At 38.2% G+C, this 544,584-nt stretch overlaps 7 protein-coding genes and 4 long non-coding RNA genes across 24 annotated transcripts in view; 6 read left to right on the top strand and 5 right to left on the bottom strand.

The window, feature by feature from the left end:
- LOC111941518 (uncharacterized) overlaps positions 1 to 5,029 on the bottom strand; it is a 20,635-nt gene extending 15,606 nt beyond the window's left edge. Inside the window, exons 1-3 of the long non-coding RNA XR_002870084.2 lie at positions 4,798 to 5,029; positions 4,470 to 4,513; positions 3,266 to 3,330 (exon numbers count right to left, since the gene is read on the bottom strand). This is a non-coding gene — a long non-coding RNA (uncharacterized LOC111941518). The remainder of the gene's footprint in view (positions 1 to 3,265; positions 3,331 to 4,469; positions 4,514 to 4,797) is intronic.
- NDUFS4 (NADH:ubiquinone oxidoreductase subunit S4) lies at positions 146 to 52,904 on the top strand. Its single transcript, XM_023944553.2, has 5 exons — positions 146 to 5,222; positions 25,451 to 25,529; positions 44,739 to 44,911; positions 48,461 to 48,534; positions 52,696 to 52,904. Exons 1-5 carry the CDS (start codon positions 5,137 to 5,139, stop codon positions 52,797 to 52,799), a joined length of 516 nt encoding a protein of 171 aa, XP_023800321.1. The 5' UTR covers positions 146 to 5,136; the 3' UTR covers positions 52,800 to 52,904.
- Positions 52,905 to 79,239: 26,335 nt separating this feature from the next.
- On the bottom strand, positions 79,240 to 364,013 carry ARL15 (ARF like GTPase 15). 11 transcript variants are annotated; one of them, XM_086866968.1, is made up of 9 exons: positions 326,549 to 326,616; positions 326,286 to 326,362; positions 317,248 to 317,326; positions 315,249 to 315,339; positions 314,565 to 314,621; positions 247,125 to 247,269; positions 244,262 to 244,321; positions 231,227 to 231,435; positions 99,476 to 103,365 (listed from the first exon to the last, which is right to left on the bottom strand). In XM_086866968.1, the coding sequence occupies exons 5-9, from the start codon at positions 314,616 to 314,618 to the stop codon at positions 103,213 to 103,215; spliced, it is 621 nt and encodes a 206-aa protein (XP_086723094.1). In that variant the 5' UTR covers positions 314,619 to 314,621; positions 315,249 to 315,339; positions 317,248 to 317,326; positions 326,286 to 326,362; positions 326,549 to 326,616; the 3' UTR covers positions 99,476 to 103,212. The 11 variants fall into 11 exon arrangements, with proteins under 11 accessions (XP_086723101.1, XP_086723094.1, XP_086723095.1 ...); XM_086866975.1 differs by lacking the exons at positions 99,476 to 103,365; positions 326,549 to 326,616 and adding an exon at positions 79,240 to 79,408 and having other exon boundaries at positions 326,286 to 326,422; XM_086866969.1 differs by lacking the exons at positions 326,286 to 326,362; positions 326,549 to 326,616 and adding an exon at positions 363,825 to 364,013.
- LOC147648522 (uncharacterized) lies at positions 80,028 to 102,404 on the top strand. 3 transcript variants are annotated; one of them, XR_015280076.1, is made up of 3 exons: positions 80,028 to 80,394; positions 83,385 to 83,497; positions 83,626 to 83,842. XR_015280076.1 is itself a non-coding variant. In XM_086866980.1 (3 exons), the coding sequence occupies exons 1-3, from the start codon at positions 80,384 to 80,386 to the stop codon at positions 101,917 to 101,919; spliced, it is 300 nt and encodes a 99-aa protein (XP_086723106.1). In that variant the 5' UTR covers positions 80,028 to 80,383; the 3' UTR covers positions 101,920 to 102,404. The 3 variants fall into 3 exon arrangements, 2 of the variants coding, with proteins under 2 accessions (XP_086723106.1, XP_086723105.1); XM_086866980.1 differs by lacking the exon at positions 83,626 to 83,842 and adding an exon at positions 101,744 to 102,404; XM_086866979.1 differs by lacking the exon at positions 83,626 to 83,842 and adding an exon at positions 84,368 to 87,672.
- LOC147648523 (uncharacterized) lies at positions 86,254 to 97,347 on the bottom strand. Its single transcript, XR_015280082.1, has 2 exons — positions 89,169 to 97,347; positions 86,254 to 86,501 (listed from the first exon to the last, which is right to left on the bottom strand). It is a non-coding gene; the product is annotated as an uncharacterized LOC147648523 (long non-coding RNA).
- Positions 325,678 to 335,064, top strand: LOC147648521 (uncharacterized). Of its 2 annotated transcripts, XR_015280080.1 has the most exons (4): positions 325,678 to 325,792; positions 328,139 to 328,336; positions 332,574 to 332,746; positions 334,273 to 334,953. It is a non-coding gene; the product is annotated as an uncharacterized LOC147648521 (long non-coding RNA). The 2 variants fall into 2 exon arrangements; XR_015280081.1 differs by having other exon boundaries at positions 332,574 to 335,064.
- On the top strand, positions 336,570 to 350,584 carry HSPB3 (heat shock protein family B (small) member 3). Its single transcript, XM_086866978.1, has one exon. The coding sequence runs from the start codon at positions 349,199 to 349,201 to the stop codon at positions 349,793 to 349,795; it is 597 nt and encodes a 198-aa protein (XP_086723104.1). The 5' UTR covers positions 336,570 to 349,198; the 3' UTR covers positions 349,796 to 350,584.
- SNX18 (sorting nexin 18) lies at positions 363,296 to 382,635 on the top strand. Its single transcript, XM_023944513.2, has 2 exons — positions 363,296 to 365,019; positions 380,233 to 382,635. The coding sequence occupies exons 1-2, from the start codon at positions 363,474 to 363,476 to the stop codon at positions 380,484 to 380,486; spliced, it is 1,800 nt and encodes a 599-aa protein (XP_023800281.2). The 5' UTR covers positions 363,296 to 363,473; the 3' UTR covers positions 380,487 to 382,635.
- Positions 382,636 to 462,763: 80,128 nt separating this feature from the next.
- LOC111941528 (chondroitin sulfate proteoglycan 4-like) lies at positions 462,764 to 499,756 on the bottom strand. Its single transcript, XM_086867082.1, has 10 exons — positions 499,590 to 499,756; positions 494,515 to 494,678; positions 490,363 to 493,923; positions 489,061 to 489,531; positions 488,086 to 488,262; positions 482,230 to 482,428; positions 478,074 to 478,205; positions 473,803 to 473,972; positions 469,151 to 469,334; positions 462,764 to 468,670 (listed from the first exon to the last, which is right to left on the bottom strand). Exons 1-10 carry the CDS (start codon positions 499,660 to 499,662, stop codon positions 466,620 to 466,622), a joined length of 7,182 nt encoding a protein of 2,393 aa, XP_086723208.1. The 5' UTR covers positions 499,663 to 499,756; the 3' UTR covers positions 462,764 to 466,619.
- LOC111941458 (uncharacterized) lies at positions 499,672 to 528,891 on the top strand. Its single transcript, XR_002870028.2, has 5 exons — positions 499,672 to 500,042; positions 504,525 to 504,620; positions 515,361 to 515,461; positions 515,580 to 518,288; positions 527,313 to 528,891. It is a non-coding gene; the product is annotated as an uncharacterized LOC111941458 (long non-coding RNA).
- A 4,262-nt stretch (positions 528,892 to 533,153) lies between these two features.
- On the bottom strand, positions 533,154 to 542,040 carry ESM1 (endothelial cell specific molecule 1). The gene is made up of 3 exons (XM_023944545.2): positions 541,197 to 542,040; positions 537,236 to 537,391; positions 533,154 to 535,145 (listed from the first exon to the last, which is right to left on the bottom strand). Exons 1-3 carry the CDS (start codon positions 541,519 to 541,521, stop codon positions 535,045 to 535,047), a joined length of 582 nt encoding a protein of 193 aa, XP_023800313.1. The 5' UTR covers positions 541,522 to 542,040; the 3' UTR covers positions 533,154 to 535,044.
- Between the last annotated feature and the right edge of the window lie 2,544 nt (positions 542,041 to 544,584).

The following is a 544,584-nucleotide window of genomic DNA, read 5'->3' as shown; positions in this document are numbered from 1 at the left end:
GCAGCCGACCATCACTCACTCTGATGGCAGGGGGTCAGCTGGGATTCTTTGGTGGCCTCCCGGGCAATAGTTAAAAAGAAGATTTTGGTTCACATGTCAATGTCTAACTTGAAAGCACCAAGTATAAAAAGTGATTTTTTTTTCTTTTTTTCTTTTTTTTTTTTTTTTTTTTAAATTGTGTTTCACTAGTGGCAGCAGCGCGGCCAGGAAGGGGAGTTTCTCTGCAAGGACATCTGATTGCATGTGAAGCTTACAATGGGGCTGGCTCTGCCTGGTTTTAATTTTTTTCTCCTGTATGAGCTGAGATATTTTATTCCCCCATACCAAAGAGGGAGAAAAATTAAATCCAGACAGCTCCAACTGCACTTTACATTTCGTATGCAATCAAACAGACTTTGAGAATACCATCAGCTTTTTTACCAACCTGCCTACCATATAGAGAATGTAAATAAATACTAAAATCCCAAAACATCATGTTCTTATGCTAACTCATCTTGCAATGCAGAAACTGACATTTAGGACAATTTCTCCTGTTAAATTTAACCTGAGACCTAAAGCATTGTAAGGTTTGCAAAGGATTACATAGGAATAGTCTCTGTCCCACTGCAAATACTTAAAAAATCCTACAAGCATAAGTGCAGCTGATATTTCACCAGCAAAGTAAATTATCTGAGACAGAATGAAGCCAAAAGTATCACTAGTTATAGAGAAAGCTCTTTACAAAGATAAAATTTTCAAAATAAAATTCTCTAACTAAAACTTAGTATTTTAAAAACTAAACCCTAGCCCTATGAAAATAAATTAATGTTACTTAGTCTGTGTTAAACTGTCATGCTTAGTTGTCTGAAGGGTCAGAATCTGAGAGATATCCAACTCTGAAATCATAGCTTCTGTATATAAAATCAATGCAACCAACAAATAAATGAAACTGGGAATTCATGCAGCTCTAGACAATATAATCAGCTTTTTTGTATTTTGTATCCTTTTTCCACCAGCTCTTTGCCCCATTAGACTGTCAAGATCAAGACTGATGCTATTGTTTCCGACATAGTTCCTCTCTGCCACCCAGAAGAAAACAAACTAATTCAAAGCAACAATACATTAAGGAATAGCTCAAGAGTTCTGCTGGTCTCTGCTAACTGTAGTTTACTTGAGACTATGAAATTATTTCTACCAGAACTGGTTTGTTTGGGCATGAAGTAAGGCAGTGCAACCTCAATCTAGCAGGGAAAAGTAAAAGGTTAAATTTTGGTCTCCAATTTTCACAATGGGTGCAGCTCACATATGTGAAAATATAAACTCTCTGCACAGTTAAGCTAATAAGCTTTCTCATAGTGAGACAATAAGAACTGTGAGCATACTGTACAGCACAATAAGTGCTGGCACATGAGCTGTCTCAGTCTTGAGGGACAGTGTTTCACAGTATATCAGTGACAGAAGATCAGCTTCCAGCCAGAATTATGAATGAAAAGTTTAAGCCTTTGTAAAAGTCTTGACTTCAAATGATACTTCTGCAGTCACCTCAAAAATTGATGTACTGAACTATTTTGAGGAATATGGCAATTAATACTCCATTTTCTAAGAGTGCTATGCACAAAAATTCGTTAGTTTAACCTAAGACATAATGATTAAAAAAGGTGTGTGAATACACAAGTATGTGTATGTGTGAATACATTTTCACAAATTTAAGCCAATCAGATAAAACAGTACACATTAAACCTGCATAGAAGTATCTTACACATAAAATTAATAAATAACTTATAAACCTGGGTATAACTTATAAACCTGGGTAAGTAGTGAGAGACAGAAAAATTCATGTCTCTCCCTTTCTCAGGCACCAGACTGCAAGGGACTGTTTGTGCATATTAATTTCACGGTAAACTGTGTGCTTGGAATTGCCACAAATGTTGTCTCTGGAGAGCTATGGTTATTTGTCTTGAAATAGTCTCTCATAATTTTGTGACTATTATACAAAAATACTTCATCAACAAATGCTATGGTTACATTTAAATAAGTAAACAAACAGTTTAAGGATCCTTTTGTACCCCTGATGCAGCTCAGCTTACATGTCACAGCTCACACCCTTGCAGCTAAACTCCTTCTCCACTTCTCCCCTACTCAAAAAAAAACCAACCTAAAACCCAGAAAGGCTTCGTCCACGCGGCTTATTAGAAACAGTCCCAGGCCCATGCTCATTCCCAGACTGTGCTCAGACATTGTTTGGGATGGTGCTAATTAGTCAGGGTCAAAACGGTTCCAGGGGCTGTGCAAGCAATTAGCAGCACGTTCACTTGCACACATGCTGAAGCCCATCAGTCGTGATCTAACACAGGACCATCCTGTTCCTCCAGCTGCCAAAGGCAGCTCCTGAATTTGGCAACCTCCTTTGGCAGATTCAGTTAATAAGGTGGCAACTTCAAATTCCAGCTGCCATGTGCTACCTCTGTCCTTTCCCCACCCAAAGGAGAGGCAACAGGGAGGGCAGGAGTTTGAAGAACTGTGTCACACAAAGAACAGGAGGTTCCACATGCTGCCCAAACCACTGGCTTCCTCTCTGTTAGGGAGAGAAGACACAAAGCTGCCTAAAAGATCTTCAGATGAGCTATGATAATCTGTCAGCTGATAGACAGACTCAGATAATTCACCTCAGTTCACAATGGAGCCCTCAAAGGCAACTAGCTTCACCAAACCACTGGTGCCTTTGAACAGTTATAAAATCTTGCCCTGCTCACATAAATGATAGAACAGTCCTCTTTGCTGAAGCACCACAAAAGAGAAAAGTTTGGATTAGATGAAGTAAATCTGAGTTGATGTGAATGCTGTCATCACTTACGCACTTGACAAAGACTTTGGAAGAAATAAAAACTAAGGAATTTTGTGAGATGCAGATATTCTTGCTATGTCTCATCTGCAGGTGACTGAAGCTTTGATGTGAGAGACATGCACTGTTAGACTGATAACTAGTACACCTGTGGAAAAAAAAAAAATCCCACAAAAATGTGGGAAGGAGTTGTTCAAGTCTTTCCAACTCACTGGACAAAACCTGCTAAGTTCAAAAGTTTGGGGTATTTTCCCATCTGCATTTAACAAAAGACACCAGTACCCCATATACACCATTCCAATTAATCACTGGTACAAAATTATTCCTGTTATCTGTCTTACTTCACCTGACTTTGAACATTCTAACAATTGAAAAATTAATTTTAAATACTCACATCTGTAAACTTATTTAAAAATTTATAAATCTTTAAATTGTTGTTATTACCGTGTCTCTCAATTATGCTTCCCAGACAGGTTTTTCCCTTTTCTCCTTTTTCTGCAGCATTGTTTCTGTTTTGAAAGGGAAAAACAGGATACACTTTCATTTCCCCACATACCAGAAGTTTTGATGGGAAGAAAGAATAGGAAATTACATATTTTACAGTGGAAAGTTTGGATAGGATGACTTGCAACTGCCTACTACAAAAAATATGAAATAATGGCTCTAGGTCTGACATTTCATTAGGACTATATAATATAGGTGTTGCTTTGAAAATAAATGTTCTGTTGATTTGATACTGCAGAGGACATTTGTTGAAAGTTTGTTTAGCTTTTCATTAAAATTATTTTTCAGTCTTCATTTAGGGCAAGAAAATGCTGAATATACTTGCTTGTGCAGAATTTTTGTATCTGACCCTGTCAAACTCTGCTGTCAAAATCAAGCACAAGGCTTGCTTCTGTTGGAGCAAAGCAGAAACAGTTAGTCAAAACCAACATCCCCTCCTGTAGGAATTTAGTAGCTGGTTTTGGGTTTTTTTTTCCTAAAAATTTTCTCTTTTTTAAAGTAAAATTAATGCTGAAACTTCATTTAAGCTTTTTCTTTTTTCCCAAAATGTCATCAGATTTTTAATATAAAAATAATTAGAGTAATTTCAAGAATATCATCTATCATCAGAAACAAAAACTTTTCAGTTCTTCACAGTGTTGCAGATCCTATTCTAACACTGCTTTTGCACCATGTGTTTTTGGAAACTTTATGTCATTTGAGCTTTTGGCACTGAACAGAATCATACTTGACTTTGGATTTATAGCAATCTGTCTTCTTCAACCTTGTACAAAGCACCCAAATTATTGTAGGGAATGAGTACTGTTATTTACTTCTAGTTTACAGTTAATGTATTAAAAATATGACTCGAAGAGACTAGAGATTATGTCAATCCTTCTTGCTTGAAAATAGGAGGTAAGGCTGGAATTGGTTTAAAAATACAACAGAACTCCTGGAAATGCCCCAGAATGCTAGAGGCTTCCTTATCTCAGCAAACTAAGAATGTGAATCCATTTCAGAGAGTGAAACTGAGAAGTGTGCTAAAAAACAGGCATGAGAAGATGCACCAACACTTTCATGTCTTTGTACAGAGTGCACCATTTTGTCTGTGAAACATAATGGGAAAGAATGAGGCCAAAAATACCTGTCCCCACAGTTTCTGTACCTAGGAAGGAGGTCTCCAAGGAAGTCCTCCCTGGGGCTTGTCTCCTGCCATCCAGAGCCACAGAATCAGCAAGTGTTAAGGGTATACAAAAAAAGGATATATTTAGATATACTTTATATATTCAGAAATAGATCTTAAAAGATCATCTAGTCCCAATACCCCTGCCATAGGGTAGAGACACATCCCTAGTTCCATAGTCCAGGTTTCTCAAGGCTTTATTCAAAACCGAAACCTGCTTTTGAACATTGGGAAATCCACAACCTCCCTGGGCAACCTGTTCCAGTGTCTCACCACCCTCACGGTAAAGAATTTCCTTCTGGTAGCTAACCTTAATTTCCTCTCTTCCAGTTTGTGCCCATAAAGATGTCACAACCAACGCTGCCAGAAAAAGTTTCTGGGCCAAACATGAGGCTGGAGAAAAGGAACGTCTGCACCCCAACCACGTGAACGACTCCTCCACGGAACTCCGGGCATCAGCTCTAACTTCTCCCCAGGCCAGCAGTGCCCTTCGCTCCTGCCTCTACCCCGGCCTCTCTCCATTGCACCCTATTCCACTACCCTTCCCTTCCTGCCGCCTCTTCCCGCCCTCGCCTTCGCGTTTCCTGTCCGGGGCGGAGGAGGTTTGGCCCCGCGGCGCCGCCGTCTCCCAGAGGCTGCGTTGAGCATCATGGCGGCGTCTCTCTCAATGTCAGCGGCGCTGAGGGGCTTCGTCGCCAGGAGCGGTGCGGCCGCGGTCCGCCCGCCGCCGCCCAGGTAACGGCACCGCAGGCTCCCCACCGGCCGGCCGGGGGGCACCGCCGCACCTCGGCGCCCGCGGGGACCCGAGGAGGCCGTCCCGGGCCTGGGCCTCCGCCGCGGCCGCCCCGGGAGCTGGGCCGGGGGGACCCCGACGCGGGTGGGGGCCGGCCAGATTGGCAGCAGGCGCCGGGCCGAGGCTTCCTCCGTGTCAGTCCGTGCGTGTCCCTGCCTGTTCCTGTCTGTCGGTGCTTGTCCTTGCCCGTCCTTGCTGTCTGCCTCGCGGTGACCGCTCGCCCGATGTCCTTGCCTGGAGGTCGAGTTCTGGTCGCCATGGCCTCGCTGCCGGGGAGCGTTACCTCGCCAGCAAGTCTTCCCAGAGATTTGCACCCTACGACATTCTTTTGTATCGTGTTCCATTTTCTCTCCATCCCTTCTTCGAAACACGGCACCTTTTTCAGAGGATGAATATCTGCTTTTTCGCTGATTTCCTAAAACTAATATTGGAATTAGATTTATAATAGTAGGTAGCGCTTTGTTTTTTGTTTCTTTAATGCAGAGACCTGTACTAGAAGTCGGTACATGACCCAACCGCAAGTTGAAGATACGTTTACTTTTGTGCATCTCACAGGCCCAAGGCTTATGTAAGACCGCACTCTAGTCAGGAGAAATAATGTAGCTCAAGGCCGACAGTTTTGATTTGGAGAGTTTGCTTTCTGTACTGCTTTGGTCTTTACATATTAACAGATACAGGTTAGTTCCAGTAATTTTTTTTAAATCTGTGTGGGTTTTTAAATGTCTTTGTGTTATAGATATGTGTGCATGCATATAGAAACACAGAGAAAAACTATATATGCACACAGAGAAAGAGCTCTACTGTTTTTTCACATTTTAATCCTCTGATTGTCCCATTGGTTACTGCTCCCTCCTCCCTCCTAAAATGGCACCTGTTTTATGGAGTTGAAGGTTAATTGTTGGTCTCCTAAAAATGCTTTGACATCTGTGAGTATGAATTTAGGAATTTCTCTAAGCTAATCCAGAAACTTAGTGTTCATGTTCAGCTGTTTCTTTCTGCCCTTCTTCTGCTCCTCTGTGATGCTGACAGAATAGTTGCCTATCCCATGCAGTAAATTGGGTCAGTCAAGTGATTCAGGCTAAAAATAATTTAGTTTTGAAGGTTCACCACTCTACATTTCAAATAATTATTAAAAAAAAAAATTAGTAGGATGTAGCAGAGCTGGGTATGAGATGCATGGAAATGTGAAGTAGGTACACTTCAGTTGGTATGTCTTCTTTGAAACAGTGCATTATGTTCCTTGCTTGTCACAGAGGGTGAGGAAGAATTAGTGCCCCTTAGTGTTTTCAGTGAGAGGGATGTTGAGGACATTTACCTGAGTGAGGCCGAAACTTAAGCCTCACATTCTGTAGGACAGTGACCTGATCATAGGTCAGCAGGTTTCTTGGAGAAGAGGGAGAGCATTATGAGTTTCTCAGAGTTTTGTACACAGCTTTGTAATCACTGCTTATTGTTAGAATGAGAATTAAATTTTCCATGGAATAAGGAAAAGTTGCTTCAGAATAAGAGAGTTTTGGCAGTATAATGGTATGCTTAAGATTGTCATTTGTTGCACAATTTTTGCAAAGTAATTATGTCCTGGTTAGGTAGGCACTGAAACGTAAATATTTTCTCGATTACTGTTTTATATAAAAATATCTACATATAAAAAAATATTATATGAAATTTTATTCTTAACCAGCCTCAGTAGTCTCCCTATTTGGGAGTGAGAATCAGGATACTTAATTACAGAAAATTCAATATGTCTTCCTGCTGCTCATGGTGAGGTGATAATTCGGAAGTAGAAAGGAGAAAGTGTACCTGTTGCTTTTTTATTTTGTATTGCATCTTGTATGCAACTGTTTGTTTTCCTGTTGCATACAGTATAATCTTTCTTACAGAGCATGTAATCCTTTGTATTTCATCAGATAAATTTCCATATACGTATAGATGCCTCAAAGTTTGACAGTGTACAGCTCCCATTTTTAGCTTTAGTGTCTCACATCTCCTGACCTCACAGAACTGAACCTTTTACCAAAGACCACTTAAGCTTGTTAGTTGCAGTTGCAGTGATCAGCAGCTATCTAAAATACTACTTCTTTAAGAAGCTAGTAGTTTGCTGCATATCTTGCAGATGGATATGTAAGTCTTGCACTACTGGTTTCCTTTAAGAAAAGTATTTTGACAGATACAATTTGGTACAAGTAGTTTCTTTGTTTTAAAGTATGTTTGAAGTATTTGTGTTCAATACAACTACTTGTGGAGTAATTTCTGTCATTGTCAAAGTGTAGAAAGAATGTGTTATACCAGTGTGCTAGATGTGTGTCTTTAAGTGTTAGAATTAATAACGATAAAAACTATTGGTGTTCTTAGGAGATGACCAAAGAAGATTCTGGGACTGTGGACTGTGAGGGCACATGAATGACTCTTATATCACTACAGCACTATGTTTTTGTTTACTCAGATTCAGAGTAAAGTTTGGTTGTTTCATGTTAATTGCCTAAATTAGGTTATGAGAGTAATATAGCTTATTGTTTGGACACTGTAGGTTTAAATTTTAAGCATTCAAGATGTAGTTTTCTTTGCAGTTCATTTTTATGCAGATTTTTGCACATGGAAGTTCTTAGAGCTTTCCAGTCTTCAGAACTTCAATTAAATAATAATATGATCAGTTTCCAAGAGTTACAAGAGAGATTCTGTTCAGATTTCTGTTAGTGATACTTGGTTCTTAGAAATCTTACGATATCTAGTGCAAATACTGCTTCTATCAGGACACGTTTAGGCACTTTAATATACACATGCTCAAGCTGCCCAATGATTCTGAACTGATTATTTCCACAATATGGACATAAGTGTTCAGTCTGAAATTAAGAGAACATGCAACAACATTCCTCATATCTTTATGAAATCCTGAGTGCTTTTTCTAGATCACTTAAACAAAAATGGTTGCCGAGTCCCTCATTATTTTATCTGGTGGTGAGCCTAATAGATACCAGCAGATACTTGAGCTTAAATCATATTTTGAAGCTTTCATGCTGTAAGATCTGTGAAGTTTTCAGGAGACTTGAAATTATGTAGAACATGCTCTCCCTAGTTTGATGTAAAAGATAGCAGTGTTTCCTTCCATTAGTAAATATAGACAGTTGAAGCTGGGAAGCTGGGAAAAGAGAACTTCAAACAAATGCCTGCTGAACTGGGACTCAGATATTTGTTTCAAAACCACTTCAGAGTGTTTCTGAGAAACCTTTTCTATCACAATTTATTTGAGTCAGAATTAATTTCCATTGCTCTAGCAGAATGTTGTGTGTAGGTGTAGTATGGCCACACACTATTTCATAATAATGATTTTTTCATGTCACTTTCCAGTGGTTTTTCAAAATGTGTTACCTTCCTCTTAAAATGCTGCTGTAGACTCTGAGTACAACAGGAAAATGTTTTGCTGGTTCATCATTGTTTCAGGTTCAGGAGGATGCTCTTGCACAAAAAGCTCAACTCGCAGTAGGAATTGTAAAGCAAGTCAATTTTATTAGTCACTTTTGCATAAATACATACCAACCCCTGGATGTTGGACGAGCCGCCAAGCAGGAGATGGAGCTTGGTGCTCAGGTGGCAGGGCAGGTAGGCTGTGCATTTTCATGGCATCCCCTGGATGAAAACGATGTGCATGAGGTCCTCCTCTTGCCTCCACACCAGAGCCACGTCATACATCACATCCTCAGGAGTGGCCAGTTCAGCATCTTCTCCTGCAGGGCCAGTGCATAATATGAGGACATAACGGCCCATGAGCACACCTCCATGCCAGCAACTGCTTTGTTGTGTGTTACTCCCCTTTCACAGGATGAATCCCACCAGGTGACTGATACATAGTTTCGTTACTGGAGGTTAGTCTTACCAACTAACAGCAAGATTTTTTACATTATCCTGTCCATGTGTACAACAGCAGACCAAATATGGCAGTCTTTATCTGTTCCTGACACAATCATAAAGGGATATCTGAGGTTATGAAAGTAAAGAATTATGTACACTTGTGTAGTACGAAGCATGTTATTCAGTACATACTCAAGAAATTGAGGAAATCTGGGATGCCATTTAGATCTCAGTTTTCAGTTGCTGTCTTTATAGACAGTCTTCCCGCTCAGAAAAATGAGGGAGAAGCCCTTTTTGTGGCAAAATAAAAGACTTCTAAAACAGGAAAAAAAACTCCTGTCTTAATTTTTTATGCTTTCCTTCCATGAAAAATAGAGAAAATGCTTACTAACTTAAAAACCCCCTAAATTCTACAAGGTAACTAGCTTATTCTTTTGTGCTTTTTGTTTGGTTTTGGTTTTTCTTCTTTCATGATGTTTTTGGTGCATGTCAATACCAAAGCATGTGCTAAAATATGGCTTAGACTTCCCAGAGCTAGGTCTGGGTAGAGCAGAGAGCTGTTTGGCCAGTGTTAGTGCTAGCCAGTGTTATAGGTAGTATGTTGCAGAAATTGTATTATTTATTGTTTCATTCACCTGTAATACATGTCTGCCTTACTTTATTTCACACAATAATAAATATATGTGTATATGACAATATAAATATATTGTCAGACTCAGACACATCAGAAGCTTTAATTTTCATTAATAAAAACCAGTTCTGTAGCATTTATAATTGTTAAAATTATTTCCGGTGACTGATATAATCTGCATAGAGAGCCTGGAATAAAATTTTAGGATAAGACTGGGAGAAAAAATGGTCTTTTTGCAGTCTTGCCCTAGCTGTATAAGAGATGTTTTTTAGATAGTTCTATTTTGATTATTCATCAGGAAAAATGATTTATTTGGCTTTTAAAATACATATTTGTCTGGAATTTTACAATTTTTTCTTAAGTATGCATTTTGGTTTTAATGTGTATCAGAGTAAGTACAGTGAGTCACGGTATCTTACAATATAATAGCACTAGGGTGAATTGAAATCTGGAATAAAATTCCAGCAGTTTTTTGCTCGTGAGATTGTGTTGACATGGAGTGTTGGAAAAGACTCAAGGTGAAAGATATGGAGAGACAAATGGATGTTGACAAGGGAAGAAAAAAACGAAATCCACTACTATTCATACACTTAATGAGCATAAATTTAAAAACAAAACTCCAGGCAGCACTGACTGTCTGATTTTGGAGACACCCTGAACAGTAGCTTGGGAGTTGGTATTTCCTATGTCTGAAGTGTATAATTTGTTTGAAAAAAACTCCTTTCAACTGTGCACACTGTTCAAATAGTGATTGTATGGTTACGAAAGGGTCTAGGAGACAAATCTTGCTTGTTCACTATGACTGAAAGCAGTATCAGTGGTGTTTGTTACAGTCACAGGTCCTATGATGGCAGCCTGTGTTTATCTCTTTTGAAGGACTGTCCTCTTTCTGCAACAATTTTGCATGCTTTGAGGAAGAGAAGGGGGAAGTTTTTGATAAGTAGGATGACTTAATTCCCTTTGCAGTATTTTATGTAGTATCTCAGAGCTACTAATCCATCATTACTTGAGCAGGAGCAACAGGGTAACTTGCTCACATCTATTGTGTTCATGGGTATGCACCATTTATTAAGATATCAAAGTGACTATGTTGAACCAGAATGGTGTCTTAGATTTCCTACTTTTGACTTCTCTGGCATTATTTGGAGTCGGGTGCAAGAATGTTCCTTGTTTTCTTTGGAGTGGAAGGAGTAAGCTCTGGAGAGCCCCCATGGAGTAATGAAGGTGTTGGATGTAATGAAACATGGGATCAAGTGAGGTGTTGCTGTCAAGGTGAACAATTCCATCAAAATGAGAAAGTGCAAAATACCATGTATCATGTAGCTTAGTGATGAGCTCAGACCAAGCTCATTTGAGTTCGTAAAGTCTATGGTATTCCTGGTAATGTTTGTGAAAGTTTATGTCCTTTCAGTATTCATCTAGAGGAAGAAGGGGATGGATAGAAAGATGTGCAAGTAAGAGGGGCAGATAGGAAAAAAATACTTGGGAGAGAATGTTTGAGAATAGGGCTGGAAATGACTGTTTTTGTAATGTACTTATGGAGGAGTAAGTAGAGCAGGCATCATGACAGCAAAATGTTCCTGATAAGGCTTCTTAGATTGCTCTTTTTATTGGTCATACAACTTGGGATGACTTATTTTAACTACATTCAGCTCCACTTTTGGAACTGAAAACCCAGAGGAGAGGAATGACACTCTTTTCAGAAAGTAAAGGTTAAACACAGGCAAGCAGACAGATGTTTAAGGTATATTTGTGTTGAAAGCTAACTTTAAATAAGCAATGTGCTTGCTTCTCCACTAAAGCAGCTGAATGCTCTTCTAAGCAGTTTTGTGGCAGCTAACTGTTGTGGGCTCAGAACTGTAGGTTGTTTGCTTAAAGTTTGGCTTACTTTTAAAAAAAGCACTGTCACATATGGTAATAACTTTTTTCGAAAACTTACTGATTTGAGAACCTAATAATCTTCTCTTTACTTAAAAGATTTGAAGAGTGGAGACATAAATAAAACCTCAAAATTGCACCAAAAAGAAAAAAACCAAACAACCCCTCAAAAAAGCTTTGGAGAGTAGAGGTGAAGCTTGTTGACAATAGTATCCTAAAGCAGAAGGACATAATACTTTCTTTCCTTCAGGGACTAAACAATTTAAAATGAAATCTAACACTGCATTTGAAAAATTACCCTTTATTTTAAAGGCAATTCCCCAAACATTCTTACTGAATATTTTATATCTCAAAGTTAGAGAAATATATTTGTAGAACGTATTGCACTAAGTTGAGCCACATTTTTTGTCAAATAAATTAGTCAGTAATAAGACTATGAAATGCCAAGTGGATACACAGGGAAGGGGAATAATTATGCTACATGTCAATGGACAGTTTTTTAAATCTATGTTAGCAAAATAATAAAATTTGCTTTATTGATGTAGGTTTAATATATCATGTTCAATAGATTTAACTCAGAGGAAAAATACTGCTGTTTGGATTTTAAAAATTACCTTGATTTTTCTTTAGTGTAGGTTTGAGCATTTTAACTCATTTGACCTTGTTATTGTCTGTCTTAGGTGAAATTGACTGTTTTAAGAGACTGAAATGATGAGAAGCTTTTATAGTTAGCGTGGAAGCATGAACCTGCTCACAAATAGTTTAAAAAAATCCCCAAATTCAAAAACTCCTATTTTACATTAATAATATCAGTAAATCTGTATGATCTTTAATAACTAAATGTTTTATATGTTTTACCTGTCTGCAGGTTTTCATTCTTAGGATAATACAGTGGATTTTGCTGTCTTTATAATTATTTTGTAAGCATTTGATTCTGAGTGTGTTAAAAAACAGACCTTCAAACTGTCTTAAAATCTTATCCTTTTTTGTTTTTAATAAAAGAAATCAATAAACTAGCAGGAGACAAGCTGAACAGTTTAGAGTACTTTGATTATAATGTGTGTTTTCATATTTCCTAAGACATTAATGGCATTTCTGTCTGAGTTTCGAAAGTCAATTCTCTCCTGGCAGTGTACTAGTGTGTGTAAGTAGTATTTACTTAGCTCTTTCCAACTGCAGTAGTTTCTGTCTGAATCTTCCCTTGACCCATAACTGATGTTGAAGAGGTAAAGTGACTTTTGACTCAACAAGACAGACCGTAGGCAGCTCTAGAATGTGTGTGGGTAAACAGTTATTGCAGCTGCTTATTTCTGGGGTCTTAACATGAAAGAGTTCATAAACAAGTCCTGTTCATTTTTTTAAAGTCAGACTTAAGTATTTGATATAAATATTTTTAGACCTTTAATGAATGTATATTTTATATGTGAACACCTCTGACATTGTCATTTGTGATCAGTCTGCTGATGTAATCTTCTGCTAAATGTTAATGAAGTAATCTGCTGAGTGTTAATGATGCCATTTATATTGAAGTCCAAACTAAAATTTTGTTACAGGTGATGGCTGTTGAATTTTTAATCTTTTTTTTATAGATTTCAGTAGTTTTAAGATATCGCATGTTCAGAAGTTATCATGTTTAATCATCTTTCTACTATATTTTAAATGAAAGAAAAAGGCAGAAAACTCTTTATGTAGTAGCTTTGACTGTTCTGTTGCATATTCACAGAGTATTTGCATCTTCTGCACAAGTTATCGGAAGGAAAATTCTGCAAGAGTGATGTTTTGTCATATGCCAGTGTTTATGCCTACCAGAGAAAGAGACAAATAATCTGCATGTCTGAACTGGAATTCAAGAATAAGGTTTGCATTTAAAATACCAGTGTTGCCTTAAGGCTTTAGAAAAGCATGAGTAATATCAATACTTGCAGTCTACTTTCAGAGAGAGAGCTAACAGTTGATTAGATAGTAGAAATATAAAAAGGAAAAAAGAATACGACTAGTGGAGGAAGAGAAGATCCATGTGTAAGGAAGAGTACAAGCAAACACACAAATAGGGTAGCTGATCAGATTATTTTTATTCTCAAAGGTGAATTCTTAAAAATACTTCTGAAGTGTGTTTACATTAATAAATAATGCAAGATGGAAATAAATCAGATAATTATGGAAGAAAAGAGCACTCAGTCTTTCTTTGAGTGTAGACTTCATTTTATGTAGCTTGGTAGTTTCCTTGTATTTCTCTTGTAGCACACAATAATTAGTCCTTCATCAGTTTAAAGAATTGCTGTTCCAAGATTGCAGATACTGACCCAGTATGCAAAGAAAGGAAGTTGTTTGGGTTTTTTTTCCTAGCTAGCACCATTTAATTGTTGCTTGCACTTGTGTATATAATAGGAGTTAGAGTTTAGGTGTAGTAATTTTTTTAAAAAACTCCAGTGGGAGACACTTACACAGGTTGCTTACATTGCAGCCAGCCATTTGTTTTCATCTCAAGACAGATGTGTATTGTTGAAGGTATTTAATCATGCTAGTACCCACAACTAAAAGCTTGTGTGGTTAGTATCTTTTGTAAACAAGGTAAGATTTAAGATCAGTTATGGTAGAGAGGCTACATAAAAATTAAGTCCTTCGTTTTGGTTGCAATATGAGGCTGAAAACCAAGTGCATGTAACTTGCATACACTGGAAAGAAACAGTATTGAATTCAATAGAAATTAATGACAAACCAAGTGTTAGGGAGCATCAGGGGCTGTCTACTCCAGAAGATAAGCCAAGCTGGAAAGTAAGAGTGACCCCAGCAGGGACAGCGCCCTTACTGTCCAGAACGAGAGCCAGAACCAGGGCTGGAGGTGGATACACCCAATGATGCCACTTTAAGCGGGGGCTGAAGACCTATAGCTGCGCTTTTAAATGAAACTCCAGGGCCACAGGCAGGGGATGTTCATGAAGGCCCTGTGTGAAGCTGGTCATGGGCATTAAGACCTGCTAGTCTAGGACCCTTAGTGTCCTGATGCATGGTCCAAGAGAGTTTGTCTTCAGACTGTCAATATTAGAGCACTTGTAAACTCAGACTATATTCTTGCATGTAAGGTGGCACCATTGGTGTATGTTCTCTGCATATAACTCAGTAGTCAAAAATCTATTTAAGTATCATGGAGGTGGTTCTCAGAGGTGTATAAGAACCATGTGGGCAGACAGATCGACTGGTGTGATTAAGGTGTGTGACATGGAGAGTAGCTAAGGTACATAACTGAAGAGTGGCAACAGTTCAAAGGAGAGTTGAGGACAAAAGCTGAGTGTCAGGAAGGTGAAGAGAAAGGTAGCTGAGATAAGGTGAAATTCACAAAGCAAGTGTGAAATTAAATAATACAAAATAATAATACCTAGATTGTCCCATTCTCATCTAGAACAACTGATAAGAGCATACAGTTTGGAAAAAAAAACCTGTATGTCATGTTCCATTTGTAAAGCATTTGACTTTCTCTAAGTGGCTTGTACTACAAACATTAATATATAGCTCTTAAATACAGTTTGTCGTAGCTGCCCAACAGCTAAGGCTTACTAGCCAAATAGCTTATTTAACTTTCATGAACCATTGAAAGTCAAGATGTTGTTTTCCAGTAGCACTTTAAAGGATTCTTTTTTGTTTTGTAGTTTAAAGTTCAAGTGTTTGAGAGCATTAAATGAGAAAGAAGTTGCCTTTCCTATATCTATCTGTCTGTCTGTATGTATGTATGTATATATGTGTATATATATATACATATGTATGTATGTATGTATGTCATGTGTTACGTGCCTTAGATTATTAGAATAAGAATTAATTAAGCTAGTTAATGCAGTCAGATTGAAGGGCTGAATCAGTAGAAGTGGATAGGGATGAAATAAAGGACCATGCTATGCCATGCACCACTTTGCAAACACAGAGGAATTTTTAATCTTTTTCTGTTTAACGTTGTATGATTCAAAGACTCTTTTTCAAAATGCACAAAAAATACAGAGGTGGGTTGTGGAACATTAGTTTCATTCCTCGCAGTGTTGAAATTAAAGCCTTTGACTTTTGTTGTTCCTTCTATAAAGAGAGCACAGTTTTTAGTTTCATCAAGTTGTATGAATGCCTCAATGTGTATGTGTGGGGAGTTTGACATTTAGAAAGCACAAACAAAGCAAATGTGTCACCTGGGTATTTTATCTTTACACCCTACACAACTTGCATCTCTTCTTTTTTAACTTTATTTTATTTTCTTACTAGAGAATCTAAATTCAGTTGATAGTTGCTATGGGCTGTGCAGCATTTCTAATACTATTTGTCTCCAAACTAACTTGCCTAAAAGAGGTTTCTGGTTCTTGGCAGTATGTTGCTTTCAGATTGTGAACTGAGGTTAATTCCTAAGATTAGGTGTTCCAGTTTGGAGAATAGTATGTGAAATGAAATGGTTTATTGGCAACTGTACGGGTGGCAGTAATTCAAAGCTCCTGTGACCTGATAGCAGTTGGACATCTTACAAGTTACATATTATATTGGTTTAAAGGTAATATACCAGGTCTCCTTTCATAAGGAGTTCTTGGATTTCTACAACAAAAATATTTAAATAATTTTTGATTAATTTTATTCTTAACATGTTGAGTCCCTCTCTCAAAAGTGTTCCTAATTTGTTTTCTGTAATCTGTCAGAGACCATTGGTATGCTCTGAGTCATGTGCATGTAGGGTCAAGGAGCAATGACATGACATTTTTAGAATTTAGTTGCAAATAATGACTCAGTTTGCATTCAGGCACTTAAAGAAGTGTTTTGATACCAGCCTGAGACTTGCAGAGAACTTTTTCAGGATGTGCAGTTGTTGCTTGCCAGTTGACTTGAACCTTCAGGCTAGCTCTATGGATTTTTGGCTGAACTTTTCCTCCACTCAAGCTGTTTGCATTGTACATATGCTTATACTCAGTATCTTAAAGAGCATCTGTACAGCTCTGCAGAGTAGGTTGGGCTGGCTTGGGCATACTGTCTGCCTGATGTGGAGCCTTCTAAAGGACTAGTCTTTGTTGTGCACCCAGTCATGTTACTTCAGTTAGGTGGCTGCTCAAATGGGCCCTGTTTGAGTCAGGGAAAGTGCAGGCTTGGTACTAGGTCAGAGGTAACCTTTTTATTGTGTCTTGACTGCAAGAAATCTGATTTGATGAAGAAAGCTGGTGGTGGGCAACTCATGTCTTCGCAGAACTGACTTGTGTCCTGAGGAATTCACTGGAGTGCAAGAGTGGATATAGTGCACTGGTCCTGTGGTAGTTCTGAAAGGTCCGTGTCTTTACACTGTGCAGTGGTTCATCTGGTACTTGTTTGAATATAGTAGGTCAACAGCATTTTCTCACCTGTGGCATAATTGAAGTAGAATCTAAAATAACTAGAATTTGATTATTTTCAACTTCATTAAGTATTCACTACTTGAAAATTTAACTGATTTAAAAGAATAATAGTATATTTGGTGTTGGAAGAGATCTACAAGTATCAGTGAATTCAACTCCTGGCCCTGCACAGGAGGGGTCACACCAGGTGTCTGAGTGCATTATCCAAACACCTTGAGCTCTGTCCAGCTTGTTTCTGTGACCACTTCCATGGGGAGCCTTTTCCAGTGCCCAGCCACCCTCTGGTGAAGAACCATTTCCTGATATGCAACCTGAACCTCCCCCGACGCAGCTTCACGTTGTTACCTCAGGTACTGTCACCACAGAGAAGAAATCAGTGCCTGCCCTCCATGTCCTCTCACAAGGAAGTTGTGGACTACAATGTAGTCTGTCTTCAGTCTCCCCCGAGGCTGAACAGACCAAGCTGCTTCTCATGTGGCTTCCCCTCAAGACCCTTCAACACCTCCATGTCCCTCCTGGGCAGTCTAATAGCTTTATGACCTTCTTATATGGTCAGGACATGCTTGGCCCTCCTGGCTGCCAGGGCACTGTTGGCTCATGTTCAACATGAACCTCAGATTCCCAGGGCCTTTTCCATGTCACTGCTCTCCAGCCTCTCATTCCCCAGTCTGTCTGTACAGCCAGGGCTGCCCCATCCCATGTACAGAGTCCAGGACATGCCCATTTTAAATTTCTTCTGGTTCATGGTTATCAGTCCTTCTGACTGGCAGGATCTCTCTGTGCAACTTCTGTGCCTTCCACAGTTCGTCCCAATTTAGTATCATTGTTGAACTTGTTTAGTATCCCTTCCAATCCTGCATCCAGTTTGCTAATGAACATGTTGAAGGTCTGAGGGCCTAAGGTGAAGTTCTGTGGAACGCCCCCTAGTGACAGGTCACCAGTCTGATGTCACCCCATTCACTGTAACCCTTTGTGCCCAACCCATGAGCCAGTTGCTTAACCATCCTGTAATGTGTTCTTCCAGCTGTGAGCTGGGCATTTTGTCCAGAAGGATCCTGTGAGATACAGTACTGAAAGCTTTGCTGAAATCCAGAAAGATCACATCAGCTGGCTTCCCTTGGGCAACTAGGTGTGTTACTTTGTCATAAAAGGAAATTGACAAGCAGGAGCTTTCCGTCATGAAGCTGTGTTGGCTGTGACTGATGGCTGCATTGACCTTGCAGTGTTTTTCAGTAATTCTCGGAATGGTCTTCTCCAAAACTTTGACCAGGTACTGAAGTGAGACTGACAGACCTGTAGTTTAATATTTGTGAAGGCAGGTTAACATTTAGCTTCAAAGATGCATACTTCTAAGTTCCAAACGACAAGTCAGATGCTTATTTCCATATTAATTTAGTACATTTATATAACCATTGCTTCTTTTCATAAGTTTCCCTGAAAGGAAAACATAGTCAGTTCTTGCCCTCTTTTCCAAACACACAACTGGAAAAAAAAAAATGATTGCCCATGAACTTATTAGCAAGTTATATTTCAGTTTTGATCATTTCAGCGACTACAGAACTTCTAGTAGTTTAGATAAATTAATACTGCTTTTATCCATTTAGAAACATAATTTACTATGTTTAATATCATTTTGTAGGCAAAGGAAAAAATACGATCAACCAACTTCATCAAAGTATGAAAATAAGTATGTATTAATAAGGAACTTAGTTTTCCTCCAAACACAAAGGTTACTCTTGCTGTTCATACTACAAAATAGAACTACATGTTGCCATTGGCACTGAGTTTCATATTTTGCTTCTGTTGGAAAGTAGTAAGACTAGTAAGTGAAACAAAGTGAAAATAAGAAACCATTGCCTCTGTTAAGTCATTATCACTTTATGTAGGGGCTAAATAAAAATATATTAGATTGGGCTGAATACTGTGATCTGTATTGTACTTGACATTGTATAATTATTGCCTGTGTTTTATGTGCCAGAACTTCATAATGACTTGTATTTAGTCTTTTTAATCACAATGTATGACTAGGTTAGATGCTGTGGAGGTTGTTAGCTGGTAGTGTTTATTTTTCTTCTTTTTCAGAATTTAATGTTTTTATGGTGGCTATTATGGTGGCTACATTTTGAACCTTATATTATTAGAAATGTAATAATATTAAATGCAATAATGTTAAAAAGGTTGGTTTTCTAAGAATTAACAATATCCAACATATTGAATCATATTGAATGGTTCATCATGGCTTCTCTCTCTCTCTCTCTCTCTCTCTCTCTCTCTCTATTTATTTATTTATTTATTTATTTATTTATTTATTTATTTTCACATCCGCTGGTGCCCTAGTCTTTCAGTGTCAGAATACTTAAAACACCCTTTGGATTTACTTCTTGATTACTGTCTTCATTTGTCATGTGGCACATGGGGCTTTCTTCAAGACTTTGTTTTACCTATACATTATGATCTGATTGCCTGTTTTGTGATACCTGGTTTTTTTTAAACCATATCTCCAACAGTTGACCAAAAGGGGGTGCTAATAGATCAAACAGTCAGATGTGTCAGAGGTTAAGGAAAAGTTTTTGTGCAATGATTTAAGTTTTACTGCATTGTGTCAGGTAAATACAAGTTTTCACATCTGGGTGTTGTGTAATACTGCAATCATAGCACTGCTCTCTGTGGAAGGCAAATTCATGCCTTGCAAATATGGCAGCCTCTTACAATGTAGGGGTTAAGTGTGGGTTACTTAGCAGATATTTATGGTGGTCAAATTTGTTAAGTTTTAGTAGTTGAATATAGATACTGAAAACTACCATTCAAGTCAGAATGCCTTAACTAAAATACCACAAAAGACATTCACTGGCCATTTTTTTACTGTTTGGTTTCTCCTGTTCAATGGAAGTTAATGGCTTCAGCAGAGCTGGGATCAATAACTTAAGGAGGGAAGACCTAAGAATCTTCCCCGCAACAAGGAACTCCTATGTCCTTATCCCACAGGAAGAGATGGTTGAGAGGCCTGATACTGTTATGAATATTGTAGTTTTCCAGTAGACTGAAGAACTTCAGTGGCTTCTTGCTAGGCTACTTTATTTGTGTAGTAGGGATGTGGAAGCAATTTGTGACTTAGCTGTGACTGCAGATGATGGTGGAAGGGGAATACACACCATGGAAGGCATGGGTAGATGATCACAGCATTTGTTCTTTCAGGACACGTGGTACCTACAGAAAGATTTGAAGTCTACAGACATACATTTTTGCTGGTAGTCCTCATTAATTCATTCTGTGTTACTGAAGTAACTGTAAGTTACAAGTATTTAATAAGAAGACCATGTAGTTTAGTCTTTGCCAAATACCTATTCCTGTCCTCTATACAGTGTAAAAGACATTTTGCATATCTAGTTTTATTGTGAAACTCTAAAATGCCAAATGGTAGCCCCAATTATTTCTAGATGCAATGTTCATATAACTCTAAAGAACTATGCACAGTGGAAGAAAAAGTTACTTTAACCTTTTTAAAATTCCTGACATTGAGACCCAGAAATATCATTAAAGCGTATTGTTTTGTAGCATATATATAAAACAAAGTCTGTGCTGAAGTAATCAGATTGATGGTAAAGGCAAAATTTTGGTATGCAGTGTTACAATTTAATTCAATTGTAGAAATTAGTATAATGAAATTTTCATAAACTATAGAAAATCTTAACTTATAGTAGTGTAAAATAATGGTACAAGATCATACAGATCAAGATTAAGGAATTGAGATTCCCAGCACAGTGGCATGGAACAGGGAGAAAATCCTTTTGTGATTGTAAATTAAATGATGTTTAAATGGTGGACTCAGAAGATAAAGGAGCTGCTAAACTGTGGGAAGGTATATGGAAAATCATAAAGGAGAGAGGTGGCTTTCTTTAGTAAACCTTAGTTTTTGTTTTACTAATTTTGAAGACTTTTTGTTTTAAAAGGTGGGCTTTTGCAATAAACCTAGGTTTTTACTTTTAAATGCCTGTTCATCACTAACAAGCTCTCTATAAGGAAAACATTCAGGCAGATTCAGAGCAGAGCTGTGGACAGCATGAAGCCTTGTCACACTTGGTTTATTAGATAGCAACCATGAAGGTAGTTCATTTGGTGTGTGTTTTGATTAGGTCATTAATGAGCCTAGAAGATAGAATGGTTTATTGTTGCTAGCTACATGTAAAACTTAATGTATAATTTCTGAAATTCTGTATTATTTTAACTGTCTATTTGTGATTATTCTAAGTATTCTATGTATAATAATTCTAAATCAGAATTTGATTAGACTTGGAACAGGGTAGAAGTAGAACTTCCTGCTCTTAAGGCCTTGTCCCAAGATATTTCAACAGGATAAAAAAACAAAAAAAAAACCAAAAAAACCAAACATAAGCAGTCAAAAAGAAACAAAATGGGTAATGTATACCTGTATTTCTTAGAGAGAGAAAGGAAGAAAGCAGATTATCTTTCCAGAGGTTAGTAATAGAAAAAAAACAGTAGGATCTTGTGAGAATGGAACTGTAAAATGTATGTTCTATACTTCTGCAAGGTTATCCATCAGAAAAGCTACCTAAAAGTCAAGGTGGATGTGGGCAAATATTAATGGGGAATTTTGTAAGAATTACTGTGCTATTGAGGATGAAATAAAAGGCTTAAATCAAGTGTTCACTTAAGTGATTTAGATTGAAAATTCATTTAACTTGCGGGTAGAATAGATATTATAAAGTTTATACCATTTCTAGGGCAAAGTTTGAGTAATGAAATGATACTTGCCTTTGTGACAGATCTAGAAGAAGCAGTTGTGTGAAAGAGGTGCATTTCCTGGTTTTGTCCTCAGATTAGTCCCTGACATTTGCTACAAACTTGCAATGAAGCCTGTTGAAAATTAAAAAGGCATTTTGGGAATCAAGCTGCACTTTTTATTAACTTTCAAATAGCAGTATTTCAGTCCACATGACATTTCAGAGCTGCTGATTTTTTCAAATTTCAGATTACTTTCATAAGAGAGATGCAACAAATGGAAATATTGTCAGCCTGACATCTTTAAAGCACAGCTGGTGTCGTGCCAGACCTGGTGGAGATATCTCTTCTGCTGACTGGAGATTCATTTTCCTTGATAGTCCAAAAGCCAGTTTTTAACCACTCTTTAATTAAAAAGTTCTTAGAGAAAATATGTTCTTTCCAACTCATTGCAGTCCAAGGGTGGACAGAAGACCACTCATTTAAGAAGTGTACAAGGTTGCAAATTCCAGTAACAGTTGTGTGTTTTTCCAAAATTGTGTAGTCAAGAGAAATGTCTGAAAAATGATGAAGAGGAGAAGTTGACTTAGGTCAGTAAGTTGTCCATCTGCTTTTGAAGTATAGCTAAAATATCATGAAGAACTGTAAGGTATGATGCCTTGAAAGTTATCTGAGTTGACAGTCATTTAGTCCAAAAATCCAGCCCCCTCTGGGTAAAATGTGGAGGCATCTCAGAAAGAGATTCTTCCCACCTTTAATCTGATGGGGTTTTTGTCCTGCTCTTTATCATGGCATTAATAAAAACAATGTCAAATGGCCTAATACTGAGTAGAAATAATTTTCAAAGGCATGGCATTTGTACTTTTCAAAGCTGATTAATGACTTTTCAGTTTGGTACAAAACAACCCACTCTCAACCATATTCAAACTAAATTGTGCTGAATTTTGTTCATAATTGAATTTATATTACAAGAAAAAGTATCATCCTGATCAGCCTTTTTTCAGCTCTTGCATAACTGAATCTCTTTACATATTGATCAGACCTTTCCATAGAGCAAGCTTCAGACAACTTCTTGATTCATAGTCTAGATGAGTTTTTAGAGAACAAAGGAATTGCATAATCCGATGTCCTTAGTTAGACATACCTTTAGTAAAGTAGTGAACACTGTATCATATGAAGCTCCAGAGCATGTGCAAACTGTTTTTCCTGTTACAATGTTTTTTTCTTTATTCAAGGGTGGATATTTTGTGGCTTTAACTACTTACATCTGGAACACAAGTGTAATGCTGCTGTTCAGGGTGCTCTTAGGGTAACTTCTCTCCTGGTGTGTAATTGAATAAGGATAAGGACCAAGTAACAGTCTGTTCTCGTAGTACTGCAGTGTCTTTCTATTCTGTTTTTATGATGTAGTATTTTACATGAGAAAATTTAAAAATAACAGTTGTGTTGAGCCAGGAACACTCTGGTACAGAGATTTTGAGATAGCAAAGTAGTTACCTTGAATTTTTATGGAATTATTGTGCTTCCTTGCACTTGAAAACTGGTTTTTGAAACCAAGTAAATTTCCTGGCAGATTTTGTCACTTCAGATAGGATTCCATGTGTCTGTCTGTGCCACAGAGTTAGGTGATTCTATAAACTTTGTGCTTTGGAGATGTTTTGAAGTTGTTAATGGCAATGTTGAAAGTATAGATTTATATTAAATATTTCTGAACTGAACTTTGTCCCAGTTGCTTAGTTTCAGAAGGTTCTTTGAAAGAAAACCAAATCCCTGCATTTTTGTTCTTCATTTCTTTAAAATGGCCTTAATTAAATATGGAGCACACTATTGTCCACCTGGATTTCTGCAAAGCTTTTGATATGCTTCATCAAAACCTCCTCACAATAAAACTGGTGTGTTATAGTCCAGTGAAGTGGTCCATGCAGTGGGTGGAGAACTGGCTGCCAGTCAGCACTCAGAGGCTGGTGATGCCTTGATCCTTTTCACAGTTGTAACCTGTCACAAGTGGGGTCAGGTTTGGGCCCAATACTGTTTGATTTATTCCTAAGTGATCTGTGGTGGGATCTTGATGAACCCTGCTAAAAGTTTGCTGATGGAAGCGGACACTTCGGAATGGAAATTTACTCTGCAGGAAGAGCTAGACAGGCTGGAAGAGTGGGCTTACAAGATCCTTATGAAGTTCAACAAGAGCAAGATGCTGTTGTTCAACCTGGGAAATCGTAATCCAGAACTGCAGCTATAGTCTGTGATTTACCTGACTGGAGACTAGTTCTGGGTAAGAGACCTGAGGGTCCTAGAGGAAAACAGTCTCAGTTGGTGTGGTGTGGTTGTTGCTTCTGAGCAGAGAGGCAACAGATTACTGGGTTGCATCAACAAAAGCATAACTAGCAGAGATGAGGAAGATCTCTCAGCACTTCTCATGCCATACCTGCAGTACTACATGGACAGGCTGGAGAGGGTCCAAAGAAAGGCTACAAAGATCATCAAAGGTCAGGGAAGTCAGCCATGTGGGGGAAGGCTGAAGGAACTGGGCTGATTTAATCTTGAGAAGACTTAGAGGAGACCATATGTGTCAGTTTCCTTATGTTTCAGTATTTTAAAAGGTGGCTCCACTGAAGGTGGACACTCCTTTTTTAAACTGAGTCACATGCAGGAAGAGCTAATGGTACAACTTAATCCTGTGGAGATTTTGGTTAGACACAAGGAAAATTTTTCACAATGTAGTTAAGTCAGCTATTCGAACAATCTCCCCAGGAAAGAGGTGGGTTCCTCACTGTTGGACAGTTCAAAGATTCAGCTGGACAGGGTTCTAGGCCATCTTGTCTAGACTGCCTAGACTAGACTTTACCAAGAAAGGTTGGAACAGATGGTGTTTGAGGTTGTCTTCCAATCTGGTATTCAATCATGAGGTCAGAGAATTAGATTTCTTGGCTTGTTTCACCTGCTGTTACATTATTTTGCTAAAAGATGATTTGTACTCAAAGGGCCTAATCCTGTCGTTAGTGACATAATGTAAGCTAAAGGCAAGTTTAACTTCTTAATTCAGTGATGTGGAATTGTGTTCTCTGTTTCCATATGTATCTTACAGATTTAGCAATTATGCAAGAAGATAAATGATATTTCTTGTAAATTAATAAGCTGACCCAAAATTATTTCGAAATTAAGCAAAATAGCGGTAAGTTTTACCCACTCACAACCATAAAACAGTGTTTGGAGTACCAGGTTAGAGTTTGTTTAGTCTTTTTTTTTTTTTTGCTTTGGTTTGGTTTTTTTTGAATTTGTTGATGTCTTGTTATTGAAGTGTTGAATTGGAGCTTTACCATTACAAGTAGATTTAAGATTTTTTTTCCTCTGATGCCATCAGTTAAAGGATCAGAATTCCAGAATGCTTGCAGCAGCCTTGCATTTTTCTGTCTGTTCGTGACAAACCAGCTTCTGTACATTCATATAGAGCAGTACAGTCCTTGCCACTGGCAGTCTCTCTGTGACAGAGAGCCTGTAGGCTGACATAAAGTGCAGCCTGTTGTGAACTGCTAAGTGGGAGCCTGCCAAAAACTCAGCAGACAGAACTAATTGGGGAGAAAAAGGATTTTTGTGCCCTCATCTCTTCCTCTTCAATTTTTTTTACAAGACGGATATTGTTAAAGTAACTTGTTTATGTAAGATTTGTCTGCCTCTATTTTCTCATTGCATGAATCATTTTTTAACTTCAAGTCTTGCACTGCAGGTCACTGAGCACTTCCACATGGCGGCTGGCGCAGCACCAAACTCGAGACACGCAACTCATCACAGTTGATGAAAAATTGGTAAGGGTTTTCTACTGAATACTATGATACAGCCTTCAGGGTTATTACTGCACAATAGGCATTCAGTATGGTATTCTGCGTTCTTCTAGGAAAGCCGTATAATTTGAACTATGAAGCAGCAGTCCTTTATACCCTTTAAAAGTGGAACATCAGTAAAACATAAGTATGTGGATGAATATGGTATTCAAAGTGTTAAGCAATGTAAAATGATAAGTACCTTATTTATTATTATTATATTTTAGTCAAAGACCTGTGTGAGCTATAATTAATAACAAGTTTGTTCTTTTTTAGATTTTCTATTTCCTGAGTAGTGAAATTATATGGAATTTGCCAGCTTCCTGAAATTTTCTTCATTGGTACCATAATACTAAAGATACTGAATAAAGATACATCATGGAAGATTATTTGTTCCTATGCACATACACTCTAGCTTTTGAATATGCATGAAGGTTAGATTACAACTGGAAACAAATGCATAACATTCTTCTGCTAATCAGTACCAGATCAGAAATTTGGCAATCTTTTCTTGTAACTTCCATAATGTGTGGTCTGTTACTCTAGATGCAACCTGACACTTATGTTTACATTATTCAATAGTATCATTTTTGTAAGACTTCTGGGGGGAATGCATCACAGCAGAAGCATGCCTTTCATTGGTTTTCATATCTCTTCTGAATCTCCAGGAAAACAATGTTGCTATCATATGTATCAGACAGTTCACACTGTATATATATATTTTTTATCCCTAAAGCTCTACTAACTACCTAAGAAATATTTGGAATTTATATTTATAAATTGTACATTTATAGTGATATGTACAAGTTGAGACAGCTGAAGTTTAATGGGCCGTTGGAAAAAACTCACACGTTAACAACTCTTTAGGGCTTTTTTCTCTCATTCTTTATGTATAGATGCAGCAATAATAATGTACATACAAGTCAAAAAAATAATCAGTCACTTCATAAATGTCTTTCTGATTTTAAGAAGTAACAGTATAATTTTACATTTAAAAATTAAGGAAAAAATAGTACTTTATTGTTGCAAATATGATTATCTTACTGGTCTAGTTGCATAACTAGGGATCAGGAAATTTGTACAGAGATCATGGGTCACTGTGTAAAAAAGACTGAACAAGTCAGTAGACCTACATTTTCCTAAATGACTACTAAATGCACTAATGTTCTTTACTATTAAAATATACATGTACATATACATATTTTTAAATACAGCTTTTATAATGCCTGGAAAGTATCACATTTCTCTATTGTGGCCTTGGGTGATGGATACATATGTCTGAAAAGACTACAATGGGAAGACAGCTCCACAAAAAAAATACTCTTTCATCTTTCATATTGAATTTAAATGTACATTATCTTTATTATCTTAAAGTTTAGTGTTGTACATTACCCTGTCTAGCTATGAGAGTTTATACTTCCAGTTGAGTTGTTGAGTTAAAGTGAAACTAGTTTGAAATACAGCTATTCAGTTCCCTTAGTGTTATTGTAAATACAATGAAAATGTAGTGCATATTTCTAACGTCATTATATGATGTCATTAAGTTGAAAACTCTCATATCATATTTGCTGAGGTTTTTTGACTTCTTGTATTAAGTATTTTTATTTTGATACGTATAATGTATCTAAATGAGTATTTAATCTTTATTTCTTGAAGTATGAAGTTAAATGTAGACTTGAATACTGTTATCTTACAATGTTGTGCATGTAGGTCCACATTATAAATGCAAAAATGTTTTTTGTTTCTTTTTGAGAAACAAAAAGGAAAATTAGAAACTTCATTTGTAGATTTCATTATATTTTGGGAATAGTTTCCATAATGTAAATTTATGTTCTTCTAATAGGCAAAAATTATATCCCATCAGCAAGGAAAATTGTTTGATGTGGTTTTCAACTCTTTCAGCATTAGAAGTTCTCCAGACACCTGTTAAGTCTCATGTTAAAGTAGACTACTGTCATACCTTGTTTTAGGTTGCTGCAATATATTTCCTAATTTTTAGTATGATTAATTACAACCAATTGAAACTAATTTAGTGCATTAAAGTAGTTTTCTATTAATTAAACAAAGCATAAAATCATTATTTCCCTTCAACTTGAATTTAAACTATACTCCAGAAATTTATGCTTTTCATTTAATTGAAAAAGACCTCTTCTATTACAGATTGTTAGAAATAATTAAATTATATTTTGATTGATTTGTTATCTTTGTCCTTTTTTTTTTTTTTTAAAGCTGGATATCACCTTATAGGTGCTTTTACTTGCATTTCAGAAAGAGCAAGAACAGGTGGAGGAGGGTATATGGTTATCCTTGTTTGTCACACTCATCTTGTAATTTACTTGAAACTGAACTCTTCTGTGGCTTGATATTTACAAGGCTGGTAATGTAATGTAACGCTAAGGTTGTTGATAACTTTTAAATGCATGTTGTAGTGGAATTAGTCTATATTTCCAGTGCTGTTGTAGACCTTGTATTCCTATGTGTACATGTATATACTAGAACTTGTTCAACAGAATGATTTGGTTAAAGCAGTGCTAAAATATTCCTTGTGTTGGGAAACACAAATTAAATAGAAGAGGATGAGCATCCTGCCATTGAATAATTAGGCAGTAGTCAGTCACTTTCTTACTGCAGCCTAGACTCTGATCTGTTGAATACAACATAAAATGTTGAAATAGTAAGAAAATCAGTAGTTTAAACCACATTCGTCACTAGAAGAAAATGTGTTCTCTTTAATGTAAAAGCAGGTAAATTCTTAGCTTGTGTAGAATATATCCAAGAAATTATATTTTTGTCTTAGTTATTAGCTATTTTCGGTGAATACTGAATAAAATAACTTCTAATGAACAGTAAAACCTGAAGAAAACACCATAGAAAATGAACAAATCTCAAGAGAAATACACTTCTTGCATCACATTTTGATTCTCTGGCCACCAATCACATCATACTCCAAGAGTCTGGACAAATAGCTGTGTGAAAAGCAGGCTTTTAAGACCTTGCTTACATTAGGAAATTTGGGCTATAGAGAGCAAAGGCTGTCAGCAGCAAATGTCACTCAGGTAATGTTCCAGATTATTTAGCTGTTTGTGTGTATGGCAGCATACATCATTATGCTGTCATTATAAAAAGTTGAAGTGAAATGCCTGAAATGGGGACTTGAGCTGTTCTAATTCCTGTGATTTGTTTCAGTTGTTGTGAGTAGGGTGTGTCAATACTGTGTGTAGCTAAAAGTCATCCAATTCAGCACGTGTGCCTTAAGCAGGCTTCCCAGTCAGTGCTGGTAAGGCTGCATTGTGGATGTTTAGCCTGGAGTTAGGCACTCTGGTGGAGGTTGCTGTTTGCAGCTGAAAGGTTCCCACAAATACTTGTCAATAAAAGGACCTTTTTTATTGGTTAAATGATGATATTTCAAGAATGTCTCAAAATTAGAACTGTTGTCAGAAATTATCCATTGCATTGCTAAAGCAGAATACTCAACTAATAATACAGATTCTGTAGCTCAGTGCAAAAATTTTGCAAGAGCAGTTAACAGGGCTTAGTCACTGGGGAGTTGTAGTTACCTCACTGTTGTTATTATTCTTTATCAGGCCAAGATAAAATGAGTTGCTGCCCAGGTTTAAGCATTCCAGGCCAGTGCTATACAGTGCAGTTTAAATGGTACTAAAATAGTTTTTTCAGCATGGTGAGAGCATCTAGGGGCAGATTATTACAAGAATGAAAGGCCAAACAGAATGATCCTATTAACATTTCATTGCATGTCCTGCAGTGTTTTGACAGTGCTGCTAGTTAACCTTTTCTAAGTAATGGTTCAGAGGTCTTAGTACTGAACCTCTGTAAAGGACCGTTTTCTGTCAGACTGTAGACAAACTCTGTGTAATTCACTGAAGATAACTTGTATAAACCAAACTCAGGACAGAAAATATGAACCTTTATTTGAGGGTGAGCATTTCATACTTTTGTAAGGGCACTCAAGATGAGCTGAAAATGCCATATATTGCAGCAGTCTAGACTAGTGATGTAAGTCAGTGTGGATGAAGGAAAGGCCATGATGTTGTCTACCCAAATTTTAGCAAATTCTTTCTCAACCCTTCCTCCTGAAAAAAATACTTGCTCATGGCCTAGATAGGTGTACTTTTCACTTGGGGGAAGTCTGGATGAGCCAAGAGTTAAGCACTGAAAAGCCAGATCCAGAGAGTGGTGGTGTATGAAGTTAAATCCAGTTGGTACTGATGGTAAGTGGTATGACTTAAAACTGAGCCCAGGGCTCAGTGTCAGAGACAATCCTGTTTGATACTTGTATTGATGATCTGATCAAGGGGATTGAGTGCACCTTCAGTCAGTTTGTAGATGCCACCAACTCAGACATGAGTGTTCATCTGCTGGAAGGTAGGAGGGCCCTGTAGGGGCCTGGCTGGCTGATTGGGGTGCTGAGACCAATGGTATGAAGTTCAGTTTAACCTATGTCCTGCTCTTGGGTGTCGCTAAAGGACACAAAATGATTCACACAAACACTCTCAGTATCAGAACAAAACCCCTGACTTTATTCTCTGACATCAGCATTTATAGATTCTCGACAATGACCAGGGATTGGATAATTAAGTTACCACCTTCCCAAGCACACTGGTCATGTGAAACGTCCATCAAAAGACGTTTCTTAGAAGGAATGTGATAAACAACTTATGTTTATAGGATTTTCATGGGAAAGTAACTAAAACTATGAAAACATTATCAGAAGGTTTAATTTTCAGGGCGACACTTGGGTTACAGCAACTTCAGGCACAGCCACGGGCTGGGGAAGAGTGATTTAAAAAGGACCCGAGGGCACTGGTGGCAGCAGCTGAACATGAGCCAGGCTGTGCCCAGCTGGCCAAGAAGGCCAATGGCATCCTGGCCTGGCTCAGCAATAGTGTGGCCAGCAGGAGCAGGGCAGGGATTGTCCCCCTGTCCTGGGCACTGGTGAGGCCACACCTGGAGTGCTGTGTCCAGTTCTGGGCCCTGACTGCAGGAAAGACACTGAGGGGCTGGAGTGAGTGCAGAGAAGGGCAGGGGAGCTGGGGCAGGCTCTGGAGCACAAGTGCTGTGAGGAGCAGCTGAGGGAGCTGGGGGTGTTTAGTCTGGAGAAAAGGAAGCTTAGATCTTCCTTGTTCTCTTTAACTACTTGAAAGGAGGTTATAGCCAGGTGAGGTTGGTCTCCTCTCTCAAGCAATTTACAGGACAAGAGGAAATGGGTTGGATATTGCTGCTTTTTCTTCTGTGAAGAAAATTTCTTCACAGGAAGGGGTGTAAAGCATTGGAACAGACTGCCTCAGGATGTGGTTGAGTTGTCATTTCTGGAGATGTATAAAGTTGCGTAGACATGACACTTAAGGACATAGTTTAGTGATGGGCTTGGTTGTTCTGAGTTAACAATTTAATTATCTTACGGGCCTTCACAGTGATTTCCGTGATTCTAATAACTATTGTGAAATGTTTGTCAAGAATCTCAGCAGCTTCCTTTTGGCTGTGTAGAGGTATCATTTAGTGTCTGTTTTAAATCTTTACTACTAGATAATCCAGGAGTGTATTAATAGGATTCTCAGAATATGAACCTTTTCTGAAAAAAGTTGCGGAAACCCTCCAGTCCATTTTTTCTAGAAGACTGTTATTAACAAACATCACACAGTGTTTTCAGGATTGACTCACAGTTTGTTCACCATCCAAATCCCAATTTTGGCTAGGATTAAAAATTAGTGAAATTGTATAATCTTTGTTTGATTAAAGAACCATAGACTTTACTATAATAAACAATGATAATACTGCAGCTCAGAGTAAAATATACAAACAAGTGAAAAATAGTCTGGAATGATGAAACTTCTTCAAAACCCAATCTAATAGTCTACAGTGCTATGAAACAAAGGACATAGCAAATCAACACTTTAACATGCATTTTAAAGTGTAATCATTGCTTTCCCAAGAACTGAGAGTATATAATACACTTTACTCTGAAAACCAAAGCAGTAATGTGTCATAAAATTATGTGTGAGACTGTGTGACATTGCATTGAAGACTGTGTGTAGGAGCTGTTTTTGCAACTCAGTGAAGAGAAACACTTGGCAAAGTATGCATTTATTAAGGCTTACTAGATTTTCTTTTATTGAAACTACTATTTCAGCCAAAAATTCTCCAAGCATTACCGTTTTGTTAAATAATAAAGATATAGTGGATGTTCTGTGTTTTGGTTTTCAAAATGGTGTTAACCCATTGTTAACCTTAAGCCTTAAGAGTGAATTGAAACTGTTCCTAAATTACCTTAATGGGATAAAAGAATTGCAATAATCTTCCATTTAATCCAGTCTAGCTGCAGTATTTATTCAAGTGGCTACCCTAAAGAATTCAATTCAGGACAGTGTTGCTCTGTAGACAGGGAATCTAACTTACAAGTTTTTCTCTACTTTGTATGTATAGCTCTGATAAGGATTCGTCATATTCAAAGCATACAAGGGACCAGGATGGTAACTTCGGTGGGGGTTTAGAGTTACTCATTCCCTCCCCCTAGCCTCAGATTTTCCTCTTCTGGCTTGTCTTCCCTCTATTTTTTTTCTCTGTATTAGATCAGAAGCTTGCATTTTGCTTCAGAATAGTGAAAATTAATAAAAAATAATAAAGCTGTTATGTAAAATTAGGCTAATGAAGATTTTTTTCCAGTCTTTACTTCGCAAATATGTTTTGAGGAACAGTTTTAAGTTTTGTGCAAAGGGGCTTTGCATATGAAGCCTGTACTTTGGAGAAGTACTTTCTTCAGTCACAGTTGTGTCAAGTGAACAGGTGATCAGCTTATTTGAGCTATGTTGTACTTGAGGCTTGAGATTTTTAAAACTGTTTTGTTCACCTTTGGTCATCTGCAGTTCTGTATTTAACTGCTCTGATGTTTGAATGATGATAGAGGCTGATTAAGGTATAAAACTACATTCTAGAATTATTTCAAAATTATTTCAATGAAAGTAAAATATTCAAAAGAGAAGACCATTAGGAAGTAAAAATGCAGACACATCTGTTTAATAAAAATGTCTAATCTAAGAGTGGACTTGCATAGGGTTAAATGTTTAACGGCCTTTACTCTGCAGTCACTGGTAGTTTATGTGTGAAACTACATTTTTGCTGCAAAACATAATCTATTAAAAAGTTATTTTTTCTATTTCTCTGTTTCACCCTGCTCACACACCCCCATTTCCTGTCCCACTCACCCTGTGAAGACTAAGAAATACTACTGTGGGGAGGAAAAAAGCCTTCTTCAACTTAAAAAAGCAAATTAAGTGAAATGTAATATTTGAAGGGTTTAATGACTCTGAAGATGGTGATAACCTTTCTTATTTCATATACACCATTCTGGTCTGCCACAGTATATATTAATTTCTAAGCATTAATTTTTTTTTTTGTTTTTTTCTAATAGAAAATACTAGAAATAGTTCAGCATATTCTTCTTTGTAGTTACGGTAGTTGCATTTGGGCTTAATTACAGTACAAGCTCAGGTGTGGTTACCAGTTTTGTCTAGTTACATACTTTCAGTACTGCATATTTACTATATTTTTTCTGTTTGGAAATGAAATCCCTCCTCAATTGGAGTATCCTAGCTCAATTCAGTCTGTAGTACTTGCTATCACTTGTTTTTGTAAGCAGCTGTAGTTCAGTGACGCTTGCAGTGTTTTAGAAAACCCAGTTGACTGATAAAGTGCTTTCTGTAAGAATGTCTGTAGGCAGCAAGTTACTCCCTATGATAAAGAATCATTCTATAACTGACAGTCCAAGTAAAGAAATTGCCATCACCTTTATCTGTTTTGTAAGAGCAATAAATATTGCTATATTACTAAAGTTGAGTTGAAAATACTTCATGTGTTCAGTTTAGAAAACTGTACATTTTGCAGGTAGCTTAGGGCAATTTTACTCTCATCCCTATGTAGGTTTATTTTGGGTTTAGGCTGGGGTAAAGGATTTGGATTTCTTTAGTGTAAGGATCTTTTTCTTTTGGTACATAGTAGTGCTCTCTCTGCTGGCTGTTGGAAGGAGGAGTGTCTGTGGTTGAGCTTACACAACCCTTCTGAGTGTCTGTTTTGTCTGGGCTTCATACAGCATTATCATGCAAAAATTTCAAGGCTTCGGTCTAGAGTACTTGCTGAAAGTATGTCTTTTTGAAAATTATGTAGGGTTTTTTTTTGGTTTTTTGTTTTAATTTCATTACATACTATTTCATTTTCTGTCAGAGAATAATGCTTTTGAAGCGCTTGCTGTGATGGCTGCTCAGAACAAATTAAAGGGTGTCATTGTGCTGTGATTAGTTTGGATTTCAAAGGGTTATTCAACATGCAAATACTTCCTTGGTTTTGGAAGTCTAAATATGCAAACCATGTTTCTAATCTGCTAGAATGCATACATGTAAGTCAGTGATACAACCAAGTAATCAACAGGAGTAAGAAGTAACTTCATTTTTTGGAGCTCTTTTGTTCAATAGTTTTTCTTTTTAAAGGGTGGTATTTCCATATTCTCATGAAACAGTTCAATTATCTGAAACATTTCTAGAACACCCTAAACACTAAAGTTAGTATTTATATTATGAAATATTTCTGTAGATGGCATGAATTTATTTTTTTTTTCTTTTTGGTAATAGTGAATAAATTCCCTGTACAATGCTCATTTTTCTGTGCATTCAAGTGTGTCTTTCTGCATTTCTGTAGTACTAAGCTGTAGATGGACACCACAAATCCTAGCCTAAGAAAGGCTAGAAAACCACAGATCCTAAGAAAGTTCATTGTACAGACATAAAAGCTGTTTCTGGTCATGTAGTTCTAGCTGAATCATTTTATCAAGTCAGAAAGGAAAAGCTTACGTTGTCTGGAAAACCTCGTAATTTCATGAGAATCTTTCAACATCTTGGTCATCCTGCAAGAGAGCTTGGAGCTTCTTCAGTCAGGTTTCTGACTCTGCTCAGATCATCAGATGGAATCAGATGCTTTTCAAATTCTTGTTGGCATGTTTGTGAGGTATCTTTGAAGTACTTTCATACTTACTCTCTTCTCAAACTGGAAAAAGTTAACCTGCATTAAGTGGAGACATGGACCATGGAGAGGGTATCTGATGTTCAAATCCAGATGCCATTTAGTTCTTGTGTTGTGAAGCACACACTACAGGGAAATTGCTTAGTCTCTTATATATCTTTCATGGCATTCTCAATTCTACTAACTCCAAGTTTAAAGCAAAAGAAGGTATTTGCTGATGGGAAAATAACTTTTATCTTATTACCTGTTACCCTGAAAACTTGGTTAACAGGTAAGACGAAGCGGACCTGTAAGGAATTTCTACAAAGATGCTGATAAGACCAGCATACCTAAGACAGTATTTTTTTTAAGATGTTTTAATTATGTTGCAGATATTTCTGAAAAATTATGACTAGCTAGTAATTCTGATTAAAATTTCTGCAGAAGTTGTTGGTTTAATTATCAGTTCATTTTCTGGATGTGCACATAAACTCACGTATAAAAATAAGTAACTGTTTTCGTATGTAGGCCAACAATTGTGTATGTGAAGTTTTTACTGAGTATCATATTAACGGAGCAGAAGCTGGTTTAAGATAAATATTGTAGCTTGCACTAGTATTTCATTACTTATTCTTGTGGTTGTATTTTTTCTTAAGACCACATTTCTGTTGCTGTGTTGACTCTGCATTCTTGAGTCATTCTGCATCTATTGAGTCAGAAATTGAGTATCTTCTGTTTAATGTCTAGTTCCAGTACAAATTCTTACTTTTTTATCACCATTTAGTAAAAAAAATTGTACATTGTACTCTCCTTTGATTTTTTTTCACAACAGCAATAGAAAACTAAAAGGAAACATGTAGTGTTATCAAGTTGAATTTATTTGATGATGGATTTCTCTCAATTTTATTGGAAGGTATAAGACCATGATTTCTGTCCTGTAAGTAAAGGCCAAGCATGTAAAGGCCAAAGCACTAATTAGCTAAAACCAGTCTTGAAGTAATACTAATATGTTCTAGGTATGATTCAGCTTTTTTTAGAGGGAGATTGTTGAAACCATCAATTTTAACTGGCTATATAGATAAATGTAAAGAATCCTATTTTGTCCGATGGTATTATGGAATATTTTACTGATAACATTGAAACAGTTGGAGCCACATCAACACTTTCCGTCCCCACCAGGAAGTAATGAGTGTGCTACTGTTAGAAAAGAACCTTCTAAAACACAGTTAAGGTTTAAAAGCTATGTGCACTAATTAACAAAATACAGTGAACATTTAAGCTGTTAATAGCCGCAACATCCCTGATGCATAGACCTTCAATATGCTAACACTGCATAACAGTTCTCTATTGTGCATCTCTTTAATGAGGGTAACTGTGTCAGTTCTTTTCTTGCTTCACTACCTGCTGTGTATGGAAATTATGTACACTATTTAGCACTTTCTTTCAACTTCTAAAGTGCATGCATATTACATAGAAGCATTACATCCTGCATTAGGGTAAGGGGCAGCTTTTAATAGGTCTGATTTCCTTGTAGTTTCTTAAGTGCAACTTTTCTTCTTCTTCTAAAAAGCATGCACTAACAGGGATTTTGCTCTAAATTTGCATTTCTTGATTGGGGATTTGCTTCTGTTTTTCTCTCCTATGTCTCACACCACTTGTAACTGTATGGGCAAAGATCTGTTACAGAAATCATTTCCTCTGTGAAGGAGATGTGAAGAATAGAGAACATGCATTACAAAGAAGGCAGACACTGGTTGAATTTCTTGATACTCTTAGTAGCAGACCATACGGCAGTGTCTGTCAAGCTAAACTTTAAAAGACTACTTTTTGCCTTTTTTTCATCCTCACCTTTGATAAGTACCTTTTCTTTTATAAACAGAAGCCTAAGTAGTTGGCTGAATTTTAAACCTTAAATGTTGCTCCATAGCTACCATTCAATAGGGAATTAATTAATTGGTAGTTGTGAGGTGAAAGGAAAAGAACACTAGAAAATGCATGATAATGGGATTTAAATTTTAGTATTCTTGGCTCCAGATTCCAGCCCTGGGACACTGTTAGTTAGTTAAAACTGAATTCACAATTAATGTTTCATACACTGTAGTGACAATCTTTCTTATTATTTCATCATAGAAAATCTTAGCAGAGTTATCAGTACCTGAGATGTTGCTGTACATCCAAATGGTACTCAACAGCACAGACCTTAGAATATTTGCTGTCCAGGTTAGATTAAGAATTGACCAAGGTGTTCCTGCCTCACAGCAGCAATTCCAGTACCTGTATGTAAGTAGTTTCCTTAGTTCCCTTCAGGCTCTGAATGTTTTGCTCCCTTAGGTCTTTTGCAGCTTCAATGGATAAGGGAGCTTTGAGAAAAAGCCACATATTTAGCATCAATTGAAACCCTTTCCAAAAGCTGAAGATTATGAAACAGGTGGTACCTGAATTTGAGAACTCTACTGGGGCCTTTTTGGGAAATTTTCTTAATTGGTACTTTAAAGGAAGCTTTGTAAGGTTTTCAGATGGGCATAATTTTTAAGTTTCTTATTCCTGAAAGCAGCAACCTTAAAAAATTCATTTAAGGTTTATTTTGTAAATACACATAACTTTTAGTGAGTGTTAAAAGTAAGTACTTTATTAGAATGGCATCAGAAACACACAAAAAATATATAAATTATTTCCAGTGCACAAGAGCAGCATGAACTTTGGCTTTTGCTTCAGTTATGAAGACCTCATCCTGAACTGCTGGTTAAGGCTCCTGGTGTCCATGATCAAAACTGCATTTAATAGGCAATAAATCATGTAATGATTTATGAATTAAAATAAATCAGTAATGAATAATTCACCAAGATATTATTGAAATACTGTGTTTAGTTTTGCAAGACAATCTGTTTTACTGTGACTTATGCTAGGATTGTATTATAAATAATCAGACCTGCGACTGAATAAATTATGTTTGAAAAACATACCATCACTGAACTACAAGTAAACTACAATATGCTATATATTTAATAATTGTATATACAAAATTGAACTAACTGGGGCAATAGGTACAAAGTTCTTTATCCTAGCTAGTGTGTATCTGCTAGTACTTCTGTCTGTGTTCTTTCAGAGTTCTTTCCTGCCTGTTCTCTTGTTTTCCATTGGGAAATATTGTCTGTAAGAGTAGTTGCTTATGGTAGTACAGTAGGAAAGTGTTGCCATCATAAAAATTATTCTAAGATAAATCAGATTGTTTCAGTTGTTTGGTTACCCTCTTTCATTTTCTAAATGCAGGTAAATTAAGACAGCCTCTTTTTTGATTTGAAGGTCTGTCATCAAAAAATACATCTGTAGTTTTATTCTTTCACTAATTAATTTCATTGCATGTTCTTTAATCTGAGCACTGTGAATTTCTAGTAGATTGAAATACGTGCCCTGTAGAAAACTATTTTTCAAAGGCCTCACAAAAAGACCTAGCCACTTGTCTGTGTGTGCAAGCAAAAGATTTGCTTACATATACCTTGGATGACTTGTAGAAAGTATACTTTCTCTAAATATTGTTGGGTTGGAAGAAAAAGTAATTTGCAAGATCTTCTGTAGTTTAGACTTCTTTCAATCTTGTAATTTGCAAGATCTTCTGTAGTTTAGACTTTTTTCAATCTTGTTCAAGATAATCATGCTATTTGTCATTTCAGCAGTGTAAAGAACATCACATCTACACTGAGATCCCTCTTACGAGTACTAGTAGCAACATCCATCCATTTTTATGAAATATGCTCTTTGACCCTGCCTGCCCAAGTTTTCCTCTATTTAATAATGATTTTCTTAATATAGATATATGGAGAAACCAAAGTGTAGACACAGCTATTTGATTTCCTTTATTTTTAACATCTTTTTATTTATCCAGATGATAATCTACACAGCTAAGATATACTGTTACAGGAAGATAAATACCGTATTAATAAATAGTACGTTTTTGTTTCTTGCAATTGTTTCTTGGCAGAAAAATTACACTGAACATAAGAAATAATCTGTCTGTGCTGAAAGTGGGACTTAGATGTTTCATTTAATTTTAAAGTTTGTAAAATGTTGTTTACTTGTCCATCAGAATGCAGGCTAAATAGTTGGTAATTTTTGCAAGTGTGTTAAGAAAAATGCCTCTCTATTTTGAGTCTTGTCTGGGTACTGAGAAGTGCAAAATCTTATATTTTTGTTTTTCTTTTCAGTGTTGTAGTTTAAACTAACAAAAGCACAACTCAGCAGCTTTTCCCATAATTTGCCAATAATCGCTTCTATAAATACCAATTTTCTGTGACTTTTGGAGGAGATGTGCCTAGAAAACTTGGGAATGTACTGCAGACATCAAGTGAAGTGTTCTAAAGATATGAAAGAAGGGCTGGTGAGAAGGATGTTTTATACTTACCACTGTAAAGTCGTGTTCTAGTTGTTATTCCCGTTAGCTCTTTCCTAGTGTTTTTTTCAAATCACAGCGATCCTTGTTTAATGGTGTGGGAATGTGTTATGCCATTTTATTTGTAGTATTTGTAGTATTTCATACATGTATGAATACAATACAATACAATACAAGTATGGAATAATATTAAGCATGTAAAATATTGGGGAAGTGTAGTGAGCCTTTGGAGCAGGACGACAGGGAAGTTCTCAAGATGTTTTTGCAACTGCAGTGAATGCTCAGACATCATGGTTGCTATAGCATGGCCTTAGTTGTGAAATATAAACTGATTAATAGAAATGCTGAAGCTACCAGTGCTTGTTTTGGACGCTGACACTTCCTCTGCATAATGGCAGTCAGCAATCTAAGAAGTATTATAGTGGACTTAGCTTGATTCCAGTAATGTGACTGTTTCTGCTTCAGTTAGACCTACTTTTCTTCATTTTCAGTTTCTCTTTAGTTTTTACAAAACTGCTTGTGTAAACAGATTTTCTTAAAATGGAACCTTTCATGGAATCTGTATTATTACCAATTTCTGTTTCCCGTTTACAGTGTTTGGTTTTCTTTTTAAAAATACAGTTCTTTAGGTGCTTTTTCTGCTTCTTAATTGATCATTCTGCAGGATGGCTACATGGGAGAATATCTTATGAGTAATACCGTGTTGTTCATCATTTAATGTGATAATGCAAAATGATTGTGAAGCCTGAAAGAAAACTGTATCCTGTGTGATACAAAGTTTCCTAAGGGCAAATATGCTTTTTCCCCTTGTTTTGTCTGTAGCTGTTAAATAAATGTTGTCTGACCATGTTTAGTTCATTCTGCTCCATTTTTCCATTTGCAGTTTACATAGAAGATTCTGTTCTCTTGCATTTCCTTAAAAAATACTGTATTGAAGTGTAGAAACATAAATGTTCTAATCCTGACTTACAGTTAAGCAGCTGAGCACATTAAATAAAAAACTTTTTTTCACAGCAGCTACTTTGTGGGTATTATGCAAGATAGTCTGTGCTTTGATATAATAACTTCTAAATAAAGTGAATTGCAACATGGGTTTATAGCAAAACTTTACGTAGCTAGTCTGGTAAAACACGTTGGAGGTGGGGAAGAGAGCAAGTTGTTGTAAACTCCAATAAAGTACGGAAAACATCTACTTTCTCTCCATTCTAACAAGTGTAAAACTATTGAGGTTAAGTAGGTGGGGCAACCGGAAGTAATTGCTAAGGCCAGTGGCATTTTTGTGGTTTAATAAAGGCAGAAGCTAATTATTCAGTTTTTATTTATGTGAAATGATGCCAAAAAGGAGGTTCCTGTGGAGCAGCTGCACTCCTTCAGTGTTACCCTAATTTACCACAGACACAACTGTCACAAATAGAACTTTTAAACTTGATATATAGCCACGAAAGTAAGGAGCCCTTTGTCTGGAATGCATGCAGAAGAACTCCTTTATACAAATCAACCGGCAGATGACGGACAATGATGAAAATTTGATTCTTTGAAGTCATAATGGTCATTGAAATGTGTGAAATTCTGGTATTGAAAAGAGAGCGGCTAGCAAGACTCTAAATCCTGGGTGGTTGCTGGAAGCTTGCTGGGAGGTTTTTCTGTGTTTTGACATCAACTTCCCATTGCTTGTTCCCTGTTTCCTTTATTTAAAAAAAAAAAAAAAAAAAAAAAAGGGGGAGTGCTAAACTGTAGGTAGTTAATAGTGGTTATGTACAGTTTCTGTCTTCATGGTAAAAGAAATGCCATAGAAGAAACATGACACCTTTATGCACACCTGACCCATCTATTCAAAACCATTTGTTTTCAGAGCTACTTTCAATCATTTTGTCTCTCTCCTTTAATTAGAGAGTTCCATTTCTTGTCCCCTTTGGAATTTCTGCTATTAGTGGAGTACTTAAAAGAAGGAAATTCTCGTTTCCTTTAAAAGTCATCTTCATGCTGAATAGTGCTTTCATTGACACTGCCTTTCTGAATCAGTTTTTCTTATTGCTGCATAGCACATTTTGTTTGTTACTACCCTTTCCAGAACATCTTTAGAAGGCTTTCCACAAACATTCTTAAATAATGTAAGTTGTAATAAAGAAAAATGCCTCTGTTTGTATGAAATTTTATATGATTTCTGCTCTTCAAAAAAAGTGTTTTGTCCCTTTGAGCTTATTTCAAGAAGGGGCAAAATGCCTCAAAATTAGTCCTAAAATCTTCTCAAGTTACAAAAAAAAATTGAGTTTATGATTCAAATAATATATACATATTAAGAAAAACAGAATGTCAGAATGCACCTTTTAGTTGGCAGCCAGTTTTAAAAATGTAAAACAGGGTTGTTAAATTTTTAGTAAACCTATGCAGTTCAAATCTCAAGTCTTTTATATTGTCAACTAATATCTTTAAGATTTTGAATGCTGAGCACCTCACTACTATCTTAATATGCTAATACAGCAAAATTCATTAAGGAACACTTAAAAAAAAAAAGATAGTAATGTGAAACCAGCTGTCAAAAATATCTTTGTTTTGGAAAGTTGGTTCACAGGTAGTTTCAATGAGAACTTAAACTCAGAACAAAGCGCTGAAGACCCAGTAAAGAGTTCAACCCAATGCAGCATAGTTCTTTTCAAGTATTATATTGTTTTAATGGCATCTTGGAGCGGGAGCTTTAGCCCATTGAAATGTCGCTTAAAGGACAGGTTCTTCTGTCACTAGCTGGAGCTGTGTGGATGAAATGATCACAATAGAGTGTTGTAATGCATTTTAAAAGTGTGAGAAATCAGTTTGTCTAGACTAAGAGTGCGCCTACAGGGAATAGGAATCTTAGAGCTTCTGTGCTCTTTAGGTGTCAAGTATGTGATAGATGCCAAGCCTTTTTATTCCATATCTTTGGCAACAGCTCAGCTATGCTACAGTACCTTACATGTCTACAGCAAGCAAAATCAGTGATTTTATGTCAGGACAACTTGAGCTTCAGCAACCAGAAACTCATTGTCCTAACAACTGTCTGTTCAATTGCCAGCTTTTAAAATGGGGAAGATATCAATAAACGATTGCTAGATTCCCAGAAGGCATGGAAACTCTAACTATAATGAATGCAACTATGGAGAGCTAGCAATACCATGTAGATATTTCAGTTTTGGAAAGCAGGCAGGTTTTAGTTTTCAGTTTGAAGATTTTTGTGGGATTAATCCTATATTATTAGTGAAATAACCTTGATTTAGAGCCAACTGAGTGCCCAAAAGAAAACATGGCTTGAAGGGTTTGTCTGAGGTTTTGGTTTTACTTTCATCCAGATAAACAAGTCTAAGCATTTCTTTACTATTGTTATCTCATAAATATAGCATTTGTTGATTTTTTACCCTCCTTTTAGGTTGCGTTCTGTATGCACCGTGTAATATTTTTATGATTTTCTGGTGTTAAGTCATCAAAAGGGAAAATAGTATATGTCCATAATGTTTTCCAACATAGTATCATTATTTTAGTAGTTCCAGATTATTCTAGAAAAATTCAAAACCTTCTAAATCTGAAGCATAAAATTGAAAATGGATTTATGAGATGCTGACAGTAATAATAGTTTTAAAAAAAAATTGAAATATTTTGAAGTTTACATATCTGAAAATATTTGATGATAACAACCCTGGTATTTTTGCATATGCCATACTGTTTAAGAGCAGAAAAAAGATGTTTTGTGAATGTTACTACATTTTCTCATGTTTGTTAAATACAGAAAAAAAGGCTAGTATTTCAGCTTATTTGTATAAATAAACAAGCTGAAATGTTGAATCCCCACCAAACTTTACTCCAGGTAAAAACTCCTTTTTGTTAAACAAAGCACTTTGCCTATTCAAATCAGAAAAATTTAAGCAAATTCCTTCCTAAAGTACAGTTGAAGCTTCAGAAGTGAAAAATGCCAGTCTGTCAGAAGGTATTTTCACATGGAATGTAAATGGTATTATTACTGGAATGTTGCAACATTCCAGTAGCTGGTACTGCTTCTCTTTCATATCACCGTTAGATTCATATTAAAAATAAGCATGACTTAGTCCTAATGAAAGCATTTATAATGGAATTATTAAGATACTTTGACAGTTTCTTGTAGTAGTTTGGGTAGAAATGTCAGAAGCTGGAAAGCTAGTGTGAGTGCTCATTTGTTACCCCTGCTGTCCTAATTGCAAATGGAAGTCAAATGCTTTAAACTTCCTCCCTTTTATAGTTTTAAGGGACTGATCTCCCAAAATTTCTGAAGTAAAATTCAAAATGGGAACTGCTGTATTTCAAAGGATGGTCTGGTGACTGTATCAGGAAGTTTCAAGTTTGCCACAAAGCAAAATCCTATAAAGTTTGTAGGTACATTTATGTAAAATGACAGTGTTCTATTTAAACTTCTCTTTTCATTCAAGTCATGGCAATACTGTCAAGATGAGTTCAATATGCCCAAAGTTTTGTGGCAGCTTTCTGGACTTCTACCAGTTTACAACTTGTTCCTAGAGAGAGAGAGAAGAGGAGGGAAGGGGAGGGCAGGGAGGGAGACTGAGGAGCTCCCACTGGCCTTTTAAGTATGTAAGGAACAGGAGTAGTTCAAACCTCCTTAGAGATGGATTTGATTTTGATTTCAGTCTTTACTAGGGTGAACTGACAGGTTAATTTTGCATAATTACTGTTTAGTTTTTAGCAAGAATGTTCACTTTAATTATATCAGATGCTGCTGAGGGTAATTTTTCACAGCAGTTCTTGTGAGGTTTTTCCCTATTTTATATCTTTGTTAAAGTCAGTTAATATTTTTAGGCTGGTTTGAAGGATTTGTGTTTGTTAGGTTATGGAAGGCTCATCCCTCCCTTGTAGAGGAGGGTATCCTACTATTGATTGTATACAGTGTTACAAATATTTTTTTTTTCTTTGAAGGTTGGCATCTCCTAAATCATTTTGTCCTTCACAAATACACTGAAGAATGTTGCCATCATCAAATGTCCTTCTCTTGATCTCAAACATCAACAGAAGAACTGACTGTCAAATGCTGAGTCATAACTTGAAACATGAAGAGGGGGTTAACTTTATTTAATAACTAATGGCTAGAGAGATAAGAGCTGAATTCTAGTACCTTCTCTGCAGTCTCAATCAGTAGTATATTGTGGAAAAGATACTACCTTCTGCCTCTTCCTTCATGCTAAGGATAGTGTTTTGAGTCAGTAGAGGTGTTGGTGTCACTTAACAATATACAGTTAAGTCCAAGGGAAAGCACACTGCAGCACATACTTGGCTGGCAAATATTTTGGTGAATAGTCCTGTTCATATGACTTTGGGCTCCTAATGCTAATGTAGAATATTGGAATTTGTCAGTGTTTCAGTCAACACTAATATTTTCCTAAAAGAAGAAAGCATTTGCACTTTTCCACATTGGCTTTAGCTGGTACAAGTTGAAGCAGTCCTGACTTTGCAGCTGTGGACAGAGAAGGATGGGGAGAAATGTCCTGTCCCTCCTCTTGCTCTAGTTGTTTTGAAAGTTGTAGAATCTAGTTGTAGATGAAAGATGAGCAAATTCAGGTAACTGATCCAAGCAAAATCTAACTCAGCCAGGGGAAGCAGAATGATAGCAGCCCTAACATGTATCACCTTCAGTTGTGTTCATCTGAAATCATAATATATTTCTCTAAATTTTTTCTTCAGCTTGTGTAATTTTAAAAATAAACCATGGATTTATGTAAAAGCATAAGCAGTATTATTTTACAAGTCTCTTACAATCCCTTTTTTAACAAGTAACATGTTTTTTTCAGGATATCACTACTTTAACTGGTGTTCCAGATGAGCATATCAAAACCAGAAAAGTTCACATTTTTGTTCCAGCACGTAATGCAATGCAGTCAGGAGCTAACAATACAAAGAAGTGGAAGATGGAATTTGATAACAGGGAGCGCTGGGAGAACCCTTTAATGGGCTGGGCATCTACGTGAGTATTTACTGAATTTGAAAATACTTTTCTTCTATATTTGGCTCTCACTAGTAATCTAAATTTGAAATATCCTTTCTACCTGTAAATCTGATTGTGTTACAACAGTACTTACAGGAAATAGTTGGGTTTGTTTGTTGTATGATTTATGATCTGTTAAGTTTAAAAGCAGATTTTTAAAGCTCACAGTATCATCTGGAAGAGTTTGAAAAAGATGTTAACAGGCAGACATTTCAATGATTACACTGTGGTGATGTTACTGTGTGGCAGAATCAGGGCCAAAAGGTCTTCAGTTACATAAAGTAGTAAATTATTCTCAGCTCTCAGTTGCATCTTTTAAACAAGAACAACAATATTCTGGATTTTTTTTATCCTGAGGATCTAAACTAAGGAGTCATAACTAATAAAAAACCCACAACAAGCCCAGCTATTTAAAATATTACTCTATTTGTTAAAATATTGTCAATATTCTTAGCATTAAAACTTCTTAAATACACAGAAAATCCAGAAAAATACTACTCTTAGCTAAATATACTATAACTTGGAGATATAATTACAATATGTATGCATCTAATTTTTAATTCTTTTTTTTTTCCTTATATGAATATAATACCTACATCTCGCAGTGTGGTTAGAATTCCTGTAGATTCTGAGAACTCTGCCAGCAATTCCTCTGACAATATTGTAATTTTGATTTGAAGCTGTCTTCTTTGAGGCATATTCAGAATAGTTAATTATTAGACATAAGCCAAAATCAACCACTAGAGATTATTTTTCAAACTTCAGAAAGAATACAGTGTGTACTGAAAATACCTGGCTACAATCATATTAGCACTTATCATCAAAGATCACAAAATTCTATAAAAAAACCCTTAAAAACCTTAAACAGTAAATAATTTGAGGCTGCATTTTTTGAGATGTATTAACAAGCTAAATCCAGTCACAGAAATTATATATATATAAATATATATATATATATATATAATTATTTTATATATATGTAACTGTATCCAGAAATTTAGTTTAAAGTAACTCTGAAATCAAGTCTTCCTGTTGCATTGATTTCTCATAAAAATTTGAGAAGGCTCTACATATGTTTTTATTTTGGGGTATGGAAAGGAATTTCTCATGGGTAAGCAAGTAGGATAAAAAAAACTGCTCTGTTGAGAACTGACACTGATAGGTTAAAGGTTTTGTAAATTAGTTTGTATCCATTAATTTTTAAGGCATTCTTGTAAAAACTGTTAGTGTACACTCTTGTGTTACCATTCAAGACCCAAAAATAGCTAAAAAGAGTTTCTCCTCTTGAGATTTATATTCTGCAAAGAACATTTCTTAGACAGTTTTCCATTTACTTTTGAATAATGTAATGGGATTAGTGGGTTAGAGCTCTTTAGGGTGTACATATTGAAGCTCTTTTTTCTCTGAACTCAATATACTTACTTACCTGTAAGTCTTTCCTATATTTCTGTCATTTTGCAGTCTTATTTGGGGCTGGAGGGGTTTTTTGCACTTGTTTCATGGCTATTTATCCAAGATAAATAGCCAATAATTTTTATAATTGTAAGATAAAATATAATAAAAAAAATATAAAAGCCAATAACTGGATAAATTATCCAGTTATAGACGTAAGTAAAATGGACCCATGACATTTTTATTTTTTTTAATTGAGAGGTTTTGTTACGAGTAAGCCTAAAGACAGTTCTTGGGCACACCTTTTAATATAAAGCTGTAAACAAAGAAATGTGGGAAGTGTGAAGTTTTCATTGTATGAGATCTCATAAGAGAACAAAATGTGGAATCCTAATTTTTTGTGACTGTTAGAGCAATTGGGGGTAGGCATAAGAAATTCTCCAGCACTGGTACTTCTCACACTATCAGTACATCATGCTAGACATCCTGAAATCCAGTTTTCTCACATAATAGCTCATTTATGGAAGTAAATCAGAAATGTACTTAGATTGAATGAAAGATGATTCCACATAAAACAGTACTAATTATTTCTATACAATTCTCATTTCCCAGCTGCCTCTGGACGGGCACTAGTCCCTCACTACACTTCAGACTTAAAGCTTCTTTGTTCCTTTTTAGCAGTGTTGAAAAGATTTTTCTAGCCGAATCATGGAAGAGAATAATTATAAGCAAAAGTTGTCACAATATTGCAGTACAGTGGGGCTACTTGATTCTCCACTGGTCATGTCATCAATTAATTCTTAGTTCCTAATTCACTTAACTGCCATTATAAGAGAAATCTTTAAATATCTTTAAGAGACACTATCACAGTGGATTGCAAAAGTGTAATTTCTGTCTTTATCCTGGGGTTTTTTGTTTGTTCATAGTGTGTTTTTTATTTGTTTGTTTCTGGTTTTTTTTATTGGGGAATATATTGGATGTATAGTGAACTCCATTTTTCCATGTGTACATCAGATAAAATTACACTGTTGTCTTTGCTGGAAGCGAGATTCCCCCTTTTCCCCTCCCCCTTTGCCAGTCACAGGCTTTGTCCTTTATTGTAAAGAGTTCAGTGTATCTTCAGTCTTTTCTCTTCATTTATCCTTCTAGGTTCAAAGAGAGAGCAGTTGAGAGGCAGCTTCTTCAATAGTTTGTTGCAATTTGGTCTTGTCTCTCCAGTTGTCTCCCAGGCTCATAGGCAGTGTTGTCTCAGGGAGGTTTTATCTATCTTTGTGTTGCTATAACCAGTATCTCATTTCTTTAAGAGTTAGAACTCGTCTTTTTTTTTTGTCTTTTTTTTTTCATCCTTCGTCATTGTTCTTAAGTTGAGCTTTTATAGCAATAAATAAGGCAATTTTGTGTTTTAACTGAGAATTCAATTTGTTTTAAAAACCTTTAGGGTATTTCATTCATGCAGTTGAGGAATAGCTGGTCATCTAAAACTAACCACTGTGTAATTAGTAAGCTAGCAGTTTGCATTTTGGAGCTTCATTTTCAGTTGTGGCCTGTGATCTGCTTGCTGTGTAGGAATAAATTGTGGGAGTCATGTGACTTTGGCCTAAGCAGAACTTTCAATATTTTTTTATGTACTTTTCAGTTCATGGTTAATTCCTTCTCTGCTTACTTTAGTGTTCTGCTCTTTTCTGTCTGAGATTATTCTTCCCCTAGCTGCTTTACAGACTCTTGGTCTCCTTGAAATGTTCAGAATTACCTTAAACCTCCTGATCTTACAAAAAGAGAGGGATTTTACAGATTTAAATTAAAGAGAGTCTTGCAGAGCACTTACTCTCAGTAAGTACTCACTCACTTAACCTCAGCAAGTGGCTAGATGTGTTTGTCTAACAACCCAATTAATTTTTGCAAGTGATTGTGAGGGAAATTTAATGCGATGAAAGATTAAAACAATTCTTTGCAGAAAGTAAGTGTTGACTCTGAAAATAATTTTAAAAAGTCTTTTGAATGGTTTGTGAGTTGGCATACTAACTGGGTGAGTTGGTGAGCTGTGTGTAATACAGCATTTGATTTTACATTTGAGATACAGATGTATGTTTTTTCTATTTCCAAAATGCCTAAAAATTGTCATCTGATTACTTACAGAGCTGATCCTTTATCCAACATGGTTCTTACTTTCTCTACTAAAGAAGATGCCATTGCTTTTGCTGAAAAAAATGGTACGTATTTTATGTATGGGCTATGAGGGGTTCATCCTTCCATAGGCAAATGGATGTCAAAGTATTAACAACAAAATAAGTGCAAGATGAAGGACCTTCCCTCCATTCTACAGAAGTAGTAGACTACTAGCATTCTACATGAGGAATAAAATGGGAAGGGGGGTTATTTCCAGGGGTCTTGAAGGCATTGAATCTAGACTTTCCACTCTCTAGAAAGGTGTTTCAGCCATTAGTAGTATTATAAATATGTAATACTAATATTAAAATGCTTTTATGAGTATCTCTGTTTTGAATGAGAGCTGAGTGAGACCTTGCTCGTGTCTTGGAGGGAACCTAATATTTTAGGTGTTTCCCAGGGTTGGTGGTCCAGCTGCATGGCAGTGTGATCTTTGCTCAAAGGCTTAACATGAGCATCTCAGTTCTTACTGAGGCTGTCAGAGTTCTTGTGAATGTCTGATAATCAGAAAAATTAAAATTAAATTACTACCAAGTGAGCATGTTGGACTTCATTATTGGCTATGTTGTAGCATAGATTTATTATAAAAGGAACCCAAAAGGATCATCAAGTCCAACTCACTGCTCCTCACAGGACTACCTAAAAGCAAACTGGGAGACTTAAATGATCACCCAGATACTCACTGAACCCCAAGAGGCTTGCTCAGGGAACCTGTTACCATGACCACAATCTCTAAGTGAATAAGCTTTTCCTATTGTTGAGTCAGGACTTCTCCAGATGCAGTTTCATTCCCTTCTTTGTGTCCTGTAACTGCTCACCAACAAGGAGATCAGCACATCCCCTTGCCGCTCCCTATGAGGAACCTGTAGACTTAGGATGTTATGGCTAACTCTGCATAGTCCTAGAGTCTAAACATGTTTGCTTGGTGATTATTCTTACTTGTAGAAAAGCCAGTAGCATCACTTAGCATTTTTAAGCCAATGTTGTATCAGAGGGAATGTATCTGTAAACTTAGTTAGGCTTGTATTTCCTGACAATATGATGGTACCACAAACAGTACCCATAATCTCGCCTTTTGTATATTCAGCAGTCTTTTTTTTTGTGTTAACATGAATTTTTTGCTGATCTCTTTTATTCTTCTTTTTTTTTCCTTTTAAATCAACTCCAGTTTCCTTAAAAAAAAATTACACTTGTTGCTTAGTCTCTATGGATGTGAAAAAGATTAATTACATTGAGATAAAGCCAGGAATTATGCAGTTGAAGTGTAAGGTTCTTCAAAAGTCTTCTCTGTGGTCTGCAGCTTTCAACTATATTTAGTCTGGGGTAAATAGTAAAGTTCCTTGGTCAGACCAAATTATGCAAAGTTGTTAAATGGCTGATATTGTACACCACAAACATGGTAAGTCCGTTAACCTATACATCTAAGAAACTAAACCATTTAGTGTGCAATTTATTTGCGCTTTTAATGATAAAGGCTAGAATCTAATTTGTCTGTTCCTCTTTGAATGGAAGTTTTTTTAGCTTAGTAGTGCTAATTGTATTGAAAAGTAAGTTCTGTTATCTTAGAAAATAGTAAGGTCACATTTGCATTGGATAATCTGTGTGATTTTATTAGTGCATTTTACTGTTTTATGAACAAATACGAAATTTATGACATTTTGGCTTATGTAATTTCTTTGTAGATGTTATGTTTTGTCTTTTCAAAATGCAGATTCAAATAAAATGCATTTGTTCAGTGTAGAAGGTTTGTGTCCTCACTGAGTTAGAAATTACTCCACTGTGCATGAAACCCACTAAACTAAGGCATAATAACCTTGGTATTAATACTAGTAGTTCAAGATTCACATAGCTTACACTCTTAATTTTACCATAATTGAGATGCATCAGACTTTTCTGTAGATACTGCCGTGCCTAAATTGTGATTATGCGTATGATACATGCATAATATTTTCTGTAGTGATAGCTTCAATATCATGTGTAGCTAGAAATACAAATTTTACATTATTTAGTTCTGTTTTTTAAAAGACATTAGAAATTTAGGCACACATTTACACTGGAAGTTAGCTTCTTAACCAGGACAGTATAGAGACATATCTTGGTGTAAGAACACAAATACTAACCTCGCTCCGTTCTTTCTGTATGAACCACGCAAATTTTCCTTGACTGAATTCCTTAAGAACCTGGAGTGTAATTTCTGAAAATACTAGATATTGCAGGTTATTTTGGTACAGTTGGTAAACTTAAAGAGTTGTTTCACACTTAAGAATTTAGGGAGATAAGGCAAGCTGTCTTTCTGCCTATCCCATCTGATGTGTTTTCTAACGTTGGAGTAGCAGTGGTGGATGCAGTAACAGGAGCCATTGCTGTCCAAAATACTACAGCTGAGAATGGTCTCAGTTCTAGGCAAGGTGGAAACATTTTTAATTGGAAGAAATTAAAAAATCTGACTGTGGACATATTGGGGTTTTTTTTCTCCTGTCTGATGTAACTGAAGCAGTTGTTTAAAAACATGCAGCTTAAATAACAAGGATGGAGAGTTTTTTTACTCCACAATACTCTTTAGATGGTGAGGGTGTTCTTCCAGAAGCGGTGAAATCTGCTTTCTGTGTACTTGGCTTGTATGGCAGTGCTCTGGGCCAGATTAACTTCCCCCAGAATTCTGGTATTTTTATAAAAGTGACCTCTTCTCTCAGTCGCAAACACCTCGAAGTGCTGGTCTGAAGAAGTCTGTTCCAAGGTGTGGAACCTAATCACATATGGTGGCCTTCTGCAATTATTAGTTAGATATAACTAACCTTATGAGTTTTGGGTATCTGTGGCAGTGCAAGTCATTGTGCAGACAGTTGCAAATCTTTTTTAGAGACACTCGGCCCCTCTCTATCTAGTGTATAAAAAGATGAAGCAATACCTTGGGGCTGTAGATTCCATTCCAGCAGCCAAGTGTCTCAATGTTAGGTGTTACAATGCTGAATGTTGCAATACTGAAGTCTGTCTCTGGATCTACTTCTGGCTGTTTACTCAGGCTTGTATTTTTAATCAGAACAGGAGGCAAAAGCCAGTGTTCTCACAGATGGAAAGATTATGTTTTTAAAATCTCTGTTCAGTGTTTCTTACAGAGAATAGTTAACTTGGAAATTAACACTGGTGGAGACTAATAAACACAAAGAAAATGTTTGTGTGACATTTGTGAATATGCAAAATTGAGGCAGTGATGTGACAACTTGTGTATCTTACAGAACATTTTGATCTGTAGGTGTATCTTAACTGTTTACTGCGAGCACCTTAAGTATAAAAATTCAGATATATCTTAAGCATTTTGGGGCTGGCAACTTTCAATTTTAAAACTAAGGAAGAAAAGTACTGTCTTACGAGTATCACTTAAAACTGCATATTTAACCACTTCTGGCTTCAACTGAAGTATCTCAACTTTGAGTGAAATATTGAAGCTAAAGAGACCAAACTTCGGAGTACTGAGTGCTGCCCTGGCAACTTTCCAGGCACCTGGAGGCTGCAATCCATTTGCATTTTGATTTACATAAACACTAATGTCTCCACCTCCTCTTTTCTGACATTTTTAAGCATTTCTCTCGCTTAACTATCACATAATTTACTTGTCTTCTATCACTTCATTCCCTTTTCTTTTTGCTACTAATTTTTTATGTTCTCATAAAAAATGTTGAGTATTAAACTCCTTTCTGATGTTGAAGTTTTTCTTTGCTTTTTGGGTTTTTTCGGTCCTCCCACCCTTCTTTTTTTATTAGCTTTCCAAGTCTCCTTGTCTTCCAGCCTTCGAGACTGATCTTTTGTATGTTATCTTATGCTATGTTTTTTTTTTATCTTCTTCATTTCCTGTGCCAACATACACAGAGCCTTAGTACTTCTGTATGCTATGGAATTGTGCAGCCATGAACTTACAGGACATTCAGTCTTCCCTGCTGAGCTTATCATTGATGACTGTCAAGTTTTTTGCATGGAGGTCAATAGTATGGTTAGGTCTTGCCATCTCACGGAATGGTCATTTGGCACATTTATGATGTTTCATTATTCTCCATTGCCAACTAGAAGGGAACAGGTTACTGGGTGCCTACATTGAAAAAAACATATTAAAGTTAAAACCTTTAAGTTGCATTTGGTGTATATCATATGCTGAGGATATAATTTTCATTGTTTCTTGTCTCACTCTGCCACTACCCCATAACCTCTAGGCTGGAGTTACGATGTTGAAGAAAAGAAGATGCCAAAACCTAAATCCAAGTCTTATGGTGCAAATTTTTCTTGGAACAAAAGAACAAGAGTGTCTACTAAATAGGTTGGCATTGGCTATGTGACTGTGAATAAAGTCAGCTGTGCTGTATTTATAGTCCATGTATAATACATCTCTTAATCTCCTAATAAATTTGACCTTTAAAATACAGATGCATCTTGTGATGTCTATTTAAAATGGTTTTCATGTCTCCAATTGAACCTGTTACAAACTTCCCTATAAATAGAGGAGATTTGAAGTGTTCATACTTCTAAAAACTTGCTGTACTAGGAATTTATCAAAAGGAATGTTTGAAATCAGCTGCAACTTTAGAGGTTATGATTGATCTTTGATGATAATTTTGTATCTACTATCCTGTCTAAACTTCTGAAGTTTAATAAGTTCAGTAAGCTTTGCATATACAAATTCTTTCAATAAAAGCTGAATTTTTTTCTTTCTGTACAAGATAATGTTGGCAGTTGAAGAGCAAAGCATGGCTATAAGTCAAGACTGTTCCGTATAAATGTATATTATATAACTGCTTTCTGCTGAAATTAATATTGTCATTATTCCAGAAGGATTCATGACTGGATTAGAGAGCACTGGGTTTTGTTTTGGTTGTGGAGCAGGTTTAGTCCAAAAGATTAAGATTGTAGTTGTTTTTCTGTGATGTTCTTGAAAAGTGAAACTAAGCCATTTAAACATTCACAAATTAAGTCAGAATACTTGCCTCACACAATATCAGCATATACTAATTACATAATTACAGTTCTGGGTCTTTTATTACTGGTTACATGTTTATCTGAATTGAGGTTTCCTGTTGCTTAACAGAAGATGTGGTGATAGCATCTCAGCTTTAACAGCAAGTATATATTCTAAGCTCAATTTGTCTTAAATTATATTAAATTACTCATTTTGAAAATCCATAATGTTATATTTGAAATCTTGGTTTACATATCTTTGGCTATTGCTTTATTTCCTTTAACTTAACAAGTTATGGTATTGACACATGATTAATAAAATATATTACAAATCAGAGGGTGTACACGTTTTCCCTATGCAACTGAGAGTTTTATCCTAGCTGTTGCAAAAGATACAGTTGAAACAGCTCTCTCCACATAGACCTAAGTAATAGTGGGAGTGTTGTGTTAGGTTTTAACTAGCAGAAAGCATAAAATTATTTTGTATTGCCCAGGTTTTGTTATTATATGGCATATATTCTTGTTTTAGTTGTTTCTTGTTTTCAGTTATATAATACAAGTTGTATTCTTGTATTCAGTTTTAACCAGCTCCCTATAATGCTGCCTAGCATACACGTAAGGAATTGGTTCTGACCCAGTTTTAGCACGATCAATCAGCTGGGTTAAGTTGGTATTTTCCTATCACAGGCAAAAACTGTTATTCTAATTCATCTTCTGTTGAATTTGAGGTGCTGCGTTTTGCAGTGGAGCCTGAAGTCCTCCAGGAGCACCAAAGTGCACCAAACTGGAATTTTAGCAGCCAGAATCTACTGCATTTCTTCATATTCCAGTTTAGCTTAATATGCTTATCTAACAAGACAGTAAAAAGAAAAGCCATTCATTGGAATTTTTTCCAAGTAAAGAGCAGCAAGTTCTTAATTTAATGATTTTCAAGCTCTATCAGATTATCAAAATGAAAAATCCATGGGTATTCAATTCATCAGAGACACATCTTGGTTTTTGAAATTACATTGTTCATAGAATTTACTGATTAGTGTAAGATACTTACCATTATCTTTGGATGCCTAATTCATGAAATTGCTGTCTGTTAATCCATACCTCTCATAACTAGCATCAGTTTCATATAAAGCACAGTTTCTTGTTTCTTTGTTTCTCCTGGACAGATAATGGAAATACTTAGAAGGAGAATTTGAGAAATCCCCTTCTGTTTCTAAGAAATAAATACTTTTGTTTGTTTCTTTTTTAATGATTTTGTATTATTCATGCCAACTTGAATCATTAGATTGTGTTTGAGCCCCGATCTTTTCCTTTGGTCATTTTCCTAGGACTTTTTTTTTTTTTTTTCATCCTATTGCATGGTTTAAGAATGACCGTGGTGACAGTGGGAATAGAATGGATTGTAGTCACTACAGTCTTCAAACTAGAAGTAATACTGAGAGCATGACCTTGGAAAGGATCATTTGCAGCAAGAATGTATTTTAAAGATCAGAAGTTCTATTAGATACTCAACTTCTTCACCTTTTCATTAATTTACCAAATCTTTGCAACTCGAGGCTGGGACTGAAATTGTACGAGATGATCTGGCTGTCTTTAGTAAAGTACTTTCAGAAGTACTGAATGCGTCAAGGTGAACTTCAGCTTCTATCTACTCTGCAGTGTGTTGGGAGGAGTAGAATTGCTCCTGAACCTTGAATATGTTAAAAGACACAAGTAAACTACTATAACTGGTTGTTTATGATGAATCAGATTAGCAATTCATCTGAAAGAGAATTAGAATGCTGAATGAGATTGCAAATTCATTTTGATGATAGATTTAGCTGTGCTGCATCCAACTAATCTAAGCATTTAACGGGAGGAATATTTGAAACCCGTGGAAGTAATGAAATCATTACTGGGTAAACAAAAAGTATAAAGCTCACGAGTAAGCTGAATATGTTCTTTACCCAGTGGGATTTGTTTGCGTGTCATGTGTCTTGCCTCATTACATGGCAATAACAAAAGATCGTTAAAGAATTACTGGACAGTTGTAGTAATTTGCAGTTGCAGAGTAATATACCACAGATAGTACATTTGTATTCTTTCATTGAGCTGCTTTAGAATTGAGGTGGGTTTTCCTCCAGCTTTGTAGCTTCCATTGTAGAAACCCCTGTGCAAAGGACAGACTGATCTGAAGTACTTTATGCTTTGGCTTCGACAGTTACGTTGTGTGAAGAACTGTAGCCTAGTACATGCTGCTGCTAGAGACAAAGTCCTTTCCCATTTCTAGCAAATTTTTCCACAGAACCACCAGTTTTCTGAAAGAGACTTATTATCTGTCATTGCTGTCTCAGCCAGCATATCATAATGAGTTTTGGATTATTCCTGTCAAGTCTTGGTGAAAGTTCCTTCTTCAAAGAAACAAGCAGTGTCATAATATCTTTCCTCCCATATGCTACGACTTTTTACTCCCAACAACTCCACAAGGTATGTGGTATATAGGTTTGGGGGATTTTTAGTGTCTCTTGTCCGCTTGAAATTTTCATACGTGGAAAGGTTGGCTACTCAGTTTACACAGTACTGTAATTACTGTGTAAAACCAAGAATGTTTTGATGAAATTTTAGCTTCACTAATTTATTTTACCACACATTTGTGTTTCCACCTTTCTGACAGCTGATACCAAGTGTGCATCCTGCAGGTACCAGGAACATGGACATCAGTCATAATTCCAATTGACCTTATTTTTAATTAATAATAAAGGCCTTGCAATTCTTTAAATCATGATACTTTAATGGAACATAAAGAATGTCAGGCAGCTAAGAGCACAGTTTCAGATTTCTAGCAGAGTATTCCTTAATTGTTCAGTTTGATGGATAGTTTAAAATAAATCAGACTATTATTGAATGCTATGAAATAGAATAATTATTTACCCATATATGCAAAGTTTTGTTGTGATAAAAAGGAGAAGCTAATTTCAACAATTAACAGCGTTTGCCTGTGTTTTGACAGTTGTGTAGTTTGGTTTTTTCCAGATTCAGTTATCTGATTGTGTCTGGTTACTGGGGAGATCAACATATTTTGTTATTCTGAAAAGAAAAACGTGCAAATAAAGAAATAATCTAAGAAAAAAAATTTAGACAGTTTTATAGTAAGTTATGGCACGTCTGGTAAGGCATCTTGCTTTGGTAATTCATTTTTTCTCATTCCTGTGTTCTGAGAGGGATTTACATTTAGTTGGTACTTGATTAATACTGGAGTATATCACCAACTTCACAAGATTGTGCTTAGAGCAACTTTAAAGAAAAGGAGTACAAAATAATTTTTAAGTTTAATTTGTATTAAAATGTTTATTTCAGTGGATGTAAAATACTGATTCTTCACATCCATGTTCATCATGAGGGAAAGTAGAAAGGTTCCTATTGTGAATGCTTCCCACACAAAAAGTGAATGACCTTTTAGGTCACAAAAAAACCCAAAAACAACAAAACCTTTTAGGACAAATTTATTAGAATAAGTACAAATAAGTTGATTAGAATAAGACCATAGTTTTGAAGTAACTGAAATTTGAAACTGTGTAACTATTACTCATGGTTTAAACATTTTTCTTAAAACTCTCATCTGAACAACAGGTGACAGGTTTGAGGATTTTTTGATTTTGGGTTTTGGGTTTTCTTTCATACCTCCCTACACCTCAAAAATCTCTATAAATAATGCTGTGGACATTTAATATAAAAATGATGTGATAATTTGGCTATTTTAGATGTTACTTATTTTCACATTCTTCATGTTAGTTGGTGATTATGGGGACAAGGTGATTTGAGTAGTTGATTTGGATTTACAGAGGGCTTTCAAAAAAGTCTTTTACAAAGTTATAGAGAAGGGCAGCAGCACACCTGAAGATCTTTTGTTTGAGGAGCAAATCTCTACCATGGAGGAGAGAGAATTGAGGTTTAGTATGGTTGGCCTCTAAAATCACAAGTAATCCAAGGAAAACTATAATTCACTGTCTTTTAAACAGGCACATCAGCAAACTCATAAGAACATTTCACACAGCAGATTTTTAAATTCATTGGCAATTTTTTGACTACAGAAAAGTCTTTACACTAGATTCAGTACAAGAAATGCATGTAATAAAAATCTGCATTAAATGTAAAATTGTATCCTGTTTAGTAAAATCCCTGCTGACAGCTAGGAAAGGCATCCTTGGAGTATCCCTGTTTTTATCAGCCCCTGCCAACACTGAATTTTAACAGCCAGAATCTACTGCATCTCTTCATATTCCAGTTCAGCTTAATATGCTTATCTAACAAGACAGTAAAAAGGGTTTGTTCAGGTGTCTATCCTGATCTGGCTCAGGATGGCTGTTCTTTGTACTGCTTGCCAGTATGGCATTCCAACATTGTATGGTATTGAGTTTTGCCAATGTTTTGTGATAATTAAATGCATCCTTTATAGTGAAGTGACCACAGTTTCCACTTCGAAGCTGAAGGACATTCACTGTTGACCATCATGATCTTCAGTGATCATTAGTGATCTTAAAACACATTATCATACTCAGATACCTATATGCGACCACATTCCACTGTTTCAGCAGTATTCTCTAGGACTTTAGAAGTACTTAAATGAAGGTACATGTACTGTTTTCCTCCTAAAACATTCTGTTAAAACAATGGCTAGTCTTAATAAATAACTACAATTATTCTTAAAATTATATCACTAAGAAGACATGAAGACAACTGTTTATTCTGGTACTGTGCCTATAAATACTGGAAGGTATTTTAATTTCTCTGATATTAGGTCGAGAAAATGGGAAAATTCTTATCATGTCTATCAAGTAAAGGAGTTGTCTTCTGGCATGCCTTGGTTGTCTGTTACAGGAATATGTATGCAAAGTTGTAGTCAGTCTGCTGAGATGATTTCTATAATTGAATGCAAGCTTGTCATTGCTGCCTTCTTCCTTAACCAGCTGAGGGAAGTCAGAAATGAAACTGAGAGTTACTGTAAATTTAAAACCAGTACACACTGATTATTACAAACAATCGCTAATAAATACTGTGTTTATTCCAGTACCTTTTTTGATCAGTTCTTGGATGCTCTACTATTTTTGTTTACATGATCCCGTGTTGCTGCCAAGTAGTTTTGTCAAAATTACAGACTGCTTATAAATTAAATTTATTTTTGCTTTCTTACCCTATCTGACCACTTTAATTGCTTCAGTTGGGATATCTGCACCACGCTTAAGAAAATACTTTTGCGTATGACTGGGAAAATATTGGAGTTACAGTGCCCTTTACATTTCAGAGTGTTTTATTCATTACTCTGTTGCATGGAACATTCAGATTTTAGCTTTTCACTGGTGCATTTTCTGTCTTTCCAGTTTGTTATTGGGATATGATAGCAAGGTTCCTTTACTAGCCAACACCCTAAAATATAGCCTTTAGACATGTAAAATACCCAATTTCTAGAACAGATATAAAATCTCAATTTATCGCAAAACTTCACAGTGACATTACAAAATAAACTACTAGATTGTGGAGGGAAGCAGGGGTAATCTTCAATTTCTGAATTGAAATTCTTAGTTTGCAACTGCCATTTGTGGTTATGCATAAAACAAAACTTTGGAGCAAAAGATATGTTTGCCTTAACCCAGAATACTGAACCATAGCACTGAGAATGCACAGTAACTGAATTCCACAGGCTGCACTTGCACAGGTGTACTAACTACCTAAGTAAAATTATTTTTAAAAAATTATTTAGAATAACTATACAATGAAAAGCAAAATCTGCCACTGTTAATATAATCCAAATTTTAAAAATAACAGTAAATTGGGAACAACTTTGCTGCAGCCCATCACTGTAACTTGGATTAAAATTGCAAATCCAGAATCTTACAGTATCTGTTTCAAAATGAGGTGAAGTGAAAATTGCCCACCTATTCACAATATGTGTATATTTGCACTTAAACCGGGTTCCTTTAGTAGCTGTTAGATTTAGATTAATTTAGCTAGTGCAGAAACCTGAAGAGGTGAGATGCACAGAGCTTTAGAAATACCTTCTTGTCTATTGCTGTGGGTGTGATGTGAATGAATGTTAAAAGTGTATGTCTCAAAAGAGACTAAACAAGTTATTTGGGGGGAAGAAAAACCCTGAAGGGTTTTTAAACACATAGCAGCCACCTTCAGCATAGAATTCCCTAAAGCACAAATGGCTGAAGGCTGTCATAATAAGCAAAGGAAAAAGACTCAGCAGGCATCCCTGCAAAGCTAGACAGCTGTCTACATTTGCTGCCCTTCAGAAACAGGACCTGGGCTAGACGGAGCCACCGTAACCACCTTTTGTTCTCACAACCACTTACATGGCTATAAACAGAGACCAGTTAAATGACTGCCATCTCAGGTATGAACACCTGAAATTCAGTCATCAATACAACTCTTCATGACTGAGAGGTAACTAGTGTCTGTTGAATTAAATATCATCTGAGTGATAATGAAACTGTTGGATTTATATCTCTATATCTGAAACTCCTTGCTTTGCACAGTTTAGGGTTGAAATACATACATATTTTTATTTTGTCATGTTATCTCAAGTTCCTTCAGATTTTTATCCTGCCTGCTTTAGATATGATGGCTGAAGCATCCTCCGCTGTTACTAAGAATGGCTAAGAAATTTTTTTTTTTGCTTTTTTTTTCTTTTCCTCCAGACTAGTAGTTTAGTTTGGTGTCATAGTCTTGCCTATGTCTCAAAATTCCATATGCTTTCTGAATGAGGCATAGATGTGCTACCAGTCAGTGCTACAGAGGTGTAGAAACTTGGGTGTACTCAGTTCTTTTGATGTGCCCTCAAAAATAGCATCCTGACTTAACATCAGTGCTTATCTTCAGATTTCAGGCTGATTAAGAAGCACAGGAGGGAGAAATTGCAGGCCTGATGTTTAAAACTAAGCCTTTATTTTCCTGAAGAGAGCCAGAAGACCAAAAGGAAGATAATATAGGAATTCTATTTCAGGAAGGGAAGATTATTTATTTTACGACTTGAAATTATGTGAAAGAAAGAGCCAGGATAATTTTTAGATCCACTTGTGCCTGCTTTCTATACACTGGAAAGCAGGTTATGAGGAAAAATGAGAAACAAATACAATTGCTACTTCTTTTTTGCTGATTTTTACGTGTTAGAACAGGGTAGAAAATAATCAGCACCTGGCTCCACCACCCACCAATCACAGAATGCACCTTAGGAAATTGTCTCAATACCAGGTTTCACTTCTTGCCTCCTTTTCCCACACTACATGATGGCTTATCTTCAAAGCATTCCCATTTCACTATCTTCAGACAATTCTGTTTTGCAGGTGGAAAGCAGCTTTTTGTTTTTCCTCAGCTTTGATCATTACCATATGGTCTTTCATACGTGCTCAGGGTTGCTTTCTAGGATTGCAAATTTGTTTTTCTCTCACTGGGCCATTTTTCTGACCAGTTCTCTATTCAAAAAAACTACTCAAAGTGATGTGGTTCTTGGAAGTATTTTGGGTTCCAGACAGAAACAGTTGTATGGTGCCAGGGACATAGATCCATGGCCTGGCCTGGGGATGAATGTTACCAGGTAGGAGGCCTTATCTCAGAGGAATGTTAGCCTAAGACGCAAATACTCGTAACAGAAAACAAATGGTGTCACAGAAACAAAAATCCAGTTCTTACTGGTGCCTCGTGGGCCTTTTATTCTTTTCCATAGGCATTGCCTTAATGATTCAGTCATTCTTTGAGTGATGTGGTTGTGTGTGCTGTATTCTGCTGCTATGTTCTCTGGAGTTTGGAATTTCTTTTTTGGCCAGTAGGCTCAGCATCCCACATCGGTGCACTTAAATGACCTTCACCATCTCCTGAGGTCATAAAATGGCAGAGCGTAGCCAGCTATCTCATCTCTGATTAGAATTGCTAGTTGTGTCTAGGTGCTTTATTCATTTAATCTGTGGCATATCACTGATCTAGTACCAGGCTAAATAAAAAAAGTTTTATTTTTAGGCTTCATTTTGATTTTTTTCCTTACCTATTACAACCCTGCTGTTTGAGTTGTCAGCAGTGTAAAAAGTTCTCTGAGTCCTGGAAGTTTGGAAATATTCTGTAAAAAATTAGGTAATGTTGATTAGGGAAATGCTGATTTGTTGAAATCATTGTGATTTGTGGAAAAATTCTGCCTGAAGTAACATCAGTTTTGAAATATTTTGCAGCCCAAGAATGATTTCAGATCAAAACCACTAAACTTGCATGAGAGTAGACAGTAGAAGGAAAGTACAGCATCTGGGAAGGTGCAGTTAAGGGTGTGGCACGTACTGCTACTACAACCCAGGTGAATTCCCTAACTGTTAGGCTAAGGAATTCTTCTTTTTTGCTGACACAACTCATACCCATTTATTTACAGGAAATAGGACTGTTCTAGAGAATTGACTGAAGCAAGGACAATAGATATTGATAGGATAGCCATCTTGTGTAAGAATGACCCAGGTTTGATTTGAAAACAGAACTTCAGTTCTGGACCTTATGTCTCCTAGGAAGCTGCTGTGACTGTTAATTGCTGTAGTTTATTTCTGTCTTTCTCTTTTTCTGTTTTTCTTTGCAAGGAACTTCAAAAGCTCCACGTTTTATTTCCAGGCAAGGTCCTCAGGGATAATATTTCCCCACCCACTTCTAATTAATTTAGAGTATCTTTGCCAGATCACAGACAGAATATGCTGCCAAAACGTTGACTTAGAAAGAGAAGTCCAATTTCTAATGCCGTCTTACTGAAGAGAATTTGCAAACTTTGGCTTTGGGAGCATCAATAGGAATCAGTAAAATTTGCTTCAGTTTTAAAGTCCCTGGGGAGTAATAACCTGAATCTGAGAATACTTAGTCATGTGACATGGGATGCATCCATTTCTCTTTGGTACGTGCAAGCATTTCTGGCCTGCCATCCTGGCTCAGAGACTAAAACATTCTAGCATATCAGGTGGAACAATCCTCTTGCAGTATATATAAGGTTGTTCTCACAACCTTTACCTGCAGTGATGCTGATAAAAAGATTTGCAATCTTATGTTCATCCAAATAAGCTCTCCTGCTGTTTCCCTGAGACCTGATTAGTCTGAGCAAGTTTTAAGGTTTCTTTGTACTTAATTTAGCAGCAATTAGTCCAGCTTCTTATAGTCTCAAAAATACCACTGTGTGTAGACTCTGCAATTATTGAACCCTTCATTCTTAGCGTTATAGATAAAATGTATGAGGGCTGGTTTTTAACTCTTTTTGTTTCTTAAATCTTTCTGTGAATATAGGATTCTTTAGCGTTTTGATTCTGCTTCTTGAAAACCAACAGAAGTCCACCTTACTTTAATTCCAAAGCAGAATTTATCCTTAAAGTAGTTGTAGGTTTCCATGTCAATAACTTCATTGCTGTTAAGAAAATCTCTTGTCTGAAGACAAGCTGAGAGAGTCAGGGCTGCACAGTCTAGAGAAGAGAAGGCTTTGGGAACACCTTAGAACAGCCTTTCGTTACCTAAAAGGGTACCTCACCTACAGGAAAGTTGGTGAGGGACTTTTCACATGATTGTGTAATGATAGGACAAAGGGGAATGACTACAAACAGACAAAGAGTAGGCTTAGATTGAATAATAGGAATATTAGGATTAGGAATAAATTCTTTACTGTGAAGGTTTCCCAGAGAGGTTGTAGATGCCCCATTCCTGGAAGTGTTAAATACCATACTTGATGGGACTTTGAGCAACCTAGTCTAGTGAAAGCTGTACTGATAGGGTTGGAGCTAGATGATCCTTTGATGTCCCTTCCAACCCAAACTGTTCTGTTGTTAGAACACTTATCTTATTAAGACATTCCCAACCCTGGCTGAGGTGACTGGCTTTGTTGAAAGAGAGAAAGAACACCATTTTGCAAGCAATACTGCAGATTTTCTCCCAAAATGAACCCATATGGATCGCTAACTCAAATACTCTATGTTAACAGATAGCTAAATGAGAACCTTCTACCCAGTCAGATAAAGATTTACTTCATAAAAGCTTCTGCAACTTCTTTTGGAAATATTCCCATCTTTGGAGTATGCACTATGCCACCTGTTTATGTATTTATGAAACGCTGCTCCCTGCGGGACAAGTCTGGGTTGTATGCTTATTTTGTTAAAGCGCTACTTTAATCTTCAGACATTAATTACCTCCTGCCAATGAAGTTATGTCCAGAAGTAAAATATATTATACCTTTTCTCTCTCATTTCAATTTCCCCAAATTAACTGCTTGTTGTATTGTATACATGTAGGCAGTACTCTGCTATTTCAAAGCTTTTAACAGATTGGTAAATGAAGGAGATATCTGGGACTCCATTGAAGACCATCTAACAACTCAGGATGAAGTATTCTGACTGTGCATTTATGGAATGTGTGCAACAAGTGAAGAGTCACTGCACAAATTGGTGTTTTATAAAACAGTGATCATCAGAGGAGCAACAGTGGAATCTCCTTTGAGTGAGTGTTTATGTGTTTCACTGTTGGTACCTGCAGATGCTAATCCAGTGATAGGAAGTGATGCTTACCATCCAGCTAAAGAAAGATTGAAATGATGTCTAATCAAATAAGCTTATGTTCAAATGTATCCCTAAGGGTGTCCGACTGGTTTGATGTCTGCATACTGTTAGTCAGCTCTTGGTATTCTCTCTACATCCCATCCCATTTTATTCACAGCTGAGCTGTAATTCCAGGTAGATGCTACTTATTCAGTAATAACTAAGGGTACATAAATTATTTTTCTTTCTGGGATCTTCACAATTCTGCTTAGTGGATGGACATCATATTAGCCCTAGCAGGGTGGTTCAGAGTGGTTTCCCAATACTGATCCTTTCTTGAATAACTGTTCTGGGTAGTCAGTATGTTTAATAGAAAAATTGTAATATATTGCAAATAATTGTATTATATTGCAATATATTGCAAAGCATTTTTAGCCCTTATGTTCAAGGGAAAATAGAGTTTCCCATTGCTGTGTGTGTGGCATTATCATCAAGGTGCTGAACACATCGAATGAGCTGGGTTAGTAGAAGTGACTGTTCTTCCTCCAAAAAATGTCTCACTCATCATAAATCTAATTGTAGAACTATAGGTTGACTTTATACATCTGGAAGCAATAAAACAAGTGGCCTATACTCTCCAAGTGTCAAGATGGAGGATAGGAAGTGGTGAATGACATCTTAGAAAGCTGAGCAGGGTCCCTACTGCACATTGTCCAATGTCTTACACTGCTTTCAGAATGGTAAGCAGTGATAAGTAAGTTGCTGAGATGATTTTTATGCCATCTGGCATGAAGGCTATGATTCTGACTTCACATCTTCATAATCATTCTCCAAAGACCAAATCTGGATGTATTGCCAACATGCCTACGTGCTGGAGTTAGAATGGAAACCTAGATTAAGTGATTAATACAAACCTGCGTTCCCAGAAGCTAGAACTTACTCTTCTAGATGATGAACTGGTGAAATAGAGTTTAGGAGATTTTGGTACAAAAGAATGAGGAGTGCCTATGTTACAAAAAACCAATAAGTATCTCGTCTATAAATTCCACATTCTCAGAATGTTCAGGCAAAGGACACATGGAGGAGTTCACTGTGCTTAACATCCCTTAGGGCATCAAACATTTTCCAGCTTGTCACAGTCACAGAGGTTCAACAACTCTTTGGTGAACTTAAATAATAAGAAACACAGGTCTTGAGGGACCTAGAATCAATCACAGCCAACTGTGGATATAAATTCTGCTGTTGTCTACAAAAATATCTGCTGTAAATGCAAATTCAGTATAAAGGAAAAAAAAAAAACCAAAACCAAACAAAACACACAAACCCACATGGAGGATAATATGTGAGAATAAAATTGGAAAAATTAAACATGTCACCAGTGTCCCAACCATGGAATAGCAATAGAACATTTTTTAAGAGAAACTGGCTAGGGGATCCTGGAAAGTAAGCAGTGCTTAACCCCATGTATAAAGGCAGAAAACAGACAAGACTGTTAATTCCATTATGAGAACAGAACAGGAACCTCTGTGACTACAGATCTGCCAATCAAGGTCCTCTTTGGTCTTTGAACAGAAGCAGGCAATAGGATTTTTTTACAATATCATGAAAATACTATTAAATTCTGCCCCAATATCCCATCACCTTCTGTGGCCATTTTCTTATGCTTCAAAAGAAAATAACCCTGTCTACCTTCATTCCCCAAAAGCCAAATTATACACTGAAGGCAAATGTAAATCTGGCCCCTGGAGGTAAACAGCTGGCAGCATTAAAGTATTTAAAACATGGTGCAAAAAAGATATATGGAAATGCAGTCTCCTTTCACAGTCTCCTTTCAAGGCTCTGTTACAGATACAAGAAGTTAACCACCCAAAGATACAAATCACAAATTTTAACTTTGAACAACAGGATCACTTCTATCCTGTCATCAAGTCCCACTTAACACACTTGTGAGTTGCTAGTATGAAACATATTATTCCTTGTGGACATTATTTCAAATACTACTCCAAATGGCTTATCTTCAAAACTCAATTCTTATTTCCAGACTAGTTTTATTTATAACCAGTTCAAATACCTTTCCGCTTAGGTGCTTAAACCAATATTCCCTCTCTGGTAAGGGCTCTCTGAATTAAAATATCTAATCAGATTCCTTTCAAAGTTTTGATTACAAACTAAGCACATCAAACTCTAATGTCTTCTCAGGCCAATGGCTTGTCATTTGCCAAATCATCTTGGTAGCCATCGCTTTGATTTTTTTCATCCATAAATCAGGCCCAATGCAAAACCAAAACATTACTCAGAATGGTATAATTGGTTGTTGTAGTTGAGCTGATGAAAGGTCTTTCTGCTACAAAGTGAAGTTAACTCTAACCAGCATTTGATTAAGTATGAAAGATCACAGCCTAAGAATTTTCTCAGAAGTAGAAAATGTAGTAAATTTGGCAGTGGCTTGCAAATCAGATTCTGCAGTGGGGAGTCCGGAATATCAGTCTGGTTAATCTATCAAATGGAGACACTGAAAATTCTCAGCTAAAAACCAGGAAAAATAAACTGCTGCTCTGATTCTTATTGCTGGTTTCAATGAAGTAATTTGTAACTCATTAACAAGTTGCAATCAAACATGGAATTGATTGAGTAGTTTTTAACTGCCTTCTGATGGCACTGAAATATTTTGGGTTTAGCAATTTTATTTCAATGTGTGAGACATATCCAGAGACCTCGGCTAGAACAAATAAATACGTACATAAATAAATCTTGAAACCAATAGCCATTTAGAGCTTTGAAATTACTGAGGGTAGGTCTCCATTTTCACTTTCTTTATTGAGTTGGTATTTTTTGCAATACTACCATCAATTAGCCTGAAAATGTTGTCACCTCTCCCTACAAACTTTGTCTTATAAACTTAAAAACAACAAGTAAGGAGTCAACTGAATATAGTCAATAAATAACAAATGGAAGTTGTTTTCTCACTAGAACAACAGTGGCAATGGTGGTGATTGGTCTACTAGTATTTACCTTCCATTTGCAACACAGTTTGCCAATCTGATGATTATTTGCATGTAGTCACAAATAAGATAGATGAAGGAGAAAGGGAAGTTATTCATCAAGACTGCAAACTGCAATGTGACAGTGGTCAATGTATATCAGGATTGCAACTGTTGAAACAAATGCTGATTTGCTAAGCCCAAATTGTTTTGGAAAGGCGAAGTGTTAAGATATTCCTTTGATAGCTTTACTGTTCTAGTCCTTATTTAAGGGCTGAAGAAAGAACTGTTCATTATAAAAACTGTAAACTTTACTTGAAAGCATACTTCCTTAATCACTTAACTGCAACTTAACCTTAGACCTAAGAACACCACCATAACTAACTACGTAGGTTTCAATGAAATTAATGCTAACAACTCCATTAAAGCTTCAAGGTTCTTTTCTCCAGGGGATGAAAGGCTTTACTTTTCTCCACAACAGTAGCAACACCACTTTCTTCTAAAAGAAACCAAGTATGTAAGCAAAGTAAATTCTCATCAAATTTTCATCCAAATCCAGGCACAGTTCAGTTTTTGTCAGACTGCCAAACAGTATGTGAGCTTTAGCTTGAAATTCTGAAGTTCTGTGACAAAATTTATTCTTTGAACTTGTTAGTTTCAAAAACTGACAACGTAATACACTGAACAGGTTACTGTGTAGTACATAGCTACTTTAATTAGACAGCTGCTTTATTTTACAGTTTCTAGTTACAGTTTCTAGGAACTTTAACTGCATTGCCATCCATATAATTTCTTGAGGTAGATCCTTTTTTACAGAAGGATGTGCCAGGTGAGATACACATAGGTATATATTCTAGTTTGGATCAGGGAAGAGAAGAGGAACATGGGTGAATGTGTAGAATTATTAGACTCAATAATCTTGAAAGTCTTTTCCAACCTAAAAATTCTATGAACTCTAGGACATAGCTATTGGCTATGTCCACAAGACATTCCATTCTGTTCTGGCATTGAAGTGAGTTTGGAAAGTACCTATCAATCAGATGGCATTTGCAACACTTTCTTTTTGTGTGTCCACATTTTCAAAATTGTATCAAGAAATCAAATGCTTGCTTCTCACAGGTGTAAGGTATTAAACCTGCATGTTTCAAAGTTTCATGGTACTGACACTGGCCACTTTGGAAAACAATGAGAAAGAAATGCATGATGAAGTAGGAATGCACAGAAAAATTATTTCTCTTTTTTAATGGAAATGCAGGGGCTATATTTTGCCACAAAATGCTGAGTTAGAATGTTTCAGTGAAGAGCAAACTTGCTCCTTGCACAGGAAGAGCTGTTGGAGGAAGATTAATTATCTGAGTTGTCAGAAATAACAACCCTTGACTATCATATGAAATAGCAGCATACAAACAATGGAAATGAAAAGATAAGAATAAAATGCAGTGTGTTAGCTAACCAATCCTCGGTGCTCTGCCGAAGTTCCTATTGTCATTAAGGGCAAGCTGAAGGATTCCAGAAATGAGACAAAGCTGTGCATATGAAATTCCCAAAAGAGGCCATGACGGGCTGTTCATTGTTGAATGACGAAGTTGCTGCTGTGTTTTTGAACATGGCATCTTAAAGAGCATTCAGAGCTCATAGACTAGAAGGAGAAATTGTATTCATTTTGTTGCAGGTTACACCATCTGCCAAGAAAGCATCTGGCCTAAGCCATCAAGACATCCCTACCTTTCAAAACACCAGTAAGCATTCTTTTCCCTATGCATTTCATGTGTGATTAAAACTGAGTTGTTGGTTTTATGGGCCATGATAACTTCCCAGCAAGCCCCATATCAGAAAAAGATAAAACAACGCTGTAATGAAAAACTGACCCTGTGAGTGCCTTCTCCATGGCAGGGAGAAAGACCCATCCTTTCAATCCAGCATGGTAAACCAGTTAATACAAAAAACTGTATTAACTCAGCGGAGCACTTCCTGTCACTCGTGTTCTTTTCCACCTGGTGTTTTTTATTGTTGGATGCGTCTGATGCCTTTGTCATGAGGCATAGCAGAAGTTTATGGCAAGATAAAGTGACTTAAATTAACCAGGCAAGGATCAGACTAAATGTATTTAAGTCTTAATGTGAAAGAATATACATGCTAGTCAACATTATTGTTGTAAAATACCTGTCAGGTGCACAAGATTAAGGAAGGGTCCATGCCAAAGATCATTCCCATGGAAGGACAAATTCGTCAATAGCTGTAGGCTAAGGAAAATAGCTGTAGGCTGAGCAAACTGAGAACATAGTGTTCCTCTTAGCCAAGAGACTGTTCCCACGAGAGCTGTATAAACCTTGCTCAGTCTGTCATTGTCCCTCAAATGGAGGCTGCAACCTGGCACAGGTCTGCAAAAACTGAGGCAACATGTAGCTTGTTTCCCTAGACTCTTGGTCTTTTAAAGTATGGATGTTTCAGCCAGTTGCTGTGCAGTCATGTACCTGTGCAATAGTCATCTCCAGGGATTTCAGTCACTGTCCCAGAGCTTGCAGAGAGGAGCGTTAAGTGACTTGCACTTCACATTAGAGAGTCACAAGGTAATACGTATTTTTCACATTCCAATGTATAACAACAAATTGTCCTCATCCTGATAGTATTATCTGTATAATGAATAATCTCTTCTTGTTTTTCTCAATACAATTTTTTTAAAGCCTCTATTGCCTGACATACTTACAAGTCTACTATAAAACTTCTTGTTGAATGCCATGCCACTGTACAGCACCTTTACAAGGAAGAGCTTGTCATGGTATCTGGCATTAAAATCTACTTCCTCAGAAATAAGTCAAGGTGCTGCTAAAGAAAGCTCAACAAATAGTCTTTGGACTGGCAATATGTGACAAATATAACATGTAACAAAGCAGGCATGATTACTCAGCAGGAAGATTAAAATGCTAAGTAAATAAAATACCTTTAGGCAGGGAGAGGCATGTTTCTTTGACATACTCTGAATAAAGGTGACATATAATTCAGGTCTATCATTTTATCTACTGTGCTACTCTACTACTGCATTACTGCTGTTCTGTAGATAAGTTGTGATTTCTAAATAAGTCAGTAATTGAAACCTATGTGTTTCACAAGAAAATGAATCCTGTGTGGATTCTTGAACACATCACTTGTCTCCACTACAGAGACACAGAGAATTGCACTTTACCAAGAGAATAATGTCAATTTACTCTTCTATTAGAAAATGCGTCCAACATGAAAATTGAAGTTTTGTTGTAGCTCCTGGCTTCTGTAATGCAATATATAGCAGTTGCTCTGAAACCCCAGTGGTTGTAGCTCTGAGTTGTCTTTCTTTTATTACTTTGTACAAGCTGTCTTCTAGAACTGTGAGGAGAGGAGGGGATAGAAATGTAAAGAAAAAATGAAGTGGTCAAGGATACCTATACAGGTACATCCATTTTCAGTTTTGACTCTCAGTGTTAGACAGCTGCCAGACTCTGCTGATTTTTGTGCATTCCGTGGTCCATAGCTCCTGTTTGAATCACTGTTGCAGTGGAATAACAGAAAATGTAAGTATTTCTATATTAGCTAAGAGAGGCTAAGACCTCTAAAACAGAATTTACAAAATACACAAATAAATAAAAAGTATTACCAGCAAAATTAGATTGGAGCTAAGAATTCCGAAGAGCCCATGAAGTAAAACAGTGTATAAAAATCTCGAGTATTTTAAATCCGATAGTAAAAGGATATTAAAGTCCAGCTGAGTATATGATTGCAGAAATTTATAACTCTATTAGATATTCTATGTAATGCCTTCTTGCCTCTTTTGGGTGCTTGTCTTGCTGGCTTTGAAACAACAGCCTTTGCTAATTTCCTACAACAAGTCTTATTTGAGTATATACATCTCTGTGAATCACAGGAAGCCCATAAGTTTTATAAAGATAAAATAAACCACCCCACTCTATTCCATACTCCCCAAAATGCTTCACAGCAGATCAAAAAGTTCTAATACTAACTTTCAAAATACCAAATCTGTTTTTAAGTCCATCTAGATTTTTCCAGCAAAATTGCACTCTCCCAGAGTTCTTTTATACCCAAGAAGAGGAAAGAGCTCCTCTGGATCAGTTATTCATTATATAACCTCATGCAATATAGATGAATAGGTATCCTAATTTTTTTCAACCTTCAAGCATTACAAGCAAGTCTTTCAGAGAAACAGACAGTACATGAATAATTTTATTTTCATTGGCAGAGTCATAAATTTCATTTTTCTGTTGGACTCTGAGGTTGTATGGAAAATTCAGTTTTTCTTCCTTTATACTGTGTGTATATGAATGTCAAGGACCAAACTTCCTTTGAGCTTTTCAACAAAGAATGAAATGTTATTGGAACATACTGCCCTAAAAATCATTGCAAGAACATGATCATCCCCAATAGAAATTAGTATTAATGGTCTTGCAGTGTTTCTAAATATTTACTTCTGCTAAAAGTTTACTCATGTTTTTCTGATACTGGTATGGAAAACATGGCTGAATTTAATATATACCGAGATAAGATGTTAAACTTATCAGCATTTTCAGTTACTCATCTGTGAGTTGGTCTGTTCTAAGGAATGATTGTTGGCAATTGCTTTATACATCAGTTATTCCACTATTGTATATTAGATAATAATTTCACCTTATCAGGAAAACATATTTTTTAATATCTTGATCCACTGAAGGATGAGTTGGGTTTTTTAAATTTTTTTTTAATTAAACATTAGAAGAGGACTGAGAATAAAGTAGTAATTTAGTTTTTTACAAGCTATATTTGTGCATCTGGAAAAATAGTGTGGGTTTCAACAGACCATTTTGTTTAAATCAAGATCCCTTCAGTCAAGATCACAGCTTTAGATGAAAAAATTTTATTATTTTAACACTTATGTATCTGAACTCTGCATAGGTAGAAATATTAAATAAAAAGGAATTGAAGAAAGTAAGAGGCAGGAATGTAATGAACTTTTTTCTCAATCTTTGTAATTTCTAGTTAGTTTTTATTAATGCAACACAGACCCAGAAAGAATAAACTGGTAGAAATGGATCATAATGGTCACAACAACCCCAGAAGACTATTGATGGGGGGAAGAGTAGCTGGAAAAATGCCCCGTAAAAAAGGACCCGAGGGCACTGGTGGCAGGAGCTGAACATGAGCCAGGCTGTGCCCAGGTGGCCAAGAAGGCCAATGGCATCCTGGCCTGGCTCAGCAATAGTGTGGCCAGCAGGAGCAGGGCAGGGATTGTCCCCCTATCCTGGGCACTGGTGAGGCCACACCTGGAGTGCTGTGTCCAGTTCTGGGCCCTGACTGCAGGAAAGACACTGAGGGGCTGGAGTGAGTCCAGAGAAGGGCAGGGGAGCTGGGGCAGGCTCTGGAGCACAAGTGCTGTGAGGAGCAGCTGAGGGAGCTGGGGGTGTTTAGTCTGGAGAAAAGGAGGCTCAGGGGTGACCTTATCACTCTCCACAACTGCCTGAAAGGAGAGTGTGGCCAGGTGGGGGTCATCTTCCTCTCACAAGTAATAGGTGATAGGATTAGAGGAAGTGGCCTCAAGCTATGCCAGGTGTGTTTTAAATAGAAATTTAAGAAAAATTTCTTCACTGGGAGAATTTTCAAGCATTGGGCCAAGTTGCTTAGGGAAGAGGTGGAGTTAACCCTACCTGGAGGTACTTAAAAGACATGTAGATGTGGCACTTGGGAACATGGTTTGGTGGTAGAGTTGGCAGTGCTGGGTTAACAGTTGGACTCATAACCACTATGTGAAGGTGATGCTAGGGGGAGTAGGGGTTCTCCCCACCTGTTTGTTTTTTTTAAATGCAGGAATTTGCATGAAAATTTAGAAAGAATATTGGTTCCAAAATCAGTTATGTACTGTGTTCCCGTAGGATTTCACAGAAGTACCACTTGAGGCTGCTTGTCAGAAAGGTCTTGTGGCCCTAATTAGCATAGTCTGGCAGGCACAAACAACATGTTCCAAACCTCGTGTTTGACTTATGTCTACAAAAAAAGATTAAGCTGTGAAGAAATGTAACTCAAATAACTGAAAGGAAAAGCACTGGAGCTTAAACCCGTTGGTAGATGATGAAAGGCTTGAATGGAAATGTAGATGAGAGAAGACCAAAGCAATTAGCAGTACTAAAGTAGTTACAACTATGGAAAGGTGTGACATAATCTGAGCATAGATGCCATAAGGGCTATAAACAGATCAGTTATCCTTAACTGGGAACACAAACCAGGCATGAAAACAAACAAAAAAATAGAGCAACAGGCAGGAAAAAAGAGTGGGAAAAGTACATGGGTGATAAAGGTAAAAAATGAAGAGAAAAAGAATATTAGGAGAGAAATCTTGTTTTACAATGAGGCAACTGATAACAGTTTATTTTTCAGCCTGGGGTGGGGAGGTACTTTGAAAGATGGGGAGTGTGGCAAAGAGTGTGCATGGGAAAAGAAACTGTAGAGAGATATTTAGGGGAGACATTTTAAGGTCATTCATTTCTGTATATTGGCAGTAATCCATTGTGGAGAACAGACAGCTACTGTAGTTGTTAGTAAAGATAAATGTCATTGAATTATAGATGAACATAATGGAAAAACTTCATGTCTAGCCATTGTGTAAAATTAGGAGTGGGACATACTGACTGTGTGGGCCTGGTGAATGCCAGGTGCGTGGGTGAGTCGTGAGCATTGGTAAAGAGTGTCATATTCAAGTGGTCTATTCAGTTCTTACACCAGCACTGTAATGTCATTATTTTTTTCCTGCTCTGTCTGCTGAGTACAAACCAAAGAATAGTAAACACAAAGTACCTTAGTGACTATGTCAGCACATCCATATGTTTCTGCTTGCATGTTCAGTGCAGTGGCAGAGGGGAAATGACCCACCTTTAATGTGGTGATTGTTCATAAAGGCCTGTGTAATCACACCTGCTAACAGCATGATATGACACTGCCCTGGGTCACAGGGCACACAACATGCTAGCCAGCCTCAACCAGTCATTCTGAGATTACAACCGATTAAGTATTAAAGGCTTTATCTCTTCTGACATACAAAATTTTCTTTACCTAAAATACATTATTTTTTGCATATATGAACGTGTACTTGCCAGTAGTCTGAACAAAGTCATACTGGAGGTATTTCTCCCTCCATGCCTGTGCCATACAGCTGTCAACTTTCCAAGTATCATTTTCAGCCTGTTTACCCCCTCACAGTATTCTCTGTATTATACTCTATTTGTCCTTCTGCATATATGTTTGAAAATGACACAGCCACTTTTCCAGGAACCTGATTCTTCTGTCATAAACATGAAATGTGTTAATACCCCATTTGGTGCAGATTGCACTGCCTTAATACAGAATTCAGTTCACAAAGGCTACCATGAGTTGTGCCTTATGTGAAGAATGACCAGTTGAAATAACTGGCCTACTCAGACAGGAGACTAAATAAAAAGCAGTTGGAAAATTTATTACACACTGCCTTTAAAGGCAGAATTCTACAAACAATATGAATGCCTATTTTCTACAAACATATCTTAAGAACCCAAACATATTGAAACATGCCCACTTACAGCATATTTACAGCAGTAACGTAAAAGCAGTTTCTGCATGCTTAAGTAAAATACATCTGGTTTAAAAGTAGCTAGTAGGAAGAAACAAGGAGTAACCTAGATTGCATTAGTAAAAAAATCCTCTTAAATTCCTTTAAAAGAAAAACCCTACAAACTAAATCATATAGTTTCTTTTTGCTTTAACAGCACAGAGAGAGAATTACAAGCAGTGTTTGGGAGTGGATAGCTTAGAGGAAGTATGTCCCCCTCTCTAGCATTCAAGGTGAGATCTAGTAGATGTTTCCAGGATGCATCTGCCAGGTTAGGATAGAAGAAAACATTCCTTGCAGACTGAGCATCACCACCTCTTCCTGATACTTCTTCCTCCGGGGGACAGAACAGTCACTTTGTGTGCTCAAGACTTGAAATCATTTTACTTTGCAGCTCCTCCCTGACCATTTCTGCTTAGCTTCAATTCTGCTTCAAAGTGAGAAAGGGGATAGTGGTATCTGATTTGGGTAGGGTCACACATCTTTTCATGATTGTCACTCTGATTTATGGTAAAAACAAATCCACTGTCCCTATGTCTGTGATTGTCAGATACTCAACTATCACTTGTAGAAAAGGAACATAAGAGATTTATAGGACATAGAATAGTAAACAATACCATTATATTGTTACAGCAAAAAGGAGGAAGTGGTGGGAGAGAGATGCCACCTCGGTATGGGGAAGTTCCTTATCTACAAGTTACTGAAAACTAGAAGATTACTGAAGGAGCTATCACTATATGATGCTATATGTTTTATATAATCTTCCCAAGACATTTGCTGTCAGAGACAGTTGAGATGCACTGCTCCCTTTACATTCTGCATCTATTCTTTATACTCACAGATTTAGATTCTCAGAGCTGAATTTTGCCTCCACAGTAGTTACCTCCCTCTGAAAGCCACACCCTCCTCAATATGATCCTCAGGATGCAATCCCTAGGAACTCAAGAGGCCTATTTCCTTCCAGCCAGGCCCATCCCCTCGTATCAGAGGAACACCGTTACTTGGCTTCAGTTCCAACATATATTATCACTTATTCCTGACATGAACACTTCACAATCTGTGCCACTTTCTGGCCACTCAGCCACCCTTTGCTTCTATGATTCGACATCTGAAGGCTGCCGCCAGCCTGAATGCCTCCTCCCTGATAGGCTACACAGTATGTTCAACATGCTGTAGGAACCACCCAGGGAAGAATGAGATCTGTATCTATGCCATGGTCAACTCTTGGGTCTTGCATAATGCAGCCAACTCAAAACTGGCAAAAGATCACCTGCAAATGAAGGAAAGCATGAATATACACATCTGATCTACACTTCTAATCTACACTAAGGAAAATGCAACTCACTCCAAGCCAGACCAGCCTGGAAGAGAGTACTTCATTATATGGTCTGTCTACCAAAGCCAAACACACCTGCTATTTCCTACCTTCTTGCATTAGCAGTGTGAACAGTTCCATCATGCAAGAAACTCCTGCAACATTCTTTCCCAACCACCTAAATGTTGGCCTGCACCTAAAAACGGTCTACACTGGGCTCCATCCAGCCCTTTGTGCTGCCCCACCTACTGGTGTTAACATAAGGGCTGCTCCCAAACAAGAAGAACCTAGCATGGCAAGGGTTAATGGGGTGATGGGGAGGGGAGGGCGAGACTAAAGAAAATAGCCCGACACTCTTCCCAGCTTGTTTGATGGAGATGCGACCTGGCAGCATTGAAAAGCTTCAAGATTAATGGAGAAAAGGCGGAATCTGACAGCTTTTCCGCTGGTTTCACTCCTCCTGGGTGGGCCGATTGCTCTTGAATGTCACTTGCTACTTAATCTTGTGTATCTGAAACAGACTGATGTGTTTGGGGAGCCCTGCTTGCTCTGTATAGACATCAATTGGCAAGGCAGATAAAAGGAAACTGCATTGAATTACTCTCTTATGCCTTTTATAGAGCACTTTCTGACTACAAAATAATTAGTAGCCTCATCCAACGAAACCCATCGTGGTTAGGATGCTTGTTAAACACTAAAAGTGAGGAGGAGAAAGTGTTGCTTACTCTCTTCCAGCTCCTTCCTAGAGCTACCATCAAACCAAGGTGTGTTTATACTCAGATGAAAACATCTGTAGCTAATATTGTCATTTAATATCACCTCACTGTCTGTGGGATGCTTCCAATGGTTTTTATTTCTGAATGATTATTTCTGTTTGCACATTATCGCGGCAGAGTTAACAATTTATGTGTTACATTCTTTCACTGCAGAGCAGAAAACCCTTAACTACTCTTTAAAAATGTAATACATCTCCCACTCAGTGAACATGATACATTCTTCCTTGTAGAAGGGCATGGGAGACTAAAGTGTAAAGGGTTGGTTTTTTTTCTCCATCTGCAGTGAAATCAGATGGTGACTGTCTTGCAAAAGACATTTGATTCTTTTAATCCCGGAATTTTAAGTCAAGTTTTTCTATGTTTTTCACCCGTGTCATACCATTTACAGCAACCTAGAAATACTAAAAAAATAAAAAAGCAGCCTCTGATAGTTTGTAAAATTTGCTTCATGTCCCAAGCTGATTCTCATCCTATAAATCTGAGTTTGTCACTATTTGTTACTAAAACTTCATTTGGAGCTCTACTAGTGATATAGCACAAAGCTGGCGTTGCTGTTCAAGTCTGCAATATGCAATACAGGCAAAACTCTGGCACTGTGTGAACTGAAAATTAACATTTTAACTTTTTAGGCACCTAAATATTTAGGAGTGTTCTGCTGCTACACAAATTAGCTTCTGCCCTTTAATAGACAATTGTCTGAAATAGATGCACTGAGCCAGTTTGACACAGGATGTATCTGTCATAAAATCCTATTTTTTCCTTTTCAAACAACAGAAATAATCACAGTTTAGTCTTAAAACTGTGGATTGTGTCACACCACTTTCTAAGTACGGAAAAGTGTCGCAGATTAAACATCAGCACCACCACTGGCACCTGAAAAACAGTTAATGGGAGACAACTGGGCCTTCAGCAATTACATAGACCTGATAAATTAGCAGTGGGGGGGAAATAGCTCTGTTCTGTGCAGTTTTTACAATATTTTTCCTCAGAAAGTGGCCCTTTATAGAAAGAAAATGTGATTTTACACATACAACAAGGTAGAGAAATAACAACCATTTCAGTGGTGCTTTTATCATCCATCTAACTTCTATGCATTTCATAGAAAGATAGGAGACATAAACTGAATAATGAATCACTAAAGGAAAAGCATCACTAAAATCTATATTATACTTATTTACTATGTTTTTTTGATAGGGGCATCTGTAGACACTTTACTGTTTTTAAACAAGCAGCAGTTATTTTCTAATTTTTTTCTCTTTCAAAAGAGACTCCTGAGAGCATAACATCTACTTTAAACAATCTTTAAAAAATTTTTAAATTGTTTGAGAAATTTAAATTAGTAAAAATTGCATAAAGTCCAACCGTTGTTTTTTTAATGTTGGGCTAATGATTGTGTTTTAATAAACAAAGGATAATTACACATTTAGACTAAAAATCGTATCAATATCTGTTTTCTCATATTGACATTTCAAAGTTCAGATTAATTCTGTACTTTAAGTTTGTTGCATACATTTCTCAGCCGTAAACCTCTAACAAACTTTGGAAAAAGGTAAAAAGAGCAACCAAACTTAGTTATGATAATTTATAGAAAATGGATCCCATATCAAGTCTATGTTCACTTCACATAGCTTCAGGAGTGAACAAAGTAACACTAATGAAAAAGAGGCTATTAGAACTTTTTGGAAATATTGTGAAAAACAAGCAGCATGACATCCTAGAAACTAAAGGGTCTTCAAATCATTTCCCTTCCCCCTCCCCCAGAAGGATGACATTTGCATTGTTAAAAGATACACAGGACTTCAAAGACATTCACTAAATTTTGTTTAAGACTCTTAAACAAAATTCTTCCTGTAAATGTGGTCCAGCCAAATTTATATACTAGTCATCAGAATAAATCTTAATCTTTTTATATTTGGGTTTGTTTGCTAAAATTTTTAAGATTTTAAAGAGCAATGATCAAATTCTACATGCACATTTAACTTCACCATTTAAGTGCATGAGACCTGGAGAAATGAAGGTGAGCATGTGTACAACTGCTTACAAGTAAAACAACCTGAAATAAGCTGTTCTATTATTTTTAAGGATTAAGACAAGACAATCTCTGTTAATTACATGCATATCCTTTATCTGTAAAATTTATCATTTGTTAACATCATACCAATGTTTTAACAGATAGCAGAGGATGCAGTCAAACCTTAGGTAATTCACACAAAATTTTACTGTCTTTACAGTTTGTTGTCACATTTGGCCACAAAATGGAATTTCTTGTCTAAAGATTCTTAGTGCAACATGTTGCAGCTATGCTTTGATTCGCAGCTTAGTTCAAACTACTTGAAATCATGGGTCACTAACACAATACACCACTACATTCCCTGCAAGTCCTCTTCCCTGCTATTTTGGTGCAGTGTTTGTTCCTACTTCCTAGCAGGATCCAGGCACAGTGTCTTTTAAGCCACTGACTGTGCAGATACACACACACACACACACACAGAAGTACATAGAACAAAAACCAAGAAAGAGCTTTGTTTTCCTTCTGCTGCTATTCCACATGAAGATGCAAGCATAAACCAAGAAAGCCTGGATGAACAACATTGGTGGTAAGTTTAAATACCAGACAAAACAAGGTCTGATCTGCTTAGACTTTTATACTACTACAGAAAAACGAGACTTCCAAGGCTCAGTTGGGCTTCACAGTGACGCAGCCAAGAGATGTTGTCTGGAATTGTACAAATGCAGCTCCTGTACAGCCTCACTCCACTGCCCAGCACATATATGACATCCTGGCAATTGTTTCCTGTAAAGAAAAACAACATAATTCTTTTCAGCTCCAGTGCTCTATATTGAAACCCATGTGCTAAAAGCTGATTTCAAGCTCCTGAAGGGTGATAAATCTAAAGGTAGAACTTGTACTGTTGCAAACACCTTTGGCTATGATTCTGAGCTGGAAGCTGCCAGAGTGAGGTGACCTTCAGGATCCTGTCCTATCCGTCCAATTCCAATTTCATTATGTCATGGTGAGATGAGAAGGAGACAAAGTGATGATGGTGCAAGAACTACTTTCTCTTTTTCTTAATAGGAATGTGCAGTAATGAAGACAAGGGGCATACTCATAGCATGGTGCATTACACAGATAGGACAATATTGCAGTCAATAAAACTTTTTTCTCAAAACTGCTTTATTGGAAGAATTCCACAAGAAAAGCTTCCCCTTCACAAAATGGGCTGAAATTCCATTTTATGATTCTCTAGACATTTTTCATAAGCCCAAAAGATTCTTTTTCTTTGTGCTTCACCCTAAAAAAACTTGCTAATACTTATTTCAGCTAAACAGTTTAAAATGTGTTAGCTTTTTCCCAGAGTTCCAATAGGTAACATTGTTCCTTAATATTAAAAAAAAATGAAATGTAGCATTACAAGTGTAGGAAGAATGACACAGTCATGGCTGAAAATGCATGTTAGAGCCAAGGACAGATGGGCTGCAGGGTCCCAGACAGGACCTGGAGCTAAGGAAACTCCAAGTGGTGTCCTCTAGGCCTCCTCTTGTTCCCTGTGTGACAGAAGGCAGCGTGTCACAAACACTGGAAGGGAACCAGGGCTGAAGGAAAGGTGTAGGGACATTTGACCCTCATTCAGCAGGAAAGAAAGCAACACAAAAGCAACATCTCTCATCTTCCAAGCAGGGGACTGACAGTCCTCATGGGAGATCCCAGCATCAAGGTGCTGTGCTTGGGGGGAAACAGTTGCTGTGGCCCATTTGTGTAATTGTTAAGATGAAGGATGGGTAAGTGTGAGTCTGTCAGAGGAAAGAGTAAAAACTTAGGAAGGGGGCTCAAGCTGAAAGGCTGTGCATCACCAAGCACCCCTTTAGGTTTTGTGACACAAGCCAAAATATCACTTAGTTCCATACATGTGAGGGAGTTCTGAGACAATTAACAGGTTTCCCTACACAAGCATTTATGTAGATATTTTAAAATCTAAGTAAACTATATGTAGTTGTCCTGAGATATAATACTTTTTGTCAAGATTTGGACAGATTTGGCAGATGACCAGGACTTGGCAACACTTGACTTTTTGCAAAACCACCCTCCTGCCCCCATAATTACTAAAGCTGAGATTTTTTCTATCATCCTTTCAAAGGACCCCAGCCTGTGCCCAAGGTCTTGTCTCCCATAGTGTTGTTTTGGAAATATAAATCAAACCCCTTTTCTCATGACTGCCAGGGAAGCAGCATTCTTGCAGCCAGTTTCAGGAGCCCTTGCCCAGGTCCCCTAGCTGCTCTGCTCCTTTTGAGGCCCAGCATGTGATCCAGTATGCTTTACTCTGCTCCTGGCCACAGGCTGCACTCAGATGGTCGCTTTCCAGCCCCCTGCTGCCTGACTCCATGGAGGAGCAGAGGGAGCATGCCTTGGAATTCAATTACCTTCTCCCCATGGGGAAAGGAGAGGAGGTAAGAGGCAAGTCAGAAGACAGAAAACAAAAGGTTGAGCAACTGCCTGCAGCAAAATAAGGAATTCCGCAGGGGAATGCTGAATTTGGTGGCACCCTGATGAAATGCCAAATTACGTAGCCATTGCCTTGCTGAGCACAGGGGCCCTGAGCCTTGGGGAACAGGATTAAGATAAATGGAATCAATTCACACAAATTAGAGGCATTGTTTCAGATTCTCATTGGAGTCACGCACATGACATTGCAATGGATTACACCATATATTTTTAAGTTCTTCTTCAAAACTAAAAGGGTTGTTTGTTTATTTTCCCCTCTGAACAAAATTGTAAATTCCATTGCTATGAAATACATGAGCTATTTTAACAAATGGTTGCTGCACATAAACTATTGCCAGTCATCTAATGGATTATTGATGATATTTTAATTAGGCTGGCCACTTTACTGAGAACAACTGTCAGTGAATCATATCTTGTCTAATTTTAAAATCCTTAACTCATTAACCTCCTTCTCTTCTCTCTTTGCATCTGTATTTTATATATATATATATTTTCAGCTACATATCTTTTCCACATTAGATTAATTTTACTGATACATCAGCCCATGGTCCAGCGGGAGCCATCTGCAGTGCTGGTTCAATACAGACTGGTTCAAAATCCCCCACACTGCAAAGCTGTGATGGAGTGAAAACTCCCAGTGCTGGGTCTAGATTTCTGAAGGGTTGCTGGGTAGTGCTGCAGCCACACACTTTGTCCCTTCTGCAGCCACTGTGAAGCCAGCATGCATTTCACACTGGGTGTTGTGATCAGTGTGACAGAAATGTTCTGATGCACATCAAATTAGGTGAATGACCCAGGGGTGATCTCGTTCTTACTTCAGAGACTACTAACACAAACTACTGCAAATGCTTCTGTTTTGAAGATGTTCTGTGAAAAGTAATTTATCTATCTTATGCAAAGGGAAAAGGAGCTTCCTGCTGCCCAAGGGTATCTTCTCCAAAGTAGGAAGCAGTGTCATGTCAGAGACTGGACATCAATATCAGGTTTTATAATGAAGCATTTTTCTTTCACTGTGTACTATGAAAGTATGTGAGCTGCATCTAAGGGGACATGAAGGACAGAATAAAGTTTATGGGATTTGTGCTTAATACCTGATATTTAACGCATCTGGAAGGATTATTTCCCTGTTTTCACTTGTAGATCTTGGTTGAAAAATGCTTAATCTGGGGCAGGGAGAAACCCATTGCTCAACACTCTTCTGTTGGCTTTGCAGTTTTAGAAAATATGTTGATTATTCTTTTCTCAATCCCTGAGTAGTCTTAGAGCTACCTAGCTGATGAAGTGCCTCTTTCCCTTTATCTCATTGCAGAGCTTTCACAATCTGCTCCATTCACTTTTCTTCATGATTCATGGTGTTTTATCTTCCAGGGGCAGAAGTAAGGCAGCTCAGGGATACACACTGATGAGACTGTTTCTCCTGGTCATCTGCCAAAGCTTGTGGTTATCCAGTTTCAGAAGACAGTGAAAATCATGGCTGTTTATATCAGCCTTTAATTAAATTTACGGCAACCTCTAGAGTTTACTAATTTAAGGTAGTTGCCTAAGTTAGAGTCCTGTTTATCTCTGTTCCCATTATGGTTCAATATATTAAAGGTGTTGTAAGAAGACACTATTCCTGCTCTCATACCTTCCAATCGTTCCTCACAGATGCTCACATTTTGTACATCCCCACTTCCACTGTTTCAGCAGCCACAAAATGACTTTTTATTTTATAAACAGAGAAAATTTGTTACTCCCAGAACATATGATCATAGCTAAGTTCTCAGTGCCTGAAAAGGTGGTCTGTGATGGCTTTGCTGGCAAACTCATAACTCTGATTAGTGATGGTGAGATGTTAAATCCCCATTACATTAACCTACATTCTGTCTCAAGTACTTGGAATACCACCAGGCCTTGCAGAACAGAATTTCTTTTCTTTCTCTTTTTCCCAAGTTTCCAGCACAGCCTGGAAGGGCAGCTGGCTCTGCCTTGGCGTATTAGAGGCACAGTGCATACTCAGCTGGCTGTTTGACAGAATTTGCTGGGCAAAGGCACAGAGGAGCAGCAGCACAGTGCAGAAAGCTCTGATGAGCACTGGGATAAAACAGAGGGAGTTTCTCATATGCCTGAAGTCTGGTTTTGATATAAAATACTCCTTGCTTTGTCTACTTGTCTTGCTGATTTGCTTCCCCTGTTCTTCATGCTTTCCTGTGTTTCCTTTCTTCCTCCCCTCCTCACCACCCTCTTTCCCCCACCTGTATCCTATATCTCTTTTTTCTGCCTCTTCCAGAGTTACCCTGAGTGAGGAGCAGCCAGTGGTTGGATTTCATGTACAGTCCCTCCTGCCAAGCATCTGGTGCCAAAGCAAATGTCTGGTAAAAATGCTGGTCTGGCTTTGGGCTGGTGAGTGTTACACGATGGGCTAAGAACTGCTGGGTGTTTGACTGGGTCTTGGCAGCAGCACCTGGGACACCTCTGCCCACCCCAGCTCACCATGCCTCCCCTCTTCACTACTCATTTCCCATGGACAGGGTGTGCTCTCCTACCTTCCAGCCCGGGACATAGGAGCTGCCATCTTCCCCTCCTACAGTGTGGGATTTTAGAGGGCGCCTTTGATTAATTGTTTGATAAAAAGCTATTTTGCCCAGGTGTTTTTGCCAGTGTTTTTCTGATTTTTTTTTTTTTTTTTATGCCTAGTAGAAAAATTGATTAGAAGAGAAAATAAAATCATCTTACATACTTTCTTCACATCTTCTTTCGGGCATATTCTGTTTCATATCACTTTTACTAACAAGATTATTACTAATAATGGATGAATTATTTGATAATCATAGCAGGGTTTCTAGGATTGTTGACCCTTAAAAAGGTTAAATTGCCCACTACAGGACTATTTCACAGGCAGATCAGAAAGAAGGGTCTGCTCTTTGAACTGTTTTTTTTAAGTTAATCTGGTATTCAAACAAATCAAATTAATAAATTTAAATCTGACATGCTGATTTATTTTCAAGAGCAAGGTCTCACTTTGTAATATTGAATGAAAAGATTGTGATTCCTCCTCAGTTTTGTTTTCTGAGTTCCAGACAAAGTCGTGTAAAAATAGTAACACATATAAAAAGATGTTTTCTCTTCAAGCCATTATTCTTAATTACACACATCCTTGAACCATCCTTTTTTTCCTTAATTGTTACACCAGTCTAATGTTTGTGCATTTTTATCATCTCTCCTATCAGTCTCATAGCTCCACATGACTAACTCCCCTAATCTTCGTGGCAGGGAGGAGCAGTGGAGATTGCAATTGTTGTGTATCTCCTGGCAGCCTGACAGATGAAACAATCCCCACACAAGGCTCCACTATCGGCCGGCTCCTCTCATTACCTGGCAGCAAACTGGCCGCCCCTGAGAGGCTGCTCGCGAACGAGAAACTCCGCCGTGGCAGCCCCAGATGGGCTCAGGCCAGATTCCTGACTTCCCTGCTGCTCTCAGCTCAGCACTTTTACAGCTAACTAATTTTACAAGTGTCTTGCACTGATTGCACATATGCAATTGCACACTGAGTTGGGTCAGGGGACTCATCTGGCTGAAAAGAAATGTGGAAAAAGGACACTGGTGCAAAAGAGAAGGAGAAAGGCAAAGCACTCAGCAGTGTAAACTTTGGAGGAACATGTGCTGGCCAGAGGGGCTTGGCCTCTGCTTGAAGTCACTGAGGCAGACTGTCCCCACCTTTCTGCAAGAAACCTTCCCCCAGTGCCAGCCCATGGGTGGGCAGATTCCCCACCCATGACTTCTAAAGTGGAAGAAAAATGGCACTTACACAAAGGATATGCAATTACTTTTTAATATCACAACAGATGTAGCTTGGGTAAGCAATGACTGCTTACAGGACCAACACAGTTCCTGGAGAGGGACTCCCACAGAGGCTACACAGCTTTTCTTCCACAAAGTACATGGAAAAAGCATCTCTCTCCTTTACAGAGGGGTGATTTAGGTGTTTCCATTCACTTAGAGCAGGACAGTCCTAGCAATAAAACTAGTGACCTGGATGTTCCTGTCAAGAAATTATCTTGGACAAAACACTACACCACTGCTCTCCACACCTTACCAGGAGGTGGTTTTGCTCCAAACAGTGATTGGGGTCTGCCTCAGTTTTGCCAGAATGGGACATTTGTGGCTAAGGAAAGAGGCCAGGTCCCCAAAAGTCCCCATTTCTCCAGCTTATATAACAAACTAGTTTAATTTCTGATGGCTCAAAGTGAGCATATAGAGCCCATTTATAATACAAAGATGTCCAAGAAAAACTGGGAGAAAAGCATTAGGAAAAAAACCCCTAAAACCTCCCAAAGAATCTAATCATGATAGGGTGAGAAAAGAATGTGGCTGTGGATTGATGGATGATGTGTAGATATTTTTTGTTAGAGACTTATGAAACAAGTAGAAAGTCCAGATGTTTCAGAGACAGTAAATAGTTCAATGTTTCTGAAATGGGTGTTGTCAAGGGAGAAAGTTAACGCTGAGATGCCCAAATAGGTTATATCTTCCACTTGGCTATATTAATTGGTTTAGCTAAGGTTTTCTTCTACAAGGAAAAGCATTTTGAGCTTCATCTAAGCAATTCTGTTTTAGTTAATTTCAATTAAACACATCCGGCTGGCAGTTGTAGCAAAATTGGATTCCTGTGTAGGACCAGGTTGCTGCTGCACATGACCAGGGGAGTGGTACAAGCAGCATGACTGTGGGCTGGTGTAATCTTCAGCCCAGTTTTATCTGTATTGCAGAAATCCAGACGCTGGACATTCCACTCAAAGGCACAGAAATTGCTCTATACTCGCACATTTCTAACTTAAGAGGTCACTTCCTGTCCTCCTTCCAGTTCCTTATAGATTTGCATCTAGCCAGTTCAGCTTGGAAACATTGTTCTGCACTTTCACTCTCCCCATCCTTTGTTTTCCACTGTCAGGAGCCATTTTGCTCTTTCTGTTGCCACATATATATTTCTTCAGCCTTGAAGAAACTCTAGTTCATTCATCCAGCTCACATTAGTGAGTTGCTTAAGAGACAAACTTAAATCCCAGCTTTGATATGTGATTTTCTCTGCTAATGCTTAAATTAGTAATAATTCTTCAGTACCATGACAACACCTAAGTAAGCATAGCTCTGCAATAGATTTTTCTTGACATTTTATTTTGGTGAATTTTCAAACAGAGATCAAACCTTGCTTCCAGGCTTTGGTCCAGTCAACCCAGTGGCTTCCCTAGTAGCAGCACACCTGGCAGAGTCTTCTGTAGTCTGCAGAAAGTTTTCTCCATCACTGCTGGGGTTTGGCGGCTGGTTCACTGTTCCTCTCAGCAGGCTTTTACTGCTTGGTGCCAGGATTTTCATCTGCAGTCTCTGGGCTGTCCTTCCACCAGCTCTGCAGGGATGGAGGAACAACTCTGCCTTACAGAAAGTACTCTGTGTCCTTCACAGATGCTCATAGGGAGCTTTTTTGAAAGTTCCCACCAATTAATCTTGGGTAACTTCTTGAACTGATAGGTATTGGGTATTTTGACTTTTTGTCCTTTCTGGAAGGAAGGTTTTCAGACCCAACAGTCCTTACAAACTTCGATACATGCATTAGTGAATACTCTTCCAATGGCTTGGAAGATGCATATATACTCTTTCCCTGGAGAAAAAACCCAAAAAGAGTGAGCTGTACTCACCTCTGTATTAATTTTGCAGGCTTTGTGCTATTTATGGCTCAGAACCTGCCTCCAGAGTCTGTTCCCCAGGTTTACTACAGTGTATTCTGTACCTGAGTTCACACCCCAAGGAGTCACAGTTCCTTAAGATGAACACATTGTATACTGCAAGTCAGACAGACTATACTTTCCCCTCAGTAATTGCCTTTCTTCAAAGAATTTTAAGTCGTTTATGAACACAAGACAACTCATGCTCACACCATGGTGCTTTTTGTCCTCTCTACAAGAAAAATATGCTCAGAAATAGAATTTAATTTAAATTTTAAGTTTTCTACTGATTTTACAAAATCTTTTCTTAATTAATAAAGGCAATTCTGAAAAAACTTGTATCATAAATAACATTTTCTTGTACCTGAGGTGCATATGTATATGTATGAGTGAGTGTTTTGCATAAAGACAGATTCACACCTCTTCCTTTTTATACATAAGTGTTGTTCCTCAGCACCTGAGAGCACCTGGAGCATTAGTAATGCAGAGAACAGGACAAAGGACACTATGTAGGCTCAAAGTGTGATCAGTGTATACAAAATGTAATCATTGCTGGGACCACTGAAAGTTGCATGACCAGCAATGATTTATTAGTAGTGCAGAATCCAGGGAAATACTCCCCTCTAAATTATTGTTTCTCTGGCTCTAAGCATTCAATACATTCCCAGCTTGAGCCAGGGAATTTATTTTCTCCTCTCCTCTGTATTTGTCTGTGGTTTGCATTATTATTCACTAAATATACTTGGACATGACGTTACTTTTCTTGAGCTATAGATTTGAAAACTTCTGTGACTCCCCCTTTGACCCTCCACCATTTCAGGAATTTCATAATTAAATCAGTAACTCATACTCACATAATGAATGGGACCTCTTTTTTTTGGTGTTATATAAATTATATACTTTTCAAATAAGAAGGGAAGAGTTACAAAAATTATCAAAAACTCACTAGATTGAAAGGCCTGAAATACATCATGTTCATGTTTGCACAATTCCTCCCTTTCTTCTAGAAAATATTTGAAAGTGAAGTGGATAATCTGCCACTGGGACAGCTTAATGGTAGATCTAAAATATAAATGTCTACCATTTTGTCTGAAAAGCTACCATGCTTCTGTCATGAACTATTTTCATTAACAACTTACATGCTTCATGGAAGCCTTTTTCTGTAGTGATTACTCCAATTTTCAAGAAACCAGAGGAGGAAGCATTTGTCATCAAGGGCCAAAAAGAATAAATTGCTTGGGTCTTAAATGAGCCAGACCAAAAAGTACCTTATGTTGCCTAAGCTGTAACTACATTCTCAATTTTATAAATCAGGTTTGGTTAAAATTAAGTTTTTCTTGGCTGTGAATTGCTGAAGATGTTTCCAAATACACTGAGGGTTGGGGAATCTGCTGATTGCAACTTTGAGAAAAGGAGGGGGCAGACTCAACTTTGAGAGAATCAATCCACAGAGGAACCCCCAGGTGTTTCGTGGTGGCCTTTGCAGAGCTACTGCTAATTGTGAGATGTGCCCCATTGTTGCTCTAACAGCAATTAAGGAAAAGAAAGAGCACCCAAAGTGAAATTTCCAAAACTCATTATAACTGTGTTTCACTGCTAAGGACAAAGCAGAAAGACATTCCAGTGTGTGCTGGATCTAGAGATGGGTAGTTTGCAAAGGAGGAAGAAGCAGAAAATATCTGAGAGAAAGAGGATAAGGTGGGCCATCTGAAACAACAGATAGATATATCAGCTGGGCCAAAAAATCATAAACTGGGATGTTGGTTAGGAGTTCATGGATTTGTAGCCATGTAAAAGGCTGGTGCTTGACTCTTAACTCCGTCTTTTGCTAAGATGCTAGACAAGTTCATCTTTTGAAAATTAGCACATGTGACTAAATACACAATGATAAAAGCACTTATATTATTTCCATAAAGTCCCCTGACAGCCATTTGAATGCAAATTGAGCAGAAAGAAACCCTGTTTAAATGAATTAACAAGGAAAGGCAGCGGGGGATGTGGGGGAAGAAACAGGACTGAATACAGACATACTAGATACAACCCCTTAAAAATAGAGTTGGTTCACATTCAGTATAATTAAAGGAGACATTTCATATACAATTATTTAGGGTCAGAGGACTCAATTTATCCAGCTTGTGTGCACTGATACAGTCAAGATAGTGAAACGTTTCATCTATTTCATCTATTTCAATACTGCAAAGCAGGGACTGCCTGTTATGTGTTTGTTTTCTTGCTTTTGTCTCAATGAACAAAAGAAACAGCAACCTCTTAATTGAAAAGATAACATCACAAAATTGAAACGATACAGCACTAAAATTGTGCCACATGTTTAGAATCTGCAGTAAACTTACTCATCTTGGTGAGCCTCTGTTACTGTGCTTGCTGAGCTGGGGTGTGCGCGAGCTGGGGTGTAGAAGATTGATGACTGTTAGAAGATTTACAAGAAAGCTAAAATTAAGCAGGTAACCAGTTTATTTTATCTTGAAAACTGTGAAGTAAGACAAAAGTTTGTACCACTATTTAGACTGCTTTTTTCTGAGAAAGGGATACACTGGTCAGTACAAACTTTAGGCTCTCGGTGCTGCTGCCCTACATTGCCATAGTGGAAACTGAGGCTGAAGATGAGGAGTAAGGGCAGAAATAAACTTCTCATAAATGCACCGCCAAAGAAACCAGATGGAGACTGCAGGTTCACCTGGGTATTAGTCATCCCAAAGCATTTCATTGGAAAGCATTCATGAAAATAAGATGGATGGAACTTAATCTTGTATGAAGTAGTATGGAGTAAACAACTCCAGAGGGAAACCAGAAAGAAGCAAGGCGTATACTCTCTCCACATGTACCTGAAACAAGCATCTGCTGCAATGTATCTGCATGCAGTCCTTTCAGAGCATCAAGAGCAGTAGGTAGGAACAAACCAATTGAAAAACTAAGTATGGATTGCAAGAAGTGGCACAAGTGACTCACAGTTGAACAGTGTTCAATTGCCATTCAGCTCTGGTGAGTCAGGGATAACTGTACAGATGGATATATCATGTTCAGAAGAGACGTAATATGGCACATCTAATTTACAAGTATATTTTCATTTGAAAATAAGTTACTTAATCATAAATAACTTCCATTTAAAGAAAATTTTAATTTCTTTCCCTGTTTTTCCAGTGAAATTGTGAATCAACATAGTTCAACATATTTGAGGCTGAAGTGGCCACATAGCACAATTCAGTTTAAATAGAAACAGTTTGAACTTTGCCTCAAAATTAGAAAATATTTGATTTGAATTATAGCAAAAAACAAATAACACATTTAAATAACTGTCCATCAATCCAATAGTTACAGAGGGTTAGAAATAGGCAATAGAACAGATTCCAAACAGATATCCATTCTTTATGGCTAGCTGGGTTTGACTTCATATGGCTTAAAAGATATATGCGAATGTCTAGTTACAGCTGAAAGAAATTAACAACAGATCCTTTCTTGCACAGACCACATAAAAGATAAATCTATGAAATGTTTAGACAAAAGATTTTTTAAAATTAGTCTTTCATGAAAACCGTCATTCAATCATCTTCTTAATGTGATACAAGAAGTAAATATACAGTGGCTGTACCAGATGAAATTACACCGTTGTACACATTGCCTACCTAAAATCATAGTACTGCAATCAAAATCACCGATTTTTCCCAAAGGACTCTGACAAAACTAAAACTCAAGCCATGCTGGGGACACAACCTTGTCTTCCCTGCAGAACAGCTGTGGAAGAGAGTTATAACTGTTTGCAAGGTGCTAGAGAACTGCATGCTAGTTGTGATTAGTGAAATGGAGCCCCTTGTTACCAGACAAATTTCATTGAGTTACCAAAGTGAAAGTGCCTTGGGAAGCTTAACATGAAAGGATTACAAACTTGCTTTGCTGGTCTCATCTGTGGGAGGCCTTAGTTGCATAGGGAAAGCACTGCAGTGAGAGCCTATGCTTAAGCACCAGCACTGCTTCAGAGTTCAGATGATCTTTAGGTCAAAATCATTCTGCATTTGATCTCTCTCTCTGCCAAATGGAAGAAAAAAAGTCCTCACTTTTGTAAAGAATAGAGTGAGGCTTAATGCTGTGGGCTTGTAAAGCTATTTGAATAACAAAGGAGACAGAGCTATAGGAGAATAATGATGCTAAGTCAGGATGTTCCAACAACACAAATCTATGGCACTGATTAAATATTGATGTGAGAAAAAGAGAATTGGTAGGAGTAGATCACTATATCAGACAAAACATCTTCCCTAGAGAGCTAACAGCTAGTACTGCCCAAACAGACATTCAAAGGCACTCCATGAAACCTAGATAAAAATGGGAAAACATTGACACAACTTCATGTTTTAACTGTTCTGTCTGGATTGCAAGATAGCTACAGGGCATGCAGCAGTTGCTGTCTGAAAATATGCATGCTTCAAACTATTGCCTACACCTGTAAGCAACTGTTTATGTGATCATAGTCTGAATGTCAGCAGCACAATGGGTCTCAGCTCAAATCCAATGGACAATGGAGATTCTGTGGAAGGCTCCAGACAAAACTGGCATCCTTCAAAGACAGCACTACAGCCTTAGTACTCTCCACACTAAGTTGTATGTAAAATTCTCAAAAAAGCCTTTTCTCCAAGCAAGATTTCAATTGCTTGAGAGAGGGAATCTGAGATAAACAGTCAATTAAGAATGATTTTGAGATGTTGTCTGGCAATGGTCTGAGCAGAGATGCTGTGCCATGTTTTTAAGGGAACTAAGTTGTGCTGTTGGGCAGCCTTTGTGCCAAACTGTGCCACAGACACTACCTTCCATGAAGAAGATGCTGTCTGCAGCCAAGTCACTGCTCAAGGCACTCCCAGGTCTCATAGCTACTATGGCTGTATGAGAAGAGGTATCACATCCTTTGGATGTTGGGGCCTTATTCAGGATCCTGAAGATCAAGAAAAGAAGCAGCAAATATATAAAAGTTGGTTTCTATGCTTTTAGCTGAATAGGTAAGGTGAGGACAAGTGTTCTGAACCAGTCAGTTTCTGGGCAGGTGCCAGACCTACCTACTCAGGGAACCACACAATGGCCTTGAAATGGGAAAAAAAATCAAGTAAACCTGCCTGTCCTGGGAAAAAACGACAGAGTGACCTGGTCAGACAAAGAGAAAAAATTTGCCTCTTCTACCTGGTCCTTGAGACTCACATCCATGATACCATGACCAAGGATTAGAGGGTTTTTTGAAGGTGATGGATCAATAAACTAAACCTCTGTTTCTGAACTACGTTTGTCCTGTGTGAGGTAAAGTGATACTTATCTTCCCTTCTAGTCAGGTAATATAGATTCACTAAATTTACCCTGCACCCATTCTCTGCTAAGGAAATGCTCTCTTTCTCCAAATATTTTTGTCCTGTCTCTTCATTAACTGAAGATTTTCATCCACTGGACGCTCATTCCACGCTGTGTAAATGCTGCAGATATGCAACAAATTCACAGGTAGAGCGAAAAAGGTATAATCCAAATGGTTTCTGAGACCAGCAGCACCACAGGGAGCTGTAAGTCCCTGTCAAAGAACTGATAAACTGCTTTAGCATGAAAGTAGGCAAGTCATGATCTAATTTTGATACTTGGGATAACTTCAGGAGGACAGGGAATTCTACTGGGCATCAAAATCAGACCATGTGCTATTTGGAAAGGGGTGTAATAAAGATATACAGAGAAATGGGGGACAGATGACAAAATTTCAAAATAAAGTTAATTATAGGTATGCATATCTACTAAAGTAGTTCTGGTAATATTTACATCCTTTGAAACAGTGTAATATTTTTTATTTTTTTTCAACATATTTTCTCTGAGTGCATTTTGAGCATATACAAGGATCTTTCCCACAGGACTCCTTAATTGAGTTACTTTGGTAATATTTTTCTGTCTGAATTTTCTATAATTTTAGTTTAAGAAACTGAATCTGATATACTGTGGCCTTAAAGTAACCACAGAATATAGACATGCAGAACAGACACTGCTCAATAGAAGCAAGTCATTTTGACAGGTGAAGAAAAATCCAAGCAATTCTGAATGAGAAATAAATATTGAAACAATTTATGTACTCCAGCTATCACAGCCCATAAATGATTACATTAAGGAGATATTTTATAAAATGCATGTAGACAAGATTTTTCCTTTGTTCTGTAACCACAGATATGGCTAAAGTTTCCTCATAGGAAACTTGAAAGTGGGGGGAAAAAAATGATGGCATTTTCCTTACCATATGGAGGTCTACATATTTCAGTACAGTGATGGTATCCAACATGCTTATCCACACTCCCACTTGACTCTACATCTGTCTAACTACCCAGGAGAGTGATGCATCTGGAAAGGTTGAATAGGCCAAGGGAGTTTACATGTATTTTGCAATGTTCTTGAGAAAATTTACTGGAGGGAGGTCAACATGTCTTTTTTCTTGTATCTCTTCAAATTAAATAAAAACACATTGTATGTTATCTGAACATCCTGACATCTAGGTTTATTTGTTTGTTTTCTCTAAAAGTGCAGAAATGTATTTAAAAGTGTTTGCTTTTGAGAGCCTTGTATGCAAGGGGAATGCTTGAGAGGGCGTAATATGAGGATTAGTACTGAGTAACAGATGTAGATGAAGAGAAAAAACAGGTTTCTGATGGAACAGATTACAGCAGAAAATGCTTTTTGAAGAAGTTCATAGAGTTGCATTCCAAAAATTAGCATCTTTGTTATTTATGGTAGTGATTCATGATAGCCTGTGACAAGATGCATGGGAATGGGGGATGTCCCTGAGAGTAGTGGGGAGGGCTGAGCAGTGCCAGGGAAAAGGACTCCCCTGGGGGAGGGGAGACCTTTCACATGCCTCCTCTGTCCATGCAGCCGGCCAAGGCACAGGCTTTGATCTGCCCAGGATGACAGTGAGCCAAACTGTCCCTCATTCAAATGAATCCACCAGACAGTTGTGAGACATTCCTCAAAGGGTCACCAGCAAAGGGCTGCGGAGGAGGGCAGCTCCAGCCATGCTCCTGTGTAACATCTCACAGCCTCACCACCTGCTGCAATTTCCCCCCACATCAGGCTCAATTTGTATGCAAATCCTCCCTCATTTATTCTTGCTCCCTTCGGAAAGGACAAATTAAGTATAATAACTGTAATTGCTTTAATAACATGAAGAAAATGACACCTTTATGGGACCAATAATCAAAGACTGAGACTGTAATACAGCATGACAGGTGTGAAGGCATGCCACCAGCAGTGATTTTCCCATTTCAGTTCTTCTTTCGTCACCTTGAAAAGTGCTTGTCTTGGAAAACCAGGCATGGCTGGTCCCTGGCTGTAAACTCCACACCAATCCTGACAAGCCAGGTGGGGTTCCTGTGGTAAAGGCACCACTAGCAAGCAGCTCCACTGGAGCAGCTGCTGCAGATCACTAGCACCCACCCCTGGAGGACATGGGTTGGCATTACTTGCTGAGGAAGAGCTATTGAGGCCTCCTCAAACTGATGTCTCCCCTCAGCTCTGTGGCAAACAAATATCTAATAGGTCACAGCCTCAGGCAGATGCTCATTCCTGAGAAGGCATCAATGCTGGAGATTTCAGTGCCATTCAGAATGGTGGCTCACACCTCACCAGGCTCATCTTCTGCATTCCTTATGCAGAACCAGACATTATCTAATTTTGGCAACTTTTTCTGGTTTAATTCTGACATTAGTAAATGAGAATCAACTTTCAGCATGGTCAGCTGGAGCAATGCACAGTTGATCTTGGCTTTTGGTTATACTCAAAGCCGTCTACTAACAGTTACATTTTCTAGCTTTTTGTATTGTAAAGTGTAATTCTGATCATAAAAGGGAGTCTCAGAACTATCCTCCTATAATAGTCCCTGCTCTGATGAAAGATAAACCCAGCATCAAAGATCAATTACTGTACGAACCAGAGTTCCCACCCAAAATAAGCAGATACGAAAACACAAAGAAAATGAGCCTTCATGCATAATCTGATTAAGAAAGAACAGAATACTCTGTCTCATGACAACCATGAATGAACTGGTCCTTGGATGCCAGGAGAATTCCAGACCTGTGTTAACAACCACTCCAAGGGCACACTTGTGTGACACAGAATGACAGAGATGTGCAAACAGGTGTGAACATCAAGGGGTTTTAAAATGTTATATGCAGGCAGAAATTAAAAGGATCCAGTCACTAACTTGAAACATTGACTTGTAGTGAAAACCTCCTTAGGCCTTAATCAGGTTAGATGTGAAATGGTTATCACAGATCAAGCACTTGAGAATATTCTAATGACTGATATTCACATACCACACTTGAAAGAAAAAATAGTTTCTGTTTAATTTGTTTTGAACCAAAACCTAAAATCAAAACTTCATTCTGAATCTCTCATAAGCAGACAGAACAAGATTCACCATCCCACAGTGGTTTTATGGAAGATTTGTCCTCATTATTGAGAACCTAGACAACGATATATTTCTAATCTACAAGCACAGCATGCATTTTCTTAAATGTCTATGTCACCAATACATCTACATATGAAACCACCATCTTTGACCTTGATATTAAAATTCTTCAGAGATCAAAAGTGAGTGCTAAAAATAGGCAAGATATTTATATAGCCCATAATAGTAGAATCCTATATTACTGGCACCTCTCAGTGGAGACAGGCCTGAACCAAAATCTCAGGTCTGCGCATCATACCAAGAAAAGAAAACAAACAAAGAGCTGATGTTCCATCTCAGATCTCAGAGGGTTACCAAGAATGCTCCTTGTTCTGTTAAATATTTTGGTGCATGGATGTTTGGTGTTCTTAATGCTCCAGAAATTAAAAAAAAAAAAAAAAAAAAAAAAAAAATATATAGAAAAGGAAAAGGAGCTCTCTTTAGTCTGAGAGTGAGCCCTGAAGTTATCCTGCCATGTAAATGAAATGAAAGAACACCAAAGAAAAAAGACTCAGCAACAAGCAACATACTCCTATCTTTGGGTAAACATTTGTTTGCAATATCTTTTGAAAATAATACTGTCAACTTCAGTGATTGACGATTTCACCCCATTTATCACTGACAACCAGAATTATTTTTTCAGCTGTGGATCATGTTAATTGTGGAAGCTAATAGGAAGGAATGTGAGGTAAATGGTCTCAATACCTTTAGTATATGTGATGACTTTCACAGACTTGAAGTACTGTATTTACTGTAACCAAAAGGTCATGCTCTATATCTTAAAGGCAAAAGTGAACTTTCCTGCATCAATCACACTCCTGAAAATCATGCAAAAAATATTTTAGACAAGGCAATTAGCATTTCTAAAAATCAACCTTAGTTTCAAATACTTGGAGGAAGTTCAATTTAATTCTTTTAATTCTGCCACTCATGTGTAAACTAGAGAGAATTACAGCTACCTAGTTGGCAAACAAAGCAATTTATTAAAAATGGACTAATGCTGTTATAGCTCATATTACTGAAAATGCATGCTAATTTCTTCTCTGCAGAAAGATAAATCTTGAGAAAATCATGATATTGCATTCCTGTTAGACAAAAAAAAAAAGGAAAAAGTTTTCTAGATATTGCAGTTAATCAGTGTTAATTTTAAATGGTGCCAATACCATTCATACGTTGAATCTCTGGGTCCTACAAAATTACCATACATGGCAACGCTATAATAAAATAGTTCTGATGTAGTTTAGTAAACTTTTTGTTTACTAATTTGTTTTCACAAGCATTAAGTTTTCACAACCATTAAAACTTGATACTGGAAGGAATGGGGTGTTTGAAAGTTACAATAATGCAGTAATTTGGGTGTAAGTTTCTCTGAGGAAGTTCTAGAATATGTGCTTTCAAATAAATGAGTTGACAAAAGACAGAAAATGCTATTTTAGTGTATGTTAACAGAACACAAAATGGATTAATTTCTATAGATGAGATTTTTAAATTCCCAACTTTAATGCACAGCTGGAATTATTGCTTTAAAGGGACTTTATTGAAACTGACAAGCCCAGAATGTTAACCTACTATAAAATTATACTCTTTACATTTATTTTTACAGAATGCTTTTTTGATCCTGAAATATCTATCAAACTTCTGAATTCAAGACTTTCATATTGTGAAAACACCAAATACTTTGCTATGTGATTGGCTGTTAAACTTGTTTCGGTTTTGCAACATTTGTATGCAAGTCATGGTTTCCTCTCTCCTGAATACCATCTCTGGGATTATGCATTTGAACATTACCAGACCTTTTGTTTGGGATTTCCATGATTTAGCATTTCAGCTGGCAGTGTTTTATAACAGGTTATACGGCTCCTGTATTTCAACATTCAGTGTTTCCTTTGAAAGATGGCAGCTCTTCATATATGGAAGTTGCAAACCCACAAAGGGATTTTTGTCTTCTTTTGCTTATTATATGCAAATGCTTTCTAGTGCACACTGAAATACAATAAATTATAGTTACGTGGCATGGCAATAAAACGAACAATAGCATTTCACTTTTGCAAGGTGATAGGTGAAAAAAGAAGTACTGTGGTGGCTGGTTTTATTTGTTGACATTTTTAGGTATAATTCATGCCTCTTGCTTCTTAGCAAGTGGGCAGGTTTTCAAATATATATACATATATATATAGTTATATATATAGATTTTTTATATGTGAGAAAATGTTTCTGTGCTTAGAAATTAATTACAACAGCTTTTTATTACAAATATGGTCTTTACCAAAACCAGCCTGGATAAGACTGAGGGATTTCATCACAGTCTACAACTTCTTCATGAGGGGAAGCAGAGAGGCAGGCACTGATCTCTGCTCTGTGTGACCAGTGACAGTATCCAAGGCAATGGCCTGGAGTTGTGTCAGGGGAGGTTTGGGTTGGATATCAGGAAAAGGTTCTTCACCCAGGGGATAACTGAGCACTGGAACAGCTCCCCAGGGAAATGGTCACAGCACCAAGCCTAACAGAGTTCCAGAGGCATTTGCACAACGCTCTTGGGCACATGGCACCATCCTTGGGGATGATGCTGTGCAGGGTCAGGAGCTGGACTCAGTGATCCCTGTGGGTTCCTTCCAACTCAGAATATTCTGTGATTCAGGCTATTTTCAGGTGAAGAATGTCACTTTTGCCATAATCATCCCAAACCAGTACAGGGCCTTTTGCTGATTACTTCAGCTGGGTTTTCTGTAAACCTGACAAGAAGATTAGAATACTTTTGTTGTCTCCCAGTTTATTGCCACAGGCAACTGGAGCTCCATAGACTACTGTTAGTAGCAATACTGACATTTACATCTCTGCCTTTCCTAGAGAGACTCAGTGATTAAAAAACAAGGTATATTTAAGAAATTATAAAAGGAACTGCTGACATGTTTGATGCACAAACACGTCCCCCATGAGTAAGGTTGTCCTGAATATATCCCATTAAAACTTACCAGAATACCACATATTACATTTTCCTATGAAATCCAGTGAATGAACAAGAATTATATATAGCCTATTTTGACTTCTCTAAACATAGCTGTGATAAAAGCTTTAATATATTATAAGCAGGTAGAATTAAGAAAAAATATCTCAGAACTATTTAAATTACACTTCATCTTCACTCAAACCCACACAATGAAATTAGTCAGTTCACTCATGAGGGTAGAGGATAGAAATGGGTAATGATCTTCTTCAGTGTCTTCACCTAACAGAATTTGGTACAGGGTACTTGATTTCAGGTGTCCCTTTTAACTACAGATGCTGAAAAAGGTACGTTTTTTGTTTATATGCAGGATATGGGACTCCCTCTTATCCTCATGTTAACCTGGGCCCTGGATGACTAATCCTACAGCTGACACAAACAGATGTTTTTATTTGTTTAAACTATTAGGTCAAAGGGCTAATGAGCTAATGAAAATTCTTTTAAGAGCTATCAAACGAAGCATGATTAGATGGTTTTCAATTCTTATTTGTATGAAACAAAAGGATTAAAAAGAATTCTCAGTATAAAAATCTTCCATTTCATTCCTAGACTTGGTTAAGAAAGAGAATTAAAAAACAGCGACATGAAAAAAGCATACCTCAGTAATTGCATTAGCATCTCCAGTCTGGTTTAGCAGTGGTGTTCTTCCATCAGCTTTTACAATTTGCACTGTGAGAGTACCTTCTACCCAAACAGTGCTTGATAGGATAACACTGAGTTGTTTCAGCAAGTTTCTATTTTTCCCAGAATATATTCCTTTGCTCAGCTTCTGTAGCTTCTGGTTTTTATATGTATTTTGCCACGTCATTTATTTAAAAAGAATTTCTAGTCACATAAACATGTCCCTCTATTTAATATTATGGAATAATTGTGCAGGGATTATTCCAATCTCTGTTTAACCAATAAACTCGCTTCCAGAGTAACAACATCTTGCTGTGGAAAGAAATGAGCAGATTTTTGGAAGTTTCTATTTCACATGTTTGTACATGAATGTTCAACTATGTATGCTGCACATTCATGTACATACGTATGAAATAGAATGTGAATATATGTATGTATATGTACCAATGATTATAGAGTAGTATTTGTTTTCACTTATGAGTAAATAATTTATCTTGAAGAATCCAAATCAAGGTAATTTGCCATGCTCCCAAACTGGCTACTTACTCAAGAAACAGAAACTTATCAAGTCAATTTGACACAGTGTTTATTTTCTTTTTTTTTTCTTTTTTTTTCTTTTTTTTTTTTTTTTTTTGATAGTGGAAATCATGTATAAATCACAAACAGTACAAGTTCCCCATGTCAGCAGTTGACCACTTGATTGGGTCAACTTCTGTGTATAGACACTGTATTTTTAGTATAAAGTCAAGATAATATGGCAGTTAACTAATACTTTTGACTACAGTAAAGATACAAACTTTTGTAATATAAATTAATTGCCATTACAAAAAGGCAACTGTATTAAGTAATACGGTACAAAAATCTGCAACTTCTATAAATATAATGAAATGCAAGAAGTTAAACGAAATAATACATCACAGATTTTTGTATAGCGCGTTTGAATAGGCAAGCTAAGATACACATGGAGCATTATACAGCAAGAAAGAATATCAAAATCCACTAAGACTTAACTTTTAAGCCATACAAATGCTAGAAGTACAAGTACAGGACACAACATGAAGCAGTTAAGATTACCAGCTCAGAGTGGGCAGACAAAGAAGCCTTACTGATGAGTTGTAAAGCATTAGGTAGCAGACAGAAGGTTGTCAAAACCAGCTGTTGTTGGATACTGATTGATAATGTTTTCATTCTGACGGCTGAGACACTGCAGACAGCCACAGGTCTGAGAAGAAGCCCAGTGTGGGCACACACACACACACACACACACAAAGTAATTTAACAGATGGCTAAAGAACATTAAAGCACAATATCTTTTTTTAAAAAGACAATGTTCACTCCCTAATGAACTTGCATGGAAAGTAAAGCCTAGTGCCCAGTTTATCCCACCTAAATGACAAACACACATGAAAAGATTAAAACAAACAAACAAACAAACAAACAAACAAAATCCAAAGCAGTTGAAATTGGTTATTTGAATGAAAACTGCATGGTGCTTACATATTCTATCATAGCCAGAGCATTCAACAACACTATAGACAAGGAAGTGTGACGTGAGCTGCTATGAACATTGTTATCCCCTCATAAAAAGGTGAAGTTGTTTATAGACATTAAAAAGGTACACATCCATTAAGTCCATCTACAACACAAAACCACAGAAGTACTACATTCAAAGTAAAGTTAAGTGTTGGTCTTAGCCTTTAGCAGTTATGAGGTATTGTTTCAACCTGTGATGAGGAATGATCACTGTATTAGTAAGAAAAAGCATACTCAAAATAATTCTGAAAATTAAAATCACTGCTTCTGTGCAGTTAACATTTGCCTAAAGGAAAAATATTGAAGTATCAAAATGTCCTAGTCTAAGTAGCCACTGGCATACTCCAAAACCACATAATCATGGACCTCCTGGGCCCTTCCATGTTACTCATGTAGCACCTTCAAACAGTGCGTAGCTGGGAGATCACAACCAAAAAGTAACATGGAGCCACTCAAGTTTTTGGACCAGACAAACTCTGATGGTAGAAATAAGTACAGCTTCAAGAATGCAATACAGTTGGGCTTATTTTCATCTCCTGTACCTTTTGGTCCATAACTAAACAAAAGCAAGGGAAAATAGTAAAAAAAAAAAAGTTATTTCACATCTTCTAGCTATGGCAAATGAAAAAGCAGTAAAAGCTTGGAATCCCTCATTTTGCCTTCCCAAACTGCTTACCTTCCCTGGGAAATAATGCTCCCTACTCCTCCTCCCCACTTATTCTTCATTGTCCCTAAATAGAACAGAAATTTTGGGACCTTGTGGAAATCTGGGGACTCTGTAGCCTTTAAGCTCATGCCAGCAAAGAGAGAGTTTGGAAATGTAAATTAGATCCAGCTCCTCTTTAAATCCAAGGAAAGGAACATCCTTAGCCCCCACATGAGAAACTGATGGGCACCTGGGTGCCAACTAAAGTGTGCAGAGAGAACTGAATCAAAGCAGGACTCCTCTGTGCTTTAAAATGAACAATTCCAGTTTTTGGTTGTTTCCAAGAGTATTAGCAGTGAGACAACTGACCTGGCAGGAAAGAGAATATAAAACAAAGCAAGGATATGCCCTTCAGGCTTCCTGCCTATTCCATCTCAAAATTAAACAAGGAGTTTACCAGTTTTCCCAGCTTCTTTTTGATAATAGGAAGCAGTTAAAACAGTGGGAGCAATGCAAGAAATTCACGGAAATTGAAAAATAACCTAAAATACCTGTGAGAAACCTTTTGTTTAACAAAGACAAAATTATAATAGAGAAATGGCTTTTATGAGCATTTAAAAGCTGATCTTTACTATTTTCTTATCCCCAAATAAACTAGTGAGAAACTACGATAAACTTCAAACAGAAGATAGATGCTCAGAATGGAAAGATATGTTGCTTAAAGGCCTGAAAACAAGGCGCTGTGTGTTTGAAGACAGAAGCAGAGTTGACGAGGAACTAACGACACCTCACTCGAGTTTGTGTTTGCAGACACTCTTGCACAAGGGTAGCTGAATGCTCAAGGCACAGCATTCCAGGCGTGCACCAGTCCAGACTGATCTGCACATACCCTGTTGTCACTGTGAACCAGTGGCCTGGCACGTTTCTTTAATGGACAAAATCAGTTTATGAGGTTTTTAAAAATCAGCAAAAGGCAGCCAAAATACTGCAAATCTACAACAGGGAAAGCATGGAAAGAGGAAAAGTGGACTGTGTTACGTGAACCAAATCCATGTTTTCTAAATGTATTACAAATGGTTTTTTTCCAATGACTACTTTTTTGTATTCTAAGTAACACTTAGCCCAGAAGAAATTTGAAAGAACAAGATATGATCCCCTTGAAAAGAGAAGCTTATAGTACGAAGAGTGGAAGACCCTGAATTACAGGATAGATGCCTTGGCAATGTTACAATAACTGTAGTAGTCTATGAATGAGTGATAAAGGAAGTATTTAAAATCACTTATATTTGTAACTAGTAATAAAGCCTCCACAGATGAACTAACAGATATTTGCCCTGCTTTTCTTATGGAAAACTACTTTTAATGAAAACTATTACTTTATCCAACTTCTGCATATTTCTAAAATCTTTCATATACTTCTAAAATCTTTATACTTAGATTACCTGTGTATGTCACACCAGTTTATGTCAGCTATTTTCCCCAAGAACTCTTATCTGTGCACATCTGTTTATTAGTTTACTTTTCAGCAATCTTCCAGCAAAATACCATACTGCCTCTGGCAGGGTTATGCAGTGACTTCAGAAGACATTCAACTACCTTGTTGAGTCAACTACCTCGACTGTGTTTTCACTTAGTAAAACCTCAGGAATAACCTTTGCATTAACATGAAACTGCTTGCCTTTTAGGTATCCTATTAAGGTTCTCAGTGGCTGTGCTTTTCCATAATGTGAGGTCAATAAACAAGCTGAATTAGATTCGGAGATTCTTTAGACATTAGTTATTTTTTTAAAATTCAAGGTAACATGTGGAATTCCTCCTTTACGAATTATGTTATTTTTGTGCGTGTAAAATTTTCTACCAAGGATGATCACGATGCAAGAAAGCAACATGCAGTGTGCAGATATAGTGGTAAACAAAGAGGAACTTCCTACTTCAGTAGTGTAGACAACTTTACTGGAAATAGTTGTGTACCTGATTCACAGAACATTTATTTTAACCAAAGGGCATTCTGCATTAACTCTGTATGAACAACATATCACAGCTCAGCCTTGATACTACACTGTAATTAAGCTGTGACAGAGTGAGCAGGTACAATGATGCGTGGGAACCTCTTCTTTCTCTTGGCTTTCACATTCTTGAAGGTTCGAAGTCTCTCTCTTCTAGCAAGTTTATTAGAAGGGAGAAGCTGTCTTTTACTGCCTCCATGTCATCCAGGGAGCAGGGTTTAAGAATCCAGCGCTTTCCACGTGCAAGTGGCTCAAGTTCAAAATATTTTTTTATCTATTAAGAAAAAAAAGAGAGACCAATGTATTACATCATGACAACTCTCTGTCTCACATCTAAAAACCAAACCAAACTAGATCAAACAAAACACATGTAAAAAAATCAGGATATTCATTTTTGGAATCTTACCCACAGCTGCTCTTATAATACAGGTTATATGACATGACCTGAAAGTGTTTTCTTTAGGGGTGAGTGACCTGCTTGGAAGCTACCATTCTACCCATACATTTAACAGCATGGGAGGTCTGAGAAAGAATTGTACTGACTAGAGGCAAACAGCAAAGCACATGAAACATGTGCTCAAAATGCTCATATCCAAAACAGCAAAATCAAATAAGAAATTTTAGGTTGTGTTTGCATTTCCATGTTAAAAATGTATGTTTCATTATACTCTTATTGGTAAACACTTAAGATACAGAGTTGGTCACCATAATACTCTAACTTCACAAATGAAACATAAAAAATGTACAGATCCTAAGCATTCCAGTCAAACATGAGCTATAGCATAGCATCTCTTTGTGACCAAAATAAATCTATACAAATAAAAAAATTCTTCAAAAATTACTTAGTTCTTCTAAAATTAAACATTGAAGACTAACACACTAATGTTAGTAGGATAGTAATAAATATTATACATGAAACATGAGGCAGCTTCTTGGAAACACAAATCATTACTGACATTACAACTGCCAAAACACAAACACAGATCCAGAAAGCCTGAGAAAGGAAAAAATTTAATTTAGTAGTATACTCCAATCACTTTTCAGAACAGAAAGAACAATATCAAAACATGTTTTTGATGTCTCTTAGAAGAGAACAGCAAGCCTTCAGGTTATACTGGTCCACAGTTTACTGTTTTCATAAAATTTTAGTCTTTGAAGGTATTTCACCCAAAATCTACTCATGTTTGATTTGTCCAATAGACTTTTAGTAAAAACTAAAATGCAAAACTATATCTAACTATATATATAATAATATATATATATAATATATATATTATATATATATTTTATATATATATATATATATTATATATATTTATATAATATATATAATATATATATAAATTCTTCCTACTGTCCATATATCAAAAGAAATACTTAGTCTTGACTTAGTTTGCACATTCTTGCTCATTGTAATCATTGCCAAATACTCTTAGATTTTTTTTTTTAGTGCAGAGTGTGCTGTAAATACACAGCACAGTTACAGGAACAGTTACTCATAACATGGTAGGCAGTAGAGCAGCACCCTAGACAGGTGATTGGAGCCACACTGTGTAAGGCTCCAATGTGCAGAAGGAATTAAAAGAGGAAGGCGGAAAAAAAAAGGCTTTCAAAGTCCCTACAAACTGAAATATCTGTGTAGCTCTTACAGTGTCTACTGATAGACAAACAACAGTTTTGTTTATCTATTAATGTATTGTAATAGAAGAAACCAAGCTGAGTTGTATGAACTCACATAATTCAGTATTCAACCATGATCACGTGTCAGGCAGGCTTTCTTATTTTTAGAAAGGAATTTCAACCAGAATGTTTAGCAACAAATATCAGGGGAGAAAAAATGGTGGTTTTCGAGATGAAAATGTCTGCTTACCTGGGAATGACACTGTGAAAAATTTTAAATCTCTTTTCATCAAAGCAGAATTGTACCAATAACATTTGAAAAGAAAGTGTGGTACTTGACATTCACTTGCCCTCAAACAAATTTTAGAAAACATACAAGTTGAAATAAATGGGGCTTCATCAAACCAGTGTTTTATTATCAACATATCTACTTTTTAGCATTGCTAGCTCAGTGCCACACCAGTATCTGACGTTAGCACAACTATATGTCATAAAAACCAAAATACTAATATCTATAATGGATGTATCGCAACTTTTCTAGCAGCTTGAATTTACCCCCATTAATATACTGAATTAATGGACTGATCACAGTATTGGAAAAGCAGGGTAAGAAAGCTCTGTTGCCTGTTTCAGCAGCAGCCTCCTTGATTGCCACACGAGGGGAGGAAGCTGCACAGAAGGATATCAAAGCAAGGTCTCAGTGCAGCTAGCAGATAGAGCTGTCCACTGGTGTTAAACTGACAAATATGGCTGAGTAATCCAAGATGTTTCAGACCCACAACCCAGAGGATGTCCACCACACCCCCTCTACTGGAAGACTATTGCCATCAGACCCTGGAGCTCACGGAAGTCAGTCCACAATCCTCCTTACCCTCTTGAAATAGGGCTCAGCCATATGAAGAAAGGTCATTACATCAGGACAGCACTTGGGATTAAAAGTAGAAACATATGCCCAAGGAAATGATGGCAGTAAGCAGACCAGCACTGAGTCTTGTGCATTTGTAGGCAAATATAACACAGGTTACCAAGGTAGCCTCTAGCCAAGAAAAACAAAATGCCTGAGTTAGTGAAACAAATTTTGCAGATAAATTATTTGGATACCCGAAGTTGATCAAAATGCATTTTTTTTTTCTGTTTCTATCTGTGTAATCAAAATGTTACTTTATTAGTGATGTGCTGTCATCATTTTCCACACTAAGGAACAATTCGGAGTATCTGCATTAATAGGTCTTATATGAATGCTGAAATGAAAGTGTTTGTTAGGTGGTTGTTTTTAAAATGTGAGGGTTTGATACTGGTATGAAAGCACAACTGCTTATATCCACATGTAAGAGCTATTTCATTCATATGTTCTGCAGGAAAAAAAATTGGTAGATGATTCCTGTCTAATACAAAACTAGTAAAATAACACTAATTGGCTTACAAATAATAACTAACTAAACCAGAAGTAGCACAGAAGTGATTTTTCACAACCCAAGGGACATTTTGTGGTGTGTTACTATATTTCCTCATTTAAACTTCACACCACAATGGAGTTTGCTAAACCTCAAGGTTTTGCAAGCAGGCTCTCTGGACTTTGCAACTTCCAGAAAGTAGTTTGCAGACACAAATATTTTCCAATTTACTATAACTTCTCCTCCCTTTAACTCAGAAGAAGTCATTCTGTTCTAAAAGCAAGTACTTTCTTTAGACTTGAAAATAGAACCGTTTTTTACATGCAACAGATGAAACACGAAAAGATCGACACAATCAGATGCCCAATTCTTTTTATACAATTGAGTTTTCCACTGGAATGCTCAACTCTCCATCCATGTTTGTTTTTGTAGTTCCTTTCTTCCCCAGTGGCCATCATCCACATTCGTTCCCTGCAGATTTCCTAAGAGGATGTACACTGATCACCAAAGCATCCAAAGAAAGCTCAAATTCACTGAATACTCACACACCTAGGTAGTTCTCACATAATCAGCAGTTACTATTCTACAGCTCTCTTCAATCACACTAGCACAAAGGGGTGAGTTCCTAAGAGAAGCTCTTCTGTCTTCCTCTCTGCACAAACACCAAAAAACTTTCTGCCTGTTCATGAATGCTCAAGTGAAAAAGAAAGACTCAAACATGCTTCAGAAGTCTGATGCATTTACATACTGGCTGTGCATTTTCAAGAGTTTACTTTGAGATTACTAAATTTTTCAGATATAATCCTAGAAGAAAATACAACAAATTAAATACAATTTTAAGACTTCTTTACTTATTTTTACAGGACCTCACTGTATGCATTGATTCCACATGAGGGCCTTGTTTTGTAGAGAACCTGACATTGTATTTGCGCCACATTCTGAAGTCAATAAAATCTAAGGATACACGTTTGCAATTCCCACTCTTCCCACACTCCACCTTCTAAGTCTTATTCTACTGGCACAATACACTAAACATATGGTTATCAAATGTTGCTTAACCTACGTGCTAGAAAAGTCAGGACACAATAAAAAGGATCAGTGCCCAGAACCTCAGCTGGTGTAAATTATCATAGCAGTGTGGAACTGATGTTACTAAATTGATATACGTAAGCTGAGTAACCGGGCCCTGCTGAAAGCTTTTCTATGTTCTATTACTGAACCTCATCATCTAGACAGTTCACCACCCATGTGAACATAAGATCTATACGAAAACTTAGATGTTTTAATGTATGAGAAGATTTATCTCTATTATTCAACATGAAAAAAAGATGATTGAAAGCATTATTTTTCATTCAAATTCAAAATTATACTACCAAATTTCATGAACACAGAAAAGCTTCCAGCTCACTGTGACTAATCTGTTGTAAACAAATACAAAATTCAGATAGTCACTTACATTACCAGGCTGGTAAACGGAGAACTTAATGAATAAAATATTTTTCACTCATTGCTGTTTTTTTGAAAAATTTCATTGGGACAAAAAAATTGTAACAAAACATGTATATTATATCCAATCAAAGGCTGTCTAATCTTGTCAGTGTCCCCAGAAGACTAAATTTTTAAAATACCTTCACAGGATTTATGAAGTATTACTGCAAAAGGGTGACTAAAATAATCTAATTTGCTGAATCCATGTATTAACCATAAGATATGGTTCATTCGTCCATTCCAAATCTGCATGGACAAGAAACAAAGTAATAATGGAAGATTGGAGTAGCCCATATTAACACTGAAAGTTTCAGTGAGCAGTGATGCTGATAATATCTTTACAGACATCATAAAAATCTGCTTTTTATAGCAGCCATTTAGAAGATGCAGGAAAAAGAGGGAATTTTACTTGCTGGCTCTACAAACAACAGACAAGCTGCATATAACAATTCTTGTGCAAATTCAATATATTTGGAGAAGAGAAAAAGCCAAGAGCACTTTACATAGCATTAAGTTTTAAAAACAGAAACTACATAAAATTTGGAACTTAAAGAAAATTAACTGTGTAGCTAAAAAAGTGAAATGCTTGCAGGTGGCACAGAAAAAAATACCATAATTAGAGGCTCAGAGTGTATTTATACTTCTTCAGAAGACTTTAAAATAAACAAAAAAGCTTTCACCAATTGCAGTAAGGAAAGGGATGGTATTAGAGGTAAAATGTCTAAATAAAGAAAAGAGAAAACAAAAGAAAGGAAATTCTGGCAAATTAAATAGAAACCACAAATGTTGACCAACTAACCATAGAGTAGAACTCAATACTTAAATCACCACTGATGCTAAAAAGTAAATTGAAATCTGCTCTAGCTTATGTTGGTGTGCTCGACTGCAAACTGCACAGCCTCCTGAGCTGCTTCATATACTTTTCTGCTGGTTCTTTTCTGAGTACAGTGATTTATAGAGTTGTGTGGAGTGGAATGATAGCCACTTAAATCAACTATTTCAATCCACTGTCATACAGGAGTTAACACATCCATGCCTTTCCTGAAAAATCTGCTAGAAAGCTCCTTATCTGACAGTCCACTTGGCTAAAAAGGACCTCCTGTCTGACCAGAGCAGCTGTAACGTGCACAACTGTCAGCCAAAGTTTTGTAATATATATTCATCCTACAGAGACACTTCACTTCTCCTGAAAAGATACTTCATGTATGTCTGCTTGTACGCTTCTTTTTAACAGTGATCTCATCTTTGTCTAGAGGGATCCTTGTAATGCACCTATGCATCATAAGCACTCCTTCTAAAGCACCTGTACCTCATGTTTATTGATTCCATATGCAATATCTGTTACACAACAGGGAGGGGAATGAAAGTGCCTCAGCTGATGAGAAGGGATGGTGATGTGCTGTGGTCTGGAGCAACCTATGCACAGGGCCACTCCCAGGAATGCCAGCTGAGGTCCAACAACACCATCAGCCACAGAAATGCTTTTATATTCTAGCTCTTTGAGGGAACATATTTCACTTCTCATTGACTTTAATGTGCCAAGGAATCCAAAGTCTGTGCGCACAATGCTAGAAGTTTACAATGAGTCCATTAAGTACATATTATGATAATCAGATTTATGTAATTGAGCTGCCCCTTTTTTTTTAAACTTTAAAAATATAACCTGCTGAAGTAAAACCAAAAGGAAAAACAAGTCTGTTTTCTTCAGCATTTCTGTGTGGTAGCAGAGTAAGCACTTTCTCTAGACAAGATTACAAAACCATCAGAGACCTTTTAGTAAATCTTGCAAGTAGAATACTTTAAAAATTGGTATTTCTACTTTGTACAGCTTTCCATTTTTTAAATTTTTTTTTTTAGATTTTTTGTTTTATAAAAGACTACCTGAAGAACATCCAACTGAGATTTGTACCTAGCTTTGTAAGAGAGCCATATGGCTTCTAAGTCTTTACAAAGAGGAATACAGTCACTTAAAGTAATGTACACAGTGCTTTGTGCACATTTCCATCCTTATCTCCAGCGGCCACAGGTCACAACACTTTTTAGATTGCAAGTGACAGCTGAAAAAAAATGCATTTTAAAGAAGATAACTAACTACTCAGAATGAAGAAATAGGATGTCTGACAAATCAGCATAGCCCCACTATTCCAGAGAGTACAGAGTATTGGCAAATGCAAGAATGAGACAAGAAAACGGGGAGTGAGTTAAAGAGCTGGAAGGTTTTTAAAATGGAAAAGTTTGGGTATTTTTTTTACAGATAGACAGAGTCATGTTACAATGGGTCTGGACAAATAAGAAGGATGAGAGTGAGGACAGAAAATTGCAGAGGTTGCAGAAGTACCACTGAGATTTGTATGCAGATGGAAGCACAGAAAGGCTTTGAGAAGCTACTAGGATCCATCAACTCTTTTCACACTCTTTGTGTAGCCACACTAGAGCTCATTAGATTTTTTTGAGGTAGGTTCTATAATTTTGCACAGAAGAAACAGTAAATCATGTGTAGGTGCCAAAAACATACACCTATACTTTGCTCTCCATGTCTTCTCCATGTCTTCATATGAGCAGGTGCTTTTCTTGCAACTGGAAGAAATAGAAATAATGCAAGAAGAGCAGTAGCATACCTATTTAGAGAAAACCAGACTTCCAGATGAAGGTTCATGTAACTATATAACCAGAATAACAAGACAAGGACACACAATTATCGAAGCCTAGACTGAGTGAAACACCATCTCAAGTGATAAGGGAAACAAGATGAGAAGAGGGTACTGTACAAAAACGCATGCAACGAAAGCATAGTAAAATATTTTCCTTTAATGCCACTTTAATCCTTTATTTTACTTCAAAGAATTATTCAGAAGTGAAAATCAAACATCACTTTAAGTTACTGCTCTTTTTGCTTTCTCTCTTACCCACTGTGTTTTACTAAGTACTTTGGGTTGCCACAGATACTATCTGACAGTTATGCACTTACAGGTAAAATTTTAGAATATAAAAACCTAAAGAGTAATGCTGAAAATTAGCCCTGGTTAAAGATAGCTCTTTGGAGGACATCATAAAATTCACATATCTTCTTTCTTCCACAGAGAGCACAGACACACAAACGTCAATTTACTGTATATGAGGACAATTTTCTATTTTAGTGTATTCCTAGCACATCCCAGAATGTTCTTAAGCTGTGCTGAAAGTGACTGATTGAATATAAGATCCATTTAAACTTAGGATAACTCATTTTAATTACTATCATTGCCCTAATCTGTAAATTCCATTCCACAGAATGGAACATGTCCAAAGATAATTTTACAGGAAATCTACTGAAAGATTTTACTCTACTACCAGTCATCTCCTCTCTACCATCACTCACTCAGTTGGTTTTTTTTTGCTATAACTTCAGTGAAATAGCTTAAGAAGTACAAATAGCTAGTAGAGACTCAATACTCAATACCTTTAGGAACATCTTTCAGAGACTTACAGAGTTTTTGTAGCATCCTTTTTTTTTAAATAGACTGCAGGTACTCATGGTTTACTTTAGAATATAAGACTACTGATAGAGGATGCTGATTTCAGCAGCAAAATATGCTAGTTTTAGCTACAGATTGTGCTTTGACCTACTAACAGAATCTGAGACACAAGTACACAAGTGCTGAGATTTTACCCTCCCCAACCCAAAAAAGTTTATCTGCAATGTTGAATGTCAAACATTACTTTAGAGTAATGAGAAGTCCAAAGATCAATCCTTATTATGACATTCTTTTTGCAAATAGCATGTTTTCTGTTCAAATAACAGTTAAACAGTATTTTCTGGAGAAGTGCATATGTGATGATTCATCTGCATTTGCCTGAACATGTACATAAATCTAGCACTTGAGCAAATAACATCTGTATACTGTGCCCACGTCTGCAAAGCACCAAAACACTGTATGGACATGTACCCTTGTATCGGCACCAAAGAACAGTGTTTCTAAGGGCTTTGTGGTTGGCTCCCCACATTCACACTTCTGACACTGTTCCAAGTTAACAGTCAGACTGAGCACAAAAGAAAAGCCACTCAGCAGCAGCTGTGGTTCTGTGAGGTGTGTGCTCCCACAAGCAGACATAGACTGTAGTTGTGCCTATTTCACTTGCTCCTTGCCAGGTGCACAGCACAGCATGTTAGTATAGGATGATTCCAACCTCCCTTCAGGTCCTTTTCCAAAGGGAGAATTATTTGTTTTACAAATTAAAATTATAAAATATTTTAAATATAAAATACAAAATTATTTATAAAATAATAAAATTATTATGCTATACAAAGTCTGCATAGAGTCCATAGGCAATGAAAGCCCTGAACTAACTGCAATTAACCATTCAAAAGCAGAAACTGTGTAATAAGTCCATTTGAAAAAGTTAACATAAAATACTTCTTAAGTTAAAATCATAGAATCACAAAGTCACAAGGTTGGAAGAGACCTTTAAGACCATTGAGTCCAACTCATGTGTCCTGGGGTGACAACACCAGATCCTCAACTAAACCATGGCACCAAGTGCCACATCCAGTCTTTTTTTGAACACATCTAGGGATGGTGACTCCACCACCTCTCTGGGCAGACCATTCCAGTACTTTATCTCCCTTTCTATAAGGAACTTTTTCCTAATATCCAACCCATATTTCCCGGGGCACAGCTAAAGACTGTGTCCCCTCGTTCTGTCAGGTGCTGCCTGAAGCAAGAGACCGACCCCCACCTGACTACACCCACCTTTCAGGGAGTTGTAGAGAGTGATAAGGTCACCTCTGAGTCTCCTTTCCTCCAGATTAAACAACCCCAGCTCCCTCAGCTGTTCCTCACAGGGATTGTGTTCCAAGCCCCTCACCAGCCTCGTTGCCTCCTCTGGATGTGTCCAACAACCTTCCTGAACTGAGGGGCCAGAACTGGACACAGAACTCCAGAGTACTGACTACAAAATTGCTCCCAGAGACCATGCCACTGCCAGGTTCAGTTCCTGTCAGAATGCCACAGGCTCTATGACCCTCTCAGCTTCTCCAGCACCAAGAACTTCTCTGGGACCTCTTCCTGAGGATTTCTTTCTGCCCTGTGGTTAGAGGATGCAAGTCTGTATTTTTGTTTTCTAGGTCCATGCCTCTGAGAAGATTAATGCCTCCAAACACACAGCAAGCCACCACTTAAAACTACTATTCCAGGCAGCTCCATACTCATTTATTTCTTGATGCTTTTTAACTTTCTACCTAGAATTACAGCAGGACCCCTCCAGGCTCTCTGACCAGGGCTTGCTTGAGTATGGTACCTTCAGCTTTCTTCAGAAAGCACAAGGATACCAAGAGGAAAATTACAGCTCCATTCAGACATAGCCCTGTACACCAGAGAAAATCCATGTGCCAAAACTTCCACTAACCATAAAGTGATAAAAAATGCATAAGCAATCACAGACATGGAAAAAAAAGTGAGCCCTTCACAGCAAGAGAGGATGTTTTAAGTCAAGTAAATGGGAGGCAATATTAGCAAACTAATGCAGAGATGTGCAGCAGTGGTGCTGGAAAAGACATGGAAATCCAGATGGATTTGCAGAAGACAGGTGAATGCAATGAGATGCTGAAGAAGTGTATTTTGGTTTTGACTCTTGAATTTACAGGCAAAAGGCTAGAATCTCTCTAAGTGCCTGAGGTATTCCTTCCATTACCATAGGTTGCAGCAAGGAATTCTACCTTTCTGAAAAGTCTTTTAGTAAAAATATTCCATGGGAAGGGATAAGAGAATGAGTAATGAGCGCTTTTCTCTTACTGCATCAAGATATCATTTCCCTACATTATATTGATCCACACTTCAAGGAACGAGATTAAATAATAGACAGTTGATCGAGAGGTGCACATACAAGAAGAGAGATACACAGCTATCTCAGGAAGGCTATCCACCTTTCAACCTCTGGGTTCATTCCAACCCAAAGTACTGTAAAATGGCTTGGGTTGGAAGGAACCTTAAGTATCATCCTATTCCAACCCCATTGCAATGGGCTGAGACCTTCCAGTAGATTGGGTTGCTCAAAGCCCCATGCCACCTTGAACACTCGTGGGGATGGGGAATCCACAGCTTCTCTTGGCAACCTGTTCAAATGTTTGCCTCCCCAACAGTAAGGCATTTCTTTTCAATATCTAATCTAAACATGTTCTCTTTCACTTGAAAGCCATTCCCCCTTGTCCTGTCACCACATGCCCTTATAAAATGTCCCTCTCATCTCCCCAAAGAATGGCCAAACTCTGAAAGAATTTGTAAAAGTTATGGTCTCCTTAAAAGAGAGCTACTGAAAATAATATTGAAGATGCTTGAAACAGGTTTTGTAATAAAGCTATTGTTACTTTAAGTGAATTAAGGCTTTCCTTAGCACATACCAACTGTGGAATACCTTTAAAGTCATTGAAAAGCCAGATTATTTCTGAAGAAAAACACCTGGAGGCAGGTGCTGTGTCCTAGTAATGCCCCAATTATCATGACTGTACCAACGAAAAACAAAAGCAGATACTTGTCAAGTGATTCTAGCAGAAAGGGAAACCTGGCTTTTGACTTGTCAAGTGATTCTAGCAGAAAGGGAAACCTGGCTTTTGCAAGCTGACAGACAGCTCCTTCCCTCTACCTTTGGATGTGACTTGCAGTTTTACCAACAGGCTCTAGTGTTACACCTTGGGTAAGAACCGCACTGAAAATTAAATATGATAAAAATCTGACACTATTTTTTTATGAGGATGAGAATATTATTATCAATTGACTAAAATATCTTAATGCAACAAATTTTTCTAAGCATTTTCCACTCACCTGAGAGAGAAACCTATCTATTCCAAATTGGGGTCTAATAGAGGTAAAATCACCTCTTTAAATTCTGTGTCCTGGTGCTCAACGTAAGTCAGAAATCCACACATTTGCAATTGCTAATTGAGTTTGCTTTACATTAGAAATCATCATAGGCTAAGTTTGCTGACCACTAGTGACAAGCTAAAAGGTTATAACCACTAGCTTTTACAGAACATATTCCAAATTTATACCATTTTACCACATCTTGATAATGAACTATTATATATGTCTACAGCTAAAAAAGACCTTAACTAAATACTCCTTACCAAGCCAGGAAAGGTTCTGTATATTGAAGCTAACATGTTTAAGTTTCAAGCTCACATATGAGAAACAACCAATTATCCTGTCTGAAACACAGGCTTGTAAAACTCTCAGTTACTTGTAAAACGGTCTGCTACACACGAGTAAGATGTTGTTTAAATGAGTTGTTTGACTAGATGCATTCACCATGAAATTGATTCTTTTAAAGCATTATTTTTAAACTTGAAACAAGTTAACTGTGTAAACTGAAAATGGGAAAAAATCTGGCATTATAAAGTGTAGGTTGCAGTATGAGTTTAGTATTTTATGAGGTCGAGGGTTACTTGAATGAGAAACCCATCAAGAACAAATAGCCATTTGTGAGCCAGTAATTGAAAGGTTGAATATGATTAAACTATTCTGCTATTTCTATGCCAAGATGTGTAGTATATTAGCTATTGTTATATCACCACTGACTGTGCAACTCCAAAGTATTACAAAGGCAATAAAACAACAAATAGAACATCTTTCAAACATAAACACCAAAAATAAATCTGAGTTGTGATTTTTCTATAGTCTGAAGGTAGCACTATATCATATCTTTTTTCTTGGCACTTCCAGTTAGATTTAGTATTACTATCCTGTTATGAGTGAGTGGCATGAGAAGGGGATAAGTAGCAACAGGTTACTGAATATTCTTCCATCTCCAGCTCAGAGACACAGTTTTAAGCTTTACAGTGGTCCAGATTTCAAAGAAAAATAAATAAAATAAATTGCAAGGAGGTAATGGATTAAAATATATATATATATATATATATATATATATATATATATATATATATATATATATATATATATATATATAAAACCCCACAGCTAAAAAAATGTTCTTCAGTAACATTTCAGATTTGAATGTTTAGTACAGTCCCAAATAAATAGACAGATAGATCATGCCAATTTTACTAAAAAGACTAGAAATTGCAAACTAATGTTTTATGTTTGCTTCCATAACTGGAAAATGGTTCAATGGTTTTATAGTGAATCAGTGTATTAATAGTATGCTGCTAATAATTCAGATGCTTTATTGCCTTACAACAAAAAAGGTCCACTTGGTAAAGAGCTAGAATTTGAAATATTAATAATGTAACATTTCCAACTGTACTCTCATTAAAGAAATTATCTTCTTACAAGATGAAGCACTAACAACAATTTAAAAAAAAAGTAACACTATGAAGTGTTTTATACATTGCTCCAGAAAAGCAGGAAAATATGCCATGCTGCCTACTGCAAAACTCTTTTGGAGATGGATCAGATTCTCAAGACTTCAAGTAAATAAGTATTTGTAATTGTACAGCAATTTACTCAACATGCAGTGAAGAGTGCCACCAGCCACACGGTTTTATAAGACCAGCTGTAGACAGATTAATAGGAAGGACAGTGTCATCATCATGTCAGTCAGACCACAGGCAGTGCAGCAGGAATTGGAGAGGGTAAGTAAAGATCAGCCATATAAAATGTCTTTAGATGACTTACAAGCAATAAAACATCCTGCTTCTAAAGATGTATAATCCATGACAGCAGAAATTACTTCATATTAAAAAAATTCCAGTCCAGCTGGTAGTGTATCAACTTCATGTTTGCCAGCTAGAAAGCACAAATCTGCAAAAGGACTTGACAACATTTGAAGAAGAGTATACTGAAAAGTGAACAATACTTAGAAAAATCAAGATTGAGCAGTGACATCTGTCACAGAAAACAAAAAAATGTTTCCTTTGTTTCCTTGACAAGAGTTTAAATGTATTAACAGGATCTATCACTAAAAAGAAGGTATAAATTCAATCACCTGGGTTTAGATTAAAGACAAGCATGGACAATCAAGTACAACTGGATCCTATAAAAAAATCCACTGGCCAGTGGTCTGATAGGATCTTCAGCTGTTCTTGTGGGAGAGGAGAGAGCAATTCTGCTCATTTTATTCAAAACATATGCAAGACCACAATGCTTCTAGTAGGATTTGAATACTTCATTTTTAATTAAAGGTTGACATATCTAACTTTTCTGAATTTTATCAGAACTGTTAGACAAAACACAAAGATCCTTCCCTTTTGGCCTTGTCTGTTTTTATGGATACAGTATATGAAGACAAAAAGCCAATGAAACTATGTTTGAAGTTATACTGTTCTAGTAATATAACCCGGACACTCACAAGGCATATATATATAAACCAATAATATATATATAAACCACACATATATAAACCAATCCTTATTTCTGTGAACACACTGTCATTTATTTTGCACAAATGATTTTCTAACCTAAAGGGCAAATATGAACAGTTCAATTATTTGCTTTTCAGTATCCCCAGTATATGATTGATCAGCTAAGTTGTTTGCTTTGCCTTCTTCACTGGATGACATTTTAAAGTATGTAACAGACAGATGACCCTGAATAACACAACAACACTTGTGCTTGTGCACAAATACCCTGAATAACATGCAGCTTCTCATTCTCTATTTTCCTTTAACTACAAACATTCCAAAATAGTAAGTTTATTATCAGTTATGCAGTTAATTCATGCTTGATACAGCAGTCTAAGAAAGATACTGGATTGCTCTTTAGATATCAACCACACTTCAGTCTACAAGCAAGAACATCTCAGATTGTATCATGTAAAAACATAAAGTGACATTATCATTAAAATGGCGGCACAAAAATGCACAGCTGAAGCAAAAGGAGATATGCAATGTCCTGTTAATGTCCTATCCAATCCTGTTATGTCTCACATATGAGACACGTCTTTAGCTCTTCTAATATCTTGATAGACTATAGAGAAGTAAAATCACTTGGTAAAAAAAAATAGCAGTCCATCTACGGATAACCAGTGCCAATATGCAAAACTCCCAGCAGAACAGAAACCCATTTTACAGGGAAAAAAAATCCAGACAAACCAAAAACTCCAAACAGTTATGGTCTTACACTTTGATATTAGCACACACTTAGCACTTACACTTTGCAATGATACCACAGTGATGTAGACCATACACTGTGCGATACAGACAAATCTGGAACATTTTGAACCTAGTCTGTGCTTAAAGCTGAGAACATTAAAAAGCAGGAAACAGCAAGGAGAGAAATTAACAGAGACATCAAAAAGACAGACAAAAATAATCCCTTTGCCTATAATTGCTAGCATTAATATATTTTACAGCCATGATCTTTGCCACCTTCTTGCAGAAGGAAGCTAGTGTAAAGACGTGGGGGTCAAACCTAGAGTGACATGGTTCACTGAATGACCAAACAGAGGTTTACATATTTCCTTTATGGCTGCTGGCACTAGTTTTGGCCTAGAAGCCTCTAATGAACAAAGAGAGCTCTGATCCCTTCTGGAGCCATTCATATGTGATTAAGATCCAACAATACAGCACTTTGATCCACTGAGTTACAGAAAGATTGGATGTTTCCTGAAGAAGTCATTTCGGGTGAAAAGGAAGAAGAAAAGAAGAAAATTTTTCTGATCAGGTCAAACTTACAGAGACAGCACTCTTCTCACATTTGACATTCATTGTACTCTCTTGAGAGTTTTGAAGCTTTGGAAAGATGACAGATGACTGAGGTAAGGAAAAGAGGAGTGAACTGTGGTATCAGTGTCTCAAACTCAAAGAATAAATTTAACTTTTAGAAGATGGAATAAGATTCATTTTCAAGAGAAAGAAATTGAGTTGGGTAATGCAAGGCATATTGCAACAAAGAAGGACATAAAAATGTACAACCCAGCAAACTGGATGGCATCTTTCATAGATGTTTGAAAAGCTTGCAGCACCATAGTAAAAAATACATGCTTCCTCATGCTGATGTAGCTGAAAACAGCAGGAGATATATGGGTAAGTCTATAAAAAAAATCTCAGAGAATGAACACCTGGTTTCTTTAAAGTAATCTTTCTATCTTGACACCAATATACTTCACATAACCCAAGAGAATTAAAGGCCTGTTTGAAGTTAGAAGAGCATGTTCTTGACACACCATTTGGAGGAGTATTTAGTTTTTTTTCAACAGACATAAGTATTAAGCACAGGTGATGGATTCAGATCCACAGGAATGAACGGAGGCTGGAATGTCTAGACAACCAGGAAAGCATAACACAGGTGTGACAACTCTGCTTGACTATCACATTCCAACATTTTCAGTATAAACTAAATAACTTCCATCATCTGTTGATATAAAAGCAGAAGAGGGAAAACATATTTGGCTTTGTCTACTACAAATGTCTACTCCTAATAATTTACTTTGGAAGCTAACTCTCCTGTTCATATTTAGGTTGGATGCTTCTAAGTCCACCTGGGAATGGCTCAGCTCTCTGGCTATCCCGCAAAATAGTTCTTAGTTCAGAAAACACTTCAAGTTATTTGTCACTGGTATAGTCAGACTGCTCATACTTGACTGCTTTTCATGTGGCTGTCCTACTGGACAGCAGGTGATTTTTTGCTCGAAAAAAAAATCTTCGTACTTTAAATTTAAACTCTAACTTCTTGAATCCTTTGCCAATGGATGTGTTCTATGATTCCTCATTTACAAAAGAAGAAAAACACATTATCTATCCCCAGGTGATTTTTAAAAACCAATGATGTAGAGCTGCACTTACAGCCAACTACCAAAACCAGAAAAGCTGAGGTGAAAGCAAAGGGAATCAACAAGGTGGTAACCCTAAAAGTAAAATCTATTGTCTCTGCTTGTAATAAAAGATTTGCCACCAGTCTTGTACCATGAAAGAGAATACCACCCTCTACAAACTACTCAGTTTTATAGTGCTATAATGCCAGATGCATACTAAATAAACCTTGAACTATTATGTGCAGTACACATGCAAGGCAATTAAAGGTTAATATGCTCCTTAAAACAGTATGACTGAAAAAACATATGTGAAAAACACATTTCCTATCTCTAAGAGACTGAGGTACAGTTTACCTATTTTGGAGTTGAAGTTATGGAAAAGTTTCACTTTTCCTGATGCCTTAGGATTTTAGCTTTTATATTTTTTATATATTTGCAATCCTGTAATTCTTTAGTGTATAACTCTAAACTCCATGTACAGTGTTAGGTACTGTCTTCCCATTTTGGTCAGACAAAACAATTCCTCTCTAGACTTGGGAATCAAGGACACCTTACTGTCTCAGGCCCTGAGAAATGCAAACAAAAGTGAGTTGGATGGGAACAAACTTGGGGAAATGACTTCATTACCTGAAGCTGTAATTGGAAAACTGGAAAACTAACCCCCAATATCCAAATGGACCAAACTTGTAAAAGTGTGAAAAATTGTGGCCTATCATCCATTTCTGAGTGTAGCCTCTGTGTGGGTTCTGTACCTAAATGTATCTGAAGGCCCTTCAGTAAGTATAACTGCTTTTTATTCTCTTAATTTTGTCTGGCCTCTGTTTATAGGTTATCCCAAAAAGACATCATTCCTATCACACACCTGCAGTATAGCATGCTCAGCAGACAGCTGATCAGCAAAATCTTCAGTAATTAATGTTTGATTACTCCTGTCATAATTTCTTCTGCTTCATAGAAGCTAATCTCTAATTAATAATTTAATTTTAATCAAGTAATTAAAAATGTATTAGAGACCATTTGCTATTACAAATCCATGAAAAGAAGACACTTTAACAAATCCATTAGACAATACAAATACAATTTTTGGAACTACAGAACTGTAGACAAAAAAAAAACCAGCCTCTTGAAAAACTGACAGTGGGCTGTTCCCTAGGACTGACCTGTGAATTAGCAGAGGGGCAGAAGTCTGGACAACTGCACTCTCCCATGATATCTACAAAGCTGCAGCTCATCAATATGACTGCTAAGAGCAGAGCTTGGTCTGACAAACCAAAACAACTTATTGACCCTACTTAGAATTAACAACAAAGGCATAAATTTTAATGGCAAGTAAACAGTTAAGCCAGTTGCTAATTACTGCCAGCCTGCAACTGGACACAGCAAGGCACCTGTGCTTTCAAAACTTCCTACGGCCACATAAAGCTAAGATGTTTGACAGCCTAAGTGTGACTGCTCTTCTTCATCTTTAGGAGTTTTCCACTTTTCCAAGCTGTCTGTACTGCAAAAGTACCCCACATGTAATTCTGTGACAATTTTCATTATTTTCTTTATATTCTCTGTCTTGGAACATCTGTTTTGCTCTTTCCTAGTGACTGAGGAATTGAATTTTTGACATTAGTTTTCAAACAAAAAAAAAGTATTAACCTAAAGGTTATTATAACAGATTATGATAATTAAAAATTGCATACAGAGCACCACTGTACTATTGTAATCCTTCAAGAAGCTGAGTTATGCCCAGCTTCTTGAAGAGGCTTTTCCAGAAAGCCCTCTAACTTCCTTCCTCACTGAAGTTCAAAGTGAAAGACATAGCCAACTTTTGACTGAACTTGTCTAAAATACATGTGGCAGAGTAGAGCTTTCACTTGGAGAGCTGCCAGCCTACCTTTGGCTCCCAGTGACAACCAAATATCCAGCTGCAGCTAGGTTGAAAGATGAGAATTTGGCGTATCAACAGCAGTCAAATAGGAAAAAGCTTACTTCCAGGCTCCATAGCTAAATGATAACCATTTCAGCTTTCACTGGCCACCTAGAATAAGGGAGACAAGTTCTCTCAGCATTCACCAGCCATGAGAAAAGTCTGCTTCATTTCCTATTTGGATTTAACTGTAGCAATAGAATGGTCCATGTTAGTCAGCAACAACGGTGAATGCTGTAGGACTGAAGCCCTATACAAATTCTGGAGTCAAAAAGGGTGACTAGAGCTCCAGTTGTGGGCTTATATTAACATCAAGTAAAGTATGCCCAACAGAAATAAAAGAGAGCTAAGGGAACTACATAGCTGAGCACTTTTGGGATTTATTTTTTTTGTTTGTTTATTTTCTTTTGTTGTCGCTATGTTTGTTTGGTTAGGTTGGGTTTTTTTTGTTTGGTTAGTTTCTTCGGCAGGGGTTGTTTCTTTGGGGATTTTTTTTGGGGGATTTTTAAGTGCAAGTGGGTTGTTTATTTGGGGTGGGGTGCTTTATATTTGGTTGGGTTTTTTGGTTAGTTGGTTGAGGTTTTTTTCATTTTCTTGTTTCTATAAGTCAGCTCAAGAGAACCCAGGAAGATGAGAATAGATGAAGAAATGGTGAAGGAGATAGAAAAAAGAAAGATATATTCCATTAGAAATGGTGGAAAAGATACAGAACTCAAAGCAGAAAGTTCAGATTATGAGTAGTTTCAGATTAATTTTGTTTACTCAAAATTACAAGAGGTCAATATGAGCCATTATTGTATGCGATCTCCATGAAGATGAAGCTACTCATTTCTCTCCAGTGTTTCCCCTCCATTTCAACTGAAACCTCTCATTCCATAAAGTCTGTATTTTGGGTCACAATCCTGGGTTTAAAAGATTTATTTTTAAAGGAATACCACACTACTCCCTGTCTTTTAGACCCACCTGAATCTGACGAAACTTCAGTGAGCTGAGCTGCCATAATTCATGCTTGCTCATTAATGCAAGTACCAATTGAAATCCACTTTATTTTCCACTCTAGTTCAACAGTACCACTGAGAAATGCAAATTATCATCAGGATATACCTTGAAAGCATGGTTAATGAAACAATATGTTAACATTTACTACCCTCATATCCCATTACAATTTTTCATGTTCACCTAACAGAACACCTAGAATCCAGGTGTTTAATAAATTAAAATTCAGATCTTGGAATATTTTTTTAATGTTATAATTGTTGAGCACTGTGAGTTCAGCAAATTTGGTTTCTCTACTTCTATATCAACTTGGTTTCATTCTAAGGTCACACCTACTTTGGGCATCACTTAAGGAAGCATAAACAAGCTTTAGAATTAACACAAATTACAGTAGGGATACCAGCTCTCTTTCTCAAAAATACTACTGGATTATTGAAGGCTTTTCTGCAAGAATACCACCTCACACCCAAGATATTAATGAAGGAAATGGCATCTATCCTGGTGAGCTAAATAAGTGCTGTTTTCCCAGTTTTGCAGATGGAAAGCGGAAAGGAAAGATTACAGTCCTGAAATGGCAAGTTACTTCACCAAGTGTTTGATTACCAGTTTTGAGCAGTCCCACTCAGATGGATAAATACTTCACTTCTGACTTGCAAGCAATTTTTTCCAATTTTTCCCAGCCACCCCCATCCCAAGTATGTTGGAATAAGCTCAGCCAGGTAATGGCTAGCCAGAAGAAAAACAACACTTCTTTTTAGGAACTGACACCAGCTCAGACTTGTTCTTTTCTGAGTCTGTGCCTTGGAGAAGTTCAGGAAACTTGTCATTTCTACACAGAAACTGTCTCTTAAAATAGACTCACTTACAAACAGGCTCTGGCAGCACCTGGATCTGGCACATCTTATGACCCCAGAAGGCAAATGATACAGGTGAGTTGGTGAGGAGCTGTGACATGTTTTTGGGTTTTCCTTCGAACACCTCATCTTTTGGGAAAACATGGGACATTAATAGCGCTTATCATCTAGCTATTCGATAAATTCCTTACAGAGGAGTGATTACATCCAAATTCCCAGTCAATTAGTTAGCCGAAAGTTAGATTGCCAGGGAGAGAACAACAGAAAAAGGTGTTTTGCTTGGAGGACAAAGGAGGACCTATCTCTCTTTAGATGATCTCTTTAGATGCACAGAATGGCCTGGGCTGGAAGGCACCTTAAAGATCATGAAATTACAGCCACCCTGCCATGGGGAGGGATGCCACCCACTAGCCCAGGCTGCTTAGAGCTCCATTCAACATGGCCTTGAATATTTGTGAATCATTCTTGTCTGATCAACCTGTCCCTGTGCTTCACCATGCTCACAGTAAAGAATTTCTTCCTAACACCTAGTCTAAACCTAATCTCCATTTAAAGTAATTCACTCTTGTCCTGTCATGACCTTATAAAATGTCCCTCTCCATCTTTCTTTAGGCTCCCTTCAGGGTCTGAATGGACACAATTTGGTGACCTCAAAGATTTCTCATTTCCAGACTGAAAGATCTCAGTTCTTTTAACTTTCCACATAATAGACATGTTCCAGCCCTTCAATTATCTTGTTGGCCTCCTCTGGATCCTCTCTAGCAAGCTGGTGTCCTTCTTTGTTGGGGCTACCAGAGCTGGATCCAGCACTACAGGTGGGGTCTCATGAAGGCCCAGCAGTGGGGCAGAATCCCCTCCCTCCCCTGCTGCTGGCTCTGGATGCAGCCCAGGACACATTTGGCTCCCTGGGCTGTGAGTGCCCATGGCTGGGTCATGTCCCCACCAGCACCCTCAAGTCCTTCTCCCCAGGGCTGCTCTCAGTCTGTTCATCCCCAGCCTGTGCTGACCCAGGAGCAGCACCAGCATCTGCCCTTGTTAAACCTCATCGGATTCCCATGGGCCACCTTCTTGAGCTTGTCCAAATCAAATGTTGGGAAGCAGAAAATTATAGTAATTTAGAATTATGAAATAATTTGGATTTTTTATTAAGTTCTTGCCCAGTATTTATACTAATAAAATGAATTTTACATTGAGTAAAATGAATTTTACATTGTAAACACAGTAAGCTTTCTCATCTACATGTCTCAATTTTTTTGCATAATTATGCAATGTGCATATTAAGTGTTAATGTTTTTTCCTTTTCAGGTGAGTTTGAATCCACAAATTCAGTGGGTTTAAAATAGAGTAAAACTAAGTTTATACAAATAATGTTTTTTTAGCAAATCTATCTCCTATTTTTATGGGTAAATTTATGCATTATGAATTGCAGTATGTTGAACAAACTTTTGCCACTTCCTCACATTAACAGCTATATTAGGAGTTATAGTGATACATATATGTCACATGTATAGTTGTTCAAAAGATAGTTGAGTCTTCTGCTTGGCATGAAGCCAAGGGGATGAGACTCTAAAGTCCATTAACAGTGCATCATGACTGGGAATTAAAGAATCTCATGGAACCATAAACTGTCTAGAAAGAAAATGAGAAAAATAATAAAATTTGATCAGAGGGTTTATATATTTTTATTAGTGCCTGGCAGCAGACTAGTAATAGACCATTTAAATGTGTAGAGCAATATAACTGTTTTGTGTCAGATGCACAGTGCTGAAAAAGTCTGCAGACAGTATTCATACTCTAGACAGTAGAGCAATAATAATAAAAAATCCCAATCAACCATCCAACCAACTAAAACACTACAAAATCCCCAACCCCCCAAAACCTGACTAGACTTCACACAGTTCTCATCTGTATTTATCAAGCTGATATTCTCTGGAACATGGAGATTTTCTAAAGGAATCAAAACCAAATGCTTCCAGGCTATCAATGTCAATACTTACATAGCAAGCACTTCCAGAAAACTAGAATTCCCACATTAAAATCCCAATCTAAAACACTCAAAACGTAACTACCCCAGAAAACTCTGCTTAAATAAGGTAAAAATAGCTGTTCAATGCACAGCAAATTTGCACAGTCCAGAAGATTAATGCTTCAAGGTAAAACTGCTTCTCTGTCACTGGCTGCAAAAAGTAATACTCTGAAGTACAGCTGGCCCATTAGTCAAGAATTTCATAGCAAGTCTCAGGAATAAAATACTACTTTCTTCATAACAGAATATAAAATTAATAAAGAGTAATATTTCACTTAGATTTTATGTTTCCTAAAACACTCAAGTCCTGAGAAGTCAGATTTTTTTGATCGCAAAGTCTTGTGTTTAAATACCAAAAGGACTGTATTTAGAAAGCCAAGGATGTTTAAGAAGTTCCAGGCTCTTTTTTGGGCTTTCCCTTTAAAGTTTAGAGACACTAAAAACCTAATATTAATTCATTTTAGCTACCAACACATTCGAGAAGTTTGTGGATGTAGAGTTAATGAACACAACTGAAGAATCTCCAAGTAAATACAAATAGAAAGTCAGAACTTTAGCTGATTATGGAAACATTAACGGTAGGTTTTTGTTGTCCTCCTCACCCACTAAAATGGTCTTACTGTTTACTTGTTAAGATATTTATATATATTTATACAGAATTTAAAGATAGAAAGCAAAAACTTCAAAGAAAAAAGAGAAAATAAACATGGCTTGTTTATCCCTCTTCATTCTTTCCCCTCTCCCCCCCAAGTCAAATGCCTTTCCTGTGCTTACCTTGTTCTGATCTTTCAAATCCACCCAACTGGACAAGAACCATCTGCTGCAGCACCACAGCCCACAAGGCCAGGAATAGCATGGAGAACCATAGCATCACTTAGCCCACAGGCTGTTTTCTCACGACTGCTGAAAACATGTCCAACAGCCAGGTCATACTGCCTTCCATCTCCCACAGAACAGATTGCAGTGACTCAGGATCCTTCTGGGTCAGAAGTCCGCTGGGCCAACCTGCTGCTGCTGTACACAGAACTAATTCACCCTCTTACAGCCACTCCACCAAGCCTATTTTCAAATCATTTAAATGTGTTCTGGCAGACAGCTATGACAAATAAATGCCTTTTAGCAGCAGACTGAAATGAAGCTTTGGGACACTCAGTGAAAGCAGACATGCAATTCAGTTTAACACTGGACAACTTGTTTTTCTTAAGATGCCTTTTTCTTAAATGATGCTTCACCAAACTACAGCAAGTGCTAAAGTAATACCACATTTGCTCTGTATTTCTTGAGACCTCTTAGAATTCTCTTAGAATTACATCGTGGTCCTTACACCTTGCTGTGCAAAAACACTGTTTATTTTAGTGTTTTTATTAATCCATTCTAGGTCAGTAAAGCATGCACACATTTGTTGACTTCACAAGTTGACAATAAAAATACAGAGAAGTTACTGCCAGAGACAGAAGAACTTTAAATAATAAAAATAAATAAACAGCACACGAATTCAGAATTCAGAAGAATTATAATGTATGGTTCTCTTTAGATCCCTGCTTACTATATAGTAGAACTTAGACTGGAAATAAAATCATAGTAATGTAGATGTTTATGTACTGAGCTTCCCTTATGTTCTCCTCATCCTCTCCCTAAACACACAAACTAAGGAGACACAGAAATTAAACTGCAAAAAAACTGCAAAAAGTCCAAACAACTCCTAAAATAGTCTCAAAACCATTTACTTGAAAAAGATTCAGGTACCACCTGAAGTCAACAGAGGAACTTTCCTATTGGTACCTTATATGGAAGAAACTGCAACGTGAAATCTTCATACAGAAGGTGAGTTAAATTAAGCAAGATAAATAACATTGTCTTTCTTTGTTGTTATTCCTCACTGTCCACCACAGCCTCACTCTGACAATAATCCACTGATAGCAATATTAAAAATGCATTGAGTGCCTCTGATATAAAGCAACATCGTGACTGCCTATTTAGTACCATAATTATTACATATTTTTCCAATTAAAAATGTAAAAGTCAGTTTCATAAAAAAATTGCATTATATTAAACCAAGTTTGAGATACGTGAATTGAAGTACAGGAACAGTGAAATGCCTTGTTTCCCTTCTTTGAAAAATATTTAAAAGTCAATATAAAATTCTGGAACATCACAGCAAGACTGATTTCAATACAGTAAAGTAATAATGATAGCTTAAGAAAAAGTAAAAGGAGGGAAAAAAATACCCCAAGGAAATTATTTCCCTGAGCAATTGAAATGTTTGTAAAAGGACTGAAGGAAAGTGATTGGTAGCATCAAGGCAAGTAATAAGTCTAAACAGTCAGTGATGTGAAGTCACCATGCTCTGTACACCTCCACTGCAAATTGAAAATTACTTTCAGTAGTGGTTTTTTTTTTTTTACTCCTGAAAGGTGTTCCAACAGTTTCAAACACAAAAGTACTTAAAAAACTAGTCACAACTTTGCTGGCTACTTGTCACACCCATTTGCTGTTGACAGACATTTCCTTAACAGCTATGGCAAAGATGATTTGTGGCACAGATGAATACTTGCTTTCCTAGCTGATTTGTACACAAATTTCAGAAAATATGGGAGAAGTTCTTCACCTGGGACAAATCCTCCTTTCTGAGGAGACAGTGGAAGTTGAACCTTCGGACCGTGATTTTATTTTTCCCACACAGAGATCTGTGGTTCTTAAACACTACAAGTAGCATGACTCTTTACTGACAACAGCCTTCTCCTTTCAAAGGCAAAAATAATCTGGTGCTAATGAAAAAAAGAGTAATGTACTTAGAAACCAACCACGGGTCACAAAGTAAGAAATGGGCTGAAAACCTGAAGGAAACACTACTAATTGTTTGCTGTAGCTGGTACCTCTCAGCTTCTCCTACTGGAGAACCAGGATGATACTTGGGCCATGCCAGGACTACTGAGCCATTCAGAAAGGTAGAGCACAACTCAGGCCAGCAGAGTGAAAACAGACATCTACTGTGCTACCCAAGCAATTATTTCTGGATACTGGCTTTCTGTATCTCCAGGCAGGCATCTCAAGCTCAAAGGAGCTCATTCTCTGTTTTAAAAGCCCTGATGCTTGGAAAGAGATATTGTGAAAAAGACTGCTGAGTCTCAGTAACTACCACCAATGCTGTGATAATGAAGGAAGAACTGTTCATAAACACCATGTCCTCTCCTGCTCCCTGTAAGGGCAACTACAAGTTCGACTGCAACCATACAAATGCGAAGCTCTGCCAGGTTAGGCTTGCTTACAGACTGCTCATGCAACTGCAGTATGACTGAGTGCAAAACCTCCCATCTGAGGATAAAGAGCTCTTAAGTAAAAAGAGAGAAAGATCATCCTGAAGAGATTTGCTTTTTTTCTAATGGAAATATCCCCATGGAAATTCCTCCAAGTCTAATATGCAAGACCACACTGTTTTTAATTAAGAGTTCAGGAGGCTCATTTGAATTATCTGCACAGAAAAAAAAAACCCAAAACAACAAAACAGAGATGAACATACATAGAAAGTTCATTAAAGAATACCAGCTGTGAATAAACAAATCAACTATTGCAAAAAACTGATCTGCAGAAATAATGACCATTTTTATTCATTTCAATATCCAGACATTTCTTGTTTGATTTGTCAGAGTTCATAGCATTTTACAGCACTTTCCAGAGTCAAAGTCTTTCATGGTCAACATCTACCACAGAAAAGTTTTCTCAAGCTGGGTATCAAGAGCAGAGAACTGAGAGAAAACACAATAAGGAACCACTAAAAACCACTAGGTTTCAGTGACCTATTTGGCATTAGACAAAAAAAAATCTATGATAAAGGCAGTGAGATAGAGAAGCCTTCAATTACTACAACCACATAATTCTTTATCCATTGCCTTGCACATTCTCCCAACTGGATCCTATTCCTTTCTTAAAGGATCACCAGCAAATTAAATAGAATCAGGATTAAATAGAATACTAAGTAAAATTTCCATATACAGTATGGATTTTAAGCACATGCTGAACTTCAAATATTTAAAATGTACCATTAATACATAAAAAGAATCAAAGGTATTTATGGACCAGAGACAGGAGCCTTAACATCTTTAAAAATAAGTCCTTGTTTAAGAGCTTTGCTGAATCAAGGCTTAAACACTAATAAATATTATTAATGGCTGATTCCTAAAAGAACCCTTGCTGAATCTTACTCTTTTGCCTTACCATTGAAGTACCTGCATGTACTTCAGACTGCCTGATGGCCCATTTTTTGCTTTCCACACTTGATACTAAGCTCTATGAAGCACATCTTTCAAAAAGACACTGCAGAAGAATCTGTAGAAGGAAGTTTAACAGCCAACAATGTCAAGAGCACAATATCACATGATTGACATTAATATTTCACCAATATGGAATGCTAAAAATAATCAGAAATTAATTTAGGCTAAATTTGTCAAATGAGATGCTTACAGTTAAATTCCTAACACAGATTTGAATACTGACTTTGAATGCTGAGTTAGTTTTCAGAGGTGTTGAGAACTTGCAAAGCTCAGGATTTCAGACCTTGAACATCACACCATTTGTTGAAGTACCTAAATATAAATTATGTAATGTAACTGGAGGTTAGGCTGACTTGCTTCCAAATTATGTCGATGAGAAAATTAAAATTACTCACTACTTTATTTCAATGAAACAACCAACAAAGCACCCAAAATCAAATGGCAACTGTGGTTTATAACAGTATGGAACCACAGCACTTTAGTTATATGAAACCAAATCACAGTAGCTAGAAAGCCACTTTTGAAAGTATTCTCTACAGTAGTTTTCAACATGGAAACTGAAAGAAATAGCACTGATGTTCTTTGTTGTACCAATTGTGAATCATTATTTTGGGAAGATTATTGTAAATCATTTGGGTAGAGAAAACATTTCCATAGATGGCCACAGCTAAAATGCATCCACAAAAAAACTAAAAATAAAACAGAATTATGCATCAAACTAATGTGTTATCTATTACAAAGTGCAAAAAGAATGCAGCTCACACTGAACACAAACCATAGCATGCTCAAAAAGAAGAGCATCTACACGCTATCTATCCTACATGCTACCAGCTGAAAATGTAAAATCAATTGCAACTTAAAAAATTATTACACAGAAGTCACCTAGACATAGGTCCACACAGACTTCAGTTAATCTGGTCACTGTCATTTTTTGTGATGAAAAAGATTAGCAGAGAAACAGAAACTTACAGAGGGAAATGTGCCTGAAGCATAAGGCCTTTCTCCCACATACCAACAAGATCCTATCTCATGTACTTACTGAAAGCCATGCATACAGGGCAGAGCCTTAGTACAAGTTCCAAAAAAGCAAATTAACTGTTTCTCAAAATAAGCAATTGAACAATCTGAAGAGAAAGAAATCATTTCTATGAAAGAGAGAAATTCTGTTCAATGTGGCATCACTGGCCACTAAAATCACCCACCAATAATCATCTATGCCTGACAAAGTATGATCCTGTAATTAAATGAAATTGCAGCAGGGTGGAAGAGGATATAGAGGTGGAAATATTTCCCCCTTAAAAACAAATACAATAATGCAGCTGCAGTAGGCACGTTATCAGACATTTTTTCTTTACATTTATCTATATATTAGAAAACCCAAATCCTTTCACTTTACTTCAGGAAAGAGAATGTTTTTCTCTTTCATATGCAAATGTACATCTATCTGCATAAAAACAACTTCTCATGGAACTGAGAGGGAAAGTTCTCTCCCTCCTACAATTTCCTTTTTCACCCCCAAATGTCATATTATACATAATAGCAAGTTACACATATGTATAGACCAATAAATGACTTCATACACTGTTGTACCAGAAGACCCATGGAATGTTTGTAGTAGTCCTAATAGAATGCCATTTTTAGGATAGCCCACATACTTGAGCGTTTGCTTCACTTTCGTCTGCCAAAAAATGTAATAGGATGAGTGTTTGGTGATTAGCATTATTTTTTGATTCTTATTTGTAACTAGAATTACAAAACATTTTATTAGGAGAAAATGTACTTTAAAACATAACTTATGGAGAAGCAGCTTCAATGTTTTCATTGTATCTGTTTCCCTTACACAAGCCATACAAAACATTTAACAAATGGATAAAGCTCAATGAAGAGAAATTTGACATCTAAAACCAAATAAAACCACATCAGATTCATCTAGTTAAACAAGACTGCATGTTGCAAATTTTGTCTCCCCAGCTAGTATTTTTGGAGTCTAAATTTCTATCAATGCAACAATCTACCTAGTCATAAACATGGGTCCTTTAAAAGGATTTCTCACACACAAAATCCAACTCACTGCCACAAAATGCTATGGGTGCCAGAAGCATAAAATACATTCAACAATAAATTTGAGAAATTCATCGAAGCAGCATTCTTTTAGATGGAAAGGTACGAATGCAACACTGTATGATTAGGAAGTACCCAAAGATTACTAAAAACCAGGATAGGATGATGGGTGAAGCATCACTGTGTACCTAAACTGGTATAATGGTACTGCAAGCCAACCACGGTCAGAAAGGGACACTGGGAAAAATGATCCTCTGGTGTGACTCAGGGTAGCAGTTTGTGTCTTGTAGTTCCATACCAAAGCTTTTATCCAAAACACAGTCTACTTCCATTCTGTGTAACATACCTAGGCCTTTTACATATAAACTGAAACAAACATCAGAATGATGAATTGTCTAGTGAAGCTGATGCACAGAGAACTGCATGAACACGTTATTCATGCAGTCTGTATATTCATACTTCACTAGGAAAAACTTGGTATATCTGTCTTTACCTTGTCTTGCAAATCAAAACACTCATATTGAAACTATATTAAGAAAAGTGTTAATATTTTAAAACAAGAAATTATTTAGCATAATATAAAAATAATTTCAATTATCAGAAGGCATCCTTGTCTTAATTTAAGTCCAAGATGAGATGTTTCTACTTAAAAAACAAATGCTCCATACTTTCTGAATACATAAAATTATGCTAAAATATCTGAGACAGATATAAGACAGGCATCATACATCAGTTTCCTGAAGCAATAAAATATAACAGAATTCCCTATGTAATATTTGAATGTAAATGAAAAGCAGGCCTTAGAAAATCAGATCCAGAAAGTCCAACTATTTTTGTGCAAGAAGATTATATTCAGATAGTAGAAGGCGAGCATAGTTTTGATGAAAAACAAAATAGAACTCCTTTAAAATAGAAAAAACTTAGCCAAAGCAATGCCAAAGCAACACCATATAGCAAATGTTCTTGTGGGGCTACATTCCTCTCATGATGTAAATAAGGAAAATTATCAGTATAAGAAAAGAGAGCTGGAAATCAGAGTTTGTGACTTTGGTTTTCCAAATCTGATGTGGAAAAATAAAGTAAAACATGAAAGAATGAAATTATATTAAAGGTCTATTTTTTTAAACAAGGGAGCCAACCAACTGAACGCAATGAAATGAAAGTTGAAAAGAGATAGAAAATCAGTAGCAAAAATACTAACTCTTGGACACCAATTGCAGATTTCTACCAACATAAAATAGCTACCAAAATTTAAAAAGAAGTGTGAGACTGAACCATCAAAAGTGTAAAAATCTCTGCACTTCAGGGGAGAACTGCAAGATTGAGCCAATAGGGCTCATTTATGAGTACTTTAGCAGAGAAGGGAACATTCCTCAGGTAAAAACCACTAGTAATTAGGTTACTATATGATACACATGGCAGCTTTTAGGTTTCTATCACATAGCATTCTGGTTTATATTATTGACATTACTTTAGTAAAAACCAGTAGTTATGCATGCTTTAACCTGGTACTCTGGATAGTGGCCTATTGGACTTGACTTTCATAGGCTTTTTGAGTGCAGGATATTTGACATAGTGTGAAAGGCTATAAATAGTTTTAACATCACTTGAAACGACCAACAGATATCCACAGATGAGTTACAAATTAAAGTGGAGGAACTCATGCAGACAATACAACCTTGGCAGTCAGCAAAGCTGTCAGCAAAGCTTAGACCTCCCAAACTTCCTGGTTGTTTTTCCTCTTGCTTTGGGTATATAAAAAAAGGAGGAAAATACAACCTTTTAAAATTTACAGACTGCTGTTATGTTTCTTAGCAGTCAGCCCTGGGTTAATTGTGGGAAGATTATTTTCACATGATGGATAACAGAAATAAACTGAATTTAGAAAAGCATTATGTGAGAATCTAGACTAAATCTTACCTTATTTTCACCTACAACAAGTTTGGAATTAAACAGATTACAAATATTAAGTATTAAAAAAAATAAATTTAAAGCCATGTGATTTTACATAGGATCTCAGTAGGTAGTCAGTGTGGGCCAAGAGGTTCACTTTGCAGGAGGTATCATTGCAAGACCAAAACATAGGACTGCTTACCATGTTCCTTTACCATATCCCCTGGGTTCTAGCTTTTTCTAGCTTTTTCTAGTTTGGTGTATGGGCATAAAATATTAAAGAGACTGAAAATCTCTGATTGATAGAGATGTTGTCCAGTGGCATGAGGGCAAATATTGATGGATTAATGGATCTCTGACATTAATGAATCTTTTGCATACTAATTTTTTGCAGCAAGAGAACAAACCAAATAGTCCCATTAAAGCAAGTGCTTGAGTAAAACTCCTGTTATCATACAATCTTAAAATGATGTTAAGAAGTCACATATTTTCCCTCTATATCCATATATTCCCTCATATCTCCAAGCCCTCAAAACTGTTCCCAGAATTTTCATGTGGCTTTTTCAGGACAGCTTCAAATCACAGATTTAGTGATTTACAAGCATTTTTCCCTTCAGAAGGACTATTCCAAATCACACCATAAAGATATACCTGCACAAAATAAGATCTTATTATATTAGGAAATATACTTCTGAAATAGAAAGTTCAGTTACAGACCATTAGAAATTAGCATCTTAGTTTTTCAAGAGCACCCTTCAGGGCATAGAATTACTGAGTACTCCATGTTTTAAAATACTTGCCATTAGTTCTGTAGATCTAACCATTGCTGTACCACTGTCAAATGTTTTGGACAAGTAAATTTTGCATGGTTATCCTATCTTCAGCAAAGGTAACTAGAAACTGTATTTCCTTGTCTGTACCACGAAGGTAACACTTTGATTGACCTTTCAAAAGGTGAAATTACTTACATTCATCAAATTATTTGAAAATTGGAAGCCTTACAAAGAAACTTCGTATTAGAACCTATGAAGAACTCTGGTATGATATAATAAACCTCTAAATGTACAGTCTTCAGCTGACCAGAAGGAGCTTTTCATGTGCTAGAAGAATAGCAGCATGTTTCAGCAATCTCCTTTCTAAAGGCTTAGTTTCACCACAGAGCATATGGCTAAGGATCAACGCAATGAGATCAGACTGTTCACTGAGTTACACAGAGATCTCATTTATCTTTGTTTTTGGAAGGCAGAGTTAGGTAGGCTGTATTTTCATATTAACAATTGCAGAGCACACCTAAATCCTGGTATGGCCAATGATGTGGAAGTTTCAGGTCCTGTGATTTATTCTCCTCCAGTACACAGAAATTAGTGTGTGTAGATAGAGTCCTTTCACTTCAACTAAAGTAGACAATGCAAAATAATTTTGGCTGACAGATTTTTCTTCTTCACCTGCTTTTTTTTTAAATTATTTACAAGTCATTATGATCTTGTTCAGCACATGTGTATATCCATAGACATCCTCCATCCATCCATCTGGCAGAAATTAAGACAAGAAACAGCTAAATAAGTCCTAGAGTGCATTTGTGTATTACATCCCTGCATTCAACAGGTAAAGCTACATCTCATAATAAATACTGAATAAGAATAGAAGAGTACATGTATGTAGGTGATAAATTTGATCACAAAGCGAAAAGCTTTACTGAAAGTCACAGTTAAGTGCTTTCATTACTTGGTTTCTTTTATACATGGGTAGGAACTGACCTTTCCTAAGGCCTAGCAGTTTTAAGTTTGTCTGGTAAAATAATTTCACTGCAGCCTTCATCCGAAACTATAGAAGAAACTATTCTTAAGTATGCATAATTTGCAGTGATTTTTATTAAATTATATTTTTAATACAATGGTTTTAAAATTCAAACTGGGAAGAATAAAGTATGAAAAATTCACATTTGTCAAAACAGAACTTCAGCATGGTATCCCATGCAATCCAGGGAAATGAGACACAGCATATTACTGCACCATATTTCCCAGCAGAGTTAACCATCAAAATACCTACCCTTGCAGTTTATACAAAGGCCAGACACAGAGAAAAATGCACAATGACATTAGCCATACTGGAGTTATTAATGGAATAAATGCAGCAGTCAAAGACCCTCTGAAGATAAAAGCATCACTCTCTCCCATCTCTGGAACTCTGCCCAAATCACAGTCATATTTTCATTTTTGTCAGCCTTTCTTCCTCTGTAATGAAAGAGCTTCCTTCATAATAGTAAATAAAAATTAAGTGTTCCTTCTGTGCTTCAAAGTAAAATGGTTTCAGTAATGATGCAGACAGTACAGTGTGCATCTTTCTAAGGAAAGATTTACTGCTTCAATTTCAATTTAACATTTTGTGTTGCTTCGAGGTTAAAAATACCAGGACATGCAATCATGCAGAAATCTATTTCTTACATGCGAATTGGCTGCTTTTTCTGGTATCTAGCTCTGTGCTTGAGAAGGGTCACATTTACTCATTAATACTCTGAGAAAGAGGTTTTATAATGTAAACATATGTGCTGTAAAACTAAGTCTTGCATAGTCAACAGTAAAATAATCTTAAAAATTTCAGTGTAGAATGTTAACTAGACTTGGCCTTAAAATTCTTTCTGCAGGAAAATTAACTGAGCTAGAAAGAACAGTTATGTCAATCACTGATTTGACAGACTGACAGTTACACCAGTTATGACAATTTCTGGTCTTACCGACAATCCACAGAGTTTCTGCACAAATCACAGCTATTATTGTTTGAACTAGAACCGAACTAGCAAGATAGCTGGTCTAGTTTTAAAAACTGCAGAAGCTTTGACATAGGTACAGGTCACTGTGGAACAAATAGTTATGTCTCCAAGCATGATGCTGACAGTTTACCCTGGCCTAAGACAAATTCAAGACAGTTTACATCCTCTGAGAACTAACCTCATTTAGATTATTTTGTGCTTGCTGAAGGCTATGTGGGCATGGACTATGATTGTGCATGAGCTGACCTCTGCAAGTTCATATCCCATTGCAACTGCCTTTCCTCCCAAGCACTTCCTGGAATGTGCAAAATTATTTCTGTATTTAACTCGCTCAATTTAAGATCCCCTTCTATTCAAAATCTTCTACATGTTCACTTACAGATGACAATAATTTCTGGTTTATTTACTTTTTTTTATAACGGATGCAGCTTCTTATTTTAAATAATAATAAGCGATTTTGCAGTATCTCAAATCAGATATTCTTAACACCTGACTCCGAAAACCAGGCTCCAGATCTGTTAGAAATGGGGGAAAAACCATTAGAAAGTATTTGGACCTATAAAGACAATGCTTTCTTTAGCTGAATGAGGAATGGTAGTTTCAGTATTCAAAGACAACTTTGCTGTTACCATTGCCCAAGAAAGTCCTGCTGTCTTAAGGCAAAGCTGAAGCATCAGGGAGAACACAGAAATGCCAAAGTTACAAATCACGTATCACTTTGTCTGTGCAACGTTTCATCTTATCTTGACTGCACATTAAGTTAAAAAATATTCTTACATGGTATTGTTCATTTTACAATTAACTTCTCTGATTAAAAAAAAAAAAAGAAGAAGAAGAAAGAAAAAAGGGAAAAAAGCTGTGGCTAGCATATAGTAGACCTTTAAATCTCTTTTGGATTCCTTTTCTACATACTGTAACAGTGAGCTATTTTCTGTCCTCCCACTCTCACCCAGAAGCAATGTCTGTTTGTCACTTAGATAGCTGCTCCTGAAAGATATAAGTAGTAACAAGTTGTTGATTTCAATATTTAATTTATTGCCAAGACTAGATGCAATAAGCAAAAATCTGTTTGACTACAAGCAGTAAGCAAACTAAATACCACCACAAACAAGCCTGTATCCTTTAAGTGTAGCTTAACCACACCTTGCAGCTTGTCTCCCTTCTGCAGCAAGTCCTTACATAATGAATGTCTAATGAAGCTGGAGTGTCTCTACACTGTCCTGGATATCTAGCCTCTTGACATAATGCAATCAAACAGTTTCTTGTTTGCTACACCTACAGTTCTTTTTATTACTAGCAAATGTGGTATCACACTGTGACTGAGGCTATGCGAGGTAGCACACATGCATGCTTTTCTCTAGCACAGGTTTTTTGGGGGCCTGCAGTCTGAATCTCAAGTATGAAGGTGAAGAGACTCTCCAAGTCTTCAAGGACTTGCAGAACATTACCCAGATGCACTGTAACAGGACTTGAAGTCACATATTATGGATTTTGAAGGAACTTACTGTTATGCATCTCTTTCAATGTGTGAGGAAAGAGCAATGTCAACCATCCTCATAAACGAAGAGGATTTAGTTAGAACAATTATTTATTTTTGTTTTCTTTCAAAGTCATAAGCCAAAGATGATATTTTTAAAGTATTTTTTTCATGTTTTCCAAAAGTTGTTAATGCACATTATTTTTTTATCTGAATCCGAGTGATATTTATCTGAATGTTCAAATGCTTCTTGTTCGGTATCTGTTTCACACTAAATGTTCAAATTGGTAGTAAGAACTAATTTCCTGAGCTGAGGTTCCACTCAACCATGATGCATGCTGTACAGATCACAATAACACATTAAATAAAAGTTGTTTTTAAAACTTCCTGGACTGAAGCTAAGATTTTTTTTTATTTTATTTTATTTGCAAAATAAATACATGAAAAAATATGAACATGAGCAAATGGGTCATCAGAAGTTTTCCATCAGTATAAATTTCCTGCATATCCAGAATGAAGGTATATTCAGCATTGCTAATAGTGAACAAGTCTCAGTGTGGTTGTAAGAAAATAAATGCAAAGTCCACAAAATCTCTACAAGCTCTTCTAATTCCTGCAATAAACTTAGTAAGATAAAAATAGGGGCAATGAGAAAACTGCATTGCAATATGGATGGAGCATTGCCAGTTGCTGCTCTCATTTAAATGGGGATCTTTTGTTTGAGCTCCCCCATTGCTCACTGCTACAACAAACTGCCTAGACAAGTTCCAAGCCTTCAGGTGTTCCATAGGCCAAAGTCAATATTTTAAATACCACTCCAAGAGCACCACACGCATTATTAACTTATGATTTTATCACGCGTCTCAGATTATTTGTTGATATTTTTTTCCATATCCCAGTTTCCAGAGCCACACAGTGACAAGAAAGCCCCACTTGCTGAATTAAATTAAAAGAGTTGTTGCAGATAGATACACTTAAATAAGCAGCCTACCATGTTCCTACCAGTTTAGGATTATGAAGGTGAGTTAAAATGCAGTTCAATAAAATTCAGTGTTGCAAATATCTAATCACAAGCAGACAGAAGTCTGCACTACAGTGCTCCACACTCAGTCTTCTATAAAAATACAGATGGAAAAATGTTTTTTTTGGCCATTGATCTACTTGATCATTGCCAACAGCTAGAAATCTAGTAGGATTTGTAGCTCATGAATACTTCCACCAAATTTTCTGGTAGTTTCCCTTAAACTAGAACCACTATTTTCTTTCTTTTCTTTTGATTGAGCTTCTGCCAACCAACTTACTTTTGTGCATCAACCAGTCCTCCAAAATACAGTGACAGACTGCTGAGACCATCTTAAAAGAAAAAAGCTTGTGTTGATAGGATTATGACAGCAACAAGCCTGTAGCTCTCTATTCCTGTTGGATTTTGATGCCAGGAGAGTTCCCCTAAGAGAGAAGAACTTCTTCAAACTCCCTGGGGGAACATTTTGCAGGAAAGGAACACTTGAAATTTGATTTGTCCACTGAATGAACAGTACTAAAAGTCTGTTTGAATGCTAAAACAAACACATGAAGTACAGCACAGCCAAGTAACTTTACTTCATAAATCATATCGTTTTCATTTCCTGAATTCATAACCACAGTGATGCAATAATGGAAACTTTTGTATGTTTATAAGTTAGATGACCCACAATCATTCCCTACAGTAAGCACTAGTAATTTCTGACTATTAAAATAATTGTTATATTCTATTGCTATGCTTTGCTTAATATTGTAAGGTGAGTTTTCTATTTCACAAACTGTATTACATTGGCAACAAAATTTCTGACCTTAGCCAACAGTATTGGATGTGATTAATTTCTAACATTCTTTTGGTAAGTCAAAATAAACATCCACTCAGCTTTCTTTGTTTGCCATCTCAACATCCTAAGTTGGCTGGCCTTCTCAGAAATACATGTTAGTTGTCCCTAATTAACTTTTTTTTCCTTTTTAAAATGTTTGAGTTACATCCAGTTAGAGTATTTCCATTTAAACTCTCTTTCGTCTAACATTAATCCCCAATTGTTGTATTTCATTTAAATAACAATCCCACACTATATTTTAAATTAAACTGTCAATTAAATTAGACTATTCAGAATGACTTTTTACAACGAAAGTCATTGATGTGGCAAATAATGATGGCAAAAATGAAGATACCTTTTACAGAAGTCTATATACAAAGTATTGTATTATAGAATCAGATCTTAAAAACCACCATGTCTGATCAAGAAAGTTAATATGTACCATTTCAGAATATTTAGAGGAATTGCTTTAGGATATGATTTTGTAACCCTTCTTTTTTAAATTAGTCTCCATCTCAGTATCTTGTGCTGCTTAGAGGCAGAAGTTAATTTGCTCTCTCGGCTTCTGCCATAGATTCCTCACCTATGTAATTAACAAAACTGCTGAAAAGACACCTTGCAGATTTTCCCAGAGTTCTGAAGGAGAACAAACCTGTCCTTTTGTAGAATAACACACAAAGTAGCCATGCAAAGTTTGATTCTACTCTTCACACTTCTATTATTCACGCATCTGCTTCACACCTTCAGTGTAGTAGCGGCTTTCCAGACACTTGAGAAGGGCAGCCTGTTATCTTTCAGACAGCAGATCAAACTAGATGTGCCATTTAAGCAAAATAACCATAGAATAGCTTGCTGGAAGTAACAACCACACTATGAGGCTCAACAGATGAGACGCAATGAAGAAATTCTGTCTATACAATCTGCTTCATCTATTTCTTTTCATAATTAACTTTAATCTTTGCATCCTATGTCTCATTCTTAATTTGTTTAATTGGCAGAAGTCTAGAATGGCCTCCAGCTGTCTAGACCATTGAACTAAGAATGCAACCCTGCATTAGCTCAAAGTAAAGTGCCTCAAGTTTAGCTCCTGGAGATTTATGTGAGCAGTTATTCACACTGCTTTCTAGTTTGTCTTCACAAGGTACTTCCTGTTCTACTTGTTTTAATTGGCTACCTGTTATTCTGCCAAAGCATTACCTGAATACCAGTGTATTTACCATAAATATACTTTATTTATAAGTACCATAAATTTACTTTATTATACAAAATACTACTAAATATTTGTTTTGCAAACAATTACAGTTTTTCTTGGTGTGGATCTTCCATAATTCTGTTCCTTCATTCACTTACAAGGCATATTTTATGTCCTTCCATGATGTAATTACATTATTGTAATAATAAAAACATATTTCCTTCAGTACAATGAAGTATCTTTCTGTCTCTCCTTCTCCCCCACATCATAATTTTTCTTTATGATGGGTGCATGACACTATGGCTTAAGACTAGAAGACTTCTGCATGCTTCATCTTAACTTTCTCATAAACTAGCTCTGCTGGAAATGTTATGTGTTGCATTTATTTTTTTAGAGTCAGTTCTCTGAAGTAGTTCGGTAAATAGTTATTTAAGTTTTATGTCTAAGAACAAGGTGACTTTAAAACACCCATAGTTATATATTTTGACTTTTTTCAACCAAATCACAACTTACCATAGCTTGTAAAGAGTTTCATTCATTTTTTTGCTTTCTGACATAGAAGATGCAATTGGGTTGCTTACCTGTTTCTTGGGGTGGTACACCATCATTCTCATGGCTTCATTTCACCATTTACATCAACCGATCTTCCCTTTGAAATGCCAATCCCCAAACATTTTGAAAAGGTTCTTTGATAAGCATCTAATTATTAGCCGTCTCTCTCTCTTTCCAGTAGAAAAGAGATTGATACCCTAAGAGACTCCACTTGACTGACTCTATCCACCCAGTAATTTTGCAGATGAGGTGTGCCACTAGTATATTAAACCTCCAAGTCTTATGAAGATCAACAAGTGTGCAGAGCACAGAGAGTTAATGTAATCACATTAACTGACCACTCTCTTAAAGAAAGAAGCCCAGATCCAAACCTCACTGGAAACTGATGAAGCCACAGAGGGATGTAACAGCATACATACTTTAACTACAGAAAAGCCAGAGCTAAACCTCAGATCAATTTTAAGATTCAAGTCCATTAGAAGTCTGTACCTTAGACTCCTTCCAAGGTTTTTATCATCCTCACGCTTTTCATGTAGCATCTGCAGATTGTGCATCTTCCTTCTTGTTTCCATTTTTTTTGTCTGCTTATCTATACTGTTTAATAATTTGAAAGTTTATTTTCTTGGATTTCTATATGCATGAAGAGAGTCACCCTTCTGTATGACTCTCCGTCCATTATTAAGCAATAAAATCTCAATGAAGTTTTCAAAAAGTTTTCCTTCAACTTGTTTTCATTCCTTTTGATGATATCTGCCAAATCTCCTTATATTCCCTTTCACCACAACACTCCACAGGTTAGGAGGTTAATAATTCTCAATTGTATTTATCAGATTTAAAACCTATCTTTACATGTCCCAGAAAGTCCACCCTATTTTCTTCCAGATTATTCTTTCTATTTGATCTTTCATACTTTTCCATTATCTCCATACACTGTCAACATATTTTGGACACCCTGTAAAGGCATTACTCACTTTCATTACATTGTTATTTGTTCTTACTTAAAAGCTTACCACATATCAGTTGAGCAATCCCCGCCCCCCTTCAATTTTATTCATGCCTTTCTTTTTTCTTGGGCCTCTCCATAAAGTTATTTCCTCTTCACATTTTACATATTCTCCTATTTAACTTTTTCAGCAACAAAATTCAGGCACTCAGTAAATAAAATTAACAAGACATACCTCAAGTCTGCCCAGAAAAAAAGTTCAACCTTAACTCAATACTGTATAAATTACTGTAGTGAGGTGAATGGGGTGGAGAAATTATTTTAAAAAAAACGTGACTCCAAACATGGCCCAAATAGTGAAGATAAAGATGCAAATCTAAGCACAATTCTGAACAAGATCAGCTAAAATGCATAAGAAAACCCAGATAATTTCTACTTGATCATTAATAACATCCACACATCCCTATGAAAATTTTCAGATTCTTGCCGCTTACTTTTAGAATGTCAGTCTTAAGGTATAATCGATTAAAAAATAAGTTGAAAACAGACTGAAAAACTTAAAATGCCTCCAGTCAACACAAAGATGGCAGGGGACAAAGTAGCATCATCCAAAAATATAAGTCTTTATCTCTGTATAAAAACACAATATTTTAAAAAAATGGAAATGTTTTTGAACGGTATCATGCCCATAGAATCCCATAAGAAATAAACCTGTAAAAAGTTCAAAGTCTCAACACACCATGGAAAAATAGTCAGTAAAATACTAACTATAAAACTCCATGTAAATTGCTACTATTTTCTATAATCAGGAATACTGAAATAGAAGTGAAAGTAGCAGTCAGCTACAGTATTTATCTCAGTCTATAATGAACTATCATTTCAATTAAAACATTATCAGAAAGATATACCACTTTATCATTAATAAAAATTGCCTGTATTCAATAGCAATTCAATCCACAGTACTTTGTGTGCTCACTAAATATAACTGTAACAGCATAATCCTTCCCAAGTATAGTATCTTGCTAAGGAAGAGGCTGAAGTCTCAGTTTGAAACTGTAATAGTAGTCCTAATCAACATCTAAATATTAATTCACTTCATACATAAAAGATTCAAAATTTGTTGCTTGAATCTATGGAATTAAAAATAGCGGTGGAATAGATTTATCTGGAGATTACTTAAGTGGGCAGGAAGCAAGATCAGTAGTCTCCAGATGTCCTGAGGTACTTAAATAAGAATGGAGAAAGGAGACCTGCATTTAAATAACGCAGCTAGGAATGAGATAGGAACTTCCCAAAGTGTCAAGGGATCAAGAAAGAACAGAGTGAAAGAAGCTGCAGAAGTTAAAGTTAATAAACACAAGAGTATGTACATACTGAAAGAGCTTGTCTGCACAAAATATCAAAGCAAAGTAATTTCAGGACATAAAACATGGCTGACATGAAAGGACTTATAGCTCTAAATATTACTACAAGACTTTGAATTTCCTTCAAATTAGGGGCTGACTCACAGCAGCTGCTTAATAAGATTCAAAACTTTATTTAGTTTTGATAATGATAATATATATATTTAAGGTATCCCCTATTCCTGTTGGAAAAATTGCCAAGTTTAGTATTAAGAACATCATCTGGGCTCACTACCATATGGAGACACAGATCAAATATAAATAGAGAGCTGACTTTCTTCAGATACTTTCTGAGTCAATCCTGGATGGTAACTAACTATTCCTGATATATGATGCTGAATGGAACACACAAAATTAAATCAAAAAGAGCTAAATATTATATCGTCAAGTCTAGAATTAATAGATATCTTAGAATCTCAGGAGTTGCAGTATACTATTTTTTTTTATTTTATTTTTACATTCAATGGGTATTTTCCAATTTAAATACCTGGCAATTACTTCAGACCTTTGTAAGTTTTACTTAAGCTACTACATATTTGGACTCAACAGAGCACCCTTCTCTCTTTCTGCTGAAGCAATTTTCTATTCCAACCAAAAGTATAAATCAGAAACCAATTCCTAAATATCAGATTGGAAGAAAAAAATCTGCAGTAATTATTAATATAACTATTTACTTTAGTGTAGCTCAAAATAACTTACTGCTATCAGTTTTGGTTATTTTTCCTAAGGAAGAGATGGAAGACGGAAGTAGATAGAAAATCAGTATGATCCATTTATAATGAACAGAAAGAATATAATCATCACCCCTGAAACTTTACAGGGGAGTGTTTTGCCAAATAATTTTCTGGGGCTCTAAAATGGACATAAAAATAAAGAATAATCCCTTATCTGCTAAACAGATATCTTGATTGAAAAATACACACATCACAGTAACTCAAGGTAGTGGGTGTAATTTTTTTTCTATACACAAAAAATGCCTATGGCCAACATGAGAAACTGGCATTTGAATCTAAATCCTAAATTCTATGACATATGTTTTTATTTTGAGTTTCCCCCCCCATCTCTGATTCAAAGCACTGGCAAGAGAAATTACATCAACAGATTTTTGGCACAGCCATGACAGATCCCACATTACAATGAAAAAAAAATTCCCCCAAAAACCATGTGCGACATTTTCTCTTTGAGACCAATGAAAGTCCAGCATTATCAAAACATGACATGCCAGACTTTTGATATTACTCAACTGACTACATAAAACTCCTAAAATGTTGACATGCAGAGTAAGGATGCAGTCCACAGATTTAAGGTTCAGAGGGATCATCAGATCACTCAGTTTTCCAATCTGTGTAACACACACATGGCATTTCAGGTGGTATTTCATGTAATTACTACAATTACTTGTATGACTTATAACTCATGAACCCCGTTCCTGGTGATTCAAACAATTGGAGATATGTGCTGCACTCCAGTTTCTCAGAGGTACAATGAGATACCATCCAGACATGTTAGGCATGGGATTGCTGAAAGAGAAACTGAAAAAGAAATGGAAGAAAAGTACTCAAGCTAATGTTAGCATTTCAAGTCAGCTTATAGTACAAATACAGAAAACCATAATTCAGGTTTCCATGGTAACAACCACCAGATTAGAAAATTTTCACCAGATTTACTTTTTTGTTTGAAAGGAGGAGAAAAACCTCATGACTGTCATGAATCCCCTGGGGGATTCTCTACATAAGCAGAAAAGTCTGAAAACACATTTAAAGCATGCACTGTGTATATGAATAACCCATTCCTTTATCCAAGAGTAATTAGCCAAACCCATATTGTTTCCCAAACAATATGGGAATTGTTTGGGCACTGCTATTGCAGTTGTATCACAAGAGCAGGAAAGGGAGAGCTGAACATGTGGAGGCCTCTTTCTAGTCCACACACATGGGCTAGAAGACCTTCCTTGAGCTGCAAAGGAAAGCCAACTAGGGTAAAAGGTGTATCTGAGAACAGTGCTCTGGACACAGATGGCTCCTTCCATTGCTGAAATGCAGTCTTGGATCACCAGCAAACTGCTGGCTGTGAGCTCAGCTGACGTCGTCTGCTGAGCACACAATGGCTTCACTGCATTGTACCTCAGGCTTGGTGGAAATACGTGGCTTTTAGTTCATCCGTTCACACAATCACCCCCGGAGACAAATACAGGGTATGTATGCTTCCAGAGTCCCAACAGTGAAAACCAGAAATATGTAAACACATTAATTTGTCATACCTCCACAACATACAGACTTACAACACCAAGAAAAAACCCAGCAATCTTGGTTAAGTTTTAGCTTTTTTTTTTAGAATACCACAAAATAAATTCTTCAGCCTTTCTAACACTCTCCACACAATTTTGAGCACCTTGGTGATCCTATCAGAGGATGTGACATCCTAAGTGTGTTTGCATTATGTCAGCCAATGTGTCAATGGCCACATCAGTAATACTGTTCAGAAGAATTTCTTTGTGATAAAACACCTAAACCATTTTTATTCACATCCAACAATTCAAAAATCTTGCAGCATGTCATTTCCTGATCAGAATTGAAAATAGCAGTGTTGATACTCAGGCAGTATTGTACCTTCAAGTTTTAAGCTCAGAGCCTATCAAACTGCTGTAATAACACTTTTGACAGTGTAATAACACTTTTTGTTGACCAGTTTGAAATTCTTCATGTCTCTGTCAGTTCTGGATGCATTTTTCTCTTCCTTCAGATAGTTTAAAAGGAAAGCAGTACCATACAAGGGCAGATAAAAGAAATGGAAGTTGCAAAAGAAACTCTGCTTGACTAGAGGACAGGTAATCATATTTACAAATAACACTGATAATCAGATTTTAAGAGTTCTGACTAACACATAGTTAGATACCTCTCATTTATTTGCATATTTCAGTGCTACTTTACATCTAGTAAGGGCAAGAAACTTAAGCACACAGACAAGCAGATACACAAATGAGTATCTGTACTGTGTTCAGGGGTTCAAGAAGTACATGATCAAACATAATTCAATTTTCAGTGCGACTAATAAAGTGTCTGCCATGATAAAAGGATAGATAAGAAACCCTTGCCTTGACAAAATGAATCCTACAAAATGATAATTAGGAAGGAAAAGGTCTTCTAAGCAGCTTTACACTTAAGGGAAAAGGGCAAGTTGGAAAACTTACTTCCAATACTGCAAAATTAAACCCTAAAAAAAAAAAAGAAGAACAGCAAGGCTATAATATGGGGAGTACTTCTACCAGTTGTACCTGAAAGTATTTTTTCTGATGTAGAATGCAATTCCAGAAAAAGCTGAATGTTTCCTTCTCCGTATGCCATTCTCTTCAGACCAGATTGATTCCATTTGTAAAAACGAGCTGAAATTTCAAGAATTCATTCTCTATGCTCCTTCATTAAATACTAACTTAATGAAACTGAAATTTCAATCAAATCATTTATATTAAAGGGACTGGAATAATTTAAATTAAAAAGCATAAAATGGGATACATGAAGTTTAAGGTACCACTAATTCAAACTCAGCCTGGAATTCGACAGCTTAGGTGTGATCTTTTATTGCTGCTCATCCAACAGAGAACTCGTACCTTGTAGAGTCCTTTGCAAACTGTGTCAAATGACTGATCTTTGGTAGCACAAATGTCAAAATGCAAGCCAAATTTGTATTGCTACTGTGGAGTTAATAGGAAAAGAAATTGAAATAAAAATATGTATTTTATTATAAGGCAAGTGGATGCAACACCGTGTACGTACAAGGAATAGATATGTTGAGTAAGGTGACATTTTACATAGCCACTTTTCAAAGTAGAACTACATTTTAAGGGCTTTTGCATATGTTTTACCTAGAGACCTCTGTGATGATGTGCCAATATCAACTTCCCTTTCTCTTTAGTTGCCAGTTTTATTTGATTTCTTTCTTCAGATATGTGCCAACCAGTTTCAACTTGTTTAACAACATTTTTTTAAAATCAGCTGCCTTGCTGGAATGTTGAACTGATGCATGTGTGGGTGTGCTTATAATGCATGTAAAAATACATTAAAGCAATATAAAGGGTCTGGTTTAAGCCCATAAAAGTAAAAAAAATTGCCAAATACTGAAGCAGACACCTCTTTATATATCATAATACCTCACAAAATCAACCACCTAACTTGCATAGAAAGTGCTTTGGAAGTGGAAGTGCTATGTTCATTTAATACAGCTGTGGTTTATATGGTTGAACTACAAACCTGCTGGAGTATCACAAGCCATGTTGTTATTTAAGGGAAGGAGTTGGATTTGCAAAATGTTTCACTCTCAATGATAATAAGTAATAAAATTATGCAATGTAATATATTTCATGATTATATATATTGGATTGTGCACTAAACAGAAGTTCTTTCCAAAAAAATTATTTAATAAAATGCTGATGACATAAGGGTAATCAAGCAAAACAATAGATCCAGGATGTCAGATGGGAATATACTGTTAATGAAATCAAAACTGCATCCTGATCTGGAAAAGCATTAAGATTTCCTTATTAAGTCAGCTTAAGGCACAAAAGCTTGCCTGTTTCAGGCTCAGATCTCCAAGCTGTCATAAGCACAAATTAGAAATCTCTTAAGAAATTTCAGTTGCATTGTCTGACATTCATGTTTGTGACTGGAAAAGATATACAAGAATAGATGCATAAACCTAGTCAGAGAGACAAGCTCTCAACAGTCCACACCTCCACCTAATCCTGGTAAATCACACTGACTATAAGCCTTCATACTTAGGACATAAACTATTTTGTACTGTTGTGATAAAGTATTAAACAATGAATCACAGAATAATAGAAAAGTTCGGGTCAGAAGGGACCTTGAAGATCATCTTGCTCCAACACTGTGCCACAGGCAGGAACACCTTCCACTACATCACACTGCTCAAAGGTGCTGCTTCTGAAGTTCTCAATACTTAATTGGATTAATCTTTGATAACTGATAAAATGTCAGATTCTTCTTGTTCATATTGGGAGAGAGAGAGTGGAGTTAACTGGAGGTTTTGGGGAAAACTTGTAAGGTTTCACAGCTCTAACAGTCACTTCAAGACATTTGGATGATCAGCATCACTTTGATGAAGAGCAGCTATTTGGGCAAGTCGTACCTTGTGCTTAGGTGTGACTTCTATTCTGCTAGCAGAGTAACAAGCTTGCTTGCTAAAGCAAGTGGAAATAGACCAAGAGTATTTTTTCATCTTCATATAAAAAGAAGTGTTCTTTTTAAAAAAAGACTCTCTTCTGGGTCTCTGTCTTGCCATATCTCTGTCATCTGAATATTTTCATTATCTCTGAAGCATGGTCAGATGCTTTTGATCTTCTATAATGCCTCCAATTTCTCCATTTTTCTCCATTTTTCATCTATATCAGCTGTATCAAAAAATCAGTTTTGGTTTTCTTTTTTTTGTTCCATTAAGCGTATTGCTGTAGTTTTCACATGAAAACACAACAAAAAAAGCCACCCACATTGTCTGCCTGGTCATGACTTTTGGACACCACCAAGTTCACCTTCTTGAATTGCTTAATGATTTTGTAAAGGTGGCAAAAGCAGTAGGGTCATGCTTTTTTAACCACTGCTTGATTTTTTCCATTATGTGAGAAGGATTGATTTGCTTAAATCAAACCTTCCTGGTAACTAGAAGGTATCTTGCATCAAAGACATTTTAGGAGTCCTCCCAACTCAGTAATTCTGCTTGCCTCTACCTGCCTCACTACAAGCAAATTTGTGAGGAAAAAATGATGCTTAAGCTTGTCTAAACCTGATTGAAGACACATGGACAAAAGAAAATGGTAGTCAGTGGAATTTTTTTTTTACTTTACTCTTGTTGGCATTGTTTGCCTTTTGCTGTCATTTACCCAACAGTGGATCCAAAAAGTAGTAACTTGAGATTTTACTCATTCACTACTTCAGCAGAAGTTCCTGCCACATGGAGTTCATAGGAAGGTCTCATGGGATGTAAACCAACTAGTAGTTGGCCCAGATAGGCCCTTTGTGTTTATATACATTCCTTCCTGTAAAAAATAGAAAGTTCCCTCAAACAGTTCTCAGTGATTGCAGACGCTGACCTAGCAAGTTGGAAAGATAATTTGCTAACAAATGAAGTGTTAGTCATAAAAAGTTGTCTATGCTCATCTGTTAGAGCTGTAAGGCTCTATGGGCTGTTATTTTTAAACACCTGAATACTCAAAAAGTCATAGTATAGCTTAAAAAAAAGAGTAATTCCTGCAATATTATACACCTATTCAGATTGTATGCATTCTTTGACCTTTAGTCTTTATCAATGCAGGGTTGATCTTTTACCAATCTGTTGATATGCCTTTGGTAAACTTCACCTATATTTGATGACTATGGCTGCATAACCCCCTGCTTTGACATGGCAAACCTTGTACCACCGGCAAGAACAACCAACTCATCAGGCACCAGACCACCAGCATACTCCACAGAGAGGGATCTGCAGGTGTCCATGTTAACCATGGAACAAAAAACAGGCCCACAAGCTCAGCTTTGTATTGTGATGTTAGCTAAATCTCATCCCAACTTTTGCTCAGTGTTCAAAAATTACATGCCAATTTGACTACTTGAATCTCAATATCTTGAGCAGAATGCTTTCTGTGTCATTCCAGAAGGCAAGGGGACATAACCAACTGATGTAAAACACTTTGTCATCACAGTTGCAATTAGCTTGAATTTAAATTTAAACCACTCTCTTATAGTAAGTACAGCAGATTAACAATAGAATGGTTTTAGTTGAGTAACTTGTACTGTCACAGATATTAGAGGATACCGCTGTCATTTCACAAAACAATCCTCCTTTATTTTACTTCTTTGCAATTTGATCAAAAATACTTCACCACTCCAATTTAAGACTTATTCCTCTCATGCATCTTTGACAAACAGCGTAATCACTCACCTGTGCTAAGAGTAAATAAAGCTATGCTTAACCTTCATGCTGTTGAAATACAATATCACTTGCATACAATATATTTAATATATTTCTCACTCCTGTTAATGACAGAGTTAAATTTATGTCAGAGCTGTCCAGGCTATCAATATGTGAAGATATCATCAAAATAAGCTTTTTTCCTATGGTTTAGTACAACGAACTGGAATTAATTAAATTACATTGAAATGATCAGTTTAGGTTTTGCAACTACAGATTTCTCAAATTTATATTTTTTTGTTTCCAATAGTATGAAATACCCGTCAATATATGCTTAATACAGTGTTACATAAAAATTAACGTTTTTACATGATAGAATACAAAAAGGTGGGAAATAAAATTCTCAATTATTTTATGCCATGTACAACCACTTACTTTTTTAAATTTATGTCTGCCTTCAAATTACATAGTCCATGTTCTAAGTTACATAAGCAAAGCCAGATGTGCAAAGAACTTACTTTTCATTTAGCTCTTCCTAACTTAGAAATTAGTTCAGATATTAGCAACTTTCCTCTTGTTAATGAACATACTCCTCTATGCTGAAGTACAAAAGTATGAACATATTCTTTCACTTTCTTCTGTGGACATTTCATTTTGATTCTTGAAAAATAAAGCTCATTTTCAGTTCCAGAGGAAGATATTTGGCACTCAGAGGGTATTGGTCAGGGGCCTAAAGCAATATAATTATTTTTAAAAACTCTAATCACTGAATTTCAGGCATTTCCTTATCCAAGTGGCAAATACACCGAACAACTGACTGAATTCTTCAGATCACACAAAAAAGAGCTATGCAATGTATTTGCTAAAAAAGGAAGTATTTGGGAGAGTTGGGTGGGAAGAACCTACCTACAGAACAGGAGTCAACAACAGATGGTAGATAAAGGAGGAAATATTCCATAAAACCTATTTGCATAAACAAAACAAGACATATTTTTTTCCTGCAGAAGCACATTTCTTACTAGACAAAACATTGGTGTTTTAGCTGTGGTAGAAAATTAACAAAACTAAACCAAACAGAACAAGCCTGACATTAAGGTGCTAAGTGCAACCTGGATTCAGAGTCTGTCCTGCAGAATACTGTAAGAGAAAAATACTACTTTACGCTGAGTAACCATATCTTGTAAACACATCCTCAAAGTAAAAGTGAAACAAAAAAAAATTCAGAAAGTTTATATAAACCCTATAATTCCTGTCAAGTAGTTACAAAGACAGGAGCAGAAAAAAAGATATGTGTCTGGGGATACCAGGACTTGATCAACCCTTTACTGTACTGCAGATATGAGCAATAAGGAAGAAATTTCCCCTAAACTCTCATAACAGATAGTAGTAGTACTGACTCTATTCTATTTCAATGTAAAAAAATCAAAATAAATGACTGAACAATTACTATTTGGTAATTTAGCAAATAGAAGTCTCAGAATATTAGTAAGTCTAAAAGTCCTATTCCTATTTTTTGCTGACAGTTTAGCAAAGCTATATATTTCTAATAAAAGGAAAGTTCTTTGATTATCAAAGACAATTTGTTTCTGGAAAGGCTAAAAACCTGACACAGAATGATCATTCCCTTATGTTTTAAGTAGCAGATCACAATATTACCCACATAATGTTACAAGTGGTTCTTTTTTAAGGAAAGTCCATGACCTGAAGCAAAGGTGAGTGAGAAAATACAGGTCAAGAGGAGGAGCATAGGAGAGGGAGTGCATTGCAACAGCCTGGCTGCCACTATAGAGACCTCTGGGAGCTCTACACCTGCCCCTGGGGAGGGCAGAGGCACATGGGAAATATTACACTTGTCAAGGTTGAAGACCAGGTTGTCTGGGATAAAATTGTTACAAAAACAAGACAAAAACTGGCAAGTAACAATTATGTAGGAGCGGCTGAGCTCCCCCAGCTTCCTTAGGACCAGTGCAGGGGATGCACTGAACTGAAAGCTGAAGGTAAGCATAGTTTGAAGGAGAAATGCATCACTCCTTTGCTCAGCTGCTAGTTAAAGCTTGGAGACAGGTATGGCCTGCTCTGCTCTAAGCTGGTGCAGCCTCACCTCAAGTCCTGCGTGCAGCTTCTGGCACCACAATATAAAAAAGACATTAAGCTATAGACAGTGTGCAAAGGAAGGTGACAAAGATGGTGAAAAGCCTTGAGGGGAAGACATATGAGAAGTGACTGAGGTCACTTCATCTGTTCTGCCTGGAGAAGAGGAGACTGAGGGGAGATGTCATTGCAGTTACACCTTCTTTGGCAGGGTAAGAGGAGAGGCAGGCACTGATCTCTGCAGGCAGTGACCAGTGACAGGACCCGAGGGAATGGCATGGGGAGGTTTAGGCTGGATATCAAGAAAAGATTCTTTATCCAGAGGTTGGCTAGGCACTGGAACAGCTCCCCAGGGAAGTGGTCATGGCACCAAGACTGACAGCATTCAAGAGGCATTTAAACAATGCTTTCAGGCACATGGCACCATTCTTGGGGTCCTGTGCAGGGCCAGAAGTTGGACTAGATAACCCTGATGGGTCCCTTCTAACTCAGCTTATTCTGTAATTCTATGATTCTATGGATAACTGGGCTGGCAAGGGTGGAAACATCAACCATTTGCTAGTTATGCTAGACAGCAGTCATGCTCACAATACCATCTAACACGTGCTCAAATAAATTACAGAAAATCTAAAATACCTTTTTGAAATAAAAAGACCCAAAGAATAGTTGATATAGTCACTAATATCAGACAAGGGTCCACACTTTCAAGCCACATCATACAAAGAAACTGGAAAGAGTATCCCTACAGTCTATGTCAAAAAGGGCCGGATCTCCTGGCGTGCTCACCTGTATGACAACTGAATCTGTCATCTCACTCCTCCCCATCAAAACAAAACAGTCTGCACCAAGACAAAGTCATGCAAGACCGAGTTTAAAAAGAACCTTTCCCAGCTTGGAAAAGAAACAAATTAAACCCATATGTTACATGTGAATCAAGTGTTTCCATAAGCAGCTGAAAGAATAAAATTTAGTTTTCTGGGTCCTGCACTGAATCTTTGTTATGGAGGTGAACTTGTTTTTCAGAAGATGGCTCAGAGATGTTGAAGTTGGACAAGAGTCAAAAGTTATTGCTAGTAGGGCACACAGGAAGGCTCACAAAAGCAGAAAACACCATCACACTAGCATTGTTTTCTTGGGAAATCACATTCAAAAACAATTCCTCAAAGGACATTTATTTCAAAGCAAAACCTCACTTGTGACATGACAATAATAAAGAATCACATATTTTAATAATGAGAGTTCACACCACATTCCTGGGACAAAAATCTAAAATCCTGTTCCATGGAATAGAAAATTTAAAGAAAAAATCTTGCTGCAATTTTATAAGGCATTGAGGCATTTTTAAGGCTGGATTAGTTTCTAATTTAGAATTAAATACTGGTAATAGAGGAAGCACTGCGATTCATAACTGGTTTGGTACCCCAGAACCCAACTCTTGTAAATTAATTAATCTGAAACTCATACTGTCCTCCCAGTACTATGTTAAAGAAGACCGTACAGGGCAAAAAAAGGTGTTCAAACAAGAAGTGGCTCTTCCATGACCTCAGCTGTTCAACTGATTGCCATGAGCTCCTGTGCAGGACCTGAGAACTTCACTATCATACTTCCTATATTAAATCTCCAGTCACATTGGGTTCAGAGAAGAAAGCAAAATTCTATAGTACTACTACTAATAATAATAATGTCACTCTATAATAATATAATAATCATGATAGATAAATAATCTATCATGATTTTAGTCTATAATAATCATGTCTTATTTAGCATACAACAGTAGGAAAATTAAAAAACTTATAATAGTATTGTCAAAAGCTTTTTACTTAGTACCAGTATTTGGAAATTTTACAGTAATTATTTCAAAAAATGAGATTGTGGGAGTCTTGGCTACAAAAAAAAAATTAAAAAAAAAAAGATCATTCCCTACTGGCTGGAGAAAGTTCCTAGATTTAATTTTTTTTTTGTTTGTTTTTTTTGTTTTGAAGTACATTTCAACTGTTATTTGAATACTTTTATTTCATCTTCTGTATTACTTTACTGCAGAGAACAATCTTTTCAACCTGAAATAAAGTACTGGGATTTTTTATTGCTGTAGCATTAAACTGACAAGTTCACACAACATATTTCAGTTTCAACAAAAGATTTCTTCCTATGTAAACAAAAACTTTTCAACATAATAATTTGGTGGACTTTTTCAAGTTTTTTCAAGATCAAAGCTACTCAAGTTTCTTGACCACTGTACCTAAATACAGAAGTCAAGCTGCATGAAGAACTAGTATGCAGCAGGTGCAATGACCTGACCAAAAAGACATCTGTCATTAGCATGTTAACAGATACTATTAACTTAGTAGCTGCAAACACCAGAGTTAGAGCACACACTAGCATGGCTAGAAATTATTTCCAAATTGCCTAATCAATCTATTAAAAAGTCTCATAAACAAAATAGTTGACAGTACTGTCTTCTAATACTTACAAAAATATTAAGACTGGTAAAATATAGACTGCTGTTTGTTTTAATATTTAATAATCCAAAATATATTTAATATTGTTTAAGCCCTAATCCATTTTTTTCTAGATCATAGGAACCAAAAGAAGTTTCTGCTACAGATTTTTATGTCATCCTTAATATCAGTCAGATGCTGTTGTCAAAGATAACAGCCATTAACCAAGAGGATGTGCCTATGTAAACACAGGCAAGCTCAAAACCCTACAGTAGCAATAAAAACCCCTCCAAAATACAGAAACAAAGATAAGGAATTATCCAGTAGTTACAATCTGATGACTTTGTGGGCATAGGGGAGAAAAAAGGCCTGTACTGGTCCTTAGACAGCATCATCATTCTTCTAACAGGAGGGGAGGCAATCACTCAGTAACAAGAGCAACAATTTTTCCTGCTCCTCATGGCAAGTGCCGTAACACCAGCAATTTCTTTAAGAATGTGTTTTGAGGAACAGAGTATGACATATTGAAAATATGAGAATCCAGGTTTCTTTCAAGATGTCATAAGAAACATACTACCTCAAGTGTTAAGTATCTTGCTCACCTAGCATTATTGTTCTTCTTACTGGAAATGAGATTCAATTATATGTTAAGAAAAGCTTATGGGCTGATTTTCTAAAGCAAGCAGCTTGCAACTTGAGACAAAGAAATGACTGCTCAAGAGAAAAGGACTTAATAAAGGTCAAAGGTTCAGATAAATTCTGCCTTTTGGCATAAGCATTAGGTGTATTAAAAAGTATTCAAAGGGACTTCAGTCACTTTTATGCTCAAGTCAGATCAATTTGTAGTATTAAACACATCTGTTCTAGTATCTTTAGTAACTATGTTTTCATAACAAGCATTCTCTGTCACAGAATATTATAAAACTAGTATTACTTATTCAAGGATCTGAATTCCCTAGGAAATTATGTGGGGCCAAACAGTATTATACAGTTTTTCATAAGTGTTTATGGCAGAACTTCAACTACTTTCCTGTTAATGAAGTGTCCAGAGTGGGTTTTTTTTTTCCATGTTTATCTTAAAAACAATAATTTTCAGAAATTAGAAACATGTGACAATAATGACTTCTGCATACTGCCAGAAGCTAAATGCAGTCTTTATAATGAGAAAGATTAATAATAATTTATGTCCCAGTAAATCAGTTAGATTCACAAAACAAGAATGTTTTCACCAGCAGCACTGAAAATGCTGAAGACTCTAGCAAACAGCCTCTCCCAGCTCAAGGAACCAGAGAACACCTACTCTGCAAAACAGTCAACACAGTACTTTTTTTGAGTTCAAAGTCTTACCAAATAGTAAGCACTCACTTTCTTAGAAGTGGTAAGATGTCCATACTCTGACCTCTTCCTCAGGAACAGCACTAAATAAAATTTTATTAGACATCCTAAATTCACAGAGTAGTCACTAGCATAATTTGGGGGTTGACAAGCAGGCTCAAATTTTCACTGTAGGCAAAACTCATTCTACATTTCAGCTTAGAAACGTAATATCCACTATATAAGACTTATACATAATTCTATGCACATGCAAAGAGTATCATGAGGATATCTGCACACATTTTTTTCTTAGCAGAAGTAGTAATGTTCACTGTGTCCAGGCCTGATGACCACACTTATCTCAGGCTCCACAGCAAATCAAAAAAGCTCTCTTCAAAACAGCTTTTCTTTCAAAAAATTTTTACCTTTCTTTTCGTATCTCCAATTTGAACTACACACACAGAGCTCAATGCGCAGCACATTTAAATGATGGTATATAGGGGAGTTCAGATAACATGGGTACTACAGAGAGTAACCTAGGCAGTTCTTAAACTCACATCCAAGTTTTGCTGAGTCACTTACAGATGATACAAAAGCAAGTATTTTATGTGTAGATGAGGGAGGCAAGAGAAAGGATTCATTACAGTTTGCCAGATCTTTTCCATAGAAGTTTTGCTTTTTGGGGTTTTTTTGTAGGTTTGTTTGTTTGGGAGGTGAGTCCACAGGTGCCAAATCTTTAAATATCTCTAAAAGACAATGGACAAAAACGAGAAACTGCTGACCTTCCAAGCACAGCAAATTGTGGCTACAGAGCACACTGTGTGGCTGGGGACTGCAGAAGGCAGCCCAGTGCCATGTGCTGGGCAGTGTCTGTGCTGACAGTGCTGCCTGTAGCTGAGCTCCGCGAGAAGACTATTCATTAATTTGTCTGTCACTGCCACCTGCTAGCTCCTTCCCTGGTATGTCAGAGCCCTACAACATGCTGACATAACTGCTTGCGCAATTATTTGTTTAAATAGTTCAATTACAATTGCTTGGGCTAGCTTCAACATCAATAGTATACTTTTTAAACTATATTTTTGCAAAATTTTAAGCCTAGAGATGATATGGGACTAACGAGCAACCACACGGGTTATATGGTAGATACTAATATGGAGCAGGGGCAGTGTCAGGGAATTCTGGAGGAGTGGGGCAGAATTAGCAGAGTGAGATGGGGTAGCTGGAAATATTCTCTCTGCTCAGCTGTATAAGAGGATCAGCAGCCAGAGACAGGGAAGAGGAAGGGGGAGGAAGGCAAAAGCTGAAGACCATGCTGCTGGCATGTAGCAGCAGCAACCCAGCACTGATAGCACAGCTGAATGCCTTCAGAATTGGGCCAGGCATAGAGCTGGGATCCTCAGAAGGGCTGCCAGCAGCCCCTACAAGTCCTACTACCACAAGCCACTCAGCTTGCTGAACACCAGAGTGGTTTGTGGCTGATAACATCAAAGATCCATTATTTTGTTAGTCCCCGTGCTCATGAGGAACCAGCAGCTGATTTCCATCATCAAGCACAAAACCACACTATTAGTGCCTCCATTGAGAGAGACCTGGGCAACTCAAGTGACAAACGCTTTCCTGTTTGCTGGCTATTGCATTTAATACAGCACTTTACAAGTATGATCTAATATATTGTGAGATTTGGGACATAGTGTTACTATGGTTATAACCTCCCTTGCTTTCTTCCCCTTGCAGACAGCAAATTAAAAGTAGAGCAGGAAATATTATTGTTCACAAATATTAACTGGTCCAACTCTGGATTGTCTTTACATAATTCTTTCTCCATCATCAATGAAGATTTAATTAAAGTTAGGAGAAAACAATTTATCACAGGTACATAACTGGGGGATAAGCTTATTTTTGCTAATTGAGATGGAAAATTGAGACCAAATTCCCACCTTAGGCTGCTTACTATGTAGCCTGCCAATCTTTTAACACTATTACAATTAGATTTATACTACCTCGCCAGACAAAATACACAAGGAATTAACTGGAATGATTACAAATGGATACTTTTCTCCCTTTTTGTTTTAAAAAACAAGTTACCCAGTTGTCAGAACCATATTCAAAAACAGAACATCTACCAAGAGCTTTATATGGCACTCATAATTTCTGTTCACCTATCTGAAACCAATCAAAACGAGTAGAAGTCTATGAATATAGCTGAGATGTATTTAAATCCATAAATAATACATGAAACTGCCTAGGGAGGATTTTAAAAGGGGGTTCATTGACATGGGCAAGAAATTTTGTACTTGTAAGTAGAAATAGTTGAAAACAATGCAATTTTCTTTGGATAAAAGATCATTCTATTGTCCAGTATAAGTATTTTAAGAAAACCAAAGAGATTGAAAGTATTGGCTCAGTTTAGAAATTATGACATTGAACAAATCAAAGTCAAAAAAATAGAAGCCCGAAACAATACTGGGAGATGAGAGGTCTGGTCAGGTTTTAGACAGTCTATCCAAACAGCTGGAAAAGATGTAGATTCTCTGAGGGAAATTTGTAATGTATTTGACTCATGTTTTTGTGGAGCTGTGGATTATCCTAAGGGGTTTGAAAGAAAGAACATATGCCAAAAAGTTACAAACATTATCTGGAAAATGATAGTATTTTAGTAGTTTTCCAATATAGCCAGCAATAGAAATTAAAGTTTAAAAATAATGAAAGAAAATGTAAAATAACAATTGGAGGGGTGGTCAAAATGAGAGATTATGTATTGATGAAGGGGATTCTTCTGCTTTGTTTTCACAAAATACAAATAGATTCATGTTTGAAAAACACTAAGCCTCCTTTAAAAAACATGTTCTGAGGATTAAATTTTTTAAAATATTATGAATTCCCTTCTAATTTTTTGCAATTTTTTCATCGCTTAAAATGACAGAACAGAAATAAAATGCATCATTAATATAACTCTTACTGGCTTGCTTTTTCAAATCACATATGTACTACACTCTGTAAGTGACAGACTACCCTTAACATGTGTAATACTGTCTCCTCGAGTAAATCTGTTTTATAATGATTATGACTTTACAAACTATTTATTTTTAGAGATTTGCAATATGCTTCCTCTCACCATTTTCAAGTACTTCATAAAACTGGTAATTATGGAGATATTTTGTGTCTTTGCACGATTACATCTTCTCATGTTAGAAGCCAGTTTCATGTAATTAAAGATGGAGCTGAAATGGCTTACAGCATCACTTTTCCAGACAAAGGTTGCTTTCTTCCCTGAAATCTGTCAAATCCAGACAACTAGGGTGTGTCATCTTACTAATTACTAATAATTTACTGATTACTGTATCAGTAATAAAAGTAAATATTCAGAAACTAGTCCAAGTAACTGCTTCCTGTCTCAATTAAAAGGTTTAGAGTTTTTTATTTCAAATTCAGTGACTCAGCATCTAACATTTGGGAGGGGTACTAGGTACATATGGAAGAATAATGCAGAATTTGCAAATCTTGCAAAAGAATTCAATTGAAAGGGGCTAGTGACAGACAAGTCTCTGTAAAAGGGTGTGGGTAGTGCAATGACAGGTGGGGAGAAATATGATGGGCACTCGGGGCTTGGCATGGGACATCCTGTCACAGCAGGGTCCCTGAATGCAGGGCCCTTGGGGGGTGACACACACCTCCTCAAGTTGCACAGGTATCACAGACTGACACATCAATGGAGCTGACAATTAAAATACACCATTTCCCAAACTACTGTGTCCAGGCTGATGGAAGTTACAGAGAGCAAGAGAGACTGTGACATGGAAGTGGCAAGTGGCACCAAGAATGCATTTGGAGTGATTAATAAGCTATTTCACTCTTCTCAGCACAAGAAACTTGATGAATCTCAATATGCCAGAGCAAGATGCAAATTATTTCTGAGTCAGGCAAGTAATGTGTTCCTTAGATTACCAATCAAACTGAAGCCAGCTTTGAACACAAGAAATTTTGATCCCCTTCTCCTATGGGAAGCCTCCAGCTGCACCTCCTGAGATGGACTGCTGGTGATTCTACACTGTGGGTACATGTTGGTGCTTCTCCACCTGGGGTTCCCGGCACTGGAGGGATTCTCAGGTGTAGGTAGCTAAACCTGCTCTTCATTGGCAGACTCATACTGGTGGACTAACCAGACATGTGGCCCAAAGACCAAAGCATCATTGGAAACAAATGAGCAGTACCAACCCTGAGTAAAATTCAGAGAGTTGAGCAGATGGAAGGAGGTTTTAAGAGCCTAATTCTGTTCCCAGAAAAATTCAGAAGTGTTTCTGACATTAATTTTTGTTTGGAGGACACAGTTCTGCAGAAGAATAATCAAGTTCAAATTGTTTGCAAGCTTAACAGTTTTAAGGCTGAATGATGAACACATCCAAACCTTCAGGGAAAAATCCTGCTTGCTCTTTTAGTCCAAAAATGACAATTAGATTTTAAGCGGGACAGTTGAGCCGATCCAAACACCAGTTTAAAATTCAGTCCAGAATCTAGAATATAGCAGCCAACTGAGAAGCATCTGGGGACATCCTGATCAGACCAAAGAATTTATAACACAAATCCAATATTTATTTAATAATCATAATAGATGTACCAAAACACATTAATATAAAGGGCACAAAAGTAATTGCATTTACCCAGATACAAAATTCTAACCAAATTCTACTTCAAAACCATTGCATTTGAGAAGGTCTGAAACTGGGTTTTCACTTCACCTTGAAAAATTACTAATCAAGATGCAGAATTTTAATTTTCATTAGATTTTGAGTAAAAACCAGACCTTTGTATATACTTAGAAATCACAGTTTAATGTTTTTTTCTAGCACCCAAATAAAGAAATGCAGATTCACAAATTAAATCATTAAAATATTTTTCCTGTGTTTTTTATTTAAATGGTATCTCAGCGTTGGATCTGTTACAGAAGCAGAGGCAGTCTTTTTAAGATGTGCTTAAACGCTCATGCACAAATATTTCTCCGTTTCAGAAATCAGACGGGTCTGTTTTAAGACAATAAGACGTGACAGGTAGCACATTTGCAGGAGATCAGTGATTCCCTTGGTTGCTCTGCAAGATGCAAGTCTAAAGGCATAGTGACATCAACCAGCCAAGAAGTGCAGTAATCCCCTGGGACTAGCTGTCATGTCTCATTGTCCTTATGAAAGAAAAATGGTAAACAAGGAAGCCAGTCTGCAATTATGAATTTATGGATGTTTGTTAATGAGTATCTCAGACCTAGTCAGACAGCTCCTTTTGGAGTATTTTTCAAATTTCACAGGCTGTTTCAGAATGGTCCTTCAAAACTGATTAAAAATGCCACCATCATTAGATTATGTGAGAAAAAAATCCACATTAAAATGTTAACACAAATATACTTCAAAAGCCAGGGGAACACATCCCCCCTCTAACTTTCAGACACCAGCTCTTCCCAGTGAACAAATAATCCAGGGATGAAAAAAAAAAAAAAAAAAAAAAAAAAAAAAAAAAAAAAGAGATGGAGAAAAGGATTTAATGCATAATAGTACAAAAAAGAATGACCCAAGAAGACTTCAAGGACAAAATTTAATATATTTCTGGTTTAAGCCATACAGACAAAAATGAAATATCAGAAATCATATATTATGATATATTCTAAAGGAATCCTTCAGAAAAATTGCAAGACAATTACACAAAAAGAGATAATGAGGATAAGATGACACAATTAAAATACAGATCACTCAGACACTCTCTCGGCCATTTAGTAATTCCAGACAGACAACTTGCAGCAGTTCCTTACCCTAACTATCCTTAAAATCAGGGAAATTGCCCAGATTTAAAAAAAAAAAAAAAGTCTTCTTGATTTTTTTTTTCCTTAATATTAAATAAAGTATTATTATAAAAATAGAATGTAACAAGAGCAGAAAAATATTAAGAGGGAGGAACACTGATGATTTATAATGAGTATTGGTACCAGACAGGGGAGTAGGGTTAGGATGGCAGTGGATAAGCAGTTCATAAAAGTGTCTTGGGCTACAGGTCATATACAATATAACACAGTATCTTTTTTATGGGAGAGATTTACTTGCATGTCTGCTTAATGCTTTGCTGCATGCCTGGGTATACAAATGATCCTTTAGAGAGGTACAGTGCTGTTTCATATATGGTGTTTAACAGTATCCAGGCACCAGTCTGCAGCTGGAGTTTTATAATTGATTAGAACATATTTTCCCCAAATAAAACTAATTTTTCCACAATTTGTTGAATAACAAAGGCAAACATACACTGAACTACCTGACAAAGCCTTAAGAGCAGTCTGTCTGTGAAAAAGAGAAGCAGATAACAGAACACTGCTTACTGCCAACAGCTGAGATCAAGTTTTGTCTGAAGTCACCTTTCATCTTACTGCATTGGGGAAACCCATTGCTACTCATCCATTCAACACATTTGCCTTCTTGCAAATTAACCCAGGTGCTGCACATTGCACAGCTCAAACTAATTTCTGAGCAGTACGCTAGCGAGCTCATAGACATGAAGCCATTCTGGTTTCAGGACAGAAGCAGCTCTGTGTTCAGCATACGACTTCTAAAGGTAGTAACAGAGGGAGAGCATGGCATTGCAGCTGCAATACATTTCTACTCACCAGTGAACCCTCTCTCCCTAAGAGCATCTCTGCAGACTCTCCATCTAACAGACTCACCCACAGGCTGAGCAGAGCTCAGTTGGAGCGCTGGTGTCCTAGCTCAAGCAATTGAAGCGACTTTGATAGAGCCACAGAAGTGAGTGAAAATGAGAGACTGAGCTTCATCTAGCAGCCTTCAGCAGCAAGTCTCCGATGTGCATTATTTCACATGTTCAGGTCACCAAAGTGGCCACTGCTTCAGCTCAGCATGTCACAAATCCTTGTCACCAACTGCTTAGAAAGCACTACTGCCCACACAGTTTAAAGACATAGGGCATGGTGCTTTTCCACATGTATTCACATTTAGACATTTCTGTAGCAATATAAAAATTATCTGATCCAAACATAAATATTTCTATGCATCACTAATGTAAATGACCTGAAGAGGAGGCTGATCAAGTTTCTAAAATGATCTTAATTATATAATCATAGCAAACTCAAAGAAAAAAGCTACACAGATTTGGAGCATTTCATGTGCAATTACATGGATTATTATTAAAACAAATGAAGGAACTAAGGCTAAAAATACTAATAACATATATTTTAGAATTAAAAAAAATATTATGAATGATCCTAAACAGCACTAAAGATCTTACATTTGTGTAAGTGACACCATTTTATCTAGGTTCAAGGTATCCTAGAAGATTAACAAAATAAGGATGCTGGTTTATAATGCTTGAATATGACATGTCCCAACTCTTATATAACACTTGATGTAGGTACAAAGAGCTTTTCTTTTTCACACCTCAGATATAAATGGAACCAAGGAAAATGAGATACCTTCTTGCTCAACAGTTGTATCTGTAGTTACTGTGCTGCAGATGTTTCTACTGTCATTACATACTCTCATTTGAGCAAGATAAAACAGTTAATTATATACACTTTAGTATATGTCAGAAAAGGTTAGCTTAAACTGTCTTCATCAGTAGATAACACCAGCACATTTTACTTTGCTCCAAAAGTAAAGAGGAGCACTTGCAGTGCTGGATATGTCATTGCAGTTTACGGCCAGTAATCAATGTTTTGTTGGGTAACTTCTCAAAGAGCTTTTAGCTGCTCCCCGCAAATCCTGACTTGGCTGCATTTTAATTTTGGTTGTTGCAATTTTATTTTCAAGTTGAAGACAGAAAGATAGATGGTCTTTTTTTGCTACAACAAACACACCATCTTCTCTTGGTAGCAGGGAACAAAGCTACATAGAGATATCTGTTATTGTAAAAAAATATAATTTTTAAAGAAAAATTAATAGTATCATTCCCAAAGGGATTTATAATAAGTATTCATATCAGGTGACTCATGAGTCCAGGATATTAGAAAAATTAAGAGTCTGCAGCAGCTAGTGTAAAACCCTTTTTTCCCAGAAATATCAATATTTCTCCCCTTTTCTCATATCTCCAATACAGAATTATATTTTCTTGAACTGCTGGTATCTGCTTAATTACCAGCTCCCAGAGATCTTGAGTAAGAGTCATTCATAGTCTGAGTGGATTTTTGGAGTGGGAGTGGATGTTTTACTGTGGGGTTTCCTGTTTTATAAAAATTAGTTCACTTGGACAAGGAACTACAACAGTAAATGCACAGTGTACACACTCAAGTTTGTACTGGCTTGGAACAATAGTATAGTTAAAGAGTTACCAGGATCCTAGCACTGGCATTTTTTCCCTCTCAGAACAGGCAAAATTCTTGTGAACAGTAGGAGCCGTACATTGTCAAGTCTTCCTATTTAAATCAAAACCTTTATTCCTAACTTGAAGGATGATGAACAACTTGTTGAAGGCATATGACTACAGAATTGAGACAAACCTTATAGGGAAAACCTGCCCCTACAGTTTTTGATCACTTTGACTTAATCAAGCCACAGAGAATGCTCTTGTCGGTGATCAGCACAGTCTTTGCAGACACAGTGCATCGTAAGAACAAAAGCGGAATTACCAAATGGAAACGGTCTAGACAGTCAGCAGAAGCTTGAGCATTAGCAGGAGGCATCAGTATGTCTCTGAGCCACAACAAGGGAGGATTTTGCTCTTTCCCTAAAGATACTTCTCTCTTGAGCACAGGTCCCACCTGTGAACAAAATGTATAATCTCTTCATAGGTTTCTAAGTGCTTGTCAGGTCATTTCTACCCTGTGAGCTCAGGCCGCACGAGCGAGAGACCAAATCCCTATATCGAGGACACAGCCACAGCATTTAACTACTCAGACCATGTAGTTTGGTGGCTGCTATAGCAGTGTTCATGGAGTAAAAGTGAGGAAAGCAAAGGGTTCTCATTTCACATCCCGCCCTCACTCTTGTTTGGAAGAAAGGGATGATAGCATAATGATTCCCAAATGTCTTAAAGAAGGAAATGTAACAGTGTCCTAAATTTCCCAATAATTCAAGCATCAGGTTACTTCAACTCTAATCGCCATTTCTATTTTATAACCAAACCTGTAACTTAATAGCAGTGAAACCACACAGAAAATAAACTAAGAAGAATGTTGATATTTTAAAAAATATAAGCAAGTAAGTATAATCTGATTCAGTTGGGGTTTTTTTGTTTCTCTTTTCCTTTGTAATTTTAAAAAAGGCCAGTTTGGTTTCCATGAGTGTATTTCTTTTGCAAAAATTGATTCTACAGATGTTTATGAACTTAGAAAAGTAAAGCAAGAGTGTTGCAAATCAGGCTTGGGAAAAATCATCACAGACTGCTTTCATCAACTGTAACACAGAAACATTTTAATACTGACCCTTCACCAACTATAAACTATAGGAAGTATCTAGTGCATTAGCTGTTTCCTGCTGGTACCTAAAGTTTAAACATTTGTGCACAGAACGAGAACTTGACAGTCAGCTGACTACAAATATTGGTTTGGGGTAGATTGCTTTGGTTGTAGTAATGCTATTAAACCTATTAGTTTTTATGAACATTACCATAATATTTAGTATATTTGAACCGCTTTTTTTTAATCCAAGAAAGTCAGCAGCTTACTACCACTGGCAGTTAAAATGATGCTAGTCTCAGTGGCAGCATGCCTAACCTCAACATCATTGAGGTTCATTGCAGCAAGCAAGCCACTAAATCTCCTCAGTGTCCAGTGGGGACAATCAGAATTGTGCTGATTGAGAGGAATCTACAACAAGGATACAAAAGGGTCACCACACCTAAACAAACATTGCGGCTAAAGGCAATTTCAAACTTTATATGTTTTGTAAACTAGAGAGACTTCTTTTTCCAATGAAAACTAAAATGAGATTCAAGTCTTCCCATTTATTTTCTCCTAAATCATCTGGTTTTCTAGTATTTATTCTTTACACTCCGCCAAGCAATATTATAATTTACAGAAGTTTTTGCTGATAGAAAAAAACCTGGGAGCCCTCTCCAATGCCAAGCGACAGCAGTTTAGAGTGTTTAACTGGTGAGTAATGCACTGATGAAATACTGCAATGCAAATTTTTTTCAAAATATTTAGGACTTAGAGATTACTTGCGGAAATGGTAATGTTTCCTAACAAATCAAGTGTTTCAAGAACAGACCACCCAAATGTATTATCATAAAAAGAAGTCAGTTACTTAATTACATAAAAGAATGACACATTTCTACTTTACTTCTCTATTTTACATTTTTTAATTCTTTTTTACAAAATGTATCCTCTCTAGAGAGTAAAAGATTTACAACAGGAGGTGGGTTGAATTAATTTGCTAGTAACCAACTTCCTTGTGTTCCAATTACTTTGGAAATAGTTTAGCTTGAACCACGACACTGTACATACAGCAGAAGGGAATGAAAACACTACCCCTTTTCCGCATCTGAAATGGCTTTACTTAGACCACCTACACTGACTTAAACCATGCACACTCTCAAATAAATTTAAAAATCATAGAATCATAGACTTGTTTAGGTTGGAAAAGACCTTCAAGATCGTTGAGTACAGCCACTAACCTAGCACTGTCAAGTCCACCACTTATGGACCACTTCTCCAGTGCTTGACAACCACTTAGGTACAGAATTTTTTCCTAGTATCCAATCTAAACCTCCCCTGGCACAACTTTGAGGGCATTTCCTATCATCCTGTCACTTGTTATCTGGGAGAAGAGGCAAACCCCCACCTCACTTCAACCTCTTCTTTCAGGCAGTTATAGAAAGTTATAAGGTCACCCCTGAGCCTCCTTTTCTCCAGACTAAACACCCCCAGCTCCCTCAGCTGCTCCTCACAGCACTTGTGCTCCAGAGCCTGCCCCAGCTCCCCTGCCCTTCTCTGGCCTCACTCCAGCCCCTCAGTGTCTTTCCTGCAGTCAGGGCCCAGAACTGGACACAGCACTCCAGGTGTGGCCTCACCAGTGCCCAGGACAGGGGGACAATCCCTGCCCTGCTCCTGCTGGCCAGCTATTGCTGAGCCAGGCCAGGATGCCATTGGCCTTCTTGGCCACCTGGGCACACCCTGGCTCATGTTCAGCCACTGTTGACCAGCACCTCCAGTGTCCTTCCAGCCACTCTGTTCTAAAATTGTAGTGCTACCTGAGGTGTTGTGACTGAAGCACATGACCTGGTACTTGGCCTTGTTGAATCTCAAACTCACCATATTAGGGCAGCCTGTCCAGATCCCTCTGCAGAGGCTTCCAGCAGATCAACACTGTCACCCAACTTGTTGTCTGGTACAAAGTGACTGAGGATGCACTTGATCCCCTCACCCAGATCATTGATAAAGAAGTTAAACAGGTCTTGCCACTGAGCCCTGAGGAACCCCACTAGTGACCAGCTGGATGTAACCCCATTCATCACCACCCTCTGCAACTGGCCATCTGGACAGTTTTTCACCCAGCACAAAGTGCACCTGTCCAAGTCATAAGAAGCCAGCTTCTCCAGGACAGTGATGTGGGAAATGGTGTCAAAGGCTTTGCTGAAGTCCAGGTAGACAATATCCACAGCCTTTCCCTCATCCACCAGACAGGTAGGCTGGTCACAGAAAAAGATCAGCAAGGATCTCTGGCTAAGCAGAGATCTTCCTTTCCTAAACCCATTCTGCCTGGGCCTGATACCTGGCATATCCTGTACATGTTGTGTAATGGCAGTCAAATGATCTGCTCCATGAACTTTTCAGCACTGAGGTCAGGATGACAGGCCTGTAGTCCCCCAGATCCTCCTTCTAGTTCTTCTTGTAGAGCGGCATTACACTTGTCAGCCTCTGGGAAGGCTATTTGGGATCTACCCAGCTTGCCAGAACTGCTTGCAAATGATGTAAAGTGGATTGGTGACCGCTTCTGCCAGTTCCCTCAGTACCCTTTGGTGATTCCCATTTGGCCCCATAGTCTTGAGCAAACAACTGTTCTTACTATTAAAGTCTGAGGAAAAACAGGCCTTAAGTACCATAGCCTTTTCCTTTTCCTTTGTTACTGTGTTTCCCCCTACAGTCAATAAAGAATGGAGATTCTCCTTAGTCCTACTTTTTTTGCTAATGTATTTATAGAAATATTCTAAGTGCCTTTTATGTTAGTAGGCAGATTAAGTTCTAGTTGGGCTTCAGGCCTTCCAATTTTCTGCCTGCATAACGTCACAACATCCTTGTAGGACCTCTAAGTTGCCTGCCCCTTCTTCCAAAGTTTATAAACTCTCTTTTTTTCCCTGAGCTCCAGCCAAAACCCTCTGTTCAGTTAGTTTTGTCTCCTCCATCACTGGCTCATGCTTCCACACACTGGAAGGCCTGCTCCTGCACTTTCAGGATTTTTTCCTTGAACAGTCATCCTGGACTTCTTTGCCTCTCAGGGCTGCTTCCCAAGGGCTCTGTCAACTAGGCCCCTTGACAGGCCAAAGTCTGCCCTCTGCAAGTCTAGGGTGGCAGTTCTGCTGAACCCCCTCCTTGTCTGTCCAAGAACGGGACAGACAATATATATAACATATATAATTTATATAATTTCATGCTGTGCCTAAGATGGCCTCTGACCACCACATCACATCACCCACCATTCCACTCTGCTCACAAACAGCGGGTTCAGCAGGGCAACTTGCTTCACTGGGTCACACAGCAGCTGTGTGAGGAAGCTGTCTTCCACACACTCCTGGAACTTCCTAGGCTGTTTCCTCTCCACTGTATTGAATTTCCAGCAGACATGTGCTAAGTTGAAGCCCCCCACAAAAACAATGGCCAGTGACCACCCCCCACAAGAACTAGGGCCAGAACGGATTCCCAGCAGGATATCTGCCTTGTCATCCTTCCCCTAATCCTTACCCAGAAACAGTCAATCCTCTTGTCAGCATTAAGACCTAGACAATCAAAACATGCCCTAAGGTAGAGGCTACCTCACTGCATCTCCTTCCTTGCCAATCTGTTCCAAAGAGTTTATAGTCCTCTGCTACAGCACTCTAGCTGTCCAAGTCTTCCCACTATGTTTCCATGACGGCAACAATATCATGATTTTTTACTGTGCAAAGACTTCCAGCTCCTCCTGTTGCCCGTGCTGTGTGCACTGGTGTATGTGTAATTGGACTATTGATCCCACCACCTTTTGGGAGAAAGAAGCCCCACATCCTTTGTGACCATTTCTAAGGTACTTCCATGGTTTCTAACAGATCAATAAGCCTTGTGCCTTTGCTGCCACATAGATCTCCATCCTCTACCTCCAATAAGACAGGAGACCAAAGGACTTTGCTAGCATATTGCATTCATTCAACATATTTTATGTAACTTCAACTTCTGGTCAAAAACTACTATATTTCTGCTGTCTGTGCAAAAGTGAGATATTTCTTGAGCTACTTCACAGATTTTACAACCGAATAATACTGTATTTCTCAGATTCTCAACCAGACTTATTTGACAAAACATACAACTAAAGATTGGTTAAGCAATAAAATGTGAACTAGAAATAATTTATGTAAAAATTAATCTGCATGATGATGTAAATAAACGCTTTATTTATGCCAGTCTGCTAACTTCTAGCAGTCAGCAATTCAGACCACGTATTCTACTTTTTAACACAAATAAACACACAGTTCATATTAAGACTTCATAAGGCCTTCACGAACACTGCCTCAATGCACACATATATTACTAAACCTCACCTTCCTATCTTAATTGTCCTCAAAAGGAGGAAAAATGCATTCGTAAAATGTATGCAGCAATGATATGTCTGAATGTTCATAGTTACCTACCAGAAGAAATATGCCTTAAACGTTGGATAGCCTAGTGAATATTAAGCAGACATAAACTGTATTTTTCTATTTGAGAGCAAAGTGCTGAAACAACTACTTTGTACTTCACTACCTATAAGCCATATTGTGTGTTCATCACCATTTTACAGAATAGTAAAGTCTACTAAAGGGACTATCAGTATCTGATGAGAAAGCAATATGCATTGGCAATCCATTAGAAAAGGGTAACAAAAGGACAAAGTATTTAAATAATTGAATTTCACAGCAGATAACTTTAGAGGGTGCCATAAAACGTGCTATATCTGTAAAAACATGAACATACTGAAGGGGAACATGGAATAAAACTGGATCAGAGGTGCTCTGGCAAAGAAAGCAGGGAAAGAACAGGGATTTTGTAAAAGAATTCAGCACTGGTCCTTCTCCTTTTCTGGACAATTACCCTACATTTCCTTCTGGGACTGTGACAAGACATTTATTTTTTTCTTTTTTATTTTTTTGCACAGCAGCCCTACCATTTATTTTAACATATTCAGTGGGTGACTATGTACTTTCCTTGGGTGGCTGTCCCATTGGTGTACTTCTTCTGTGAACATGAATTTCAGAGGATCCTATACCTCATCTGAAACTAATCTACTGTGCAAAGAAACTTCTACTTATCTCCTCACTGCACTAAAACTGTTTAAACCAGATGTGTCAAAGTTATTCTGCAAGAAGGGGCTGAATTCCACATTTAATTATGCCCCATGGAGCAGGTCATAAACCTCATGCTATCACTGACAAACTGTTTTTGATCCCTCTTGAAGAGAAGCTGCTTTGGCCCAATGACTAAACACAAAAAACAGACCTATACGAAAAATAAAAATGTTTTAGACTTCCTTTGTAAACATAAGGAAAATAATTGGAGAAGAAAATGGTATTAGATGCTAATGTAGCATTGACTGACCAACAGTATAATGGGACAGAAAACAGCTAGCAGTGTGGAAGCAGAACTAGTACAAGTTTTCACTTCTTGGGAAATATCCCATTTGCCTCATTCTGCAACAGAATGACTGGAAGAAGTTTACAGCCTTTCTGTGTTACAGTGCAGTGTGGCTGCACTGTAAAATGGACCTTGGAGACATCCTAGAACAAAAACTTTTCTCTGAAAATAAAGGAAGGTACATTGAAAGATGCAGAAATTCACTGATTATGTTTATAGCAAAGACATCTCTATCCACCAGCTCCAACAGCACTGTTGTACCACCACTGGGAACACAAATTTGCAGCTTGGAAATGAGAAAAAAGTGGAAAGGACATGGCTGGCAGAAAAAAAATAAAGATGGCTTGTTAAGTCTAGTATTTAACTTAAACTTTCTCCATCTTTTCAATCCATGCATCACTGGATTTTTTTGAGAATTTTGCATACCTCTCTACAGTACATAGCTCCTAGCTGATCATCACTGCTTCATACCTTATTTGTTGTTGACAGCTTCTCCTAAAATTTGTTTCTTCTTAAATTATTGACCAATTCAAGTTAAAAAAAGGTCACCATTTTTGCCAATACTGGTGGACTGCATGACTTTGGACTGCTGCTTTTTGAACACTTTCTACAACAAATCACGTGACTTGGACTGGCAGAATTTAAACCCTCCTATGTTTTGAAAATTTACCATATATCTTTCAGAAGCAACAGTAGCTCACTCTTTATACATACACAAATAAAAGATCTTTTTTGTGGACAGGGGCAGTCATGCCATCCAGTTTTCTCTCTAGTTTCAGTGTTTTATCCACAAGCTATCATCTGTGACATTCTGCTAACAGCAAAAAGATATATGTTACAAGAATGAGACAGAAAAGACTATGTTTAAATGACCTTAGAAACAGCAGAAAGAACAGATAAGTGCACAGTATTGTCAAGAGTTATTTTAGGACTTCATGCAAGCATTGCTGCCTAGTGTATATGTGTGGTACAGAACATTTCACTCCAGTGCAGAAGAGCCTTAGCCAGAACTCAACTTGATTGTTTCAGCTAGACTTCCTTCAGGCAGCATGCCCATTAGCCTGCAATCTATCACAACTAAACTTTACTCCTCAGGTAATTGTTATACACTGCAGTCAGGAATGAAAAATTCCCAATTTAAGGGACGTGTGGGTTGAAAATGTGGGGGAAGTTTCAGTAACATAACAGTTACTTACCAAGCCTGAAACCTGTGTCCTGGCAGAGCATTTGCCTTGAGCAGAAAGTTTTGTCCATGATTCACTGGTAGCAATCAAGATCTCACTCAGGTTCTGTTCATGGGCATCAGGGAACCCCAGCAAATGGTAACAGGACCTCTGTAGCTCACTCAGTATGACTTCAGGCAGAAGCCTGGAATAACACCATCACCTGGCAGATTAGCTGTGGCTTTGCCTCTGTGAGTCTTGAAAATCCCTGAAGGGCAACTCTGTAACTCCTCTGAGTGCAACCACATTCATCTGGGGAAGATCCTCTCCCAAGGTCCAGATTGAGAAACCAAACACACAACTTCTGGCTGTTATTCCTTATGTCACCTGGCTTTACCAAGAAGAGTTTGATTTCATGGTCTTTCTAAAAGCTTCTCAAGTATTCTTAGTGCATTTCAGCCTTCTCTTTGCCAGATTAGAGAAGCCCAGCCTCCTTGCAGTCTCTCTTGGTTAGAAGATGGGTCCTGGTTACCCTGGCAGCTTGCCACTGGACCCTCCTCATTTTCTCCACATTGCTGCTTATTTGAGGACTCCCTGACTGAAATGCAGTATGCACAGAGGAAGATAAAGGGCACACAGCAACTTGTGTGCAGCTCTGCAGAGCTGCTGCTAACACCCAGGACAAAATTTGGACTACTCATTCATGGTACTAATCACTCGTGCAATCTGTGCAATGAAAATGTAACCAGAAAGAGAGAGATCCAGATGGTAGTGGCTAGATCTGAAATGTAATTAGTTCAGTCAATACAGTAGTGTATTTTTAGATCTTCCACTAGTCAAAACAAGAGATGTTGCTCAAGCAAATTTAACATTGCTTAAAAAAAAAAAAGAAAAAAAAAATAGAAAAAAAAGAAGAGATTGCAAAAACGGTTTGCATGTCAATTCTATAGAGACTTTTCTGACAACTTAGGAAAGAGCTGGAAAGCATATTTTAATTCATACAATGGCTAAAGGTAGGAGCACTGCCAGAAAATATGATTTGGAACACTTCTTGGAATACAGAGGTTCATCTGTTTTGCAAAAGAAAGAATCAGAAGCACATAAGCATAAGCAGTTATTTTAAACTTGCCAATTAAGCAAGGACACCAATAGCTAACAGATGCAGTTATTTGCAAATGGTTTCAGCAAAACATACATACTACATATGACAAACCCTGATTGAAACTGTGTCCTGGCAGAGACACGGCTATAATGCAGACCTGTCTATTAAACTCAGCATTTGTCTGAGGGCTATTACATTAGCTATTTAATTTGTGTTTCAGTAACAGTATTTCAGATGCAAAGTTGGAATGTAGAAAAATTAATCTAGATTGTCATTTCCCAGAACTATTTAAACCACTCAACAGAAAGCTTGCCTTTGGAATTTTTCAGTGTGGACTAAGAAAAACTGTTCCTACTCTGAAGGATTTCTTTCCAAAAAACAGACCTAATTGTTTCCAAACACACCTCAGAACACTGAGGAAACTCAAACCTTCACAAAGCAGTTCGAACATTGTGGCTTTGATTATCATTGACACATAACATTGATTACATTGTTTAGGTCTGTTTTGATAAGTGCTACACAAACACAGTAAGAGTGAAAACACAAGAGGAACACATATCATCTGGGAGGAAAGAAAAGGAGACACCAACCAAGTAACAAATGGCTACTTCATGTCTTAAGCTGCGTAATTGGCAAATTTCAAGAAGGAGCCTGACAGCAGGGTACGAACTTCCAGAAGAAGGGCAGCTAAATGGAATTGAGCAGGCCATCATAAGGAAAAGGTACTGTAAGGAGAGTCCAAAAGGATTATACTGGAGGGCAGGAAAACTGGTGAAAAGCTAGCTGAGTGCATTCCACTTATAAAACAATACTGTTAAGTTTAAAATATTTTTTCTCTAATTAAGAAATATGAGTCCAAAGGCTTTTCATGGACGGAAACCAACACCAAGTGGAAAAAACCCAATGAAAATAAACAAAGCCACCCCATCTCCTTCAAGAAATGAGATAAGGCAGTAAGGAACTGGGTTATTCATTTCAAGAAGTGTGTAAGGTAAGCTACGGTGGTTTATGTTATGTTGCATTTCAGTGGTTAGAAAACTTCACTGGAGTGGTCAAGAGTCCCATTGGCTCAATAAAGAATAGTGGTGGTAGCCAAGATAACAGTGATAAACCACTTTAAAATGCCTGGTGCACCACAAGAGAGCTGTGTTTCAATGACATCAAAAATACATGGCAAACCAACCATTAAAATCATTCATTCAAAACACAGTTTGACAGTTTTCAAGGGGCCAGTATAAGATTATGGATTTTTATTTATTTAAGCATTTTTGTAAAGTGACAAGCCCTTTTGTACATAGGCTGAACTATGATCGATTTCTAAATTACTGCAAACACAGTTCAACTTTTGTTGTTTTTATCTTTTGCTTTCACTTTTTGCCTTAACAATTTTATGAAATATTCTTAGTTTCTGCTACCTTCTACCCATATTAAGCAACCTAGGATTGTAAACGAGGGCAGAGTTTTCAGGCTGAATGCAGTGTATTCTCCACTCCCCTAATCGTGCAGAACCTCCTCCGCCTCACATCTGCAGGGCTGGAGCATTGCCAGTGGCAGGTCTGTTCTTCACGGCATCATTCCTTCAATGCCTCTGGGGATTTTCTGCAGAAGATAATTTTGACTATATCTTACTAAAAGTTGATGGCCTTTGATGGCATCAAGTTGATAGTTTGATAGCCTGTGCAAATTTGGTCGACTGTCTTGCTTAATTTCTAGAATTGCTGGCATTCTCAGTAACAAAGAAACAAACCCCTTGATTCACACTACCGTGATGACTAGCAATTTCGGCAGCTCTGCAGTTCAGACCCAAGGCTGAAGTGGCACAGAAGTAAAACCACTGTTTCCCGTTCCTGCAAACTAGCTTTTGAAGTCATGGCTGTAACACACTGGGCAGACAGCTTCTGGGCATAAACACAGGACAGTTTTTAGGACTAACCACCATGCTCTCTCCACAGAGCCTAAACCAAGATTAAAATAATATTTGCATCAAGAGAAACTATAGCTGTAAAGAGAGCTAATTTTGTGCTAGTATGGTTGGAATATTATACCTGAACTTGCTCAGAAAGTATGTACTTTACTTTAACACAAAATTAGCTTTGGGTGTAACTATTATTTGTTTTTCAGCAGAACCTACAAACTACTTCTATTTGCTTGCACCTAAATGTAACAAAAAGATGTTCTCCACACCCATTAAGTTTAATTTTAGGAGCCAGAGGCTTCTGAAAGACCCAGGTGAGCTAAGAGCTGGCTCTCATCTTTCTGCAACCACAAACGGAAAGGTGGAAAGTCCTAAAGAAGGAACAACCCTAATCCTATTACTCTTTCACTGCTTCCACGCCATGCCAGCCAAGCACCTCAACTGCAGTCACATTCACTGTCTCCCTCTTGCGGGATTAATGGCCCTTTCCTTATTGCTGTCAGAAGGTAGTACTCCCATCAGGAAACTTCCTTCGCTCTAGCTAGTGTCAGATTTATCTAAGATTACTGATTTTCTGCTTCTTTGTTTTTGCTTTCTGGCAGCACTTTATAAGAGTGGCTACATTTTAAAACTTAAAATTCACTCGCTAAATATTGTTCATGATTACTCATTCATTCTGCAAGATTATCATATTTCAGGAACTGCTCCAATTCTGCTAGATACTGAAAATCACTAGGGAATATCTGGATTAATATTTTCCATCATGTGAATACAAGAAATAAGTAATTTTAAAAAATTTAGTTTCAATACTTAATATTTACTTTTCATTTTTTGTAAATTAGATCTGGAATATTTTCATAAATTTTAACATTCCTCTATTTCAAATGAGAATCTAATGGTTTTGTAAATATTAAACCAAAAATTTTGGCTGAACTGCTAATAACTGAATAGCTGAGTTTGTGTGTGTGCGCAAATATATATATATACACACACACACATATATATATATACATACACACACACACACACATATATATATATACACACGTGCATGCACAAAAAGGCAACACCCTGTTACAAGAAAACTCTCTTTTATTAATTTTATCATGGTAGAATCTACAAACCCCACTAGACACTGGGGCCCCACTGCATGATGTGCTGTACAGACATCTATTAGAACTCAGTTACAGCCCAAGAGAGTTTACAAATGTGTATTTCTCCTATGATGCACATAAATACAGTGTGGCTGTTCAGTTCTTCAAAACTAGTCTGAATAATACCCTTGAGAGCACAGACTATCAAGAAGTTACTATGATTTGAGTTTGTCTATTTTTTTTTTTTTGAAGACCAAGTAGCACTTCAGCTTAAAAACATTTTGAGAAGCAGTGTATTAAAAGGCAAACATTAAATGGACTTTTAAAACTTTTATAAAAGTAAGTCCAGCTAAAAATTAATAAAGCTTTTAACTGCCGAAGCAGTCAAAAAAGGAGTGCTCTTGCAACGGCTAACTTTTTTTTCCATATGGGAAGAGGTGGGGTAAACGTTTCAGTTTAGCTTTAAGCCAAGGAAATTAAATCAGCCTCTCACACTATGAAGAATAAGAAATTGATGGGTCTTCTCTCTTTCACCCATCTCACAGTGTTTTTTAGTGTTGCACATTGACAATGACAACAGCTCGTCTGACACACACACACACCCGTTAATTATTTCGTTTTACTGCATTGCGTGATGCACAGCTGTTGACTTGCACCCATTGCAATAGATACTGCACATACAGAACAGAGGCTCAGCCCCAGAGCTTAGAATGCATGTGTAACAACAAAAACAGCAGATGGATGCAGACAAATTCCAAGAAAGAGATAAAGCTGGTCAGAATATTCTCAGAACAGTGGCAGATAACTGGATCTTATATATCAATCTATATAAAACAAATAAATATGGCAAACTTCTTTTGAGGCATACACAGGATGAAGATGCTTGTTTGTTAGGCGAGCAATGGAATGTATCATCATAAACAGTTAGAACACTTCACATAGGCCTGCAAACATTCCTATTTAAACGTTTCTTTTCATGAGAACTGAAATAATGAATAAAGAGCACTCTCTCTCTCTCTTAATATGCAACTAGATTCCATGAGGAATCCCCAACCAATCAGTTCTCTTTTTTTTTTTTTCAACCTCTAAAAAAACCCCAACAAAAACCCCCTGCAACCAAACCAACCAAATGCTCCCCCCTCCCCCTGCCCCCGGAAAAAACCAACAAAAACCAAAAAAACCAACCACCCACTGAACAAAACCCCCCAATGTATCAACAGCATTTATCAGTCGAATGGGTACCATGTATGGGTCCTGTGTATTTCTAAATATTACAGTGGCAGTGACAAGTATAAAAACACAATTTTAAGAGCATATGAATAAAAAGATTCACAAGAGTCTTATAATGATTGTTTACTGTGAAGTTACTGACACATTCCTTCTGATCTGATGATTTCAGGTTTGAATGAGTAAGCTACTGATTTGATAACCCCTTAAGTAAAAATCTTTAAGGTAAACTGGGAGCAGTAGTTATTGTAAATATAACACAACTGTTCTCAAAGCTACCAGTTGAAAATTATTCACATTTTTGCCATTTCCTGACCAAAAGCAGCACCTCCTATTAATTTACTAAGTGCTACACTCCAAAATTAAGTTCATGGCATCAAGAATAGTAAAACATAAAATGTTTACCATCAAAGAATGTAAATATTAAAATTATTAAATAAATTAGAAGATTAAGGTCCCTAGGATCAGAGAGGAAGGGTCTGTAACTCTGCTTTTTCATCTGTATATTTCTCCCTCCCTTCTCTTTTTTACTTATCTTGCTCCTTTTCCACCATCTCTCCAGAACTCAACAGGAGATCAAAGGATGTTCCACCCATAGTAAATCAAGCTAGAGGCTGCCAGTCTGGAGAACACAGCCAAGGGGAAATGAACACAACTGCACTTACATCAGCAACAGAAGTTAATAATTTTTAAAGGATAGAAGTCACATTTTCACTGATTTCACAATTACAAAAATGGAGTCTATGGTTAGGCATCCAATAACAAGGTTAAAATACATTATTCACTTTTTAAAAATAACTCAGAAGCTGCTTTCATTGTTCTAGGAAAATACTATTTTTTGAAACCTGTTCTTTTTAAATGTTTAAGTTTATTTTCAACATGATTCAGTCTAATTTCTATTAACATGTCTGCAAGTGTAACAATATCCGTATCCTTTTCAAACTGTTTGAATGTGGGACTTTTTCCAGCGTTTTCTTTAAAAGTTTAGCTGGCTGTTTTATAATTTGTCACCTTTTGTCTTCTTTCAGCAGTATGTCATTAAGTCTTTAATTTGGCGTTTCCTGTTGTCTGCAGAGGGATATATGCTGTTTTAAATCCAAAGGACTGCAGACATAGATGGTGGGTAAAATCTGTGAACCATAAGTAAATTCTTATAAGGAACATACAAAAAAGATTGTTCTTCAGTCAGACTTAAGCCATTACTTTCTTCAAAAGAAGAAAAGACGCAAGTTAAGAAAAAGGCACCGCCAAAGACCTTCTGCCCAAATGTGCATCTCCATGAAGTTTCCTGCTGAGTGCATATGAATGCACAGCGATCTGGGAAAAGGATCCAAATAGGATTTCAAACATCCAAAAATTTTAACTCAAACATTTAGGTATTTCACCATGCTGCTATTCATTCATTCACTGATTTTTTTTGTCTTAGTTTAAAGAGATGCTAAACAAAAGGAGAAGAGCTCTACATGTATTTACATTCCAAAACTAAGCTCCCCTTACCACCCCCCTAGTCTGTCATCCCTTCATAGCTAAACAAACCGTAAAGTCTAGCCCTATGTCCTTGAAGCAAAGTCACAAACACAGTAACAGAAAAGTTTGGTCTTTCAAGAAAAAAAAAAAAAAAAAGAAGACAAAAAGCGGTTTTAATCTATTATAGCTGCCCATGCTGTTTTGACACCACATTCAGATAATATGTGCAGACTGAACTGGTTGAGGAGTGGGATCAATTTCTTTATTATTTTGGCTCTTACTAAGCTTTATTCTTTGACAATTTCCCAGTCATGAATAGCTATTCCTGTCCTACTGCTAAGAATTGCTCTTAGATATAAGCGATACATTTACCAAAACAATTTTGCAAACAAAACCAGAGGCTAAATATTTTACCATGTAAAAGGCAGGCAAGACCAATGGTTGGCTCTCTGCAGCTGAGGGGTTTCCACATAGATGAAACTTGACAGACCCAGCCGCCTGTGCCACAAGCAGCTGCAAGGCCCTCTAAGAAGCTGCTGGGTGCTTCAGCCAGGGTAGGTCACACACTGCAAACACCAAAACATGCCAAATTTTCCCCATTTCTGACACAACAATACTTTTCACACATACAGGCAAGGGGCTGTATCTTTCCCAAGGAGGTGAGAGCCTAAACAACATTAGAAAGGCACATCATTCCATCGAGAAACAACACAGTACTCTGTGCAGAACTGTTAGAGCACATGTGTTGTCTCCGGTGGAAAAGGCAGAAATACCCCATTTGAAGTAGAGCAAAGCATGAGAACAGAGTGTGAATGACTCAGTGGATTACAAAGCAAGTTCCTTCATATGGAGAATACATTTAACCCACCTTCTCTAAAAGGATTCATAACAAATGATACAGTCTTCTGTTTGTGAATCATATTTTAAACTTTTGTATACTATACACAGCTGAAAGATTTAAATGGGAATAATACTAGAAAGTTATTTATTCTTATTGTGAACATGCAAAATTATATATTAGAATCTACTCTTATATCTAAGAATATATTATTATCTATGTTACAAGGCCTCTGATGAGAGTGAAAAACATCATTTTGGAAGCACTTACAAAATGACATCTTTTAACATTAGATTAATCTGCTGAGATCATTGTGACAAGGATGATAACTTGAATTGCATCCTGCTCCATTTCAGTTCTTCATGTGAAACATTGCTAAGCACCACCTTTTTGAGTATTAAACATGCAACAGAATTTTTCCTAGGGTGCTGCTAAAATATACTAGACTTTCTGACCATGTCTGTGATATGTGTTTTGCTTTGTTATTCACATCCAGCCTTAAAAGCTGAAGGATTCCAGAACCTGACTTTCCATCTGGCTTGTTTGGAAAAGTTCTGGCCTTTTCTGTGCCAAAAATACAGGAGTTTTATGATCTTGAAAGTTGTACAGGTTGAATTGATTTCAGCTATCAAGTATGAGGCAGAAATTTATAATCAATGTTTGTACATCGTATTTAACTGCTCGTGACCAGCACTGTCGTATTAATATAATTTTTAAGAGTCCTCATTTGTATGCTTATTATTTCATAAATATCCTAAAAAGGTTTTCTGAAGCTGTATGCTGCCATGAACCCAAAAGGAAAATTCTCCCAGAAATGATCAAAATTGCTGCAAAGGCAAATCTATGTGGAGAGAGTATTCTGAAAACATGGAAGTACTACACCTATTCCGTTCAACTCCCCCACAGACTCTTACTAAAAGCTTTCCTGTGGTTTAGCTAAATCCACTTTCAAAGTGGACTAAAAAAGACACTCTTAACATCCTCTCAGAAAGCTACTGTAGAAGAGCTATTCCTTGACAGATATTTTGGGCTAGTTCTTCATGTAGACAAGCCTTATGTGATACCTTTCTTGGCATAGTTCCTAATGTTACATCATCCACCACAATGCTTCAGTCTTTTGTAAACAATTCTGTGGGCAGACACAGGTATGCTTTATCCCAAGACCTCTAAGCTCATGTATTTCTCATCCATAGAAGGCTTTATGCATATAAACAACTTTTCATCAAGAATTTGTACAGAAAATGTGAACTCTGAGCATTCCTTTGTCATACCCTGAAGATTGTGATTAATATTCTTCCTGTGTACAAGGAAATTTTCCATTCAAATTAAAAAGGAAGTTCCCTAGCTGTATTCTTTTTAAACAACAAACATTGAAACTTGCTGTTTCAATCTAGGAAATTATGCATTTAGAACTCTAGAAACACATAATCTTTAGGACACAACTTGAAATTGTTCTTTTCCCTCATCTTTATAATAGAAAGTTACCTATTCTGATATAGTAGTTCCACTGCTAATCCAAAACGTAACATGGTGCATTAAACCTGTTCTGTGATGATAGAAAACATGTGCAACTGTGCAGATACATCCATCAAGAGAAAGGCTTCCAGTAACTCTAAGACAGAAACCAGCAAACTCTAGAATCCAAAGGGAAAACTAAAGAAATAAAATGTAATTTCACACTTTGTCAAATGAGAAACTACAAAATAGGTAAGTAAGACGTCTCTCTCTTTTAAAAAGCAGCCAACTTTGCCAGACAGCTCACTCCAGCCAAAGTAACAGAACATATCATTAGGTAGCCTTCATTTCCCATATTATAACCCTCTCTTCTCCTTATCTACCAGCATTATCAACATTGCATTAAAAGATGATTTTATTTCACTTGAAAGTTTGAAACTTTTAATATGGAATTGCAATAATTACTTGTGTTTCATGTATATATCATCAAATGCATTGCAACATACATTAAAGATGCAACACAATCATTGTTTTCTTATCTTCATTAACAATTTCAAGAGACATTGGCAAATTGCTGTTGTTTTGGGACATGCTAAACTGAGTTTGAGCACACAAAAAGCAGGTATGCTCTCTACTCCGTCTCAGAGGATGGTAAGGCCAAAAAATGTAAAACCACTTATTAAAAAAATGTCCTCAACATGACAACACAAAGGGCACTGCAGAAAACAAAACTCTTCTGGACATCATCACAAGGCTCATGACCTGGATAGAGAAGATACTCAAAGGCATGACGTGGGAAGCCTTGAAAAAAGATACATGCAGTCATACACCATGACAAAGTGATTATTTTTTTGGACTCTACAGTCTGCATGATTTCCATCTGCTGTTTATTCGTTCTCTTCACCCTCATCCACTCATTTACATTTTGTTAGAAATAGACACATTTTATGTCTAGCTGTTTTACAGACCAGCTTTGTTCTCTTGCTTCCCTCTCTCCCACCCAAACTCTTACGGCTTCTAGATTTTTCTAACAGCTTTTTTTCTACACTGGTCAACCTGGTTGCTAAAGTACAGAAGACTACCACAGCAGTTCTAACTCAGACCTAATCATTGAGGCTTTCTCTTCTTGCATCCAGCCTCCCAGACACATCATTCCACTGAACCTTTTCATCTGGCCTATAGGATTTTGATGTTTTTGTAGGTGACAGAAACATACATGGTGCAAGAATGCAAATCCTAACTAGCCAACTAGCATGTCCCCTGTGAAAGAAAACACTCATCTTAGTCAGCAGTGGCACTGCCTAGCTTATTCTTCCTCTACTCCAAAAAAATCTTTCCAAGAGACCATTGCTATTTCTGGGCCCAAAGCTGGCTTGAACATTACTCCTTTGGAATCCATATCTACAGATTGCGCTTCAAACCAGTTGCCAGAATACTGTTTCTGTTTCACTATTTAAAGCAAGATTAGAGTTCTTTCTCTAAAAGTAAAGTCTTAGCAGTGAAGTCCCTTCACATGTTAACAAGGCAACTCTACACCAATTACCATCCTCTGCTCCTGAAACATCAATAACGTTATAAAAGCCAGAAGCACGTAAAAGTGGGGGGGGGGCAGAGATAGACCTACTTAAACAGACTGAATTTTGTCCTTTCAATTGCCATTAAAATACAAAAAATAATTACATTCATCACTAGGGCCCTATTTTCTGTAAAGATGTTTCCTTGATTCCAGGCAGCCTCTGGAGAATGAGCTATGTGCTACATCATCTCTATGTGTAGGTTAGACCTAATCAAGAAAGCATAACCCATGCAATTTGCATGTTATGAATTGATACTCTGTGACAAAAGTGGAGGTCTGCTTTTGTATCTTCCAATTACAAAGAGAAAAACTCTCACTTTCAGTTTAACTTTTTTGCACTGGAATTCATCCTTATCATAAGGCCGTTAATTATAGTGGGAACAATGCATGGGGCAAAACAGACTGAGAACCCCCCGTTTTGGGGTTTTACTCCTGGTTAGGGGCCAGTGTGTTTAGGCACCTTCAGAAGGCTGCTGGTGAGGATTCACAGAAAGTAGCCTTGGAGATAGGTCAGAATTCTTACCGTGGTAAAGAGTGATTAGGAAAACACAGATTCTTAACATCAGTCAGCAGACATGATACCTGATCTCATGCTTTTCTGATTACCTGCCCCAGGACACCTTTGTCTGGGCCAAAGGGTATTTTAGAGGGAGGAAAGCAGCTGCAGCTGTAGCCACCACTATTTTATCTGCGTCCTGTCTGGAGTTTAAATTGTGTGTGTCATACTGACGCAAGACACTAAGATGGTTCAAGTGTTGTGCTAATAATGCTTAGTGATTTTGGCAGGAATCCAGGAACACCCTGTACAAAGGAAAAGCTAGACAGACTATGACAATTTTCAACAGTTTATAACTTGCTCAACTCTCCAAAACTTTTCAAGGAGCTAGGAAAAGACTCCCCCCATTTTCTACCTTTCTCTTTCAGAAAAGGAAGTAGCTGCAACTGAAAAAAAAATAGATCCATTCAAACCAGGAAGCATATATTGAAAGAAGTACAAATCTCACAACAAATCTGCCATTCAGACATTCTCTGCATGATAAAACAGTAGCAATAATTCCTCATAACAGTCAGTTATCAGCCTGAAAAACCCTTATAAGCCTTCATCTTGTAAAATCACAGTTCTACCATTCTGAAAAGACATTTCAAAAAATGCCAAAGTTGTTTTAAATGTGAGGACCTCCTAACATGAACTTGTTCTACTGGTAATAAATCTATCAATCAAGATTACTACTTAGAGTAACTAACTGTATAAAGATCCTCATAACTCTGAAACATCATGTACAGTACTAGACATAAACAGGGTTCACCTGTATCTTCAGGACACTATCACTACCTCACTTTATACACAGAGCCCTTAATCACAAACTTTCCTGACTTACCATATTTTTGCAAGGCATATTTGCAAAATTCAGAGGGAGATAAAAAATCCATTTAGTTACAGAAGCAATCAGTTTAATGATAGGAAATACCTTACTGCATGATAGTCTGGAACAGCTACCCAAGACATCAGAAAGCTATGATTTTTAAGAAATGTTTTCTCTATATAAGCCTTGAACTGACCTAGTTAGAACCTTAAACAGAACTGGAATTATTCTGTAAACTTTTAAAGGTCTCGCCTGCAAGAATACATTTGCACAACTATCATCCCGGAGCTGTGTCTAGTCCAAACTTTAACAAATTGACAAACACCATAAGTGTTCCCAGAAAAGAAATTTGTTTAGAAGTTTCAGATCCAGGTACTTTAATGCCTGGTGAGTGAGCTTGAGCAGTTTCATTACTCAGTTCTCAGGAGGAAAGTGACAAAGACAAAAGTTGATCTATACTGTGCAGAAATGGGTTTTGAGAAAGGAAAAATTAAGGTTATTCAAGCATCGACTGGACTGATTGCCAAGAGGGTCCAATAGATTAACCTACTGGACTTTGACAACTCTCTAAATTCAAAATGTAAAATGCAAGGACAGCCACTGCATATGGCACAAAGCAAAAATGCAGGACTTAAGATTAATAACAAATACCTCAAAATCTGTGTCAAGCATTTAGTTTCAGATAAGAAAAAAAATTCCTCTTATGTTCCAATTTGGCAGTGCATAAAGCACAGGTAATACTCTTACCACCTGGCATAAATAACTCAATTCTTAAAATGGACTCTGTTACATACAGCAGTAAGTTTAGGAGGAAAAGAAAAATCTAAGATGATCATGACTCTTTGCCCCTAAGTAAAAAGAAAACAAAACCCAAAACTAGTATGCAGTAGAAGCCTTAAGCATTTTCAAATCTTCACCCTATTCATAAACAAATAATCTATGTCGATGAACCTATAGTTTCAAAGTTCTTCTGCAAAAGATAAATGGACATAATATGAACAGTGAATAAAGCCCATGAATTTTTAATCACCTAGGCAGGCTAGGCTTTAAGTAGCGTTCTTATAACTAATTTATTTCCCAACATCTTGTATTGTACATCAACTCTTTGTATTCAGTTAAAATCTGACAATTTTATTTTAAAAAAATGCTTATGAAACATATCGTGCCTTGAAAATGAAACTCCAGCACAATAGATCTGTCTTCACTCTCTGAATTATTCACAGACAATATCCTGTTCATCTCAATACAATTTTATTCTTACAAAAAGCAAACAATACAACTGGTTTGGGGGCTGGGGGGAGAGCTGCATCCCATCTTGTCCTAACCAGTCCAAAGCAATTCTACATGGGGAGATTCCTCTGGATATTATTTAGACTTCCTTAATGAAATTCAGGTGTAATCCCTAAGGCTCTATAGCAAAGAGTATCTTTAACTCAACTACAGAATACAGTATTTGCCAAAAGGAGATTAATTATGTTTAGATGTGTCTACTATGAATACCAACAAGTCTAGAGTCTCTTTAAAATGCATTTCAAAATTCATTGAACTGAAAATTCAGTAGTGAACAAAATACAAGCAATTTATAAAATACACTGAGAAATCCATTCTATGAAGTCTATAAAGACTTTTTCATTAGTTTTAATTCTAATAAAGTGAGTCACAATATGAACTCCCTCTCCAGCCCATAGAAAATACTTATGGGGAGCAAAAACATTCAGTTCTATTCCCAGATTGCCACAATGCAGTCTCTGGTGTAATCCAATGAGGTTTTCCACCAGGACACTCTGGGGCCCAAAAAAACTCATGCCCTTTAATTTGTTTCTTCTCATGTTTTTCCTAAGGAGAAAGCTTTATCCATCAACACTACTTTGGTAAAGTTTTATGTTTCTTCAATAGTTTTCATGCAACCTAAATTAGGAGTAGAGTAAGAGTCAAGCCCTGCATCCCTTTTGAGCAAACCTCTTTTCCAGAAGATTTTTCAGATTTTATTTTTTTTATTATTATTCTATTAATACTTTCAGCTGTCAATCCATTCTCTCGCAACCTGGGACAATAATGTACTCAGAGCATTCCAGTAGTCCGCAGGGCCTGAGACTGCTTTTTGTTGCCAGACAGAGCACATGAATAAGAAAAGTAAAAATATTGACCAAAGGAAAATAGACGGCTATTTCTAAATATAAAACTGTGAATGGACATCATACTAAACCACAGACCTTCCCTTCTTTTGAATCAGGAAGATAAGGGAGATGATATTAGATTGTGCTGCATATTTCAGGCAAATATCCTCAAAACCAGTTGATATCTCAAATTCAGATTTCCAAAATCCTGAAAATAGGCAGATAATGAACAAAACAGTCATTTTGCAAAAAGAAAGCTAACAACCCACTGACATAAAGGGCAAATGAAGCATTTATAGAGTCAATCCATATATGTGCTTTTGCACAGAAACTTAGTGCCAAGGGAAAAAAAAAATTTACATCATCTAGAAATACCAGATATTTCAGAACTTTTCTTAGGTCACTAAATCAACTTTCTGTTTATGTACACAGGCACTGCATAACCTAATGCAAGTGTCTAAACCACAAAAGCAGTTATACACCAATTGTAGTCCCATGCTGTACCCCTACCTGTGCCCAGATTTTAAACAGTTTAAAATCACAGGGGAAGAAAAAAACACAGAAGCATCAACACTGACAGTCCTTGATTATCTAAGCATAGACTATTAATTATTAAACCCTTTATTTACTGACAAAATGAAACAATATCTTCACATCTTTCATCACGTTAGTGTGTTTATTTTTCTTCTCTAAACACTTCAGGCTTGATCCTCTTACCTGATTGTATGAATGCATGCTCATGAATGGTGTAGTTGTGGGGAGAGATCTCTTAAACTAATAGAGCAGAAAAAGCCTCAAAGGAATAGTGCAGTACAAATACTTGTCTAGACATAGGAAAGTTAATTTAACATTGAAATGTGATTTAAACAAGCTTTGGACACAAATCCCTCAAAAAGCTAAGCAGCAAGTTTTATGTTGCATCTACATTTATAATTATACTACAAGTCCATATTTTGAGTATTTTCTATTACAAAGGCTACCAAGACAGATAAGTCTGACTGAAGAGGTAATTGATGTACTTAAAAATTTTCAGTATTGTTAAATTGACAAAAGCTCTTGTATTCCTGACCCATCTAATTTTTCAGTTTCAACAACTGATCTCTCACCATAACACTTTCCTTCCTACAGACCTTTGTGACAACTCACAGTGATCTGTGCTAATAATGATTTTTGTGCATAATGGAACAGCAGATCACTGAGAATTGAATTTGATTTTAAAAACAAGAGTAATAAAGTCATTCAGGTTCCTTCATAGCAGGAGAATGTATTCCCACATCCGGTAGTACAAAACCACAGAAAAGCAAATAGATAAGAAGTCAGCAGGAAAACATGAAAAAAGCAGTAGCAGCTATTACCTACAGAGTTCTCTTGCCTCTCTTTATATATGAATAAGCAAACTGTGTTAAGAGAAGTGTTTTTCCCAGTTCACATATAAATTTTATAGCTTGTCAGGTTCTAGGAGGAGAAGCTTAATACAGATCAAACAGAAAGATCCTACTCACTGAAAAAGGAACCATTCCAAACTGGGAAGAGAACTGCAAGGGTGATCAGAAAGGAAAGACTGCTCTGCTTAAGCACCATAACTACAGAGAGATGTTCTCGTGATGACCAAGAAAATGACCCAGTGAGGAAAAAGATTCCGTTTCTGTTCTTCTCAAACTGAAGGTCCAGGAATAGCTAACCTAATTTATGTACAAGTCTGAATGTCAAATTCTTCAGGCTGACATAATAAAAAAAAGTATTCATACATTTTTCTAATTGACAAACCCTTTTAGAACTCATAAACTGGTAATTAATCAGATTGTCAAAAGAATATTAGAACATGCCATTTTTGATTTTTATCTGCACACAGAGGATGGGTCTGTCACCCAATTATTTTATCAAATACACTTTAATTTTGCATTTATTCTTATTCTGACAGGTACAGTATGTCCCAGCTTGTTGTAAAAAAACCAAACAAACATAGTGGCTAAAAGGAATGGTGGCAACAGACACCACCTCACCAACCCAGTTCAAGCAGTACAGCCAGTAAAAGTAATTACACAATAATGTAATATGCCAAATCCAAACCCAACTAATTTTCACTGGATGGTCTTCAAAATTCTAAAAGTAACCTGCAAAAGAAGAAAGATTGCATACAGAGTCTTATACAAAGACTAAAAGAGTAAAAATATTCCTCCATTATATTAATTATATTATACCATACCTCTTATTTATTTAAAATAATAATGCATTTTATTACTCTTTATACTGCAAGATGAGGAGGTTTTTAGACTGCACCCTTTAACTAGTTAATTTTAATTAAAGTGCTTAATTTTTCATTTATTTGGGTTTTTTTGCTGAAGAAATCTACCCACTTTGCCAGGAATAAGCTTGGATTTTCAAAAGGTGTTTGTGATGCACTCTTGCACTGCAGTAAACACAGAGTATTTGAGATTATAAAAACTGTGAAGAAATCAACAAGCAGACTTTTAAACAATGCAGGCAAGCCTGACAATGAGAAGCAACCTACCCTCCCCTTGCCCAAATGGGGCATCTAGGGAATGTGGCATCCTCCTCGTGTTAGGGAGATTGTCACCTTGTCTTCTTTCCTACCTCCCTGGGAACTTCCTTATGGGCTGTGTCTGCAGACACATGTAGTGTGCAATAAAAGGCTAATGAAAAAACTCATACTCTGTTAGAGTTTCAAAGCATCTTCTTTTTGCCAAGGTCAGTAAGAGCAACACTCAAGACTTTAAAAGAGGCTATCCTGGTTTTTATATTTTTCAACCAAAAGTCCAGTGTGTTTGATGGGAGCATAAAGGCAGGAAAACAAACTGAAACAAGCTACTTTTAGGGGGAATACTAGGGAGAAAAGAGTTTAGTCATTAAACAACCATGTTAAAGGGATATCTTTGTTAAATTAATAAAAAAACAGAAACAAAAATAAACAACCAAACAACTAACCAACCAAGCCAATCCATGTTCCTTTAGTTACATATGAATTTCGCATATTCACATATCAAGGCTTTACATACAGCTCTGACCATCAGTGTCTGATGCTGTCCTCTCACTGCCCTGCCAAGGACACCAGTGGGACAGACTCTTATTCACTTAGTTGCCTATTCCAACATGTGCAGGACTTAGTTTTCTCTGAGATATTGACCTCAGGATCTTTAGCAAAAACCATCCAAATAATTTTAGATGTCCAGTTTCACTAACCACAGATAAAAGGGATGCACATTAACAACTGGTCATGCTCCATGGCAACAGTAGCCTGTGCACAGACTGCCCAAACCTCTTCTTCATTCCTTTGTTTTTACCTGGATAACTACACCATTGTACTTCCTTTATCTGTATCCTGACTCTACATTTTGTATGACTCTCACACAAACATCAGAGAGAAGACAAAATCCTACTCTCAGATCAAAGGAAGGCAAAAAAATCTAAGACCTGCTGTCTCTGCTTTACTACAATTTTTCCCCTTCTTGTCATCTTGACATTATTTTATGATACACACAATTCTTGGCCATAAAGATTCTAGCTGTCCTCTAGTGTCCTTTTCACAAAATAAAATTTAAAAAGGGGAGGTAGGGGGGCTGCATGTTCTTCCAATACTTTTTCCTGCAAGAATAACTGAAAATTATGGAGAGTAGTGGTAGTTCCTTCTAGAAACTGCAAGCATGATCCTAGAATACTGCTGCTGGGCATTTCTATGGAAGACCTGAAAACCTAAATGTCATCACAGTTACACTTCTTTAAAATTTAGAGTTTATCTGCCTGTTCAGAAAGGCCTTGCTCCCACTGTACATGTGTCAGGCAGGGCACAGCTTTAAATTGTGGTGCACCAAGCCAGACCCTTACACATTTGGTTCTGCAATATAAAAAAACTCACACCACTCCAGGACAACACAACAGGAAAGACTTGAAGTCCTCTAAACTAGTAATGAAAAATAGTGAAATAATAACTGTGATTCTTCAGTACTATTTAGGAACTTGTATTTCAATAACACCTAGAATTCTACCTAAATGTGATCACTGTAGAACACATATTCAGGATTAAATATAGTCCCCATGCTAGTACCTTGAAATCTATGAGCTGCAGCATTCTATATAAGAACTCTCTGGGAAAATACCTTTATGGACTTTTAAACTACAGTGCTCCATTCTCAGAAGGACAGAGTCCTGAATATGAACTATTCTAGTTCAACTTGTCCTGGAATTTATTTAAATCAACGTGTTCTTATTAAAAGGATTTTTGGGGTATTTTTTTCTACTGACAATTTTTTAAAAGCATGCAGTACTTTTCATTTTACATTTAATATTTTTTGAATGCACTTCACAGTTTTTGTAATGTATGCAAATACTTATTAAATATAGAAACTGAGAACTGCAACCTTATCCCAATGCCACAGAAGAAATAATTTCAGTCACTATATAGATGACATCCGTTTCTGGATGCTAAGGACTGATCAAATTCCCAAATTCCCAGAACAACTGGTGAATTAATTTCATCATGATTTTAAAAGGCTTCCACCCTCTCAATTAAGCCAAGTGAAAAGCACTTAAAAGTTGCCTTCAAAATAAGGAACGAGGAAGTAATGAGATTTTTGTAATGGGTTGTGTACAAACTGAAGAATTCCCAATATGTAATTGCATACTGTTACATAGTATGAACTAGTATGAAAAGCAGTAACACTGGAACTGCTTTTACTACTTATTGATAGCCTAAAACACTAAACACATTGGAAAAAAAGGTCAGTAACTAAGAATTTATTTTAGCAACTCTGTTTCTAAGAAGACAGCTAGTGGAACAAACTTAGGTGCATTTAGAAGAAGGTATCACCATTTGTGAGCACACAAGGGTATTAAAACAAGTATCCACACAATTTTTAGATGCATTTTTCTTGTTTTGCAAAGACACCAGACTACCCAGTCTACTTCATAGAGCTTGACATAACTTAAATAAACCATAACATTATGTGCCTATTTATTTTGCTGTAAGAAAACCTGTCCACTATGTTCTCTTTGCTTTTCTTTTTGGAGCAGAACTGAATGCAGTTTGGTAACGCTTTTATATTATTTACTAATATATAAGTTGATACTCAAATATTTATTAGTCTTTGCATCAAGATAAAGCTTCAAGTCTGGATATTTTAGCACTTAGTTAAATGTTAGATGATGACATTTATATTACAGACTAATTATGGAAAATACATAAAAGGAATTTGCTTGGACATATCACCAGCATCTTGAAAATGTGTTAAATGATTATGATGGACACTGCTTGACAGGGCTAATAAGGCTGATGGACATAAGTTATTTCGTTGCATACTAATGCTGATGGCCTTAAAACTATAATTTCAAAAAGTATAAATAACATACATTTTATTTATGTGTATGTAATACATACAGAAACATTTTTTCCAGCTGAGTCAATGAATATTTAAGAATTCATTTTCGACAACAGAAATTTACAACCTCACTAGACAAATTAGCTAAATACAAATAGTAACTACACAGAAAATTGTAATTTTTAAGTGTATATAAGCAAATTAGTATTCTCAGACACCGGAAAACAAACTGTTATCCAGTGAAGTGTTTACTTCTTTACTAAATTGTGGTCAATCTGCAGATGAAAGTATTTTCACAGTTCATCAGACAGCATGAGATGCAAAAGTGAGAAAAAAAAGGATGGTCCAAATCTGACAGGGTAAGAAAGTTGTTCTCTGTTTTTCCTTCTTCCAGAGACCTGAGGTGTCAAAGAAAACACTAACATGATTGTAAGGTAGAAGTGGTTTTTTTATGGCTTAAAAACAATAATCATATAATAGCTGATAGGAGTCACATGAGTTTGCTGCAAAATATCTTCTTATCTGCAGTGAAAGACCTTAACACTCGTAAAACTATCAGAATGATGCAGCATGGATCTGCCATTAACAAAACAGAGAATGGCACGCAGTGAAATCTTTACTACATGTCAAATTACTGTGAGACTTACAGTAAAAATATGGAACTCTGACTTGGATAAATTAAAGAAGTACAACGTCTGGGGCAGTGAGGGAAAGAACGGGACAGATTTCATTCACACTGACTAAACACTTTTGGTTTATATGGAGTATCTGGATATTCTACTTAAGAAAGAATTTGTGACAAAAAGGTGATGACCCAAGTTATATAATAGGAAACTGTTTGGGTTTTTGAGATTTTTTTTGTTTGGTTGGTTTGGGGTTTGTTTATTTATTTGTTTGTTTAAAAACCAATTACTGGCAACAACTGATGAGAGTGGATTAGAGGACAGGGATATCTCTTAATGTTGCCTGCAACTAATTTGCCCAGCACCTAAGGAAAGAATTTAAGCCTCCACACAAAAAATAGATCCAAGTGCCTTTTTCCTTAAATATTTTCAGTGATGGAAACCTGAGTATACACTAAAACAACCAGCAAATACATTCTAAAACTAAAGTACGGGAATTAACTTGTTAATTCACATAAAAAAATCCATTTATGTGATATTCTATGTACTCAGCACATCCCTTGCCATTAAGTTATGTTCCTTCTCATAATTTTCAAAGACTGCAAAATGCATACCCTATGATTTCCCTCATTATAAAAGACGTAGTTTTATATGATATTACAATTACAAATAAAAAGTGCTTGGCAGAGATGTTGGTAGGTTATTTATCTATTTAGCTCTCTTTAGCCATGAAATATTTTCTGTAGATATTCTTTTTGCTCTTGTTCTAGCATCAGCTTTCCATAACAGAATGAATTTGGTCAGTTCCCTTGAATTCAAATTCAAAGCAAACATTTGTTTGCTTTTTTTTAAAAAAGCCTGAGGAATTCAGAGCCCAAAATCTACTTCTTAAGAAAATATTATCATTGTTGTAACTAAGGTTTTCTGGTAACAGAAAAAATAAGGACTTCAAGCTAATGGAATAAACTGTGGTAATTTAAGTATCTGCTTCCCTATATTGCTCTTAATGAAAGCAGCAGAGGTGCTGCTGCTGTGATTTTACCACAGTTACAAGGGAACAGGGAGCTTCAGCCAGTGTGGCACTTCAGCCAGCACTTAAGAGAGTTCCTAAACAACCTTTCTTTAGGCAAGACTCTAAGTTTGTCATTACACATCTTCTTTCCCCTACCCTAGCCTACTACTTGGCTCTTCAATCCAGTTTCACAGGAAGAATGTTCAGTTCCCTTGCAGAACTACTGGGAGTAATTTTTCACTGTATTTTGGAAACACTGAAGAAAATGCAATAAAAGTGTGTCAAAACAGCTAGAGCAAAGTATCTTTAAGGACACATATTTTGCTTAACCATCTTTAAGGACACAGATTTTGCTTAATCTTCCCACTACAAGATAACTTTATACAAAAAGATTCTTGAATTTGGCCTGCTCTGGTTTTCAAGATTGTAATTCTTGTTCTTTGTACAATTTCTCCTCCAATTCATTCAGTATCATTTGAGAAAATAATCCCATAAAATGAGACATCTTTTATGTCATCAATCCTAATTTCAATTACTACACAAATCAGAACAAACCCTCCCTTTCTTATTAGTCTTCAACAATTCATAAACAGTTGTTTCTTTCATAGCCTACATGTACCTCACTGGGCTGTACATATTAAGCCCTGTTACTCATTCCTCACAAACCAGTCCCAGCATCCTCTTTAATGTGGGGTCAATTTGTATGCAAGAATGCAGGCAGTTGTTGCCCTGCTACTGAGATGTTTAAAAGCCTCTTTTTGGGAGATACAAGGTGATCTTGAATACTGTCACATACTTTATTCTTGTGTAGGTCAGATATGTTTCACTTCCCGAGTGAGATTTATTGGCAGCTACTACCAGGATTTCTTACTATCTGCTGATGGCTTTAATTACACATGCCTCATGTTTATTCCTACCATTTTTTTTTAGGAGTTGTTATGGATACATTTCCCTAAGTTTATTAGCCATTTCCTCATTCATTAGTAGCAGCATATATATTTAAAAGAACCTGTTAATAAATTGCCTATCTCCAACTTTTAAACTTGTATCTAAAATACCACGAGTCTTTTGAAGAAACACACAATGACAAGCATGATGACTACATATTTTCCCAAGCTGTTACAGACAAGCCCTTTTCCAGCACTGGGTACTTCCAGGAATGTTCTTCAAAATTCAAGACAGTCACAGTTGTGTATTATAAGCAATACCTGTTTAACTATGCTAAAATACATATTTTTATCATGGCAAAGTGCTCTACCATCAGTCAGATGACAACCAACTTCATGAATGATTACTAAAACATTTAATCAGCATTTAACTCTTTAAAGTCTTTCCTACTTGGGAATTTTTGAAGCATTTTATCCTTGGGAGCTGATCCTTTCTCTGAGAATGAACAGATACATAGAAGAAAAGCTGCAAATAGTACAAATTACTCTTACATATATACACTCTTCCTCACTCCTATATTCTCCATCAGCTGGTCATTTTCTTCCCTTGTCAGTTTACACTTCTTCCTCTCCTGGACCACTTTCAACTATGTGACAATGAAGAAATCAAATACCAAAATAGCAACGGCTACATACCCTCTGCATGACAGTGTAATTTCTTGTGCCTTCAGGCACTGTCTAGCATTGAAATCGAAGCCTGTTTACTTCTAACGCATGTATATCACACCAAAGACTTAACTCTTGCTTACATAAAACTTGCAGAAAGACCAATTTACTGACAACAGTTCTGTTTAGTTTTTAGAGTCCAAGCCAGCCACACAGCCAAGGCACTGACAGTAGCTGGACAGAACCCTGGTTCTCATGCAAAAGAACAGAGGAGCTCAAGCCCTACTACTATTTGTATTCCCATACATAATAAACAAGAAAGTAATGTCTACACAGAGGTCTATAACCTCTTTTAGGTTTTGAAGATGTTTAGAATGGTGGCATTCAATTTATTTGAAATTAAAATATCTTTAAGAACAGTTTTTATACTTAAAGTCCAAAGTATTTAAAACAGATCTTTCACAGTTTAATTAAAATCTAATACTTGTATGATAGGGTCTTGGAAATAGATATGCTCATCTGAATTGGGATGCATGATTCTGATAATCACATGAGAATCAAAGGGAGAAAACTTCAACTAAAATGAGCAAATGAAAATGCAGCAATAAAAACTGTGACCTCCCAAAGTGCAAAACAGTAAAATTATTAGCTTCACATATTTTACACACATCTGCAAGATATTAGCAGAGAGTTGAGAGGGCAACAACATTCACACAAGAGTCGTGCAGGTTAGAAGCACAGCACCCTATATGCGCTGCTGGCTACATAATTCAGCACACGAGAGCAGTTCCCCCTGTTGCCCATGAAAGTGTTGGCTGCATAACCAAATGAAATCTCTACTGACTACCTGCTCATTGTCACCCAGCATGGTATGGTACCACACAGTATTTATTTAGCCAAAATGGTTCACATACAACAAACTTTTCAGAAACATCTGTAACTGTAAATTAAACATGTCCATGAGTATCTTCCAGGGAACTGAGGCCAACTGGTACAAAACGACATGTGTCTAAATGGGGTGGTAAACTCCCTTAGTCTGCAAAACAGAGTGGCCTCACAGAAATGGTCTTTAGGGAATGATCCTTGGAACACTGACTACCAAACAGTATCCAGAAATTAGCTCAGTGATTTTGGCATCAAGTTAATCAGGACATTTTTCTCTAAAACTTTTACTATGGACATAGCCAAGGAAATTCAAAATGTCCCCAGGTCCAGTCTGCAGCTACAGAGAAGAACCCATTTTCAGCTGGTAAAAGGGAAATAGTTCAACAAAATTTTAATTAAAAACAGGCAGAATTGGAGCCCAAAGCAGAGGAAACAGATACTGCAGAGAGAAGGCAGATGTTTTTATCTCTGAGGAAGGTGTCTGGTTAAAAATTTGTTCATAAACTACACAGCTACCTGACTTACCATGGTTACTTTATATTCCCACATCAGAGGACATAGTTGTGCTACTTTGAGGGACTTGTCCTATCCTACCCTGTTTCCTCAGTCTGGCAGTCAGATCTCAGGAACAAGATGGGGACAAATGATACCTGAATTGCCATCCAGGAACAATTAGGAAATAATCATGAGCTACATACTGCAAGTTCTAAAGATCTGATGAAGCCACAGGCCCAGTGAAGGATGCATCTCACCTCATGGTAAAAAAGGAAACACTCCCAGCTGCGGCCGAGTCACACAAAGAATGCATTTCACAAAACTGCATTTTTGTTGGGTACATTTCTCTGTCCTTCTATAAACAGTTCAGGTATGCAAATTGAGCCATATTCTATGAAATTCCTTAAGGCTATGGTATGTATATTACAATACATTTTATGACACAGCAGATTAAAGCAAGAGTTTCCACATATCTGCACTGTACAATATTCTCCACTATATTAGGAAACTCCACCACTATCTTTCCGCAGATCTCCGTTTTGTCATTGGTTATATTCCACTTTACACAAAGCAGCTTAACTTATATAAACTTAGTTTCCTCTAGGAAATTTTGCATGCTTGGAAGCCAAAAGTCTCTGGCTTTTTTTTAACAACTGAAATTCTACAGTGAAGCCCTTTATCTGTAATAATTGATAAAAATTATACATGTACAAAAATAACTTTAATCAACAACACTTACCTACAATTATTCCACACAAGTGTTTTTCTAGCTAGCCACCTTAATGAGCACTGTCTCCTAGTATTAATCAAAATAGAAATATATATTCTTTACCTATTGCTATAAAGACTAATTTTATATTGTTATGTTTAAAATAAACCCCACATCTTCTGTGTAAGACAAACAAAACAACTTCTGTGTATTCAAGTGTTCTTGAAACAAGCACTGATTTTATGGCATAATTCCAATGCCCAAACAAACAAGATATGCAAACATCTTTTATTATACATGGAAATTAAGACAATTTCCACAGCTAGCAATTGGTCCTTTAAGCCACAATCAGTACTTGTTGGGAATTAAGGCTCAAAGACAATTTTTACACTCCAAAGCAGCTTCATAAATTACATTGTGGCAATTCTCTAAACAGTTTTAAATATAAATGCTGTCTAAAAGTCAGTCCACTAAAATTGCTCTTAATTCCCTAACTCTTCTGGAGCAACTTTTGGTTTGACATCTGCAATGAACATAAAATCCTGGAAGAGGAATCCTGAAACTCCAGGAGTATCTCACGTGGCCATCTCTAATTCAATGAAGTCAGCCTGAGTGAAAGAATGCAACAAGCTTGATAAGACAGGCACTATCAAAAAGCGTTTAACTCAGAGCTATAAGCCTAATCTTTTGCTGTCTAGCATGCACTAGTTAAGCCCCTATAAAGAAGGCAGAACTAGATTCATAATAAATTTTGATTTCAACTTCCTAATTCTCAGAGAGCAAACACTATCATCAGGAATTTCTAGGAAGGATGACTTACAATCTTCTGTTCATATAACACTCAGACTTCATTAGGTTGTACTCTGGGAAATACCTAAATCTTTTAAATATATCAAAGCCTATAAATATCTCCCATCAAAATGTCTGTTTGGAATTTAGAGTTTCAGTTTTCACAGAATGGGTCAGATTGGACAGGCCCACAGTAGTCTGGTCCAACCTCCCTGCTCAAGCAGGGTCATCCTGGAGCACAGGGTACAGGACTGCATCCAGATAGTTCTGGAATATCACCAGGGAAGGAGACTCCACAACCTCTCAGGACAATCTGTTCTGGTGCCTGGTCACCTGCACACTAAAGCATTTCTTCCCCACATTCAGGTGGAATTTCCTGTGCCTGGAACTCACTGCCCCTTGCCTCTTGTCCTGTTGCTCAGCCCCTGCGGCCGGGTCCCTCCTCCCTCCCTGCAGGCACTGACAGACGCTGCTGAGGTGCCTTTTCAGTCATCTCCTCTCCAGGTTGAACAGCCCCAGCTCCCTCAGCCTTTTCCCATAAAAGAAACATTCCAGTCCTTTAATTGTCCTGAGCTGGACCCACTCCAGGACCTCTGTGTCTCTAATGTCCTGAGGAGTTCAGAACTGGACACAGCACTCCAGCTGAGGCCCCACGAGGGCTGATCTGGGGTTTGTTTTGGTTTTTTTTCTCATTTCAATCTTTATAATTATTGAAATCTAACATTTGAAGTAGCAATTTTTTAACATCATGTAGCTCATTTGTAAAACTAGGTAAGTATATTACTATAGAATGAACAAATTATACAGCATCAAAAATAACAACTATATGAAACTGTAGCTTAGAAAGTATTACTCTCTAGAAGATCAGGTTGATTAAAGAGAAATATGATCAGTCTAGTGTGTGACATTTTTAGAATTAATGGAATTTTTAGAATTTTCAGAAATCTCCAATTTCAAGTAGGAAAAAAGGAAGTTAAGAGCTCTTTCAGTCACAGAAGATTCAGTTCTGTGTCCCAAAACGGGTATTTTAATATAAATACACTATTGTAAGATTTAATTTTTCTTTATATTAGAATAGCTAATTTCAGAATTTAAGCTCTATCTTAAGCATAATACAGGGGTGTCCTCAGATTTTGATATAATTACTTTACATCATGTGCTGAAGTATGGCTAAATTGAAAGAGAGATGGTGATACAATAACACAATTTTCAAAATACTACAACAGAAATTCCTGTATTAAGACCACATTATCAGTAAGTCTTCCTTTTGCTGGGTCACAGGACTCAATAATTAACATCAAGGCTCTGACACCGAGTAAAGCCTCAGCTTTCATCTAATTCAGATGACCTCTTCAAAGCATCATTATAAGATTTAATTGCACTAATTAACAGAGATCAGAGTCAATTAGCTATTTGCAGGCTGCACATCACATCACAAGGCACCTATGTTTGCAGTGATGCTGCATGACAGGAAACTAGATCAATTAATATAACACAACATTTGTTTTCTTCCTCAAATGCGCATTTCCAGATTTTGGATGCCTCTCTGCAAATGTTGTCAAGGCTGCTAAACCCAGCAAAAGCTAAGTAATGTTAAAGCTCCTTACAAATACGAATTACTGAGGTTTTTAGCTCTAACAAGAATTTCCAAAAAAGCAGCAGGAAAAACAGTAATAAAAAAACCCCAACCTATCAGTGTCCTTTTAACATTCCAATATGAAGGATCAAGCTTCCAGCACAGCTACATTTTGAACTTCAGAAGGCATTCTGGAGAAGTAAATAATAAAATAATAAACTTTTTCACACTGCAGACACACTTCAATCTCTCTGTAAAATGCACCTTTGACCTGCAGCTGTGCTGGACAGCAATAGCACACACAGCACCAAGCCCTGCATTCAGACCATGGAAGTTTCCCCTCATAAATGGCTGCAGTGCTGAGGCAGCACAGACACTCATCTGCCACTCCTGAGCTTTGCAAAACATTTGTTTTTTGAATGCAGTATAACCTTCTGTTCTCTATTAATTACAGGCTCAGGGACCAGTAGTAGAAAAGTCTCTTCACAGTATGTATCAAGTAATGGCATCAATTAAAACAGTGGCTCCAACTTTCAGCTGAGCCAAGACATGCCTAAACAACCACGATCTTCATTTTGCTCCATTAGAATACGCACAGAAATATAATAATATAATATATATATATATATAATATATATATAATATATATATAAATATATAAAAATTGAATTTTTACAAGTATTTTGTACTAGTACCTTGCAATGGCCATTACTTAGGTATCCAAAGTCTATCTTGAAGGCTGGCCTGAGCTTCTTTTGCCTTCTTTTTAACCATGTATAGCCAAGTCATGACTTGAGAGCAAGGGAGGGGTGCCTACAGTGGTGTGCTATGTGCCAGGACATCCCGAGCCCAGTGCCACAACAGCTGGCTGCAGGACACCTGGTCTGCTCATAGTCTTCCTGCAGCTGGAAAACATTCTGTAGACATGCTTTTCATCTTTGGATGATTTTATACATTTGATCTTAAATATTACATCTTTTTTTAGTGGATTACTGAAAACTGGTTGTTGCAGGAAACTTCTGAGTGCTTTTTATGTTCATAGTTTTACATCATATGGAAATTAAGCTGGCTCATATTCTGCATAATAAATGCCATATCAAGTTCTCTTTTAAGTGGGGCCCAGTGAAATTCTCATACATCAGGAAACCACTGAGATGCCACAAAGCCACTGCTTTTAAGTAATGAGGCTGTTTACAGACCTATTATGCAACATGACAGGGGTGCAAAAATCACTTGTGTATGTTTTTAATGAATAAATAACAATAATCTCAAGAACATATTTCTGCTGATATTAATGTACATGCAGATTTCAATAATAATGATTAATATTAATACAATGCTATGTATTCTTACATAGATATAAATTAAAAATTAAAAAATACTGATCATGATTCAGATTGAGGGAGGGATCAAAGACAACTAGCCAAAGCAATTGAAGGGCTACATAAGGTGAGATGCCTCCAGTTAAAATACATGCACATCAAAGGCTTCTAAAAGGAGTAAAATCAAATACACATGTATTGTACTGAGCTCTAAACTGCCCACCAGCTTCTCAGCTAGGGCAGGATCTGATGACTGTGTGGAGCCAGCCAGGACAACCAAGTGTATTCCTTCTCTCCTGCAGGTAATCACAATCCTTGTTCCCACTTGGAAAACTGATGAATCTACATCTTTAAAAGTAGTTTGATATGTTGACCTGAGCTTATGATTGACCTCGATTATGATTGTAGGTTTATTACTTCAAGACCCCTGGGAAACATTTATATGCAAACATTTCCATTTTTGCTTTGCTAATCAAGTCTTGACACCCTGCAAATCCACCAAAGCACTGCAGCAGGTTCTGAAAACAGGGGACAAAAAAAGAGGCTAGAACATAAGCAGAATGGGAAAAGTAGTACTTTTCCTTGGGAAAGTAGTACTATTTTGGTGTTGATACTGACAGTGAAAAAATCAATGAGATTAGAGTATATCAGGCAGGCTTAGGGAGAAAAGAAAGGATACAGGAACCCAGGGAAAGAATAAACATGTCAGAAACATTACCATAAAAATTCTGTGTCTTGTCTATTTGCCATCATACCTATAAAAGCAAACAAAAGTCAATATCACAGAATCAATTAGGTTGGAGAAGCCCTCTGAGATCACTGAGTCCAACCTATAACTAAACACTACCATGTCAACTGGACCACAGCATTAAATGCCATGTCCAGTCTTTCATTAAACACTTCCAGGAGCAGTGATGCCACCACCCCCCCGCTAGGAAGCCCATTCCAGCATCTAATCACCCTTTCTGTGAATTCTTCCTAGTGCAGAGCCAAGAGACAAACTATGTAAAAAACACAAAACCTGCCAGAGTTGGAGAAGTATTTAGACAATGCTCTCAGGCACATGGAGTGTTTCTTGGGGCTTCCCTGTGTAGGTCCAGGAGCTGGATTTTGATGACTATTGTGTGTCTTCCAACTCAGGACATTCTACTATTACCTAATGAACAAGAGCTGGGGCCTGATGATTATGTATTTCTCAAACACCACACCCCCCAGTTCAGGTAACACAGCAATTAAATTAACTAGAGTTCCTTGGACCATTTATTCTGGGCTTTGATCACTGGACCCAAAAATCTCAGTCCAATTCTGAATTTCATCCTTACCCTTACAAAGGAACCTAAGCTGAGGTATTTCCTCACATCCAGTGAGATGCTGCTTCTCTTCTCCAATTCAGAACTGGGCATAGACAGGAAGAGCAGCCAAGCAGCTGCACAACTGCAGTAAGTGCAATTGACTGATCCCTTCAAAAAACTTTTCCCATTATTTTCTAAAACCTGAGCCAAAGTCTTGTGTATTTTGCTTAATTTTCAGAATCCTTAAGTGTGTGCATGAAAAGCTTTCTTAGAAGAGCAGATTTCCATTACAAGTGATTTTAAGAGAAGCTAATACTATTAAAATTCAAGCAAAATTCATACTGAAAGATATATTTAATCTTTTTCTAAAAACTTCTCAAACTAATCAAATTACATTCACAAGTCAAACTCATACTTTAGCTTCCACTGTTCATGCCTGCCATTTCTACCTGAGTGCAAAATCTTGCTCAATTTGCTCAAAGTTTACAGTAGTCTACATTTTACTGAGAGAAAGACTCAGCAGGTTTGGGGCATAAAGAGATGGAAGACTAGATGCCTGTTAACCAGTCTTTATCTTCTGAGTATTTTGGTATCTTTTATATTCCTGATTATTTTTCTAGGTGATCAAAGGAAAATTAATAGTGGATTTTTTTTTCCTGTATTAAAAAAATAATAATTAATTTAGATTCCCAAATCATTAGAAATCTCTGAGAGGAGACACATGCATAGTTTGGCCCTTAATTCCAATTACTATAGATTAGTACTCCTGCTGGGAGTACTCCTGTTTTCCCTTTTATATTATCTGGGAGGAGCAGATTAGGTGATCAATCCTCAAGTTTTCTCTTAATCCTCTAAAATCTCCTCTGCTTCCCAAATTCCTCTCTCCTTTCCTCCCTGTCTTGTCCCCTGTTTGTATTACGCTGGAAAGTAGCTTTCTTCAGGATGCTGTAATATTACTGAAATGACAATGTCATTTTTCCCATCACTAGTGGAGTTTCCATGGCTTAAAAGAATTTAAAACAACAACCAACCCAACAATTAATCTCCCGACACCCCAATCCCCCCCAAACAACTGAAACAACAACAAAAGCTTATAAAAACTTACTTGGCACTATTAAGGACATACTGCTACACTTAAAGCAGTATGATTTGAAAATATTGGGAAAATTAAGACTTTTAAATGTACTGTGCACAATACATAAAAAAATTGCAAATAAAAAAATTAAAAATAAAATACAATTTAAAAAATACTGATTCTGAGAGATAAGTAAGTATTTCCCTGATTTCTTCTAAGCTAGCCCCTCTTTAGGTACCTCTCCATCACACAGAGAGGAAAGACTAAAACCAAGATGAATGACTTAGCTAGACTGAAGTGATTCTGTCCCAAGTTTTTTTCTCAACTATGCATTCCTGCACCAGGAATTCAACAACCAGTTAAATGCTTGACCTGTATGCAAGAAAGAAGCACAAACATAGGATTTTATCTCAGAGAAAATTTTCAAACAACCACTTAAAGCATCCATGTGTGCATTCACTTCTTGCTTCATCCTGAGTAAGATGAAGATGTTCTCAGAAAAGCTTAACACTTCTAGAATGGCAGTAGATGATGTCAAAGGGATTAAGGTTTCCATATACTAAACCACAGATTTTCTTGTCTAAAGTACAAGTTCTGCAAGACTAGCAAAAATACCAGAAATGAAGAACAGCACAGACTTGTACATCACAGTAAGACAACTCATTCTTCATAAAAGCACACATCTTTTCAGCACAGGAAAACTCATGCTGGATGTTACAGGCTTAGGCCTCTACTATAATATCAATCTCCTTTACTTCTAGGAAAAAGGGTCAAAAATTTGTTTATGTGATGTTAATCATACATATTTCAGTTCTCCTGCCATTTCCCTACTTCTTTAGAAGAACGTTGTTATCCAAACATCTGTTGTTTTCTCTGTAATATGAGCAATGTTTTATGGGCTGTATATTCCTCTAGAAATATTGCATACGTCTGCAGTTGCATACACTTTATTGAAGGCAAGAGTGAAAAGTATACTGCTTATTTTCTTTACACCTGACTGTGTCTTACGTTTCTCATGATGAAGAGCAGGACCAGCAAAGTCCACACACATTGTAAAGGCCTGAAAAACTACTCACTTCATGATCTAAAATGCTTGCAATAACAGATTATCTGATTAAAGCTCCTCTAACATAAGCAGATAAATTTATCTTGCCTACAGGCATAAATGAGAGTGCATCTGCAAACTTATAATAATGTTTATCTATTGGTCTCTTTCACAGCTCAATAACATGCACTAAAGAAGCATTTTAATAAATTTATGTCTTTTGTAGTTCGGGGGAAGGGAGAAAGAAGGAGAAAATGCAGACACCTCTAGTTTTCGTGTAAGCCAACAATTTAAAAAGGGTCTATTACAGTACACTTGGCTCCTGACAAACTACTCGAGAACCTGTCATACGGCACGCCAAGTTCTTTTAAACCTCTGAACAGGTTTATTATTACTGCTTTACAAAGTCTGCAACAAGTCTTGGCAGACCTACCATTCAGCAAGAAGAACACTAGACCAGATGTGTTTAGAATTCAAAAGTGCAAAGTTGCCATTTTCCATTTACAAGTCACCTTTAATATTTTCAACTAACCTTTCTAACTATAGTCAATCCAGGGTCTTGCCTACTTTAGCAAGACAGATAGATGGAAATGTAATGAGAGAGTTCAGTTGTCAGGCTAGCTCTTCATGGGCCAAAACTTTTCTATTGGGCCACTTTTCTAGTACTTTAATTAGTCTTTGGGTAAATGTAACTGAAGACAAACTAAAGTGACTAAATGTTGCTGGGCAGCAGAATTACGGTGCTCAGATACACAACATTTCAGGTATTATACACTGCAGCACTGTCTGGAAGATGTATGTAAACACACACACAGATTAATTCTGAATGATCTTTCCTCTCCTCCATACTCCCCCTTTCCACCCCCAGACTTCCCAGAAACATCACAACTGTCAAAATCATCACATCAGAAGTGGCCAGGATGTCACCAATACTGACCAAATCATCAGTGATAAGAATTTCAAAATGCATAACTATAAATTTTCAGGTGATCATGAAATGTAATACTGTAGTAACATTTATAAAACTGCTTTTTTTCAAGAGAGTTTCTGGCTCACAGAATTAAGACAGAAAGAGCTTAAGAAAGAAAATTAACCATTAAGATTCCAGAGCATAATTCTCTGGATAACAAAAACAGCTCTATCATATTCAGGACATAACTAATCCAAACAGACTAGATTTTTTTCATATAAGATGTATGTCTGTGGCTTGTGGAGGTTAAAGGATTCTTAAAAGTCTAGAAAACCAGCTAAGATACAAACAATGAAAAATAGCACAGTATTTCATAAAGTGCAAACATCAACAGATACCTGAGAATTCACAATAGCATTTTCTGAAAAGAAAACACGTATTTTCTCATCTGGAACTCTTTATAAAGAAGCAGTTCAAACTGAAGTGATCAAATAACAAAGAGTATATTTTAGTAAATAATTATAAAACTGTACTACAGTACATTATAAAAAAATTTAAAAATTACTACAGTAATTATAAAGAAGTACTACAGTGAATGCACATAATAAAAGAGTGAATTAATCCTTGAAATATGCTGCCTGAAGGAATATTACAAATTACAAATTTTTGGTAATGTGTGAGGTTTTTGTTTATGGGGTTTTTGTGTGAGGTTTTGGGTTTTGTTTATGGGTTTGTGTTTTTTTAATGGATGTGTGTATGTGTGCATGAATTTCACATAATTTTGCTAAAGATTATAACAAAGGACAAAACACGAAGAATCAATAGAATAAAGAATAAAGCATCAGTAGTTTCTCAATCCCAAAGTATATAAATTTCAAAACATGCCCTTTACACTTTTGAAGAAAGTGCAAGTAATAACAGTTGAAATAAGCTAGGTTTCCTTTCAGGTGCAAACTTCTGGTTTGCTATAGGGTAGGTGGATTCCACAGTATTTCTCAAGTGCAAGAAGCTGTGCCTTCATAAGAAACAGTATATTCAGAAAATGTGCTTCCCCGTATTTTGCATGCTGCTAATCTTTCATCAGACAAGTACATACTTAAAACATTACATAACTTTTTTTTTTTACATTTCTTATAGTTTACATAAAAATGGTCACAAATTGCACTCTTTAGAAAATAGCTCAATATGATGATCAATTCCCAGAAGCAGCTAAGAACACAGCATGCAGCTTTGGTTTCAGTGTTTGACTTGTTTGTTTTGAAAGGACAGTTTCTAAGTAGAGTACATATAGCACAGTGTAATGAGCACAGAGTTTCAGGCAGCAATGGATCAATGTTAATCTACTATCAACTTATGTAAGGCCCTAGCAACTTCAGATGATTTTGAAATATTAACCAACACCCAACAAACTTGGCTGAAGAAGCTTCCCAACCTTCTTGCTTACTGCTGTCATTTGTATGGCAGTACTCTTCCACACCATATCCACACAACCTGCACCTTTGAGAACTTCAGCAGTGTAACACCTCAGAGCACCGAATCAGTATTTCAATTTAGACCACGTGAATTGGTCAGAGAGTTAAGCTGAAATCTTCAACAGCAGAGTTGTTTAAAAACAAAGAGCATGCTTCTACAAACTAGGGAGTATTTTCAGACCATTTCAGCAAAGATGCCTTCTTAACAGGATGGTCTTCTACAGCTGCATTACCTTGACTAGCATGACAACCAAATTTAAAGACATTGCGTAGGCATTCTGCCTCTTCCTAGTACAAACCAAGATGAACTGCTCAAATGGGGATGACCTTATGGAAGTAAGAATCACACAGTTGGTGCTCTCAGCAGCATATGTACACCTATTCTCATCTTAATGACAAAGATCAGCAGTTGGAAAGGTCATGACTGAGACCTCCCAGGATGATGAAGAAGAGCAGCTAATCATGCCACAGGTTATGCAACTGCTGGGGGGGGAGTTTAAAAAACGAAAGCAGATAGCTACAAAGACAGGCCTATGTACAACAGATAGATATCTATATAACTGTAGGGATAAATACTTACCTGTATGCACAGGAACATCAGACAGCGCCAGACACCCTTCTCCTCAGGGAAAACTCAGAACCATGAGACACCCTGCGTTTTGCTCTACATGACCACCATATACCTTCCTCTATACCTCCGAGGTGAACACTGGGATCTGACTCAGAGATTGATGAATGTGCAATTATCCATGTTAATATTCTGATAACATTATGTCAATGAGGTGAAAGGACAATCTTATAGGAAACAAAGGGGGATTATTTCTATGGCTCAAACAGAATTTTGTTGGCAAACAAACTTTCGGGGTAGGAAACTCATTGGACAGAAACCCTTTTTACACAGGACTTTTTTCACTCAGGTCATGTACCTCTACTAATCTATAAGTAGCTTTCTGAAGACAGTTGAAGAACAAACACACATTGCAAAACATGCCATAAAATGGGATTTGCTTCTTCTGACGATATGATGAAATATTCCAAATGACCTCCAACAGAAATGTCCTCCAACAAATCTTTCTGAACTTAATGCCAGGACATGTTTGGTTACTGCTTGTCATGTTCATTTTCTCCTTTCAACAAGCACCTCATACAAAAAAAATCCTTATTAATTAATGTTATTATTCCATAGCAACTTTCTTTACACAGTCACAACAAAGATCTGTCCCATCATAACGAGATTATATAAAATATTCATCCACCTTAGTTGTATAACACTACTTAAGATGGGCTTTAAATATGCTTCTTTTACCAACAGTTTTTTCATGAAATTGCACACTTTTTTGGACAATCAAAAAACTGAAGTTGCCTTCCTCAGTCTAAGAAAGCTGTTTTTATGGTCTTGCTGCTTCTTATCTCTTTAAAGGAGTTATTAGCATTATTCAAAAAGATAGTTGATAAAGAACATTTAACTGTTTAACAATACTCAACAGACAGTTGATTATAGAAAGACATGTCAGTGCACATATGGCAGGCAGATAAATTATGCACATCTGGATTACTTTTGGCAAGAAACACAACTAAGTGTCTAACGCCAAGTTTAGCAATCTGTCACTATCAATATGTGCGTTTATTTAAAGACGTCAAGGATTCAAAGTCATATTTTCTATTTCTTCATAAAAGTTCCAGCTCTTCACAAGACAGCAAAACAGGTGACAAAACACATTGCTTAAATTGCCAAAGGCTGTATAAACAGGGAAAATTTTTAACTTACCATGCTTACAGGAGTAGCCAAATTTTCGAATCAACTCTACTCTTCACCAGCATATATTAGTATTTAATATATAAAGTGGGTATATAATCAAGCTCTGAATACCCAGCCTCCAAACTTAGATGAAATTTTGCATCATTGCTAATTTCAAAGAAAATTAAATAACGTGAAGCTATCAGAAAAGTTTCAATTGTGACCTTATTTGTACAGTAACTGATTAATTTTTGTGATAGGTTAATGAAATGAAAATCTACTCATAGCTAATTGTATTGCCCAAAACTCAGTAATGGATTTAGCAGTAGAGAGAACTTGCACCATACTGAAAGGCAAGCATAAAACTGAAGGTTGAGAAGTCATGCTTGTTCTTAATTCAGATGTAAGATAAGTAACCAAAAAAGGAAAGTACAATTGATATGAATTAACATTTGCCACAGAAAGCATTATTTGCACATAAAATTATCAAAGAGCCAGAGCAATTTTTTCTCAAAAGAACAGAGAGAATGATCACAAAGGCCTTAATAAATCCATAATTATCTTAAAAATATTAAAATCTAAATCAAATTTTGTGGCAAAAAGCCTAGTTGCCTTCTTACACATTAAAATCATTCAGCTTATACTAAACAAAGGGAGAAGAGAAAAAAGTATTACCACCGTCTATCTTTTTTAACATAAAAAAGGTACAAAAACATGTAAGAATTTCAAGACTACTCATTGCTTAAAAGAAAGTGAACACCCCTTAGCCTGATAGTGCTGTTACTTTGGTATAAGAAATTCCACTCAGGTTTAGCTCAAGGATCATAGTAGACTCATCCATAGTCCTCTTACGATTTCATCTCTGAAGGGTACAAAACCTGTACCTTCTGTCTTGCTAGATGTATGGAGAGACAACATTAAGCCTGCATAAATAAATTTAACTTTTATATTGATATTAATATATGAATACATGGAAAATAGATTTTGAATTTCAGTTGTAATAGAGCCTTAATTACATTCACAAGAAATTGAAATGACTTGAGATAGGTCATAACATTTATTCCAAATACCTACTCAAAGCTGTGTTAATATGTGCTATACTAAAATTAGAATATTTTATTATATATTTGAATACCTGAAACCTTGGCGTATTTTCTACAAAAGTAGTAACCATTTACATTTTATTTCATACATACACATAGAAGTAAAGCCACAACATTTAAAATTTTTAAAAATTAACTGATTCACTACCTTACTGAACACTGTATCTGCAGTTTTGAGCGAGTTTTAACCTAGCCAAACATAAGAAAGAGAAGCTGGAAGAAATCAGTAAAGAGACAGTACAATTATCTCCCTTCCTGATGAGCAATCCCTCCTGTGGTAGAGGAAAAGATGCTGCACTGTTGAGGTTACTGGAACAACAGATTTCATACCAGCCTCGGGACAAACACACCCGGCAGCATAAATTCACCCAGGTCTTTGAGAGTTTCACTTAGATGGATTTTTGTTTGTCTTTTCATTTGTACTTTCCTGCCAGTTCACCTTCTAGTAAATAAAAGTACCTGCTTCTCACAATACATAATCTACTTGTCTAAAATTTTTACTCTTCTTCACAAGTACTCAAAGTAAATATGCAAAATTTGGCACAGGCACTTCCCACCACAGAAGGAGTTGAGAAATTTTCCTGACAAGCATGCATAGGGCAATATTTTAAGCAGATGATTAATTAAATCAAATTGAAAATCTCTTAAAAAGGATAAGTGAAAAGGGTTTGTTTACTAGGACAAAAATCTTGAACAGCACTGAAATGGGTAAATACCAAGCTGAACATTCACTGGTTAGGTAGTGACAACACAGTCGTTTTACACTCTCTATTGGGCACTTGACATGAATTACTTACATGCCAGCTAAAATGAATGGACATGGAACTTGATAACTTCAGTTGTACTATATTTCACTTTAAGATTCTTTTAGCAATTGGCAATAGTTTATACTGTGTAACAGTGGCTCTTTCTTAGCATACATACGTTCAGACAACGGAATCTACCTGTGTCTAGACACACTGAAATGTCTTGAATGTTGAACTCTCTACCAGCAGAGGGGGAACCTCTATTGTGATTTCTTTCTTTCAAGACAATCTAAAAGGCAGACTTCTAAATCTGTTATTTAGCTTCTAATGCATTCTTTTTACAAACCTCACATACAGGACTAAGTTAATACCCCTAGTTCCCATGGACATTCAAGACAGAAGACTCAAATTGGCTGACTGTGCTTGTTGCTTTGATCACATCATAAGACAGCATTTCTAAAGCTACTTCTACAATTTTAGCCTACACCAGAGTGACTGTATGTTAAGGAAATAGTATGCATTCATATTTTTTGTTGATCCTTGTTCTACATTACCTCTTATCAATATGAATAAATCTTTTCATGGTCACAATCTTTGAGAGCTTTTTTTGTAGAGAAGCTTCATCTTTCACAGAAATCAATTTTCCTTCTCCTGCTTGAATTTCCAAGATATACATAACTTCCTATCTTAATTACTATTTAGGGCACTTACAACACTCTTCTATATGGACATAAACTAGAGAGCAGAAATAATCTACTCCCACAAAGTCTTATGCAGCAAGTCAACAACAAATACAAGAAATGAACCCATATTTCATACATCTTAGTAATTGCAATGACTTCTCCTACTATGGCTAATTTGCACCTTAACTTCTTTCCCTCAAAAGGCCCTCTCAGATTAAAGCAAACTGCATTAGTTATCCAACAAAAAAATGGATCACTAACTCTTATACTCAGAAAGCATTATATTATGGTATTTTGTTAAAAATAAAACCTCTTTCTGCCAATAACAACTGAAAAATTGGACAGTGGGCATTTGCTGGAGAATCCTCGAGGTGGAAGCTTTATTTATAGAAGCAACTTAATAATTAAAATATTTTAAGTATACACTGGTTTTATTTTATGTATTTTCATTTACATCACCCACAAAAGATGCTCTAGATTGGAGATGGATTTATAATGAAACAGTAGTAGGAGACAGAAAAAAAAAAACACAGATCTAACGTAATTCAATAAAATATTGTAAAAAGATATTCTTTTTTTAAGAGCAAAACATTTTAAGTGCAAAACATTTTTCTCACCAGAAGACAAGTGCCAAAAAAAGATAAAAAAGTTAAAATAAAATATCTAAATCCCTGTTTAACTTTGCCAAAATCTAATCTGAGTGCTTACATTGTGCTCAAACAAAACTTTGATCATAAATTTCTTTTCAGAGACCAAAATGAATGACAATAGGAAAGCAGGTTTCTATAGCAGGGCAGCTCTGTTAAAGCTTTCAATAACCATGTCAGCTCCCAGGGGCTTTAATTTGCTTCTGTGGTGGCCTTTGTTTTTATCTTTAAAGAATTCAGAAACTACATGACATACATGTACTTAATTTTTTTTCAGTATTCTTTGGTAAAATTCTAATTGCTATCAGACACACATTTCTGAGGGATGATGGTCACCAGAGCAGATTTGCAGAGCACCAGACAGGTGAGGATCTCAGCCTCTGACAAGGAGTCCCAAATGCTGACAATTTCAATTCTTTTGGGGAGGTGAACAGGCAAGCACAGCTCTAATTTTCTGCTTTTTAGTATTCTTCTTTTCACTCAATGCTTGGTGACATTAGCTGGCACACCCTGTCTGTCAATATTTTTTTTTTTCTGCAGAAGTAGTTTCATGGGGGAAAAAAAGAAAGAAAAGGAATTTTCTAGGCCTCTAGTTTGCTTTTCTCCTCTTCATCTCTTCTCCCTTGTTATTTGCCTCTTAAACTTAAGATGAAAACCTCGGGTCTGCAAAGACAAGCAGGAGCTTACTACTGCATGACAAAAAAAAAAACCCCTCTTGTATTTTCTAACAATAGCCTGCCAGCCTCAGAAACAGACTTCAAGAGACATGTAGATTGGCCCTTCTAAAGCAAAACTTTGGACACTATGTGTAAATTATATTTTCCTAGTGTTATATGAAATACAGAAAAGCTGGTATGGCCCTAAAATATAGTACCATAGTACAGGAAAACCTTGCAGGATCCAGCACCAAGCACACAATTTAAAGAAGTAAAATTGAGTGATTAAAAGGGTTGTATTGATCCATGCTTGCCATAGAAAACTACGATGATAAAGTTTAATTTTAGAAATTTTCCCTGGTGCCTGAAAGCTCATGAACAGAAAGCTTATGGTGGTGATAGCCATAATTCCTCCTTTGAAGGAGCAGCAAGTATTCCACTAAAGGGGTAGATAAGGCCAGGCTGGATGCTGCCCTGAACAACCTGGGCTAGAGGCTGGCACTCCTGCCCACATCACGGGGGTTGGAACTGGGTGATCTTTACAGTCCCTTCCAACCTCAGTGATTCTACAATATCTAGAAATCCAAACTAAAACTAGAGAGGTTTTAAATAATAAGGTGACAGCACCAAACTCTTTATGAAAGTCTTTCAATAGCCAAGAAGTAAACATTTGCTCAGCAAGAACAGACTTAAATTTTCCTCTTCTGAGCAGAAATTTAGATTTTCAGAGTGGTTTTGAGTCAGATAGTTATAAACATCCTGGTAATGAATAATCACATCTGTCCCAGGGAAAAAAAGCTAGCCATAAGAAAACATTTCAGTATTTCTGAACACTGCACAAAGCATGCATCTAATGCAGCCAGAAGATGCAAGAGAGACAACTGTGATAGAGGCTGTTAGACTGATGGTCCTGATCAGTCCTATCACTTTTGTAGAATGAGGGTACTTGTCCAGAGTGCAGTCAGCTGAAAAATGCTATATTTGTGGAATCCCATGGTGTTTTGCAGGATTTCTGGCATATTTTTCCCATATTTCAATAGAACTACATCAGTTTCTTGGTAAGTCTTTTGTGGAGCTCAAATAGCAAATTTCTTTAATAGGTACAAGGTTGCCATAAATTTCAAGTAGTAATACCTTATAGCAATCTTTAACAAAACTCACAATGCCTTCTGAAATGTGTCACTGATCTAAATTAAGAACTAAGTAACTGACAAAGGAACATTTAAGTTCCATAGAAGAAACCTGGAATTCAGATTAACAGCTTTCTTTTCATGGGTAGAAAAATTCAGAATTTTATCAAAGCTTGCAAACAGCTCCAGTGAACAAGCTAGCTGATACTACCTTTTCCATATTAATAAAAATTAAAGAGTTGTTATCTATTAGCAATTATACTCTGTACATTCATGCTAATACTCTGGATAATTGCCCCAAGTGTCTGACTTAGAAGTTCTGAAATACTTCCAAATAGAAACAATTAATTTTTGCACACAGGATGAATTAATACTCTATTAAGAACATAAAGTCAAGCAAAAGAAATGGAAACAACTGAAATAATCTAAACAGCAACAGGAAATTTTAAATCTCTCAGGTAAGGAGAATTACAGCCATTGACTTATACATGAGCAAAATGACCATGGGTTATTACTGCATTCTCTAACACCATAGCTGAGTTGACGAGGAGGAAAATGATCACACAAATAGAGAATATTAAATCAACACAGTTCTCAAAGAGCATTAAACTCAGAGAATGACTCAACTATTTCTAGGACAGACATCCTTCATAGGAAAATACAAATATAAAATACTAAAATACTGAAATGAATGAAGCATTAAAGATTAATTTCTTTACAACAGATAACTAATTAGAAGATGCTCTATATTTTCTATGTCTCAAGAAACTCAAGGATGCCAATTCAGAACTTGAAAGTGCTGTATTTATTTCAAATTACTACAATAAAAGAGAATACAAACTGATATCAAAGAATTCAAAATCTTTTTCAAAATATCAAGAAAAGTTTTGAATATCAATGTTGAAGTGTCAGAGAACATCACTACCTCTTTCAATTAATTTGCAGTTATTGCTCTCCAACACATTATAAAGCCACATATAGTTATATAAGTACACTAAAATCTGTATTTTGAATAAAAATTCAAAATTTAAATGCAATTTTAATTGAAAAAAACAAAATTAATTTTCAGATGCATAAAATAACCTAGTAAGTTTCAGCAGATTTTTCCAGTATTTGATGTATTTTAGTCAACTAACACAGTGAGTGTCTGGCAGATAATCCTGAGCAGGGCAAGTCAACTCTTCTTTCATTGCCTGATCACAAATGCCCAGCTATACACACTGTATTCACAAGCACTCACAGTTACCCATTGCATGTTCTCAGAATACTTGAAACTGTGCTTATCAGAAAACATAAGTTGAAATAATTGCAAAACCAGGATGAGAGGACCATCATACTGGTTAACTGTTTCAATTATTTTGCACTCCTACAGTGAAAAAAACACAAGTTTGTGACCACAACAGCAACATATGTGTGGCGTGGGACTCTCTGTGTGACCACAGTTCTTATGACTGATGTGTTTCTTTAATCTATCTATATCAGGTTCTATGCATACAAAAGCACTGTGAAGCAGCCTGAATAACAACCATGCCAGAAATGGAGAAAATTAGAAGTATTCAGTTATTAGAATGATAGCACCAGTTGGTGCTAGCAGTCTTGCTTCCTTTTGTTTGTCCAAACTTTTGCATTAAGCTCTTAATTCATGCAAGATACAAACTCTCTTTGGAATCACTAATTAAAAGACCATTAGCTTTGTGGTGTGTCTGATAAGTCTACCAGTGCTTAAATTACTGTAAAATTAATGGCAGACTGCTTCCGTACCTCAGAGATGACAAGCAATTACATTAAAAGACTGACATGCTCCAATACTACACTACTACTTCAGTTAAACATGTAAGAACAGAGAGCAAGATGCATCAAAAAGACCCAGACATCCTCCTGTCTAAAAACCCTGAAGGAAGGTGCAGTGTAGCCATAGATCCAGTTATCTTTCATATAATGACTTACAACTGAGGTCTCTCTTTAATACAGATTTTGCAATTATGAGAAGAAAATGGAGAAGAAAGAGCAGAACCATAATTACAAATCTGAACCTTCCTGAGAAGGATAGCTTTGCAAAATATTTTATATCCAACAAGCTAGATTTCTAGTCTCTGCTCTGGCATGCTTCTATCTAGGACAACAGGCCAAGTTCCTCCTCTTTCATTGTCTCTGATTTCCCCCTCCAACCCCTCTCTGTCTGAATGGTCGCTGTTTTAGGGCTCAGATACATATGCTACTCTATGCCTTAGGGAGATTCAGACCCATACAAATCCTAATGAATAATACCCAGGAGAGGATTTAAACACCAGACCACAACTGAACCAAACTAACACAAAGAGGTCCTACACGCCCCACTGCCATACATGGGAGATCTTTTAATTCTCTCTCAGCTAGGTTCTACCAAAAGTGGAGAAAGTGCTTTGCCATCCTTTCAATGTAGTCCACTTCTACAGCATCCATCCCTCTGCACAGGGGTCAGGGATTGATGATCTGATGCCTTTTACATGCACAAAAAACATCAGCCAAACCCTGAACTTTACTGCCCACAAGAGCAGACCCTTTGAGCTTTGACCCAGTTTGGTTACTAACAGCCTGTAAGTATATTCCTAACTAAACCCTGCTGTCAAGTAAATATCAACAAACCAACATGTAACAAAACAAAAAACTTAATTCAATGTTCCTGATTTCAAAACAGGCAGTTCTTCAGTCAATAAACATTTCTTCTAGTGCTACAAGTAAGTGAAAGGTGACTAACAGGCAAAAGACTTTTTAAATGTCTGGCAAGTTTGGAGAGCATTTGGAAGGAACAAGCTTGCCAGAAACTGCTGGCAAGCACACTCCCTACAACAGCCAGAAATGGATATCCAAGCATGCATTTTTGCTTCCTTTCCCAGACATAGTATTACCACCCCCACCTTCTTATTTATGCAGGGAAAGGGTGGCATTATTGAATTTGTTTTCTTAGTTAAGCAATTTTTTTTCCTATTGCACAGAAGGAATGACTTCCAAAAGGAAAGGTAGCCAAATATATCTGGGGAACATTTTAAGCCCATTTTACAGGTACTAAAAACTGAATTGTCAGAGTCCATTGGAAGAATATAACACCTCACTTTTTTGAAACATATTAGCCACTGCATTCCCAGTTTAGAACAGTTTGAGAGTTATACTTCTCAAATATAGCTCTGAGATGCAAATAATGGCTTCAGAGAAATGTAAGAAGACACACTTATTTTCCTTAGAACAAGAGCATCTGCAACTTTTATATTTTGCTTCTTCTGTTTTGCTAAATTTTGTGTTTGCACCCTATCCATGATGTGGATTAAATCATAACCACTTCACGCTGTTAAGGATTTTACAATGGATTACCCATAGGAATGGTAGCTTAACCAGCATGAAAGTTTTGCTGGAGGTTTTATATCATGACATATAGATAAAAAGGAAAAACTTTTCATGTTGCGTTCTACCACCTCTATCAAAAGTTAAAATCTCTTCTTAAAGAAATGCTTTCTAAAATTGCAACTATGAACTGGGAAAAAAAAATTCCAAAAGCCTGCATTTGGCTATATCCCCTCTTCTTTTGTCAGCTGTCTTCCTGAAGCAAGCAAAAATATTACCTACAAAAAAGAACTTAATCATTTCATATAATACCTGGCAAGTTTATGGAAAAACAACTTACTTTGCAGCAAACTTTTTGTGTTTTCTAAAAGCATTTCCAAGCACCAGCCTGCAAAAGGTATTCATATCTTAAGGAAAGCTAAGAAGAACATATGAAAATTTCCCTTTTCTTCAGATGAGTAAGCCTCTCCAGAGCCTGTGACTGGCACTATCAATAATATATTCCTGGACTGACTTTTTTTTTAAGACAACTCTGAAATACTGCTCCAGTGTCTTGATTCCTAAACACACACCCACAAAAATTAGTCCAGCAAGATGACATTAGTCTCTTCTCACTGACCAAATGCTTTGTAATAAGCAGATTGGCGGAGATGACTTAATTCAGACACACTGAGTAACTGAATAATTAAATCAAATAGAAGAGCTAATAAAGAGTGCATAGAGACTGCACAGACAACATTATTTAGGGAATGGAGAAAGTAAATGGAAAGAGAATACTAGTAAGGCTTAAATGTGCCTTGATTCAGTATTCTGATTTGTTAAACATTTTCTCATCATTTTATGCCCTAATAAGTTTCCATTGACTAACATGACCTAAAGCTACAGAGAAAGCTAGCTCAGTGCAGGGTTTCCTGAGATGCATCTCCACCAAGCTGCTGCAACTAAGTATCAGTTGAAATAATCCAGAAAATGGAAGCATACATACCATAGCAAATTTTTTTTAGACTAGTCTTTGGGTATAGTAACAACTAAGCCACTTTGAACACCATGCTGTTTCAAAATAAACTAATCCTATTTCAAATTCTAATAATAAGTGAATTTTACAATGTGTTAAAAACAGGAGTGACATACTGTGAAATTAGTTGAGAAATGCAGCACTGAATATAAAAAATGTACTTTGTTACCCACATTCAACTGTCACTTAAACCTCAGGTTTTACCAGGAGGTAAAACTATACCATATATTCACTGTAAACAAAAGATGACCAAGATAAACCAAAAATAATCTGGCACCACATATTAATACATAATCCAATACAAGTTAAAACCAAAAGTTAATGTTCAATGTGAACAGTGAAGCCTGACATCCTGTTGTCTCCTCTTTCCTTCAGCCAAGAAGAGACACTCCCTTAAATGTCAGTGAAATTATGTGAATGATCAGTGGGAGCACAGCCCCTGAAGTCCAGTAAGAAATATAGTCTTAATTATGGGTCAGCTCTTCTCAGCTGCTTAATTTCATGTATTCCTAATTGCAACAAGACACAAGGATCAAGACAACTACCTCTGTCTATTGCAGTACAATCTAGAAGTTAACACAGTTGTATGGCAATAGTGAAAACTTGACTTTTGACTGCCAACAAGAGCAAGAATCAATTAGTGAAACTTCTGGTAACAGACAGAAAAAAGTACCTTACCCCTAAGACCACCCATTTGTTTTGTTACCTACTGCTACAATGCACAATGATAATATAGCTAAAAGGCTCCACTTCGATTTTCACTAAAGCCAGACAGATCAGAAATAGTAAGGACAAGAGGTTGCTATGAGTTAAAGGCTATCAATGCAACTGCTTCTACTCTTCAACTCATGGAGATTCAGGGCACTGCCAAGTAAGTGAATGAAGCAGAAGAGTAAATGTAATTTCAGGAATAGGTAGCTTCAAATTTTTGCTTTGGCAATTGCAAAGCAGCAGGCTGTCAAGTCCAATTCAAGTGAGAAGCAAGCTTTACTATTAGGAAAAACAACTCTTTAGTACATAAAGACAATTTTTGTGTGCGTCTGCATTTGTAAATGTAAACTCAAGATAAATCTATGCCTATTTCAAGACCAAAGGCATGAAGATTAATGTTCACTCCAAGAGAAACAATCAAGGATATGAGGGAAAAAAAGTACCATAACATGCTGCAAAAGATTCAAAATCTACATTCCTGGGCAAATAGAGCTAAATTTTTGTTTTTCCATACATATGCATATGTGCATATACATATGTGTATGGATTTAATAAATACAAATAAAAATTATATATTATACAAACACGTGTACACATACACTCTACAGATCTCAAAATAAGCAGCACGGGCACATAATTAAGGGGTCCCCAGGGCTCATAAAGAAAGTGCAACGACCTTGTTAGTGTTTGGCCTTTCTTTCGCACCCAGTCTCATTGTAAAACAGTCAACCATGAAAGTACTTTAAAAAGCTGGTTTTCTTTTTATTTACAGCATGATTTTATAATGTACCATTCATGTTTTATAGAAGCTGGTACTTCTGTATATCTTTCTGCCAAATTCAACATGAACCACAAACTTTCTAATTTACAACTTTCAGAAATTTGAATGCTTTTGAATACCAGGATTTTCAACTTTGCAATTTAATGACAACCCTGCCTTTGGCCTTTCCTGACCTGTTGTGAAGTAAATCAGGCACACTAATGTGGGCTAACAAGTCTTTTTCACACTGTTCGATCACCCTGCATCTTTTTTCTCAGCAGACACCGCCTCTCTCCCACTCTCTGTCTAGCCATCCTCCCTCAAAGCAAACAAAATGGTCACTGTAACCCTGCATTACTGCTCATTAGATCACAGGTTAGTCAAGTGGAACTGCCCGAGGTTCCCAAAGGAGAGCTATACTTCAAAAATCTGTCCATGTCAAATGAAGAAAAAACCCCTGAGCGTGGGGTCACCCAGATCAATGATCAAAAGAGACTGAGAATAGGGGAGAGAAAAAAAGGGGAAAAAAAAAAAAAAAAAAAAAAAAGAAGAGAGAAAAACGAGAAAAACAAGAAGGAAAAAAAGCCCTTTTTTTGTAAAAAAACAGCCTTCTGTATAATAAATCAGAATACAAAAATACTAAGCTTCCCCCCCTCCTTTAACAACAGTCAATTTTGGCTTTAAAATGTTTTGAGGGTTTTTTTCAGAAGATTTTATAAGAGTAGGAGTATTTCTAAAGTGTTAAGACTGAGGTGTCAATAAAACTCAAATTTACTTTAAGAAAATTAGCAAGAGGAATAATACCAGAAGATAATAGATTTTCTCTCCATCACACAAATACTTAGCTACTCCAAAATGAGTCAACATCAATTTTCATTCAATTATAACTTTAATAATAATTAATAACAATAACAAAAAATATATTAATAGTATAAAACAACTATATTATTAATAACAAATATCTTATTATTATAAAACAAATATAATCATAATAATAGTAACAACAAATAATACATAATAATACAACTTCAAGAGAAATAATACAAGTAGCATGTCCACAAAAAAAGGTAATCAAGCAAAACTACATAGTCTGAACTCTTCTGGTACATGACAGATGTGCAGGCACGTGCAATACTTCAAGAATGTGCAGTACCATTTCTGCAGCCTCTGTTCATCTTTTAAGTACCTAGGGCAATTTTTTAGTAACAACTACAAAAACAAAAAAGCCCAAACTGAATTAAGAAAAAAAAAATTAAAATACAGTAATAATTTCAAGTAATAAATTCTGATTCAAAGAACAGAGCAAATTACTTAATGAAGAATTTAATAGAATTTCTTAATGAAGACTGTTTAATAAGGTTCTGTGCAAACACAGATTATAGATATCACATGCATTAATACTGCTTAACTTCAAAATGAGTTATGTATTTCTAAAACAACAAATACACACGGTGCCACTAATGAAGATGCTGTTGCAGCTAACAGGACCTGATTGTTTCCTGCAATATTAGTGACAGAGCATCTTTTTGTTTACAGCTCTGAAAAGATTTCTTCTCCTGCCTTAAAGAGTGACTCAAATTTCACTCTCTTACTCCCTTTATCCTCAGCCATGAGTAAAGGCGTAATTAGCAGCAAGGAGCAAAGGTAAACAAATTGGAAGAGAATATCTGTAGTAGATTTGTAGTTAATATATGGCCTGCTGTAAAAGCATTACTGCAACAGAACAAAGCTATAAGAAATCAAAGGAAAGAAATCCTTTAAGTACTTAAATGTTTCATATAATGTACCAAACAATTTCCTAGCATTTATTACCAGAGAACAATAAAAACCAAAATGGGAATGTAAATGCTGTGATAATACATTATGATAAAATACTGAAAAAAAAAATTACAGAAAAGCTTGTATTAACAGAGAGTTAGATGGAACTACTTATTTTTAAATAAATAATGTAATTGTAGCAAATATATAACAGTATATGCAGTAATCCCAATTATCCACCTCTGGAGATATGTGTGGATAAAATCAACAGTCTTTTAAGCAAAGTTCATTCACTAATGCAGGTTGGGCTTTTTGTTGGGTTTTTTTTATCTGTTTGCTAGATGCCTCCCACATCTATTAATAGGCAATAGACGCCTAGTAATACTTGAAATGGAATTCCAGCATACATTAACTTTAAAGATGCCTATACATTAATACTGAGTCTTAACTTTTAAGACAGTATTAATACAGCACAGACCTTCTGATCCTTGCAACTTTATATCAAATCAGAATCTGAACAAATAAATATAACAAAAAAGACCAGAAAAAGCAAAGATATTGAGAAATATGTTGTCATAGCTATGGATTATTCAATACACTGACAACACTCTGTTTTTGAAAACAGTAGGGAAAAATAATATAAGGATGATGTGTGTAAATCTGAATAATAAAAAAACAAATTTTCAAGTAAAACATTTGTTAAATTTGCCCTTTTTTTAATAAATTATCTAGTTAATTTGTTTCATTCTTCACAAAGTTCTTTTCTAGACTAACTCAAAATTTCAGGCTGTTCAGATTCTAACAGAAGTTACTGTTTCATGTCTGACTGCTGTAATAGATTTTCTAAACATTTAAACTATTTTGAGAAAACATTTATTCTTATAAAGATTCCAGCATGACTAATGATATGCTGCAGTATCAACAAATCATCATTAGAATAATGTCGTTATATTTAAAACCCTGCTTCTAGTCTTATGAAGACGATTGTTCCCAGATGCTAGAGTGGATAATTCATGTTTCTTCAGAAGCATGTCGGCATCTGGTGCTGAATCACTGCAAGAAGCGGATGGGAAAAAGGTTTCCTCTTTTTGAACCAAATGTCATTATGCACTGAACAGAAGTGGTTTCTGAGGAAATAATGGACACTGTTCTCAGCCTATATTGCTATAGAAGAAGGCCTTCAATGGCTCCAATTTTCTTTAAGTAAAAACTCATAGTACTGCATCCTCATCATCCTTGAACTGTGGGGCCCTTCACTACTTCTGAATTTTCAGAACTCCATTCCATTCTTCAGTTTTGTTTGAACCTCAGAATGCTCTCTACTCAGCTCATCTGCTTTACTGACAGAAAAGTCTTGGGAAGTTAGAGAAAGAAGTGCATGAGACTTGTTGGCAATCCCCTCCCCTTCCTCCTGTTACTCCTCTCTAGCTCATTCCATTTGCAAAAGCAGCAGTGTCCTGTCCAGCAATCAAGCTCAAAACAATCTTTGATTTTTATCTTCCACCACCCAGAGAGCATCCAAGATTTTTCCAGGAGCAAAATGGCTTGAAAGAATCCCAGGGTAAAAAAAAAAAATTAGTTCAAAACTGAGAATGGATAGGAAGTAATTAAATCACACCTTACAGTAGTGTTTCCTTCCTGGCCTTTGACAATTGTAGCATTGTTTCAGTAACATCCAGGACACTGATGCAAAGATGATCCTTTCCCCATCCTGTCACTTGGGAAGGCATCTTTGTTTCATGAATTCTTACATGCCAGCATTTCCATCTCCAGAGGTTTATGGTTTGTTTTCACTCATAGGACTTTTACGCTAAAACATCTAAAGAAAATCAACCTCGGATGGGCCAGTGATACCTCAATTTTCAGGTTAGCTTTCCCTCATGCTGCAGCTCATATTCAAGAGAAATTCTGCCCAGGAATCTTCAGAAATGTCGAGTTTGATAAGGAACAGAAAGCCTCTAGCACTCAGGCTAAGCTCTGAACACCTTCTATTTGATGCAGGTTTTAAGAAACTGCATGCACATATTACCAGCAAGGTCTTCAGGGCATTGGTAATTACGGACAATAATAACATGTGCTGTGTCACAGCACAGGTAGCACTCGTGCAGCTGAAAATTTTCTACTTTTGTGGAACATAATTAAAATCTAATTTGAAATACTTACATAGATATAAAATGGATAGATTTTTCTCCTGCTGTGGTTATTGCTGAACTTCCCTGACATGACCAATAAACAAGCTCATCATGATTTCCCATGAGAGTAAGTGTCTAATTCCTGCAGAATGGACTGTGGCCAGAAATTAATTTCATACACTGCATACCTACTGTAATGGAATAAAGATTATGTGATCATAATCAACTTGAAAAACCCTTCTACAATTTACTTTTTTTATATTGAGTACCAAATATAAATTATGCAGTTCAACTACAGAATATGATTTTTTCCTTGCTAAATACAAGGTTCACAGTATATTTAACTTGCCTTTTATCAGAAAACTTATTTTAGCATTGAAAAGAAAAACAGAAGGATAAGTCCTCAGCTTTTAAAAACCAGCAGCTTGTATTATTGAACTCAAGATTTCATTCTAATACATATCCATACATATATATACATATAAGATGGGTGTTTGAAAGAAAAACACACACTAAATCACTTTTATTGTCAAAGACATTTCACAAACTTTATCCAATTCATTATTAAATACTTTTCCATTCTTTTTCAACTGATCCTGAGACTGTTTTTGCTAAAACAGTAGAGTTATATTTGGAAAGTAGTTATATAGCCACTATTTTGTTCCATTTGTAATAGTTAGTAATTCTGAAAGAAACATCTTCTCTTGTTCATGTAAGATGTCACTAATGGTAATTAAATTTTTGAGCATTCAAGAATTCCCCAGAACAGCAATATCACAGACATAGGGGCTCAAAAGGGTTGCAATGATTGTGTGGTCAGATTTGTATCTAACAGGCCTCAGAATTTCATTTAATTCTCTATTAAAGCACACCAACTTTTTACCAAGCAAAAAGGGTTTCAGAAAGACTGTAAAAAGCTGTGCTCTTCTCTAACAGTCTTTACTGAATACCATATAAACACTTGTAAGCATACAAATATTTATGAAAAATATTTACAAAAATATGCATATAGATTAGTATCTGAAAGCATTTTAAACTTTCTCTAATCAATTTACTTTTTATCTATAGAGACTGTGCTCTGTCTTTACAGTCATTGTGTTTAGTTCTGCAAGTGCAGCCAATTCCTTCTCTTTGAATGACATTTTCTCTCCTTTTTTTGCTTGGAAGTCAACAAAGACACTAAATTTTCAAAGCACATAGTGAAAATAAATGCCTCTTTCCTATCTCCCTCCCAAGTCCAGCAAAAGTAATTGCATGCGTACTACAGAACACTCATTTTTAAGCAAGAGGAAAACATTATTTTCCAGCATTTCCTGTATAATCTTCCTTTACTGTGGGTCACTGCGGGGGGATAAGAAAAAAAAAGTGAGAAGTAATGTGGTAGGCAGAAGGGTCCAACACTCATTGGATGTTATAGTTCCACACCTCCAAGTTTCCACACTAGTTCTAGTTTTACACCTTCTTCCCACCTCTCATTTGCGCCTGTACACCAATTATCCAGTTGTCTTCTCATCTGAGTTTATTTAAAAATAAGACCTTGAGGAAGGATGGTAGTAATTTTTAGATCCAAACCAGTTCATCACATGGTCGTACAATCAGATTGTTACACCTGAAGGATGGGAGAGGCAAAGTAGCCAGCAAGCAAACCAATACTGCTGATGAACACACCATCTACATACATACAAAACAACCATTTCATGACCCAAATAGTGCTGTAAAAATCCATGTCTGATGTTCAAAACTATATACGGCAATATTCTTCAAAATCTACCCCAAGACATGCAGCTGCTTTTTTTGCAGAAGTGTACCTGGCAGCATTCACTAGAAAGGGCCATTCAAGAGATTTATTTCTCTAAATACAGCTTCATATTGCGAAATCAGTGTATGTGGACAGTACTTCTAATCGTGTGTCTTAGCTGTTCTACTCTTTATCTCCTTGTACATTGTGTAATATATGCATATTTGCAGGTGTGCTCAAGCGTTTGTTTTGATATCTTCAGGAACACCATTCCAAATCAGAGTTTCTAGGGGCAGTCTTTGAATTCATTTCCTTGCAGATTTACATATTTGTCAAGAGCACAGCTAGAAATTTGCTATTCAGAGAGATACTTTTCTTTGTTAAGGTTTTGCCTCTTTGTCCCACATACATTGGGACAGCAATATTAAGCTGTACTAAGTTATTATTCACCAAAACATTACCAACTATACTAATTCATCTTTTTATCTAATGAATATATTGATGATTTTATCTGTTATGACTTTGTTTACTTTAAAACTTGATTGAAACACAAATTCATGTAAAGGGAAGGTGTAGTTACTGTTTGGATTCAGCATTGCAAATGTACAAAATTCTTTGTAGTTCACATTTAACTAGGATATGGATCTACTCACTTTTATTTAAATTGCTTATCTTTTTAGATTGCATTTTTAATATATTATTTTTATTATAAGACCCTTTTATATTTAAATAATTTTCTTAACAGGTACGAATAAATTTTTAATCAGAATGGAAGTTTATATAAGAAATACAAATAGGAGGTTCTTCTGCATTGTTCTAAACAGGGCAAAACTATTATTGTCTAAACACCAGTTTAATAATAGTCTCCTCTCCTGCAAATGTATTCATAACTGAAGTCTGACAAATAATACTTCTGTTCCCTCAAAGGCCACAGTTGTGAAGGAAGCAGCCAATACTCAAAATAGCAGAGTCCAGCTCCAAAACAATCTTCAAATATCAGGGGACACACCTTGGACAGTAAGAAGTATTTGCAGTGAGGGGATTGCAAATATTAAGGTCACTAAGGTCACTATGATCTCAAAAACAGGCTAGGAATCTATATTTTGGCTATTTACTGCAGTAATCTGAAGATAAATCATCTCAGAAACAGTTCCTTGAGGAACCAAAAATCTGTCCCCGATTTAACTTTGCTCTGGATGTCCCTGTCACAAAGTACACATATTTGCAACAGCTGGTCTTTGAAAACTCAGATTTGAGAGGCTTGACTAGGGTGAGGACGGGGCAGACTGCAGAGAAAACTTTCATTTTCACTCCTTGTTGTAGGCTAGGTTTTTGCAGTACCAGCTCCTAGAGAAAACATTTGCTCAAAACTATAAGCTAAGATACTACACACTCTCTGAGGCTAAACCTCTTTAGGCGTCACTGCTCCATGCAGGTTTTCAGATTGCTAGAGATGAAATGACATCTATAACTCATACACTGAAAGGGTTTCCAAAGAGAAACAATTTTCCCCTAACTAGCAGAAACCACAAACAGCATGAATTATGGAAAAACAGTACAAAGACACTGGAATACAGAGAAGTGATTACACCCTGGAGTTGAGCCTGTCATACGCAGCCAACTCAGGTCCTGAAAGCCCAGTTTGCAGTGCGCTCCAGATCCCCACCACCAGTAAGAGCCTCCACAGCTGCTGGCAAACCTGAGCATTCTCCTGAAAAGGTTATTTAGCTTTAAGATATTTAAGCCTTCAAGAAGACACTGTTTATTTACAAAATTATTTCTAGACAGAAACAACAGAGAAGAAAATGGCAGAGTGAGAGGTAACAGCCCTCACAGCCCTAAGATGGCTCTTTTCATAAGGACAGTCACCTTCCACTAATCTGCTAGCAGAAAACCAAATTAAACATAGTGATTCAGAATCCATGTATTCTCAACTAGATAAATGTATCACAATCTATGTTAATATGCAACAAACCTTTCAAACTCACTTTTGAAAATATTGGTTTTGCACTTAAAAGATTTTTTTTAAATCTTGCTCTATCAAAGGAAAAAAGGAAAATCAAAATGATTCTCCTATGGAGTTTGACACCTTCATGAATTCAACTTTAAAGTAAGGTCTTGTATGCAAGAAAAAAAAAAAAAACAACCAGCACTTGTGATCAGAGCAAGTTTACTACATTATTCTTTTCCTGACAACTATATTTAAACCAACAGCACAGTCTTCAAATTGACTGTTAATAGGTTGATTTTACTGTTAACTAGTAAGTCTACATTAAAAAGTTTTAGCATTTTTTAAAATGGGAATTTAGAATAGATCTTTTGTGATTTCTTCTGTTATTAGAAGTCACAAATTTAAATATACGAAAGAAATTTATTAGTTGAATTTTTTGATAACTCAAGAAAAACCTACAACCAGGTTATGCTCTATGAATTTCTTCACATATATGGTCTCGGAATAAAATAGTTCAAATGGAGTGGACCTACAATGATCATGTAATGCACCTACAACTTTATAAATAGCCCTAAATATAAAAATAGAAACATCCCTAAGTCAGCACATTGCCAAACAAGTAGCTGCTTCACCAGTGAACTAGAAAAATTAATTCAACTTGGTTCCTCCTTTGGCCAGTCCTTTATGGCTTCAAGGAGTCCTGAACAGATTCAGATGAGCATCCAGAATAGCCTGCCCCTAAAATATAAATGCTACAGACAACTTCCAACACATGCAGCTCTTGAATATTGCTCTGACCTGGCAGAAAAGTGGCTCTTTGCACACTGGTTCAACTCACAAGAATCCACTGCAATATCCAGCTTTTGATGCTCATACACAAAGTCAAGACATCCCAAAACAAAAATTAAAAAGTTGATAATCACAGTAATGCCTGTTCCCTTTTAAAGCAATTTGAAGCACTTTTATTACCATTACTCTCCTGCAATATTTTAAGTCAGTGAGACAAATCTGATTAATCAAAACCAGTTTCAATAATCAAAAGTACTTTTGTGTGGAAATGCAAAAGCACATTCTGTCAGGAGGAAACTTACTTAAAAAAACATATAATTAGGTAAACTGTTTTGGAACTGCACCCTGTATTTTGGAAGGCATGGCCAAACTGATATGCCACCATCTTCCCTCACATGCTGAGTAACTACATTTATTTTTCATTTGTAAAAGTTTTTATTTGCTGTTTCATAAGGTTTCCAAAACAACAGTTAGAACTGACTTATATATGATTAATTCTTCATTACTGCAATTTTAGTCTAAAATAGGGTTATTCTGGAGCAAACCTATTGAAACAAAAACAATTCTATCAGTTTTACAGCCTGGATAATAATGCAATCTTTATTTCAGCATGGCTCAGTTGAAATCACTTAGCAGATATTTGAAAACATGTCAATAAGTGCTATTGTCACAGGAAAACCAAAACAAATTACAAATATCTTTGACATGGGAAGATAAAATAATCACCATAGAAGTCTACATAAAAGAAATATGAGAGACATCTTCATTTATAGTTTCTACAATGAAATTCCATGACAAGTTTACTTTTTTGATTTAATTTTAAAATCAAAATCTAACTAGGAAACAGCTAGCCAGCAATAGAACTGAGGAAAAAAAAATAATTACATTTACTGATTAGTATTTCAGCTCAGTTTCCCCTGCAATTTTCCCTGGTCACTTCAGTAATATGAAGTATACACTATAATATGAATTAGGTTAAATTGCATTTCATAAATTAAATAAATTATTTGGATATTTTTTCAAGCATTTATTATAGCTGTGAACTGAACTAATCATGACATTGCTTATTACATGCAGCACGTAGATTCTACGTGCTAGATTCTAGATTCTATAATTTGTACCTAAGTAATGCATGGAAAAAAACACGTTAAATAAGTACAACATTTTGAAAAACTGAAGCAACTGCACTTCCCAACAAAAAATATAACTAACATCTGTTGCAGAAACTGCTTGGCACTTGCACAGTTTTGTAAAGAATTTTTGTTGTAGATAAATATTTTTCTACATTTCCCATTATGCACCACTCAACTCAGACATTTTCCTTAATTATACTCCAAGGAGTCCTTTCATATCCATTAAAGAAAAGCAATTTGTTGCCTAAAAGAATGCATACAAATTTTTAAATTTCAACTGTGATTAATGTGTCTTCTGACACATGAAAAAATTAAGAAAATACCTATAATTAATGGACTTAGTTCCTCAAAACTCTCTAATAAGACTCTCAATGCTCAACATATTACATTTGCTACATATTTTAATATGTTGGTTTTATATAAGCAATGGTCTTACGATTCATCATTTTGTTTCTATTCCACATCTCAATAATGAGGACAATACCACTGGAAAGCCTTTAGGAAAGCAAGAAATTACCATTTCAACACTGGTAAAAATGACCAAAGAAGGCTTCTATTTTGCATATACAGCAAACACAGATAATCAGTTTTTTCAGGGACAATGTAACAACTTCATGACATTCTTTTCTCTCTCTCTTTTTTTTTTCCTTTTCCTTTTGTTTTTTCCTTTTTTCTTTAATTTGCTTTCCACTAGTCTTAATTAAAAAACTTCAAAATTCACTGAGCTCTTGATACAGTGTGGGTTTTTTTCCTGAAAATATGCATGTGCTGTGCATATTTAATAAAACTTTTGTATTCTGCATGTCATACACACTCACATTAGCAATCAAGACTTGTCTTGTTGCAATAATAAACTCTAAGATATTTTTTTTTAGAAAGCACACAATATAAACCCATTTAAATGCTATTGTAAGCATATAGAGATCTACTACCCTACTGAGATTTCAAGCAACTGGTAATGAAGAATGAGGTGAAAACAAGGGTACTGCCAATAAAAGAAAATAAATGCTAACTCTAAATACACAAAAAATGCAGTTCAGGCCCAAAAGTCTACCCACATGGGCTCAGCTGCAAAATGAGAGAGTTACAAGTATAATTTGCTGTAAAGCAAACCAACTGGCATTGCATTTATTATTAATATGAAACTGAACAAAGAACATTTCAAAAATTCTATCAGCTATCAAAAGCTTCATTTAATATTGAAGCAAATTTGACCACTTTAAAAATGAAAAATATAGTAAAATAAGAAATACTTAAATCATGTAAGAAACAGCCCTTCTATTGATGAAAAATGTGATCTATGAAATTTCTCTGATCTGTGAATTGCCCCATGAAAACGTTAAAGCCAAGGCACAAAGACTACATTTGGATGATGAAATCAAACCAGTTTTGTCTCAGGGTACTGTAATTTTTTAAGTGTGAAGTTTAGGACTGCATGCTTTGTTTTTATGCTGTATAATAAACTAGGCCAAATTATTAAACTTACATATCAAAATCCATATTACATTTCCTTCAAATATTCATTATTTCTAAGTCTGTTTTTTTTTATATGAACAAGATCTAGAACTTGTAGCTTCTATCCCTGCATAATTTTTGTTTACTTTTTTATGTAACTTGGTATATTAAATCCAAATTCCATTTTTTTTTCCTTTTTCCTAAGAATGAGTTCTCAGAGAAGAGGACCAATAATTTTAAAGAATACTTTACACAGTGTAGTTTACATAGCTGTCACAATCTCTTCCTAAAAACACTGTTATGCTCCAGCCACATTTATACCACTTCCTAACATAAAATAAGCTTAATTTCTTTTGACTCAGGAGACATAAGTAGCAATAAAGAAGTAAAGGCTGTACGTTCAACTATACTGTACTAAGAGCAGTTCTCCTACAGATCAGTTTGCTCTGAGATGAAAGTCTAAAACCTCATGTTTCAGAAAAAGAAAATCGAAGAAAGAATCAGTTTAAATATAAAGCAGCAATACAGTAAGGTGCTGAACAGTTCTCACTCTGCTGCACACACAGAACAAACAGATTTCACACATAATCTTTAAGAGGAGGAGTCCTTTAAATGACATTTATGAACAGAATGACACAATCAGATTTTAACTTCTTCCTACAATTTCATAAGTAATTTTCAACATTTCCTTAAATGTATTTGACATGATAGGAAAGTAGACAAGACAAATTTCTCAGAAATTTAAGGGCAGAAGGTACACTGAATAGAACAATTACATAATTTACTGTGTGATAGCTAAAAATTAGACAAAAACATTATTCCTTGGAACAGGAAGATCAGAACCAGTTAAGGACTTCAGAACAGGAATTGCAACTCTGACCTCACATCAGTACACAGCAGTTTAGGAAAAAAAGCTTTTACATAAAAAAGACAACCTATGGCTACAATGCATTGCTTTAAGCAGTTGAAAAGAATAGAGTAATGGAACAGTGCAAAATTAAAACTAAGAGCAAATAAAAACTCAAGCTAAACAAAAAAATCACTGTCCCAGCAGCTTTTCATAAGAGTAGTTTTAAAAACATCTTTTCTCCCTTAAGCAAAATATGGTGAAAGCAGAAGATCTGTTTGTATCCAAGTATTACTTGTCTGTTTTCCAGAAGAACTAAGCCTGTATAGAGTACAGTGGACTAAGTTGTTAGGGCTTGGGACTGTTCCTGGTCTGCATACTTACAGTGAAGCAGAAACTGAGGCCAGTCCTTAACCAGGATGTCAGGGTAATAAGTGACAGTGCATCAGCGGCGTGCAGATAGTAAATACAAACAGGCAAGAAGCTGCCACATTAACATACCTCTTGTACTGAGCGAGCTGCTGGCTTGTCTTGGTGATTGGCCAATATTAAAAATGGCAAAGTACATAACTGTGGGTGCTGGAGAGCAGAATGTAGCTCGTTCCTAGCAGTTTCTAGATCATCTTCAGAGGAGGCGCTGTCTAGTACAAATATTACCCCTTGGGATCCTTGGTAGTAACGACTCCAGTATTTCCTGATATTGTCAGCTCCTTTCAAGACAATAATGAGAACTAATTAAAACAAGAATAGTTTAACAAATGTAACACTTCTAAGCAAAAATAAACCATCTACATAAAATTATCAAAACAATTAACTAAATTTTATCTCTTAACCATCATTAAAAGAATAAAAAGGAAAAAAAAGCAATAAAAATCCAACATACACATACGCACCAGTGTCAAATAAACATTGTTTAAATAAGGAAGGAAGTTGACTTAATGCAGCTTTCTTCCATTAAAGCTTGTGCTCTATTAATGAGTACTGGCATTACTACCATGCTTACAGTATCACACAGCCTAATCCTGTACCTTCTCACTGGAATATCTTGGCACTAATACCTAAATCTTTACCTATTCTTTTTCACTTTGCCCTGCAGCTCCTTGTCATAACCTGCAGCTTCTGTCATGGCAGTTGCTCATTTCTGATAAGGTCTTCTAGTTCATCTCCAAACCATCAGGCAACCACTTCATAATTGGAGAAAAAAGGTGTCAGGAAAGCCTATTAAAGTAATTAGATACTTAATGAGGAGAATGATGATACAATAGTGAGTTGAACAGTGAATGAGGAGCTATGGTGACAACATGCTGAAAAGGCATTCAGTTCAACTACTTTTGCTCTGTCAACCACACTAAGGATTCTGGAAGAGCCCAACAGCAGACACATGAGTGACTGTATAGGCTTATATGCCACAGTAATTTTTAGGACACAGTTGAGCAGCACTCAGCCATCTCAACAGAAGCCAAGCACTAAGGTTATCAACAGAAAGCTTTTGTCTCCCCTGGAGAGCAGCATATGTTGTAGCAATGAGGTAGGAAAAAAAAAATTGTATTTGACAGCTGTCAAACTATCTAAACTATGATTTGGATATGGGCTATTCTTTGTATGTCTGGATCTGGCACTACACTCATGGGGACAAACACTAAACAGTGAACAGCAGCAGCAATAGTCTAGTAGAAAACTTGACACGTCTGCCAGACAGTGACTTGCAGAAATGTGCGGAAGGTACCTTTTATAGGCACATTTCTCATTTTGAAACAGGGAGAAGTGAACTTCCATATAAACACAAGAACTCAGAGCTGAAAACAATAAAATCCTACTTTTCGGTGAAACAAAATGACACAAAATTTCTGAGCAACATAATGAGATATAATGCAACATCATGACCATAACGTTGATACAACACTTAAAATATTAATTTACACATTGTGCAACAAAAAAGACAGTCACTAAACAAAGGTGAAGGAAAAGATAAACATTTGCTCCATCAAATTTAGGTATGCAACTCAAGTGAATTCAAATCTCATCTAATGGAGTTAGTTAGTCTTGTCTTTTTATTAGTCACACTGGAACCCTGAACACTTTGTTTCTGTATCTGCACCCAGCACAAGCTGTCAACGCACAAACACACACACTTTTTCCTACAGAGAATACTTAAGTCATGCCTAATTTTTTTTTTTTTTTTCTACAAGAGACCTACAGAGTTGCCTACTTAAAGGTAAATGGTCACTGGACCTAGTCAAGACCTTACCTAATCTCTCTGTTAATTTAACCAGACCCAAAATAACAAGGCGCAAACAGGATGAATATTTTATTATTTTATCATCAAGATCTGAAGATTGGCATTATATATACAGAAGAGGACTGAAAGCTAGTTCTATGTTTTTGTAGCACACAAATATCTGTCAACTGTACTTGTAAAGAATTTTGTAGCATGTTAGGTGCCCCAGTCTTTCTGAACAGCTGTCTACTTCAGAACCAAGTAAAGCAAGCTGCCAGAGGGACACTATTTACATAGCCACACACAGCAGTGTCACAGGCATCTGAAGTATCACATTACTTTAAAAACTAGTACAGAATCATTTTTGATGAACTTAAAGACCAAGACCATGATCAGTTCTTTGAACATATTTTTTTTTCCTAGCAACATAACATCTGTCTTATTTGCTCTAAGCATCAGTCAGCTACTTTTCAATCACATATCACTGCTAGAATCTGAGTCTTATCTTTGTAATCATACTCACTCAAAAAAGAAAAACTGTGGTGAACTGCAGAACATTTTGTATCTAGGCACTTGGAAGAAAGCAGCTCATGGATCCCTACATGGAACATTGAAGCCAGAAAAGGAGAATGCTGATTTGCTGACCTTATGGTCTGGTCTTTTTGGTTCAGGCTCTTTAGCAGCTCAACTTTGATCCTCCAGGTCAGCTGTCCCAAAAGAGTCACCACCAAAGTAAAGCAGTCCTTTTCTCTCCAGCCCTGGTCAGTCACCATGGCATAATCAAAAGAACCAACTTAGACAGTGTCCCATGAAACTTGGTATTTTCTTTGGGATCTTCCATTACTCTAATGACATGCCTTGAAATTGCTTACACTTCAATTCTGAGGCTATCACCTGAGGTTTAAGAATAAAAATAATTTGCACAAAGTAGACAAGGAAAAAAGACTGATAGAGCATGGACCTTAGGGTGCCATTTCAAACCATTTTTCTGGCAAATGCACTTGAAAAATAATTCTTGGCATCAATAAGCTATCAGCAGCTGGAAGTCACAATTTCTGCAAGACAAATAACCTGATATTCTTTTGCCTTAACTCTTCATATCCAGGGAACAGAATCTGCTGTCAGCTTCTTTCCTCAGAGTAGTGGACTGCAGTTATCCTGGAGTCATCCTGGGCAGAAAACACTAGCCTATGAATAGTGTTTCAGCCATTCACACTTTGTGGCATGACAAATATAGCCTTGGAATGCAAGCAGTTTTAGGTGCAGTTCAGCAAAACTATTAATTTATTTTTCATCTATTGCAAAGGTTTCAAAGCCAGGAAGATTCAAAGTCTGAGGTCTTCAGAAATCCAAAATGTAATGTGCAACCATTAAACATCCTTAGGCTTTCAGAAGACTGATAAAATTAGGAATTTAACTTAACTAGTACCCAAAACATTCCAGAAAACAGTAGTAACACAGAATAAGCACTTAGATTTGTCAGCCTGTTATAACAGCTTTGAACCATATGCCTGCTTCTTCAACCAAAAAACTTCCTAAACTAAGATGAAAGAAGGAAGAGAGAGAGAGAAAGAGAGAAAGAGAGAGAGAGAGAGAAAGAGAGAGAAAGAGAGAGAAAGAGAGAGAAAGAGAGAGAAAGAGAGAGAAAGAGAGAGAAAGAGAGAGAGAGAGGAAGAGAAAGAGAGAAAGAGAGAAAGAGAGAGAGAAAGAGAGAAAGAGAGAAAGAGAGAAAGAGAGAAAGAGAGAAAGAGAGAATGAGAGAATGAGAGAAAGAAAGAGAGAAAGAGAGAGAGAAAGAGAGAAAGAGAGAAAGAGAGAAAGAGAGAAAGAGAGAAAGAGAGAAAGAGAGAGAGAAAGAGAGAAAGAGAGAAAGAGAGAAAGAGAGAAAGAGAGAAAGAGAGAAAGAGAGAAAGAGAGAAAGAGTGAAAGAGAGAAAGAGAGAAAGAGAGAAAGAGAGAAAGAGAGAAAGAAAGAACCTCCAAAACATCAGAAGAATGTAATTTACATTGGAAGGAAGGAATATACTACGTTACAGGTTCACTGAAATGTGACATTCAGGGTAGCAGCTTCCTCAAACACATGCAAGAGCCACTACTTATCGCTAAGCATATGATTTTTTTTCCCTCAGTAATGAAGGAACTTAACAGGAGTGAGTCCTGTGATGTGACTAACATGCAATTTATAAATAAATTAGAGGGAAAAACCACACCAAAATCCAAATTAAAACATAATCACATCACTTATTCTTAAAGAAAAAATACTATTCGATCAGACATAGTCTTGAATTACTTTGTAACAGAAAAAAAACCAAACCTCTCCTTACAGAAAAATTACAGAGGATGCTGCAATTAAAAACCACAACTATTTAGCATTACTACAGAACAGGTTTACTCAACTAACTATAATTTTAAAGTCCTTCATTTTTATATTTTTAAATATATATATTTTTTTTTTATCAGCAGTCAAAGGAACAGTATGCCCTTATTAACACTGTTAATTATTTGTATCAGTGCTAACAGTACCCCTTGGAGATGGAAGGAAGATTTTGAGTTATGTGCAGTTTAACATGCACCAGTTTAACATGCATCTGAACCAGTACATACAAGCACACACTCCTGTAAATATATTATGCAAAGCACAGAACTACAAATCTTCCTTTCAGCTATGAATACTTCTATTTACATCTTCATTCACAGTGGTGGTTTGAGGCTACCTTCAATTCCCTCCTTTTCAGTACTTTCAGGATAGCAGGACATAGCATTACAAAAAAAAAAATCACTGAAAGAAATTTACATGTGTCAAATTTGTTACTTGTCAGACTTGCAACAACTCTCCATTGAGAGCACAATGAATATCACAGAGCTCTTGCTTCAACAGAGTCTAGTCTGCGAATGAAAGCTCTTGTTAGCCTCAAAACGCATCACAGGTCTGGAAAAGTTACAGTCTCAAATAGAGGGAAAACCATTTTTTCTTTCCTTCCCATCACAAGCAGTTAACTTGGGGACATGAAACAATGCAGTCCGCAAACAGCTTTTCTACCACTTCAAATATACCATCCACTCACCTACTCTGAAGGTTTTATAGTCAATTAAAGCATTATGTAGATCATTCCTCTACAGATACTAAACAGAACACTTCTAATAATCATAAAGGTGAAAAAATGCCAAGGACTCTGACACAAAATCTTTTTCTGTGTAACACTGGGTGTTATGGGTGGGGGAGTAAGAAAGAAGGGAAGGGAAAAAGAAATATCTTATCCATTCTTGCAAAATCTGTAAATATACTCTAGTCTCTCACACCAAGAAAACCGCTGGAAAATAAATGTTTCTAAAACTATGTAGGGTTTCTACCTTCACTTCACATCATATTTACCTTACAGGTAAAACTGATGCATTTTCATGAGTAGTCAAGAAGATGCCTGAAACCTTATAAATCTTAACATGTTCAAGAGATGTGGCTGCTCCTTATCTGTCTTGGGCAGGTTTCCCAGTATTCCACCCTTAAATAAATCCCATATACAGACTTGCTGTTGTTGTTGTTGTTTATGGATGCTAACTCTGATGCAGGGAGCACGGTGCTTGTGGAAATTACAGGCCACACAGCTTTCTCAGTCTTGCCTAGGAAAATGGCCTGGGAATTCATAGGGAGGAATTAAAACAATCCTCAGAGACAGAAAGCAGCCTTGCAGGTGCTGTTTGTCAGTTCCTTGTTTTCTTGCAAGAGAAAGTCAAGGGGGAGTGAACCCCACTGACCAATGATGGTGATGTGTTAGTTTACTAACCAATAAGAGTTTTCTTTTCTGTACTTTCACATATTGGTCTATAAAAAAGATCTGAGGTAATAAACCGAGAAACTTCTCCAGTTCGGACTCCATGAGAGAGTCTGTGTCGTTCTTATTGCCATTCCCAATAGAGCAACAGTTGTTGTTGTTGGTGGTGTTGGTGTTATGCTAGCTCCCTTTTATTACAAACAAATTTATAAATCCTAAGATACCTGCTATGAACGGAATTTGTCCCATCCAACATATTCACACAGAGATACAAGCACTTCCACGGGCGTAATGTCAGTCATCATTCCAAGGCTACTTTCTATGGCTACTGTGACAATACAGATGCTAAACCAAAATCTACATTTTCAGAAGTCCCAGGACTTCTGCTTCCTAGGGTCTAAAACCAAGTGATCACAGCCTACTTTCTCTAGGCTTTCAGGCAGTGCACTCCTGCAATGCACAAAAAATGGCAGCAGGAAACTGGCACTTATTCTCCAGAAAAAGGAATATTTTGAGATTGCCAAATCAGCTATATTCACTGCAGCAATCCAAATACAGTATGAAAAAACAGCATAGAAGGAAAAAAGAAGACAAAAGATATTGAGGAAAAAAATTTCTGCTTCAAAACATACAAAATCTGAAATGCATATAAGTTTATGGCACTTCATTTTATTTTTCTTATCAAACCAAAGTTTATAGAAACCATCTCTGTCATCTCTTGTCTGCCTTCCAGGCTTCCCCAGTGAGATTAATCTGGAAATCAAGCCTTTAGTATTTTCCTTATTAGCTAACTTCAGTGCTGTTTCCAACTTTGAATCTCCATCTTACTCTGATATTAAATCTGTTGGAACAACATTTGGGTTTCAAGCACTTGGAAGTTTTAAAAACACTATACTTGCCTGCAGAAAGACAGTTTGAACTACTTGGGTGTGTGTATTATATTAACACGTTAAAATAAGACTTGCAATTTGAAAAAAATATCTCCTGTTCTAGTCAAGAACATAAAATTCATTATAAAGTTCATTTTAAGAATTTACAAATAAATTTAAAACAAAGAGAAGGATATGTGCGCCCTGCAATATGCTTTAACATCTATTTAAGCCTGATACCTGAAGATTTAATAGTTTGCAGCAGGTGACACAGCCAGCCATTCTTCACCCCTTTCTCTTTTTCTTTAACTGTTTGGGGCTTGTGTTTTTAAATTCACAAACACACAGTGTGCCCTCCAGGGCGAGCAAAGACTGGCTGCCAACAAGATAATCTGCATCTGTGTCCGTCTCCCACATCTGCTAGAGGACTGAGACAGCCAGGGTCTCAGAAGCAGAGGCACAATTCCACAGTAAGACTGCTGCCAGCACCCAGCAAGGTTCAAATGTACCCTCCCCTGAGCTGCAGTCACAGCTTTGATAACTGTGAACCTCAAATAAAGCTCAAAACAATCTTTCTCTATGGCTCTTCAAACTAGTAGTAGGCAGTAGTATAAAAGAAGCAGCAATTCTACCAGAGCTGTGTATTTCTGTTTAGCCTGTGTTAATTGGTCTATTGGTCTACAGAAGTTTAAAGCTTTAGCTGGTCTAGAATCTAAGAGAAAACTTTTTTTTTGGGGGGGGGGGCAGGGAATAGAGGATGTTCCTAAAATATTAGTATCATTTCTGATGCTTAACTAAGCTGCTGTACTCCATTCTTTGATTCTGCCTGAGGAAAATGGCACTGCAAGCCCAACAGGAGGCAAAGACTTTTAAGCAAACCAAATGTTCTGCTTTTCTCTCCACTAAATATCTCACAAACAAAAAAAAAAACAAAAAAACCAGTCCTCACCCACAAAAAGCTTAACTAGGAAATTCTGTATTTTGCTTATCCTATTTACACAGCTGTGATAGGCATTGCTTGCATGGTTCCTACTTGCAGTGAGACAAACTGCAGGTTGTCTGTTCACACTGTAGAAACCTAATTGTAGCAAAAGCACAGTATTTCCAAAGAGCAGTGGTAAAATCACTATGCTGAATTAGAGCTTCCTCAGACTCACATTAAAAAGGTCCATAAGCAGGTGTAAATGATTTTTCTTATCTATAAAATGAGGAAACTATGAGACAGAGCCTGTGTTTAGGCACCTTTAGAACAGCAGACTGAGAATGATTGATAGCAAACAGATCTAACTTTTATGCTTTTGGAAGTGGAATGTCTCTGTGTGACTTACTGTGTGGACAGCTCAAAAGGGTCATCTAAAAATTTCATCTGCTAAGACATTCTATAAACTGTTCAATTCAGCTATGTTGCAGATGGCATTGCATGTACTCCACAACCAGATTTTGTAGAGGTGTCAAGTGCCTTTTATTCAAGTACAGTATGGAGATTTTATTGCTTTGTGTAAGCTCATCCCTGTGTAGATGACTTAGGCTGGCATTTACTTGTGGGATCAGTTTTCTGATGACTAACTTGATGAAATGTTAGCTGCTCCTTTTTGCTAGAAGGGTGTTCAATACTCTACCTCCACAGAGCAAAGAAAGAGAGAAATTCCCCAAAAATATTTAGATTTTAAATTGCAATTAATAGAATAATGTTATTTTCTCCCACATCTATAATTTTTTTCACCCGGCAGATACTACCTGAAAATTGTTGCTGTCTTCTCCAGAATCTCATCTTTTCCATTCAAGTTGGACTCCACAACAGCATGGCTTCTCCTCCTACTCTCTTTTCTGATGCTCTTTACTTCCAAATTAAGGCAAAATACGCATGCTTTGTTTAACTAAACCTATTTTAAGCTATTTGTTCTCAAGCTGTCACCTAGACAATTAATTTAGCTGGCCTAAGAATGTGAATTTATGACTCTGGTAATCAAGCTTAAGAAGTAACAGCAGTAGGGAGGCAAGTTCTCATCTCTTTTCCTGGGCAGGCTCAACCAACTGGAGACAAGAGCATTCCTGATATTAACCACTCCACTCTTGCTAAGCACTTAACAGATTTTTGTCCTAAGTCAATTTTCCAATATGACTATACAATGTGTAGTCTCTACATTTTAGAAAATGGCTTTAGGGGGTATCACAAAACCTAACACAAACATATTGACAATACATTTTAATAAATAAAAGATGGAACATTACTAAACCCTATAGAATGATGCTAGTATTTTTAAACTTTTTAAGAAGAAGAGCTGCTCACATCCAGAATCATTCTTTTAAATTTGACCTGGGTCATTATTTGGCATCTCACTTGTAGTTTTTAACTCTGCCTTTACAAGACACCAAATGAAATTATTAAATAACTTATTCTAAAAAGACAACTGGAAATTCTTAGTTGACTACCAGGATGGACCTTAAATCTTGATATAGGACTGAATAAATATTTAAACCACAACTTTATATTCTGTTTTGACAGCATTACAACTGCAAATAATTGAAAAAACACAGGAAATAAATGGTGCTTTCAGCCTTTGTGTTTCCAGGTTGAAATTTGTTAGAACAAAAGAAAAAGCATCCTATTGCCTTTACTCCTTGATTAGCTATCTTGAGAACCAACCTCAGTGTTCAGTATCCCAGACTTTTTTCAACCAAACACTGTAGAATCTTCTGAACAACAAACATTATCATCTGTCTGATTTCCGCAGTCTTCTCCCACTCTTCTCTGTGTTCATCACACACAGTGTCATCCTTAGCTCCCACAAAAAATTACTGCACCATAAGAGGAAATCACCACAACTGTAGTTTCTTTCCATACCATTACTCAGCAGTCTCATAGTAAAGACAGATATTTCCAACTGTCCTGGTACATTCTGAAAGAATGTGGACTAGGGCATGGCACATCTCCATGTTAATTTAAATTATACATATTATCTTATAGACCAAATTTTTGGGGGGGAAAAAACCAGTAATTTTTTTAGCTTCTGGGGGATAAGGAAGGAATTACTGGTATAGCAAAATAGCAACTTAGAGACCAGGCAGTTCAACTTTGTCATCAAATAAAGCAAGACTGCCTTTTCAAGTAATTCAAGAAAACCCAATGTTAGATTTGAAAGCTCTCAGGATCAAATTCCAGGTTTTTAGAAAAAACATTTACCATTTATCAAATTGGATAAACCCTTTATTTTCTGTTAGGACTGCAATTTCCTGTCTTAGGAAACAAAAACAATTTAAAAAACCCAGAAATTTGGTTCAATTTTTAATATTCTAGAATCATGCACTTCAAAGAAAAACTTCTTCAAAGAGAGCACAACAAACTTTGCTCCCTGTCCTTAAATCTTAAAAGAGGATGAAGAGATAATCATTCCTTGAACAGATTAAAGAAGAGAGACTATGTTCTACATATTTTGCCTGAAAATTTACAGTCCCTGTAGAAACAAAGAAATAAAACCTGGCTTCATTATCATCTTTGGAGACAACCAGCACAGTAAAAACTAGCACCATCTTTGACCTCAAGGAAGAATACTACTTCAACGAAACAGAAACATAACTACATAGTCAGCATCTGTTTCACATAAATGCTTGGCTGCTGAATATAAGAACCTTAACCAGTATAACTTCTGCTGTATTTTAAATAGTGGCTGTTAATATGTTACTGTATGATAACATATGAAGATTTTTGTTACTTAAGCCTAAAAAGAAAGCAATAAAAATTAAAACTATATAGAACTTCACTTTGTAAATAACATGTAACAATAGAAGCGGGTGTTAAGAAAAGATGCCTTCCCTCAAGTTTCCTTCACAGTAAAGAGAAATTATTTAACAATAGCATAATGACTGAAGACAAAAGCCAGGAATAAGACAAAAAAATGCAGCAATCAGGCAAAACAAGGGCTTCTCTTCAACATCAGAAGCAGAAATTCCGAAGTAAAATGTAACAGTAATGTCTTGGCATGACAAATGTAAAATGTTTTATTTTCACATAGGAGCAGGAGAGAAACCATGCCTAGTCCAGAAATCTCAGGTTTTACCCTCATCAAACAGGAACATGTTTCTCAGCTAAAAGGTTAAATGCTGACTAGAGAATCACAGAATGATTTAGGTTGGAAAAGACCTCTAAGATCATCAAGTACAACCTTTGACCTATCACCACCTTGTAAAGTAGATCATGGCACTAAGTGCCACATCCAGTTGTTTCTTGAACACCTCCAGGGATGGTGACTCCCTCAGCAGTCATTCCAATGTTTAACAACTGTTTTCACGAAGAAATTCTTCCTGATGTCCAGCCTGAACCTCCCTTGAGCTTGAGTCCATGTCCTCTCATCCTGTTGCTGGCTGACAGGAAGAAGAGAGTGCCCCCCACCTGGCCACAGCCTCCCTTCGGGCAGCTGTGGAGAGTGATAAGGTCACCTCTGACCTTGCTTTTCTCCAGACTAAACACCCTTTCAGCTGAGGAGTTTCCTCTGCTGCTCCTCACAGCACTTGTGCTCCAGAGCCTGCCCCAGCTCCCCTGCCCTTCTCTGGACTCACTCCAGCCCCTCAGTGTCTTTCCTGCAGTCAGGGCCCAGAACTGGCCACAGCACTCCAGGTGTGGCCTCACCAGTGCCCAGGACAGGGGGACAATCCCTGCCCTGCTCCTGCTGGCCACACTATTGCTGAGCCAGGCCAGGATGCCATTGGCCTTCTTGGCCACCTGGGCACAGCCTGGCTCATGTTCAGCTGCTGCCACCAGCAGCCCCAGGTCCTTTCCAGCCACTCTGCCCCAGCCTGTGGCACTGCCTGGGGTTGGTGTGACCCAAGGGCAGGAGCCAGCACTGGGCCTTGTTGAACCTCACACCATTGGCCTCAGCCCATGATCCAGCCTGTCCTGAGCCCTCTGCAGGGACTTCATCTCTCCTGCAGATCAACACTCCCACCCAAATCAGTGTCATCTGCAAACTGAGAATGAACTTGATCCCCTTGTCCGGAGCATCAATAAAGATATTAAAGAAAACTGGGACCCAAAATGAGTCCTAGGGAACACCACTAGTGACCATTAACTTCTGGAACAAAACAAACTTTTAGAATCTTGCTTTTGCTCTCTTACCTAGACAGTGAAAAAGTAACAGAACAAGCATTTTTCTGCAATTTTTCATATAAGAAATCAGATTACATATTTTAAATACATGCAAACATGTCTGTATTTTATTTAAATAACTTAGTTTTTAAATACAGACATACAAACACCCATAGTCAAAGGAAAAAGAAAATAAGAAGTGCAGTAAAAAATTGTGACAATCCTTCTGTCTTTGAGAAGAGATAAATGGATGAAAACAACAAATCAAGTATTCTGGATGCTTCTCATCATGAGCCAAGACTCTTCACTTAGATAAGATTTCTCAAAACACACATACATGCATAAAAGTCGTATAATCAGAAATGGTTAAGAGACTTTAACAAGTATCTGCTATAGAATACACAGATCCAGTTCTTGATCAAAAATTGTATTTACCTACACAGATTATGTATTTGATATAGCTTAGGTAGCAGAACATATAAACTAGACTGCAAATGATTCACCCTATTTTTGAAAAAATACAAAAAGTGACATTACAACTAAGTGCACATAATGCACATAACACATTCAAGCAGTATCTATACTATCCCCGAGGAGTGACCCCTTGTCACTGGGTTTTTTGGTGGGTTTGTTGTTTTTTTTTACAAAATACATGCTCAAACAGGGACATGTATATTTAAATCCATGGACCATGCCTTCCACATGTACTTATCTCAAAACTTTCTTGAAACAAGTTCAGGTAAGAAAACTACCATGCAATTATATCTCCTGAAACTTTCCTCAAGAACTGAGTCAAATTCTACCGCACATTATTTAAAAGAGGTTACAGGCTTGCTGAAAAATCTAATAAATATCCTCAATATTAATAATAAATAATAAAGACGACATACAGAAATTCTAGAATATCAAGATGATCTAAGTGGGTTTTAAATTAGAAGAGCATTAGACTTCACAAGAATTCTCATCAGGGGAGTGTTTTCTTCCTTGTCATGAACAACCTCACTTGAGACTCAGAGTCAGAATTGGGAGCCGAATAGCTTGCCTTGTATATAGAAACTTTTAAAAAAATCCTACAACCATAAAACAACTATTGCTCCAAAATCCAATAAATCCAACAAGAGAACAGTTCTCAAAGAATATAACTCATTATAAGTTGGCTGCCTTTGCAACACTTTCAGTGGTGCAGTAAATATATTGGTTTTGACAAATGTTCACATAGTTACCTGAGCCAGTTCTCATAAGTGAAAGTTTATACATACAATAAACACAAGGAACATACACTTCCTTGAGCAGCCACATGAGCCATACTAAAATTACAGTCCAGTTTGTATTTCTGTATAATTTAACCACTGCAATCCAAGAAATTACGTTAAGAAGACACATCACACGCTTTCCACTCCTCCTGCTTTTCACCCTTTGTTTCTGAGGTCAGGATTTGTAAAACTTTTCTCAGCTTTATCAGAGATTGGAGATTTTTAACTCCAGCTATACCAATCTACCATTTTAAAATTAAAATAACTACCAATTAAAAACAACTGACAGTTACAATGAGATTTAGACATTGCATGTTTTATAAACAAAGGAATAAATGCCATACCTCCAAGTTCTTTCACATTCAAAATTGCGTTCTGGAATGGCACTGCTTTGATACTAAAACCTGAGAAGAGAAATAAAGAGCATTGTAAGCTATTTGTTAAAGGAGCCATTTGCAATCAATTGCATATATTCAGAAAAAAAAAACAAAACTTTTTCCATCAAGAACCAGGATTTTGCCTGAGAAATCTGTTTCAATGTGTTTAAAAAGTCAGTTTTAAGGGAATGTGAAGGGGGTAGGAGTTGGACAAGTTCCATGAAGTAGGACAAGAATAAATAAGGATAAGGAATGCAATTTTCAATTTTAAGTACCTGGCACACAAAATTTAGCCCAAAACTTCCATCCAGACCATCTAACAGAATATCCTTCTATAAAATCATATTTTACTGCATCTGGAGCTAAAGTGGATAATTCAGACTACCAGTAATATGAGGTGATTATTCTGCAAATTTTAGGAGACATTGAAGACAACATGCAATTCAAATCACTGTATTCTTCCATTTAAACTTCATAGGTTTTGGTTGTACTTGGATTATTATTCCTTTCTATAAGTGTTATTAACTGGAAGATCTTTCTACAGACCTTAGTTGGATGCATTAAAATGGTCATAAGCACACTGGAAACATCTACAAATGCTCTAATAGCCTGGTTTTTGCTTAAAACTGGAAGAAAAAATTTAAAAAAACAACCAAATAAAAAATCACCATCAAAATGTGATCATTACCCTTAACTGAAAATTCAGATAGACAAGAGAAAGGGAATGTGAAAGGCTGCCAGCCATATCAATGTAGTATACACTAAATTTTTCATGTTCAGTGCATACACATATATAAGCGCACATAACACTTTATATAGGAAAATATATGTCCAATCTTTCAGCAAAAAATATCCAGACAGACATTAAATTTATTTCCACCTAGCACAAGTAGTTTCAATGTGATTACATACCTATGAACTGAGTAAAGAAGTTTAGAGAAAATGTGTTTCACTTCACATTTATTAGCTATCATTTAAAAGAAACAAGATTTTTTTTCTCCCTAGTTAGACCAATAAGATGGTACAGTACTCCTACTATGGTCAGTGCTAGATGCAATAGAGGAAGGTACAAGAAAATCTGAAGGAAATAATTATCTGATATTTTTGGGACTGTTGTCTTAAAAGAAATCCTAAACTCTTCTGAGAAAAAAATAAAAAATGGAACGGACTGAGTGGCTTTGATGAAAAAAAAGCAAAAATATATATTATAGTTAGAAACCTAAGTGGAGAAGCTGTCACTTTGTATTCTTGGATTCTCCACAATATTGTCTGATATGGCACATTTAAGAAGATTAATTATAAGCTGAATAACCTACATATGCATAATTTTGGTTTGCCTGCCTCGTATTCTCCAGAGTTGGTCTGCGTTCCTCGAGTTGCCTAATTACATAATGATTTTTATTGCATCTCTCTAGAAAAAGTAAATCAATTTAATTTTTAATTTTGTGTTTTCATTACTTCCTCTGATAGCTCTATACCTCTATTTATATTGCTGTTACTATTTCTTTCAGGGTCAAAAGTGCTAAAGCATAATTTGTTCTAACCCCAGAGATAAAGCTCAAGAGAAGGATATTTTTATTTTTTTTAAAAAATGGCTCATTACTCTGCAATTTCCTTCTAACTTTTTGAGTTAAGTCACCTTTTCACAACCGTCAGATCTCTCCAATATTGCCAGTAACACCACTATAGAGGCCACAGGTTAATTATTCACAGGTTAATAAATACACTATGTTCTTGTATCTGTTTTACATTTTACTTACAGTTGTATTAAATAATCTTATGTTCTTGTAAATTAAGAAAACATACACTGAAAAACAGTTAGGGTTGCTAAGGCACAATCATGGAATTCAAGCCCATGAACCGCAGCTACAGTACAAAGCCATGTAACTGTAAACACAAGGTACTTGCACAACACTCAGTATCCATTCCATCAGCCTCAGTAACTGCTGCAGCCACTGAACCAGATTTCTTCAACCTCCATGACCTAATCTGCCCTCTTTCTGAACTTTCCAGCCAGGTATTCCCTCTTATTACTTCACGTGTTGTTTCTGGCTTTTCTGGTGCTGTTTTGTTCTTTGTTTGTTTTTTGTTGGTTGCTTGGTTTTGTTTTGGGTTTTTTTCAATCAGAACATGCTTTTCAGTATTAGGCATTCTGGTTCACCATTAACAACATGCCTATTCAAATTTTTTGGACTTAAGGTACCTCTTATCTGTGGTTGTACTGTCTGTTTTATATATCTTCTCAGTACTGCTGAAACTTTCTGCAAATTGATTCTTTGATCACAATCTGCCCTTACTACATAAACAAGCCTGTTGCTCATCTAAAAAGCTGGGATTATCACCAAAAAAAAGTATTTCCATTACATTTATTCTTTTGTTTTCTAGCAGATAACACAAGGCAGTGTGGACCAAGTGTGTTCAGGAATAAATCCCAATTTTAGTTTCAGAGCATCACTGTCCTATTCTCTTTTACAGCAGGTTCTCCTCCTTTCTCCCCAATATATAGTGAGACTGTTTAAAAATCAAAAGTAAAATGAGAAGGAATATTTTAATGTATGTCTACAGTACAGTGCTACTGTATGTTATGGTTCTGCTTCATTAGATCACACTGTTTAGACTTTTAACATATTTCAAACAGTATGTTTTCATGGATATTCCCCAATGTATGAACAAATACTGAAAGAAAGTAATGGTAGTTCCAAAGTGATCCATTAGCTACTTTCAACAGCAAGATAAGTAGGCTGAAGCTCTCTACAGCCTTTGCTATGTGTTTCAGGAGTTATCTTTGGGCAACGTTCCAGCACACTATGGAATATGGGCAGCATCCTACCTGTGGTAGACACAATATTCTCCGGGCTTTCGCTGCAGAGCTGAGACAGAAGAGTTGTCTTGCCAGAACCAGAGAGGCCTATGCAAACCAAGTCATACTCGGGTCGTGGTGGTGGCGGTCCCTTGCAGCAAAGGGCTCTAAAACACTGCCAGGGCAGGGCAAAACAAACAAAACAAAAACAAAAGAAAGAGGTTACTTTTCTTTTTTGCAAATGTTTATTCATTTAACCTTCTAAGAAGGAAGTTTATAAACTTAAAGGCACTGGTGAGAAGCAAATTATTATTCCAAGTTATTATTTTGACTAAGTAAACAATTAATAGACTAAGATCACCTCAACTAAAATCTAGACCAACTTTATAAGAAAACAAACATACATTTTAACTTTTCACCTAAACCTCAAAAAGCTGGTGTGAGGAATATGACATCCATTTCCCAAAAGCTCACAAACTGCACAAAACAGTGCACACCTGCTCACACCATGAGACAGGCACGTGCCCTATACAGCTTTGCAGCTGATTATGCACGAGTTTCCTTCCTGTGCCAATTTCATGCAATACCATGTGAATATCAGAGCCAATCCTAAGCAGCTGCTGACCAGGCTCTACCTGTTGTCAGAGAAAAGAATCAGAGACCCTTGCTCCACTAATGTCCTTTCTGGGTTTGTTTTGTCATGAATTTTAGCTCATAACAACAGCTGTTAAAGGGTACAGTGTGCAAGTAAATCAATCAATCAATCTTGCTGGACATACCTCTAGTAAAAAACAGATAGATCTCTCTCTTCCCCTGGAGAAGTATAAATGAACTGTGATGTAAACAAATAAAAATCTCTTACACAAATTCTACTTCACAGTTCTGCTCACTTAAACAGTTTTGTCAAAGTAGCCAAGTTTATCCAAAAGATTCCTCAGGCCTTCATTAAGTTCTTTAGTTCTTTGTTTATATGAAACTTAGAAACTTTTTATGTAAAAACTTAAAAGCATACAATTCCAGGAAAGCTAGGAAGTCTGTATTTTATGTATAGAGCATAACTGCCCACTAATTTCCAAGGTAGACTTCCGCCACCCCAATATATATAAATATAAAAATAAATACATATATATTTTTATATATTTATATTTATACATATAAAATAACCTTTTCCCCAGTATCTGCCACCTTTATATCAACGGACGACATCTGCTCTAATAGCGAAGGAAAACATGTCTGTGCAATCAGCCCTTTCTCACACATTCTGTTTTTACACAGCCCCAGCTCTTTATTTCCATCTTAACCACAAGTCTGCACTGCACTGATTGCAGGAAAAGAAATCCAGTCTTTACAACCTTAACCTACTTTGTCTTGACAACTGCCCAGGTTTTCTCGCTGAGGGCTACTGGAGGAGCAGAGAAACTGCACTGATGTCAGTAAGGCTCTAATACAAACAGTGGGGTCTGACCCTGTGAGCAAGTCGTCCAGTGAGAATGTGATTATAAAAGGACGGCTCACTCAACGCAGAACTTTAATTGGATTCTTTCAGTATAGATGGTAAGCTATTACACCTGCTGCCAAAACAGTTATCATTCATTTGAAGAAGCAAAAGACAAACTCAGTGAAAGCTAGAAAACTACTTCAGCACCTTTTAAAAGAGAGAAAGGAAACATTTTAGGAGAAGTAAGAATATGTACAATAATATTTAAGCTGAATAAAGGCAGCAGATTTTAAAAATAATATCTATCAAGATTTTATTTTAAGACAGTTGGCCCTTGTATGCCTCCATACCTTAAAGGAATAAACTTGCCTTCTAGCTTTATTTACTGATGTTCTGTTTACTGGTTTGTACCTATCTCATAGGTTTTACAAAGCCAAAGCAAACATTCTACTGTGGTACTTAAGTGAGAAAGGCCAACTGAGTTCATTGAACAAGATAAACTCCTTTAAATAGAGCTTCCACTTAATGGATATCAAGCTGAAGGCCACATAAAACCCTTCAGAGCTTGCCAGAGCTCCTGAGGCTGTGTGTCGGACCCTCTACAGACAGTCTTTAAAAGGATTCAATTTGTCCCTGTCATCATGGCATCTTTGCAACAACCTCTTGATGTCACTTTGAAAAATATAAAGGAATAGACAAGCTGATGCAATGCTGTACTTCTCTGTCCAGCCACTGTGTTGCTTCTTATGCAACCAGACGTGACCCTCAGGCCCTGACAACATCTAATAACATATAGTTCTGTGGAAGATAATTTCTGCTCTTTGCAGAGCATATATGGAGGCTCTGTGGGTGTCAGGAAGGTTTTGTGAACTTCAAGATCTCTCTACTGCGAAGTCCTTAAGTCTAACTTAGTCTGGAGAATCTTTATGTGCTGTGGATGAAACACAAGATCAAAAATCCAGGTCAGAGTGCATCTCCAAAGCAGCACATGCAGACTCACCACCCTCTCATTTATCCGTTGTTACTAAGCACAGTTAGGCATGAAAATTTCAGACAGACTCCTAGAAGACAGGAACATGGCTCCCTCCAGACCACCCTTCTATTTTATTTGATATGACTCCCATACCTTTGCTATATTCATGTTTTTGTCCTTCTGCTAGGCTAATTTCCTTCAGTAAATCAGTTTAGTTGTAGTGAAAACAATTTTTTAATATTCTAGCTTCAAAAAGCTGGTGAAACTTAAGCTATTGTGTACAGCACTTAACAGCAGCTGAGATGAGAAATTCTAGAGCACACTGAAGGGGATGCTTGTAATAACAGATTTAGACTTAATAAACTTGTTTTGCAATCCTCCTTACTCAAGCTCAATGAACATCTTTCCCACTGGAAATATCACTATACAAACACCCTGATCACTCTCTTCCTGTTCTCTCAGCAGCCTAAAGTTACCTGCTTCCTAACAAAGTTAGGGCAAATTAAGTATCCATTACAGAGACTAAATCTTTATTGTCACAACTGTGGCAGCCACATTTAGTAGCTACACAGTATCTGTGGGGAGTAGAAAATTCAGAAGTCACATACCATTCAAATAGAATTACATCTTTTAGCTTATATACATTTTATTGTAGACAGGAAATGCATCCTGAAATATTTTATAACCATGGACTAGAACTACACATTATTTATGTCATCATGTATTACAGTGCACTCTGGAAACCACAAAACTGCATGAACTGTGTACCAGTAACTAAAGAAATCATTCCAGAACTCCAAAACACAAATATATCAAAAACATTGAGAGAATTGCTCAATTCACAACTGACTTTCTCAAACCAGCATAGGCCACTCCATTTAGGCAACCCAAAAGGCATAAAAAAGCTTGAACTAACAGGTATAGACCTGGAAGTCTCCTCCATTGATTCCCAAACCTGATTTGCTCAAAGGACAATAAAATCCTGCCTTTTAGGTATTACGAAACAAACTCTAAACCAAACAGTGACTCTTAGAAGAAGTGTCAGAGCGGACAGAGAAGAAAACATCGGACTACTGCAAATACAGGGTCACGTAGAGCTAGTTGGCACAGTGACTGAAAGGTTGCTTGGGATATAGTCATGTATTCAGACCTCACTACTAGAAACAAAAATGGAACATTATTTTGAGCCTTCTCATCATATCAGGGTAAGACCTTACTTAGTATAAAGGAAATGAGGTATCAAATTGTCAGCTTTTGTACTTTTTGAGAATATGACACTCAAAGATATAGCCACTAGGTGGGGAAAATAGGCATCCAAAGAGAGGCAGGCAGGGAGAGTCAGGAGTTAATTTTTTTAATGAACTATTACATGTAGTTTACATATTTTTAAATACTGAAAATAAAACAATAAGATACCTTCAAAAATGTATGCATTTAAGCAGTTTTTTAAAAAAACAATGGATTTATCCAGGAAACTGGGAGTAGTAAGTGGTGCAGTCTGCAGAAATCTTTGCAATATTCAGCAGCACTGTTACTTTCCTTTTACTTTTCAGTGTGCATGAATGTTGCACATGCATGTAGAATCATTTTGTAAGAGTTAAGGGAAGAAGCTAGCCAGTTCTACTCCTCCTTACACATTTCTAACCCAACCAGATGATTCTGGGTTTTAGGCAGACAAGTATTTATGCTGAAAATCCTAGACAGTGTCCCTTAAAGCCCTATGGAGATTTCTTCTGGGAAAAGCATATTGTATTTATAGCAGGGATGGCAAAACACTTCTGATATATGTGCCAATCAGAGATCACAGATTGAAGCTCTGGGCAGCAAATGTCCCTGAATTAGTACTCCCTACAACACATTAAACTGCCTCCAGCTGTTGAGTCTGTCTTTGCCTACTCATTGTACTTCTCGTTTCACTCTCCTTTTTGGGGTGAAATACTCCATTATTTCTGCTTTGTTCTGGACCCATCTCCTGTCTGTTTCTTTTGTTGCCACTATTTAATAGGGACAAACAGAAGCAAGGGATTTCATGCTTAGTTGGTTAAACACACACACTCTCATGGAAAAATACCCGAAGTTAGTGCAGCACTAATGCTAACAAACCAAGCATTCAGAACTCTTGAAATACAGAATTAAGGTTGAAAGCCCAGCCCTAACTCTGCTCCCTTCCCCCCTCCTGGTTATACTTATGGATATGGTCTCCTTTTACAATTTATTTTTCAGTTAAGATACCTTTGAACAAATAGACTTCTAGTACTTGCACACACTTCTATGCAGAGGACTGGTTAATCCTCTGAAGCTGCTGATAAACCTCAAGAAGTTTATTAAAAAAAGTAATGCTTGCACACAGTAGGTTCCATAGATCCGATGTTGTCTGAGATCATGCAAGCACAAAGAAACCTCAAACCTTGAAGAGATAATGTGAAGAGGCGACACGAAAACACAAGACAGACAACTATAATGTTAACGATATGAAACAACTGGGAACAGCAGTGGAATAATTGAATGCAAGTAATAAAACACACAAGGCACCAGAATTAAATTATACATTGTGTAGGGCTGGGGAGGTGAAGAATATATAAATAAACTGTACGAATATATTAACTTTCAATAAGTACAACAAAATTCAGTGCATTTCACAGTGTAAGCTAAAGTTGCAGGCTCCTCAGTATCCATACTGCTGTACAGGTGGTTACATCTCTACAAAAAAAAAAACCAAAAGCCAGGGTTCATCTCCATATATATGACTTCTATGACATCTTCACTTTCTTTGTGACTTCAGTAGTAAGGACAAAACCTAAGATAGCTGTTTATTTTGTGGCTACCAAAAGAGATGAATGTAGATAAATGTAACCACTGCCAGCCTGAGTGATGTTCAGCACAGATAAAAATCCCAGCATCATTACTAGATGCCTTCTCTGATTGTCCACAATGTCATTAAGTAGTGACCACTCTACTCAAGATCTTCCACCCCAACACAGGGTTACAATCCAAACCCCAATGGAAGGCTCAAGGTCTCCTAACCTGCTACACCATTCCTCACACAGGATAAAGCAATCCTCTAGTTTAACCTGGCTAAGGAGTGAGTGGCCAGCCCACAGATGGAACCAAAAGCACTCCTTCTCCACATGCATCTACTCCTCTTCAACTTTATACCAGCCTGTGCTGGAGAAAAACCAACAAGTATAAGAATTAAGGACAGGTAATATAAAAAAGGACGGAAGAAAACCATTTCTCAAGGAAGTGAGGCAGTTTTAAAGAGCAAACAGTCCTGGTGATATCCTACCTCACAGAAATAACAGAATCATAGAATTGTTTGGATTGGAAGGGACCATAAATATCATCTAGGTCCAGCTGCCCCAGCAGGAGCTGAGACATCTTCCACCAGACCAGGTTGTTCAAAGCCCCATCCAATACCTCCTAGGATGAACCACCACAACTCTCTGGACAGTCTACTTCAGGATCTCACCACACCCACAGTAAAGAATTTCTTCCTAACACCTTATAAAAATCAACCCTCTTTTAGTTTATAACCCGTCCCCCTTGTCCTATCACTACATGCCCTTGTCAAAAGTCCCTCACTAGCTTTCTTGGATGCTCCTTTCAGATGCTGGAAGGTGCTATAAGATCTCTTGAAGCATCTTCTCCAGACTGAGTGAGCCCAGCTCTCTCATCCTGCATTTGTAAGAGAGGTGCTCAGGCCTCTTCTGGACCCACTCCAACAGCTCCATGTCGTTCCTGTGCCAGGCACCCCAGGGCTGGATGCAGCAAGAGGGGTCTCACCAGAGCAGAGGAGAAGAGCACAATCTCCTTTCCCTGCCCTGCTGGCCACATTCCTTTGGATGCAGCCCAGGACACATTTGGCTTTCTGGGCAGTTCAGTGCTCATGGCTGGGTCATGTCCAGCCCGTCATCCACCCACCAGCATACTCAAGTTCTTCTCAGCAGGCCTGCTGACAACCTATTCTTTGCTCATCATGAGGTGCTTGGGATTGTCTTGCCCCAGGTGCAGAACCTTGCACTTGACCTTGTTGAATTTCACATGGTGCACACAGATCCTCCTATATTACAGGAGACGAATCAGCAACACATGGTCTAGGACAGGAATCTCAAATTTTTCCTTCTGACCATGAAGAAATACATTTGGATTCATTGGTTTATTATCCCCTATCAAAAGCTTCTTGGAATTTCAGAGAAGCCAGATTCTGGAACCTCAAAAGAAGCAATAGCCTTAAAAAAAACTTTCAACATCTCTTGTAGTCCCAGATGAACAAGACATAAGACACAGGCTCAAGCACTAAAACCAGACAAATGACACAGACACATTAATCTTTTAACATATTTGATAACCCTGCTACCAACAGAGAAGGCTTAGAGAAAACACAGTTAAGAAGAAAGAATTGGATGACTTCTCACAGATAAACCAGATATGACACTACTGCTCAGAGCATATAATTTCGAAGGACTTCATGGTCATGATAATACAATTGCAGTGGGTTAAATTGCTGGAGATAATTTGTTTTATCTGATATCAGATGAACTGCTCTTAGATGAAGGCTTGACCCAAAGTTCAGTAATCATAAAAATGCAATAAAGGCAGTCAAAGACATAACTTCCCTGGAAGAAGCTGTAAGGCAACGGGAGTCCTTCCCCTACCATCAGCCAAAATAAACCACAAAGCTCACATCCAAAATGGAAAATGAGACTCTCTACCCATAATCATTTACACTCCCTATAAAGTCAAAACCAAATCATGATTCTCCTTACATTCACACTAGAAGAAAGAATGTAGTAATAAATATCAAGTTCTAGATATACTCAGATATTCTGTGAGGCAGTATGATTTAAAAGCCTATATAAAATGAAATGCCAAACAGCTATGATAAACCAAAGCTGAGTCAGCAAACAGTTATAAACACAAGCACAGGTGGTACTCTGAACAGAAGACAATCACTCACTTCACTGCAGAGTCAAATCAAGTTCCAAGGGGACTTTTGGACACTTCTAAGTTCCATCAAGTGTGGAATTATTGCTCAAGTTGTTTCCTCTCTGACAGTTTGCTTTCCACTTGTTTTATTGCACAAGAGTAACTCATTCAATCCACCAGTCCATTCACATTTAACAGCAAGAGACAAAGGCAACAAAAAAGATGAATGAAAGCCTTTGCAAACAGTTTGTTTCACAACTTAAGGAAACACAACCACACCAAAAAAAGCCTAGAGAATCATCGAAAATACCAGCAAAAAAGGCAGTACCAGCACCACCCAAATGTGCAAAAGTTAAGGATGTGACACCTTCTGTCACTTCTAATTTCTGGTAAGGATAAAAGATGTATACATTTTTTTCTTAACACACCCCCTCAAAAAAACCACACAAATAACAACAATTAAAACAAAATCACACCTTTGAGCTTTCATCCTTGCTAGAAGTTATCCCTGTACAGTTTCTGAGCCAAAACATAAAAAACTTTTCCATGATTTATGGGTTCTACAAAGTGAATTATCAAAGTTTGGGGTTTTTTCAGCATAGAATGAATAATTCTGTTCTGTTCACATGGGATCACAAAAGCAGAAAGAAGTATATAGATCACTTGGCATTCTTTGATAATTTTTCCTGAGCTGACTACATGCTACCTACATGCAAGAGCATACCTTGTTTCTTTTTTCTCCCCAAAAACTATTCACAGGTACACAGGACCTTGGACATTTGTATTCAACATTCATGGCACACATAGGACTAGTCTGTAAACAATATCAAAAAGAGGATTTATTGAAACAGTAAAATGACATCTTCAAGCCCCATGCCAGAATGGGTCAAGGGAAAAAAATTAGAGAAATATATCTGGTACAAAGAGAAATCTAGTTGTACACTAGATTGAGGTAAATGAAGACTTGCATTGTATTACATGCATTTAAAAAATAAATAACAAGAAAAACTATTGCTGCTGTCCTACTCTTGAAATATGCAGGAAACTTCAAAATACACTAAGCGAGTAAGACCATCATACCCTGTGAAGTGAAACTTCTGAAATTTACAAAAGGATCTGTAAAACAAAATGGCCTCAAAAAAACCCAGTTAAGTTAAAACAAACACAAATTCATTTGAAACAAAGTTGAAAAAAGCATGGAAATAGCAAAGGGCAAACAAGAGAAGTGTGTTGTCATGCACTAATAGCCAGGAGATCTCAAGGGGGGAATCAAGGGGAATTCAAGTGATACCAGTGAATAAATCCCTGAAAAAAAGGCACAAAATCTGAATTCTTCCATCCACTGTATCAGTAACTGGCAAACTCCAGTGTGTTTTTCCCAACCAATTTCACTCAAAGCTTTCAGAGCTGTTAGGCATCATAATCATAAATAAAAGAAAATAATTCCTGGGCTGAGTGTGTTTTTCTTGAGTATCAAAAAGCAAAGTAACCTAGAGAAATGGTAAGTTTTGAGCAAAAAGAAGAAATAACTAATGTTTACTTGAGGCAAAGTTTCCTCTGAGATTAAGCCCCAAGATATGTCTCGTCTCTCCTTATGAAAGATTCCAAAACTAACAGTTGATATCAAATCTGAGAGAAAAGAGGAAAAATCTCTGAGGACAGCAGTCCAGATTGTTTTCTATAACATCTTGTCCTACTGAACAAGTTCATAGCTGAGACTGAATAGTAAGAACAATGAGATGATGATTACCAGTTAAATTTAAAAAACTGTGTAAAAAAAACCCAAACTAAACCAAACAAACAAAAACAACAAAAAAAACACAACACAGAAAACATACACACATAAAAAAGCAAGTAAACAAAAAAAGAGAGAAGAAATGGACCTACTGATATTTGAGGGAGAGAGGAAGCCATAAACAGGAGAATTTTAGAATCAATTTACAAAATACCATACAGCAAAATTAAACACAATCATGATAGAGTGACAATACATTAAGATGAAAAGTACAATTTCAACTGTGACTTAAAGCTGCTCAGGAATCCCTGCTGCTCTCTGCTCATACAGTACACTGAGCACACCATGGAAAACTTTGGCATTACCAAACCAAGACATGAACAAACCAACAAATGTTTGATTGCCCTAAAATTATCAGGAGATAAGGAAAGAAGACGTGAGCAGAAAATGGCGCAACAAAAGTTACTAAAATAGAAACAGCCAGTAGAAACTAATGCAACAAAAGTTACTAAAATAGAAACAGTGTATGCACTTTAACATATCGCATAACATACACAACCCAACAAGAAGTAATTGGAGGATTTAGATAAAAGGAGGGGGGCAGAACAAGGACAGCCTGATTTTGCAGACTGTGCACATCTTCTGGCCAAATAATTCTTCTGCTTGGAACACTAAAGACAAGACTGCTTTTCAACAACAGAAAATGGAGTAAGAATTATACCAGTATTGGTGCAGTCACAAATGGGAGATCCAATAGACTATTACCAGTCCATGGCATTACCGGTTTGCAGTGTCAAAACACTAGATAATTGCAGGCTGTAATTATCTCTTATTTATTAGGCTCCCTATGAATTATTTCAATCTTATGTGGCCCTCTTCCTCTTACTTTCCCAGTACACTGCATTTACAAAAGATTAGAAACTTCAGGAGAATATCTGTTTTGACCAAAAGACCCTAGGGAATATGCAACATGTAGTAACATATACTGGAACGTCTCTTCCCTCCCCCTTATAGAGCAGAACAGTCTTACTTGGCTAGCACAGCACATTACTACCATGGGAGGAAACAGACCAACCCACACAAAAATATTAATCCAAAATATACAATTAGAGGAAGGCATATGAATCTCAAGTACCATTAAAAATGCAGAACAGGTTTAGCCTCAATCAAACTCTTAATGAGTTAGGTTTGGGAAACTTCAGCCATTGAAAACATCTCATGCTCCAACACAGGCATTTCACATTTCTCCTGTCTCCAGTTGCAAATTTGGATTCTTTTTCTGCCTACACATTTACCATGCAGTTTCTCAGCTGATGAGGACTGCATTGGCTATTTTGTTCACTTAGAACCACAAAATCATAACTCAAATTTGTTACTCCTTATTCCTTGATTGAATAAATCAAGTAACACACAGCCTTTAAACCACTTTAAAGATAATGCCAAGAGATGCCCTCCTTTTACTGCCTAAAAGTTTGGGGAACACAACTCAGTCTGAGATGGGGATTTTCAGTTGATCGGGAAGGGAACAGATCCTACACAGAAATGTGTCAACTGCAGATAACTGCTGTTTTCATGAGTTTGCACTGTTAAAAAAAAAAAAAAAAAAAAAAAAACTAAAAACCAAATTATAAAAAATAAAGCACTAAAACTCACACAACAACCATACAAACAGGATTTTTATTTTTTTGATTAAGTACTGACCAATGACTATTCATCTTCTTGATTTAGGTGGGAAAAAAACCCCGAATAAATAGTAAAGAATATTCTGTAGACAAATTCTGGACACACATACTATGTTGCCTTTGAAAAGCCATGGCTGAATTTTAACATTTTTTAGGTGAAAATGGAAGCTGGCAAGAAGCAGCTTTTTTTTGTTTGTTTTTGGTTTTTTTTGGTTTTTTGTTTGGTTTTTTTTGTGAAAACACACATTTTTGTGTCTTTGCTCACAAAACAGCTATGCAGACTCATGGGTATGTCAGTGTGCCTGCTCTATGGTGCTGACAGCCCAAACCAAGAAATTTCTCCTGGTGAAACAACCACCACTTTTTATCAATTAAGAGGCATGAAACACTTCAATCCACAAGAGTGTATCACTATGCCATATTTTTATTTTTTTTAAGTCTCAGAACTGCTGAAAGCCTTTTAAGGGTAATTAAATTTTTCTCCTTTGAGTAGGTGCAGCCTCCAGTCAGCTCTAGGAAACCAACAATTTTAAAAGGAGCAAAAGCCCTCTGCCTGAACCCTTCCTGTGCAATGTTTCTCAATGGTACTGCTTTCATTGAAAGTGTGATGAGTGTCTTGGTTTCTTTCTGATAATTATTATGCAACAGTTCCATAAAAATTTTTGTCATTTAAAAAAGCAACAGATTTTTACTTAAGAATGCACCTGATGTTGATGCACACAAGCAAAAATCCAAGCAGAAGTACATTTAATATGTTGTTCAGATAACTGAGCACAGCTCTGGGATGCTCAGTTCCTATGCTGATTTAATGCTTAGCTGTGGGAGATTTAATACATGTTCTAAGGAAGCTGCAGACACTTTGGTAAGAGTTGACTCACTGCTTCTTACGGGAACAAAAAATTTATCTTTTATTCTAGATCAACATAAATCTTGCCAAGCTGGGAAACTCCTTTTTGCTGGCTAGAAAGAAAAAAACACTGAGGTTCAGGGAGAACTGCCATAATGCTGAGAGTCTATCAGAGAAACATAAGCAATCTGTAGCTGGTACCATAACTCAGAGTGAGACAATGAATAAAAACTGGTTTCAGACATGGAAGGCAGTTGTCTTTTAGAGACTAAGATATACAATTAGTTGTAGAAGTAGTACACTGGCTTTAACTCAACTTTGAGTTTTAAGTATCTTAAATTTTTGCATTCACTTTCTAAAAGACTGGCAGACTACTAAAGAATTGTAATACAGAACTGGAATTCTGTATTATTGTATTGAATTGTAAAAAAGAACTGGAAGCTGTGATTTTGTAATACAAAGGTATAATAAACTTTAACAGTGACATCTCAGCAACTTCCAGTAACCTACATATCATTAAATCAGTATTTTTGAAACACAGGGAACATATGGAGCATGAGAAAAGACGCACACAGTTCTATTCATGCCACAGATTTTTCACTGAAAAGGATGCTATCACAGTTCACAAGTAATTATTGAATTTATTTTTGCTATATTGCTGTTTATTACGATGAAAAGATACAAGGCATGAAATGTATATACCATTTCATACAAAGAATAAGGAGTGCAGCACACTTTGATTATGTTGCTGGGGAATAAAGTTACAAAGTGTAGGATTTCAGAAGAAAGTAACTGCTCTAAAACATGTCAAAAATCACAGTAACTGAAAAAGCACTGGAAGAATTTTAGTTACTTAAGTAATAATAATAATATAGGCCTTTTTATTTGAAGAAATGTGTAACTGATCAGGTTTCTTCATCCTTGCAAGAAATTCTTAAGATCATGCTTAAAGATTATTGCCAGAAAAGCATACAATGGCAAATTAAGTCTTAAAGAGATCAGTGCTTAATCAGGAAGAAATGGCAATCTATAAAAGCAGGGAAAGAGACATTAAACCTTGGTTTCCTAGTGCACTGCACACAATCATTATCTGATACATGGAGGTGGAATCATCATGCACATAGATTAACTTTTATGTGAGAGGTTTGCAGAACAGAGAGAAGAACTGGGTGTAGTTCCATATTAGAAACGCTGTCTCTGTAGACCAGTAGGAAGCAAAACCTCTGCCCCAAATCCTACAGCCCATCAGAGGAAGAGCTGGTAGCAAGGCATCAGCTCTACGTACAACCTTGGACAACCTAGCTTGGACTTGTATAGCTGAGCAACTTGAGAAGTACCAGGGACTTTCTGGACAGATATTTAACCAAAGGAATTAAAAGAGGAGATCCTCCAACACTGCAGTCACTTCCAGCTCTGCAGGTCAAGAGCAGAAAGATTGGATTTTGAAGTGCTTACTGCAAAAGAATATTTTCTACTCATTTTTATACAAGCATTTTATAAAGCCCATATGAATTAGAGAAAAAATGCTGTTTGCATTCTCTGACAAGTTGAAATTTCTCATGCCCAAAGGATAGCACAAGCCCCTAGATCTTCTGCTACAGAGAAGAGGCAAATTGTGTCAGGTCACTATCCTCAACTGATTAAAAAAAGCCTAAGACTGAGCATTCCTCAAGACTCAACAGTTAGGCAAAATGATGAAGCAGAAGTTTTTCTGTCACTATTAACCATACTGGCCAAATCTGAAAATTTGCTAACAGCTACTGTTTTTCTTACTGAATTTTTCAAGTTCCTTACCACAGGAAACTATAATATCTCAGACATTTTTTTAAAGCATTAAGTATTCTCTCTCCAAACTCAGAATTAATTTGATGGAAAAGAACAAAATATCTAGGCCCACAGTTTAAAATTAAGTAAATCATGATAAATTCTAGTGAATATACCTTGTCTTGAACCATTTTCCTAAAAACACCTCTCAAAGGTCTTTGATATAAGGAAGTCAGCTGTGATTTCCAAAAATAATGCACCTTTGCCTAAATTTTCAAACTGACACTAACAGTAAATGAGGTTATTTTTAAGTTCATTCTTAGAAACAAATTTTATTAAATTTATTTTTAAATGTACCTAACTTCACTAAGTTGAGACTAATGTAAAATTGAGAGAAAGAGCAAGAAAAAAATACTGAGAAAACCAGCAGGAAGAGGGAAGAACATATTGCTATTAACGTATTACTTCTAGTGAAATACCACTGAAGTTCAACATAATCCAAACCACAGTGCACTGTGTGTAAAGCAGACAGGAGTCTAAGTCCCATACACTAGAAGAAAAGGATTACAATGACTTTTAGTTTTGTTCAGAAATACAGTATAGTTGTGGCACTGATTCAACCTATACATAACTTCGAAAGAAAACCATCCTTCTGCATGGAAACACAGTCTAAAGCAACAACAAAACACAAATTTCAGTGCTAGTTTTTAAAGGCATCAAAAAATATGAGAACATTATTGTGAGCACAAGGGAACGAGCAATTTAAAGCAGTTTACTGTAAGAGGACACAACTGAGCTGAGAAGTCTCATATTTGACTTTTGTCCAGAAACAGGAATCAAAATGAACTATTAAGCTGTAGTCTAAATGTTTGAAGATTTTTTCAGCTGGGGACATTATACAGCCTTAAATGGTAAAAACAGTTAAGTCCTATCCCAATAAAAATCCTTGGAAAAATAATCTTCTACAAATAAGATGGAGATAAAGTTCCAACAGACCATAAATTGATTTGGATATGTTCACATTGAAAAATCACATTGACAGCAATAAGCACACCATTCAACAACATGAAACCAGGTAAATATTTTTGCACTAAGCATACATATGAAGCCCATTGTAAAAACATTAAATCCTACTTGGACTTCCAGGCACACTGAAGTATTTTAATGACAAATGTATTGTGATTCTTCTTCCTGCTCTCTCCTGCTTTTCTCTTCTGCTAAACCTTACATTCCAACCTAATAGCAATATATTTTCTCCTCCAATCAACCATACTATTCAGTGGTATTTCCTAGAAAAATTTTTCTTGTGTGTCAGATAAACACACAAGAAAATCCTTCAGGGACAGCTTGATATACCACAGATGCCAGTTGAAATAATACTGAACCAAGAAATTAAGAATTTCCTTAGTGAACCTATCAGCACAGAAAATGTATATTTTAGCAAAATTTAACTATATCAGGCATGTGACTTGGACTTCATTCCATAGTTTTAAAGCTATGTGGGTACAGAAGCATCAGAAAGGTCATGCAGTGGGGAAGACCAACTGCAGATAAAACAAAAAGTCTACATGCAAGAAGGAGCACGATGGTATTGCTTTATTGTACTATCATGAATGTTTTATTTGGGAAACAAAAGCAGCTCATATGTGGCATTTTAGGATAGCAAAGTCCTCTTCATAATTTTCTGGTTAAAAACAATTTGGTGCTGCCTGGCTAGACAAAAATAGTGACAAAAAAAAAGACTACATCGCAGGTGCCACACAGGATCTCATTGAGGGTAAACAAAAACATATTTCCTGGAGAAACTGCTGAACTTCTATCAACAATTAAACACCCTTTTAAATTAAACTACACCTAGCAAAGAACCGTAAGAATTGGCAGCACAACTTGATCATTAGTGTTCTTATACAATTCTGTACTTTCCACATTTTCAGGAAGGAGACCTGCAAATTTCCCCATTTTTACACACATTCAAAGAATTAGACTGTCATAAATGACTTAAGATTTTTGGCAGGCCATCTGCTCTAATAGCTTTGAATTTCCCTTAAGTGCATATTGTGGACGACTTATTTTAACAAGAGCTAACACTACCTTGATGCTCAGACAAAATCTAAACTCTTAACTCCTTTGCATCACTAACATGCCAAGTGAAGGTCAGTGTTATATATGTGTTATGTGCTTAGGTAGATTAAGATGCATGACATGCTACATACATTGGACATTCTTCTGATCTTAATTTGAAGCTATTAATCTTTCTAAAGCAGAGTAAGAACATCTCCATATACTTGGACTATGCATTTTGTATCTCTGGTCAGCAGAGTCAGAACTCCAGAAAAATTTCAAAGAAATACTTTTCCAGTCACATTAGGGTTAAAAAGTAAGCAAGATTGCTCATGCTTGCCATTCCACAAATTCCAAATATATTTGAAAAGTCATACTAGTCTTATTCTGCATTCCAAATTCCTGCGATATTCATTAGTCTCAGTGTAAGAACCATGACGAGTGGAAGACCAATTTGCTCATAACGTTTCCTGTGTTGGTTTCACTCTAGATCTAGTTTTTTACTGTAGCATATTGGAGAATTTAATCAATCTTCCCAGAAAGAATGTCAGCAACTAGAGCTATTTCAGTGGCTCATTAGCTAGTTATTAGAAACAGACTTTATCACTGATATCTTAAGACAGTGAAAACAAAAACCAGATTGCATGGATTTGTTTTTAAAGAATTTGATGTCATCATTTTTGCCATTATAAATTGATACTGAAAACAAATATTGGCAAAGAAAGCAAACATCCCATACTTTCTGGATTTCTCCATTGACCACACATAGGGAAAAATATTACTTCAACACTATATAACACTCTTCTTCCAATACAGACATGTGATAACATTATTTTAAAAATTAACGAACAAAACCTTAGATTTTCTATTCTGTCAAAGGGACAAATCTCAGTTGACAGTTTCACAACCCTGTTTTCCTCTCAAAAAAATCCTGACATAATGATCCTGCAGTTTTCAACCGCTTTATGCTGCAGGTCATGTGGCAGAAATGCTAGCCATACCCTTCAGCACTTCCTGCTCATTATCTTGGATATTCTCCGTGTTGTAAATGAATGGGCACATTAACTTTGTTCATGCCCAACACTTGCAGCAGGCTGGAAGGTTTCATTCAGAAACCTGAGCATCTAAAAGTTCTAGAGGCATTCGACATCATGAAGGTGAAGATTCCTGATTTATTTCACTGGATTTTTATACCCCGTCTAGTAAATACTGGTAAAGAGAAAGTTTTCTCTTTACCAGTTGAGCCAATATTCAAATAACTTCTTTTAAATATCGCTTATATTTATGGATCTGTAGGAAGAGACTTTGGAATATGGCATCAAGTTCCAGTTAGCTTTTTTTCTATACTTCTGTAATTTTCTATAGCCTGATAATATCAGTGCTTAACTCACTTCAGTCAATACTTACATCCAACCAACCAAAGAAAAACATTTCAATACTGAAGAGATGCTATTCCCCAGTTGTGCTTATCCCACAGCCACATCATCCCAGATTAAACTGTACTGCATGGTAAAGGTCAAGTTTTTATTTTCAGTATCAGCATATCCTACACATATGTAGAGCCCACCAAAATGAAAATATGAAGAAAAAGATAATCTTCCCAACAGTGTAGTCTCATTCCTTCAGTGGGATTTGCTCATTTGCTGTTTCAAGGGGGAAATATTTTTTCCTTTTGCAATTGCCAATTTTAAACCCTAGGAGGCTAGGGCTTCGAAACCCGACTACTGGAAGGACTGACATATCCCAAAGAATGTAGGAGGAATTTGATTAGGCTTTTTTATTGGGAACTATTTGTAGTACTCCTAGATGCTTACATAGTAACAGTAGCTAAAAACCCTCACCATCTTTGGCTGTCCAGGAGACTGCACCCCTTCTCCAGGAATGCGGATTCAAGCATAGTTATCCCCGTATTCATCACCCATAGGCTGAATATCACTGAGCGCTACACCCCGGGGACGAGGCGTTGCAACTGAATCAACAGGCACCCTGCCCTGGGAAGCGGCACGTGGGGATTGCTCACCCGCGCCAGGCGGCCCGCTGGTCTGCTGGCAGATTCTTTCCAAGATCGTGTGCTTGATTTCATGCTAACGCGTGGGAGGGGATCCGTTTCTCCATGAATTTCTGTGATGATGGCAGTTGAGAGATCATTGCTATGGGCCAAATCAAGGGAGGGAGGCTCATTTCCACCGCAGCTGACTTCAGCAGTGAAATGCTTGTGGTAGTGTCTCAACCACAAGACAGTTATTAGTTCAGCAAAATTTCCTCTGCGACAGCATTGTGATTATAGGAATGGGTTCAATGCCCACAAAGAGAAAAAGTAAAGCACCATCTCAGAGTACCATATTGAATTTCACTAGGCACTTGTATCACATTACCACGCATTTCGAGCAGAACATTTGAGCAACATTTTTGTCTTAACAAAAAATATTGTTTAAGAAGTTGCACAGAAAGCTTTTAAAGAATGAAAAAAATGCTGCTTTACATAGAAGTAAGAGTAGGGTGAGACCAAAAAAATTTGCAACAGATTTCTTCTACCCAATTCTGCTGGTTCTCAGCTGGGACAGAGGTAACATAAATAAGTAGATCAATCAAGGCAGAGACTATTCTCCAATTCAGATTTCCCATGTCTTCCCAGTTCCAGCAGCTCCTAGTTTTCTGCTCTAATAAACAAGCTACTCACTTCAGTAAACAGTACTTTTTGTTAGTCAAGCCTTGTATTACAAAATAGTTTCTGGCCTTGATGCTAGATTTTTAATACTGGCCATTCACATGCAGCTCTGCACATCAAAAATGCTATTGTACTGCTGCAGAAAATTAACTACCTAAGGCACATGCTTTAGAAAGCAATCACAGTAGACAGTAGATGTGCAAGACAGCAAAAGCTCCAGTGCATCCAGATCAGGCAGAGGAAGAGAACGTGACACAGTCCCTTTGTAAAAGTGGGGGTTCGCTGATACAAAAATAAAACAAGTAATGTGCTTTACACAGGCCCTAGACAGCTCAAATGACAGTGTGGAGCTACACACAAACAAGTGTAGCTTGTAAGTACCACAAACAAGTGGTACTCACGTCCTTTCAGGTAATGCACAAAAAAGAAAGCAAACATGAATTAAGAAGTGGATTCTTAGTACTTCCATACATTAGATACATACATACACTATGCAAGTTAGCTTAACTCACTGAACTTTCACACATAAATTAGTGATCATGTACCTAAAGTGTTTTCAAACTAATTTTAATTATACTGCAAATTGTGCACAGACTAGACTGCAGCTCAGCATGTATTCATGTAGCTCAACTCCTACTTCCTTATGACTATCAAAAAGTCATAAGGAAGCAAAAGAGAAATATATGAACTGCTTACCTACTTGATAGCCATTAAAGAAAAATCTATCTGTGGAGCAGAGAATAAAGACATCTGTTTTCATAGAGCTGGGTATTTTAACATCAGTTTCAGGCTGCCCTGCTATGTAAAAACAGTTGCTGTCTTCCGGTTCTGTCTTTTAGTGATTTTGTGGATGCCCTAAGCTTCCAACATGAAATTAAAACCAGTCTCTCAACTCTGAGCCTTAAATGTAGCAGCATATATAAAATAAATAAACCCACTTCCCTTTGTTACTTGCAGAGACACTAATTTCCCTCTTTCAGAACAGGCATTTGTTAATGCAAATGCATCAAGGCATCACATTTTTTTTCCTTATGTTTCAGATTACAATATTGCCAAAAGTACAAATTTCTATTTGTTCAAATTTATTTTGTACTTATACTACATGTGGCATATTGAATGTGCCAGCTCTCAAAAATCACAGTGCAGTCTTGAGCTGCACCCTCTACTAAAACAAATCTCACTTACAAAATCTAAGAAAGCCACAGCAGTATAAACACATAATAATCTTTGAGACAATCTAAAGCAATTGAGATAACCAGATAAATGTCCTGGGAACTTTCTGAAGGGATGCATGCAGCTGTAAATGGAGTGAGGACAAGAAACAATGGACAAATTGAAGCCCAAGAGGTTCAGACAGGATTGAAGAAAATACTTTTTGCCCACGGGAACAGTCCAGCACTGCCCAGACAGGCTCCACAGCCCTTATCTTTGATGGTTTCTTCCACTTGGTTTCAAGACCAGAACTAAGCTGAACAAAGCCTTGAGCAACCTTAAGCTGACCCTTCTTTGACCACAAGGTTAGACTGTAGACCTTCCAAGATCCCTTCCCACCTCAATTGTCCTGTGAAAGCAACACAAATTCTACAAATTCTGTGATATTTCATCTATACAAGTCTTAAGTGACGACACTTTCCAGTAAACACTGTAAGTCAGCAGTGCTTTTAAAAATCTACCATCACTGAGGAGGGCCCTCAAAAAAGTCTGAACAGTTTATTAACTTGAATAGACTTCCACAGACTGCTTGATCCAATGTAGGCATGTTGATTCACTGCTGCTTTTGCCCAGGTGCTCAAACCAAAGCACCCACACCAGCTTAGTCACAGGGTGAGTAGTCAGTACCCAATTTATTGTCTCTTTACGAGTGAAAACATCTCTAGAGGCGCATCACAATAACCAGGGTGTTTTTTGATTTGTAATTACAGTCGGGGGAAAAGAGAACCCTCTCACACATTAACTGAAAAGGAATCATCAAGCATCTGCCTGTGCTTCTGGGAGAGCTGTGGGACAGCTCTGAAGGACTGCCAGATCTACTTACTCAGTATCCTCATTTGCACGACGGGCAGGTTGCCAAGCTCAGTTAAACAATACCTGAGGTCTAGTTTATATTCCCACCTAGGCCAGATAGCTAGGGCATATGGGAGACACTGGCTGGAAAAGATTCAAAACACTTGCAAGTTTGGGTGTGAGGGCGGTGTGCGTTGACAAGGGAATTAGGCCATGGCTCTACAGGATTTCTCTTCTGATGCAAGATTAGAGCAAGCAGTTCTGCTCTCCCCCTCAGCCAATTTTCCTCAATGTCTGCACAGATGGAGGAGTGAGGAGCAGAACTGGAGCCTGCACTGCCTCTGGGGTGCAGGTGATAGACCTGGGACTCAGTGGCCCAGGCAGAGTCCAGCAGCAGAGTGCCCTGATTCTGCAGAAACCATCTGCCTTTGGGCTGGCATGGACAGGCTGGTCTCAATTTATTTTAAAAATCAGGCCCCTCTCAGCTGCTCACTTGCTTTTTCATCACTTACTCCACTCCTCTGCTCCCATGTCTCACACACCAGTTGCAGTAGCTTGTTTCCTCCCCACTCCCACTTCTCTCTTCACATTGTCAGAAGAGAAGGGAGATGGAAGCACCTTCTTTCCCAGTTCATCACCTGTCAAGAAAATCTCTTTTAAAAAAAAAAAAAAAAAAAAAAAAGACAGTGACTCACCCAAGCACAAAGCCAACAAAAAGTTCTACATCTTGCTGTTTGCACATCTCCTGAGTTAGGCAACATGGGTGGCCCACCTCTTTCTACAAGGACATATGGCGACGGAGCACCATTGTGGTGGCAGTACCCAGCACCACCACCCAGCAGCTCTTACTTCTTCCTTCTCCACTCCAGCCACATGCTCACAGAGCAAACCAACCTTCACTGTGGTACCACCAGTCTTTGCCTCTCAGAACTGGCAACAGTTTGTAATGCACTGACCTCAGGCAGCACAACACACAATCCCTGCCAGGAACCTAGCCAGGTCCACTCTTCTATTATCCGTCCCTCTGTTACTTTTTGTAAGTTTAGACCGCCCCAAAAGTGAGACTTCGGGGGTTGAGGGAAACCAAAACACACACACAAAAAAAATGTGAACCTTTTAGCCCATCTCTGACAAACTCACTTGCAATAAACAACGAAGTTGCGTTAAACGACATTAATTAAAATGAGCAATGCTTATATAAATACTCTCATTATCTTGTGTATAAGTAAGTAGAAGTAGCTGTAGAAGTAACAATTCTTGAAAATTTAAACTGTGTATGTAAAATTTTTAAGCTGATTGATACAAGTTAAGGCAGCACGAAGTACTATTTCATTCCAAGTTTTCAATATATCAAAACAAAACTAGAAGTACGCTGAAAGAAAAATCTCAGTTCATCAACTTCTAAGAAAAATTTTGCATCTAAAGCCTCCTAGGCTGTATATAGTTTTCCAGTGCACCATGAGCAAGGAGTAAAAAAAACGAAACACATATAATTTACTGGTCCTGAAAATAAAAAAAATTAAAATTTTAAAAATTTTTAAAAAAAACAAAACCCTGTATTTATAGTTTGTAGATACATGTTCCACAACATCCAATTAAAATCATAATAAAACTACAGTGAAGTTACAACATTTACTTAATTATTTAAATTCTGTATTAATACTAGTTCTTTTTAAGTTAATAAGGAAAATTGGCAGGTAAATTAAAATACCTGAATGCAACATATGCTTATTTTGATAAAACTGGAGCACAGGAAGGAAAATCAGAACCAAGAATGTTTCTCTTACTCTGCTTAAAAGGCAGAATGACAAATATGCTGCCACTGAGACAGGAGAAGCTAAAACAGGGAGACAAAGTTTCACAAATTATTAGACCCAACTGCCATAGACAAAATCCCTAAGAAATATGAAAAGAGAGAAAAAAAAAAAAAAAAAAGAAAAAAAGAAAAAAAAAAAAAAAAGAAAAAAAAAGAAAAGCCCTATGCCTTCTCTGCATAAAAAGAATTCCTATTCTCCTGTTAGATTTGTTTGATATTTTATATTCTTTTCACTAAAGAACATAAAAAGGAAAGCTGTGTAACAGTCAAACATGCTCAGAGCACATAAATCACAGAAATCTACCAAAAACCACAAACAAGTATTATACCATCAAAGTCTCTGATCACAGATTTGCAAAGTATAAACTATTTGTTTTTTCTAAGATTCAGTAATGAACTGCTGCTGTGTAGCAGAGAAGTTATGAGTCTCCAAAACTGTGCACAGGGAATACCATTTTCTTGGAGCTGATTCTTATCAATTAATTTACATATTTAATTTTATTAGCATATTTACCATATATATTTACTTTCTTCTAATGTCACAAAGCTCCTCAAAGTAATAAAAATAGCAATAGCAGATAGCAAAAGCTATCTGTAAAATGGCTTTATATTTAATTGAATTCTTGTTCTGATTCATGATCAGTAATAATTATTCCTAGCAAAGAGGGAATAGACTTTCCAAAGAACATACCACAGAGAGACTTGCAAATTAATTCAAGTATTGTGTAAAATTGTTTCTTCATTAAGTGGTAGTGCTTCTCAAATATATAGCTTATTGTAACATCTGGATCCTTTCATCATCCCATTACTCTCTTTGCTATTCTTGAAATATCCTTGTAACAGGAAAACACTTTCAAAACATGCTCTGGCATGTTAAAGCCCAGAGCTTGCCACTGCAATTCAGATATTTTAAATTTACACCACCTCTTGTTTCCACCACCAAATGTACCAGCATGTCTCAGTATAATTTAAAATTTCCCCAATGCTCCTGCTTAGCATTCCCACTGCAACACAAATTACTGATGCCCCAAAAAAACAGAAACAAAAAGATACTTCAAAACAGTTGGCTTATTTTAAATACGCTCTCCCCAAAATCATCTCTCCCCTGGTCAACCATCAGTGGTTCTTACATTGCATAGTAGCTATGACCCCTACGTTTGAGGTGGCATGATCAAAGGAGCACTGGCCAGACTTGGAAAAACATTTCCACTGAGAATGGACATACTGCCTGTCAAAAGGTTATTCCCACTGCGTACAGGGAGCAGCTCATATTACTGCAGTGTAACATGAAAGTGCAAAATCTAGCCATAGTAATCCACATACATGTTTTTCTTTCTAAAAAGGGCATATGGGAGACACTGGCTAGAAGAGAACATCCGTATTATCATTTGAAGGGAGGGGATGGACTGGTGAGGGAAAGCTTCCCTAATCAATCCAGCTGTAGGAATCAGCCTCTTAAAAAAATACTTTAAAAATTCTGCTTCTTACCATAGCAATTACTTCTCTTCAGTTGCTTTCCTTCCTTTTAGTTAAAAATTTATATATGCAAATATACATCTACATATAGATAATCAAACACATACATATGATCAGACTTTACACGCTGCGGAAGACAAAATAACTTTGGAGGCGTAAATCTTAATGTCAATGACAGGAAGGCTTTGGTGAACCATTACCATAAATCTGACAAACGCTAATTTGATGGGTGGCTGTATCTGTCTGCTGCAAGACCAGTCTAGACAGTCTATTGAGAAATCCTAAAACACAACTGTTTGTTCCCTGTAACACCATCTGGATATGGCAATAAGAGCCGACCCAGTGCCATTCACACATGGATCAAAGCACATGCTAATGCCATCATGAAGTCATACACATAAAAAATTCAATCTGAGAACTCTATGCAATTTTCCTAAGTCCTCAGTGAAGAAACCTCAGACTTAGCACAACTCAAGCTAAGTGCATGAAGAGGGGGAGAGGGTGGAAAAAAGAAGAGAATATTTAATGAGCTTGGCCTTCCCGAGGAATGTTAGGCCACCCATTGTATTGGAAAAGGCTCATGTCACACTTCAGTCATGGCACCCATCAGGGTGCCCCTTTACAAAAATTGATCCGGAGGTTTTTGTAATTACCTGTTTCAAACAGAAAGAGTGCCCAGAAAAAGGAGAAGGTTTCTGAGGTGTAAATCTTGCATTTTCTTATTTAAGACAGAGCTGGCAGAATTTGCAATATCGCAGACAATATTGAAAACCCCTCTCTCATTAAACTGCACTATGGCACTAGATCAAAGCACCAAGGGCCCCCTATTGAACTTCTCTAAATATTACAAACCTAAGAGCAAGTCTGGCTATGCAAAAACTAAAAGTAAAGCAATTTTTTTCCTGCTTCCAAAAAAACAAATCACAGCTTTCCATGACACAGCTTAAATAAGCAAACATACTACATAGCATACCACAAATTTTTAATTGTCAAAGCTTCATCTACTACAAAAAGAAAACAAAAACAAACCTCAAAGATTACTAGGGGCTTTTTTCCTGCAAAGCTCTCTTCTGACAGTTTCTGGGGTGCTTTTTTTAATACTGCCCTTCAAAAGGTTCTAGTAATTTACTTTTTTTTTTAATATATAATGCATTATATAACCAATTCAATAATCTTCACAAAACATTTAGCTTTGTCATCAAATCCACCATTTTTTTTTTTCTGTTAAGTATCCACTAATACTAGCAATTATCAGCAATTATATTGTTCCCAACTATTTGACCACTGAAACTGGCCAGTTTCTTATCTAACTCTGTTTTCTTTTTATGATGTATAACTGTACAACAAACAGTCCTTAGCCTTTCTGGAAAAACTATGTATAAAACTGGTTTGCTGATCCTGAAGATGTACCAAGTCAGGAAAGGCAAGTTTTAACAAACATTTTGATACAAGTTCCATCTTTAAAAGCTGACATCCTATCATTTAAGTCTTTTTCTCTAATCTTTTGAAAGCAATCTGAATACTGTCGGACTTCAATGATTCTTGTAGGTCCCTTTCAACTCAGAATAGTCTGTGACTCTATACTGTTATGGTGGTGTTTCATATTGAAAACATTGAAAGATTACAATCCTAGCTCCTTAAATACTTTTCTTTGTAATTAAAAGAAAGGACAAGTAACAAAATTTACTTCTGCCTTCTACATAAACAGCTCAATGGAAGTTAAATAACTATTAAAACTCAATTTTAAACTTTTATAACCTGATGTTAGTAGTTTCCTTATTGGCAAAACCCAGAACTAACATGTTAACATGAATGACCTGTCATAAAATACTGCATCCCTAAAAGTTTCATAAAATTACTGCAGAAAAATAAGTTCCATATTTAGTTTAAACAACTGTAAACTGATTTACTGCAAAAATCCTGTATATCTGCACACAAACACACAAGAACCACTCAAACTAAACTTCCAAGCAGAATTCAACTCTCAGTCTAACTTGAAAAATTATGTATTTGTAAGAATAGGTATGAAGTCACAACAGCTACATTGCGGTCCATGACTGAAATAAAACTGTGAAAAAAGGTACATTACAGTCCTCAAGATGTTTTAATTCAGTATTTCTGTGGAAATTACAATTGTCTTAACATTTAAATATCTGAGTTATATATATACAGTTTCCAACAACTTTAGAAGAGAAACAAGTTCAGAGTGTTACGGAGATGGAATAGTCTGAGGAACTTTCTGCCACCATGCCATGAAAGAATCAATTATATAACTTTTTTTAGTGACATAGATTAAAAGATTAGCATTCCAATAAATAAACAAACAAAAAATCTTTACAAAAATAAAGCTTAAAAAAAAACGTGGGGACAGAAAAAATTTATTGTTGAAACCAAGATGACTTTAAGACCAAAATTTAAAAAAAAAAAAAAAAAAGTGATGAAGTGGTCTTTCTGTTCAAAGTGTGTTCATGGATAAACAGAAGTCTCCACAGAGATTTCCAGTACTAGAAAAGCCAAGAGATTGGCCCTGACTTATGACTCAAAAGACTGATACACTATGAGTCATCAAGTTTTCAGACTGTAGAGATATTTCAATATGGGAAAGTGGGAGACTTACAGGAATGAACTGTGCATCACAAACCAACACTTGTTTCTGCGGAAAGCAAATATTTCCCCTTGAAGGAAAAAAAGTCGAAAAGGAGTACATATCACAGTAATTTGTCATTACCTTTGCAATGGGATTAAATGGCATCATACATTAGGCTCTTTCATGTTTTAATCATTTACAAAACAGGTAACTTAAGAATACACATGCACTTAGTATTGGTTTAGAAATATACAGAATCTCTGATCTCCTCCAAATTTCTGCATGGAGCAGTGTCCTAAGAGAAGTAACCTAAGTTTAGGCAGAACAAGATATGCCCTGACTATCAATGTTTCAGCAGCAGACACGCAGCGAAGGGCATGTTCCGCAGGACTTAAAACTTTCAATGAGGTTTCTTCAAGCTGTGTAGCAGGACAGCACTGCCATCTACTGCTCACTGCTGCATCACAACCCTTTTACACACCTCCAAAAAGTCTCCACCAGCTTAAAAACACCTCTCACAGGCAGAATCAAAGACAGAACCTCGAGAAGCCAGTCCCAGGGAAGACACCTGCACCAGTAACTCCTCTCGCACCTCTATAATTCTGCATAACATAAAACAAAAAGGCTGTTTTTCTTTACTCAAATGAGCACAGAATTAACTGGGGCACAGAGGGCACAGAGCAGCATCTGCTCCCCAGAGGGAGTCACCAGGTAGCTGCACACCATCTCCTGCTTTCCCACCAACGCAGCTGTAACATTTCCTGAACACGGAGTCCTTTTTCCATTTCCTAGTCCTTTTCAAAGTACAGACATTAATCTGTTTGTATCCTGAGAAGCTATCCTTTTTCACACATACACAAACATTACAAGGCTACACAAATTACATATCCAGTGTTGTAAGAAAAACAATAATTTTTCCAATTTTAGCACAACAAATTTATTTCTACCAAATGCTGTAGACTCAAGTCTTTTTAAAATAAAGCTTGTGGATAATCCATGGACTAACTAATGAAAATGAATTTCATTCAGCTGCTTAAAGGAGTTGCTAGGAAATTACTGACATGTTCAAAACATTTCAATCAAAATCCTGATATAATGAAGAATTTAGTAGAATATAAGCACAAGGACATGTTTGTGTCACTGCCTTTCTAACTGAAAGAAATTAAGTCTTACCAGTAAGTCTGACAGGTTCTGAACAATCTGTCCTCAAAAGTGCTATTCCCACTAACAACAAATTTGGATCCACTAGAAACTGATGCACGACATTTGAAGAAAAGAGACTATGGATTTTGTTAATGGAGCACATCTCACAGTGTAATAATGATGATGAAACTACTGAAACATAATCTGTAAGTACATTGCAGACAAATTGAACCACCTCATTATGAACAACAAAAAAGTTATGACTGCTTTGCAGGATACAAATAGCCATGTAATCACTTCAATCACAAGACAAATGTCATATAATTACAGTACACAGCTACTCAAGTCTCCCAGAATCCATGACAATAAAAGGTTACCTGTTACCATATGTATTAATTTGAACTTGATGGTGACAAGTGGTAGAGGTGGAAAACAACTGAGATGAGAATAAAAAGTTGAGAATAACTGTGAAATCTGTAAGTAGAATATTGTGAAGTTACACAGACAGTTTTCATTTGCTGTTGTTTTGTGGTGTTTGGGGATTTTGTTTCTGTATGGCAGTCTATCAAAATGTGAATGACCTTCAAGAAACTTCAACAATCTTTAAGATCTTAAAACACCATCCCAAAAACCTCTGCACTTTACCCCTCTTTCTTCCTAAAACCATTCTTCAGAGAATGTGCAAATATACTTGCTCTGCAGAACCCACAAAAACAAGTTCAGAGCATTTTTGTCACAGCAAACAAAAACAAAAATACTGATTAATTTATTCACAGGTGATATTATACCAGGGATATGCTATGGACTACTCAAACAGGAAAGCCAAACTGATGAGGTCCTTTACAGACAGACAGGAGCAGCCTCACATTCACAAGTCCTGGTCCTCATGGGAAACTTCAACCTCTCCAATATCTGTGGAAGGAACACAGCTAGGCATAGGCAATCCAGAAGATTCTTGGAATGTGTTGGTGGTACCTTATTTCTCCAAGTAACAGATAGCCTGGGAGGAATACCAAGCAACCAAGAATCACGTTAGGAAAGCTTAAAATCTCATATAACTAAATCTGGTCAGGGACATGAAGGGCATACTTGTGCGACTGATAAAAGGAAGATTAGGGAAAATATAGTACCTGTCCAGAAAGACAAGAGAAGGAGAAGGCTGAGTTACGCAATGACTTTGTTGCTTTCAGTCTTCACTGAAAAATGTTCCAGCCCAAGTAGCCCAAGTAGCAAATGGAAAAGGCAGGGACTGGGAGAATGTAGAATCACTCACACACTGCAGAAGAAGATCAGGTTCAACACCATCTGAGAAATCTGAAAGTATGCAAGCTCGTGGAACAGGTCCTGAGGGAGCTGGCCAAGGAAGTGGCTAAGCTGGTATGAATCATATTTGAGAGGTTGTGGCCATTCAGAAAAGTTCCCACTAACAAGAAAAGGGAAAATACAGTCCTCATTTTTAAAACAGAAATAAGGAAGACATGACAGGGTTACAGAGTGCCACCTACAGAGTGCACTCTACAGAGTGCCAACCTCTAGTTGCCACCTAGCATGATCATGGAGCAGATCCTCCTGAAAACTATGCTAATGCACAAGGGAAATGAGGAGGTGAAGCACAGCTTCCTAAACCATAAATCATGCCTGACAAATCTGGTAGCCTTCATTGACAGGATTAGGGATGGGTGGTAGATGAGGGAAGAGCAACTTATATCATCCACCTGAAAATGTGCAGAGCATTTAACACTGTCCTACAAGACAACATTGTCCCTAAACTGGGGAGAAGGCATTTGATAGTTGGACCATTCAGTAAGTAAGGAATAGGCTGGATGGCTGCATGCAAAGCACCACAGGTGTCCAAGTAGAGTACAACGAGTGCCATTCCTCACAGGTGATACTGGGATCAGCTTGGCTGAAAATCTTTATTGGCAACAAGGATGGTGGGGTCAAGTGTACCTTCAGCAAGTTTGTCAACAACACCAGTGTGGTGTGGGCAACACGCAGGAGGGAAGGGATGCCATCCAGAAGGGTCTTGACAGGCTTGAGAAGAGGACCTGTGCAAACCACATGAAGTTCCACAAAGCCAAGTACAAAGTGCTGCATCTGGATTGGGGAACAAATACAAGCTGAGTACAGAATAGACTGAGAGCAGCTAGGGACATCTGGTAGTCAAAACCCTCAGCATGACCCAGCAATGCACACTCACAGCTCAAAAAGACAATCATGTCCTGGACTGCATACAGTGAAGTGGTCAGCAGGGCAAGGGAGAGGATTCTGCTCCTTGCAGTGCCGTCATGAGACCCTACCTGGAGCACTGCCTGCAGCTCTGGAGCACCCAACATAAGAAGGACACACACCCCTTAGAGCAGGCCCAGGAAGGGTCACAAAAATGCTCGGAGGGCTGGAGCACCCATCGTATAAGGTGGGTTGAGAGAGCTGGGCTTGTTCAGTCCAGAGAAGGCCCCAGGGAGGCCTTATAGCACCTTCCAGTACCTGAAGGGGCCTACAGGACAGCTGTAGAGGGGCTTTTGACACAGGCACGTAGTGACAGGACATGGAGAATGGCTTCAAACTGACAAAGGATAGATTTATGCTACATATTAGTAGAAAACTTTTTTACTCTGAGGCTGGTGAGGCACTGGAACAGGTTGCCCAGAGAACTTGGGGACAACCCATCCCTAGAAGCGTTTGACAGAAGGCTAGGTTGGGCTTGGAACAGCCTGTTTAGTCAAAGGTGTACTGGCCCATGCCAAGGAGATTGAAGTAAATTATCTTATTGGTACTTTCCAACCCATATAACCATCCTATGGTTATATGAACTGGAAAGCTTAAGAGACTCCATTTTCATACAGTTCACATCAGGAAGTGCTGACCACATTAATCATTCTATCTCTCCAACAGATCTGCAAATACATTTTAAGATACAAGGTTATAGACTGTCAAATTCAAAGTGAAGAATTTATTTGGAACACACAGAAATTAACTTTCAAATTTTATATATGCAAATTATTATCTTTTTCTTACAAGCTACTTTTTTACTTGAAGTCACTGATGAACAGGGTATGCTGGTTTTTGCTGGGGTAGAGTTAATTTTCTTCCGAGTGGCTGGCAGGGGGCTGTGTTTTGGATTTGTGCTGAACACAGGGTTGACAATACAGAGATGTTTTTGTTACTGCTGAGCAGAGCTCACATAGAGCCAAGGCCTTTTCTGCTTCTCGTACTGCCATGGTGCTGAGGGGGCTGGGGGTGCCTGGGAGGTTGGGAGCAGACACAGCCAGGACAGGTGACCCCAAATGACCAGAGGGATATTACAGATCATAGCTGGTTAAACCACAATGAAGATATAAAGGTGAACACTACCTGTAAAGAGATACTTGATACCTGGGTAGCAGAAAATACATCATGCTCATACATAAAGGGGGGGAAAAAGAAGGAATGGGGTGACATTTGGAAAGATGGTGTTTGTCTTCCCAAGACACTGTTGTGTGTGATGGGGTCCTGCTCTCCCAGAGATGGATGATGGAGAAAACCTGCCTGCCTGCCCATGGGAAGCAGTGAATTAATTCCTTTTTGCTCTGCCAGGGTGTGCATATTTTGCTTTCCCTATAAAACTGTCTTTATCTCAACCCACAAGTTCTCCAGCTTTTACCCTGCTGATTCCCTCCCTGATCCTGCTGGTGGAGCAGTGAGCGAGCAGCTGCCTTGGCCTGGCTGCTGGCTGAGGTTAAACCATGACAAAGGGATAAAGGCAAAACCCGCCTGTAGAGACACTTAAAATCTTGATAATAGAAAAGAATTCTAACTGAAGTCTAGATGCTTCTTTTGGTAGTTCCCCCTTTTTATATCTGAAAAAAGATGATCAGCTTTACATTGACCATAAGTCACTTAAAATCTGATGACTTAAATTTTTTACTGTTCTTTACACCCAGTAAAAGGAAATGGGCTCCTCTACAGGCAAAGCTCTTCTTTTTCCAAGTGAACATCTAAGGTCACAGGTCCAGTCCTGTGTTTATATTTAGAAATAAAACCAGCCAATAGTAAAGAAACAGTTACCAACAGGATACTCATACTGAAAATTACTTCAGCTATTTTATTTTTCTTACATAAAAGACACTAATTCATCTTGGCTGCCCGATTAAAGTCATCTCACTTCATTAACAGGGTATCAGCTGTTCCCTCATCACAAGATGATTTCTGGGAACTAATACTGAAAAAAATATGTAAGTTGAAAAAGAACAGAAAGAGAATAGCTAGAATTGTCAGACAAACAATCTTTAAGGTGTCCTCTACATCTGGGAAAAAAAAAAAAACTAGTTATTTGCTGGAAATTGTAGCATTCTTGAAAATAACAAAGAAAAGCGTAAGTTTAGTACATACAACTCTCTGAGAAAAAGCAAACAACATTCTTATGACGATGATTTAATAGTTTCCATTCCAACAGTAACACACGATGATGTTAAACAGCAGCTATTAATTGGACACTTTTACATCAGCAAAGCTGGATAGCTTGGATTCAAGAATGCTGATAGATGGCATAGGTACCGGCTAGACTGGTAATGCTTACTGTCATTAATGTTTGAAAAACTGGAATTGGAAAAGTTCACAAGAACAGCAAGAACAGAACTGCTATGTCAATATTTACAAAAGACAAACTGGATGCACTAAATAATTATGCCTGTCAGCCTAAAGAAGATTTTGTAAAGAAAAATAATTTTTATGTAATGAAATAGCTGATGAAAGATTTGATTATGAACAATTAAATTAAATTACACAATGAATTCCAATCAACAGCCTGCAGACAATAGGCTTACTGTTCTTAAACTTGGGGTAAAGAAGTATGTCTTTATGTAACATTCCTACTCCTCTCTAATACCCTACAGTGTCAAACTGAGTGTATCTACCTTAACCCACTAGAAAAATCCAATACCAACAAAACACTTTTAAAACTATGAAAATTTATTTTATAAATATCAAATAAATTTAATTTTTAATTTATTTATATATGGGCTCCTGGCTATACCTTTAAACCAGGCATATTCATGAAATGATGCATTTCTACTGTGATCACACAGGACCTAACCCATACTGTCTGATATTTAAGAGCACCCATCCCAAAGAAGCACAAGATCATCAGAAACAGTGAAAGAACACTGAAAAAAAATGAAAAACACAGGATTTTTTTATTTATTAGTAGGCATCCAGAAACACTGCAAAACTTGAAAGAGACATGGCTTGAATGAATCTGTGCATGGTAAATCTGTTTAAAGTGAGTGAATGTGCACTGGGTTTCTTAGAGAGAAGACTGTAGAAAGCAAATAGCAGGCCACACCAACTTTTCTGAGCACAGGCAATGAATAGCAGGCCTAACAAGAGACAAAGTTGTGCACATTTCTATCTAGACATTAAAAAGGTGATAGTACTTTCTGCCCTGGGAAAAAAAGCCTCTGAAAATGCTCTTGGGCATTTTCAGCATTTTGGGCAACTAAATTTCCACAGGGCATCAATCCCAGTGTTGCTGTTGTTTGTCCTGATGTCTGCAAAGCAGAGTGTTCAATATGGAGAAAAACAGAATCAAATAGGTCAGGGAGGAGTCAATAAAATGAAATGGTGAAAGAACATGGAAAAAAAAAAAACTCAGATAATTCAGGGATTGAGGAACTCATAAATTCACCTTATTAAATAAAAAGCAAGAGCAATCTTCCTCAAAACATACAGAAGAGAATCAGAAATGTCATAGGCATTCACTAAAGGAGATGCAGTTAAACACTAGAACTTCTTGCCCAGAGTATAGTGAATTTTTTACTATTGGAAATACTCAAATCAGAATTAGATCTTTTGACCTTTACCCCAAAATAGGTGCTGTAGTTTAGAGGATATCTGAAGATTTATTATGAATCAACATGATCAGGACAAACCCTTCTGGATTTACATCTATTCATTCGGATACCAACATATTTTGTCTGGACCATCAGCAATCATGGCTTCACTGAGAGAAGACAGTACACATCCTTGAGACAAGCAGTTCCATGCTTCCATCCATGCCACTGTAGGCTGTTCAACATTTCACAGGGCTGACAGAAGCCCATATTATACTGAAGCCTCTCAAACACAGAGACAGCTCACATTCAGAGATGTAGCTGAAATGGACAACACAGAGTTCACTAAGTTACAACTGCTATAGTCTGATTTCAGCTTATTAATTTTAAAGAGTTCAGGAAGAACAAACAACATAAATTACAAAACCAGCATGACCTCCCATTTAAAACACAACAGTGCAATCTTTTCAATGCTGAGAAAAACACTTCTTTCAGGAGGACTTTTCTTGGGTCTGACTTTCATGTCAGACCCAAGAAGAAAAGGAAACCTTTCCATAAGATGTCCTTATCATGACAGAGCAGCAGAAAAGGTTTCCTGCTTACCTAGCCTGTCACAAGGATTTCAAAATAGGCAGAAGCAGAAATCACTTCTGCAAGAGGAAAAAAAAAGGAAGGAAAGAGGGAACAACACCACCCTTTTGTAATTCTCACTTTCTCTCCCTGCTATACATACAAAGCCAGCCACAGGCACTGGTTAATGAAAGGAAGGATACCTGTAAATATTGAAAGTAAGATGATGACTACTCCTGCTACAACTGAGAGGACACAGCATGATTCCTTGCAGCTGGACACAAACAGCTAGACTTAAACAGCTTTTATTTACTCCATTTTGAGAAGTAGAAAATTGTCTTATTTTTTATTTAGATGCAAGAATAGTCTATGTGTCCATATAAACGGATTTGTGAAGCGTGCACTGAGTCAAGAATTGAAATGGTTCCTTGTAGATGACCATGTTTTAGTTTAGACAGCTTTAATTCAGACCAGGGCAGCAGAGGAAACTCATCCTAAGTGCGGTGAGCTTGAAATAAAGACACCAAAATTATCATTCAGAAAAAGATCCATTTCTGCTGAAACCACACTTCCTTTTCCCATATGGGAACTTACTATAGGGAACCTAATGACTGAGAAAACATTTCAGAGAAGAGTGTGCATACACACCCACACTGGAACAGATTAGCAATTGTTAGGCTAGTGAAGGCAAGCATATTTCTCTAAAGCAATCCCTTCTCCTCTTAGGAGATAAATCTTGGGCAAACAATACTTGCTAGTAATGAAAACATAAGATGTCAATAGCTTTGTAGTTTGTTATGTTATTTAATATCGAGTTTGTACAAAGCACAGTGTGGGAATTAAAAAAAAATAGAGATTGAAAAAAAAAGAAATGCAGAAAGTAATTTCTAATGTTTTCAGGTCAAATTCAGAACATATTAGTTGGAAAAGTCTGGAATAATTCTGAACTACATAAGGCCTGTAGGAGTCTTGGAGATGTTCTCGTAAGCCAAACAGGCATAAACAAAAGACAGCCTTAAATATGAGATAAATCTGATTTTAAATTGAGCCAACATGGATAAAAAGAAAATAAAACAAACAAATTCTACCTGACCTGAAACTCTCAGTAAGACACAACACAAATGTCAGCCCTCTCCAAAGAATTGCAAAATGAAACAGATGTGGCTAAATAGACAATACAGTATTCTAAGAAAGCTCTCTCTGGAAATCTGGTTTACATTTAATAACCTGCATATAAAAATCATATAAGGCACACTTTTTCCACAGCAAGCCTGAAATATGATAAATTGCTTCCAGTAATGATAAATTGTTTCTGTTTCAGGTAACACTTTGCAGATAGAAGACTATGCTCCTACCTTGCACAGTTTTATATTACTATGTAGGGATTATTTAGCACACATTAGTGCCACAGAATGTCCTTTAGGTCCCACATGTAGTAAAATCTAGAGCATGGCATTTGTCTAAGATTAAAAGACTGAGACTAATTAGATCTAGAAAAACACAAATAGAAATGCCCAGAAGTAAGATAGAGGACATCTGTGAACAAAATTTGGCACAAATTTCTTACAAAATTTGTGTCTTGATGACTGACAATACAGGTCTCTTAGACATAACAATACAGCTCAAGCCAACACTCCTCCTTTGAGCATGAAGCCAAACTGAAAGAACAGCTTATGAGAATTTCTCAACAACTTATATTGAACCAGGTGATGCAAAGTTGGCACTGGAATGCTGCCTTGGTTAACAGCCTGATTTGGACCAGACGCTTCTATGACTAATAAGAATAGAGCATCAACTTCATATGATCAAGGAAAAAGTTTTTAACATGCAGGCAAGACTTATTTGGTAAATGCCAGAAGTGCAAGAGCATTCATGGAAACCTCATGAAGACCAACCCACTCTCACTCAAGACTAGGAATACAATTTCAAGAGTATTTCCTGAATATTTAATATAATCTGATGAGAAAAGGCTTTTGTTAGGAGTTAGAGATGCTATAAGGTTATCAGAAAAACACGGAGTAAAGGTGGATTCAGAAGAGATTACTGAGTCATCCAACAAGGTACGAAAGAACTGCAAGGCCTGAAACATCACAAACCTTTAAGAACAGAAAAACCAACACTTTCCTCTTCCTAACACTGCAGCTTACATAATCAATACAGGAATTGCATAAGCAGAAAAAAATAACTCCATTTTAAAAAGTGATCAGTTTTCTGGGCTAAAATTTTTAGACCCATTTAACTCTAGCATTAAAATTTCTCTGAGTTACAGTATTCCATCTTTGATGCTGTACTTTTTCTGTTTCTCCAACAATCAGCAATTGAGCTAAGAGAAACAGATGATAAAGCAACAGGTGGGAAAAACCCAGAAGGCCTAGAAAGTACAAAGGAATAAGGCTTGTGGAAACTTGATGTTGGCAAATTAAGTTTTCAGTCAGCAGCTGAACAGATTCTCTAAGGTCTCCACTGCAGACAACATTATAATCTCTCAAAATAAATCCCAAGACTTCACTATTCTCTTTCAAATAAAAGATCTGCACTAAAAAACATCTTTTTCAATACACTGTGCATTAGCAACAAGATAATATGATCACTTTGCTTTGTATTAGCTGTCCTTTCACTATTTTCTACAAAACTTTTAAAAACTAACCCTTTCATGCAAAACTTTCTGGAAATCTTGAGAACAGCACCAATACAAATTTCATTGCCCTGCTGCAAATAAGATGCTTACAGTGCTGCTACAAACAAGTAAACAGTATTGGTTTGTGAAATGATCTAAGAGGTGCTACATAGAGCATTTACACTCAACATAAAGGCTGATGACCTTTTCCTCCATAGTATGAAAGAAAAGCACACTCGGAGTGGACACTTTTTAGTCTCTGTTAACTCAGAGGTGCAGCAAAAGATGTCATGAGACATCTAGTACTCAGTGATGTCAAAAGGGTAGGCTCAACCCTTTCTGTGTCCCTCCTGCATCACACATTCCTGCCTCTCACATGCCATCAGCCCTTGGTGTTAATTTGGTCCCTCATTCATGTACACTGAATTATCAGAAACCCCCCCATATGGGTGAAAAACACAAACCAGCTTGCAAAGCTGGCAGAAAAGTAAACAGGATAATACAAGCACCATACACACACACTTAATCTCCCATGTCAAAGCAAGCAGAATGCCAGGGGTGGTGATAAACCTCAGAGAAAAATTCCCTTTTCAGCAGCACACTGGTCCTGGCAGCTCAGCTGCCTCCCAGTGTCTCATTTTAGCCATTCCTTCATTTTACAGTTTGAACATTTACCTAGAAAAGAATTTCAAAAACATCACAATAGTCCATAACATTATGAACAAGGTAGGCCTTTCAATGAAACAAGACCTCCAGGCTCTAGCTCACAACTACCTAGACACATGTGCTAATTCTCAATCCCTTGAGTCTGAAAACTTACTCCTGGTTGAGCAATGAAATTTTAACTAAAGAGTTAAGAACTCTTGATCTTTATTTGCCTTCTCTCCTTTACCCCCTTCCCCCAGATAAACACCATGATCTTTCACATTCATTGCTGGCTTGCTTGCATCCTAAGGTTCTCTTCTAGGCTCTGTTTGTTCTCAAATATATCCGGAATCTCTCCTCTCTGTAGTTCCTGGCACTTACCAGCTTTCTTCATGAGCCTTGCAATAGAAGACCTAAGGTGAGACAACTCAGAATCTGCCTCCACCAACAGCACAACACTGGTTCTCCCAGCAAACCAGATAAACCGATCTTCCTGGCAATGCCTTTATTTCAGAGTGCCTAATAGCTTAATCAAGATAATGTAAATGCCAGAATGGCAAACAGAGGAGTAAAGGTGTCAGAGGAAACTTCTTCTTGCCCCAAAAATCTTGCACCTGTAATAAATAAGTAGCTAAGTAAAAACGACCCAGCCTTGAAAAGTCACAGTGACAGTTTTGTTCTTTCTCTTCTGCAAATAATCCATAACTGGAAACAGAAGATGGAAAAGGTTCCCTCTCTGGGGAAAACTGCACAATGACCTAGTGATGATGCACTTGTAAAAACAGTAACCATGCTAAATGAGTGGCTACTTCAAAACCAACAAACAAACAAATAAGATTCCCCACTCCTGAAATGGACAGTACATCAAAATCCCACTGTTACAAGACACTACAAAATACAGTAATTGACAAGAACCAGATAGGTTCTACCCATTTACCCACCAGCAAAAACATTTAGAGAGCTCCAGGAAAATTCCTGCACTAGTCCCAGTCTCTTCTCAGCCTTCTGCTCATAACAGCACCCTCAGCCACACCCTCCCTTTTGGCAGAGATCTAAAATTTATTCATCATCAGTAGGAATGAGGGCTCCACGTCTTAAACTACAGCTTAAAATTAAAACTGCAAGCAGCGTTTTCACACCAACGTGGCAGGCCAGATCTTCGCTGGAACACGAATCCCGCTCTGATCGTCCTCCAGCAGCAGCAAGAGCAGCAGCAAGAGCAGCAGCAGGAGCAGCAGCAGGAGCAGCAGCAAGAGCAGCAGCAAGAGCAGCAGCAAGAGCAGCAGCAAGAGCAGCAGCAAGAGCAGCAGCAGTGCTGCACCTGGGCTACATCCGCACCGCCAAGTGTCCGACGGCCGCGGCTGCAGCACCCGGGGACAGCCCGCCAGGGGGCGCTGCCCGCCGCTCGCCGCCGCGCAGGGCGCCCCCCGGTGAGGGCCGGGGGAACCGCGGTCGCCAGCCCCGCGCAGCCCGGGGCCAAGCACGGCCCGGCGGGGCCAAGCACGGCCCGGCGGGGCCAAGCACGGCCCGGCGGGGCCAAGCACGGCCCGGCGGGGCCAAGCACGGCCCGGCGGGGCCAAGCACGGCCCGGCGGGGCCTCCACCGGCGCACAGACAGCCCCACGGCGAGCGTGGCGCTGCTGCCCTGCTGCTGCGGCTTTCACGCTCCTGCTTTACCACAGAGGCTGCCAGAGCCGGGCCGAACTCCCAAAGGAACCCAGCAGCCTGGTTATTAATAAGGAAAACGATGGACCCCGTAGAGCCCGGGGAACCGGGCACGGGGACTGGGGGCAACACGCCACAGGAACTGAGGTTCAAAAGAAAAATACTTTGGTTTCGACATTTGTTTTTTGTGGGTTTGGGATTTTTTTTTTTTTTTTTTTTTTTTTTTTTGCGAGGGCAGTGGGTGTGTAACAGACTTCAAACAAACCTCCATAAAAATACATTTTAATTGATAACACTTGTGAACTGCAATTTCAGTGGTCTGCAGTGGCCAGATTGCAGCCAACTTTTCTGAAAGACAGAGCTGGAACTGAGGCAAATACTGCTTAGGAGATGCACTTGCTGAATTCCCTCTATACCTTTGCTGGAGTGCATTTGTCAGTGTACAGCTTTATAATCTCAAAAATTTTGCTAAACAAGTTCTTAAGTAATTTTCTGATGCTATTACCTCCCAGCTCTTCCTAACAAAACATATCTGTAAGTCAAAGCCATATCCGTTACACAGGGAATTCTAAAACCAGCTACAGAAATTCAGTTTAACCAAGTTCAGAAAATTCAAAACAGTCACACAAACCTAAATGCTGTATATATGAGAGAAAACACTTTTCATTCAATTAGCTGAGAAAGAAAGTGGGCAAGTTTTATTAACATCTTCTAAAAATATTTACCATCTCTTGGGTTTTACAGTTTTGGGTTTTTGTCAGTATCAGAAAACCACAGAAGTAAAGATACAAAGATTTCTTCCCACAGTAAGTTTGAAAAGTCCAGTAACCACCTTGACTTTCACTTACAACCAGAAACAAGGTATTGTGTGTATCTGAACCAGCTACACACCTAAGTCATGTTCAGGTATGTTCTTTAAAGATTATAACAATGCTGAGGGAACATAAGGAGTGGTTAGAAAATAGACTGAAAATTGATGTTTTAGAAGACCTTGCTTGAAGCTTGCCTCTTTGCTGTGCTTTAGCTTCTTATGCTACACTACAGGTTTCAGACACATTCCCTTCCCTTTCAGAGAACTGCTGTCCTCACTACTGTGCCAAAAAGATCACCCATAGACTGGTCAGGGGGAAAATTTCCAGCAATGTGAAAGGACAGTAAGGGAGTGTGTGAGAGACTGTGGCCCACAGAAAGGCTGCACTCAAGGATAATCTCAACAGTGACTGAGATGGGGGCAGGGGGAAAGGTCTCAAGCAATGCCAATGACATGCCATCTTCAAAAGGCCCCAGAGGAACTCTTCAGGGACCTACAGGGTTATCAGCCAAGATTTTGTCCCTGGGAAAGTCACGGAGCAAGACCTCTGCAAGAGGAAAAGGATTACAGTCTTAAGCAGACAACTTAGGATGGATAAAAACTGATTGGATGATTGGCTTAGAGGCAGGAGTAAATGTCTTGTACTCTACCAGGACTGCAGTAACAAAGTGGAGAACTACAGAAGCAAAATCATTGGCTGGTCCTTCATCAGCTGCACGGCAGAAGTCACGCTTGTCAAGTGTGCAGATGACATCAAACTGGGGGGAAAAGCCGATGCACTGGAGAGAAGGGCTGCCATCCAGAGGGACCTAGGTAGGGTGGAGGAAGGTGGGGAGGGCCTTGTGCATTTCAGCGTGGAGGAAACACCTGTCCCCAGGAAGTCAGAGCCTGAGACAGCAGGGCAGGCTAGACATGGCCTGCCTGGGCAGGAGCTCTGCAGAAAAAGCCTCGGGACTGGCAGCAATCAAGGACAGCAGTATCCATCCCCACAGTCGTACAGGCTCAAACAGGAGATGGAAGAAGGTGATGGTTACCCCTTGGTTCTTCTTAGACAACACCAAGACAAGATACTGGGTTCCTGGTTCTGGCTCCTCGCTGCAGGACTCCCATTTGCCAAACTGGTGTGTGCCTAACACAGGCCCACTTGCAGAGAAGGAGCACCTGCACAGTGAGGTGACACTGACATACATAGTTGCCTCAGCCTGGAGAAGGGAAGGCTGCAAGAGCACCTCAGAGCAGCCCTCTTCTGCCTACAGACAGGATACTGACAATAAGGGATCAGGCTGTGTCATGGTGGCTGAATGACATACATCAGGCACAAACAAAAGACAGCAAGTTCAAACTGGAGATAAAGGTAAGCCTTTCTTCTACAGGAACAGTGCAGCATTGGTGCACGTCGTGCAGAAGTGCTGTGTGGTCCCTGCTCTTGGAATTTTTAAAGGCAGACTGCAAAAAGCCCTGAGCCATGTGGTCTGGCATCTTTGCTGACTCTGCTTTGAGCAGAAAGTCAGACTAGAGACACCCAAGACTTTTCCATCCTTAGTTGCAGTGTCTTCTTGGCAGCTGCAATACAAAACTGGAAGTCTAGCGAGCTCTTTAACTTCTCATTTACATTAATCTTGTTGATTTAATGGGTGACCAGATTCCTACAAATTCAATCTATAAGCTGACAGCAGGTTTTCAAACCTACTTTAATGGAAGAAAGATACAGAAAACTGAAAAACCTACTAATTTGAAATCCCAAGCCTGCATGCTATCATCTTCTGTGCTTTTGGAGATCAGGGAGGATGGGTTTTCCTAAGAAACATTGCACTCTCCATTACATATGGTCATCAGAAGTATGAAAAGAATTGCGTGACTCTTCAAGCAGGTAATAGAGTAACAGACCAGTCGTGTGAAAAGGCTCAGTGCTGCTCTCTACCTGCAGCCAGGATAAAACACACATTCAAGAAAATCAGTACTGGAACCAAAGCATGAAGGTTTTTTGGAATCAAAACTGAATTCCCTTTTTAAAATGGGGAGGAAAAAAAATCAGTTCCAGAACTTTTCACAGGAGTAGAAACAAGAAGACCTGCATTCACCTGTACCAGAGAAAACAGGAAGCAGATGTGCTGCCGGCGTGCAGCATGATGACGGAGTCCCTGTGTTAGCAAACAAAATTCCCAACACTGCAGCAAGAGGTACATTGTAATTCTTAAAAAAGCAACATAGAACATATGAGCTTCCCCAAACCCCCTAGTCATTAGCAAAATCCTGATGTTTGCTTTTAGAAAGGTCTGCTGTGTGTAGTCCTCATGACAGAGGATTACTGAATGGAGGAGTTGATTCTTGTATAAGTAAACTAATTAAAACTTTCATGCTTACTTACATGCAAAACTTCTATGCTACTTATATGCAAAATTCATATGCTTCTTCACATGACAAGTGGTATACGAAATAGATGTTACTCCTCCAGATTCCACAGGAAGCTGGGAAGGCTTTGAGAGGGAACAGCATTTAGCTAACAACCATGCTGTAGAGCAGTTGTACAAACAGTCAAAAGTTTCTGAGATGGCTGTAAATTACAGAAGTCTCATATGTTGAAAAACAAGGGGAAGAGACTGCATAAATACCAAGCCTTCTTAAGTATAGTTTTGAAAATGCCAACATATAATTTCCATAATGGACAAATCCTCAACAGTTTGAGGAAGGCTAACAAAGTGAAATGGCTAGCACAAAACCAGTTGCATTAGTGATAACTCAGGTTTATCAACTATTGGGATTATATTACCAACCCACACTAGATACAGTTACACAGATTACCAAAGTTTGGAACAATCACCATCTCATCTAATTATTAACCTCAAGACTCTGCAGGTCCAACATCCAGGAGCAGAGCTATTGTAACTGATCAGCCCCACTTGTGCATCATCATCTTGAGCTCCATCCACACCAAGGTACACTAGATAACCTACATCTATCAGGCTCTGGGCTAAAAAAGGCATCACTGGAAATGAGATCTACTAGGGAAGGAAATGAGAAATAAAATTTAGCATTTGACCCTCTGTTCTTCACTTAGACAGCCTCTATCTACACATGAATTTACAATTACAATTAGTAATTACATACAAAAAATTGCAATAAATCAAGACGTTAAGATCCAGCAGAAAGTCTGTCTTCTTCCATAGCTGTACAAAATATGGGAAATTACCTGGTTTTCCTTCTGTAGCCATGTGGCCTATGCTAAAAGGTCCTAAAAGCCACCTTTTGTAGAATGTTCTGTTTTGTCAATGGAAAAAATGTCCAAGATATGCAAACTGCAGGGGAAAAAAAAAAAAAAAAGTGCACAAATACCTCCCTGCTACAAATCAGTCCACTACATATGTCCTTTATAGCTACTGATCTCTTTTTCCCCTCTCACACTGGTTTTTTTCCTTTCCTGTTTTCTTTGCTAGCTTCAATAAATATTTCAGGTACTCCAAATACACCAGCAAAGAACTACATGCATATGTGGAAAAACAGCTTTACAGATGGCAGTACTGAAACACTAGAAATCTTAAAACACTATAGAGTGTTAATAAAAATCCTAAAAATACTTTTAGATTTCACCTGTGTAAATGCAGAAGCATGAGAGGATAACTACTGATTGAAGGAAATCCCCATTTTCCTACTTCCTTTCTCGTCTTACCCTTACTTGTTCCCTTACCCTCTGCCTCCTGCATGACAATAGCAGATCAACTACTATCTATTGACAAATTTTATTATCTACTGACAAATATATACTCTCACATTCAGTCCTAATTTATTACTCCCCTGCAGCTGCAAGACTGCAGCAGACAAAAACCTCTTGACTGATTGAGCTCCCGTGTACTTTTAGGGCACACCCCAGCATGTGCTGACTACCAAAAAAGGTTGGGGAACAGAAGACCTCCTTGCACAATGTCAGGACATGGTGATCAAATCCAATTCTGTGCCAGATAGGAATAAAAACCTATGTGCATAAACTGCCTCTATCCAAGACCAACCTTTCCACTCCAGTAAAACAGTGGGATAATAGGAATTTTCCATGCTGTTTCCTGTTAAACATCAATTTTCTGTTCCACATTAACCTATTGCACTGTATTAGGAACAGCGAGGCAGTATGACACTGACTCCCCTAGCTTCATTACCCAACACAGCAAAGTTTATTACTCTTAATCTTCTTTTATAAACATGTTTGAGAAGGTCTGAGAGGTAAAACTCTCACTAGTCATTAAAGCAACACATCACCAGCATTGGTTAAATGGAACACCACCCCTTGACTGTTTTCCTAAACACCACCTGCAAAGAATGTTGTCCTTTACTGAGGACTGTTTGGATTCTTTCTCATGCTTTCTCAGGCCAGAATGAGAATCTTGTTTCACACAGGCTCTGTTCCCAGCTTGCTTTTTGCATTTAGCATCCACATAAACCTGTTTGATTTTTGTTTTCTTTAATTCTCTCAGAAAATGGAAATGTGCCATTCAAAATGCAAGAAAACAAATCGTTTACACAGCATTTGGACACAAATCCTGGGAAAAGTATATGAATACAGTGAATAAAATTGAATAATTTTCTTCTATCAGATTCCTGCCACATATCATTATGTGGATCAATCATTATGCAGTACATTGCAGGGCTTTGCTGTACTCTCTGTACACCATACAATGCTGGATGGTGCCAGAAGGCCAGGTCTTGTCATAAACACCAACCTCAGATTTGAGATGACAAAGAAACGATGTTTATTTGTCCTTCTTAAGTCTTTTGACAGTAAAGTTACTGCAACAATCCTGGACCTACACAGGCCAAATTACTGCAAATTTAGTCTGTTTTACAAATCTACAGACCATACAACTTTGTTGCAGAAATTTGAATAAGGCAAGAGATTTTCTCATTATGAGCAGAAGACTGCCAGCTTGGTAAATGTAATTATATCACTTCTGCCACGGAGTGGCTCTATTAGAACACTTACACATTTCAAAGATAGATGCTATTTTAGATACCCAACAGGAGTATGATTTAGCTGGAGCATGACTTAGGGAAGAACTAGTCATTGCTACAGTCAACATTATGGATATGTAGCAGAAATGATGGCATGTTCCAGGCATATGAGAATTCTGGGGGGGAAACTGAGAGATAAAAATGAGTAAGTCTGAAATTGGGCAGTAAGTTATTACACAGTTTAGACTTTGGCTACTTTAAGCTCTGTTCCATAATTGAAGACATTTTACAACATGAATAAATAAAATTCAGCATTTTTGAGGTACCCTGACAGTAGCCACAACTGCCACAAAAAGATCCACAAAAACATAGTCTAGGTGTATTTTAAGTAAGCTTTCTACAAAATTCTTCAAAAGCTGAAGAAACCCAAGTGACAGAAAAAGAAAAACCTTGTCTGCATGAGTAATTGGTTAAGTGTCACAAGACAGAGGGTCAATTCTGCAGTGCAGGGAGGCCACTTGCAAAATTTCTCAAGGAACTATGATAGATCTGCTGTGGCAAAGGTAAGCAGCAAGAAACATACAGTTACTCAAAACAGCACATGGTTAATCTTCATGGAGGGACAATGTGAAACTGAACGGACATCAGAATGGAAGGTGACATTCAACAAATAAAGTGATCTACATGTAGGGGGAAAAAAACAGCAGTCATAAAAAGTTGACATTGTCTATCACTCAAAAGAAATCTGGGGTTATGGCAATCCCTTTAAAACAGAAGTTTAGCTCCTGATTAAAAAAAAAAAAATTAGAACTAAGGACAGGAATGTCATCAAGCCATTGTGCAAATCTGTGTTTCAATGTAACCATACTTATACCTAAGACTGTATTTTTTATTCTCTTTATATCAAAAATGTTAACATATTGGAAAAAGCTCCTAAAAGGACAAAAAAGGATGATCAAAATATGGGATAACTTTTCCTTCGACCAACCTTAAACCTAAGCAATCTTAAGTTTCTTTATTCAGGAAAACCGAATTTTAGAGAGGTCTGACACATATGTGAAGGTTTAGGTAGGTTCTAGAGGGTGGTGGTTACCATCTAGGCAAACATCTTTAGACATTAAGAGCCATTGCGTGCAGTTCATCAGACACAATTTCAGAAGAACATAAGAAGAACATGGTTCATTGTGGAACTGGTAGCTCACCTGAAGAACCAGCAGCTCATTTGCAAAAGAGCCCATGTATTCTCCCTGACATCTTGAAGAAGTGAGACATATTCAGAGATGCAAATGTACTGATGATAAAAGAACGTAAGCCATAGCAAACTCCAAAATCTCCTGGGTTTAAGAGTTGTAAACTTGTAATCTATCAGGTACGTGACTGGTCAAGCAATGTATTTGGACTGACTTAATATGGCCATCTTTGTGTTCTAATTCTACCTTTAGAACAAACAACAAAAAAGAATTTGAGGCAACAACATCTAACTCAGTTTTTCTCCACAATTGTTAGCAGCAGCTAATTAAATTACCACCACCCATCCTGTGCAATGAATGACTCATAGGTTCAATGGGGAAAGGAAGAAGGAAAACAAAGCAATGTTAGGTAATTACAGGCTATACCAAAACACACATGAAACACAGAAGGCAAATTAGGCAGGATTATCTTGCTTGTATATTTCCCAATCTGTGATAGCCTGCCTTTGCAACAAGACAATTACTCATGAATTTTGAATGATCTAGATGAGTTTGATGTATGGGTCTCCTGAGGGAGAATGTCACTCATATGTCAGATTGAAAGGAATACTTGAAGAATCTCCACTTACTTTCCTGGAAAGAGACAATGCATAAATTATCAAAGTTGGTGTTTTAAACTAAACTCGGTGACTTGGACTTGAGTAGATATGGGAGTAGGACCACTCTGTGTTCTAGCAGCTAGGACAGGCAACCACAGTTCTCTCCATCCATTCCAGGCAGATCAAAGGTGCATTTGACCATAGCATTAGCTATTAATGAACAAGAAGAAATAAGATGCCAGCATGATAACAGGGAAGTGGTTTTTGTCATCAGTACCAGAACATCCCACACACATCTGCCAGTTCCAAAGATATTGCTGTAAAAGTCCTTCTGTATCTTCAGCACTGGATCATAACCAGAAGATTATGGCGGATTATATGTTAAATTTGGGCTGAGTTTGTCAAAGGGGAGGCAAAATGATTATTTTTTTTTTAATCCTAGGACAGAACCTTCAGTAGTGAGTAGAAAATGCTAACAGGACTAAGTATAAATAAACTGCAACTTCACAAAAGCTGACTTCTTTCAGAAACAGACATTTACATATTGTGTTTTAGTAAGAACAGTAAAATGCAGTTTTCCATACAAATTTCCAGGAAAAGAGGACATGGACTCAAGCTGTAGCAGGGAAAGTTCAGGTTGGACATTGGGAGGAATTACTTCACAAAAGGGTTGTCAAGAATTGAAGGAGCCTGCCCAAGCAGGTGTCAGTCACCATCCCTGGAAATGTTCAAGGAAAGATTGGATGTGGCACTTTGTGCTGTGGTCTAGTTGACAAGGTGTTCTCTATGATCAAAAAGACATTTTCCAGCCTAATTGATTGCGTGATTCTATGTCTGCCAGTGGTTGCTATGACAAAATGTACAATAAAGAATTAAATGTACAATAAAGAATTAAATTTATTGTACAAAATGTACAATAAAGAATTAAAGTATGCATGTGTAAAATTCTGAAATATTGTTTGAAGACTACCTCATGAAAACCTGAGGTTTAATGGCTTTTCTAAAAATGTTTGCTGTTCAGGGCAAATACAGAGCAAATTAAATACCCATGTAAATATTTAGCCCTCCAAATGCTATTAAATGCCAACGTGATCTCACAGCATCAAGCTCCTCTAAATACTAAAAAAAAAAAAAAAAGCATAACCCTCTACAAAAATTAATTTTCCTCTCTAATGTAATTATCCTAAGAAAAGAGTCCCTAGTTCTGCAGTGGACTCTGAAATCAGAATGGGAAAGATGATAGGTTTTTTAAGCAGAGCTTGAGGTATTTTATTTCCATACATTTTTAACTGAGATGGAAAAAGACCTCTGCCACGCTTTACCTAAAGGAACAACAGTTATTTCCCAAACTGCATCACTATCCTGTTTTGGATAACAGGATAAGCAAACATCCACGTTTGTTGCTTTTCCAAAGAAAAGAAAAGAGCGGGAAGCTTTATCCAGTCATGGCAGTCCCCTTCACTTATTGTCATAGCCTTGTCACTTCTCAGTTTTCATGTCAAGCTAACACACACATTTTGCCAAGTTAGATACAATCCCTCTGTTCTAGTCTTCGCATTTTGTTCAACGTGCATTCATACTGCACTGGTCATTTACTTCAGATTCACTAAAATACGAAGCACTTAATTGTTAAGTGGGTACATACTGCCGTTTGCAACCCAGCTAATCTGTTCTCTTTTTAATTGCACTATACCCAGTTTCTGGGTTTCATTAACTTCCTCCTTTGAACTATCTAGGTGTCTAGGAAATCTCTTCATGTGCAGTTCAGACAACTACATTGATTTACAATTAAATTTGTTTACACACCAAGGCTGTGTCAGACTACATTTCTATAACATTCAATTCAATGTCATTTCCCAAGAGTCCACTTGCTGTCTGAATTACAACTTTCAAACAATGTATTACTATCACAAACTTATGATACAGTCTGTTCAAGTTCTGTGCACCAACTTATTTGACATCTGACAAAATAGTATTTTAATATTAATTTTTATGCCCAGAGTCTGCCAGTCAACAGATTCAATAAATTCAATTATAATTTGAACCATACAATTCACAGTAGCTACTGAAGCACTTATACTATCCAGAGAACAATCAGCTCAGCCACTTCAGGGCAAGGTGTGAATTTTGATACCTACATCCAGGTAACTGAAGCTGTTTCTCATTCTCCTGACCTGGAAGAAACATGCTACTACTAGCTGCTAAAGTTAGGATAAATAACCATTGGTAATGTAGGCTCTTGATAAACAGTGCTGAGGAATGAAGAAGACTAGTCTGCAAGATTTTTTTGAGAAACACCAGTAAAATTTAAGGAGAACTGCTAATATTTGTTTCTTTTAATTTCTCCATGATTTTCTGCAAAAGGCTGGAAGACATCAGGAAAAAATAAACTAACATCATGTTTAATAGCTGAATGTCCACTTGATAAATAGGGGCAGAGAAGGACCACACAGTCTCACAGTACCTAAACCCACAGTCCTGGGAGAGAGGGGGCAATCACAAGGATTTCTCAGATAGGAGTGGTTTATAACCACTCTCTAAAGCATAGCAGGAATTTTCTCAGTAATTTTACATTAAACCATACACACTGTGAGTGATAAACTCTTCTGAGTTTTAATAAGCAAACACTGCTTTGCAACCACAGTGTGTTAAGCCCTCAGGCAATACCCACATGGTATAGAAGCATGCAGTCTTTACAAAATAGCTCTGTAGGACATGTTTCTTATGACCAGTCATGCAGCAAGACAACTGAAGCAGACAGAAATTTTACAGAATGTGGTATGAAACAGTCAAATTAGCAATGCACAGTCATAAGCCAGAATAATGACTGGGACTCAGGAAGAAAAACAGACCATGTCTACATGGATAATTTGTTTACAACAAGTATTGTCACTGCTTCTGGTGAAAATTTTCAAAATAAGTGCAGTTATGCATAGTTTAAAGATGGAAATGATCATCAGTGTTTTCAAATCATTAGCATGTATGCCATTAATTTTATTCAAATATTACTATAAAACAGACCCTGAGACATCAGTTATGCTAAATTACTTTAGCCACCAGGTGCCTCAATCAAATGCCCCAAAGAATTGACAGTAGGAGGCTATTATTAACACCAGCTCCACATTTAGGGTGCAGAGCAGGTAAAATTACCAGCTCTTAGGCAAACCACCTCACAACAGAGTGGAAATGAAGGAAGCAACACAGGCCAGACAGTCTGATCTGAGAAAAAAAAACATATGCTTGATCTCAGATTCACCAATCAAATTGAATTCAGTCATGTGAACCAGAGGCCAGGCAAACAACTGAGAACCCTGTCCTCCATTCTCCAAACTCCTTCCAATGCTGTAGAAAAGACTTTCATAAAACTAACAATTTGCTCAGCACAAGAACATGCATCTTCCCCAAATCCCACAGATAACCAGACAAAGGCTGAAACACAAATTTTTTTCCTCCCTGCTTCTCATCTCCCTCTTTTTTTTTTTTTGTTTCTTTGTTTGGGGAAGGTAGGTGGGCTAGTTTTTGTTTTGAGCTAAAATCATTGACAGATTTCATTTTCCTGGGAATACGTATTACCAGATTCTGAGAACCACAGCCCTTAATTTAGGGAAGTTTTTACTGTAAACTGAAGAAAACTAATCAGCAGTGTGTATTAAAAAAGCTGGGAATAGGAAGTAGCTTCAGAGGGGCATGAGAGGTATTCAGCACAAACTACATAGAAGGTAAAAACTACTTTTGGTAAACTCAAGATTCAGCATTTTTCTGACTCTTCCTACTTTCACTGGGAACACAGGACTAGACAGAAACATTGTTGAATCACTAATTTCCATCTTCCACAAGCACAAGTATTCAAATTAAGATTTATTCATATAAGGATTACCCATATAAAGAGATGTACAATCCCAATCTTGAAGATTCATTTTGTTCTGTTCTCCTAACCCCGGACATATTGTGAGCCTCAAGTCATCTCTTAGTTCCTCATAGCAGACTAAAGATCACCGAAAAGAAATTCCAAAGTCAAAAAATTAGCACTTCTCCAGAAAATAAGAAGGATAAATTGCCAATTTTTTGCACTTGACAACACAAAAAAAGTCTTTGAGTAATAATTTCTCAGTCAGAAATTGTTTTAGAAAAAGAAATCAAACCAACATAATAACTAAAGAGCAACAGAGAACTTTAAGCACTCAGCAGGTTACAGAAGACAAAGCCTAACAAATCAGGGCTTAGACAAGGAACTGGCTTAAAAGGAGGACCACTAAAGAAAAAGAAGAGAATTTTTTAAAAAAGAAGGAAGGTAAAAACAGAAAGAACAGAAAGAAGCTTTATAGACGTTCCTACTAATACCTTGCAGACCAAGCACTTGAGGCACTAAGCATAAATTTTTTTAACAATTATAAGAAAACACTATGCAAGAGGCAAAGAAAGGATGAGTGCACATTGCATGCGTACACCTCTTGGGTCTCAGAATCCTCCCCCAAATCTCCTGTCTATACAAAACAGAGGGGCAATAATACAGAATAATTTTGATCCACAGGCAAAACAGGTTGGCTTGAGTGTCACAAGTGACCTTCCTTCTAGACATAGCTCAAGAAGTAGAAGTATTATTTCATCAAAGCAGGCGACTGAGTGAAGCAGAAGTTGAGCCACAGAAATGCGAAACTAAGCACATAAATCCCTAACAAGGCAAACATAGAAGGCAAAGCACAAAGCCCTTACCAGCATTGACAGAGAAGGTGATCCTGGCTGCCCTCAACAATTCAGATACTCATAAGAAAGAATTAGGCATTATAAACTAGTCCTAACTAGAAGGAGAAACCACTTCTGCTGAGACAAGATGATCCATCTTGAAAGGACTTCTGCAATAAATTAGCAAACCTGTAAGGTAAGCCAGGTGTAGTATTGCTGTGAGAATTATCTCAAATTTAACTAGAAAAGACAAATGGAAGGCAAAAGAAACATTTTAGCTAGTTAACTTTACAGAATAAGATAATATAGGAGAGTACAAAGGAATAAAAATATACAAAGCCTGTTGTGTGGCAACACCACTCAATGCAAGAAACGACTTAATGCAAACAATGCTGTCAGAAAAACTAACCACCACCAACTGTGCCTAAATTCACTCCCACTGTCTTTTAAATCTGAAGACACCCCAGTGATTCAAAACTAGCCTGTCTGAACAAGATGTTATAAAATGTCAATGAGATTGACAAGAACTTCTTTCCTGCCTTCATACAAAGGTATTTCCCAACTCTCCTATCATAGCCAATCAAAGGTTTTCTTATTTTCTTCAGGTTACATCAACCATAACTGCCCTCAAGGCAGGACAGTATCTCCAAGACAAAGATTAAACCGGAGAACATACTGCCAGAATTAGAAATGGTTTCACATTCTGCTACTGCCTGTCTGTTAAATCTGTCTGTGGTAGCTTCACAAAGGATTTCCCTGTCGCTATGTAGAAAGTGCATGTCAGCAACAGTGATTTGACTATATGGAACAAACCACAGATAAGCTACCGAGCAGGCACATTTAAACAAAACAAAAATAAGGGGGCTTAAAGTGACAGCTTGATTATTGTTATAGTAAACCAGCATGCAGTTTTTGAGGAAAGTTTAATTAAACTTGTATTCAAGAACAGGAATGCTCTAAAAAGACAGCATCTAAATATTTGTTTTATTAACAGAGTATGTATGAGAAGCCTCTCCTCCAACACCTGATCACCTTCTTGCTCAACCATGAATATTTTGCAGAGCTGAGAAAAGTCAGAATGATTTTCAATTAAGAAAAAAAATCACCATTAGCAAAAAAAATTACAACATCTTGGAGAAAGAGGTTTTAAATACTTTTTTAATGGTATCAATTCTTCTTAAGCACCATCCGGAAACTGGTGAAAAAACTGCTTCTGAAAGGAAGTTGAATTTCTCAATATACAAACTGTGTGTGAGAAAGCTCCACCAAAGTAAGTTTGTATTGAATTATTATTTATATCTACATCCTGTTTAGCCATTTAGAAAAAAAAGTTTAGTTCACGTTCCATAGATCCCTTTGTGTAAAGCTTTAAAAAGGCTTCTGCTGAAACAGGGAGGGCTCCGGTTCTTATATCCTCCAATTCACACTCTGAGACTCTCAGAACTTTCAACCTGGATTTCCCCAACAAAAATAAAATCATCCATATTATTTCCTCATGATTGAGTTGGTTTTAAGCTTTAAACAAAGAAATAGAAAGGAGATACTGAACTATAGAAAAAACCCAGTCATGTTATTATTTATAGGTCTATGTAGCTTGATCAAAATACTTGACTGAGACAAACCCAAGTTTTGCCAGAGAAGGCTATTTGTCAAGCTATAGCTGTTTCTCTACACCTTTCCACTTGCTCCCAAGACTCATAACCCTTGAAAAAGGTGGGATTGGGCACTGCCTAAGGACCCTTTCCTGGCTTAATTATAGCAGCACTGCACTGAAATGTAATAGAGGCTTGCTTGCACTTTGGACACTTGTCTGCTTAAAGTGACAGCTTACCTCAAAAAGCAACAGCTGACATTCAGGCACTCCTCATCTTCAGCTTTTTCTACAGGACAAAAGGTACTCCAGATACATACACTCATCTGATGCACGCTGACATAGAACACCTCTGGACCCACACATAACTGCTTTTAATTTCTCTTATTACTTTTGGAATAAGTAGAACTAAGTAGAACATCATATACTAGAATAATCCTACATTTCAGCATAAAAAAATACAATTTGAAGTTCAAGTTATATACTGTATTTCTGTAAAAGAAGACCAAGAGATGGCTTATCTGCCATCCCAAAAAACCCAACAAGTTCCAAAAAGAACACACCAAGTCAAATTAAACCTCAAAAAAAATAATGAATCACAGCTGAAGTCCTCAACATACAGAGATTGCTTCTTTAAATGATCTTAACATCACAATCACTGTAAAATATCTTTTATGCTATCAATCACCATTAAGAAAGCTTTCAGGCTTTTAAAAAAAAATATGTATGATGCTGAGTTCTACAAATATAGTGTTTTCTTTCACAATTACAAAGGTACTTTTTAGACAGAAATTGTATATAGACCTCTGCTCAAATTATTAGAAAATCATCTCATGTGACTTCACTGAAAGGATCTGCTCAAATTATTAGAAAATCATCTCATGTGACTTCACTGAAAGGATCTGCTCAAATTATTAGAAAATCATCTCATGTGACTTCACTTCACAGGATGACTTCTATACTTGGGCTTTATTTTAAATAAATATGCCATTCAAAATTCAGTATTATAATAACATGTAACAATACCATCTCACTTCTGTTGTAAATTTGCAGAATAGGAACTAGCTGAAAACCAAATTATTTACAAATGTTGCTCAAAAATATGCCAGTAGAAACATATTGTTTGAAAATTAGTTTTCATTCCTGTGGTTTTTATTTTTCTGAGTTTGGTTTTACTCAATTTGAGGATTTATTCCACACTTCCAACATGTAATTGCAAAAAAAATTTAGATTTTTTTTTTTACTTCTCACTAAACAGCTTCTTCTCCTTGCTCTTGAACTTCATTCCACTTCAGTTTTAAACAGGGGAATTAACATTAAGTTTCCTACTAAATGGAGAAGTTAAACATTAATTTCACTTCATAAGACAATTAAGACCTCCTGGTCAGAAACTGTATATGGGAATTTCAAAGAGAGTCTAAAACCAGCTGCGGAATATCTTGTCTTGTAAACACACTGAACCAGCTCTGTTTCACATATCTCAGCTTTGCCATTTTGATAGTGACAACACTGAAAAAGAAAATCACATTACTTGGTAAGGACTGCTATTTGCCCCTTCAGCTCACAGGGGCAATCCAAAACTGGTGGTGGAAATCAAAATACTCTCCTCCATAAAAAATTACTACTCTTCAAACTGATTTTTAAACTTCTAATTCAGGTAAGTAGGACCTGATATATATAATATATAATTAAAGCACAAATTAAGAGAAAACGTAGAAAACTGATAATTTTGTCATTTAATGCTGTTACGAAAACATTAAGTTACAAAAAATAGTAAGAACTGTCTGAAGATTTAGTTGAAGAGAGTCTTGGTACTGACAGCCAATCACTGGCCTTCAGTGACACGCAACCAGAGTGTGAAACAAAATCTATTCAACAATTTAATAGTAAAAATAAAGGGGAAAAAAAAAATAACATTACACATCACAAAAATTACATATATTGGCTCAGCCCTATAGACACATTTCAAAGTTATAACAACTTCTTCAGTGTTAAATCACAACTAGAATGAGTTCTCTCCGTAAAAGATCATAGTAAACAGCTTCACTGGAGTTAGTTGATCTGTAATAATAAAAAAAATAATAAAACTGAATACTAAACAAAAAAAAAACTAAATAAAAATTATATAAAATTAATACATAAATAAATAAGAGAGTGATGAGGAGCAATGGCTTTGAACTAAAAGGGAGGAGGTTTAGTTAGATGTTAGAAAGAAATTTTTTACTGTGGGGGTGGTTAGGCACTGGCACAGGTTGCCCAGAGAAGCTGTGGATGCCTCAACTCTGTAAGGCCAGGCTGGATGGGGAAGCAACCTGGAAGAGTGGAAAGTGCCCCTGCCCATGGAAAGGCCATTAGACCTGGATGATTTTTAAGTTTCCTTCCACATGCTGCTGGAAATTATACCAAGTTTAAAATCTTTTATATAACTTTCTTCAAGGGTTTTGTTCACCTTTGCCAAGGGTAAAAGACTTTAAGTTTATTTTTAAAGGACTGTTTCACCACTTGAGGCCTGGTGACTTTAACATCTCAGTAGACTGGGAGTAACACAGAAGATTCACAAAAGATAAGGACCATTAACGAACATCAACTCCAAACATCACCCCTGGCATGGCTGGAGACTCCTGGTTTGGTAAAAGATAGGTAAGAAAACAAGGAATGAGAACCTAGTTAACATTGCAGGCTTAGAGATCAACAACTAATAGGAAACCAAATACTAAGTACTGTGTAACTTGGGACCAATGAACACTGAACCAATTAATTCCTTTGAGTTTTGACTTTATATGAAAAATCCAGTAAAAATTATGAGTGATTGACTGGTTTTCTCTGCACCACCCAGGCAAAGTGAGGACGAAATTGTTTTTGTTGCACATCCCGGCCAGAACAAAGTAATGCTTTAATTCTCCAACACTAAAAATGTCCTGCAGTTCTGGTGACACCAACAAAAGCCTTTTTACGATTCTATGAAATGCAAGTAATTAAGGACTGAAATCTAATTACATAGCAGGTCATATTCCCTGTAAACCAAATACCATCCAATGATGGATGCATTTGGAAATGGATTTTTTTAGTTCATTATACATAGGAAGGAATCTGATAACCATTTAGGTTAGAGAAGGTTTTTATTATCTTTAAGTCCAAGCATTAACTCAGCACAGCCAAGTCCACCACTAAAACATGTCCCTTAGTGCCACATCTACACATCTTTTAAATACCTTAATGGCTGGTGAATCAGCCACTTGCCTGGGAAGCCTGTTTCAAAGCTTGACAACCCTTTCCATGGTGGAATTTTGATGGTGGGTAATAGTGGCTATTAAGGACAAATGGTGGATATTAGGAATACATTTTCCTAATATCCACTCTGAACTTCCTCTGGCATGCCTTGAGGTAATTTCTTCTTATCGCATTGCTTGTTAGCAGAGAATAGGCTGACCCACCCCAGCCACACTCTCCTTTCAGGCAGTTGTGGAGAGTGATAAGGTCACCCCTGAGCCTCCTTTCCTCCAGACTAAACACCCCCAGCTCCCTCAGCTGCTCCTCACAGCACTTGTGCTCCAGAGCCTGCCCCAGCTCCCCTGCCCTTCTCTGGACTCACTCCAGCCCCTCAGTGTCTTTCCTGCAGTCAGGGCCCAGAACTGGACACAGCACTCCAGGTGTGGCCTCACCAGTGCCCAGGACAGGGGGACAATCCCTGCCCTGCTCCTGCTGGCCACACTATTGCTGAGCCAGGCCAGGATGCCATTGGCCTTCTTGGCCACCTGGGCACAGCCTGGCTCATGTTCAGCTGCTGCCACCAGCACCCCCAGGTCCTTTCCAGCCACTCTGCCCCAGCCTGTGGCACTGCCTGGGGTTGGTGTGACCCAAGGGCAGGAGCCAGCACTGGGCCTTGCTGAATCTCACACCATTGGCCTCAGCCCATGATCCAGCCTGTCCTGATCCCTCTGCAGAGACTTCCTGACCTCCAGCAGATCAACACTCCCACCCTGCTTGGTGTCATTTGTGAAGTGCCTGAGGGTGCACTCAATCCCCTCATCCAGATCATTGATAAAGATATTAAATGGAGGTGCTCCCAGTACTGAGCCCTGGGGAACCCCGCCCATAACCAGCCACCAGCTGGATGTAATTCCATCCACCACCACTCTCTGGGCCTGGACATCCAGGCAGTTTTTAATCCCGCAGAATGTACCTTTTTCTGTCTGTAAGACAAAGAATGATAGAATAGTTTGGGTTGGAAGGGACCATGAAGATCATCTGGCTCCAACTTTCCTCCTATGGGCATGGTCAGCTTCTGCTAGACCAGATTGCTCAAAACCCCATGTAACCTTGCACTAAGTTGTTTAAAGTGAAGTAAGAAAGATGAACAGGAAATTTAGGCTAGATCTTAGAAAAACAGTGTGCAGAAGGTAGGGCCAGGTGAGCTCAGGAGGAGTTTGTTAAAAGAGATTATGGAACCTGATGTGGTTTTTTTTTAGAGAAGCAGTCTGGTCAGAACTGGTTTGGTCATAGCTCATCCTGCTTCTGAGCCAGGAATTAATTAGATGACGCTCGCTCCTTTCAGCTCTATTTGTTATGATGTTATCATGTGAACATGAAAAACAGAAACATTTGTGCATTAAGGGAGACTCCCTGTTTCTGAGGCTTTTTATACTTCACCAACCTGTGCCATGAAGTCTTGCATCAGCAACACATAAATCCATTAAGTCATCTGTCTATAAAACACTTCTCTCTATTAAGCCCTTCTTCTAAAATGTATTTCAACCTATTTCAAACCCAAAACAGCTATTAAAAAAGAATTTTACAGAAAGTTTTTTTGATATCCCAAATTAACCTTGGAAAGCCCCACCAACACTCAAAGCCTATTCTTCAAATAAAGAGTCTGTTTTCAGTACAAAACACAGACAAAGCCGACAGAAAGTTATTTAAGTCAGTTTAAGAGCTAACGAATACAGCAGTGTGCAGGGCCTAACAGAAACACAGAGACCTGCAATAGTTCAACATACTAAGCATATAGCAGTAAAAATTTATATACCACTTTTATAATTTCTTTTCAATCCTCCTCTTAAAATCTTTTCCTTAAGAAAGTCATTCCTTGCAGCAGTTGTTACAGTGAGCAGGCAATGCACATGCTGAAATACAACAAAAGCAGCTTTTCTTAACAAAAATATTCTAGCAATGAGGGGAACAGCGAATCAAGACCAGAAAATTTTGAACCCTGGTTACATACAATATCAAAGTTAACATCTATGGGCAAAAAATTAGATTCTTACTTCATTAGAATCAGATGCTAAGAGAAAAAAAAAAAGATGCCAGCTTACCTGGTGCACATATCTCATATAAAGTAGCCTTGTAAAGAAAGCTTGAAAGAACTCAGAGGAGGACAGAGAAGTGACAACATGAAATTAAGTGGCATTATTTGCAATATTATTCAAGAACTTGAGTAGATTACTAACATCTTCCTTCCTCAGGAAAGAGCTTCCCACACTACAGAATTTAAAAAAAAAAAAACCCTACAAAAGAAGCCACAAAACCCCTATTTTCTGAATCCCATGCTAGAGTTCACAAAGAAATTTGCAATCACAACTGATTCTTTCTAATTATGTTCTAATTTCAGTGATTAAAAAGAGCAGAAGGCTTATATAAGTATTCAAATGCCCAGACACCAATCACCCAAGGCATGCACCGTGATTCAGAACCACGAAGATCTTGCCTAGAACTTGCTCTGGAGTATCAGTAAATTCTTTTCATTTTACACCTCAGTTTAGCCTGCTGGAAAACAATATCTCGTGTCTCATTGGGAAGTCTGAAATTTGAGCCACTGTCTGTGAGATCTGGGAATACAAGCATATGGAATAATAAAACCATCATGAGAGAGTTACACAGGCATTTCCAAATACATTCAGATTTTGTACTTACTAAGAGTTTTATTCATATTCTCCATCTAGAGCTGATTTACAAACCACTAAATTATTATTGGAGTGTGATAGCTTATAAAAGATTAATTAATGTTACATTACAGGCTCAGCACAAAACACACCTAAAACAACAGTTTATTTTATTGTGGTTTTCTTACTCATTATCCAATAGTCCTAGAGCCTCAGTTCAGCTTCATTTACTCCACGTAGTTGTTTTTTGGCTTTTCTAAAAAGCCAAAAGTTGTTTGGAGTTGGGTTTTTGGTTGGTTAGTTTTCTTCTTTTTTTTCTTTTTCTTTTAAAATATACATTTTGACCTTGTTATTTATGGGTTATTTGGATTTAAGACTCCCTTTTATGATTCCTATATTATTCTTTCCTGCAAGGCTGAAGTCCAGTATTTGGAGTTCTTACCTACTGTGGCAATTGCTTTTTAATCTGGTATGACAAGGTGTGTATTTCCACACTTGATCTCTTTCACAGTCACCTTTGTGTTCAAAATCAAGTGAGATGGTGCAGTGAAAAACATTTTAGAACCACTGAAACTAAGAGTTACTTCCTTCTAATATCCACAATATGACCCAATCTGGTCATAAGACTCTCTCTTAACAGATTCATTCTCTTCCAAGGCAAATAAATTCATGCCAAGAACAAAACAGTGCACAACTCTTACAAAGAGCAAGGCAAAAGCATCTGAAACACAAATCTTGATGTCAATAACCAGAAGTCTTTGTCAAGTCTTAGTCAACACCTTTGCTTCCCTTTCCCCTCCTGGTTACAGATCTTCTACCTATAAAGATTCAACTTCACAACAAATCCCATCTCTTTTTCCCTACACAGACAAGAAGCGCAAACGACAAGATATTGGATGGTTTCCAAATACACTGATGTATCTGAGGTAATCCCTGTTTACCTGTAGCTTGCTTGTCACAACAGAGGCTTGAGTCAGTATGGAAGAGAGCATCAACCTCTGTCAGGCCTCTAGGTACGACCCTGTTATTACTTACACATGTGTATTCCAGAGAATTACACTGGAATGTCTTCCACTCAATCCAAGATGACAACAAAACAAAGTAAACAGGTCTCCAAGACAACACTAACACAAGATGGGCCTGGTTAAGAAACAAAATTTCACACGTTTGGGAAATGTGTGCACTTTTAGAATTGGGGTAGAAATAATTATCTTCCATTAGTATAAAGTGTATCTTGCCTGACTACAGTATAAAGAATGGTTAAAAAAATGCATGGTTAATGGAATTTGAGGCAAAGATAAGCAAAACAGATCATGGGTCATGGTTTTTGCCTGAGATGCAACCTTTATTAATGTTTAGGACATCTTTCACTAGACCAGGTTGCACAAAGCCCCATCCAGCCTATCCTTGAAAACTTGCACGGATGGGGCATCCACAGGTTCTCAGGGAAGGCTGTACCAGTGCCTTACCATCTTCACAGCAAATGATCTCTCCCTAATATCTAACTTAAATATGTCCTCTTTCAGTTCAAAGCCATTCCCCCATATCCTATCACTATATGCCCTTGTAAAAGTCGCAGTTACTGCATGGAAACATGTTGCCTTGTTTTGAAAAAGAAACCACTGGAAGATTATGGATCTGTTCAACATGGTGCCAGCACCTGCCCAAGGCTAAAATGAAGTCTTGACAGTGCTACTGAGCAGCTACTCTCTGTTCTGTCATCTGCATCCTACTGGAAGCCCAGGAAATATACAGCAGACTTGTGTGTCCCTCTCTTAAACGACACTTTGATTTGGAGGAGAGGAGGAGAAAGTGGGACATTTCATTCCATCGGCTATTGCTGTTTTCCTTACTCTAATTTAAAAAAAAAACTCTTTCAGATGAGAAGCTCTGTGGGATTTGACCTGGACCTCCACCAACCTTGTTTTTCTGTAATGTGTAAAGGTCCCAATTTATGAATCAAGAAGCATTTTGACATTGCACACATGCTAGGATTTTTTGGGTTGTCCTATGCAGCACCAGAAGTTCAACTCAATGATCCTTGTGGGTCCCTTCCAACCCAGGACATTCAATATTAAAATAATTGCAAGACAAATAATTTGTGTTCTTGAGGTCTTGAAGACACCAGAAGGATTGAGAGAAAGAAGGTAGGTCTACAACATTCACTGATAGCCATAAATAAAGCCAAAAAAAAAGGAAGTTGTAAGTTTGGGAAGCCTTGGGACAAACATTGCTGCAAAGGTATCAGACTTTTGCCTGCATTGACACAGGCAATTGTGACAATACCAGAAAAAGAATTTTAAAATCTTGTTTACAACACACCATGTCATAGCTGTATGTAGCCTTTGCTTTTCCTGACAGAACATATTATAGCACCTCTCACGTTTTTACCGTTTTCCTAAAAGTCTATTGTCCAAAATGGCATTTGAGATCCTAATAACACTTATTTACTTAAAAGCCTTAGTCATAGCAGTGGAACCATAGTATGAATTTATGGCATCTATTAAACACATTGTTTTCTACTCTTAAACAACATAATACCCAGCAATATAAACCCAGTAAAAATTGGATATAGTTTTGTACTACATAAATCTTTGCCATGAAAATGAAATGGCACTCAAAGGTTTTAATATGACAAAATACAATTAGCTTTATGACTTGTGTGCAATATAATCAAACTGATCAAAATACAAACACAGTAATAGAAGGCAGATCTAAAAGCACTATTTACTTTAAAAGGCTGTAAAGGATGTGGTAGAATAGCCTTTCCAAAAGCATTTATGGATTTAATTACACATGAATACAATCTTAAACGACTTTTAAGACAGCACACTACAATTATAAAGAAGCTGTAGCAACAGATATTTAGCAAACCACTTTGAAAACTAATTTCAACACCTAGGCAAACATTTTCAACTTCAAGGTGAGAAGAAAAACTAAAAACCATCATGGAAAGACATATAGTGATAGTAAGAATTAGAAGTGTCTTTCCACCAAAAAAAAAACAAAAACAACCAAACAAACAGCTAACTCATGAACAGATTAAATTTTGTGGCATTTGATGCACTTCCCCTTTTTTTTAATCTACTATCCACTTGTATGACTTCTTCCCTTAACAGATACCTATTCTTAAATAAACACAGGATGTCTTCAGAAAACAGACTTGAACTATTTACAGTAGCAATCATAATAGTAACTTATCATTGATGCCCTCAAGATACAATGCATGCATGTTCACAGGAAAAAGCAATCCTCTCTCACTCTAAGACAACTTTTGAGCTCACAGAACAAAAGTTAAGGACCTGCAGAACAAACCTTTCCCACTTCTGCTGTAATATGGCATCTTGTGAAAGATGCAATTATTCTGTAAACATAATTTCTAGTGCTTGAGGTTGTCCAATTGCGGTTAAAGACAAATACAGACTAACAACTAATACGTCACAACTCATACTCAAAAGCAACACAGTTTTTGGCAAGATTATGACTAAAAAATACAGAATAATAAAAAAAATCTGCAGCTACATGCAAAATATTATGAGTGATATATATTACTGCTGCTCCCTATTTCCACTTGCAGATCACCTATTAGATTCTTTCTGGACTGTTATCCAACAGTACAAGGTGGAGCATGTGATTGCATAAGCACATGAGACAGCAGGGCATGCGACTTGGATCATAATCACATCACAACTTAGAACTGCCCCGTCAGGAATCCCTGCAAATCAATTTGCTTTTTTGCACATCTATGCATGGTCCCAACCTCCAGATTACAGAACATGAAAGAAAAAATTCACTTTCACTGAAGAGCCACTTCTAGTTTTTTCACCCTCTCAGGAATTCAGATGATACAGTGAACTAATAGATTTGCAATTTGCCATAAATTCAGCATGTTCTACTGCTAACTTTCAAAGACAACAATCTCAGGGCACCTCAGATTTCAAACAGGTCAGTTTTTTCATAGGAGATTGTCAGAATTTTGAATATTTTTACACTGCAACATACTTACAAATTACATTTTAAACCTACTATATTCAATTAATTATTTTTTTAAATTTTTTTTATAATTTAAGAGGCTACTTTGCAAACTACTCCAAAATAGGATGCTCAGCAGAGGCCATCAGAAAAATTCCATGCTCATATTGTCACCCCCTGCATCATAACTAAAGAGTAGTTTATTTTCCATGTGGAGCACCATGAAGGCAAAATACAACATTTTGACAACACATTACACAACTGTTTTTGTTGGCAGCAAGTGTGAGGATTAGGAATCCTGACTTTCAAAGGGAAAAAGCAAAACAGCACTTATATACAGGATAACTAACCCCAAAGCTTTAATAAATGCAAGTTGAACAGCAGCTTGTCTGAGCAGAAAAAGATTGGAGACTTTTGTAATTATGATCTGGGCTTTTCCCCTTGTCCTCCCTAAAGCTAATGGCCTGTGGAACAACACTGCTGCTCTCTAGAGCAGGAAGGAGCCATGGACAGCAGAGACAAATCAGATGGAACAAAACCTGTATTCAGAAAACCTCTAGTCCAGGGAAAGGCTGTATTCCAACTTGCAAGTTTGTCCAATGGAGATTCTGACAAAAATTAACAGTCTAATTTTGCAAACCATACCTTTCCCAGTGCAATCAATTACTAATTGTCAGAGGTTCCCAAAGAGCTGAAACCCAGCATATATTACTGAGTAGCCCAGGGAAGCACTGCTGTTGCAGCAGCATTGACTGCACCAAGCTGCTGAACTCTTTGAATGGGTAGCATGAGCTTTGGCCACAAGGAGGGAGAGATTCTCAGCAATGTCAGCACAGCTCACTTTAACCAACTAACTCTACGGAAGGATAGGGAAAAGAACTGTATTCTGATCCACACTCCTGGCCCAGCCTTGATGTTCTCCCCCTTCACCTGTCTTTACTTTCCTCATTTGAAAAAATGTTACAACTGTTCTTTTTATTTCAGGAAAAGCAGAAAGGAAAGTCTCAGCTCATAGTACAAACCCTATGATGTATCTTACATTCACATGCACTGACACATGCATTAGTACAGTCTGCCCCTCTTTCTCCTGTTTAGGTTGATAGCAACACAAATCACAACCAGCATGGTTTAAGCGGCTTGCTGTTTGCAACAACAAAGCAGGCACAGTACCACCCAAGGCAAGTCACTGCCAAGACCGGGGTGATAGCAAGAACCTTTTATTTAAGGCTGGAAGTTAAAAACATTTAAACCTTTCCTTTCCAAAAGTCTATCCACAGAATATCAGCAGTGACTGTGAATGGAATTATCCACATTTCCCCAAGGGTAGCACGTAAAAGGGCTTTTTCCTGCTGCACTTTTGTGCTTTTGTTTTGCTGCTCATGTCAAGGACACGACATGGGAAAGGGAGGAGTAGACAGGATATGCTATATGAACACTGTTATTACTTTAACTTCGTATTTTCCAATGGGAAACTATGTCAGGGAGGGGAAGAGTCTCATAGGAAGCTTTCCACACTCTAAGTCACAGGCTGGCCCCAAGCACCTCGCAGACATGTTCCCATGATTACGTCCTATTTCATGACTGCCTTTAGTTGCTGGCTTATTTGGTTTCTCTTCTTTTAAAAGCTTCCTCTCCACCACTTCATGAGTAAATGTTATTTCTGTTTTGTTCTAACATCAGACAAATTCCTTAGGACAACAGCTGATTCCAGTCAAACCATTTCAAGGCATGAATTTACCATTATAAACAAAGACAAACGTAAGTAAATCCAAAGTAAACTATAAAACTAAAAGCACATTTGCATTGTTTACTATACTTACCATATACAAAGTATAGCAAGCAAAGCCACAAAAATGAGTCATTTATTTCCACTTCTCATTGCACAAGTTCAAGCCAAGAGGGTACTAAAACTAAAATATTGGTTACTCATGATTTTCAGGAAGATGCTAACATTGATGCAATGTTGCCAAAGTGCATTGCTTTTGCCATAGCCAGCATTCAGAAGAAATTCTGTAGCAGAAAGAGCTACAGGGAGCTTTTTGTTATCCTTGTGTTGCTTTGAAACAAAATTATTTATCTATTAATGCCATATTTTGAAACCAAGATAAACTTATTTTCTAATTTCCAGGAAATTAGAACAGAAAAATGCATTTTCCAGTATTTTTCTTTCTAATATACACCAGTAAAAGACCATACTTCCACTGGGTCTCCATAGGTATTTTTGCATGGTTCTCACCCCTGTAGAGGCTACTGTCCTTGTTTTTCAAAACAACAAGTGATGTGAAAATTACATTTTTTATGTTCCTTCAGTCACATTTAAAGGTTGGGGACAGAAAGAATGCCGGTTGGAAAAAGCTTAAAATTATATGCAAATGGATGAAAAGAAAAAAGTCTCAAGGGCTAGTACAGAGTATCAGAGAACCTTCCAGAGTGTATGTGTTGGCGTACAATCATGCACTGTTTCCAGGATGGAGTCCTAAATATGTACAGCGGTGGCAAGTGTCCTATCATAAAAACTGTTTTACAAGACAAAAAAATTTGGACTATTTTCCCTCTGAGGTTCACGTAGGTAGAATTCTCCATTGATATTTTAATAGGATCTTTACCTGGTTAAGAAAATTAAATCAGAAACAGAAAGGAAATAAATTATGAAGCTTGTTACAAGCTTCCATACTCTTACAGTCTCCACAGTCACACAGATTCATAAATTTATCTGCCTGTTCCCACATATCGAATTGACACTTCTGGTACTGCAGACACTAGTATGGTGGAAGAAGCAGAAACATGCACCTGAAAATCTGCTACTTCTGAGAGAAGTTACTAGCTCTGTGAAACACTTTTTACTTTTATTGGTTGGCTGATTTCTTAATCCCAAAATTTTTCATTTGAGTTTATGATAATTTCCTTTGAGAAGGAAGCATCTACCACTTTCAAATCCCTACAAATATCTATATAGTTTTTATATTAACTACCTCAGCTTTGCTCCTCCTCCCTTCAAGGTATACACTTTAAAGTAATCTTATCTAGTTACTTCACCTGAAATAGGCATTACATCTCCTCCTGTATTCTTGCAAAGATGTGGGTTTTCTTCTAGCTGAAGGCAGCACAGGCTGTTTTGCCATAGATCACTATATAAACTCTATTTCATGATCTGTAAGTGCCATAAAAACAGAAAGCCTATTTAATGATGTAGTACATTTGATGTCATGGGTGCTTTAGAGTGTTACTGATAAGCAGCTTGATAACAGACTAGCAGTTGAGATGTCTGTGGTCCAAAGGACTAAGAGCCTTATTTGTAGCACTGTACCATGAGGACATGCAGAACAGGAAGTGTCCAAGTAACTCAGTGCAAGCTGAACACATGGTGCTGCTAAGGACTCACATCTGATAGACTGCTTAGATTTTAGATTAAAAAAATCAAACCAGCAAATAGAAAATTGATTGAATCTTCAAAACAGCATGCAGCAGGAAGCACAAGACTCAAGTAATTAATCAGAAGGGAACTGGTATTTTGTGGTTTGCCTCTTCACATCAGTGTGGAACACACAATACCTGACAGCTTCCAGACTGCTGACACACCTGAGCAACAAATCCAGAGACGGAGTTACAAGCACAAGCAGGGCATGGTGCAGAGGCAGAAATTTTCACACAGTCTTTCTGCACAGCTCTCACTTCAGCAGCCTCGCTGTTTACTGTGATACCAAGCCGTTAAACCTACCCTCCCATCAGATCATCTGAAACTCACCTTTCCAATGACAGGCATTTTTATGTAAGCAAGTGCTCTCCACACCTAGCCTTTCCTAAGGGAACTATTTTAGCCTTTAAATGCACTTTACATGGGACCTATGCCCTACCCTCCACACTGTGGCTGCAACACTCTATCTCCAGATGCTCTGAAGCCTAGACATCATACTCCTCACTATCCTCCCTTAAGCACTAGCCGGGAATGAAATCAATTACTTTCAGCATTTTAATAAACGAAGCTAGCTGGTTTTATTTCGCAATTTAAAACATTTGATAAAAACAACTATTTTGCTGCCCAAAAGGTCAGAGTGAGGTATCAGTTACACAACTACCATTATAACTGCAGCTACCACAACTTAGCAGTGCACTCTAGTTTATAGAAAACACCTGACCTATTTTAAACTAAAACAGAACTGATTACTGTCAGAGGATGTACTTTGCTCTACATTTTACCTGCTCATACCCAGGTCTGCAATACACACACATTTATACTTGGACATTCCCTCAAATTTGAATGGCTTACTCTAGCCTTCTAAAGAACTGGCAGATCATTTGAGGACCTTGCAGCCATTGAAACCTCAGACTGTAACCCTCTCTGATCCTTAAGACCATACACTCTTACCACACACAAATTTTTAAATACTCTTGCTAAGAAATTTAAATACCATAACAAAACATGCCTTTGACTCTTCGTTTCTACCATTTAAAAGAATTTTAGATGTTGGAAAGAGAAAACAGGCAAATGTCAAGGGAAAAAAGCCTCAAGCAGATATTAAACACTACCTGGAACCAAATTCTATAAACAAAAGCAAATGTTAAGCTTTGAGACTCTGTCCTCAAGTAAGACTTAGTGATGGCACATAGGCCTCATCACTGTTGTTCAAAACTCACCTAGCCTTCTGACTGTATGAAACAGTATGTTCCAGGCTTCCTCCTGAAAAGTGTTAACAGGAGCAGCATTCCCACTCCAAAAGCTCAAGGATATGAAGCATGATTTGAGCAACCGAGTCTTATACATTATGTAAGCTCTGTTTACGCTACATTATTGTAATGTATTCATTAAAATTAATTTCTACAAAACCGCATTCATCTCTGTTCTTATACTTAATTAGAACAACAGTGAACAGAAAAAAATGCTGCATATTTAGGATGCATATTTGAAGTAAACTTATTTCTTTTATATAAGGTTTGGTAAGTTTAACTTAACAGCACTTCCAAAATCGTACGGCTATCCAGACAAAACAATATGTGCATTTAGCTAACATGTTTTAATATGTGACATTACTCAAATGTCATGGATACTTAATGGCAAATGTGCACAAACCCTCCAGCCATAACATTACACAAGAATTCTCCACAACTGATGTACACGAATTCTAAATTTTCTTACACTTAAAGAGGCTGGCTGAATTCTTCTTGACCTTTTTTAACTGAAGTGGAGGATACTTTTTCTCTTCTGGTCTTAGTAAATCTTTGACAGGACAAAAATCTACTGTAGTCTGTTTATGCAAACTAGCATAACAAATCCCTTTTGCTATCTGCATACTTAAATCCAATCCTAAGAAACTTAAGTCACTTCTTTTCACTCAAATGGCATTAACACTAACAAAAAATACTTAGTTAGAACATTGCCTTACCGTGTAAATGCCAATTCTACAAACAGCAAATGAGAGCTGGATACATTCAGACATAGTCTAAAGGAATTAAAATAAAGACATTATCAAGAATGCTATTTATTAAGAACTACTTTTCTTCCCATCCCTCTCCCCTGAAAGAAAGACCTTCTTCAAGGCTGTACTAAACAACCTGAGAAAAATGACATATAAATTCAGGTTATACAGATACATACTACCTTCTATACAGAAGCAGCCAAATGTAAAGGTGTCAACACCTTCACACTTACTAGTTTAGTATTTCATTAGAGGTTGCAAATTACCTCATGATCCCCAAAATTCCTGTACACATTAATGATTTGCATGTAAGCTTTCAGTCTCATTTATTTTTATCTACTCTGATTTAAAAACACCCTGCAAGACTAATTTTAATGGAGTGCTTTTTGGCCTCTTAGTGTAAAGAGCCAAAACTGGAGAATAAAGAGCTTCTGTGTTTATATGTTACAGTTTTTCTCTCTCTTTACCATCACTGAAACTGTCTTCCTCTATATACCAGAATAATGCATATAATTTAATGTTTGCACATTTCTGGTGAATTGTTATTTCTTTAGCTTTCTGATACTTTCATCTGCAAAGTAGAACATAAAAATAGAACATTTGATTTAATCTGTTCTTATGGTTGGGAATAATCATATTAAAAGTTTTTACCCTCAACTTGCTCAACTTCCAATCTGCTGTGATGCCACAATTCTATGTCTTCTGCAGTCACCCAGAGAGGCTGAGGATGGACTACGAATTTCTGATGAAACAGATGAAAAACACCTTCTTTAATTAGCACAACAAAGCCAGGAAATAAATGCAGCTCTCCAACACCAAAATAAAAACTATTGTATGTTTGCCATATTTCCTATACAACTAGGTAAAATAAACTAAGCTTACAATGATTTATTCAGAAGAGTAATTGAGGAATTACTTTAAATAAGGTATTCGAAAGACAAATCGCTTTCAAGTGGAACATTTTTATTACGTATTTAACAAGTTCACACATTACCTAAGATAAAGTGCTGGATGATACAGACTTCAAACATACCTACCAGTCAAAACATCTTTTCAGCATCTGCTTTCTAACTTCTCCCTCCATCCAAAAAAAAATAAAACCTTTCAGTTGAAATACCCATTCAATTAAAATTTGGATTAAAAAAAAATCAAAACAACATATCTTATTAATTATAAGTAATGAAAAAATACATGTAGCAACATTTTTTTTTTGCTGTTAACTGTTCCATCTAAATTTTAAACAAAAAGTACTGAACTGTCAAAAAGTTCACTGAACTGTCTGAAAGTAAAAAGCACAGCATTAAAACCTGAAAGCAAACTTCAACAGCACAGTTGATTTTCTTTTCTTACGGGAAGTAATCTAGCATGCTACTAATGACAAGGAAATGCTGATTTAAAACACCATTTCAGTTTAAGGAGATTTTTTTTCCAGCTTTAAGACCAAACATCTAAGTCTATCTCTTGTGCTCTAAGCTTCTCCCAGAAAGAAACAAGTCACAGAGAAATAGGAACTGGCTTCAAGAAATCCTACAGTTACACAAAGTGGTGGGGCGGGGTCATAAACCATACCCCTCCTGACAGTACTTGCAGACCTTGTTCCAAAGGTTCCAGGGATGGATGACTTCCCCAAGCAATTTAGTCCAGTGCTTCATTACCCTTTCTGCTAGAAAGTTTCCTAATGTTTAACCTTGGTCTGTGGAAATTTAAGCCCATACTTAAACTCCATGTGATACATTGAATGATTTGCATTTTCAGTATCCTGGCGGAATCTATGTTGCTGGCAGACAAACTTTATATACAAAGTAAATGATTATTTCAGCTTGCAAGAGAAGTAAACATGCAGCAGCAGCAAACTATTAATAGCTTCTTCATGTATACCATTTGCTGCTTTTATTCTAGACAAGCACAGCATCATAAATTGTTTTCTTTTTTTAATTTTTATTCAGTACTTCCAGGCTGTACATTAGTGGGAGAACTAATCTGCAGTTCAAAGTCTCCAGCAAACCCCTGTACATCCTTGCTTCAGTAAAATAAAACAACCTACGTCCCCTGTTACCTTACTCATCTGTTGCTGGGTTTGCTACTGTTAACATTGTGAAACCACAGGCTATTATTATAAGGCATGAATTCTGTCACATACAGTACCGATGAATGCTTCCCTTAAGCATTTCCCAGAGAAATACTAAGATAATCCCTTCTTTAAGCCTCCAAGATAATGCTCATAAACTACATTCTATTGTGGTAAAAAAGGTCATTAAACCCAATGCTACTATCAATATCTATTATATGAACTTATCCTTCCTTCTGAAAATTTGCATTTCCTCCCCAGTAATATTTCAGTTAAATCTTTGGAAAAGGGACAGGAATTTACTTAAATTATTTGAAGTTTAATGATACTATCCTTCAGACTATCACTCTGACCACAGAGTTAAGATATAGTTGATAATCTGTTGCTGCAATGGGGAGTTTATTCTTGATACTTGTAATCTTTCATTACTTTGATTGTGCAATTCACTTGGGACCATACAATTGGGCAACAAAACAATTGTTGAAAAATTTGCATGTAATTTACTTACAGTTTATTGTTGCTTTCTGAAAGGATTTTACACGGTAAGCATGAAAATAAAAGAAAAAAAATGTAAAAACATACCTACAAATACTATGAAGGAGATATCTTGTTTGACACAATTCTACAGAGACTAATTCTTCACAGAAGTGACTTCACATGTCTAAAGTGAAAAACGGAGTCATCAGACCAAATATGTCAAACAATATATGCATGCATCACTGCCAAAAAGCACCCTTCTGCCTAGGCAAAGGGTCATCTCACAAACATTAAATAATATCTCCCACTGGAAAGCAAACTCACCACTAAGTCTCCCATTCACCCAAGACTTTGTTATCTTAATCATACCTTGTAAAAATGTGGCTCTTTATGACATAGAAAGATGTCTGCTGTGCAGCTGTGCAACATTCAATTCACAAAAAGCATCTGTGCTATTTTTTCAAGTATTCAGCTATCAGTACAAATATCAGTAAAAAACAATTTCAGTATCTGGTGTTTAAAAAAAAAGTCTCATTCAGCTCTGACACAGGCACACAACACACAAAACTATTGTTTTAAGTAATATCTATTTCGTCAGCAAATACAAGATTAAATCCCTACTCATAATATTTACAAGAGACCAGATTTTGAAAAGATTAATTAGAGCACGTTCTGCAACTGCTGACTTCAGAGCAAACACCAAATTGAAAGCACTAGCCTCAAGAACCTTGGTGGGCAAAAGGGGACAGTGATCCTAATCAAGCTCTCAGAAAAGAGCCGAACAGCTCACCACCTGGCGGAACTGCAGGAGCCAGTCAACTCTGCCACCCAGCAGAAATACTCACCTCGACATCAACTCGCTGTGACAATCCTAAATAAACCAGAGCACTGAATATAGCTCCAAGACCACAAAAACAGAAAGCAACACAAGAAAAGGAAGACGTTAGAAGGTTTTTTCTGGTGATGTGTTTTTTTAATACACCTAAGATCAAGGTACACTTCTGCTCATTTATAATGAAGTGATACAACCCAGTAATCCCTTTGAACTGCTGGAACTTCCAGACAAAAGATTTTTCCACCTCTCTTCTTATCTGCGTCTTTTTTAGTGTATAAAATAGCAAAAAAATAGCAATACAAGCATATAAAATACGCAGGTTTTAAGGTACCTTTTTGTATGGAGCCTGAAACAAATTCTCAGTGCTTATGTGTTTTAAGGAACATATGGGTACCCAAAAGCACACACAACAACACTACAGTAAAGGTAGCAGGAACTTTGACCAGAACTGCTGTTTACTAACCTTGTGTACTGAACTCCAACTAGTAACTCCAAGGCTCTCCTTTCTGCACAAGATGTCACAGCCCTCTGGCACATTCCATTAATAACATTTCTAATTTAAACTCCCTGAATTCCTTTTTAATACTGTTCTCAGGAATAAAAGATAGAGAAAATATTTTCATATTCTCCTTTAATGCTAAATAATTTGATTTCTATATTACCAATCTTCTTGTACATATTCATTGGAAAAATAAATCTTAGTTTGGAGACTAGAAGAAACCTGATGTTGATGAAAAAGCAATGATATGTGAACAGGACACAGGACTAGATCCAAGAACTCTCTTGTCATCATAAAAAGTAATCAAGTGGATGCACCAGAGAACAATGCTCTCCTCTCTTTTAGGCAATATTCTCAGCAGAACAGTTTTCCATGACTGTTTCCAGGACTGCAGTGGCTCAGGCAGTGAAAGATGCATATTAGCCAGCAGAAAATTAATAGCTGCAAGAACAGCATAGATATTTCTCAAGAATTCTGGACCTTTTCTCCAATCTTGCTGAAACCTGAAATTATGCAAGTTTCAGGCAAGAAGAAAGCACTGAGAAAAGAAATCACTCGTCGTAGAGTGCATCATCTCTCTACACAGGCTATCTATACAGTTTCAGGTTCACTCAGTGTTGTGGGACTTGCATACAAAGTCATAAATTTATTAAAACACAGATACTGGAAAGCCAATAGCTTTTCCTCATACATCAAGCAGATGGAATCCACTAGGTACGTGCCCCTGGAGCAGATTAAGTATCTTCATAAATACCACTGAATTAAAAAGTCTCACTTCCTGTTCAGTCAATGTAATTCTGATTACACTGGAGAGCACTCCTGGACACCACTCAGACTATCTCAATTCTCTAAATGCAGTTTCCTGTTCCAGAACTGATTCTAGCTGTTCCTTCAGTGAGGAATAATGGATGTCTTTAGTTCACAGCAAAGCATCAGGATATCAAGGGTCCATACCTCATGGAGCTGTCCTTATGTTCCAGTATTCACAACTTCAGGATTTCCTACCATCACACCTGAAACATCATGTTTCATACCCATCCACAATGGACCTCTCCTTGCTCAAATCCCTGGTCTATTAATTTTGACCTCCCTAACATTCCTGCACAAGTGAGAATTCAACTACACTCACATGCAAACACAGTTCCTGGATTATAACTGTCAGTGAGTTCTTCTATAGGGAAAAAATTGCTCATTGCCTAGTTACCCTCTCTTTCTGATTTCAAAGACATCTAGAATATTGCCTGCTCATACAAGTCAGCTGTCTCTTCTTCAGACTGAAGGGCTATAACTACTTATCCCTGCTTGTATGGAAGCAATTGCTTTTCTTCAATTACCACATCATCCTTCTCTGTATTTTCTTTGGCTTTTTGATACTCCTCTTCAGATGATGCAACCATAAATGTAGCATGTAAGACAAGAGCAAACCTTACATTTAATCAGTGTAAAAATGAGATTGTTCACTCTTTTTCCTTCTTAATACTCTAAATTTGTTGACAGATGTCTGCGTTGAGATGACATTTTAAACAAGGATCCTCATTCCCTTTCCTGAGCACTGATGATATTTTAGGGCCTATCCATGCATCTGTACTGCCATGTGACTTCATCTATAAATATATGCAACTTTGCATGTATCAACACTGAATTTCATCTGCCATTTTATTAGGAATATCAAAAGAGATACTATGATTTTTTCCTGGGTTCAATATGCATTCTTAATATTTGTCTCTGCATCAGCACATCCAAAGCATATGCAGTTTATACAACTAAACACAAACATGAAATTCCCTCGTAATCCCTGCATTCACTTCTCCCTCTTATTCACTGCCAGAGCATTGTGCACTCAATGCTCATTTGTATTTCTGATGAAATTTGTATTACAGATTAAAAAATTACTCATTTTTAACTGCTTTTAAGTTTTTCACCTCTATTAGAATCAAAATCAAGTAAAGGAAGAGTAGGGAATAGTTGTTGTAAAAGCTAATAAAATGTGGAAAACAGATGTTTCTTCCATAAAAAAGCTCCAAGTCATAACAAAAAAAGAAATCTGCAAACTTACTTCCCCCATATCAACAGTTCCTAGTGGATCTTGGAAACCATCTTGCTTACTCAGACTCTCCAAAGCCAAAAGCTAATGTGGGTCCTGTGAACAAATTTTTCTTCTGTTGCCCCACCAAAACATACAGCAGAGAATCAAAGATTCACGCTCTTCCTACTGTTTGTTCTTATAAGCAACAAAGCTCTAGGGCAGGACTGTATCTAGCATAAAAGCACGCCAGCTACATTTCCTGCTTTGTGTCTCTTCCTCAGATAGAAGGAACTTACTTACACACTTGTTGGCAATTAATGTAGTTACCTTACCAGGTTGCCAGAGAGAAAAAAAAAAAAAATCTGTATGCTGAAGAGCTCTGGCATGAGATGAACCATCTTTTATTAGATTGCAAATACCCTACTTATGTCCACAAGGACTTTTATATAGTCACAGTCAAGACAGTTCGCACTTCAGAAAGTTATGCTGCACACAGAGTGAAAAACAGCAAAACCAACATACTGCAGAGTAGTATGAACCAAAGAAGCACAAGATTTTAAATACTGTTGTAGATTTTAATTCTTTTTTTTTTTTTTTTTTTTGTAGGGCTTTGCAGCTTTTTGGGCCCACATTTGTGGTTTTAAACTTAAAATGCTTATTTTACTAATGGAGAGCTAATATCCTCACACAATCACAAAACTTCAGAACTCAGTTTAACAGAATAAACATTGACAAGCTGGCAGTACTAAAAAACAAGACCTGATGATACTGACAATAAGCCAAAAATGTTAATCAGCATGTGGTATTAGAAGGAATATTTTGTCCTTACTAAACGCAGATATTCTCACTTATTAAAAGATTGCATTTCTAACCTTTTGTGAAATTCATCATCATGTTGCCTCAAGCTTGGATGTCTGACTGAAGAATTCAGGAGCAGCACACTGCAGAGCAACATGGTGTGGTAGAGCATAGCAAGAGTTGGCACTGAAGCTCAAGTATTCTTACTACATACTTCAGACACTAATTCTGATCTAGGCCTGTGGTGTAAAAACCCATTAGTGAAGTAACTCTTTCCATCTGGTTTCATTTGAAAAATATTAAGTTCATGCCATCTGTGATCACTCTGCAATGCAAACCTATGGCTATAAGCATTACCTTCTTCAATTAAAAGATTCACATCTGATCTGAAGTCTAATACAGTGGTGTGCACCGTTACAGCTGTTTTCTTTCCTGCATTCAGCTATATCTTTATCTTGAAACAACTGTCAGACCCCTCATCTTTATGTCTAATCAACTTCCCCAACTGAAGGGAGGATAATAAAATAAAAATCCTTGTGATCTACAGACAGTGTAAATTTTCAAGGCTGTTATAGCTGATAGACCAGTCAACACAGAGCCCAAATAATCCTTATTGTTACATGACAAAAGACAGAATTCACATGAGATGGGTGTTAAGCAAACCATAAGAGGACATGGCCCTATGTACAGACCGTGGCTGCTCACAATGCAGGCAATGTGTCTCAGAAGAAAAATACAGAGTTGCTTGTATGGACCTTTACCCACTCTTCCTTATTCAAAGGACAGCATCTAAGGGTTTACAAAGTTTCAGTGAAGTAAAATTCTTACCTTCAAACATAAGCCTCTGTAACACTTTTGTGATATAAGAAAAAACGTTTCCTATGGCATGTAGATCCCAAACAATGGAACTAGCAACAGCAAGGGAAAGACAAGATCTGAAGTATACCAGAATCACTAAGCAATCTTGATCAATCCCATATTGCCAACATGGCAACATGAATCTAACCTAATTAAATTAAAGAGTTAACTACTTAAAAGAAAGTTCTTAAAAGTAAGCAGCTCGAGAAAGAAAAGCTGTTCAGAAACATTTTTATTTTGTTTTAGTATCACTTAATACTTTAAGAACACCAGTTTGGTATATGCAGCTTTCCTCAACCAAGACTTTCTCTGAACACTAACTATGTAGAATGTGAGGTCAACTGTTCAGAAACCTGTTCAGAAACTCTTAAGTCACTTAAGGCCTATTCACATATTCATCTAAAATTTGAAAATATAGTTCAATTTACTCAAAAACCTACCAAATTTTAGGTTTCATGTGCATGCATACAGGAGTAAAATACTTTGCATCCACTAACAAGTGTCCAAAGAACAAAAAATAACCCACCCAAACTTGTTACAGTAAAAAAAAAAAACCAATCCCAAACAAAGCAACAGGGATTCCAGCACACTAGGAGTGTGCACTCTCTTGGTATTGCAGAACCCATGTTCCCATTTAACTCCCCAGAAAAGGGACTAAAAAATGAAAAGAAAATAAAAATTACTAAAGCTAAAGCAGTTGATCAGTCAAGAAGAGTTATCTTCCATTTCAGGTCAGAATAGGCTCTTCAACACATGCCCAAAAAATATTTTTATATACAACTAAGAAAGTACATAGAATCTGGGGACATAATTTAGGGATAAGTTATCATAATAAATATGATAAAAATACAAAATTGAACAGGTTATCAATTTTTTCTTATAAACCTCTTAGGCTTACATATAACACCTTTCTTTTGTGAAGAGACACATTCGAATTTCTACATCACTCTCTCAAGCAGTTTTCAAAAATTCTACACAGATCAGGCTGATACATGGAACAGAAGCACGTAAGCACTTTATCTAGTGCAGAGGATGCCACTGAATAAGTATATTGTGAAAGCCTACTCAGGAGCTTAAAATCTGCATTGTAATTGTAGCACATAAGATAAACTGAAGTATTTTTATAGTTTCCCCACAAGTTCTCCAAGCAAAAACTGCAAGACTGGTCACATGCCATACTTTTCACAAGATGCATCATGGCATAACTTCTTAAATTAAGCATAGTCTACTGAACTAGAGGCCAACCAACACAAGTCTCTGAATACACTAAAATCCTTCCACACACAATGTAGCGAGAATGAAGCTGAAGAAGGTTGCAGACCCTGCATTATGGAGTCACAAAAACCTACAAATCTACATTGATGCAGCACTGTTCACATAGTATGTTGCAAAAGTGTTAACTAAATACAATGAGAACAACACATATAAATAAACACACATAAAAAAACATATAAAAGGTGTCTCTGAGTGAAGATGTATTATGTTTTTAGAGGTTGGACATGTTTTAGCCATGTTGATTAAAAAAATATAAACACCACACCACTCCTAACATTGTAATCATACCTCCACAAAAAAAGAAAAGAGGCACCAGGCTGAGAAGCCTCTTCTAGCTATCAAAGATACAGAGGCCAAAGATACAGAGGCCAATGATACTTTTTTTGCTAGAATGTAAGACTGCAAAAACAGACCGGAGCATCACAGAAGACACTCCTTTAGTACCAATTTATTATCAAATGGCATTAGCCATAAAAAAAGGCTCACACTCGGATTAGGCGAGGTTCTGGGTATCTGCCCATAAGTTCCAGTTCACAGTCCTAAGCTGGCTCCAGCTGACTTCACTCTGGGAAGGTTTTGAATGTTTTCAACAACCTGATGATATTGGAAGGTTCTTCAGATGTTCAGTGTTTCCTGGGATCTGCTTTTTAATGGACAGAAGACATCTCCATCAATGTATTATTATTATCCAGCTAAAATCAGGCAAAGAACCTTCCTGTGCAAGTTTGGGAAGAGCTGGCTGAAGGTAGACTCCTTGTGGACATAGACTGACCCCTGAGTTCATGCAGCAGCAAACCTGACCTCATCTGTCCTCACCTCCTTCCACTAAAGTCCCTCACTCAGCCCCACTGATAACCAAAACTCTGTCAAATACTCTGTCTCAGCACTACTGCAAGCAGAAAGAACTCATCCTTTGTTCTCTGCTTCACACTGCAAGCACAAGAAAAAACCTCACTGCCTGCAGGCTGCAACGCAGGTGCCCAACATGAGGAACCAGCAAAGGGACCTTCTGTTTGTGTTTTCATGCCCAGGTATGTGCAAGAGCCCAACATAAATGCACAAAACTCGAAATTCCTAAACATGTACAGCTCTTTTTGCTATGGAAATAATATGGAGACAATTGTTCTACAGCCATGGGTTAACATTCACACTATAACTTCAAGTCTTGCATAGGCCCATCTTTACAGCAGGGCAAACTGTGACAAGAAGCTGAAAATAGGTGTACACAACTATAGTCGCCTAACTCATCATCATAATTTTTTTTTTTTGGTAGAACAAACTTTCTGAGGTGCCTCAACCTCATGATCAATGAGGTTTTTTAGAACTGACACTAAAGAAAGCCATGAAATAAAAAAAGAAGAAAAGGATCAGTGGGAGAATAAGAGTCAGGGGAAAAAAAAAAAAAAAAAAAAAAAGTAGAGCTATTTAATCCCCTCCCCCCTTTAGTTAATACAAAAATGTGCTCTCAGTTTGCAAGGCTTATTAAATTTGTTGTTCTCAGAGTGGTTGGCCTTCCACACAACAGCCTGTTGCAGTCACAAAGGTTAATGCAAGCATTTCAAAAAGTACAGAATGGCCAGTTTCATCTGGACATAAGTTTATACAGGAAAAAAATATAAGAAACAGCTCCAGGCTCTCAAGGAGCTATGAGGCTGCACTTGATACCCAGCAAGTTCATTATCAGTATTCCATTAACTAGGTTCTTACAGAGAAGTCTGTCTACCATTTCTGCTACACAGAATTCCTTTCTTAGTGTTTCTCTGTAGTATTCAAATTCAGAGAGGCAAGCCTAAAACATTTTTTGGGGGGTGTGAGGCTCAATAAACCAAAATGAATCTTAGCTACATGGACACAAGAACAGTAAAGTATTTACTATTTATAATTTAATGTATTATGCATTAATGCAGCCAGACACTGCACGCAGCTCTCATCTCTCTCTGTTTTAATGAACAGAAATATTCTGTTCATTAAAAAGAGCATCTCCAGAGATTCTGCTGCATTTGATGAGCTTCTCTTGAAAGCCTACATCCGTGAGCATCCCGTGTGAAAAAGTACGAAAGACGGAGTCAGGATTCTGACTCCAGATACTTCCTGGTCGCACTTGACACCAACAACGAAGAGGGATGGCCAGAAGATGCCTGCTCTTCATTGCCTCAGCTGACGCTTCGCAGCACTTCACGGTAAAGGAGCGGGCATCAGTTCACAGCGCAGGGCTCGAAGCAACAAGACCGGAGCGATGGAATGCCAACAAGACTGGAGCGATGGAATGCCAACAAGACTGGAGCAATGGGATGCCAACAAGACCGGAGCGATGGAATGCGCTCGTTACGCCCCCCCACTGCTAGGCTGAAAAGCTCAGGTAAGCAGGTATCACACTAAAACAAAGCCACCTGCTCATTAGCCAGTCGTGCCACAGGGTTTTCGCCAGCCGGGGCTGGTGCAAACACCAGCCACGACCCCAGCTGAGGTGCAGGCCCGCGATACGATCTTTCACAGACGAATGAAACCAATATTCATTAAAGAGCCATAAACACTAGCCCCGAATACCAGCTGCCCGGGCGCTCGGCCGATCCCGCCCGCGGTAGCAATTTAGTTCACTGAAGCATGCCCTAAGCTCCAGCATTTAGGAAAAAAACAGCGACCCGGGTCACGGCTTTAGCAACCTAATAGCGGCCAAATGAGCGGGGCCCGGCCGCTTTATCGCCCGTTAAGAGCCCGGCGGGCCGGGCGCGGCAGCGCGGCCGGACCCGCTCCCCCCGGCCCCGGGCTGCCCCCCGCACACCGCCGCGCCGCCCCAGCCGCCCCAGCCGCTCGGTAAGATGTCCGACGGTCCGCTGCCGCCGGGAACCTACCAGGTAATCCATGTACCGGGGTGGCGCCGGGCGCCGCGCTGCCGAGCTCTCCGGAGGGGCCGCGGGCGCCCGCCCGGCTGACAGCGGCGCTGGGCCAGCGGGGACAGCGGCGGCACGGGGCGGCGGCGGGGCTGGCGGGGCTGGCGGGGCCGGCGGGGCTGGCGGGGCTGGCGGGGCTGGCGGGGCTGGCGGGGCCGGCGGGGCTGGCGGGGCCGGCGGGGCTGGCGGGGCGCGGCGGGGCCGGGCGGGCGCGGGGCGCGGGCGCTGCCCCGGCGGCGCTGTCAGAGCCGCGCTGCCGCCCGCACCTCGCGGCGGAGGGAGCGGGGCAGGGGCGGGCGGGGGCGGGGCGCGCCGTCAGCTGATCGCACACGTGGGGGCGCGGCCGGGCCGCCCTTAAAGGCGTAGGAGCGCTGCAGCCGGGCCGCTGCGGCTCCCGCGGCTCTGCCATCCCGCAGCCGAGCAATCCCAGAGAAGGAGCCGGGGAACGGACTGCAGCACAAGTCCTGGGAGGAGTACCTGAAGGAGCTGGGGGTGTTTAGCCCCCTTAGAAAAGAAGGCTCACGGGTGACCTTATCACTCCCTAGAACTGCCTGAAATGAGTCTTTGGCCAGGTGCGGGTCGGTCTGCTCTCCCACGCAGCCGGTGGCAGGACAAGAGGACACGGTCTTAAGCAACGCCGGGGGGGGTTTAGGTTGGACATCAGGAAGAATTTCGTCACAGAAAGGGTGATTAGGTACTAGAATGGGCTCCCCAGGGAGGTTGAGGAATCACCATTGCTGCAGGTGTTTAAGGAAAGACTGGACACAGCACTTAGTGCCACGGTCTAGTTGAGACAGCGGTATTTGGTCATAGATTGGACTCGATGATCTCATAGGTTTCTCTCGCAATTTAATTGGGAAAGAATTCCCCTAAGCACCCGTGAAAGCAGTGCCCATGTCTCGTACTGCAACATGGCGTCCTAACCTGGAGGCTTTTCCACAAATTTGTGGTGTTACCAGGAATACCTGACTTCTGGAGAAATGGAAGAAAACTTCTCCATGTGTGTGACAGTGGGATTGGAAATCTAAAAATGAGGCATCAAGTGAAAGAACAAGGGAAAAAAACACAGCGTAGTTAAAAAAACTAGGAGAGTAGGTAAGGATCTAGAAAAAAAGAGGTGTACATGAGGAGCCAGGAGCAACTAGGAATCAATATTTGTAAGGAGTTCCCCTAGATCTAGTAAACTGGAGTGGGAGAAAGGAAGTTACAATTTCTGCTCTGAATGTCGTAACTATATAACTATTTAAGGCCCGATGTGGACAGTCTCAGTTACTATATCCAGACAGTGTTGGTAAGATGTTCCCCTTGTGCCTGCTGGTTTTGTCAATGGATAATTCATTTTCCTCATACATTTAGTCTAGAAAAAAATTATCGCTTTGGCAATCCTTACTTTGGGATTCAATGTCAAATACACCTGCATAGCAAATTAAGTTTAATTTAGATGAGTGCACATGACCTTTTTTATTTTCAATAATTTAGAAGTTCACTAGTTTTAGGACTTTAATAGGTAATGGGTGGAAGGAGTGATACAGGGTTGGCCCTTCCTGTTATTCAACATTTTAACTGTTTTCCATGTAGTCACAGCCACTGCTGGCAACCCTTGATTCTGAAATGTCCTTTTGAACTATAGTGGGGAACTATAGTGTAAAGACTACTTTAGCCACTGCAGGGGTGGCTAAAGTAGGCCTCTCAGTAATAGAACACAGGAGCTGCAAGAAACTCTGATTTCATCATATTCTGTCATCAGATGTGATTTTTAATATTATGCAGTGTTTTCCCCTTACCCTTTAAAACTATTTCTTCTTTTTGAGCAGTAATACATCATTCTTGAGACTTGCTGGCTTTTGATGTTTCTCTAAATGATGAAATGAGAACCTCAAGAACAAGCAGATATTGCTGTTCCAGTGAGACAAATAGGAAAGGACTGGGAATTATTTCTTCTATAGCAGATTGAGAAGAAATTAGAATCTATGTGTGGAGAGTTGCTGCAGAGATGCTGCTGTAATAGGAAAGTAAGTAATTGGTTTCCATAGCTAGAAGGAAGATACAGTGCAGCTACTGGAAAATAATGGGAAGGATATTCAAATGTGGACAGGCATCACAATCAAAGCTAGTAGAATTTCTGAAAGTAGCCATAAATTATAATAACATTTCTCAGATGCAGTTTACTTTAGTTCCTTAGCATTGATTTACATCTGGAGAAAAAGAACTAGAAGACTCCTCTGTTTTATATGAAGCTGATAGTCCCAATTATGAAGATGCAGTGTGTTTATATATCAAAATTAAAATGTTTATTCTATTTTATAAATGCAATATTTTTTCTAGTTTATAAACAAGACCTTTTCAACTGAATACCAAATCAGTTGCAAAAATCAAGAAATTTCTCATGTATACATTGAAAATCCCACAAACTTGATCAAGAGAGAAGCCAGGCTTAAATTTATGTATTAGTCATTCTGTTCACTGTAAACACATTATTCCTTTGGCCAGTGCATAGCCTTATGGCACATTAATTTTATTACATAAAGTGGAGATTAACATTGAATAATAGCAGAATGTAAGCAGAATACAAGCCCTATAACACATGCCTTCCAGCCTACATAGCAGTCATGACGTTGCTGCGATTCTTCTAGCAAGTCCTGCTAGATTTCTTCCATCTAAAATGAAGTTCACTTTCACATTGGAATATATACCTAATGCAGTGTTAGTTATCTTCATAAAGAAGCTTGTCAGTGGGAACTCGTATGTCAAGATAGGAAGGAAAAGATCAAAGCATTTAAATGGAGCAAACGTCATGTGTTGGCTGTGAGGTAATTAGTCTGGTTCCAAAAATGGAAGTGAGCTTATTCACAGAAGCACAAGTGAAATCCTGTCACAAGAATAATTTGCTGTAAACTTGTATAGAAAATAATCAATCTGGGACTCAGACTTTAACCCTGAGAAGTGCTGAGTGCAACATTTCATCATCCATTGCTTATGTTGGTGCAATTTAATGAGTTTGAACATTTTAACCTAAAAGTAGCACCTGACAAATTCAAGCTTTTGTAGCACTAGAAGTTAGCAAATTCTGGCAGTGAATTTGACATAAAAATGTGTTTGTTTTTAATAGATATCAGCAAAATGGGAGTTAAAAATGTTAATACTAATGAATATGCCTATTTCCAAACATATTTGAATGGAATTAGTATATTTTTTTGGAATTGTATAGCCAACTGTATATATGAAAAATTGTCCAGTGAGCATTATCTTGGAAAACAACTTGAATTACAGGCATTCTGTAGTACCTCTTTTAGTCATATTGCTTTAATTTCCAGTCTCACTAGTTAAATAGATTCTATCAGGATACTACTTCTGTAGAAGTCCTGCAGAAAGCAGTGCTGCTATTCAACCAGTAGATGCACATAGGTATAGTGTTGGCACATCGTGGTTTGAGTTACCTGAAAACTGAGCATTTTACAAAAGGTGCCATAAAACAAAAAAGACCCAATAGCACATTAGTGACTGAGACAATCTAAACCACTTTGCCACATGACAATAATTTCATCCAGTAAGAGGACAAAGTGCATGGTATTTTTCTTCTCCCTGTGCTCTCTGAATCACACCCAGTTTTTAACAGGGGAAAGGCAAGTGATTATTTTTTATTATTAGCAAGATGGTGGTTGTACTAATCAGCAGGTTTTACTAATATGAGGAGCCCTGATAGCTCTGTTTAAGAACATTAATTACTGGAGGGGGAAGGGTCATGGTATTTTACCCTTCTAAATAAAGTTCAGAAGCAAGGCATTTATTATCTTTGAAAGTACTGAAAGAAACTACCTTACTCAACAACATTAGTTTTCCATGGTACAAGGTTGTTACAGCAGACATGCTCAAACTCACCTTGGAAACTCATAGGATAGTTAGCAGGAAACCAAAACATAATTTTTACCTTCAGGTAAATACCATATACTTACTATGGAAAAATAAAATCTGTAGAAAAAACATAGAAATGTGGACTTCCTTGACTCAGGATGCTCATACAGTAATACAAAAGCTCCCAAATGCTATAAAATCCCTGTATTTGTTATGGCTAGAAATTTAGAATTGGATGCCTTAGAAGGTACAAACTGTGGTTAGTTCAAGAATACAAATGATGTGATAAAACAGTCTCTGACTTCACTGGAAGAACAGACAAGAAGTTGGACCAAATGGAAAGTTAAGATTAGTTTGAAAAGTTCTGTTGTTCAGCAGCTGGAAGACTGATAGGAAAAAATACTTGAATGGTCTAATAGTAATAGATTTCTAAGTATACATTTTAACAATAAATGTGTGTGGCCAGTTATGACCAGAAGTATTTCCTAGAAATATCCAGAAGGGCATAAGGACGTAAAAAGAGCTGGACAGAGAATGAGGTTTTCATTAGGGGAGTCTGAATATTTAATAGACGCCAAGAGCAGTCAGCAGTTTTATTTGCAGCTCAAATTTCAGTAAGTAACTTGGAGCCTGCTGTTAATCAAACTCATGTAACTTACAGGGAAAGGGAGAAGGTGCTCTGAGTAAATAATGCTTGAAGCAATTTGCAGCTCTTTATCTGATATATTGACAAATGTCAACATGCAGAGATACTACAGCCAAAGGTGAACGAACGCTATGAGAGAAGAAAAAACCTCAGTCAGAAATCTCCTTCTCTTTGTTCAAATGCTTTGCTACCTTCTGGCATTTTGGTCACCATGTCTACTATGGTTATATATATATATTTTTATTTATTTATTTATTTATTTATATTTTTCTGTAAAAAAACACACGAATATGAAAACAAACAGATTTTGAAAAGGATTTTTCACCTGTTCTCCCTCTTCTTGTTTCCTGAAATATTTGTCTGACATTCAGGCAACCTCACTGGCAAAGTAACAACAGGCCGTCCAAATGCAGAGGTTAATGGTGGAACAAGGTCAAAAGTAGAAACCAGTTTCACACTGTAGTTACACTGATATAAATTTAGTATAATTAAAATGAATAATTAATATAAATCTATGGGATATGAATAAAGTGATTGTAATATTACAGTTGATTTCATGTAGGTAATTTACTCCTTCCTGTGCACCAAAAATGTTACTGTTGATAAAATGATGCAAAAAAATTTGCATGAGAAAATTTGAATAGATTATATTGCCAAGCAGGCTGGAATTTACATATGATATTTTTTCATTTCTGTGTCACCCCAGCTCAACTTGGTAGTGCTGTAGATTCATTTTTAATTTTATTGCTGCTCTATGTTAGGTTTTTAAACAGTCCCATAGCAATAAAAAATGTAATTAAGAGTCCTAGTCCTAAACTGGCAACCTTGTTTGAATTATTAGCACAATTCGAAGTCTAAATGGCCACAGATGTCTGCCTTGGTAGCAGGGTTTCTGTGTTTAAGAAACTGAGGAATTTGGAAGCCCTAGGCTTACGGCTTTAGGATTTCTTCTCATACACATTTAAGAAAGCATTTGCCATGTTTGCTTGATTTCTCTTCTGTGAAATGTAGAAAAGAGTGGTCTTGTTAAGATTAAAAAAACAAATTCACTGTTTAACTCTCTATTTCTTATGACACTGTGGAAACCTTCATGAGATGGATTAGAAGTTGGACCCTAGCATCATGTCCCTAATAAGAATCAACAAGGAGGCAAACCCTAAGAAATCTAGTCCTGTTTTTCATAATGTCTGGTTTTCTGGGATGAACTGAACCTCTCAATTTTTGTGACTCAAGTGTGATACATTTTATGAGGACTACAATTTTGCTCAAAGTTTGTAGTACATTTTTTTCTAATATTGTTTACAAAGTATTCAAATATTTATCTCTCATGTTCAAATTGTTTTGCCTTTTTACTCAATGAATATGTAAATAGAAGCAGTACAGTTAGACTCTGTTGTCTTTGCTCAAGTGTTAACATGCAAACCTGTGTGTTCATTGGTAGCTTTTTCCTTTGTTTCCATAATGAGAGCTCTCATTAGGCTAAAATTATATTTGTGCTCCAAATTTACCCCTAAAAAAATGAGAGACTCAATACTTGGTCTCTTTCAAATTATAAAATGGGCTGGGTTCAGATCCAGGTCTTAGAGCCTTCCACTTTCTTACTCGGAAAATTCTTCTTATGTTCGTAAGTCTTCAAGTCACAGTCTTAGTAAGGTGTGAAAAAACACCATTACTTTACTAGAAGAAAATATATCTTATGACCTACATAATGGCTCTGTTGTGTTTGAAGATTAACAGTGCCTATCCCACAGGTCTGCCTCCCCAAAGGAGAACAAGGTCATGATACAAATAAAGCTCTGCAGGATCCTGAAACATGGGTGACTGTTGTCTGCATCAGTCTTTCTCTTCACTCCAAAGGAGGAAGATTCAGTAATGGCACATGTGAATTGGCAAGAGGAATTATAAAGTCTCAAAGCAAATGAAGGTACAGATAACTCTGAAACAAAAGAAATTGCAATTTCCATATGACCTTGTGTTTCATATTTATAGTGAACGTGTTATCCCATCTTATATACTTCAGCTGTGTCTTCCTTAATAATTATATCTTCCCAAGAAGAATCAGTGTGACTACAAACTCATAAAGCTGAACTTTGCCTGTAATCTAAATATAGCATATATTAGGAATATGTTGATGACCATTTCATCTCCTGCTGGATATAATGAACATCTGATACAAAGTCTCTGTGGGTCAAGGTTTCTGAATTTTAACTTACTTTGTTTCTGAGTATTAAATGAAATTAAATATGCTTTCCAGCAAAAGGAATAAAATAAATGCTAAAAATTAGTAAGAAATAATGTTTTGGTATGGACATACCTTTGTGTCAGGTTTTAGTCTCATCTAGGTAGTACATCAAGTAGAGAAAGGGCATAGTAACACATGCCTTATAGCCTGAACACCATTTACCAGTTCACACAAATGTAATTATTTCATTCTATTAACCAGTTTAAACAATGCAGGCATGTGAACACGAGTTACAATTAAATCTGCATTTTGCTGTGCAACATATCCTTAGGAGCTCTTTTTTTCTTTAAAGCACATCCTAAAGGTCTACTGACAATGTTTATAGAAGCAGATATTAAATAGGTCCTTACTAATTTTTTTGCTTATCTCAGCTTTATCTTAGAAATCCACAGGTCAAGTTTTCACTTTTTGTTTTGTATCACAGATTTTTAAGAAGCTGTTCTATTAGTGTGAATGGAAATAAGAAAGGAACCCTCTGCAAAATGGATGATCTTCATAATGAGAATGGTTGCCCATTCTGAAGTCACAGGCAGAAATCTACTTTAAAAAACATAAATAATATTTACATCTTCAGCATAATCTTTATGATTGTAGGAAGAGTGCTCTCTGGATGGCTGGAACTCTGCCTCAGAAAAAGTAGAAAAGCCTATACGCATCTTTACAAAGATGCTATATTTGATTTGAAGACCTAATTCATGTCACTAATTCACTTTTCTCAACAGAAGCAAGACACTGGCTACCTGACTTTCATGTAAAGGATATTTTGTTCAGAAGTTTTCTTGGTAATTGAACTGTATTTTCATAGGTCTGATGCATTCATTTCTACAGCTAGGCAGATTTGAAAGGAAAAATCTAGCTCTTGAATTCTGGCTACCCAGCATACCTAGTCCATGGCCAAGAGGGAAATGTGAAGCAAAAAAGTGAAGTAGCTTAGATGTGTTTATCCAATCAAGTCTAAAAGGAAATTTGGTGATATACATATTTGTCTCATGACTAGCACATGGATCAAAATATGTCTTTTTGTGGCCTGTGTCTTTTTGGAGTACATATTTTATCTCTGAATTTAGGCTGACAAGATCTGACTCTGTTATTGTCTGCATGGAAGATTTTTTAGTGAGAGAAAGAAAGACACCATGTGTTTGGACATGGGCAGCTGACCCTGAAATATCATTGCTCTGACATGTCCCTCCTCTGTATCTTGTTCCCAGCCTAGAAGATGCTTCCAGTAATACTGTTCCCGAATGACTGGAAGCTACCATCCAAGATTATAACAACACACAGTGTGGCTTCTGAATCCTTTAAGCACAGGAAAGTGACAACAAGAATTGGGATAAAGTGAGATAAAACAGTGGGATTCTGCTTGTTTAAATCCTTTGTCTTACAGAATTCCATCAGAGGAATAGAATTAAAATTTGGCCCCTTAGACCAGAACAGACACCTGGAAGGGGTCAGCAAGAGGATTTTATAAAGTCTCAGAAGGTCAAGATTGATTTGTAATAAATGGAAAAGACACAATATTGAATTCTGCTGTAGTGGAGAAGTGGCAATACTCAACAAGTGTATTTGAGAGTTTCATTCCTTAGAACTGACTGCAAGCAGGGAAAGAACTGGAATTGGCTTTAGGACATTTCAGCAGGAAAAGGATGACTGGAAAAAGTCAGGTCTGTGGAAAGGGGTGGGATTATAGAAAAATGAAGCCCCAGGAGATCTTGCAAAACAGGTTACAAACACACTATTGTTTACTTTGGTGGTGCCTGAATGTTAAACTTCCCAATTCCCAGTGGAATTGGCGAGAAAAGCCTCCACAGATTTCAGCTGATTTCTATGAATAACAACTGAATGGCTTGTTAGCAAGTTCTGTTTTCTCTTGGGTATCTGGAGGAAGGTCAAGGAAGTCTTTAATGTCCACTGCTACCTTTTATAGAGCTTTTTGGATGCTGGTGGTAGTTGTACACTTGTACCTTTAAGATACCTTAGTGAGTTGCTAAAACTTATAACAATATATAAATGGTTTGTGTTCTTCTTTATTCCTCCTTGTAGAATAAAACTTCTGAGAAATGTTTCTTTCCCTCCCAAGCAATGAAAAATAGTAAAGTAAGATGCACAGAATCCTTTGGAGAAAAATATGGGTTGGCAAGAATAAGACATTTTTGACTGGACCAGCTGGACAGAAATAATCTATTTAAAAAATTTAATTCTGCTTATTGGGCTGTATAAAATTAGGTGTACAAAACAGCTAAAGGCAAAGTCTGTTTTAACTCCCTAGTATATTAACTAAGAAATCTAATCTTTTTAAGGGTCTAAAAGCTATCTAACCATTTGTCCATTAAAAGTATGGAGTAAGGGCCATTGCCATTTAGCAAAGGACCAAGTGCTCCTGTGCCCTGGAGAACAGAAGACAGTCACTGACAGGAAAGGATTCAGTTCAGAGAGAGATTATGTGCTCTTCTGTCTTGCTTTTTTTCCTGGGAAGAGGTACCAAGTGAGTAGAGATGTTAATTGACAATTACAGGAAATGTGAACTTGCACTTAGTACAGGCAAGATTAGGTCTGTATTAACTGCTTTTTTCTGAGATAGACACAATTAGTTACTGTATTTAAAACTACAGAATTAATGCATTATAAAACTTCCTTTGTATTTTCCAACTAAAGGAATTAAAAGGGACAACGGAGGTGCCAAATACTTCATTTTAAATATCAGTAAGGAACCCTGAAAGAGCTATCCTGTTCACAGGCAGAAGAAAGTTGCTGTGAATCAGGGTTTCTCTCAGCATTCCTCATTACTGCCACTCACTTCTCAGGCTCTACTAACCAGCTTTGGGACTGGAGAAGAAATGTGTGACTAGATTTCTGTTAGGATAAGACTGCCTGCTGACAGACTTTGTGCAAAGGTCTGTATTGTTAAATATGCATTAAGTTTTGAAGAGACTCAGGATGGAATTCCATATACCTGATAGTAAAATGTAATTACAGACTAAGAATAGGCAGAATGCTCATTTTATAGTCTCCTTATTTTATACAAACTCTAAATGACTGACTAGAATTCCATGTTATTATTTACAGGAAACTGCAAGTATATAGTTAAGAGAGATAATTGCAGGGTTATAGCAACCATGCTAATGGTAATCTTGGGTAAAACACAATTCTTTTTTGTACATTTTTCACATATGTGGTTTTACACATTAGCATACAGAGTCACTTATCTCTCTCACTTTCACTGCAACATTTTTTCCTATTAATGTCCAGCTAGTGGCTGAGGCTTATTTTTTTTTTTAGTCTTTCTACAGTGTAGATATTATTAAAAATAAATATTTAATCCTTTTGTCCCTTTGCTCCTTTTCAGTCCAAAGGAATGCAAAATTCAATTTCAATATGAACTTTGCCCAAGAGAGGGCTGAAAGTTGAGTGTACAGTTGTTAATTTTAAATTGAACTCAAGTAATTTCATCCTGTAAAAGCTTTTCATAAACAAAATACATTAATAGTACTATAGTATGATAAGTCCATGAATAGGCACTTTTTGTATTTTCTTTGCAAAATAATGTTCTACAGGTGAGTAAAACAAAAGCAATAGCCTTGTAGAGGACAATACAGTTATATTTACTTTACCAACAGCAACAAATGGTAAATCTGCTGAAAACTTCATTTCTATTCAAATGTAACCCTTTGACAAACTTTAATTACTAAGTATACCCACTCTCTACTTGCTGTATCCCTGTTATATCAGATGCACTATAATGATGCCCCAGCAGCCACTCACTAGCAAGTGAGATATATGGTGCCACAGCAGGGCAGCTGGGAAGGTTTACCCCTTCCATTAAGTCTGTCTCTGATCCTTGAGTTCAACAAGTTGTTCTTTGGTTTCATCAGGAATGTTAAAGGTATGTTCACATTAAACTCGATTTCTTCTTTGTCACTAGTGGTACACCTTCATACTTACAATTTTCTTGATCCTCCTCATATGCTCTTTTTCCCCTGAAAGCTTCATATGACATTTTGTGTAAGTTTTTGCACATGTGTATTAGAAGATACCATTTCTCAAGAAAATAGTGATAATCTAAATAGGACTATGATACTGGTACGTCTTCCTGCCCTCTTTGAAAGTGGAATAAATGTCTGTGATTTTCCAGAAAGACAAAAATTTGCCTTGGAAACAAGAACCAAATTGGATTTCTTACCTCCTGAGGCAGTGCCCTAACCAAAGTCCAGCCTTCTAATGTCTTGGCAGCTGGATTATAAACCTATCCTGTCAATAACAAAACCAGTTAATGATAATCATCTGATGGACACAAACAATGATGCAGACATACTAAGGAACAGTCCTGTGTATCCAAGCTTAGCTGCATTAAGACAAGAGTATGGGAATAAATACAACAGAGCATACATTCTTGGAAATTCATTTCCACTCAGGCAGTTTACTGTGTGAGTGGGAACTTTGCAATAACACTGCCCCTTTTTCTCATGTACTTATGTGTTTCCAGGATGAGGGTCTAAAGATAGCATGTGAATTCAGCCACTTCAGTGCAATTCTTTCATCTATCCTTCATGCAATTACAACTCTAAAGGAGAGGGAAAAATAAGACAAGGGTGTGAATATTCTGAGTCCTTCTTGAATAATTCTTAGTTAGGAATAAACTTTGTCTTTTGATCATCCTTCACATAGCCTTGAGGATGGAAAAACCTGGCAAGAAGCTGTGCCGTGAAGAAATGTAAGTAATGACCCTGAGATTGGCTCAGTTATCTAGAGCATAGTGCTATTAACATCTAGGTTGTGGGTTCAATCTGTGTTATGGACTATTTCAATCCATGGCTTCTTAGTCCAGCTAAGAGTTGGACTTGATGATTCTTGTGGGTCTTTTCCCACACAGAAAAATTCTGTGAATCACAGTTTCAAAGATGCTAATGGTTCTCTTAGCCAAACGGTATCTCAAATCAGGAAAACAGGTTGAAATATGGTAAGGATGTGTAGAAGTTTTTTAAGGGCTAAGTATTTTGTCGTAACTATAGATTTCAGCTCTTGAAGCAAGACCAAAGCATGCTTTACAGGACTGTTTGACTCTAATTAACCTATTTTAGATTTTGCCATTGAGGGAGAGGCCAGAAGCCAAAGTATAGGCTCTTTGCCTTTAACCCATCTGAAGAATATGTGAGAAGGAGTACCTGTTGTATTTTATTTCTGGTTTATGTCACCATGAAGGATGTGGATAGATCTGGATCATACAAGATTCTTACAGTCCTGGCTAAACAACAAACTATTTTTCTGTGTAACTAACATGAAATTTGATTTCTTGCTTCTGAGTGGATGGTTTAAGAATAAAATAGAGGTGAATTTGTAAATTCATTAAGAAGTAATTCTGTTCATACTTACTCAGAGAATTAAAGCCAAATATTGCTTTTATTCTGAACACATAAAAACCCATAAGTAATGGTACTAAATTATCCAGATACTGGGGGCCTCTTTCAAGTCAAGCTGTTTATATTGTGAGCAAAAAGCACTGTCTATTTGTGCTTAGAGCAAATGATTCCTGTTAGTGTTGATCACTAATCCTTTTCACCCTGCTCAGCAGTTCAGCATGCATTAATGCACTTTCTTAGAACTGAGCCGTAGGCAGAAGTAATGTTTTTCACACCCTCACTGTTTTAATGGCTGTCTTTCAGAAGACTAAGACATACTACTGGATACAAACAGATATTTGTAAAAATCCCAATAAATTCTGTGGTATATAAATAGACTTCCAATTTAAACATTTTAACCCAGATCCTACCAAATCCTGCCTATATTTCCTAATATCATTCTGCTGCAGATGGGCAAGTTCTGCTGTATCTCTGCTGGGACAGTGGGCAGAAAACACCCAATAGATTCAGTCTGTAGACAGGGAAGTGCCAAGAGGTTTCATTGTACCACATAAGCTGACTCATAATTCTTAAGGAAGAGGAGCAGACAGAAGTCACAGTGTAGTCAGATCTAACTTCACTTTTGAAAACTGTACATTACTATCTGAATTAATTTCCAAATGTGATTCTATCTTTCTGCATATCTCACATTCTTATAGAAAATTGTGTCTCATGCTGAAAAACAAAGAAGAGGAACAGAAACCTAACAATTGTGGCTGTAGTGCAGTAAATTTTTTAAACACTTGGGAAGAAAATGCTAAATTTCAGATTTCCTGTGCATGTTTATTTCAGCCTACAGCTGCCTGTATATTATAATCTGCTGTCCAATTATATAACTCTACTGTATATTTTCCACTTGACTACTGTATCAGTCAGAATTAAATCTTCCTTCTTCTTTGCTTTTTAGCAAACAATTATTGTTGCATGTGGCCTTATGTTTTTCTTATGTTTTTCACTCACTACTCGACAAATTCTGAGGACAGAAATATTTTCCTTTTTTTTTGTCACATAATCTGAAACTAGCTTACTCACAGATACTATGTTTCTAAGATTCTATGATTCTATTATACTAATCAGTTCATTTTCACAACAACAATGCACTAAAATGACAGATTATTATTGCTTTCTTTCATAAGCAGGAATGAGGCACAGAAAGTTAAAGGTCAAAGAATCTATTGATTTTGGGTACCTAATATAAACCAGATGGTATTCTGTAATATTTAATATCAAGTAGCTACTGGCCAGACCACTTTAAATATTTCCTGGAAGTACAGCTCCGACTGCCTAACACTGCTGTAGGTCTTGACATTCCAGCTCAGACCTGCTGTAGTGGAACAAAGTGTGGGCTAACGGAGCAGGTATTTTCTGCTAGCCTTTCTCTCCACATCTGGAGGCAATAACTGCAGGCTTTTGTATCCAGTAACACAAGGCATCAGGCCAATTTTTTCAAACATGCAGGCAATCAACTCCATATTAGTTGGTACAAAAGGCAGAGCTGACATGTGGCAGCCTCATATGCCAGCTAGTTTGGAGATGGAAAGACAACACCTAATGAACCAACCCACATAGGAGATGGGAATATAAAGGGTAACAAGGTATTGGAGGTGAGTGACGGCAGCAACTACATTTTGGAAGGTCCTAATAGCTTTTTGTCTGCTCAAATGGGACTGAATTTTGCAAGTGCTCATGCACCTGACATGTAATTGGTGTGTAGCAGGCATGTTCTGTAACCACATTACCTAGTTGTCTAAATTCTTGCTTCACACTTGGATGTGGATAAAAATAAATACACATGTGAAATCAATGTGTGACATTCAATTTAAATTAAATTAAATCAATCAGGAAATTAAAATTATTATCAGAGTATGTAAAGTGGCTTTAAAGACTAAATAAATTGAACTACTAAGAAAAAAATATTGACATCACAATTCTACATAATCAGAGTGTAGAATTGCAGCAGTAGAATAACTAAAACATGCTTTTCCTGATTGCAGAATAATTTAGTGTCTTTTTATGGTATCAACAGGATGCATTTTTGACTTTGGGAACAATAGGAACAGGAAACTGTATTTGATTTCTCAAAATAGCAGAGGCCTCTTGTACTATTTAAGTACCTAAACTTAGGATGCTGGTTTCCTATGGTTCTAGACTAGACCTTAGATTACAGAATTACTAGTTGTTTGTGTATAGGTCCCAAATCTCTATTGTGCTGCAGTCTGTGTGTGTTAGGCCTCACAAAATTATAGTTCATAGAAGAACTCATTGCTATTGTTTGCTCATTCATGGCTAACTGCTCTCTATGGCTCGCTATACAAAGGAAGAATGAAGAATGATTTGGCATCTGATTTGGCCCTGACTCTTGTTCCTGAGCAGAAAAGGGGCCTGTCTCCAAACCACACAGATTGAGGTGGGAGAACTAAATGAAAAACAATCTAAAACTATATCAAAGTAGGGAGGAACTAGAAAGCATCCCTTCCTCCACTAGGTCATGTTCTTAACCCAAAAACATTGTACATTAAAAACAAACAAACAAAAAAAAATTTGCCAAAAAAAAATCTAACATTGCACCAGTGGAAAAAAAATGCCATAGGCTGTGAACCACTGGTATGTGATTTAATAGTCTGTCATTGTTCTTAATCCTGTTATTGTTTTCTTTGCTATTTGTTTCCACAGCAAAATTCCAGCAGTAGTAGAAAATGAATAGTGGTGAGACAGCTTGGAGTCTATCTGAAACTGTCTGGTAGTTCTTTCTGTCCAGGATTTTTGCTAGAGTAAGATTTAATCCTGCAGCCTTTACTTTGCTGATATCCTCAGTGAATGTTCTGGGAATAGCAGTGAGAGTAGGGACTTGACAAATTGGACAGATAACCACAAATTATTCAACATCCAGCTGCCTTTAGCTACTATCACTCAGTACAGTTTGCTGAATGACAGCTTGCTTGTACACTAATAAACAAATTTCCTTGTGTTTAGAACATTTTGTTTTTCATTCTACATCCACCTTCTTTATTCATCCATCAGTCACTCTCTTTGTAAAACTGAGTATATTTTGAATTGATAACAAAATGTCAACAATTCTAAGTCCTTTGACTGCATGTCAAAGCCACCTCGGTGGTTTTGTTCATGATTAGCTTTTCTGAATTATTTTCCTGTGGCTTTGTTTATCCCTGCACAAAGAAGCCCCTCTTCAATTTATAGGAGTCCATAGTCTGCTATCTGTAAGTAGCTTTAGCTGGCCCCAAACTATATGGAATAGCTACATAAACACTTATGCCCAGTAAATACATGAATAATTTTTTTAAACTTCTCTCCAAGAATAAGTAATCACATTCAAGTATAGTTGTACTAATTACTAATTGCTAATTTTTGACTACAGAACTATCCCAGTAGCCTGCACAGACTTAATTTACCTCCTTGGTACTGCAAAGATTAATATGGAAGAAAGGGCTTCTACTGTGAAAATAAAATGCTTTCTATAATATGTGAGTTAAATCTGCCTTTATAAATATTATTGTTCTCTCATGATCTCACTACAAACATTTTATTTCTTGCAAAGCATGCTATGTAAACATAAACCTTAGCAAAATAAAGTTTAATTAAGGATCTTCTGACCTTCAGTAGAACAACATACAAACAACAGATTTTCACAGCAGTTCTGATCGGTGTTATAAAAATAGCCGTATTGACAAATATGTATTGGGAGGAAAGTAGTAATGGAAAGAAAGTGCTACCTTACCTATTAACCAGGTTTCTGGTCATGTTAAATAAATGTTTACATGTATAGAGACCTTGGCTTAGAAGGCATGGCAAAGGCTGAGTGAGATTCTGCCAGTATTTTATATGATACAAAGGCTTTTTTAGGAAGAAAAACAAATCTCCATTTTTTTCCAACATATGTGGCATGGGGTCTTTGCAAATAAGCAAATTTACAAAGCAGGCCAGAAAACATTTTCAGATTTTTTTCAAATTCTGACATGTATAAAGAAAAGGGCAAATAAGAAAGAGGAGAAAAAAAGCTCTAAATTTCAGACCTAACACTCTTTAAAGCATTCATGACTCACATATATGGAATAATGTACCTATCTATGTAAATCAAGGTTCAGAGTAAATTAATTGGTAATCTGAAAAAAAAAGTCTGGCCAAGTTCTGTCTTCTGAGATGAACTTATACCAGGAAAGAAAATGTAAGTTCAGAAGTAGCATGGATGATAGTGTTAAGATTAATGATGTAAATTCTGAACTGATACACACTTAAGTGCAAGTCTAGTAAAGATGATACAGTTTATATATAAGATTTTGTTCCTTGTAGTTAAGTGAAACTATCTACAGAAAAGGATTTCTAGCAGCAGATTTTACCACCTCTGCAGCCTTTCTGGCATTTCCAAAGTCAGGAAATTAGGACAGTATGAGACTATTGTTCTAATTCCAACACTAAAGGAAGTAACAGTTCTGATACAGAAGAACATTTTGGTTGGCTTTCACCATGTGAAGAAGCAAGGTGAGACAGTATTTTTGCCAATGAATTACTTGCTTTCTTTCTAAGACTGGAATTTCATATTATCCACTAAGTCACCATATGAAGACAATAGCATTGAGACACCATCTGTTCCCTATCAGTCACCCTAAATTTGAGATTTTGGGGTAAGTCTTCCACTCTCATTACTTACCCAATCAGTCACCAGCTGTTCCTTGTCAGCTAAAGATGCTTGACTTAATTTCCAGGGTACATTGATATCAAACAGCATATTTATGTCTTTCCAGAAAGGAATTGTTCACTAACCACATCAAACTCTTCCTGTAAATCCTTCACAAATGCCAGCAGTTTCTTTTTAAAGACTTTCTGGATGAAGTACCTCTACCCTAGGATCAGCAGCTAGATCAAGGTCTGGTCACCTTCCATGACCAGACCAACATGTTGAGACCCAGCCTCAATGAGTTCTTGGCTGAGTTTTCAGGGATTCTTTGAACACAGAACTTCTTAAATCTCAAAATTCATTTAGAAAGTTGAATTATTTTCTGGTAAGCAATTACTTTGACAAATACATCCAGAGGATCAGTATACCACATACCTTCACTTTGTTCATAGGTAAAAGAAACAAACAAACATAAAAAAACCCCAAAAGGAGATAACGGGTGTTTTGTGCAAATTACAATGTTTCATATGTAATGTGGGACCTAAACAGTACATTATTTTAAAGAGCATAAATTTTGCTACTCCCAGATCTTCCTAGGTGAGATTTCCGGTACTTGTATTATTTTTACATGAAAACATGCACAGCTGAAGATGTCCCCATGGATAGGGGTTTCACATCTTAAATGTGCATGTCAGCACTAGCTATAAAATTATAACAGGTCCAAAATAAATACACAAGTCTTACTGTACTTCATTGAGTTATTTCTATCAAGTCTCAAGTAAAACCTTCAGTGAGGCAGTAGAGGATGAAACCTGAAAATTGGCATATTTCTTGGAACACTAGTTGATTTTTAACTGATGAAAGGACTGTTTCTAGAGCAAGAGTGCTTTGGATACTGACTTTCAATAGCAAAACAGAGCTTTCGACCTCCTAAGGCACATTATGCTCTTGTAATTGTTCATTTCCTCTCTACTGTTTTGTCTCCAAGAACTGAACAGATTATTATCATTCTAAAAGGTTTCCTTTCTATAGGAATTCCTCAAGAATTTGTGAGGCAGAGTTGCATTTGCCTCTAGCACACATACAAATGTTTAAAAACAAGCCATGTGAATAACAAAGTAAATTTGTGTAAAGATTTGCACGACACCACTTTAAAGTAACGTTTATAGTAATGTGAAATTTTAAAATCATTATTATACATATTGTATTTCATTCCTTCACTGTTCTGTAAAGTTGTTGCTCCAACAGCAGCTGCTGTGGTCCTGTCAACCTTCATCTGCTTCGTCTTCATCCTTTATCTGCTCAACATGTCAAAAAAAAAAAAAAAAACAACCTTGTAACGGTGGTTGCGATGTGTCAAAATGGTAGTCCATTCCATGATTACTTATATTTCTTACAATACCTCCTAACAAATGAGCATACACTTGATTCTTAGTGCAAAAGCTGAGATTAGTTTTCCACTTCTTAAGAGGCCCATAAGTTACAAGAGACCGTCAGTGCCCTGGAGAGATTTTCCAAGAGGCTGAGCAGATCCAGCCTTTTCCAGGTTTTGAAGGACATGACCCACAGAAGTCTCCCTTCAGTATGTAACAACACAGTCTTTACTACTTGCAAGAATTTTTGTAACACAGCATGAAGTCTTGCTGCAGAAAGAGTTATGCTGTGATTCACTGACCAATATAAACACCATGTGATTGGAATGAGACATTACAAAAAAAAAAAATTCCCTCAATATTTATTGAAAACAGAACACTTAGTATCTGCTGATTAGGCACTTGCGGGACTTGTGGTCACATTGCTGATTATTTCAGTGCTTACACAGATCCAGATCTAACAATCCAGCTAAAAAGACAGCTCGTAGCTTTAAAGAGCAATGGATTCAAAGCAGTGGAAGTAAGAGATGGTAATTTTCTCACTCTTAACAAATATATTAAATACCATATGGAAAACAGCTCTTTACCATGGAATTTTCATATGTATGACCCATGTTACATTATCACATACATTTTATTTTACTGTCTAGCTCTTTAGTACCACTACAAAGCTTGTATTTCCCTATTGGGCATAACAGAGCACTGATAAAACCCAGGAAGTCCTACTTTTTCTTTCATTCCATATGTATTGCAAAGTCTGAAGTGACAATATCTCTTCTGAATGACATGTGAAGTAGATCATGAGTGGCATCCCTGGGTGCTTTCGTAAAAGTAACTGCAGTGCTTCATCTAAATTCATTTGGATAATTACATGGCCCTAATGTGAATTTAGCCTGTTAGCTTCTACTGTAAGAGTTCTTGTTCAGTTCAGCCTGCCAGCCTTTTCACATTTTTCCCCTTTCAGCAGTTACTGAATTTCAATGGTAGTTGAAATAAAAATTTCTCTTTGGGGATTCAGGTGCACAGAGGATTGCAACAGGGAAATCTGCTATTTTAAAGTTGTGTCAAACAGGATGAACCTGGATTTATTTAAGAAAAACATCAAAAATGTGTTACTCTCATGATTTTTTGCACCTTAGATTTTTGCAGTTTAAAATACAGCTTTACCAGGATGCCTACTTTATATATTTAATAGCATCACAGAATCATAGAAAGGTTTGGGTTAAAAGAAACATTAAAAATCATCTAGTTCTAAGCTGCCTGCAATAGGCAAGGATGACACCCACTAGATCAGATTGCTCAAAGCTCCATCCAGTCTGCCTTGAACACTTCCAGGGATGAGGCGTCCACAGCTCCTCAGGGCAACCTGTTCCAGTGTTTCACAACCTGCTCTCTCAGTTTAAAGCCATTCCCTCTTGTCCTATCACTACATGTCCTTGTCAAAAATCCCTCACCAACTCTCTTGTAAGCCTGCTTTACATACTGGAAAGCCACAATAAGGTGTCCCTGGAGGCTTCTCTTCTCCAGGATGAAAAAGCCCAGCTGTCTCTAGAGGAGAGGTTCTCCAGCCCTGTGATCATCTTGCTGTCCCTCCTGTGGACCCACTCCAACAGCTGTGTGCCCTTTTCATGCTGAGGGCCTCAGAGCTGCACGGAGCACTGCGAGCAGAAGGGCAGAACACCCTCTCCCGACCTGCAGGCCAAGCTGCTTTGGATGCAGCCCAGGACGTGAATCAAGTAATTATTCTGCCACCCCCTTCCAAAATACTGATAAAGGAGTCAGTATCAGCGTGAAAGAGTTCATGGCTTTTCTCCTGCGCGTCCTGCCGCATTGGGGCGCGGCCGGGCGGGGGCAGGCGGCTGGCGGTGCTGTCCCCGCGCTGTCCCCGCCGCCCGGCCTGGCCAGGAGATGTCGCTGTGCCCCGCGGAGCCGCCGCTGCGCGCTCCCGGCCCGCCGTGCCCGCGCATCCCGGCGCCGCCCTGGAAATCCGGGAGAGACGGACACCGGGAACACAGAGCGAGGGGACGGCGTGGGCTGCCCAGCTGCTGCTTCGGAAGAACAGCTCTGCAGTGCTTCCCCAGGGCAGCCGGCGGGCTCCTACCCGCTGTGCGGCACGGAGAGAGGCCTTCGCGGGCACGGTAAAATCGGAAACAAAACCTGAGGCACAGAGCTGATGATGCAGAACATCGGTCCTGCTGCCGTCGGATCAGCTGTGAAGGTTTAAAAATACCACGGCAATCAATTGTTATTAAAACGTATTGCTGGACCGAACCCTATAGGTATATGAAGAGTACAGCACCTGAGCATCAGAGGTGCCTCAGTGTTGCAGCACTGCAGCCGTGTTTAAATTTGGAAGCCGAAAATGAAGGATGTTTGCGTGTTCCACTTGGCATATTCCCCATGTTGGTAACAAAGAGATAAGAAGCACTGTGCTAATTCATGAGCCGACAGCTGACAAACTGAGAGAAGGGACTGAACAGAGGAGAGGGCAGGACAGGAAAGCAGAAATAGGCTCCTTGGCTTCATTATCACAGACTTTCTCATTTCTTGTCCTACAGAGTAGAAAGGGATCCTATAACCTTCTGCAGCATTTTACATACAATATGAATTTAGTGCATTCAAAGCATCTTTTGTGCTAATTAAACCAGACAGTTTCAAGTATGCTTAACACAGCCATTTGAAAGACTAACACAGCTGTTCCTGGGAATAGATACAGCTGTCCCACTGTGACTTGCAGTGAGATGGCGACTTCTGTTTTCACTTGAAGTGCAACTATGGGCAAGTGTATCTAATTCCAGAGATAATGGGAATAAATGAAACGAAATTTAAAAGTGATATTCCTGTACAGTACATTAATTAATGAAGCACAAAACTGAAGTAAAGTAAATCAGGCTATCATCACAGAATTAATTAGGGACAGCAATAGCTTTCAGTAAAATCCGTATGAGCATAATATCACAACCAGCCAGGCATACTGCTTCACTTTAAAGTTTCTTCATCAAGTGAATAATTTGCTAGCAAAAGAGAAAACAGCTTCTGAACAGATAACAGGCAATGCTCAAGGTTGGTTTTATCACTATTTTAGTCAGTCATGCATTCAGAATTGCATTTTTAAATTATTTCTGGAGGACAGTTTATAGAAGAGCCAATAGTTAAATAAAGTAGCCTAACTCTCCTTACTCACAATACTCGTCTCTCACAATACTAAATTAAACAGTTGGTCATTAATGTAAGTTATCTTGAACTTTTGAAAATTTCATTACCTTCCAATGCAACCTTTCTAAGTTTAAAATAAAATGGCAGCCTTAAAGCTTTAAATACACATACATCTGGTAATCCTGCTCTGCTATTAATGCAATAAAGAAATCAATATCTGATAAGTACCAAAGTTTAATTACCTCTTTCTTCATTTCTCCATTAGCAACCAAAGATTGCATATTAACTATGGTAGTGGAACATCTAAGGACAGGAGAGAGATAGAACTCTGAACAACAATAGCTGAACAAGAAGGAATAAAAGTATCTTACTTGATTATTTCCAGTACTAGGGCAACTGTTCCTACACAACCAAATAAAATAAAAAAATCCTCACCATCAGTTGCCATAACACATTCTGCTTTACATTACCAAGCTCAGCTAAATCAATTTTCTAGAAAACATACTAACATTTAGAAATTATTTTCCCTCTTTATTGCACTTTTCTCTTAGCTCTTGCTAAAAAAAACCTGTTGACTTTTGTAGGCATTATCTGCCCTGCAATCACAGAGTAGCAAGATTACAAGCCAGAGGTTGTAGAAGGTCCTTCTCTAGAGGTATTTGAAAGCCGCATGCATGTGATCCTGTGCAACCTCTTCTAGGTGAATCTGATTTAACGGGGGGGTGGTCTAGATGATCTCCAGAGGTCACTTCCATTCCCAAACATTTTGTGATTCCATAATTACACCTCAGAAAGCCTTAGAGGTCATCAGTCCTGCTTTGCAGACACATGCAGTAGGTGAAATTACAGGTTCAAGTTGTTAAGCAACAGAAGATGAAGATTACTGGGACAATGTGGTAGCATTAAGGATTCAGAATTGTCTTTACTATGCTGCTGGGGGAAAATCTACCCTCTTCTGGAAGCTCTGAAACATGAGCTTCATTGTAGTCTATCTGCACTCTTGTGTCTGACTCCTGACATGCTGGAGACGTCTCTGCTGCGTTTGTAGGTCACTAAGATTGCAGATTCAGCCCGTCAGGCTGCCCCTCTGTGGGCAGAGATGGTTTCCTCTTCCCACCAATAACATGGTGTCCTGGGGTGACATGCCCAAATTTTACCTATGCATAGCTTCTCCATATGTGTCCAGTGCCCTTGCTAACTTTACAGTTTAGCTAACATGAAATCTGCTCAATTCCTGCTACCAAGGTAATTAAACCTCTTCCCTCACTAGCTCCATTTCAATCAGGAGAAATACAGAGTTTGTATTTATTGCCACATATCCCTTGGAAAAACAAAGGTATTGAACTTCCATTTAAATAAAAAAATCATTCACATTATTTGTGTAATAATTATTCATAATTATAAACAGCACAATATTGCAGTGAGATGTGGTTTAAAATTCTGCCTTCACTACTCCTGTATGAAAGCTGTGCATGTGTTGAAGCCACTCAAGACTGCAGTGCTATAAATAGTGCTCTATTGTTAGTGGAGAAAAGATGAAATAAGTCTCACAGCACTGGAACACTGGACACTGTATTAAATGTTAAGCTCTGCCTGTTCTAAAAGTGAAAGGCTACATCAACGGATAGACTGGTCTGTGGGTAAGACACGTGGCGGCGAAGAGCTCAGTCTGACTCTGCAGCTTCCCGACACAGCAGGAGCAGCAGCTGATCCTTCTGCCTCAGCAATGGCAGAAGCTGTCATAAGACACTGGGTGGAAACTCCTGTACGCTACCAGGAGCAGTTTGCTGACCAAGAGCTGGAAGCACACAAACTGAACCACCTTTTATATGCTTTGCCAGGCCCTGCCACCACTGCACTGAGTGACCAAAGGTGTGCCAGAGAAAGCGCAGCTGGGGCTGGGGAGAGCAGCCAGGAGGAGGAAAACACACATTTTCAGGTCTTGCTGGACGTTGTGCAGTTCCGCCCTGAAGATATCATTATCCAGACTTTCGAAGGCTGGCTCCTGATTAAAGCTCAGCACGGACCCAGGATGGATGAACATGGTTTCATATCCAGAAGTTTCATCAGACAATACAAATTACCTGATGGAGTGGAGAACAAAGACTTGTCTGCACTTTTCTGCCACGATGGCATTTTGGTTGTTGAAATGAAGAACTCAGTGGAAAAGAATTAGAACCATGTCTGTAGTTATCGGTGAGATAAAATCATTCTTACTGTAACAAAATAATATCAGTTAAGCAATGTTGTAATAAGCATGTAGCAGAATTTATTAAAGCACGGGAAATTCTTTGTATATATTCTACTGTATGCTGAGTTTACTGTTTGATGTGAAATGTTATACTGCTTGCCTCTAGCTACGCATAGGTTGAAAACCCAGGCTGTTTGAACAGGAGCAAACTTGGGCTAGTCTCACCAGGAGGAAAAAAAAAAATATATTTGATAACATATTGAAAAAAGAGCAGTTTTGAGTTAAGTAACAAGAAATGTACTTCTAAGGAATAAGCATTTGTCATACATAGTCATAAACATTGAAGAAGGAACAGACAAGCTGTGAATATTATTGAAATTTATGTATCAAAAAAATCCATTTTCTAATTTTTGAGATTCAATTCTTCTCTCTGGAAAAGCACACAAAGTGAAAGATACCATCAAGAGAAAAATCCCTATTTCCATAGTTCAAGGTTCTGTAACAAAAAAAATCTCAAGAAGTTACTTTTTAGAAGTGTGTTGCATGTTTCAAACTATAAGAAAAAATAATTAATTTCCTTGATTTTATTTGCTTGTAAACACAACAGATAGAAATTATACTTCTGTCAAACTAATTTGAAAGAAAACCTTTCAAGACATTTTAGAAAACTGGTTTTGTTTAACATAACAACTGAAGAAAAAATTTTTGCTTACAAAAGCACCAAATTCTTCTTTGTGAAACCTCAGTAATAAAAATGCATTGCCCTTACACAAATGCCTTTTTTCTTAAACATTTTAGGTAGTCTTGTTATTTAATCAGATGAATATTTAATTGTTCATGTTGCTTGACAATTTAGGCTGAAATCCCACAACTCTGTCTTCAAGAGCCAAATTCTTCTACCAATGATAATTCCCCTCTCCCCATAGGAACACAGACTCTACATGAATCTAATTTTAAATACAGGGGTTCCTCACTGCAGACACAGCTTTAGTTTCTGTTACAGTGTCTCACATTTCGTGAGAGTGGCAGAGATGAAAAAATAACCACCTTCTATATCCAGTATGTGGTCTTCTCAATATTAAAAAGAAATAATGCTATGGGTTTGTAAATACTCACACATTTGAGGGTAACTGCATCTGCAAGTTGAATTACCTCCTTTTATGTGTACAGGAGACAACTATGACTGGTGTGCTATGAATAGTAAAGGAATGCAGAATGGAAAGTGCCAAGTTAAATACAGACACTTCATCACAGCCATCTGCTGTTTGGACAAATCAAAAACATATTCAAATGAAACTGAATACAAATACAATTTTAAGAATACAAGAAAATTATGATGAACAAAACCTGGGCTCTCACTGGCAGAAGCTAGAGAGTTACTTTAGTTTCAAATGAAAATCTTAAACTCATATGTCTGCACATACCCATTTATTACAAAGATTTACATTAGACTTGTTTTTTAGACTTCAAGATATTTGAAGCAATTTATTTTAGAAAAGTGGGCAGCACAATTCTTGTATTTTACCTATTAATTATGCAAACTTGTGCAAGAAAGGCACAATAAAGTCTGAATTGTAAATTTCCATCATATGCAATTATATTTTTAATATACCAGAAGACAAGAGTGTAATGTTTTCTAACAAACTAAACCAAATATAAAGCCTGCATTTCCACTCAACCCCACACTTTTCCCTCATATTGTCTGTGTTCAATTTGCATATTGGTTTAAGATCAAATAGAATATCAAATCTAGATTTCTATGTCTAGGAGCTTCATCATACAGCAATCTGGTAGAAGATGTAACATGGATTTAAGAAACTGAATTCTAGATACAGGTCTGGATTTAAACTTTACAGGCCAGCTTTATACAAGCTGTACAAGATTAAACCCACGGTTTCTACACCACCTTATGGTGCAACTACTGGGACAGTGTTCAGGATCAGAAGTTAGCAATCTGCTTTGATAATTTTTGTTTACAGAGAGGTTTGTAAATTTTACCATTTAAGGTACAAGTTACTATAAAACTATAAACTTACAAGTTTTTATAATAACTGTTCTAGCTATGATTGCAGTGATGATATTCATAGCCCTACAGACAAGAAAGATGTTCTAAAAAAACATAACTGATTTAATTATTTCAAATTAGATCATGGTTAAGCTACTGGAAACTTGGCAAGGAATTAGACCATACAGCCAAAATCATATCATCTGTTCTATATATATTAATGCCATAGTTACACACAGGCCTACTTGTGTATACAGGCCTGCCTCACAAAACTGGATATAGATTGTGATGTCTGACTATTCTGAATTGCAGGTCTCTCTGCATCATTCTGCACCCAAGTTTGTACTTGCTCATAATGCCATCAGTCAGAAATCACTGGAACACCTTGACCCAGACATGACACACATGTACCCAGCCAAATTTTACCTTCTTTTTTAGACAGACCTTTACAAAAGCCTACATCCATGCTGCTTGGTAAATGGGAACTTTCCCTAACCTGAAACCTGAGTTTTCATGTAACAGTGACCACATTGAGGTATAAACCTGCCACTGAATTCCTGCACTTTAGCGCTAAGAACAGCATAGGAAAATGTCTCCCTCCTTTTTTTTCAGTGATGATTTATCAAAAGATCTTGGATGGATGGTTTTTATGTATTTACCAGAATGACCTCAAAGAACTTGGCAGACTGTTTCTGAATAATCTGGAAAGAGCTGTTCTCACATATTTCATATGATATTTTATAATCTGATTAGAACTGAATGTGAATGTCACATAGAAAGGTGCTAATATTGCTCATGGGCAGCAGACTGAGATATTAATCAAGGGAAAAGGATTTCAGAACAGCTACAGATTAAGACATGCTGATGTGGTTAAATTAGGAACTGTGAAATTGGCTGTCTCTAAAATTCTAGCCCAGAATAAGCGATAAGCCTGTGGCAAGCCTTGCAGACCAAGTGTTACCAAGCCTTCTCAACTTTACCAAGTTCCCAACAGTGAGGAATTACCTTTGTAACTGATCAAACTGCTCCTCCAAATGGATAAAGATGATTTCATGCATGAATCTAAGCACTGTGAAAAATGCCTTCATGGAGACTAAAATGTATCAGTATGGCACTAGTTTCTGAAAACAAGGTAAAAAAGTAATTTTCCATAAGATTCTTGTGGGCAAAAAGCCAAAAAATGCCTTTCATTGCCTTGCTGCCTTTTTATAGTTTCTGCTGCACTCAGGGCATTTGAGATGTCTCTACAGTGTCCAGTACTGGTAATACAGTGAACCAAGGCTGACATGATACCCACCAGTCACTCATTAACAACTCTGCTGCAGCACTGGAAAAGAGGAATCTCTGGGGTGTCATGGTGGCAACACTCCCGCCCAGAGGGGAAGGTCGAACATTTCACACTTACTTCATAGCCAGAATCAAAACATCCTTTTTTAATCTGAGTAAAAGTACAAGACTGGTTTATATAGTGAGTAGAAATATTTCTGAAAATGTTAGGTACACTTTCTGTTGTTTGAAAGACATGCAGACCTCTGTCTTGCCAACCACCAGAGACAGCGGCTGGCCCCTCTCAGCCACAGGACAGCAGCTCAATAGCCCTATACTGTGAACACAGATGTCTAAAGAGTTACACCTGTACACTACATTGGAGTAGTAAGTTGGCCCATTTATGCTAACTCTGGAGCCAGAAGTACTGTTCCTGCATCAGCTCAGGTCCAGAAAGCTCAGACTGTCTACTGCTGTACTCAGGCTGAAAAGTTACTTCTCATTAAAATAAAAGACTTGGACATAAAGAGAGAGAGGAGAAATATGGCACTCCAGCTCAGGACTCTCCATTCAGGTTTGTGCTAGAGTGGAGATTTTTGCTGTCTGTGCCATGGTGGGCTGCATTTTCACCACAAATCCCATCAATCTGCTTTAAAAGTAACCCTCTTTCACCACATAGTAATACTGCTGATGCCAGCCTTTTCAAGGGAAAGTATGTATAGCAGTAGCGTGCACAAACAGAATTGGTGCAAATAGAGAATAATCTGCAGTCCCTGTCACGCTCCTTGCTGTGTTTACTCTGCTTTGGGCTGACCCTGACCACAGTGAGCACTGGTAATGAAGCATGCCACTGCTGAGCTCTGCTACATAGCACTGAAGAAGTAGCTCTGTGCATGAAGAGGAGACAGAAAACTGTAGAACCAGGGTAGGTAGGCCTTGGCACACACAGAGCAAGGAAGCCCACCAGAGGTGGCAAGGATGCCAGGATGGCAGGAAAAACACTCTATGTGGTTCAGATTATACTCAATACACATGTTTATATATACATACATGACACTGCTCTTGGCCACACCGGAGCTCCGGGCTAGCTCTACGGTGCCACTCTGGCACGGGCAGTCACCAGAAGTGGGGAACTGCAGGGGAAAGGCGATCCCACTGCAGAACCTTCAGAGCACCGAACCCTACTGGGCTCTGCCAGATCAGGTGTCGTGGGTGGTGGCAAAAGGAAGGAGGAGACTCACTTGGCTGTACTTCCCAGGAACAGGTTTATTCGGGAGAGGGGACAAGCACAAGAGCCTGTGCTGGGAGAAATCAGGACCAAAGAGAGCCCAGAGCACCTCTGTGCACTGGGTTTTATCTCAGGGGTGGGCACAGTTCAGGGTCCAATGGGAGCTCATGGGGGGAGGGTAAGGGGAGGGGGTTACCATGTCAGGGACCAATGGGGATACAAAGAAGGCGGGAACATAACATAACAACCAATAACATGTTGAGGAATGGATGATGTACATGGAAGGAGCTGGAAGGAGAGGTGGGGTTTACAGTGATGGATGGGGAGATGGGGCAGGGTAAAGGTGATTGATGAGGAACATTCAGGAAAACTGGGAAGGGTTTGTATGACAGACAACCGGGGCTAAACCATTACAATCAACAGGGGGAAACAAGAATGTACCAACAAGGTTTTAACAAATTCTTAACAAAATTAAATAAATTAACTACAACACATATATAGTCATGGTTTAACCCCAGCTGCCAACTGAGCCCCAGCCACCCAGTCACTCCCCTGCCCTGGGGTGGGTGAGAGAAGAGGAGGAGTAAAAGTGTACTCATCGGTTGCAATACAGACAGCTTAGAAGGAAAGGTAAAAACTGCATGCACAAGCAAAGCAAAAGGGACTAACTGACCACTTTTCATGGGTAGGCAGGTGCTCAGCCACCCCCAGGATAGCAGGCCTCCAATACATATAATGGTGACCTGGGAAGACAAATGCTATCACTCCAAATGTCCCTTTCCTCCTCTTTCTTCCCCTGCCTTTATCTGCTGAGCTTAATGCCATGTAGGATGGAAAATCCCTTGGATGCAACACCCTCTGCTGAGTTTTCTCCCAACTCCTTGTAACCCCTCCCAGTCTCCTCACTGGTGGTACACAGTGATGACCAGAAAAGGCCTTGACACTGTGTGAGCACTGCTCAGGGAGAGCTAAAACATCCCTGTGTTACCATCACTGTTTCCAGCAAATCCACATCACAACCCCTTAGCTGTCAAGAAAATACACTCAATCCCAAGTCAAAACCAGTAGATATATACAATGACATTTGAAGACATATTTAAACCTTCTGCATTTTTTTTTTATTTTTTTGTAAAATAAGCATTTTTAGGGACTGAGAAAGATATTTCAAAATTACTTTAAATATTTTTGATTGTTAATAGAAAAGGAACACATGCATGGAGTGAATCCCTGGTATGCTAGGCTGAAAGAGTATCTTCAGCTACCATTTTCAGCTACATTTCTTTCCAATTGCACATCTCTTCAATTTTCTTATCTATTAATTGATGAATTACATTCCATCATGTAAGCAGATAGCATATCAGAATCTCCAAAAGTTTCATTTGTTCTTAGCAGAGTTGGATGACATGGGGATGCAAATGGGAGTGCCCTACCTGAACTAGCTACCCCAAAATTTCTAGTCAAGTCCTCATCAGCTCAAACTGGTTTACTGAATCAGTATAAACAAATTAATCTGTGCAGTTGTCCCTCTCACTGGGTCTGCATGGAGTTGGTTTGATCCAGCAAGACTTCCTCACTCAAGTGCCAATGTGCAGCCTCCAGGGCTGGCTGGAACCTTTCCCTCTACAACCACAGTACCAGGAGTAGAAGCTAGCTGCTCCTGCAGCTGATTCAGACACCCAGAGGGACCACATGAGTAGTTCTCTGTGTGTGTCTGACTTCCCACAAGAAGTAAGATGGGAGTTAGTAGCACTAACTCCTTTATTTTTAGTTCCACTTCTCATTTTTCAGAATATACCAGTCTCCTCTCAGTATGGACAAGGGAGTCATTTGTTCCACAGACATCACAGCAGCACACTGTAGTGAATAAACATGAAGAGCAGGCATGGCTTATGTCTGTGAATAAGCTAATTTGGAATTTGGATGTTGGGTTGAAGTAAGTCCAACTCTTAACTAAAACCAATTCCATTGATCACAGCTATAATGAAAAATTAATTAAGGGGGATGATTTTCAGAGCAGACTGTGACTAATAAAAACTTAATTCTTGTACTCAGTCTTACAAGGCAGACAGAAGCTCATAAGCTACCTGCTCTGGTGACAGCTGTACACATTTTAATAGCAGTTCAATTATATTTTGCAACTTCACCACAATTACCCAAGCACTGGTGGCATGATTAGTATGTACTGTACAAGACACACCATAAATACAATCTCTCACTTAATGTATATATGGAGCCTCAGGACTTGATCCTGGAATGAAACTGAGAGACTCGATACAGATTAGGAGACAATGAGACAACTAAGTGAAGGAATATGAACTCTAGACCCTATCATAATAACCACAGCAGTACTTAACTTAAACCTTCTAGAAACCTCACTCTGAAATGGCTACAGTGTCGAGACAGATAAGGTTTCCAGATTTATTCTATTCCAGATTTATTTTATTCCAGATTTAAAGGTCAGAAGGATCAGCAATGATCCCTAGTGTGACAGCCTGAACAGAATGCACATTATCTCACTTGTTAATTTCCTCATGAAGCCAGCCCATAATATGTTTGAAAAAGAAACATATTTAAGTAAGAGATCAAATCTTTATTTCAATACTTCGGTTGATGAAAAATTCATCACACCCCTCCATCAGTTGTTCAAGTGTTCAGTAATCATCATGGCCTACAAATATCAGGTTTTCCTTAGTCCTCTGAGATTTGTTCAGTGATAGTATTATCCTAAAACTATAAGTAGTTCTCTGGACAGCTCTTGGGACAGTCTACTATCCTGTTTTTGTGATTTACAAAGATATAAAAGCATAATGCTTTCTACTAAACATCCTTCTTAGCTACTAATAGAACATAAAGGAATTCACCAACATGAAAAATTGTAAACATAATTTTTCCACAGAAAAACAGAACAGAGCAGAAACACATATTGAATAACTCTGCAAATATTTAATACATTTGTACCTCATGGATACCTGTATCATCACTGGTAATTTTGCCATCTTCATCTCCTACTCAGCAAACTATTGCTAAGATCCTGTTTCTTTTTGAATGAGTCCTGACCTCCTACTGACCATGTAATTTTTAATATACTTTGAGCTTTTTCTTGTAACAATTGGTATTGCTTGTTACCAATCCTCATTTTTTTTCAATTTCTACTTTCACTTGCCCTTTTATAACAATGTATTTTAAATTTGGATAATTCTGCTTATATGAGCACAGTTCTGTATTTATGGGTAGCAATAAACATTCTAAATGCATACGGAAAAAAGAGAGTCAGGTTCTGACACTGTTTCTCTTAGGAAATTATAGTCTCTTAAAATTTTACTAATGGTATGGGATGCCAAATAAGTCTCTGCACTAAGCTCTCTCCTAGAACAAATGTTCAAAACAAGGAAGCACCGGGCTGTGCCACCTGTGATAGGAAATTCATGCCATTCACTTTCTCAAAAATACACGGTCCTAAGCAAGCACAGCAAGAACAGTCTTAACCACCTCAGTATTTGCAGGCCCCTCTGTTCTCCAAAGACCAGCAAAACACAAAAGTTGAAACAGAGTAACATAGCGTCATTTTCAGTCACTCAGCTTCTCAGACCTCTCCATTACTTGAGCTGACACAAATGAGTAACTCCTTGGCCATACTTTGAGTAGTCCATGTCCTCAAGGCAACAACACGAACAAAATTTTTCTCTTTGAAGATAAAGCAACAATCTCACCCAAATATTAATGAACCTTAATGTAAATCTCCTGATAAAGAATGCACTGTATCAGCTTAAACACAAGCCCTGAGAAAACAAAAGATACTTTGATGGTCAAAATGCCCTCAACATTGGTCTGTTGCCTAAGTTAGAGAGAACTTGTCCTGGTTTCCAGGCTGAGACTGAGAAGTCACTCTCATAAAATTCAACGACGGACAGTAAAAACTGAAAAAGTAGTGTCAAGGCTCATCCACCCTGATCCACTGACAGGTGTAACTGAGGAGCTGCCAGTGACTAGTTCTTCCCTCTGCAATCAGCTTCTGCAACCTTTTCTGCATTGACCATAGCAACTTCAGGATTGACCAGAGCAACTTCAGCCCAAGTCCTCTGGCTTTTTAGAACCCATCAGCATTTATTTTCTCATGATAAACCTCAGTGTTAACACAAGAGACTGCTAAGGATGTCCTCTCTGCAATTTCTCCGTCCAGGGACACATTTCCACATGCATGTGGGAAATTAATAAATGCTCAATTCTTCATTCTCACTGTACTATGACTTACTTATTCATCCTATACAATGGGTTTATTGATGGGATAACTCCACTTTCATGCCATATTTATATGGTATATGGATATAATGCTGGCCTCAACATCAGCTACCCACTTAACTCTCAGTCTTGCTTTTTATCAAGTATTTGTTACCACTAAAGGTATTGGACTGATAAATGTAAGATTGAGATTATCCCTCAAGGATTTATGTAGCTCAGGACAAAGTACAGCAGGCTCATTCATCCTATTTTGCTGTCTCAGTCTTTATTCAGCAGGTAAATTCTGCCTGTGTGCATGCCAAAGGACTGGCAGTTGGCATGGGCCCATTGGTCCATAACCAGGAAAGACTCAGCACCGTCAGAATGTCTACTAGCACGTATCACCACTGCCACAGCATGAAAGAACTGCATACACATTGGATTTATCCTGGCAGCATCCTTAGATGGTTTGAAACATTATCCCTTCAGACAGGAAATGTCAGTCCAAGTAATATTAAATGAAAAGTGGAGAATAACTGAGAAACAGGCACCTATTACACAGACTGGGGCTGAGATAGCCAATATATATTGCAAAGGCCAAGCAAAAACCTCAGTGTCTCTGATGAATTATCTTTAGTTTTACACAACCTAGTTTGAAAAAAGCAAAGCAACTTTTAAGTCATGCTTGTGATTGAAATATATTTTGTTTTCTTCTATGTATCACTGCATCTTTTCCTAAATTTCACTTTACAGAACACTATAAACTATCTTCATTTCTCTCCATTTTACGTCTTCAAGTAAGTTTTTATAAAGCATTTTAAATAAAATAATATTCCATCTTTCAGAAACTGTTAAAAATACCACTAGAATAATGTTTGTCAAATTTATTGCATTTTCTTACTGATTTGATAGTTCAAAGTCCTTACTTGCCTTTACCTTTTTACTTTTAGCAAGTGAAATGTTTAAACAATTTTGTGTTTAAAATCATTTTCTGCCCTCTAGTGGCAGCCTTGCCAGGCATTTGGACAGTGATTTTCCTGTCAGAGATGACATAAAAATGGAAGAAAAATGGTTTATTCTCCTATTAAGTGAAATTTATTATCAATCTCTATGGTTTAAGAAAACTACACTCAGCTCTAGTTATGATGAGGTAGTACCACCATCTACAGATATACCACAAATAGCAAACCCCCCAGAAAATCACAAACTTTACAAGCATTTCTCCAAATTTGCTCTTAGAAATTATATTGATGAAAACTGACCTATTTGTAGCCATTTACTTACAGAAAGCACTATTCAGTGTTTTTCCTATAAGAACATTGCAATTTCCAGACACATGGTTTTTTTCAGGGTCCACAAAGGAGCATCATCATAAAGAAAAGGCTTAGTGCCACCAAAATTTCATCTTCTCTCATGAAAATTCACTTTCCTTTTCTTATTACAACATAAAGTAATATCACAGAGAAACAGTGACAAAATAAAGATGGAAAGATTTGACACCTTCAATGAAAAGCTTCCATTACATTTGAGTTCTGAGCCTCTATTCATTCACTTTTTCTTAGTTCAAGATAGATTAAATCCGTAAATTTTTCCAGAAATGTTTCAATATTTCCAAATTTTTTACTCTAATTTTCTGCACTCCATCAGAAAAAAAAAAATCATGCTGCTTTCAAACATCTCTTTTAGCACATATTAATGGTGTCTTGAGACAACTAACTCACACAGAATGAGATATCCTGTATGCAGTCTTTGGTAGCCATTTGGTTTTAGTCTGGCTTTCAGCTTTACTCCCTGAAATTACAGGTCCCTAGGAGCACAGCAAATAATATACATTTTCACTGAATTATAGGTTATGAGTCTTTCCCAATTCCCAGTTCCCAATGAAGATGCTAGAAATTCCTGACCAAGCAAAGCATTGAGATACACACTGTGTGCAACTAAAATGCTCTGAGTCCCTATGTGACATTCTTACTCTGAAACCCTTGTCTTTCCTAGTCCAAATATTAAGAAACAAAACTCTATGAATCCAGGTCTTCTGTTTGGCATTGCAGATGGTTATTGAGGACTTTGGAAGCTGTTTTTTTCAAATATTTTAAAAATGTTTGTTAGAATGGCTTCTAATTTTGCAGGTTAGTTTTCTTGAAAATAATAACCAATGGTTTATAAATGTTATTTATAATATCCAGAACAGAGTGCCTCAGCACTGTGGTAATCAGAGTTGGCTCACTGGTGGGAAAGAATGGAAAACGTCATTTGCAACCTTTTTATTGTTCCAAATTCTCTTTGCAGTTTTGATCACTAGGAAAATAACATAGCACACATTTTCCTTTCATATTTTTGCCCTATTGAAAGCAATAGTGCCGGAAAAACCATGACTCAATGCCACATAACTTAATTTTTGTTGAAGTCTTCAGATAAAATGGAAAGATCCTAGAGAATAACTACTTAAAGAATTACACCTATGTAATTAAGAAATATTTTCATGAACTTTGTAGATCTGACACCTTCAAATTCTCCTGGTTGCAGTTTTTGTCCCTGTTGGACTTGACACTTTTGCTTCTGTTCATTTGAGATGCAAACATCAAGCCAATACTTACTAGAGAAAAATCAGGCCAAAAGCACTGAGGAGAGCAGGAGGAAGTAGAACAGCTGCCACATCCACCAGACCCAAGGAAGTAAGACAGATGCCCAGCTCAAAGTTGTCCCTTTGTTCTGCCCTGGCTGTGACAGCCACAGCCTGACAGACACTGTCAGCATAACCACTTGGAGCAGGAAAATCCCATTCCTGAACCAGCTTTGCACCTGTGCAAGGCATCTGTTTGTCACTCCAGGTTGTCCAATGAGAGCAAATCTTAAATATCTATTTTAAACAAATCAAGTTGGTCAGCATCATGTCAAGTACCGTCCACTCCATGTGATAAAAAGGAATTTCATCTATTCAGAGGAAACAACATGAATCATTAAGAAGATTGAAATTTAGCTGAATAGGAGTGAAAAGTTCAGGAAAGGAGTTGAATCAGTTGAATACATATAATGCAATAAGTAGTATGGAGAAGGCACATCAAGGGCTATTCTTCTGTAGTTTAACCTGTGAGAATTCACAGGAATGCACAAGATTTCCCAGACCAACATTAGCAGTAACTTTGGAAGGAATACAAAATCCCAATTACTTATCTTCATCTTCAGCAGTCAGAATTTGGGATGAAATCTAAAACCAAGGTCAAATTGATCCACTTCTACTTCCTGCTGGAGCTTTAGTCCTTACCCTAAGTTGGCCACATGGGTGGAGAGCAGCATGGTGGGTTGTGGGCCAGCTGCCATGGCAATCTCTGTTGAGAAGAGAACTGGACCTGTGTGAAAGGCTGACACTGATGGTGCACCAGCTGCAGGGGCAGAACACTGACTGATGGAAAAAGCTTTGGTGATTCTAAGAGCACTAACAGGTGCTGATGTAGGGTTTGAGGATCCCCTCAGGGCCAGTTGGTTGGGGGTGAGTGATCATGACCAGGCCAGGTCAGGACATTTCTACCAGATGCCAGCTCTCCCTCAGGAGACAACTGATGCTTCTCACTTTAGCACTGCTGTTAGATACTCAGAATTGCTCTCTGTAAACTTGCTGCAACATAAATGTGTTCCACAGAGCCGGTCACTGAGAAGCAGGGTGTGTGGTGAACTACGTGTTTCTTTGAGCACTGTATTCACTAACTAAAACAGACTTCTGGATTTAAGCACTAAAGGACTTTGGGGATATCATGCTGGACTGGCGTGAGCTGACATATATATTAAAAAAAAAAGTCGAGAAGACAAACTGAGCAACAGTAATGGAAAAGTACTGTGGTACTATGTGTGCTAATTTTTGAGAAAATGAAGGTCCAAAGAAAAAGTAAAATGTATCAAACATTTGGGTGGGTATCAAACACTAAAACCAGCAATGAAAGGAAACAGTGGGTCTTGTAGCATTCCAGATCCCAGGTTATGACAAATTATTTGACACAAAGATCTGTGAAGTCATCTATTCTGTAAACTACGGCAGAGAAACAAGCAAGATAGAAACAAGCAAGATATCCACATGCTAATGGGAAAACACTATGAACTGGGGACCAGAAACTTTAACATCTCCTCTGAAAAACTTCTAATTCCTCATAAACAGGTGGAAATCTTGAGAGAAACTTGTACCTAGGGATCCAAAGAGAGGTCAAAGATGATTAATGGGACGGGATCCACGACTAGACAACAGAGGACCAGGTGGGGAAACAACCACGCAGCGAAAGCAGCACCTTGACCGGACTGAGGCTGTTCCACAGAAAACCAACATCAGTGGCATGACTACATTCTTCGGGAAGGCTAAAATACGCGTTATCCATGAGCAAAACGCACCCTGACACGCTTTTGTCTGGACGCAGCAGGCAGCCGGAGGAGCGCCAGCAGCACCAGCGCGGCCGCCCAGCACCCGCGTAGCGCAGATCCCGCCGCGGCAGCACCGAGCGCGGGGAGGAGACCCGAGGGGCTCGGGAAGCTTCCCGGCCGGACGCGGGGAAGCGCTGACGCGCCTTCCAGGGGTCGGGAGGCGCCGGCGGCGATCGAGCGGCGAAGGCCCTGCGGAGCTGAGCGACATCGGGCCCGGGGGCGCCCTCAGAGCGGCCCCCGACCCCGCGGCCGGCAGGGGGCGTAGAGGGAGGGTGAGGGGTGTGCCATCGATGGGGGCGGCCGCTCTGCGCTCGGCTGCTCCGCCCTGCCGCTCGGCTCTGGATTAGCGCAACTGGCGACGTGGGACGGCCCGGCTCGGCCCCGCGCCCGCCGCCGGCACGGGGAGCGGCACCGGGAGCGGCACCGGGCAGGCCGCCGACAAGACGAGGAGCCTGAGGGCGGCGGCACTCTGGTGCTGCAGTCCCGCCAGCGCGACGCGGTGAGGGGCGGCGGCGCTGGGAGCGCCCCGGCAGGCGGCGATGGCGCTGCGGGCGCGGGCGCTGTACGACTTCAGGTCGGAGAACCCCGGTGAGATCTCGCTGCGGGAGCATGAGGTGCTGAGCCTGTGCAGCGAGCAGGACATCGAGGGGTGGCTGGAGGGCATCAACAGCCGCGGGGACCGCGGGCTCTTCCCGGCTTCTTACGTGCAGGTGATCCGCGCCCCCGCCGCCGAGCCGCCGCCGCCCGCCCGCTACGCAAACGTCCCCGTCGGCGGATTCGAGCCGCTGCCGCCCCCCGCCGCCTTCAAACCGGCGGCGCAGCAGCCTCCGGCCGAGCCCTTCCCGCCGCCCCCCGCCGGGTATCCCTTCCCGCCCTACGGCGGCTCCTACCAGCCCAGCCAGGGCAGCGATGACGACTGGGACGACGACTGGGACGACAGCTCCACGGTGGCCGACGAGCCGGGCGCCCTGGGCAGCTCCTATCCCGACTACGAGGCGGCGGGCGGCGGCGCCCCGGGTCGGTACCGCCTGTCCACCCGCTCCGAGCCGTCCCTGGGGCCCCGCGGCGCGGGACACCCACCGGGGCACCCGCACCCGCCCGGCGGCAGTGGCGCCGCCAAGAGTTCGGCCACTGTGAGCCGCAATCTCAATCGCTTCTCCACCTTCGTCAAGTCCGGTGGAGAGGCCTTCGTGCTAGGCGAGGCGTCGGGCTTCGTGAAGGACGGGGACAAGCTGTGCGTGGTGCTGGGCTCCAGGGGCCCCGAGTGGCAAGAGAACCCTTACCCCTTCCAGTGCTCCATCGAGGACCCCACCAAACAGACCAAATTCAAGGGCATGAAAAGTTACATTGCCTACAAGCTGGTGCCCAGCCATACTGGGCAGCAGGTGCACCGCCGCTACAAGCACTTTGACTGGCTCTATGGGCGCCTGGCTGAGAAGTTTCCTGTCATCTCCGTGCCCCACTTGCCAGAGAAGCAAGCCACTGGCCGCTTTGAGGAGGACTTCATCTCCAAACGTCGCAAAGGCTTGGCCTGGTGGATGGACCACATGTGCAGCCACCCCGTGCTGGCTCAGTGTGATGCCTTCCAGCACTTCCTCACCTGTCCCAGCACGGATGAGAAGGCCTGGAAACAGGGCAAGCGCAAGGCTGAGAAGGATGAGATGGTGGGTGCCAACTTTTTTCTGACCATCAGTGTCCCCACAGGCCCTGGGGCCAGCCTGGACTTGCAGGAGGTGGAAAGCCAGGTGGATGGCTTCAAAGCCTTCACCAAGAAGATGGATGAGAGTGCCCTGCAACTTAATCACACAGCCAACGAGTTTGCCCGCAAACAAGTTACTGGTTTCAAGAAGGAATACCAGAAGGTGGGGCACTCCTTCAAGTGCCTCAGTCAGGCATTTGAGCTGGACCAGCAGGCCTTTTCAGCTGGCCTCAATCAAGCCATAGCTTTCACTGCAGAAGCCTATGATGCCATCGGGGACCTCTTTGCAGATCAGCCTCGTCAGGACCTAGATCCTGTGATGGATTTGTTAGCGCTGTATCAGGGGCACTTGGCCAATTTTCCAGACATCATCCATGTGCAGAAAGGTAAGACCCTTTAAGTTTTATGTATTAGTGGTATGTAGCCTGGTTGCTGATACAGGAACCAGGAGCTAAATTTGCCCTGTGTCTGGCTTGCTGGCCTTGTGTTCAATCTTCCTGTGTTTATTCAGGTAAGCTCTCCCTAGAACTACAGAAAATAAATCAGTGATGTTTTGTGCCAAAGGCCTAAACATAGTTAGGAGTTTTGCTGGTCAGAGGTTGCTGTGTTTCACCATGTATCTCTGAAAGCAACCATGTCTAACTAAACTGCCTATACATTAAAGATTATTTGGTTTGTTTTACAAACCATGGAAATCGAGTGGTATTGAAACATCTATTACTCTGGGGTATGTGAGGTATCTTAAATCTATAGTCTGTTAGGTAATGAAGTAATATGAGGATGCTGGTACTCCTCTGATTGACCACCCTGTTCAAGATGCAGGTGGAGGTGTGTGTTTTGCAGCATCAGTCTGATGAGGTGTTTAAGGCTGCTGGGGTATGGTTGTTCAGCTAAGCGTCTTGTGTTGTCTTTGAAAGTGTATTGGTCAGCTACAGTGCTCTTAGTTGGAGATGTTCAACCTTTGCCTTTATTGTCATGAACAGATGCTGCTCACCTGTTATCCTTTCAGCATCTTTCTAGCTGAAACACACTTTCCTGGTTCAGATTGCTAGTTGTAAGGTACTTTATGATCTGTCAGAAAGAAATTCAAAAATGAAAAAAAAATCTGCTGCACAACTTATGACACTTATTCAGATAAACAGAAGTTTGTAGTACTGTGTATGTGGAGATGGTGATGTTAAATTATTGATAGTCATACGTTCTTTACCATTGCAAGTAGGTAAGTCCACTGTTAATTCTTTTTTCTGTTATCTTCCATACCTGTAGTTTTCATCTTAAAGTCCAAGATGGTGTGGGCGTTTGAGCTGTAAAAGAGAAAAAGAAACATCACATATGCTCTGCAGAAATGGGTATCTGTAAGTTACCCAAGAAAATGTATGAGCTTTGTAGAAAATTATTAATTAGAAAGTTATTAATTATAAGTAGTTTTCTGCATCCAAAGTGATTTGTCACCCAGGGCAAATCAGTCTTTTTGTCCTTACATGACATTTCCATAGTTTTTGCATCTGGAAAAGTTTATTAAGTTTGGTAGAAAAACTTTGGTAAAGTTTTTTTTGAGAAAGCAAAAAGGCAGGTGTCCAGAGGTATGCATTGCATATGAGGAAGGAGAGTTGCTACAAAGTGCACGATTTGTTGTTTTTTAAGAAAACAAGCTTTTCAAAAAATTGCATGCATCAAACTCCCATTTCCATTCTGCTGTCAAATACCAAAAACTGTGAGTGGAAACTTAATTTTATTTTGAAGAAGAAGGGGAAGTGTGAAGGTTCACATTTGAGGAGTTGCTTTGCTAGCTGCTGTGGTATTGTGTTTTGATAACAGCTTTAAAATATTTTAGATTTGGAGAGATGAGTGGCCTTGGCAATGCCTCATGTTTTGGAGCAGAGCATGTTAAAGTGAGTTGTCATCTAATAGGATTATCTGTAAGCTTCTGGAAAAAATAAAGCGGTGGATATTTTTATTAGATGGAAAAATCCAGCAGACTGTATATGCTATTTAAATAATACATCTTCAAGCTTTAAGGTTATATGGAGGTCTTCACTGAAGTATTTTTCGAGACAAGCCTTTGAAGAGAGGATTGGGAATAATATGTGTTCTGAAACCATTCTTATTTCTTTTGTTGTTCTATTTGAATTTACACTTGCTGGTTAAGTTTACCTTGCTGAACTGCTGAAGGTTCATGTAAGTAACTAAAGCAGTGTGTGAGCATAAGGGATGTAGAACTGATTTTGGGCTAGAGCACTGTCCTGAAGCAGGACAGTGTCCTGGAGAAATGTCCAGCTCTCCAGAATGCAACTATTAATGCTCCAGCATCCCTGAGCTAGCTAGCACTGTGTTCACAATGTCATCCATGGTACATACTCAAAAGTATGGCAGAGGCTTGAGTGTCTCTTGAGTGTCCATGGTCATGACAGGAGCTGAGCTGTGTGGGTTGTGTGTTTGTTGTTGTTTCTGTTACATGACAGCAAACTAGAGGAAAACCAAGAGTCATGTTTTGCACTCTATATTTTACCTTAAGAGGTACTTTTAAAAAGGTACAGCTTTTCAATTCCAGTCTGTAAACTTCAGATGAAAATACAAACTGTTTGGTGTCCTTGCAATATAAAGGCTTTCTTTTAAATTTACTGTCTGGGACTGTTGCCAATTTTGGGAAATAATATTGTCTTTGTAGAGTATACAAATACCTGTTTGTATAGTCAACAACTATGAAACTGTGTTTGTGATAAGAAATAATCTGAAAAATAGAGCTGATATATCTTTCTTCAAGGGTTTTATTTTCTAGTGTACAAACTCATTAAGCAGTAAAATGACACCAAAGTGCCCTTATAAGCAGCAGATGCAGCAGCCTGACTCATACATTGAGTAAATAGCCATGCCTTTAAAATTGTGAACCCTGAAATTAGTAATAGTGCTCTTGTTTCTGCTTCATAATGCAAATAGGTATTTTTACTTTGGATAAAACCCAAGATCATATTGGACCTGAGAAGGATGGAAGAACAAAGGCAGCTGTACCAAAACACGGCTGTGTCTGTGCATAGAGCTGGAGGACCAAGAGTGTTAGAATGATCAACTCCCAGTCAACCCTCCCAGCTCAAGCTGGATCCTTGCAAATCTATGGGGCCTAATAGGACTAAGAATCCTCAAAGAGCAGGGTGATGTCATTACAAAACTCCTCTCAATTACTTTTGAGCAGTCTTGGAAATCGTGAAAGGTCCCAGCTGACTGGAAGTTGTCATATGTTGCCCATGTTCTCAAGAGGGGTGAGAAGGAGGACCCCTTCCACAGGGCTGTCAGTCTCACTTCAGTGCCTGGTAAAGTTATGGGAAAGATTATTCTGGGAGATGTTGTAAAACACCTGAAAGGTAATGCAGTCCTTGGTCACATCCAGCACAGCTTCATGAGAAGAAAGTCCTGCTTATAGGGTCTTTCTTTTATGACAAGGTTAAACCACACAGTTGATTAAGCGAAGCAAATTGATGTGATCTTTTTGTATTTCAGTAAAACTTTCATCGCTAGCTCTCTGTATCCTTCTGGACAAAATGCCCAGCTCACAGCTGGACAAACACATCCTGGGATGGGTGAGAACTGGCTCATGGGTCAGGCACAAAGGGTTACAGTGGATGGGGTGGTATCAGACTGGACACCTGTCAGTAGGGAGTTCCACAGGGCTCCATCCTCAGCCCTCTGCTTTCACATCTTCACACATGACTTGGACTCAGGACGGGAAGGGACACTAAGCAAGTTCCGAGATGATACAAATCTGAGAGGAACTGCTGACTTCAAAGGGAGGGAGGCCCTGCAGAGAGACCCCAACAGATGATGGGCAATCACCGGCTATATGAAGTCCACAGGGGCTGGTGCCAAATTCTGCACCGGGATGGGGCAGCCCTGGCTGTACAGACAGACTGGGGAATGAGAGGCTGGAGAGCAGTGCCATGGAAAGGGCCCTGGGGTTCTGGGGTTCAAGTTGAACATGAGCCAGCAGTGCCCTGGCAGCCAGGAGGGCCAAGTGTGTCCTGGGGGCATCAGGGACAGCATCACCAGCTGGGCAAGGGAGGGGATTGTCCTGCTCTGCTCTGGGGCAGCTTCACCTCAACTGCTGGGGGCAGTTTTGGGTGCCACAATGTAAGACATTAAGCTACTTGAGAGAATCCAGAGGAGGGCCATGAGGATGCTGAAGGTTCTGGATAGGAAGCCATATGAGGAGCAGCTGAGGTCACCTGGTCTCTTCAGCCCAGGGGAGACTGAGGGGAGATGTTATTGCAGTTACAACTTCCTTGTGAGGTAAGAGGAGGGGCAGGCACTGATCTCTGCTCTGGTGACCAGTGACAGGACCCGAGGCAATGGACTGAAGCTGTGTAAGGAGAGGTTTAAGCTGGATATCAGGAAAAGCTTCTTCACAGACAGGTTTTGGGCACTAGAACAGGCTTCTGAGGGAAGTGGTCCAAGCACCAGGCCAGATAGATTTCAGGAAGCATTTGGACAATACCCTCAGGCACCTTGTATGACTCTTGGGATGTCCTGCGTAGGGCTAGGAGTTGAACTCAGTGATACCTGTGGGTTTCTTCCAACTTGGCATATTCTGTGATTCTGTAATTTTAACTGTCTTGTCCTGTTATGCTTTTGCTGTACTCCAATTAGCTGAAGAGCTGCTGAATGTGATTTCTAAGTGTGTTTTGTGCGATGGACTGAGAACTCTGCATGTCTGAGGTTTTATTTAAAAACTTTCTGCAACTTATGCAAAAAGAGCCACAGAGGTAAATGTTTCCCTCTGTGTGGGCTTTGTCTTTTTCTCTAGAATTATGAACCAAATCCGTGTAAGCCTTACTGTTGCTTTGTCTGCATCTTACTAGAAAAATGTGTTAACTCTTGTGCTTTTAATTGTTTTGGGATTCAGGTCTTTCTGCTTTCTGTGCTGAGGACATCATATGTGATCTGACTTGTGTAATTTGTGCCTTGATATTTTATGAAGTGGCAATATCTTCAACAGGAGTTTTTACAAGATGCCTTTTCTTTCATCTTGAGGTCTTAGTGTTTAAGGAATTTTCTGCAGGAAAGGAAGAGTTAAAAGTTCCTGCCAAACTAGAGACAGAGGAAGTATTTGAACATTTCTGTACCACATGCCAGTCAAAGATCAACAGGTCAATGTTTTGAGAACTTTGTTGGTTTCATATACACCAGGTCCAAGTGTGATTATGTACAGATGATTTACGGGATATACAGTCCAGGTGTGATGATTGATTTGATTGAGTCCTACAGCAAAGAATGTGCCCATTTGGAAACCCCACGTTTCCTCCGGGAAATACTTGTTATGCCACTGAGGCTGGCATAGAACATATCAGTACCAAGGCATACATCCCTTACAACAGCTTGTTGCTCTATAGTTTTTGTTTGGAAAACTAAGTGATTAGGGAAAATAATGGTGTATGGATAGAGTAGACAATGGCAGAATGGTGTCTCAAGCTTTTAAACACCCAAATACTTTCATGAATCTGAGGTAGATAACCTACCTCAACCCCTTGTAGGTAAATGTTTCTAATGCACTTGCATGAAAATGTTCTTGGACATGTACGTGGGTTTTTGGAAAGGAAGGTACATATTAGACAGATACACTTGTTATAGTGTATATATACAGATACACAGGTTTTTATAGCCTCCAGCAAAACATTTGCAGAAGAGGGATATTAAGTTCCAGAGGCTCAAAAAACTAAGCTGCATTTTTGTAATTTTCTGATGCAGAACTGGCGTATCTTTCAAGAAATACTGGTTCAGTTTTTTTAATTTTGAGAACAAAGCAGCTTCCCATCTGTAATGGATGATACCTTTTATGCATTTAAGATCTACTTAGGGAAATTCCCTAGGCATTCTTGGTAAAATAAATTTCTATGTATTAATTGCTAAAGTGTCACTCAACTTGATGCAATCTTCCTACTTCTGTAATCTTCAACACAAGTTCTCATTGCAGGCTCATGCAAGTTCAGGTTCAGAAAATTCATGCACTTGTGGGAATTGGAGACAACATATGCTAGTATCCTAGCTCCTAGTCTGGCTCTCTTGTCTTCGTATTTGTTTAGTGAGAGTAGAGAAGTTGGAGGAGTTTCAGATTTCTTGAAGTTTTGCTTTAGGAATTACTATAATTGGCTTTTTGTGATTCCTGAAAGTGGAAGAAGTACAGATTAACGCGCTGTTTCATCTCTGCTTTCCAGATTTCTTCTCTCTTAATGTTACAATGTTAATGTTTGACAAACTTTTGGTTATGGTTTTTACAAAAGATATCTGTAAAAGTGGTCTAAACATTTCCTGAAATATAGGAAATTCTATTTCCTTTGCATGCCAGGATTTAAGAGAATTATTTTTAAAAATACCTGAATGACTTATTGTTTCTTGGTCATGGTTTGTGAAAAGTAAAATACAGCAAATGATCTGATTCACCTGAAGCAAACTTAATTCTAGACATAAGTTTTAAAGAGTGCACTTGCTGTGTTTTTAGAATATCTTACAAAACTGTAGGTGACAAAATCTATCCAGGCAGAAATACATCGAATTTTAAAGCGTCAGAAAACCTAAACACCACTGAAACCTGGAACTCTCTAACATTTTCACCTTCCTTTTCCCTCTTTCCCACTGGGAGAAGTGGCATTTGAATTAATTAATAAATCAAACTGGTTAATATTGACACCTAAAACTTTATATCACAGTATAAAAGCAGTGCTTTTCTCTCATGCTTACTTCCTAAGCTCTTTGATTTGTTGTGCAGACATGGTTTTTGTCATCACTGTTTTTCCTTTTATCCACTTTATGGGTTTTTTTTTGTTGTCTGTCCCTCAGATGCATACACTTTGCATGGGCTTCAATTCAGGCAGCTGCTGGGTAAGAGCTAGGCATGTAATCCTAGCCCGATGACCCTTTTCAGCAGTAAAAAGAGATGGGTACTTCATTTGTGTAAGAGCTTTGGTGAGAAAGGATGTACTGCTCCTGGATGACTTCTCTTTTCTGCCATGTCAGCCTCCCCATAGCTGTTACAGTGATGATGTAACAGTGTCTGCTTGCTGCTGCATTACCCAATACTGTCTTGCAATATTTGAAGGTGTCTTTTGAGAGACATATGAAGAATCTATATAGTGGGATGGTTCTCCTGAAGCTCTGGGTGCTCCTAGTCTAGCTGATAGGGCTTCCATCCAAACACAGAAGACAGGAAATGGTAGACTGAAAATAGAAAGAAGCTCCTTGAGCTCTTCCAATTCTCTTTTAGCACATTATCAGAAATAAACAAGCTGACTGACTTTTTCAGTTTGTAAGTCACCTTTGAAACAAGGACATGATTCAGCCTTTCCAGCGTCTTTCCATGACTTCATTGTTAGACTTTGTTTGAGCAGCTAAAATGCCAAGTCAGTAAGTGCAGACTGTATAAACTTAAGCAGTTGGCACCTTATGCATTTTAAATTGCCTGGTTCAAATTGCACAGAATTTGAAAATTTTAATTGAAAAAAATAGAAAATTACATTTGGCTGAGTCCCCAGATATGAGCCTTATCAGCAGACTAGAGCAAACAAATGACATGTGCTTTCTTATACAGTCTTGTTTGTATCTTTCATGAAAGCCATGAGGACTTAAATAAAATGGAAAAAAAAAAAATCCAAACCACCTACTAACATCAAAAAATCTGTTCAGTTCTTGCCAGTGACTTTGGGTTGTTATTGCAGCAGAACAGAAAGAAGTGTAATTTTTCTTTGGCCCTTGTTTTAATAGGAACACATCATGGGTGGACAATCTCTGTTGAACCATAATGAACTAAGCTACCCTTTTTATGCTTACATGCAGGTCATTCATTAACAATATGAGAAGCAGGTTCATCCTGTGATTCAGTTTACATTGCCTTGTTGTCCCATGGTAGAAAGCAACTTACTATTCTAACTTTCTTTAGAATTTTTATGATTTTGAATCTTTATATGCTAGCAGTATGCTAAAGAAGCTTTTCTTATAAATAATGTGAGTGTACCGTTATATTATAATTTTCATGTGTTCTGCTTTTGTGTTATATAACATATTTTAGTTGGTTGCATTAATGATGGCTTACCTTGAATATTTTTTTCTGCAACAGGAATTCTACTTCTTTTTGTTCTTACAAAGAAACTACAGCATTCAGAAATCTAAGGGCAATTAAAGGATACTAGGATAAAGTAAATCAGTATCTGGATTTCATTTTTATCTTGACTCCTTTAATATGAATTTATGTTAAACAGGCTATACATGTTTTATTTGCTCATCTTACGACAGTAGTGGAACTAAGCAGGTTATAATGGACAAGCAAACACCATAAATTGTATTCTTTGTTTCCCTTTTAGCCTGAACAGAAAACAACATCCAAAAGCAGCTGTTTCACTGTACCCCAATAAAGCAGTGATGTAAGAGTCAGTGGAACTTGCATTTATTTACTTCTCTCAGTATTAGTGTATGGACATTGATACACAGTGTTACCCGTCTTCCCCTGTCCATCCACATCCCATGAATGTTACAAAAATTCTGAAAGAAGTCAGCATTTAATGAAATAGTGCTTACGTCCATTTTGAGGAGGAGGAGGAGGAGACATTTCTTCTCATTTATTGTTAACCTTTTCTAACTGAAAATTAATTTCTTTGATCCATGGACAGCATCATTTCTGATGGCTGTTATCTTGAAGTCAGCAGTATGAACAGGGCATTTACCAAAGCTGTTAAAAGTCTGTAGTATCTTTTTAACATAGAATGCTTCTTCCTAGCATCCTTATTGGGAAAAATTAGTGTAGAAAACCTGTGACAACCAAACTGTAATAGATTTCTGGAAAATTCCAATTCTGGAAAAGCTGAGTTCTGTATTAAAAAGGTTGTTTGATGCCCCAGTTAGATGTAAACTAATGAGAAGTACTAAAAATGACTGAAAGGTTTCATCTTGGTACTTCTGCAAATGCCATTTACTTAAATTTTCAAGTGTGGTCCTGAAAAACATGACTAACTTTCTAATGGGCAATTGTACTGTGTTTCTGGTGACCAGCCTAGTTTATGTTTTACTCTTTTCTGTCCCCCTAGACTGCACTGCCAGCTGAAACCACACCAAAGAAAAACTCTGTTAAATGGTACATGTGAGTGCCAAAAAGTACAGAGTGCCTTAGAACTGGGCAAACCCAGCATTAGTTGCATTTGCCTCTCAGGGTGTGATGCAAAATATTATATTTGTGATAACAGAGCGCTGTACACATAGTTTAACAGGATTTTACAGTCAAATGATTCCTAGTGGGTCTCCTTTCAGACATCACTGTGCTTGTAAAGTCAAAACTATTCACAAACACAGTTTAAAATATGCTTTAGTGTCTAAAATAAGGTCATTTGTTTGCTTAGAAGACTGCTAGTGTGCAATACATTACGAGATAAAAGTTTTAAAGTCTCTGCATTCAAGATGCTGACAGATGTATGCTCAATGAATCTAATCAGATCTTAATCATCATATTATTTAAAACTTTTAAAAATATTAGTTAGACATTAGTTAAATTATCAGTAACCCTGGTAGTTTTGAAAAAAATATATTTTTACACTGTGCACTCTAGCATCATTGTTAATTTGGTTTGTGTTAATTAAATTAATTTATAAGTTAAGACAATCAGATGAGGTTACAGCTAATTAACATTGAAATATCTAGCGAAGACTGTTTTGTGTGTGAGTGCTTGAGTTGTGTAGATTAAAAAGTGACTTCATTTTGAACTCTACTGAGGAAGTCTTCTGGTTTTAATTTCAGGCAAATTCCTATTATACTGCTTTCCATTATAAATCTTGGCTAGAAAATGTAAAGAATTTGCAGAATCTCAGTGTAGGCTTCTTTTGTTAATCAGCGCTCAGAGCATTCTTAAGAAAATAATCTGCCAGTGTAGCAAAATCTCTGTTCTGTTACAAACTATTTCACTTTCAATCGAGAGGGAGAAGTCTGAGGATTTTTTCAGAGTTGAATTTCACGCCATGTTATCTCATTGTCATGGTTTGAGCACAGCTGGAAATTAGGCACCATGCAACTGCTCGCTCAACCCCTTCCTCTCTCTCCCCCCACCCCAACCCCAGTGGAATGGGGAGGAAACTTGAAGTGTAAGTTGTATGTTAAGGTAAGAACAGTTTAATAATTGATACTAACGTAAAATGCAATAATAACAGTAAACAATAATAATAAAAAGGAAATGCAATAATAACAGTAAACAATAATAATAAAAAGGAAATGCACAAATGCACAATATAATTGCTCACCACCCACTGACCGATACCAGAGCCCCTTCCTGAACCCACATCTGCTGTGCTGCTGGGTAACTCCCCCCAGCTTATATCCTGGGCATTACTTTTGTGGTGTGGAATATTCATTTGGTCAGTTCCAATCACCTGCCCACCTGTATTCCCTCACAATTTTCCTTTGTGCACCTCCTCACTTGCAGAACATGAGACTGGGGGAGGAAAAAAGAGTCCTTGACTTGGAATAAACACACTTTAGCAAAAACGCAAACATCAGCATGTTATCAACACCATTCTCATTCTGAATCCAAAACACAGCACTGTAACAGTACAGAGAAGAAATTAACTCTACCCTAGCTGAAACCAGGACGCTAGTGGAAGCTTCTGCAGTTTCCCTTGTGTTGGAGCTAATGATTGTGTAACCCAGGGCTGACCTGGATCACATAGCTAAGCCATTGATAAAGCTAAGGCATCATCTCTCTCCCCAGGCCACTTGCATTCTTTTATTGGATTAGTCATTTGAGACATCTTGTAACAACATCTTTGCTAGATCTGGAGTAAGAGGGACAGCCATGTAGACCTACTTGCTCTGGCAGCACTCTGCAGGATTGGAAATAACATTTCCATGCATGTGAGCTACCCAGGGTTTGCTTTTTCAAATCTTTAAGCAAAGACCTGTAGTTTAATAATCCCATCTTTAAGGAGGGAAAAAGAAAATATTTCTAGTTATATTATCTGCTTTTACATCTTTTTATGAAAGCAGCATCATGAGTATGTTTTTTTTTCCTTTTCCATTAGAGATGGTTTCTTAGATTTCTTGTAATAAAAGTAATGCAAAGGGAGTTGTTTACTAGTTCAAAGCTCTCTCTTCATTAAGGTGCTATGAAGGACACATCATGCATCCTATTAGAGTATTTAATACGCTGGACACATGAATATTGTTTTACCTTCTAGTAAGTGGTGTGCTAAATGTTATTTTGTAGCTTGCTGATAGTAGAAAGATGAAATATTTATTGCATGGATAATTTTATTTGCCCAAGATTTCTGAGGTACAAGTGCTGAGCGATTCTAAAAGAAAGTGTTTGCTCTGTTTAAGTATAATTCATCACCAAAGTGAAAGAAATACTTTAATAGCTGCAATGATAAAGGCATTACAGTCATAGGATATAAAAAATTAACCTGCTGGGTCTTACAGTCTGGGTGAGTTTTTCAAGTTGGACTTAATGGATTCTTCTGACTGACTGTGAATTTCAGATCCCAGTTATCAACAAGTGCTTACTACTGCTTCAGGTGCTGTATTCAGCAGTGTTAAACTGATGCTTCTTTGTGTTTCATCCACATGCAGCATTACTGTACACAGTTAAATTGCTGCTGCTACAGCAATGTTCTGTTTGTAATTTTTAAGACTGGAGCAGGCTCTGCCATGAAACAGATGTCATTGTAGTAAACAGTGTGCAAATTGAGAGCAAAAAAAAAGGGTTCCTGCCCTGAAGAATTCTTTGTGTGGATTAGCAGCTTCAGACACAGCTGATGTTTCACTTCTGGCTGTTGCATGCAGCACTCAAGAGCTGATGTTTGGGTGTTTTGAAAAGAGGTAGAAAGGGGAACACAGTACATCATTAACAGGTATCGTTGCTTTTGGCTTCTGATTGCATGTGCTGGCAGTCACAGGGCCTGCCCTCCTAGGGAGATTAAGGAATTGAGTGAAAAGCAGTCTGGATTGCAGTCTGCAAGAGAGGAACCCCTGAACTTCTGCCTTCCAAATGCAGGCTGCATTTGGACTTGGAGACACATACACATCATCACGGAGTACACGAGTACTTCCTGTGTGGAGGGAGATTGAGTGTATGTAACCCATCCTTAGTTGATACTTCTCACAATCTCAAAACATTCTTACTGGAATGATGTGAAAATAGTTCGTTTGACCCAAACCTATGTGCTTTCAGGTTCAGGATATTTTTTTCCTGAATGTGTATGACTCTTCTACCTCATATCAATTTCATGTTTACATGAGTATCATAATGTCTCAATACAAGTATTTATTTCCTCGTAACTTCTCAGCACCCATTTAAGTTGCTATTACTACACTGTGTTTTATGGCTTGAAATTATTTTTTCCTGTTGATAACTCTACATTGTCCCTGTTTTCTTGGCTTCTAGCACAATATGCTAGCACAAATTTTGCTAGCACAAATGTCCCTTGTTAAGTGTGTTTATATCATCTTGTGTTGTCTAATCTCATATTTCAAAATAAGGACTGAAATCTGAGTCACTTTTATAAACTCGTAGCCACAGTGAACACCAGAGCCTGTTTACTTTAAGGCTTTGGGCAATGACAAACAGCATTCCTACAAGCTTTTCCCCACCTTTAAAAACAGGAATAGGCATTGCACAGTTTTTTGCATCATTTTTAATCCAGGCCCTCTTTGCATGTTTGGAAGCTAGTCCTGATTACTGGAAAGTGACTCCTGACAGAAGGTCTTTAAATGCATGAGCAAGATTGAACAGAATTTGTACATCTGGGTCTAAAAAAAGCTCAAGAATTTATTTTTATGTATTCCATCCCTCTGGGAACAGTGTGCTGGTGTATATTTATCCCAGGCATGTACTCTGCAGTAGGCTTCCTTGAGCATTGGGAGGTGGCTCCTAATGTTCCTTTTAACTAAAATACATTCTAGCCTTTTCTTGGACAGCTGTGATTCAGCCTTATTCTTTTTTTTTTTCTTTTTTTTTTTTTTAATACATCTTGCTTTTTTTGATTATCCAAACCAATACTAGATATTCACATAATTAAAATCAGAAACCAGGAGAAATTTCTGCATATGTACTTCTAGACCAGTGGGCCTTGCTCACCTCAGTGTCCCGTAAGGGTGGCAGCAGGAGCTGTGAGGTGCTGGATTAGGCGCTGAGTGTGATGGATCGACTAGTGAGCATGGAGCTGGAGGAGTTCATGGTGTGCAGCCTGGGATGCAGCAGGTCCCGGGTGGTGAGCTGGGAGTCTTTACAGGTTACCATCACTTAGTGGCGCATCTCTCCACAAGACTCTTCTCTTTAAGAGGGATGTACACAAGAGGTTGCTCTCCAGTCCCAAATTCCTCATCCTTCTGGTCACTGTAGGATGAATCATTGAACCTTCCACATAAGTAAATCTGTTCCAGCTCACATAGATTACAATACAAGAAGTTTAGAGTATGGAAAGGTGTTTGGAGAAAATTTGGGAGTTTTTTGTTACTTAAGATGCTTTCAAAGCCATGAAAACTAGCAACATTTTACTTGGATTTGCTAAACTAAGTCATGCAAACTTCAGTAGATACTGAACAGATTTAAAATGTCATTTTAAAACAAATAATTAATTTCTTCCTAGAGTAAAGCATGTGGGTTGGGTTTTTTTTTCCCTGTGTTTAGGGAGAATTCTTCGATTGTCCTAAAATAAGATAAAATTTCCCCACCATGTAGTTATTTGAAGATTAATTATATTACTAATAATTAAAAGCTTCATTTAAAGACATTTCAAAAATAACCCCAAGCAATATAAAAATATAGCTTTATACTTCCACATATGTATGTATGAGCTGTCATATAGTGCTGACATCTGCTTACAGTCTGTCCAGGTTTTAAAGGAAGTTCCACTACAGGACAAGTATGATCCATATGCATTAACAGAGGAGTGTTAATGATTGTACCATACTTTTCCCACTGGATTGCTTCACTAATTATAAATATTTTTCCTTTTATTTTTCTTTTTATTTTTTATTTTTAATAGCAAAAATTCGCATAGTGAATCTAGTCTGGAGGGCAGTCTTGTCTGGTAATATGCTTTTTATTGATGTAAAATAATCTGACGATCATACATACTCTGTAACTTAATTATGCTTTCAGCTGCTGGTGCTGTGAATTTCAGTATTTTTTTTTCCAGTTTGGTCATTTTAGAAATAACATCTAAGGCTGTTTCCCACATCACAGCTGAAGAGTTGTCATGTTTATTTAAAGCTACATCTGGCTTCCAGTAAGTCCCAAATTTCAGTTTTTCACAGCTGTGCATGGATTCCTGTCATGCCCGCAGAGCATAGAAAAATTTTTGCTAAGCCTAAATGTGTTTAAATAAGTGTTTTTTGTAGGAGAAGGGATTAAGTATTTTTCAGATTATACCCTCACAGCTTATTTATTCCTTAGATGACAACATACAGATCTTCTGGCACAGTGTCACTGCTGGCATGACTGCATGTAGAAAAGGATTTTCAGTGGTGTTTTTGGGGCCAGGCTGGAGATGATAAGGTCAATCAGCAAAAGCAGTCAGTGTCAAGCTCTTGGCCATCCCACTCTTATTCCATGGGAGCCAGGAAGGTGTGGAATACTGCCTCTTCCTCGAAGCCCCCAGAGACAGACACTGCCCTTGGCCTTCAGGCCAGCACACTGTAGTCACATGTCAGAGGTGCAATCTGAAAGGAGAGTTACATTACAAATATTTAAAGGAACAAGAATCTAGTGAGATGATAAAAGCTGTACTTTTTCTGATTTGGTTTAGTTATATGAATAAAATAAGTATGTAATAATTAAGACAAAGAAGTTGCTCTGTGGGTAATTGAGTTCAGCAATATGAAAGTTTTAAGATATATATTGGTATGTCTTGGATTTGCTTTGGGTAGGTCTGTTTTGGATGATACTTTCCTTTTGTAGGATGTGTGTGCCTTAATTAGGTATTTGGAGAGGCAAGATTGTCAGCTCTGTAACTCTGCTTTTCTACTACCTTTTACAACACTGCTTAAGCTTAAGGTCTACCTGGGCATCTGTGACTTTGAGTTAAGCTTTTAGATTCTCAGTTAATAATTAGTTTTGGAGTATCTCTGGTGTAAAAGCAAAAACTTGTATTGACAAGATTTTGTGTATTAAGATATGCTTTTGACATTTCAGCAGGATTAGGAAAAGGGATATTTCACATAGTCCAGTTCTTAACAAGGTTATTTTTTCTTGTATTTATGAAGGCTTAAGCTGATCTGACCAGTTTTCTTACCCTTTCAGTTGCTCTTCTACTGTTATAATGATTACTTATTCTCTGAAGGACACCATCTGATTTTTAAGATTATGAAATAGGATGTTTTAGTAACTTTTGCATGCTCAAGTCTGAAAAAAGTATTGAGTTTTATTTTTTACATAGGATCCACTGGTATGTGATTTTTCTTACACTAAAAAGCTTTTGTTTTATTCCTTTTCATTCACACATATGTATATGCACGCCTGTAAATACACTGAGAATAAGCCTTATGTAAATCCTTATTGTTATTAAGTCACTTGTTAAAGTTCAGTAGTTGAGTCTACATGGTCCTCACAGTTCAACTGTTTCATTTTGTTCTTTACACAGGAGCCCTTACCAAAGTAAAGGAGAGTAAGCGGCACGTGGAAGAGGGGAAGATGGAGCTCCAAAAAGCTGAGGGCATTCAAGAACGTTGTAACATTATTTCTTTTGCAACCCTTGCAGAAATTAATCATTTCCACAAAATTCGTGTGAGGGACTTTAAATCACAGATGCAGCATTTCTTGCAACAGCAAATACTCTTTTTTCAAAAAGTGACACAAAAGCTTGAAGAAGCTCTTCACAAGTATGACAGTGTTTAGTCTCTGATTTGTGGACTTTACTCAGCATGAATGTGACCCAGGCGGCAGAGCAAATGCTGCTGAAGAGCTGTTGCCAGTGGTAGATGGCGGTACAAGGATGGGTTTATGTTCACCTGGAACCCGGGTTTAATCTCTGAATATGTAGAAAGGAAACAGTTATAGGGCTATGTAGTAGAAACAGTACCATGCATTGTAACTAAGTTATACTGTGTATGCCTACACCATTGTAACTTTTTTGAAATAATGAGTATACTATTTGCCTTATTGCTTTTTGAAATACGGTATCTTAGTGCATACTTCATAGACCTCAAAGCCCTTTGGGTATTTAAAGAAGTTGGGTAGATAAAAGCCTGCTTCGATGCCTTTTTACTTTCCTAGATTTGGATTTCCTAAATTCAAACAATTCTGTTTACAGACTCCTACTAGAGCAGCTATGTGATTCTGTGCCTTTAGACTCTATTTTTCCTTTTCTAGTATGTCACATTTTTATGATTAAATGAATGAAGGGTTAATGCCTATGATGAGAACTGATGATGAAACCTCACACTGACTGGAAAAAAATCAGCTGCCATCCAGTTTGCATAGCAAGTACTTTCTTATGATAAATGTTGGCTCAAAAGGGAAAAGTTAAATTTATTCACACTTTCCCTGGAAATGGAGACTATGTGTTATATGTACTAGGATGTTAAACACATGTACAAAAAATCACCACTTAATTCCCTTTCTGAAATAAATAATACAGTGAGGGGTGGTTTTTGGGATTTTTTTGTATACAGCATTACTGTAAGTGGAAATTTGAAGAGCTAGTCTAATAAAAATTGCATATATCAAGGGGATATTAATGCAACCTATGTGGCTGCAACATATTTTTTAAGTTTCAAATTATTTGCTCTTTGTTCAGTTGCTGATTCAGTTTAACTTCAGACTTGCATCTGCATTGCCAGTTGTCTGAGATGAAACTCCACTGTGATTCATTAGTTTACTAAGTTAAAAGTTTTTGGGGATTTTCAGTAGTATAAATGATCTGAAGTCTAGGCTGAACTGACTTGGAAAACAGGTGGTATTTTTATGTTTGTAATGCTCAAGAATTAACAATTGTCTTAATTTTGTATAAATATTTTTGACAAGCAGGGTGCATTTATATATATGTAAACACTATCTTTTGAAGAGGTTATTTCCCTTTAATTAAGTCTGAAGGTATTTCTTACTTATTGGTTTCCTTCTTATAGGTCAGTATGAAAGACAGTTTTTGTTTATCCTATCTTTTTTCTCCTAAAAAAAATAACAAAGCTTTGTAAGGAAGCAAAATGTTTAATTTTTTTGTTTAATTAAATTAATCAAAAATAGCTTAAACAAGTGAAAGCCTGGAAAAGGAAGTTGAGCAACAGTTTCAGTTAAGTACAAATCATTCCTCACCTATGCAGCAGAAATGTGCAGTTCTTCCACATGATCATGTGAGTTTCTGTTTAACCCCACACCTCTGTTCTAGAGGAATAACATGTAAGAATGTAGTTTTGGTTCTAAGATTCATCCCCAAATGTTTGGAGATGGCTGTTTTGCACAAGCTGTGTTTGGTGGGGCTTCTAGTACATAACTAAAGCAGTAAAATACAGAATCATGAAGAGGGGAAAGCAAGTAATAATTTGTAAAAGAAAGGACAATCAGTGAGCAAAGACTCCATTTCCAGTCTTTTGAAACACTTCTGCAAACAAGATTGACCATAAAAGAAGGACCACAGTAATAGGGCTGACTTGCTCTTTACCTTCTTCATTGTGTCTCATTCTACATTCAAAACTCACCACTTCCCCAACAGCTCTTCCCAGAAGTTCTCCTGCTTTCCCATATGTCATTTAATTATGTGACAGAGGGATGAGCTATGTTGGAGCTGAGTTCCGTGGCTAATGTTTGCTTAAGCCAGATACTGTTTTAGTAAATGTCTTTGAAGTAATTAGATCAGACTGCAATCAAACTGATTTCACATGGAGGTATTAAGACCTGTTCAGGTATTGATCTTGGTTCAGTTGAAGTATTTTAGGAGGTTAGTATTAATGACATGTTCATGTCCGGGAGGAAATTAAGCTGTGATATGTATTCATATGACATTAATCAGACAGGTACAGTTTTCCCTAATAAACTGTCATGGCCTTCACCTTGCTTTCTCATTTGTGAATTTATTTGGGGACAGGAAGAGTGGGTGTAGTAATTGGTTAAATTGGATGCACCAGAAAATCTTGACTGGAATGCTGATGTAAATTGTTGCACAGAACAGAAAGGTTCAAGTCTACATCTCTGTTAGCATTTTCCTATTTTCCTCAGTCATTATACAGTTGAAGGTGAACTGGCTGGTGGGTGGAGCACAAGGAGTTACAGTAAAGGGTGTTGCATCAAGCTGGTGACTGGTCCACAGAGCTCAGTCAGTTCCACAGAGCTCCATCTTAGGCCCTGTCCACTTCACTGTCTTCATAAATCACTTGGACACTCAAAGGGGTAAGTTTGATGATGAGACTAAGTTGGGAGTGACTGTTAACTCCCTTAAAGGCAGAGAAGCCCCCCAGATGCCACAAATCTGAGGGATGGGCAATCATCAACCATATGAAGTTCCACAAGGGCTGGTGCCAAATTCTGCACCTGGGATGGGGCAGCCCTGGCTGTACAGACAGACTGGGGAATGAGAGGCTGGAGAGCAGTGCCATGGAAAGGGCCCTGGGGTTCTGGGGTTCAAGTTGAACATGAGCCAGCAGTGCCCTGGCAGCCAGGAGGGCCAAGTGTGTCCTGGGGGCATCGGGGACAGCATCACAAGCTGGGCAAGGGAGGGGATTGTCCTGCTCTGCTCTGCTCTGCTCTGCTCTGCTCTGCTCTGCTCTGCTCTGCGGCAGCCTCACCTCGAGTGCTGGGGGCAGTTCTGGGTGCCACAGTATAATGAACTTACTAACTTTTAGCATCCAAAGGAGGGTAAAAAAGATGGTGAAGGAGCTTGAGGGGAAGCCATATAAAGAGCAGCTGAGGTCACTTGGTCTGTTCAGCCTGGAGAAATGGAGATTGAGGGGAGACTTTGCTGTCTTCTTCAACATCCTCATGAGGGGAAGGGGAGGGGCAGACACTGATCTCATCTCTGTGTGACAGGACTCAAGGGAATGGCCTGAGGTTGTGTCAGGGAAGGTTTGGGTTGGATATTAGGAAAAAGTTCTTCACCCAAAGGGTGTTTGGGCACTGGAACAGGCTCCTGAGGGAAGTGGTCCAAGCACCAAGCCTGAGAGAGTTCAAGGGGAGTTTGGATAACGCTCTTGGGCATATGGTGTGACTCGGGGATTCCTGTTAGCAGCCAGTTTCCTCAGGGTCGGTAGTTGGACTTGATAATCCTGATAAGTGTCTTCCAGCTCAGCATATTCTAGGAGTTTATGATGCTGGGAGCCTGAACTCCATTAATGCTCACTGCACTATACAAGAGCTACAGTATTAATTGTATTTGGACCAGGTATGACACTGACCACTTAGGATTGACTGACTAATGAGTGGTGTGGTCTGGGATCCAACCACAAGTAATGTGAATGTGAAATGTGTAGGACTATGGAAGCACCAAAGGAAATACAACAATTTAAATGAATAAAAGTGAAAGAAAGCAAATTTGCTCTGTATCAAAAACACTTTTGTTTCATGTAATTCATGTAATTTGTTTTCTATGCATCACAGTTTTTGTGTTGATAAGTAGGAAGAATCTAGTATGCTTGTTGGGGTTTGATATCTGCAAGAAGATCCACTGAGGTATTGGTTTTTGTTAAAGTGTTGAGTCCTGTGAAAACTGGAATGAACCCATCAGAGTAATATATCCACAAAGAACCACCAGCAAGTGGAGTGTGAATAGTATTTCTACTCAAAATATAGGGTTTATAGGTAGAAATTAGCAGCATACTAAAATTACTAGATGTTTGATTCCTATCCCTTTCCTTTTGTGGTACTTGCAGAAGAGTTACCCCTATGATTTGTGCATGTTCTCTACATTCTTGCTACCTTCTTTCAGGGTCCAGTTGCATGGTATAATTCATTTATCTGTTGTAAGACCCAGCTTAAAGGGGCCATAAAACATGCAAGACAAGCACCAGGAAAACCTGGGGAAAAAAAAGCAAGAATATGTTGCAAATAAAATTGGCTTTGTTTTAAAACCTTTAATCAGCTGCCTGCACTGAAAATACCTACATTACTTGGTGTGAGACACAGGTATCTTTTTGATGAATTACAAGATCTGGTTGGCAGCGCCTGATTATTTTGCCAGACCTTTATCATCCCAGCTAGCCTCTTCCATGCTGGTTGTCTACTGCAACCTGAATTCTTCTGGGAAGCTTTGGTGAGAATTTTTCAACTATTTCTTAAAAGGAGTTAATAAAAAAAATTAAAAAGGGGAGTTTTTCTTTTTAAATTCAGTAAACAATTTGACTGGAAATCTTTAGATCTCTCATACTTTGGAGAAAGAACTTGACATTTGACAGACTCATTACCTTTTTCAACCTTAGATGTGCTTTCTGCACAGCCTGTGAAAATTTGTCCCATCTATTTGTCTATCTATTTCCAAGAAACTAAAGTTTCTCTGAGCTCTGCTGTGCTCAAGATATATTTTCTGTAACTCCCCTTTGCTTCAGGCAATTTTGATTCTAACCTTAGTCAGCTAGCTGCTGCTAAATGAGGCTTTGTCTGCAATTCTTTTTGCCCTTCATTCAGAGGGGGCTGAACCTCTCAGACCACAGGCTGAGCAAAAAAAAGCTGCCGATAGGTGCTGCCAGCTCTTTAGGCTTTGCCTTGGGAGAAGACGAGCAGCAGCTTGGAACACAAGTTTGATGTTGTGCCTGGCAGCTACAACAAGGTGGACATCAGAGATAGCTGAAGAGAAACAGGAAGGTAAGAAAATGGTGAGGAAAGAAAGCCCTGTGACTACGAAAGCCTGTTCCTACAGTGCCTAATTAATACCGTGGGCTTCCTAAGCATCCGAGGCCTTTTACTGTTTGTAAATAGCCATCATGAGCAGGCAGAAAATGGGTCACTTTAGTTCTGCTGGTGGTGAGGACAGCAACATCTCGTTTTCATCATTTTAAGTTATTTTCTTTGTTTGATGGTCTTGTGGGCAGTTGAAAACTGTTGAAGAGCTGTAGATTTCAGAGCTGAATGAGATGCCATAATTCAGGCACAGTCAGCACAGTGAGTGTCGATGTGGCCTCATGTGTTCTGTCATGTGCTTTTTTCTTGGGAAGAGGGCATGAATTTAGGAGATTGTGCACATAAAAACCTCTTGTATTAAGGAATACTATGATTAATAATTCAGTAAAAAAATAGAAAAATTAGAAAATATTTCAGAATTAAAGTTGCCTGTGGTAACTAGTATATCAAGACACCTCATGAGACATGGTCAAAGAACTTTTTGCACTGCTTCCCTGCCTGGTTAAGTGCACATATATAAAGCATTGTCCTAATCAGCTTAAGGTCTTTCAGGGAGATTGTTGTGCGGCTAATCCTTGTTTCTTTTGCAGCATCAGTTGTACTCTGCACAGTGAGAAAGACCAGCAGAGTGAAGATCAGGTACGGGTGGCTGTCAGCCTGCAGAATAGTGTCCAGAGAACTCGGCTCTGTCCCTGTGTCTATCCAGGCTCTATGCAATATAAGCCATGCAAGATAAATCATTCATATGCTCTCCATTTTGTGTAGGCTTGCTTTTAAACTCGGGATTTACGCTGAATAAAATGCTGGGAATTCACAGTTTTTACTGAAGGTTATGCACATTCTGCTTTGGATAAAGGAAATGCTTCAAAATGCAAAGGTGTCTGGAAAAAAATAATCAGGTATTCATTTCTTTAGTTAGACCAGCACAAATTGAATAATATTTGTAATCCTTTTGCAGCAAAAAAGGAATAGTATACCCAGATTACATTGTTGGAATATGGCAAATGTAAGTATAAACTCCTTGAAATTCGTTTTCAGATATTGATTTATTAAAAAACAAATCTCTCCTGAGAAAGTTAGTATTTAGCCTTCAGAATGAGGTGTGAGTATTATTTAGAAAATAAGGGATGGGGCCACATGTAGAGAAGCAAGGATTCTAATCGGGTACTCTTCATTCCATGAATGGAACAATAAAGGCCTTCTCAGATGAGTCATAGAGTGATCTTGTCACTGGAGCACATTTTGCATGTATATTCACAGGACAGCTGTATTAGCCACATGGGCTAACTTCTGGTATGTCCTTAGGCTTGAGAAGCTGCTTTGTAGTTCAGTAATTTCTCAATGTAACACAGTACAGTAGAGTATGGGTTATACATGGAAAAGTAAATTGTGTAATATATGTAAGTAATGTAATTTTGGTATACTTCAGACTCATGCAGTTGGCAGCAAAGCTCAGGCATGCCCTGAGTTAATTTAAATACAAATTACTTGTAGATACAGTAAAACTCTTAATTTTCTAAAGTTAAAAGGCATCTCCTGTACTGACACTGATAGACATGCCAATTGGCAACTCCTTTTAAAACGAAGACCCCACTTTGAAATCAATGGGATTTTTTTTGCTTGACTCCACTGGGAAGAATATCAGGCTCAGTGAGTTGAAATTACATCCCTCCATTAAACCAGAAGTGTTCAGCCCACAGTGTTCCCCTCCTGTGCTCATTTACAACTGAATCTAAAAACAGAATTTTGAAGTTGCCTGTCAAAAAGCTCTATCCTGCAATTTTAATCAAAACCGTCTCCTGTTTTGGGGAATATGACATTATTATTTGAAATGAAGAATGGTACTGCTTTTGGTTTTAAAAGATATTTCCAAGGAGCATGAAAATCTTCATAAAATCATGAATTTTGAATTTCATCTTTTCTTCCTTGAGCATTTTAACTGGCATTAACAACTACTTTTTCATGGAGAAAATAATGCTACACCAGAGGAATGTCACATAAATACATAAAAAATTGTAGAGCTAGGTGAGGCAGTACGAAGTTTTATTTGTAATGAGTTAAGATGACTGTATTTCTGTTACACCCCATGCTATTTTTTAAGGTCTTCTCTTTGGAAGAAAAAAGCGAGTCAGTTTTTTAATTAAAAATGAAGATGGGGAAATGTTTTAAGAGTATCCTCCCTTCAGTTTTTAGTCACTAGCCCTCAGGTAAAAGTTGCCAGAAATATTTAGCTCTTTTGCTGTCCTTGAGGGGCACTTGGCTGGCGCCATCCCACAGGAGGCTGCCATACCCATCACCTCCACCCCAGCTTCCTAAGGTGACTGGGGAAAGAGCCACAAACAGCAGTTCCGTTTCTCAGGCAATTTCTGGTTGCAAGCACGTGAACAGTGTTGTGAAACAGCACTTGCAAAATGATAGTTGCCAGAGTCCCCCAGTGCCATCCTGGCAGAGTGCTGCCACATTCAGTATTTTTCATTTTGCTTTGCTTAGAGAAATATTGCAGGCAAGAAGGTGCTGCTGATTCATCTGCTGTGTCAAATCTATCAGTGCTTATCTACCAAGGGTAGATTTCATTTCATATAATTGTAAGAAATATAGAAAGAGTTTTACAGAACTTTAGAAAGTCTTAGGAATACCTTGCTTGCTCACATCGTTGTACAGGATCTGTGAAGCAAGCTTATCAGGGGAAAGGTCCCTGCTGCAGAGTGTGGTACCAGGTCTGCCATGGGTAGCTGCTGTGTAGAAAGAGTCTATCCACTAGATTCATGCAAACCAGACTGAATGTGCTGCTGAAGAATTACTAGCTGGTAAGAAAAACATGCCTTCTCAAGTTTAATTACCCGCTCTGGCAGAGTCTTTAATTTCAAACATGTAGTCCATGCAGTTTCTTTTCCTTGCTTCTGTTTCTGTGGGAGTCACTTTGGATAAGCATAGGCAGTTGCTCTCAGACAGCTCAAATTGTTCCATAAGCAACATCTATTCAGAAGCTGTAGCTGAAAGGCAGCTGTATCTCTGCTTTAGGGTAAATAGTGTGGCAAGATGGCCTTAAGCTCTGCTTTGAGTGACATGAATGTCAGATGTAAAAATGAACTTGTGATGACACACGTTAAACCCTGTGTAAGAATGTGGCCAGTGCATCATTCTGTGGTGCTGAGCAGCTCCATGGTGAGCTTGTCCTATTCTGCCCGTCTTTCCCCCCAGCTGGTTGTCAGCTGCAGCACTTCAGTCTCTCAGTGTCTCAAACAGGTACATGTCTGGGCTCTGCTGTCCATACCCCCACACCACATGCAGTGACAAGGATGTGTGTCTCAGTTCAAGAACCGGTTGCTCATGCTTTGTACCACAGTTAAGGAGCATATTTGGTTGAAGTTGAGCAATATGAATCCCCGTGCCTGGGAGAGGAGAGGAAAGAATTTTAACTGCTCACAGTAGTAACCAGATAAAGGGCAGACTCTGCACCTTGCAACATTGCTCAGTGTATCAGTAGGGTAAGGAAAGCCTGTCTGGAACTTGTTATGGCAGGAAGATGAGAAGGAAGGGGGAAGTAATTATCTCTTTTCTCATAGGCCAAGTGCAGACTGAGGAGGTGTTTGTCGATAACCAAAGAGAGAAGCTGAAGGATGCTGCAGGTTTCCTTTTGGATCATTCTGAATCGTGAATGCCCAATGGGTGAAGTATCCTACAGAGCTGGCTATTTACTCTTTAGACTCATTACTGCTTGGTCTAAAATACAGGAGCAGCCCCTCCAGGAGGAACCTCTGCCAGTAAATGCTCAAAGGGCTTCAAGGTCATCTCACAACCTCCTTTGCATTCTTCTGCACTTAGAGACAGAAAGGAAAGGATGAGTTTTGGCTCACACTTATCACAGATAACACAGAGACATATATTCCTGAATCTCTGAGGCCAAAGGAGCTGGGGTTCCCTTGCACATGGATGAAACAATTTCAGTGCTATCCAGGACATTGTGCAGGAGGCAGTGACATTCACACTGGCGTCAGTGAGGGCTCAGCATTACTTTGCTCCTTAGCAGGACACACTGTAGGTGCCCACCTCCCAAAGAGTACTTGGGGATGTTAATCTGTAAAAGGCTTTAAAAACTTCCATCTGAAACTGTACATGAAGAATATAATCTCTCAATGGGCTGTGTGCTCATGACCCCAGTGCTCATTTCATCCACTGACTATTTCTTTATGTTCTTTTGCTTCTCATCCTGGGAAATGTGTATGCAAATTTTTCAGGGAGTCAAGTCACCCAATGCAGAGATCCTCCCCATGAGCAAGGCACCTTTAGCTTTGACTACAGGACCTGCGTTCCTTATGGGAACTGTTCCTTAAACAGTTATCTGCTTGGATAGACAGGAAATTTAATTCAAAACAGAGCCAAAGTAGATTAGCTAAACCATGTTAAAACCTTATGTTCATGTGCTCATTCAGGATTCATGCTATTCCTATTTAGCCTTATTTGCTCATGTACTGAAATAAAGTAAATCAAATTAAGCTTAATACTGAACAAGAATGCCCAGTGTTAGGGAGTTATGCAGCTCTAATACCTAAATTCCCATATGTAGCTGATGCATGCAAACTAGTCTGAAATTTTTTGTCACAGAAACAATGCCAAATAATTTCCTGTATATCCTAGAATTTATACAAAATATGAACAACTTTTCTCACTCCAAGCATCTTTTTTAAACTGGGATTAAAGGTTAACACTGCTCTAGCACAGGTCAGATTTCCAATAGGAGCTACAGCTGCCTATCCACAGGAATCCCCAAACCAGAAAAGGCAGGTTGAGGAAAGGCTTTTTGAGCCTCTGTGGTTCTCAGTGTTGCTGCAATACACCGCCTCATGTGCAAGGCATGACATGTCTTCTGCCCTTCACACTGTTCCATGCCATCCTTCTGTCCCTCTGCTGAGACATATTCCCAGACCAGTCACTGTCCCCACTGCCTGAGGGAGGAACAAGCATAACTAAGGAAACCAGCCAAAAAGAGATTGATAAAATTAAATTGTTGAGCGGGGCCTGTGATCTGTAGCAATTGGTAATGTTACCTACATGTTTATGTGTAGAGGTGACTCAAAGTTTTTCTAATTATTGGTGCATCAGGCATGTTCTGTCTGAAACAACTCTATTTTTGAATAAACTTACTATGCATGTATCCTTTCTACATTGAATCTTTACTCCAGTTCAGCTGGCTGCGTTCTTAGAACTTGTCTTAAAAATTCATGAAAACTTTTGTTAAGATTTTACCTGTCAGATACTTTTTTTTTTTCTCTTGTGAATAGCTGTCACTGAAATATTGTTTCAGTCATTAATTTGAACTCTTTCTAGCTCACTTTTTATTCCTGCTCAAATGTTTGTAATTTCATGGTCTGACAATGAGCAGAACCTAATCTCTATTAGTAGGGAGATAGTGTAACTAGGCTTTTCCTATATCAGTCCTGATGAACAACACTAAGCAGTCTGAAGCAGAGGTGTGTCCCAAAGCATAGTGAAGCCAACATAGGAGCTGCAAAACTAGAATGCTTGAGGCTACATCCAAGGAGGCATCTAATTCTCAAATTAGATATCTAAAATACCTTCATCAGCCACCACTCAACCTTGAAAGTTCCTAATTCCATAACTGCTTACATTTTCATGTTTATGTTTTTGGAACTGATGCAATGCAGGTGCACTTTGCACCTCCCTCAAGGCACTTGGCACCTCCCTCAAGGTTTCTCAGATCTTCTAAAGTTCAAATATCTCATTGCTTAAGGTGCATGTTGTCTTGGTTTAGGGCAAATTTGGGAGAAAACTTCTCAATGGGATCTCTCCAGAAAGCTAATTTAAATGGTCCCTCCCTCAACTAGTTCAGGAAAAGACTTTTTTGGAGAAAAGTGAAAAAAATTGTTTATTTAACAACCAAAGTAACTACAAGCATAAAAAATTAATAATATTAAACAATGAAACCTCTCACTGTTTGGAGAGATAGCAAATCCAGAAGTCCTTGTCATGGGGTAGCTCAGTTTGCTCAGTCTCTTGTCAGTCCCTCCAGGGCTGGAAGTGCCAAAGCCCAGGCCCTGTGGGACACAGGTGTGAGCTCCCAGGGCTTTTCTGGGTTTTCAGTCCAGAGCAGGTTTAAACAGATCCAAGGAAAAAACACAGTCCAGGGATCTTCTCTGCCTCAGCTGGCTAAAAACTAACAAAAAGCAAAGGAGAGCTCTGTCCCTCTGTCTGTCCATGTTGCAGACAGAGCAGTGCAGAGCAGCATGTGGGGCAGTGAGTGCTGTGTCAGAACACAAACTGCAGCTTCTTCTTCCCCGTCTTTGCTCTCAGAACCAGTCTTGAAGGTGCAGAACTTAACATCCCGCATAAACAGAACAGACAGCTGGGGATACCAGTATCATAAAGTCACATGTAACATTCATCAGCACAGATTTACTGGACCTTACTCTACCTAAGTTTCTTAGAGTTGTGATGGTATTGCTAGAGGACACCTGAAGGAGAGCAAGGTCTAGATTATGCGTCTGCCCCCTAAGTGTAGTGTCAGAGAAACCAAAACCTTAAACTGCATTCAATTTCTTTTAATTGATCCTGCAGGCTTTTCTGTGGTAGGAGAGTTCATGGTTGCAGAGGGCTGAGTCCCAGCACTTACCTGCCAAGGGTGAGACCGAGCACTTACCAGCTAAGCTGAGAGCCTCTCTTCAGGAATTCAGAGTGCAAGGTGCATTTGAACTTATAGTCATCTGGAAATGCTGGCTATTTGTTTTGCTTTACATAGTCTTTCACAGAATTACAGATTTATTAGGGTTGGAAGGGACCTCAGGAGATCAGCAGTCCAACCCCCTGTCAAGGCAGTGTCACCAAGAGAGGTCCAGGTGGGTTTTGAACGTCTCCAGCAAGGACACATGACTGTCCTGGGCAGCCTGCTCTGGTGCACCCTCAATGTAAATAAGCTTTCCTCATGTTGAGGTGGAACTTCTTGTGTTTTAGTTCATGGCCATTGCTCCTTGTCCTGCCACTGTGCACCACCAAAAAGAGTCCGCCACCATCCTCTTGGCACTTGCCTCTTGGATGTTTATGTGCATTTATAGCCTCAGATTTATGTGCATCTCAGTCTTCTCTTTTCCAAATAGTCCCAGCTCACTCAGTCTCATAAGGAGATGCTCCAGACCCCTCATCATCTTCGTGGCCCTTTGCTGGACTCTCTCCAGGAGCTCCTTGTCTGTCTGGTATTAAGAAGACCAGAACTGGACACTCCAGATGTGACCTCACCAAGGCCAAGTAGAGGGGCAGGATCACCTCCCTTGACCTGCTGGCCACAAATATCCGAATGTGGGATCCCAGGATCTCACAGGGCCTCCTGACCACAAGGACACAGAGCCACAAGGACACACAGCCAGATCAACTTGCCACCCACCAGGACCTCCAGATCCTTCTCTGCAGAGCTGCTCTTTAGTGGGGCAGTCCCTGCCTGTGCTGGTACTTGGAGTTATTCCTCCCCAGGTGCAGGACCCTGTACTTGCCCGTCTTGAACTTCGTTAGGGTTCTCTCTGTACAACTCTCTGCCTACCCAGGTCCCACTGAATTGTCCTGTATGAGAAAATAACCAATATTTCACATATGAATTGTGGTGATCCTGCATGGTGCTAGCTCAGGCAGTAAGCACTTCTGAAACCAGTGACAAGGTTTTGAGTGTCACAGTTACAAGGAAACGAGGCTGAGTTAGGGTAACCACAAATGGCAACACAGTCTTTCTCACCTTCTTCAAGAAATGTGTTTTTAACATAATAGGTTAATTATCAGCATATTTTGAAGTGGACTCTATGCCTGTGTCAGTGCTTGCTGATATGGGTGTCACTGGGTATCTACTTTCAGGTTGGAAGAAAATAAATTATAACAAACACACTTGCTAAGTTCCTGCACATTTACTTATCAACATATATAAGGAAACTTGCATTCTTCAATAAAATGAAAATATTCAAATCCTGTTGACAGCAGTATCTTCTGGCTAAAATTTGTTGGATATTTATCTGCTGCCCAAGATGGTGGTAGGCAGCAGATGCCTGCTTTTTCATTACTGGCAATCCCTAAAAAACAAAACAAAACAAAACAACAAAAAAAAAAGAACAAAAAAAGAGCAAAACAAAAAAAAAAAGCAAAACAAAACAAAAAATGGAAGCCAAACAGACAAAATCCGCAGAACACACAGAGGAATAAACAGATATTTAAGTGAGTCTATAACACACTGATGCATCTCTTCACTCAGGTTATAATTTCATCTGTTAACTGGAATTATAAACATGTCAGTATATCTGTACCCTCTGTTCAGTGCTGAGTATTTTGGTCGTTTTGTCATTCTCTTCTGCTTATTGTTTTCTCACAGACTCACAGACTTTGAAGTAGTGTATTTTCTCTCTTATCTACAAGCTGGAAGAGTGCCCAAAGCGTATCAGCTCATCAGCCAGCCATTTGTACCTGCTGCTCACTGTCTGCTACTGCTAAATATATGCTAATGATGCTATCTGAGCCTTGGGATGAATTTGTAAATTGTGCTCATGGCAGGGAAATGAATGCTACTTACAAAGGTGACAGAGAAAGCATCTGCTTTTAGATGAGATGAATCACCACATTACATATTACTCTAGGGTAATAAATTATATTTTCAGTCTTAAATTCATTTTTTGGAAATGTGATTATAAGGCAGCTGGAGCATGTGAGAAACCTTTTAAAGTCTCCTAAGGTGGAATAAAGATACAATAATAGATTGTTTTTTTTAATGAACTGATGTTTAAATACATATGAATCTGTTACAATGTGAGTTTTTTTAGGGGTCTTTTCACATACTGTGTTGTAATTTAAAAACTGCAGCCTTTGAATACTTTATAAGGCTTTTTTCCTTTCTTAATGTTGCTTTTCAACAGCAGCGTGCAATGTTCGGCATGTCTGAATTACTTATGTATAAGATATATCAAAAGCAACAAAAACAGTATGAGAGCAAATCAAGATAATTTGAAATTCCAATGTGCTCTAAAATAATGCAGCCTCTGTTAAATATGTTTGGTATGAAAGAAAAATTTAAGCTAACTGTAAGGACAGCTGGAGTTGGAATTGTTTAAACATTTTTGAAAGATTATTAAGACATGTAAACGACTGTCTGAAAACTTGGGTTCTGCATTTGACAAAGATGCAGAGGAATAGAGGTGGGGATAATTTTGGAAAGCACTGCAGTTCCTCTTTCTTTAGTGTTTTTGTAGTGCCAGGACAGGCCATGCCAATGCCCTTCCAAAGTGTTTTTTCATGCCCTATCCTATCCCCTCAAACTAAAACAGGAACAGAAGAGGTGATGAGAATCAGGCAGCTTAAACCCTTAAACCCTGTTCACATGAAGTGTCCTAAACTTGCTGGATCAGGCAAACTGATCAGACAATCTGGGAAAAAATGAAGTCTTAATAATTTCTGAATAAGTGACAGAATTTTCTTTCATATGTTAAGCCACTAGAAATAGAAACTTCTGTGTTTGTCCTTGCTAAGGATGAAACAGCATGAAAGAACTTTCAAAAATATTTATATTTAGCCACAGTAAAATACTTATCAAAAAGTAATGGCCAAAAATATGCACAGGAAATGTGACTGAGAAATACAAAAAACATCTATAGAAGTAAATTTAGGACATCAGGTATTTCAGCCCTACCAACATCCCAGACAATAACAGCACCACAGTGGCAGGAATCTTCTTAACCCAGTCACTCTGGCAATAGGACCTCTACTTAACCTCTTATAGGCAGCATTGAAATTTACCACGTGGGTTTCCACAGAATCACAGAATACCTTTAATTGGAAGGAGCCCACAAGGATCATCATGTCCAGCTACTGGCCCTGCACAGCACATCCCCAGGAGTCACACCATGTGCACAAGAGCATTGTCCAAATGCTTATTGAGCTCTGTCACACTGCCTTGGGGAGCTGTTCCAGTGCACAACCATCCTCTGGGTGAAGAATCCATTTCTAACAGCCAGCCCAACCCTCCCCTGACACAACTTGAGGCCATTGCCTCAGGTCCTGTCACTGGTCACACAGAGATGCAATCAGTGCCTGCCCCTCCTCTTCCCCTCACAAGGAAGTTGTAATGGCAATGAGGTCTCCCCTCAGTCTCCTCTTCCCCAGAGGTGAAGAGACCAGGTGACCTCAGCTATTGCTAAAACCTAGCAGCTTTAAAAGAAAACCCAAGCTTTCCCAGTTCCTAGACATACATCATGGCTGGAAGATGACTGTGAAATGTTTTGAATTCTTTGTGAATGTGTCGCTATTAGAGAGTGACTATGGAAACCTGGAGAAATATCTCCAGAGACAACACCTGTCTGCTGTGACCCTGCAGCCCCTCAATGCAGTACTGCCTTTCAGCAAGAAGCCATGAGCTCTGCAGTGGCCTTCCAAAGCCTCAGCACTGAGACTCCTCAGGTTTGCTCTGTCCGAATACCTCTTGACTTGCCAGCAGCTCTGTTTTGCTTTGTTTAGCCTCCGGTTATCCATGTATCTATGGCTAATTCCCTCTACTTGTGTTTATCCTTGCATGGTACAACCATGGTTTTATATAGCTGGCTGTAGCAAATGGTGGTGCTGTGTTAAATGTTTAAGACTCTGACACACCATATAGTGCAAAGAAATAGAGGTGTGGTATGACAGCAGAGGATTTGAAAAGTGGAGATACAGAGTGCATCACAGAGGCTTATCAATTGTCCATTTCAGAAATACAGATCCCAATCTGTTCTAACCTAATTTTACAGCTAACAAATGGAACAAGGAAATAGTATCTAACATAGATATGTAGTAAATACATTTGTAAAATGAAGCCATAGACCAAGAAAGCAAAAGAAAGGTATGAAACTGCTTTGGAAAACATTTTTCAAAAAACCCTTATGCCAAGTGCATATCAGGTAAGGAAGAAAAATCCAATGCCATGACCATCACATTCCTCATAGTGAGTGACTCCAGGGGCTATGTTTGATGCTATTATCCTCTCTAGTTGGTCCAGAGTTCCTAAGGTCCAGAGGAAAGTGGAAGGGTGAGCATATGTCCAAGGAAAAGGGTAGAAAATATTCAACATATGTGTGACAATTTTATTATTGCTATGATTGAGGCTTTTACTGTACAGAAGTGCTCTAACTGCATTCCTGGTCTTCCTTTCCCTGCAATAATAACATCTACATTCTTGAATTGTAGATTGAATAATGATTCTTGTAGTAGACTACTAAAATTTTTGTTGCAGTTACAATAAATTCTTGGCTTTATTTATATATGTGTCATGCTTTCTCTTAGTCCACAAAGAAGATTTTGATCATGATGGTGTATTATTTCCCACACAGAAGGTAAAGAAATGTTTATTGGTAACTTGGGGATGCCCAAGACAAGGTAGGCTAGTGCTCTGAGCTCATTGCCCAGTACTCCCACTGACTGGCCACACTGGAGCTAGTACCCTTTAAAAGAGATTTTCCAGGTCATATTTTCAATTTGTAAATTCTTTTGCAGACACTGTTTCCTGAAGAAACAAGATGTTTCCAGTCAAGAGCCTCTCTGGAATGCCATGGTTGTTGCTCTGTTTGGATGAGACTCTCCCTCTTGCTGAGTCCTGCCTGTCCCCTTTCTGGCCCAGGTCTGTGTTTCTGGTCTATCTGGGTCATCCCTAAAGCTGACCATCAACCCTGGCCCATCCTGCAGTAAAAGTCACAGGTGAAAAGGACAAATTTATCTTCAATCATTTTAGGAGAAAGGCAGACATGATAATAGCCACGTCACTCCTTGTCTGTGGGTATGGGAGGGAAGAGATCTGACAGCACCAGGAGACACCTGGCCTTGATCTGAGAGGCCAATATGTTTTGTCTTTTCCCTGGTTCTGTCTCAAGAGCTATTACCCACAACAGTATCTCAAGGTAAAAATGTGGCTTTTACACACAGAGGAACAAACAGATATTTAAATGAGTCTATAGCACACTGATGCATCTCTTCACTCAGGTTATAATTTCATGGTGTCATGTTAAGGTCACCAAAAGGAAATTTTGACCATGTCTAAAAATCTTGCACCTCCATTTCTGGAAATGATATGTTTATATATTAAAGTGAGATTAACTGTGAAAAACACAACTGTGTAGCCATAAGCATCAGTAGACCAGGGAACAGCTTGAAATGTCAAGGAACAGTGGAGAAAATCCTTACCATTTTGGCAGAAGGAGATGGATGTGGCAAGAGAGGTTTTAATTACAGATACCATCTGATGGTAGTTTTACCAGGAAATAACTGTATTTTTATATTTTTAAAGGCAGGTTTCCAGCCTAATAATACTACTGTTGCTGTCTGCTGAGAGCTGCTGTGCCTGTGAGAGCCCTGCACAATGAGCAACTTGATGTAAAGGAGGAACTGAGACGCCATGCAGAAGTGAGGGCTTTACTCAAATGGCTCAAATTGCTGTAGGTACGTGGAAACAAGAACACACAGATGTTAGCAGGCTCAGAACAAAGTTGCAATGGAATAAGCCTTTATTTTATATTGGTTTTTCTGTTGTCTGAAATATCATTGACCATGATTTCAAGTTATGAATGCCTGTGTAGTTACACACACATCCATACAATCACATTAATTCTCTGTACTTTGAAAATAGCAACTCATTCAAAATGAGCTCTTTTGCATAATAATTATTATATATATAATATATATATGCTCACAATGAAATGTCCTGCAGCATATCTACTGCACAAATTTTCTATTGTTTTCCTTCAAGTACACACAGCTTAAATCTTGTAATGATTTACAGTTTCTTTGATTCAGAAGTTAATCCACCAACCTGTATGTTGCCATATCTTGTATGCACAGTCCTTTGAGAAAGTACCAGAATTAACAGCAGTAACTTCAGAGTCTGCTCTGAGTGAGTGGGTTTTGATGTATTCCTCAAAAAAATACACTTTTTGATTCAAAGAGCTAGAATACACACCACCTAGCAAGGTGTAATCTGCAAGTTGACTATCTTGACTTATCTTGACTTTAGGAAGGTTTTCTCTCTGAATTTCAAGTGCCACATCCAGACACCTCTTGAACACTTCCAGAGATGGTGATCCCACCTGGATTGGAGGGCAGTTCAGCTTTTTCAGGGACACACAACAGCAGCATAAGGGACACCCCCTTCTGGGTCTCCACAGTCAAGCATAATACCTGCTACCAGCAGCTGCTGGAGCCTCTGAGGGACTCATGCTCACAGTTTACAGAATATATTCTTTATTAATATAATAGAAAATTGTGATAGGTTAAAATTCAAAGATTGATGGTGATAGTATCTGGCTGCAAAAATATACTCAAAGCAATATGCAGGCAAGTTCTAATCTCCAATAAAAGTTAAGTCCAGATAATAGTTCAGCATGCATGAAGTGCAGTTCTTACCCAGTAGGCATCCCTATGGGGAAGAAGACAGGTTCATCCTATTGACTGATCCCAGAAGTTATGATGGGGTTTTCTTTTATTTCTCCCCATTTTTACATTACTTTTATACTGATTTTGCATTTAAGGAGAGCTTGAGTGGCTCGTCATGCATCATGTTCACTGCAAAGAGTTTGCACATGGGAAGTGTGTAATCCCATTCAGGGAGGAGCATCTGTATTTCTCCCTGTAATTTCTGTACTATTTTAACTTCTGCTAGAATATGAATATTACTTCCATGCTTTCTCTAGTTTTAGTCCTTGTCATTTTCCCTCACCTTTGTTTGAAGACATTTACTGTCATCCTTTCACTGAGACATGGCAGAAGACACTGACCCCCACCTGACCACAGCCTCCTTTCAGGCAGTTGTAGAGAGTGATAAGGTCTCCCCTGAGCCTCCTTTTCTCCAGACTAAAGAACCCAAACTACCTTTGCAGTTCCTTATAAGAATTTTTCTAGACTCTTCCCCAGCTCTGTTGCCGTTCTCTGGTCTCTTTCCCTTACTCCAGCATCTCAATGTGCTTCCTAAATGGAGGGGCCCAAAACAGGATTTGAGTTATTACCTCACCAGTGCCCAGGACAGGGGGACAATCCCTGCCCTGCTCCTGCTGGCCACACTATTGCTGAGCCAGGCCAGGATGCCATTGGCCTTCTTGGCCACCTGGGCACAGCCTGGCTCATGTTCAGCTGCTGCCACCAGCACCCCCAGGTCCTTTCCAGCCACTCTGCCCCAGCCTGTGGCACTGCCTGGGGTTGGTGTGACCCAAGGGCAGGAGCCAGCACTGGGCCTTGCTGAACCATTGGCCTCAGCCCATGATCCAGCCTGTCCAGATCCCTCTGCAGAGCCTTCATCTCTCCTGCAGATCAACACTCTCACCCTAGGTAGTGTCATCTGCAAACTGACTGAGGGGCCAATCAATCCTCTTGTCCAGATCATTGATGGCAGTAATAAACAGGACTGGTCCCAGTACTGAACCCCTGGGGAACACCTCCAGTGACTGGCTTCCATCTGGATTTATTTCCATTTACCACCATAAAATCTTTTCTGTTATGGCTGATGTGAGTGTATTATTTATTCCTTGCTCGAACAACAATCCTCCAAATTTACTTTATTGAGAACCTACTAGTGATTTCTGTATCTAGACAGGTAAGTAATCACTGGATTTAAATTTGTGTTTTAATCAAGAAACACAAAAATGAGATAAAAATGTCTTCTGTCCTCTGCAAATCTAATTCAAGACAGCTGGGACAAATGCTTTCCATGTACTTCCACTAGATTTGAAAGACCCATCCCATATCCTAAATTTTGAGACCCTTGTGCAGTTACTGTTGTGATGGTCTAAAATGATAAAGTCAGCATTCATAGATATAGCAACTAACACTTGGAAGAAAGGAAACTGAACAACAACTCATAAGGTTTGGAACATAAAAAAAAGTGTTTCTACTAGGTGTAGAAGTATTTGAATCTCAGCTAAAACAGAATAGAATTTGAACAGAATTTGTTCTGAAGCACAAGACAGGGAGCTGCCACCACATGATAATACCAAGTATATCACAGAATCAAAGAACAGCCTGAGTTGGAAAGTCCTCACATGGATCACTGAAGTCAAAAACACCTGGCCCTGAACAAGACAACTCCAAGAATCACACTATGTCCCTGACAGCATTGTCCAAGTCTTATGTGGGATAGAGTGCTGAATTGAAAAGCTGGTATGCCATTCCATAAAGATACAGATGAGATGTATGGAAGTATGAAGAATGTTATGTTGAAAACTGATTATGCCTTACCATTCCACTTCATTGCATTGCTGAGCTAGCCTATTTTTAAATTCATTAATTGTAGTAGCTGGGTGTCTCAGTGGATATCAAGGAGATGAGGGTTCAATAGTGACCTGTTGCACATATGCACAAGCAGGGTCTCTAAAAACAGCAGCTTTCCAGGGCCAAATACACATGTTAAGCATGTTTTCTTGGGGTGAAGGCAATCCCAAGTACTGAGATGCTTCTTCAACAATGCAGAAATCTCAGGCTCTGCTCAAGGAGCCTGATTTTCCTCTCCTGTGAGTCACTGTAAGAAGGGGACAAATCTGCTTCTGGGAAGGGAATAAGGTCAGGTTTATATGAGCTGAGTCCAGTTCCAGCAGAGTAGCAGAGTAGCTGTGAATGAGCACTACAACTGTAAGAAAATTTGCAGCTGTAATTGATTATCCCACATGCTTTGCATTGCACAGACCCTGTTACTCACATCGTTGTTAAAACTGCAATAGGCTTCTTAATACATAAAGTGGAGGCTGGGGTTTAGAGCAAGAGAGAGTGGTTACATTGCAGGCTGAACCCCAGTGCTTTTTACCTCCTTACCAGTTATGTAAACTGCCAGACACATTTAATTGCTGATTTACTAGGTGAAATGTCAATCAGTTTTTGATAACACTTCTTCCACCAAAAATATATACTTGCAATATTTTTCCTGTCAATATAAGTGCTTCTCGGAAATATCTTTTGTTGCTGTACAACTAGAACAAATGCACCAAGATAGCCAGATATAGCAGAGTAAGGTAGATCCTAAGTATGTGATGCTTTCACTGTAAACTTTGTTGCCAGCTAAAATGTGTCTTTTTTTGTGACTAAATAAAAAAGGAAAATGTGAGGTCTTTGCTAGTATTGCAATCAATGTACTGGAAACATTTTAATGGAACTTGAATCTTGCAGGGACTAGCAAATATTCTATACAAGCTGACCAGTTTCCTGTATTAACAGACTGGCTGCTGCCCAAAACTGAGGCTCCTCTGCGAAAATAGACACTGTTCGAAAGAGATTATTCAACAAATCCGTCTTTTTTAATGATTAAATTTTAACAATTAAATAAACAGTGTAGTCAAGAAACACCTTCCCAAATCTTTGCAGTGTTCATGTTACAATAACAGACAAGAGTGTATGAGGGAAAATTACATTCATAAACACCAACAATAACTAAAGTGGGTTCCTGAATGTACAGTTATTTCATCAGGAATTTATATTTTGTGTGTTGGCTACTAAGGGGGCTCTAACTTTTTCCCTAATAAAGGGAAAATCTTGAAGAGTTGTATTTTTTCTGAATCATGGTTTTGACTTTGTAACCTAGACTGAGAATTTATGCATGATTTGGAAAGGGACTGCACAGGGGTGGAGGAGGAAAGCAAGGAAAGAAAAAAGGACAAAAAGACATTCAGAGGCAGACATTATTCAAAACCACAGTCAAGGACACAGCGATAATAGGTTAGATATTAATAGGCTGCTGGATAACTTCATTGCTCCAAAATGCCTGTTAAGAAATCACATTTTATTCTTGCCAGAAGTTACTTACTTCCCACAAAGAATGTTTTCCTGAAAGTTTTTCCTTACTTTATAATCACTGAAATAAGAAGAAATGAAAATAAAGAAGTAGGAACCTTCCCTTGTTGAAGAAGCTGGAAGTATCTCCAAAACCAAAAAGTTAAATGCTCAGAACTGAGAATCTGAACCTGAATTTTTCAGATTAAAGCTCCCTAGCCAAAACTCCAATCTGAATGTTTCTTGATTTTTTCACACTTCAAATCTCTAATAATGTGTTAAAGAATCACTTCAATTTAGATGTGCAGAAAGATCATAGTGCTCAACTGTGAGTTTAAAAAAGGTGCTAGAGGGAATAATTTTCTACAAAGATAAATTTCTGTCCGTCTTACATTAGACAATTGCTTGTTTTCTCCCTCATTAGCAAAGCCCTATTTTGCTATATAGATCAAATTATTGCCTGTCCAACACATAGTGGTGTTGTTTTAAGTAAATTCTCCTCTTAAATCTGAAAGATAAAAAGTGAGCTAATTGCAAACACATGATGCATGATAGATTTTAAACCCCAGTATTTGTTCTAAAAGTCATGTTGCCAAGGCTAAAGTTATTACTAGAAAACTAGATACTTTGGCATGTATTTGCAAGAGACATTACTAAATCAAAACAGCTCTGGCCAAACTTGGACACTGCATTAAATGACTTCTTGATGTACTCAAGTTGGCATAAGAAGGAATTATTTTGGCTGGTTCCAGCATTAGCTGGGGGAAATTAAAACTATATTCAAAAAGGCAAAAATATCTGCCCTTGCAGTCGGTGATGCTCTCTTAACTCTTCTTTCCCAGGTGAAGCTGACAAATGTCAGAGGGAGCACATTGGGTTACAGTGATCTTTCCACATAGGGATTGAGCTGATAACTATTATGAACTGAATGTGCTGTTGTGGAGTCAGGTGTGTTACCATGCAGATGGAAAGCAGCTGTGGGGTGCCAGGACATGCAGCAGTGAAGAAAGCAGCCAAGCTGGGCCTTGGACAGAAAATAAGTAGGTCAGTGACAATCTGGTTCCAAAGCAGGCGAGTTGGAGTCAAGCAGATCTGCAGGTCAGAATGAAGTCTCCCCAGCTTACGGGAACTGCTGGTCACAGTGGTGCCAGACAGGCAATTTTTTCCTGCTGATATCAACATTCTCCTCCCTGTGAGGAGCAGCAGCTGGAATGGGACACAGGATGGGACAGCCAGTTTGGGGGTAGCGGGGTCCTGCAAAGGCTGGCAGTGCCTCTTGCTCACACAACTCAGCTGCCAGGAGTGCATCCCAATCATTCAGAGTTGGTCTAACCTGTTTAAAGAGAGACAGGAAGAGGCTGCATGGCCTGCACAAACAAGTGCTAGTACAGTTGCTTGTCTCTTTGGCATAAAAGACTAAATAGAAGAACAAATAATTTCTTTCTCCAGTTTCTTAGTTTTAGCAATCAACAAGGGAAATGGACCTGCAGTATAAAACAATCTACAGTTTTCTATCTCCAAAACACACTCCAACAAGCCACAAAGGCCTGATATAGGGGGATGGATTTGTATCCCAGGTTATGTCCCAAAGAAATAAAAGCTAAATACAATTTTTTCTCCATCTGTATATTATTCCCAATGCCTTGCACAATAGCTCTAGAAAACTACAACATGCTAAATACCAATCTTGGCCAATCAGTAAGTTTACTCCAAGTGACATCAAAATAAATGAGGTACAGACAGGACTTAACCAAATTTATCCCACCTGAATGCCAAGAACAGCATACCCTTTCCTAAATGGGACATATGTAGAATTCCTTTAAAAGACTAGAATACCCCAGTCATTCAGAAACCTTTGATTCCTTGAATATATCAATGTAGAACAGAGAATACACTGGAAGTCAATACTCTCACAAATGTATATTGGAAGGACAGAAGCATCAGTCCAGGTACATGGTTTACTACGTGCACTTGGCAGATATGCATTAGTGATTTGGCTCAGAGATCTTAAAGATGCTTCCCAAAGTCAGTTATTGTATTCTGCTCTAATTACTTTAATCACAGCTTTCTCAAAACAGCTCTAATGTGCTGAAAACATCTGTGGCCGGAGACATGGAAAATGTCAATATAGTCTTGACACTAACACTTCTGCCAGAGATGAGTGATGGAAGAAGTGAGGAAGCCCAGTAAACTGGAGGGAGTTCATTTCCAGGCTTGGAATAAACTGGAGCTTTTCATCTTTATGAGTAACTGGCTGTTGGCAACCAGTTTAACGCTGATGGGTCAAGAGTACCCTGGGATCAAATCTCACATACAAGTGCAATCTTATTAGAAGAGTTCAGCAGGCCCAATGTGTATCAGGTTGTTCCTACAGAGCAAGAATAAGTGTAGTATTTCCTTGGCTCTTCTTGAATGTATTCAACACTAATTAAATCCTGCCTATGACAGACAAACCAACTCAGTTGAACAAAGAGCCATCACAACCCCTCTGAAACCACTGAAATGTTTCTGGCTGGCAAGCCTAGCTAACATAACATCTGGAATAAAAAATAATCCATCACATAAGCAAAGATGAGGCTTGTCACTGCTCTGAGTCAGATGGGATCCATTTCCCTACAGACTGTGAAAGCCTTATTCCAATATTTGATTGAGATCAGTTAACTGACAGTGCATCAGACAAGATAAATGGTGACCTAGCAGCAGTCTCCCATTCCATCCCTGCTGCCAGCTCAGCAGGTGTAGTTGCAACAGGACCATTCCAAAGAGAAAGTGCATCTGTGGACCCATGTTTGCAGCTTGCAGAGCTGTGGAGCAATGTGTCAGTAGACTGCAGGACTGCTCTCCCCCCTTACATCCAGACACAGAGAAGGATGCTGCTGACTCAGGGATCCACAAGCAGCTTTGCACGGCTTAGCTGGTGTTTGTATTCTGAATTTCTCTCCATCTGTTTTGCCCACACAGCAAGGCAGCAATAAATAACCATAGTAAAAATGATGAGCCATTAATCCATCCTGTTCCTGTGTTCCACTAGGTGGAACAGGAGAAAGAACCTGATGGGAGAGCATGGTCACAGACATGCAACTGGCTTGGCAGGGGCACCAGTATGCACTGATGCTATCCAGTGATGGGGCAGGTCAGTAGGTAATGACACTGCTCCCACAGTATAACAAATTAGTCAAAGATCAAGCAAAGCCCTGATGTTCCATCTAATTCATACTCATTTAAAGAATGTTTCTGTGTGGTTTTGGAAATTAATTCAATGAGCTGAATTTTGAGGAAGGACATTGTAAAGCGACTCTTTTCTAAGGACTTCATTGGTCAAGTTTTTATAATAACACCCAGAAGAGTTATTAAATACAGAACTAAATACAGATTATTCAAAAAGAAGTTTGGCCAGTGATCAATAAAGACTATCAGTTAACATTAAACAAAGGCTGATTTATGTAATTGTTAGCATGGCTTGTGCAATGCTCCAAAAGAATGAATAGAAATCAGAATACAGCTGCCTTCTAAATCCATGCCCCAGATAGGAGACAGACACAGGGGATTTTGTGATTTGATCATGCAGAATAATAGTCAGCTTTTGGCAATTGGATGGTATGCTGTTGATTATGTGTACTATTTGTTGAATGTTTGAGGTGTCCAGGGAGGCAAGAGCTTCCATGTAATTTAGAATATGTGTTAAATCAGTATCAGAGAAAATACTTAAGAGAAACAAGAAAAGAGCATAAACAGAAAATCATTCCTGATGATGAATCTGGGCTTTCCATTTCAGAGCAGATTAAGAGTGTTTGTCCTCTATCAACTGAGAGTGTACCGAGGGAGATTTTAAAAGATGTGGAACACAGATTTGTTTCCCTGGAGCCACCCTCATCATACAAAAGGTCTGCAAGTACATTTAGTGTGTAACTTCAGCAATACCCTATTACATAAACCCAGATGTGCAGTGCTTTTCCAAGGCAGCACTGTTCATCTTGGATAATCCACTGCTACACACCTGAGTATCTCTGACGATTTGATTGCTCTTTGTGGCTACTCCAAAGTACAGCAGCTTCCAAAAGCACCCAGGAAAGCTTCTGTAGCACAGACACCAGCAGAATCTAAGCACTCAGGCATACTCCAGTGTGTAGAGGGATGCTGTGTGAGGAGGGGGAGTGGGACAGGGAAGGGTTCTTGTGTGTGTTACACCACTGCCACTGCAGCATCTCCACAGCAGCAGTGGGGTGGTGCACGGCTGCCTGAAACCAAAGCTGGAAATCTGGGCAGAAAAAGGTGAGGCAGTGCTTGAGCACTAAATGAAAGACAGAAGGAATTGGAGTATCTCCAAGGAGTTTGTCTCAATTAATGTAAGGAATTAGGATATTTCATATCTTCACTTTGAATTATGTGTTAATTGAAATGATCAATGTCCATAGCAATAGGCTGCCAGGTGAGGTCATACAGATGCAAGAATGAGTGTCCTTTGAATCACACCTCATAAATATAATCTGATAAGAGAGTCAGATAAATCTTAGTTTCAGATTACTTTTGATTGCTGGGATGGAGTTTGTTCTCCTCACAGTAGCTTGTATGGGCTGTGCTTTGGATTTGTGCTGAAAAGAGTCATAGTAACACAGAGATGTTTGAGTTAATGCTGAGCAGTGCTTACACAGTATTAAGGCCTTTTCTACTCCTCACTGTGTCCCACCAGCCAGGAGGCTGGGAAGGGTCACAAGGAGTTGGGAGGGGACACAGCCAGGGCAGCTGGCCACAAATTATTTCAGGGGTATCCCATTCCATGTGGTGGCATGCTCAGCATACCAAGCTGGAGGAAGAGGGAAGGAAAGGGGTGAGAAGTTCAGAGTAGTGGTGTTTGTTTTCCCAAGTCACCACTGTGTATGTTGGAGCCTTGCTGTCCTTGGGGTGACTGGACGCATTCCTACCCATGGGAATCAGTGAATTTGTTGTGCAAAGCTTTTGCTTTCCCCATTAAACTGTCTGTATCTTAACCCATGAGTTGACTTCCTTTTACTCTTCCTGTCCTTTCACCCATCTCACTTGTAGAGGAAGTGAGCAGATGGCTGGGTGGGGCTGAGTTACCAGCTGGAGTTCAACCACAGCATTCCTCACAAGGACTGTTTCAGAAGGGGAGAAAATAGAGTAAGGCTTGCTGACACTTCTTTGCCTGTCAAAATGTAATTGAGATTGTATCACAAGGCTGAGATACTACAGTGGATGAAAAGGATTTCATACAGAAGAAAGATAAGTCACACTGTGTTGAAGCCCCAGATGGAAACCCTCATTATTTTGGAAGAATAGAACTTGACACCAAGTCTCCAATTGAGCAGCTACCTACAAAGAATTGTACTCCTTCCCTGCCACGTGTGTAACAATGACAAGATACCTATTCTATAATCTGGCATTGGCTTCCCATTCTGACATCCCTTCTTTCCACATTTAAGTGGAATTTCCCTTCCAACAGGAAATCAGCAGAAAACCTCTCAGCAGCTGGAAAAAATAATAAAAGGACTAGAAAATTTGAATATATGGAAGAATAAACTCTCCTTGTGCCTGTTAATAAAAACTTTGCAACAGTCCTCACATCCTGTTTCTGCAGCTTAAGTAGGGCATGGACAATACAACAACAGCCATAAAAAGTATGTAAATTCTAGTTAAGAAAAGTATTTCACATTTTGTAGTATGACTTTATTTTAAGCTGGATAAAAATCAAAAAATTCTGAATTAAATTCCAAAGCATTTTACAGGCTGTTTGGTTTCAACATAATATACTTTTTAAAAAACTGTTCCAAAGCACAATGAAAAAAGTTGCATTTTCTTCCATTAAAACTAAGAAACCAGGGAAATAAATTATTTGTTCTTCCATATATGCTTTTATGCTAAGAGTACTCTGTTCTGTTTATAAAGTATTTTGTTGGAATTGTACATTTCAGAGTGATGTTACTCCATTAAGTTTCTCCAGCAAGCTATAAGCAGATCTTCTACCTCTCTCCTCATTGCACCAGATTACCCCAAAATGTTGTTCTCTGCATCTAAAGGTGGGGGGAAGTATTAATTCTTAACATAATTTTAATACTTTAGAAGTGTCTTTTCTTAGTATATCTCAGTGTAGTATATTCAAATATTCTGGATGGCTGAAATAGAAACACATAATTTGTATTTCTGCCACACAAAGAAGCTGCTGCCTTGACAGTCCCAGAGGCAGGAAGATGAGAGCTGCCATTGGATGCTCCCAGTTGGGTTCAGCACATCCAATCTCCAACCAGAAATAAAGGAGCAAATCCCCACTGCAGCTGCAAGAATCCCATGTGGTGCAGAGGCTTTTGGACCCTCTCTATGCTGCAGCAGACAGCAGTTCCATAGACACTGAGGTGTGATGCTGAGCAGTGTGCAGCTGGTAGGAATTATTTAAGGGCAATTTAGTAAATTGGGCTAATGATTCACACGAATTCACTCACAGTGGTTGGTGTAGCTGGAGGGCCAGAACAGTGTTTTCCCCACTGGAGTGGGAATCCCAAACCAGCAACCAGCTAAAATAGGATGGTGCTTTACAAAGGGTTCCCATCAGAGGGCTCTCAGGGGAAAACAGAGATACTTGAACAGGCAGGTTTGACAGGACTGGCACCCACGATGACAATACCTGTTGCTACTACAACATGGACAGATTTCCACTTGCCAGTGTGGTTAAGTCTGTGGGTGTTTCATCATTCACACCTTTGACATTTGGCTTGTGTTGACAGAAGAATAGAAAATAACTTCATCCCTTAAAGTAGTTCAAAACAATGAAACAGCTGTCCAAAAAAACAAAGTAGGTGTATCCCATTTCTAATCAAAATGCGTCTTTCCTTTAGGTAGGGAATGCTCTAAATGACTAAAGAGCACAAGTCTGTACCACCTCCTGCTCCTGGCAGCATGGCTGGCTGAGGCAAGAGCAGCTGGTTGCTGGATGCAAAGGTTTTGTTACCAGAACGTCTCCCGGCATTACAATGGTAAGCATGTAATCTACTTAGAGATTTCAGTGATCTCATACAGGACTTCAGAAGGGCTGGGCTGTACAAGACTATGACCCAGCGAAGTGTTTACTTTAGACTGTTTGATGGATTGCACCTTCCTGTGAGGTAATCCAGTTAGAGTAAGATCCAGCTGGCTCAAATCTTTCCCTACTAATTAATTCAGTTAATACATAAAACAATTAAGGTGAGAAGGAGTAATGCTTGGGAAAAGAAAGGGGGGGGAAAAAGGGGTTCAACACCAGTGATAACAGAAATAGCTAAATAACACTCTCCCAGTCACAGGTTTTATTCTGTTTGTAGAACTCACTTGCTTTTACAAAATTGCCTGTGGTAAACAAATGGGTTTTTTTGAGAACTTGGACTTTGGTAGGAAAGGGCACCATCTTGTAAATGGTACAAAACGAGTCAGTCTTTAGTGTTTGCTCCCAGAGAGCAGCCAGGCTGCACTGGCTTGCAGGAAGCCCAGGAGCCAGTCCCATTTTCACTCTGCGCAGTCAGGTTTGCCCACCCCTAGCAGGTCACAGGGGAGGTTCCGCAATCATCCTGCTGTTGTTTGACCCTGAATGATTTCCTGTTTCTCCCATTAGGCTCCAAATCAGAGGTAAGAATCATTTCACATCATTATTTGTCCTGAAGAAAGAGCTATGCTGAGAAGAAACAAATTTTCAAAAATATAAGGCCTCAAGCTTTGGTTTGCAAGCCTAACCCTTTTTAAAACTAGGTTCACTACCTCAGACAAACAATTCCACAATTTGTCATGCTGAGCTGGAAGCTGCCTGAAATTACTGCACTGAAATCACTGAGAATAACAATGTACCTGAAATTCCAGCACTCCTCCAGGGCTTAGGTGTTTGCTCCAAGTTTCATTTGTAGTGCTACAATTGCTAAAGAAACAAGAACTCTTCTGAGGTAAAACATTTAATGCAGAACAAATTTTTTATGTGGAGAGATTTGCTCCTAAGCAGCATATGGATTGACAACCAGAACTTGCCTTAGAAAAGTTTGCCCCTCCAGCAAAGAATTCAGTACAAGATAAAAGAAATTGTTCTGGCGTTCTTATTCTTGAGGTTATTGAATATTTTCCCTTTGAAAATGAGCCATTCAAAAAATTAAATATATGCCAATATGTTATAAATTTGACACAGGACTCAAAGGAATTCTAAGTAAGTTTGACAGTGACACATAATTGGAGGGCAAAGGGGCCCTGCAGAGAGATCCCAAAAAGTAGAGGAATTGGCCGTTACCAACCATATGAAGTTCCACAAGGGCTGGTGCCAAATTCTGCACCGGGATGGGGCAGCCCTGGCTGTACAGACAGACTGGGGAATGAGAGGCTGGAGAGCAGTGCCATGGAAAGGACCCTGGGGTTCTGGGGTTCAAGTTGAACATGAGCCAGCAGTGCCCTGGCAGCCAGGAGGGCCAAGTGTGTCCTGGGGGCATCAGGGACAGCATCACCAGCTGGGCAAGGGAGGGGATTGTCCTGCTCTGCTCTGCTCTGCTCTGCTCTGCTCTGCTCTGCTCTGCTCTGCTCTGCTCTGCTCTGCTCTGGGGCAGCCTCACCTCAAATGCTGGGGGCAGCTCTGGGTGCCACAATGTAAAAAAGATATTTTAACATCTAGAAAGAGTCCAAAGGAGGGCAACAAAGATGGAGAAGGGCATTTGGGAAGCCATACGAGGAGCAGCTGAGGTCACCTGCTCTGTTCAGTCTGGGGGAGACTGAAGGGAGACGTCATTGCAGTTACACATTCCTTGGGAGGGGAAGAGGAGGAGCAGGCACTGATCTCATATCTATGTGAATGGTGACAGAAGTCAGAGGAATGTCCTGAAACTGAGCTGGGGGAGGTTTAGGTTGGATATCAGGAAAAGGTTCTTCACCCAGAGGGTGTTAGGACACTGGAACAGGCTCCCCAGGGAAGTGGTTACAGCACCAAGACTGACAGAGTTCAAGAAGTGTTTGGACAATGCTCTCAGGAACAGGGTGTGACTCTTGGGATGTTCTGTGTAGGGCCAGGACTCCATGATCCTTAAGGGTTCCTTCTAACTCAGCATACTCTACAGCTCTAGGACATTTTAGAGAATGAGAAATAAGGACAGTACAGTCAGTTGCTACACTGAGTTGAGAACCAGTGCAGGTCTTCAACCAAATAACCACAGTCCTTACTCAGTCACTTCTTCTCCTCTTGACTTCCAAAACCAGAATCCTACAGTCCCTCTCCTGCTGATACTGTCATCAGAAGCAAAATATAAGCATGTGAGCCCTGATACTATTATGCAGATCTGCAGCTTGACCTGCTGACACTTCTTGCACCCTCTATCAGGAAACCTGGCTGAACTGGCTGGGGGAAAGAAGAGACAGATGGCCATCTGTGACTAGAATATCCTTACTTGCAGCTTGTGTGATCCACAGGAACTTGGAGGCTTCCAGGAAAAGTGAGCTTTATCATCAAGTAGAAGTTACAAGAACTCACCAATATGTAAGTAAGAGAAGGTATAGTCTGGTAGTAATTGTTTTTGAGAGATGTACTTTAAAAATTTCTATCTTTATTAATCCAGTTACATTATGGATCACAAAATGCAGCAGACCTACATGATGAGGGGTTAGCATGATTTGATTAGCATGATTCTGAAACACTTTTCAGGGTAATAGAAAGCATTTGCCAAAGGTAAGGTAACCCAAGCCACAAAATTTCTCTCTTACAAACTCCACATTCATTGCCATTTCCACAAATATGGGCAAACAAACAAAACTTTATTTTAAACTAATGTTTCACCTGAAATAAGAAGAGCTGGTCCCACATTATGCCTTTCAAAGGACCTTTTGCAACTCAACCAATCCCTAACCTTCTCAAATATATGGAAGTCCTTATTCAAAAATATATTCCAGAAAACATAAGCTTACCACAGAAGAATATGTTAGAAAAAAAAAAGCTTCTGTAGTCTGATCATTTTAGTTAAGGAAGAATTAATAACCATTCTATTAATCTGTACAAAACAAATGTTTTCATTTTAAGGATTTTGTGAGTTACAAGAAATTTTCTGTTTGCTTTAAATGCTAGAAACACCTTTTAACACCAAATCAGTGCATAACCTAAGCTCTCACTCTAAATCAAGTAATTGCAAAAGGAAGGGACCCCTATGCAAGTTCAGATACTCATCCCTTGCTGGCAAATGAGAGACTTACTCCCAGGGTGTAGCAATGTAAGGTCTGATTCAATTAATACTCCTGATATACTTAACAGCTTCTTTTTCCTTTGTAAATTAAGGCGTTCTGTTTTCTGGAGCCTAAATTCACTGAGGATCAAGATTACTGCATCCTGCTGGTTAAACTTTCTGTCTGCCCCTGCTGTTACTGATCCAGCCCTTCTGAATCTGCCTTCCCTCCATCAAAGCTTCTGGCACAGCCCTACTGCTCTGTGCATAGCAAATTACACAGCTGCAGCACCACTGCCAGCTCAACACCCTAGATTTAACCTGCCAAACACACCTGGCAGTGGAGAGAAAACAGCTGTGATTAAAATCAAGCCATCACTCTCCTCAGCTTGCCTTGCTTTCCTCCTGAAATTGTCTCTGCACCAAAGATGACAAAATACTGGCAAGAATTAGACAGCTGGCATGCATAATCCATCCAATTCATTTTGCAGTCTATTCTGTATGTCTACAGGCCCAAAATTAAGATAGAACCATGATACATGGTAAACCTACAGTGTCTGCACTGGCCACAATATTGCCACAGTGACATGTCCTTTAGCTCCCGTTAGCAGCACGTGCGCCTGGGGCTGAAGGGGTGTGTTTCCTTTGGACATGTGTCAAAATGTGTCACCACATTTGCTTACCCACAAAAACGGGCTCAAACTTGAACCCACTGTCATATCTATTGCCTACTCTGCCTTTTGCCATCCCAACTTTTGGACCTATTCACTTCATGTAATTTCCCAGGAGGAAAAAAGGTCTTCAGCTCTTTATTATGGTCTTGTATGGAGCCATGTACAAGGTTGGAGCATCTCAGCATTGCTGCACTATGAGCAAAGAGGCATTAATTAATAGGCTCAGAACATGGCCATGAACAAAACATCAGTGTGTTTTTGTCAACAAGGAAGAAACACAAATAATCAAGCAAAACCTTTTCCTGCTGTGAGGCATTTCTGCACATCACAAAAATATCCGTGTCTTGAATTCATTACAGAAAATGCTTCCCCTTGACAGCCAAGCTGAGAAGGCTGTCCTTTCAAACTGAATTTAATTTAATCATGTGGGAGTGAGGGAGACAGAGGTCTTCAGTTGTCCCATCACTCTCCTTTGTGGTTTGTGTTTTAAAGAGAGATGGAGGGAGAACCATATACAGCTGAGAGGATGGATTGTCCCAAATTCTATAGTCTCCAGAGGCCAGCTGAGAAAGATTGTAACAGCACAGCCAGCATCGTAAGACTTTACATATTGCCACATTTCTTCTGTTTTCTGAATTCCTATGTTGTTCAATCAGTTCCTCACTAAGAATTTTAGCAAGGGAATACAGGATGTCCTAATAGTAAATACAAGAGTTGTGGATGAGACCAAAAAACAAGGATCATATTTTACTACAGTACAGATAAAATGAATTTGATGTTCAAATTCTACAGCCCTCAAGCATAGTTTTTTTTTATACTGGAAGCAATCAAATAGGTACCTATAAAGACTCTGAACTGGAAACTTCCCTTGTAACTATTCCTTTTAAGTGGAAGTAGGTTTGCTAGAAATACTATTAACTACCAAAAAGAATGAAAAGCAGGAACCCAAGGAGCCTGGAATTAATAAATCTCTGCTACACAGCAACTAAATCTTACAAAGTTATTTATTACCATAACAATTCTTAGTGTTATGGAAAATATTTGGGTGCATCTGACAAGACTTGCATTTATTACAATACTTGATAAAACTTTTCAAGATTCAGCACAACTGAGTTACTTCAATATGAATATGAGAAAAAGTTACTTATAGAGCTTCACAGATTTAAAATAGTTCAAAAGAATATTTGGAATTGAAGTAAGAAAAAAGAGAAAATGATGAAAATTAGAATATATTATTAACTATAAGAATTATATAATTTATAAAAATGACCTTACAAAAAAATAAAAGATCAATCTAAAATGCAACATAACTAATATCAAAGTTGTATTTCTAGTTCATAATAAAGGAAAACACATACTACAGCATGCTATGTTACTTCCCTTTAGTAAGAGCCTCATTATTCTTTTCACCACTTAATTACATAAAAACCCTCCCATCTTTCATGATGTTTTTACAGAAGCCAAGTCTAAAGATAGACTTGGCTATCTTTAGATATCTAAAAATAGGCATTTTTTTGTTAAATAAATTTTTATTTTCTGTTCTAGTTCTGGGTAAGGTTTGACCTATCACTTCAATTATATGGTCTTTTCCATTATTGAAGGAACTACTAACTCCGTGTTTGCCTCCTCAACAATATTTACTAAACCTTCATGAATAATAGATGTAAGCAAAAAATAAGAGGTCATGTGTGTGACTTGGCTGAAAACATCCATATAGTAATCTTACTAAAAATACTAAAAGGTTTAGGTAATTGCAGAGTTGGCTTGAGACACAGAACTAAAAAATTAGTCATAGATTTATGAAAATACTCCACCACACTTAGGGAAAACACAGAAAAAACACATGATTTTTATTTAAAAGATTTTTTCTCCCTACCCTTTTCCTGCACAAGACTACATGGTTTTTAGTGTCAGGACTAATCTTCCTAGTTCCTATAGCTTGTATTTTTTCCTGAATATCGTTCATGATTTTCCTTGTGACCATCTCTCTGGACCTGGCAGCTCCTGTTCTTTTGCATCAATCACTCCTCTGCACGTGACAACCACAGCAGTTCTTCAGTTTGTGGTCTTTAGTTGTGACCTGAGGGGCAGCCTCAAGTCAGCTCCAGTCCCCCAGCTATTAATTTATTAAAACTTGTGCTCACATGTTAAAGCCTTCAAAATCTTCTGGATATTTCACTGGAGAAAATTTGGCTAAGGGTAAGAGCAGTAAAACTTGGTGCTGTTTCAACATACAGGGGCTGCCCACTGCAAATGTTGCCCCTGTCACTTTTGGACAGGACATTTTGTTGCTGGACATGAAAGCAGAGCTCGAGCTGGGGCAAGGAAGACCCATAGGGTGGTTGGCAAAACCTGTCACAGCAGGGAACATGTGGCCTCTTCTACACTGAGATTGAAAATGGTGGTCACAGTGAGCAATTCTGTTACAAGGACAGAGAGAGAGAAAGCCCACCAGAATTTATGGCTAACACTGATTTTAAAGAATAAAATACGTGCCGTGTTTGTATTTTGTACAGATGTAATTTTCATAAGCACAACTGAATTGGGTGTTTTTTCACTCAAGCATCTAACATGTTTTTATATAAGGCAGCAAATATCTTTGTCTGTCCAGTAGGTTAAAAATATTGTAGATTTACTTTCTTGACAATGTGTTTTGTAAGCAACACCTGAGACTAGAAGGCATCTCTGGCAATTGTCCTGTCCAACCCCTTGCTCTAGACAAGGTCACAGGCTGTCCAGGGCCCTGTTCAGATAGGCTTTGAGTACCTCCAAAGGTGGAGGTACTCCACAATATCTCTCAGTAACTTGTTATACTGTTCAACCACCTTCAGGTTAAAAGCATTATTTTCTTGTAGTTAAATGGAAATTCATGCATTTTAGTTCCTGCCTGTTGCCTCTTGTCTTTCACTGAGCTTCACTGGGAAGATTTCTATCCACACTCATAAAATCTCTCTTGAGTCTTCTCTTGTCCAGGCTGAAGAGCCACAGCTCTGTCAGCCTTGTCTTGTCCATCAGATGTTCTAGTTCTTCAAACACCTTCGTGGTCCTTTGCTGGACCTACCTCTTGTAGGCAGGTTCATGCCTTTCCTGTGCTCAGAAGCCCCAGGGTGCACACAGGACTCCAGAAGTGACCTCTCACCAAACTCCAGCCTACAGAAGAACTGTATTCTTCAAACACAGTTCCAGTTCTCATGGAGAGTCAGTCTGAATGGACAGATTTTGTGTTGTTAAACTGATTTTAAATATCAGAGCTTCAAAAGCAAACCACATAAGCCTTGGACATTGTTACAGGATGAGTCAAAGGCTATGCCTATCTGCCAAATGCAAGAGGGCCAGGCGTCAGTCTGAGGCTGCTGGCGTGATTGACTGTGCTGATTAGCCACTGGCTCACTGCTCTGCTCAGGCTCCTCCAGACAGCAGGGCTTGGACATGAACAGGGAGGTGGCTGACCACAAAGACCACTCCCAAAAGACAAGTTAAACGGGACTTGAGAGACCCCAAACAATTGTGTTAGCTCTTCAGCAGGGAACTCTATTGTTCAAGAACCACTGGCAGTATAATTCATAGCACTGATGGAATATTTGTTCATGCCAAACCTTTGCCAGTTTCAATCTGGAAGCAGAGGGGAAGTTTAAAAACAGCCAAAGTGGTGTTACAAAATCTGATATGAGCGTCAAACACACCTGTCAGGGAAGGAGTAAAGAAGATTATGCTTCTTAGTCTAGACATGGTTATCATAACTCACATCTAGTATCTTACCGTCTACTCAAGAACATTAAATTTTAATAAATTGCTAATTGCTAATGACTGGTTAAAATTTATAATATTTATTATCAAAGGAAAATTAAAATTAGATTTATCATTATTCTTTTTTGTATGAATGTGCATTTACCCACATGTTTAGGTTAAAATCATCTAGACCTGAGAAATTTTTAGAACAATGTATCTTAAGAATGACAGGCATGGCATATATCTTCTAAAAGATCCTTCACCCAGCACTTGGCTTTTCAAGATGTTATTTGATACTGAGAGTCTGGAATCAAAATAATGCTGCTGTAACTCCATCCACAAGATACAACCTTTGCAAATTCAATTTTCTGACTATGCTTTCAGATAATAGCTCAGTTCTGATTATCACGTGCCATGCCCTAAATAAAGCCATCGTTTTCTACCCTTTAGAAAGGCTGGAAAAAATGTTAGCAACATCAGGAGTCTGCAAAAACAGCAGGTATGAAGTGAATTAAACATGGACCGTTCTAGTGAACATGAATGTTGGTGAGGAAGTGAAGTGAGAAACCTTCTTCCTGATCCCTGCAGGGAGGGAGGGGATATTTTTGTAACTAAAACCCGCAGTTTACAGAACTGCCATTTCTTTTAAGCCTACTGCTGTATGAGTCAACAATTTGAAGGCTCAAGTTTCAAAGAGTACCAGTGTTAGCAAGTTCCTTATCCAAAGGAGCAGTGATTTTGAGTCTTCAAAGCCTCAGAACACATATTCAACACAGAGAAACTTTTTAGTGGCATTTCAAAGAAAGTTTAGGAACTCACTATGTTGTAAATGCATGTAGAAAAAACAGGAAGGGCAGTGCTTCCCAGCTTGGCAGTTTTCAAGATAACAAGTATGTTCTAAGTGGAGATCTCCATGAATAAACATCTTTTCTACATCTAGAGAAGCAACTGCTTAGGCCTAGCACAGCAGCCAGCAGATTGATTGAATCAATCTTTCTTTCTGTATTGCACCTCTACCCTTTCAGAGGAGACAGCAGGGCACTGTTCAGGCTGCATTCCAGAACACAGCTGCAAGGTCCTGCTTTAAATATGTTCTCTCCAAGGAGCAACCACTAAGGATAGATACATGGCTATCATCTTGTGAATAGCCAGTCAAAACAATTCACACATCGAACAGTTCTCTCAAAATCAAAACCTTCTTAATCATCTCCAGTTAAAGGGCCATGAGGAGGAGGGTGCATGGGTATCTTTCCAGCAGAGATAGGTGACTCTGTGAGACTGTGCCTGTTGCATCACTTGGCCAGATAGGACCAAAAATGTGAGTGGGTCTGACTATCAGAAGTTCAGTTTTCATTCAGAAGGAAAACTCTCTGAATTGTTTGCATTCATAAGCAACAGTATTTTAGAAAATGTAAAATCATAGAATATTAGGAGTTGGGAGGGACCTTAAAGATCATCTAGCTCCAACTCCCCCTGTCATGGGGGACATATGCTTCCCATTAGACCACATTGCTCAACTCCTATTCCAACCTGGCCCTGTCACTGCAAGGGACAGAGCATCCACAGCGTCCCTGGGCAACCCGATCCAGCATCTGACTAACCTGACAGTAAAGAATTTATTCCTGTGTTTAGCCTGAATTTCCCCACTTTCAGTTTGTGCCCATTACTCCATGTTATATCCTCAAATGACCTAAATCCCAAGTCAACACTCAAGCAAGGATACGAGCATAAGCACCACATGGTGCTAAAAATGAGCAATCAGCTGGCTCAGGGAGCTGAGCAAACACACACACTTGCAGTGAAACTTTGTGTTAGATGCACCCAGCCAGTAAAAAGGCTCTAATGATTTCATTTGAAATAGGACACAGACATCCACAACAAATACACAAAATTTATAACTGGAGCATCTGAAGAGCAGAAAATGCCAGGGAAATGGAGAATTTGAGGTGAACCAGTAATGAAGGAGGTTTAGGAAATAGCAATAGGAAATGAAAAATAAAGATGAAGGGGTACAGTAAAAATGAAGAAAATTTGCAAGAATGAGAGCTGAAATCCTGCCTTTCCTGCAGGCCAGAGGACTTAGGTCATTGACTCCAGCTGAGCCAAGGAGTTCATTGACAGAGCACTGCTAGGAGTCCAGGCAAGGTTTGATGTAAAACTAAAAGACTTAGTGTGTTAAAAGCCCAAAGGAGAGAAAAAGCATTTTAAGACAGAGCAAAGTTCAGCTGTGCTGCGGTTTTTAGGACTAAGAATATAAAAAACTGTTCCTGACTTCATCTCTATAATCAGCTGACACACTAGAGGAAGGTGAGAAAGAGGATCCCTGGGGCTTTTTGTTTTCCTGGGAACAGCACCCAACTGGTGTGTGCAAACATATTTCTACCTAGAATGAAGGGTTGGGAAAATCTGTGATTTGTATATTGCTGAAGAGCAGGTTGGTGGTTGCATCAGGGAGAAACAGCCTGGGGAGCAGCATAACAGCTCTGTTGTTCCTGCGTGGTGTCTGGCTATGCTCTGCTTCACCACATTTGCACAAGTGGTTAGAAGGAGTGAACTGGGGATTAGACCAAGGGTAAAACTGATGTGTGTCACTGGGAGTAACACCACGGGCTCTGGTGAAGGAGTGTCATGAACAGCTGTGGCTAATGCATTTGATTTATGGATGATGAAGAACACTGGCACATTTTTGTGCAGCCACCAATCTGCAGAGGAAGGAGAAAAATTTCAGAAGGATTTTATGTAAATGTCTTGATGAGTAATAGATGTCTTTCACAGATTTATGAACAAAAAAAAAATCACTGGAAATCCTGGGTAACTTGAAAATGGCAGAGTTGAAAAGTTTCTCGTGTGAGCATTTTATACCTTTTCTTTCAGTGTAAAACATGATTTCTGCTCAATCTTTGATGTTTATTTGCTAAGCCAATTTTTCTCAGAAGAGATGAGGATTTTTCACTGTTTTGAAAATCAGCTACCAAGGATTTTGAAAATATTTTGCAAATATTTTGCAAGTTTCCCTTCCCTTCCCTTCCCGCACCTTCCCTCACCTTCCCTTCCCGCATCTTCCCTTCCCTGTTAGAGAAAAGAAAAACCTAATAATCTACTTGAACTCTGTAGAGTAAGATAACATCAGAAGGAATTTAATAATTCACCATATTCCTACACTCCTAAAAAAGAGCCAAAACAAGTAAAAAGGTCAATGACGTATAAAAAGATGCCAGTGAGACTGTTTGAGCAACAGGAAGATACGATCAGAAAAAAATACACATTCAAAGTATTATATTGATATAATAAAAATTACAGCAATTACAGAAAAACTTCTCTACAGTAACATAAATTATTTACCAGATACACATTATGGCTTTTGTAATATTCACATCCTGTTTGTACTGCAGAAAATGTAATTTTTTACTTCAAAAATTTTATGACACATTACAAATCTTGTGCTACTTATCAGACAGATTACATGCACCCTGATTCTTTTAGTAGTTATCATGTCAGAAATTTACAACAGAATCTTTTCCACACTATTGATCACTGTATCTCTGATGCATTGTGGAAAATCAATTAGTTTTCTGAAGTTACCATGGTTTGGCTTAAAGTAAAAAAAGTGGGGGGGTTTATGACATCTATAAAATATTTTCCTTTCTGTTTAACATAAAGTTTTACTGTAAGGTGCACTGAAGGAAAAGTTTGCCAAGCTAATATAGGTGGTTAGCATAGGATCTATAGATAAATTGATGCATAAAGGTTGTTCCTTCTGTCAAAGGTCTAGCTCAAATAAGAAATTTTAAAAGTTTCAGGAAATCTCAGGGCTTTATAAAGAACCTGCTATAAACCTTTTCACATCTGACATGACTAAAAATAGCATTTTCCTTTTTCTGCCTGTACTCTACCTTTTGTTCTTGGAGCCTCCTCTGTGCAGACTGTGTCAGAGCAGCCCACCAGGCGTGTCTTGGCAGGCAGCAATGGGGGAACCCAAATCTACAGCCAGGCTAGGACTTAGGACAGACTTAACTGGGACAGAGTTTGGAAGAAAGCCTGGGGGGAAAGGGAGCTGAGTGGTGAAGCTTTATTTCTGGGGTGGGAGGGGTTGCTGAATGGCAGTCTGCGTGATCCAGGAGCTAAAGGTCTATATGAAGTGAAAGTTAATCAAATGGTCTGAAAAATGCAAACTGGACCCAGTTTGGGGCAGGGATAGGCACATTGGAACATTGTTTGTCTCCCATCACAATCTTCTCTCTAGCTCTTGGAAGCACAGCAACCTTAAAAAGTGGTTTCTCTCATACTTCCAAGTATTACAAGTAAATTTAAACCCATTAGAGTATCCAGAATGTTACATTGTTATTTCAAATCCAGTGTGCAAATATAATTACAGTAACACCACCAATACAGGGACTGTTTGTCTCCAACAGCACTAAAAACTGTATATTAAAATAAGAGGCTTTTAAATGCAGCTACCACTATGTTCCCTCTTCCCACACATGGTGACAGTGCAATGCCCATCCTTTTTTCTTCCTGCTCTTGCTCTAGCGACTTCCAGCAGTTTGCTTGCTTTCTAAAAAACTGCAAAGAGCTTCTCCTGGGTCTTGAGGGGGCCTGCTTCTTCCATGGATATCTCTGAGGCTTGGCACTCCCTTGCTGTGACTCAGAAAAGTCTCTGCCACTGCTGCAGTGGATCCTGGGCTCCCCCAGCTGAGCACGCCCAGGTCTCAAAGCATGCTTTGCTTCCTCTACGTGATTTTATCTGAATTCATGAAGTTGAGCTAAAACTGGGCAAAGAGAGCAGCCAGATGCCCTGCTGCTCCGCCACACCCTCTTAATGAAAGCTACCACATTTTACACACACAAAACCAGTTATGATATTTCATTTATTGTGTTTATCCCAAAGTGGTCTATTTCCATTGTGCCATGTCCCAAAGAAAATTGTATGTCTGGAACCAAGCAAACCTGAAAGCAAACTCGAACCAAGAAAATAAAGAAAATTTAAAAAATTAAATTAAATTTAAAAAAAAAAAAAACCACTTACTACTCAAAGAATATTTTTGAAAGAGATGGTCACATCATACTGAGTTCTTGGTTGTAATCTTCAAAGGATACTTACACAAGCATCCTGAGAACTAAATCATTATGCAAAAATTAAGGACTTTACAAATATATTAGACCCATTATGATCTTTCTGATATTCTGTTCCTGCTGTTCAGGGTTCCCTCCCTGTACCCCCCAGGATGCAACTGCACGTTTATCTACTCAATCTAATTAAACACATAAAAGCAGTGTTGCAGAGCCTGCATTTATTTTGTATTTACATACAGCTCAAAAGCCTTTCCTTGTGCCTTCTGGCTGTTTGAGGCTATGGACCTGTGAGCAGCAGGACTACTGTTGATGGTTAGGGAAGGGCTTGCAGCACCCTGCCTGATCCTAGCCCATGGCTCTGGCGCCCCTTGGACCTTTCTGTAAGTTGATTAAACCATCAAAAGGGGTTTTGTTTTTCTCTTAAACTGGCAAACTACCTTGAACTATGTTTCAAGCGCTGGTTTTTATTCTCCCTCCATCTTAAACATCTTACTGTAAATCTTTTGAATTTAGATATTGCATCAGCAGTGGGTAAATAGAGCAGCTCTTTGGTGTTGGCAGGGGACCAGCATGAGGTCAGATTTGTTCAGTAACAAAAACTGACAGAATTTAGAAGATGATTTAACAGTGGCAACTGTATAACCACGGATGGGGACTGGCTGCATGCGAAGGCAGCTGTACCATAGGAGTCAGGACATTTATTTTCTTGCTCTTTGGCATACCCCTTCTTCAGCTCTTTATACACCACCATTTCTACAGGAGATTATTTCAGAACAAATGCTCTGACTGGAACTAACCATGTGACTGATACTGCCCCACTCAGGACTTAACTGAAAATACTTTCTACTGTAAAGGACAATGTGAAATCTGACCTCAAATTGTCCTCTACCCAGATACACACCATGAAAAGAATTCTACAGTTAAGGCCTTGTCTTCATTTTTCTCTACTTTGGTACTGCTTTGGCTACTTTTTAGGGTCAAGCTCTAACTACACCATTCACATTTTCAGCAAAAACTCCCACTGTGGCTTGGAGTCATTTGCATCCCCTACCTCTGCTGGCCCAACAGGCAAGCACAGTGCTGACATTGCACTTTGCACTTCCTAGCAGCTTTGTGAGTTCACTTTTATTTTTCCCTTTTTCAGTAAAAAAAAAAATTCAATTGTTTGGGTTACTCCAACCCCTCCCAACTCCCAGTTCCTGTAGGAGCCAAGGTGGCACTCTCTCAGTAAGTATGCACAGGCCTCCAGACATTTTCAGCCAAAGTCCTAGCAGGGAATTGAGCCTTGAAGCTGCCAGCAGGCAGCACAGTGTGACTCACTGTGAAAGGAGATGGGCATGAGGGCAGTTTAAAATAGTTTGTTTCTCTCAAAACTGGCTCTCTCTTTCCTGAGGCCAGCTGTTGCTTCAGCCTGAAAAAGACATGTGGACAGATCTTGCTCAGTCTGGACTCTGTGTCTGCTTACTGCATTTATTTGCTACTTCTCTCTCTCCCAGGCTATATGTTTTTCTATCCTTTTCCTGGATCTTTCCTTTTCCTTCATTCTCTGTTTCCTTTTAGGCCTATGCTGGGGCAATGAGAGTGCCTGTACTCCAGGAGATGTGGCCCAGCTTCATCCCAAGCCTGCACGTGTGTCCTCGCTCTTACCCCAGAAGTGAATTATGCTGTGGTCTCTCAGATGAGCCCATGGGAACTCCAGCAAGGATGAGGACTGCAGGGTGTGCTCTATGGACTAAGTCCTTGCTGGCCAAAATGTTTTCTGATTACAGAATTGAATTCTATATGAATCACTCTGTCTGTTCTGAAGTATTTTCCCATAGAGGCAGTGGTTAGTAGTTCAGCTTGAGTTAAATGTTACATTTTCTGTTTAACTAATCGCGCATTACTAAAGAAAAAATCCACTGTAAACAAAGTTGAGAAACAGTGCCTTAAAGTTTGTTACTGTATTTATAGAGGTCAGTCAAGCATACTCTGGTAAAATAATAACTGTTTGCTCTTGTACATAATCTCCTTGTTCTGGATTACATCAGCACTTGCCCGCATACAATTAAAGTACCTGACACACCACAGCTAAAATTCTGCCAAATGCTGAACTCACCCAGGCTCAGATATGTGAGCTATACTCAGGCCTCTCCCAGCTTTTGTTTACCTGGTGCTGATCATGCTGATCTAACTACAAAATGTCCAAACTGCAGCACAATCAGAATGAGTGCTTCCCATGCTGGCTGGAGTAAAACCAGTTTAGGCTGCAATATACTTGGCTCAAACCCAGAAAGGTTTTCAAGCAATTGCACTGTAAACCATGGCACAGAGGTTAGCTTTCAGTGAACAGCAGGGCTGTAGCAAGGTGAAGGACTTTGGAGAAGCAGAGGATGTTAATCCATAGCTAGTTTGTCACCACTGGAGACAGTGGCTGATAAATGGCTAAAACCTGGGCAGAGGCTCAAGGTGGAGAGAGGAAATAGTGCTTGGAGTTCTCAGTCATGATTACCAAGCACAAAGCACTGTGGGTCTGGTGAGATGGAATGTCTGCCTCCTGCACTGCTGTCCTGCAGCCAAGCACATGGACCTGCTCCCCTCTCAGTGAACTGCCCTGCTGCCACAAACATGGTCCTTAAAACCTTCAGGAGCAGGCATCAGGGCCTTGGATACCTCAGTTTTCCTGAAAATGAAGAATGTTAACAGGAGGAAAAGGGAACATGCTTTTTCCCCCTGTACCATCTGTTTCACAGCAAAAAGCACTCCTGTGATTGTAGATCAATCAAGGGAGTTTGTGACTCCAGATGATGTGTTGATGTGTAGCAGTGCTCTGCTCATCCCTCCCTGGATTGGTCTTAATTTCTGACACCCTAATAACCTCCTGCTCCTACCTGCCTGGGCCTCTAGTGGCACTTGATTTATAGTTTAACTTGTGAACAGGAAGAGGATCCCCTGTGTAATGGAAGTGAAGTGTTGTAGGGCTTGGCTGAGTAAGGGCTGGCTCCAAAGCCAGTGAGATCAGTTCTTCCAGGGTTGGTAAAAAAGAGAGAAGGAAGAGAAGAACCAGGCCCACATTTTTTATGGATCTTTTCCTTTTGGCTGAATTTGATAATGCCAGCAAAATTTGGGGTACTTCAAAAAAATAAAGCCACTATTGTCAATATTATTTAAGGGGTAACAGAAGCCAGGATAGGAGATCACCATTAAACAACATGCTATCTTGAAAGACACTGCATAAGAAGGCAGTCTATGATATTGACCCTGGCTTTCCTTCAAAACTTTAAAAATGTTATAAATCTGACACTATAATTGTTGTTCTATGATGTGAGCGAAATGAGAATTAGAACTGATCTTCACAGTCTTGTGCTTTGAGCAAGTCATACTGTTGGTCACATAAGCATCCAAACATTTATGTTTTATTTATAAATAAGCCAAGTCTTTTCCAAGGCTCACTTCCTGGTAAAAAGGCAGTATTCAAACCACAGAAATCCTTTGTGTCATGTGTACTGGTCATTATTCTGGGAAACTCTGAGAGATGCCTATTGTATACTGAATTCTTTGTTTCAAGCTTCCAGAGGTCCTCCTGGGATGCTTCCCCACAAAGTTACTGTGGCTGTGTTTAACAAGCACTCGAAACCCAGTGCATGTACTTGTACAAAAATGAGAATATGTAGCAGCATGTGAAGTGCTACGGAAAATTGCAGCCTGGCTCAATGCTGGGGGAAGGGAATCTCCGCCATTGTCAGCAGGAAACTTCTGGGGGTCTGAAATAGTAAGAGGAATAATAGAAACCTAAGTGTGATTTAGGAATGTACATACTTTTCCATTTCAGTGTTGAGTACCTGTAAATAGTTTCATTTTGGAGATTCTAGAGATTTTGGAGTTCTAGAAATACATATCTATTTGAGAATTGCTGGCGAATAGTAGAGCAAATTTCTGCCTGTTAAATTGCAATGCTATTTCTGAAAGCCAAACCAGCCAGCTTCAGAAAATACCATTTAGCATTCACTCTGACTTTAAATTTATGCCCCTTAAGAACAAGAGGAAATACAGAGGTGTTTTCTAGAGGCTGAGTTTTATAGAGAGACCCACAGTGTGAAACACCCACAGCAGCACAGTCCATGAAAAATTCTGACCTTCATTTTAGCATTCTTTTAGCAGTTAGCCTGGAAATCACTGAGCCCTTTGTACGTCCTTTTGTTCTGTTTTTAGGCAATATGCTTGCAATAAGCAGAAGTGTCCGTATCTCTTCCGTGGGTGTCTAGAAAATCTCGCTGTACAATTTGCTGCGTAGCCTCTTACCAGGTTCACAAACAAACACCAGTGACTACATATGATAATTGTTGTGCCCACAGCCTTTAATTGACTCATTTTAACAGCAGGAATTGCATCATTTATAAAGAAAGTTACTTTTTCTTCTATTTAGAATTCTCATTAAAAGTTCAATGACTTATAGTCCATCAAAAGTTCAATGACTTAGAGTAGATCACTTTCACAATTCCTACAAATTCATTAACACTGTATTTATAATGTTGCACAGGGAAATTGTTAGACTGTTTCTAGATTGGCAATGGAAACATTTGTCACAAAATAGGAGTGTGATTTGGGAACCAATCTGGAGCATCAGGTCCAGCAAACCAACCACCTCAGTATCTTGTCAACAGATCCAAGCTATCTGAGCCTGATTTAATTCTGTACTCCTCTACTTCATTGTCATGACTTTTGCTTTTCCAGCAAGGTTCATGCACTGATTGCTCTTTTCTGCAGTACAACAGCGGATGTTCACATTTTTCTCCTCTTGATGATGTTTTTATGTGAAGCAAAAAAACACTGAATGTTTTCAAGCATATTTTTGCAGATATTAATAGAGGACACTGTTACAAAGTCTTGTGCTTTCCAGAAGCCATTCTGCAGGGATGGAGAGCTGGGTAACAAGCTACAGTAAACTTATGTGATGAGTATGTAATTTCCTCTTCAATGAACTTTACAGTTGCTCTGCATTTTGGAGCAAAAAGAAGGAATGATGATATATATAATTTATATGTTTTATAAGTTTATAAGTTTTAACTTATAAGTTTTTACAAGTTTATAACTTTTAAGTTTTGTAAGTTTATATTATAAACTATATATTATAAGTTTACCTTTCTGTATTTAGGTGTACATCCTTTTTGCCTCTAGATTAGGGACATCTGTTACTCAGTAAAGAGATTAACCCTCACACTTCATATAATGGCATATTGACCAATTTCCTGCTGAAACTTCTTATTTTTACTGACTGAGTTTTCACACTGACAGCGTAAGAATGAATTGGTGAGTTGATTTAACCGTGTCAGCTATCATTAGAATGAAATCAATGGTGCAGAAATAGTATTTACTAACCTAATGCATAGCTGATGTTTGCATCCTAACTTTCCTTTTAATAGTATCCAAGAACATGGCTTCAAATTTGGATGCACTTCAGTTACTGAATTAATATTCTTATTCTCTCTGAAGAACTGAAGGCCTGTCCCTTCAAGAAAACACTTATGATCTCAGAGGAAAAGTTCTAAGATTATAACAGGAGGAAGGACTGACTTCAAAAGGATTTTGTACAGAGGTAGGAAATAACCGTTACCCTTCCTTTCTAAAATTTTGTGTATGTTTAGTGCTAACTGTAAAATTGTTTTCCTGCAGTTAAAAGCTGAATAAAATTCCCAGTGAAATAAGTCAATAAGCACCAGAGTGTCAAATCCACAGAAGTAAAAGTAAATATTATTTCTTCCTGCCCAGGTCAGAGTATTTTACTTCTAAGATAAGCTGCTTAGGACCTTCATTCTTATTCATAGAATTCCCCAAGGAAAACCCTTTCAAGTACACTTTCAGCTATTTAATTCAGAGGAAAACGTCATGCATAGCTTAGAGCTGATGCACATTTCCCTTGCTGGTTTCCTGCAAGTTTCTCAGTTCCTTCAGGGTTCATTCAAGTCACAGCATATTCTATCCCCAGACCATTAATCACACAGATAATAAGGAAGAATATTCTATTTGAATATACCTATCTTTATCTGAATGTGAATCTGTCTGAAATGTATTTTATCACAAATTCCAAGCACTCATTGAAGTGTTTGCTACCCAGCCAGACGCTCAAGTATGCATGCAGGGAAAAGATTTTGTTAAACTTTGTTTAGCTGTGGTTAAATAAGGCCTGAAACTTTTCCCTGAAAAGTTTGTGGTACCAGTGAGTCCAGGTGTCAGATCTGCCCTTAAACAGGTGTCTGTCATCCTTTCCAGTTTTTCTGGCTTTTAAACCAAATTCTTAGAGTGCTGCCAGTACACTACAACATGTTGTGATTGGCAAGAGTCTGGCAGCAATTTAGCTTTAAGCCTAACAAAAGCAGGAAGCAGGGAACATAGACACCATCTATTCCTAGGCCTGCTGAAGAATTCCTCCAGAGATTTGCTGGTGAACAGCAGGGGAATGAGGCCAAATGCACTCATAAGTGACCTCTTTGGGGAAATGTGGCTTGTAACAGGAGATAAGCATTTTTCTTTTAAAATACAGACCATTACCATGAATTTAGCCAGTTACTTTTGTAGATGTATTTGTCGGCAGCACTTGTGTTTAGCATCCCAGCACTGAATAATTCCCCCATTGCCTTCCTGAAGTGTAAATGGAATCTGTTTCACTGCTTTTGCTGATTAGATAACAAAACAGACTCTAATGAACATTATGAAGCAAAGCACTCTTTGTCAGAGCAGGTTGAAATCTTTTCCATGAATATTTCAACAGGGTTTTATCTAAGATCCTGGTTCATAAAATATTCACAAACAATGTAATTCTTCAAAAGGATATATTGTGTAAGCACCCGAGCAAAAACTCTTAAAGATTATGAAAAAAGTCTCATATCTTGATTTTTTTCCTTAATCACCTTTTTTTTCTCTCTTTTTCTCTTTCCAATTCAATTTTCTTCCCATTCCTACTAGAAAATGTGTTTAATATATGCAACATCTTAACTGCTTATTACTGAAGGTAAAAAAGCCCACAAAGCAGTCTCTGACTTGAAGCTGACAAAAAAAGAGAATGAAAACTGTTCTGCCATGTAGTTTACCTTATTTCTTTAACTTTTTTGTGCCTCAAAGAAAAAAACCTATTTCAAATCACAGCTGCTTTTTCTCCTCAAAAGACACTGTTAAAATATAATTAATTTTCTCATGAAGAATTAAAATCTTTTCAGAATTTTAAAGAAAATAAGAAATAAGAAGTTTACACAGAAAAAGTTCTCTGCTGTTCACTCTAACTCACAACCTCCTGACAGCAGAGGAGGCTTTGCATGAGGGTAAGCCCTACTCTTCAAAAACAGGGATCCAGTAAACACAGGGTTATACCCAAGCCTCTGCCTGGATCCTTGCCTCCATCTATTGGCTTATGTTGGGTAACAAAGTAGTCACATTTAGGTCTAATATAGTAAAAATGTGCTAGCTAGCCTGATGTGGATGCAAGGAAATCTCTGAAGGTATAGGGTTTTATCAGCTGAGTTTTAACAATCTCCAAGGAGAGAAATTTCATGGCTTTTCTAAGATTGTGTTCCAGTACTTAATCACTCTCATCATGAGGATTTCTTGTTCCTTTAAATCCAATTGCCATTTGGACATTTGCTTTTTTGCCCATTGTGCTCTGTCTGTGCACTTCTGAGAAGGTTCTGCTCTCCTTTTTCTATAGCTTCACTTTTTGTAGGATTATATTAGAGCTTTGTTTTCTTCAGCGTGAGCATTGAAAATAATTTTCTCCAATATGTACAGCTTTATAGACTAACATTCTTCAAACATCAAAGAATAAAATTTTGCCTGTTTCATGAGAAATCCCATTTTTTAATTCATTGAAAATGTTATTGTATAAAGTTTCCTTGAGTCCTCTTTATAAAAAAATAAAAATCCTTTCAGAGTATATTTTTTATTTCACTTATTTTTTTCCCCTGCTTCTCCCATTTATCTGAAACACACAGAGTGAGCTGAAGTTCTCTTGCAATATTGAAGATTGCTCAGCACCAGTTAAAGTTTTAAAACCCTTGCTTTTTCATTTTGATAGAGACAATTTTTCTGCTTTGTCATCTTGGCTCATATTTTTTGCCAGGGAGTGTGGGCTTTTTTCAGGGCCTGTTCTACATTCAATACTTGATGTAGGCAAGAAATGTCATGGCTTAATCACTAAACACAGACTGCTGTGCACGGCCTCTCTGTGCCCTTGACATCAGTTAGGAAGCCATCTGAAGGATGAGAGATCTGTCCTGGGATGATAGTATAGAAGTGTAGGAGTCAGCGCTTCTACAAGTGTTTCAAGAGGCCCCTGGAGGTGTCACTTGGGTTTAGGGTGATTATGGTTGGGATAGGTGATCTTGAGGGTCTTTTCCAGAACAGATGATCCTGTGATTCCATGAAAAAAAAAGGAAAAAAAGGTGTATGTTAGCATAAATTACTCAGGCAGACCAAGTTTTAGTTTCAGAACTCCCTAACAAACTTCCTCTGTGTCATGCTGGCTGTTTCATGGAGTCTTGGGGCCTTCCCTATCCTCCACATATAAACCAAAAATTGACACGCTTCCCTACCACACACTGCTGGAGCTTGGAAGCAGTCATGAGGTTTCTGGGAAGCTCAGGTTTAGCAGTAATGTTAGAAAGGAACAAAAGAAGAAAGGAAAGAACACAACTCTTCCCTTTCTATGCCAGAAACAGCAGGACTAATTCTATTTCATTGTCAAGCAGCTGAGCTTCCAAAAACTGATTTTATCCAAACCTGTTCCTGGACCATGTGACTTATTTGAGTGTTCTGAGTTGTACACAAATTCAGATCCAGAACCAGTCTTTAAATGCATGGCTAAACATGGCCTTTGAGAATAAAAAAGCCTAAGCTTCTGTTTTAACAATTATAAATATGCAACACAAGCAAAGAAAAAGTTCAGTTATTTATGATGATGACATGGAAGCGTCTCTTTTATGTACTTTCTTGGGGATAAGGCTCATGTATAGGTATGGGACCTAATGATGCCAGCAGGCAGTGGACTGGAGGATCTGACAGTTCCCTTTGAAGGAAATCTGATAAACACATGATCAACTTGGAGGAAAAACAGAGCACGTAGTAAATAGAGAAACAAAATCTCCTCAAAATAAATTGATAGTACAGACACTAACTGAAAGATAGGCAAACACATTAGGTACTACTATCTTTTTCCTGATGAGTTTTATGAGCAAATGCTTTCCTTGGAAAGTGCTACAGTTACATTTCTAAAAGGAAAACTCTGCAGCTTTCAATATTCCAGCCAGAAATACACATTTGCCAGGAACCAAGTATGTAGGAGAGTGACGTGTTTTAGTTAAAAATTTGCAGAAGCTTGAATGAAAGAAGTCTTGGAGCATGACAGCTCCAGTCTTGTCCTCCTTGGTCACAGAGACTGGTACTGTGGCACTCTTGTGAACATAAAACAGGAAATTAACCAACCCATTAGCGAACAAATCTTTGGGTCAACTTAAATAAAACCAACTTATGTCACAAGCCCTTATAAGTGTAGAAGGAAATAAGGAGACATTTTCTTGTTCTCTCCTGTTGTCTATATTTTGGGCAATCCAGAATTAAATGCAGTTATTGAAGATAATTCCTTACACAAGTGAAAAATAGTAACCCTTTTTTTGTGTGTGAATAGAAAAAGCAACCATCCATTGACCAACCAACACCATCTACTTGAAATTCTGTAAGTCTTTTGACGTGGTCCCAAGGGACATCCTTATCTCTAAATTGCAGACACGTGGGTTTGAAAGATGGATTATTCAGTGGACAAGGAACTGGCTGGATGGACACAGCCAGAGAGCTGTGGTCAATGCATGTCCAGCTGGGGGCTTGTGATGAGTGGTTTCCCTCAGGGCTCTGTCTTGGGACCGGTGCCTTTCAGCATCTTTATCAGCGACACAGGCGGTGGGATCAAGGGCACCCTCAGCAGGTTTGCAGATCACACCAAAGTGACATTTGCAACTGACAACAGAAGAAAAGGACACAATCCAGAAGGACCTGGACAAGTTTAAGAAATGGGCTAACAAGAACCTCATTAAGTCTTACAAGGCCAAGTCCAAAGTGCTGCACCTGGGTTGGAGCAATCCTAGACATGAGCACAGACTGGAGAAGCCTCTGAGAGCAGCTCTGCTCAGGAGGACTTGGGGGTGCTGGTGGGTGGACATGACCCAGCCATGGGCACTCACAGCCCAGAAAGCCAAACATGTCCTGGGCTGCATCCAGAGCACCAGCATCCACACACTGCATCCATGTGCAGCAGGTCAAGGGAGGGGATTCTGCCCTCTGTTCTGTCCCACCCAGACAGAAGGGTTAAGGGAGGGGATTCTGCCCTCTGTTCTGTCCCACCCAGACAGAAGGGCTAAGGGAGGGGATTCTGCCCTCTGTTCAGACCCCACCCAGAGTGCTGTATCTGGTTCTGGGGCTGCCAATATGAGAAGAGCATAGACGAGGCCACCAAGGCGATCAGAGGGTTGGAACATTTCTGCTATGAAGACAGGTTGAGAGAATTGAAGTTGTTCATCCTGGAGAAGAGAAGGCTCTGGGGGTGTCTTGTTGAGGTGTTCCAGCACTTAAAGGGGGCTTAGGAAAAAAAAAAAAAATGTAGAGGAACTTTTTACACGGGCAGATAGTGATAAAACAAGAGAAAATTTTTTAAATCAAAAGAGGAGAGATTTGGATTAGATATTAGGAAGAAATTCTTTACTTAAAAGATGGTGAGGCAATGGAACATGTTTCACAGAGAAGCTGTGGCTCTGGCATCCCTAGAAATGTTCAAGGCCAGGTTGGACAACCTTGGGCAACCTGACCTAGTGTGTGGCATCCCTGCCTGTGGTGGTGAAACAGGAAATGGGTTTCCTGTTTTTGGTATTTAAGGTCCCTTCCAACTGAAACCATTCTACGGCTCTCTGATCTCTTGTGGAAGTTTTACACTTAGACACATATCCCCAACATGTTAGATTTCATAAAATCTAAGATTACCCAAGCACCTCAGAGACACTTTTGTGAAAATGACAAGCAGTCAGTGCATTCAGATGTGGGGCAAGTTAACTGTAAAGGAGAGAGTGCTGCTTCTTGCCAGCTGGTGAGCTGCCAGGTTTGGCACATCTCATTCTTGCATGGCATCCACACTCCGCTGTAAACTGCCAGCTGTGTGAAACACCCCAACACCAACTGCATCACAAGGTGAGGGCTTTCCAAGACCACTGGATGATATCCACTCCTCTACCTAGGATTATCTTTGCTATTCCATTGTAAATATTTTCTGGCTATGATTAGCATGAACCTCTCTTGATGTGGCTACTTATTATGACCAAGATGTTTCTCTGTGCATCCCCTAAAGCACAGAATATAAGCCAAGTGTTTCAGAAGCATACTCATTGCTTCACATTGGGAATTCCCACAGTAAAATATTAAATACAGTCAGGCTGAAATAATAGTTACTCTAAAGGTCTCCATTGTGTTATCAATCAAATACAGATGGACCAATTAATATTATGCAAACTCAGTATCTAGCCAGAAAAATTTCTATTAGCTAGGGTCACAATAGAAAATGCCTCCAAGGAAATAAAGGATAATTAGGCTAAAAAGGCTTAAAATTTCCTAAGGAAAAGTTGCAAATGTCAATTTAAAATACAGTTTCATTGTAAGTTCTAAAAGGTTTTTTTTAGTAAAAATATTTGGGACTCCTAATGAGCCTGGTAAAGACATGTATTTGCTGGGCATTGTAAAGAAATTGTATGACATGAGAAGTTAAAAATAAAGGAAGGTGATCCAACACATTCATACAACAACACAGTTTAAAAATTCTAGTATAATTCAGAATCCATATGCTTTTTTTAGATCTTAATAAAACAAATAAATCTGACCTCCATTATGATATCTTCCTTGGCTGTTGTCAAATTCTGTACAGGCCTACCTCTTAAGCTTAAGTAAAAACATGGCATGAAAACTAAACTTCTTCCTCTAAGGCAAGTTGAATATTGTATGCCTACAATGAATAGGTCTTCAGATGAACAAATAATCCTGGGCTCCTTTATAGCAGTAATGAAGAGAAATACATTTTAGACATGATTCACCTTGGCCACCTTAGGAAGTGAAGTAAATCCAAACTTGTCTCTTTCTATTCTGTGATTTATTGATATCAATACAGGGTCATTAGCCCAAACCATGCAAAAATGGAGTAATTTCCATCAAGTACACTGAGATTAGCCCAACAGGTTAGAGAATGATGCTAACCTAATAGTGCCAAAACTGTGGGTCTGATTCCTATACTCACCCTCCCAACTTATTCACTTATGAGTTGGACACTTCCAGCTCAGATTGTCCTGTGATCCTGTGTCACCAGAGGTTCAAAAGAATTATATCAAGCCTTGAAAAAACACATCTTAAAATCAAAAGCATTAAGTATTCACTCATGGATTTACTTTCTTTTCCTATTATCTAGAAAATATTCCTTAGGTCTCTTGACCTGATTTCAGCAGGTGCTCATTTGTTCTGACATATCTCTGACATGTGAGAATAACAGCCACTAGATCATGGAATGATGGAATGGTTTGACTTGTAAGGGACCATAAAGATCTTCTCATTCCAACTCCGTTTCCATGGGCAGGGGCACTTCCTTCCTACTAAACCAGGTTGCTCAAAGCCCCACCCAATGTGGCCTTGAGCACTTCCAGGGATGAGGCATCCACAGCTTCTCTGGGCAACCTGTTCCAGTGCCTCACCACCCTCAGAGTAAAGAGTTTCTTCTTAAAAGTAATCTGAGTCTTTCTTCTCAATTTAAAACTGTTGTCCCTTGTCCTATAAATTTCCTGTTAACAACATACCAAAAATCTCTCCATTAAACAAAAATTAGATAAAAGCCTTCATGAGTACACCATTACAAATACAAACTGTATCGGGTAATATCAGATGGAAATCTTAGCATCTGCTCCAGTAACAAGGAGAAACTTGCCCCAGAGTGGTACCCAGGCCACTTAATCTATGCACCAGTGGGTTCCACTTGACATCTTTTGGTGATCCCACACTCACTTGACCCAGCTGCTGGCCCCATGGACAGACAAGTCCCACTGTATTGGTAAAACTACAAGAGAGGAGCAGGTGGCTGGAATTGCCTTTTTTATGTGTTTAATTCCCAAGCAGATGGAGTGTTAGATGCATAAAAAGGTGAGCTCAAATAATCTTTCATTCATTAGAATGAATGATTATTTAGCTATATCTAATCACAGGCTACGGAATTCAACACAAGCTATTATTATCTTTACAGCTGGGTAATACTGTGGCTACTCTACCAAATGAATAAGCTGTTCAAGCCTGCCACAAGAGCTGTAAGAGACTGGCCCTAGATATCCATCAGCATCAGCACCACAGGTAGGCTGACTGCCCTTTCCCTGCCTTCCCTGCAAATCCACATTCCTCTCCTGCTGCTCAGCACAATAAAAACAATCTATTTACAAAGAGTAACAACTCCTTTTGAGATATACATGCAGGGAGGTGATAAAACTACTTGAGAAGGAATTAATCTGCTTGCCTTACTTTCTTAAGTAGGGCCTGGAGGAAACAGAAATCTTATTCCCTATGAAAATATTTCAGTAAAACAGCCTATTTGTTTTGTGGATGTCTCACCCTGCAGCACAGGAAAGGAAAAATTTATGTTTGTGCAGACCTCAGCATTGCAATCAGACAAAGAGCCTCTCGAAACAATGTGTCCTTGCTCTTCACTTCCCTCCACTGCAGCAAACAGGCCCATAATAACATGGCACAGCTGCTCCAAGGTGTGCTCAGCTGCTTGAGCAGGAGTCCCACTAGAAATGATGAGAAGTCTGCAGTGTTCCACTAGAAAACAGCCAGTAATGCATGCTGCAAACACTAAACTCAGGAAGGTTACAGCCATAAAGCCCTGCCTATCCCAGTGTACTGGGCTGAGCTCTGTCTTTCCTTTGGGAATCCACCAGTTACATTCCAGTCTTAGGAGAAGAGACAGATTCTAATAAAACACTTTAGTCTGTTTCTCAATCAGTTTTATAAACTGTCTCCTTGAAGGATTTTGAGATGTATACACTCATCTTGGCTGCATGCCATAGTGGGTGGATTCCCAGCTAGACTTTTCAGGGCTATAATCATTCAAGCTATTCTAAATAACCATAATGCTGCTCTTGAATTTTCATCTATTGTCATGAAATTGCTTTCTCTTTGCACAGGTTTTTAGAGCTCTAATACAAGGTTCAACATCCTTCTTAATGCTTTGTTCTTCTAAGTAGAATAATCCTCTTCCATTGTCTGTTTTAATGCCTTCTTCTGACATTAGCAAATAATGGTCTGAAGATTACTGTGCTCTACTTTTGCTGGCTATTTTCCTGAGAAAAGTATTCTATTTATAGCACATGTTGACACAGCTGATTCCAATTTTCCTTCCAGGAGAAGCCTGCCATACTGCTGTATGTAAAAGCAATCATGCCAGGGTTTTGTTTCAGAGACCCCCAGCCTATGGGCCCTCTCTGTGGTCTGGGGAAGAAATCCTTGATTCATTTGCCTCAGCTTCCTCAGCAGATGTCCCTAGAACCATCACTGGGGTCATGGCCAAGAATAATACTGAGAGGGAGACAATGCTTGTCCAGCTTAAGAACTTGTTCTCCACCCACTATTCTGGAATAGGAGCGTCCACACATGGAGTTAATCAGGGGTAAGTCCCTATGCAGACAAGCCCTTACACTTAATGCTCCACTCCGAAGGATGCTGAGGCTTCTAACCACATCCTGAGTACTAGATGCTGATCACAGAATCCCTCACCACGGTGCCTTTGTGCTGCAATCCATACCTGAGCCTTCAATCTTTGCAAAGATCAAAGAGTGCCTGCAGTTCTGCTATTAACCTCTTAATTAAGAATTTTTATAATGATTATAAATGTGATAGCTGTCATAATTCACCTACACACTTAAAAGGCCTTTGAAAATAACTAATTCTTCTCCACAGTACTACTGTAAAGTAAGTTATCAAAATGTCTCACACTGCAAATGTTTCACACCTCTGTTCAATCACTGAATGCATAAATCAGGAATATCTGCACTATTTTGTTTCTTGGTAGATGAGCTCACACAACACGGAACAACTGAGCTGCTTTTTTTTATTTTTTTATTTTTATTTTTGGGAAGTCATGGGGGGCAGTTGGAAAAATGATTCAATGTGATTACCCTCTGAATTCCTGTGAGAGTCCATGCTGGAAAGCATACTTTTTTCTGCTTCCCCATCTTTTGGACAAAATTAAAGGCAAAGGTCCAGGTTCAATTCCCAGTTACTTTGGTGTAAAACTGGAGTAGCCCCACCAAACCATGGTTATTAAACTAGATTTATGCTACTTTGAGAGCAGACTTTGGACAGCAGACTTTGTGGTCAGTGCTTGACTATAAAGCTTTTTGACTAGAGGCTTTTGTAATTTAATTTTAAATTTTTGTAATGTAATTTTAAAATGTAACGTTTCCTAGAATTCTTTCCAAATGAACTTCAGGAGTCACTTTGACAGTGGTGCATTTTTTTTTAAAAAAAAATTTATTTTGATTAGTAAGAAAATGTACTTGTAATCTTAGAAGTACAACGTAGAATAAAACCAGAGTAAAGAACCAGCAAGTCTGAGTTACTTACATTCACTCCCTTTTATTTGCCTAGGGTTGCAATCAGATAGCCCAAATTTCTTTGGTGAGGCAAAGGGTGGCACAAAAAGCTGAGTGTAAAAGGGGATATATTGGGTTGTCCTGCACAGGCTGGGTATCTCTCACCCATTTGACTGACTAGAATCGAGAACACCATATACATCATCATTAACTATGTTTGTAGCCCTGGTACCAGCTACAGGAAAAGCAATTATTCATGTTGTTTTGGGGTGATAAATCATCCAGCTGTACCAGTGTGCATTAATTACCTACCCATAGTCACAGAACTTTAGATGCAATGTTTATTTGTCTGCCCTTATGCCTTTGCACCAGCAAGAGGCATATTCAGTAGCATCCTACTCTTCTCCCAGGTGCTGGCAGAGGCAATATCACACTGCCTAGGGATGAAAGCATCCCAAGGACTGTAGCCCAGCTGCTGTTGCTCCATGCGCAGTCATCACAAAGTGCTTCATGTATGTGCTGTAGGAGCATTGTAGAACAACTGCCAGAGTGGAAGGAGCTGGATGTGTTAGTTTTATTTTTTGTGGTCTTCAGGTAGAATAGGATAGGATAGGAAAATGATGAATCCCATCATTGCAAGTAGGAACCCAACTGCAGGTTTAATTTCTACTGCTGTGACAGTCAGCATTCTTCAAATTTTTGAGCTGTCAAAAGCACTCCAGAGTTTATTTATACACTCTTTGCTCTTGCCCCCTCTTTCACACATGAGTACTCCCAGATCCTGTGAAGCTATCTTTAAACTTGCAGTTTGGATAGTTACTGGGAATCACCAGTTACTTTAATTTTAATCTCAAGGCTAAAAAAACCCAACAAAACACTGTGAAACCAAACTTTAGCTTATCATAAGCTATGAAAAAAAATCTGTGAATGTCTGTTCAGTCCAGAGACTTGTGACTTTTCATAAAAGCTTGAGCTGCTTAACATAAGCTTTTTCTGAAAGTTTTGCTGTTACCCTGGCCAGTATCCTGCTATGCAGTAGCACCCTGCCAATGGAAGTGGCACAAGATGAATAAATTATGGGAAAGATTGGAGAATATCTCTAATGTGGAAAATGTAATAGTTCTATTGAATATGCATCACAATGTCCACACCAACTCCAGTATTTAGGAATGGAGGAAAAGGGCAGTAAAGCCTATTGTGATATATCCCATCTTCATTCAGCAATCACCTCTACTCTTGGATAACAAACATGTTGTCAAAGGTGCAGAGATAACCAGATATTGAGCTGTGCAGCGAGACAGAGATGAGTCAACTTTTGCATGTTTATATAATATATATTAATTTTAGCAAGTCTTTTATTCCCCATATTTTCTAGCATAGGTACTATATTTGAGCCCTGACGTGGGCTTTTCCAACCAACATCAAAAAGTTAACATGTACAGGGTGTATTTTCAGGGTGACATATGACTAAGTGATTACATTTAATTGTCTGTGCTGAAAATTTACATTTTAAAGAGCACTGAGCATATCATCATGAGGATGATATCCACATCCAAGCTTCTTTGGACCCTATTCTATACTAAGGACATTGTCTTAGATTCTTGCTTCATTGCCAGGCTCCATCCAGCTCACATATCCCCTATGGGAACAGCTACTTTCTACATGTATTTTAATCTGAAGTGTTGATATATGGCCTCATAATTTTAATTTCTTTGCCATGAACTCAGTTTACTTCACCATTTCTTTTTCTTCCCTGGGGAAATCTACATTCACATGCAACATCTGTCAGCTATTGACTTCTTGGGAACAAAGGCTGATGTCATTACAGTTTCCACCCATGTGTCAAGATGCCAGTCTACTTGTGCCTGTCTCTTACCCACACCTCATTTTCCTTTTTATGAGGGTGATCTGTTCTGTAGCTCACCACAGGAAGTGGGATAAATCCTTTGCCTACAACTAACACAGCTACAGCCTGTGCACCTCTTTCCCAGAGACTGGCTGCCAGGACAGCTCCTCAGAGAAGGCCATGGCCCCAACAAGCAGGAAAGAGTCTGTACCTTCAGGCAAGGTGACTGTGAAGCATCCTACTGTGGTTGATTTATGCTTATTGTTGATGGCAGATCAGGAGGAAACTGGCTGAATGGTAAAGCCTGAATTAAAAAAAACCCGAACAAACCAACAAAAAGAGCCAAAAATTAAAAGAAGATAGTTAAGTCCATCAACCACTTCAGTTTTGCTTGAGAGGAAAGATGGTCCTTCAGATCCTCATAAGGATACAGTTCTAAGTGTCTGGTTTTGCTACAGAAGCAAATCTGTGTGTTATGTGTGCTGCCATTCTGTGTTCTGCTCTTGTCTGTGATTGCCCTGACCCAGGTGCAGTACCTTGAACTTGGTTTTTTTATACCAAAAGATACACCCATAGGCCCACTTCTTGAGCTTGTCCAGTTCCCTCTGGCTGGCATCCCGTCCTTCAGGCATGTCAATAGCACCTCTCAGCTTGGGGTCACCTGCAAACGTGCTTGAGGGCACCCTTTATCTACGTCATTGATAAAGATGTTAAATAACTCTAGTCCCAGTACAGACACCTGAAGGCACCACTTGGAACTGACTGAGACTCTGAGTTCTTGACCATGACCCTCTGGATGTGGCTGCACAACCAATTCCTTATCCAAAGAATACTCCATGCATGGAATCACAGTTTAGAGAGTAATATGTGAGGGACCATGTCAAAGGATTTACAGAAGTCCAGGACATCCACAGCCCTTCCCTTGTCCACTGATGCAGTCATTCCACTAGAGAAGGCCACTGGATTGGTCAGGCAGGACTTGCCCTTGGTGAAGCTGTGCTGATGTCTCAAATCACCTCCCTGTGCCATAGCACAGCTTCTAGGAGGATCTCTTCCATGATCTCCCCAGGCACAGAAATGAGACTGACAAGTCAGTAACTCCTACTGATTCAAGAGGTGTGGGAAGAGATGAATGAAGACTGAAACAAAAAGAAGTCTTCTCATCTTTGTTAAAAGTTTCCCACTCATCTTTATCAGGGGTGGTACATTTTCTTTGTCCTTCCTTTTCTGGTGAAAACACCCATAGAAGCCCTTTCTGGTGTTCTTTATGTGACTTGCCAGCTTCAGCTTCATCTTCATCTTGGCCTTTCTCACCCCATCCCTACACAATTGAGCTTTATCTCTTTATTTCCTTCCTTCCTTTTAGTATTTCCAGCAGGTCCCTGCTTAGCCATGCTGGTCTCTTGCCTTCCTTGTCCAGATTCTTGCTCCTGGGGTTTGTTAGGCACTCTGTGGAAGATTTCCTTAAAGAAAGGGAGTTCCACTCCCTTGGCTCTGAGGGCAGTCTCCAGGGGATCCTCTTCACAATCTCCTTGAAGAGCTAGAACTTTTCTTAGGTGAAGTTCTGGATCCTAACTTTGCTCCTTACCTGACCCATATCCCTCAGGACTGCAGATTCCACCAGTGCATGATCACTGTAGCCCAGCCTGCCTCCAGTCTTGATGTTCCCGATTAACTTCCATCCAGAGTATCTATGATGGGAAAAAATTAGTCTCTTGACACCTAAGGTGACTTAAATTTTGATAGTACTTTTTGAAACCATAGCTTTGTTTTCTCTTCTTTCCTGGTCAAATTCCCAGTTAGACAACATGCTGCCAGCTTTACTTTATGTAAAGTTTTCTTCAGATTGGAATCTTTTTCCTTCATTTCAGCTTCCCCCAAACTGAACTTGCAGTACTTGTTCAGTACCACTTCAGAGGTGTTCATGGTATCTGAGGATGACAGTAGCTACTCACATTGCAGTCTACTTTTATTCCTGCAGCAGTAGTACAGCTTCAATACAAATAAAACCTTCTCTCATATTAGACCCTCAGGTGCCTTCATCTTGTTCACCTCCTACAAAACTTTCTGCACCACTGATTATTAGAACATTTTATTGTGATTGTTCTTGCTGTAGCCAAACCTTAAAGGCAGAGTACACAGTTGCAAATAAAGGGAATTACAATGTTTGGCAGGTCAGTAGAGGGTGAGATTAATAAGTGTGTAATGCTGCAAAGCCACTGAGCTGGAAGTGGCCCTGTTGAGCCAGAGTAAGATGGTCTGTGAGTAAAGAAGCACATTTTCTCTCATGTTCCTCACTTGTGATTGTTTCTTCAGTATATAGGCATTTAAAGGATGTAAAGATTATAGAACTGAGTCCACATTCTACCAATTAACTGCCCCCAGGCCCAAACAGGCAGCCTAACATCCTTCTAGCACACCATAAATGAGTCTCAGGCTCACAGGAATGTCTCAGGGTCTCATCAGCTTGGCATAAAGCTTACAGACTTCATGGTTGATTATGAAGTGGTTTTGTTGCTCAAATTATGTCACAGTGTGAGAAATGCTGATCCTGTTAAAAGCTAACTATAATTTTCTGAAGTTCAGATGTAGATGCTACCAGTGGAACAGTATCCATTTCCCTCCACTGTGAAAATATAGATACAAATGAAATCAGATTGACAGACATCAGCCATTGCATCATTACATTACATCCTTCTACCGCTGTCTCCAGATTTCGTGTTTATCTGGTTTTGCTTACAGACACTCAGCAGTCTTTTCTATTCTGCCTGTCTGTCAGACCTTTTTCTATCACTTATTTTGTGCTTGCCATTTTTCTCCTGGTCTTATTCTCCCTTTTGTCTCTTGAGGCATTAGGTTATCTACACACAACTTCATGCCATTTCCTCTTTATTCACTCCATGCTTGTTTTAGCTGTTTTCTTTCCCTTCCTCTTACTTTTTCTGCCAACTTCCTATGTGCATCTATGTATCCCTTGCTTTTTTCCTCACTTTAGGGTGTTGCCTCCTCAGAAACCTCTCCTATTTGGATATTGTGATGTGAATTTGATTCATTGGAAACATTCAGAAACAAAAAAAATTTCAGCCTCATAAACAATATTCTTATTTTATTATGACAACCGCAAAACTTGCCCCTACTTCAACCATATATTTTACCTGAAACAGAAAATCAGTTCCCTGACTCAGTGCAGCACATGAGAAGGAGTGGGACAAGAGGAAAGCAAATCCACCAGGAGGGGTGGCAGTGTCTCTCTGACCAGGTCTAAGCCAGCAGAGACAGCTGAGGCAAGCCTAAACTGATGAAACCAAGGCTCTGCTCATGGTGACCTGATTGTGCCTTGTCATTGTCAGTAGGTACATAATAAAATAGCTCATGCCCAGAACTCTGACTTCTCAACTTAAAGCTCAAATATTCAATACTTCATTTCCACTTTTGTCCCAGCCTGTCAAAGCTGTACCTGCCCGGAGTTAGAGAAGGAGCTTTCAAACCAGGTCAAACTTACAGTGACTTTTCTGTAAGTAGACTGACTATTAATAGAGTGCATGCATTACTTTCTCCACATCAATGCATTTCTCCTCTACGTGTCTACATAGTCTTGAACCTATTTTCCATACTTACCTGGTTCCTTACTATAAATATCAAAACTTTAGATAAAACAGAGTGAAAAAAATGAAAGAACACAGAGTGCACATAAGGCAAATCACAACATTAACAACCATTCTACCAAGCTGTCTTGTACTCTGCATGGCATGTAGAACCACATGAAAAAGGTACACCTAAATTTAGGATAAATTGTTCTTTTCTGTAATTCGATTCTGCATTTCAGAATTAGAAGTAGAATGTCAAAAACTTTTTTATGGTGTAATACCATTTTTTTTTTCCCGTGGAAAACAGCCCATGTAAAGTATTGCAATACATCCACTGTTAGCTGGTTCCTGCATGCAACAGCATTATTTTTGAATATATTAATTTAATTTCTTATAAACAGAAGTCACCCAAAACACAGCACTTCAAAATTTGTCTTTAAATGGGAAAACATTTTTTCCCTTTTCCTACCATTCTGGAAAAAAAGGAAAAATTGAAGGATTAAATTAACTATCAGATTATAGAGACCTGTTGAGTCACCAGATAGAAAGAATGTTTACCTTTTTAGGTTGAGATTTCTCCTTTATACTTGAGAACTTCTGTGAGCCTACTTTGCAGTGTGCAATTATAAACCCAGGATAATCCTCCTTCCCATATCTGGTTGTTGTCTGATACATTTTTTGTGTTGTGCTATTCTTCTTTCAACTTGAATAATTCTAAAGTTTGCCAACACACAAAAATTTGAAATTTTATTTACGTTACTTTATAAGGGTTACTATATTCATGTTTGTTATTAGTGTCACTGGAAGTGAAGGATGAATATAGAACAAGTAATATTAACCAAAATATTAACCAAAAAAAAGCCATGCAGAAAGTGTGTATAATATTATTACCTAAGCAAATTCAGACAGCAAAAGTCTCCGTGTCAGGAAGCTGGAACAAACAAATATGGATGATAAATGAGGAAATGTGGTGGATTTTTTTTAGCATTCCGGATGGTAAATATCTGGAGGAAATTGTCAGGAAAAGTGATACAATCAAATGAAATGATGTGTCCTGACAGTTCCCTGACTCAGTTTCCTTGCAGTAAGATGGGAATACTCATTGTCTACTTTCACATCCTATATGACCAGAAAGATCTTCATAGCTCCTGAGTGGGGTGGCACACAGGCAGCCTCCGCCCTGATGCCAGCATACAGCCATAAGGGCAGCCACTGATCCTTGCTCTGTAAGACAGGGCCACAGAATTTGCAAAGGATTCATCCTCTCATCTTGACCCTACAGAATTTCTCATGCCAGTAAGAGACAGAGAATCAGAGGTGCAAGATAGCAAGTGGATACTGAAGACATTGAAGAGGAAGACCTGGAGGAGTTCTCAAAAGCAAAAAGCACAGGCAGGGTTTAGAGCTGCTCTGGTGGCTGGATTGCTGCCAGGACATAGCCAGACTCTTGTAGAATGGTGCTGGTTGTAGCACTGGACACACCACCTCCCCAGCCTCACCACATCTCCAGCCTTACAGCATTCCCAGGCTCACTGCATCCCTGGAATTGCTTCTTCCCAAAGCCAAGGGATCAGCATGGCCTCACAAACTGAGGTGTTAACTGAGTCTTATCTGGGAATCCCAAGTGAAATGCTTGAGTGATGCCAGTAACGTAGGAGGCAGCTTTCTTGTTCCAACAAAAGGACTTCCCGTATCATCCACTCAGTCCCAGAAATAGAGATAAATCTTTATCTTAGACATCAAAAGTAGTGAATACTGCATGCTTTGGGTCATAAATAGGGCAAAATTCAGAAAGATGTACAAGCAATGTGCCATGTGAACCAGATTTCCTTTCCAATCTTCTTTGCATGGTCTGGGCTTTTAAGGTCTTTTCCATCTGGGACACTGGATAATTAAATTAGAAAATTCACTTCCACTCAAGACCTCATTTGTTTTTTGGAGGTAGCACAGTAAATGACAGCCCTGTGAGCCACAGCACAAGACAGTGGCTCCACCTTCCACCTTGCTCATTGATCAGACTGACAAGAGCACATCTGTCTCCAGGGTGGTCTTTGTTCCCCTGGCTCCAGGAGTGTGAGCAAGAGCCAAGCAGCTGAAGCAGAAATAACACCAAGCAGGAAACAAGTAATTTCCATGCCACTGGAAATGCATGTGCAGAGAGCAATCATGTGTAGCCTGCAATTGTGTTTGTGGATAAATATTTCAGCTATGATTCTTAATATGAGTTTATTGCTGGCAGTGGCCTTGTACTGAAGAGTGGTGTCACTGGAACTTTGCTTAGTATTCAAGCTCAGCTGAAAAATGACAGCAATGCATGTTTTCTGCCAACTTTAATATGAGCTCAGCAATTAAGCAAAGCATTCTTTACACATCCTGCATTTGGGGAGCAGAAGGGTTGTTTTGCAGAGCAAGTTAGATAATTTGGATTAGCCAGTAAGGCATCTCTATCAGCAAACATATTTTCTTTTACAGGCTTTTCCCAAGGGCTAAAACACTTGAATTTATGTGTTTGTGATATGTCTTAGTTGTCCATAGCCATGACCAAGATTACCTGCTCTGAGGATGGCACACCTTCTAAATGCTTTCAATATGCAATGAGACAAATAATGCTATCCTATAAGTAAGATCCTGATGAGGCTCAGATGGCTGAAAATACAGAAGAAGCATATGGGCTGGGACTGGAAAATGGTAAATCAGAAGAGATATTAAAGACATTGATAAGCTCATGAATACCATGAAGAGATTTTGGATAACACTCTCTTTTTTTTTAATATCTCAACAAAGGGCTAGTTTAGTCATGAACCACAGGAACTTATGCACAAAAATAAAATCACATATGTTTAAGAGGCAGCTAAACAAAACAGCAGCAGAGAAAGCCACCATAGGTATTAGAAGCATGTGAGCAAATATTATGTATGCATCCTCTCTTGATTTACATTTTGGGTAGCTATCCAATATTAGCCACTGGTAATTGGGTACCCACAACGGGATAACAGGATAGATGGACCTTTGCACCAGTATGGCACTTGTTACATATCTACCTTCTAAAATTGCCACAGAATTATCCTAGTCTTCATAGGTTTGTAAATCTTGCTTAGATTTTGTGTGCACAGGGTATCTTGATTGGTGATAACCTGGAAGAAACAGTACTATTTTTTAAATTATCTGTGGGAACTACACCTCCAAACATCTTAAAACTCTTACCAAAGTGAGAAATATTTAGAACATACTATGTCTCTGTCACATACAACACATTTTTCTATAAATGAACCTGTTTACTCAGAAGAAAACACTAAGATGTGAATTTTAGAACTAACCTGACTTCAGAGGAATACTAATGTTCAAAGGGCACCTTCTGCTTTGTCAATTTGTTTAATTCTTGTAAATTGATATGTCACTTTGTCTTTATAAAGGTTAAGTGCAGGTAATGGATTAATTGGATTATTGAGTGTAATGAAAATAGTCCCAGGAGAGCACAGATGTAATCAGCAAGATTGTGGAATACCAGCAACAGCTGAAAATACTTTTATTTCAGACATGCAGATCATGACCTGACTTTTAAGCATAGTGATTTAGCATATGGTTTATAGTGGAGTTGTGAAGGAATAATAACCACTGGTGGTTATTTTCTGGAATGTCAAGGCAGATACATAACTCTCCCAGTATCATTCAGTGTGAATATTTCAGTCTTCCTGGATTAGCACGGTAGCTTTACTGGTGACCAGTATGACACAGGAGGAGGAGCACTCTTCCTGTCATTTTAAGTCACTCAAACATTATATCCTGTTGATGAAATGGCAGAAGTAATTTAAAAGCATTTTACAATGCTCTCTCCTGGTTTATCATTTTTAATTTATGATCTGTCAACTGTGAGGTTCACAAGCAGCAACAGAAAGGCGAAAGTCTGGGCTTTTAAGGTCTTTTTCATCTGGGAATGGATAATTCAATTAGAAAATTCACTTCCACTCAAGACCTCATTTTGGAGGTAGCACAATAAATGGCAGCCCTGTGAGCCAACAAGACAGTGACTCCAATTGTCAGCAGGCTTAAATTCCCTCTACATTAACTATATTTTTCCATGCAGTGGAAAAGACTGGTGACATCTGCAGATGAAAGAATAAAATAGAATCAATTCGAGCCATTTTAGAGGGATCTTTTTGAACACCTAATATTTTCCAAACGCAGCCCTAATTTTTTAAAAAGCAACAAGGAATGGATTTACCAGTTAATTTGATATTACCATACTACTCTGCAGGCAAGCAGAAAAGAGTGCTTTTGTTAAACATTGCTCAACATATGCGACTGCACACAGAAACTGATGCCTTCCCTGTGTTTTAACTGTTAATGTATAAACCAGCACAACTCCCATGACCTAACGTCTGCTTGAGGAACTTTCATGTTCTCTCACTTCTTTCTTTCACATAGGGCGTCACAGAGGTTTTTTGTTCACACTACCTTAAAATAGTCCCAACAAAAAGAAGAAGGAAGAAAAATCAATTTAGGTAGTCAATCTGATACAAAAGATCTTTTTTGTCAGACTTTTTGAAATGCCTAATATATGCAGGCCCAAATTCTAAGCCTTTTTAAAAGTGAAGGCAGGATGAACAATAACAATAACAATAACAATAACAATAACCATAACAATAACAATAACAATAACAATAACAATAACAATAACAATAACAATAACAATAACTTTTAATGTATTATTTCTATGCAGAGAAATTTCCATGTTGATCAGATTACTCATAATTAATAATTCATCCATTTCCATTAAATAATTTTAAATCATTGAATCAGGCTGTCCAGATACCTCTTCTAGGCTCCCAATCACACTAAAATGGTATGATCATCTGCAATACTAGTTCTGAATATTTAAAACATACTTTTAAAATTCTACCCCCAATTAAGGACCGAGTAGCCAGTATAAAAACAGGAACTGAATGTATAAATCAGTTTCCTTCCACTGAGGTGAAATAATCTGAAATCCCTAGGAAGTGAAGGATTGTCTTCAGTTCTTCATTTTTAAATGTGGGTTCTCATTTGCATGAGCAGGACTGTTAGATCATAGTACAGATGTACTTAGTCATTCAGTTCAGTTGTGTGCAACTGAAAGATCAGCCTTTCCTTGTTTCTTCCAGGAGTCGCCCTGTCTATTCTCCTCCAGCTGAGCAAAATTACTCTAAAAACCCCAGTTTTTAATACTCATTTTGCCAGGTTAAAGTGCAACTTGCTCATAAAATGAATTTAGGGTAGGTAGCCTCACCAGCACTTGGGATGGGTGGTAATTTTAGGGTCAGACCTTTCTTTCAAGAGACAGACCCCAAGAATTTTGACATTTCTTTTAAAAATATATCAGAGCTAAGCCGGTGGATTAGTTAACAGTTCCTGTTTGCTGGCAAAGAAATCTTTTCAAACTTACTCAGCATTTTGTGTCAGATGCTGAATGTCTGCGGTCATAATCTTAAATTCCTGTTTGTTCTCATTCAGCTGGCTTTTCTTTTTTCCATGAAAACAAGTAGTTTCACAGGACTCAGTTTCCCTAGATGTCATACTTTTCACAAATAGGGTGTAAATCACTTCTTGTCTTCCTCAGTGCTGAGGTCATGAAAATCACTCTGATCACTCTTTTCTCTCCTGCTTCCTTTCACACACATCTTCTAGAGCATACCTGCCTACTAATGGTTTGTTTCATAAATATAATAAGTACAAAAGCCATTCCCTTCATGTTCTGCAGAATAATTCAGTGCAAAGAGAACCAGGAAGCCAAACACATGTGTTTTTGAAAGATTGGCTAACACAACTCATTGATGGAAGCGATATATGACAGTGAAGTCACTGGGATTATACATTCTCTTATCATCCACTATCAGTTTAAGCATTTTGTCACTGCATTATTTTGCTGGTACAAACATTTTGGTGATGATCCCAGACTGATTTTATATATGGCAATCCTTATGGGGACTTTGAAGTCCCACAGAAGGTGGGGCTATTTTTCACATGGCAGTACCAGAACAGTGGAATATACAGCTGCAAGCCACAGGGCACTGCTGTACCTGTGCTGTCATTGCCTCCAGTGGAGTCTTCCAGTGCTCAGGGGTAAAATCTCTATTTCAGAGGCTTAATATTTTGGGGCTTATGTACTGCTTTCAACATGAGGTCCAGGAACTGAAACATTGCCCAAAAAAGTGATCTAACACAGCGTACTACTACTGCCACAAGCTGCACTACTGTGCACTGAGGGCTAGCACTGAAGCTCTGTCACAGAACATAGTCATGCTGAGGAGGCCACTGCTAAGGAATTGAGTGGGATTTGACACTGTGGGATTTGCCTAGGCAGTGACACTCTGTGGTGTTAGATCATTAGGATCACCCTCAGTGTGGTTTTGGTCCAACAAAACAAAGAGACTCCCAAAACCTCCTAGATGCGGTAATTTCCAGTTGTGGCCATCATGTTTAGAAATGTGAGGTTAACAACCTGTGAACTCAAAATTCTAAGAGGATTGGCCTCTTTGCCATTAAAAATGGGCATTTAAAAATCTGTTATGATTGCTATACAAGCATAGATGTAATCAACAAATGGAACTCTTACTTCATTGATTCACTAATTGTGATCATTGGATTTTATTCTTACAATAGCTGGTATCTACAAATCATACTATGGCCCTTAAATCTGCCCCAGAGCATGCAGCAGGGTAAAACCTGTAAGAGCAATGCCTCGCTGTCTGCAAGAGTCCTGACTTAACCTTGGATTAGATCAAACTTTTCTATCTTCCCTCTGAGGCTGACAGAGACGATCTGAGACCTTGTCTCTTCATGAGCACCTTGCAGTAGAACTGATAACTGCACAGGCGGGACTTGGTAGCCCCAGTACACGTCCTTCTGGACAGCTAACACAGGAAAATGGAACTTGTCTTTGGAAAAATTAAAAAAAAAATTTAAAAAAGAAGCAGCATTGACAAGTTCTTGTGCATTCGGAATGAAATTTAGAAGTCATTTTTCTTGGATGGGAAGAGAGAACAAATACCAGCAACAGGAACTCAGTCTAAAGAAGCCAATAGAAGTTTCATTGTTGGTATTTTTATAAACACACCACATATGAAAATAACCACTCGTAAAAAACTGGCTGTTTTTTTTCTCAGTTTTGCTCTTCAGATATAATTGCAGCAACAGCTCTGCAAACTTTCGTGTTATCAACATGTTATGTCAGAATAAAGCAAAAGAGTACAAGTTTCAGAAAAAGTGAGTATCATGCAGACAGTCATCTTTAATCAGTGTATCATCCCTCTAAGCCAGCAAGAGTCCTATAGAAATAAATAACTTAAAAATAGGATACCTTATTCTTTGTGCACTTTGAGGCTGCCTTGTTATTTCAGCTCTGGAACAATTACTTTTTCCACTATACTTTTTTCCCCTTGTATTTCTCTTTCATTTTTAGCTTCTTCATAAGACCAGTGAAAAATAAAATTGGAAAGCATAGATGCCCATGGAAAAAAGGGAAAACAAAGCACTGAGGGAGTGGAAGACAGAGGTAATCTGCAATAGTGGATTTAGGGTAGTCTGTAGCCTCATCTTTCCAGGCTAACCAGCAAGAGGGCAATTACTCAACTCATCATGTTACAATGAAAGAGAAACCCATGACCATTGCAACCAGGAAATGCTGACATAATGGAGTTACTAAGAAAACCTGAATCTTAGTCATTCTCCATCTTAGACACATTGCAAGCAAAGTCACACAAGTTTTATGTACATTAGTACCACCTCCCTTTTTTTGGTTTTGCCTTGAAAGGCCTTATGATAGTCAGGCAAAATAATTTTTGTTGTCAGCACACAAAATAAAACAGTGTTTTCCACAAACACATGAAAAAGAACATGTTGAGTCTGTAGCATGGTTATCCTGTGAAGAGCTTCCTTGCAAGGAAGGGGGACTGCTGAGAACTGCCACTAGGACAGATTCAGACACGTGGGTATCTCTGCCTCCTGTTGTTATCATTATTGCACTTTTAATGTTAATTCTGTATTCAGGAATTCTATCAGTATTGAAAATCCTGGACAATGAGTGGCTGTCAGACTACAGAACTCCTCCACCACACATTCAAAGAGTCACTAGTGGAATTAGCAGTAGCTGGATATACAGAAGATCAAGCCAGTTAAATTCAACTAAAGGGATTTACAATTGTTGGCAAGGAGTCTATGACATAAAGCAAGCAGGAGAAAGGCAGAATCAGCTGTGTGATTTGAGCAAGTTGAGCAAGGCTAGGAGAAGGGTGGAAAAACACATGAGCAGGTGTGGGACCTCATGCCCTTGTTGTATTACAGGTGGGTTATTCCCACTGTGGTGGGAAAGGAGGGGGTGGATGTCACTGCAGGGCATGGACCCTCTGCCTGCTGCCCACTGGGGCAATTTGCACTAGAGGAAGTAAGAACATGAGTTGTAAAAGGCAGTACAGCTGAGCCTGTGCCCATCTTGGCACCCCAGACCGCTCCTAAGTCCTTGCAGGGACCTTTGCTTTCAGACCACTTTCAGATCTCCCACTCCTATGTTCTCCCATTAGCAGCAATTCACTTTCCATGCTCTCCTCCTTTTCTGAGACTGTTATATGGCTGAATTGCATCAATTGAATCAAAATAAACATAAAAAAATATTTTAAAAACATTAATGTGTTAATCTTAGTGTCAAGTCCGTGAAAATAATGATTATCATTCAGAGTCAAGAAATTTTGGGGGGGACAAACAAGAGATAAGGTGTAGGTGTTTATTTAGCCATTGTTTTCTGATGATCTTAATTTTTTTTTTTAGGCCCTGAAGATGTGTGCAAATGGTCTCCATAGGAATGAACTTCAGCTAAAGACATTGACTAAATCAGTGTGAATTACAATGAGAAGACAGGATTTCTAAAATCTTAATAGGCATATTTAGCTACCTCTTATTATCTACTTCCTCTTATTCAAAGCAAATGATCACGGATAAATCTCAGATCTACACATTTTGCACATGATGTAAAAATTGTGGAAATAATTGAACAGAAATATGAGGAGCATATAGACAAATTTTAATTGCTTGTCTTAATGTTCCTGCCTGCTGCTAAGTTTGAATCCTTGAATCCTCTGTTCTTCTAATCCATACAGGAATACAAAATGTGCCTTTTGTTTAGGAAGCCACTAGTACATCAGCTTCAACTGAAGTAAGCAGAAATGAAAAGCTTATGTTTTCCTGCAAAAGTGAGAGACCAGCAGTAAATTCTGGGTAATGAAAGGGGTTTGTTTCATGAGAGATCTCAGGCAGAGCTAACCACAAGTATGTGTCATTCTTTATGGTGAATTTAAGAGAGGAAAGCTAGTCTGCCTTTAACATTTGAAAGCTAAAAGTCACACTCAAAATATTTTCAAGTTATTAGTAAAATTAAGGTCCTTACACCCGCTATAATTCTCCAAATATATAAATACCCTGCTCTGAATATGCACCTCAAATATATAATTCTTGCCATCACTAATGTAATCCAAATAATTTGGTACTTTTTAAAACAACTCATTAAGAGTCTTTCTAATTGATTGGTAAACAGGTTTATGCTGGGATGGTATTATCATTTAATGGCCTTAAGAAGCATAAAACTATTGAATTATTGAACCTAATTTAAATCCTACTCAGAGGCAGAAAACCCACAACAAATCTGTTCTTGCTCAAAATAATTTTTTGTTGTTAATTTGCAGTTTAAATGTTGAAAGAATTTTCTGAAACCTGATTTTATTTATTTTGATGATATATCAGGCTTATAAGATACTGCATATTTTTATAATGGGAAATGTCATTTATTTCTTGAGCTGCAATTAATAGTATACTTTTTATTTCTTGTATTGCAATAATTTTCATTGTTTTCACCCTAACAATTCAGCTATTATAATTCAAAATAGTAACGTTGAAAGACAAATAAGCAAATGAGCTTTTTATAAATAAATCATCTTGGGCTTATTTGTATTTTTCATTTAATATCATTTAACACAAACATTTATTTCCTGATTAAGATGCTCAGGACACCCACCATGTGGGGTTCTGAGCAGCTGGGCCTAATGAAAGGTGTCCCAGCCCATGGCAGAGGAAGTGGAACCAGGAACCTTTAAGGTTCCTTCTAGCCTATGCATTTCTATGATTAGAAATACAGCAATACCAAAAACTGGGTATCAGCGTGTTTTATAGCATTTTTGTCTGAGAAAAATCAAAGCAAAAAACCCACAACCCCAAACAAAAACCTTACACAGTTTAACAGTCTAAAAAAGTTCAGTAAGGAAATATTACTTACCCTGCATATCCCCAGAGATTCTGGCCTTTTTATCCATTACTTTGGTAATTTCCACTGATATGGAAACCTGTTCTTTGCATGCCTGTTCAGACTACTGTCCTTATTTCACTGAGGACACTAAATGCAGCTGGGTGTTATATAATATAAAAACCTTTTAGAAATTTAAAAACAGAGTCCAAAACATCTTTTCTTCATTTTTCCAAGAATGTGAGCTGTATACACAGTGTGAAAATGCAGGATAAAACATGTCAAGTATTTTTCATAGACACTTCCTTGCCCCGCTCATTGAGGTAGATGGGTTCATTTTCATGCTATTGCCATTTCCTTATGAAAAGGAATAGTGATTTATTCTGTTTCAGCATGGGGAATGACCCACAGGTCTCTGCATGGGCCAGTAGGAGACCTGCTGTGCTCAGAGAGCATAGCACTGTGAGGACTGCCTTTGCTGGACTTTGCACAGGCTGCAAACCCAGCTGCAGCCAGACAGTTACTTAACTCTTCCAAAAACGAGTATTAGTTAACGAAAGCCTAAGGAAGTACAGGGCAACCTTTCCAGCTTTGGCCTTTTCTTCCAAGCCTTTACCTTCCTTCCCAAACCAAAACTTCACTAGTCTTTGAGAAAAACATCTGCTATGACAGAGACTGAGTGCACTGGGGCCAACATTTAAATTTAAGGTGGCTTTGACTAGAGTTCAAAATGCCTGGCAGAATACTTATACCATAGACTGATTCAAAGAGGTAAAGATCATACTATGGCTCTGTTATTTTAGGAGAACCTTCAACATCAGCCTATTTGTCAGAGCAAAGTGAAATAGTCAAGACCTGAATGATCGTGCTACCACTGTGGAAGTCCACGTGTTCAGGCAGGCTACCTACCCTCACCAGACCCAGAAACTGGAGATTATTGGGATGGGAGAAAGTGGAGGAAAACTGGAAAATGGAAAGTGGAAAGCAAGGAAGGGTGGAAAGTGGGAAGATTCATGTGCTGTGCCCATGAGAATGTACTCAGGTATCATCATAGGCCAGCCATTCATTTCTCCCTTCCTCAAGGACATGAGGTGAGTAGATTGCTTGGCTGCTGGTATTTATTTTTACTTCATTCTTTCAGCATGGAACATCAGCTTGACAACACTTTACTCTGTCCTTGAGTTCATACTTTTTCAGACTTTAAGTCTGGTTAAGCATGTGAATGTCTTTGGGTCTTCATATTTAAGAAAGACTTAATCTGAAGATTCAATTTGGAGACTTCCAAATAAATAACAGTACAATGATGTTCCCATATATGTTTTTGCAATACTTAAGCTGTGCACCAGAAATGTTTTTTATACACTTTGCCTTTTTTTTGTTACCTTGGTTACTTGTTAACCTACCACAAGCCATCATCAAGGCAGATCTTGGCCATTTTCTTGTAAAGCAAAACCTTTGTGACTTATTAATCTTCTCACAAGAGAGAGAAACTTGATTTCCTCAAATATCTCTTCTCACTATAACACTCTGTTTTAGGTTCCTTTCCTACTTCAACTACCTTTTCAAACACAGACATCAGCATCAAAAACCTGTTCATTTTGCTCCCATCAATGCTGCATGGAGATAATACTTCTTTCTTAAGCTACTAGAGCCAAGGATTATCCTCTTTGATCTAAAACACTGGGCTGTAGATCAGGTTAAACTGATCAGGTTTTCTACTGTCATCTGCATTCATGTGTGCAGTTCTTGTTCAGTGTCGCTGATTTCTAGGAAGAGGAAAAACTCCATTTTGTCCTTTTCCTCAGACATGGTTATGTGTGAACGCAGTTGGAAGTCTTCCCAAAGTCCACTCTCCTCTTGCAGCTGAAGAACAGAAAAGAAAAAATGGAGTCAGAAGGGGGAGAAAAAACCAAAAACAAAATAACTAAGAGTACCACAGGAAGAAGAAAGGGAGAAAGCAGTGTGTAGCAGTGTGTTAATAACATCTATCTTTGACAATCACAGAACAGGTCTTAAAACTTAAAACATTTCCTCACTCTTCAATTACCTACAAAAATACCATGTTAGCAGGTTCCTTCTGTGTAGCTATTTTACATTTCAGTCTTTCAAGATATGAAGCACTGTAAAAGCAATTGAACTCTGAATTGTATTTCTTGCCTTCTAGCTTGTTTTTCCATAGGAACCATCCCTGTACAACCATGCCATCTGCCTGTCTGCCTCCCAGCTCCAACTTCAGCACAACATCCAACTTCAGCCAAGATTGAGAGAGGTGCCACATTCTCAAAGATGTTAAGTTATTACAAGTTCATTGGAAAATTAGCAGGCTAAAAGAGGAAAGAAGCCAAATTTAGTGTCTCATGGTGAGTTAAAGACAGATCCAATTCAAATGTCTCTTTTTGAACAGGCAGCAGCCATCTGGCCAGTGTGTAGGCACATTTTGGCTGGTTTGTCAAGACACAGAATCACAAAATCACAGAATTATTAAGTGTGGAAAAAATCTCCAAGTGCACCTTTAACTGATCACACCTTGGCAACTAGACAGTGGTACTAAACGCCGCATCCACTTATTTGTTGAACACATTCAAGGACATTGATTCCACCGCCTTCCTGGACAGCCCATTCCAATGTTTAACAAACATATCTATGAAGATATTTTCCCTGATGTTCAACCTGAAACTCATTTGTCACAGATTGAGGTTGACCTCTCATCCTGTCACAGGTTGTCTGGGAGAAGAGGCCAACCCCACCTGGCCACACTCTCAGGCAGCTGTGGAGAGTGATAAGGTCACCCCTGAGCCTCCTTTTCTCCAGACTAAACACCCCCAGCTCCCTCAGCTGCTCCTCACAGCACTTGTGCTCCAGAGCCTGCCCCAGCTCCCCTGCCCTTCTCTGGACTCACTCCAGCCCCTCAGTGTCTTTCCTGCAGTCAGGGCCCAGAACTGGACACAGCACTCCAGGTGTGGCCTCACCAGTGCCCAGGACAGGGGGACAATCCCTGCCCTGCTCCTGCTGGCCATACTATTGCTGAGCCAGGCCAGGATGCCATTGGCCTTCTTGGCCACCTGGGCACAGCCTGGCTCATGTTCAGCTGCTGCCACCAGCACCCCCAGGTCCTTTCCAGCCACTCTGCCCCAGCCTGTGGCACTGCCTGGGGTTGTTGTGACCCAAGGGCAGGAGCCAGCACTGGGCCTTGTTGAACCTCACACCATTGGCCTCAGCCCATGATCCAGCCTGTCCTGAGCCCTCCCCTACACATGTAGCTCTGAATCAGCTACAGGAAATGCTGAATTTTTCTGTGTTAAGACTGGGGGGAAGGAGCTGAAAGTGAACCTGAGGAAGGGCAGAACCAGGGCCTAAATTTGTCTTGCTGCTCCTCATCTTCCACCAATTAATATTAAAAAAATGACCACCTGGTTAATAAGAACAAGGAAAGAAAAATCACTGGTATATTTTGGACTCAGTACAAGATCATCAGTGGCTTTAGCTAGTTATCTCACTAGCTAAAATGAGTACCAGCACAGACAAGACACTGGGAAACTCCATTAAATCCAGAAAACTCAATGAAGAGATAACACCATTACACAAACACACCTGTTATGCCAACTTTTCCCAATGCATTGTCATCGCCTCACACCATCCTTAATATATGTAAAAGATCACTGTGCAGAATTAAATATTTAAGCTGATTAAATTTTGTATCAGCTTCAAATAAAAATACCATTTTTATTTACACTTGATATGGGGCCTTTCTTTGTTCCAGTATTTCCCCTAACCTATTTGTAGCTTAGACGTGTGTAGCTCTTTGTATTGCCTTCAGATAGTAAGTACAGAACCAGGTTTTGAAATGCATTGACCTAAGAAACCTGATACAATGTCACAAGGGACTCCGCACCCTTATGTTATTATTCCCATACTCAAAAAGCAGCATTTAATAAAAGTTCATACTGCACCAAGTTTGGGCAGTGTTCTCTGAGGCCTCCTGCATCTTTAAAAGCAAGTCAAAAAAACCTCTTGTAAAGTGGTTCCAAAACAGCAGGGGTGATTGAACAAAACAGCAGTAAGTGTGATTTTGTGTTGTACTCATCTGAGAAAGAGATTCTACCATGGTGAAATCACATCTGCTGCCAGCTGGGCCCATTGACTGGATGTTAGAGAAAACAGTAGAAGATGGAGCAGCAATTGGAAAACAATCTGTCAAGATGAAGAAGACAGTTGAGCATATCCCTTCAAAACTTGAAAACCAAGTAAGCATTGTTGCAAAAGCAATGGGAAACTATCTGTTGGGTAACTGCTGTGTGGCAGTAAAATGTAAAAAATTTGCTCTGCCTGGGGCTGCAGGAAAGTGTGATGATATGATTTATGTGAGAAATGGAAATAACAACAAAAAAGAAGTGGCAAAACAACTGGAAAAGAAAAACCCTTGGTATTAGCATCTACAGGTGGTTGTCTGGAGAAGAAAATCAATGCAATTCTGCCTTTGTTGCAGAATACCTGAATACTTAGACAAAAACATGCTGGGAGTTAGTGGCTTTACATGAAAAAAAAAATAAATTACAAGACCAGCAATGTCTTGTGTTATACACAAAGCATCAGATATCTGAAAAAAAGTTTTCATAGTAGCTACTGATACAGGCCTGGAGCTGCCTGTGGCCAAACAAAAGGAACAAGGTCTGTGTCATGAAAGAGGCGCTGGCTCCCAGCTGTGGACTGCAGGACAGGGCCGGTCTCCATTCACCATGAACTGCTAGCACTCACCAGTCAGTGACCCAGGTAACAGCTAAGACAGCTCAACAGCTTTCCCCAGAAGGCCCTGGAGGACAGCCCCCCATATTGTCCCTTGCTTTTTGCACATACTAATGGAAAAAGAAGAACACTCACCTGGCTTACTGAAGTCTTGACCCTAGCTCTCTGGAGGGCACCCTATGTGTCCTCTTGCTCCTTCAGTATTTTTGCAAAGAGCCTGCATGGTTCACAGGTTTGGACTCTCTTCTGGGAGTGGAAGGGGACATTTTCTCAGTCAGAGACAGAAGGTTTAAATCTGGATTTCCCTACTATTACATGAATGCCCCAATCATCACCCTTACCTAAGTACACCAAGACTTTCTCAGTGTATATGGGGTTTGCAAACCTAGTGGCATGATGTAGGCTAGAGCTGGATCACTTGAGACCATGAACTGCCAGTCTGGGCTCTCTATTCCATCACTCAGCAGAGTGTAAATCCAAGGCAGGCCCAAAGAAAGGCCACTCTGATTTCAAGCATTCCAGTAAAACCAGGCACTGTCAGGACTCCTACAGGAGTGTTGAAGGTGAATGCTGGTGTATATCGTCAATATGCAGGTATGGTGATTCCAGGTCCCTGTTGTTCTTTAACCTCAGAGTGAAAGAATTCACTTGATCTTCCTTTTTATCAGTGGCTATGACCGACCCATGAGATTTCACAGGCTAAGCAACACCCTAGTGCCAACAGTGCTTGCTCCCATTACACCCCACTGTGAGACACCTTGAGTCAGGTTTGAAGGAGCAAATTGACACAGAGAAGTCCCTTTCAACCAGAGAGGCTACAGATTTGCTGTGTAACTATCCACGTTTCCAGCATCCATTTAATTTTCAAAGAATGTAGGAGTCCTGTTTGTCTGCCCTAAAAGCAAGAGAGGCCATGCCATTTCCTGTGTCTGTGGAATCTTCAAAGGCAGTTTGCAGAAACTTTGAGTCAGGCATCTCCCTCTCTCCGTATCACATGCTTGTGCGGAAGCTATTAGTCACTTGTGTCATGTATTCTAGCATGGGTCAAAAAGCTGTGCTCAGTGAAATACTTTGTAAATATAAATATCTCCAAACAGGAAAACAACAATTTCCATGCCTCTATGGAAATTTCAAACAAGAAAATAAAACACCTTTTTGAGGTACTTGCTGGATCCATCTTTGGTATTACTTAAGCACATGCTGTCAGTATAACCTGTTGGATGATCTACCCACACAGCATCCAAACACATTTCCAGTTACAGCTGCTCTACACTGCCTAAAGAAAGGCACTCAATCTCAGTGGACTCTGCATTGGCTTTACAAACAACTGGCTTTATCATTTTTGTTTTATTTTGTTTATTACATCAATAGTTAAGAAATAAACAGGTTCATGTCTTGCATACCAGAAAAGAGTGTGAAGACTAAATAAATTTTGCTATTTATTTCAAATTATTCTACAGTTATCCATGTGTAGCAGGTTGGTGTTTTTTCCAAAGCAGAAAAATTTGGACAAGTTGCCAATAGCAGCCATGCTATTCCTTGAAATACACTTATCAGCTCCAAGAGGTTTGGAGCTACAAAGACTTAAAACATTTGAAGAACTAGGAATTTTCTGTTCCAAATTCTATGCACATGAACATATTTATATTGAACTTTCCCATAAAATAAATACATATTGGTGACTTCTGGCCAATGAGCAATTAAACCACATAACAGCTCCTTAACAGAGACAAGTGAATTCCTAGGCATTCAGACTTGTTAAAGAAAAATTACAGCACCAACAATGGAGAATGACTTAAACTGTCACTGAAGGAATGGGCAAAACTGCATTCAATATGTACATCCATCATATACAGACTGTAGGTCTAGTGCCTGGGAGCAGATGCACTGTTTACAATTATTCCAGTATCTGCCACAGGGTCTGATTTATATATGTGCTTACATATTCTTCTTCTGTGTTTCTTAAAAAAGATTTTTTGGCTTTTGGTTTTTTATAAGGAAGTTAAAACCAAAGCAGAACATGTGCTTACGTGATTCTTAGTTTCTGCTTAGTTTCTGCTCACAGCTGCCAGCCTGAGACCTCCAGCAGGGCGGCAGAAGGGCACCTGTGAAACTAGATCAGGGCTCCACTGCCTGGCAGCCCCAAAGATAAACTCCTTCTTCCACTGCACTGAGGATGCAGGAGAGGACCTCTCTGTGACAGCAGGAGGAGTGCAGAGAGGCCGGGCAGCACAGACTCTCTCCCTCTGTCTGTGCAGCAGCCTAGTGGGACATGAAATAGGGCTGTTAAGTGTCTGAGGTCTGCCAAGCACAGCACAGGCTGAACTTGGCGTTGAGGGAACAAGCTTCTGCTTCCTGAGCTGAACCATGAACCCGCCATTTTACAACCTTTCAGGCTTTCTGGGGAACCAATGAAATGGAAATTTCAAGTGCCTTCAAGTTTAAATTGTGGGTTCAGATTAGAATAGGCCACGACAGAGATCAGTGGTGACCAACCATTACCTTTCTCCTTGCTCTTGAATGGCATGCACAGAAATACTTGGTCCCATGCTCACAACCAAGGGAGATGTCTCAGAATCCCAGAAATCTGTACCATAGCAAAAACTAAATGAACCTAAGTGCTGCAACCAGGAACAAGGTGATTTCGGGAAGAAAAATGGGCACTCATTGATGATTATTTTGCAGCATTCCTAGAAGTGTACAGGTCTTTAAATGGCTAATACAGATTCAGCGAGACAATCAATGTCTCATTCAGACAGTCAGTGAAGAAGGCAGTTGTTCTAGCTGATTCATCCCACTTCTGCTTACTTCTACACCTGATCTAATCTTATCCTAGTGGTGCTTTTCAACAGTATTTTGTGTAGTCATGTGTAAATGAGATCAGCTCTCCAGACACATTAATTTCTTTCAAGGGTTAAGCTCAGGTCCATTTTTGTCTGTGTAGTTATCTCAGTGCTCAAAATCAAGACCTCTGTTGCCTTACTTATAAATACCTTTCAGTATCTGCAGATTGCTAGATTTACCATTAATTGCTTCCAATTAATACAGTTATCAAAATGCAAAGCAAGTTCATACTGTTCCTTTCTACGTTTTGCCCAAGACACTAGGGTCACTACAATTCTATTTTTAAGGTAAAATTCATGCCAACAGACCTAACATCTGAATAACACCTAGGCAACTTAACTCAGCCAGTCTGGGTGGTGGTTATATAAAGGACTTTAGTGATCTGATCTGATAAACTTCACAACTGGACTTTTGAAAGGATCTTCTTAAGTCAAAATTCAAAATGTTCATGCCATAGACAATTTATTTCTAATACAAATAATAGCTCTTACCAGCTGCAGAGGGAAACAAAAGAAAAGGCGAACTGAGCTTCTGGGTCTTGACACCTTTCTCTCAGCGGGACTCTCCTTCTAGGAGCAAAACTCACCTTGACACTTTTCCCAGGCAGTGTGGCAGATCATAGCCTGCTTGTCTAGGACACAGCCCAGCACTTCCCCTTTGCCCTTCAAACAAACCCATGGATCTGCTTCCAAATGACCTTCCCATTTTTAGAAACTCCATCTAATCCCAGAAAGCTTGCCTCTGTAATCCTCCTATCTCCCCCTGCCTCTCCAACCAACCCCTTCTTCAGCATTTACTGCCAGCAAAGCAGCTTCCTACCTCTCCCTTACAGATACAATTTCATTGATATGTACTTGAATATGACATGCAAGCTCTTGGTTACTCGTTTTTTATTCTCTCTGGAAGTTCCTCACCAATGTGCTTTCATGCACCATATCTTCCACCTATTCAAGATAAAGTGTATGAGCTGGAGCAAATCACTGTGATCAGTCACATGTTTTACATTGCATAAATTTATTCCGATCTATTGCCTGTGTTCTTGCAAGGAGTTCTGACTCTCCCATCCCAATGCTCAATCTATTCCTCCTTTGTTTTTCCCCAACAAATTTATGTAAACTAATGCCCCTCTCACTGTGAAGCCATGCAAATGTTTTGCAGCTTAAACCTCAGTCTGCAAATAACTTCATGTCTAGCAGTGCCTACCAGCATGTATAAAGCATTCCCACAGAAATAACCAAGCAGCAAGACTGGAAATGAGGAAATGATCACGTAAAGCAAGCATTTCACCATGCAGAATCTCCCTACAAACAGATGTGAAAATATAGATTTTACCAGCAATGAAAGAACATTTTGTTCTGGGACTGCGTTTGGGATATGCAAGCACTGGCAGGAATTATTTAGCTTGAAATGAGTGAAGATAAATTAATATAGTTTCCATTGAATATGCCAGGACAATTATTTTCAGCCTGTTTAAAAATATTCACAGAATGTACTTCAACATAGCATCACAAGGACTGACTTGAAAAAAGTGGTGCAAGGAGGCCTCGCAAGTAGATCCTCTGCTGAATCTAGAATTGTAGAAGGCAGCAAAGGCTACTGCAGTAAAACTTGCAGCTTGTCCTCACCCATATTCTAATAAAAGGAAAATGTAAAGAGTTTACGACTATTTCTGAGCTATTTTCTCTTCTTTATAAACCAGTATTTTCTGAGGTGTAGGAGGGGGACACAACTCACCACTGCTGACAGATTTCTGTGCACAGGGCACTGATTCATAGCGTACTGGAAGCTGCTCCCCAGGGCAACCAGCATCTCAAGAGGAAGTTCCTTACCTCAGTTTACAGGAAGGACTACAAACCAGCTAAGTTCTGATTGAGAAAAAAATGTTGGGTTGAACAGAGCATCTGGTGTGAGGCCGGAGTGAGGGGGTACTTTTGATCAAGATGAAAATCAAAGAAGAAACTAATGTATTAACATTAATGTATTTAAGAACTTGATATTTTAAAATCAGGTGCAGTTAAATAACAGAAAATCCTTCTGAAATAAACCCAATGCAGTCCTGTTTGAGCAAGATCAAATCAATACATTTATTTTGATGTTACATTCCTACAAGTGCTGGATACAGCCAGGTTAGGTGCACAATGAGATGTCCCTCCTTTTCCAGCCACACACACTGAGCTGTACTGGGCACAGCACAGCAGCCACTCCAGCACATGTGCAATTTAAAGAATACAACATTAGAAAACTCTGAAAAATGCTGTTACTGGCACTGGGATTCTCTTGTGTCTATGCACTTCACAGATCTTCAAAGAAAGCCCAAAAACATTAAGTGCATGGATTATAAACTAAAATTTTATTGATTTTATATGTTTTCAAGGCACTTTCATATTACAGTTTAGAACTCCATTTGGTATAAAGGGGGATCCTTCAGAAACCTCATCTTCACTACTTAAAACACACAACTTCAAGGCCAAGGGAAATAACCAAAATATTCAAGCCAGATTCTGACCATAAAATATGTGCATTCCTAGAATCTCAAAAGAATCCATAAGCACAAAATGGGGTGGGTTTTTTTGCATTTTCTAATTTGATTGTATTTTAGGAAACCCAGTATGAGATTCATTCTAGCTAGTTTTTATCATCTCAAATCTGGACTAACTAAGCCAGAGCAGACTGATCTCAGCTATATTAAATATCTATGTATGAACAAGATAAACCATCCTCTGCCAAAGGCTATTCTGTACTGCCCAAAGGGAAAGCTTAACATAATCAGTTTTTAATTTTGGGGGTTTTTTTTCCTAGGGATTCAGGGTGGAATTTTAAAGCTAAATTCATATGTAGTTATCAATTACAATATTGCCTCTGCATTTTGCATTAAACCAAGTGATCACTGATCAACAATAAACTTCCATTCATGTAAAGTTTTCATCGAAACATTAAATAATATGACAGGTACTCTGGCACAGCTGTCTCACAGCAGCAAAAACTGAGGAAGAAAACTGAATGCTGGCACACTTCCCTGATTAATTAGGTCTTAAGGTTGATTTTAACTATAAAAACAAAAACAAAATTGAAAAAAAACCCCAACCCACAATGCTTTAAAAATTGAGCAAAATGCACAAGATACAATCCCATCATGGCTAATCTACTTGAACTGAACATCTGTTGTCAACCAAAACCATTCTTGAAACAGAGCAAGATTTTAGCGTAAGTCCCTTATGCTAAAGCCAAAAGAACCAGCACAAATTCTACCAACTTTTTTTATGTTCTTATTTAGTAATTTTTTTTTCTTACCACGTAAATGCTCAAACTCCAGAACGGCCATTCAACTGTACAGTTATAATTGCACTGCAGTTTTTTTTACTATTATGTCACGGTCTCATTTTCTACATCACCAGCACTACATTAGCCCTATGTTCCATCTCCACCACACACAGAACACCACATATTCAGGCACACCTGTCTTTACACTAATACATTCAGCAAAATCTCATAAAGAACACTTTTCATTTCTGTATATTTGTTCACCCTGTCATAAGCTGACAGTGTGGATTTTGTCACCAGACTCCAGGAGTCATTTCAGCAGTGCACTATTTTTGGTATCAAACTGTAGGCACACTGCTTGGTAGGATTTGGAGCATGAGGTGTCTTTTGCTGTTGACAAGAAGGTCTCAGAACTAGAAAAATGCGAGGCAGGCTTCTTCATGTGTCAGGAAAGTGCTGAGATTAAAATTCTTCACTCCTCCTTAGAGTGTGGGCTGGAGAAGGTGTAAAGGGATCAGGCTGCTGCTACTGTCTAGAAGGCATTGGAGGCAGGCTGCAGCTGACAGCTGGGATCTGGAGAAGCTGGTGTCTGCTTGGTGTTGGTAGAAAGGGTCCCAGGAAATGGCACGAGACATACAGCTTCCACGAAGAGTGAAGGGCTGTCCCTGTGGTGGCTGCCAACACCAGCTCTCAGGCTGAGAGTCCCTCAGAACAGACCCAGAGACCTCCTTTGGGAAAGCAGAAAAGGTCCCACCACACAGCTCTACAGTGATCCACCCGAGACACCTGAACACCCAGAGCACTTTACGCTGATCACATACTTGACCTCACACACTGGCATCTCTTCAAGGTTCAAAAGGTTCATCTCTTCAGCTTCTAGTGCTCTAAGAAGTTGACCCTCTGAAGACGTGGCTTGTATATTTTCCACTGACGTGGACTGCTCTTCTTAAAGTGGACACTAAAAAATGCACTACAATCATGTCTGCCCATAGCAGAGGTGGAAAAGATGAGGACTACCTCCACTGCTTCTGTGTTCAGCTCCCAAAATACAGCAGCAAGCACAGTTTACATCTGGCCCTCCTTGTGGGTGAAAAATTCCCATAACTGCAATCTATAAGTGACAGAAATACACTTAATCATCAACAATTTAAAAAAACCGTACAAAACAAAGTAGTGTTAAATGAATAACACCAAGGATCTTGAGGTCAGTAAATTCATTCTATAAAACAGCAGTACAAAATTAGGCCTAAATAAAAATGGTATTCCAGCGTTTACTGAGAGGGTGCAGTGCTCAGATTACTGAGAACAGTGTTTTAACAAAGAGGCTGGATGAAAGGAGTAGTAATTTAAAGGTGAAAAGTAGATGAGAAGTTCGCTGTCAATAAGAGACTGGTTACGATCACACTGCCATCTCCTTGAAGTCAGTTCATTCTTTGCAGTCAACAGGAATTTTATTATTTGTTCTCAGTGGAAATAAAATTGTGCCTTAACTGGAGACTGCACATCATTACTGATCTTGTATTTCCAAAAAACAGTAAAATATTCCCTTTGCACAGAAATTATTGCACGTTTTATCAGCAGAGCGAAGTTGGAGTATGTAGTACTTCACAGAAGACATATTTTATCAGTGTTCTGGAAGATGAAGGGTAAACTGTGACTCTCCAGAAGAGGCTACATACTACATTTGCAGGATTGCTTCTGTCAGTAGCTCCAGGACACATAGCAGTATGCAGCACAGGACTTGATTCTACTGCCATCTGCTTGAGTATATAGGCTCCAGAGAAAATTTTGCTTGCTACACTGAAAGCAGGATTCACCCCTTTTTTCAGGAGCTGGAAATTTTATGCACATCTGGACATAATCTAAGCCTAAAGGTAATTAAGCAAACAGGCTGACTTGACAGATACTCAGTTTTTACCATGTGGAGTAGAGGTGGATGGATTTTACCAGTTTTCAGACACTAAAGGCTAGAGTCCAGTATCAAATAAGGAAAAAAGAAAACAAAAGAACAAACAACATCTCACTGTATTCCACCCTTATTCAGAATTCTTATTCACTGCTGTATTGTTGTTGCTGAATTAAATTCTGGATATCCAGTCCGGACACCTATCAAAATATTCACAGTTTTGTTTCTTTAATATTGGCCTCTGAACAGCCTTCAGGTCAAAATTACATTATTGAAATTAGCACCATGGAAAAATTACTTATTGAAACAATTTGAAGTTCTTCAAAGAGAAGTAGTGATTCAGAAGGAATAGAAGACCTTTATTGCAAAATTAGGTTTTTTTCTCTAAAAAAATGCAACAATTCTATTAAAAGTATATAATCCATGACAGAACATTCTATTTTACCTGTCATGGGAACTAAAAAATACTGCATACATGGGGTGCACTCAAAATCCATGAGACCAAATTCCCAACTGAATTAAGTGAGAATTTTGCTGACATACCAACTGCAAATCTTCTACTACAGCCACTGTAATCAGTAGGATTATTACTATTATTATTATTTCACAGGTATTTAGATTTCATCTAACACACAGTGTGTATCATTTGACCTATAATAAATGAGTGTAATAAAGAACAAATTACATGTCAACAATATATATTCACTTTTCCATACTACATCAATTAGCATCACCAAAATTGGTGTAGCTATACCCAGTACTGATTGTGCTTCAAAGTTGGGTTTGTTTTTCGACAATACTGGATCATTTCAGGATCAAGATTTAAAAAGCTGTTTTTCAGATACCTTTCTGTAGTTGGAGAAACCACAGTAGGAAGCAGCTGCTCATGTTTTACTGCCATGAATGTTGAGGCTGTACTTCTCCCAGCCCCCTTTAGGAGAGGAGTCACTGTGACAGTGGGCACAGTCAAGCTCCGTTCCAGACATCGATCTGCCCTACTCAGGATTGCATCTGTTTGACTTTTGACTAAAGGTTTTGTCTTCTCTTTCTTCTGACACATTAACAAAATGCACACAGAAGTAACAGCAACAATGAGTAGCACAGACACCAGGACCAGGGAGATAATGATGTACCAAGGGTTGTTTTCACCTGCCTGCACTCTGGGACTCCCAGCATTAACCTGGTTTGTAGTCTTCAGCTCCACAGATACACTTGTTCCCACTGCCTGATTTAGCAGTGGACCTTCCTCATGCAGGTTTCCCCAGTGATTCTGCCCATGCCACATAGTTGGTTCAGTCTTCTGTGGTGCTATTGCAGGCTCTTCATTCTGTGAGAAGGCTGGTGCCTCATCCTTTGGGGTTGAGTGAGCCTTGAAAGCGGTTGTGCTGGTTACAAAAGGCACTTCTGTTGTAAAACCCTGCACAAGTGGAGGACTGTTTGGCACAATGGAATACTGAAAACAGCCAATAGCAGGCTGCACAGCATCTGCCCTGAGTATAAATGTAAATGAGTCATTCAATAGATCAATGCCCGTCATATTTGTGTCTATGTCCAGAAGCAAAACACCACTATCAATGTCAGCCTGGGTGAACGTCTGGATGTCTTCAAACATATCATCATTCACAAACCTTTTCTTTACAATCCTTCCATGAGAGGGAGGCACTATCACTTCAAATCTAGGATTACTGTGTGTCAAATTGGCTAGCTCAGAAGCATCCAGGTCACTGCTTCCAAATTTATAAACTGCTTGATTTGAAATCTGCAGGTCAGATACAATTTGTACTAAAGGCTTTGCTGTGATGTTCAGCACTTGTCCTGTGAGATTGCCTTCTGCAGTAAAAAGCATAAACTCCAGTACTTCACTGGAAGCAGTGAGATTTGTCAGGTGGTAAGAGAGTCTTCCCAAGTACAAATCTGACTGCTCAAATTTAGTAACCTGTTCATTTCCAATCATGAGGTGCCCATACTTGAGTGGCTGAGTTATTTCATACATAATATTAGTGCTTTTTCCATTTGTGACAGCTGAAAGCTGAACGTCAGTAATAGTGACAGATGTCTGGCCCTGCGGCAGCGCAACATTGGTAAGGTTGACTAGGACAAGAGCAATTGGTATGACTTCAAGACTGAACAGTTTGTATAAAGGGCGATGTTTACCATCAGTCACACTGAAATAAAACACCCCAGAAGATGAACTTCCATCCTGGACAAACCAGACTTTACCACTGTCAACATCAGCTTGTGTGAAATCTTTTATAGAGACACTGAGATTGCTTTTCATTGCTAAGTAACCATTATTGGGGTTACTAACAATGGTGTATTTCAGCTCAGCTGGGGCATTATCTAAGTCTTCAACTTTCAGATTCTCTGGCCCCAGCACTGACACATCTCCCTGCAGGACTTTCAAGTGCAATCTTTTAGTCTTCAGTTCTGGAGATTGATCATTCACTGGGAAAACAGTGATATTAAACATTTCCTCTAAAACTTCGCTATGGGGCTTTGTAGCCGGCTTGCTCTTTAGGTTTAACCAAACAGCAAAAGTGAAATTGTCATTTAGAGATTCAGAATTATCATGTATGTATATAATTCCAAATTTGTCAATTACATATTGGGAGAAGTTAGGCTTTTCTTTGGTAATGTTTTGCTCTCCAACAACAATCATGCCATGTTGGGGTAAAGATAGAACCTGATACCAGACTTCATACGTGGAGCGTTGTACATCAGGTAGCTTTATCAATAGGTTTGAAGCATCTAAATTTGTTTTGTTGATTAATACTCTACCTCCTTCCTGGACTGTGGCACCTGGCAGAAATGAAAAGAGAATATTAGAAACTGAATAGTTTATAGTTGCACTATTTCAGAAACTACATATCAAACACTGATAATGCTCAAAAAATTTCCTCCTTTGTGGTATCCTTATTTCCACATATCATGGCTAAAAATATATTACCACTACTTTTAAAATACAATCAGATATAAGAGACAAGATCTCTGACTGATGAATACACTAAGAATAAAGAAATACCAGTGTCTCAAAGCTTCTGATAGTGTTTTTCACCTACCATTATAGAAAACTAACTATCTTATACAGTTGTAGGAAGCATCAAACATATGCAGCTACCTCATTTCTAAGGGTGAAGTGAATGCAGCTTTACAAGCTACTACCTTTCAGTATTCTGGTCACAGCTTACTGAAAAGAAAGAAACTTTTTTTTTGTTCATTCTTCAATGGACCTCTGGCAGATCCAAAATAATTTTGAGCCCAAACAACCAAGTATTTTACCTGTATTTGCTAGAAGACGACTATTCTGATCATGCCTGTCAATTTCATATGAAATGACAACATGGAACATCTGGATATCCAGAGCTGATGGTGGAGAGGAGACTGTAAATGTAAAGAAATCTTCTGCACTCCAGTCAGCTGACTCAGCATGTAAATGTTCATACATGATCACACCTTCATCAACCTATTCCAGGTAAAGAGAAGACATGTGTTTAAGAGGAAGGTGATTATAAACAGAGGAGTGTTAAGGGCAGAAAAAACCATCTTGAGAACATTGTTCAAAGAGACCTTTGTACCTTAGTCCATGTACAGTGTATATAGAATCATAGAATTGTTTAGACTGTAAAAGACCTGTAAGATCAAACCCAACTGTTAACCCAGGGCTGCCAAGTTCACCACTAAACCATGTCCCAAAAGCCACATCTACAGGTCTTTTAAAATACCCAGGTTAATGATTCAACGACTTTTCTGGGAAGTCTGGTTCAATACTCGGCCATGTTTTGCATGAGGAAAGGTATTCTACTATTCCATTTAAACCTCCCCTGGCAGAGATTGAGGCCATGTCCTCTCATCCTACTACTTGTTACTTTGGGCAAAGAGGCCAACACCCACCCAGGCACAACCTTCTTTCAGGTAGCTGTAAAAAGTGATAAGATCTCTCCTAAGCCTCCTTTTCTCCAGACTAAACACCCCCAGCTCCCTCAGCTGCTCCTCACAGCACTTGTGCTCCAGAGCCTGCCCCAGCTCCCCTGCCCTTCTCTGGACTCACTCCAGCCCCTCAGTGTCTTTCCTGCAGTCAGGGCCCAGAACTGGACACAGCACTCCAGGTGTGGCCTCACCAGTGCCCAGGACAGGGGGACAATCCCTGCCCTGCTCCTGCTGGCCACACTATTGCTGAGCCAGGCCAGGATGCCATTGGCCTTCTTGGCCACCTGGGCACAGCCTGGCTCATGTTCAGCTGCTGCCACCAGCACCCCCAGCTCCTTTCCAGCCACTCTGCCCCAGCCTGTGGCACTGCCTGGGGTTGTTGTGACCCAAGGGCAGGACCTGGCACTTGGCCCTGTTGAACCTCAAAGCACTGATCTTGGCCCATCAATTCAGCCTGTATGTACACTGAAATTATCCTGCATTTCTCTTAAGAGAAAGATGAATTCTGTGTTGCCAGAAAAACACCTGAAATTAAGTGAAAAGTTAGTGGGCATGAGTGCTTAGTAAAAGCCTTATATGAAGAGCAGAAGATACATATAATACTGAGAAACTATCTCAAACTAGCAATGGATATGGTGATCATGAGCTCAGATAGACTGTATTTTTAGTAAATCAGAGTATCATACCCCTAGGGGTTTTTTTGTAAGAACACTATTAGGGCTGGGTTACTTGTCTTGAAAAAGCATATGAAAGGCTGAAGGCTGGAGAAGGACTTTAATGCAGTTATTTCCTGCAAATAGCAAAAGATACTTGGTTGTTGCACTATTGGTAAGGTTGACTAGGACAAGAGCAATTGGTATGACTTCAAGACTGAACAGTTCAAAATCAATCATTAACAAAAGAGACTAAGAAAACCAGAAGAAAGTGTAATGACCACTGTTATTTACTGTCACTTATAAGCAAAATTTGATGGAACTACGTAGTGTAAAATTTCTACTTCACAGGAAGACAGGGATTCCTAAAAGACAGGAAACAACAGGTTTGTCCTATCCCTTCCTGCATGGACTTTGCAGGTCATCGTACACAAGGAATTTAATCAGTCCATTCTGAGTAATCAAGTTTCAAAGTATTGCAAGATACCGAAGTAAACATCCAGAGAAACAAATGCACATACAAGATAAAACCATTTATCTCTTTAGATGCCAAAGCAAAAGGCAGTATTTTCATATTATTTCTCATCAGCTGGAACTATACCTGAATTTTAAGATCAATGCCATAATACATTGGAACTGTAACAGAATTCCTAATGACAGCAAGACTGGAACACTTACTGAATCTTATTCAGTAGATTCAGCATCTGGTCTGCTTGATAATTCACTCACTGGCCTGGAGGGATGACAGTTACAACTATTAAATCTTTGGCACAGCAACCGCTGACCAGGCCTGCATGTGTTAGTTTGTGCCAGAGAGATCCCTGACTGAGATGGTGCTGGTTTTAAATTTACTATTTTAACACACGCCTCATACTCTGCAAACACCTTGAAGAGACTCATTAGTACACATTTCTGTCACATATGCTTGAAAGATGTGGAAAAAGAAAACAAAGCCCCCTTGCTGTTATCACAGATGAAGCATTTTAGCAGTACAGATTCTGAGGTGTGAATACAGAGAGACTGAATCCTGAAATTACTGCAACAGCCCCCACTGAGATCACTAGGAAAACTGGGCTTTCAAGGTCAGTTTTCATAGCAGCCTCACAACTATCCCAATTTTTCTGTAAAACGTTTAGACTGATGTGATAAAATTCTTTATGCGCATCTTCAGGTTTCTGCTTTCCCTATACTGATTAATTCTTAATGGCCATTACAGGACAAAAAAAAAAAAAATTGCAAAAGGGTATGTTAGGTCAGGGTTAACTTTCCAAAAATTCTCTAGGACCTCAAGCTGAGACCAGCAAATTTTTGTAACAAATACAGGCACAATACATATCCTTTAAATTGAGTGGTATTTAGTATAATCTTAACTGGTTGCTTTTTGGGGTTTTTTGACTGCAAATCCATTCTTATGTCTGGGCTTAGAACAGAATGGAATTGGTAAGGATTTCTGTGTTTACCTCTGCAATGACTCTATATAATGAAAAAGCTGTGGCTTGCTGCAAGATGAAAATACTTCTAAGATATCACAGAAAGTACTGCAGAGAAAAACAGAAAGCAAACATTATATTGAAAAACTCCTGTGTTACTCAAATTGTTAAATGTGCAAATAATTTTCTTATATTAGCTGAACAACATCTGTTCAAGAAAAATGTCTTGGAATTCAAGTTAGGTTTTTCTTTCCTTTGGCAACAAAGCAATAAACCACAGAGCATACAAAAGAGTCCAGTCCCTTAGCAAAAGGAATAACTACTTTTCCAAAGTGAAGTTTCAAGTTCCTCAACACAGAATTAAGTCAATGAAAACCCACAGACCTACACTAATGCAAAATTTTTTTCAATTTTCAGTTTTACAAGCTTGTTACCAAATACTTTACTGTCCATTACACGGAAAATATACAGTGTTTGTAACATAAACGCAATTTTCTTCACTCACATTCAACTTCCTGTGATTACAACACACTGGACTGAAAGTTTACTTAGGATCCTCTTTCTCTCCCTTATATCTCATTCTCTACCAGAATAAATAGCATGCTTGTTTGGATACTTGAATTCCACCTGCAAGAAGTCATTTAGCTCAACTAGTTCAAAATTAAAATGGCCAATAGAAATATCTCCAACAGACAAGAAAAGCATACACTTTATTTCAGCCCAAAACCTTACACAATTTACAAAGTTAAAAGGAAAGTTAGCTACACATTAGTAAAAACTAAAGCTACAGAGAATAAATGACATGTTCTGACATGGTACTGTCTGATAAAGACACATAATGGTCATATCCATAGGAAAAAACAGTGACACTTCAAAACCTTAGCTGAAATGTTAACTGTTTCATATAATACTCATAAAAATCATTCATTTTGGGATGAGAAGGGTATAGTGTCATTATACAATTCATCTCTTTCATAAAACAAGACAAAACTCAGCAACTTTTGAGACAAGACCAGTAACATAGCGAGATTACATGTTTTTTATGAGAACAATTCTGTGTTCATCTTGATTTATAAAGTCCAGGTGGAGACCCATTCTACAACCGTCCCTGGTCAGGTTATTTCAAAGTCTGAGGACAACAAATAAAAAAAAAATCCTTTTTCCAGGTGTTACTGACCAAGTTTCAAATTCTGGCCAATATATTTTCTTATTCCTTCATATACTAAATCCAATAGCTACATTAAAATTTGTAAACATATGTTTTCCCATGAGCAAAGTCAGAAGACTGACCCCATTTTATCTCCCTTACTTCAGTTTTCTGAGAATAGCTTAATGCATGCTGAAGATACTTATATCTAGATTCTGCACACAGACAAGTAATTCCTTTTGCAGAAGAATTTTTCCATCAAGTTACATAAGCTGCCACGTTTTAGTCATTCAATAAGAGAACCTGTATCACAGTTAAGATACTTTAAACACTTAATACCACAGCCAATCCAGTCAATAAAAGTCATCTTGGAGACACCCATGAGGACAGTGTACAGCTGAAATGAATCTGATACTCGGACTTTTCATAGAGAAAAAGGCTGCTCCTTCTGCCAAAAACTAAAAGCTTCCAACCTCTGACTGCTGGTTAATGGCACCAGAACAGCTCTTCTTGACAAATAGTGTTACAAGCAAAACAGTGGGAATTGCCAAGACCCTGCTAGTATCCAAGCAGAAGGGAACAAAGGCTCCTCTTGTGTTCATTACTAGATGCCAGATACTTAATGACATAGCAAATCTGGGTGATTGCACTGATGGGTCACATATGCCTGGTTACTTAACAGATATAAAGGGATCACATTAAGAATGAGCAACTGAGAAGTCCTCTGAAGTAACAATCTATCCCTCAACTAGCTGTTATAACATAAATGCTTACCATAGATTGCGTAAAACTGAAGATTTCCTGAGTGGTATCAGAATTTACTCTGATCAGCCTTCCAAGTTTTGGGGAACTTACAATCACAAAAGTTATAGTTCTGTTTCCTGCATTGGTCACATCATTGGTTACAGCTTTCAGATCATGTTGTGAAATAGGTTTCCTGGAACCTGAAAAATACCAAGTATAGGAAGAAGATTTAAAACAGCATTTTTTTCCAAAAGTCTAAGTTTTGAATGCACAACTCACACTCTAACCCAGCTATTCTACTTAGCATTTTAGTAACATTTTATAAGATCAGCAGGGTTTTTTCTAGTTACCTTCCGGTTACAACCCTTCCACAGCTTTTTCAATTGAAAAGCCCGTTAGTAGGATGTACCCTTGTTTTAAAAATGTAAAAAATGCACTTCTCTTCAGCACATATAGTTGCTAAGTAACGGTTTCTGCAAAAACTACCTGAAGTATAGAATAGAGATCATTTAAGAAGTTCTGTTTCTACATCACATGTCTAGAACCGAATTCACACTGCAATGTTTTTGGTACTCCCAGTTGTGACAGAAGACATACATGATGCAACTGAGAGAAGCCTCAACACTGCAAAGTTTCTAGTGAACACATAAACCAAAATCAATCATTAACAAAAATATGCTTTATCAGTATGAAATAGGATTTTCATTACATAAAATTAAAAGATAAGTACTGAATTAAACAAACTAGGACGAACACCATGTAACAGAAATAACAGCCTAAACTGAAATAATGCATAATTTATTAAGATAGATGGAGACTGAGTTTAACAAAATCCTTTTAATACATAGCAACACACTAACTTTACTAAGGTTACTACCTTCTGGCTTAAAGATTATGAAGAGCTCTCTGGCATTAGTCAAACAAGACAATTCTTGACACAGCTGGGGCAGTAATTTCCTAAAAGCTAGCTACTTCCTAAAAGAAAAAGAATTAAAAAAATTTTGGCTTCTTTTTGATGCAGTTTTAAGGTACAAAATCAGCAAACTAAAATTTATGTTCAATGATAATTTTAGAGGAGCAAGATTACCATCACCCTATTGCCCCTGTATCCCCAATTCTGTCTCCATTTTCAGATTTTCTCTTCTCCTTGGACAACAAGCTTATATAGGTTTCAATACATAATTTCAAATACTTTATGGTAGTAAATATACTTGAAATCTGAAATATCAACCCATCTTAACTAAAGCAGAATGCTACAAGAATAAGACAAAATAACACATATTAGATAGATAGATAGATAGATAGATAGATAGATAGACAGATATAGATAGATAGATAGATAGATGATGCTACAATATTCAGAAGAAAAAAAAAAATATGGTAAGGGCAGTGAAGAATAGGAATGCTTTGAAAGCCATTAATACCAGGACTCTGCTTGTGCTCTGGTTCAAATAACAACTACTTTCAAACAGAATTGTTACAAGATCTTCTGTCTCTGGCTGTTTTCCTAATTTTATCTTTCCATGTCTCTCTGTGTCCATACTGTTTTGAAAAGTGAAGGAGTCTCCCAGGTCAAGAAAAATTCTCCCAGACAATATTTAATTGAAGAAGTCTCCCTCCTCTTCCTCTCCCTTCTTTTTGTTTTTTCTGTGACAGGGAGGGAGGGAACCATGACCTTGTGCGTACAGCAGATGCGGTCAAGAATGTACAGCTTAGCATAACAGTTAATCAGACCACATAAATCTGCAAATGCAGTTATTTATCAATAATCTGCTAGTTATGTAAATCAGGCCTTATTGTCTTAACAGAGTAGGATAGAGTAACATGGTCACACGGAAATGATGGAAGTTACTGCTCCAATTTTTCACGACCATACCAGGGTATCACACATGGTATCACAGAGCCCCCTTGATTCCTAACAGACCTGACCTCACTCACGGAACACCACAGACTGAAATAGTCTAGAGACACAGACAACAAAGTCTATCATGCTCTTCTGTAAAACAGCATTTCCCCTAAACATAACCTTCTCCTTCACCCACTTCTAAGAGTTGAGAACATTCCCTGGCACCCACAGCAGTTCTCTGGTCTGACACCTCAACAGGGAGAGTAAGGTTATTTTCCAGCCAGCACACTGGGTGAAGGAAAATGAAGTGAGAACACTGCCTGTGTGTTCCAAATCACAGAAGGAGAGGTCACAAAAACTCCACCCCACCCACAGGGGACAGGAACAGAGAGGAAGAAGACATACAACAAGAACAGGTGACAGAGTAGGGCCAAGCTAATCAATTCGAGTGCAACAGCACAATGTTGGTGCCTATTAATCTTGTTACACATTTTTATGGCCTACATTTAAGATTTGGAAAATGCTTTGGCATGAGCATTCTTCCTATCACTGCTAAACAGTTATAAATCATCTCATCTATAGACTGATTAGACAGTTCTGCTTCCAGTGAACTACAAATCAGGCTTACTTTCCTCAAATCAACTCAGCTCATTTCTTGGTTGAGCAACTACCTTCTTGAAGAAGCAAATCCTACCATAACATATACCTAGCATACAGCAGAAAAAGCTAATATATCTAGCAGTCAATTTTCTGAGTATGCTGAATAAAACAAGCTTCTGGTAAAACAGAAAAAAATCTATGAATTATATAAACAGATCTGGTATACCCAACACAAAAAACAGCAGTTCACACTCTTACAAAATCACAGAACAATATATTTTGGAGAATAGTTTATACCTATTATACCTAGTTTATAAAATTCAATTTTTACTAACCCAGAGAGAAGATTTCTCAGGCTGGCTCAAAATTAACCTTTTTCAGTAGTGCTATAAAATTTAGCAGGACACTGGCTGTTTTTTTATATATATCAACCATTTGGCACCCTTGCTATTGTAATAGTCATTTCATAATGGCAAAGTACAGCTGAAAACCATACAGCTTCAAAATGTCTCTAAAAACACCATAAAGAGAACATGTAAGAAAGTTGGTAACACTTTGTAACATCTAAAAGAAATTTTGCTAACCCAAAGTGAGAATTCAGGAAAAAAACTGCAATCCTGGATGAATACAGTTTGCAGTGCCGAAAGAAATACTGTATTTTGTAAACTGAAGAACTGATTGATAGCCTAGAGACTTCACCTTCTATGAAAGTATTGGACATATTTTTCTTACAATTATCATTCGCTTAAGATAGAAGTAAACCCCTTGTTCCCAAGGCAACCTTACACACCAAAATGGTAGGTTAATAAGCTTTGTAAGTGGATTTATGTGAATCCCATTTATATTGACTGAATTAGAAGATCATTAGATCATTACAAGCTGCTACAATCTCATTTTTTTTGCTTGTATTTAAGTGGCTTTTGTTGCAAACCTTTGTTTATGCAACACATATTCCGGAAATTTAGGAAGATAAAGTACTCCTCTTACATATCCAGTTAATAAATCAAGGTACAGATTACAACCTCTAGAACTCTGCAAATTCTTAGTATCTCTCTGATTCTACAGATCACACTCAGAGAAAAAAAAAAGAAAGAAGGAAGCACAAACAAAAGTGTGATGCAAGATATTGCTGAGAGAAAACTAATCTTCCTTCTCCTATAATCCTGCAATAAATGTTATATTCCTAAATCAACGAGAGATTACTCTTGCCAGAGCAAAGGAGTAAATGGCTCTGGTGAGACCTCTTAGCACATCAACACTCCTTCAATAGTACGATTCCATTAAAAAAAATCCTCAGAACCAGCTAGCTACAAAAGCACAAATATGAATCAAAGTTTTCAGTCTTTCTGATTCCTCAGTGAGTCTGTGCTGCTGTCTATATCTTGTTTTAAGCAAACGAAAAGTCAGCTAGTAATCTGGAAAATTTACATGTGCTATTCAGAATCTCATGGACACAAGCTTCACTCTTTCATTGCTTTTACAAGGCACTTTCACAACCACCTAAGACATCTCTAAACATTTGAATGGACTACAGAGATTTTTAAACAAACCTGAATAGGCAATCTCCAGAGCTTAGGCAGACAGAGTTATTATCAACTTCAAGTACACAACTGTACTTGAACATTTCACTGCCAGTTTCTATGATTCCAAGCATGCACGTATAAGAAAGTTAAAGATTCCAAAGCACAATCAGCAGTACGCTGTTTCAGAAAACATTGACCCGTTTTTTAAAAACACACATAAATGTTCCCAGCTACAGTTTTCTGTAGTTTAGTCAGTTAAGTATCTGAAAAATAACTCTATATTAGGCAATATTTTAAAGTGGATAAAATCATGATCACCCCAAAAAACATACCTGGAAAGACTCTGAGCCTTTTGTTCACTTCAAGGCTAATGACCAGCATCTGAGCTGTGATGCTAAAAATCTGTCGGGGTGCAAAGTTCAAACCATCTGTCACCTGAAAGTTGAAGCCTCCAGACATTGCTCCTGTGGAAATCAAAATCATAAATTTATTCTTGTATTACTCTGTCACAAAAAACACAAACATGCACTGGACACCTTTCAATCTCAGATACAGTGAAATATTGTGCAGGTAATTCAGTGAAATTCAGTGTGAAATTCGGTTCAGGTAGCTCTGGGTGCAGCTGCAGTGGAGCTGCAGTGGAGCTGCAGGTTGAGCTCTGGGTGGCAGGAGCTTGAGGCAAGAGGCCCTGAACTGCTGAGCCTTTGCTTAACAAAGGGCACAGGGACCTGGAGCCAGGGAACCAACTCTCAGAGACACAGCAGGAGCTGAGGACTCCAGACTTCCATGGCTTAGGTTGCAAAGTCTTTCAGTCAGGGTCTCCCCTCAAGGGCTCCCAGCCAGAGCTGTTATTCTGTTGCTGCACAATAATTTAACTATTTTAAGGATACAGGCACTTGAAATTCTGCTAAGGAAAACATGAGAAAACCTTGTCTGATTGTGTTTTGGGTATGTAGAGTCAAGCAGGGCTCACTAGAGCCACCGGATGTGAAGGGGGTTCTGTCTCAACAATCAAAATCTTGGGTGGTAACAGTGTGACTGCCAAAGTGACTCCTGGATGGGCAGACAGGAAAGTTTCCTTAGCAATATATCCAAAATAATCCTGAAAGCAACTTTTGATCAGAGCCCTCATACCTTAATTAGAATTAAATAAATTGATAATGCAATTAACACGTTCCCCAGGAAGAACTACCAGCTGTTGTTTTCATTGAAGGTCAGACACCCCTTAGATGTAAATCAGCAAGAGTGCCCCCTTCTCCTCTTTGTTCACTGACTCGGTGGAGCTGAAATCAAGTTAAACTTTGGGAGACAATGACTCCCAGATTTCGAACTCCATTCACGTCTTAAGAGGGTCCAAAACACTTGGGCAGTTACATTTTGGCAAAGAAGGAATCTGGGGAGAGAAGTAACTAGAATGTTATTTCATTTTGTTTTGTATTTAAAGGTCTGAATAAACTCTCGGGTTGTTTCCTTAGCCTCTTTGCTGCACTTCAGCTTTGCTGAAGAAGGTATGTTGTCACAGCTTAAACTATTTCAGAGGTTATGAGTACTCATAATAAATGCACATTTTTCCCTTTAATCTTAAGACCTGTATGTACTTTGGCACAAGCAAATAGCAAAATGCCTCCAGGAGTCTGAGTGGATTCCTATAAAAATACATGTCTCAGAACTGACAGGCTGCTTTTAAGCAGAGGCTCCCCATGTTGTTCAATTAGGTAAAAAGACAAAACAAAGAAGTGAAACTTTAACTGTTGCAAAGAATTACCATGCTCTTCTATTTGCTTTGCACAATTTAGCCACAAGCAGATATTGCTACAAGAATATTGATACTTAAAGCCAGAGGGTTGCCACGTACTTTCACGTAAAGATCATCATCCTTGCCTAACTATAAATTAACATATCAGAAGAATCAAATGTGGGTTCTGAGATTATAGTTAACAATGCACCTAAGAAATGTTCTTGTATTAGCTAGGCAGCTGTAAGAAGCAGCTCTGGAAGATCTCATCATATTGTTTTTGTTTTTAAAGTTTTTATTTTCTGATGTGTTCTACTGATGAAAAAGAACAGTTGCATAGTCAAAAAAGTATCTGGAAGTTTAGTATTTGTACTAAGCTGAAAAAATCCCAAACAAACCTGCTTATGCAGCATTACCTGCTTTTTTGGCTAAGGCAGGTCAACTGCTTGATTGACACAGACATTTTGTCATCAGCAGTCGGGAACAGAACAGCATCTTGAAGTTCTGCTTGGGTGCAGCATTTATCATTTTATCACAATTAATTTTTTTTGATGTATCTGATCACAGGTGATTAAAAGGACTCCAGAAAAAGGGTTTGTAAAAGCTGCATTGAAAAGACACAAAGACTTCAGAACGAAGAGTTCAATTCATTACTGCCCTAGGAAAAACACTGTCAGCGTTTAAGGGCCCATACTGCAAAAGCAAGAGCAGAGCACCCTAGAGTGAAGCAAGAGTGTAAAAAGAGAAGGAATTATTACACTGAAAGAGGGGTACAGAAAAAGAAAGGTGTGTTCTAGTTTTGCATTTACAATGGTGATAGAACAATTAGGGATTATGGAGGAAACAAAAAATTCAAGGGGAAAACATGAGAGCAAAGAGGAAGATTTGCAACTCAGCACAGAATAAGCAGCATAATGTAACTTGTAAGGCTGAGCAATGTGAAAGGAAAATTCTGAGGTCTAACTTAGAGGTATAAAAGCAAAGTATGGTAGTACTTTCATTGGTAGTAAAAAAGACACTGAGGATGGAGAGCCATTGCCATGTGCAAGTGAAAAAAATAAGTGCCATGAGGCTTGAAGAGCTGCCTCAGCCAAGAAAATGCTGCTGTTCCCTTTTGAAAGGGCTCAAGTAGTAGGAAGAATAGACGGGGGTACTTCCAAGAGGAGACAAAGAAGCCAGGAAACACTCCAAGAATGATGACAAGGAACAGGGGAAAGACAAAGAAAAGGGATAAAAAGCTGAATGACAGCAGCAACGTAAGGGAAGGCCCCAGGTCAAGGCTGGGGCAATAAGATGGAGTAATAATTACATTTCCAGAAACAGGTCAAGATGAAGGAGGGAAGAAAATCACTGACCAAGAAATGCAAAGAAGCAAAATGACCAGAGTACTTTGTGAAGCACTGGAAACCATAAGGTTGAGTAAGTAGATGGGAGAAACAGAGTGGCTGCAAGACCTGACACAAAACCTGGGTAATTTTATGTTACAAATTTACTCTACACTCCTACTCACTAGAAAATGCAATTTTCTGGTTTTTTCACTTTTATCAATCAAGATTCACTCTAAGGCTACAGACGTGCATTTGCCCTTTCTGGAACACAGAGTAGATTAACTTCCTCAGACTGAAACTTACCTGAAACTTACTGCCCTACCATCACAAGACTTTTTACATGTCAAAGTCTCCCTTGGAACAATTTAAATAGCTTGGCTCACTTTTGTCATGCTCTTGACCTTCCATTTCCTGACCAAATTATTTGAGCAGAATATTTACAGCTCACCAGAAGCTGCTCATAAAGCAATTTCAGCAATACATTATATGCACCCTGCAAGACAGTGCATCGCAAGGCAGAGTACTTCAGCCTCATGAAGACACAGCACAAATCTGGAGTGGCTGCTGCACCCAAGGGAGTACTGGAACTCCAGCTTGCCTCAGGGCTGGCAGGCGAGCAGTTTATCTCTTCTATCTCCATCCCAAAACAATTACTTATTCCTTCTGTAGCAATTCCTTTCTTCTGTCAACTGAGGTAACATATTAATACAGTTGGAGCAGGAAACAAGCAGCTGTGAAAACAGGTACCCTGCAAAAGCCCTGCCTCTTCTGGCTGGAACTCCTCTAAGAAGTTCGTTCCTGTGGCTTCCCATCACTGCCACTCAAGGATGCACAAAGCTGCCCTGACTTCTTCTATTCCCTCCACATTCTCTCAAATGCACAAAAACCCTAATCTCTAGCTCTGGACACTAGGAGAATGCGTCAATGTTTAAAGCTTAATTCTTTCACAGTCTCAAAGGGACACTGACATAACACAGATGAACCATAACTTCATCATCCATCACTGCACTACAGCAGATATCTGTTTGGTCTACAGCAGAGACTGTTGGTCCATAAACAGCTCTGCACTATAACAAGACAGAAAGACTTCAGGAAATTTTCAACCACAGTAATAAAAAAATGGATTTCCTATATCTGAAAGGTGCATGGAAATGCTCCCCTACTGCAAAACTGCTTTCAGAAAGAAGGCTGCTATCTAATGAACTCAAGAACACCAAGGTTTCCAAGCAAGCACACATTTAAGTAGATGATAGACCCTTTCTTGTTTAGTTTTTGAGATAACATATAACCCATGTATGACACTTCACATAACCAGCGTTCCAGGATTTTTGTGTTACAATGGGACCTTAAATGAATTACAAACACAGATATACTGAATAGGAGCAGCATTATGGTATCAGATGTGGTATTTTTGAAATCACATACCATTGTGCACAAAAACCAGCTGCCGCTTAATTATATGAGCCTGGGTAAAAGTAAGGATGCTCTTGTTCGGAGAAGACTTCAGAGCCAAGTGCCCATTGCTAGGTGGAGTAATGGAGTACACCAGTTCTGATGGTAAGGAGTCCTTGTCTTCTGCACAGAGGTCATCAATAGTTATTTCTGTGACTGAGTCCACCCAGACCTAGAAAATAAATAATAATAATAATAATAATAATAAATAAATAAATAAATAAATAAATAAAATATACATAAAAGACAATTGGGATAGCAGGAGATGGGGGACGGGGGCAGATGACACATGACTCCAAGCAAAAGGAAGAATAAGGATTTGTGCTGCGCAACACTAGCAGTTGTAACATGTTTCCTTACTGTCCATCCAAACATCTGATCACAAACTGGCATAGCTCATTCTGGCAATTTTTTTGCAAAATACAAGACCTTGAAATAATACAAGCAAACACACCCTACACCAGAGTTTCAGACAGTTGGAGCACAAGCACTCTATTTGTCAAGCAGTATACAAACTCTTAAAACAAAAATTGTATTATGATCACTGAATCAAGGAGCTGCTTTCCAACACATACACATGAATAATAGTGTCATGTATTTCACACCAGATAAGGCATTGAATGTGCTCTACTTTCACCAGCAGAAGAGATAAAAGAAAAACAGCCTGGGGACAGCACAAACTCTAGCACAAATTGAACACTTCTTGAAGCTGCACTATTTTCTTCTAGAAAAATGCACTAAAGACCCTTTTTTAGAGCACTAAAAAACCCAGAGATGCTCAGTCCAGTGGAAGATTAAACAACCAATGCCTCCAAAATCTGCCTTCCATTTTGCAAGGTTACGATCCCAGAAAAGTAGTTAACTAGTTTTTAGAAAGATGGTATAAAAACCATTATTTACTTCTAGTAAATCTGAATCTAGAGCACATTCTAAGTCCAGTTCCAGAGGAGGGCCACGAGATTGATCAAAGGCCTGGAGCACCTCTTCTGTGAAGTCAGGCTGAGAAAATGGAGGTTGTTCAGCCTGGAGAAGAGAAGGCTGTGTGGGGACCTCAAAGACACCATCCAGTATCTGAAAGGGCCCACAGGGAGAGGGATTCTCTGACAGGAACTGAAATGACAGGGCAAGGAGGAATGGGCACACACTGAAAGAGGGGAAATTACTTTGAGGATGCTGAGATACTGGAACAGGCTGCCCAGGGAAGTTATGGATTGCCCTATCCTAGCAGTGTTCAAAGCCAGGTTTTAGCAGCCTGGTCTAGTGGGAGGCATCCCTGCCCATTGGATGATTTTGAAGGTCCTTTATATGATCTTTAAGGTCCCTTATTTCAAGCAGAAAGGACTGCTCTCTGGGTTTCATCCCTATCCTACTGGATAATTTCTTGTTCAGAAAGGATAAGCAATGGCCCATTTTGTTCTTCATCACTGCTATATATACTTGGAAGCAGAGACAAAAGTGCTAACAAAGATCAATACATATTTATCTTAACATGAAGTGCAATTCTTAAAATCTTCATTATATCAATATCAATTATTTCCAGGCACAATTTATAATGTAGAGTAAAATCTTAAGAGTCTAAACCTTTAAATATCTCAGCTTGAGCTTCAAAACACACACTGCATCATTCCTTCCTGTCTTCCTAGGGTCTTAGTACACTTAATAAATATCTGGTAGTAACATCACACCAAGTAGTTGAAGAGGACAAATGATCTTTAATGAAGGGCATTTCACCTCTGTCAAAGCCTAAAATCAGCAATCACAATTCACTAAGTATTAATTCTTCTTTTTAACATGAACCATGAAAGAAGGCCTTTTAAGAAACTGAAATTTTGCCACCGCACTTCAACAGAGGAAAGATTTCATTCTACATTGTATCACAAAATATGTGTTGTGGAAATGATGTTCAATTTTTTTTTCTAATCACAAGAGGTTTGAGGTTTTTTTAACTTATGACACAGAACAACAACTAACTTGTGCACAGAATTACTTAGTGAGTGGCACCAAATAAGCACATCAGTGTCATGTGTATTGTACTGAGACCTTTTAATTCATCTCAGTAGATGCATAGATTATTCTATGAAGAAAATAAAAGGTCACATACAGAGCATGCAAAAATATAAGAAATCATAATGGACATATGTGATTATGAATTACTAAATTTCAGATTATTTTCTTTACTAAAGGAAAGAAGAATTAAAATTTCTAATTATAGAAAAAAGTGTTTTTTCTATAATGTCAGTATTTAATTCTGCTATTCCAGCACACTACCACTTAATGCATTTTAAGTACTATACATGGCCTGCAACATGATCCTCAAGGAATGAAAAGAGATCTAAGAGCTGAAAAGAACCATTGGAAAGCAAACACAGCTAGAATTGTACAAGCACCTTATTTTTCATATCTGAGATCAAAATCTCCTTGAAGAGTACCATGAAAACTGTATTTGAACTTCCCGGATGTAGCATGACACTGATTTTTCATGTGTCTAACATATTCCACAGGCATAGTCCAAAAAAAGGTTCATGGCCTTGCTGATGTGAAATAATTTATTCTGCTCTACTTACAGGATTCATCTCATCAGTATCAGCTAAGCATGCCACATATCCTATCAGACATTCTGTATTCACATTTTCATACTTTAGAGAGCAATTTAGAGAAAACAACAAAAAATAATCAGTTTAAATTTGTGGTTTTATAAAAAACCTAATTCCAGGAAAATACAGCCCTCTTGTGGCAACAGGAGAATACAGTCATTTCATAGCATTGCTACCCATGTATTTAAGCACATATAATTGTAGCATATAATGCCAGTATAGTGATTTTCTTCAAAACATCCTATTTCCTTTACTCATTCCCATTCCAGAAAAAACAAATGTCCATTGAACCCGTGGACATTTTAAAAAAATGTACCTAAAATGCTGATGATTTAAGTTTCAAAATAAAAATACATCTCATTAATTTGTTGCAATGGAAAGGATTAAAATTATATGCATTACAGAAGTTCTCGGGATGGTAAAACTATTTGTATCTCAGATGTTATGTTATAAATTCTGAGCCAGAAGAAAGAAAATAATAAAAAAAACAAACCAAAAAACTAAAACCCCTTAAACCCTCATTTACTTCCACTTCCTGGAGAAAATGCAGAGAAAAACTCCCAAAATGGCTGTCTGTCACCCTCAAAGTCCCCCTATGGTGCTCATAACATTGATAGCAACAGACAAGGCTGTTTGAAGAAGGGATGTTATGGATGTCTCTGAAGTGAGGAAGCTAGAGTTAGACTCATTCAGCATTTGTGCACATGCCCAATAGTTTCTTGCATTTGGACAGAGGCCCATGACAAAGGCCAAAATTAACTTCCACATGCCCATACCACCACCATTCGCTACATAAAGCACCTCTTCACATAAACTACTTCTCAGCAACCATATCCTACCTTAATTTTTTTTTTAATCATTCAGCATTTGTTTCTGGCTCTTTATATTGTGACCTGCAAAATTCCTGAGGTCCAAAACTTCAGTCAACTCAAACAGTTCTACTGGACTTCAGTTTTCATAGTACTGGTCATTTTATACTTTTGTATATTTTACCTTACAAAATAGATAAAAGAGTTACTGAGTTTTAAAAGCAACATTGTCTGTTATTCAATAGCATTAGCAACATTCTTGAGGAGCATTGGCTGTTCGGCTACAGCATGGGGCCTACACAGAAATCACCCTACACAGAAATGCTCATCTCATCTCAATATTTATCAGGAGTAAGAAAAACCCATTTCTACTGAGGATGTGCAAGTTTGATTTGAGGAAGAATCATCTCACTGTATTCCTCACAGCACATAACCTGACTGCCAGATTTGTTTTAGAATGTACATGAATCCACCATATGTGTACATGTTCATAGCTACTCTCAACAAACACAAACTTGACTTTTCAACAATAGCTTGTACATGACTAGCAAAACCACAGGCACAAAGGCAGCATCCTGGTTCTAGTACACAGACTGCCTCCCCAGTAGAGAGGACAAACTGTGGGTAGGTAGTGCTTTAGCTATCTCTGCTCTTGGGAAAACCAGATTCATATATTTTTAGAAAAATCCATAAGCTGCATTGCAGCACACTGCAAAGCCTTAGTTCTGTTAATAATTTCAGCAGCTCAAAGCCAACATTTTAATGCCAGCAATGTACTAGAATAGAGACCCAGAAAAACTTGACTAAACTCTGCGCACTCTTCTCTGTGACTATGCAAAAATGACTGCATGCTGTGCTGATGTCTGTAGAGTACCACTGTAATTACTTCAACCAGGGAAGATTTTGCTCCATATCACCCAAATGTTTGTGAAGGCAGTCTGCCCTTCTGCCACCAGTCTCTGCACAGGGCAGGATATCTTCTCTTGTGGGCATCTGCAGATTATCTGCTGCCACTGTGAAGCTGCACAATACTACAACTACAGCTAGTTAAAAAATTATGTATTTTCTCAAGTGAAAAGGCTATTACACAACACAAGGTTACAATCATCTTTAGAGTAAAACACTCTCCCTCTCCAACACACAACTACCTACATAAAATTAAATGCAATGCATGTTTTGCTACCACCCACTTATAAACTGCATCACAGAGCACTGGGAGTGATTGCACCCTCAAAATACCCTGCTCAGCTTCTTTCAAGCCAATTCCCAAATACCTTCTCTGACTTAATGTCTTCCAGCTGGTTTACTGTGACCACAGGTTCATTAGCTGACCCATATTTCATCTTGATTTTTGGAGTCACTTAATTTGTTTTTACTCATCAGATCTCAGACTGGAAGTTTTTACAGGTAGGGGCTTTTTGGGCACAGTGTCTTTACTAAAATGGTTCTGGTTATTGAGTGCTATCATAACACAAACAAGTACTATACAGATATGTCCTGGTTTAAATAGTATAAATAAACAAATTAATTAATTAATCAATCTGAAAATACACTAGAACTAAAGTGACAGTAGTCACTTCTGTAGAGGTAGATAGCTTTTCAAAGATCAGTACATTAAAAAGAGCTATGGTTATTAAGAGCTAAAGGTAGTATCAGTCAACAAGTTTAATATTTTCTTCAGGATTTTCTGGTGGGAAGACAGAAAAAAGTCAACATGTTTTTTCCTAGCTCACAGTATCACACAGTAATAGCTTCAGTGATTGGACTAATATTTTGATGACCCTAGATTTTCACAGATTGCATTATATTATTTTCAACTTTTGAAAAGGGAAACACTCTTGTTTTCTGTAAGAAATACCCAACACATAATAAATTTTCTCTTGTCGCATCCCACTTGCACATCTGGGCAGGAGCAGGCAGTAGAAAGTATTTAGGAGGTCTGACCCTTTAGTGCACTTCATGGAAAAAGGCATAGGGTTGGAGGGCTGTGCAAATACAATAGTGAAAAACTGGCATTCTCATCTTGGTACTTTTCTAAGTAACGTGTTCAGTAGCAGCTCTCAAGACATCACAGCAAACAATACAAAAACATAACAACCATCCAGGTGCAAGTGATCCACCCTCACAAGCCCTACATCAGTCCAAAAAACTTTATATAACTTTAAGATTAAAAGAATGCTCATTCAACCTTCTAGATAAACCTTACAAAGCCAAAAGAGCTCTCCATGCCTAAAATCTTCCTAAATACAAATAATCTATCTATTGCCTCCTTTCATTAGCATTAATTCTCTAAATCCAAGGACTACTACATATTATACTGACTCTACTACCAGATGCAAACCTAATAGCCAGTTAATGAAGGTGCATTAAATAGCATCAGAATTAATGGAATTAATCTTAACACTTCAAAATGTTGACAAACATACCTGAAGAATTCTGTTTAATTTTACAACAGGAGCTTCATCATTTACTGCAGTAACAGTTACAAACAGAGTTTGGGGTAAACTTTGTTTCCACAATTCCGTGTTATTTACTATAACAGTAAAACTGTCCATCAGTTCTTCACTGTCATCATGAACATAGTAGATTAATTCTTGTTCCACCTAAAAAATATAACAAGCTGAAGAACTAAAGAGGCTAGAATAAAATTAATGTCACATTGAAAAATATCCTAGTCATGGCTCTGTATTTATTGCACGAACATTTTATGACTTCTAAAACTTTATTTATGCTATAATATCAAATTGTACCTCTATCTTCACTCCATTCACAACAGTAAATTTTACTACTCATCTGTCCATTCCTCTAGCCAGTATATCTTGCCAGTCTTGGCATTCTCCTTTCCTCCTGAAGGAAAAATGGAAATCCAACCCCACTATATTTAACAACATTTCCTGGAATCTATAAACTGAACACAGTGCTAGTAGATGGTGACCTACAATACTATTTTGCTTCTTGGAGCTAAATGACTGAAAATTAGCACATTGTGCAATACACAGGCTGGCTGTGAGCAAAGAAATTACCTAAAAAATTATTTCTTTTCCACTTTTCTGCTTGTTCTACATACCTTTTCCTCTGGTCTTTTTAAAATGCAACCACAGTCTCACATTTCCAGAATATCTACAACTCTGCCTGAATGTGAGTGGCCCATCAGTCTACTGTGTCTATAGCTATATTAGTCTGTGCCAATAGTGTCACCAAGGAAGTAGTGCGGTTCACCATAACAAGGCAACCTCCCTCCCCACTTCAAATGACCAGCTAGAAACAGCACAAAGATCTTCAAATCAAGGCCAGAATAAAGCTCAAACTCATGTATCTCACCACCTCCCATAAAATTCCACAGCTTTCAGCAAAGCAAATAATTGATTAAGACTACATCCAAGAAGATCTAAAGGCATTACCTGTTTTGTGGTAAATGTGGCTAATTTTATTCCAGGAACACGAGAGTTTTCAACATACCCATGTTTTGGCTGCTCAGTTAAAATGAATTCACAGCTGAGTCCTGCAAAGTGTTTACTAGAAATTTTTAGGTAGTTTTCCACCAGGGCTTTTGAGCCCCCTTCAAGCACTGTAAAGTTCTGTACTTCCAGTGGAATCATTCTGGGGATGATGTCTACAGAGATCTCTATTCCACTCATTGTTCTGAAACCATTGGTCACATCCAGGAAAAAATGGTCATCTAGTTGGTGAGAAACTGTCTGCACATACTGAACTTTGCCCTCGTTGACATCTTGCTGTGTGAAGCTCAAAGCTGGCCTTTGGTCAGAACTGAGATAACCTTCTTCTGAGGAAAACTTCCGAATGTATCCATGTACTGGAAGCTGTCTTACTGTGAACACAATCTCAGATGGAGAACTATTTTCATGAACAACCTTAAATTTAAGAACATATCCCAAAATTATTGAAATGGAAGGGGGAGAAATTCTATAATTCTCTTCTGCATTTTTCACGTTTAATTCTGGGATTGTGTATCTAACTAAACTGGCACTTCTTAGATGGGTTACAGTTCCCAAAACAATACAATACTTTAAACAGACACACGTTAAATAATAGTGGCATGGGAGCCATTTTGTAACCCCAAATACGTTTTGTAAATTTTGAAAAAGAACTTTTCATTGCATAATTAACTACTGGCCTCGCAGCTATAGATCCCTGCCTGAAACAAGAAAGTCAGGATTTCAGCAACGTGCAGCCAGAGCCCTCTCACGGTGGTTACTGGAAGGCTATGCACAAAACCTGAGTAGGGAAGAATTACTCAAATAGAAATGGCCTCAGGTTTGTGACTTGAAAATTCGGGATGTAACTCTCAAACAATTTTAACTGGGCTAGCAAATTAAACAAAATAAAACCCTTTCTTCCTTGTCACTTCTCACTAGTTCTATTAAGAATATTATATGGAATACAATAATCATTACTCTAAAACATATATATACATGCAGAATCCCTAAATGATAATTTTCTTAAGCACCAATATGTAAGAGTCAAAGACTATGGGAAGTAATTTTCTTTAACATAATCATTTTTTCTTTCCTAAAAATGGAAGCTTGCTAGTGTCAGTCTCTCCTGAACTTAGCACCCAGAATACAGTCATATTAGTGGTAATCAAAAGGAGTTAAAGAAGACACAAACTAAAGACACTGCAATGACTAAAATAAGTTAGGAAAACTTGCTACAAGGAGGAATGGACAACATGGTTAACCTACTTGCAGTTTTCCTTTACTGATTTTAACTGGTTTTCCTTCTTCGACCAAAAGACTGTTTTTGTTCACAATCCTTGGTGGCTGCTGCTGACTTTCCAAATATATCCAAACCTGTAGTCCAGCATCCAGATGGACATCTCCAGCACGGACTGTAAAGTTAAATGTGTCAATAAGGTTGTTGCTGTCATCATGTCTGTAGGTTACATGCCCCTTTATCAGATCAAGCTGAGTAAAGGAATCCATTAATACATTATTCACATATATTGTTCCATATTTCGGGAAAGAGAGTATCTCATATGTAAGCTCATGATCATTTCTTATGTCTTGGTTTGTAATAGCACTTAGGTTAGCTGTTGAAACAGTTTCTTCTTTTCCTTTTTGAATCAACAGTCCTGTATTATTTGCCAACCTAACGTAAGGATCGGTGGCATTAACTTCCAGAAGCAAGGAAGTATAGTGCTTTCCATCTGTCACAAACAGCACAAAACGCCCAAAATCTGCACCATGGTGTATAAACAGGACTTGCTTCTGCTCCAGGTCCACTTGTTTGAATTGGTAGAGTCTATGCAAAGTATCGTTTGTTAGCACCAAGTCCCCATTGGAAATACCACGTCTAGTATACAGCAACTGTCCATCATCAAAATCAGAATCAGGATCATGATAGCAAAGATCTGCCAAAGTTAATAATCGCTGCCCATTTCTCACTATGTCAAAAATCTTGTCTATTATGCGAACTGGTTTCTCATCATTCTTCAGCTGGATAGAAATAGAGAACCTGATTTCTACTGACAAAGGTGCTACTTCTGGATCAAAGTTTGCCCCCTTTCCCAACTCCTTGCTGGAAGCTCTGACAAGAAATTCATCAAACATAGTCTCAGAATCGTCATGCACATACATAAGGTACTTATCAGTTATATCTTTATTTGTGAAAGTTGTAAGATTGTCATTATTCTTGAATGACCCAGAAAAATTGCTAAGTTTTAATTTCCCATGCTTAGGAAACTGTATAACTTCATATCGGAAAGTTTTATTATCTGGCGTTTGCACAAACAATTTCATGCTTGTTATTAACTCTCCTTCCCCTTCAGTAACATTAAGGCCATTGTTAGTCAAAATAATGTTTCTGAAATCTGATTTGATGTAGACTTCAAAGTCATAGAAATTTGAATCCAGATACTTCGTAGAAATGAGAAATCTAAATGAATCATAGTCTTCATGGTACTGGTTGATTAATTCATATGCCACTTTTCGATCAGTAATATCTTTTTGGCTAAAGAATGAATATTTTTTCAGAGGCTGGTCATTAAGCAGTATCTGTCCATTCTTTGGTAAGGACAGAAGTTTGAAATTAAGCTCATCTTGAGGTATTTCTAGATCTGCAATCACAGCAAAAAGATTATCAGAATTCAAGTACTTCTTTTTTGAGTTTTCAATTTCTAGAGGAGCATATTTCACTAGACTGTACCTTAACCATTTCACTTTGATTGGAAATGTGTGCTCTTCACTGATTCTGTTTCCTATGCTAACTTTGAACTTAAATTGGTCCTCAACGTTTTCAAGCTGAGTATCTTTAAAAGTGCTACGGTATCTCACCCGGCTGCGCTGCAGAGAGCGTTGAGAAAAAGAGTTGACTTGCTTCCATACCCCCCTTGAAAGCTGCCTTTGGATCTCACCAAAGTGAGGTGGCTCTGTGATCTCATACCGTATCTCCAGCTCCTGGAGGACAGGATTTGTTTCAACTGCCAGATGCCTAGGTCTTATAACAGCTGTAACACCTTGGAGGAGATTTATTCCTGAGTTATTGACAACTCTGTAATCCAAAGGAACTGCCATGACTCGTAGCACAACAGTGTTGCTCACCTTCTCACCATCACTTGCCCTGAGAACAATCCTTGAGTTCTTGACACCTGTGTGAACAAAGAAAACAGTGCCTTTGTTTAAATCCTCATTAGAAAAAGTAGTGATAGCTTTTCCAGGGTGCTTTGAGTTTTCTAAAAATCCTGCATCTGCATTCAGATTTCCAAGCACTGAAAGTATGAGACCCACAGAATCCGTATCGTTATCTAGAACTTTTATCAGGTCATTAGTCAAACGTTTCTTTGAGTTCTCTAGGAGAAGAAGCAAGTTTCCCTCTGGAAGTATGATCTCAGGCGCATCATTTATTGGAGTAACAGTAATGGCAAACATATGCTGCTCTTTTCCTTGCAAATACGGAGACACAATCTTCTCACTGCTGGTAGAAATGGAGAAATTAAAATAATCATAAGTGTCCTCAGAGCCATCATGGACATATAGAACCTTCCCTTGCCACACATCCTGCAGAGTAAATATATTTACCTCCTGCAATGGTTCAACATTCAGTTTCAAGTGTCCATGAGAAGGTGGTTCCTTTATATCAAAAATAACTTGTGACTGATTAATTCCTAATTTCTGAAAGTCTAAGATAACTTTAATATGCTTAGATTCAAGTGAAGCTTGCTCACCCTCCAGCACAAACAAGTCACTCAGAACTAAAAAGTGGTTTTTGTCTTCCTTGCCCAGAGAAATTGAGCTTTCATGGGAAATGGCAAATGCAGGAGCTGCTTTCACGGGAGGTTTCTTTACAACCATCTCTAAAGAAAGACTTGTTTTAAAAGAATTCTGCATTTCACATCCAGCTGAAATGTCCTTAGTTACTAGAACATTCCTCAGTGATTTCTTTTCTGAATTGGTTTTCAGGTTACTTAAGCAGCCTTTAAAGGATCCACCTCTGGCATACTTCCCAGATACTGAGATTAATTTAATCACTTCTGATCGTATGCTGTCATCTACACCACCTACAAAGAAGGATCCCTTCAGAAGGGGCAGCTTACTCTGGGGAGGTAATGACTTTTTCACAGTTTCTTCATCCAATGTTAGCTGTAAATATTCTGCAGTAAATTTCAATTTGATGTAATGCCAACGACTATCACTGACTGACCTACGAGAAGAAATATGGGTTCTACTTTTATGTTTTCCAACATAAGCTTTAATTAAACCATCTTCCATTTCCATTGCAATGAAATCTCCTGCTTGCCCAGGGTGGTAAAGCAGCAAGCCACGTGCAGCTGAGGTTTGTAAAGAATACTCAAAGATTCCCACGTCGTCCACATTCCATGATGGAAAAGAAATATAGGACCTGGAACTGAAGAAACTAATGGGTTCTTCTTCACCTGCAAAGAATTCATCACTGCACCCCACTGAAACTTCATGGATGTTTTTGAAGCCAGGAGAAGGTCTCAGAGGCATCAGAATGTCTAACTGATTGAATGACACACCATCAATACATCCTCGAAAACTGGGTAGTGCTCCAAAAAGGTAGGGAACATCAAGTTTACCAGTACCACCTATGTAGAATCCATAATCAATGTTTAATTCATAAAGAACTCCAGGCATTTTTGCACTCATTTTATCGTGTTTATCAATTACCAATGTGACATTATCTTGTTCATGATGTAGTTCAACCAGGTGCCAAGCCAAATCATTCAGCTGAGATCTTTGCTGAGAATGCAGTACTCGTTCTCCCACACCAAAGTTAATTCTCAACTGCAAGAGATAGAATTTTAACTATCAAAACTAAAGTGATATTTTTCACAATCATACATTATATATAGTTAATACATTAATTTCCATATATTTTCATACTAAACATATAATTTACAAAATCTATTCAAAAAATAAAATCCTACTAAAATTCTGTGTGGGTTTACTTGCCATCACAAACATTTAAATAACTGCAGAAGCAGAAATGGACTCCTCTGCAGTTCTGCTATGAACAACAACTCCTGAGAGCCCAACTGAAAGTGATCTTTCAAGAATTTACCTTGCAGAAAAACAATTACTCACATTGAAGCACTTTCTGTACTGCTAACATCATCAAGTCTGAAATTCTGCCTTTACTGAATCTCACGCTTTGAACACAATGATCTTGATTTTAAGATCTAGAGATCTCAAAGGCTACAGAGATATAACTGTATGAAATAAAAGCCATAACTTGAAATTATCAATTATATTAAGTGATTTTTCCATTTCTTTAAACAGAAACTGGTTTAGATATCTTATATAGATAACAGTCTTAAGAAAAACTCTGAGCAATACACGTTACACATAATTTTTAACTACAGTTATAAAGCATACCTGTACATATCCTGAGCGCAGCTCCATTAAACAATAATCTGTCTTCCCAGCTGCAAGAAGAAGCAGTCCCTGTGGCCTGCTTGTTCGAAACTGCAGCTGTAAGGATGTCTGAGGGGATGTTTCTGCCATGTTCAGCTCCACAAAGCTATCACCATAAAAGGATACTGAAAGAAATAAAGGGAAATAAATAGGAAATTGAATCACACACACAAATATTTTTTTTTCTTATTCATACCTAAACATATGTAAACAAATTATATTATTTTCTATATACGTATTCATGTACAAATGAAAATAAATCTCAACTATCAAATTCACCAGTCCAAGCAATTTAGTAAGAACCCAATGGCCATACCAGAATGGACAAATGATAAATACAGTCCAGTTTTCTTATCTCCAACAGTGATGACTGAGAATGGTAAGAATCAGACAGTCACACTGAATAATTTCTTCCAAATACTCCTTCATTTTTGTTTGTTTGTTTCAGATGCTTTCCTGAGATTGTAACACCCAGTCTATTTTGTAGCTGCCATAGAATTTTTCTCTGAAGTATTCTAGTTTCTCTTTGGAAACATTTTGATCTACAACATGCTCTTACATCTCCATCAGACACAATCTATGCCATCTCTGCAGAGAAGACTCACAAATCCCCTGCCTGTGTCATTTTCAGATGTTTTCATCCTTCTATTTCAGGAACAACAGCCCTCTTGTTTCCTGTATACAACCTCCAAGCAGCCCTGCCAATCTGTTGGCCAGTCACTCAGATCTGTACAAGCCTCCTTCATTGTCTCCTCCTCCCTTTCTGCTCTGAGGAATAGTAACACCAGTAAGAGCTCTCATTTAACTGCTCACTGCTTTTACCATCCTCATTAGTATATTCTGAACAGCACAGATCCTAAGACCAAAACCTCCAAAATTCTGTTGGTAACTTCCCTTCTTTCATTAGGAAAAAAAAAAAAAAAAAAATCAATCATCTACCACTCCTCCTATTTAATCAATTACTTAATATACAAAGCCCTGCACTCTAATGAATGCTAGAAAGCCTTTGGCAGCAAACTTTATAAAAATTCTTTTGAAAGTCTAAATCTTAGAGACCTTGCCCACCCCCCACCAAGAAAACTCAACGGGGTTTGTAAAGAACTCTTTAAAGAAATCATATAGACTCCCCCAAAACTGATCCTTCCCATGCATCTTTTATCCATTGTAAATTTCAGTTATGGATGTCAGGCTTACATCCTCTGGTAATTCTTGTTTTAAACATTGGCATGAAATCCGCCACCATCCAGGTACCAGGGAGTTTAAGCATGAGATCAGATATTACCCTTAGCAAGCAAGTTATTTCATCACCAAGTTTCTTAGGTCAACTCCTCTCCTCCCCTGCCACCACCTCAAAAAATGAATTTCAGTTTGGGAATCTTCCCAATTAGCAGTAAACGACATTTAGTTTAGCTTCTCTGCGGTAGCCATGCCCTTTCTGAGTGCTTCTTTTATGCTAGTCACTTCATCAACTGGCTGCACAGACCCTCTGCAGGGCTTTTGTTCTTGATGTACTTAGAGAGGATTTAGTAAAAGCTTTGATTCCTTCAAGCTGATCTTTGACCTTTTTTTTTTTCCAGACATGTCTATTTTCAAATTCCATCTGGCAAAGTTTATGATGCTTTCAGCTGTGTTTGGATGCAGCTTGTAAGAACAACACCAGTTAAACCTTTATTTTGCAGTTTTTAGCTTCGTTTTGAAATAATTTTCTCATTTTAAAATCAAGCATTACTGCAGAGGACTTTTGAGGTTTAAATGTTCCAGTTCCTACATTAGCTGACCCCTTGCTTAATCTAATACACTCTGACAACTCTTATAAAGTGTGGCTTTAAGTCTGACTCTGATCTGGATTCTGTGCAGAGTAGCAAATCAAAGACCTCATTTAGCAGCTCATTCATGAAATAGCAATCAGGAACAGTATCTAAAAATTTGCTATAGGACATATAAGAGTTCTAGATAGCTTTGCCCAGAACAAGATTTCAGCAAACCCCATAGCCAATAACTATGTAATAGCAAGTTAACTACCCAGAGAAACACGGGAAAGATCTTTACATTACTGAAATACACATATTTCTTCCAAAAAAATAGTCACCACTGTGCCTAGAAAAATTGATCCCAAGTGGAACAAAAAGTAATTCTTCCCCAGCAGTTTGATTCCAGTTCAAAAGAAGCTTTCATCAAATAGCTCAAATACACCTTGCAGGCTTTACATTAAAATTATACACTGAGAGGACCTATGCCCTTTGTTGTACATAAAACTGTTATTCTGTGGGATAAATAAAGACATCCTCTTTAAAGCAAGTATTGGAATGGCATAACTAGAGGGGAATCCCCAGTATAAGCAAGGACTAACTAATAAGACAGGAAATAGGTTAAATAATTACAATTTTTTTCTAGTATGCTAAATTCATACATTGGATTTTGGGGGAATAAATTAAGCAGAGAGATTACGGATTACTCAGTGCATTCTAGAATAACTAGAATGAAATTGTAAAGTCAATCTTTTGCAGAGTACCACTGGGCAACACTGATATTTTTACTATATATGAATTTTCTGAAAAGAAAGAAAAAAAAGAAACCTAAGTTACATCTTCTGCCTTCTATAAAACTATTCAGAGTCAGAATCTATCACTGAAGGTGGGGCAGGTAAGCACTGATCAGTAAACAAGATTTTGGAACACCTACAGTGCCTTGGCATGATTTCTTTTACAGCTAGATAAAACAATATTTTTAATACTCTTTTTTTTGACACGTTACTTGCTGTATCACAGATAATATCAAATTCAGCTGTTGAGATTGAAAAACATCACCACTACCACAGAATATATAATACGGCTTGCTTACAAATCTTATGCTCTCCAAAATATGGTGCTGATATTTCAAAAATGGGAGTTGGGTTAGTGAAGCTTTGCTACAAGGACAAATAGCAGAAGTAACGCAGCAGAATGAGAGAGGTGAAAAAAAACTCCAAATAAGCAAAACAGGACACTTCATAATGAAAAAATATTCCTCCACTCCTTTCAGCTTATCTAAGCTGCTGGCAGATGGTATCAACACCACATAAGAGACACAGGAGAAATGGAACTGGAAAAGGAAGCAGCCAGATTCATTGGGAATGCCCTTTAAGGATAACAATTATTCTAAAGGGAGTCCTCAGGGTTGATTCACACTTTCTCAGTGTAAAATTTACTGAGATTTTGAGAGTAAATCAAACACTACCAGAGTGTGTAAGCCTCCTACACTCACCTAAAATGTACACAGTGAAGAATATCCCTGTGTTGCATATACAAATGCTTTACGCACCAGGAAAAATGTTTAAAGGTCCCTTCCAAACCAAAGCATTCTCTGACTTCCAGATAAAAGACAGTTCTGTAGTTAAAGCACTGAACATGACATGAACGATGCTGCTATTACTTAATAATAACATACCTATAATATACAATATTATGTACAATAATTTATAATGACTGGTTTTTTTGGTTCTTTCACAGAAACTCACTGAACTGAAGAAAGCCACTTAAAACCTAATTTCAGTGAACTGCCTACAAGAACTTCCTTCCCAGACTTCAACTGTTTTCTTCCCTTTTGCTAGATTCCTCTGGGTGAGATTATAGCTGTAACAGCACCCAGAGTAAATGAAGACAGCTGGATTTCAACAAGTTCTCCTGGTGGTGACATCAGTCCACATGGCCTAGCAAATCTCAGCTTGGCGGCAGCTCAAGCAGAGCATCACAGGTTGGTGAACCTAAAAGCAGCAGGTGTGTCCCTACCAGGTAGTCTGGAAATGCATCGTCAGCTTTGCCTTGCACTGCCTGCAGTGCCAAGGAGAGAGGACACTACTCTGACAGCAAGCCTTAAAGCACTGTTTGGTCTAACACCATTAACAGTAATATCCATAAAACCCTTGGTCATGTCATTTAAAACAATGTTGCTATCACTAGAGATTGCAGTGGCACTCAGATCTTCTTTCATCTCTGACATGTCTGAGTCATCTCTATGAGGAATAAAAAAATTCCTCCAACCACTCTGGCTTCAGGGTCTTCACTCACAAAACTGATGAAAGTATCACTTAGAGTTCCACACACCAAAATTCTCTCATAGAATGATTGGTGTACTTCATTTACAGTATCTTAATTTAATCCTTTTATTAATGTCTTCATTAGCTTCCGAAGTAAAAACTACTTTTTTAAGGTTAAAATTAAATATGAGTTCATTTCTAACCAGTCTTCTCAGCTAGTGAAACAGATGCCACACAACCAGAGAGACTGACTACCCAATGTTTGTAAAGAATATTATAGTGATTGGTTTGTCTGACATGGGATTGCAGTGTGGGATAGAAGGTGGGTGAAGGTGGATGAAAAACTACACTTCTTCAACTGCATGCTGATCTAATAGTTTTTAAAATTTATTGAAATAATAAACTTTATTACCAGTCTTTTAAACTCAAATTGCAATGTACTTCAAGTTACATCTCAAGAAGAAACAGAATTTGCAGCTCAAGTTTTTGGCTGTTTCAATGGTTTTGATGACTACCCAAGAGCTGCACCTTAACGAGCATCACCACTGGTGAGGTGACTGGCATGTCTTGCAAAGCCGGGCACAAGAGAGCTGAAACCCAGATACCTGCAGCTGCTGGCTGATACTTATCATCGGGACTACTCGTTCACACACATGCCAGAGCAGGGGAAGGAACTGCAGGGAATATTCTTGCTTATGCCTCAGCACTTTTCCTCGTGACATACTACGGTTACGAGAAGAGGCAGAGGACACCACGCCTTCACAAAATGCCCGCTGTCTCGCCACCTGCGCCGCCCGCCCGCCCCCGCTCCCGGCCAAGGGGCTGCTGCGGCTGCCGTTCCGAGCACGGGCTCCACGCCGCCCCCGCCGGGTTAGGGCATTCCCCGTCGGGCTGCTGCTTTCTCAGGAACACCGGCGACAAGTCGCTCTAGCGCTCCAAGTAACCCCGGCGCCGGGGCTGCGGTCGGGCCGCCCCTTCCCCCGCGGGCGCAGGTGCCTTCCGGCCCCCACAGCGGCCCTACCTGCGAGAGCGGGCCGGCCGGAGGCCAGCAGCAGCAGCAGCAGCACCAGCAGCGCGGCGGGCACGCCGGCCATGCCGGAGCCGCGGCCCGGCCGGGCTCCCCCAGCGTGGGCGGCGGTGGGGCCGCGGAGCAGCCCTGGACAACGGCGGGGAGTGCCACCGCCCCGGCCCGTGCTGCCCCCCCGCTGTCCCGGGACGGCCTCCGCCCTCCTCCCCGCCTTCCCGCCCTCCTCGCAGCGCAGCCCCTGCGCCGGCCCGCCCCCGCTCCAGGAGCACCGGCCTGGGACGGGAGATGGGGCCGTGGGAGGGCACTGTGGGAGTGCTCTTCACGGCTGTGGCTTAGTGTGTGCTAAGGGACCTGCCCACATGTGGGTTACAGCTGTTGTGAGTCGTTCAGCCATCGCACACCCTCTGTCTCCGTGGACTGCCAGTCGCAGTGGGAGGCTGCTCTGAGGTATCCCCAAAACCTCCCTCTCTCCTGCTTGGGGCATCTCCATCCCTCAAAGTGTTTTCATAAAGAGACAAATCACACTGCTTTAGGGGAGAAATGTGTTACAGGTAGGCCAAACTATAGTTTCAGAAATTGACATATCACAGAAACAATTGAGCTGGAAAAGAACTCTGAAACTGAGTCCAACCTATGACCAAACACCACCATTTCAACTCTTCTATGCCACTGAGTGCCACATCCAGCCTTTCCTTAAACACTTTCAGAGAAGGTGACTCCACCATCTCCCTGGGCACCCCATTCTTCTGTCTAGTCACCCTTTCTGCAAAGCAAGTCCTCCTAATGTCCACGGTGAACCTCCCCTGCCACAGCTTAAGACCATGTCCTCTTGTCCCGTTTCCTGTGAGACGAGGCTGGCCACCCATGTCCCCTGCCCCCCCTACAATGTCCTCCAAGCTAGTTATAGTGATAAGGTCTCATTATAACAAGTTCAGGTCCTAAATTAGTAAAAAAATATGCAGTTCACGCCTCCATACTGCTGTCCTGCACTTAAAACAACAGTGTCAGCTTAGGAAATGTTTTTAAAGAGCACTTCTGAGTCAGTCATTTATATGCCTTTACCACACTTAATTCAAATATGCAAACATGCCTCTAGTTACATAAACTATCTGTGCCAGGAACAGCCTTGCAGTCATGAAATTTTCTGTGATTTTATCAGCTTGCAGGGTGCATTGCAATGTGTCTCAACAGGTTGGTTATTTTTCTAACTTGTTACTCCCTTACACACAGGACTGGAATCTGTGATCTGAAATCTGACACTAAGCAAGCAGAGTAAGTAACTGAGATACCAAAACTGAAAAAAAAAAACCCAGAAGAAAAATGGTGATGGCATGAATATCTTTTCTGGGTCAGCTGTCTGGTTGTTCTCTTCCTTTGAGGTTTGCAGTCATCATTTAGTCTAGATTTTCCTTAGAAATTTTTGGCAGGCTTTTCTATCTTTACATTTTTAGAATAATGTATGTGACAGCAGGGGGAATCTGTGCCCAGATGGAAATCATGGGGAGGAATCTTCCCCTAAATATCACTTAAAAACTTTAATAAAGTTCTCAAAGGCAGACACCTAATAAACTTCATTCACTTCAGACTGGTGGTCAAAGAAGATTTGTGAAAACCTGGAGAAGGTATTGCAGAAAGGCATCTATTTAAGATGTGAACAAGAAGGTCAAAAAGATAATTTAATGTGGGATAACAATTGACAGCATATTAGAAAAGCAGATTCCCAGATGTGCATCAACAAACCCCTATGCTGCAGCAGGGAAGTCTGAGGAAAAGTTTTGCCTTTGCATCATTCATGAGTTACACAGATCTCTCTTAACATATGTCTCCCTGTGCAAAGAAGTTTGCAGGGAAACCACTGTGTTATACCTCAGAAAGGAGAGCATCATTTGCACTGTGGGTCTTGAGAAGCAGTAGTCAAAAAATACTGCAGCAAGATGCTTGAATGAAGGGTACAAGGTAGGTAAAGGAGTGTCATATACATGAGAGGGGGCTGGGGTCTGAATGCAAAGACAGCAAGACAGGGAGTACAAGGGCCCTGTTATCACATGCACACCTGGTGAGGCACGTGCAGGAGGACACTGTGCAAGCAGGGGACACATCTGTACTGGACCAGAGCACCACTGGAGATAGTTCAGAGAAGGGAAAAGAAATAAGCAATATTGCTGGAGGTATCACACTGGGTGCTAAGCTACCAAAACTTTGTGAAAAAAAACCAGCCATTTTTTTAAAAATACCTTGTCATTCATGGTACAAGATGAAATTTGGAAATATGATGCAGTTATTTGAGGTAATCTATTTCATGTTATAGCTACCAGTAGTCACAAAAATGTTATCAGTCTCTAGTAAGTAACAGCAGGAATCACTGGCTAATATTTTCCTTAAAGAAAAGAATCTTTTTTTTTATATATATATGCTCATTTCAGAATTGCCTTTTGTCCAAAGAAAGGCAATTTACTCTGAGGCCAGAAAAGGGACTGACAGAGCTGTGATTGTTCAGCACAGAGAAGAGGTTCAGAGAAATCTAACCAATGATTCTGTCAATGTCTATGACTAGATGATGGGAGCATATGAAAAAGACAGAGTAGATGTCAAGGGAAAGGACAAGCACAATAAAGCCCAAACTGAAATAAAGAAAATTGCATTTAAATACAAAAAATCTTCCTCAGCTTGGGATGAAGCACCAGAACAGGTTTCTCAGACACAGTTTCCATCTTTGTTCATACTCAAAACTTCGGAGGGCACAGCCCTTAGCACCCAGCTGGCAATGGCCCTACTTTGAACAGAGGAGTTGGTCTGGACAGGCTCCAGAGGTACCTTCCTACCTCAACTCATCTGTGATGCTGTGACTCAGAAATCTTCATGGACATTTAAAGCAATGTCCATGAAGAAATTAAGACTTCTGAGAAGTGAAAGTTCACATCTTGAGAAATGCCTACATGTCTATAGCTTTAAGGCACTTTTTCTTAAGTCATTCAGGATTTTCCAACCATTGGTCCTACTTGCTTTTAGTGGAACATGAGTTTCTAAAGAAATGTGTTGAAGATTTGGATAAATACTATTCCTGTTAAACCACACTTTATCATTTCTAAGCACCATCAATCTACTTTCTTTTTTATTTCTGCATTTCCTATATGTCTGTTATTTTGGGGGGGGTGTTCATTTTTTATTATTTTTTTTTATAATCTTTGATATATATTGTTCAATAATTTATTATGTCTTGAAAGTACAGCAGGATTTGTTGCCCACAACGAATTCCAGTCATGGAATGGTTCCTGTGTGCAAGCTGCATATCCAGTAGCTGAACTCAGTGCTGAGTACTTCTGTGCAAATGTGAAAAATTATGCAACAAGTTGACAGATTCTTTCCAAATGATGGTGGAGATCTGCTTGTTTGCACCCAACAGCCTATCAGTATAACAGTTTCTTTTTATTTGGTTGGAAAAGGGTTCCACTGAGAAGATAGGATTTTCATGTGTTACTAAAATCCACTTTAAAGATTGGTTCCTATTTAATTTTCAACTAACAATACTCTTTGCAAATTGCAAAATGCTTCTGCAGACAAGATTTCCTTAGGGTTCCCATAGGCTTTCAGACAATTGGGGGGGTGAAAATACAACACCAAAAACAAGCAAACAAACAAAAATCCCCCATCAGAGGTCTCAACATGTTTTGAAACAATTTCTATCCTATTTTCTATCTAATCTTTGGATTTGGTTAAATTACGCTGAAATTGCAGTTGTGGATAAGTAACAAACACTTAGCAGACATGCTGGATAAATCCAATGGAAGTGATTAACACTAGCTACACTGTGTTAGGTGGCAAATACTGGAGATGGATTTCCCGGATGGAGGTGCAGAGTAGTGGACGAAAGCTTCTTAATATCGCAGATACAAAGTCGTTGTGGATGTATGTCTGTTGTTGTCAAAAGCAAGCACAAATTTTCAGTGGTCCATGCAGATCCCTGAAGATTCTGGCTGGAATGACACTAGAGGGAGTCCTGATGCTGCAAGAAAATATTTTTTCTTGTAACAATTCCTTAAGTAAATGGTGCCTTCTAAATGAAAATGTTGAAATAAATCTTCTGGGGAAAAATGAAGAAGCTGTTAATATAGATGGGATCAGCAGTATTTAACTTCTGAATTCTCAGCTTGCAACTATTCATTAATACAAGTGAATTTTAAAAGGGGCATTTTTAATAACAGCTTTATTTTTTTCCAGTTAATAGTGTATTTAAAGTCAGCATTCAAAATTAATCAATCTCTCACATTATTGTTCATTATTGTACAAGAGATCTGTTCTACAAAGCTATGCTCTTCTCATGATACCTAACTGAAGACTTACGATCAATAGACTCTAAGTTTTCAAGTTAGACTAAAGAATTTTACTGGAGTCAATGTCAGATGTCAGGTCTCAAGCATCACATTTTCAATAAAAATAGGTTCCCCAAAACTGTCTTAGTGCATCCCACAAGTTTCTGTGGTATACTGGTCCATGCATGTTCCTAAACCACAATAACAATTTTGAAAACTGTAGGTATCTGAAAGAGAAATTCACATGCATGCAGAAAGTCATCAGTAGCACACAATCATAGTTTATCCTGTGCCACTGGGATTGGGAATATTTATTGTGTTGTGGAAGATCCTAAATTGTAAGCCTAAAGCAAGGCAAAGCTCTATGCTCTGAATGAAGCAGGAGGAAGACATAGGCATTCAATACAGACCAAAATGCTTCCTTTCTTCCCCATGCCTCAAACCAATACCTCTTAGCGTGCTTCAGGTATTCACCATATTCTCATCCCTTCCAGAATCTCACAGAATGAGTGCTCACCTCTTGCTCTTCTCCTGATGTTGAGTGAGCAATATTGGGGAGCTCTGAGATTGACTCAGGCATAGGTCATCAGGAAAATAAAATCCTCTTTTTCTTCTACAGTGGCATAGTCTGAGAAACTCAACAGAGGAGTCTGCAGCTATCACTGGGAGGAAGAGGTTTGGAGAACCCAGAGAAGAAATTGCTGGAATGACCCTGGTGGGTAGTGGTGCCCTTTGCCTGCATGGCAGTAGTGTGCCTTTGTGATCAAGCTGTTAAGTGGCCAACCCAATGGAGATGCCCACTGTAGTAATGCTACCAGGACAAGAGAAGAATCACAGCCATATAGCCTGTAAACAGACCATATAGCAGACTTTTCTCCCTTAGGCTACTCATGGCGTAAAGGTTTGCTCATTTTCCATTTTTCCTCTGTGGGTGGTAAGGCTCAATTACATCAGTCTGCAACTGTGCACATCTTCAGGCTGTGTAGTGGAGGATCTGCTGTCCTCTCTTGCTGTCCTCATATTCATGCTTGAATTGTCATGGCTGCTCGATTGCACTAATAAAGGCTGCTCTTTCTGCTAAAGCAAGAGTTTTAGAAGAGACATGCCACAAAGAAGCATGCTTATATGAGATGCTGCCATGGCATAGAGTCTGCCTTATCCACTATAGCAAACACAGGATGCTCACCCTGTGATCTCTCCTAGTCACAGATCAAACTGTCATTATTTTCTAGCAACAGAATTACTTAATTTTCAAACTATAATAACTGGTATAGTAGCTTGCTTATTAAGTATTATTGAAATCAATCTATTGTTTTTAAAACAAATTAGGGAAGTGCAGCAAACAATGCAGAAGCCTTAACTTGTATTATTTTTGCTTGCTTGTTCTGTTTCACTATGTGGAAAATGTTCTTTATTCCAGGTGTTTACTGATTTACATATGCGAAAGAGTCTGAATTTTCACACAGGCCTTAAAAGGAACCTTCCTTTGGCCCAAGTTCAGTGTTAAGTGTTGCAGTTTAGTGTCCTCTCTTCTGAAAATCTGTACAAAACAGGTCGTTTCTTGCTTGGGTGCCTATTTAAAGCATCCAGCTCAAAAAGAGATAATCTTTCCTCAGAGATAATCTTTCAGAACTGGGAGCCTTGAAACAGATCTTCACTCCTATCTGCCAAAGCAAAACAGCTGTCAGTCAGCCAAAAGTCCAGCTAAGAAAAAACAGAAACAGAACTACAGCAAAACTATGCAAGTTATCTTTGCACAGGGAGGAGACTAGAATTCAGCTTTTGTACAGGTCAAAGGAGGCAGGGGAACTCTAAGGGATGCTGCTAAATAAAATGCTTTCATGCCCCTGGCTTCGGTACATTGAAAGAGATAAAGTCCCTGGAGAGGGCTTCACTTCCAGGGCTGCTGTGTATGGTCTTTCTCAAAGATATTTGAAGAATTTAAGTTCTTAAGTTTTAGTGAAAAGTAGTATCTCATTCCATTAAATGGCTGAGTTAGAGACTGTATAGGGATCAGAGAGTGAAGTAGCTCATTTACAAGCAGTATGTCAGAATGCTGAATAAAACTCATTGAATAGAAAAAACACTTTCCTACAGTTTTTTGGTTTGGGGGCTTTTTTTTCTGCATCGGTTTGTGCAGTTCACTGATACATTTTGGCTTTAAAAGCTTTTTTATACCACTCCTGCAGATCAGAACCTTCATGAGTGTTGTTTGTAACTCAGTCTCCTTTGGTTAGACACATTTTCTTTAGGAAAAAGTTATATTCCTCCTATATTCTTCTATATTATTTTTATATTCCTCCACAAAATCAGTTTTTCTCAATTCTCTGTGCAATTAATTTGGATTCTTCCAATAAAAATAATTCATCCTGGATGAATGAGAACTGTGCTCACTGTCACTGTAACTGTTCTGATGGAGGATCCCGTACCTTTTCATACACTGTCTTTAACATCACTAGAAGTGAGTGGTGTCTTTAGAGCCCTCCTGCACTGTTACTCACATGTCTTCCATTCCTGCTGCCTGTATTAAAAAGTGCATTTGCAAATGTATTTTGTATGACTTTGCTTTTTGGATTACTTGTCAAATTGCAGCTGTAGTAAGTTCATACCATTGCTATGCAGAAAACTATCTCTTTGTCTAAATCAATACCCTCTATTGATACCCGGATGGGATTCCTGTCTTGCATCAGTCTTACAGAGATGCTGCTGCACTCGCTAAATATCCTCTGGCTCATGCTAGCTATTTTCACAGCCTTCACAATTTTGACTGTTTTGCTCTTACTGAAGCACTCACATTAGGAGTAATGTCATCTTGCCTTTTTTTTTTTTTTCTGTTAGCCATGGTTACAGAATAATGTTGGCTGTGGGTGCATAATAACATAAGATGGAAGGAACCACCTGTATAATTAAATGAGACCTTCAAGCTACTGCAAACATTACCTCATATAATAATCACTGTTACTCATTTATTGAACTCTATCTTAAAAGCATTCAGATGGTTTGGCTCTTCTCTGTTCTTTACCTAATTCCATTTTTGCAAAGCTGTTCCTGAACATGATTAGAAACTACTAGTTCTTTATGGGCAGCTGATATCTCAGCTGCCCATAAATTACCAACATTACTTTTGAATCAAAATAGCTAGCAAACTCTATGTGCTGAGTGTTTTCTTCAGTGTATTTGTAGCTGGCACTCTTTTTCCCATCAGCCCTGGCTGAACAAGCCTGTCTTGTCTATCTAGCCTCCTCTTGCAAATTAAGTTCTCAATACCCTCACTGTTGTTTTCAGCCTTCTCATCCTCTGCTGGTTTGAAACCACCTTTCAGAAACAGAGCTGAACAGAATAATATACAGCCACTCAGCTGCAACAACCACTTGGTCACAGAAAGGCTTTGTCTCACACTTTTCTCTAATTGCTTCAGATGGTTTGGGTCTGCCTTAGACCATGGACCAGATTGTCAAATCCAAGAGAAACCATTCACCTCAAACCTGGCAAAGGAGGGGACAGCTACAACATCTGGCACAGGAGGTAGCAGTCACCATTCTGCTCTCCAGAGGCTCCAGAATTCTCTGGTTTTGCTTTCTGATAGCAACCTCTCAGTGATGGATCAGGCCAATGGAAACATTGGAGTAATACTATGCACCCCCTGCCACATGTGAGGAGCACATCTGGCATTGGCATTGGCATTGGCCTTGTGTCTCAGCCAGGCTTACCACACTTACCCCAATCTGAAGCCTGTGTCCACAGCGTATTAGATTTACTGTTGTAGCTCTTATACCCCTATAATTTGAATGTTATTAATTTCATGCACCTTTTAGAACTTGTGTTTTCTTGGTTTTCTCATATCTAAACAAGTTGTCTCATTGCAACCTTTCTTGAGAACTCTCTGACAGTTCTCTTTTGCTGCATCATTTTTATTTATTTGTCTGGGGTAATAGAAGTGCTATACTCCTCCCCACGTGGGCAGTTTAAAAACAGTCACAGCCCAATAGCTTAGGAAATGTGTCTGATAAATAATGAGGAAAGAGTGAAAAGGTGGACCTAGGTGTGATGTGGTGACCACGACTGCAAAGGCAGCCTTAGAATACTTTGTTATAATGTTTCTTTAATGGTTAATAGGGTTAATATTTTCTACATAGTGTAAGTTTTGACACAGAATTTGGAAGAATAGGATTTGAAGGCTGGGCTGTTGGCTTGGTGCTTTGGTGCTTGGGAGCATTGCATTAGATAAGAGTATCTGGAAAAGTACAGGAGAGATTTTGAGTGAAGAGAATATCAAAAAGACCATCAAAGGCAGTGTCCTTGATGAAGCAGACGACACAAATTCGATGATGTTCGGTCTTGGACAGAAAGACAAATAATAGTACTGACCTAAAGGCCTGCTAACACTATAAAAAACACTTGCATTGAGTTTCACAGGGCTGGGATTTAATAAAAAAAAATAATTTAGTACTCATAGAAACATGGAGACATTGGAGGTCTTGAGGTGACTTGGTCACCTGTAAAAGTGAATTCCTAATGGCTATAATTTTTGCAGGCAGCAGGAACAAGTTCTGACATAACTTCAGCTTTTGTTGCTCTGTGACTACCTTGTCATCCAGACAGATTTCCTGGTGTCTCCCAGCCACAACACTTTCTTACAAGAGGAAGATTATTTTAATTTTTAATCCATTAATTTCCTTAAGAAAGACAGGGTGGATTTGAAAAGCAATGTCTTAACACTTTGGACATGTTTGACTCATCCTGTCTGACTGATCTCTCACTGCCATAACAAACCTGGTGTGAACACTTTGTTCTGGTGTATGGTATTTCAACTCTGAGATTACATTTTGGAAGCAATCCTGTATCCCACTCCATTGTCCAGACCAACTGAACTGGAGCCAGTTCACTCTGTGCTATTACTTCCAAAGAATGTTTCAGGGGGTTGGGTGGCCCTGTGGCAGCTGGGAGAGAGAAAGAGGTACTCTGAAACCAGCATAAGCTACAGAGCTCCACAGCTGTAAATGTCCATGGCACCTACTCCATTTTATCAAGTGTCTTCACTACTCCAGGTCATATGCCTGTAGACTACTGTATGAGAGGTACTGGGCTTCTGCTCCCTTCCCTACCTGGTGTATAGCAGGTCCATAAAACTCACCACTGCTCGCCCACTGGCACTGCACATAGTCCCACAGTTCATTGCACAGGTACCCACACACCCCTTCAGACAGGGGCTTCACTATTGGTAATGTGCTAATCCTGTTTACCTCTTTCAGACTGATCACTGATGAAAGTTAATTTTCTTGGTGTTATTCAGTTAGAAAGACTCAGTACAAAAGACACAGATGGAAACAATCATCTAAAGATCTTGATGGTTTGTGTTCTCCAAGGACTGCTTGTAGAACAAGAAAAATGCATTTAGGCCCCGAGGAATCACAGATGGCAGTGGGATTCATCTGTAATGTCTTTCAGTGCAAAATTTTAAAAGGAAATGCTGTGAAAGTTAGTTTCTCCTTCCAGAGAAGCTTTGCTGTTCACCTCAGATCCATGCAGTCCTGTTGTTCTTCACCTGGTGCTTCAGGCTGGAATGGGAATTACTTTTCTCTTCAACAGTTTAAAAATGGCACACCGCATCTGGGTAGGCTACCTTCATGCTTTCCAACTGCCCCTGGGGTACTACCAGCAGTTGCAAAACTTGTACTCTTGTTGAAGACTGAGTCTAATGATATTGAAAGCGGTAGCTGGGCTTGGAGACGCACCTTCGCTGAACCATGGCATCAAATGAGGGTCTGAGTTAGCTCTGAGAGCAAAAATAGGGCCAGATATGTAGAGTGCCAGTATTACTTTCCAAATTATATCCAGGCTGCCTCAGGCTTCATTAAAGATATGTCCACTCCACATGGAGTTTCAAAGAAATTCTACGTTGCAGCATCACTGGAATGAAAAGGAAACAGATGAGTTGCTTCAAAACAGAGGTAGTCTGGATACCTGGATATCTGTTGAAGAAGTCCAGCTTCTATCTGGGAGACCTAGAAAGGATTGCGGGAGGTGGATAATGAAGACAGACAAAGGAATTTTGGCAGAAAAGGAAAAAAATGTGCAAGGGAAAGAGAAGGGAAAGAGAAGGGAAAGAGTATCTCTCTTGCTGTCTGCTCTGCAGGTGATAGGTGTGAGACTGGGATAGAGATACTACCATTGCAATGAATTACAGAAGAGGTTCCACTGGCCATTTATTTTTACAATCTGTCAGTGTTTCCCCTAATGCTAGGATAATCCAGAGACCTTAAAAATACTTCATAGGCAGATCCCCAAGCTACCGATTTTAGTCCTGTCCCCCTTCAAATGAGAGATTTTCTCCCTTCTTTCTTATATTCACAATTAAGTGTGATTTTCCAAGGCTCTCCATTTGTATTCTTTGCACAGAACAATACTTTTATTGTTACGTACTCTGGCTATGCTTCTTCTGCAAACACTTTAGCTTTTAAACACAGCATGTCTGGTTTATTTTGGCTTCCTTTCTCTTTTTACCCAACATATTAGAAAAACAGACATGTATCTTCATTGCACTGTGTATTCACAGCACACTGATCTGTGCCATTTTGCATCTTCTGCCACTGTTGATCTCATGTTGTTATTGAGGACCCTTTGTGGCAGACATTGACCAAAACACTTTAAAACAACACTCTAAAACAACACTCTAAAAGCATTGTTTTCCCATTATTACCCCAATCTTCTCATTAAGAGTGACAGAGACAAATCTAATTCAATTCTTGCAACTAGATCTCAGGCCTAAGCACTTAAATAGTTGTTTTCTGGTGAGCAGCCTGTCAGAAGAGACTCCTGCTCCATCCTCAGACCTAGTGAGGTGACACCACTGAATCCAGCTGAAATCCAGCATCAGCATCACCTACCTAACTGTGTGTGTTTTACATGTGTCTGTAGTTTTTTCCATCCCACTCCTGACTTTGTCTTCAGGTCTGTACCACTACACTCATAAAGTGTAATACTTGATAGGTCAAGATATTTTTAATTTTTTTTGTGGTAGTAGTTATTAAAGAATTTAGAGTTTTGAAAGTAGTCAGTTGCTTTCCTTTGTGTAAATACCATTTTTCATATATAAAAAAACAAGATTAGTCATTTGATAGCTGACATTTCAGTAATGTTATGTTGCAGTCTTTTTCTCTTAAACACAATGCCACAAAAACACCTGTTACTCTGACAATCAAAATTCATCTATTGTAAAAATGTCCTTAACATTTGGGTTTGCTTGAAGAAGTAGCTTTAATCTTCTGTCCAACTGTCCAAGAGGATTTTTTTCTCGTATGGGTAGCTTAGGAACTGTATTTTGCAGCTGCCCAGCATTCTTGGAATGCAGCATGACTTCAGAAATAGACCAACTGAGTGCACTACTTTCCCTGATATTTAATCTACTTTATAGAATATTCCCTCGGCTGTGTAGCAGTCACCAAAAGGGAAGTAATAAAAAAGGGAGAGATTTTCTTCTTCTGTTGTTCTCCTCCTTTGACTTGAATCACAATGCAGGGAGCACATGGACGAGTCCTTCATCCTCCAGCAGAAAGAATTAACTTTGTGATTCCAGTCCTCTTACCTGAAAGTGTTGGGGATTCAGCACCTCCTTCCAGTTCCAAGACAAACTGCTTAATGGCCAGTTATTTTCAAAAAGCTGACATCTTGTTCACTTGTCTAGAAAATGGAGTTAGGAGTCTACACATCTTAACCAATGAGCTTAACATCTTGTCCCTGTCTCGAAACTTAATACTCCCCAGTTGCTGCTGTTTTGAATGATCAAACTAAATGTTTAATACTTCCTTCATTGTGTTCATTTTCAGTGGAAAGACTTGCAATTAAATGCCAGTGTTGCCAAAGAAACCACAAAGTCACTGGTTATTTCTGTCTCTGAAATCACAGAGTAACCATATAACCTTCCCTATGCTAGCTGGTGAGGATAGGTACATGCTAGCATCAATGTGACAGACACCACTGCAGTATCAGGCAGAGAAAACTTCTGAATTATGAAAGGAGATGCCTTGGAGACCATTGAGACTTAAGAAGAGATGTCCGTTAGTTAATCACTGGAGTTTGAACATTACAGTAATTTGCTTTTCCACAGAGAACTTGTAAAAACTTTTAACAGACTAACTGGATCCCAAGTGCAACTGAGATAGAAATTGCCTCAGTTCTGCTTCAGTGATTGTAGCAATGCTGATTTTTACCATCTGAGCATTTGAGTTCATGTTGCTGTTTGTAACCATGGTGAGAAAGGTATATTCCAGTGACCTGAGTAACATAGCATACTGGAGTTGAATTATTTTTCTGTTTCTAGTTTCTCACTTTCTCTTTGTCTTATTAACCTTATAAGCAACAGCAAAAGTAATATGAAATATATACGAAAAATTCAGATATAACATTTTGTAAGTAGCTTTTACAAACTTAACTTGCTGAAATAAGGACACAGTAAGTTGGTAAGTTTATTTGTCTGCAAATATTTTGTTGAATTTGGAAATATTATCCACTCTTCTTGTCAAAAGATCAAAATCTTAGATTCATTTTCCCGTGTGAATGTGATTCATTCTTGATGTTTCTGATGACTCATTCCCTGTTCTTACCTTGTCTTCTTCAAATGCAAATGGGAAAATATATGCAGCCTCTGTCTAACTCTCAGACCTGTTTTGATACATAGGTAAAACTCACTATGTGTTTTAAGAAATTCTTAGGAAACAGCCAAAGCAGTCACATTGTTCTTGCAACAATGGAGAATAATGTTTGGATTAAAGTTATGGCATCTTTGTTTGTTATCAATTTTCTGGACCAAGAATAGTTAAATAAGCAGTTAACTCTGAACTCTCTGAGTATTAGTTATATCGTAGGATGGTGAGAATGATTTTATCTTTCAATTAGGGAGCTAACTCATGTAGAACATGTTGGATCTACTTTGAGAAAGAAAAGTGCTGAAAATGTGGTGAAGTTAAGCATTTTTTTAGATCCATTAACATTTATTTCATTTTCAGAAGTCCTGGAAAGTAAGCACAGTGAAAAAGTTTGCTTGCATATAGGCATATACAAATGAGTTTTCCCATTTTATCAGAACAGAACTGATTTCTTCTTTGTCAAGGGATAGCAAGAAAAACAAGCATCCTTACAACTTATTTGTAAGTATTTAGCCAAGCTTCTTAAGCACGTCTTTTAACCTTGGTTTTTAATCTTAGTAATCAATTAAAAGAATATCTTTAAGAAGTTGTCAGCCAAAAATAGCAGCTCTATTGCATACACCAGATCCCCGTCCCAACTTTGGAAAATGTTTCCCTTCCTCTCTTTCTCTTCTTATCCAGTCATGTCATCCAACAGAACCAGAGTCTGGGATCTGAGAGTATACAGGAAGGCAGCTGGGGAGAGAGAAGATAAAAGCTTGGAGAAGACAGAGATGTTTTCTCTTGTTCCTTATATACTTTCTAAGCATCCTGTCTGACTTATAGGGAAAAGACACCCTGTCTGCCAACTAACTTAATGGCTTTTAAAGTGATACCCTTTTTCTCATTTGGTATTTGGAAAACAGTAATGGCAATTGATAGCCGTGAAGTGTCGTTTCAAAAGAACGTTTGAGTCAGTTTAGAAACTTCAGGATTACATGTCTTGAGTTTTTCAGAAATAAATAAATGGTCTCCTTTTTCTTACTCTGAAACTGTTTGCAGAATTAACCTGACCTGTACTGCTATCTCCATCCAAACCCTGAAGTGCCTTTTTTAAACAAACTCAATGCCTGCGGCCTGCTCTAATGCTTTGTCAGATCCCAAATTTCATCTGCCACCTGCCAGCCGCTGACATACATCTTGATAAACAAGATGTATTTTTGTTGATATATTGTTTTTCATTCCATGTGAACTGGGTTGTTCTTGTTTACACCCAGCAGTATAAAACAGCTCCTATTGTCCATTGTTCCCTTATGTACTCTCAGAAAACCTGTTTGTTTCTGGCAGCCTTCTCTTCAAAGAATGTGATGCAGAGTACAGATAAAAGTGCAAGCATCTATTATGATGACTGGCATTCTGACAACAGTATGGAAATCATCTGCTTGGGAAGGCAGGCGGGCACAGCCAAACAAAATTAACTGTAGTTTCAATTGGATATGATAAAACATATGCTTTAATTCCAGGAGAATTAAAGCAGCTGTACAAAGCCTGCTGCTTATTTCCTAGGCTTCCTATTCATGGCAGGTTCCTTCAGCAGGAGCTGATATTTACATAGATGCTATGCTCCAGCATACTTTTAAGTGAAATAGTCTGAATAAAGGTTAAAAAAACCCCAGAGTTCTTCAAATATTAATTGCTCTCAGAAGCTTTAAGGAATGTTTGCAATCCTAAAAGCTGATAACTGACAGACTTCAAGTGTTGATGCTTTTTTTCAGCCCTGAGGGATAGAGGAAAGGCTCCAGTCATCAAAGCTGTTTCAGACAACACTAAGAAAATTATTGATGTTTTCCAGTTCAAGCTTTGACCTGACCTGACCCTGCTTAACTTTAAAATCTGACCATCAGAGTCTGAAATTATTTTTGCTGTATCTAACAGTTGAATGCATATTTAAATGTTTTAGGCCTCTACTATCAGTATTGGTCCTCTGATCAAAGATTGTTCTATTTGACTTTTACACAGCTGATTTTGTGTTGGCAGCCATAAAAAATATTTCTGAAGGAAAAAAAATAACTGAAATCTGAGATCCTATGGGTTTTTTTTTTATTTCTCACTAAAATATATTTTTAGTAAGAACCTAATAATCTTCAGTGGTGTCTGCTGAAAGGCCCTTATTTGCTTCTCTAATGCTATCTTTTTCTCATTATTGCTGGCTATATTCAACAAAATAATGTTCTTGAAAGAGACCAGCTATTACTCTTCCTTACATTTTATCATCCTCCTCCTGTTTTATTTTCAGTTCTAATAGTGAAAAATGCTAGAAATCCTTTTAGATGCATTCACCAAATACAAGTGTCAAATTCCCTAAACATCAGAAAGCAAAAATAGCCGTAGAGAATCTTCGGCAAGACCCCAGCACTTCCATAAAACAATCAAAATGAGATAACTGGTATTCAAACCAGGGAAAGACTCTCTCCCGTCACTGATATTTCTCTGAGTTGCACAGGGATATCAGGTTGATACTTTGATAGATTGCAATCTGTTTTCAGCAGCTGACCCAGACATAACATCATCATTTCCTGATTATATTGATATGTGTTTCTATTATTTGCTTATTTTGCGCCTTGAGAAACAATTCCTTTTTGTTGTTAAACTGTAAACAGCACAGCAAGGCCTCATATTAAATCATAATTATTTACCATGCTGTTCACGCACCTTTGTCCCTGGGGAATGTGGTGACGTGAATTTACAGGAAGATCGGGGTATTTCTCACCAACAGTTTCCTGTTATTGATATGCTTTTGTTTAGTTGTGATCTTTTTTTTACTCTTTCAGGTTCTCAGAGGAAAAATAAACAGGCACATGACATTAATCACAGTCCTTGGGTATCGTATTGGAAGTCTCGCAAATACTTTCGATGTGGAAATGTGAACTAGGTTTGCATCTTTGGAAAACACCAATGACAGCTTATTGTTTGCTAGTACTTACTCTCCTATTCTGATAAATGATTCCAATAATTCTTTAAAATTCTTTTGTGACTGTGTTCCTTTTTAGATGCCAGAAGAGTTCAAAAGTTTATGAAGACAACCTTGAACAGCTTGCATCTGTGTGTGTATATTTGCATAATTGGGCTAAGTTTTCATTTGAGAGAAAATATGGATCACATAAAAGATTCAGAGGTGATTCAAAGATCCAGAGTCCCTTCAGCAAGTACTATCAAACATGGCCAAAAATGTTTTCTTTAAGATAGTTTGCCAAGTTATTTTCTTTAAGAATATATGAAGCTTCTATTCTTTCTGCAAAAAAATAATAGTATATAAATTGTATTTACCAGTGTGTCAAAAGTCACCAGTATAATTACCAGAGTAGCTATCTAATATATCTAAGACTTAGCTAGATAAGAACCCTAAATATTTTTCCATGGTTTTGGCTATCCTACTTTTGTGTCTGTGCCTATGGATATATGGTGCACTCCTAACCAAAGACTTTTGCAAAACATCTTGATTTTTCAATAAGGAGTTGCAGTAGAACAACCAAGAAATTTAATAACAAGCCAAACTTTGGGAAATTTAGCTTTTTTTTTCTTCCAGAGCACTGTAGAAATGTTGTGGTTACAGGCAAAATGACATGTACTAGAGAACCCACAGCAGGAAGGACACCGAGAGATGGATCTGTTGCTAAAACACATCATTAAATAACTCACAAGGAATATAGTAGCTATTCAGATTCATTGCCAAATTTTCGGGGTTTAATACTTTAATTTCATCATTGTTAAATAGGATCTTTCTTAGCATTTGTGCTGTAAGATTTAGAGAAAAACCCCAGAGTTGAACCTACTAGACCACAACATATTTGTGGCTGCAGATTTATTGTATTTTGTACTTAGTACTTCATTGCTGCACTCTTATTTTCCTTCATTTCTGTTGCTAGTATTAAGTACTAAAAATAAGCTCACAAAAGCTGTATGTGATATGATAGTAATAAAAATCATAGAAGCATAGAATGACTTTAGTTGGGAGGAACCTTAGAGGCCATCCAGTTCTAACCCCCCCTGCCATGAGCAGAGACACCTTCCACTAACCCAGGTTGCTCAGAGCTCCATCCAGCCTGGCCCTGAACGATTCCAGAGATGGGACATCCACAGCTTCTCTAGGCAACTTGTTCCAGTGCATCACCATCCTCACAAAAAAGAATTTCTTCCTAATATCTAATCTAAACCTTTTTTCTGTTTGAATCCCTTCCCCCTTGTTCTGTCACTACATGCTCTTCTAAACAGTCTCTCTCCATGTCATATAACTTTATACTGAGGTTTTTCAACTGCTCCTTTCCAGGCTGGCCATATAATCTAAATTGCTCTGTAAAGAGTTTTTCAGTCCTGCTCCCACTGGATTTCTGTGAATTTGTCCTTATCTGTAAGCTCAGCCAAATGAGATCTGGCTTCTTTTCAGATGAGGAAATTCTAAGAAATCTCAGGTTATTAGGCTGTTCAAGTTGTGACATTTTATCCTCTGGACTTGCACATCTTGAAAGCAAATTGCTGGTTCCATTACTGAATAAGATGTATTTCCTCCCAAAGCCATCAGTTTAAGAATTCACAAACTAGGCAAGATACCTTTCTCCTTGTGGGGTAAAAAAAATTACAAAACCCACAAATTATTTATTAAGCAGTCCCTAATAAAGTTTCCTATCTGATTTTTTTCATTGAGTGTGAGCGTCCCTCAAATCACATAAGTGTGCCGTACCCCCAAGTAAGGTTTTTTTTCCATTCCAAGTGAAGTTTGAGACTAACAGATTAAGTCCCCAGCACAATAGCAAGCTCATCTCCCACTCTTTGATACCACCCTTCAAGACCTTGGGTGCTGGGTTCTCTTTCAGCACATAGTCCTCTAGAATCCATAAAATCATAAAGTCCCTTCAGTTTTTTTCCTACACTTTGCCTTTTTAACATCACCTTTTGGGGTGTCAACTCCAAGTTGTGGAGTGGTGCACTGTGTCCTGGCTGTGCGTCAGCAATCGTGTTGCCTGAATTAAACCATGGCTTAATATCTCACTCACAGCTGATGTATTCTTTAACCTACTGCAGCTGAAGATGAACTCAGATAAAATGTTTTGGAAATTTAGGAAATGCCTAATTCTCTAGTCATATCCACAGCTACACTCTGAATGCACATTTTTAACAGTTCTTCCTTCCTCGGTAAGGGTTTAAGATATGAATCTGGATCTTCTATTTAAGACAGGATGGAAAGTAGTCAGAATTACATATTATCCAAAATATTTCAGATTCTTTACTCCTACTGGATTGGTGTTTGGGATAACTTCTTAGGGGAGAGGAAGAAAAGGGGCCTGTCATTTTTCTGAGTCATTGAATATTTTGTTGCTGTTGTTTCTCTGTAGTTCTTCCTTTCAGATAACTACCTCAAGAGCTATGTCCAACAAGATGGTGAGACACTTGTACTCTGTTATATCTCTTTGAAACCTCAGTAAGTGATCTTGATATGTTTAACATTTCCCTCAAGATATTTCTATTATTATTCTTTCATCTCACAGGAAAAGTTATTTCTGTTGTTGTTAAATGCCTTTTGAAAAGAGAGATGCCAGTCATGGTCATTACAGAATTACAACCCCAAATCAGAATGCTTTTCACTCTGCATGGATGCTTTGGCCACTTTGATTTGTTTTATATTTGACTAACAGATTGCTTTCATATTTCTCTACTAGGAGGACAAATGTTCAAGACAAGAAGTCAAAATTAGATATTCAAAGGTCAGTGTTAGGTAGCAAAGCTTATGCACAAACCCTGCCCTGCTTCCAGAAATACCCAAGTTCTGGAAATCTAAACTTTCTCAAAAGTTCATACGTCTCTCCTGTTTCCACAGTTCTATGTCTTATTGGAAGGTTTCATTTTCACACAGAATGTGCATTTTTCTATTCAATCAGCAGCAATTTTACATATTCCTCTACTTGTCTCATGACAACTCTGTTTCCTTCTTATTACTTCTTACTGATCAAAAAACAATAAAAAGGCTCTTGATTTCCCTGCCACTGCATTTTAGGTTTGGATGAGATGGGTTTTGTAGGTTCCTTCCAACTGAAACAATCTATTTTATTCCATTCCATTCTATTCTAACTTCCACTCATCAGCTGCCTGATAATGTACTTCTTTGGTGCTGTGTTATGGGTCATTATATCTAAAATGTATGTAGCTATAAATACTATTTTAACACGGGGTCCAGAAGAATGCTGTGGTATTTATCTCAGCTGAAAGACTGAGGTAGTGTTCACCTCCCTTAACTCACACAAGTGCAGTGTAGAAATCCACTGATTTTTGTGGGTCCCTTTCAACCCAGAATATTCTGTGATTCTGCAATTCTGTGACTCTGTGATCTGTTCTCCGTAGACTCCATAGACTCCCTACATACTTTATAGAGAATGATAAGCTCTTTGAGAGAATTCCTCTCAATCTCTAGAGAACACCAGGGTGGGTCAGATCACTGTGCATCACAGTTGTGAATGACCTGGGTTTACAATTGTAGAGTTTAGAAGGAAAGCAAATGACTTTAAAACGGTGTGAGCACTCTAAATAAGAATTGTGCAGGTGGTAGTCAGAGGGGACACTGGAGGGCAGGAGTCCAACCTGCCCCTCCAGGCAAGGCTGCATGAGGTCAATCACAGCTTTGTGGCTGGCAAGACAGCCCTGTGTCACTTTGGCACTAGCACACACTAACTGGCCACACTGTTAAGCTCTCTTAGTCTAGACTCACGGTGTTTGCAGCATATCTCCTTTTGATGAGGTAAGCCCTGCTCAGAACCCTTGTACTGCATCTGCATCCCCTTCTTGCCTCGGCAGCTTTTTGCCTTCTCAGGGTGTTTTAGCACTGTGTGTGGTTTAGGTGTGATCTACCACTGAACTCAAGCTCACAGAGGCACCCAACACACAGTGGGTACAGATTGTCACTGGATTGTGCAGTGAATGCTCTGAGGGCTCAGCCACTGTTTCAAGGAAGGGCAGATACATTCTGCCTTTGAAGAGGCAGGATACAAACACAGGTCAGCCTTAGGTAGGCCTATACACTGTCCTAGATTCCTGAACAAGATACCAGTTTTGCAATTAAAATGTCTATTTTTTTATTTGAGAGGTCAATTACACAAATGGGATTATAGTTATGCAAATGCCTGCCTATGAAATGTACATATCTCCTGCCTGCTGTTCTGTTTGCAAACAGAGAGCAGCATCCCTTAGTATGATAATCTGATTGATTTGAAGATAAATTTAGGCTGGGGCAAGTGTAAATACTTGAGCTACTGTCTTGCTGGCCAAGACAGTCTAACACATTGTCTAATGTCAGCTTGGAGGCAGCCTGGTCTCACTGAGACTGCTCAAACCCTGTGACTCTGTGATCATAAAGAGGAAAGAGGAACTCCAGTGACAGGATCACAGGCCCCCAGGAATGTCTCCAGGAGACCTGGTTGTGTGAGCATTCAAATGGCATTTCCAAATCCTTTTGATCTACCTTTTAGTTAAGAAAATGTAACAGAGTTGTAGTAGAGTCTAGGTCCTGAAGATATTTCAGCTGTGATGATGTCCTCTGATTACATACTTGGTTAATGAGAGCTGACTCACGGCAATCAGAAGACTAACAAGAAATGGGAGTGATTGTATGCAGACAGGCTCTCCATTTATTCCAGAGGTGGTTACAGAATCCCATGAATTTCACTCACATTTTATCCAGGGAAATTTCCAAATGTTTTAAAAGCTACACAATGAAATAGAGCTTGCGGTATTACTTATATCCATAAATTTAAATACAACAGTCAGAAAGCTGATCTCATGGGAGAACTGAGCTCACAGCCAGTGAGGTCTACCACAGAGAGTACATTTTTAAAACATAAAACCCCACTATCTCTCCTCTTAAAAAATATTTATTCTTTCTTTTCCTAAGCTATGTTTTTCTCTGGCATTTTTCAGGTATTGGTGCCAATGTCATTTTACAATAATTTTTGGTTCAGAATACAAAATTTTAAACTCTTTCTGCCCACACAAAAAAAGCAAATGAAAAGGGAAACAGAAAAGCCTTTATTTATTGTCCTCTTTTTCCACCAGAATTAAATAGTTATCCATTGTTAGGATAACCAAAAATCACTCGTTAATGTTACCAAAAACATTCTGGAGTAAATGAAGAATAATATAGGTGTCAATAGTTATTAGTAAAAAAAAGAAGTACCAACAACATAATATGTTATCATAACAATTTCACTTATAGATTTTACTCATATTATTTAATGTGTAATAAGTAATGATTTTACTTAGAGAACTTCATTTTAAAGTACAAAGTGCTTATTTGCAGTTATAGTGAATTATGACATGATAAAAAGAGGTATGTTTCTTCATTACTTTTTTATACGGATTTTACATGAAATTTACCAAGCTACAATTTCAATTTAAAAGAAATATTAACCAATATCCAAACCTACAATATTCCCAAAGCATTTTGCTATTGCCCTAAGGAAAAAACTCAACACAGTAATTCTCACAATTGTCCAGCTTGCATTATTTGTCAATTCTTTATTTGATTCCACCTGCTTTCTTGCACTGCATTTTTAATTCCTCAGATTCCATCCAGTAAAATTGTATTTAAATAAGAGATTTAAATCAGCAAGAGCTAAGCAACATTTTTTCAGCCAATGGTGAAATTTTCAGGTGGTTGACTATAAGCATAATCCTAATAAAGTTTACTCAGGAAGAGAAATTACTTCTTTTTTAACAAGATGAGAACAAGAGCACTTGGCTCTTTCCCTTGGAATCAGGGTTCTTTGACATTATGATTTGAACAAATTGTCACTCCACAGCAGGCTGATGCATCATGCTAGTGTTGGCTGTGAATCTGAAGAAAATTGCCAAGAAAAGCCTTAGTGGCTATGAATTTATTCTGGAAAAGGAGTCTCCTGTCAGGGAAGTTTCTTCCACTCTGAACTGGTTTAGGCAGTGCCAACAAAAGTAATTTCTTGCTCAGGTGAAGAGATGTTGCCAGTATTGCCAGAAGAGAAAGTCTTTTGCAAGCAGATAGCCCAATAGTGTAGGTGCACCATGCACTGCTGGTGCTGCACAGCTGTAGATGATGGGTGAGCCCCACTTGTCCCCCAGTGCCTGCTTTGTCTAAAGAAATGGATTCAGATTGTCAGCAAGAGGAACAAACTTCTGAAGGAGCCAGCCAGCTGCAAGGCTGCTTCCATGGATAGTTGCTCCCCTAATCTGTACATGCAAGAGTATTACTGTTTATGCTTATGCTGGCTCTCAGAGATGGCACCTCCAGCCAAGGAAGGACCACAACTGCAGGTCTGCATTGACAGGTCTTGAGGGTAACCTCCACACTGCCCATATGAGTCTACCCAAAACATTTTCAAGAGGGCTGTGACTGAGATGCCTGGACAAGGCATAGGAAGTATGTAGCACTCAGCAAGAAGTGTGCCAGAGATAAGTGAGACACAGCTGGGTAGTGGACCAAAACGCTAGAAGAGAAGTCACACCTTGGGGAATGAGAGAAAAAAAGGAAACCAAGGTGGAGAGAAGTAATGAGATAGACAGGATCTGAGTAAGGCACAATCTGATAGACACGATGAGCCACTGCTTTTCAGTAAGCACTGCTGAGTGTAGGTTTATGGTTTGCTCTTTCATTTTGATTTATGTTTCCTTGCTTTTATTTCTCCCTAGAAGTTTGAGTGTCTGTGTGAATTCAATGGCAAGGCCTGTTCTCCCAAACTCAGGAATACTCTCAGTGTTTGGAATTTAAAATTCCAACTTGCAAGGCACAAAGAAAGTCCTTTTCTGAAAACAATGCCTCATTTTAATAAAAAAGTGGTAAATAAAATTCTCAAGCATAGAGAGCTTTTCCTGTACCACTGGTAGTGAGTGAGTTTAAACATGATTTCTGGCTTTTTTTGAAAGATGCTTTATTAGTAAAAAACTATTTTTCAAATATAACTTTTGACTGAATCATTGCTTTCAAGCAAGAAGACAGCACACTATGGCTGATGAAAACATTTGAAAGTGCTAAGTGTGCAGATCAAAAGAAAAAATATTTACCTTTCATGAAGGTATGATGGCAAGGAAAAACTCTGAAGATGTTTTGAGCTGCTGCTTGGAAACCTGGCACCGTGTTCAAGGGATTCATCCTTGCAGCCTCTACACCCATGTTTGAAATCACACTTGCCCTTCTCTAAGCAGTTATTGGGGAGGCACTTCAGAAACAGAATATTCATCCTCATGGGGAAAATCCCAAGGCATAAGCTTAGATCATAGAGTGACAAATGACTTTCAATGCCTCAAGGATTAGCAGGAGACCTGAACCTGTTTCCACCTCTCCCCATCTGGTGGGTAACCCTGGCTATATTACCTAGGTACATTGGGTCTCACGTTCTTCCTTTTTAAACAGGAAAGGGAAATGTGCTTTAGAGATAAGGATGTGATCATTATACAAGGAATAAATATGGCTATTTCTTTTAATCACAAGTATAGAACATAGTAATTGCACCATAATGCTAAAAGCTTCACAGCTCTCAACACTGGCTCAATATTTCTTCTATTTCTGTTTTTCTTCTTGCATGTTCCAAATCATGGAAGGAAACTTACCCTTTCAAGAAGAACTGAAATGCAGAAATAGTATAAAGAAGTAAACATTATAAGTGTAATTAAAGAAAATGATTTAAACCTGTTTTGTGGGAAAAGGAATAGATAGCAGGTTTTAGAATGAGAAGTCATTTTGTCTTATAGATTTGGAGAATGAAACATGCTTTGCTTGAGAGATAACTTTTAACTGCAGCCTGGAAAAATATCTGTGGTGATAAAATATATTGAAGAACTTTTTATAGTAAGAATTAGAAAATATTTTAATTTTATAATAATAATTAGGAAAATAATGCTGTCAGGAGGAAATCAATTAGCACAGTAGTGTGGCTGAATATGTTTTAGCCTAGCAAGGCTCAAGAAGAGAGTGCTAAATAGGAACTCAAAGAACCACTTTAATAGAGACAGTGGTATATGGTATGTTATATTTTATAGTTATAGTTAGAATCACAGAATGGTTTTGTTTGAAGGCAGCCTAAGGATGATGTCTTTCAAAGCCCCATACAACCTGGACGCTTTCAGGGATGCAGCATCCACAGCTCTCTGGGCGACCTGCATGTTGTCCACATATGAAGTTACACATATGAAGATTCTCCTTCTGTGTAACTTACGCCTTAGAGTCATAGAGGGAGCATCAGGGATATTGAACTTATGTTGTGAGTTACAGGTGTGACACATCACTGTGCATGTTAGCCATAGCCAGCATTTGAAGTCAAGGTGTTTGCACATGTGCATGATTAGCTGCCTGGCTCTTTATGTGTGTGGTTTTCTCCAAGCAATGTGGGGCTGCACAGTCCCACACGGTACTGGGACTTCTTTGTACTTAACTTTGTGTAAGCTCACAGGAAGACATGGTCTTTGTCCCAGAGCATTTTAATGTCTACCTAGAAACAATGGCATGAAACAAAAGGAGGGAAGCAGAGAGGGAAAGGGACAATGAGGTCTCAAAGTTATGTGAGTCAACTCCACATACAATGGAATTGACCTGAATCCTCTGAAAGGCTCCTGGGGTAAATAGTTTTGCTGTCCTGGTATGTGTCCGGGCAGCTGGTGCTTTTACACAGCTTTGATGGTCTGTCTATTCAGTTTCATTCTGATGCGAAGGATGTTGTTTGCATTGTAAGAGAAGAGGGCCTGGTTTTGAGGAGGGAAGCAGGACTTCCACATTTACATGCCACTGAAATGAGTTTGGGAAATAAAATAAAACCTAGGACATACAGTGTTTTTTACAGCATGTCTGATATCTATAACAGGAACTGATACTGGAATTACCTGTCCTTCTGAACTTCTATTCTTCTACAGTTCCAGCAGGTTCAAAGAGGTATGTGGGCAGGGGCTATGGAGATGATCTTCCTATGATTTAATTTATATTCCTTGAGAAATTAATAAAATTTAATTGCAGATGACAGTCAGTATAGTTTATGTGCACCATCTGTCTTACATACAAACATACTTGTATGAGAAAATGCTGGTTCTCAAAATACCTGTGTAAATAAAAATATTTTCACATGAGTCTTTCTGGAGAAATGGTTGTAAAGATGCACAAGCCTTCTGGAAGCAAACATTTGTCCAGAGACGGAGAAGCCGTTCATGACTGTTGAACAAACTTGCAGAGCTCTGATGAGTAAATAAATTGCAGCAGTCTCATGCTCAGAGCTTCTTCATTAAAATTGTTAGGCTCTAGGATACAGAAAAAGTACACACTGTAATCAAGTTTTCCCATACCTAGAGCAATGAGAAATCAAGCTAATTGACATTCCCCTTCATATTAAACCACAGGATACCTGAAGGTGTGCCTTGCAAATGTTTAGAAAGCACCACATGAAGAAAGATGATGCAATAGGTAGGTCGCTAGTCTGGTAGCCACAACAGCTGGTGTGAGCCCGCGCTTCAGTGGAGTACCAGTGGGGTCCTAGGTGGGACCTTTGGCCTCCTCTTCCCTCTGTTTGCTGCCCTCAGGTTATAGTGCCTTTCTGTCTGTGAGTGCAGCCATGGGAGCACACTAAAGACTGCAGGATATGTTGTGAAACAGTGGAGGAAGCAACACATAGTGGCAAAAAGTTTTGTAATAAACAACTGTTGTTGTTTACAGGAGAAAAATATTCCTACCTGCCTAGCACAGATTCAATTAAGTTCCTACAGATATTGCATCTGAGCTTTTCAGAGCACAAAATATATAGGTAGCTCATCTGCTATTCCTCCATGCGAGCACTGCCAGCTAAATTCTCAATGCTTCTGTGTCCTCTTTTACTAAGGGTGCTATTTATAGCCCCTCTGGCTGCATTCCACCTGAAGGTCAGATTGTTTACAGGGAGTGAGGATATATTGTGTTTTTTAAATAGAGAACACATATTTTGATTCATTAAAAAGAACACCAACTCTTTTCTCTGTACAAGATAATGGACAGACCTTACTGCTTACTCACAACAAAGACCTGGCTGCAAATCCAAAGCATTCCAGAGAGCAGAGATGGATGAAAAATTGGGAAAGTTCAGTAAGGGTTTTCACATGCATGCAGGAAAGTAAAGAACATCCAACTAATAAACACAAAAAAATACAGATGAATGCAATGGCATTTCTGTCCATTGAATGCTTAGCCCTGGTTTTATGTTTGCTTTTCTTGCAGTGACTCCTGCTCTGCTACTAAAGAGCATATGAAGTTTCATACTTTCCTGCACAGTTTCATACTCTGCAGGCATCCTATGACTCCCATTTTTTGTCCAGTCACAGAATTCTTTACTATTTCCTTCACTGAAAGTAGGATTCAGTCAAAAGTTTTTAGGCTCTACAAACCCAACCAGAAAAGAAAAATGGCAGATACTGCAGAAAAGTAAAATGTTTGTTTAGATATTTTATGTATTGTATCTACTTTTTTCCTCCAATTTCCATGTGTAATACAGAAGTCATGTCCTGGTGAAACAAACAAGTTTGAATACAACTGAATATAACACACTATGGTTCTCACTTTCTTCACTGCTTCTCAGTTCTTCACTTTCTCCTTGTCTCAGTATGATAAGGGGGGAAATGTCACAAAGGTAAGAACTGGTCTCTCCATTCAAATGCTCAAAAGCATAAATAAGGAAATGAGCCACTCTAGAGCTTTTATAGACCAGACCTTTGCAACATAAAAGCACATGGAACAGGCAGAAACTTACACGTGGACCCAGGTTATTCACACCACTCAGCAAAGAGAGCTATTTTTGGCAATTAGGAAATCAGGTGTCCTGGGAACTTATCCAGTGTATGGTAAAAGAGGACAGTGCATGGCCGGTGAGCTGATTATAGGCTCAAGCTTAATTGGAGAAATAAGGTCTTCGGCCTCTCCTCTCCTGCTAATTCCAGCCACTGCCAAGTCACATGTGATTGCAGCAGTACAGCCTGCCCCTGAAATGCAACCTTTCAACAGACTTTTGAGTCTGATCTACTCCTCCTCCTTCCATTACTGGGACTAGTGCAAAACTTCACAGTAAACTTTAGTTAAGAATCTAAGGAACAGGAAAAAAAGTTTTTTTAAAAACTGCTTAAATTTAAGTGGGTGGAAAGGCCTGTTTCATACCTACCACCCTGCAAAGGCATCCAGGGAATGGGGTTTGGAGCAGGGTAGGTACAGCCTGGCTGAGGTGAGCCCAGGCATATGGCAATGGTGGCAACTCCTTTAGGTACATAAAGGGAGCATAAGCCTTCCAGTACCTACAAGAAAGATAGAGACAGGGCATGCAGTGACAAGACAAAGGTGAGCTGCTTTAAACTGAAACAAAGTCAGTTTCAATTGGATATTAGGAAGAGATTTTTACTGTGACAGTGGTTAGGCACTGAGAAGCTCTGAGAAGCTGTGAATGCTCCATCACTGGAAGTATTCAAGACCAGGTTACATGGGGCACTAAGCAATGTGATCTGGTGTAAGGTGTCCCTGCCCATGGCAGGGTGATTGGAACTGTGTGGTCTTTAAGGTTCCTTTCAGCCTAAACCATTCTATGACTGTGTAAAGAGAAGTACAAACTCCACAGCTGAATTTGCTATTGTGCTGTGAGCAGCTGTGGGGCTCACATGGCTTAAGTCAGGAAATTAACTCTGTGGGCCCAGGGCTTAAGGTTGGATGGTGCTTCTTTAAAAATTGCTTGCTATAATAGAAAGCCATGAGTTTCAAAGTATTCATCTTATTTCAGTCTAAAAGAAACTGGAAGCTCCAGGTGGACAAGTTCAAGAAGTGACTAAACTGGGGTCTGCCCAACAACTTCACAGATGAGTCTTTCAGCACAGCACAGGTATCTCTGCTGCCAGCATGGTTAGAAGCACAGAAGTACAGTCTTGTTATTATTATAGACTTGGTCACTAGAAAGAGCTGCCAGATGCCAAGGAAGTCCTGACAAAAAGACTGCCAGTTTGATGGCAGTTAGGGAGCTAAGGGTCATTATGAAGAACATATTGGGCTAGAAGAATTTTCAGCCTGAACCAATTTAGCATTTCACCCTCATGTTACATTCTTACTGCAGCACTGGATAATGATTCTACCTTATCACATGTAAGGGTTGAGATCAGCTGCCATGTACTTCTTATGTGAAAACATCAAGTTCCAAGTGTCCCAGTATTTGTGCACTTGAATCAGCTGAGGCTGATCTCACCATCTCCTTTTTATGTGTCCACCCTGGAGATCAGTAGAAAACAGCCACCACACTATGACTATCTACTTAGCTACTTTTCCAAGACAAAGCAAAGCTACCTACAAATTTGAACATCTTCAGGACTAGGGAGAGATCTGGACCCAGGTGTAGTCTGTGTTGCTGTATCGCTTTTGTGTGGCCAGGTTTTGGTAGAGTGACTTCTGTGAGAAGCTGACAGAAGTTCAACAGTGTTCAACAGAGCCAATGCCAGCTGGGCACAGACTGGACCCACCACTGGCCAAGACTAAGCACATCAGAGAAGATAATAACACCACATTAACATAGTGAAAAAATAACTTATTTAAAAAGGAAAAAAAGTTATTGTGCAGATGTAATTGCACCCAGAGAAAAAGAGAGTGAAAATATGTGAGAGGAACAACCCTGCAGACATCAAGGTCATTGCAGAAGGAGAGACAGGAGATATTCCAGGGTCCAGAGCTGAGATTTCCCTTCAGCCAGTGGTGCAGACCATGGTGAGGCTGCTGTGCCCATGAAGGTCCCTGGGGATGCAGAGATCCACCTGCAGCCCATGGAGGAGACCCATGCTGGAGCTGGAGGATGCCTAAGAGGAGGCTGTGACCCTGGGAGAAGCCCGTGCTGGAGCAGGGTCCCAGCAGGAACCTACCCACCACAGAGACAGGAGTCCAAGCTGGAGCAGGTTTCCTGGTAGGACTTGTGACTCTGCAGGGAACCCACACTGGAGCAGATTGTACCTGAAGGACTGTGCACTGTGGAAAGGGACCCACACTGGAGTATTTCCTGAAGAACTATAGCCCAAGGGAGTGACTCAGGCTGCAGAAGTTCATGGAGAACTGTCTCCCATGGGAGGGACCCCACACTGGAGCAGGGAAAGGACTCCTCTCCCTAAGCAGCAGCAGGAACAATGTGTGATGAACTGAGAATAACCTCTACTTCCTGTCACCCTGCACAGCTGCAGAGAGGAGGTAGCACCCAAGAAAGAGAGAGAGAAGGAGTTTTTTAAGATTTGTTTTATATTTCACTGTCCTGATTTTTTACTGTTTTTTTTATTGTTAGTAAATTCTAATAATTTGCCCACATTAAATCTGGTTTGCCTATGACATTATTCAGTGAGTGATGTCTCCCTGTCCTTTACTCATGAGCCTTCTATTATATTTTCTTTCCACTGTCTGTTTTTGGAAGAGACTGACAGAGCATCTTTTGTGGGTACCTGGTAATTACTGTTAAAGCCTTGATAATTATTTAAGATAATTTATGCTGACCTTATTAACTTAAATAATGTCCAGGGCATTTGTGCATAGATTTCATCAAACATTGCTTTATTGGTTGCTTTAAGCTAGTTGTGGTGGTGGTAAAGTGCTGTGGATGGCAGTGCCAGCTCTCATACTGGCCAGGGGAAGCTAGAGGTTGTTGCTTGACATGGCCACAGCCAAATTTCAGCAATTTGAAGAGCCTTTGTAAAGAAGAGAAGTGAAAGAATTAGGGAAGGGTAACAGATACTTTGCTGTTCACTATGTTTGGTTTTGTACTTTGTGTTAGACAGTGTCAATATTGCCAGCCCCAAGCTCACAGCCTCAGCTGGGAATCATGGCATCAATTTCAATGTGCTCAAGGATTTGATTTGGGCTTTTTAACACCATCTCTTAGACTGAGCTCATGGTAGCTGATTTCTGTGTGCACACATGCAAGGAAGTGCATGTCCCCCTAGAGAAGTTTATTGTGGAGTAAGCAAAAATTTTCCACAAAAATCTTTGTATGTTTTTAAGCATCAGATGAGGTTCCTAATTAATTCTTTGCAGATAGGTCCTAGGCCTCTAGCAAAGCATTCAGCCATTACACAAAATTTGTGGTACATCTTTAACAGGTGAAAACATCCTCTGTTCTGTGGCAAATTACTTGGCCCTACAAGATTAGAAATACATCAACATATTAACAAAGGGGGGGAAAGACACAAAATTTCTTTATGATATTTATGATTTTTTTATGATTTTTTTTTTTTTTTTTCACCAGAGCCCATTTATGTTCCTTTTTTAATTAAATGCCAGACTGGGAAGTTAAGGTGAGACTGGGTACTCATTTTCCCAGGTGGAAAGATCAGGACATAGTTGCCTAAAGAACAGGCTTGAGTTTTCTTAGGTGTTACTCTTTTCTTATGCTTATGAGGCCTGGGTATGTTAAAAGCTGAAAACTAGAGATGTAAATTTCCTAAATGCCTTTAGAAAACCAAGAACTCAGACACTGCCAAGAGAAACATGACTTCCTGAATCTGGACAGCACTTCTTGGGTTTCCTTTGAAGAAAAAAAAATAATAAAAGGAGGAAAAAAAGGAGAGCGAGCCAAATGCCTGAAATATGTAAGACAGAACGATACAGCAGTTAAGGGGAAGCTACATAGGAAGTAAAGCAAAGCCCAAAATAAAGAGCAGGAATGGAAAACTAAAAATAACAAACAGGAAAGTGTGATACAGCTGCAATGGCTCTGGTGCATTCTCCCGCAGCATTGTACCTTTTTTTTCAGGAACATACTAATATTGTGTTTGGATTTCAATGGCATTCCAAAGCATTATTTGTTCTTCAAAAATAGATGTTTCTCTTGTGAGAAAGAAAGATATTTTCAAGTAATGCTCATAGGATTTCAGTTGTTCCAGTTTATCAAAAAACACTTTAGTTAGGCTCGGTGTTTGCAGAGCAGAAAAACTGCATTATGTCATCTTTTGAAAAATTAATCTGTATCTCCTTAGAATAGTGAAGATAAGCTCATTCATAATCAACAGCTGCCCTTAGCTTCAGCTGGGATTTTACCTGATAGCTTTCAAAAGTAGGAAGGGAACAAGCACATGAATCTGAGGTGCAACTTCTTTGGAAGCACAGTGGATGGAAAAGGATCAGGGAGGATTAGGAGCACCATGTTCTAATAAAGTTAAGGAAATCTCTGTCTTTTTCTTGCTCCAAACACAAGTTTGTTTGTTTACACAAAGCGTTTTGCAGGGCCAGGAAGGCAGCTCAGGGCCATGGGGCTGCCAGGACTGTGGCTGGATCCCTGCTGGTGCCTGCAGAAAAGCCAGGCTCTGCAGGCATGGGTGCCAAACAACCACTCAGCCACGACTGAGGCACTCAGCACATGTACAGGGGTCACTGGCAGCTGCTGCAAAGGAGAGGGGAAGGAATACTTCAGCATTTGGATGTCTTGCTATTTTAACACCTATTTAACTGCTAAACTCACCCATCCTGAAATAATTAAGCCAAGTAATTGTTGTGCGTGGTCTCTGGCCACCCAGAAGATAGATGGTACCACCTTTGGAAGAGGAAAGAAAGGCTGAACACCAGTTTTGTCAGACCCAGTTTCCTTGGACACTCACAAACCCTAGTGAAAACCACATTAATATGGGCCAAAGTGAAGAACATGATGTCTGTAAAGTTGTCAGTCCAAATTGTGAAATTCCTAGTTTTGGCAGACACAACAAGAACAGGAAATATTTACCAATTTTGCAGGTGTCAGGAAATATTTTCAGAGTGCTGCTGTGACCTGACAGTACATTTAAATAGAAAGCAAGCATGTACAGAGGTAACAATAAATATATTCTAATTAAAAATATGTACTTTTATGTGTTTATTCCAATATCTGTGTCCTAGCATGTCAGAGTGGCAAATTCATATTGTTAATCACACTATAGTGATTAGGCAGTGATATATCTCACAAGTGTGAATGTTTTACATAATAAAATCATCCATTGGAGTACATTAAAAATGTTTCTCACCGTTGATGTTGATAAGGCTGTTTTTCATTAAAAGTTGATCTACACTGGAAACATATGTCTTACGTACTATTTGAATTGTGGGTGAAATACATCTGAGAATATTTCAGGCTTCTCTATTCTGTGTATTGCAGACACTCTTCTAAAACATTTAACTATTTATTGTTTGAACTGTAATGATGCCTGCAACATCCTATAATACAGACTGTAATACAAACTGCATTAAAGCACAGTTCTTATCAGTGTCATCACACATTAGATAAAGAGTGAGAGTCATTGCATATATTATATAGCTTATAGTTCAGTAACTGGGAAAGTAACAGCTGCCTTCCAGAGATGAGACCTATTTGCCAAATATATTCATACTGGAAGTAGTGTATGACCCCACTAAAAACAGATTAATTACTAGTTAACAAGACCATGTCCTGTGATGCACTATCTCGTGGCTTTTGAGGAGTAGTAGTGGATTTGAGTGTCAGGTTAACAGCTAGGACTCAAATGATCTTAAAGGTCTTTTCAACCTAAACAATTCTACTATTCTATGGCTCTATGATCATTTGTATTACTTCTTATCCTGTTGTAGTCCCATTGTCACTGATAGCAACAGATAAATGTTGTTCAATGGACAAAGGATAAAATAAAAGGATGAAATACTGTAACTTCATCCTGAAATCTGTTTTGTGTGCAACAAACTGTCACTGAAGCAGCTGAAGAGATGCAAAAATGTTTTATAAATTTGATGAAAAAGAGTAAAAATCATCCAAAAATGTTTTCAAGGCACGCCTCTCCATCTCCTCCTTTCTCCTGACTCGCCAGTTGTGGATTCAGACGTTATTCCTTTATGATAAATGAAAGAGTATCAAGGAGTTGCAGGCTCTGCCCTAGAGCTCAATAGTCCCCGGCACGGTGATGGCCAGGCTAAGAAGAAAAGACAACTTCCAAATCCTTCCTCTAGTAGGACTGGCCAAAGAGTGGCTGTTCCAAGTAGGCAGCTAGGATACAGCCACATTGTTTTGAAGCTGGTGTGGACACAAATCTTTCTGTGTTGCTCTATTGGGAACGGCGAGAAGAATGACACAGACTCTCTTGTGGAGTCAAAGTGGAGAATTTTCTCTCGGTTTATTACCTCAGATCTTTTTTATAGACCGATACGTGAAAGTACAGAAAAGTAAAACTCTTATTGGTTAGTAAACTAACACATCACCATCATTGGTCAGTGGGGTTCACCACCCCTCAACCTTCTCTTGCAAGAAAACAAGAAACTGACAAACAGCACCTGCAAGGCTGCTTTCTGTCTCTGAGGATTGTTTTAATTCCTCCTTATGATTTCCCAGGCCACTTTCTCAGGTGAGACTGAGAAAATTACGTGGCCCGCTATTCCACAGACACTGTGCTCCCTGCTTCATAGCTAGCATCCATATTTCTGTAAGTGGGACACCACTCATTTTCTGCAATCATGAATGGTCCCGGCAATTTGCTGAAATAGATACAGGCATTGTGAAACTGTTTCTGTGGATCTGAGAGCAAAAGTTTACCTAATCTGCATGCACAATGGCTGTACCATCACCAGCAGATTTACTCTGTCATTAATAGATAGACACAATAGACAGTGATGCTTTCAGTTGTTTTTCTTTTATTGAACAATAATAATATTACACTCTTTAAAACCAACTGACTTATCCGATTTACATTCAAGAACTTGTAATGTCATTTATGACACTATTGCAAAATATTAATAATGTATGCAGTATTTACTACATTCTTTAAATATTTCTCATCAGTCTGCTGGAAGACCGTGGGTTTGATCCTGCTCTCACTGAAATCAAGAAAAAAATTATTTCTGATATCAGTAGATTAGAATCAATTCACTTGCTAGCAAATAGCCCAGGGTAACATTATTCCCTCTCAGACCCTAACATTCAATACAGCTTAAAATGTGGTGTTATGCTAGTTTGAGATTTATGTTTGTATGTCTCCAGTTTTCATGGCAAGAGAACCTGCACCTTCATCCTGACATTTGGATGTCTATTGCTGTCATCATCCTCTTGTTGCAGATGAGCATAATTCGTGTCTGCTTTCCCAGGTGAATGCATCCTGCATTCACAGATACTGACTTTGGATCCCTTGAAGGGCATGGGAATTTCAGTTGTTCATAGTTTTGAAAGAATGTTTCGGATCCTGAGCTATGGGTGCTCTACTGTGTGTTCCTTCTTTCATTGCAGTCATTGTCAAAGTTCAGGCTGATTTCAAAGGAAATGTTAAAATCAAGCCACACCTCCAATGAGAGTGCTCTGTGTTAAAAGGCCATTCCTAAACTCATGGCATCCAGGTTCACTCTGACAAGTCAATTTTCATTATCTGTGGATTTGGTTGTTTTCAGACATATTAAAAAGCCTTTCTCAGTGGTGATTTTTGATTTACATGTATATCATCCAGCTTAGACTGAATGTGGGATTGCCCATTACTGCAACACTCTAACACGTGGAAGTTTTTCTCCTGGCTGAAATGGGACCACTTGCTCATGCAATTGAGAGACAAAGGACTGGGTACCAAAATACTGTAGAGTCTGTGGCTGCACTATCCCTTGCTGAGGGTCCAAGTCTTCCCTGGATCAAATAAATTCCTTTTGAGTCACATCTGGGCCATAGCCAGCAGTGAAGATGGAAAGCATGAAGGTCCCTTTGCTGGCCTCTCACCACTCTTCCCAAAGAAATGCAGATGTCACCTTAGTGACACCAACTATCTGGCATATAGAAACATATATATTTAAATAACGATAAGCAGCTTCTTTTGTTTCAGATCCCCTTCTACAAATCGGTAGAATTTACCAATCTGCTGTTTCTCTGTACAAAATTTAACTTTAGAAATTCAACTAAATACAATATATGTCTGCAGTGTCTTGCCAAAGTTATTCACAATGTATAAACTGAAATGCTGGGTGTTTTCTCTCTGAAGAAAGGCATATTTATCTCTGATGAATTGTCACCAAACTTCCAAAAACAACAAAACTGTTAACAACTAATGTTGGTTTATTTAATTTACTGTTGTGCTTTTGTTGTTATTATTGTTACTGAACAGGGTTCCCCCTTCAATCTGAGGTGTTTTTTATATGTGTTTCTTTCATGATGGTTCCACATCAATAGTATCACTCACCCAAACTGTCCCCTTCATTCAGTGAGAGTTTTTCCAGCCTCAGGCTGTCAAGAGTCAGCCTCTGGCATTATTTAAATGATCATGTTGGGTTTTCAGTATTACTATACATTCAAAAAGCCACAATACATTTCTCTGTTCAAATACTTATCAAAACAAATATCAAAAGTCATATACACTGTACAGTCTATTTTTAAGTAAACATTTTTCTCATTAAAAACAGGTCACATTTGAGCTTCAAAGATTACATATTCATACATTATAGATCTACTTTGTTTTTAAAGTGTGTTGTTGCATATCCAATAATCTGTGAGAAATGCATTCACTTGAAAGTCTTACAAGTGTAGGTAAATATCAGCGAGGATTTAGCCATTTCATTACTGGAGAGCGAATAACTTTCTCTTTAACGAATTCCTCTTTTACAGAATTTCCATCCCCTGATGCCATGTCATTGTCTGAAAAAAACACAAAAATAGAGGTGGATTTCATGAATGTGAGAGCTTTAAATTATTGTCCTGCAGAAATGTTCCTGCAATGTTTTAGAAACACTTTGAAAAATCCTTAACTGACATGTTTGCAGTTTAAATTACTGCCAATTACCTTGTTGCAAGATATCTACCAAATTAAGGGATGTCATATCTGTTTTCTAATAGTTTAAGCATAGGGCTGATGATTTGACTTCAGTTTCCAGTTCTGACTGTAACACTCACTCCAGTGTGACACAGGACAAAGCAACATACCCTCAACAACTACAGCAGTAAATTAAACTTCCCTGCAGCTATTCTGTGACTGAGGCCAGCTGGCATGGAATAACCTGGTGCATGCCATGAAACTCTCTTACTCTCCAAAAATAGGTAAAAGATATTCAGTTTGTCCACTGGAAACAGTCCCTGGCTGAGGCTGATTCCTGAGCTGTGGCTGAGGTTTCTTGGCACAGCTAGCTGGCCTGGAACAAAGTGTGCTGTCCACTGCCCTACTGTTTGACCATGGAAGGAGTCAGACTGCAATGTACAGGACCATGCTCTGACACCTTTACGTTTGATAGTGGTCTTCATAAAGCATATGGGTCAGAAACTTGCCTGTCTAAAACGCAGAAGCATTTACAGGTGCTTTAATTCACTGAAGATCACTTAGATGCTATAGCTGCTTCTGAAGAGCACTTTTAAATGGAACCCTGCGTGACCACCCCATGGAGTACTACTCACAGCATCCCTGGTCTGCTAGCAGTGACAGACTTCTGAGGGCAGAAGTCATTGGGAAACTTCTGCAAGAGTAAATAAGTTTGTTTCCACTCACATGAATAGCTCATCCTGGCTGGGATAAGTCAAGCAGTTAAACATTGAGGTAGCAGAAAATTTGGGACCAAAAATGAGTGGGGAAGAGGAAAGAGGAGGAGGAATTGATGCAAATAGGCTGTCTGGTAAGATTTGGAATATAGGCTAGGTACAGAAAAAGCAAGCACCATCATTATTTTGGCACCTCCAGTAATAAATAGAACAAGGAAAAGCAAAAGAACACAATCATATAGAAAAATGGAAAAATATCAGGGCTGATCAATCTTGTAAGAGGTTTTGTGGAGATTATTTTAAGTGCGATATATGCATAAGATGCAGAGGTTTGCTTCAATCTAATTTCCGTTTAGCAGAGAACGGGAGAAAGATAAATCTTTTATTAAAACAGTAAACTCCATACACATTAATATAACAGAAGAAAACAAAAATTGCACACAAACTGCAGCTGGAGAAGAAATGAAATCCAAAGACATTTAGGTGAAACCCTATAAAAGATCCCCGGTAGGCTTAGGATTAAATCTCTGATTTTTTTTTTTTTTTATTTCTTTTTTGACTCCTACACATTTGTATTTATTTTGGTTTGTGTTTATATTTAGATTAAACATCATTCCATAAAGCATAGCTCCGTATCATCGGGTGGGAAAAAAGGGAAAAATTTTTAATCCCACCTTTAAAAAATTCAGTGATCTTTTCTTGGTGGACCAAAAACACTCCAGCTTCTCACACTCTTTTTTCTTTTTCTTTTTTTTTTAATTCTGGACAGATCTATTACAAGCTTCAGATAAAAATGTAAAAGAAAAAACTTTTTCCAGAGATAGTGACAGGTGATTACAATAAAACATTTAATAAAACCATTTACTGGCACCTGAAAACATATAGAGGTCTGTCCTCATGGGGGTAAAAAAATGTTGGTTTTACTACATATTAGATAATAGTAGTAAATGCAATGTAGTGAAATCCTGAACTGACTGATGCAAACCCTAGCACAGCCTCCCACTGTTCAGGTGATGTACTGCTAGCACATGCAGCAGATGCAAAGTATTTCAAAGTGTTTCTACCATGTGTCACAGCTCACCTAATTCCTTGCCACATGTTAAGGAAGCTGTGAATAAGAAAAATAAACCTACCTTGTGTTGTTAATGGTTTGCACAGCTCCACCAAAGTACCTACACTCACACTTACTCACCACAGAGTGGTAGTAGATCATGTACAAGGTGTTTTTTGCTAAAATCAACTGTCCCACAAAGTCTTACCTGCATGTGAAGATATTTTTCTTCGATTTGGAGGCTTTGAAGAAGACAGTTGAAAAAATGGGAACTTCAAACACTTCCCTGTTACTCTGTCACAGATGCCAGAGGGACAGTTGCAGGTTTTCCTGCATTCCATTCCATAGCTACCATAGGGACACTCTGGAAAAAAAAATACATAGCAAAGCAGTTCTCAGTAATCCAAGCCAGCTGCTGTCTTAATAGCTGCTCTGCTTGAATGTGGAAAACCTCTGAGTGGAGGTCAGCTGGATCTTAGCTACAGGATTTCAGCATGCTGACTGCTTTTTACAACTGTTTTCCAGTATTGACAAATCTTGACACATTTTATATACATAATTTTACTTCTTGTAATTTATTTCCTATGTGCTACTGGTAAGCCTTCTCTGAAACACCCTTAGATTTAAATGCACTCTTATGTTAAATTGCCTTAGTTACAGGCAATATGAATATGTAAATATACAATTATAGAAGATTTCATTAAAATACTAGCACTGAATTTAGAAAGGAAGATGACTCCAGAAATTCCCTAAATTCACTGTATGGTTCACTATGGTATTATCTGACTTTCGAGACTTAGAGCTGCGATCTGATGCTGGTGCACGGCTGCTGTGGCCAGGGCCAGCAGTCTGGGATGCAGCCTGACCCTGAGGAGCTATCCAGCAAACTCACCCTCCATCTGGAGATGCTGCTGGGTCCTGGGGAGTAGCCTCCCACCCAACACCTTCTCAGACAGCAAAGTTCTGCTTTCCTGTGGCAGACAGCTCAGTGAATCTCCAGCCTGAAGAGTGTGTATGCCCTGAAGGGATCTCTAGCACTAAGGCAACTCCCTGGTTATGCTGCATCTGCTCACATAATGCCCCAATTCAAACCTCACATCCCTGAGCAAGCTTGTGGAGGAGCACTACACTGCATCTCAAATGCAGTGAAAATGTTTGCAGAGCAAATGTTTTCCAGAGAAAATTTAGTCAGGTACAAGATATTTGCCCTGTCCCATAGCTGATGCATATCACATGCTGGGTCATATAACTTCCCAGAGGGTTTAAAATATGGGGTACAGCCCTTGTCCTCCTCTGCCTTGCTGTTGAATGGGATACCTTCCCAAAAACATTGCTAAAGAGATAGAGATTAGGAAAATTCACGTCTAACACACCTCTTCCAAACCCACAAACAGCTGATCATTTCCAGGAGAGGTTTGAGATATCCCAGGAGAAAGGCCTTTATGTTCAGACTGTCCTTGCCAACCCAAAGTACATGGTCACCTTAGATGGAAAGGTCTGGAGAACTCCTGATTCACCTCCTGACAGCAAATGAATGACTATTCAGGCTGGACCAAGGAACCACCTAGCCCAGGTTTCCACAAAATTCAGACGATACCTCTCTCCTCATTTTGTCTCTCCTTTTCAGCTATGGGACCTCCTGATCCAGACATAGTTTCTGTGCATATAACACCCCACAATAAAATGACCCTTTTCAGTTTTTCCAGTCACCGCTTGAATGAATGCAAACTTTTAACTTTGCCATACAGCCAAGGCAATATGAAAATCAAGCTAATGCACTGTAGCATAGCCAACCTTTTACAATTCTCTGTGTATCAAATGAATATGCTCATATAAATGAAAAGTCCTAGATCAATCAGTTCCCTGAAATGGACTGCGCAGTGAGTCACCCCAGAATGGAGAATCTTACAGTGCCTCAGCACACTCCCCTTCCCAAGAAGAACACTCTTTGATCCACCGCTTGTCCACATAAAACAAAAACAAAATCCTGCCCAAGTAAAACTGTTCTTGCGTGCACATCCTCCCTGGGAGACAAGCAAAGAGCACACACTACATGGAGCATCAGTCTGCCTGCTGCAGGTGCTCAGCCGAGAGGTGGAATGCAAAGCTGTGCACAACAGCATAGAAACAAGGGCTTTGTGTGGAACAATCCTGGAATTGATGGGGCTCTTCAGATTTCATGAAGCTGAGATCTGAGTAAATTTTTCTTTTAGAAGGATTTTGTTCAACAGGATCCTGCTCCTAAATAAATTGCAGATAGCTCCCAGTGTTTTAATGTAAGCAAGGGCACCAAAATATATTGCTTCTGGCCATAATGACATTGCTATTGATAATGTATGCATGTATGATGCACTTTTCTAATAATAAATAAAATATTGTTCTGGAATATATATGACCCATTTTAGAAGAACTTGAAGAACAGAGTTCAGATCATTTTTCCTGAACTTCAAAGTAAATTGTTAACAGGAAGCCAGAGAGAATTTAGCCATCCTGCATCTGTCAAATACTACAAACATGGAAGTTATTAAAATGAGTGAATGACCTGGTATCATATCTGCATATGCATATATGAAATAACAGTATCTGGCCCCAGAGAGACATTGTGCTATCTCAGAGCTGAGATGAAGAAAGAAAAATAATTCTTTCTTCCAAAATTACATCAATAATATTTAGTGGAAATAAATGTATGGGGAATAGAAGCTTTAAACACCAATTTACAGTTCTAAGTTAAGATATGGCTTTATTGAAATGAATGAGAGTCTTTCAACTGACTGATTGGTAAAAAATCCAAACATCTTACTTCACATTTTCCACAGAGCATCCAAGATTCATCTGTTCGGATCTCAAGTCCCACAGAATTTCTTTTTTCCCATTCAAAGGGTGTTATTGCAAATAAACTTCTATGAGGAAAGTGAAAAGTACACACTAATTCAAAATAATTGTTAACAGAATTATAAGCAGTATCTTGCACTGTGGTAATTTCTAATAAACTGAAGATCAGTCAGTTATCTCAGTAAAATCTCCTGGTGAGTGCACCAAAGATATAATCTTTATGTGTAAGTTCTACTCTTTTGCAATAAAGTACTAATTTTGGTTTTACACTCAACTATGCACATGAATTTATTTTAAATAAGGTAAATAAGTGTGTGCTGTTTGTGAATCAGCCTAAATGATTTTTGCAGCATCAGGTCCTAAGTCATTCCTTTAAGTGAGTCTATTAATACTCCTGATATTTAACTGCCAAGATATTCCCACTTTTAAGGAAGTTATTCTAAGGCTTATCTGTATCTACTTACTGAAGTGGTACACAAACACAGCAAAACCCACTGCATTCATGCTTTGCTAACTCTTTTTTTTAAACAGTTTATTTTTTTAAAAAATAACCCTTCTTCTTATGAATATAATTTCTTGTCACCTTTTAAAGATTACCCTGTTTAAATGGAGTGAGAATAGCTCATAAATGAAAAATATGGTTATAACCTCTGACTAAAGAAATCAGTATGCAACATAACTGGAATAAAGTGAAAGCAATGCCTGGCTGCTCATCTCACAGTCAGCTTCTGTTCTGTTGTTGCCATCTTTTAGGGAAGAGGATTTCTGTTTGTCTCTCCTGACCCTAGGATGACTGAGCATCTCAAAGGTAGGACCAAATTAAACAGGACAAAGCCTCTAGGCACTGAGGCAGTTCTGCTTTCTCCATCCCCCAGACCCCAGAGTGAGCATCTGGTCCCTGGGCAGGCAGCTGGCAGTGCCAGAGGGACCATCACCTCCAGGAGTGTGCAGCTGCAGCAGGGACCCTGTGACAAGGATCCTGGATTCTTACAGGATTAAAGTCTTTATAATTTATATAAAGCCACTCACCAAACCAACATAAAGAACAGGACTAATGCCTGGCTCTCTCAAGCCCCAGTCAAAAAACTCATCTCCAAGCACACCCGGTCTATATTTCCTAACACGTGTCCCCAGGTGTAAAAAATATTGTCACATTAATAAATATGCCCCACTACATGTAATATCTTCTAATGATAGCAGGTATTTTCCCTCCTTTTTCTTGGCTAAGGGATGAGCTGTAAAAATCCCATTTTAGACTTTTTAAGCAAGAGGCAAACTCTGCATGTATGTTGCTGTCAAATTGCCACAGTGGGTGCATACAAAGTGAATATCATTACCTTTGCAGATACCAAATTCATCACCAAAGTCATCCTCCTCAGTGTAAAACTGGCACTTCAGCCCAGGACCACACTTGACACCATCCATACCCGAGACAGTACGATAGCAAGTCTCCCCCAGAGCAGCTGCACACACTCTGCAGCAGCCACAGTCATCCAGCACCGTTCGCTTACAGCGCGCAGTACTTTTGCATGCGTTACTGTCACAGGCATCGGGACAATCTACTGCGTATTTCGCACTCCAAGCAGCTCCAGCGTGCACGGGCATCAGGAGGAGTGTGAGGAACAGGAAGCCCTTCATGTCTTGCAGGGGTAAATGTTCCATCCCAGAGAGCAGGTCTCAGTGCTCAGCCTGCTGGTGCCTCTTGCCGAGGGAAGCAGCGGTACAGATCCAAAGTGGTAGCTGCACACATCAGCCTACAAGTTTATGAGCTTTATAAAGTGTGTTGCCCACATGTTGCACCGTCGTCAGCTTCCTCAATCCGGCAGCGCTGCTCCTGCCAGCCTCCCTTGTTTCAGTTTATGAAATCCAGGATGAAGGTTGGATTAGCACTCTGCTGCCATCCAGGAATTGAAAAGCCTGAGCTGATGTAATCTGTTATGTTTAGTTGGTTGTTTTGCATGAGGACTAAAAACTCTCTCACATCCGTTTCAAATGCTCAAGGACGTTTGCCAAGAGTAAAAAAAAAAAAAAAAGGTAAAAAAACAATCAACTCTGAGGAGGTTGCATACCTTCCTGCAGGACAGGGATTGCTCTGATGCTGGGCACACTGCTGACAGGAGAGCTCTGCCTTGCTATCACAGCTTGTACGGCCAGAAGAAAATCACACTGAATCATCTTACTGCTGAGAGAATAATCTTTAATAGAATAAACCTTTGCCATACTCTTTTAGGGGATGTGGATGTTTATTTGGGGGAATTAAATGAGATCATGTAATTTAATACCCAAGCTCAGATTTTTCAGTAGTTTTTTCTGCCTGCATTTAAATAGTACTTTTTAATCAGTATTTAAGTGGAGGTGAATTAAACATTTCATTAAATGGAGGTTAATTAAACATTGAATTAAAGATTACTGCTAAAACTAAAAACTGGACAAAACCCATCATTTTGTGGGATCTTACACTGGAAGTTCAGGAGCAATGAGCTGCCCCAGCCTCACAACCAAAGGGGAAATCCCCATCCGTCATCAGCACTGTCTGCACAGCATTAACACAGATCCAGGGGGCTGATTCTCCCCTGTTTACACCACTTCTATTCTGAAAAACTCTATGGGATACTCTGATGTTGCTCTTCAATGAAATCAATGTAAATAAAAAGAAAACAAATCTCAGTTTCCCGTGTTTTCTCTCTTAGACTATATTTATCCTGCCAGAGCCTTGACAAGAAACAGCAAATAAGTGGAGTCCAGTGAAACTGATGAGCCACTGGAGAGAAAATTTCTGCACTAAAAAAACCTACAGGAAAGGAAAAAAGGAATAAAGCTAGCCATATATAAATCTCTGAATACCAAAAGTTGTTGCCAGTGAAGTTAGTGGGAACTAAAGCAAACTGAACTGTTTATGACCAGCTTGTCACTTAGGAATCCTGTCTCTCAAGTGGGCTAAGGACTCTGCCAGTAGGTTGCCAAATAAAACACAGGACTAGACTAGAAATACAGGAGAGAAGGAAAGCCTTTTCTTCATGAATGTAAATGTGAATTGATAAACCCTAAACCAAAATCCTTAACTCTTTTGTCTTGTAAAGATGTAGAAAATCAGCACACTGTATGTTGCATTTGGGTAAGGTCTCATACTTGGAGGAGGGGAGGGTCTGGCCTAGTATGTTTAACACTTATCAAAAGTAAATGAAAAAAAAAAAAGTAAAAATAATTACACTGTTAGGCTGAGGTCTGATATAAACCAAGGAAGTACTATTGGTCAGCATGAGCTGGCAGCAATTAGCTCAATTAGTAGCAGACAACTTTATCTTCAAAATACAAAGCAGCTATCCTCTAAGAAGTGAAAGGAACACTTCTAAGATGGAAATGAAAATTGCAGCTAAAACCAGAGGAGGAACACAAGTTTAAGTTTAAAATGGTGAGATCAATTAGAAGTAGATGTCCTACCGCTGACCCCATGACAACTAAAATATTGCAAAAGAATGTTTAAAAAAAAACAACAACCAGATATTTCTTCCATAGTTCTCAGGTCAGCAGAACAATGTAAACCACTGCCCATGTCTGCTGGCATAGCATCAACTGAAACTGACGTTGGTTTATATTAATAGGTCAGGCTGTAACCTGTGGGGTTGAAGAGCCAGTGTAAATCCCACTGGGCAGTTCCTCGTTGGGAGAGAGATGCTAAGTTCAATCAGAGGGAGCACAGCTAAGGACAGTAACCCTCTTAGTGCCCTGGCCAGATCTGCTTCTAAGGGTGAAATAGCCAAAAGTGATCGTTGCACAGTTGGTACATGAGACTTCACAGGTCTGCAGCAGAAAGGAACAGGAAGGCTCACCCTTAAGTCAATTCACACCTGCGCTTCAAACTCATGCCAGCTCCCTCACTCGGGGGAGATAACAGATGATGTGTAGTGTGCAGACCCATCCACACATATACTTAGATATTTATGCCTGGTAGTAACTGCCAGCTGGTAAAATCCTATCCTGTAAATATTTGTGGGAATTGCTTCTTGTCTCAAACACCAAACTAGATCTGAAAGGGCTACATTTCACATTTGGGTTTCTCACAGGAAAAATGTCCTAGAGAGATGATAAATAAAAAAATTACACACAGATGTGGTGAGGAAAAGAAAATGTAAAAGGAATCAGCACACTCCCCTAGCAACTAGCCAATATTATTTGGAATAATATGGAAACTGTATCCTATGCTTGGAGCTAGAAGCCAAAGTAAATTATTACAATGAATTAAAAAAATACATGTAATGGAAGAAAACAATATGATCACATCAATGTCTGGATTATGCATGAATATCATGGAGGAAATAAGGATACTATGATTTCATACACTGTCCATTGATTAAATAGTAAAATAAATACAATGTCACTTTCCTTGGTTTTAATGTTTCTCTGTTGTTTTACCTGTTGAATCCATTACGCTTTCCTTTCCAGAGAAAAGTTTAATCCTATAATACCCTGATCTAAGCTCTGAAAATTGATGCAATGGGAAGTAATGAAGCTTCCCTAGATAACAACAGCTAAAAATTAGCCACCATTACTTAACTTGTGGTATAAATATATTTCAAAGGTGGAAGACCTTCTGGATCAGATCAGAGCTATCTTTTTTTTCCAAATTTACAGCATAAATTGCCTTTTTGCCAGCTTACATCATAATTACATCACCATATATAGTGTTTGGCACTCCTTCTAGAAGCAGAAAAAGTTTCAACCCTT

The sequence above is a fragment of the Cyanistes caeruleus genome, chromosome Z (genome assembly GCF_971803275.1).
Source record: "Cyanistes caeruleus chromosome Z, bCyaCae1.hap1.1, whole genome shotgun sequence".
NCBI classification, from domain to species: Eukaryota; Metazoa; Chordata; class Aves; order Passeriformes; family Paridae; genus Cyanistes; species Cyanistes caeruleus.
Note: the sequence above shows the minus strand (reverse complement) of the source record. Positions and strands in the feature narration are given on the sequence as shown.

Bases quoted from the DNA above. Each gene is read 5' to 3' on its own strand.
- HSPB3 (XM_086866978.1), top strand. From the start codon at position 349,199: ATGTTAAGCTCTGCCTGTTCTAAAAGTGAAAGGCTACATCAACGGATA.
- LOC147648522 (XM_086866979.1), top strand. The intron at 83,498-84,367 runs GTGAGTGTTACA...TCTTCGTGGCAG, and splicing joins GCTGGTCTGGCTTTGGGCTG to GGAGGAGCAGTGGAGATTGC.
- ARL15 (XM_086866969.1), bottom strand. From the start codon at position 314,618: ATGTCTGAATGTATCCAGCTCTCATTTGCTGTTTGTAGAATTGGCATT. The intron at 247,270-314,564 runs GTAAGGCAATGT...CTGCCCTGGCAG, and splicing joins GTAGAATTGGCATTTACACG to TGTTTTAGAGCCCTTTGCTG. The intron at 231,436-244,261 runs GTATGGCATTTA...TTGTCTTGAAAG, and splicing joins GAATGTGAAAGAACTTGGAG to GAGCTGACAATATCAGGAAA.
- SNX18 (XM_023944513.2), top strand. From the start codon at position 363,474: ATGGCGCTGCGGGCGCGGGCGCTGTACGACTTCAGGTCGGAGAACCCC. The intron at 365,020-380,232 runs GTAAGACCCTTT...TTCTTTACACAG, and splicing joins CATCATCCATGTGCAGAAAG to GAGCCCTTACCAAAGTAAAG.
- ESM1 (XM_023944545.2), bottom strand. From the start codon at position 541,521: ATGGAACATTTACCCCTGCAAGACATGAAGGGCTTCCTGTTCCTCACA. The intron at 537,392-541,196 runs GTAATGATATTC...TTTTTTTTCCAG, and splicing joins TGAATTTGGTATCTGCAAAG to AGTGTCCCTATGGTAGCTAT. The intron at 535,146-537,235 runs GTAAGACTTTGT...TGTTTTTTTCAG, and splicing joins AAAAATATCTTCACATGCAG to ACAATGACATGGCATCAGGG.
- NDUFS4 (XM_023944553.2), top strand. From the start codon at position 5,137: ATGGCGGCGTCTCTCTCAATGTCAGCGGCGCTGAGGGGCTTCGTCGCC. The intron at 25,530-44,738 runs GTAAGGGTTTTC...TGTTTTTTTCAG, and splicing joins TCACAGTTGATGAAAAATTG to GATATCACTACTTTAACTGG. The intron at 48,535-52,695 runs GTACGTATTTTA...CATAACCTCTAG, and splicing joins TGCTTTTGCTGAAAAAAATG to GCTGGAGTTACGATGTTGAA.
- LOC111941528 (XM_086867082.1), bottom strand. From the start codon at position 499,662: ATGGCCGGCGTGCCCGCCGCGCTGCTGGTGCTGCTGCTGCTGCTGCTG. The intron at 494,679-499,589 runs GTAGGGCCGCTG...TATTTCTTTCAG, and splicing joins CGGCCGGCCCGCTCTCGCAG to TATCCTTTTATGGTGATAGC. The intron at 489,532-490,362 runs GTAGGTTAACCA...CTTAAATTTAAG, and splicing joins TCAGTAAAGGAAAACTGCAA to GTTGTTCATGAAAATAGTTC.